This window comes from Condylostylus longicornis, unplaced genomic scaffold (assembly GCF_029603195.1).
Source record: "Condylostylus longicornis isolate FDR11 unplaced genomic scaffold, ASM2960319v2 ptg000031l, whole genome shotgun sequence".
Lineage (NCBI taxonomy): Eukaryota > Metazoa > Arthropoda > Insecta > Diptera > Dolichopodidae > Condylostylus > Condylostylus longicornis.
The window spans coordinates 629,066-1,107,200 of NW_026578000.1; the positions used below are offsets into that span (position 1 = coordinate 629,066).

At 25.9% G+C, this 478,135-nt stretch overlaps 4 protein-coding genes and 1 long non-coding RNA gene across 7 annotated transcripts; 1 reads left to right on the top strand and 4 right to left on the bottom strand.

Moving 5' to 3' along the window:
* Positions 1-105,245: 105,245 nt before the first annotated feature.
* On the bottom strand, positions 105,246-161,190 carry LOC129608369 (basic-leucine zipper transcription factor A-like). The gene is made up of 3 exons (XM_055519853.1): positions 161,079-161,190; positions 107,062-108,659; positions 105,246-106,297 (listed from the first exon to the last, which is right to left on the bottom strand). Exons 2-3 carry the CDS (start codon positions 108,461-108,463, stop codon positions 105,246-105,248), a joined length of 2,454 nt encoding a protein of 817 aa, XP_055375828.1. The 5' UTR covers positions 108,464-108,659; positions 161,079-161,190.
* Positions 161,191-185,997: 24,807 nt separating this feature from the next.
* Positions 185,998-471,562, bottom strand: LOC129608336 (1-phosphatidylinositol 4,5-bisphosphate phosphodiesterase classes I and II). Of its 3 annotated transcripts, XM_055519798.1 has the most exons (22): positions 471,210-471,562; positions 376,522-376,549; positions 372,134-372,346; positions 370,695-371,925; positions 315,705-315,845; positions 263,005-263,142; positions 229,001-229,134; positions 223,412-223,597; positions 223,117-223,314; positions 215,881-216,063; positions 214,700-214,880; positions 204,411-204,687; positions 197,097-197,242; positions 190,653-190,866; positions 189,787-189,944; positions 188,353-188,523; positions 188,037-188,237; positions 187,647-187,971; positions 187,131-187,587; positions 186,689-187,051; positions 186,446-186,590; positions 185,998-186,369 (listed from the first exon to the last, which is right to left on the bottom strand). In XM_055519798.1, exons 4-22 carry the CDS (start codon positions 370,785-370,787, stop codon positions 186,157-186,159), a joined length of 3,924 nt encoding a protein of 1,307 aa, XP_055375773.1. In that variant the 5' UTR covers positions 370,788-371,925; positions 372,134-372,346; positions 376,522-376,549; positions 471,210-471,562; the 3' UTR covers positions 185,998-186,156. The 3 variants fall into 3 exon arrangements, with proteins under 3 accessions (XP_055375773.1, XP_055375772.1, XP_055375771.1); XM_055519797.1 differs by lacking the exon at positions 372,134-372,346; XM_055519796.1 differs by lacking the exon at positions 372,134-372,346 and having other exon boundaries at positions 375,807-376,549.
* LOC129608338 (uncharacterized) lies at positions 199,208-199,556 on the bottom strand. Its single transcript, XR_008696886.1, has 2 exons — positions 199,447-199,556; positions 199,208-199,378 (listed from the first exon to the last, which is right to left on the bottom strand). It is a non-coding gene; the product is annotated as an uncharacterized LOC129608338 (long non-coding RNA).
* LOC129608337 (lectizyme-like) lies at positions 354,030-355,349 on the top strand. Its single transcript, XM_055519799.1, has one exon. The coding sequence runs from the start codon at positions 354,066-354,068 to the stop codon at positions 354,909-354,911; it is 846 nt and encodes a 281-aa protein (XP_055375774.1). The 5' UTR covers positions 354,030-354,065; the 3' UTR covers positions 354,912-355,349.
* Positions 400,343-423,444, bottom strand: LOC129608370 (lectizyme-like). Its single transcript, XM_055519854.1, has 6 exons — positions 423,369-423,444; positions 414,295-414,369; positions 404,966-405,102; positions 404,294-404,569; positions 403,515-404,010; positions 400,343-400,389 (listed from the first exon to the last, which is right to left on the bottom strand). The coding sequence occupies exons 1-6, from the start codon at positions 423,442-423,444 to the stop codon at positions 400,343-400,345; spliced, it is 1,107 nt and encodes a 368-aa protein (XP_055375829.1).
* Positions 471,563-478,135: the final 6,573 nt, after the last annotated feature.

The window sequence follows — 478,135 nt, forward strand, 5'->3', positions numbered from 1 at the left end:
AAATTCGCCTTAATTACCAAATTTTTGTAAGCTACATACAAATTATTTAAGAATACTAAGTTTAATTTTAAATTAGAAAACTCTATATTAATTAAAAAATAATTAAAAAATATTTGAAATCACCATGAAACACCATGAAACAAATCAAACTTGCATGAATATTTTATCAAACACAAAACAAAATCCATAAATAATGTTTGAATGTGTTTGATTCTCTAAATGAACTTGTTTGATTATGATTGATTTTTTAAATAATAAATTTTTTGCCGATAGTCGCATAATGTATAATAATTTCTGAGGTATACAAGAATATAATAATAATAATTTCATGTTCTTTTCAATTATTATTAAAAATACATACATACATATACATACATAAATATTACATACATATATTCAAATTTGCGAAATCAAACATAGTTATTCAACTTCTTCGAATTAAGAATTATTGTCATTTATTTTTACTGTGATAAATTCGGCAAAATTCTACTAAGAGATAAATTTACATTATTCTAGACAGCACACATTGGCGGTCGGTTAAGTGCTGATCACATCAGATTTTTGTTTTTAACATCTAACTAACCAAAAATTATTAAACTGACTTAAAAATGAGCTTAAATCGAATCTGCATATTTCTTATACTTAAAACTCACTCACTTTGTAAAAACATTTTCCTATACAAAATCCATTACATTTTATAATATTAAATAAAAAATAATATAGGAATATAGAGAAGATTATAAACGCAAAGCTAAGCATAACAAACATTAATTCCAATACAATTTTGTACCATTTTATTAATAGCAAAATAAACAAAAAAGCGAAAAAAAATAAAAAATATAAAATAAACATTCAATTTAGAGTTCATCATCATAATACATGAGAAAAAACAGTAAAAAAAAACAAAAAATTAACATAATAGAAGAAACACACTAAAACAAAACAAAAAGGGAAAAATCTAACAATAATCAAGTAATATATTGAAAAAAAAAAAAAACAAAAAAAAAATTCTTATTTAACTATTTCATCTTATTTCACATAAGCAACCAAGTTAAAAGACACGTCAACAAATAATTCAATGTACGTTTAGTGAAAAAACAAACACTTATTCTCAAGCTTTATTTTATTTAAGCACCAAATTTCTTTCATTAAATATTTTATTAGCTTTTTACTTCTACAATATACAAAAAACATATTTATGTACATATATATATACATACATAGAGTATATTTTAATGAATACAATCTGTGTAAGTCATATACAAACACTTGTTACAGTAAAACCGTTTTTTATTCAGCAATTTTAAAATAATCAAAAAAAAAAAATTTCAAGTGAAATCAAAAATTTAAATATTTTTAAATAATTAAAATTAAAAATTTTCTATTGTAGCTTTCTATATATATAAATTTTCTATAATTCTAAAATAATAAATTCGAAATACTTAGTTTCATTCTACATCATACTAATTCGTTTATATTATTTTTAGAAACACACAAATTATAATCAGAAATTTTAAAATATCAATTTAAACTTGTTACATTCCCCATAAAAAATAAAAATGTACTACTCACTCAAAAATTATCATAAATACGAATACAATAAACTTACTGAAGACAGGTTTTATATTAGATTTAATTTTTAATTTCTTAAAATTTTTTCAAATTTCCAACTCTTTATACCATTCTAACATTGAGAATGTTATATATAGTCTTATAAATGTATAAAATTCTCAAATACCCCAATCTATTAGTATGGGGTAGTTGAAGAGAGAGAGAGAGTAGTTAACTTGTATTTCGATAGATGGCTTTACAATAGAAGGTAATAATTATATATCTTCACTCAAATTTATAAGTTAATTTTTTTTTTGTTCTGCCAAAACAGAATAAAAATTTCTCGTAAGTTGTTTGGCATTGAAATGTTTCTCCTCTAAAATGGAATTCATACCCAAATTAGTACAGATTTTATATTAAAAAGATTTATTTTATATTTGTGTAAATAGATAGGTATGTGAATGTATAACAAAATATTTTATTAAAATTTGAAATATTTAAAATTTGAAAAATTTATTTAGACCTTTAACTAAGTGCATATTAAATTATCAAATAATTTCTGTCTTAAATATTTGGAGGGTTCGAATTATGATTCTTTTACTGCATTATTTTTCAATTGATTTATTCATTAATTTTTATAAAAAAAAAAATTCATTTTTATGTATGTGTATATTGTTTCCTGAATTAATACTTATTATTATTATTATACTTTTATATATGTATATATATACATATATATAAATGTATATATATATATATACAATATACTTAATACTTAAAAAAGAAAGTCTTTAAAGTAATTTTGAATTAATATTTTTAGTTTTTTTTTTGTTATTTACATTTTTGTGTTTCTTATACTCGTATTTTATTCAACTGTTATACATGCATATATATATGAAAGTAGTTAAGTTTAATATTATATTGGATTTTTGTTTTTGCATTATAACTTTATATTTTAAATTATAAATATAACTGGTTTGAATTGGTTATCTTTTTTTTTTTTATATAATTAAAATTAATTGATTAATTTCAAATGATTTATATGATTAAATTAATTTAAATGTAATAAAAAACAATATAACAATTAAGTGTATATACTCTTATACTTATGTACTTAGTTAATTATTTAATATTTGTGTATATATACATAATATGTATACATATGTATAAATTAATTATTTTTTTTAAGATTTATTTATGTTTTAACATCTTATATAACTACGCATTTAATTTTTTTTTCCAACTAATTAAATATACTCGTATATAAAAAAAAAAAAGTTGATAAACATTTATAAAGATCAATTTCCGGACAAATGGCAAAATTTTGTTATCAGCGCAAATTTCTTGTATTAGTTATAAATACTTAATAATAAAATATTTAGATTTATTTCAACAAAAGAAAATATGAACTCTGATTTTGCAAAAAATAAACACGCAAAATTTAAATTAAGTGTTATAAAATTCCTAATTAAATTTTATATTGTTTTTCTTAGTTATACTAAATTTATTTGATATGAGAAGATTTTGTAAATAAGAAACCTTTTTTGCATTATTTTATTTTCGGATGATCAAAATTATACTTAATATATAAGCATATTTTACTATAAGTATAACAGTTTAAATAAAAATTAAATAATATTAAATTTCAATATTTAAAATAATTGAAATTTTGTAAAATCTTAAATATAACTATATATATATAACTAACAAACTATATATATAACTAATTTAATTTAACAAAAATTGCAAACGAAATTTTACAAGTGTGAAATTATTAAATAAGAAAAAATTAATAAATAAACTAAATAAAAGCACAAAATAAAATCTTCATGTGTTTAAAAATTAAGAAATAAATTTCCATTTAATGAGTTTTTTATTTTAGTTTTGTAATTTATTATATATAATAAATAGTATTATAAATATAATAATTTTTAATTAAAAAAAAAATTTAAAAATTAATTATCAAAAACAGAAAAAATTCACTTTCTTTGTCTACCAACCCCCCCCTCCCCCAATTAGAATTCACAATATGAAATTCGTAACTTCACTCGGAGAAATTACGAATTTCATTATTGTGAATTTTGAAGCAGAGTAGAATTCTATTCCAAAATTCGTAATAGAGTAATTATTAATCACATTCGTAATGAAAATAAATGTCCAAATGATACTAATGAACGTAGGAAGCTAGTATTCGTGAGTGATCATTTAATTTTTTTTAAGTTTATGTTTATTTGTTAAATTTTATTTTTATGTAAAAGAGGGAAATGAAACTATTTAGTAGAATTTATTTTATTTTTATTGCATCAAAATTTTCTTGAAAGGCTTTTCTTGAAGGAAAACAAGTCCATTTTAATTAAACTTTTTTTTAAACTGATGGTCTATTGTTTTTTTGAAATGTCTATTAATTTTTTGAAATGTCTACTATAGAAATTTGAAGAATTTTAATATTAAAGCTAATTGACACCTGTAAAAAAAAATATCGATTTTGCAACTCGATAATATTGCCATATTCATCATAATCTTTACGAGTGAGATTTATAATTACTCAAAAGTTTACGGACTTAACTAAATTTGAAATTTGTAGAATTCTACAAGTGAGATTCACAATAATGGTGATTATTTCAAATAGAAATAGCCGAAATAAGCAAAATTTTAAAATTAAAATTTCAGAAAAGAAATAAAATAAGAAAATTTCGATTGAATAATTGCGAAAAAAATGCAATTAAGTATAATAATAAAGTAAATTTTTTTCATTTTTTCGATTGCTTCTTTTTATTTATTTCTAATGAAATGGGGGGCGTTCTTTACAATTTTTTTTTTCATTACTTATTTGTTTTTTTTTTAATTTAAAAAACTAATGGAAGGAATCCCTAATTTTATAATAAAAATAGAAATTACACGTAATTTGTTTTTGTATTAAAATTTAATTTTATTATAATACTATTTATTAAAAATAAAAAAATTAAATTAAAAATTATAATATTATTTATATAAATATTTAAAAAGTAAAAAAAAAAAAATTATTTCATACCATTTATTTTAATTTATTTCTTTCATCACCATCTCTTTTAATAGATATTTGATTAAAATAAAAATTTCAAATCCTTCTTCTATATATATGTGGTATATATATATATATGATATATATGATATATATGTATATATATAATGTTAATATTATTTATAAATAATTTTATATATATAGGTATTTTAAAAAGAAAATAATTTTTAGTTGAAAATTTTTTTTTGTAAAAATTATTAATATATTGTAACAAAAATACGATATATATGTATATATAATTGATTATAATTGTTTTATATTATTTTATATTATAATTATTTTTTTTTGTTTATTTTTATTAAAATTTAAAAATTTTTAATAATTTTTTATTATTATATGCATCTGTATATATATATATATATATATATATATATGTGTATATGAATATAAAATTTAATATGTAAATTTGTTTCTTATTAATTTTTATTTAAACTAGCGCGCGCTATTTAATAAAATTTTTTAAAATTAATTTTTTTTTCACAATCACTTATTTTTTTTTTTCCTTATAAATACAATTAAATTTTTAATTTAATTTTTTCTTTTCATATAATAATATTTGAAAAATACCAAAAAAAAATTTTTTTTTATACTTATATATATATTTTTTTTTTTAATTTTTATTACAATATACAATTAATTAATTATTAGGTATATATATGCATTTAATATTATATTTGTTATACTTATTTCTTTTTATTTTCAAAATTTTTATTTACACTATTTTTATTTTGAATTATTATTATTATTATTTTATTGTTATACAAAGATTATTGATGATGTTATAAAAGAAATTTTTCTTTTTCTTTAATTATTTATTTTTTTGAATACAAAATGTGTAAATATTTAAATGATTATTATTTTAATTTTTTCTTTTTTGTATATTTATTAATTAAATTTTTTAACTTTTCTTTTTTTTTTTTTGTTATATATTTAGTATTGTACACGAATATTTTATATTAATATAAACAAAAAAGAAACATATATAATATATTTTGTTATTATAGGTATTTTAAGATTATATTTTTTTATTAATTAAAAATTCACATTGAAGAATATATTTTTTTTTATATTAGGTATATTGTTAAAGAAGACAATAATTAATATTATTTATATATTATTTATTTACAATAATTATGATATGCAAATATTTCGAATAAAAATTCAAATTTTATTTTAAATAAAAAATTATTTTTATTTATATTAAATTTTATTTATTATTAATAATATGTAATTATTAATTACAATATGAAAAATATTTATATTATTTAGTTAGGGAGTATATTTGTTATATTAATTTATGTATGTATATTTTAAATATAATAATGTACAAAACAAAACAAAAAAAAATAAACTGTTTTTATTATAAACACATGTATGTATATACCAATATATTTTGTATATATATATGCACTTTTATATATTTATATAAATATTTGAATTAAAAATATAATTTCCAAAAAAAAAACAAATATTGTATTATATAGGTAATTATAGTAAATAATATAAAAGAAGTAATTAAATTAAATTATAATTTTTTATAATATAAATGTAGAGAGGAATAAAAAAAAATAGGTATCTTCTTAAATATTTGAATTTGAAAACGCAAAAAAATTTGTTTTATACAAGTACAGAAAAAAAAAAACAGCAAGAACACAAAAAAAATAATAATAATAAGTATAGTATAAAAATCAATTATTTAATTAAAAACAATAAAACATAATATTTTTTGTTGTAATATTTCAATATATAATATATTTATACAAAAAAAAAACAATGATATTTAATTTATATGTTATTTCAATGAAACAAAAATAATATTATTTAATTTTTCTCTTTTTTAAATATATTTATTGTGTATTTTTTTTTTTTTTTAGAAACGAATCGACGCGCGGCACAAACCATTCAGTATGAATGTTAGAATTGTACTATTGAGTCAGCCAGCAGCTAGCAGCAAAATTTAATGAATATTTTTTTTCTGTTTCTGTTTTTCTTACTCTTTTTTTTCTTTAATTTTTTCTTATTGTTATATTTTCACTCACATTTTATTATTATTATTTGTTTTTTTTTTTTATTATTATATTCTCATTCCCGTTGCCGTTCCCGTTTTTCAATGATTTTTAAGCTACATACAAAAAAAAAGAAATTTTTTTTTTGTCTGCCATTATAATTATTATGTAGTATTATAAAATTGTGTAGTTTTCGTCTTAAGAAACCGAACCGCTACAAAATACAATACTCTTTCTTTACAAAGCAAAGAAAAAAATAAATAGTGTATGTACATTTGTATGTTCATTTAATATCCACATTTTTATACATTAATATTTTAGTTTTTTTTTTGTTGTTTTATTGTTGTTATTACAAAGTCAAGTATTTTTTTTTTTTTTTAGTAGCATTTATGGAATGCCATTTAAATTGAAATTTTGTAATTTATAAATTTTTTTTTTTAAATACATACAAATGTACATACATAATTTAGAATTGTTGTTTAGTCATACATGCATATGCATATATGTATAAGGTACATAATTACATATGTACATATGTATACCTATGTATGTACGTTATGTATATTTTTATATTGTGTAGTAGGAGAGCCGATAGTATTTTTAGTATTTTTAATTTTCTTGTTATTTTATAATTTCGATTTTATCGTGTTGCATTAGCATTATTCTATAAAAATGTATATGTATGTATATAGACTGGTTAGTAGGTAATGTAATATGTATATGCATGGATGTGTGTAGTTATTTAAATATATGTATGTAGATATGTATGTATGTATCGTAAAATTTTGATCTCGTAAAAAAATTTGTTTTTCTTTTTTTTTTTTTCAACGATCTTGCAATAAGAGTTGTATGTACGTGTGCATGTTTTCTGCAATATTACGGTAAAAATAATAGAGATTTTCATAATTGCAGTACTGCGTCAAAAATAATATGATGAATATACAATTGTACTATTTTACAATAAATTATTCTATTATAAAAGCAAAACAGTTCATATGATTTAACTGCGCTACTCATGACAATCTCTTATGTACATATAATATATTGCTGATAATTTAATAATGTTTGTGAACAAATTTGATTTGCAACATTTTTGTTTATGAACAAAAATTTTATGTTATAGTTTTCATTATATGTACATACGTTTATACATATATTCAATACTATTGTATAGTATGAAAGCATGTAGCGTGTGTACTAAATTTTTTAATTTTATTAATGAATATCGTAATCAAAATAATTTTAAATTCAGCTAATAAAAACTCATTAAATTTTTACTACATAAATGTAACAAGATTTATACATACATACATATATATATTATGTACATACAAACATTCACATCATATTTTATGTTGTGAGATGCTACACAACAACATGAAATTTTAAAATATGAACGTCTTATCTCAAAATCGCCTGCCCTAAAGTATTATTTTGTATGATTGTAGCTTGTACGTTCATTTTTTATACAAAAATATAACTACAATATTATAATTATTTTATTATTCAATATTATTATTCAGCTGAATTGTAGTTTTTTATTGTTTATATTAATGCTACAATATATTTGCAGTTTTAATACTACAATCTACTAAAGATGCATTAATTTAAATTTGTGTTGTGTGGTTATTAATCTTATTTAGTTTTTTTGTTTGTAGCTGAATAACAGGTATAATAAACTACAAAAACAAGAAAAAAACAAGTGTGCTGTTCCATTCCACCCGTAATAAACAGATTTGTATTTATTATGATTTAAAAATGAATGGTGGTAAGAATCGACTATCGACATTCGGCGATCATTTGTATTAAAAATTTTGTATTGTATTAAAAATGAATGTTGTATGTTCTACGACGACGTATTATATGTTATACTGCTACATACCTATATAAAAAAATTTACTTATATATACTGATTTTGTATATCACTATGCGCTTCGTATACATACATTGGTATGTTATAGGGTAAATGAATTGGTTAATTGGCATATATGCCGAAAAAATTTAAAGTACTATAAATTTAATTTTTTGAATTTTAATTTTATTTATTTGTCGCTTATATATGATCATGTGCACATACATACATACATATTATAATTATTTAATTAATATCAAATGATTTAATAATAATTAAAGCTTAATTAAGCTTTATTCTATTTGCAAAATAGTTTTCATAATTCTTCATACACACTATGATTCGTAAGCGCAACAATAACTCGTAAGCTGAATGGCGATTAAATACAATTATTGACAATATTTTACGGTCAATGACATTAAAATTAATTCATTTTCGGACAGTGACATGAATTCATTGTATTACCATATAATTAAATAAATTTTGTTTTGGAATTCTTTAATTCTTTTTTTTTTGTTGGATAATTATTCTTTTTAACTCTTTTAACCTGATAACTTTTATGTTTATTATTTTAACTTTCAATATTTTGATTTTTTTTTTTAATTTTTTAAAAAATATTTCTTAATAATTTTTTCATTGTATGCGATTTAGTTGAACATAATTTTATAGATTAAAATTAAAGTAGGGAGACAAAATATGTACTTGATCGATCCCCGATATTAAAACCTTCTTGGTTGTATAACAATAAAAAGTAGGAAAATAATTACATATTTTATTTTTTTATTTACACAAATACATTCACATTATGATATACACATATATAAAAATTGCACTAACATAATGTGTAAAATGAAAAAATGAATGTTTTGGTTGCATAATTAGGAATTTTTTTAGAGAAGCTTTTCAATTTTGTGAACAGGATAAAGTTGTAAATAAAACATATGATTATAATTTTTACAAATGCATTTAGATATACATAGATTAGATATTTGTGTTCAATCAAGTTACATACTTATGCATATGTATTAGAAAAATATATTATTAAATAATTGTAAAATATGTATGTACATTTGTAAGTACGATTCGATTTTTCAAGCGTTTTACATTTTCGGGGAATTTTACATTGAATGTTTTGCATTCTTTTTGGAAATTGCAATCGATGCCGAATACCCGATTTATTTATTGGTATTCGTTAAGATATTGTCAATTAACAGGTTTAAAATGTCTAATCTAATAAATTTGGAAATTTTAAAAGTAAATTAACATCAATGATTCGAAAAAATTGTTTGGACATTAATTTTTTCTATGCTTCAATGAAAAATTGAGTCGACTTGATATTGCTCCGACGTGAGCATAAAAATTTTCGAAAAACCGCAAGTAGGAAAATTGAAATTAATTATCAAGATTTATTTCAGATGTAAGTTATACCTTACTTAGTGTTATAGCGTATAGAGGAATTTTTATATTATACCGTATTTGTACTATTTAGAAGTCGACGTACATACATGCATGTGTCATTGTTGTAATAGGTTTGAATTTTGGAAAACCTTATAAGAAAATAATTGGGAAACCTACAGAGAAACCTTTAAAAAATATACAGGTACACATTGTTTATAATATATTATGTAGGATTAAGGAATTCAGTATTGTAAGTCTTACTAAATACTTAACATTATAATGTTGGTTAAGAATTTACTAATACATTTATAAAAAAGTCGGCAGCATAATTTTATACAAACAATAAAACTTTTGTATTTGTATATTTTCTTAAATATATGCAAGTGCAATATAACTTGATTTTGCATTAACAACTACATACTTACATACGAAGAAAAATAATATTATATTATATTATAATTATTATAGTTGATATATGTAAGTATACTTTATATAAATAAGCCGTGCTGAACTATTTAAGTTGGATTGAACGAAAAAACATAACATGTTGCATTTGTTTGTGTTGGTAAATTTTTAATAAATATTATGTATGTTCATATGTGTGTATGCAGATATGTACGTTTGTATATTCTTTAAAGTAATGGGAAAATATGTGCTGATGAATCAATAGTATTTTACTAATATGAAAGAGATTAAACGAAAAATAAAAAGATAGCAAAAAAGAAAGAAAAAAAAAAATCCAAAGGAATTAAAGAAACAAGAAATCAAAAGTCAAAATGAAATGAAAAAGAAAACTAAAAAAAAAAAAATTCTATGAATTCAAAGAGTTCAGGTATGGTTACAAGAAAATTATGAAGCGGTGTACTTTAAAAATTTGCAATATTTTTTTTTTTCTTTGTGTATTGTGTCGTTTTTGATTTGCTTTATTTGTTAACGTCACGTACACTAGGGCTCCTAAAAAATATCTCTTTCGCCTGAATTATTAATTTTTTTTTTCAAAGGTGAAGCTGTAATTATTTCGATCTATTTTTGAATGTATTTTAAAATACGTATTTTTTAAAAATATTTTATATTAAATTTATTAATAAAATGGAATCGAGAGCAATATAACGTAATGGATTATTAAAGATCACGTAAGGGAATCTCAATAAAACTATGTTTGCAACTGCGCGAAAAATTCTCAAGTTCACGTTAATGAATGTTTGCCCGCAAACTTTAACATATTTTTCATTAAATATTCTTTTTAACATTTTGCATAATTTGGAATACATGTACATATGTATAAACTGACTTCAGAGAGGGAATTTCTGAATAATTAATTTAAACTAAAATAAATTATTCAGGAATTAAAAATTTTGCGTTTAATTAAAGTTTTGCGTACGCAACCGTATGTGCTTATATACTTATACGTATACGCATGAATATATATACGTATTACAAGTATAATGATGAATATGTGTTTCTTAAATATCAAAAATCAGAAAAACCTTTGTTCGGCGAATAGCAATTTGAATGTATTTTTATGTAACCAAGTGATATATAAGAATAAAATTAACATTTGCTTAGAATTTTAACAATTTCAGTTCATTTAACCATAAATAAATTGAAATCTAATAAAGAGATACTAGTGAAATGGCAATTTTACACATGTTTTATGTATTATAGGTAGTACTTTTTAATCTAAAAAACTGAAATAGAAAAGAAAAACTGAAATTGTAGCTAAAAGCTTTTTAATATAACAAAATTGATTGTTTGATGGAAAATTTGTACAATCCGTCTACTTTGTTTGTGTACATATCTTCATACACATTTTTATATGTACTGTATGTATATAATATACTATATAATCTCATCATGAACACCGCACCCTATTAACATTCTCTTTCACTTTTTCGTTTTGTTTTGTTTTTTTTTTGCTCTTTTTTTTTTGTTGTTATGTGTTGAACACCGAATCGATATATACGAGACGAGAATTAAATCAATTTTTTTAAAATTTTCTTATTTTGTTTTGTTTCTCTTCTTTTTTATTTTCTTGTATTCGTGTAGTATATCTAAATTTATGAATTGAATTATAACGTACACATGTGTATTTTAAAATTCGTAATTTTACATACATTATGTATGTATGTAAATGTATTATAAAATTAGGAAATATAAAAGAAGCTAAATTTGATCAACTCTGGGATATTTGGGCTTAAATGCGAAGTATATGGAGTGAACATAAGTGAAACAAAACAATATGATTTTATGATAAAGTAAATTATAAGATGCAGAAAATCCGTGACTTGAATCGTGCAAATATGCGAGAGTATTACAAACTGCAACGTCTACAGTTTAGACTTTTATAAGCAAACACATTTGCCCAATTGAAAATCAGAATTTGAAATTGTTTCAATATATGTACCGTAATATTACAAAGATCAACGCCTAGAGTTGCATTGCAAAAATAGCACTAGTATTGCAAAAATGCTATTGCTAATATGATAGTAGCAAATAACAACTTCAACTGACGAACGTTAAAATACGAACAAATCTCATTTACTACTTGAACATTTTGAAGGCGGTGTGTTCTTCAAATCATATGTAAAGTCAATTTAAAGACAATTGGTTATACTGTTGCAAAGAATGGTGCATAGTGTCTGTAAAGTAATCTTCTTTATTCTTTGAATCCAAATATAATCTATTGTTTAAATAGACGTATGTATGTGCATTCATGCATACTAAATTCGAACAGAGTCGAATTTGCATTAAAAGAAGACAACGGTAAATTAATACAGTAATTTACTCAATATTTTGTTTTTGTTATAAACGAAATAGCAATTAATTTCGGTTTATGCATATTTCAAATACAATTTATAATATGACATATATACATATATAGCATTTTTAAGAAATAAGTAACGAATACATACAAGTACCTACGTAATTCTTAAAACATAATGAGAAACTATATTGGTTAAATTTTTTTTTTATTATTTTTAAAAGTGGAACGTATTCTGTTCGAAGAAAAAAAAAAGTAATCCACGTCTGCATATTTTCTAATGAATTCTTGTTGCCTCTTTAAAGGACTAATTTTAGGTAATAACACTATTTTCGAAACTGGTTCATTACAAACAATTCAAAAACAACTAAATACATAAGTAAAACAAATTTCAAATTATTTTTTTTTAAGTGTTTACAAAAAACTTTTAATAAAATTTTACGAATTTATAATATTCACAATCGCATATTATTAGAAATTTTTTATAAAATTTTAAAAGCTACAAATCTGCGACTATAAAGCTATAAACTACATCATAATAGTATTTGTGTAGTTGCACTCGTAAATAAATTGTGAGCGACATTAGTGAGCGACAAAAATAAGAAAAAAATCATTATTTAACTTTTAATGTAGTAGATTCAATTCAAGTCTCGATCTTAATGGAACGTTTAAAATAATAAAATATGGATTTGACACGATCAACTTGCTGAATTCAAAACTGCAAATGGGTGTGTGCTTGAATACATTCTGTTTCTATGTGTGTGTATAAAAAAAGAAACTACAAATAAAGATAATACATAATATCTCAATTTGTGGTTCTGTAGTATCAATTATTTAGCTTTTTATTTTTGTAAATTTATGTAGTAAATGATGTTGTTATAATATTACATATATTCATATATATTTGAATGAATTTAATGGAATATGTATGTAAATAAATTATGTATGTATTCTCTTTACTGTGCAGTTTGTAGTGTTTTTAATTAGTAAACTGTTTATTTATAAGCGGTATAGCGTCATCGTCATATTCAAATATTTTGTAGAACGGCAAACTACATTATTATGTATTTTACAATTATTGTTTTTATGTCGTATTAAATATTATGGACGTATAACTATGTATATGTATATATTGTAGTAGAACTGTATAATGAATAAAATTATTAAATAAATTTTTATGTTTTCTTTATATTTTTTCAACTGTATTGCATACTATTATCAGGCAGATTGTAAAACCACTATATTAGAATATAAACGCACAAACACGTTATGTAAGTAGATGTACTACACTATGTATGTACATAATATGAATGAATGTGAATAACGACTAAAGTTGAGAAACGTTGTTGAACTTTTTATAACAAAGAAAATGATTTTATTTTTTCATCTTCTAGAAATTCCTGGTATTGAATATATGGGATACTTAATTAATTAGCAGAGAAAAACAATATGTATTTGTATTTTTTAAATTTGAAGCAGAGATTGATTACTAAATAGAAAGAGTAAGTATAACAAAAACAAAAAAAAAAAATATTATCAATGATGCAAAACATTATAAGCACATGTGCTTGCTAATGAAATACCCATAATATTTACATACTTTATGTACAACCATTAAATTTTTATGTATTGAAGTCACATTGAGTAATTAACAATATATTAATTATAATATTATTTGAAATTATAATTTGGATGAATATACATACATATGTACATATGTATAATGTTTTTGTACATACAAACGTAAATATGTCAGTATGTATATCCTAATCAAATGTCAGTATGTATATCCTAATATATAAGTATGTATATCCTAATCACACGGAATCACTTTCAAATCGATTTCTAGTGGACAATATAAGTGATTGGTATTGGCGAATGAAGTAAAACTATAAAGAACGATCCAAATGCAATCAAGTTCAAAATTTCACATAATATGAAAGAAATCTTAAAGAATAGTGAGATAATGTAACGATATGAATCTGATGTGAGATGTCAAGTATTAAATGTCAAATATCAAATGTCAGCTGTCAACGCCAACTGTCAAATTTCAACTGTCAAATGTCAACTGACAGCTGGGAATTGTCAACTGTCAATTTCTCTTAGCATAACTTCAAATTTGCATATTTGAGAAAATCGAATTTTAAAAGTTTGCGTTTAATGTATTTCTCCCGCTATATAGTAGTATTTTGCATTATTATTGCAATATACTTATGTATGTATATGTAGATATAGATTAGATAACCTTGGAAAAGGTTATATTCATTTCAACATTATGATTCCACACATTGAAACTTTATTCTACAATTTGACTAATGTAACACCTTCATGTTTTATACAAACAAATATATTTTTAGGTATTTAAATAATTATACTGAAGGTTCGTCACCTGCCTAGTAAACTCAATGACGTACGAAACTGGTTCATAGTTATCTACAATATAGCGACTATTGCCCTATGGACCTCCAAGGAGCGAAGTAGGATAACAAAATTTCTTTTCACATTTAAATCGTAAAACATATCAAGGATTAAGTTATCCTTTAAGTAAAAAATCAAAATATCCTATTATTTTTTTCAAAACTCATTCTTATGAAATATACTTTTAAAAATATTCATGTTTGTTCTACAATCTTCTTTTCAATTGATACTTTCAATGTTTCCTGTAAATTGAGTTAGAATACTTGCTTATATTACACATTATATTATAAGAATTCATGTAGCTCATATTGTTGAACATGTAATGTTGTCCAATTTTGTAAATATTCTTCGTTTACCATACATACGTATGTACATGTTCACATAAGTATATATAATATGATTCTAGTTTAGTTTCAACTTCCAAATATAGAGTATGTGTATTGTGCTTAACCTCACATTTTATTTTGTTATTATACCATTGTTCTAAATTGCATTTTAGATTTATGATCACAAATTACTCTTTTGACATCATTTTTGAATTCTTGTAATAGATTTTATTTTACTATTTATAGAATATTGAACTAAATATAAGTATGAATGTATTATTTTTCCTGTTCTTACTTAGATGTGTGTATGCAATTCTTGATTTTTATCTACTTACATTTCTGTTTTTTGTTTTTTTTTTTTGTGTTCTGATATTTGAATTTCGCTTAATATTTTCTTTTTCCTTATAAATATTATTATAAACTCTAAACGAGCAAGAATTGAATTTAGTTTCTTAAGTTTAACTTGTTATATTGATGACCGACACCATCAAGTACAAAAGAAAATGTTATAAATTTTTTTTCAATATGTTTATGCACTCACATGTGTACGTAATTTGTTGTTGCAGAAGGAAAAAAAATTTATGTTTTATTCGGTTAACGATTATAGGATATCCAGTAAAGAAGTTGGATAAGATTTTTTATTTCTCTATTAATTTTATGTGTTGTTCATTTAAGAAATGATTATTGTTTGCTCGTTGATCTTTGTGACACTTATTTAGATCAGTTTTTTCTTTTATTTTAAAAATAATTGCAATTACACAGATTTTACATTGGTATATGTTTACGTGTTAAAAGTTTTACACTCCATCCAGTGTAGACAAGTTGTGGGAAATTACCCATTTTGTGGGAATTTTGAACTCTTGAAGGGAAGAAAAGGCCAAATAAGTTGGGAAGTTTTATTGAAAATATTTTTTTTTTTTGACCAAATGCATTTTGCACTTGATCAAAAATAAAAAGCTCTATTATATATTTTGAAGCTCTTAAACTGATATAGTATCAATTATATTACCTGTTTAAGTTATAGTTATTAATTATTGCAATCCTAGATGTATGAGTATAAGCAAATAAAAAATTTCTTTAAGGGAAATTACGAGTATATTGAAAAAAATATGGTTTTGAAAGGTTTTGAAAATATGGGAATTTTTGTACTAAATTGGTAAATTGAGCAAGAAAGAGTTGTCATTGTCAACACTGACTCCATCCCATGACGTCTCTCTCTCTTTTGTTAATTCAAAAAGAGAGAGGGAATTTATTGTTAGAATGGTGTGAGTGAGAAACATCTATTCTAAAATCGTAATACGATATAGTACGTGAGTTTACACCTAAAATCTAATATTCGGTACGATCCTGGTGATATTTTTCGCTAAAGACACGCAAAATTCTAAAGATAAGCAAAAGATTTCCCTATTGTATTCTCAAATTACTTTCTTGGACGTAATACAATTCAAAATCTAGAAACTAAATGTGTAATATTTATTCACAAATTTCAAAACAGCTCATACAGCCTTCTGTTGTGATATGTTGAGAGATTAGCAGAACATCTTGTCAAACCATCCTGTCCGCCATTTTTCCATATACATATGTTATTTTTTATGTGTTATTCAATGAAAATGTGAAGCTTACTAAAGAAATCAAAATAATGTTTACTAATACCATAAATTTTAAAGTTACGGTATTAGTAATTTATTATTCTCTCAATACTAATTATTTTAATTATTGTCGACTGTAGAGTTGGCTGACAGTATTCTAGAGTTGGAGATTATAAATTGTGACAAATGTACATATGTAGGTATGCACATATGATTTAAGTGATTATGTAATAAAACAACATTATGACAATTTCTTACGTAACATTTTTTGGTGCAGCTTATCGAATATTTTTTTCTTGAATTAAGATATCTCTTAAGTCAACAAATTTTTTTTTTTTTTGGTTTTTAAAATTAACCACTGCACTATAATTAAAAAACAAAATTATTTTTTTTTTGTTTTTCGATTATTTTAATATCTTGTAAAACATTCTTTAAATTTTTATTAAATTTAATTTATATTTTTTTCATTTTAAACAGACTTCAAAAAAAAAAAAAATCCCATAAATCAACAATTTAAGCTCTATGGTTTTTATTATTTTCCTCATTATAATTACCTTATTACCTTAAATTGCCTACAATTATTGCAATAACACATAAATCTAAAAAATTTAATTTTAAATTGAGGAAAAATTCAATATATTTGTACGAGTACAGCATAACTAAACATTATATATGTTAGTAAGTATGTAGGAGAAAAAGAGAGTGTAAGATTTTGAAAATAACAAGTAGGAAAAACGAATAAAAAAATAAAACCTGGTATTATTTAATAATTTAATTGGTAAAAGAAAAGAAAAAATTAAATATGATTACATCACTACTACATACTATACACTAGTAATTCTGATAATCACAGTTCACAATAATAACAGTGATCAAATTGAAGGGGGAAAAAAATTTCTTAGCTTGTAACTATATAAAGATAAAAATTTTGAATATTTTATACAAGGATTTTAAAAAAAAAATATTATGACGAAAAAATAACATATTGTAAGCCATTAATCTCTTAGACATTATGCAGAAAAAAACATAATATATAGGTTATTGGTTCTGGTGTGACCTTAATAATCAAAATCGATTAAAAATTGAATTTCTGATTTCTTTTTTAAAGCAATGATTTATTATTTTGCATTTTGTGAAAATTTTAGTAATTGTACTTTACGATCATGGTTAAATTTCCGAACCAAAATTCTAATTTTTCCTTACGACAAATTTTCATTAGAGAAATTTCGTATTTTACGACAATAACCTGAAATGCAAATTCTAAAAAAAGAACTAAGATTACTACAAAGGATTTAGGCAAAAAATAAGTGTTATGAGCATATCTATATGCAGCCTAGAAGAGTATATTATTCGGAAGGAGCAACTCATGGAATTTTACTAAGAAGAAACTCACGGAAGAAGAAAGGGAAATTAAAATTATAAAATCCTGGTCGAAAAAATATAAAGAATTCCAGAAAAAAAAAAACAGTGGTCATTTACTGATTTACTGTCTGTTGACTTGGCAATCTTTTAATTTAATGAACGTTGGGGCACCGGTTTATGACATTTCCTTTAACAAGTTTTGCGTTTTACGACTTTTTTCTTCTTGTTTACGTCTATAATGTTCTGCCTAACGAATTTTTTTTTTTCCGATTTACGTCTGCTAATTTGTTGCAGACAATTTTAATGTGACATAATCTGACATAATACATGATGATCCCAAATTTTAGAACGCATCTAGAACGTAAATCGAGGACCTAGTATATGTTTAAATCAAACTGAACATAATTGAATAAATTATAAATTTCACAAATTCTTATTTCGACAGTCACTATCAATTATATTCATAAAAACTAATACTTATTTTAACAAGAACCATAAATTTTTATGCAATTAAGTGACTAAATTTTTAAATAATATTCTATACTTAATATTCAAAATTTATTTGTAACACTCACATAAATAACTACATTTTAACAACTAATTAAAATTTATGGAGGATTTGTACACGTTCTTCAAATTTATTGTAACTAAAAAGCAATAATATATTTTATTAATTTTCTAAAAAAAAAGAAAACTATTCGCTCACAATACTTTTCTTTCTACTTATGAAGAGAAAAGTCCTTTCATTACCGAAGTACAAAATACGAGAAAAAAAAAAGGTAAAAATGACCTGCAACATAATTATTAACCCTTTTAATAACTAATTAAAAATTCTAGTCTTGTAATATTTTAAGAAATAAAATTTTTTTGTGCTTTTATTCATGGCATGAGTAAAAAGGAAATTTTTTAAAATTTCCTTTTTCATCCATTGAAAAATTAAAAATTCACGAAGTTTTTAGTAAACACTTTTTTTTACCGTTTTTCAAAATTTATGTACGTTATATGTGTGTATGGGTTTATAGTAGATTTTCGTTTTTGAAAAAAATTTTTCGGGTCAAGCTGCTTTTTATAACAATAAATTTTGAGGAAAAGAAAAAAAAAGTTTCCACCTATTGTTTGTATAGTTATTCTTCATAGTTTTGGAAAAGCCTGTAAGAAAAATCGATTAAAAAAGGAGAAGCAGAAATGACTTGTCACTTTTCAAAATTGGAAGAAAATTTTCTCATCTTCTTTTTTATATGCCATTAAAATATTTTTTAATAAGAATGAATAAAAAATAAAATTCCAATAAAATGATGAGGTTAATTTTATGCTACCGTAATCTGATTCTGTTGTAGAACTGATATTTCAATTTTATAACCTCTCCTGCAGAGATCTGTATTTGTAAATTTAATTATTGCAACTTGAATGTTTTCTGTAATATGATTAAATTATTAGAATTTAGATGCCATGATTACCTGCCCAACGGCGGCAATGTAGGTCGTTTTCTACTTGTCACCTTTGCAATTGGCCATCGAGAGTGCAGCAAATTCGGTCATTCTAATGTTGTACCTGCCTATTATATAATTAGGAGGGAAATCAAACATCAAGTGGCATAGTAGTAGTAGTAGTAAGAGGGGGGGTGCTCCACCCGTGCACCCGCGCAAATTAAAATCATCCGTGTAGATGGATAACCCCTCATGCGTGCATAACCCCCCCCCCCCCACTCCAATCCTCCCTTTGTGGAACCACAACCCCATAATCCTCCCTCACAAAATGGCACCAAAAAATCAGGCCTAATGTCCATACGGCGCATTCCATTCTACTGTGTGTGTATTCCCTGTTTTTAAGTTTGCCCATCGCTTGTAACCTCAAGGCACTCCTCGCAGCCACCGCTTTTACCTGCTCACCCAGCGGATCCAGGTCGAGAATAACCTCCAAACCCAAAGAGGGTGTAGTACGCAATGCACCCGTCATCCCAATACACGCCATACGCTGCAGTCTCTCCAACTACCTCCTTTCCCTATCCCGAAGCACCGCTGGCCACCAGACTAATGCCCCATACGTCAGAATAGGCCTACCACGAACTCATATAACCTGTAGACCAGTCGAGGACTCACTCCCCACCGTCTACCAGCCGCCCCTTGCAGGCAAACAGCGCAGTCGTGGCCCTACTTACCCTATTCTCTATGTTTTCCCTCCATAGCAGCTTACTATCCATAATCACGCCCAGGTATCGCGCACAACCCGCCAAACAAAGTTCGACTCCAGCTATCCTAGGCATGGCCTACCTGGGCACCTTCCTTTTCCTCGTGAACAACATCAGCTCGGTTTTTACGGGGTTCACAGAAAGACCGCATCCCCGCGCCCAACCATCCAGTCTATCAGATCTCCCTGCATTATTGCACTGAGTACTTCCGGGTATTTACCCGAGACCAGGATTGCCACATCATCCGTATAGGCAGTAACTCTACATCCACTATCCCTCATGAGCCTAAGATAACCCCTTCATAACCAGGGCCTCCATAATAATTGTTAGCCAAAATGTTAGTTATATTTAGAAGATACAAGAAATTGAATTTATAAAAATTTAATGTTCTACATATTTTTGCATAATATTCTATAAACTTTTGTGTAGATTCAGAGAAAAAAAACGTGAGAACGGGAAATTTTCTCTTAATTCCGTAACTTCAATATAGAATCCGAATTTCAAAATTACTTTGCACAATTATGCATTTACTGTATGTGCATATGTTCGTACGGGGCGACCAAACTATATACAATTAAACGATTAATAAAAAATAGCAATTAAAAATTGATAAATTTTTATAAAATATTTGTAATGTAATTTTAATCAACATTAAAAAAAAAAAAATGTTAAAAAAATTATTGGTAATAATTTCTCAATCGTTATTCATAGTTTTTAATCTGGTTGGTGTCTGTCTAAATTAAAGTTGTTTTATAAAAAAAAAAAAAAAGCAAGTAGGTATGTACGTTTTTTTACGACTGTAATTTTTCATGTTCAGCGCAAAGATGCAAAAAAATTATTTTTTATACTTGTGTTTTTTTTTTTTGTCTATAGCTAATTTAAGTCACGACTGTTATTATGAACACAGAAAATGATTTTTTAATTTTTTATACAATATACACATTTATATACACATATACATACACACATACATTATATATATATATATATATTTTTTTAGCATTTTTTTTAGCATTTTAGTAAATTGTTGTTCAGTTGAATGTACAACGCTCAACTCTAGAAAATCTAAAACAGGAACTCTATTTTAAAATAAGTAAAAATTAAGCTAAAGTTCAATTTATTTAAATATTACATAAATTTTTTTTTTACAATGTGTACATGTCGAGTATGTATTTGTTTGTATTGAATTAAGGTAAAAGAACTTGTTGTTTGTGGTGATAAACAAAAAAAAAATATGCTTATCAATTATGATTGTGCCGTCTATTTATAAAAAGTGTTATTTTTGCCTATAATATCGAAATTACAAATGAGTCCTAAGAAAATTGTTATATAACTTTTGTTCGAAATTTAAGATCTGGGAGGTTGAGTTGAGAACATGAGGAGTTGATTGTCTGTATACATAGGCAAATTATTCATCGAACTGCATAGATACACTTCATAAATACTTTTTAAATGCGATTACTCTTTAATTTACTATAATATAGTTAACGTGTATGCAAATTTGAAATTTGTGTATGCAAAGAAGCCAAGATAATTGATTCATTGCCAGTCCAATTGATCAAAAAAAAAAATTAAAAATTTGTCCATATAACCTATATCTAAAGGAATTTTTGAGCAAATATTTTGGTTTCCACTCATATCGTTGTTAACGGTTTTGACTCTGAAATAATGGGACTACTCCAGTACACACTATACTCTAAAGTAGTATTTTGTTTTGTTTTGTTTTATTAGAGAATTACATTCGGCGGTGTCTTTTATTCTTACATTTTCACCTTAATTGTTTTGTTGGTTTGTAAATTTAGTACAAACAGACATCAAGACCATAATAGACTTTATACACATTGAAAATTCAATCACGAAAATGCATGGCATTCAGAAAAATGTGTATATGATACGGTCACTCCAATCCTTAAACTTATTGAAATATTGAAGCTGGCTGATAACTTAATTTCAAGAAATGGGTATGTAGTATACCTCTTTATGGTTTGGTGTGTTGGAACACATTGCAAGGCTATGTGAAATCACTGAATGTAACGAAAAATGCTTTCTTTAAAACCTTAATATTTTACATAACTGATATTTTTTATGACAAAAGCTTAAATAATTAAAAATATTGTTTAAAATTTAAAAAAAATTAAAACGCAAGAAAAAAAATTTTTTTTTTTTTTAATTTTTATTTCATTTATTTTTTATTTTAAAAGAATTCACGAATTCATTTTAATTTTAAAAATTAGAGAATCACATTATTAAAATTTCTACATACACACACGTATACATTTTATGATTTGTAAATCACAAAGTATATGTAGAGTATCTGTGTGTGTAGGATGTTGCAAGTTAAAAGTTCACCTTCTTTTTTTCAAAAAAAAATTCGGTAGCCAAAAAAAAAATCAGTTTTTTTTAAATTTTTTATTTTGCTCATGACAGCGCTCTTAAAATATCTAAAATAACCTATATTTTTTTTCTTTTTTTGTAACTTTTGTAGTGCATATTGCCATTGTCGATCATAACGGTACATAAAACGTGATTGATGTAATTTTTTGATTCGCAAATAATTTGCTTTAATTGCGAATTCAGTTGTGAGTTTTTTTTTGTTTTTTGTTTTGCTACCATTTTGGATTCCTTCAATATTAGGTAATCAATTTGCCGGTAAAAATTTTTTTGAATAATAATTAATATGTCAAAAAATTAAAATTTTTTTTTTTGTTTTTTAATAAATCGTGATTATGAAGGCGTTTTGTGGTATAGACTTTTTTTTTTTGTTTTTCTATTTTTCATTTAGTTTTATAATTATTTAGGATTCATTATGAAATCTATAATGAATAAGTAAAATTGTTGAGAAAGAATGCAAGTTATTAAGATCTCGATTTATATCAGATCAGATTGCCTAACAAAATCATCATAATTTGATGCGAAAGGAAAAGGAAATGATGGAAAACTAGTATTGGTTACAGTTTATTAGTATGAGACACAAAAAATTTTTCGATTAAGTTTTACAGGAAAAAAAAAATAACAAAAAAGAGTTGAGCTGCAATACTACTGCCATATAATCTTTACTTAAATAAAATTTAAATTCTTAGAAAATAAAACCTTTCCAAGTCTAAAATAACTAGACTTGGCGACACGCTAAATACTAGTATTCAGCTCATTCCTATACCAGAATTCGTATTGTAATAACAAACATTGAAAAATTCTACCAACTTTCAATTATTCGAATTTTCGTTAAAAAGACAACTGCTCTAACAAAAACTGCTCCAAAGACACCTGTTCAAAAAATAAAATGTTATTGTTGTTAGATATGTTTGCAACTCTACCAATAATAGCGTATTTAAATATTAAATAGTCTATTTAAATCATGCGATCGACGCATTAAAATGATTATGACGAAAAGTTATTTTTGACAAGCGTCAAATTGATGATTATTATTATCAATTTGACGCTTGTCAAAAGTACTTAGTACATACTGGGTCTATATTATTTTAAAAAATTTTCTTAAATATTTGCATCTACTGTATGTCTTTTTTTAATTGGATTATAATTATTTCCTCATATATATAAGAACCGGGAACGAATATAATTTATAAATTTATGTAAAACATTATGTTTAACATTATTATAACTTTTAATTTGGATGCATATTACTCACATAATTATCATATAATCTACGAGTACTATATTGTAATATAATTAAAATTTTCCTATTATTTTTTCTAGTAAATCATTTAAAATTTTCTTCACACTTGACCCTCATTTTTTCCCCCGTACACGTTTAATACAATTGACCTCGTTTCTCTTATAAAATTTTATTATAGAATCAAAATTTTTTAATTATCCTGAAAAATGAGAATTTTAAGAATTTTGACAAAATTATATTTATATATGAAAAATTTAAATAAATGTTAAAATGTTCAACGAAGTTGTTTAGAACTTTAAGGACGTATAACAATTTACCTTTATCCTTCATTTGTTTATAGAATTCTTAATTAAAAGAGTAAAATTTCTTGTTTAATGATAATTAGAATCTTTTCCTATATACTTTTTTTTCTGTACTAAATTTTGTAATTTTAATTGTAAAACATACAAAAAAATTATAACAGATTATTATTGTATATATTAATGTACAAAATAGACGTACATACTATGCATACATATGTGTATAGTATATGTGTATGTCTGTATAAGTTGCCATGATTGTACAATGTGTTAAATAATTTATAACTTATTATATTTTAATTCACAGGAGACAATATTCCTTTTCATTGTCTGTTCCTGTTTATGTTATTATTATTATTACAATTTATGATGTTGTTAAAAGTATGTGCGAACACGGGAGTATATAATATCCTTGAATTTATATTATATATGTATATGTACAATATATGTATAGATAAATGTGTAAGACTCCTTGAAATTTTCATATTTTATTCTTTGATATTTTTCCAATTTTTTCATTTAGTATAAAAGCTAGCTGAAGTTTTGTATATACAGCTATGGTCAAAATAATAGAAACACCTAATATTTTTGTTCGTAACAATCCCAAATCATTATATTTCCGAAACCATGTTTTACGGTTTTGCGCGTGAACCTTGGGTTTAATTCAGTATTTGGTGGTCGCCTAACCAAAGTAGGAACATCTGGCCTAAATAAATTAATTTTTGTTTCGTCCGAACAAAGGATATTGCGCCACTTCTTTACAACCTCTGGCCCACTGCACTCCGAATGAGTTTTAGCAAAAAGTTTTTCTATGTTTAATATTGTTTTTACTGACATAAGGAACTTTTCGAGTTTCGCGATCAAATAAATTATTTTTGTTCAATATTCCGCGTATGGTTCTACCACTTACATTAGCCTGACATTCTTTTAAAATTGCTTTTGAATATTTGAATGGGTCTTTTTTACATATCATTACAATTTTTCTGTTCAGTTTTTCATTTGTTTATTGCTTTCTTCCTCATGGTTCAGGACTTTTATTACTTTTTAAAGCGTTAAAAACTAAATGTACTCAACGTTCAATAATTGTGGCAATTTCTTTTATACTTTTTCCTTGGTTTCTTAAGTTTTTAATTATTTATTTTTCCTTAACACTACAATGATTCGATCGAGCCCTAATTCTGCAATATTTTTCCAATTTTTCAAAAAATTAAATTATTTGATTATTATAATTTAAATATTGTTTAATATTTGCTTAAATAGTTAAAAAAAAAATTAGTTTTATTCATCAATAGAGCTACATTCGTTGGGTGTTTCTATTATTTTGACCAGATGAAATACGGTATTTTTACTTTCAAATGGTGAATTCCCGCAGATTACAGTTTTTTAGTGACAATAAAATAATATATTCACAGTTGAACATAATATAGCAAAATAATTTTGCAAAAGATGGCATTTAATTCGAATATAATTTACAAAAGATATAAAAGAAATTAAAAACGTATATTAAGTGCTTCTATTATTTTGACCATAGGTGTATGTGATTAATACACATATTTCTTATATTAGATTTATACGCATATAAATCTAATAATGAAGTTAATATTATGTTATACAGGGTGTTTGACATAAAGTTATTAATAATTTCAGTAATGATTCTTTGATCCAATTTTCAGAAAAAAAAAAAATCGTTGGTTGGGGGAGGGGTTGTTGGTGGTGGGTTCCGATATACTCGCTTTCGAGCCTGTTGACAAAAGAAGGTACCCGATTTTTTCTGTTTATAAATAAATGCTTATAACGCATGGTACCGGCGTTATATAGAGTATTCACCGCAGGCTTGTTTTACAAGTAATTGATCATTCTTGAAATTATTTGACATCTTATGTGAATCATCCTGTATAACATAAGAATTTCTAGATATTTCTAAAATATTTAAATTCATATAAGTAGAAAATAATGTAAAAGAAAAAAAATTACATGTACCTACATAAAAGTAATTTTTAATGTTATGTAATTTTAAATATTTTCAAGGTGATATAAGAATTTGTTTTTTTTTTTTATTTGTGTTATACACGTAAAATTTATGTGCCTGAATATTTTATCTTAAGCAGTATTTCGACAAGGATTTGTAATATCAGGCAATTTCTAATAAAAATTCATAATTTCAAGTATAAAACGAAAAGTTTAATAAATTTTGAAATTTTATTCTTTTATAAATATTAAAATGTTAGAATTGTTTTTTGAAATATAGCAATAAATATTATGCTGAAATCATCAACGATTTGAAGTGATTTAAGCCTCATCTTAATAAATGATTGGTTATCTGTACTCGTATATGTGTAATCAAGTGTTCTACTCCTCTATTCAACGATTATATCTATAGAAAAAAATGTAATGGACAATCCCGATTTATTCAACAGGTTCAATGTTTTAATGATGATCGAATTTGATTAATTTAAAAAGAAGTGATCGATTGCCATTTGCTCGTACTTTCGTGGGTAAAGCGTTACTGCCGTTTCTATTAAAATTGGGTATATCTAACATTTTGATAATTTTATCATCACATTTTAAAATTAATGTAGTTTCTTTTTGTAACGCAAAAACACTTTAACAAGAAACATTATTTTGAAATTATGAAAAAAAATTATAACCTATGAAATGACAACTAGGTCAACTTGAAAATATTTTCTATAATATTTAAATTGTCATTGTCAAATTTTCCATTGGTATAAATTTGGGTTTTCTCAAGCTTTATTTTTATTTAAGAAAAAATTTCTTGTATAACAATATTTTTTAGAAACTTTCAAAACTTCAAGTAGTGGGTCTAGAATGCATACTGAAACTAGTCAAAATTTATATAAAAAAGAATTAAAAATATTCCAAGAAAATCGTAAGAAAATTTGGTTTTTGATTTTTTTTAAAATCAAAAAACTGGAACTGGAACAAGATGAGAAAAATTTTTATGATAAAATAAAAACTTTTGGTTTTCTTTAAGATTAAGGATCAAAAAAATTTATAAGGATGGTAAAGTTTTAACAAAAACTTAATAATTTACTGCAGTTAATATAAAAAATTTGATGGGGTCAGAATATAACCGACCGTAATGTTTAGTTTAGTGAAAGAACTGCAGAAGATTATCAAAATGCCTTTTAAATACTTGCTTCTAATGTTAAGGACGCCAGTAAAGAAGTTTTTAGTTAACATATCTAGAAAAATGTACATTTGGTTCTTAGTAGAGTTTCGTTTTATGTCATCCGAATTCCATTGAAAAATTTCTTAGTTAGTTTCGGTAACAATAAGAACTCCAACATTAAATTTCAAGAAACAAGTAAAATTACCTCAAATTACGTTTCCCAGTCCAGAACTTTCCAAAAACTTTATAGATTCATTATTTAAACACCCAAACTTTAAATATTGAATTTCAAGGGAATTGGTAATATGCGCAAAAATATAGAGCTGGTCCACGAAAATGTGCCGTTTCCTGCTATATGATCTCTGCAATCCTGACATATCTCAAAAATTGATGAATCCGATGATTGTAACATATACGAAATAAACTTACATAAATACCATCAAAAATAATTAATCCGAGCTTGCAAACACACGACAGACTGATAGACACGACACACTGAAAGACCGACATGTCTTTTCAAATAGTTTATTCGCGTTTCCCTACCATGGAGAAATTGGTTTCCATCAAAAACTCGATATGTAAAATTTGATGCCACCACATTACCTCCTTATTGTATGCAAGGCGGTCGGTAACAAAAAAATGAAAAATGTGAACGGAACTTTATATTAAATTATTATGAGTGGATATATCTGGGACTCGAACTCTTTTTTTACGGTAAGAATACTCTACAGTCCGTACATATATTTTTTTAAATTAATTATTTCACTTCTCTTTTATATACTTTCATATTTAACATGCCCTCTATACTTATAATAGTTCGTGAAACCTGGAAAATCATGTCAAATCAATTTATTTATAAATGTTTCGTTTTAAATGGAAAAAAAAATTGTATTGCAAGTGCCTAGAAAAAAATTTTTTTAAAGCCTTACAAAATTGAAAAGAAAAAATCAACAAAAACAACGTAGTCCAGGAAAACTCTTCAACAAATGCCTCACAAAATATTGCCTAAAGAATTATTCAATGAAGTGATTTTTCAATTAAAGGAAAAAGAAAACATTTTTAAATTTTCAGAAAAAATTAATTTAATAGAGAAAAAGATGCCATATTTCTTCTCCAATTCTATATCCAAAAATTTATTATCACACAATTGCATACTTTAAGGAATTTTTCATATACAGAGTGACTCTGAAAAGTTTGCAATAATATTATGTCCCTCAACTTTCTTGGAATGTACAGTAAAAAAAAAACTTAAACGAAAGTAAAATTTTTCTGAAATTTTCTTAAAATTCATTTGCCTTGGAAACCCCCGACATTTGGCACCAATTCTAGAACTATAATATTCTTATTCCTCCTATACCTTTTTAAATCCCTCTGCCTCTACATGTTATGTTTTTTGTAATCAGTTTAACTAGCCATTGAAGGGATGTTTAAAAAGTGAATTTTTGAAAATTTCAGTCTACTCACCCCGCTTAATTACTGTCTCTCCAGCCCATCAATGGCATGACAATAACTGGTAATATTACAATGATTTCAAATATACTACGAAGTTAAGGTAGATAATTATTTTTTTTCCAAAATTGTAAAACAAAGTTAATGAAAAAACATAAAAAAACAAAAAAAGTAGTTAGCTAAAGTTACGCTCTTCTGTGAATGGACTTCTCCCACAAAACTTTACATAATAGATAATTGAACTGAACAAAAATGAATAAAGTTTTTTAAAGTTGATAAAGGAGGAAAAAAGTTTTAAGAGCATGAAAAATTCAAAAAATCGAAAAAGAAAATCAAATATAAAAATTTTTAAAATGTCCAGAAGGAAACAAAACGATATTTCCTTAAACAAAAAAACCTTGCTCCTCTTTATCGACCGTATTGCATACAATAAGGAAGGTTATGTGATGATACCAAATTTCGCATATCTTGTTTTCGGCCGAAATGCACTTCTCCGTGATAAGAAAACGTGAATAAACTATTTTTGGTGAGATGTCTGTTTGTTTGTCGGTCTGTCGATCGGCTTGTCATTCTGTCTGTGCAGATAAGTCACTCAATTTCAGCTGAATCGGTTTTTGGAATATGTCAAATCTAAGAAACTGGATTTTTGCTACGGTTTTAAATTTATAAGAATTTTTAGGAAAGTATCCAACAGATTACCTTCCATGTATAAGCTTTGTTAGACAGTACGTGAAACCGCCTAACATTTGGAAGAAATCAAATGCCAGCAACTGGACGTTTGCTAGCGGCCAATCAGATGCCAATTTAAATTTTATTTAAAGAGAAATAATCCACCGAATTCAATGATATTTATCATATGAATTCAGCGTATTTCAAAAACCGAAATGGGGGCGGGGGCCAATTTTATATTTTTCATAATATTTAACGAACTAATTGACAGAATTAATTAAAATATAATATTTGAGTTTAGTTTGATACCGGAAGTGACAGACGAACGTTTCTCGAAATTTAGACGGCATAAAGTGAAACTCTACCGAAAGATAAATTCACATTCTTTAAAATTTGAAAGAAGTAAATAAAGGGCACTATTCATAATCTTATGCAATATTTTCGTTACATTACTAGACACTACATTTGCGTTCGGTTATGTGTTGATCACATCAGGTTTTTTGTTTATGCAATTCAAATGTTACGTAATACATGTGGCCACTGCATACATACATACATTCATATAGTTATTTGAAGGAAATTAAAAATTTCTGAAAATTTGGTAAATGTTTTGCAAACAGAATAGAATTTTTTCTGAAGTCAAAACTCTTGTTTTTTTTTTCAATATAAATTTTTTTTTGTTTCGACACAGATTGCATTTAAAATAAATTTGATTGAGAGTTCAATCATTTGATTTACAAGTATAGAAAATTGGTTTATTAGCCTCTTCATCTTCAATTCGTCATCTCTTAATTTAAATCAAATCTTTTAATAGATTTATAAAAAGTTGCAAACTCTTTCTTCGATACCACTCTTTCGATTCCACAATATAAACTATTAAAGAAGGTTAGGTTATTAAAGGTTTCCTTTTAATAAAATATTTAATTCAAGTTTTAATATTCAAAATTTTAGACTATAAACCTTTCATATTATTGATTGTTTCATTGTTTCATTGCTATTCATAGGAGCTGTGATAGCGGTTATAAATAGGAAATGTTTGATTTGCAACCGATTTTCCTCAGCCGATCTCTGCAGCAGCTGCTGGGACAAAGAGGGGAAAGAGACGATGGCTCTTCTTCTGTGCTCATGCTATATGAAAAATTAATGCCAGGAATTTCAACCATTTTATGAAGGGCTCGTACTGGTTTAAGTGAGTTTAGGGATATGGGAATGCAGCGGAACTATAAACTTAATCTAACCTACGAAAGCGGGGAAAAGGGACGCAGCCCTGGTTGGATCATACAGGCCTATCAGCTTGACATCTTTTCTACTAAAGGCTATGGAAAAGGTGTTAGCTTTAGAAATCAGGGGGAAATATCTCGTCACACATCCAATACATCCCGGCCGACATGCCTATCAGGCCGAAAAATCCATGGTCATCGCTCTACATGAGCTTGTCAATAAAGTTGAAAGTAAGCTGCGCTATGTGCCATAACCACTGACCATTGGTGCAGTGGTTATAGCACCGGCCCTTTAACCGAAGGGTCTCGGGTTCAAACCCTGGTCAGGTCACTATAAAAATTATATTCAATATTATATAACTTAATATGCAATACTAATAAATATTATACAAGTAATTTTCAAATATTCATAATATTCGATACTAAAAAGACTAAGAAAAATAAACAGTAAAGATTAATAAACTGAAATATTAAATATAAATAAAAAAAGTACGGTAGGCTAGTCATCTACTATGAATATAGAAACTCTCTATGAATATAGAAAATAGGGCATGATAGATATCATGCACTAGCCCTATACTCTTCCTAGGAGTGAAGAAGGAAAAAAAAAAAAAAAAAAAAAAAGCTGGGCTATAAGGAGATACTGGCGGGTACTTTCTTAGATATTTCGGCTGCTTTCGACCTGGTTGTGGTGGTCCAGGGTAAATTGTAGACTACTGTGTCGGAGCGCACTGAACTGCCTCTGGCTGTAGTTAAGGATTGGTGAAAGGGGCGAATTTAAATGTGAATCTGCAAAAGGTAAAATGTGTACTTGTCACCAACAAGAGGGCGCGACCTTCCATGCACCGAAATTGGGCGGCGTTTCTGTTTTGATGGCTGGAGGCGGCAAGTTTTTGGGGGTGATATTAGACAGGCGTCTATCAAGGCCTTCTTTCCCTGCAAGTCCTTATTCGGGAGAACCTGGGCTGGTTTTACTGGGTAACAGACTGCGGTACGGCCAATGGTAATGTATGCTGCTTTTGTATAGTGGCCCCAGACGGGGCAGGCCATAACTCCCTTTTGGAGGAATTTGGATTGGATGGAAAATTCCTGAAGGCGTCGGATTTTTTGATCAAGACGATTAAATGCGAGAGCAACTTTCAGGTAATAAAGCCTGAAAGGGAATCCGTCAAGGCAATTATAGCTTCCTTGTCTGCACAGGCGTCCGTATGGTCAAATGCCTCCTTCATCTGTTATGACAATAAGGTGTCTTGACCAGGTCGTGGCTGCCTGGTCGAAAAGGCGCGCTTCGAAGCTGTGGCACTCCCGTACGCGGCTGTCGTGATCCAAAGGCTTCTCGTCGGATCGCACGCATTCACTGAGGGTTCTATCGTGGTTTGTGACGCAGATCAAGTACGCAGCGATGTAGATTTTGCGACCGGGGCCCGCTCTCATGAATCGTTGTGCATTAAAATTTATCGGGGGTCTTAATCTTGAGTTCAAAAGATCTGATGCGGGGATGCACAAAAGACCTGTAATCTATTGAATAATTATGATTATATGCTGTTTTAGGAATATCGAATACAATAAAATTCTAATTACACAAGAATTGGACGACGGAACATTAAATACATATATACATTTTTAATTTGAACTAGAACGAGAAGTTGTTTTTCAGGTTTTGGAACACAACTTTTTTAATTGATAATGCTTTTCCATTCTACAATCGTATTCTCCAACATATAGGATCCACATTTTGAACTCAGTATTTCAAAAACAGAACAATATTCTGTTTTTTTTGACTTGTTTTTAAGTTGGTAATTAGTACTTTCCGAAAAACAAGCTTAGGAAAAGTCTCCACTCTTACAATATTCTTAGAATTTTGGAATTTGTTTTTTTAAAAATTATTTACTTATCAATTAAACAATGAAAAATAATTATAAATTTTGCATAAAATAATTAATTAAAAAGTTGAAAATTCAAAAAAAGCACAAAATTTCTTAATTTTTAAGGATCCGCTAAGGGAAAAAATTAATTCCAAGTAAATTACAAGTGACTTGAGTAGGTGATTAGTTCTTTTCAATTTGAATATTTTGTTTTTAATTTAAAGAACATTTACTTTTTTTTTTATAATTAATTGTAAAAGTTTTTAGAAGATTATATAAGTAATGTTTTTCAAATTAAAATAGTTTTTATTTAAAAAATTTTTCATATATTTTTTTTTTATTTTTATGGAAATAAAATTGAAAAGTAACTTGTACTTATAAATGCACTTGAAATATGCAAGTTTTGTTTCATAAGATGTGCTGCAATTACTATATGCAAGACTCTAACACGTGTTCTATATACTCCGTGTTGTTGTTGTATAGACAATATTATAGGAATTTACTGTGTAAGTAAAAGTTTTCTTATTATGCATAGGTGCGGTATGCTCTTAGAACATAGAATGTAGAATTTTGTAAAATATATCTAAAAGTAGAAAAATTTTTTAGTTTGAATAAAGAAAAAAAAGTTAGAATAAATGCATTTGGAAATAAAATATCAAAGTAGTTGTACGTCTTTACAAAGACTTTGTTTGAAATTCTAATGCAAATTAGGAGAGGTAAGCCTTTTTTTAATTTTTATACCGGTATACGAAAATGTATGTGCAAATGGTATTATAAATTTGCCTTACTGTTTGTAACATTAAGAAATAATAGTCCGAGATATAAAGATAAGAGTATGTTTTTGATCAATGTCGATTTCTGAGTCTGTTAGTCTGTTCGTTCGTTCGTCCCAACGATAACTCAAAAATTAAATGCGCTAAGTTTACTAAATTTTCACAAATGATTTAAAATAGTAAACGTAAGAATCCTATTTAAATTGGATGTGATATAGAAGAAGCGGTTCGTGTAACTGGCTATAATATCGAAATTTCGTACAAACAGTTACATTATTGGAGCTGTAACGTGTTTGTTGTAGCTGCTATACAACTCCAAATTGTAATTATAGTACTGAAATTTTACATAAATTAAAATGGTAAGTTCGGAGGATATTATAAATTCGAAATTTTGCGTGATTTATCTTCATTATTGTTCGAGTAAATGGTCAAATACAGCAGGATACAAAAGATTCAATGCACCAATTACTACGTAGTTGAAGTAACAGTCTCTCATTCAGTTATGGCATTCGTACAGGTATCATAGAGTTGACATGATCAAACCTTGCTTTTTCGTGTTTTTTATTAAAAATTGATATTTTGCAAGAGAAGTTCTTTTTGATCATCCCTTCGAAAGGATTTGGAAAGCATGTTGTTTAAAGCAAATTTTCTTATCAAATAAAAATTTAATGAATTTTTTCGGGGATAAATTTTTCTTATAATATGAATAAGTTTTTTTTTTTATATCGAAAATAGAGAGAAACTATGTAGATTACCCTAATTTTAGTTTCCCCTATTATAAAATAAATTTAGAAATTGTTTTTATTCAAATGTTGAAATTATTTTTAAGGGTTTATTCATTTTAAATTTATATAAAGAAAGTTTGTGTCATTCACTTTTTTTAATTAAAAACATGCAATTTTCAAAAGTAATTTCTTTATTTTATGCACAATTTTATTTTTTTACTTAAAGAAATTTTTATTTAAAAAAAAAAAGTTGAAATTTCCGAATTAATGATAACAATTTCAACAACAGTACAAGTTCGGCTCCCCATTTTAGTATTCTATATTCAGAAAAATTTTAATTTTTAGAATTTTTTCACAAAAATATTTCATCCATCTCGATTTAAATATCAAATTGTGTAGGGAGTTTCTGTATTGTGACTTCATAATCATTGAAAGAACACGTAATAATTTTGATTTTGTTAATGACTGTTGGAATTAATAATTTTTTATTTTATTAAAATAACAATTTTTTTTCTGCTATCAAACAGAAGATTGTTAGAATGCAAAACTGATGGCTGTCTCAATGAAAGGCACCATCATATGATATTCTCTGAGCCGTTAATTTTTGAGTTAATTTTTAAGAAACTTAAGTTTAACGAGAAGAGAGACGCCATTTTGAACGCTTGTTGTACATTTTTCTAAGTTATTGAAGAAAAAAATTTGGTTTAAAATAAGATTTGCAGCAGAACTCTATTTTATTTAATAATTCTCAAAACCAGATCAAGTAGCATGATGTCTCATATACTAAATCGAAGAAAAGTGAACCAGATTACCCGCTGTGCTAAAATTGGAGAAAGCTCCAATAACATGTCACCTTGAAAATTAACGTTTTTCAAAAATGAAAACTTGAAATTTCAGACTTTTCGAACTTTTAAATGATGTGATTCCGAAATTTGAACAGATTATAACTAACATATCGATATTCACTAGTTAACAATTAATTCTGAGGTTTCCATATCATATTTAATAATGAGCCTGTCTTCACAATCACAGAATTGTTCTTAAAATTTGCAAAAGTAATAAGAAAACAGTCAAAATTGACTTTGAACTTCCGTACCTCTGAAGCCGTTGAGCTGTGAGCATCGTCACTATACAAAAGTTTTACCTGTTCGTGAGACTCTATATAATGTTATATAGCAGTGTATCTCAATATGCGACATCTTGTACATGTGAAAAAGATTAAAATTTATTTAAGAATGCAAACATTTGCAAACAATTTTTTCGAGGTTTGCCGAATATTGTAAAATTTCACGTAAGAATATTAACAGTCGATTTCGACATAATCAACCAAAAAAAAAAAAAAATATTCTATATACACAATTTATAATGAATGAAAGCATGAATGTGCATGAATTTTGATATAAAAATATTAATAATAAGGATGAGGGTGAGAAATTATGAGTAATTTCGAGGGTAATAATTATTATAAAATATAAACACTACCATTCATATTGTATGTATATAGCAGGTCGTTAAATATGAATAATAATTATTACTTATGTAAATACATTAATGTTAATGAGGATCTATGAATATGAGATTTTGTATAATATATTTATTTCATTATGTTCCAGGATAGATTACCATTATTATTCTAGTATTCACATTAGAAATTAATTATGGGATCATAATTTTTCCAAAATTAATTATGTGAATTAATAAAAAGGAGAATAAGGAGCTAAAAATGTAATTTCGATTTTTCCATAAATAAAAGAATCGAATAAAATTATTTAGATTTTTGACTATAATAAAAAAAAAATTGTGAGAAAAATTCTGAATTTATTACAGCTGGAGAGTAATTGAAAATCTACTTCGGCTAGGAGCTTTCTGGCAAAAACAAAGATTATTTAATTTTTCATACTTGACCACGTTGTTTGTATTCGTAACTTTGTAGTTCTAGGTAGTGAATAGTATATGGGAAGAAGAGGTCACGTTTTTTTTGTTTTTTGTACATTCCACTGAGTCTGACATTTGATATTTTAAAATATCTTGAATTGTCAAATATATTATAAAAATTTTCGAAAATTCTCTTTGTCATTAATGTATTATCAAGGAGATTTCATTCAGTTAAGACTGCACAATGAAAGTTCACAATTTTTCCAGAACGTTGTAGTGCATAAGAGGTGCCATAAATAGTATAATTGTATTTTTTTTTAGAATAAACGTAAAATCTGTTATAAAATTTTTGAATAACATAATTTTTTCCTTTTTTAACCCTCTCATACACAAATATATAGGTATGTAAGTAAAGAGATATATGTACATATATAGATCGACGTTGCAAATATTATTACGTTACAGTGCAAGGTCTTTAAAATGAATTCACCTATATTGTGTGTTTTAGATTTTAAAAATTTTAATATTTGAAATTAGTGATGTTTGAGAAATATAGCTCTGTTTCATGACGAATCCTAATAATTTTCAATATTTGTATAATACATCCATACAAATTAATAAGAATAGCATTGTTTTCGCTTGAAAATTGTCAACAACTTGAACAAAAATCCGGTGCTTTTAATCTCAGTCACATAACAGAGGTAATTTCTTGCTGTACTTTCAATAATATGCTGATTTTTATGAACGCTACTGTATATAACAGCAACAATATTTTATTTTTGATTTATTTTTCATTCATAAATGCACGTAAATAGATTTTGCTTCAAAATACGTACATAGTTTTTATATGATGTCTATCTTTCTCATTTCTCATTTTTTTTTTCTATTTTTATTTTATTAAAAAAATATGAGAAAAAAATGTGGCCAAAATAATATCGAAACGTGTTTTAAATATTTATATATAAATTTTTCTATATATAAATATAATGAAAATGCAATTTTGATTCGGTCCGGAGAAATAGTTGCAATAAAGCAAGAAAGAAAGAAAGAAAGAAAGAAAAAAAAATATTTCTTCATTCAAATTCAGAACATTTTGTGTGCGTATATTAGTATTGTGCGTTGTGCACAGATTCTCTGCACTTGACAAGTGATTTTCTATCTTTTTTTTTCTTTCTTATTATTTTCTATGCCGGCATCTTTTAAAAATGAATTTTAAAAAGCGAAAAAAAAAAACAACGAAAATGGGAAAATAAGGAGGAAAAGAGAGAAAACAAAAAAAAAAATTCACGCGTACAAAATTTTCTTATAAAATTTCTAGATTCTCGTGCATAAAAGAAAAATAATATTTTACGGTAATAATAAAAATGGAGGTGCACGTTTGAAGCTTATTATAGTTTGTGCACCTGATTTGAATATAATATGGAATAATATTATTTAAATTTTCATATTATTGAAGATAGTGAAGACATTTTTATTATATAAAATGGATGCCATATAAACATCTTTTGATGAAAATTATGAACTAAAGAATATCGTAAATAAAATTTTAAAGAATTCTCTGTCGAAAACAATTTTTATTGTAATAGGTGTCGGTAAATTGAAAATTATTCATTATTTTATCATTCAATTATAACGTTTTTAAACAACTTAAATTAATGTTGGCAGCTCAAAAATTGAGCATAAATTGTAAATTGAGCATAATCATGTTGACTATGAGGATCATCTCCAGATTGACGTAATATCACTAAAATTTCGTTGACAATATTTATTCATATTAGTACATAAGTGCATCAAAATTTTTTTTTTCTGAAAATTTTGCGACATATACCGCCATCTATCATAAAGAGAGCAAAAAGGTTGGGGAAAATGAGGTTCATGCCTATAAAACAATTCTAACAAGTGAAGAAAGAACATTCAAATCATTTCTATTTTGTTATATGGATATTTTAAACATGACTTCGAGCAAAAATATACTAGCACTTGTATTTAATTGCAATTTACTTTAAACAATCACAATACATTAAATTTTAGGATTATCATATTAGTAGAACCGTAAATACTCTAATATCGTATTAAAAAATTATAACCAAATTTTTCACAACAAAGGTTGGCCAATATATTGTTTTAAAAAGTAAGAAATAATCCAATCAAAATCTAGATTTCCCAAGAAAATTGTTGTTTTACATAGGATACTTGGAATGAGAAATAAGAAAAAACAACATTCAAACCATTTCCATTTCATAATATCGTATACATAACTTCGAAAAAATCATAAACTTTTGACACATTCATATTATAAATGGAATATTTTTCTGATGAAAAAATATTTATAGATTTGTTTATAATCTAATTAAATGTCATTACTCAAGTAGAAAATTATATTTAGAATAGGAAAATAAAAAAGAAAAAAAATATTCGGCCATACTATTAAATTATAGAATTTCAGTAGAGCGGAAAGAGAGAGAGAGTCCTTGTTCTAATTTTTTATAATAATGCCAGAAATTATTTTATCTTTATTCTTTTGACTCAAAATATTTTTCAATTACTACACATATTTGTAAAATCTTGAATCTTGTTATACAGCCTTATCATTTCAGTATTATGGTAAAATATTTAAAGAATTATTTTTACGATCTGGTTTAGCTTAATTTTCTTAGTTTTGTGTGTTTTGATAACTAGTTTTACAAGACATTACAGCATTACACGCACACACATACAGACACACGTGTGTATTTTATGGTATTAATTAAATCAATTACAAAAATTCCTAAGATCAATCTTGTTATGTTTGTTGACTTCAACTTGGGATCTCATTTTCATTTATCCGATATTTAATCACTACTTTACAAAAACCAAAAAACAAAAAAATAAAAAGATAAAATTAAAAAGAAAGAGAAAAAAAAAATTTTTTTTTTTCTTTTTTTTTCCTCATATATTTTTTTTTTTTTGCTTTTAATAAATTTAGAACGAAAAGTTATTACACTTTATATGTTGATAACCTTCATGTTAGGTGCGGTATATAAAACTTATAGGTTACATTAATTTCATATCTGCATTTTATATATATGTAGTACAAGATATCCGACATTCGATGGTACTACCGAAACAAGGTGATTGAATGTTGTCAGATAGACAAAAATCATTTAATCTACACTATTACGAGCTATGAGATTTTACTCTTATTCGCAGACATTGTTATTCCTGAAATTCTGGTCGTAATTGTTATACGGAAATAAAGATTAGAACATCAGCTTTTAATTTACGTAAAAATTAAATAGATTAGGTTAGCGCAAACTAAAAAAATCATTCCCTCAGATACTCCGTTAGAAAAAGAGCTCCGTGAGTTTTAACATGTGTATGATGATCATAACTGTTATAATTTCAGAAACGGAAAATTTTAGTCCTCTTGCAAAGGAGTTCGAAAAAACGAAATTAAACATATTACTTTGGAAATACCATCGAGTACAGGACACCCTGTATATATACATATGCACATGGGTATATAATTATATTTATTTCTTATTATTTTAATAATTATTACCATAAATATGTTTTAGAAGAAACTACCCTACCCTACAAGAGTCTTTATTAATGTTTGTAATAATTTACAATATTATGGTAACTGTGAGATGTTAAATATATAGGCCCCCGGCTTACAATTTTTTTATATAGATATAAGTGGGTATATAGTCATACTTTTAAGTAGATACACTGCAGCCGTCCATTGCGATTTCGATTTAGTTTGATTTTAATGATTTTTTTTTCTGGTTTTCAATAATATTTTTCTTTGTTTATTATTATTTTTTTTTTGCGTTTCTTTAAGATTTTTTTTTTTTATTAATCCAAGTCGTTTATTATTTTACGATACGTTTTATATATATATATATATATATATATATATATATATATATATGTACATATTATTACAAAGCAAATCTCTTATAGGTTGGGTTGGTTTTACGTCAGAACTTGAATTCAATCAAGGGGTAATTAAGTTTATTTTAATATGAAAGAAAAAAAAAGAACTGTACAGAATTCAATAACAAAAAAAAGAGGCGAAAATCAAAATAAAATATGGAGTCAAAGTGAGTAGACGTGGATGTTGTGTTTGGAGTTACAAAAATATATATAATAGGGAAACAAAATGAGGCAAATGGAGTGGAGGAAATCAGTAAAATTATTGTTTAAAATAAACTTCTTGCATGTTCTTAATTATTTGCCTATAACGTATAAGTATTGATTTTTTTTTTTCAAATTTAAGTATGTATGTTCCTTCTGTCCGTTGGATTTTTGTGAAAACTCAATTTTTGCATTAGATAATATCATCATTATTTTAACGCTTCTTGTAATTTTTGTTCTCTTCCTACACCTATGACTCGGCAGCATCGAAGCTACAAAACCATTCGTGAATGAAAGGGCAGTAGAAGCAAAATCCGAGGAACATGTCGTTCGCTTTGAAGTACGACCGAGTGTCCCACAAGACCTTCGAACCACTTTAATGCAGTCTTAAAACGTACGATCGGTCCTCTGCCTCCCGCTTCCTCAGAATGTCCACCGGAATAAGACGAAAAATCACCTCAAAAGCTTGTGTGCGAGTTTAGCGGAAAACTACTCCCACACATAACATTGCCCTTCTGTGGATTTTGCTCAGTGCAGACACCAGATCGAAACTTCGTACAAAAGCACGGGTCTAACTACCGTAATGTAGAGCCAGTGAACCATACGTAGGTGAAGACCCCACCTCTTCACGATGGCACCCATACACTAATAAAGCATAATTTTTACCTTCCTACTTTTTCTGCAATGTTAGGCTTCCACTTTACCTTAACTATTGAAGGAAACACGTTTGGTAGTTTTCATTTCTAAATGTAGATTAAGAGCTTCATCTTCTGAGGGTTTATTGTTAATCCAAAGTCAGTGTTCCAGTCGCAGACAAGATTCAGAGCTCATTGAATTAACCTATATAAGGCATGGAAATGCCTTCCGAGAACCAAAACCAGTTCATTAGCGTAACCGACTAATTTATAATCCTTCTCTTCCATACATTGTCAAAGTTGATTTACTGCAAGATTCCAAAGAAGAGACGATAGCATACTCCCTTGGGGGTACTGCTTGACAGACAAACTTATGACAGATCGCTTGATACACAAAATCTTAAAATGCGAAGTGACTTTATTGAAGGCCCCCTCGATATTCAGAAAGGCAAGCATTTAGTAATCTCCGCTCAAAGATCTGTCTATATAGTGTACAAGATTAATATGTACTAAACAAAGTCTTCATTGTAAACTAAGAACGATAAATTATATGTTTTGATTTGCAGAGATAAGTATGCTGCTTCTGAAAGATTCACTTTAATATTTTAAATTCACGTTTTATCTTACCAGCCAGAATACAAAAATTAATGGAGATGGTAATAATTAAAATAATATTCTAGAATTTAAACTTAATGCCTTGCATTGCATTTTTACACGAAAATATTAAGGATGTTCACGAATACAAATGGCAAGAATAAATATTAAGTTTTCGGCACTTTTGATGGTGACGTAAATTTGAAGTTTTTATTATTTTTCCTCATCGTATTCTTAATTTAAGAAAATGATAAAAACTAAAGATTATTTTTTATGGTTTTAATGATTTATCTTGAAAGTGAAAACTCTTTAATCAAAATTTCAATGTATTAGTGTATGGAACATAGTTTCTATATGCAATTGTATATGATTGTCTTCTTTATATATTTTATTTTTAAAATTATTTATTATTAGTGACAAGGTTAATGAATTTTTAACTAATATTTAGAATTAATCATCTTGAATTATGATGAATTAAAATTTTATTTAGGTAAGGTTGTTTTAATTTTAAATTTATTTATTCAGGTTTGGAAGAGTGCATATTATTATTTTTATGTGTTTCATAATGAATAAATAATTTATATTTTGAGGAACACTTAATTTATCGGAATCAAATACGGCAATATTAGTTCTATAAAAGCGGGGTTGTAATAGAGTTTATGGCTAAGTATAATTACAAAATAATTACAGTTCCATATGTAACCATAGTTTTTAGCTAGATATTGTACTCAATTCAATTTAAAATTTCTTTTTAATAGTTAAAATTATAAATTTTAATTCTTACCCATGATGGAGCGGTAAAAATTCATGCAGTATAAATTATTGAAAAATTTGTCAATCTCATATGTTCAACTTACCTAAAATGAAAAAGAAAAAGATTATATAAATAAATTTTTATTATAGTGTTGAATAATGTTTTCTTATTATTTTTAAAATACAAAAAAAATATTCTTTTTTAAAAAACAAACTTATTTAATTCGTTTTGTTATTGGTGGTATGTATATGATGAGAGTATATATGTATGTCTATGCGTATATATAGTATATATATACTATATATATCATATATACTACATATATACTATGTATGCTATATACATACTATATATACTATATATAAACTATATATACTATTTATTTTGTATTATATATAATACATATAAAATATAAATAATTTATATAGTATGTATGGTATATATTATATATATATATATATATAATGTATATAATATATATATTATATACCGTATATATATAGTATATATATTATATATATCTTATATATGTATATGATATATATATAATATATATGCTATATGTTATATATATATGCTATATATACAATATACTATAGTATATTATGTAGTATATACGGTATATATATAGTATATATGGTATATATATATATATATATATATATATATATATATATATATATATATATATATGTATATATATAGTATATATATTATATATATCTTATATATGTATATCATATATATATAATATATATATATATGTATGTATATATATATATATACGATATATACTATTTATATGATATATATATCATATATAAATGATATATATGACCAAATTCAAATTAATATCTTAAATAATTTTCAATTTAAACTAACTCTATTCTCTTTCTCTCTTCAAATTCTTTAAATTCTAATGAAAATTTTTAAATTCCATATTATTATAAATTACATAAATTTAATATTATTATATATACATAATTTATAAAACAAACAATAATATTTAAATTAAATGCGATGAAAAATTAAAATTATTTATGCATACTACATATGGTATAAAGAACGTTCTTAACGTTAAGAGACTCATATTAGTTTAAGTTCCTTTTAACAGATATACATATATATATATATATATATACAAATATATTTTTACCATTTTAAAGTACACATATGTATTAAAGATTTTTCCTCTATTTATTTTACATAATATTATACATTTTTTATATATGTAGTTGGTTTCCAAAGAAAATTTTATTTTTCATCCGGGTACTCATACGTTCCTATATATACTAGTATGTATATTTAATTTAAAGTATTAAAATCTAAAATTTTTATATTAAAATTTTATAAATCCTTGTTAACTAAACAGACCATTTATAAGTAAACATATAACAATTTATCCTTTTTATATTTTTCATATAATATGTATGTATGCACGTATACATAATAAAAAGGGCATATAAGTAGATTCTAGAAAATTTACCTCTTGTGTAAATACAGTATGAGCATTTAAAGCAACTGTTGCACTTTTTTTGTTTTGTATTTTCTTTTTGATTTCGTATACATACATACATATATGCTAGTTAAATGATATATTAAAATTTATGCATTTCTATTTTAAATGGTACTTTATTTATTTTTCAAATTAACTTTGAATTTATAAGAGCTTTTTTCGAGAAAATTTTCGAAAATTTTTTTTTTTCGAAAATTTTCTATCTTTCCATCTATTTCTTTATTCACGAAAATTGAAGAATCCGCCTGATAGAAGGTTGAAATATTGTAGAAAAAAAATTTATTTTTCTAAAATAAAATTTTAATTCATCATTTTTGAAAATTCAAGTCATAGGTCCTGTTCAATCGCGTTAAAACGAAAATTTTTCGAAAAGTAAATGTCGAAAATATTAGAAATTCTTGGATCTTGGAAAATTATTATAAATATCTTCTATTTTGGGGAAGTTTTTGCAACAGGCAGAGCCTAAGTTAAATTGCAGTATGACAAAATAAAAAGCGGGTGACAAAATAATCAGCAAGTCTAAGTCAAGCACAATATTTGTCCACAAATTTTTTACAATTTAAAATTTGTTTAATATTACCCCTAAAAGTATGCAATACATTAATAAAAGAACAATTTCAACAAATAAGTTTTCACGTCATAGAATGGTGATTTTCTAAAAATTAAATGTGCTATTTTACAAATCATTGAATTATTTAATTGACTTAATTTTTATTTTCCATTTTTATTTTATTGCAATGCCCGCCATTTTAATATCAAAATGCATTTAGTATTTTTAGTATTTCAGCTATATCAATAATTTTTTGTTTGTTTTTTATTTTTTATTTTATGATGGTCAGAGTATATTATATACATATAACAAATTCAAGGTAAGGGATTGAGAAGTTAATGCTTAATATAGAAGGAGTAAAATGAGGAAAATGAATGATTGCATATATAGTATGGATTCTAAGAAAAGTTTTATAAACTATAAGTGTATATTGTATAAAATGGTTGTGTATATATAAGGTTTGAATTAGGTCATGGTGAAAATATTCATAGATCTAACAATAATTGTACTTTCGCTTCATGAATGTATATGGATAATCGTTTCTACAGGGATATTTAATATTTAAAAGAAGAAAAATCAAATACAATTATGTAGCTATGTATAATTTCAAATATGGTATGATGATACTATGGTTGGTGTGTTGGTATGAAAATATTTCCCAAAAAAAAAATTGTTCGTGGGATAAAAATTTTTATAAATTCTTCCATTCTCGTTTTGGGTCGTTGAATATTTTGTATTTTTATTATTTTTTCGCTTACGCTTATTCGATTTAAGAATATCTAAATTATTTAGAGCAAGATTAAATGGCTCATTTGCAAAAGAGTTTTTGTTTCTTTTGAAAAGATATAGCTAATCTTATCAAGGATTATTTTTTTTTTTTTCAAATTTTTGTTAACAAAATATTTATAGTGAGAATGTAAATTTTTTTAATAAATTTTTTATTAAATTTTTTGTTATTGCCTTGAACTGAAATTTTACTAATTAAGTCGCATTGAATTTCCATTTTTTCATAAAAATTTCAAGTGATCTTTGAAATTTTTAAGCACGATATCAGTACCATTGAAAATATATTTAAGATTTCCTAGGATATTGCGATTTCCTAGGTTTAAGAAACCAAATATATGGCGATTTTAGGGTATTGATACTCAATAAATTTTAATATTTTAAACGATGTTTTGAGTGTATTCTCATATTTCAGCCTGATGAGGTTGGGTTTTTAATTTTTTAATCAAATTTTATACACATATGGTTTCGAATTCCAAGAATATAAAGGATAAAAGAATGTATGAGCTTGAAATGAAATATTGTTAGTGTTATGAAGGATAAATTTTGTGACACGTAGAAATATTGCAGTGTTCTACATAAGTATCTACTGGGAACTTATATTCTTTTGGAGAGCGTTGTTAGCATCGAGTAAAAAAAGCAAAACAAGCACCAGTGATCAACTCGTTCTGAAGGAGCAAGATAATACTATTTTTTTTTCCTGTTAGAAGCCCTTATTTCTCACGTTGACCCATAACATCTTTTGTGCTTCTCACTTCCTGAACACTAACTCTATATCTATGTCCCTGACTAATTGCAGTATAACAGCCATCACAAAGCGGAAGGCAATGTTCAGTGAATACACCCACTAACGGGGTCAAATCTGGACGACTGAGTGTGGCCAGTATCCACTTCCTCGGTCCTTAGGGTGATAGATAAGGACTAATTTTTTGATCTTGACCCGTTACTCCAAACTATTCAGGGCGCGCAGAGCTATATCCACGGCGCTTCAAACCATGCCACATCCCTAATGAAAGGAGTTGCCTCTCCCCTGCGAACGAGATCTTTAGCTTTCTAATTTTTGTTTATGCCGCAATGTCCCACCATTCACATCAAAGTTATCTTGATATACCAGGACACATCAACATGTTCTCTTAGCAGTTTGGATCCCACTGTCCAACATAATAGCGGTCCTGCTTTTCCTTAAGTTCTCGTCGCCCTAGTCATCTACTTCAGAAAGTTTCTGCAACACACATTAAAAAGTGTGTCGCAAGTGTATATAATAAATTCACGTAGCCATAGAAAGTAGTCGCAGGTAAGTCGGGTCTTGGTGTAAATCGTTAGCAAATTAATAAGAAAACCCTATCATGAATTAAATGTGGAACTTCAAATTGAATAAAACTTTTTAAAACTATTATTAAATACTACCTCCTGTGAATTATTTCAGAACTACGTAACTATGGGAACAAAATATTTTGATCATTTTTTTTGTATAAAACGAAATAAATTCTAAAAAAAGAATATTAAAGAACAATTTTTTTTTTATTCATGGCAATCATCCTATAACTTCGAATTTCTTTTCTATATAAATGTTTTGCAATAATTTTCTCATTTTTCTTCAAAATAATAAAAAAAAATAAAAAATGAGTGAGTGACTTTGGGGTCCTTTCAATCTAAATATTAAAAAGATTCTTAAAAAGTTTTATAGATAAAAAAAAATCTGATATTTATTTTCATTTTGTTTTTTGTTATTTTCGACAAAATATAGAAAAAAGAGAAAAAAAGTAGTTCTCATTTAATATGTTTTTGAATAGATTAAGAGTGCACAAAGTTAGATGTTTGTGGAAGATGTTCTCCTATTGTAATTAAATATCCATTAAAAATTTTTAAGGATATAGACAAGGATATTTAAACTCCTTTCTGCAAAAAATGTGAATGCATAAACCACTTAAATACAATAAAATTAATAATTGCGGAACAATTAATTGAATGAAACAAGACGTTGTACATCACATTTGTCGACTTCGAAACTATAGAATGACAACTAAGAAACAATACTTCAAAATTAAGTTAGCCCATAAATATAAGTACTGGCGTAACACAAAGATGCCTCCTTTCTTCGCTACTGTTCGATAAACACTTAAATGAAATAATTAGAAAAAAATTAAAGCTTAAGAAATCACAGAAACCCCCAAGAGAATAAAATTGGGAATAACGGGCCGCCCCGAAAGCCTTCAATATATAAACGATATTACCTTGTTGGCCCAATCACATGGTGATGTGCAGAAAAAACTTAATGTCCTACAGCATCTGTTAATGGACTTAAAACATAGTTACTTAGAATAAAAAGCAGAAATAATAAGTAATAAAATAACTAACAGAACCCCAATCGAGAATATCACAAGATTCAACTACCCCGGACCTATCAGCACAACAGGTAGAAGGGCTGAAGAGAATATAAATAATTAATAAAATTTGATTCGCTAGAAGTGTTTTTAAAAAAATGTTGCCGAAATAAACACTTGGCCGAAAAACTAGTATATTCATAGAAGAAGCACAAAAATTTGTAATCTATTGCATTAAATCAGTACTACGATAACATAGCAACGACACCTGACATCCAAAAATCATTAAGAAAGTATAACTACTCATCAATATAAATATGCCTAAAAATAATATGCAAGATCTTCTGTCCTAAAATAATTAGCAACAATAAACTGTGTAGGCACTAACCAATTAAGAAACCAGCAAATATATAAATGAGAAATATATAAAGCTGCATTGATTGGGCAATACTCTGCGAAGACCATCAGGGGTGTTCACCCGGCAGGCACTTCAATATAACCCACAGGTGAATTTTAGGGTGAAAATAATTTACAACTAATGACAAAATATTAGCATGAAATAAGAGTATTGACGAATAATAGAATTCGGTGGAGAGATTATGTGATTGCGATGTGCTCGCAAAGAGAATAAGAGGAGAGATGACCGATTTTAATATTTTTTATTTTCTTATTTATCTCTATAATTTTTTATCAATAAACAATAATTTATAACTTTTACCTATATACATACATACTTTAGCACTAACATCAATCAAATTTTTAATCTTAATTTTCATTTAAATAATAAGCACATGTCAAATAAAAGGATATATATTTTAGGGATTTTAATTTGATTTAATATATATATATATATACACAAATGCTACCTAACAACTATAATACACCTGTATTTTAACATCCTTCATCACATATACATACGTACATATTTATATATGTCGTAATACGCATAGATTTTATATAAGAGCTTAATTCAATCAAAAAAATATTGAAACTTCTTTAACAAAAAAAAAAAAAATTTATTTAATTTAAATATTGATTGAAATATTTTTATAGTTTTTCTTCTCAATTTTTCAATTTTTTTGTTTTTTTTTTAATTTTATATTGTGTATTAATTTCTCGGAAAAAAATAGGAATGAAAAAATTTAGAATAGAAAAATGTCAGAATTTTAATGTGACACATTTATAAATATAAAAGAGTAATCTGATTAAATTTTTGGGTAAAAAAACAAAAAAAATTATTTAAATTTTTTCAACCCTACTTTTATTAAGAGTGTTACTATGTCCTTGGAGCAATATTTCATTATAATATATATATATTCTGAAATAAATTATTTTGAATTTGTTGTGGAAAACTATAAAAGTATAATTTAAAAATTTGATTTTCTTACCATCTACATCAATTTTAGATTGTTCTGAATCTAATTAAATGGGTGTCATAGCTGATATATTTAAGGTATAGCTATCATTTCTATATGGGTAAGACTGCCTTTAATTAATAATTATAAATAATTCGGGTTTGACTAGATTTAACTTATACTTATATAATATGAGTGTAGATGGTAGTAAACTATGCAATTTAAAACACTCCTAGAATTATTTATGAATTGAGTACAATAAGGAATATGACAAAGGAAATTTTAAATGCACTGAAAAAAAATGCATATCAATAGTAAGTCAGTTCGAAGATCATATTTAATGCTCTTAAAAACCAGTTCGAAGATTATATTTGATGCTCTCAGAACATTAGTGGCCATTCAACATTTCAATCAGTGGAACAATCAGTGGAACATTCAACATTTTTTTGCAAAAATGAGTTATTTTATGTTCAATAGAGCAGTAATGGCCTAAAGAATTGCTTAATATTTTTATAATACTTAGTTTACTCCTCTTTTTACTCTATTTTGACATAAGTACGTTTGTGTTTTTAAAAAATTTTCTTAAAAATTAAATATTTAAATATTTCACTCGAAAACTACTCGAAATGTCATTTCTGCAAGTATAGTCCCCTAATGTGTTGAGTGCTTCATTAGTGCTTTTTAAATAAAAATTTTGATAATTCGTAATATTTTTACTCAAACAAGAAATATATTTAATACCTTTTTATAACATAAGCAAGTTTTAATATTTCTAATTTTAAAACATGCTAAAATTATTTCAATTATACAGGGTGCATCGTATTAAAAAGCGCTGCTATAGATACATAGTATAAAAAAACACTGCTACAGGATGCATTGCATCAAAACGAACAGGCCCACTATGTGATGGCCACTGCTATATTATAGGCCCTCATGTAACAAAAATTTTGTATTGAGATCATGTTCACGACTCAACAGGTTTGGAACTACAGGGGCTTAAAATCGACTGATTTTATGAATATCTACATATTAGTAATAATCTGTTCAGATTTCGAAATTACATGACTTTAAAATTCGAAAAATTTTAAATTTTAATTTTTCATTTTTAAAAACAGTTAATTTTCTAGGTGATGTATAACATTCATAGGATATTTCTCCAATTTCTAGCACAGCTGAAAACCTTGTCTACTGACCTTTAATTTGGTACATAGATAGTCTTCGTACCTGTTCTGGTTTACGACTTATTAAGAAAAATAGAGTACTGCAAATCTTATTTTATTCCAAATTTTTTTCTTCAATGACTTAGAAAAATGTACAACAACCGTTCAAAATAGTGTCTCACTTCTGTTATACAAATGTTCAACTGAGTTTCCCTCCCTTTTACAAAAATTAATGGCGCGACAAATATTATATGGCGTCTCTCAGTGATACAACTGTTTAAGTTTTGCTTTGATTACTATTGTACTGCTTCTCAATTCCTCGAAAAATTATTTATATTTAATTTTTATAACCTAATTAATTCGATATAACACAAACGGTATTCCAGAAGGGTCTCTGCTTTTTTAATCGATATTCCCAAAAAATTTTTTTTAAATTTCACTAAAACTAATGAATAATTCGAATTATTACGTTTACAAAATTTCTAATTTAATATCAAAAAATTTCAATAATAAATTTCAAAAATGTAAAATTTTCAAAAAATTATTCGAAAATATGTGTGGTTAATGCAAAATAGTTCTTCCTTTTTACATTATTATAGTTTAATAGTTTCCTCTTTTTCAATATCTAATTTAATTTTAATTTTTCATTTTTCTTATAATTTATTAACAAATAAATTCTAAATCTATTGATATTATATTTATATTTATAATACTATTTTGTTATATGTACATGCATATACAATATAAATATCGTATTTAAATTTGAATACAATTAAATATGCATACAAATACAATTACAATAACAAAATAAAATGTACGTAATCTCATTTAATATTACTAAAATATTATTTATTCATTAATATTATTTAGACCTTTAAATGGTATATACTATTAATTGATCTCAAAATTGATCCTAATATTTTTAAATCCCTTCTGTACTCAAAATAATTTTATCAGATTTTATTAATTCAACAATGTAAAGTAAAAATATTTGCATATATTTAGGCGAATCAAAAAATTTTTTTTTATTTTATTTTGTTAGTATATTTGAAATAAAAAACAGATAGGTACCGTACTATTATTATAATGTTAATATACAAAACAGATATTTGCTCATATTTTGTACAATTCTAAAGCAAATTTCCATGAACTTCGTATATGAGTCTCTAACTATATATAGCCTGGAAGCTGTAAACTATATTGTCTTATAATTTTAATATTAATTCTGATTTTAACATTTTAAATTTTCCTATCCCGTAAAATACAAAAATCGAATGAAATGATGAATATAGAAAATTTATTGAAATACTTATATATGTATGTAAAAATCAAGAGTTCCTCTATTCCAATGCAACTATAAAGTATGTATAATGGAAACTCAAAACAATGCCAACTATTATAATAGTAAATGAGAGTCTATTGTTGTAATTGTTGAATAAAAATGGCTGTTTGTTTTTTTCGGCTATTGCCGAACAATATAAATTATAGTTTGCTAGGACAGCCAAGCTATAGTATTATATTTAATAGAAGATAAACAAAAACCAAAAATGTTTTGCCAAATTCATACAAACCTACACACATACAACTACACTCGTTGAAAATTATTTCGTATTAATAGCTCAATTTTCCAAAAAAAAACAAAAAAGATCTTCTATACGCCTAATGTAAATACAAATAAATATACGGAGTATATTGTACTTACATGATATATAAGTACGAGTATAATAATTGTGTTTAGAAAAGGGATAAAAATTTATATATATATATATGAACATTATAAGAATTTTTTCGTGCTTAACTATTAATTTATAATATTTTTTCAATGTTCAATATTATTTTGTTATACAAAAGAGGATTTTCTATAACAACAGCATAATATAAGTATATTTTGAGTGTAATCTGAACAAAATAATAATTTTTATATAAATTGCATATATTATATATAACGCTATTTAATATATATATATCTATATGTACAATAGGAAAGCAACAATGAAAATAATATTGATAAAAATTACAACATGTAGTCAATGTACATATACTCAAAAATATACAGAGTGAACCTGCAAAGTGGTATAGTATCTTGGGGGCAGAAAGATGAGACAATTTTATGAAAAAAACCATTTCTAGAGAAGGGAGACATGAAATGAATATTAATCCTCCAAAAACCGAGTTGAAAGTTTTTGGTTTTGGAAGAAAGATTTACCGAAGCAAACGGTTTATTAACTTCTATAATTATTTACTGATTTAAAACAATTGATGTGCAATGACTGAACAGTAGTTCTTTAACAGCGTTCTGCCAATTCTTTCTAAAGTGGTCAATTACTGATACAATTTACCCTATTCAATTTTTTTTTTTTCATAACTCGCAAAATTTTCAGTTGATCTTCAAATTATTTTTTAATAATGCTCCGTTTCCGAGATAATTCGATTATAAACTGGACGGACGGTTTCCGGGAAAAACTAATATTTTATTCTAGGTAGAATAAAGTTTAACCTGTTAGGATTGAAAATTGAAACGATTTTTTTTTTATAAAACTGCCCTACTATTCGGGCCTCGAGATGTTATACCACGTGACAGGTTCACTCTGTATTCTTCCACTAACAAATTTATATAAAATAATATTAAACAAAGAAATTAAAAACAAAAATTAAATAGGGAAGAAATATGTAATTACAGGGATAATATGGTGGTATTACAATAATGAAATTATGGAATTTTTATTAGAGGGAAAAAAGCAAAACAAAAAAAAAAGGAGAAAAGAACCGAAAAAATTGGAATTTAATATGGGAAAAAAAACAGAAAGAAAGAAAAAAATGAAGTTAAGATGAAAAAAGCAAGAAAATTTTTATATGAGAAAAACTTTTCAATAGCACTCGTGCAACAACGAAAAAAAAGAGTCATAGACGTTGAACATGATTTCTCTCTTCTTTTTAATATTCACATACATACATACGGTACACGTATACATATGCATAGATATTAAAAATTTGAATATTTTTTACAAAAGTTGTTGAATATTTCGCAAAAAGGATTCGAAAAGTGGAATAAAAAAAAAGGCTGAAAAAAAGAAAAAGAAACAAAAATGTGATTAATGAATTTTTAACAAGATTCGTTTTTTGAATATTAAAAAAAAAAATCTTCATATTAAGTGCAATTTTACCATACACACATACAATGTGCTTGTTGAATAAATTTTTTGTGTAAATAAAATGTTTAAACTCTAATTTGGTTATTCTAATTAAGGATTTTCAATTTCTAAAATAATTTTCTTCTTAACTAATTTTGAGATTTTGTCATTTCAAGTGAAAAAATTTTAATGATTTTTGTAAAATTAATGGTATATGTAGAAGGGTCTTTTAATAATTTTAAGGTATGTACAGGAAACTACTACTAATTGAAAAAAAAAATTCTTAAATAATTACTGATTTAATTTCATTCTCTACATTATATATTTTAGTTAAAAAATGTTTTTAATACCCATACATCGACTTAAGCATACCATCCTTTGTTGTGAGTGCCCGACTCCGCCATCTTATTAAACAGCCTGTTTCATTACTCTAAGCTTTATAAATATGGATAATAATCGTAGATAATTATCACTCATAGTTATATACTTTCTGTAGCTTTATTCCCAAAGTTAGGAGGAAGGAACTGGTACCCACTTCATTCGGATCAAGGAGTCTCTCATTGTTCTTATTGAAGATTATGGAAAAGCTAATTGATAATCGGTGTCAGAACTACGACGTGTCATGAAGAAACCACTACGAAGTAGTCAGAACACGTATCGACAGGGGAAGTCTACAGAAGCTGTTCTATATGAGTTAACAAGCTAACCTAAACAAGACACTAGAATATAAAAACGTGGCAGTTTATTTTTAAATATTGAGGCGGCTTCGATAAAACCTTGCAAGAGGCAAGAGTTGCGAAAACCCTGAGAACATGCATACCAGGACGCAGCTGGGCAAAGCAGTATAAGTATCTTTACGATCTGGTGGTGTTCTTACGATGGAATCATTTTTTAATTTTTGGGTAGCTTTCCGGTGAATAGACTATTTGACGAGCTATATGTTGTTAGAGCGTTGGTATCTAAACCTGTACTAACGATATTGTCTTCATCCTTGGGAGTCTGAGAATCTTGCAGCCCTGATGTAGTACGGGTTCAGACTAAATCCAAGCAATAGGACCTTTCACTAGAAAAAAGAAACTAGAACATTTTTGTACAGAAAGGTCGTCATTTTAAGGTTGGGAAATAATGGAGCCGAAAAATTCGACGTTCCTCTTCTTGAAATGAGATATAGTTTCCAAAAAAAAATTTGTCTCGGGATTTGGGAGCCGCATTCATGAGTTACCCTCTGACCGAACTGGGTCTAGGCCAACATTTAATAAACGGATGACTCAAAGTGTATTTGGATCAAGTATAAAATTCTTCGAACATGCACGTCTTTGGACATGCACTTGGTGTACGTGCATTCAACCATGAAAGAGGATATCGAAGAAGAGACATTATCATTAAAAAGTGCTGACTCGAAATTTAAATCCCTTGTTTCAATGCATTCAAATTATGCATCATAATATTTTTAAAAATTTATTAAATATTTTTATGAATTATTTTCCACAATATTACTTTACCTCTATTATGAGCTCGTTATGGTTCTATAATTTCTTCATGGTCTTATTTTTAAAATAATTTTGTGTTATTCAATCTGCTACGTAATTCATTCATTTATAATTTTTCATTTCCTTGGAATTTTTCTGTTTCAATTAAAAGATTTTCAATTTCTCTTGGCCATCTCAGAGATTTAAAATTACACCAGAAATTTAAAATCAATCTCTTCAACATTATTTTTTAATTCTTAAATAATTTCATTTCTCACATCTTCTCTGTTATAATTTTCTTGTTGCTTTTACTAGCCAAATTAACAGAACACAATTATTAAATTTTACAAAATCGTAAAAAAAAAAAAAGAAAATTTAAAATTCATTAAAACTAAAAAATTAAATGAAAAATGTAAAAATTGAAATAAATGAAACTGACAGAAAAATCCTTGGATATAAGTGAATAATTGAAAAAAATTTTCGAAGTCGTTTTTGTTAAAAAAAAGAAAAGGTATTGAAAAACTAAAAATGAAAAAAAAACAAAGGTTCTTTATTCAAAATTTTGTTAAAATTAATTTTCACCAAAGTTTTAAAGTTAATTTAGTAAAGTTTTAGAAAAAAATTGCAAATATTTTGCTATGGTAAGGTCAGGGTAACCTTGAGAATTAAATACGAACGAATAGCGACAGCAATTAACTTAAACTCGTAAAGGAATGTAGGTTACACACTACACATAAATAAAGACTTGTGACTTAACGAACTGAAAGATTTTTATCTATTTCGAATTCGGTACTAAAGAGAAGGGTAGTGGAATTATTAATGCAATGTCAATTTCCATTTATCCTTCCGATTTTATACTCTATGAATTATGCTTGGAATTTCTATTAAATGTCGGTTTCATTATAACTGGTAAATACGGAAAAGCTATTTCCTGAATTCATATGAAATGCTAAAAAATACATGAATTACTTGCGTATAACAGTACACCTGTTCATCATTTTGAATTTGTGCATAATTTACCATAATTTTTTCCTCCATTTTCTTTTTCATATAATCTTAATACGAATGAATTTAAAATGCTAATATACGAACCTGTACTCACGTAAAAGAAATTGAAACTAAATATATTAGAGAAGGAGTACTTCAACATACATACACTCAAATACACCGGTACAAATGTACATACAAATAATGACGATTAGTGAAGTAGAAATTTCACTTATAACTGTGTCATTGCGCTATATGTACGTCATCTATATATAGGAAAATTTTGTATTTACAAGTGCATAAAGAATCAAGAGGGACCTCAATATCGAACGTTTTATATAGAGAAAAATTGATTCAATTTTTTTTTTCCTTATGAACAAATGTAGAGTGTGTATGATTGTATATGAATTTATGCTTAAAGAAATTCATAGGTTAAGGTGAATTTATATATGCATTATTAAAAATGATAAAAAATTAAATTAAAATAAGGATAAAACGAGTTGACTTGCTCTACTATAGGATTAGATTCAATTAACAATAAGAAATTATTTTGAGACCGAATTGTGCCGTTAATAATTACGTACCTCATAACCTATAATGGCAAAGCGTTTTATTAGAAAAAATGACTGTTTTTTGATTTTTTCCGTTTTGCTCCTAAAAGTATGCAATAAATACTCCTAAAGTATGCAATAAACTTAACTGAGTTTTTTAATACCCACTCAATTGGTAATCATAAAGATAATTTTCATAAACTTTTTAATCTAAAATGCGATTTTTTTTTAAAATTATATTTAACCCCTTCCAACGTAGTTTTTACTTGAAGACAACGTAGTTTTTACATATACCAAAAACAATTATCACAGTCTTTTTTTATTATTTTAAATACAAGAGGAAATGACGAGTTTAAAAAACAATAGCTCAAGTTTTCAACTAACGTTTCATCAATGGAAACAGCAAGCTCAATAGGGTTAATAATATATTGTAATACCTTGGAAATAGAACAATAAAATAAAGAACATAATTTGAGAAATACTTTTTACCGATCGCATTCTATGCAATAATGTAAGTTATGTGATGGCATCAAATTTTATATATCGAGTTTTTCGTGGGAACGCACTTCTCCATAGTAGAGAAGCGTAAATAAACTGCTTTTAAAGAGACGTCGATATGTTGGTTTTTTGGTCTGTCGGTCTGTAGGTGCACGCGTGTATCTCAAGTTCAACTGAACTGATTTTCATGAAATTTTATATGAGAGTCTATTTTTTGCTTTGGCACAGATTGATCAACTTTTGAAATATATCGAACTTCGAATATATAGAATTTTTCTTGCAATTTAATATTCAAATTCGTGGTTTTAAAACAATGATTATATACATTTTCTGGAAAGATTAGGGTTCTGAAACCGAACTGGGGGCCGATTCGGATCACATCTACGGAACGGATTAATGGAATTTCTTGAAATTTTGATATTTGAGTTCTGAAAGAAAGTGTTCAAAAAGCATTTTCATAATTTTCTGTAATACTTTCACTAGACTGGCCCAATATACATTGCGGTCGGTTATGTGCTAATCACATCAGATTTTATTTTTCTGCTTTACTCTACAAATAAAAATTAAATTGCTTTGGTGACTGTATTTAAAGTCAATAAAAACCCTTTTAATTTGTCAATAATTATTATTGGTTTTATTAATTTGTAAAAGAGTTGAATTTAAAATTCGGTACAATTCAATTTTTTCATTATTTATTTCGCTATATTTGTGTATAGTAAAAAGCAAATTAATTAAATTTCTGAATTTTCAAATAAACAAAATAAAATTTACTTCAATCTACCTCATAGATATCCTTAATGGAAACAAAAAAAACAAAAACAAAATCTTCATTTGAGCATTTTAATAATAATTTGAAAATTAAAAGTGTATAAACTGGCAAAGTACACAAAAAAAATCGAATAAATATTTTGAATGAGGAAAAAATTTTTTGTATAATAAACTGCAATCAATCAATTAATATATTAGAGTTAAATTTAAAATAGTTTTCTATAATTTAGGTTCCTGTAGCTGAGAGCAAATGGCTATATATATATTCACAGTTATTATACATAGAGGAAATTTTAACTCAAATTCTATTGAAAATCTTTATCAATTAATTTTCAAATTGGTGAATGAAATATTTTATTTTTAATTTACTTTTCGAATCCAAGTGAAAATTATTTGGTTTATAATGAACGAGCATAAAATTTTGTTAGATTTTAACTTCATTTCCAAAATAAATTATTATTAAAAGTTTTGTCTTAATGGAATTTATAGAATTTATTAAATTTTCAAATGAAGGTATTAAGGATTTTGATAACCCAAAATACCTTTTTTTGAAATTTTAATTTTCGTTTGCAATTTTCATCATAAGTTCATTTTTTTGAAAATATTAAAATTTTTTTGGCTCTAATATTTTTGCCAAAAATGATTTTTGTCAAATGATTTACCCTCCCCCCCACTCCAATCACCCCCTTGCCAATTCATTATTAAATAGTCTTTCATTTTCACATTCAGTAGCGTATGATTGTTTCATTGGTCAGATCAAAAATTTTTACGAAAAGGATTTATAAAATGAATTTCACTCTCTCTCTCTCTCCCTCTCTCGCTCTCTCTCTCTCTCTCTGTACAATATACAAAACGTATACTGTATATCATGAATATAAATTGGAATATTTATTTTAGTGTGTATAATATTGGTGTACAATTTAAATTAAATCACTTTATACGCATTTGGGTTTTGAAAATTTCCAAAAAAACAAAAATTCAAATTGCATTATTTTGCAAGCTAATATTTTATGGTTTTGCAAATTCGCCAAGATTAATTTAGTCATTTTGAAAAAAAAAAAAAGAATTTATTTTTGTTGAATTTTAATGCTATATGAAAGATAAACTTTTCTCTATAGTGTAAGAGATGAAATATGTAGAATATTTTTCTTTCACCATTCAAAGGGAATTTGTGTGTGCTCCTTTTTTAAGTTTTCCATTGAAATTACCAATTTTAAAAAATTAGTTGAAATTCATTTATATTAGAACATCGCTTATATCCTTTCATCGTATTTTCGTATTATAACCAAAATAATATTTTTTCTATTCGGGAAATTAATAGATGTGTATTTTACGTAATGCCGCTCATGAAGCACAATAAATTTTGATATAGGAATTATGTACGTATGTATAGTCTATTTGTAAGGTACTGCACATAGTTATATAAAAAAATTTGAATGAGATTAATAAAGAAAGAAAAAAGGATTATATTAGACATTAAAATTTAGAGCAAATCGGAAACCCATTTAGTTGATTGAGTTGATAGAAATTAATTTAGTTGATTGAAAACTGTTAATTTTAATTGTAAATGTTAAAAATACTATAGCGTTTATGGTAAGCAAACAATAATAATTTATTCCATTCCCATTTGAGTATTATATAGAAGTTTGACGGTTTTACAACTTCTCTCATAAGTATTAATACAATCGATTGATTATTTGTTGAAACCCTCTTCTTTTTCTTCATTTGTTCGGTCTTCGACCTGTGCTCACCTATAGATTTGATGTTGAAACCCAGACTTTTGTGCCGCCTTTGGAATGGTCATCAATTGGTGTTTTTTTATTTTGTGGACGCTCCATATGGATGCGATTTTTGTTATACTGTTAGTTGGCATCCTTTCGGCTTGATCTAACAAATATCGTCTTCGAGGTCTAGTCCATTTTACTACATCTTGAATGTTGTACTTTTCTCTTATAACTTCATTTCTGAGTCTATCTCTGAGCGAGTGACCAGTTATTTCGCACAATACTCTTATTTCTGTTTTTTGTGCCAAAGGCAAAATGTATGTCACCTTAATATTACCACACCGTCACTGTCACTTCACATGCTGAGAGTTTTTAAAGCTAATTTCAAATTTAATGTAGTAGTTTCAGATTGATTTTTCATCGGCCAACTCATAATAATTATTCGTTAAGAAACGTTTACCGAACGCATTGCATGCCTTACTTATTGTATGTCATGTGATGTCACAAAATTTCGTATGTCGAGCAGGGAAGCGTAAGAAAACTATTTTTAGAGTCGCTCTGTGTGTGTATCTTAAGCTTAGATGACCCGATTTTGATGAAATTTTATTGTATACGTTTATTTTGGCAATGCCACGAATTTATCAACTTTTCGAATAAATCAAGCGTTAGGGGCTGGAAACAATAATGAACATATAAATTTTTTGGAAAGATCAGAAATCGGAAGCAGAAATTTTTTTATTTTGTAAATTCGACCCCTAGTTCGGTTTCCCATTGGCTCCTGAATTAATTGATAAAATTTCTTGAAATTTAATATTTGTGCTGTGGTTGTTACCCAAGCTAACTGGTGAATTTTTAAGGAATTTAGATGGCACAAAGCGAAATTCATCTAAGAACCAAATTTACATTTTTACACTTTTCTCTAACACTTTCGTTAAACAAGACAATACATATTGGAGTCAGTTAGGCGCTGACCACATCAGATTTATGAAAGAAAAAAATACTAAAAATATATTATAAAAATAAAAATATTTTAGAGTTTTGTACAAGTTTTTATTATCGTAATTTAAAAGATTTTATTAAAGACTTTATAACTTTACTATATAATAATATGAGTGTATAAACTCTTATAACTTCAGGGGGAGACTGTAAATTAAATGAAAAGTGTAAAATAAATCTAGTTTATGTTGTTTTAAAAAAAAAAGCTGTAAATGGCATGAAAATTTTATCTTTTAACTATTTATATAGTTTAAAATGTGAAAGAAAAACACAACTATAGATAATTTTAAGGCATAGAACAAAAGATGAAAAGAAATCACAACACTCCTTAAGGACATTTAAAAAAAAAACAAAAAAATAACATTATTTTTTGTGTCTTTTTTCTAAGGCACACATGGCTATATAGAAATTTATATTCGTGTTCGTATAATTACACATAATATTAAAAAAAAAGTATACAAAAGATTAAGAAGAAATAAGAAAATTTTAATGGCTTCCGAGAGAATATATAATAGGGTGGAGAAAATTATACGATTTTCAAAAAAAAAAGGATAGAATTGTCTTTTGTTTTGAAAATAGTTATTTTTTTTTTTTGTTTTATTACGATAAGATATAAACATCATTAAAATTATTATATGAAATTATTTTAAACTTAAAAAAAAAAATCATAAATTTAGAGTTGATCCAGTCAACTTTATAGTATACAAAAATTAATATCCAGGTCCATTTTAAAATTACACTTAAAAAATTACACTCGTTCTTTTACTCGTCAAATGAGATGAAAGTGAGACACATTGCCTTATATATTTCTATAATGTAATTTTCGAGTGAGAAGAATTGCGTATCTCGTTTTTTTTCTAAAATATATACACTTTGTTATTGAAGGTTCAGAGACCATAAAACATGCAAAAATCCAATTGATAAATTGTGTAACGAAGAATTCTAATTTGAAAGTAAATAAAAAGTGAATTGAAAAAGTGAGACACACAATCAGACTGTTATAATGTCAAATTCTATTCATTTCCAAGATATAGTGGAAATTTTTAAAATAAGAGCCTTTAGTAGTATTCAACTCTACTCTGAATATGTAATGCATAGAAAATTAATTGATTTACTTCTCTTTCGAAAGAAATTCGGACAAAATTATTGTTGTTCTAGCTGAAATTTTAACTAATTCACAAAATGATAAACCAACATTTTGCTGAAAATAATTATTTCGTGTACATCTAACATGAAGAAATTCATTTTTAACTCATGATCTCATGAATATTTTCTTATTATATATTGGGTGAAGATTCAAAATGTTTATGATTTAAGACAAAGTGACGCTAATTTTGAGAAGATCATTATGCTTTCCATATTGTATACAATTCAGTTGGTAAAATAGAAGATGCATATGACGTCAGTTTCAAATTATTTTATTTTATATACAAAATTAATATAAAATTTTGCATCTATAAAAAGTGTAGGTGCATAAAGAAATTTCTCTTACGAAATAATTTTATAATTACATAAGCATACATTATGCATGTATGTATGCAAAGTTCTTCACATAATAGAAGAAAAACTATTGTACGTGTGTGTATAAGAAATTTTACACTTTTAATTACATATAATGAAATGGTGTTGTACATTGTCTCATATAATTTTCCTATTCGTTTAACATTTTCGCAATTTTCTTTTCTTTTATATTTTCTTTTTTTATTTTCATTGTTAGTTTTTCCATTTCCATTCATATTACAAATCTTATTTTTTTGTTTTTAAACTTTAAAGTATAATTTGTTATCCTTGAATTTTATTTGATTATTTTTTTTGATATGCACAGTGTATATACTGGTACGGGCATATTGTGTACCCCTTCAATATAATACATGTTATACATTCATACATTATGTAAGTATATATGTGTGTAAGAAGAAAATATAAAAGAAAAACTTACATTAGAAAATAATAAAGAGGTTGTTAAAGAGAAAAAAAACAAATGTATATGAAAAATTCTTTCATGTAAATCTTTTATGTTCTGTTCAGCTATTATGGAATATGTTTAAAGAGTTACCAAGCATTTTCATATGATATGGTGAACAGAATTTACATTCCATCGCTTTATAGGTATGGAAATTAAAAAAGGACTTCAAATGTCTCTAGGTTGCTTTTAATTCAATGGAAATTAAATTTGTACGTAGGAAGGTACTAGAAAAATATAAGACTTTTTCTTTAAATCTAGTATGTATGTCAAAGTTTTGAGACCATAATTTTGTTTTTAATATAAATATGATTTGATCAGAATGTGTTTTCCTAACCAGGAATTTAATTGTTTTCCCCAAAAATATTAAAAAATTCTGACAATCGGCTCTACATTGAAATATTATGGTATAATCGGGTTCTATGATGTTAGGAAAACATGTGGTGATTCAAGCAACTGTCTAATGGTTTAGCCTGGTTACTGTATTTGTAGATTGCAGATTATTATAAGAGAAATATGTGCAAAGAAACTCCTTCCCTCTGAAGTCAGCTACAGCTTATTTTAGCCCTACAATATTTCACTTATTCTACCCAGATTCGAAGTAAATACCCGGAGATATACCTAAGAGTGTTGAACGTGACCTTCGCAACAGTGAGAAAGCTGCAATCAAAACCATTTGCGCCTCTTGACGGTCACAGCAGATCAATCAGCCAGAATATTTATGGCCGTCTCCCCATCACCTCGACAGAATGTATAACAAAAAGAAATCCAATTTTCCCAGCAGTGCGAGCACAAACCAGCTTGAGTTTGACCTGAGCCGATTGGAGCATCGACAACACCGCCCTGCTGCCTGAGAGCACTTAGATGATGCGATTTTTATATCCGTTTTCCAAGTTCACTCTCATATTCAGATTTCTATTGCATGTATTTCAGCTTGAAAAACCGAACAATATAGGTCTAGGCTCGAGTTTATACGCGTCTATAAATTACGTACACGCTCGAGCCTGCTTACTGTAATATACATTAAATATACGAAACTAGGTTACCAAGAATTTTTATTAAATCATAATGACTATTTCCTTCACTTGGTAAATAAATAAGAATGTTGGGTATGTACTCGGAACATTATTTGCAAAGTATAATGCAGGTCTTATTGTATTTTTTACGATAATTCTTTTTTACGATAAAAATAGAATCAAAATCAGAAAAAGAATAATAAAAACCTGTTTGATTCAAATCTTAAACTTTTGTCTCAATTTAATGTTTTTCTTTTTCTTTCGCATTATATTTGTATGTGTTTGTCTTTAGGATTTTTTATACCCTTATTTTCTCAACGAATGTGCATGATATACGAAAAAAAAAACAACAAAAATGAAAGATTCATAACAAAAACAAAAATGTAAGAGAACAAAAAATAAAGAATCAGGAGAAGAAAATTAAAGGAAAAAATATTCTTACCGTTATGTAGAAAAAGTATACGTCATAATTTCGTAATAAATTTTGTAAAATTTTAAATTTCGATTTAATTTGTAGCGATGTTTAAATATTTTAATCTCACAATAATTAATTATTATAAAATTTATTTATAAATCAAAATTAACAAAATAACATAAAAACTTCCTTATCCAAAGATATAATAAAATTTTAATAAATCATTATTAAGCAATAAAAATTGATAAGTGATAGGAGATGAGGAATTAAATTATGTATGAAAGCACCCATCGATTTAATTTTCCATTAATATTTCATTTTATTTCAATTAATTTCAATTAATACAACAAAAAAAAAAATATTTATTATAAAAAGTGATTAAATTGGTGTAGGTGTGTTTTAAGTAAAATATCGCACCTATTCTTTAAAGTTTAAAGTTAAAAAAAAATCTATTGTGTTTGCAGGGTTTCGATTATCAACTTTAAATATGCAATAAATAAATAAAATAATATAGGTCACAATTTCCCTATAAGGGACATGTGACTTTTCTTTCTATATTTCATGACGTCTCTATTCAAGTTTTTACTAATTCTGAAAAGTGTTTGCGTTACAATAAAAATTCAATTTTGTAAGCCAATTTTATTGCAGCTGGAGACATCTTAATTCTTTTACAACAGAACATATAAATTATTATGTGGTTAGTTGTTCGGCTGACGTGGTCGATGCAGCAGTTTCACCGTACTCCAATTAGGCAACAAATGTGCTATTTTTCTACAACCAGCTAATGATCAACAGACCTTTACTGAATGAACTGTTATTTAATTAATATTATATTTTTGTTTTTAAATAGAGAACGAATTTTTCAATTTAAAATTTAACAAAAAGAAAAAACAACTAAATCAGTTCACCACAGTTATGCCAACAACATCGAATGTAAAAAATGAAAATATGTGATTTGGCAAGAAAATTTATAACTTAATAAATGAGGACATTATTATTATTATCCTATATATTTTATGATGAATGTAAAATAATAATGAGAAAGGCATAAGTAAACTATATATGTATGTATAGGATTTAAATTTATTATATTATGGACAAATTCATATGTCACATGTAAATCCTAAACTGAGTACATAAATATTTTTAGTAACCCATATCAGAATTTCTAAGAAGAAGCACAAAAAAAAAATATAATAACTCGTATAGGTGTTAGGCGTACCCTATATATATTATAATATAGGATATATATGTTTCATAAATTTTACATACACACATACATATTATGTAAAATTTATGTTTACAATACAAAATTTACGGTAGATTTTCAACAAAAAAAAAAACACAAATATTTTGTGTAGGTTGTTTAGAATTAGATATAGGGATACACTTTGTATACATTTCTCATGTGTGATGCCAACTCTAAAAATATTTTATTTAGAAATTGAAAAATAATAATGAAATTCAGGGTATACAAAAAAAAAAAAAACGTAGGCTTATATTAGACTTGAATACGGTGGGAATAAAATGAGAAATAAATAAGAAAAAAAAAAGGATAAGATCTAAAAGTTATAAATTATAATTATATTTATCCTTTTCATTTTTTTTCTCTCTCTCATCTGGAATCTTAAAGGTATACTCGTATATCATTGTACAAATATTTATATGTTTAGATTATTTAGATATTTTCTAACACTTGAGATTAATCGTTGTATATTAGTATTGTTATTAGGGATAATTTTTTTTTTTTTTGTATTGAAAAGAGAAAGGATTAAAAACAAAATGAGAGAAAATGAAATTTATTTTGTTATGGATAATGCACTTTTGTAATATAAATTTTCTGATTTTTTTTTTTAATTTAATCATTAGTCACATATCATTATTCATTTATCTTATATAAGTTTGTTAAGTGAAAAAATGTGTCCTCTTCAATATGACATGATAATTTAAAAATCTAAAACTTTATTTAAATTAAGTTTATAAAATAGTTTGTACTCCCAAGTAAATGTTAATGAAAACTTTTAAATTATTTCAGGTAAATCGAGAAGCCTGAAGTGACTTAATTGGCATATCGAACACTTTTGATCTTTTACGTACGCCTACCTTCCTATCTAAAATTTGCTTACAAATCAAAATGAAATTAATAAACCGCTGTAGATTTTAGATTGAAGAATGGGGCGATAATGCGATAATGATCTAAAATATCTAATGTGTTCCACCACCACGAGCGTCCAGTGTCTAGAGCATACTCTCGAGACTCACATTTTTGATGAATCCGAAAAATTTTTCCGGGACAATAACCCACAATGGCATGCTCACCCAAACTGTTTCTTGCTTATGGACTAAAGCTTCAGACTCATTAAGAAGGTTCTTCGGAGTCTCCTCTTTTTCTCCACAGTACCTGCCAGACTTGTCAGTCCCTAAGTCCGATTTGCTTAGGTGTTTTTTAAGCCTTCAGTGATGGGTCAGTAATTGCCCAAAAGTCTCAGCAGGTGCCCTCCATGGTTTCAGCCATTTCCTTTCCACTTCGCTTTTTAGCACCCCATCACTCCGCAAAAGTTCAATTCCGCAAAAGGGCTTCGGCCAAACAAAACAGGAATTAACGTCGCGCTTTACCGGCATATCCGCTCACTCTTTTCCATTTACGTCAAGGTGCCCTGGCACCCAGCACATAACCCGAGTTAATTCGATTCGAGAGGAATAAATGGTTATATAACTTAAAAATTGTTGAACTACAATATTGAAATTTTGAAAAAATAACCATTGTAAAATGGCTAGTATTTTCGGTACAACCAGTTATGATATCATGAGCACTTATAGTAGGTACAACATCAAAAATTATTTGGCTTATTCTCAGAAATTTTATGTTGAACTCAAAGTATTGAAATTTCTCCCAAGCAAATATTTTATTAGAACTTTTATATTTAATAAAACTGGATAAAATTTCTTGGCTTATATTTGTGGCTTCCATACTTATATTGATAAGTCCGAAAGAGTTTTGGTCTTGAAATTTTGCATAAATGAATAAAAGAACAGGAGTATGTATGGAAACGCATAGCAATTAACATACATCATTTAAAATCCATTCCATTCGTTCGGGTATCACAGAGTCGACAGGGTCAACTCTACCTACATAATATTCCCGTTTTTTCTAATAAAATTTTTGAACTTTTGAAATTTATTAATTGAACCCACCACAAAATAAACAAAATTTAGACTTAGAATTTTTTTTTTCCAATGTTTAATATGGCAATTTTGGAGGAAAATTTTTTTTATATACAAGTAAATCAATTTAAAAGAAATAAATATTTTCGAAATTGTGTTAAAATTAAAAAAAAAGTAAAAGTTTCTTTTTGTAAATTCCGAATTAAACTTACAACTTTTTTATATTTGAATTTTATTTTAACAAGTGACTTTCATGGCTTACTTCGAAAAGAAAAAGAAAAAATTAAATGTGCTAAAAACAGAAACTTTCAAATTTTCGACAATAATACTTAGAAAATTTTTAAACTTATAGAATTAAGAATCAACTTTTTAGAAAGTAAGAAAAAAAAAAAATTATAATTGCTTGTGGTTTACCGTAATAATTTTATATAGGGATGGTACTCGTACTGCCATCAGGTGCCATATTTCATTTAACCATAAAAAATAAAAAAATTTTCGATATTTTCGACCCCACTATAAATACACATTTACATATTTTATTATTTATAATTGTATTTGTATGTATAAGAATATTTATGTATGTATGTCAATATACTTAGTATACAAATTGTTGGAAAAATAAAACTTTCTTATTTAGTTGCTATAAGAAGTTTGAAAGATTTTTATACATATTCTTAATTTTTAGGAATTTATTTTTTTTTTTGGTACTATAAGGTTATTTCGAAAATTTCGAATTTAAATTTGAATGGAAATTTATTCAAGTTTAATTGAAATCGGCTTAACTATTTTTAAGGAATTTAAAGTTTTTTTAAAAATTTGTGTCTAAAAATTGTATATAACTTTATTTCACTTCCCGTACGATAAGCTTCTAAAGACTTGGGTATAAATTAAGAATAAACTTGAGTGAATGTGACTAAATCTATAAGAATTTCGAATAATCAATTTTTTGTTTTAGTTTTAGTATGGCAACAGATATACGAATTGTTTTTCCCAAATGACTCCCTTTTTTTAAATGAGTTGTTTTATGAAACTCATATCCCTCGTTATGTGACGTAGTTCTCACAGTTTTACGTATAGCTACAATTTTTTTAGTGGCATCAAACCTGACTATAATACTCATGTTGATGAGAATGCAAATCCCAAAATCCTAATTCGAATATCCTAAAAGTCGAAAAGAGAAGCTCTAATGAGAATGAACCGCGACTGAATCTTAAGACGAATAATGAACTTAATATTCAAAATTAATTAAAAAAAAATATTTTGGTCAAAGTTCACGGCTTGTATTTCAAATTATATGATTTGAACACCAGGAAGAAACTCATTTAGGTTAATACTTAAATCGATGTAGTAATGCCCGAAATACATGAAATATTGAGATCGTTTTCTGATATTAAATAAAAATTAATATCCACGTAATACGGTCAATTTAAATTGCAGATATGACCATCAAGTGCATTATAAAAGGACATACAATTTTATTATATCTCAGTCAAACTATATTATTATATACTAGTGAGTGGAACACCATAATAATAAAATAAAAATATAGTATTCAGGAAAAAATTAAAAGTTTTATATTTTTCTATAGGGAATTTGTGTACTTGTAAGAAAAAAAAAAATGTTACAGGAAAATTTATTTTTAACATCCGAAAATTACATACTTATAAATAATAGAAGAAAGTATATAAATAGTAAGATGTAAGAGTATATTGAATTTTCTACAACGGAAACCTATTGTACAGACAATTGAACGGTTTCTTACTTATACAAACATTCTTATACTCTAAATTTTCTATATTAAATTATATAATTTCTTTCTCCCTTATAAAATCGTATTAAGATTAAATGTAAAAGGGAGGTCGGTGATGGCTACCACATGTCGAGTTTTCGGCGGAAATGTGCTTCTCCCAGGAAAGCATAATTAGACTATTTTTAAAGAGATATCTGTTTGTCTGCTCAGATCGGTATCTCGCGTTCGCCTGGATCGATTTTCACCAAAATTTATATCTGAGTTACTATGGAATCTGACACGGTTTGATAAATTTTTTTCGGAATATGAATTTTATTCGGAATACTTTTTTGAACTCAAACTTTACCTATATTAAAGAAAATAATCAAAATATTTTTGAGAAACTTTAATGGCTTATATCTTCGTTTGATAGTACGGAGAAACCACATAACTCTTGAAAGAAATGTGGGGTCTTATTATGTAATTCGGTTTTTGGTAAAATTACATTTTCGTATTTGCAGAACGTAATTCGTATGGCAGTATCATACAAATTGATTGGTACTACCTTACCATTTTTCCGAATACGAAAATTATTTCACGAAAACCGAACCGCATTGTAAGACACTAGGTCCCACCAACTTTAAGTTTAATACGGACCAAATTTGCATATTTACACATATTAAAAATGAAATTTAATATATAAACTCCAGTGTTAGAACTATGAAATTGGAAAATTTTTGGGAATATCAGGACTCGAAAACTGAACTAGGGAATGACTTTACATTTCCTATTAATTTAAGCAAACTAACTGATTCAGGGAATTCAAATGGCATAAATTTAAAGTCTATACTAAGAACTATACACATTACGGGCGGCTATTTACTGACCACATCAGATTTTTTTCTTTTTTATTATCAGGTTATTGAAGTTATACACTATTATTTATTATGGTGCTATAAAATATGTAATATCTTTGTTATATGTACGATATTAAAGTGTAAAATACAGATTCACCTAAAGGATATTTTATTAGTAATAAGAAAAAATGGAAAACTTTTACTTATTTCTATAATCCAATCTTATTTTATAGATATATATATATATATATATTTTTTTTTGAGGAAAAATTATAAAATATTTTGCTGTTTATATCAATTATATTACGATAATCGTAAAATAAATATTATTTCATAAAGTTATTTTGACTGCTTATTCTCAAAAAAATAAAAAAAAGAATAATAAATTTTAAGGAAAATATTAAAATAATTTCTGCTACAAGTGTTGCTCTCTTAAAAAAAAAAAGTACTTGGAAAAAATATTATTATTCCATTTTTATATTATAAATTTGAAAAGTTGAGGTTGGGGTTATTTACTTAATGTATAATAATTGTTATTTCACTTGAAAATCGTAGTAAACAATTATTCAGTATAAGTATATCATATATATCATAGTTATACACTCTGTTATACATGTATATTTGCATGACAGGCTCATGAAGAAGGCTATTTGATTTTAATAACTTGATCGATGAGTCTTACTTATAAATTCAATTTAGCTTTGATAGTTGCCGATAACTAATTGTATTCACCTATATTGTGCTCATATAATTTCGGTAGAAATGTGAGGCTTGTTCCCAGAATATAATTGGGAATAATGCAACATTAAATATTAAATCACTTCTAAAATAATGCAAAATATTTAAATTTAAAAAAAAATTCTTATAGGTAATTCAGGTCTTGAATGTTCGAAATTTTTAGAGGTGACATATTTACCGATTCAAAATCTCGAAAGAAAAATTGAATATTGCAATTATTTGATTCCTGAAATATCGTAAATTTGTCATAAATTATACGTTATACAAGAAAATTTTCATAGAAGAGCCAATATAAATGTTATTTTTTATTATAAGAGTTCAAGGATTCAAGGACCACTTTTATTATTTCTAATTATTTTCTGTTATTTTTTTTTTCTGTTGATTGTTCATATATTATTCTCCAATAATATTTTTCTTAATAGATTTTTAAGTAGTTTATTTACTATAACACTATAGAAATTTAAAGTAGGTACTCAAGAAAAAATATTTTTATATTTAGTATGCCAATAGTATTGTTAACTTAAATTTTTAAGAATATCAAAATTTTATAGCCAATTAGATGTTATTTAAAAAATATTTAACAAACAGAATTGAAAAGGGAATTGGTAACACTACCACATTTACTTAATTAAAAAATAATAATTTTCTTGAATACCTTTTACAGTAAATAATAATTGCATACTTGTTCAATTAAAATATAATTATTAATAATTTCATCTATTATTAAAATATTTCCTGATCTGCAGCCGTTGGTCGAATTTCAAGCATTATTTTATGGTTATTTTATGAGTAGCACAGCAAAAAATCCTAAAATAATTGGAAAAGAAAAATGCGTTATTCACTTAAAATATTAAAGGAATAATTAAAACGGTATTCCAATGTAATTTGAAATCTAATACTGAAAATTATTTTTATTTTAAAATTTATTTCATCGAAATTTATCGGAAATTAAAGAGCACCCCGTGATTACTACAATAACCTTTCAACGATTTGATGTTACAATTAATAGCCACCAGAACACTATAAAAGAATTGCATACATATAAAAAACAATAAAAATTGAAAACCAAAATATAAATTGCATAAACTTAGGCGAATTAATTTAAATATTAATTGCATAAATTAAGGCGAATTATACCAGCTATAAGAATTGCACAAATTGTATTTTTTTTTTGGAAATTGCAATTTTGAAAAATTCATTCATTATGATGTGTAGGTGTAGATGTTCTGGTTTCACATTAATTAGTTATGAATTTTTAAATTTGCATTATCTTCAAGAACCTGTAATTCATGAAGAACGGCAATAATTTTATACACGATTAACAATTTCCTAATTTTATTTCTGCATAAATATGGTTTTAAATATTGTTATTGTCAACTAGGTCACAATAGTACTCGTAATTGAGTATAATGAATTATTCAATCAGAACTTAAGAATTTTCCTTTAATCATTTGAATTTGTGTTTTAAATTTTAACTTTCCAAAATTAAAGGCCATACTTATTGTTTAAAGCAGTAATAATTAGGTTGATCTTAAAATTATCTCATAAATTTTTTTTATATTGCCATATTAAATTTAAGGTCAAAGTAAAGCATGTCGTATATGAGGAAGAAAATTTTTAATATAAATATGACAACTTTGTACAAAAGAAACTTACAAAATAAGAAAAATAAAACAAAAATAAGAAAAGTGAGAAAAACTTTATTTTAAATAAAAAAAAAAACAAATGGAAAAACTTTTGATATTTTTTTTTTACCCGATCGCATTGTATACAATAAGGGAGGTTATGTGATAGTATAAAATTTCGGATTTTGAGTTTTCGATGGGAACGCACCTCTCTATAGTACGAAAGCGCAAATAAATTATTTTTTTATCAAGAAACATCTGTTGGTCTGTTGAAATCAGTCTCTGCACACATGCAATATCTGAGCTAATTTTGGAAATGAGATGGTTTTATTAACTTTTCAAATATATCGCAGATCTCTGGACCCCGATATTTATATACTAATATAATTCTTACATAATTCTTACATTTTTGCGCATAAACCGAGAAATAATCAACGAATTTTCTTGAAATTTAATATTTAAGTTTAGGATGTTAAAACAACGTATCGGATCTTGGTTGAAGTCCGGTTTCCGGCTCCGATTTTACATTTTGTATTATAACTAAGGAACTAGTTTCAGACTGAATTTTTTGCAATTAAATATTTGAGTGACAAACTCTTTAGTTAATTTTAGTGGTATAAAATGAATTTCTAGTAGGTGCCAAATTTACGATTTTTGAGGTATGATAACCAAAAGCTTACAATTTGGACAAAAGGTTTAAATTTTATTTCAATAATCTTGTGAAATATATTCGCTAAACCAGAGAATATCCCGTTCCGTGTAGGCGGTTATGTGCTGACCACATCAATTTCTTTTTTTTGTTGGTTTTTTCATGTCTTCCCTTACAACAAAATTCAGTAAAAATAAAATAAAGACAAAAGAATCATAAAATGAGAGGAAAATTTTATATTAAAGCGACACTCAATTTCTCAAAAAAAAAAACAAAAACTTTCGCTTGACTAAACTACAAAAAGAAAAAGAGAAAAATAAAAAACAGAAAATGAAAATAAAAGTTTATGTGCGTGTCTTGCTTTTTAAAGGTTTCCCCCATAAGAACTTTTAAATTTTTCGTTTTTATTCTTGTGTTACTTGTGTTTTCAGTTCCAATACTTTAATGGTTACGGGAATTTCGAAAAAAAATTTCTTTTTTCCTCTTTGAGTTTTTCTTTTTTTATTTTTGCACATTTTTTGACGTTTTCATTTTCTGGTTTCCTTTTTTTTCTTTGTTTTCCTTAACGTGCTTCCAAATGGTAAAATGAAAATGTAGACGACAAAAAGTCATCCTAGTTGATTTTGCTTTAAACACACTTGAATATTTTTTTTATGTTCACGTGTGTGTTTTGTGGAAATATGCAATAAAATAACTGGAAAAGAAAACAAAAAAGGGATAGCAAGAAATTTTTTTTATTCTTTTCCTTTTTTTTCTTCTTCCTATGCTTCTTTCAGCCTGTATAGTTTTTTTGTTTTTCAGTTATGAAATTCGATTTCAAAAAATTTCGATTTTACTATTTTCACTTTAAAAAATTGTAAAAATAAAAGTGTTCATGTGTGTATATTAAGGGGTGGGAATTGGGTAGGGGGCAAGGAAAATGAAAAAGTGGACATCTTGTATTTTTGCTTTAAAATGGAAAAGAATAAAATTATTTTGTTTTTATTTTCTTTAATATTTTTGAAAATACGAGAACGAGAGCGAAAATATTATAAAGGGCATACTTTATTTTTGATTGAGAATTCTGAAAACTTTATCATTTCGTTTGAATTTCTGAAAGTGATGTAAAAAGTTTGAATTAAATAAATATTCTCGATATGTAGATATGCATATATATATATTCTTGAGTGTATGTAGGTGTATATATTAATGTTTAAAAGTAAATAAACATATCTACATATCCATATGAGATGAATTTTATTGAGTATTTTGTACAATATAGTAAAAAACAAAATTTTTTTTTATTAAATTGATTTTTTAACTTTAAAAAGTTTGTGAGCTGAAAAATTGTCAAATTTGATAGCTATATTTACAATATTTATTTTATATAAACATACTTACATTTAAATATGACATTCAATTAAAAAGTCAACACTCTCAATATAATATACACATGTATGTATGTGTTTGTAAATAAATAGAAATGAAATATTTTTAAAAATTTTCTTAATGTCATTTTTGTAATTAAATTTTTATTTTACTCAACTGTCTTAAATTTTGGCACTTGGCGATGATAGAAATTGATAAAAAACAGGAAATGGACCTTCAACTTTGAAATTTCCTTTGTTTTTTTGTTCCAATGCTGAACTCGAAATTAAAGAAAATGTACCGTAATAAAAACCTTGAATCATCAATTAAAAATTAATTGATGTGATCAGCACGCAGTTGATACACAAAAACACTCAAATTCTATGAAAAATAGTCAATAGGCTATTCTTAAAATACTTTCGTGGGAGTATAGTACTTTCACTTGATATTTTAATCTGGTTCTATTGTTGGTAGTTAGTTAATGTATGTATTTATAGAAAAATAAGAAAGCGATTTATAAAAGATTAATTTTTGGTGATCTTGCTTAGGACTTTGATTTTTGATGAAAGTTTTCTTTTCTGAAAATAAGACCTGTTGAAAAGCGGAATAGTCCATGGAATCCCGAGAAGTCACGTATTTACGCCATAATTTGTTCTTTATATTGCGAAGAGTTCTTACTTCCCGGTTAAACCAAGGAGGACTGGAATTAATGTCTTTGTCTCGAGTTATGTAAACAAAAAGATCGAAGGCAAAAAAAAAAACCATTTCGTAGAACCTATTCGTCATTAATTATTATATAAATGGAAAATTAGTTCTCCTAAAGTCAAAACTATAAGAATGAGCCTCGTCGATATGCGGTTGACTATTTATGTTATAAGAAAAAAAATGGATAGAATGAAAGACGTTAATATTCACCAACAGGTCAGGGTATTGTGATCAGGCTGAAAAATATATGACATCAGTCAGAAGTAAAAAATAAGTTCAGTTATTTAAATTGATGATTGAGAACAGAAGAGATCTATCGAAGACCACTTAAAAGTGGAGTGAATCTATTAAAGATATTTCAAACTCTACCTATCGGGACCGAATAAGGTTACACGTCATTACCACTCTAATCCAACCTGGCAAATCATGACTAAGATGAAATTTAATTTCATTTAAATTGAATTTATTTAAAAATAAATTCAATTTAAATGAAATATCTGTTAATTTTAATTAATATTACCTTCGAAATCAAATCTTTTTATAGAAGAAATTGGTTTTTACCATAATTTTTAAGTAGGAGGTATTGGACCAATTATTTGTAAATTTGTGAAATTTTTATAAATTTTATTATTAAGCAATTCGAAGCTTATAAAATAAGCTTTCCAGAGAGTAATATGATTTATGATAAATTGTTCTAGTATAGACCCTACCTAATATGAGATAAAAGTATCAATATAGCTAAAATATGTACTTCTCTCAATTAATAATGGTTAGAATTGTATACAGAGAATTTTAATCTCTAAATAAAAAATTTTATTTAATTTAGAAAAATTTAATGAAAAAAAAAATTTTTTTTCTACATCATTTAAAATATTCAATTTAATATAAGGAGGATTGACTAAAATTTCATCATTATTATTGTTATAGAAACATCAAAAATGCTGGAAATCTTTAATTTTAATCATAATAAAGTTTTTATATAAAATCTAATTTATTCTAATGTATTGTAGTTACATTTTTGTTTTTGTATACCTAGAGTTAAAATCTTCATTTACATTTTAATAACACAAATTTTGTATAATCACACTTCATTATTAAATAGATGCTGTGGTATATAATAGGGTAAATAAACCTGTATCCATACAATAGCAAAATATATTGTACAATTTACCGCTTGTATATATAAGTACATTGTATGTAATTCTTATTAGTAATATTATATTTATTAAAGAAAAATGAGATGAGCAACTAACACTTATATTAAAGGTGTACATAAGGTTTACGAGTATTTAGTATTTTTTCATTTAAGAGAAATGGGATTATAGGACACTAGGAAATTTATTTTAAAAAGGAACAAAAAAGAAAAAAAAATCCTAATTTACTGCAGAAAATAAGTTGGAAAAGAAAATCCCCGGAAATAAGATTCCTGTGAAATTTTCTAGAGAAAAAAAAAAAAGCTGGAATGGAAGTGGAAAAAAATTTGATGGAAAGTAAAAAAAAAAAAAAAATGAGAAGAAAAATAAATTTTTCATTAGATCAAATGGGAATATTTTTTTTTTCTACAAAATATTAAAAAAAAAAAGAAAGAGTTTTGTGTCCCTTTAATCTTTACTATTGTACAATGTAGCTTCTGTGACTGCGTTCTTGTTAGTTCTATTGTTGTTTGTTTGTTAAATCCTGGAACTAACCTCAATTTACATTGTATTCAAATTTTATATGTATGTATATATTTTTTAATTTATTAATTAAAGTTAATCCGTGATTTTATTATGATATAGTTAAGAGAATAAATTTTTCATTTATGAAGAACATGCTAAGATTTGTTCTGTGGGAAATTTGAAAATGACAATTTTAAATCTTGATTTTGTAAGTCAATCATCTTTGGATCAAAGAAAATTGAATACAATAATGGATTATAATTAACAAAAATTTATTTTCAAGTGGTAAAATATTTTTATAATGCCGTCGTAGTTTTGTTATTATGAAAATCACATGCGCTCTAAATAAAAGTTCTTTATTCAACTGCAACACCAAATACCTTGAGGAGTTCATTTATGTCACCACAACATTATTTACTTTTAAATCACAAGCCGGCAAGAGATCTGTCAGTCATAACCCATTTCCAGGTTGTGAAATAATAGTGAAATTTTTGCCTATATTGAAGATCGCTATCCCAATTAGTATTGTCAGTCCCGAAGTGTTCAGGTATTACTTATGTCAGAAGTATAAATGTTGAATAAAATTGGATTTAAGAAAGTTGACTTCGTGTTTTGTTGGATAATATTGGACCTTTAAGAAAGTTGACCTCATGTGATAATAACTTTGGACCATTCTAGTAAGATACAATGAAAAATTAAGATGCAACATCCTTATACAAGTTCATTATGTCAAACAGAGTAGAAAGTCTTCTCAAGATCAAGCGTTAATTACGATACTAAATGAGAAATTTTTTTATCCTATAGCAAATGAATAAGTTTATTAAGTTTTGACTTAATTCTCATTACTAATATTTAGTGAGGAATACTTGACGTACATTATTAGTGTTAGACTGTATGATGCCATACATGCCAGATGATTTAAGAAAAATTATGAAAAATTTATTTTCATAATAAAATTTTTGCTTTTCTGAAGATCTTCAGTTTATCGGCATCATGGATCCTATCAAATTTTTTGAAAAAGTATGAAATATTGCTTTTAAAACAAAGTACTAAATATGAATATAAAATATTCAAGAATCTACTGAATAAATTAAAATTCATTAATAATAGTTATACGAGTAAAACTTACTTATTTCTTTTCTCCATTCTATTTTATTAATTTTAACAAAATCTGAAGAAGAAGGAAATATTTTACCAGGAAATATTTTACATTATTACTTAGCGAGTTTTCTTACATAATTATATGTATACTCGTATGTATATGTATGTATAATAGAGAAAATTTTTCACGGAATAAATTCTGTTATACTTTCAACTAAATAAAGTTATTTAATGCCATAGTGAAAGTAGCAAAGATCTAAAATAAAAAACAATGAACTGCAGTCGTTAAACCCATGGTTTGCAAACTAGCATATTTGACTTTAAAAACTCAAATTTAGAGTTCATATTTGTATAGCAGGTCTAAGTATTCATTACGGTTCATTAAAATAATTCTCTTATTGACAAACTATTCTGAACAATTTAAAAAAATTTAATCAGTGATGAAATAATTTTGGCATAAGTTAAACTTGCGATGTATCGCCGATTTGATGATTTTCCTTTTGGGGTGATATTCGACCTGCGCTATAGATTATAACTGGGCTATGTTTAATTGCCGAACACGCCAGAAGGAAATGATACTCCGCTAACGATACCTGGAGGTGTTGTTGTAACGAGGAGGAGAAGGAGGCCCTAACTCTTCTTCTGAATTTAGGTCCAGCTTTAGCATGAGGAAGCCAGAGATTCATTCGATCACATTTTTTTTGCGAGTAACAGAGTTGTCGAATTTAAATGCCTGGGATATTAAACAGTTTTATAAAGGCCTAAGTCCTGGGCATGTAAATAACGGCGTAAGCTTACCTTCAATAAGTCCCCTCCCCAATCCAATGGTATTACACGACCCGTGCCTAGTGGACTAGTTGGTAGCCGGGGGGTATACTGGCTACCGTGAACGGTGTCTCTCTGATACCGAGTCACCTCAGAGAGTATTACTACTAGACACCAATACTAGAGATGAGTCCTTACTAGAATTTGTAGTTAAAGAAAACCTAGAAGTATTTAATGTAGGGAATGCCCCGACTTTTGTAACTAGGGTTAGAAAGGAGGTACTTTATATCACATTTGGCAGTCCGAATGTGGCGTTTCTGGTACGCGATTGGACGGTATCGGGGGAAGTTTCTGTGTCAGATCATAGAATCATCCGGTTTTGTCTGGGTAGGTTGATGGAGGAGAAATCTTCTTTCAGAATTCCGAGGCGAATAAACTGGGAGGGATACAGAAGGGACCTGGAGGCAAAACTGTCGGGCGCCTCGATTAGAACTGTGAGTCGAACTGCCGCATTAGTGTGCCAAGTGATTTCACAGATGCACCTTGGTGGACACCGCGATTGGAAAACCTGAGGGTCGGGGTTCGCAGGCTTTTCAATAAAGCTAAGTGAGAAGGTACTTGGGAAGAGTACAATATGAACTTGACAGCCTACAGCATGGAGATCCGCAGGGCTAATCGCAGAAGCTTTAGATCATTCTGCGGCAGCATAGCCGAGACGCCGGCGGCTGCGAGGCTGCACAAGGCCCTGGCTAGAGACAGAGTGCCAGTGACTGCTTCTTTAAAGAGGCCGGATGGCGGCTACACGATGAACGAGGAGCAAAGGGCTCTTCTCCTCCTGGAGGCGCATTTCCCTGGCAGTACTCCGTATGTCGGATCCGTGGCGTGGGAATGCAGGGCACCACATCCTGAGGATTGGCGGAGAGCTGCGCGCATAATTACGGAGGAAAGGATAAGATGGGATTTCACTAGCACTTCTGCAACGCGGGCTGGAGCCAATTATGCCTTTCTTAATAAGAATATTTAGGAGCAAATTGGCTCTCGGATACATTCCCGAGTCCTGGCGGGTGGCTAGGGTTGTCTTTATTCCCAAAGTGGGAAGAAGGGACATGGTGCCCAAGTCATTCAAACCGATTATCCTCACTTCGTTCTTATTGAAGACGATGGAGAAAATAATTTATAACCATGTCCGGGTGGGGGTGCTGGCGACAAGGCCGCTGAGCGATTGCCAGCATGCGTATCGGGCAGGGAGGTCGACAGAGAACGCTCTGTTTCGACTTGCCAGTACCCTAGAAAGCACAATAGAGCAGGGAGAGGTGGTGCTATGCGCGTTCCTGGATATCGAAGGGGCCTTCGACAACACTTTTCAAGAGGCGATTGCGGGCCCCTTGGGACGTAGGAACCCCTCTATGGGTGTCCAATAGGTTGGCTACGAGAGTAGCAGAGACTGTTGTGGGGCAGAGCACCCTAAGAAAGCGCGTGGCCAGGGGATGATCACAGGGTGGGGTTCTGCCCCGCTAATGTAGAGTTTGGTGGTGGATGAACTCCTTGATGAACTGCTTCGTCAAGGAATTGATGTCCAGCCTTATGCCGATGATATAGTCATCATCGCTAGAGGTAAGTTTGAGGGAACTCTTTGTGATATAGTCCAAAGGGGATTACGGGTAGCCCGGGCCTAGTGCAATACTGTGGGCCTCAGGCTTAACCCTAATAAGACGGCCCTGGTGATTTTCACTAGAAGAAGGAAGCTGGATCATCTGCGCACAATATACGTGTGCGGAGCGGCTGTAGAGAGAAAATCGGAGGTCAAATACTTAGGAGTGGTGTTTGATTCCAAGCTTCTTCGGCGAAGTCACGAGGAAGCTGTGTGTACACGGGCAACCCGCGCACATATGGTTTGCAGGGCCATCTCGGGCAGGTCGTGGGACTGCTCCCCGTCTGTCATGTGGTGGATGTATACCATGATGGTCGTAACTTATGGAGCAGTGGCATGGGCAAGAAGGGTGGCTCTTGGTACGGCTAGAAGGAACCTAGAACGATTGCAGAGACGCACATGCGTCTGCATCACAAGGACTATGAGAACTTGTCCAACGGCAGCAATGGAGGTGATTTTGGGACTAACCCCCTTGCACCTTGCATTTTCTGATTGGGGAGAAACGGAGCCGGAATAATCGGTGTGAGAGATCGGGTTCGTCTTATCGGGGAGGTTCCGTTCCTATCGATGCCTAGGGACGACATGGTAAGAAGGTACAGTTTCGAGAAAAATTTTGCCTCGTTGCTGAGTAACAGAAGGGACTAGGAGCGTGACTTTTCGGGCCTCCCAGTTGGAACACACGTTATTAGATGGTACGCAGATGGGTCAAAGACCAGTATTGGGACGGGTGCGGGGGTATTTGGGCCAAGGTGGTCCTTGGCCCAAATCTCCGAACCTATGGGAACTTTTCCGAGTTTGTTTCGGGCTGAGTTGCACGCCATTGAAATGTGCGTGCGGTTCAGCCTGGAAAGGGGGTATCGGGGACAAGAAATTATGATTATGTCGGATAGCCGGGCTGCGCTGAACTTGTTTTCAGTATCCTCCGCGGCAGTATAGTGCTGTCTTGAGAAGCTCAATGAGTTAGGCAGATGCAACCAGATCAGACTGTGTTGGGTGCCGGGCCATGTAGTCGTGGAAGGAAATGAGGCCACTTGCAAGGATGCGCTTGCAAGGAAGAGGGCAAACACACCTGTTCTTTGGCCGGAGCCCTTCTACGGAATCGGACCACATACTATTCGTTGGGAATTAAGGAAGGAATCAGAAAAAAGGCGGTCGGAGCACTGGAGAAGTCTTCCGGGACTGCAGCAAGCCAAGGAGCTCCTGGGAGATTATGACCAGAAGCGATTTAAGAAAATTATAGGGATTGGCAAGAACTAGGTAGGAGTCCTCACCGGAATTTTGACTGCTATAATTTTCTTTTCTTTTTCTCTATGTACACCAATATAGAGCGGTACTATTATTTTATAATATTAAGTTTTTTTTTCTCAGTGCATTGCATATATGTATATATTATTGTGTTAAATAAAATCTTTAGTATCGTTTTGAATTAGAATAGAAGTTGAATGTAATAATTTAAAAAAAAAAAAACTAGTATAAATGCGAGTAGAAAAGAAAAAAAGTAACAAAAAAAATAATAAAAATTTTTTTTTTGTGTATAGGGAATTTAAGAAAATTTGAGAATGGTATATAGTTGATATTGAGTAGGATTCAAAGGCAATTAGTGAAATTAATTAATTAAGTTTAATATTTTTTTTCTCCTATACATATCCTTACAATTTTTAATACTATAAAAGTAATTTAGAACATTACTATACTAGTTAAGTGTATATAATTTAATTTTCTTACAATTTCATCTTATTTTTATTGCTCCCAAATAATAAACGGTAATTTGAGGATTGTATTATTTTAGTCTTATTTTGTATAAGTCATCCAATACAATTTTTTTAAGAGCACAAAAAAAAAAACCAAAAGAAAAAAAAATATATTTCCTTTATAAACAACAGAAAATGGTTTACAAGAAAATTGTAGGTGGTTTTAAATGTTATAAGAAGCAGAATTAATAAAAAAAACAAAAAAAACAGGAAAAATAACAATAATAAGAAAATAAATAAATTACATTTTAGATATGTGTTGTAAGTAATTTTTGTTTTGTTTTTTTTGTAAAATAACAAAAAACAAAAAATCCTTAATCCTTAAAATTTATTATAGACATTAAAACTTAATGTGAATAATTAAAGACAATAAGATTTTAAATGAGAGAAGAAAAATAAGTGAAAAATATTTGTGCTTCTTTTCTTCTTTGAAATTTTTTAAAATAATAAACTTCTTTCATTATTATTATTTTTGTAATTATTAAAGTTAAATATCTAGAGATTTAAGAATAATAAATCATTTAAATTAATTTTTAGTATAAAATTTTTTTGTTTTTTCGTTTTAGAGAGGTGTTATATACTTTGATATACAAAAATATTATGTTGAAAATTCATGATATTTTAAATGAAATAATAAAGTAGATTATTATTATTGAAGAAGAAAATTTCATGATGGTTTTTATTATACCACGAATAAAAGAAAACTTAATTAATTAAATTTAAATAAAATTTTTGTGTTTTGGCTTCCGTAACCCAAAAAAAAAAAATATATATATATAAAAAAAATCTTACATCATACCCTTAAAATATAAAATATTATAATAATTGGAAAAACTAATAAAAGTTATGAATTTTATAATTATTTATTCTAATTATTTAATTTATATAACAATAATTTATTTATAATAATTTAATAAGAAATACAGAAATTTGCAAATGTATATTTTTTAAAATTTTAAGTATAGCTACACAAGCTTTTTATTTTATATAATTTTCAGAATTATTAAATTATTTTTTCCCGGAAATTTCTGTAAAATTAAAAAATTTAAACTAAATTAAATTTAATTTGTTTTGTAATGAGAATGTCGAATTTTTTTGTTTTGATTTAACTTAATTAATTTAATTGTATTTTAAAAATTTTTTTGTTGTTTATAACAAATTGTGATTTAGTTTTTGATGAGTTGTTACACGAATGTCAAATGAATTAGAATTTCTGCAAAAAAAAAGAAATATTTTCATATTTCTGCAAAAAAAATTCCTATTTCTGCAAAAAAAATTTTTTGAACTATAGCCGTTTTTAAAAATATCATATGATGATTATATGATTTCTGCAAATGGCCATTATCTGCAAAGTTTACAATGACATTACATGACTCTATAATCATTTGACTTATTTGAAATTAATTACACTTGCAAAAAGTCATTTGACATTTTTAAATTCAAACGTGATTCAATAATGTGTACTCGTTGTGCGGTCCAAAAAAATACTTCTAAAAATGTAAATTAATATTTTTATATACATATCTATAAAAGAAAGAATCAATTTACGAGTACTTACTCAGTTTTATTTGCATCTAATTCGATATTTTCACTTTAATTTCGATCTTCTTCCATTTCGCTCATTTTTGCAACTACTTTTTTAAAGATGCACAAATAACACAATTATGACTGCAATTTTGATATATATGACATTTTTAAAAGGGCTGACAATATCAATTGCAAAATTAAAATTATGGCGTTTGTCTAACTTGCATTGTAGAGTTTTTAAAATGATGACATCAACACATGATCATCATGTGAAATTTTTAAAAAGGTCATATGTATTTCAACTAGTATTGAAAGTATATAAATTAAAAAATTTTACGTTGTTTACCAAATTTGTAGTCTCTATAACTGGAATAGTCATAATCATGGGAACACAGCCAATTGATAAAAATATAATTTGACATTAGTTATAAAAAACCTCCTCAAATAATCGAAAAATATTACGCATTTCATTCAAAACAAAAAAAAATTGTTCAACAATTTATATTTTCGTCAAAAACTGTGTTGTAAGTTGCAGTATATTAATTAAATTTTAACAGAATATAGAATTTATAATATAGAATCTGAATTTCATATAAACTCAAAAACTAAATTTTTTTGACTTCCGTGATTTTAGTATACGGCTACAAAAAAATGTGTTTTTTACTATTTTTTTTTACAATTTTTGCTATCTTCAAATTTGTAGTAATTTTTTACCAATGTTCTCCATTTTAAAATTTATAGCAAGTAAAAAACAACAAAAAATAAATAATTTATTCTTAAAAATTTATTGCTCAAAACTGAAAGAAGAAAAATTTTCTTTTAAAATGTAAATGTGAACCATAAAAATACGATAATGCATTCTTGTTTTTATATCGTTGAAATTTATATAGACTTTTTTTATAATGAATTCACGCAGTTGCAAAATATTTTTTTATTTTCATTGTTCGTTTATTTTCAAAGAAATCATAGTTATAAAATTGTAGTTATTGTGAATTAAATAAAACATAAATGAGATTTGAACTCTTGGGGGGGGGGGGGGGTCTTGGTACGCGTAATGTGACAATGACAATTGGCAACTATATTAAACTAAAACGTCTGATTTTTTTATGAAATATCGAATGAGATTTCTTGTTTTGCTGAATCCTTGAAGAAATTTTTTTTTACATTAAAATCTTGAAAATTTCAAAAATTTCCAAAAAATTTTATCGTAAATTGGATCCCTCCTTTTAAATTTTTTTTACAATGCACATTTTATACAAATTAATTTTTATTCCAAAAAAAATAATCTTAAACCTTTTTTTGTAAATTTTGCTCTCTTTTAACGAAAATTTATTTTTCAAGCAAATTTGAAACAAATTTTTATTTACATAGTTTTTGCACTTTTGAAATTGTAAAATTTTAATTTTTATTTTTAATATTTTGTTTTTGTAAATTCAAAATAAACAAAAACCATAAAAGAAATCACAATGAAAAAATGAGATTGTTAAAAAAAAATTAAAATTGTACAAAAATTTTTTTTTTAATTTTTTTTTGCATTTACGAGTATTTATTCATAAACGTACGAGTACCTTATTCTCTTATATCTACATATAGAGTAAGTGCACGATGTATTGACATATCGTGTATTTGCGAAAAAAAAGATATAACTCAAAAAAACATAATTTTCAAGTCAAATTATGCAGAAAAATGAGAAATTTTTTATATATTTACTCAAAAAAATTTCGGAATCCTATCTTCTAAAGTAGCTGAGTACTTTGACAGAAAGTAATGCTTCTAAAAGAAAGTATATGAATTTGTTGCCCTAGATTTTCAAACCTTTTTATATTGCTTTCTTTAGGCTCGTTTTAGAGTACGGATGTCAGGTCCCGTCCCCTCTTCGTAATGTTAATAAAGATGGTATTGTGCAGAGGCGTTTCATTTCGTTTTACTTGTCATGGTATGGATTGGTCGAATCCGTTTTGGTTGCCCCATTGTGAAAGTAAGCTTCGTTGAAGCAACTTCTTAATGAAATCGCTTCGTTGTCTTAGGATTTTTTCTGATATAGTTTTTCATTCATCAACTTATTGTGGATAACGTAGTTGCCCCGGCTTTATTTTGGGTCGAATTTTTTATAGTGATAATCGCAGTATAATCTAAAGTCATATGCTGCGCGAAATTAACTTGTTTGTATTCGTCTGTTGTTTATATGAACATGAGTAAGAGGGTATTTAAGCCCACGCAAGTACGGTAGCATTGATTTTGTTTAATTTATTATTAGTTTATGTGACGCTTTCTATTAACTCGCCGTGTAGTGTTTGCATACGTTTTGTTTTGACTGTTTAATTTTTAATTTATTTATTAATACTAAATTAATACTATCAATAATGTTTATTTTCCTTTCCCCATTCTCTTCCTTTCCATCTATAAATGATACCTATTTTAGTTAGAGTAACTGATAGCAACGCTAGTTGGCTAAGTGACGTTCATTTCGCTTTATACTAAATTCTTGTACTAAGAAATCGTCTGAATTATAAATTTTCAATAAACCATAGGTTAAAATCACTGAATCAAAAGCTCAAAATTTTAACTTGACTCTTACTTATAGCTTTCATTGTTCCGTTATATTTTTGACTTTTACCCTCTAATTGCTAAGATTTGGAGCAAAACCACTTTAATGCACCTAATAGCAATTTCTTCATTAATTTTTGCTATAAAAAATTTTTTAAACAATATATTGAAAAATTAGATTTTTTGAGTTATTTAGTTGTCCTTCTCAATTGAACTGTGTATGTATTTAAAAAGTTCAAGTTATTTTCACATTAAAATTCAAACTATTTGAAAGTTAAATGTTTCCGTTTTATTTTTTTTTATTTGCTTTTTGTTTTAGAACATTTCGTAGAAAAAGAAATTGTAGCATAAGAAAATTATGTATTTAAAAGACAAAAAAAAAATTTTTTTATTGCGGTTGTTCTACTCTCATTTTTTTAAATAAAATTCACAGAAATTATAAAATTTTTTTTTTCAAAGAAGTTTAAATTGTACCACACCATACAAACACCATATTGTTGTATCATTACTGAAATGAAATGAATTGAAATATTCAAATATTTTTCTATACATACATATTTACATACATACGCGTACACCACATAATATGTACATGTATTTATTTAAATTTTCTTTCATTAAGTTATAAATGGCGGTTCAAAATTATACAAATTTTAAAAAGGAAAATCAAAGATTTTTTTTTCTTTTTATACGACCGCCATTAATTTTAATGATAATATTGTAAAGTTTTTCTTTCTCATGTGGTAAATAAAAAAAAAATTTTTTTTTTCCATAATTTTCCAAATGATAATTTTCTATTTTATTTATACATATATACTTATGTATACTGACATATTCAAAGTGAAAATTTCTAAGTAAAATGAAAATATGGTCAAATATTTTTCTTTTGATACGGAATTTTTTTTTTTTTTTTGGGAAAATCTTGTGGATGAATCTTGTGAATTTTTGAATTAAGTTTTGAATATAGAATTAAAATAAAATGGAGTTTTGTATATGTATATAAAATAGAGAGGTTTCATTTATAAAAATTGAAAGTAAAGAATTTTAAACAAAATTCGAATTTTGAAGAATCTGAACAACGGCGGTACTCTGTTATTCTTCTGTCTGGTAAAAAATGGGAACCTATTCGGTTGCGTTCCAATACATTTTTATGTTATCGTAACCTCGAACAAGTTTCTGGCTTGTGCATTTATTCTTGCCCCTCAAAATAATAAATAACAGAAAATTTTCGATATTGGTAATCGCGACTATTGTCAAGTACAAAAAATATATGAAAAAGTTAGATTATTACAAGAGATCCGGCATTCATGTTTTGTTAAAAGAAAATTATTTTAATTTAGTTAAGTATCATGTGTAGCTTCTATGATTTCAAATAATAATTTTTTGTATTTAACGTCAACCATCAGAAATCAACGAATTTCCAATTATTGTAATTTAAAAGATTTTCGTCAACAAAAATTATTTTTAATTGTCACTGGTCAGCGTCTCATTTATCTAGTCTCGTAGTGTATTTTATATTGTCAGTGTATCTTTTTTGGTAAATCTAGACCAAATAATATTTTGTTTACAAAAATATTTGATAAAACTATAAAAAACATTTCAATTATTACTTTCATTTTAAATATTTTTATTGTTTTCAATAAAAGAAAAAAATAATACAAATTCGAAATATTGAGTTTCAAACAAAAACTTCAAAAAAAAAAAAAAAAAGCATCAAAGTGAAAAACTAAAAATTTGAAATTCGATCAAGTGAAAAATATTTTTTTTTGGCCCTTTATTTCCATATCGAATCAAAGGACAATTATTACTCAAAAAACAAAAAATGGAGACTAAAAATAAACACAAATATTTCAAGAAAAAAAAAAATAAATATTAAATAAAAAAATTTGCATAAAAAAAATAAACAAATGTAAAAGTTTTCCGCATTTTAAAAAAAAAACTGAAATGAAAAGAAAAAAATTTTTGATCAAAATAAAGTCAGAATGAAATATTTTTTAAAATAGTGTTGTTCAGCATAAGTATGGGATAATCTTCAGAATTAAATTAAATAAAAATCTCAATTTATATATGTAAATACTTTAAATGTAAGCATAATACTGGACTACTGGTGAAGCGTACCTTAATTAAGCTTCCAAATTTTTTAAACAATTAATATTTATAAGCGCCTATATCTCGACCTGAAGGCAGTTTAGTTGAACAGAGTAAAAATCTTTATTTATACAGGACTTTTTAGCGTAAGCATAATCCCGAAATACTGAGAATTTCCCCCTTAATTATTTATACCTTCTCTTATTTATACTTTATAATTCGACTTTCAAATAAAGTAAATTTATTAATGCATTAGAAATAAGTATATTGCTTAAGCCAAATCAAATAACAGGTACATGTAAGGAGAAACTTAAGAAACCTATAATTATGAAGTTGAACACCCACAAAATTATATTTTAGAAACTATAGAAGAATATTCAAAGTGAAAATTAACAGTTTTTCCATTAAAATGCAAAAACATTTATTTTTTTGTATGAAATTATGCAAATTTTCATTTCAATTTAATGCAGTACTTAAATAAAGAAAAAACAAAAATAATTTTCTTTCTCTTTTTGATCAACAGTAAATTTAAAAATTGTTTCTTCTTCTTTTTATTCACAAATGAATTAAGAAGAAGAAGAAAATATGTATTGAAAAATAAATTTTTTTTATTGGAAAGGGAAATTGTTTTGTAATTCATTTCCCTCCCTCCTCCTCCTCTTCCGCCCGCCCAAGCAATTCTAAAATTTATTGTATAAGTATGTAGAGTACTTGTTATTTAAGGACAAAGTTTCAATTTTAAGTTTCTGATTTTTGTTTTTCTTTTATTATATGCAAGCAAATGAAAAAGAATCACTAATATAACAATAGCAAAAAAATAAAAAGAAGAATAAAATTCAGAAGAAATGCTTTCTTGTAAAAAGGCTTTCTTCGTTTTTGGTGTTTTTTGTCTGCTTCTTTTTCAACTTTTTAAGTTTTTATTACAAAAACAAGTGGACAAAGAGTAAACAAAAAAAAAAAAAAATTATTGGTCAATAAACTCTAAAAAAAAAGTTTTCTCGTTTTATTCTTTTAAACATTTTTTTCTACTTTAATGATTTTCGAATTCACAATTTATTATTTTATTTATTATTTAAATTTATGTTTTTTCCATATAAATTTTGTATATACACAATAAATCTTTACAAATATTATAACTTAAATTTTAATACTTCATTAAATTTAAGGGAAGATTTTGTATCGTAAACTACTGATAAAACTACTGATAATAAATAATGGTAAAATAACAATTTTATAGAATTTTTTAAAATTTTATACACCATTAACCTATTGATTTTGTTTTACTTGAATTATAATTAAATTTATTTACTCAAAATTAAATTTATTTAATAAATTAAATATAATTTTATTAAGTACAGGAATATTTAAAAAAATTACAAAGAATAAATGCCTAACTTTAAGTTTCGTAGTTTTTTATTTTATTGTAAATTCTATTTGACCATACTGTATTTTATATTCTATCGAAAATTTGGATATTGCACTTGGATTTTAATTTTTCTTTTTAAAAATTAAATCTTAAATCCAAACGGAATTTAATAAATCGCGATAAGTCTTTTAGAATTCAACTAGTTCTTTAGAAGTAATAAATTCTGAAATATTAATAATTTAGTTAGAGTGTACTAAATGTACTCGAATTCCAAAATCACGCAATTATATAAATATTATAGCAGCCTCTCATACACATTATTTACATTATGTATGTGTTAATTACTAATAATAATTAATACATGATCCGTGTCTACTAAATTATATATAATATTACAATGGAAATTGTATTTTTACATTTCATATATTTAATTACAATTTAATTTATGTACCTCAATCTGTTCGAAATTACTGAATTTAAAAAAAATATATATTAAAATAAATCTAAAACTTTGGATATAATTTAATTCGAAATGTATTTTTACGATATAATTAAATTTTACTTAAAACCACATAATAAGAATATTGAAGAAATATTGAACGTATGAGTAAATTATATGAAAAACTTTCAATTACTTATTTATCAATAATCCTTGTATATGAAAATCAATAATTAATAATATATAAATAATAGAAATTATAATAGAAAATCTATGAACACTGGAAATTTTAACTATAAAAGAATAAAACGTTTTAATATGCTACAGAGATCTGAATTAATATATAAAATTTAATAAATTTCAAGAGATGGTTTCCTTTTATAACCATTATATTATACTTAAGTATATAGACGTATTTTGCCTACTTTACAAGCGGATTATTTAAGTAAAGAACTTAAGAAAAATTATTATAAGTAAGATGCAGGAAGAAAATTAATTTTAATTACCATATAATATTTCTTATTTGTATACGTTTGTATGTATGCACGCAGGATTTTGAATATAAGAGTTTTTGTAAATTTTATAGTACAAATAAAGTACTCTTTATGTAATGCAAAACCACAAAGTACAATAAGGATGCAACATAATATTATTATAATATATAAATGCATTCATATAAAATATAATAGGGTATATTAAAGCGGAATACGTTAAAGTAAAATAGACATTGAATCAAATGAATGTACATAATTGGAAATAATAAAATTTTCAAAATTAATATCCTTTTTATATTGATTTTAAAATGGAACATCATCATCATTATAATGAATTCCGTTTACATTATTATTTTCTGAGAATTTCTTATATATACTCTTATAAATTTTATATTGCATTACGTGCATATATAGAACATGTGAATAAGAAAGTTTAAATGTGCATTAATGCATGAAATATTTTTGGTTTTTATTATTATACTCCAGAAGCATATACGAGAATAAGTTCATGAGCATATTATAAAAGCATATTGGATAAGTTCATGAGGATGAGTGTTGTGTATACAAATAAAATATTATTGTGAAAAATTCTGGTTAACCAGGAAAACGTTCGAAAATGCGTAATTATATTTTTACATTTCCCGGTTTTTTTTTTACTTTTTACTTTTTCGTCCAGGAAAAATATAAAATTTCAAGAAAATTTATTATCAAAAATTTAATTCTCCTTTCGTGGATATTTAATTTTCTGTTCGGTTGCATATAATTTAATTTTGATAATCTTGCAGGCTGCAGTCAAGCGATGATTTGAATTTATTACTTTGTTTGTAATGCTAAAAATTAAAGATATTAGTTATAAATTAGTTATATAATATAGAATGAATTAGCAAAAATAATAAAACGAGATATTAATTTCCATGCAAAGATTTTCCATATGATATTTGTTTTCTACTCTTTCAATTTAAAACTGAATTGGATCGCAAAAATATAGCGGGTGGTTTAAGTTGGAATGTTAAATTGTACTAATATCATAAGGTTGACAAGCACAACTATGTCTATTCTCATTTTCATTTTGTTAACTTTCTTTTTTAAAACTTTTATAACAACTTGGTGTAGCCTCCATTGTCATATGCTTAATTGGCAAACATAGTTGGATCGAAACACTTTTCTTCTTTTCGCTTCTTGTTTTTAAAGCATTAACAAGAACAAAAAAAAAAGTAAAAGAACTAAAAAATAAGTTTCAGGAACTTTTATCTTGCTTTACAGAATAGTTAACATCTTTTGCCTCTTTTTATTTTATTTTCCGTTGGTTGATTTTGTTTCCGTCTGCCCCATTACGAAGTTTTAACGTTCCATATGGGAGAAATTTTTATTCTCTTCTGTGTCTTCTTTAAAAGAAAAAACCGAAAAAAAAGGTAGTGAAAATATTTAGGAAAACTCTTAAATTTTTCAAAAGTTCACGATCAATAAGAAACAAAAAAAAAAAAACAATATAAATAAAATAAAAAGTCCAAGAATAATGTAATTTAAATTGAATTCTCTATAGTAAAATAAGCGTAGATTTATTTCGTAACGCAGCACTAATAAAGCGGCCGAGAAGAAAACAGAACAAAGTAATAATAACAAAAAGAGTAAATGAATCACAAATACTTGACTTGAGTTTTTAATGAAATTTGGTAAAATGATATAAAATGTTGTGAAAATAAATTTTCAAAGGATATTTTGGGAAAATAAATTAAAAGGACTTATTGCTAATAAACTAGCAATAATAAAAATCATAAAATTTTTCGTAATTTTATATATTGTTACTTAACCACAGATGCAGAGATGCGGACGGCATATCCTATTGCATGCAATCATAGGGAATTCGTGATAGAAAATTCCACTCAACTTAGGGACGATTGACTTTTAATATAGAATCAGAACCGGTATACTGAATTCAAAAACGTTTATAAATTTTCGAAAACGGAGAAAATTGAGGATTTGAAAAACAAATCCTAATCTTAAATGAAAATAATATATCTACTCCTTTAGAACCAAATTTGTTTATATCTTTCCTTTCCTTCAAATTATATTTAGAAATTTAAATTTTCAAGCTATAAGTAAACATATTTTCTAAATTCGATAAAAGAATCATTTTGACTTTTTAGATACATTTCAAAATCATATGCGAACGTCAGTATTCTTGAAAATGCTTCTTGAACTAAGCATTATTTTAAGCCGTTGAACAAAAGTTTTACCTCCTCCTTTTATCTCCTCCTTAGGTTTACCTCCTCCAAGAGTTTCGCCTTTTATAGAGCCTAAGTTTCAACTTCGTATATCATTTTATGTTTTTGCTAAGCTTACCTTCGCGACATTAGTTAAAATCCCGTGTTATTGCTTCTCATATTTTGCAAAAATTCAAATTTCTATTTTAGGATACAATAAGCATTATTCAGTTTTCAAGCAAATTTCTTTAAATGGAATCAAAATACACCTAAAATTATATTTTAAATTGAAATATATTACTATTTAATATGAGTTTTAATCCTTATTACTATAATTTTTTAGATTTCCTAATAAATATATTTTGCTAAATTATATTATTCCACTTATACTTATATACCAAATTATATGTTTATCACTTCTGCAACTGTGGAATAACAATGAAAAATTGTATGTAAGTATGTATTAAAAATATGTTTTTTAACAAATACAAAATTGAAATATTCATTAATTAAAATGGTATAAAAAGGATATTTTAAAATTTGTCATCCAATCAGAATTTTTCCGTTTACGAATTGAATTTTGAATATTTTCGTTTTATTTTGACATATGTAAGTAGGTAGGTAAATGAAATTTTTGGAAGAAATTTCATCCGAACCTTTTTTTTTACTTTTGCACAAGTTATAAGAAATTGGAAAAAATGAATATTTTCCTTTTGTTTTGTTGTTTATTTAACAAATTCACTTACTTTAATAAAATTTTATAGTGATTCTTCATGTTTTGATTTTCTTTGTTTTGGAATGTTATTAGATTTTTGTAATTTCAACTAAAATCTCTTTTGGCATTTATCCCAACAAATGTCCTGTGGTATAAAAAGAAGGCACAAACAGCAAAATATAAGCAAATAAGGACAGCATATCCTTCTACTTTATTATTTGTTCTGACGTTTCATTTTTAAGATGGCTTTTTATTCTTTTTTTGAATTTAGTATTCTGGTTTACAGTTATTTTGTTCTAAGAATTGAAATAAAGATTGTATGTGTGCCATTTTGCAAATCATCTTCATAAATTCTGTTCTTCTCATTTTTTCCGTGTGCCGCTCTTATAGAATTGGAGGCGTATAATTTGTATCTTTCTTATTTAACATATTTAAAATTTTTTTATTGTAATTATTTATTAACTTTTCAATTAAATGAAAAATGAATGTGAAATTTAAAACTTTGTGTATAAAACTAGAAATTCGCGCAATAAATTTAAAATTAATGCCACACTAAAAAAAGTCAGCGTTGGGATGTTTTAACCTAATAAAAATTATGCTAGATTTGGCCAGATTAGGCAGGTTTATGCAAAATATTAAACACTCTTGTAGCCCGAAGGTGATAGTACCAAAAAAATGGACTATTTGTCTTTATTTAACTTATGATGTTCTGTTCACATGTACGATAAAACATTAAACTAAATCTACGATAAAGTTCGATAACTGTTCACATATTACACTAGAATTATGCCAGACTTCACGTAAAAATTTAACAACTTGCTATTAAAATTGCAACCAAAAAAATCAGCTGATCTCAATAACTTGTTGACTTGTTTCTCAATAGCATTTTCTGTCAAAAAAGTGGCATAAAAAGTGGCTTTAACGCAGCAATTTCGTTTTAATACTAAACAAAAAATAAAGATTTTGGTACGTTTTTATTATAGTATTCGTTTTCGTTAAAATTGCATAAAGATAAAAAACATAATAAAAAATAACATCGTAACATTAAAAATCTGTTATTAAATTTGAATAAAACACAATAACACATAATTAACTAATTGGACTAGTATTTTTACTTACCGTTCGTTCTCTTTTTATGAATAATGAAAATGTTGAAATTTAGAAACTTACGCTCGTACGCACAACATTATTGCCTTGGTATTTTGTCAATCAAAACTCAAAAAAAAAATAACTCAATTTGTTTGACAAATCGAATAACATCACAATTTGGTTAATAAACGTTCAAACACGTGACGAAAATTTTTGTACGCGTTAAAATTTTTTAATTTTTGAAAAATGTACGCATAACTTTTAAAAATTATAAAATGACATAACATATACATTTTTTTTTGAGGACGGAAATGTAAAAAACACAAAAAATGTACTAAAGCAAAATTATAGTTTGTATTTTCGACATGTGATTAAGAGAATCCAAATTTTATTTTTCTTTAGAAATTTATAGGATTCATACAATCATTTTTAAAAAATAATATTTCTGGAATGCAATTTTGCCAAAAATACATTCACACTTAAAAATTTTTTTAATAATTTCAACGCGAGCTTTCAATAATATAAAATTTCAATGGTTGACATTTCTTTCGTGGTAACGTTTTCAATAAGAAGGCTGTAAATTTAATTTTTCGTAGTAGATACTAGTGGTTTTTGTATTTACTATTAACAAGACGAAATTGTCAAATTTTCAAAAACAAATACAAATAATGACATTTTTATAAATGCAAAAAGTAGTAAAAATGGTTTTCTAGTAAAACGGTAATACACAATGTCAAAATGTAGTAAAAAAGCAGCAGTGTAGGAAAACTAACAACAGTTAACACTGTCCGACAGTGACAAATTGAACCATTTTAATTTAAAATATCTGATTATTGAATTGGAATTTCATAACAGCATAAAACTTTCATTTTAAAAGTTTTGAATTGATTATATTAACAAATTTTAAACAAAGTAGGTATGTAAATAATTAAATAAATTGTTTTGTTTGTTTTTTTTCTTTAAATATTATTAAATATTTTACATAAGTACATTTTTTAAGTTTAGTGATTAATAAAGATAAGCTTTATCCCTTTTGAGGTATGTATGTACATACACACATGCAATATTTTAATATACAAAATTTTCATTAATCTACATACATAAATTTTTTACGTCAATAATCATAGTATGAGGACGCCTACTCAAGTTCTTTCTTATTTTTTTAGGCTTGCAATTGTGATAATACATATAACGGATATTTTAGATTATGATAAACTTTAAATGATTCTAACATCATCATCTTTAAGAAGCAGAAGAAGTGGCTATACAAATATGATGGCATCAAAAAGAAGAAAAAGGTTAAAAATTTTTTTTATTTCTTCAAAAAATGTTATGAAATACATATATTTCAATTGAGCTTTTCAATGATTTCCAATGTAAATATTACATACACACATATATATATGTAGCTACTTCAGCATGTATATACATATGTACATACATATAACAAAACAAGCGCTTTACACTGCTTAGATTTAGTCAAGTCGAAATAGTAATATAAATATCTTAAAATTTTAAGGATGATATATGTACATAAGAAATTGTGAGTTTTATTTTTTTTTTGGAACATTTACCCTTTTCTTTTGGTTATTTTTAAGTAGTTATAATTTTTTGTTGGTTTGAATAAGCTTTAAGTCATTAAAAGAATAAAATACAAATGGAAAAAATTAAAGTAACCAGAATGATAATCAAGGCTTTGCAATTTTTTTCTGTTGGATTATATTTGAAAATTTCTTATGAACCGTATTCTTTAAATATGAAGATTAATTAAAATCACAATATATGCAAGCATTATTGACGATTTGGGTTTCTAATTTAATTTTTTAAAAATTTGAAATATATAACACCAATTAATTTAAAATCAGAACATTTAATTTTTAAGTAAATTCAAATTATTTATAATTAAACTATGTACCTATATGCAATCAGTATTATATTGTTAAGAATATGTAATCAGTGTAAAAATTTAAAGTTGCTAATGATCATTTTCATTCAAACGAGTCCGTATACTCTTCTATACGTGATGGTAACCTTACACCATTAAGATTGACCTTATTTTATATGTATGTTAATATATTTTGCATTTGAATTACTTTTTATATGAATATCCTAAATGTATACCTAAAATATGAAATTTTTTTATGTGGGTAAATACAAGATTCGTACATATATAAATATACACCGATCAAAATATGAAAAACGAAAATTGCTAAAATATTTCGTTCTTTTAAACATCAAGAAAAAAAGGAATGAAGAAAAAATCTAAATCCTAAAACAGAAAATATTTCTGAAAATGTTTTAAGTCTTCTTTTTTCTTATTTCTATTTTTCTCATTTTCTAAATCCCTTTATCTATTTCATATTGCCAAAACTATACTGAATTAATCTAAAATAACTGTACTTTTTGATCAGAGGATGATTTTAAGGATTTCAAAAAAATGTCTATAATTTTTTTTTTATTCTCTAACAACAAATTATAACTAGGATACTAAAAGAAAAATACAGAAATTTATATTGTAGAATTGGGTGATGGGGCCAGAATAGAGCACTTGCGTAAACAATCTAATTTACTAATTTTCTAAAAAAAAAATGATTGCCTTCGACGAAAACCGTGGGTATTTTTACAGGAATTATGTATAAACTTTCATTTTTAAAATTCGCTTTAATTGTATTTGATGAAGGATTTCTTAAAATTTTTCTAATCATTATTGTAAGAGGAATTCTTTATAATAAAATCTTAGTTTTTGCTTGAAATTCGTATATAAGCAATTCTAATAAATTATTATTATGAATTTATTATGAATTTAATTCATATTATGATGATTGAAAAATGTTAAAGTTTTTCAACATTCTTAATCATTGAAGGAGTATGCTTCGAGCAACAATTTTCTAATTTTGTATTATTCTACAAAAAAAAAAATTTCTTTGAAAATATTACGAATGTAGAGACAAATTTATTATATCTTATCAATTACAATTTCAATATAAATATAAGGTTGTAAAGAAGAACGGATTATTTTTTTTTGGAATTTATCTGTTTAGTTTACTTTTTTTTTTTGATTTTGAATTTATTGTTGTTATCGCCTTTGGGAATTTTGTTTCGTTTCTCATCCGTTATTGTTACACGATCATCATCATCATAAAAAATAAATTTTATGTTTTCAATAAATAAAATATTTAAAAGTTATGATTTTAAGTTATGTTTTTCTAAAATCAAATTGTATTCTTGTATATTTTAGCTTTCAAATTTACGATATATGAAGAATCCAAGAATTGAGATGCAAAGAATAAAGAAAATGTTTAAAGAAATAAAATAGTAATTGTGAAATTGAGAGAAGAATATAGTGATGATTATTTGGTAAGAATTAAAACATTTTATCAAATTTATTCGTTAATATAGATTAGAAATAATTTAGAAAAATTTAGAAAACGCTTCAGAATTTAATTATATTTTAAAAATTGTATTAGAAATTAATTTTTAATGCTATGCTGAATCAGTAATCAGTATTGATAAAATTTGAATAAAAAATTTAAAGCATAATGAATTTATAAATGAATTTCAATTACAATTATAATATTATTAAACAATATTTAAAGTGTTATTCTTATGTTTTTACTTGTATATTTGAAAATTTTTTAATTGCTTAAATAATTTCGATTATTAAATTGTTATGATTAATGTTAATCATAATTAAGGCAAGATATGTATTCATTAAGACGTCAATAATTTCAAGCAATTAATTTAAATTTCTAAAATATATTTTGTATATTTTGTGTTCATATAACCAAAAATGTGTATACTTAAGGTATTTAATTTATATGTTAAGTATGTAAGAAATAGTTACGATAATGTTAATAATTAACGTTAATGAGATTTTTCGTTTCTCTTTTAAATGAATTTTTGCAATTAAATCGTATGTAAATGTAAATATCGGTCATTTACGGTATATTTCTTATAATTACCTGTACATAATACCTATACAAGAGGAATATATAGGGAGCAATGCTATTAAATATTAAAGGGAATAATGTTTTCTTGTCAAAGAATTTATAATATATTTTGCTCTTTAAATGGAATTTATTTATTTATGGTTTTCGATTAAGATTTTTATCCTTTTTTTTTTTTATTGTTTTTGCTGTTTCACAGTTTCTTTATGAATTCTTTTATATTTTTTTTTTTCTATTATACAAAGCTTTAATTCCATTTTCTTTTTTTTCTGGAGCTTAATATTTCAATACGGTATATACGAATATTTATGTAGAAAAGATAATTTAGAGATCCTTACATTAAAAAAAAAAAAAAAAAGAAAAATTCATTTTCACATTTTCACACGTACATTAGGTATATATATTATGTATATATGTAGGGGTATATATATGACGTGATGCTTGATGGTTCGTTCCATCGTATGAAATTGTGTATCGACAAAACTGAAGTGGCAATCTATCAAATTGATATCAGAGGGTTGTAAAATTGGTATGAAATGGTTGAATTTATTTCTAGTGTTTCTATAATATATTTTTTTTTTTTTTGAATATTCTTATTCTTATATTTTTTCTTTAACATTTTTATTTAATTCTACATTTTTTTTTGTTTGTTTGTATATTGTTTTTCTTTTATTATTTTGAATATTTACTTTTAAGTCTTTTGGGATTCTTTTGGGTCTTATGTTAAATGATTTTTGAAGAGGCCCATTTTTTTTTATACATATATTCGAATGTTATACGTATATAATATATAGATTTATATAAAAGCATATAAACATAAAAAATTATTGGTTTAGAGAATATAATATATAAAATTGCCTGTAGGTATATATATGCATATATATATTTAATAATATTATATAAAGTATTGTACATAATATTAGACATTTTACTTGTGTTAATGTTGATTTCTATTTTACATTTTTTGATTTTATTTTCATTTCTTATTCATTTTAATTCATTTTTTTTTTTTTTGGCTTGTTTGGGGTTTTCTTATGCGGTTTTATCACAAAATAATGGTTTTTGGGAATTGGGATATATTGAAGTTATATATAGGTATATTTTAATATAACAACATATTTCGCATATCCTTTGATATTTAAAAAAGAAATACTAGTTTGTGTAGGAATTATGGAGAAAATATAAGAAAATAATAGTTATACAAGTTATAATTCAATAAAAATAATAAAAAAATTGCAAAAGAAAACAAACACAAAATTTTTTTATATCTATCTTATTTCATTATTATATAAAAATAGTTTAAGTATAATAGGGATACAAAGTCCTTGTGACTGTAGATTTAAGGGTTTTCTATCCTCTTTGTTCAAAAAATAAAAAAAGAAATGAAACTTCTTTTTAATCCTGTGCATCTTGGGAAACCTTGTGACCATTTTTTGTTTTTTTGACCATTTTTGTTTTTATCGAAAGGTATAATTTTTGGTATATATTGAAAGCATGTTATAAAGACTTTATAACTTTTCAAATAACTTTTTTGACATTTTTACAAAATTAATCCTTATACACAAAAAATGTCAAGTGTATTAAAGATGATATTTTTTTTAAGTGGAAAATATAATTTTAAAATAAAAGAATAAATTTTTTTTTTTATAATATTTTTAAAATTGAGTGAAGCAATCACAAAAATTAAAAAGTATACAGAGATACTTAAACCGTATTTTAAATGGTTAAAAATTTATAAGAGGAAAAGCAAAGAAACAAATAAAAAAAGAAAAAGGACATTGCTTCTGGCATTGAACAACAAAAAACCAAAAAAAAAGTAAATTATTTTTTTAAGTTTTTTGCTGTTTGTTTGTATTTTTTTTATATACAATTATCGGTTGAAATTGTTTTATCAGTTTGTGATATTTAAAAAATTAAAAAAAAAAAATTTTTTTTTTTTGTTTTTGATTTTCTTATAGGCCATACAAGTGACTTTTGACAGACAGTATGAATGTTGTATGTTATTGAATAAAATCATTTCAACAAAAATATTTTAATTAAAATTTAAATTAATTGAAAAAAAAAAATTCTTTTTTTCCTGATTTTGAATATTTCAAGGATATAGTTCATTATTTTGCGTTCATGCGATTAATTAACTGAAACGAAAACCAATTTTTATTAATAACAACAATTTAATAAAAGTAAAACTTATTCGACTATTTAAAAAATTTTAATAATTCTTTGACTAAACACAAACTATCTTATATATGTTTGTGTATGTGTTGAATCTGGGTAAAATAAATTCTTGTTTGTTTCGTTCATAGACGTTTTTAAGGGTAAATTTGACTCGATAATTTTGGTTCGGTTTATTTACATATATTAAAATTGTTACTCATGAATTACAATAACGGTAGGCTAGTCACCTACCTAGCTAACTCTCTATGACTATAGAAACTAGGGAATGATAGATATCATGCACTAGCACTATACTCCTCCTAGGAGTGAAGAAGGAAAAAAAATTACAATAACAAGTGAAAGAAGACAAAAATTCTTAAAACGCTTTAAAATGTTCTAAATTACAGAATAATATTTAAAAAAAATTTAAAAAAAAAAAATTTAAAATTTTAGAAAAATTCTTAAAAAATTTAAAAGATTGGGAAATTTTGTTTTTTTTTTTAATCATAAATGAAATATAACTTTTATTCGTGTTCGACTGTATGTGTGTATATGGTATATAAGTTTTAGAACTATAACTAATGCTTAATAAATATTGTATACAATTATAGAAATTGTAATTTAAAATTGAAGAATTTATTTATGTACATAAAGACCTATAATATATTTTAAAACCAATAATACTCATATTAATTTTTATAGAAATTGAAATTTTAAAGCTAAATTTATTGTATATTAAGATATGCAATTGCAGTATTCTATATAATATAATATTAAATATAGAAAATAAATATTTGTATTGGTATATAAGAATTTTAAATCAATTTTAAGCTGACAATATTTTTAATAATATTATTTTAGAATTTGGTATTTGAATTTTGATTTATTCGATTTGGAAATATTTTAATAAATACATATATGAAAATCGAAAAAAAATTCAAATTGAAATTTTTCTAAATATTATTGGAAAATTCTTAGAAATATTTATACGTCAACATTATAAATGATGAGAAAAAAAAATTAATAGTAATTAGTAAGTTTTTAGTTAAGATTCCTCGAAAAATTTAGATTTGGTTCTTTGTAGAATTTCTCTTTGTGCCACTCGAATTCTCTGAAAAGTTCACCAGTTAGTTTCGATAACAACCAGAAATTAATTATATTAAATTTTAAAAAACTCCATAAATTAGTAGATATGGTAAAAAATGTAAAATTTTCCCGAACTTTCCAAAAAATTTAGACCCAAGTTCACTCTCCGAAACATAATTTCTCCAAAAAATTTATAGAATAATTTTTTTAACACTCCGAATTTAAATATTAAATACCAAAGAATCTAAAATCGGCCTGCAATTCAGGTTTCAATTTCTGAGACCTAACATGCGACATACTTGTGCACACACAGATCAACAAACAGATGGACAAACTGACATATCGATATTTCCTTAAAAATTGTAGGTTATTTACGTTTACCTATTATGAAGATGTATTGAGTTTTCCACCGAAATCTTGGCATTCGAAATTTGTTGCCATCACACAACCTCTCTTATTGTATTCAATGCTGTCAATAAAAAATTCATTAAATAAAATAAACAAGAAAAAAATAAATTAAGGGACGAATTTCTTTAAAAAAAAAAATCCTCTTCAAATTATTTATCTACTTTTATAATCCTTTTTAAAAAAAAAAAAATAAAATTACATAATAAATAAGATTTTATAAAGTACAAGTTATATCCTTGACACTTTATATATCAACAGCAATTTGCTATTTAAACACTATTCCATTTTTTTTTTGTTTTTATACTCGAAATTGAGGGAAGCAAAGAAAAAACAAAAAAAAAAAACAACAAATAAGCGAAAAGAACCCATATACTTCCTTCATAATTTTGATTTAAATATTTTTGCTGTTACAAGGACGAAACGTGACATTCAAAATGACATGAAAACATGATTTTTTTTTTTTTGGTTCTAATAGAATGAAATTTTAGAATTTATAACGTCCTTCACTAGATATTTCAGAAACAAGAAAAAAAAAATTATCTGTAATTTGGGTTTTAAATATTTTCGACCTCATTTTTTTTTTTTAATTTTTTTTTTTTGTTATTTGAAATAATCTTATATAACCTTTATTATTTAGATTAGAAAGAAATATGCTTAAACCGTATATAAAATCAAAATAAATCCATTTACAAAAAAAATTATCCATTATAGGTGGAATAAATCTACCACGCCATCTATCGGATGATTTGAATTTTTATATTTTTTTTTCAGATTAAATTTATATAAGAAAATTTCTTGTAAATTTTAACTCCTGAATAGTTTATTTATTAATTTATTTTTTGTAACAAATAAAAATTATATGGAAATTTAAGGATCACTTTACTTTTAAGTCCCCACCTCAATTGGGCCACATAAATTTCTTTCGTATATTTAGAAACCAGGATTTTATTTTAAATTTTTTTCACGTTCAAATTTTTTTTAATCTAACATGAAATCTTAAGAAAAACATTTAGCATTTTAACATTAACATATTTTTTTTATATAATGTTAAAAAAACTTTACCGTAAATTTGCATACATTTTGTGTTAAAATGTTTCAACAATATGAGAATACATAAATTTAAAATAATGAGCTATCATTAAGAAGAAAAGAAAATTACTAAATAAAATGAATGAAAACTGACAATGAATTTTATTACGGTAATTCCGAAAGAAGTTGGCAGTACACACCTTTTAATCTTTTTATAGTATAAATGTATAGATTTAGATTTGGAGAAAAAAATAATTTTGAAAATTGCTTGTTAACATAAATTTAGAAGCTTAGTCCCTAAATTATCTGATTATGTAAATGTTTTTTTTTTTTTTTTAAGAAAAGTAATTGGCAACACTCATATTATAGTTATATACGTTTTTTTTCACACATGTGTATTGCAACTCAACGTAATGGAATTTTGATAAATTTTCAATAAAGATAAATAACTTTGTATTTTTATGACCCCTTATAATCTCTATGATGGAATAAAAAACTTTTACTAAAGCCTAATTTTTGGTCTAACTTTAGGTACTTTAAAAGATTCTTTTATTGTGGACTTAAACCATTTCAACTTAAAAATTGATTAGTGGTGTTAATAGTAAATTGTGTGGTGAAAAATTTTCATAGTATTTTCAACGTTGTTCTCGTTTAAAATGTTTTAAATGTAACTAATAATTCCTTGGCCCATTTGCAAATACAAAAAAAAAAATTATTGTAATTGAAAATTTTATTATATTTTTTTTTATTAAATATGCATAATTTACGCATATGCATAGTATGTATTTGCTATAGGTGTTTTAACAGGCTAGACAAAATGTTTTAGACACAAAGGATTACGATTAAAAGCTATAAAAGGTAAGTTGCTTGAGGAAACTAAAATAAAAGACGGTACCAAAAAATGTGATTTGAAAATTTCCATTTTAATATTTAAGGTACTTATTTTCGTTTTTTTGCTTAATCTAAGTTGTCTGTAAAGCTAATGAAAAAAGAACAACTTGTCCATTGAGAAAATAAAAGTTTGTACTTTGTTATTTTTTTTTTGACTCTTTGTAGTTTTTATTTTTCTATGTCTGTGTGTCCGTCTGTATGTATTTAAAATAATAAAAATACAAATGTACTCGTATAATAAAAAATCATCAACAGACATTTCCTTTCGGCTAATATTTTATTCATGAACATAAAATCCACTGAATACATTAACATAATCATGACAGGGTAATATTATTTTTTCACTCTGTTCTCGAGAACATATTTTGAATGGACACATTTTGTATGGTTGTGACGCTTGCTTACATACATACATAATAAATTTTAATTCATTCACGTACAAATCTGTTATGTATGTACAAATGTGTGTAAGTATACGTGAAATTTATACAAAAAAAAATCAAATTTAAAATTGGATTTGTTAAGTGACATAAAAATTTAAGCGTGGCAGTAATATTTTTATTTAACTTAAAAATTAAATTAGAAATTATGAATTTTTTTTTTTTTGTTGTAACGAATTAATTTTTATTAATATCATAAAATAAAGGGCATAAGAAGTGAAAATTATATAGTATCTTAAATATAGATTCAATATCTTTTCAAATTGGAAAGGTATTTGCCAATTTAATTCTTACTTCAATCAAGTGCATAAATTTGATTTAATTAAAATATCTTAGGTGTGTGTTGTACCACTAGGAAATTAATACGTAACATTTACTGTCGGTATTACAGTTTTACGATAAATCTGTACATTGAATTTGCAAATTTGCTAAAGAATAGCTTCTGTATAAAAAATAGCTCCAGTTATAAAATAATTAATAAAATTTTCAATTGGATTGAAAAAAATTTCACAATTTTCATTTCAGTGGACCATTAAATTTCTTTAATTTAGAAGAGCTAATAATTTTTTTCAATATACAAAAAAGATGTAAACTATTAAATAAAAATTGTTTAGAACTGTTTAGAAACTGTTTGGTCATTGACAAATTTTGTCAAGTTTTCTACATAATTTTTTACATACATTAGTTATGCATGAATGTAAATTTTAAGTCTCTCCTGAAATAACTTTAACTTAAAGTACAATAAAATACTAAACAAAAATCTCTTTCAATCAAGTATAAAAATTTAATACAGAACTCAATTTCATTAATATTTTAATTAAATTTTTGTTTATTTATGAATGAAAATTCATTTTCCAAAACTTTTAATACTTAAAAAAAGACAAAAATAACATAAGAATTTAACGACTGCAAAGATCATTCAAATGAAAAGCATCCATTATGCAAATAATCTAGATCCTCCATAAATTTTTATTTAAATTACATATATGTACATATGCATATACATATGTGTATATACAAAAATATATAAAACGAATTCATAACCCTCAAAACACACACAATTGATTTATTTGCATTCCTTTTTCAAAAAAAAAAAAAACAATATAAAATTTCAATTCTCAAATATAAAAATGAAAATTGTTTAAATAAACACTCAATGAGAGGTATAAAAATCTCATTGTCCTTTAATATCCTTAAAAGGATTATGTTGGTATTTCGATTGAGATTCATTTAATTTCCGATATGGAAACAAATAAGCAACGGTCTATATGTTTTTTCTTTTCTGTTATATATACATTAAATTATGCATCTTTATATATTGAATCTTGGCAAGCACACAAACAGACTTAGGTATTCACACGATTTCGTAAGTGTATGCTATTTATTTTATATTTTGTTAGAATAGTTTTTTTTTTTTTGAACATAACCAAACTTAAATAAGCTTTTAACTCACTAGAGAATTGAAGAAGCAAAAAAAAAATCTCATTCCAATACATGGGAATATCCTAAAGTTCAATAAAAAAGAGAAAAAAAAAGGAAAATTAACAAACACGGTTAAAAGAAACGAAAAACCATAGTAAAAAAGAAGTTTAATCATAAAAATTAAAAAAAAAAGGAAAGTTCACTTACCTCGGAATATTTTCCTTTTTCCACCTATTTGTACTGGAAGCGATACCCCCGCGTCCAACTGCAATAAAACTCTATGTTCACGTTGTTGTGATTGCTGTTGTTGCGGTTGCTGTTGCTGTTGTTGGGTTTGTGAATTTCCATTTAAATTTACTGAATTTCCATTTATCATATTACTAGCAACTGATAATATAGATGATTGAATGGCTGATTGAATACCATTACTATTTTGTTGTGGTTGTGAAGATTGTTGTACACTTTGTGAACAGTTTGTAATTGTTGAACCAGTTGGCGGTAGTGACGGTGGTGGTAAAGGTGGCGGTAATGGTCCTTGTGGATGTGCTGGACAAAATGTTCTTGCTTCACCATTTGCATCAATAAATATTGGTGCCTCAACTATTGGCCATGCAGTAGTTGTACCATGCGCCGTTTGATGATGATGTGCTGTTGCTGGTATTGATATTACATGTACTGGAAAAATATGAGTTGGTTGTACTGTGTTTTGTTGTTGTTGTTGCTGTTGTTGTTGTTGCTGTTGTTGATTTGAAATAGGAGTTGCTGTTATAGTAGCTCCAGTTAATTGACAATGAATTGTGTGCGGATGTTGTTGGGTTAATTGTTGTTGTTGTTGTTGCTGCTGTTGTTGTTGATGTAAATGGTTATGATGCTGAGAATGATGTGCAACAGTTTGATGACTTGGAGAATTTTGTGTTGAAATTGTTGTTGGAGCATGAGATGTTTGTAGCGCGGAAACTGATGCCGGTGGTGATATTTGTTGTAAAATCGTTTGACTATGTGATGATGTTGCTTGAACAGTAAGAACTGTTTGTGCAGTCTGTTGTTGAACAATTGATTGAGGGCATGGCGTTAAATTTGTACCATTACCAACAATGGAATTTTGTGTGGTTTGTAATGCTAATGATGTAGGTAAAGTTGTTTGTTGTGATTGCGATGATATAGATGGTTGAGTAGTCGTCTGTGCTGTTGCTGGTTGCAAAGATGTTGCTGCAATTCCCATTACAATTTGCGCTCCATGAGTTACATGACCTATAAAATTACAAAGAAATCGCTAGCAGAATGAAATTGATTTTAAATGTTTCGTTTTTTTTTTCTTTTCTGTTTTTTCAGTAGACCAAAATAAGTGGTTGCATGTCATACACATATTTTTGATAGAAATTTTTAGATAATAAAAGCATTTTACTGTATATTTTTTATGATACTAACAAGTAGCATAAAGAAGGACATAAAAAACAAGAATTTCAAAAAAAAAAAAAAAAGTAAAATGTTGTAAAAAATTTTCTTTGAAGCACTTAATCAATTAAACTTGGGTATTTTAGGTTGTTAGTCTTGCTTTCAAACCATTTTAAAAATTTTTCAGAATGCAGAAAAAAGAAAATATGAAAAAAAATTTTTTTTTTTTTGTAAAACTTATTCGAAAGTAATTTGGGTAATCGAAGATAAAAATTTGCTTTTTATCTTGTTAAAACTTTTATTTATTGTTTGATATTTTACTACAATGCTTTTGAAAGTAAATTTACTTTCAATGAATGAAAAAGAATTTTATGATAAATTCTGACATCATGCAAAATTAAGTTTTAGGGTTTCGTGGCTGTTCGTTGCGTTTGTTTGAACAAAATATAAAAGTTGTGAGTACAAAAACGATTCAACTCAATTATTTAAAATAAAAGTCAATTAGCCGATAAAAAACTTTGTATGCCGACCCGAATCAAATTAAAGAATATTGATAATATTGGTAATAAAAATTTTGCTAATAATTTTTTGAAATTAGTTCTAAATAATAATTTTCTTACCTATTATGGCGCCTGTTTGATGATTAACAAGAGCTGGTAATAATGTTGCTGGTGTCACAATTGTTGGTATTGCTGTTGGTCCAGCTGTTGTTTGTTGTATTGTTGGTATGGCCGTCAATGGTTGTAAATGTTGTATTATACCTATTGATTCATTTATTTTTTCACTGTGTACACTATGTTTTGTAATAGCAGTCGTTTGATATAAAATTGTATTATTACTGTTGTTATTATTATTGTTATTACTATTAGTATTTTTATTTACTATTATATTATTACCATTAATTTTCAAATTGTCATTACTATCATTATTATTTATACTACCATATTTAAATATTTCATCACAATTATTTGTTTCATAATCACCAAGATAATTATCAATCGTTTTACATATATTTGTTGTTGTTTCTGTTTCATCTGTTGTTTCACATATATTTTCAGTCTCATTTAATTCATTTTCATTTATGTAAGAATCTGTGAAATCATTAGAATTTTCAAAGTTTTCGTTTAATTCCTCTTGTATTGGCAATAGAATATTATTGTTATTCTTATTATTATTATTAATATTTTTTTCATATTTTTCATTTTCATCATTTTTATAAAATATTTGTTCATTTTGTAATAAATTTTGATTATTTTCTATTTTAACAGCTTTATCACATATTGTTGCTGAACAACTACTACTGCATTTTAATTTATAATCTTTTTCAATACTTTTGAGAAATGGAATAGAATCATCATTATTATTTTCACTATTATCATTATTATCTATTGATTTAGTATCAATATTTTTATTTAAATCATATGATTTCTTTTTTGTGGTTTCAATTGATAATTTTGCTGAATTAATTTCATTTGAACAATTACCATTAACATCATCACATTTATTATTATCATTATGATTATTCTTATCATTATCATTATTTTCAAAATTATTTGTATTAGAGATATTATTATCAATATCATCATCATTACCATTTTCACAGTTTTCATTATCATCAGTCAAATGATTATTATTATGATTAGTATTTGAACAGTCATAATTACCATCGTATTCATCATTTTCATCAAAACTTAAACTTGTTTGGGTTTGAATATCTCTATGAAAAACAACTCCGTTTGTCATTATTGAATTTATTATTGTTGTTGTAGATGAAGGTGATGTTGGTGTTGCTGGAGTTGATGTATTGGGCGAAATTACAAATCTAGCTGTATTACAGCAATCTATTTCATTATTGTTATTATTATTTTCATTATTGTTATTATTTACTATAATTGATGAATTTTGAGTGTTACAATTATTTAGGTTATCTTCTTCTTCTGTTGGATCCATGATGTCATTAGTTATAGGTGACAATGAAATTGATGACGGCGGTTTTGGTAATAAAATCGGTGCTTTAACCATTTGAAAAGATTATTCTTTTTTTTTTTCAAAATAAGGGATAATCATACACGATTATAGAATTATGATGAAATAAATTTTAATAGTATTTAGACAAAGATAGCATTTGATTACGTTAGTTAAGTATAAATTTTATAGGTATATATGTCAAAATTTGTTTAGTTAAATGCATTTTGTTATTGTAGTTTGGTGGAATTTCCTGAAAAAAAAAACGAAAATAAAATGAAAATATTTAAATATAATACAAAATACTAAAAATGTAAGAAAAATGTTTTAAAATGACAATATTTTCTAATAGCTAAGTCGACCCAGATTCAATTTGGTTCAATTTAATTTCAATTCAATTTATCATTTTCTTTTATGCTTATAAGTGTAATTCTCTCTGACAAAACGCGATTGCTGAGAACAAAAACATAAAATACAATAAATCACATGTTAACTTTTTAAGTAATATTTTTATTTTTCAGAATCGTAAAAATTCTTTCACATCATGCGCATGTGCAAGATATTGGATACAAAATATAGCCATCGTGTCTGAAGATCATGGCTTGGCTTTTGCAATTTTAGGAGATTGCATTAAAGTGTTTCAGAATATGTTATTTAGGAAGTTTTTGAGAACACTGGTTTGCAAACCCAAAAAGGAAACTTGGAAAACTATATGAAACTGGTGATGTTCTGTTTTACCACCCCATCAGGAAAGAATTTAAGAAGATATTGAGCTGAAAAGATCGTACTGAAGCCCTGAAGAAATCATTTAAGTATTTGACAATGTTGAAATCCGGAAGTATCAGGTAAGAAATCTCACTAGTTCTTTGTTGGAACTTTTTTATATTGAGGAAACACTTCAAAAATTTCAGTCTAGAATATTATATGTTCAGAGTTACTCTCTTGCTCCCATAAAATTCGAATTCGATCGTTTGGAACTTAGGTGGGGTTAGACTAGATACTATATTAAATCGCGATGTATTGTCCTTCCTAATTTAAGAAATTTTCAAATCTAATTTAATAATGCAAGTATTTTTATAAAATTTATTCAATACTAGATTCCCTGCAATTTTCTATTTAATTTTTAAATTAGCCTTATTCAAAAGGATTTAAAACAGATTTTGAATTTTTTTATAATATACGTCGTAATAAAAATATTTTTAGTTTAGTATGTGTACTCCACATAGTACATACTTGCATTAATATAAAGAAAATAAGCAAAAAAGAAAATTTCAAAAAATTTAAATTAAAAAAAAAAGTTTATCCTTTGTTTTAATTTAACAGTTTAGTTATAGTATAAGGAAGTACTTTATTAAGCAGTTCAATGAAATACTCCCAAATGAAAGAAAAGAGAGAACGGACATAATGAGAAAAAAGGACTTCTCTTAATTAACATTATAATGAATATGAAACTAAATGAAACGAATATATGTATAAAGTTTTATAAAATTAATTATGAAGTTTTTCGTTTTTTTTTAGGATAAATTATAAAGTTTTATGGTAGAAGGAGAAAAATACTTTATTCTACCTCCACGTTTTTTTACTGAAATCATTTAAACAAATGATCCTCGGAGTTATTTAAGTACATCTCATATTTTATTATGCATGAGTTTTGGAAATAACAATTGATATAAAATATGCAACTTGTAGTGATGGTGTTTTTTTTATTAATTACAGTCATCTGATGCTTGAAACCGGCGAACGGCAGACGTACCAAGTCAAGGTGGAACAGTATATTCCTTGAACTAAGACAACTAAAGCCTTAGCTAAAGTTGTGGGAAGTATCATAATTGGGGTGCTTGACAAAGATTTCTCAGAAGTCCTGATGTAGAAAAGCAGGATATCCCCTATTCAAGAAAGAATAATGATAGGTATTTTTAAACAGAAAAAAGCAGCGGAAGGGTTTCCGATGGCTAGTTTACGGTAGAAGCAATAGTGTCATCTGAGTCATCGGATGTAACTCAGCTCAATGCATGAATTAAGGTTAATCCTGGAGAACCTCCATCATGCAAAAGCAGCATGTCACTGTCTAAAATGGCGGGTTATCAAAGATTTCAACAAAGACCCCTTCAAGAGCCATGGGCATATGGCGGGCAAATCAAGGATCTGCAAAATAATAAATATCAGTTGATTTTCTCATATCAATTTGATTTACCTAGAGCTGCATTGTGGCTTAATAAGTATATTAAATTTCTTCCAATTTAAGAGTTCGTCACATCGGCGGAAGTCAGAGACTAACACGTTAGATACTGCAATTGGAACAAAAAATTATAGCCTGTGATGCTAATACTCATCACACAGTGTGGAGAATACGAACCCCAGAGGTGAGTGTGTTTTTGATTTTCTTTTAGGAAATAATTTGAATACAGCTAATAAGGTTATTGAACCGATTTTTATAAATGTAATACATAGGAAGGTCCTAGATTTTACAATATGTAGTCCCCTTGTGATCCCTTAATTAAGAATTTTCATGTATCTGAAAGGGTCTCGCTTTTCAATCAAATGCATATTGTTTCTAACTTTTCGACATGTGGGGATCTCTGCTTTCTGCTTAACCAATTCTTTGGCAAAAACTGTCTATGGAGACTCGATGATCTAAAAGAAAGGCATAATGCTCGTTTTGTGAGGAAATTCTGGAAGTTGCTGCAACTTCCTGTCTGCTAAATACACTTTTAAAAGATTATATATTCAAAATTTGTGAATCAAAATTCACTTATATTCAATATTCATTTAATTTCCTATATTTTTGTAATAATTACCGTTCAATTTAATTATTACTTCGCAAAATTTTATAATAAATTGCATTATCGGAAGAAATTAATTCAAGAATTGATTGAAATTGTTAAGAATTTTTATTTATATTTCATGTGTTCGTATTGAAAATTCCATATAATTACAATAATTACATAGTAAAATGATTTCCATTGATTCATACATACATACAAATTTAAAAAACTGGAACAAATAATTACATATACAAAATTTTAAATTATTACTTTTGTCAAAATATAATTAAATATAGGTACATGAATTCAGTGTGCATGTACATATCTACAGTAAACTTAAAGGAATAATAAAGTATTTTTGATTGATTGTTAAAAATTTATTTTCAAAAAATCAATAAAAATCAGCTTTTATTTTTAAATAAAAGATAATATTTTTCCAATTTACTCTCATTTGAGATTAATAACCATTGAATTTTAATTACTTATGAAAGTTTTTGTTTTTGTTTTGCTTCTGAATGATTTTGATTATTCTCTGTGTATCTACAAGTACAAGTAGAAATTAAATGGGAATACAATTTTTAAATAATTTACATTTTTCTTTTATTTTCATTCCCAGTACCTAAATAATTCAGAAATGGAATTTCGATTTTCATCTTGATATTTCTGTCAACTTTTCCGTTCAATTCTTCAAAAAAATATTCTTTTGTACAAGTAAAAATTTTTATAAATAATTTTTTTCTAGTGAAAAACAAAAATCCAGAGAGAAATATAAAAAGAAATCATAACCCTTTCAAATTACAGAATGATTCCTTTTTTGAATACAAATCTTTTTTTTAATATAGAAAGTGTTTTTTTTTGCCTTTTGGAGTTGCTTTTCTATTCCGAATCAGCTTGGTGTTATAAATTTAGTTTTTCGTTTCAAATATTTTGCTTTCTTTTAAATTTACTTGAAAATTAGGGTAATTTTCAGATGAAATTAAAGCATTGTGCTGAAATGAAAAAATTTTTAAAAATAACCAACCCATATGATCATCATTAGTTTAAGTTAATGATGGTTAATAAGTTTAATTTCAGATTATAAATTCTTATAACTATTATTTTCCAAGCTTTTTTTTTTCTTCACTTTCAAAGGTTCATCGAATAATTCAAAAATATCGGCAAATCATTATGGAATTCTGCTATATGTATTTTCTAATATTTTCAGATTATAATAGGGTCACGTCAACGATATCTCGTACTATTTCAGTTAGGATTGCGAGTGTAAACCCGAACATCATGTTGAATTCTTTTAATTTTGAACGAAAGTTTTTAAAACAAAAAAATGCTTGTCCAACTTAAGATTATTCGAAAATAATTTTCCAGGAATTATTTCAAAATTCGTGAATTAGCTAGAAATGTCCATGAAATTCGAATACTTACATACAGAACTATAACCGTATTCTAGAAATTTCACTACAAGCCTAAGTACTGTACATAATTATAATGAAAAGTTTTTATGAAAATTCCGAATAAATTCAATATTAACGCCTTATTACAGGTATTAGGTCCCTTAGTATTTTTACGACTATATCCTTATCCTTTTCAATCTATATTTTTTTATAGGCTTTTTTTTTCGTATTTCAAGTAGGAGACTTTTATTTCTTTTTCTATATTTGAAAAAATTTGCAAAATTCTTTCTTCTCTTTTCTTCTTTCCTGTGTCTTTTTTTTTCCTTTACAATTCTCATTAATGATTAATTTCTTTCAGTTTGATTGAAAATTAATTTAATCAAATTAGATTTTTCTTTACTATTAACAAACCTTTCGATTTCTTGTTGATTTATCTTTCATTAAGTCTGGAATTTGAATAGAAAAATGGAAAATAAAAAACAAAAAAAAAAGGATAAATTCCCTTTTTAAATTTTAAAAGGTTTTTACTTAATTGATTTTAATTTTTTTCTTCTGTGTTTTCTTCGGAATCTTTAATGAAAAACAAAGAAATTGTTTTCTTTGTCTACTTTGAATGAAGTTAGAAAGATATTTTTTAAATTTAAATATTAGAATACACAGACTTCTTGATTATTTTAAAATAAAGTTATATACAGTAATTAACTATGATTTCTTTTTTAAATTTCAAGAAATAAATTTAATCTTTTTTTTGATATTTGTAGAAATTCGATTTACTATGATGCCCATAAGGAAAATTAAGGATTACATGAATAAACTTTATAATGTTGCGGTTAAATATAGAACGAGTTCTTTATTAACTCGAATAATTATCGAGAATAGAGAAAATTAAATTAATAAAGTTATTTTTGTATCATTGAAGCATAGTTGAATGGTAGAATACCTTTTTTCTGTCAAATTAGCGGCAACAGTTTTACCTGCTATTAATGTACACAATGATTAGTTTAGGTGCAATCAACTGCTGGTGTAAGAGCCTGAATGAATTACCTTTCTAAATTTAAAGTTCTTTAAAAATTAATGTGAATAATAGTTTAGATCCGAGAGAATCTATTATATCTCAGCGCCAATCTAAAGAAAAAACATTTGTGAATAATTGAAAAAAATAGTAATATGTTAGTAAATGTGTAGGACACATGTTATAAGTAAAGTTATATCGTATTTTATTCTTAAATATTTTAAGCTACATATTTTTTTAATAAATTTTTCAATTGTACTTCAAATTTGTAAAGAATTTGTCAACAATTCATAATATTATTATAAAATATATTTCAGTTATACTATAACATATGTAAATTATTTCAGTAATTTTATTCCACAAAAAATTTACAATATTAAATCTTTAATATTAAAACTATGTGAACCGAAAACCGTGCTTCTGTTTAAATCTAACATGCATTACAAATTTATTTAAATAATGTAAAAAAATTTAAATTATTTTCATAACTCAGCTAAATTTAATAATAAAAGGATTTAATATTCGCATTATATAAAATATTTCCCAAATTAAAATAGCATATTTGCTTGTATAGCATACTTTACTCATATACGAGTAATATGTACATATTCAAATTTATACCTAATTTTATATTGTACATGAATGGTGTCGAAAAATATTTACTATTAAATAAATTAAAAATAATTATCCTTTATCGTTATTATAATAAGTAGAATAGTTTGCTTAATCATATTTTATAGTTTTAATTTCCCATTAAATATGGGGGTGCTATTAATTTTATTAAAGCTGGATACATATTATAAACGGTTAAATTATGTACATACATTATACTCGTATATGTATGTTTTATTGGAACGATATTGTGAGAAAATTTTGGTTGATTATAAGATAAAATTTTAAGGATTTTTTTTATTAAATTTTCCATATTATTTTATTGTAATGAGAATATTTTTGTAATAATATATTATTATTTTTTTCAAAATACTTTCAGGTATTTAAAATGCGAAAATGAAAATTTGTATGAATAAAATTTCTGTATGGGACGGCTATCATTGAAATTACGAGTATTCCGGTAGTGTGTTTAATGAGGTAACGTCATTTGAGCGAGTATTACAAAAAATGTTCGAAAACGTATAAAATATTTTCTTTATGGAAAATACATACGTTTATTTGGTAATTATTATAATACAGCGTTGATATAGAGCAATAAATTTGTTATTCTTACAGAATTGTGGATTTTTCAAAATGAAGTCGACACATATAACATTCAAAACTTTAAAGCTATTTATAACGGCAGAAAGGAAAACAGAGATGATGGCATACAGATTGTTGTGAACAAAAAATTAAACTGCAATGAAATTGAACAAAAGAATATAAAAAAAATATAATTTTCTTGCCATTGAAATCCCTTCAGTTCAGCCTTCAGTTAAGGTTAAATCCTTTCAGTTAAGGAAAAATTTTGCCTTGTTGCTGAGTAACAGGAGGACTGGTTAAGTTGTTTTTCAGGTTACTCAGTGGGAACACACATTATCAGATGGTACGCTGACGGATGGAAAACCAGTATAGGGACGGGTGCAAGGTTTTTTGGGTTCCGATCCTATGGGAACATCTCGGAGCGTATTTCGGGCCGAGTTACACGACATTGAATTTTGGATCAGCCTTGAAAGGGGTCATCGCCGATAGGAGATAATGATTATGCCGCATAGCCGGGCTGCTATCGGACCGCTAAATTACTTTTCGGTATCACTCGCGGCAGTTTGGGGTTGTCTTGAGAAGCTCAATGAATTCGGCAGGCACAACCGTGTCACTTTGCGCTGACTGCCGGGCCATGGGGGCGTGGAAGGGAATATGGCAGCTGATGTGATGGCGACAAGGAGAGCAAATACACCATTTCTTGGGCTGGAGAGAAACATGACTACATACAATTCGTTGGGAATTAAGAAAGGAATCAGAGAGGAACGCTGGTGAAGTTTTCCGGGGTTGCGGTAAGCCTAGGAGCTCCTAGATGATTATGACCAGAAGCGATTATAATTATTTGATTATTATTTAAAATATATGCATGTGGGCATTATATAAATTCAAAATTTAATTGATTCAATATTTCATTATTGAATCAATTAAATTATAAGTAATTTACAAAAATGTTACATTTATTATATTATCAAAAAATATTCATTTTCAAAAATTTCAAAAAATATTCCAATTTTAAGCACATTTTTACTATATGCCGCATTGTAAAAATTCTGATATTTATTACACTTTAAATAAGTGCTCAATTATTCTCTAAACATAATATACATAATTTGAACGGTAATGTTTATTAATCTTATATTACATATTACATTTATGTAGAAAAATTTAATACCCATGAACATATAATACCAATACCAACAAAATAAAAAAAAAAAAATGTGCCAAGAGCTTAATAGATAATTTTATGTAGTGATTATGTACGATACTAATTGAGATTCAAATACTGAATAGAAATATAAAAATATAATCATATAACAAATTTAAAATAATTTTAAAGGATTACCAGTTTATTATAATATTGCGGATAAATTAAAATTTATATTTTAAACCTTATATACTCATAATATGCTTACAATTATAAGCATATTACGAGTATATACTTATGAGTATTATCATAACGTAAACTAAATAATATACTTATAATAATATATTATAAAATATTTTGTATATATAGAGATATAAAATAAGCATATTAAATACGATTGTTAAAATTAACTTAATCCTAACTAACAACGCTATGATAACCTTTTTTTTTTTATTTTTATTTTAGTATAAAAATATAAAATATAATACCATATAAAATTTTAGGGGTTGTTATGTGGGTAAAGGAATTTTAATAAAATGAAATTTAATATGGATGTTTAACCAATTTCTATTTTTGGGTTTTTGTATTTTTTTTTTTTTGTTATATTTTTAACAAGATTATTATAAAAATGACATTGTATAATAATTTTATTTGTAATATAAATATCCATAGTTTTCCACTGATATGTAATATATTTTTCAAGGAAAAAAAAAAACAATTCACCAATTTTGTGTTTTTTTAGAATAAGCAGAAAATTACAAAAAAAAATTCAAATTATTTTAAAAAATTTCGATTATGGCTATTTTCTGAATCTGATATTAAAAAATTAATAAATCGAATAAAAATTCTAAGTTTGTAATCTCTTGTAAGACTTAGGGCGGACACATTTTTTTTTTGTTTTTATGCAGTTTTCGCTAAAATTTTGCACTTTTTAATTCGAAGCTTCAATATGGTATTGTTTGTTGGGGTGGATCTTATATTAATAAGATTTATCCTATTTGGATTGCCCAGAAGCATTGCATAAGAATTTTACTAAAAAAAAATAGATTTACACCTAGTTTTCCATTATTTAAATATTTAAATATTCTTCCTCTTCGTCATTTATATATTTTTAAATCTTTAAAAGTTTTTTTCATGAGGTCTGGCTACTTGGTGCAGAGGTTTTATTCTAATTACAACCTTAGAGTTAATAATATGAATATGACAATTGTTCCAAGAGCTAGACTATCTCATTTTTCACATTTTTATATATTACTTGCGCCCAAATTATTTAATTTGTTGCCAGTAGATCTCAGGAGTGTTCGAATTTTATCCGTTTTTGTGAAGTCTCTTGAAAAATGGTTATTTGGTTTCGACCATAACGATATTGAATTTTTATTGAATAATAGATTAATTTGATGCATATTCCAAAATTCCTATATAGCTTTAAATTTATAAATTTTATATGTGATTTTTAATAAATTATACATGTTTGTTATATAACGTTAGTTTTGAATTGAATTAACATGAATTTTATAAATTGAATTTAGATTATATTAAATTTTAAGAATTTATTCACTATTATGTAATTTTTACTTTTATTTGTTTTTATAAATATTTGAATTTTTTGTTATTTCTTTTTTGTTAAATATAACTTGAATTCTGCTTAGCTTTAATTGTGATCCCCACCACAAACGAATTTTTGTAATAATTTAAAATTTTTTTCTGATATAATGGCCCTTCGTTACTTGCCCTTATAGTGGCAATAGTTGGGACCATCCTTATTTTTTATTTTTAAGTAATTCTATATACATATTAAATTGTAACTATTTTTAGTTTTGAATTTTGTAACTTTAAAATAAGGAAAATAAATAAATAATAATAATAATAGATGAGCAAAGTTTTATGTTGCTTTTGTATGGTTGAAACTTTTGTATGGTTGAAACTTTTATATAGCATGATTACCGGTTTGACTAATATTTCAGGAGTTACATATAATAAGAAATGTCGGAATAAGTTCTAATTTCGATAGAATAAGTTCAATCAAATTGCAAAAAATATATTCTAGACTGCCTGTTATACATTTCTTTTGATAATAAATTATATATTTTGAAACTAAAATTTCATTATTAATAAATTTCACATACACAAAAAAAAATATAAATAAATTGAATATTAAATCAAAATTTAAAATTATATTTTCTTAAAATTCCTTATATTTAAATTCTACGTAATATATAAATTATTCATATTTCAACTTAGAATATTTTTTAATATAAAGGTGGTAATGGTATTTATGAAGAAAACAAGATACTTTAAATATTTTATAAGTAGTAAAAGACAACTTTTTCTTTTCGAACAAAAAAAAAATGATTTTGTTCTATGTGTTCTATGTGTCTTATGTAATCTACTGCTAATATGGTATTTGTTTTTTCTCAAAAATATTATTATGTTTGTATATGCGTACATAAAATGTCAGATATGATGAAAGATTTACGTGATATGAAAATGAGCAGTAAATATTTTTGTTTTTTTTTTTTTTTTTTCTTTTGCTTTCTGATTTATTACTTATTATGCGAATGTATGTGTATATCGCATATTTAATATTTTATAACTAAACATTTGCTGAATATAAATTTTAAAGGTCATTTCTAAAAAAAACAGAAAAAAAATATTAAAAAATCTTTCAAAATATTTTTTTTTGACTCTTATTGTTTTCTTACGTTTCTCTTCGAAATTTACATTTTACAATATTTTTTTTCTTAAAACACATTCTCTTATCTTTTCTAGGCTCAATTTTCTTCTGGTGTTGTCCTTCTTACCTTTCTATCTAAAAGCTTTAAAACAAAAGATTTGATTTTTTTCTTTCCTTATTATTTTGAGTTTAGTAATAGAGAAGTAAAAAAAACAAGATGGAAAGACATGTGAGTGTGTAGCTTATTTTGAAAAAAGAAATAAAAGGAAAAAGAAAATAACAATGTTGTTAGGTACCTAATATTTATATAAACATTTACTGTCAGTATTGCTTAAGGATAACTTACTATAGAACAGGAAGAAAAACAAAAACAAAAATGGAAAAAATGAAACGACAGGGACTTATTAAAAAATCATGAAAGTTAAATAATAATATAAGATAAAAGAATCAACTAAATGGGCCATATGAGAATTTTCTTTGGTTGTTTTTTAATATTTTTTTTTTTTTAGATTAGAAAAATGAATCCTTTTTGTCCTGTTTTATTTATATATTCTTTGATTTTTATGAAATATATATATATATACATACATATATTTAAGAGGAGGGAATCTTATCAACAGTATGAAAATTTTATACTGTTATATGGAAAAGGTATAGACCTTGTTGAAAAATGAAAATCCTTTAAACAAAAAAAAAAAATTTAGAAAATCTGAAAAACAAAAATATCCCATTTTAAACTTAGATTCGTACATAATATACTATAGTATATGAACAGATATATTACAAATAAAATATTTGGGTATATAAATATTTTATATAAGTTATTTACAAGTCCTGCTCAAAATTATTTAGCCAATGCAGAAATTTTTCTTTAAAGAATAAATTTATTTTCATTTTTGTATTTGAATTGCAAGTGATTACTCTGTCTGTAATCTTCTTACCCTGCAGTATTTCAGAAAAAATAACAGAGTTTAGTAGATTGTTTAAGGGAGGAATAAAAATTAGATAATTTCAACTTTTAAGTTGAAAAAATTTAAAATTCTTTTTTAAAAATTAATAAAATTTTTAGGTAACCCAAAGTATTAGACACAGGGATTGTATATATATAGATATATATATGAGAGTGTATAGGTGTCCTATTACAAAACATGTAGAACATTATAATATGTACTCGTATAACATTTTCTATCCACGTGTAAAACATTATAATATTACTTATTTTGAAAAAGAAAATCTTTTAGTCAAGGTAATTGAAGATATTCAAAGAACATTGGTCCAGGTATCATATTCTGCAAGAAAAAATAAACATAACAACAACAAGGAAAAAACATAAGATAATAAAAAATTCAAAATAAATAATCCAAAGTCTTGATTTTCTCCTATATATATATATAAATTTTTATATTTGTTAAGGTTAGACAAGGTTAAATAATAACATTTTATTATTTTGCTTCTGTTCCCTTTAATATTTTTCTTCTTCATAAATTTAATTTTATTAATATGTGTGGTGTTTTTATATATGTTATATCCCAATTTATTCACAATACATAAGGTACATTATATTGATATACAAACACTATTGTATAAAATAATTTCATTGATTTTATGGCAATTTTTATTTATTAACATAGTTAAGATTCTATGTAAAAGGAACGAGGATTAAAAATTTATTATTTAAAAATCAAATAATTCTTAATTTAAAACATGATTTATGTAAAATATAATTACGAATATGAGTTAAATGCAAACTATATATTCAAGGTAAATTAAAGGAAAACTTTTCTCATTGGATTATCCTTAACTATTTTAACATACATAAATTAAATAGGAAATAATTAATGAGTGTAATTTTATAATTTATTTTAACATTATTCAAAGAGGAAGCAGGAGTTACAACTAATTTAATTAAATAAAATTCTGAATATTTTTATAATATTGAAACTTGAAAAGAAGTGTAGGAGGAAGCGAGAAGAACGAGCAAAATAAAACATTCTTCTTCGGAAACCTTAAAAATTTACTTTCGAAAATTTTAAATTTTATCTCAATTACTTATGATATTAAGTAAAATTTTTTACTATTTGAACAACCTTGGATATAATTGAACGATTTAATTAATTTATATTTATATATTCAAAATTAAATTATTTTGATAAAATGTAGATTGTTATATACACATACATAAGCACTTGGATGAAAATATTTATATTTTGCATTATGAATTTCAAGAAATAATGATCCAAAAAATATTTGCATAGACATCAGCAGCTTGAATTACTTGAAAGTCACAAGACTCTTAGTTTCTACTAAATTAATTCTGTCTAAAATTCACCGTATTTGACATTTAATCTCTCTTGTTTCTTAAAGTGTGCTCTGAAAAATTAAGATTGCAAAGGTAAAATTAAAAAAAATTACATTTTCCAATAATATAATAATTAAATTTGGAAGGAATCTACAATATCTGGTTTCTATTCATTTAACATTTTGCTTTACAATCGAAAATTTAAATTGGAAATTAAGAATAATAAATTATTTTTGACCTAATTAAAATCAAATAACAAAATCAGAATTTAGCAAAATGTAACTCTATGAAATTATTCTTCAGGGACATCTCTCTACAAATTGCACATTAATATATTTTAGATTTAAATCTTATGTATTTTGTAAAAAAAAATTGAATAAGGATGTGGTAACAAAAAAGAAAAATGTTTTCCTTAAAAATTTTAACATTTGAATTTGTGCTTCCTATTTTTTTTTGTTGTTACTAAGATTACGAATTACTTTTCTTTTATTTAAATTTTACAAGTATATTCTAAATATTGAATTGTTAAAATGTCATCGTTCTATCAAGTTCTATCAGCAAATATGTACAACAAGCTAGAAATCCCCATACAATAGAAATATCTATATATATCTTCTTATTTAAGTGTATATTCTTGTAATACCAAAAAATTTATATATATATATCAATTTAACAAAAGGAAATTAGAAAATATGTAAAAGAAAGACATACAAAAACTAAAGAAAATAGATCAGAAGGAAAGAAAAAAAAAATCATGTCAACAAAAATAATTTGACAAGACAACCTCATCAAGTACAATTTCTTTTCTTATTATTTCGTGATTGTTAGAAAAAGATAGAAAATAAAATTTTTATATTTAAATTCTTTTGAAATTTATATTATGTATTTTATTTTTTCATTTGTTACTCTCTTCGAAGAATAAATAGATGAAATAAGGAAAAATAATAAATAAATTGTAGGAAAAATGGAAAAACTGAAAAATGGAATATATAAACAGTATAACAAAAGAATTAAAAAAAAAAAATAATCACTGAACAAGTCAGTGAGTTAAATCAGTGATTTGCAGTTAGTAATATTAATCTAAAATACCTTTGCAATTAGAATTAGAAATAGATTAATTTAGATTGTTTTGAAACTATATATGTAGTCGTCATTCAAATTCAAGTAGAGTGAATGGGACGAATGTTTTGAATTAAATTACGTTTTTGGTATTTATAAAGTTGTGTTAACTGATAATCACATGATTTTCATACTATTATATTATGTTTTTTATCTGACGAATGATGCAATGGTTGTGGCACCAGTTCTTGAACAGAGGAGTTTCGGGTTTAAACACTAGTCAGATCACTAATAAAATTATATATTCAGCTTTAGCTTAATTAATGCAATATTGTAAATTTCGTAAAGTTAATAACCATATATATCCATTTACGGCAGCTAGTTTTCTACTTAGTGAACTTAATGCAATGAAACTAGGACATAAGTATCTATGATATCGGGAACTAGCCCTATGTCCCTCATAGGCAAAACTATATATTGAAGACGGTTAAAGTCATTTTTCTACAAAATTAACAATAATTTTCCTATATAGAATTCATAATATTTAAAAAAAACTTTCTAATTTCACAAAATTTTTTATTTCCCTCATCTCTCTTTTATTAATTTCTATTTATACATTCTCATGTACATAACATGTGCATATATGAACGATTATCCAAATTCTTATCATCTTATATAATAACTGTATAATAATATACAATTTCTGGTATCGATTTCTCATTCATTTCCTGTTTTAATTTTTGATTTAACAATGACTTTCATCTTAGAAATTTCAATAAAAAGAAAAATATAAAATCAGAACATGTCTAAAAGTTTGAGTATTCAATATAGAGTGCGAAAGTATTAAGAATATAATAAAATAAAAAAATTAAAGTAAGATAACATTGAATAATCTTTTACAAATAATTTCAGTGTTGTATTAAAGGTTTGATGCTAAATAATTATGAACTCTTAAATTTTATAGCAAATTACATTTATTGAAAATTTGACTGACAAAGCTCACAATCACTTATACTTTTGTATTTAGGTTTTTTGGTTTTGGTTGTATTTAGGTTTTGGTTTAAAGAGTTATGATTAATTTAATTATTGACAAAATTTAATTTAGAGCAGGCATCTTTTTTGAAGATAAATTACTATATTAAATTATACGAAAAATTTGTAATAATCTCATTTAATTGAATGTCATAATACCTCTATCGCTGCAATTATTAAGTGACCCTTCCCAAATTAATTCTAAAAGTGGTAAACAATGAAATTGTACATAAAATTTCTGAATACAAACAATTATAAATTTAAATTAATCCTTTTTAATTCCTAACACTATTTTGAATATTCTTAAACTTCTAATATTCAAGAGAGTGTAAATAAGATTTTAATTTTTCTCTTTTTTTCGTTTAAATTCCCTAAAAGTTATATGTTTGGAATTCTTTGACTATTATTATTATTATATTTTTTACATGAATGAGCAATTATGTTTATGTGATTCACATTTTTACATATATTTGTCTGTATATATAATAACTGTTTAAATAATATGTCAAATATTACAAAAATATTACATACATATTATGTTAAATTTAATAGAAAACGAGTGTTGTATTTATATATGTACATTCATATTAATGCATTATACATTTTATGTTTACCTAAATTATAGGCTATGGAATGGGTTTAAAAATTTTGGGCGTCTCATGTTTTCTATATTAATATAAGTAATATGGAAAGAGAAGAGGATTTTCTTTTCGTCTTTAATTTTGTGCAAAATAAATATTCATAATTTACAAATGGAATGGGAATACATATTATGTTTATACATATATAAATTTTTAATATCTTTTCATATTTATACAAAAGAATATACATAAAAATTGGGTGTCTGTCTTGTACTTTTACCCATAAATATTCAAATTTTCTTCTTCTACAATTTGTTTGGTATTACATGCTTAATAATGTGCTGAGATATGAGATAATTTCAAAGAATAACACTGGTATATATGTACATGTGTATTTAAAATAAATTTCAATTTCTATATTCCATGTGAAAAATTATTATTATTATTTCCTAGCTGCCATAAAATGAAATTAGAATTTATTTTTTCGATAAGATAAAAATTGTTTTTTTTTTTGTGTTGTTTTTGTTTTGTACGCAGTTATTTTTTTTATTTATTATTTTTTATTTATGTCTGTCCGTCCTCCCATCCCAACGGTAACTCAAAAACTAATTGAGCTAAGTTCACCAAATTTTCACAAATGATTTGTTTTAGTAAATGCTAGAACCTCATTTAAATTGGATGTGACCGAGATATTGCTTCGGGTAGCTATCCTACAACTTCAAAAATTATTTGGCTTTATCTTAGAAATTATTGAAGTTATTACATCGAAATTTCAGCTAAGTAAATACATTATTGGTGTTGATATGAGTGATAAAAATCGCTAAAATTTCTTAACTGCTTCTGACACCAGCCTCAATAGTTAGTTGGTTATATTATCGAAATTACAGTACTGAAATTTTGCGTAAATTAATATGGTAATCAGGAAATAATTTTTATTAATGATGCTAATAGGGTAACAAGTACGCACGCGCATCTTAGAGATGACATGATCAATTATTTGTTTTCTCGTTTTTTCAAATTGCTCAATTATTAAATAACAAAGTAAAAGAAGAAAATTTTTAAGGAAGTTTTTTTTTGCTTATTTCGATATTTCATTTTTAATTTTTTATTTCATAAATTTAATTTAAAATAAATTTTAAAATATTAATATAAATTTTAATAATAAATTTAATTTTTTAATAAATAAATTTTAATAAATAATTTGCTTGATTATCAATTTTATAATACTTTAGATGCCTAAATTTTGATTTTCCTAAAACAAATCGGAAGTAATTTATATTCACTTCATTCATCTCATCCTAAATATATGCAATTTAATGGTATGTACTAAAGAATTACAAAATAATTATTAAATTGTTTGTTATTAAGAATGGATTTCTGTTTCAAATAGAAAAATGTGCTTAAATTTATTTGGAAACAGCTAGGTACATCTTGTATGAAAAAACTTAAATGAATTTTTGACTATGCTTTCTATTAAAGATGGAGTAATTCAAATATTGAATGATTATTGCCGTTTATATTTTCAATTAAATTTTCCATGAACAATTGATCAACGAATTACCGAATATTTTTTGTATATGATTGTATAATTTTGTATATGATTCATCTACTCTATAATCTATTATATACTAGATGAATCAAAATTATATTCTTGTAATTATAATATTTTTTTTTGTTATATAGAAACTGCTCACAAGTTTTAAGCTATTTCATTTGAAAACGATAAGCTGTTTATAGCAACAGCGACGGAAAGGTAAGATCATGCATATTAATTAAATGTAACTTGAATGCTTTTCTGTTGCCTCTTTACAGCAATGAAGATTTCACTGCAGTCAGTTTCGAGGTCGGTGGCCGGATCTCCTGGTGAGTCTGAGTATACCTGCCCTATGATTCCCAGGGGATGCTTCCACCTAGCAATCTGAGAGACCTGGTGGAGAAGGCGCGGTCTCTTGGCGCTGGTCTCATCATTGGCAGCGATGCCAACGCACATCACGTGATCTGGGGAAGTTCGGATACCAACACTAGTTGAGTCACTTTTTGATTTTATCTTGAGTACTAACCTCATTCTATGTAATAGAGGCTCAGAGCCCACGTCCGTTACTAAAAATAGGCAGGAGGTTATAGACATAACCATTGCCTTATAAATTATTTTTGTCTAGGTTACGAACTGGAAAGTATCGCAAGAGCATTCCTTTTCGGACCATCGCTATATAGAATTTTAATTCGTTGCTAGGCGCAATTCTCCTTCGACTTTCAGGACTGATTGACCAAGGTTCCGAGACTCGCTAAGCGATCTCCTTGGACCCGGGGTCCCTTCACGTCCTGAGACACTTGCGGACCTCGACAGTATGGTTTCTACGCTCACTGGAGTCATAAATGGCGCCTCTAGGGAGGCGTGCCCGTTAACTCGGATAAGAGGCAACAAGAAACCACAATGGTCCGTTGGGTTAAACGCCCTTCGTAAAAAATGTAGAACTCAGTTTAACAAGGCGAAGTTCACCGGGGCACCATCTGATTGGTGCGCTTATAGGGACGACCTAAGGAAGTATAAGAAGGAGTTAAGGAGAGCTCAGAGGTTGCTCTGGAGGGAGTTTTGCGGCAGGATTGGAAAGACTATGGAGGTCTCCAGACTTCGGCGGGTCTTGGCAAGTGACCCAGCCGTGCCGAGCTACTTGATGCCTGCTGGCGGCTTCTGGACCAATTCCGCTTCGGGGTCTCTGGAGGTGCTCTTGGATACGCACTTTCCTAAAGGTCACGAAGAGCATGCTCCGAATAGTCATTTTGGCGAGTCCTGCGCGGGAGCAGTGATCACTGAAGGGGGAATACTTTGGGCGATTCGCGGCTTTGATCCATTTAAGTCGACTGGCCCTGACGACATAGTGCCAGCAGAACTACAATGCGCTGCGTAGGTCATCCTTCCTTGGCTTAAGATCATCTATGAGTGCTATATAGACTTAACCTACATTCCAAAAACGTGGAATGTTGCTAAGGTGGACTTCATCCCTAAGGCTGGGAGAAGTTCTCAAAGCTGCCCAAAGGATCTTAGACCTATCAGTTTAACGTCTTTTCTATTAAAGATATTGGAAAAGTTGATGGACGTATACATAAGGAGTAATTTTAACCCGAGGTTTATAACTCCAGCACAACATGCGTATCGTAAGGTGAGGTCAACGGAAACGGCCCTCCACTCTTTGATACACTACATTGAAAAATCTCTGGACTGCAGAGAGTATACGATGGCTGCCTTCCTGGATATTGAGGGCGCATTTCACAATGTCGAGTTGCTGGCTATCACTCAGGCGCTGTCGGGGCTCTCGATTCATAGCTCTCTGATTGCTCTGATAGGCAACATGCTGTCAGGTAGAACCATCAGGGCTAGCTTTGGGGGATCATGCATTGAGCGCTCCGTTGGCAGGGACAACCCGCAAGGAGGTGTGCTTTCTCCTCTTCTCTGAAACCTTCTAATTAATCAATTAATGGTATGCCTGGAGGGGGAGGGCTACAAGGTGATAGCTTACGCTGATGACTTAACTGTTGCGGTGTCTGGAAAACACCTTCATGCCCTAAGTGGGCTGATGCAGAGGGCCCTGAGTCCCTTGTCTGGCTGGGCTGTCGACTGTGGGTTGACTATCAACGGACTGTGGGTTGACTAAGACGGAACTGGTTATTTTCAGTAGGGGATATAAGATACCAACAATAACTCCGCTGACACTCAACGGAATCCGCTTATCCTTTAGCAGTTAGGCTAGATTCCTGGGTTTAATTCTTGATTCAAAGTTGAACTGGAGGTCCAACGCTATGGAGAGAGTAAGCAACTATTGCGCTTTACTCATGTAAGAAGGCCGTCGGGAAGAAGTGGGGCCTGAATCCAAGTATGGTTTATTGGCTATACACCACAGTAGTGAGGCCCATCCTGATGTATGGCGTTCTGGTGTGGTGGCCAGCGCTCCACACAGCGGGGGGCCTCAGGCTGATAAGCAAGATTCAAAGAATGGCGATGGTATGTGTTGGTGGGGTATTACGCTCCATCCCTACTAAGGCTCTCGAGATTCTCTTCCATCTGCCGCCATTAGATGTGCTGGGTTGGCAGATGGCTGCAGAATCTGCGGTGCGCTTGTGGGTCGCATCTCAGTGGTCTTGTGCCCCTAGGGGGCATGCTTCCGTTCTCGTGGATTGTGGACATACTGTATGGCCAACTGATTATGTGCCCCCGGTGCTCTCATTCACGAGGAACTTTGTTCGAAATAAACTTGGTCTGGGTCCCCGGACACAGTGGGGTTCCGGATAACTGCAAGGCGGACGAGCTTGCGAGGCATAGAACTACTCTGGAGATTCCACCTGAAAGGGGAACTTGGGCATGCCTCTAAGAACCCTAGGGCTGCTGCTGCGCAAAGCGGCAGTGGAGCGCACCAACCTTAGACGGGCTAATGGAGCAACGTGTAACGCGACAAGGACTTTGTGGCCAAAGCTGGATTTACGTCGCACAAGAGATCTGATCTCTCTCAGAAGGGAGGATATCAGTGTTGTGGTAGGGGTACTGGCGGGCCATTGTCTGATCGGCGAACCTGCAAGGAGAATGGGTCGGCCCGCAAACGATCTTTGTAGGAGTTGCTGTGACGAAGGGGAGGAGGAAACGGTGACCCACCTTCTATGCTCATGTCCGGCACTGGCAAACTCCAGGCAGAGACTTCTTCGGGCACGCTACGGACTTGACGGATATAAGCGTTAGGAATTTGAACCGATTTTTAAAAGGTTCGGGCTGGCTCAGATGAGGAGCGGGAGGAAAGAGATCCAGCGGTACCACAATGAGCCTAATTGGCCTATGTGTATCCTTCGGGGAGCTGCGACAACCTAACCTAACTTAAAAATTTCATTTACTCTTTTATCTTATTAAAGCACTTAAAACAAAATCAATACTACTATAACCACAAATCTTATATATATATATTTATATATGTAGATAAAAGGTTTAGCATTCCAGGATATTATATAACGAAAGTTTATATACATTAAATTAATATTTAATTTTTTCTTTTAATATAATATAAAATTAGAACGAAAAAAAAATTTTTTTTTGTTTATTTATAAAATTATCTTCAAAAATTAATATCTAATTAATAACTTAATGCAATAAACACGAAAAATAAAAGAAATAAAATCCAATTAGTTAAAATTTTTGAACTTAAGTGGTTTAATTATAAATATAACAAAAAGTAATCAGAAAAACACAAGAAAAAAAATAAAATTCTCTCTATACTTAACCTACCTAACCATATTTTGTTTGAATATTTTTATTTTCAATATTCTTAAATACGGAACAAAAAAAACAAATTAATTTAATTCTCCTATACAAAAAAATTTAAGGATTTTGAAATAACATTTGGGGAAAACGATAATATTATACATCAATACATATAAGCAATACGTACATACGAGTATATATAATATATATGTATGTATAGAAAATTTGTTATAAATCATTCATCTGCTTGTATTAACTGGAAAATTATTATTTTCTTTAAACCTTCCACTTTATTTTGTTTTTTATTTTTATGTTTTTTCTCCCCATTATATCTTTACATATAATCTCCCTTCCTTCCCTATATTTATCTATATAATTCACAATTTATCATCATCATCATTATATTAGCATCAAAAATGAAATGATAGTATAAAAATCATGACGATGAAAATATGGGAAATAAGTTGATCATTGAATATAGAGAGATATTCATTCATTCGTATTTCATTGAATGATTATAACAAAAAAAAAAAAAAACAAAAATAAAGAAAAACAGAATTATTTGATGATGTCGCACCCACTCGACTTATTTTTATATAAACTATACATACATACATTTATCTAACGAAATTATTATTGTCATCACCCCCCACCCACCATCTTGATTATTTTTTTCCCCAGATTTTAATATACCTACCTACCTATTATTGAAAAAAAAAATTACTACTTATAATGTGTACATGTCTATTACGAACGTTAAACCATAGGGAGGTTATTTTTTTTGTGTTCCTGTTATTATTTAATATATTATATATATACATAATATATATACATAATATATATAGATACTTACACATTTGTTGTATATGTACATGCATTCTTGTTTTTTTTGTTTTTTATCATTTTATTTCTCGAGAGGATGGCACATTTTATCGAATGTGCTAGATAGAAATATCATTTAATATAAATATTATCCTTAATATGTTGTTGTTGTTGCCGTTGTTGCAAAAAAGTTGTATTATTATTAATAAAATGTTATTTATTATTTTTAGGTATATAATATAAGATAACGTATTGTATTTGATTTGTGTACAAGGTGACTCAATTTTCAAAACAATAACACAACAGATGGATGATGTAATCAAAGATACCAGTCAAGGCAAAAAAATGTCTTTAAGTAGTGGTCCAGCATTTATTGGCAAGCATCCGCCAATTCAATTACAAGGTAATAAAGAAATTATCAGCGATTTGTTCTTGATATATGTATGTAGTTCTGAAGTAACTATAATTATATCCAATGATTTCATATCGAATTCTTTAAATACGTTTTATATGTATATGTAATACATATAAGTTTAAAGAGTGTAAGAGAGTGTTACCTCTACGAGCGATTTAAAAATAATGTAAGTTATTTTTAAATCTTATTAACGTCAATTTGCAATTATATAGAGAACAGTGCAAAATTTCCTACAGAAATGAAAAAGAGTAAAAAAGAGCAAAATTTTATGAGAAAATTCAAAAATTTAGTTGCAATTTATGTTTATCATTTTACTGTAGTAACTTCCAAACCCTAAGAATTTCATAATTCGTATATGTCATTTGTTATGTCAATTTATGAAATATGAATAAATTACTTGTCAAAAATATAGTCACTCGAATATTGCGATTTTTTTTTTCGCAATTAATTTAGATATTTACAAATAATTTCATATTTTTCTGCATCATAATTTTAATTTTACTATATATAGTAACTTTTTTAATTTTTTTTTCTTAATCTATCAAATTTTTGATAAAAATGACATCTGTCACATGCTCCTTAGGTATTGTTTTTTGTTTTTACTTATACATAATACCCAGCATATGTGGTAACATAATAAAGAATGCTCTACATTATTAATAAAACCACCATACGCGTGTTGATAAATTAAAAAAAAAAAAAAAAAGAATTAGACCAGCGCAATTATTGTATGAAATGCGGTCGGTAAAAATAGTAAAGGCAGAGAAAAAAATCTTATAATATAACATATCATAATTTCTCTATTATCAAGGTTTTTAAGAGAAATGAAAAATTAAAGAAATTAAAATTTAAAAGAGATTCTATAATGTATTTTCTTACATACATATAGTACACATACTTATACATGTAATGTCATTTTGTATTATTTGTATAATGTCATTAGTTTTGACATGACAAGACAACTTAATGTCTATATTGTACTACTTAGTTATTGTGTACTTATGCATGAAATGAAATAGAATAGAACAAAGAAAGAAGAAAATTTTGAAATTTTGAAAATGATTTTTCCAAATTAAGCTATATATAATATAATATATTATACATAGAATTATTTATTTACATACTTGACATACATACAGGATACATGACATATATTTATACTTGACGAATTAACAAGTATTTCTATATATACTATAATTATGTAGTTTTATTTCAATTAAAAATTATTTTTACTTTAATATGTGGTCGATAAATATGTGGCACTCTCTATCTTTATATTACTATTATTATTAATAAAACATTTTACATATATATACATATATATCATTTTTGTATATATAGAAGATAAATAGAAAAATATTTGTTATATGGGCTTTTATTAATGGCCATGTGTGGTTAATATAAGCTTTTCTTCTCTTTATTTTCAAAAAAAAAAAACAGAAAATAAAATAATATAAAACAACTCAATTATGTTCAACATTTAGACCTTAATTAGACCGCCTTCACACATTATATATATATTTGTTGTGTTAATAATAACTCTATTGTATATATTTTGTGTGTACATATAAAATTTTGTACATCTGTAATATTTTATAATATTGTTTTCTATAATTTTTTCTTTTGTTTTTTTTTTATTTTTAGCTTTTGTTATTATTTATTGTTCGTATGGATAACACAAAAAGGAGACTGACAATATTATATTATATAAAGTAATGAAATTGTTTTTAAAGGAGATGGAATTATGGGTACGAATATATAGATATAAAATACTTTAACATATGCCTTCTTAACCATGTTAGTGGAATATTAAACAACATTATTTGTCAATAAAGTTTGTAAAACTTAAATAGAAATGTTCGAGATGTGGACGTATTACAACAAATTTTTATCAGTGTCCAGGCTAAGTTCCAGACTGTTTATCTTTTCTTCAAGTCTTATATTTGAAATATGAACGAATACAAATGCAGTTTAGTTAAGTTAATCAAAATGTAATTCCTGTTCAATCTACATTCAATTGAAAGGCAATCTATAACTGTCATACTTTCGAATAACAGCCATACAAATTACAATTTCAAACATAATTTTACCGTATCTTTAAAATTTATTAAGGAATACATGCTTATGTTTAACATAGAAATTATATTTTAGAAAATATTGTGGTTGAAATTTTTTTCATGTATTAGCACGTTAAGGTTAATATGATCAACTTTATACTTATTTTATCGTTTTGTTTTATATTTTTTTTGAAAATTTAATGCAATAAAATAATAATAGTAATAATAAAAATGTTGTTATGTTTAAAATTAAAACCAATATTGAGTATGTTTATTTATAAAACAATAATTTTATATTATGTACATAAATTTATTCATGTATACAAAATTTATAATAAAATTGTTATTAATTTTTATTTAATTTTGAATTTAAAAAAGCTTATTTATGTTATTATTGAATAAGTATTAAGTATATTCCGGACCTCTTAATATGTCAAAGTTTTAATTTTATAATTATTTAAGAAATTAGTCTAAGTATTTAATGTTCAATTACTATTAATTACTAATATATTATTTTTAAGATTTTTTTTTTAGTTATTTTTAAGAGATTACTTGTTGAAAATGTACACATATATAAAGTATTACAATTAATATTTTTAAGTAAGGTAGGTCTTAGAACTTTCACAATGTACAATTATTGCCTTGTAAGAATTTTGAAGTTTTAAATTTTTTTTTTTTCACAAAACAAAATTAATTTAATTCTGAATTTTTCGAACAAATGTTTTATTAATTTTCTTCTATCTATTAAGTTTTCACACAGTAAGAAATGATTAAATTTTGAACTGATTAATGTTTAATTTTTAGTGAGAGTATTAACTAAGCGTACATTTCACATAAATCAGATACCGTCGGGTTTCCAAATAAGATTTCAAATTACAATTATAGCGAGTCTATGAATTGTTTTATTAGGTTTTCATATTGTTCGGTATGACCCACATATATTTTTAATAACTATGCCGCATTCCGGAAATAATTTGCAATTGCTGTTCCAAATAAAATTCCAATTTTTACAAAAAACGGAATGTACAAAAGATTTTTTCCTCTAAAAATTTTTATAATATCACGATTTATTTTGAGAAAGATTTCAATTTATATTATTTTGTTAATTCTTGTTAAAAATTCAATATCAAAAGTATAATATCAATATAATATTCTCGAAAGTTTCTTTCAATTTCCTCATACATCGTCTAAGTCAATATTTTTACTTTTATATTAAAATTGTTTTTCTTTTGAGTATCTTTCAAATTTATTTTAGCTACTATGTCAACTGCGTCTATTCATTTTTACTTTTCAATATTTAAATATTTTATGCAGTTGTATGTAATGTGTTTTAATTTATGGTAACTAGTTTTCATTAGAAATCTTATAGAATATAGAGAAATTATTTAAATTATATGATTTTGATAATGTTATACTCTTACATTTAATTTTATTTTTAATATATAAGTAAGTAGGTTTACATCCAAGTTATATTATAACGACTCTTAATTTTCTCTATATGATGTATGTATGTAATTGCGTACATCTATATAAATTCTATATAAATTTTTGATTACTTTCAAAAGAAACTTTTTGCAATAACTTTATATAGAAAAGTTTTTTTTTTGAAAAAGTTTTCTTAAGAAAGTAAAAGCAATTTCTCTATATTAAACTTTAAAATTAACTTCCTTTTTTAATAAAATAAATTCAGAGAAATATTGTCATAAAACGAAAAACTAAATTGTAGGTTATTTACACGAAAATCTTAATGGCATCCCAATTCTATAAAAGAAAAACTTTTTAACTTAAAACTCTTATATACTAATATTAATGATTAATATTTTAAGATAAGGAAAGAAGAAAGTTTGTTTTTCTTTTTCTTCTTTTCGTTCAGTTTTCAATTATTTGTGATAAAAATCTTTTAAGTTTCTCTTAATATACTCTCAAATATTATTATTATCTGTCATCAAAATTACATTATACAAAAATAAATATTGCAGTCATGCATAAAATTATTAAATAAAATTAAACATTTATATGTGATAACACGTAACGGTATTTATGCACATGATAATGTGTAATTTGAGATTGTTTTCGTGAGTTTTATATGATGAAGAATAGAAGAATAATTAGAGTGAGACACTGAATTGTATGTATAGTTTTTCTAAAGTTCAATGTTTTAAAATAGTAACAAGTTTGTGATAATGATGATGAACACATAATATCTTATATAGTATTTTAAAGAAGCATTCGTTTAGTATACTATATTAGGAATTTTTAAGTAAAAAAGTTTTAAGCTCAATTCTTAAATCAATGTTATGAATGAGTAATAGAATGTTGTTTATATGAAATGTAAATTATTTAAATATTGGTTAAAAAAATGAAGATACGTTTGTCTGGAACGCAAAATATTCACAAATTGGTTAAAAAATATGATTACGTCTGTCTGGAACGCAAAATATTCACAAATTGGTTAAAAAATATGATTACGTCTGTCTGGAACGCAAAATATTCACAAATTGGTTAAAAAATATGATTACGTCTGTCTGGAACGCAAAATATTTACATTATGATGTTAAATAGAATTTTCGTCTGTCTGGAACGCAAAATTTTCCAAAATTTGGTTAAAAAATAGAATTTTCATCTGTCTAGAATACAAAATATTCCAACATTGGTTAAAAGAGAGAATTGAGTCTGTGTGGAACGCAAAATATTCAAAAACTACTTAAAAATGGAATTTTGTCTGTTAAAAAATCTAATATAATTTTTTTATTCTATTTGTAGACCATTAAATTTTCTTATATATGAAATAAATGTATATATATATGTATAATAATATTGTTAAATATATGTCAATTCATATCTATATAAAAATATAAATTTGAAAAGTTTTGATGAATATTTTTATGAAATAATTTTCACCATTATTATAATATGTATACTTTTATGGTTTTGTTTTTTTCACATTTCTCCATTATATTAAAGCCATATAAAACTTTAATACAAACATAATATATATATATATATATATATATATATATATAAATAATTTTACTTTATAGGTCTTAACAAAAATATCGTAATAAATTTTTAATATCTCAATTAAAAATATGCTTTTATCTTGTTAATTATGATAAAAGCGTATTGTTACAAATAATTTTCAAAAAAAAAAAATACAAATAATAAAAATTACGTTAAAAGGATCACGAAAGAATAAAATTTCCAATGAGAATATGGAAACATAATTAAATTCATAAAAATCTCATAAAAAATTTTTTTTTTTTAAAATATTCTTTTACTCTCCTTTCTTCACTGCTGATGATGATTCAGTTTATGACAGAACAAATATTAAGAATTTATTTATATAAAATCTTAACAATCTTAACAATAAAAATATTTTTAAATTTTTTTTTTTTTGTTAAATTCATAATTATCTAATATTATTGTAATTTATTTAATCAAAATGTAAATGTATTTAAAAAATAATTCATTTCAATCATAAAATCATAAAATTCATAATACCCACTCCACATGTACATATTATATAAACGTCTGCATACTTGTATAACACAAATTATACTTTCAATTACAAAAAAATTTATAATTCAAATTAATTTTACACATTCTTCATAATAAAAATCCTTTTAAAATAAATATAATCAACAACAGAAAAAAATTAAAAGGATAATGACGATCAAAATTAACTGCCTACATAAAAAAATAATTCTATTTCCTCCATAGCACTGGATTGTATTTCGATTTCTGTTTTCTCTTCAAAGAAAGGAAATTTTATTTTCCCAATCTCCGCCCTATATATATATTGCGTATTGATATGAAAAATAACATAAAAATAATAAACCAACAAAAACCAAGAAATCCAAAATACCATTTAATACTTATTCTTGGAATATCCCGGCAAAGACACCAAAATTTTAATTAAAAATTCTTCTGAAAGAAAGGACATACTTTCACTTTTCTCTTTATTTTTACTTTCTTTTTTATTATTTTAATACCCAGGTTTCATATCATTTGTATATGATAATCTATATGAAAATTTTGATATGAATATTTTTATGTGTATATATTTATATCCATTTCTATAGTAAAACTGTTATATATATTCAAATACTTTGCATACATATACAAAAATTCTTAAATTTGGTAGCGATTTTCAAAAAAGATATATATAAAATATTCACAGCAATTTTCTAAGTAAAATGAAATCAAAATAATTTATTTAAGGACAAATTTTCAGCAAAACTGTAACAAAAAAAAAATTAAAAAAAAAAAAAACACGGCTGAAAAATTAAAATGAAGAAAAGAAAAGGCAAAGTGACGAAAAGGAAAAATCAAAATTTTTACAAAAGCTCATAATCTCAATGAATAAATTCAAGAATAATAATAAAAAAAAAGAAAAAAATCATAATATTATAAAAAAAATTAAAAAGTCACCATCCACACGAAAAAAAAAATATTCAAAAACAATTGAAACAATGTCGAAAATTATAACAACACCAGAAGAAGAGAATACAATACAAAAACAAACAAACAAGGATAACAGTTAAAAAGTCACAGAAGCATAACGAAAAGATCCTAATCAGGATTCAATAAAAAAAAAAAACAAGCAGAAAATAATAGAAACAAGAAAACAAAAATCATCAAATTTTTTAATAAAAACAAGCATAATTTTAGGAGTCGTAAAAAAAATTTCTCTTACAATTTTATGAAAATTCGCCTGTATATATGCGTAACAAGAAAAATTACAACGTGGCCAATAATACAAGGTTTTTTTAACATTCACACATATTTAAATTAAAACCATACATTCATGCAGATTACGTGTATAATAAAAATTCAGAAAAAAAAAAATATTTTGAAAATAATTGTAAGGTAAATTTAAGGTTTTTTCTTTCTTCTCATCCCAAACATACACAATTACGAGTATAGTTAAAATTAAGTATAAAGAATTTGATTTGAATACAAGCAAAAGAAAAAATAAAAATCTTAGCTTTATTTTAGTCAATTATTATTATTGTTTCTGTTATATATATGGGTGGTACTTAGAAGAACCAAAAAAATAAAATAAATATATATATATATATATATATTTTATATTGTTTTTTTAAATACCACCCATATATAGGGCAGCATAAATGTATATATACCATAGTATATGTATATATATATATATATGCATAATATATGTTATGTATATATAAATGTATATATATATACATAATATTGTAACATAAATGTATATATATCGTAGTATATGTATATGTAATATATATATATATCTATATATATACATTACATATACATATACATATATATATATATACATATATATATATTACATATACATATACTACGATATATATACATTTATGTTACAATATATATATATACAATAGTATTTCCGCAAAATCTTAAATAAGTTGCTTATAATAAAACTTTTAGTTTTAATAAAACGAACACGGATAAGAATATATATAATTAAATATTTATGTTTATATATATATATATATATATATATTTAATAATAAAATAGAAAAGAAAATGGGATAAACATAATCATTAAACCTTTCTCAAAATGGAACTGGAAAAAACATGTAAATATATATATATATATATATATATTTATATATATATAATAATATATATAAACATAAGAAACAAAAAGTTAAATATATGTAGGTACGTAGACATATATGTATGCGCATAAAAATTGTTAGTAGGTATATATATATAGATAAAACGGATATATATAAGATGAAAATTTACGCAGGAAAACGGATTTAATCGTTGCGACTTGTTGCTTTCCAAACCAAACCGAAACAATAATAATAACAACTGAATGGAAAATAAAAATCAAAAGAAAAACAAAAGGGAAGGAAGAGAGAAATGTAAAAAAAAAAAAAAACGATATCAGAGAAATGGAGGAATAAAATTTAAAGTAACTTAATTCTTTTTAAGATCCTTTTAAAAGATCCTTTGTTTTTTTGTTTTTGTCTTCTCATTATTATTCATTTTGCTTTTTATTATTCTTTTGTTTCATATACTTTTTCTAAATAAGTATAGCTGTTATAAAAATATTGATGGTAAAAGAAAAAAAAAAAGTTTTAATAAAAATTCGAAATTAACTTTTAGTATAATAAAACGTACTCAAAAAAAAAAAATTCTTTTTTAATTGTGATGTACGTAAATGCATGGACCCTTGTAAACAAACATTTTTGTAATATATACCTTGAAAAGTAAAATTAAAAAATGCATACTTTTAGGGGAACGCGAATTTATAAATTCTCGAATTTAAAAATTCGCTAAAGCGAGAAATTTTCTAAAGATTCTTACTAATTTCCAAGTGTAAAAGGATATTAGAATTGACTTGATGGAACAAAAATTTATAAATTAATTTCTCTACAATGTTTACAGGCAGAATCCAATTTTGTACAGAAAGTTTTATATACCTATACTCATTTTTTGTGTTAGATTTCAAGTATTAATTTTATTTATTATAGCAATTTTAAACTCCTTCCAATACAACAAGAATAGTTGTACTTACAGTACGCACTAGCATAGTTGTACTCAAAGTATAACTATTCTAAATTCTACTTTAATTTATTTAGAAATCCATAATTTCGAAATCGAGAAAAGTAACGCATTGCAGTATAGCTTATATTTTGTTTTTTTTTTCTATATTTTTTTACAAATATCCTTATTAAAAGTTTATGAGTATATTGTTTTGAAAAATGTTTTTTTAGATAGCTATCAGACAAAAAGTGTACGAAAAAAAAAACAAACAATCAAATTAAAAGAGGAACCAAATACCATAAAAATAAGCAGCAAAGAAGAAATCCAAAAAAAAATTTAATGCAATGCACACATTTAGACCCTCATATATCAGAAAATGTTTAGAAGATTACAAAAAATTAAAGTTAAGTCAAACCAATAGTTTGTAATGTAGCACTTTTCCTTTCAACAATTGAAATTACTGCTTTTTAAAACAATCTAGGTATGTAGTACAATATTAAAATATTTTCGCAGTTAGGTATATGCAAAAATATTTTGAAAATATATTGTAATATTGCATACATTTAGGATTGGAAAAACAAAAATTGAACGAGATGTTGACATAATGTTCGAATTTGAGGGTTAATTGTGTGAGTAAATAATAAATAAGTTAATGATTATTTACCGTTAGATTTCTGTATTTATAAAAATTTGGAAATGCTTGCAGTTTAGGAAATGTAAGGTGGCAAAAATTGGTCTCCAAATCCGATTGGTGGTGATTGCGCTTTAGAGTAAAAACAATATCAAAACTTTGGTAAAATGAATTTTAGATAACGGTAAATTTTAACAATTTGAAAAATTGTTTGGTTTTGAAAAATGCTTATGGTTTTAATACAATAAATAATTAAAAAATTGAATTTTTAGAACTTTAAAATTTTAGAGCGAAGAAGAGAGGTAAAAATTTTGTTCTAGAGAATTCTAAATTTCAGATTTTGATCTTCAAGGATGCACAAGTTTTTAATCGTGTTGACGGAAGCACGGACGGGCCGAGTGAGACTTCCGACTACTTTTTTTTCAAAATTTTTTTAAAAAAGAAAAAAATTACAGAGTGAGAATACAAAAAAGGATCAACCCAATCAAACACTTTAATATTAAGGGTATATTGTGTATACTACCCACAAACATGTATGTATATACATATATGTTTATATATGTATACGAATATAAATGTAAATTTCCAAGTAAATATAACACTTAATAAAATGAAATCATCAATTTTTTTTGCCGTCATAAATTTAACAGACATACTTAAAATTTTTTTTTTTGCCTTTCATTTTTTTTTTGTATTCTTTTATTTGTTGGTTGCGAGAATGTATGCGTGTATAAATTGGTTACATCATAAAAATTGATATTTATATATAATTTTTTTTTTCCTAGATTTTTGGTTGCATGTTACATGGTAAATGATTCTTTTCTGTGTTCTATACTTAGAACATTGAATTGAAAAAGCCAATCACTTGATAATTTGGAAAAAAAAAATACAGGATTGATAAGTTGGGGTTCTATGAGTTTCCAAAAGAAAAATATTAAATCTACACGAGTTGATTACAACAATTCATAGGTTATCAAATTTATGCATATACTTACGAGGACAATTTGTAAGAACATTTAGACATTGAAACATCAAAACATGAACATAGCTAAGTATTCTAAAAATAAAAATTTTATGTGTATTAAATTTAATATAAAAGTTTTAATTTATTGATTGAATGAAGAGTTGGTCAATTGAAGAACTCGACAAGAGGTTATGCTACCAGTCAAGATATTAGACTTTTAACTAGGTTTAGAATATTGTTTCGCTAAACAAAATTTTGATTATGATTGTAGCTCTGTATAAATACTGGAATAAAATACAGCCAAAACAATTGTAAAGAAGGTATAAAGTTAATTTTATGTCGGAAAGCCATAATAGGAAAGACAAATAGGTCACATCTCTAAAAATTAAGAGATCAGATAATTTATTGTTTATAATTTTAATAAGAATAGAACTACTGATAGCCTTTTGACTTGTGTCTAAATCAAAAATAGAATAAAAATGGCAGTAAAACATAATTGGGACGAATAATCGTTTAAAAGAGTTTAACACTATAATGAAAGTTTTGTGTATATCACAAAACTGATGGAAGGAGCAAGACAAAAAATTTGGAAGATGATTGTTAACAGAAATTTAGTTATTACTGAAGCCACGATGGAAAAAATTTATTTTAATAGAATTCCTTTTTTGTATGGTAGTTCAATTACAAAAAGAAGAGCACATTCATCAAACAAAAGAAAAAAAGAAAAATAAACAACCTTTCATATATTCAATAATCTTATTAAAAAATCTCGAAATTTGGTCTATATGGCCTCAGTAATTAAGTATTACACTTAAATATAATATTCTATATTAACAAAAATATAAAAATCTTATTTAATCTACACTAATAATTGCCCAAGATTACTTGCTTTTTTTTTTGCCCCATTCCTTACTATAAATATAAAGTTTTTTAAAGCTATAAATTACAACTATAATATAAGAAGTAAGTTGGAATAAATTTATCATATATTATGTAAAAATAAAAAAAAAAAAATCCTGTTATACAGAAAACACGAGCAATTTACAAAATTGTTTGTGCCTTGAATTTTATCTACACTTCTCGCAAAATGACTTGTTACATACAAAAATCAAGAAGTATTACAGTTAAGTGAAAAAAATATTAAATCAAAAACCAAGTTATACAATATTTTTTTCATACTTTCCTTAATAATGTATAACAAAAAAAAAAATTAAGGACATATAATATATTTTTGGTAAGAAAAAAAGGCAAAAAACAAGTAAAAACGCATAAAGAAAAAAATAAAGGATAAAAATTTTTACAGTTACAATATTTAACAAACAAACAATGGCTCCTGACGTAGCAGAAATTACTGTCAATAAATAATCAAAATAAGGATGTTTCACACACATACATGTACTATGTATATGTACTTATATTATGCCATATACGAGTATATGATGTTGTTATACAAGATATTACAAATTCTTATTAAGTGTAATAAAATTATATGAAAAAGTCCATCTTTTAGATAAAATTATATACACTTAATATATAAGCTTGTATACTTTATATACCCAAATATATAGATATATTATTTTATAAAGAAAATATGATGATATAATCACACTTATCTTATATCATTATAAGCAAAAACAAGCAAATACAACAAATACAAATATATTCATAGGATCTTTTATATTCTTTTAATCTTATATTGTGATCTTATTTTTTCATTGTTAAAATCTATATTGTAATAAGTTGTACACAATATTGTGGAATATGAATTGAATGTACAAGTAATCTAGCCTGACATTCATGTACATATCAAAGAAAAAATTGTATACAATTTTTGGACAGTTTCAATTAAAATGAAGTTGTATAGATGTTTTAGTTTTGTAGAACAAAAGCTTATATTTCACGCTTTGTAATAATTTTGATTACGAAAAATTGAGTTGGTAAATGACAATTTAAATCTATTTATAAAATTTGTAGTTTTCTAATAATAATATTGATCCACGACACAGCAATCATAGAGCTTATATTCATGTCTGGTGCAACCTATTCTTACATAAGGGGCCTTGGTATGATGCGTACAGCGGTATATCGGTTAAAAGAGATAAGCAAGCTCGAGCTCGGCTCAGAGGTTGGTATGCGTTGGAGTGACAGTAACTCATAGAACATCACCATAATTAGCGGTCATGGAGATCTTTTTTGATCACAATTGATGAATAATATGGCAGCACAGTCCTTTGAGGGTATAAATGACGGACTTTCCAACGACCAGAAATTACATTTACAGCTGATTTTGAAGGAATGTATTTTGTGTATCAGGGGTTTACGGACTGATTACTCTGTTCTGATGATTTGTGTTCTAGCGGATTACGATATCTTAACTCTATATAGGAGAGATCGGGTAGAAGACCCTTAACGGGCCGGAAAATTATTTCCTCATACTGACGGTTGTAGGATATCGAACGGAACTGGAAGTGGAGTATTCTGTAAAGGCAATTTATTTGACGATATGTGTTAAGCTGATGATTAACAATAGAGTATTTAAGGTCGAGGTACTTGCTATAGATCAGACCAAGGAGTTGGTGCCAAGGTGGTGCTTGTTATAGATAAGACCAAGGAGTTTTGGTAATAATTTTAATGGAAATTATAAAGCCAGTTATTAATTGGTATTCAAAATGGCATAAGCTTGTATTTCAAGAAAATTACTTTAAACTTTTTAGTAAAAAAAAAAATTACCACTCATGCCGCATCGCACCTTTCAAGTATATCTGATTTATTTTCTCAGTCAGTGTAAATAATGTCCCAGTCAGTTCAATGTGTACAATATTGTATGTATAAGGAAACATTGGGTCAAGTATGATTAATATTCTCACACAAGCATACGATTTTAAATTTTGGTTTTTTTAATGTAAAAAGATTACTAAAAATATCAAAGAAACAAAAACAAAAAAAAAGTTCTGTATGAAACAGGAAGTCAAACCAACACTAGAGAAGAAGAACATGAAATGACACAATTATTTTTTTTTTTTTGTTGTAGATATTGATAAAAATTTAAGTAAAAAAAAAAAAATTAAAAAATGAAAAATATAAAAAATTACATTTTTTGTCTCGCTCTTTATGATTTTAACAACCCAACTTTAAAATTTTTTATTTTTCTTCTCAACATTTTTTTTTTTATCTAGAGCACATAAAATTTTTGAGCAACCATTTTTCTTTTTGTGTTATTTTATTATTTTTACAATATTTTTTTTTTATTCTATTACCTGCAGTAAGTGGTAAACATAAATCATGTAATAAAATGTTTTACCAGTTTAAATTTATCTGCGATTTTATAAAGTTGTCCATATTAAGATTGTGTGATGTGTACACATACTTAAATCTATATAAAGGATGATATCCTTTGTAAGTATGTACACAATGTATTTGACTCGAAGTGAAAAAAGAAGAAACAAAGTGCAATGCACGAAAAATTGTAAAAATTGATTCTCTGCTCTCATGTCGTACAGAACCTTATACAGGGTGGCACAAAAAGAACGATATGGTTTGAATTCTTGATAACTTTTTTCTTTAAATGAAAATATTAATTTTTTTTTTTGGTAAATACAAATATACAAATGGCAAATTTTTTTGGTTTAAATATGAAAAATTATATCCGGCAAGTGGTCGCTATTAGCTGCTTCGAAAATTCATGCTCTTTCCAGCACATTTTCAATCACTTTTTGCAAAATATCAGGCGTAATGGCTCTGATCTCATCACGAATATTGTTTTTTAGCTCGTTTATGGTCTGTGGCTTATTTACATACACCTTTTCTTTTAAATAACCCCAAAGAAAACAGTCTGGTGCTGTTAAATCTAGTGAACGCGGACGCCAACTAAAAATACTTCTGCGGGAAATAATGCGATCATCAAAAATGTCCCGTAAAATAGCTATTGTCTCCTTTGCAGTATGAGCAGTGGCTCCATCTTGCTGAAACCAAAACTGTGGATGTGGATGTATAATGAAACAGAGAGGCGGAATAGGTGTGGTATTTTCATCGTGACAATTTTGCTTACTGTAAATTTTTAAATAAAATTTGATTTAAATTAATGCACACAAAATACTTTATTTTTAAATTGGAAATTTGAACAAAATTTTTGAAACTCACAGATTTTGAGCAGCATTTTTGAAAATCACAGATTTTTTACTGAAATTAAGTGTTTTTGAAAATTTAGGAATTACATTGATTAGGTATAGGATGTTCTAATTAAATAAGGAATATCGTGGGGCGGCAGCAATTACAAAAAAAAATTTTAAATTTATATCACTTTCCAACACTATTGGCGCAAAGAAATATATAGAGAAAGTAAGACTGCCATGTGTCAATTAACTTAGAAATACTTTAATTTGGCAATTTGTAGGCATTCAGTTTACGCTATTCGAATTCTCTGTAAATAGAATTTCAACTCAAATTCAATTTCAAGAAATTTTATAAAAAATTGATTAAAAAACATACAAACTATAAAATCAGCCCCTAGTTCCTTTTCTGGGCCTCAAAAATTTCAGTTTTCCCGAAATATTCCCGAAAAACTTTATAAATTCATTTTATAAGACAACTTTCTAAAACTCATTTATTTAAGCTTCCCTATACCAAGCAAAAATTAGTTTCCACCAAAAACTCAACATGCAAATTTAGTGCTATTACATGACCTCACTTATTGTATTCAATGCGGTCGTAAATATATTATATGATTATCATCTCTTTTTGAAATATTGCATTATGCTTACCGTTAAACGATTTAAACTTAGTTGTAGTTAGTTGAAAGAAAAGTTTAAATTCATAAAAAAGTATATTACCTTTTCTACTTCTAAAAAAACAAAAAAAAAATAGAAAGAATGAGAAAACATGAAAAAAAACATTATTGAAATTTTGATAAAGTGAAAGTATTAAAAAGTAGGTGTAACAAAATTTCAAGTTTCCTGCAGTCGTGTGCGAACACCTTGTGAGTGCAACCGCTTATCTTGTGATCAATTTTCAATAATTTATTATAGACTATTTGTTATTAACTTTATAATAAAGAATTAGTTTTCTATATTCAGTTTTATGTACAATAAATAATAAAAAAAAAAAAAATTAGTAAATATTTTCTTTGAATATTTTATCTAAATTTATTAAAAATTAATATTTCATCAATCAAGAGAAGAAATCACTCACCTAGTGATGATGATTTCTCCTTGATTAAAAAAAAAAACAACAACAATTTAAGCTGGTCAGAAACAAATCATATTGCTATGGGCAAGTGCAGTAATAATACAAACATTAAAATAACAAAAACAATTACACAAAAGAATCAAAATTATTTTGCTCCACTTAGTCAAATAAATAACAATGATGACGTGGTACAAATTAATCAAAAAGAACATGTGCCTCCAATTAATATAGTAAACAAAGATCATGCGTTTATTAAAAATAAAATGAAACAGTTAGGTATTGAAAAATATGCTACTAAGAACACCAGCATTTGTACAAAAATTTTTTGTGATGAAATAAAAGATTATCAACTTTTATATAAAAATTTAGAAGAAGAAAAATGTTTATTTTTCAGCCACTCTCTAAAAAATGAATTACCAACCAAAATGGTTTTAAAGGGCCTACACAAGATCGAAGAAGATGAACTTAAAAACTTTTTGATTGGGTCTGGGTTTGATTGCACTAAAGTTTCCAACATGTTAATACATATTCCTAGATATTTGAATCAGGCAACATATTTAGTTTACTTTAAGAAGGGTAGCGTGAAAATAAATGATTTGCGATCGAAGTGTAACACTATTTTTAACACAATTGTTTCTTGGGATTATTATCACAACACAAAGAAAAGTAAAGGTTTAACTCAATGCTACCGTTGTCAAACATTTGGTCACGGTGCAAGCCATTGCCATCTAGGATATCGTTGCAGAATTTGTGGTGAGGACCATGACTCCAAGGTTTGCCCAGAAAAGCAGAAGGATCGTATAGAAGACCGCCTGACATCTTGCGTTCACTGTGGAGGTAAACATCAAGCCAGTTCAACGAGTTGTGTCAAAAGAACAGAATATTTACAGCTGCAATCAGCCCTTAGAGCTCGCATCAATACTTCAAGAAATTATCGAACATCCTACGTAAATTCTGTTAAAGCACCTTATAAATTTAATGCAACAAACTTTCCAGCTTTAGTAAACAAACGTAATGCTATTTCTTATAATGATAACATTAATACCACCCCCAACGATAGTATGACGTACAGTTCACACTTAAAACCAAACGCTCCACGGATTAATAACTCAATTAATCATAACGTAGGAAGCTACGCACATCCCAATAAAAATGAACTATTTACAGCCTCTGAAATAGTTACAATTACTAAAGAAATTATGCAAAAATTAAAATTATGTCATAGTAAAGAAGATCAGATAACGGCTATAGCTGAAATTTGTGTAAAATATGTCTATAATTATGTGTAGTGCCAGTAATATTAAAATACTCAATTGGAATGCTCAAAGCTTTCAAAATAAATCTTATGAATTTTTTGACGTTTTAAAAGAAAAAGATATCGATATTGCTATAGTAACTGAAACGTGGCTAGATGCAGAAAAAACTATTTGCGACAATTCCTATTTTGTTTACAGGCTCGATAGAGAAAAAGGCGAACACGGCGGTGTGGCCATATTTGTAAAAAAAACTATTAAACACATAATATATTCAGATCTCAAATTAGATTTATTAGAATATATTTCTGTCAAATTATACTCCAATTTCGGCGACATTATAATAATAGCTGCTTATTTTAGGGGTGGTAATTCAAATTCTACATTAAATCATAAATTTAAGAAAGATTTTCATACAATAGCAAGACTCTCCACAAAATACGTACTTGTCGGCGATCTAAACTGCAGACACACACATTGGAACTGTATTAACAACAACCACTGGGGTAAATTACTGTTCGATGAATTGACTATACGTGATTTCGATGTATTGTTTCCGCCTACACCAACACATTTTCCAAAAACAGCAAGAGGAAACCCATCGACGATTGATTTGACGATCAGCAATTGTTCCAATCAAATTTCTGAACATTCCACATTAAATAAATTCAATTCAGATCACCTTCCAGTAACTTTTTCTTTACATTTTCAACCCATTTCAAATGAAACTCCTACTACTTTAAATTTCAATAGAGCGAATTGGAAAAAATTTAGAAGAGTCATAAACTCTAATCTACCAACCCTATCATCAAATTTTCCAAGTATTGCAGAAATTGATGAAAACATTGAAAACTTCACGGCATTATTAGGTAATGCAACACAACAAGCTGTTCCCCGTAAATCTGTTATAAAAAATTATAAAAACAATTTAACACCTGAAATAAAAAATTTGATAGGTTCTCGTAATACATTACGCAGACAGTGGCAGAGGTACAGAGATACCAGAATTAAGAAAGCCTACAAACATATATCCAAACTTGTAAACTTAAAAATCGTAGAGCTAAGAAATAAAAACTGGAGTAATCTTTTATCAGGTTTAGATAAGAATAGCAAAATGTTCTGGAAGACTACAAAACTGCTCAAAAACAAAAACAAATCCATACCACATTTGAAATGTAACAACAATATTCTGATAACGAACTCAGAAAAGGCGAACGCTCTAGCAAATCATTTTGCAGCAGTAAATAGTGCAATCAATACTCGCAGTGATTTTCAAACAGAAAATTCCGTTTCAGAAAGTTTAAATTTACTTAACAATATTAACTTTAATTACGAATCAGTTGTAAAATTTGATTTATATGAAGTAGAGGGAAGTATTTGGTCATTAAAAAAAAACAAAGCTCCTGGTAACGACGGTATAGGCAATTTTCTTTTAAAAGAACTATCAAAAAAAGCACTAAAATTTCTTATATTACTTTTTAACAGTTGTTTGGAACTAAATTATTTTCCCACTGTATGGAAACAAGCCGATGTTATCTGTATTTTAAAGCCCAATAAACCTCGCTCAAATATTACGAGTTATAGGCCAATTAGCTTATTAAGTTCAATTGGAAAATTATTTGAAAGAGGACTTAAAGCACGAATAACTAAATTTATGTATGAGAGAAATATTTTACCAAACGAGCAATTTGGATTCCGAGAAAAACATCAAACCAGTCACCAGCTTGTAAGAATAAAAAATTTAATATCGAAAGAGCTAGATAATAAAAACTCTACGGGTATGATCGCTCTTGACATCGAGAAAGCATTCGATAGTGTCTGGCATGGGGGACTGGTCCACAAATTATTGAACTTTGAATTTCCTCCATATATAGTAAAAATCATAGATAGCTTTCTTAAAAATAGAAAATTCAGAGTTAAAATTAACAATACATTCTCTGATTACAAAAATATCCTGTGTGGACTGCCTCAGGGGTCGTGTATCAGCCCGCTGCTCTATAATATTTACACGAGTGATATAGAAACTCCAACTAACTGTAATATCGGCCTATTCGCTGACGACACCGCATTGTTATCATCAGCAGTTAATCCTAATCAAATTATTATGAATCTGGAGGAAGGTTTTTCATCGCTAAGTCAGTACTTTAAAAAATGGAAAATAAAAATAAACACTAACAAAACACAGAGCATATTTTTTACGCGAAGACGTAAGGCTTCGTTTTTACCCACAAGAAAACTCGTCCTAGATGGCTTAGATATAGAGTGGCAACAATCTCTGAAGTATCTTGGCATTCATTTCGATCCTAAATTAAAATTTCAAACCAACATAGTCGAGAAAATTAAAAAAGTTAACATTCTCATCAAAATGCTATATCCATTAATAAACCGTAAATCGAATCTATCATTTCACAACAAAATCACAATTTTTAAAACCATTTTCCAGCCGTACATACTATATGGTTCTCCAGTATGGTTTAACTGCGCTGATTGTCACAAAAAAAAACTTCAAATATGCCAAAACAAACTTTTGAAAATGTGTTTAAATTTACCGTGGCATTTCTCCACCATTTCACTGCATCAAAAAGCCAGAACAAACACAATCAAAGAAAAACTGGAAATATCTTATGAGCGTTTTCTAACAAGCTGCGAAAATTCAAATAATCCATTAGTAAATGCTATACCAGGAACACTCATAACATAAATCGTCTTTTTCGACAAATTTTTATTACGTGTTTGTCCTTGTTTTATAGATTTAAGTTTTATAAAAAATCAAAATAATTAAAAGGTTTTTCAAATTTTTCCTTAACTATATAATACTTCATTTATACAATCAAATATAAAAACAAAACAATTCGCAATTAACTATTCACTTAATTTAAAGTTGTAAAGTAAAATTAATTTTACTGATCTCTTAAAAAATGTATAAACAATTTAAATTGTAAAAATAATGTAAAAAATTAACAAGTTAATAAATTCTATTCTATTCTATTCTATTCAAGTTTCCTGCAGATAAAATACAAGAAATTTGAAATATTGAGAGAAAAATTTTTTATTTGGTGTGTTTTTCTTTTACCTCAGGGTAAAAATGTGATAATGCGTGAAATTATTACAATTTTTTTTTCTAAATTTTTATACAATATGATTTTATATGTTTATACTTAACAGGATTCTTATATATAGTAGATACGAGTAGTATAGCTAGACAAAGTAAAGTTAAGGGAAAATTTATGTAAAAAAATTTTAGAATTTGCACGATAAAAAATATCATTTTCAAGTATTTAAACATGAAAATCTTACAAAAAATTTTCTGATTTAATGATCAAAATTACGATAAGAAGTTGATAGAGAGCAATATAATGAAAGAGAGGTAAGCAAACAAGTTATGGAATTGTAAAGTGTCGTATTGGTCTTCCTATAATTTCATAAAATTATAAACCAAACAAAGCTTCAGCGTATGTTAACTGTTATTTGATTATTTCCGAAATACTGCGAAATGCATAAATGTTATTGTAAATCTAATAGAATTAATGCTTAAAGTTATTATTACGAATATCAATTTATTTGCCCTTAAACACGCGGTTAAATCTTTTTAAAATCCAAATTATTTTGAATAGCTAATTAAATTTTAAATCTAAATTACACCTAAAATAATTTTAGTATAAAAATAAATTGGATAAAAATTAAATAATTTACAGGATAAAAAAAAAGAATTTACAGAGATACATGCCCTTCCAGAGTATTAAAATTAGAATAATTGAGAAATTATTATGAAAAAAAAAATCATTTTTATAACAAAATTATCACCAAATTTTCATTTAGAAATAAATATAGAATTTCTAAACTCCAACGTATTTATTTTAAGAAAAATATTCATGAAAATAATATCGTGTAGGTCAAAACCAATGTTTATACATAAAAAGAAAAAGGAAATTTAAATTAATTCTGAAAAATTTTTTATCCCACATTTTTTCTGAAAATAATCATATTTTTTATGAAAAATTTAAATTATATCTTTATATATATATATATATATTTATATATATATAGTTAATTTATTTGTACAATTTGTAATTTTTTTAATAAAGTAAAAACCTGGCACTTTTCCACTTTTAGAGTCAAAATTTTTATACCTTGAATCGCCCTTAATAATTGGGGCTAAATAAAACTTATGAAAAACTTCCCAATTTTTCGAAATAATTCGGCTTTTTACATGGAATAAACTTTGATCAAACCAATGGTTTTCAATTTGCCTAACAGGTGAAAAATAGTGTTTTTCAAAATATTATTAAAATTACATACTTTCATTCACATACTAAAATAATTCAAAAATTGCATATATTTAGGAGGAGGAATGAATGCAATTTTTGAAATAAAACAAGAAAACAATTTAAAACGGCCTTAATTCAATGCTCGAATTCAAGGGTTAATGGCGTGATTTAAGAAAGACAATTATATTTTTTGATGACTTGAAATTTACCGTTAGTTTTCTATTTTTATAGAAGTTCGGAAAATGTTGCAGTTTCGGAAATATGTCGAAAATTCGAATTTTAAAAATTTTGTATTTTATATTTACAATTTTGCTTGATGGACTTACGGACAAGGTAGGAAATACTTAAAAGTGCTTTTAATTTAACATTAAAAAAATGCTGCACAAAACCAAAAATTTGGCAAACATAATTTTTTACAAAATAAAAGTTTATATATGTTTCACTGTAGTAAAAAATTTATAATTGATATTTTTTGTAACTTGTTGCCAATTCGGAATTCTATATATCCATGTACACATATGTATGTACATACAACAAACACATATTTATAAACATAATATATTTGCAATTCTAATAATATCGTGATTTTACAATATTTTAATAATTTCTATACATACTTACATACCTACATACATGTAGATTTTCACACAGTCACAATCATATAATTTCTCATTTTTTTTTTTAATAAATCAATCATATCGCAAAAATATAACATTTCATTATTAAAATTTGATTCAAACACCATATGTTACAACAAAGAAAAAAAAAAACAATTACGTAACAATTTACAAAGATGGCATAGAATATATGTATGTGGAAATGTATATATGTATATTAGTATATATGTATACAAAGAATTTATATTTCAGTTTTTCCTTTATAACTTCAATTTATTTGGATTTCCTTTTGATAAAATATGTTTTATACACGCAAAATATGTATGTCTATATATGTATATTTATAGTGTGTGTGTATTTCACACTTTTATATTGTTGCGTTCTTTTGACTTCTATATATACATATATGTGTAAAGTATATATATATATGTCAAGTCACAATTTGTATGCCCGAAAAATAATAATAATATGTTGAAAATGAAAATGTTAAACAAAAAAAAATTTAGTATTTCTCATATCAACCCCTAAAATTATGCTACCATACTTACTTACATCTACACAATAAAATATAATTTTCTCTCTCTTTATTTTTATTTTTGTTTTTTTTTTTTTGTTCTTTTTTTTTTGTTCTTTTTTACATATCATTTTGACAAAGAAATAAAAGACCAGAACAGTCAAGAATCACGACAAAGAAAAAACAAAAATAAAATAGAAAAATTATATTACTGTTATGCTAACAACAGTGATGACAACAAGAACGTTATTTTTTGACAGATTGATTTTTATATTATTATTTTTGATTTTCTTTTACTTTTTTTTTTTTTTTCGTTCTCATATTATTTATATATAGTATATATGTGGCATATGTACATTCCATTCATCATAAATTATTGTAGTAATAAAAAAAAAAAATAAAATTATGTTAACGTATGTATAACACCCACCTGCAAATAATGAATCAATTTTTAATACAATCAAATTGAACGTGCTGAGTAAACCGAAAAACCGAAAAAAACACAAGAAGAACAAAAGAGAAAATTGTAACTTATACTTCACATATGTACGTAACTATAATATGTATAACAGTCACCCCTGTCATAATTTTAATAGTTTATCTATATTATAATAGCAACAAACATGATTACGAGCAACATATTAATAAGCATAAGAATAAAAAAACCAAATTAAATGTAGTCTGGTGGTTGTGGTTGTACTCGAAATTGGCGACTAAAATATTGATTTTTACTTGACGAGTATAACAATTATAAAATTTTTATATATCTATTTAAATATATATAATATTTTTATATTGTAAAAAATCGTTATCTGTTATAATTGTATATTTATCTGTACGAAAACATTATACACACTAACAGTTTTTAAGTGATTACTTTCTGTAAAATTAGGGAGGTTTTACGATAGTATCGAATTTCTTTTATTTCATACCAAATATTTTTACGCTGGTAACAGGAAATCTTGATCCTGTCCGATAGTCAGGCAGCTATCAGAGCGCTAAAATCATTTTCATTACCTTTCGCAACAGTATGGAACTGTCTTGAGAAACTAAACGAATTGATTGAATGCAACCAGGTCATATACAGTGCTGGGTACCTACACATGTGGAGGGGATGTTACGTGCTCCAAATCTAGTACTGGGGGCAGGCACACTACAGATCTTTTTTGTTGATCACGGTGCACTGTTATCTTATTTGTATAGTCTACAAGGGCCTTCACGTAATTGCTTGCATTAATTTAAAATTAAATCAAATGACACACTCCCAGGAGTATTATAGGATTTAGTGCGTAATTTAAATTGTTTAAAATTTAATAAATTACAAATGACTGTGAATGTAGACTGACAAACTTTATATGGTATGACCACATCAAATTTCTTTTCCTAATGTATATGTCCTTCTGTATTTTGTTGATGTTGACAATGATGAAAGATTAAGTAAGTATTATAAATTAATTTATAAAAAGTGTGTTGCAAATATACAAAAAAAAAAAATATAAATTTATATATAAATATATCTTTGTGTAATAATTATAAATGGATTCCAGTAGAGGGCATATATGTATGTGTAATATCAAAAATTGAGAAAACACGAACAAAATAATGAACAAAAATTTTATAAAAAAAGAACACTAAGTATAATCATTAATGTTAATTTTTATAGTTTTGTCTCCAAACAATATATATAAATGTGTATGTATTAAAAATATATAATTGTATGTGTATATGTAATGTGTGTGAAAAATCATTAAAAATGGTGATAATATTAAATTGCGTGTAGGTTGTAAAGTTAAATTAATTAATATTTGTTATTTTTTCTATTTTACGTACATATGTCATGATAAGGGTCTTTAAACTTAAGTGTATACCTATCTACATATACCTACACACACATATATTCAATATGTTCAATTAATTCGATTAATTCTGTATAGCAATATGAAATAAAATTGCAATTTATTTTAATAAAAAATATAGAAAAATGCATAGAAAAAAATTATGAATTTAATTAATCTAGGGTTTTAATAAATTACAAATATTATTGTCGGAAATTATAAGTGATAGTAATCGATTTGTTAATAACACCTAAATGCACATATTTAAAATAGAATTTTTAAAAAAATTATTGATTTTCTATATACTTTAGGAAAAATAATAATAATTTTATAAATAATTGCAATACTTAAATAAGAGTTAGGTTTCGCCCTTTTCGACATATTTAACTAAGTTATTAAAAGCAGTCACCCTTCACAAAATTCACTAAGTTTGTTTTTAAATAATGGCAATATGCTATTCACCTTGTGCGTGCAAAATAAGAGTATTGCTGTTTTAATTGATTTTGTGACTGAATTATTTTTCGTATATTTTGTAGGAGTAAATAAAAATTTGTTTTCACCAATAAGCCCTGCGGTGCTAATAATTTTTTGGTCTAATAGAATAGTTTTTGCCATACAATGAATATGGAAGGACTGCCATAAATGGTTTATGAAAATCTACTCACTAAACTAAACTCACTAAATCTACCCACTACTTCTTCATACTTAAAGGACTATTAATTTATTACTGTGAAAGTCGAATTGGCGAACATATAGGCAGAGATTTTGTTAATCAGAATTCAACAATGAGCTAGAATATACAAATATATGTATAGGTTTTAAGTTAGCCATAGTTTAAGATTTTATCAAAATTAAATGGTTTCAAAAAATCGAATATAGTATGATAAAATTTTATTAATATTTAATGAGATTATAAAATTTAAAGTATTAAAAATTTGATTAGTTTCTTAAACACTAATTTTACATTTAATATGTTATAAAATAAACATGTTAAAATTACAGACAAATTGAAGGTAATAAAATAATCCTTACTCCAGTCATTTTACTATTTTTAATTTTATGATAAAAGATAATAAAATTTGAAACACCTTTCTATACCTATATAGGTATACAAACCTATAATATGCAAACTATGCTATAAACATTATCAACCTCATATTTATAACTTGGATATAAAGGCTATTATAATCTCATTTACTCGTAAAATTTCTCAACCACATAACCTTTTTTTTTCTTCTTTTTAGAAATTTTACACTTTCTGTTAATAAATTATATTATATAATTTACTATGAACAGTTAAATTTTTACTATAAGATCCCAAAGGTGGTTATTATGAATTTTTATTACTTTATTCTTTTAATCAAAACACTGAGTATAAAATTATTTTATGACATGAAAGTATTTTTATATAAAAATTATAAAAAAAAATAACTTTTAAAATTTGCTCTTACTCTGGAAAATTTGTCAATATTGAAAAATGTAATTAAATATTCTAGTTTGAAAAATCAACAAAATTTTAAGCAACATATTGTATTGCATATTTCGAAAATCTTTAATGTAGTCTTAACATAAATGATCGGAAAAATATTTTTATTTTTTAAAGGCTGGACACTGTCTGATTGGCGATCAGGCCAGGAAGATGGACCACCCCACGAACAATAGGAGAAGAAAACGATACTCATCTGTTACGCTCGAGTCCGTCGTTAGTGAACTCTGAGCAGAGATTTCTTGGGTTCTACTTTTTTTTTGGTGGGCTGCGGACCTTGTGAATTCAAATGCTAAAGACCTTGGTCGGTTTCTAAGGAACTCGGGCTGTTTCTAATTAATTAGGGGAGAGAGATTCAGCGGCACACTCGGCGGGCCTAGGTGGTCTAAGTATACTCGTCGGAGGGTCGTACTACCTAACCTTATCTAACCTACTCCGTAGTTAAAGACTTACCTAATCCACTCCGTAGTAAAGAACTGATAATAGTCCTTTTGCCAAGAGACTTTATAGTTTTTTATATTCTAATACACATTTTCGCCACAAAACAAAATCACAATTTTAAAAATCACAATTATTGAAATAATTTTGCTCAATGAGCCTTTTTGCACCAGCCTTATACATATTGAAAATTTTCATATATATACATAAAATCAAAAAAAACTGGGAAAGACTTTATAGAATCGCATCGCATAGTGAAATAAAATCGATGGAATTATAACTTATGATAAGGAAGACATTGGAGAAACTAGTAAATGTGCTGATATTGCATAATGCATTGTATCTTGGGTAGAAATATGAAATGTTGAGCCCAATGATGTATTTGTCGGATTGTGCCATGAATTTTGTGGTTGAATGAATTCACGCTTTCTATGTGTGTTTGTTTTATCCTTTGGTGTGGCTCTAAAATTTCATAAAGAAATGAAGTTGCAATCAAATGTTGAGTTGTTAAAAATATAAATACAGTGTATTGAGCTTTAAATAAAAATGTATTGAGCTTGGCTATTGAGCATAGCTTTAACTGTTGACAAATAATTTTTGGTGGATTATACTTTTTAAACAGTTTAAATTGAATTCGAAAGCTTTCGAATTTGAACAGTACAGATCGATCCAATGCTCACTAAGTTCATACGTCTCTAGTATGAATTCATATTTTAAATAATTTGTAAGTAGTATACGAGCTAAATGAGATCATTATCAATTCCGCAAATAAAATTTTTCAATGGAACTAAGGATATGATTTTTAATTTTGTTTATAAAATAAATTTGTTATTTTTTTTATATAAATAATTAAACACGCATCGGATGCTTCCTTAAATTTTAATAAGCACAATTTTTTTTTCATGGACATTTTTTTTTTTTTTTTCATTGCGTTCATTTTACATTAGAGAATCTAGTCACATAATGGCTACTTAATAAAATTTAAACATTTTACTTTTTTATTTTCAGATATTTTCAAATATTGTCTTGAAGAATAAAATATGAGAACATAAGTTGCGTTTGTAATTTTTAATGTAATTGTGTAATTTCATTGAAGGAAGAAAAATAAAATGATTTAGATTCAAGGATTTCTGTTTTTGTTTTTTTTGCTCAATATCTCTTTCATTTTAATTATATAACAACACGTATAAACAGTATAACAGTATAAAAGAATCTAGTATTCAATAGCGAAATGTTAAAACAAAATGTCAAAAGTATCATGTTTTTGTTGTAATGAGCCAATAAATAATTTAAAACCAAAAGTTCTTCAGTAATTTAATTTTAATATTCTCTTTTTATCTTGAATATATACGGAATCCTTAAAAGGAATTTTTATATTTTATTACTTATCTTTTAATTTGACGGTAAGTTAGAATTTAGAACTCTGAAAATTAGAAAATGAAGAAGCAACTGAATTAGAATATACAAGAGGCAGATTATCTTTTGGCATTGTAAAACAATAAACTACTCTCTTTTCTCTCTCGAAAAGAAAACATGTTTGTAGCAGACATCAAATTCAGAGTTGCCATAACATGGATTTATTTTTTAACCTAAATTTTGACCGATCTTAAGTTATTCTGATGTAAGAAATGAAAATGACCTTGATAGAAAAAAAAAATATATAAATTTATTCAGCAGACAGCAACATAATCAGGATTCAAATAACTTCTGTCGCCTGACAAATTGTTGTCATATACCGTTACTTATTTGTGTTATCCTCTAGCAATAAGAAATCTTATTTTCTATAATATACATATGACATACCATCTGCTAAAGTTTTTCACCAAAAATTCATATGAGTTTTTATAATATTCGAAAAGCAGTAGTGTTAAATTATTCAAAATTAACGAAACATGACGATGATAGCAAATAAAATAAAATTTGTTTTCGAAGAAACCAAAAATTTCGAATGAATAAAGTTTATGCTTTTTTCAAATTTAAGTTTCTTATGAAATTTCTTATGAAAATTAAAAGAGAATTTTTCACGAAAAAAATTCCCCGAGCATAAAAAAATTCTTCATGTTTTCTTAATAATTAATAATAAACAAATAAATAATTCGACGAACTAAGAGAAACAAACTTTTTCTGAGATTGAATGACATTGAATTGAATAAATAAATATTTTGATGTAAAAAACTTATTGTAATTAGCAAATATTTTAAAAATATTCTATGTAATCTCATTTGCGATTTAATAGATTACTATAAGTCTTGTTTTTAATTAGATTGTTTTGACCGCATGAGAATTTCTGAAATAATTAAGTAAATTTAATAAATAAATATGTTTATATTAAAATGAAAATTTAATGTGGTCAGCACATAACTGACCGCAAAACGTGTGTTGTCTAGTTTAACAAAAATGTTGCACAAGAATTTCTGTTTGATGAAAATGTTTCTTTTAAATTTAAAGGAGACTAATAAGCTTTCGGTTAACATACCTAGAAAAATGTAATTTTGGTTCATAGTAGAGTTTTGTGTTAATCGAATTCATTGAAAAGATTGTCAGTTAGTTTCGGTAACAACCAGAACTTAAATCAGGAAATTCCAAGACATTAGCTTCGTAGTTATGATAAAAAACGTAAAATTGACAAAAGTTCGGATTCCAAGCCCTGATCTGACAAATTATTGAAAAAATTACCGGTATATTGTTTTAAATTTAAATATTAAATTTATTGAGGAAATCGGTTGATTATTTTTCTTTATGTGCGTAAAAATATAAAATTGTTCCGGAAAATGGTCCATTTCCCAAGGCCTGATAAATTCCGAATGTTAATCAAATCATGAAATATAGTTAAAATAAACTAATATATAAAATTACAACAAAATCCCGACAAAGCTAAGAAATACGAATTCACACACTGTTTGATATACCGACAGCTGTTTAAAAATAATTTATTTACGCTTTCCCTACCTTCGAAAAGCATGTGATCTTCGAAAACTCAACATCCGAAATGATGCCTTCATATATAACCGTCCTTATTGTATACAATACGGTTGGCAAAAATAATCTACTTATAAGCACAAAAAATTAAAATTGAAAAATATTGTCTTAAAGAGAATGGATAATTGAGATTCACTCGTATTATTAAAGAGCGAACGTACAAATAAAGTGTACTAATACATGTACATTAAAGTTTTCCATAGTTTTATTAAACGATAATCTAATAGTGCTCATTTAATATTTTAAAAATTATCTTGCATTTTTGTTATTGCTATTGAAAAGGTTTGAAAAATCTCAATGTGATTTTAAATAAATTATGAAAATTTCACTTATTAGCATAATTGCCTTTTTTCAGAAATATTAATAAAAAGTATAATATGTAAGAAAAAGAAAGGATAAACCTTTATTCAAATCATTTCCTCCATTGTACTTATTTACTTAAGGAAGTACATTATAAAACAGGATTTCTATTCTCACAATAAAATTTGCATATTCCTTATATTTCATATACAATATTCAATAAAATCATTGAATATAAAATGCAAGTATAAAAAATTTTAATATATTCTCAATTTTAAATTAAATTTGCTTTTTTTTTGTTAATTTTTTAAACAAATTTTTCCATACACACTAAGACAAGTTTTTCAAAAGTTCCAATTCTCTTTAAAAATAAATTACCTAATTTTAAAATTTCCTTTTCCTTATACTTATACATTACAATCTCATTTTCTTTCATCAATTTATCATTAATTATTATAAAAAAAAATTTACATGAAAAATAATGATTTCGTATTAGTCTTTTGATATATACGAAAAAAACAAAAAAAAAGCAAAAAAATCATGATATCCTTTTTTTACTTTTTTAAAAGAATAAAATATTTTATAAAAGAAAAATATAAGAAAATCCTTTTAAAAACATATTATAGTCTCATCTATTTATATAAATATTGTACACATATACTACATATATATCATACATATATATATACATCTTTTTGGATATAAAATATAAAAGAACATTTTGTATATTTTAATTTTAAAGAGATATTGAATACGTCTACACTATTTTTACATAAATTCTCTGTATTAATATATATAGATATATTACATATACATACGTTTGCATTCATATATATATTACATATTACATGTCCAATATAAAATGTATGTATATATACATATGAAACAAAAATGAAGAAAAATAAAAATTCCCTACATGGTCGATACCTTTAAACTCGTATATATTATTATTACATTTATATAGATTCATGACTATCATATATTTCATTTATATATACACCTATTTAACTAAAAATATAAGATATTCACATACTATTAAAACGAAAAAATAAAAACAGTAAAAAGTTAGTATACTCAACTCAATTCTAATATACGTGTCATTGTTTTCAACTTTCTTATTTAAAAATTTACCATCTATGTATCATATATACCAATATATACCAAATATACTAATTTTCATATCAATATCGTTTATTATATATATGTATATTTATAGAATTTACAAAATAATATTATATAAAGTATGGAAGGACATAATAATATATTCATTATAATAAGATATATATATATATATATATATATATATATATATATATAATTATAATATCGGCAATAGTCACATTTGAATGTATGAATTTGTATATGTATATTTAAATACAATGTTATAATATTTCATTACGAATTAATACTTTTACAATGTATATTTTAAATTTTATATATATATATATATATATGCATGTATATATATACATATATATATACATATTAATATATATATATGGAAATTTTAAGATAATATGCATACATATACCATTATACACCTACACAAATTTACTATTTGTTTATTCAAAGAAAAAAAGGGAATTTATATTGCGACATTTCGTATATACATATACAAATATTACTGTTATTGCATATAATAGAGGGATGAAAGACAATTTTGAAAAAAGAAAGAAAGAAAATAGAAAATAAAAATAAGAATAATATTTAAAAAGATATATATTAAAATAGTGTTTAGATTGTTATGATATATTACATGATATATATATGATATATATACTTATATATCAATATAAGTAATATTGCGGCCAATTTAATAATAATATTTAATCAAAATAAAAATGCCGTAAGTATGTTTAAATGAATCCTTAAATTTTAATGTATAATAAAAGAAATTAATAAAGAATCACTAAATATCATACTGTCACTATATATACACATATATATATGTACATGTACATATGTGGATATTTATTTTTTTTTTGACATTTTCATGACATTTCACTTACCTACACAATTTTTATTTTCTTAATTTCATAAATTCCATATAAATAGCAGAGCAATAAAATTTAAATAATTTTTATTATTATTGTATTTTATAATATTTTTGTTTTTTTTTTTTTACAAATTCAGTCAATTTCTTATACATATGTTTTCCATTTTATTATCCTTTTGTTTTTTTTTTCTCAATTTTTTTTTTTCTTTAAAAAAAAACAAGAAATTTTTACAGACAATAGTTATTGCGTTTTATCCAAATATTTATATACTATGCTAATATATATTCTCTATATTTCCACTATATATATATATAATGTATATTCATACATAAATACAATATTTATATTGTATACTAATAAATAAACACACACATGTATACATACGTTTGTATGAACGGTGTTTTCTTTTTTGTTAAAAATGAAAATATTTTTTACTATAGAAATTTTACTATATTTGGTATATAGATAAAAATAAACACACATATATTTATATATATATATTTATAATATATATTAAATTTATTACATATTTATATTAAATATTTTTCTTTTTTAATTTTCACTTATAATATAATAAATATTATTTTAAAAATTTTAATTTACAAATTTTATTCACTTATGAATTTTTAATAAAATATTATAAATTTTTATAGATTTAAATATGGGAAATTTAATTTTAGTTACGGTTTTTCTTTAACATTTAATAACACATACAATATGTAATATTACAAACACACACATACATATATATTTATGTTATATATCATATATATATATATATTATATATATATATATCTATATATACACTTTCTGTAATAATATATTTCTTTTTTATACACTCTAGATATGCATAACAATTATATTTTATATAATATATATAATATATATATATCTATATAGTATTGTTATATATATCATTATATATTATTATTTATATTTTGTTATATAAATTTTTTTTATGAAAATTTTAAATTAAATAATTGTTTTTTTATATTTCCTTTATTTTTTATAAAATTTATTTTCAAATAATATTAAAATTTTTTTTTTATTTCAAATACGCCACATTTAATTTTCTTATATATATCGGAAATATTGAATTTTATTTTTTTTTTTCTTTTTATATAAATTTATTTAATAAATTTTGTTGAAATTTTAATTTGAAAATTTAATTTCTTTTTGAATAATATTTTTGTTTAATTTTACATATTTATTATGATATATATGTATATATACATACGTACATACATTATTTCATACTTATATAAATTATTTTTTTGTCTTCGTCTACACTTTTAAGGTTTACCACACTCTATACACATATGTACATACATTACAAGTATAAAACGTTATACGTATAATGTTTTTCTTTTATTGCAATTTTAAGAAAGGAAAAAAAATTAATTTTTATTTTTTTTTTTTATTAATTTTTAAGAAATTTATTAAATATTTTGTTATACGGGTAACAGTTTTCAATAATTAAATTTTTCATTATTTTCTTTTTACATAAAAAAAAAAATTTATAAATTTTAAATTTTTTTTTGTATTTTTTAGTTTCGCCGTCAAGATCCCTATCCTTTTTTAATATTTTTTTTTTTGTCTTTGGAAATTTTCTGTAAGAAATATGGTATAGAAATGAAATTAATTTTTTTTTTAATTTTCTTGCTGTCCTTAAAAATTCGTTATGATGTCGCGACCGCATAAAATTTTCTACTAAAATTATGAAATGAAAAGGATAGGTAAAAGGAATTGAATTTTAAGTTTTCTTTTTTTTTCGCTCTCTTTTATTTCTATTTTCTCTTTTAGCTTTGTTTTTTTTTTTTGAATACGTGTTGAGAGTATGAGACAAACACACAAAATGTATAATATAAAAAAGAAAATATTATTATTACCCCACTATTGTTGGGGTATTGATTGGGTAAATTTTAAGGATTTTTTAAATTATTCCAGAGAGAGAGAGAGAGAGAAAATTTATAATGCGCATGATGCATTGAAAATATAGCAATAATTTATATAGAAAATAATAATTATTTGAATATTTTAGAACCATAACCTATCTATCTTAAAATATCATATACCATAACCTATCTATAAAAATTAAAAAAATAATGAAAAATATGTACCTATATCATTTTATTTTGATTTAAAGGGGTAAAGAGTTAAATTAGGAAATTTACTCTTTATATAATAAAAAGCTTGTTTATATACGTACATATATTTTAGAAAAGAAGCTTTAATTTGAAATTACCTTTATAACGGAATGTAATATTTAAAAAAACAAAGACGTAGAAGACAAAAAGCATAATTGAAATACAAAATGTATATATATCCATAATCTATATATATATATGCTTGTAATATAGCCAAAAAGTGTCTCTTTCTTATTCACATCTCTATAACTATATATAAATGACATAATAAATTTAATTTAGTGTCTAAAAATGACAAATGTAATTTAGTTTCAAAATTTTATTATCATATAGGTGGCGTTGTCGGCACTCAAATCGGCTTACATCATATACAAGCTGGTTCGGAACTGTGGACAACAATAAGAAGAGTAACGTTCATTTCGTAACGCGGTAAAAGGAAAGCGAAATTGCTGATCTGTTGGCGTGAAAGGGATCTAAAACCTCTTCCGTTAGGCCAGAGCCGTTCTGTTGACTATCAATGTTTGCAATTAAATGAAAACTTGGCGTTCTCCTTGAAGAGAAATTGAATATTTGCTGGAAGGCTATTGAGGGATATCATCTCATCATGCGAAGCTGTTTCTCTCATCTTTATGAAGGAAGTTCTCCTTAGAGCTGCTTGTGTTAGATTTGAATCATGTTCGTGCTATTATTGACTTCTTTACAGGCCATTGACCGGTGAAATATCACGTAAACTAGTCAAATCGGATTCCGTTTTTGTGTAGATTCTGACTTGACGATGAGGAGACGGGCATACATATTCTGTTTGAATTTTCTGTGCCTCTTAACGCACATGATTTGGGCGGGGCTTCCTCAGGGTTGGAAAGGAATATCCCGGGCATTTACTTCGGACCATGATAGTACAAATGAAATATGGGAGCAATACAATACATCTTGACTGGCTGAGTAATTTATTATTAAATAATTAAAATTTTATAATCATCAAACACAACAATGAAGAGATAACTCCTGTCTTTAATTATCTATTAGTAATATATACAAGAAGTGTATATTTCCTAAAATGTCGCCATGTCAAATTTAATGCAACAGCAATATATCCCCTTGTTGTATGCAAAGTGATCAGTAAGAATATATTTGCTAGCTATAGAAAACAAATTTCTTTTTTATACATAATAATGTATTTAAAAGAAGAAACACCCTCTAAAATCTATATGAATCTAGTATCCTCTTAAAGAACCTATTAAAATTGGGTGATAAAGCTTTGTGATGCATTCAAATCTTAAACATCATATATTTTAAGTAGGCAGCATAGATAAAATGTTTGTATAACACTTTGTTTTCACAAAAAATATCAATGTTAGCAAAATAAAATATAAAGAAAATTATTTTGTATTGCGTTGGTGTCAGTCTGACGTCATTCATAATAATATGGTTAATACACCCTTTTATACTCTCCAAATATAACATACATCGGCACTTGTTTGTAATTTTTGGTTTTAACTTTGATTTTTATATTTTATGTAAAATTTTTTTTTAATTTCAAAACTATACACGTTTTGTTTTTTTTTTTTCGAAACCGTCCACGTAGAAATTTTTCAGTTTTTGTTTTCAATAAGATATTGAGAGTCTTTGTCAAAAAAAAATATTCCATGTATCGCCATATTTTTATTGATTTTTATTTTGTTTTCTAAAATTTAAGCTTTAAAATAATTGTTGTTTTTTGTGTTTCTTAAATAAATTTCCCATAAATTTTCTCCATAGTATGTACTTTTGTGTATATAATGAAATGAGTTAATGACTTTTATAGAACCAAATAAATTTACTTACTTCCATTAATATATTATTATAACAATAGATATGTACGTGTATTCTGATGAATGTAAATGTATATTTGAAACCGTAAGAAAAGAGCTAGGAATTTAATAGATTTTACGCTGTTGCAAAATGCATGCGTACAAACAATCACGTGGGAATTTAAAATTGAGAAGTAATATTATGCATATTTATATATGTAAGTATGGAATAGTACACCTAATACAATTATGAAAATTGTTTACGTTTAAATAATAAATGGAACACACATATATGCAAGTATATAAAAATATGTATGTATTTTGGTATATAAATCCTGAGTAATTTAAAGTAATTTCAAACTTATTCTAATAAATAATATTGTTATACAAATTTAATAATTAATTTTTTAACTATAAATAAATGTAATGTATGTACATATGAATTTAAAATATTCTATACATACATGTATAAATTTCGTATTGTCGTGTAACAAGCAGCACAATTTTACCCTATTACTCAAAAATATTGAGAAAAAAATTTTTAATTTACAAAATTTTTTTTTTATTTTTTCGGTAATTCTTTATTATGTAAATAAAAATACATAGAAAGATTCCTGTATTTGTAAATATACACAAACATATATCATGAATGATAAAATTTACCCTAATATTGGAGTACAATACACACACATACATTAAAAAAAAGGAATGTGACTTTCTTATGAACTTTAATAAATTGCAAACGTGTCATTTTTCCCCATACTTTTCAAAATATTTGGAATGAAATGAGAATCAAACAAAAAAAAAAAAGGGAATTTTCTCGAAGGGATATTTAAATTTTCTCCTTTTGGAAAATTTTTTATTAATAGCCTATTCGGACTATAGGAGAATAACATGTTCGTATGGGTATGAATTAAATTTATTTTAAATATTTTGAAAATTTAGAAAAATCAAATATATCGGGATTTTTTATATTTTTTCAAAAGCTTTATATCGGCAAAATTTTAATAATTGTAAAGCTTTTTATGAATTTATGCAAAGCTTTTTATGCATGACAAACAAAGTTGTGTAAATGCTTTAAGAATTTCATGGAGATTAAAATAATATTAAAAAACCTTGTAATTCAATTCTGTTTCTTAAAATATTATCCGTTAGAAGGCGTGCATTACGTTAGGAGTATTTTGTTTGTCATTAATTTATACTCGTACTTTATTTCGACAACTTTTTTGACGACAACTGATGTGTTCATACATCAATAGTATGAACACATCAGTTGTCGTCTCATTAAGTTGTTAAACATTTATTTTAACCTAAAATTTCAAAATTTTGCTAGAAATTAAAATTAGCTTTTGAATTATGACGAATAAAAAATTTCGTATTGGTAACATAATCAACTCAAATTTTTACTTTTTGTATTTTATTTCTTGACTCGTATTTTTAACGTTAAATTTATACTCACTGTTACAATTACTTTGGAATACCTTTCTAAAAAATTTTATCTTTTGCCCCATTATGAGTCTCGTTCTTTCTCTATTATATTAAATTTTTTTTTTTTTGATTTTTTTAACTTTTATTGATGGTACACGTTTAAATTCTCTTTTCCTTCTTCTCATTAAATATGCATTATGCTCCTGTAACCATATATCAGCATAAGTATGCCGTATTAAATCTTTTATATTCGGTGGTATATTCTAAAAATATTACAATTATCTGAAACTTATCAAACGATATGTGGAATCATACAATATGTACTCACTTGTTTCTCATATGAAGCCAAAAATTTTGGTTCCATAATTCGAATATGCGATATTAAATGAGGTTTTCTAGCATCTGATAAATATGCTTTTGACCAAATAGGAATTATTGGACGGATAGGTTGTGGTTTTTTATAGCAACTCATATTTTAGGCTCATGTATGTGCATATGTATCAATGATTTTAAATTGAAATATGTGGTACAAGATGCTTTTATAACAGAATATTATTTAAACTTTTAATTTTATAAGACTTAGAACAATATCCAAATATTTTTAATATCGGATCTTAGCCAAAAATTAAATCTAAATTATTATGTTTTGTTTTTTAATTTGGAATGTTTATCATATAAAAAATTTGGCAGATGGAAAAAAAAATTATTGATTAATTTCTCTAAACTAACAAATATTTTAAATTTTATTATTATTGTTGAAATTGGAGAGAACCTACTAGAAATAATAAAATTTTAAAATTATAATTTGAGTTCAGTTTCAAACATATTTTTGTAATGGGCACACGAAGTGAAGGTATTTCTAATTGGATGATCGTTTGTATGGCAAACTATTACTATTAAAATGATTAATAAAATAAAATAAAGTAGAAAATTTTTTTGTTATTATTTTATGATTTAGTTCACACACCCCAGAAATTTAAATTTAATTTTTATTGAAAATATCACAATCAAACCGCAAGGTTTGAAACAATATGTTGTGCGCGAGTAAACAATATTCTGTGGTTGATTTAAGCGCTATATATTTTCTACGATAAAACTATATTCTATATAATATTTTCTATATTGATTTTAGAAATGTGCATTTAATAAAATTCTTTAAAAATTTTGAATAATGTGTATAATATAGCCCCATATAAGTATGGCATATAGTTCAACTATTTGAATCACATTTTAATTTCTGGAATCTCTTATACGATTTTTAGAATTGAGGCACATATTGGATGAATTCTTAATATCTGATATAATGGTTACATAAATATTATAAATGCGGCGTATAATTAAAATTCTATATTGATTTTTATTTACAAGCCTTTATATATAACAATATCTTAATGCATATTCTGGCTACTTGTTAGATATTTTATATTTATCATGATATACAAATTAATTAATTTACGATAATTATACAATTACATTTATTTTCTGAAAAAATTTAAATCATTTTCAAAATATTTCATTAATTCATCAATATTTTGTAAATTCATTGGAACTTCGTAAAACATATTCAATAAATCTTCAATATTTTCTGTATTCGTATTTGAAATGAAAGTATTCGATGGATAATCAAAGAAATTATCATAATCAAGAAGACAAAATTTTATAAGATTACCATTTTCTAATACCATATTATTTTTTAATTTTTTACATTCTTCACTGTCATCCATTTCTGTAGTATGTATTCGATATTTAATATGAATTGTATAATTTGAAATATTATCCGTATTTGGTATAATTAAAAATATTTGTTGATCATTATCAAAATTTTCTTTATAATTATTTTCAGGCAAAATTGATTGTTTCGAATCTTTTATTTCAGTACTCATTACTATTGGGTCGCCATCAGTTTCAATGCAATTAATATAACAAGATTGTAAGATGTACCATATTAAAAAGAGAATGGTAATTATTAGAGTCATAAAAAATAAAATTTTTGCAAAAATTGTAACGCAGGATGATAAAATATTGCGCCAATTATTATTTTGTTGCCGTGGCATTAAAATTGTTGTTAAAAATAATTTACCACATTTTGACTTCGAAATTAATTCTTTTCCTTTATATTCGTTATGATTTTTATATTTTGATGAAGATTTATGTATTTTAGGAAAATTTCCAGATTCAACATCTTCATATGCTGCTGGATTACTGTAGTAATCCTCTTGTCTATTTTTATATATAAAAAAATTAATGATATTTTTTTGCAAAATTAAAAATTATTAAAAAATTAAAAGTTCCTTTTACCTTTCGGCAGACACAAGATTTACTTCATCTTCACCTATAGCTGGATTCATACTTTCGAAATTATTTTTTTTTTTTTTATGAATTTTTTTTCAATTTTTAAAGTTTAGAACTGAACTATTCCAAGAATAATAACAAAGTATTGATGAATATTATATGAAATTATTGAAAAATGAAAATTTCATGTGTAACACAATATTTCATTAATATTTATAATTCTATAAAGAAAAGACCAAAACAGAACGTGATTTGAAATTTTAAAAGGCAGGTACAATACGCATATTAAAAAACAATAAAAATTTTAATAAAATAGTTCAGACAATAACTTTTTTCAATAGGTCTAATAACAATGATTTTAAAAATTGATTTCAGACATATGACACTGCGGCCATATTGCACGCAAATTCAATAACATTTATAGATCGAAATTAATTTATCGCATTAATATATAGTGACAACAACCAAGTCGTTACTGTTCTAAGGATCAGGTAGCTGCATTGGTGAAGGTGAAGTTTTCCGGGGGTTGGACAGAGTTCATTGTGTGCTCATCCTACCTCCCGGGAGACTGTGCCCACCCAGACCAACAACTGAAAGATCTAGTGGACTTGTGTGGAAGGAGGAAGTTTCAACTAATAATAGGAAGTGATGCCAATGCCCACCACACCGTGTGGGGAAGCAGTAACATAAACAAAAGAGGTGTATGCCTACTTGAATTTATATATAGCAATTAATTAATTGTTATGAATGAGGGCAATAGGCCGACATTCATAAATGCAATTAGGGAAGAGGTCCTTGACATCATCCTTTGCACTGAGTTTATCGGCAGTAGGGTTAGTGGATGGAATGTTTCAAATGAGACATCCATGTCCGATCATAGGCAGATTACGTTTGATATCATGGTCTCCGGGGGCCTGGCAGAAGAAATGTATAGGGTACCCCAATCCACAGATTGGAGTCAATTCGAAACATTCCTCATGGATGGGATTGGATCCATTCCTGCTTCTGTCAGAACGGTGATGGATATCGAATTGACCAGCGAGGTTTTGACGGTGGCTATTACTAGTGCCTACTATGGAAGCTGCCGCACTAAGCCGAGGCGGAGCAATAGGAAGTGCCCGTGGTGGAATGAAGAGCTTTCAAGGCTTAGACTAAAGACCAGAAAGCTATTCAATAAGGCCAAGGCGTCGGGTTCGTGGGAAGAGTATAAAAACTCACTCACGAAATACAATAAAGAAATTAGGAAAGCGAAGAGAATTTCGTGGAGGGCGTTCTGCAAGAGCATTGATGAACTCTCCAGGAGTGCGCGTCTTCACAGGGTGCTTTCCAAAAAGTATGCTAGCGGGTTGGGCCTAATGGAACGGCCTGATTGCTTCATGACTGAGAACGGAAAGCAGACGTTGGAGCTTATGGCGTCAACGCACTTTCATGACTCGGAAATTCTTTAGAATCACTCAAATGCGGTCATTGAACCGACGGCATCCTGGCCCAGGAGGGATGACTGGCAACGATCCCGTCTGGTCTTCACGATGGGCAGGATTAGATGGGCTGTTTTCTCTTTCAGGCTATTCAAATCTCCAGGTGATGACGGGATATGTTCAACATATCGCCAGAGCACTGTTGAAAACTTTTCGTGCCAGCTATGCGTGGGGTTACAACCCTCGGGCATGGAGGGTGGCTAAAGTGACGTATATTCCGAAGGCGGGTAAGCGACCAAGCAACCACGCGAGGTCTTTCCGTCCAATCAGCCTTACTTCTTTTCTATTGAAAGCAGTGGAAAAAGTGATTGATAGATTTATACGGGACGATGCACTGGGAAGCAATCCCTTGCATGAATCTCAATATCACTGCTCTCAGGGGCTCCGGGGCACGTGTCTGGGGATACGCCGGCGATGTGGCTTTCGTCGTACGGGGAAAATTTGAGAGCACTATTTCTGATCTTCTACAGCAAAATTTACGTGTTATGGAGAGGTGGTGCGAAGGTGTTGGGTTAAATATAAATCCAACCAAGAGCACTTTTGGTCGCCTTCACCAGACGCAGAAGCAGAGACAGATTACCGAGCCCAATTCTGTTTGGTGAACGTATTAGTTACTCTAGGGAGGTGAAGTATCTGGGGTAACCCTGGATAGAGCTGTCGAGAGGGCTACGGCGGCCTTTTGGACGTGTAGGAGCTTCATCGGGGGGACCTGGGGAATCAGTCCCAGGATAGCACTGTGGCTATATACAGCCCTTGCTAGGCCCATCGTCACCTATGCGGCGATTGTATGGCGCTGTAAGGCTCAGTAGGCGGGTGTGCGGGCCAAGCTGGAAAAGTTACAGAGGCTGGCCTGCCTGGGAGTGATCGGGGCAATGCGGACAGCTCCTACCGCGGCATTGGAGGTGATGATCGGGTTGCCGCCACTGCACCTCCGTATATTGTAGGAAGCTCGGCTAGTGACTTACCGACTTCTCTCTGGCGAGGACAGGGCAGGGCTAAAGTTGGCCCACAGGACTCACAGAGACTTCATTGAGAGCGATCCGATTCTAATAATAACCATGTCGGATACCTGTCTGCCGCAACTTCCACCACAAGTACAGGGTTCTGTTTCCCGATCGATGGACGTGAGATCGGGGTGGCCCAGTACTTCAGTCGGATTCGAGCGTGTGGTATGCGGACGGGTCCAAAACGGGATCGGGTGTGGGTTCGGGTGTATACGGTGTGTTGGGTATAGAAACCGCACCATCTATGTGTTCTCGGATAGCAGGGCTGCACTGCTGGCGCTTCGTTCAGCTCAGGTTACATCCAAGCTGGTCTGGGGCTGCCTTGCTTGACTTATGGAATTGGCCATGCGGGCAACGAAAATGCCGATGAGCTGGCGCGGAGGGGATCTGGGGCTGACTTTGTGCAGCCGCTGCCTGCCTGCTCGCGACGGAATGCAGCCGTCACTGGCGGGACACGAAAGGGTGCCGTCATGCGAAAGTGTTTCTTTCGGCGTGCTCCATCGGATTCACCGCAGAGTTGCTGGGGATGAGCAGGAGCCGGGTTCGCACTACTGCGAATTTCTTTACGGGGCACTGCCCAGTGAAGTACCACCTGCATAGGCTTGACATGGGTCCCTAAGCGTTCGGGAACTGTTGTCCAACTCCCTTAGGGATATCTAATTTTAAAGATTTTTAAAATCAAAACTGACGTACATGGCTGTATCAATGAAAGGCACCATATGATGTTTCCCGAGCCATTAATTTTTCCCAAATGTAAGCGAAATTCGGCTGTTAAGTTAAAGAATTAGAACTCGAGAAAATTGAAATTTGTGTCCAATAACGGCAGAACTTTATGCAAAGAGTATTGTTACAATTCATGTATAAAAATAAACCACAACTTTATTTTTCGATATTACATATTTTATATTTTTATTTATTTTGAATTTTATTTAATATATGATTTTTTTTATATAATATAGTCAATGGTATTGTTGCTTCTCATTTTTGTTTCTTTTTGTTTTTTTCTTTTTGTTTGTTTACCGTATTTATTTAATAATAATTTTATTTTGTTTTTAATTTTATAATTTATTTAATTTTAATGATTAAAGATTTTTATTATTTTATTCTCCTATACATAATTATACTGATTATTATTTTATTAATATTCGTATATAATATAATTTAATAATTTACGTTTTCATAATTTCACAACAATGATACAACATTTAACAATAAATTTTATTTACATTTCATTAACACTATACATTTTTAGTGCTTTAGTTCATTAGTTCATTTTATAAGTATTTATATAGTATATAATATATTTATGAATAAATTACATATTTTGTATGTATGTATGTTTGTATGCAAGATACAATATTGTAAGTTATAGTTAATTTTTCATAATATGATTTTATTGTTACAATCTGTGTTTGTTTTTTTTGTTATATAAATTACTTTTTAATATAAATATTATATATAATGTGAAATATTATACATACATAAGTAATTTATAATTTTGACATATATGTACATAAAAATGATTTTTAGAATTTCACAAAAATAATTATTAATTATATAATTATGCATTCAATGAATAAAAAATAAAAATAACGGAGTAATCATTTAGAATAGAAAGGCAATGATTATAATTTCAAAAATAAATTTGGATTTCTTACAATTTATCGATAAGGGACCGAAAAATTTACTTCCAAAAATTTAACTAAGAAGTCAATAAAGCTAAATTTTATAGGTTTGTTTTATCGCTTTTACATAAGGTTAATAATAAATTATTTAAGTGTTTTGTTAGAGAGACGAATTATTGAAGAGAATATTTCAATTTTCATTTATAAAATGCATTGAACTACACAGAAAGAGCTATATGCAAGTATAGAAATTTTCAAAATTATATTAACACTTGATAAAAGCAATTCTTTTGCCTCTGTGTTTCGGCATTAAAAAGAAATGTTACTCTGTTTCTTGATTTCAGCTCCATCAATATGAGTACACAGCCCCAAACCAGCTTAGATGTGACCTGAGCTGGTTTGAGGCTGTGTACTCATGAATATAAAACGTTGACAAGTCCGTTCTCCTGTCCGAGAGTATGTAGATAATACGATTTTTATGTCCCCTTCCTTAGTGCAGGCAATCGAGCGTCCGATAGCATTTCGAATACAATCGAGTCAACACGTACATCGGTCAGGCTTAAAAGTGCAGTGGATCAATTTCTGCGACATCATCATCAGTAAGAAGTCGATAAGTTGTTAGTCGAGCTTTCCTCACAATATATAGGTGAAAATGCGGATATTTAACGAATGACTTTAAAGCAGTCATAGGAACCGTTCGCATTGTTCCACTTACTCCGAAGCAAACCAGATTGAGAAACTTTCCCAAGTAAGCCTGTACACTCACCTGTTCCTTCTCGCGGCACCACACCGCGGCCGTGTAACTAAAGCGTTACTTTAGGACTAATGCCACAAACTTTGCCATTAAAACTAGTACACGTTAACAAGGCCGTCGTAGCACTTTCGATGATTCTGTTTATATGAGTAATCGAGGAGGGGAGATCATCTAGGGTTACCAGTTAATACTTAACCGCTCTGAAGTACACAATGCGTTCACCAAACAGAGTAAAACTCATTAATCGTTCCCCATTCCGGTGTTTTGTTAAGGCAACTAATGTGTTCTTGTTAAGTTTTATATTAAGCCCCTTTGCATCACTCCTAATGCCTTTGCATAACCTTCTGATTCGGTTAAAGAAGATCAGAGATAACTCCATATCATACTTATTAGAACAATATTTGACATTTCATGTACTAATTTAAATTAATACTTAAATTAAACAATTAAAATATACTTTTCTATTCCAGATTATTGCCCCTAAGATTCTATAATTAAGTATATAATGTTTAAATTACCGAATACATCTAGAATATAAATAATTATAATAAATTAATTAAATAATATTATTTATTTTATATATTCAACTAGTAACTAACTGTTATATAATTTAGAACTTAAGTAGGATTCTACAATTAAATTAGAACAAATTTTAATAAAATTAAAAAATTAATATTGTAAAGTTTATATTTTACTTATAGATTTTTTTAATTTAAAATGTTGATTAAAAATTAATTTTTAAATTAAATATAAATTATAATAACAAAAACAAATAATTGTTATAATCGAAAGATGGCAGTATTTATTATTATTTTTGTTTTTATTTAAAAACTGTACTAAATTTTTTTTATTCTTTTTTTTTCTCATTTTTTAGTACATTCTATTAAAGCTATATAATAGTTACTAAAAGTTGACATTTATAATATTATTTTCTCCGTTTATAGATGTAAAATTTTCATTGTAATTTATTTCTACTATATGACACATAATATAAATATACATATATATCTTTATATATATGTATATATATATTATTATTAATATGTATAATTAGAAAATTAATTTTCTTTACCTAAAATATTTCTAATGAACATCTAAATTTATTTAAATTTCTATATAATATTATTTATATAATTTTACTTTCAGACATTTAAAAAGCGGAATCAAAAATAATATTAAGCAATAATTTTATACAATATTTTACGATATTATAATAATGCTATTTACGATAAATAACACACAATAATAATTATTATTATCTACAATAATTACGCATAATATTTGAGAATAATTAAAAAAAAAAAAAATCTAAATTAGATAAAATGAGCATGCTGACAATAATTTTATTTATTTTATTATTTTATATGTATTTATAATGAGAAGGCACGATAGTTATTATAAAATTAAAAATTAATGTATAACTAGAGATAATATTGTTAATATTAAAGTGTTATAATGTTATCGTAATTAAAATTAAGAATATGAAGTAAAAATAAATAATAATTAAATATTTATTGGATTCGATTTTAAATAATTTTTTTAATTTTCATTAAATAATAATAAAAGTATATTTTCAGGAGTACTGAATTTTACGGTATATAAATGTATTTGTAATAAATTTTTTTATTTCAGAGTGCGTTTCGAATCCTATCGTAAAAATAAAAACTCTTTTATTTTGGACACAATTTAAAGATGTATAAATTGGTTGGTGTCTTTAATTTATAACGATATAAAAATGGGTGTTTACACTCTTAGAAATAAAAGCTACGCCGTTCCAAGTGAGAACAACGAATTATTGCTTTCCTTTTTTGATAATTGAAAATTACTTACATTTAAATTTAAAAATAAAAGAGTATTTTAATGTTATTTGTAAGGAGAACATAATTTAAAAATTAAAAGTAAACAATTTTAAAAATTAAAGAGTAAAGTGGATCTGTTTTTTTTTATATATAATTTTTTATATTATTGATTATTTAATTTTAATTTACACAACATCGATATTACAATAATTATTATGTTTAATATAACTATTTAATTAAGAATAAATTTTTTTTTGTTTTTGTTATTTTACTGACATTCATGTTTTGTATTTTTATGTTAAAATTTTGTGCAAATTATTATGTATTTTGGTATATATATATATAGCTAATGTATATATTCATGTATTTATAAATAAGTATAATAAAAATGTATAATCGTTTGTAATTTTTCGTTATTTTTATAGAAGAATATATAATCATATATTTTAAGTATTATTTGTTGTTGTTTTTGTTTTCATCAAATTTATATTAGGAGAAAAATTTCTTTATTGTAATTTACTTACATCATATTATTTGGAATCCCATTTTTGACAATACAAATTTGACGAATAAAAATGAAATTTAAAATCAATTAAATGAAACTAGTGTTACAATACTGCTGCTGCGGTAAATCGAAATTTAACCGTATGGTTGACATTTGTATAAAACGTCAAAAGCAATAAAATAAAAATATTGTTGTAGTTTCAATAGTAAGACGTTTAGAATTGAAAATTTCGGTATGGCTGCTACGCAGCAAGTTGTCTAATTTACATTTAATATTTAAATACACAGAAATTTTAGTTTGTGTCTTTTTTTGACAACCGCATACAGCATCCGTATTTAATCGAAATCATAGTTCCAGAACGTTAAGTTTTCTAATGCGTTTGAGTAGTATTTTCGTTACTTTTATTTGACTACATCCGAATTGCACTATTTTCACTATTTCACGACTATTTTTGATAGTGTCCGACTCTGCATGGGGCCACGGCCGAAGCAAGTGCGATGAAGCTGAACGAGATATCGAAAATTGAAATCATATGGTTTTAGATAGATATCTCAACGGAACCAGGTGGTTCAGATAGACAACCTGTAGTCGTATAGGCTCAATGACAGCTTGGTGATCACTGGATAGTACTTATTGGAGCGCGGTGAATCTGCTGTATCAACCAACATCCGAACGAGTTCTGGTTTTTGACAAATTTCAATTAAATATAAATTTGGTTAAGATAAGAATTTTTCGTATTTTTTATATTAAATTAAAAATTTTCAAGATTCCTAATATTAATATATGTGTTGTAAGTAAAGTGGTAGAAATTTTGGAATTTTTGTGTTCGTTTAAAGTATATATCTTCACAAATTTTGTGTTTGTTTTCAATAAATTTGCGTGTGTGCGTGTGTTTTTCGAACAAACTTTGTATAGATTTGAATATGTGTGTTTCTTAATATTTGATATAGTTTTTGATTTTTGTTTTTCAAAATTTTATGCAAAAAAAAAAAAAACTATTAAAAGTAAAAACACAAAGAATTAAAACACTGATTTTACAACACAACACCATATTTATAATATTTGTATATTCATATCATATATTATGTATAATATATGTATGTAGATTTATGTATAAAATTTATATAATTTTATATTTTTTTTATACAAATTCAATAAAACTTTTTATTTTTTTAAATTCATTTTAGTTTTGTTTTTCCACAAAATTTTTGGTTTAGTCTATTAATGTTTTCTATATATTCGCCATTTTGTTTTTCCTTTAATATTTTATTATATAATAATATAGAAATATACACAATAAAATGGCTAAATATTAGTTAAAAATGACAATTATTATTGGTTTTTTTTTCAAAAAAAAAAAAAAAAAATTGTTTTACAAAAAACAAAAACAATTGGTTTAAAAAATTTTTTCAATTTTTAGTTTTAATTTTTTGTGGAAAGATGGGAGGGAGGGGGGGGAAGATTGTTTTGGAGATAATTTTTAACCATTTTTATTGAACTTCGAATAATTAATTTTCCTCATAATATAATTAATTAGAAAAAACAATTAATATTTGCTTTTTGTTATACACAAATTTCTGCTATTTTTATGAAAATTTTATTATTTCTTGTTTTTAATTCTTTTATATAGGGGGTAATTTGTCAATTTTATTTGTTATTTGTTTTTTTTTTTAATTAAATTAATTTTAACATATTTTTGTTATTTTTTTTTCTATTTTATTTTCTTATAAATTTTAAAATATTTTTTTTTTGTATTTTTCATTATTAATTTATTTTTATAATATTTTTTTGTATTATTTTCATTGTTAGCACAATTTTACAACATCTAAGGTGGTTTTGCCGTCCGAGAAAATTAAGATTTTACATGATGTGTTTTCCCTTTGAATTGAATCGTGGAAATTCATGTAGCTTCTTTTTTTTTAATAATTTATAATAATAAAAATTTTTTTAATATTTTTTTTTTTTTATTAAATTTTATGTTATTTATATTTTGTTTTTCAATTGAATTTAAAGAAAACATAAAAAAAAAAAATTTTAACAATTTTGTTATTTTTTTTTTAGTTCTAAACATTTATTGGTTTTTTTTTTTTGGTTTTTTTTTTTGTTAAATTTCAATACAGAATTTTCATTATTTATTTTTGTAAAAATGTTTTTATTTCAATTTCTTCTTAATAGTAATTGTAAAGCCTTAAATTAAATATTTTTAAGAGTCGTAATTCAAAAGTTCGTTTATAAGGCAATAGATTTCGAATAAAATAATGTAATCGAATTATATACGATCAGGCACCTAAGATGTATACAAGATTGGATTTTAAGTAATTATTTGATTGCTTGGCAAATTAAATGAAAAAATATTGTTTTATTGGAAAGTATATTATTGATCTGGTGTGGTATATAACAGTTTGGTTTATTTATATTGACATAAGACAAGAGGGCTTAATAACTAAGTACTAGTGATATATCGTAAAAATTAAAAGATTATTATTGACTCAAATCATTTGTAAGAATTGGTTTGTGTCAAGTGTAACAATATAAAATTTTTTACGATAAATAATATTATCACGTCTTATTTAGTGATTTGATACTGAGAATAAACTGTAATATTTAAAGTGTTTTTTTTTTGTTTAACTTAATGTTCAAGGAAATTATATATTTGTATTTAATTTGAAGGCTTAACAATTTCAAAAAAAGAAGAAACAAATTAAAAATTCTAACAAACTAATGATCAATTATTTATAATTTTAATTATTGATAACCGATAATAATAATTTGTTACTTTCTTTGTTTTTTTTTTAATTATATTTAACAACAATATTAGTAAAATATAATAAATTTAATTTCCACATAATAATTTTTTGATTTACATATCTTTTACATATTTTAATAAAAATTATTTTTATCAATATTTTTATATCATAAGGCAATTGAAACTTGTTTTCTTCATTTATTTACTTACTTTGTTTTTTTTTTTTTTATTTTTATTAATTTTAAATACAGTGGCATTTTTTCAAATAGTTTCTCTTTTTTTCTATATGTTTTCTTTTTTACATATTTTTTTTTAGTTTCTTAATTAATTATTGCATTTGGAATACCGTTCATTTGTAAATTATGTCTTTTTTAAAAATTTAAAAATAAAATTTTTTAGTACCTGTTAACATATACGATATTAACAAATTAAATTTTTGTTTTTTTCTTTTTCAAACTTATTTTTTATTTTAAATAGTTAAACAAAAATAAAATTAAAATTTTTTTTTTATATATATATCGGTTTGCAGTAATAATCGAAATTGGTCATTTTTATATTGGATTCAGTATTAAATTTTTTTATGAAAATTCTAATTCTATATAATTTGAAAATAATTGAATATAATTTTAAGGGAAAACTGCGCCTTTAAAAATTAATTTTTTATTTTATATATAAATATACCTTTTGATATACATAAATATATCTACAAATACCAATTTTCACTTCTTTCATAATAATAATTTGTTTTAAATGTGTGTGTGGTATGGAAACAAAAATAATTTAAATTATAAAATTTTTTAGTATATAATCAGCGGTAGAAGCAATAAAACTGAGTTGAACGTCATTTTGAATAAAAATTCTATGACATTTATTTGAGTAAAAGAGTATAATAATTCACAATATTATTTTTAATTATTTTTTTTTTATGAATTATTTGATATTAATTATTAATTATAATTAATGTCAAATATAATTATGTATTATAATTATGATATTACATGCCTGTCATTAATGACAGACATGTAATATCATAATTATAATACTCTCAATATAGTAATTATGTATATTAAAAATCATTGACAGACACAAATGTAACATTCAAATTTTGAGGTATCAAAAATGGAGCAAAGAAAATCATTAATACTGTTTGTATGTTTGTTTTAAAAAAATAAATTTTTTAAAAATAAAATTTTGAAATAAAATTATTTTTAACAATAAATACATGAAATAATTCAATTTTGAAAAGTTCAAATTGAAAAAAAATTGTTATTATATTTGTCACCAGAGAACTATATCGGGCAAAATTATTATTCTGTATTAAAATATTAGAATATAAAAAATAGTATTTAAATTGAATTTATATTACGTTTTAAAATTGTAATATAGGTGAAACACCATGTCGTCGAAAAAACTATCATACAACGTAAGTGCAAATATTTCCAAAAGTACTTTAGTAATTTTCTGTTTATGAAATCTCAAATAGTCCATCTTTAAAATTTACGAAACAGTAAAAACTAATAAATAATTACACATTCTTTAAATAATTTTCATATTTTCATAAATTTTAAAGATGGATTATTTGACATTTCCTAAACAGAAAATTGGTAAAGTACTTTTGAAAATATTCCCATTGACATGGTATCACAGTTTTACCGGCGATATAATAAATAACTATTGAGAATTATAATAATATCGATATTATAGTATTAGTATCGATATCAAAAACATGTATTTGTAATAGCAACATTTTTACAAATGAATCGATTTTTTTTTTAAATATCTCTTGTATTACATATTTTGTTAATAAATCGATATAAAATATTGATTATAATAAATCGATACTAATATAAAATAAATTTCATTTAGTTGACAATTATTAATCGAAATATCTTTGATGACTTATTATTTGTTGAGAATTGACGGAAAGAACACATTATAAAAATTTTTTTTTGTACAATGTAATTAGATAAGAAGAAAGAAACTAATTCAAATTTCAAACTTAATTAATTAATTAATTGTTTGATTAGCACACATATTTTCGTAATTAAATTTATTATTTTTCAAATTCAGTATAGAAAACTTGAGTATTCGAGCATGGTAAGCGAATATTACATTCTACATTCATTTCATAAGATATATTTGTATAATATAAAATAAAAAATTAAATGAATAATTTTTATTTAATTACAATATGGTCCATTTTACAAGAAAAGAAAAATTAAAATATTTAAAATTTTGTTTTTATTGAAAAATCATAAAAATATTTTGGCATTATTGTTTTGAATTCTCATTTCACTTACAATAAATATTTTATTGTATTCGTTTTTAATATTATTAAAAAGGTCCTCATTTTTCTGTTTTTTGGTTTATTTTTGTGTCTTTTTATTTTTTTTTATTTTTGAATTACATAGTTATTTTTTATATATTTTCATTTTTTATTTAAATTTGTTTTGTTTTTTTTCATTTAAGTTTGTGATATTTTTTTTTTTGGTTTTTAAGATTGGTACACGAAGAATTTAAACATTTTAAAAATACAAATTTGATTGTCAGATTTATTTTTTTTTTCTTTCGATTTATTTTCATTATTTTTCTTTTATAATTTAAAATAAATTATTTATTTAGAGAAAGAAGAAAATTAAAAAAAAGTATAGAATACACGATTTTTGCATTTAATAATTTTAATAATTATTAATGAGAATTAAAGAGAAAAATTTAAAAAAAAAATTTGTTAAATTTAATTTTATATAAATCGATGCCTTTTATATATTTTCTTTTTGCTGATGCAGATGAATGATCGGATGATTTTATTATAGAAAAAAATTAACTTAAATTGAATGCTTATAAATTGCTTAAATATACATAAGAATTTGAATTAAAAATAAAAAATAATATTATTTACAATTTCACATATAATAATAATAATAATGAATATAAAATATTTTTAAATTTTTATTATTAAAAATAAAGAATTTATTTTTTACATTTGCACTTTAAATGTTTTTTTTTTCATGTTATACTTTTGCTTAAGCCTAAATAAGCTTCTTAAAATTTTTTTTTTTATATTTAAAATTTTTTAAAAATGACATCTTATTTTCCTTTATGTATATGCATATATTTATTAATTATAAATATAAAGATTATGACGATACTATAACATTTTAAAAATCATTTACATTATAATGAACAAAAATAAATATTACAAATTGTTATTTGAATTTAATTCAGAGAAGTGAATCACTATTTTAGTGATAGTGATATTTAAATATCATATTTTTTATTAAAAATCACTATCAATTGGCGACTCACTTTTAAAAATAAACATTATTTTTGTAATTAATAATTAAATTTATGGTTATTATTTTAATTCCAAATTAAAATTCAAATTATCTAATGTTTTTTTTAAATTATGTATTTTATGTAAAAGAATATTATTTCTATAATTACGATAAAAAACAAAATACAATAAATAATTATGTAAATGATTTTAGCATTTTAAAAATTTTGTATCCTACTATTCATTTAAAATTTCTTCATTTCAGTCCAATTTTCATTTTCAAAAACAATATTTCGAATTTTTATTACTTAATTACAATTAATTTAATAATTATTATTTATATAATATTTATATTGTTTCTATATATATATATATATATATAATTTTATTTTACTTATTGTAATTAAATTTAGTTATCGATTACAATATTTAAATTTAATTTTTAAAATTAATTTTTTTGTCTTTTTCTTTTTTTTTTAATATATTTTTCTTTTTTGTTGTCTATTTTCTTTACGTTTCAATTCGAAAAGTGCGTTGCGTTTCTTATATTCATACTTTTCTTATATATAAATATATATATATATACAAGTTCTATACAGATTTTTAATATAAAAATAAAATTTATATTTTATTAAACAAATATTTTTATTATATATTATGTTATTTATATTATATAGAAAGTGTAAAATGTGTAATTTTCTAAATTATAAAATAAACGAAATGGAAAAAAAAAAAATAAATAAAAATTATGAATTAAAATAAATTAATGAAATTATTAAGTAGATCTTGAATTAAAAATAAATTAAACTATTATGGTATGATAAAATGATATAGTATGACTATTTTATGAAAATGAATTTGAAAAATTTATAAAAAAATTCTAATATTATCGCTACTATGAAAAAATTGATGTTTTTAATTCTATTGCTCATATAATTTCAATATGTATTATAAATTATTTACCATTTTTGTTGAATTTGTATTAGAAATTTTAGAATTTCTTAAGCCAACATTTCAATATTATTAGAAAATTAAAAATTTTATGATTTTGCTCAAACTTCTAGGTATTTTCAAAACATAATACTAGATTTTATATTTTAAGGTTCTATTTATATTAAAAACAAATTGAATTTAAATTGAAAATTGAGTTTTAAAAGTAGAAATTTAAAATTAGCATTTAAAATATTAGATTTTGTTATTAAGTAAGTACTATAGTGTATAAGGTTTCACAATATTACATAGTCAGATTTTATTGGAACTCAATAAAATAAATTAGATATTGGTTTTTGTATTTATGATTTTGAAAATTATTTCATTCTTTGAATTTAATAAATTTTTTAAGTAATAAATTATTTAAGAATAAAATCTTACATATTTTCATTCCATATATATATATGGAAATGGTGTGTCTATTGTCTCTTTAAATTGCTTTAATTAGGGAAATAATTCTATAAATATTAATAATAATATAATTAACAAAAAAAAAAAAAAAAGAAAATAAAACAACATAAATTTTTTAGTTTTTTTCAAATCATTAATATTATTGTATATATATTGTAGTTTTCTTGTACTGATCACAAAACGAAAAAAAAAATAATAGTAATAATAATAAAATTTATTAAATAATTTATTAAATAATTTATTAATAATAAAATTACTAAAGATTTATTTAAAAAAAAAAATTCATTTTAATAGTATAATAATAGTGAAATAATAATTATCATATAAAAATTCATTTTGTATTCATTTTGTATTTAGATTTTTCATTGAGATTCTTAATATAGATTATTTAAAATATGTTTTTAATTAAAAGAATTCGATTTTATTTAATTTTTTTTTGTGTGTTTTTTAATACAAAAATATACAATTAAAGTAATTTAGGTTTCCAAAAAACAAAAATTATAATAACAAATCACAATAACAATGTAAGAAATTAGAAAATCAATTGAATTTTTTTGTTTTTATTGTTTTTAGAAATAGTATAACATAGCTATTAATGTAGTATGTATTATTTAAATTCATTTATATTAATTTTATTTTTTTAAATTGTATCTAAATAATTATTATATATACATTTAAGTTTTTTTGTAGTACTATTTTATGTGTTAATATTTTTGAAACAAAATTAATTGAAAATTTTGACTAGGTTTTAAATAATAATATACAAATATAAAATATTATTTAAATTCTATTTGTGTATACGGTCGAACACTTTATTTATTTATACAATTTAACAATTAATATTGGTTATCACAAAAAAAAACAAAAATATTGTGCGTACCTATGTATTGTAAATTGTAAATTGTATCTCAAGTGTTCGTAAAATAGATAAAATTTTATTTAATAATTTGTTGCATTTCCTAATTTTATTCGGTTATTATAAATGCAAATTAAAACTTTTATAAAATGAAATAATTAATAGTGTTTTTAATTAAAGACATTTTAAAATTAAATAAAATATGAAATTTTAAGAGAATTATAATTCATATATTAAGTAAAATGTAAGATTTTTTGGGGGGGTTTTTATTTCAATTATAGGAGTATTTTAAAATTTAATTTAATCAATATTATTATTTTTTTTTTTAATATTAAACAGATATTAAATATTATTATAAATAATTTGATTTTAAGAGAACATAATTACTGTTATAGAAAAATTTTTATATTACTAAAATATTTTAGGAGAAAATTTGTTTTTTTAATATAATATAAACATTATATTGAAAATTTTTTCAAAATACATAATAAATAAATAATATATAATTAATTTTAATTTATGTTACAATATAAATTATTTAAATTTTGAAAATATTTCTACGTAAGTCTTTAAAATATATTTTTAATTTATTTTTAATATAATTTATATTAAATTTTATTTTAATTATAATATTATTTGATTGAATGAATATTTTATTATTGGAAATTGTTAAATTTTTTATGGAAAAGGAATTAGTAAAAATTATTTAAAAATTACTTATTTAAAAAATAATTTTAATTACTTTTATTAATATCAAGAGGAAATAAAATATTCATTTAAAATATGAATTTAAAATAATATTAAAGTAAAAGAGATTATTATGGAATAATAATGACTTTCATTACATTTAAGATTAAATGTGAATGTCATATTGTATACGCATATATTTTATAATATGCATTCGAGATTAATTATAAAAATTTAATTAATATAATATTACATTTAATTAAATATTTAAATATCAAATATTTTAAGAGATATACAAATATTAGAAAAATATTTAAGGACAAAATTATTATGTTATGTAAGTAATTTAAAAAAAATTTTTAGTTTTAATTTTTTCAAATTTGTTTATAATATTTTTTGTAAGAAATAAATTTAAAATAAAAGATATAAGTGTGGAAAAAAATTAAGAATTTAATAAAATTTTTAATATAATTTTAAATTTAATTTAATTTTTTTTTGTATAATGTTGTTTATAAATAGATTTTCAAATTGAATTTTAAATTTAATTATTAAATATTATTTCAACAATTTTAATACATTTTTTATATTTATTAATTTTTTTTTTTGTTGCTTTTTTTTCTATAATTTATTTGTCATATACATTTAGATTTTCTAACAAAACAGAAAAAGAAAGTTACTTATAATTTATTTTTAAGTTTTTTTTGTTTTTTTAATTTCATTGCTAATTCTATAATAAGATTTTTTAAATTTTATTTAGTTTTAGACTTAGTTCTTTATTTGATTCAAGTTTTAAACTAATTAGGCCAAATTGTTGATTTTTTATATTATATTATTCTCTTTTTTTTTGAATTTCTAAATAAAATACGTTTTTTGAATTAAATTTTTAAGTGTTAAAAGTAAGTTTTTTTAAGTTTATTCCATTTTTTTTTTCATTTTGTAAATATTAACAATTAAATTTAAATTCAAATATTCTTATTTAATTAAATTTTTTTTCTTTTGAGGTACGAAAATTTATTTTATTTTATGTTTGAAGTTTTGGTTTTTCTATTAACTTTAAAATGATTTCTTTAAATTTTTAAATTTTCATTTTTTTTTTTTTGTCTTCAAATCAATTAATTTTCTATTAATTAAATATTTATATGCATAGCTAATAAAATTACATTTTTATTTGAGAATCGTTCAAATACTGTTAAAATAATTTAATATTAAATTTCTACTAATTTTTTTATTTTTTTTTTTTTTTTAGTTGAATTTCTTAAATTGAAAATAATTTTAAATTAATTCATTTGCTATAATTTAAAAATTATGATTCCATTGTAAAAGAAGTTGAATTTGAAATTCTATTTCCAGTGGATTGTGAACCACCGATTGCTCCATTTCCTTCAGCTAATGCATCACTTGATAAAGCTGATGTTGCTGTTACAGGTCTATGAGTTGTTGTATGAAATAGTACCAAGAAACCGCTTGAAGAGCCACATGATCTTGATTCTAAGTCTTTTTCGAGAATATTCCGTGCCTAAAATTAAAATTTTATAATTATTATTAATATATTCGTTATTTTATATAAACTAAGAAGATAATCTTGTTATTACTTTTGCTTTATGTTCAGCTAAAGAATTTTTAACAAAATCATGTTGTTTTTGTAAATCTTCACATCTTTTATTATAGGCTTTTGTTAATCGTACTCTTTCTGCTACTCCCCTGTCTACCATTGTACTAGCAACTTCTCGTTTCATTCTATACAAAAAAAATTTTTAAATTTCAATTATTAATTGATAATAGAAAAAAAAAACTATATAATGAAAGTACATATAGAAATTTAAACAATAAACTACCTTTCTAATTCATCACGTGGCCTACGTTCAGCAGCTAAACTTTTAATATCATTACGTCTTGCTTCTTGTAATTGTTCCATAACTTCATGTGTTGCTTTATCTAATGATTGTTTTAATGTTTTCATTTGATTTGCTTGTGAATTTCGTAAAACTTTTTCAGCTGCCGAATAAATTACTTCATGATATTTCTCTTGTATTTCACGATATGCTGTCGAATATTCTTTACAAACTGCTAATAATCTTTCTGATTGACTACGGGTTATTCCGCCAGCGGAACTAGAACCACTTACATTTCTATCACCACTATCTTCACTACTTTCATTAATATCAGCTGGACATGGGGGTACCTCAGCTGTTACATCTCTGTAATATATGAATATTAAAATAGCGTATTAACGAAACGATATTCTAAAATTTTAATAAATTATACAATTAAACTTACAATGTTTTACTACTTAAGCGTTTAATAAATAAAAATTTCGATTTTTTACTTGAACTATCTGTTGGACTAGATTTTTGTGATGCTACTTTTAATTTTTCTTTATCATGTTTTTTTCTTAATGATTCCAATTTTTTTTCCATTTCTAAGCGTTTTTCTCGAATACTTTTGTGTTCGAAAATTTTCTCTAACGGTTCTGCTGTAATTTCTTGTAAATCTATTGATACCGTTGTCTCTAATTGTTTTATTGCTATTGATGATGTTTGTTCCAATGATGGTTGACTAATTAATGGAACTGATGTTGATACAGGTTGTATTAAATGTTCTTGTTCTGAATCACCTGTATGACCATCTGATTGTATTTCAACAGATGTTATACTTGTTTCTGGTATACTAGGACGTTTTGGACTACCAGAAATTGTTTCTTGTGTCTTTAATTTTTTTTCTACTTGATTTGTACCTATAATATAAAATAAAATTTTAGAATAAATTTTAAATTTTTTTTTTTCTATTAAATACTTTGATATGGTCCTTCATCAGCGATTGGTTCAGTATCCTCTGTAAGAACAGCTAATTGTTTATCACGTTTTTCTAATTCACTTTGATATTTTATTGGATTTGCGAGTGCATCAGCAAAATCAGAAAGACCATCAGGAACATAATCCTTAACAATAATACATAAAAATAATGATGCAAGTGTTAAAGGTTGCCCAACTTCATTACGTAGTGTAACATGACGATACCCTGGACATAAACCAATAACAGGTAATACACGATGACCAATAAATTTACCATTTTCTTCATATGCAGCTATTCGAATACTAGCAAGTTCTGGTAGCACAACCTTATATAAAAATAAAAAATTAATTTAATCTCATTTATTTTTTAGCTTCATAATTTTTTTATTACCTTCTTGAATACGAATGGTTCCTCATCAAAAAGTGGATTTATACCATTTTCTTTAACAATTTTTGTACGAAATTTTTTTCTAACTGTATCAGCTGGTAAACCAAACATATCAACTTCAACATAAGTACCAACTTTTTTATCACTTAAAAATTGCCCAGATAAAACAGTGATTGATACTGTGCCAGCAATAATACCATCGACCTAAAGGTAAATAAAAAAAAAACCAAGAATATTAAAAAAAATTTGAAAACTTTTTGTTTTAAAAATTCAATTAATTTTTTTTTTTTTCGTATTCTATACACATTTATAAACATACCGTACTTTCAGCAAATGGATCTAATCTTCTATCTGTACGTCTCATAAATTCAGGTTTTAATAAATATCCACATCTTTCGTTGTATTCAAAAATTCCAAGATTTAATTGCATTGCCAAATCTAATGTTTGAAAATTCAATGCCACCAACTGACAACCGGCATTCCAAAATAGCTATTGCACAAAAAAAAAAATACACGGTACATTATACAAGGAGAAAAATAAAGAAAATGAATTTTTTTTTGGAAAATTATTTTACTAAAAGCAATTTCACTAGTTTTCAGAAATGCTATTTAATTTTCTCTGTTCTTTTGTTCTCTATTTATACAATTTTTATAACAAAGGATATGAAATATCCTTTTATTACAATTGCAGTTGGTTATCATTTTTAAATATTTTGCTTTTGTTAAAAATTTTATGCTCGTAAAAAATAAAAATAAAATGAAAAAATTTTTTAAAGTTAAAATTTCATTATTAAATGAAAAACGATTTTAGATCGTGTAAAAACGATAATTTTAGGGAATAACAACAAAAATTTTCTACATAGACTACAATTTTCATAAAGAGTAAGTTAAAATATATGTATGTATATGTATGGAATGAAAAGTTCAAATTTTAATTGTAGACTAGCAAGATAGCAATTTGAAAATAATAATATTGTTGATCACATTGACCCTAAAGCAATATTATTGCATAGACAGGTGTCTTTTGTGGACCATGTCTTAACAACAGTTTAGGTTTTCCAGGTTATTATAGAGTCAGTAATATAGTTGTCATTTATTTCAAATTGAAGAAAAAATGCTATACATACATATATGTAGATTCTCATAATTAAATTCATATTTGAAAATTAAAGACTAAAAATTCATCACTTTTGAACAAATTATTAAATTAAATTGAAAGTTTAAATAAATTTTCATTCAATAATTAATTTCAAATATTGAGAAATTTAAAAATTTCTGTAGAATAATAAAAATTTTAGCATTGTATAATATAGAGAAATAAAAACGTGAGAAAACAAAAATAAACAATCCGAAAAATTCTTCGACAGCGTTTATGCATCAAAAATTATTCATTAATTTTGTTTGACGTTGTTTAACAAACAAAACTCAAGCTCTGTTTACACATTCAAACATTGGCTATCAATAACAAAAATTATGAAAACAGAAAACATTCTTATCAGGTACTACAGAAAATATTTTAGTTTCTAAAATTTATGATGAAAATATCATAAGAATTGGATGACATTGTATTCAATAAAATTTTATGTCAAAATAAAATTGAAAGATGTTCATAAATTTTTATAAATATAATCAAAATTTTCATCATATTAAAGTTAGTAAGTACATTAAGAATATTTTATGTGTTTACGAAGACTTCACAGAAAGCTCTTACAAAAATTTTAAATCAAATTTTTATTTAATTAAAAACTCTTACCTGTGGCATAAAATTTGAACTATCAAAACGTGTTCCAGCTGGATAAACACGTGACAATTGATGTTTATTATAATTAACAAATTCGATTGGCCGTTCTTTTAATAATGTAGTAGCTTGTTTTTCATCAAATGATGACATTTCATAATAACGACTTTTCTCTAAAAAGAAAAAAAAAAAAAACAAATATATGTATGTATGTATATATAAATTAATTAAATAATAAATTGAATATTATGAAGTGTGACTTTAAGAGAGTGAAAATAGTAAAAGTTGATGTTTTAATTTTTCGTTTTCAAGTTTTTGTTTTTTTTTTTCAATATAAGACTTTGTAATCTTTTAATTTATCTTCATTTATTATTCAATTATCTCAGTCTTATCAAATTTTCAAAATATACAAAAATTTTTTTTTTTTTTTATTCTTTGTGTATTAATTAATTTTTAATTACTATGCAAACTTTCCCTTCAATATCTTAATGAACATCATAATCAAATTTCAAATATTAAATTCATTTTCATTTTCATGAATATTCAAAACATAATTTTCTTTACTACCAAAATCATATGCATATACATATACATATGTACATATATATATATCTTATGTTATATGCAAGTGGTAGTTAGTTATATATGTATACATATATTAATAAAATTCTTTTATATGAAAAATTCATTTCCTTGCAAAATCTCTTATAATTTTCTTCTACTCTTTATTTCAAAAATATACAAAACAAAATAAGAAAAAAAAACTTTTTTATAAACTTTCATTTTATGAAATAATCAATTTTTTCAAAGTTATAAAAAAAAAAATAATTTAAAATTGAAAACTGAAATATTTTTTTTTTTTTTTTGTGTGATTTACTTACTTTCAGCATTTTCAAATGAACTAAAATGCACTGGTTGTACATAATTAACTAAAGCAGAAATTTCTGCACCAGCTTCTGTTTCTTTTTGTGATTTTTCTGATGGTGGTTCATTACCACTTGGCGGATTCATTGTACTATTTGGCATTGATTCTTCATCACTTGTACTATCTGTATCTGATGAACCAGTACTATCTTTTGAACTTTGACGAATTTGCTAAAAGAGAAAAAAGTGAAAACAAAAATATGAAAATGAATAAATGTTTAATATTTTTTTCTCATTTTTTTTTTATAATTACAGTTTTAATTAACGATTCAATGATTTTATATTGAAATTTTAATTAAGTGGTGTTTGGAATATAAAATTGATTAGAATATTAATATACTAAAACGTTATTCATATTTTCTATGGGTTAGAAGAATTTGAAAAAAAAATTATTACTATGACTTTTAATAATAATTATAATCGCGATCGTTTTGAATGCCGAATTTCGTACTTTCGATATTCAAAAAATTCGCAAATAAAGATTTTAAAAACTTAAAATCGCAGAGCAACAGTGCACCACGACCACATATAAGGATCTATTGTGCGTCCCCCCCCCGAGTGCTGGCCAGCACCTCCCCCCTCCTGTGAGCAAGAGCATCACACTGCCCCAGCAAGACTTCTACAGCACTCCGACCGTCTTATTTCTGATTTCTTCCTTAATTCCCAACGAATAGTATATGGTCCGATTCCGCAGAAGGGCTCCGGCCCAAGAAGATTTCCTTCCTCGCCCATATGCGGTCTCATTTTCTTCCTCGCCCACATGGCTCGGTGTCCAACACAGTGTTCTCAAGACAGCCCCATACTGCCGCAGAGGATATTGCCCGGCTATCGGACGTAATCTTTATCATTTGTCCCCGATACCTCCTTTCCAGGCTAAACCGCATGCACAATTCAATGGCGTGCAACTCGGCCTGAAACACACTCGCAAAAGTTCCCATAGGTTCGGAAAATTTGGTTCTTGGCCCAAACACCCTCCCATCCGTCCCCATACTAGTTTTTGACCCATCTGCGTACCATCTGATAACGTGTGTTCTCACTGGGCGACCTAAAAAGTAATGCTCCCAGTCCCTCCAGTTACTCAGCAACAAGGCAAAATTTTTCTCGAAGCTGTGTCTCCTTACCATGTTGTCCCTAGGCATCTATAGGAGCGGAACCTCCCTGACAAGACGACCTCGATCCCTCACTCCGATCATTCCAACTCCATTTCTCCCCAACCTGAAAATGGCAGCCTTCGTTACCATCTCTACAACGAGGTGCAAAGGGGTTTGTCCCAAAATCAACTCCATTGCCGCCGTCTGACAATTTTTCATATACCCTGTGATGCAGACGCATGCGAGTCTCTGCAATCGTTCCAGGCTCTTTCTAGCCGTACTAAGTGCCACCTTTCTTTCCCATGCCATTGCTTCATAAGTCAGAAGCGGCGCGACCATCGTGGTATACATCCACAACATGAAAGACCGCAAACCATAAGTGCCCGGGTTGTCCGTGTACATACACCTTCTTCGTGACTTCGCCAAAGAAGCTTGGAATCAAATACCACTCCCAGATATTTGACCTCCGATTTTCTCTTTACAGCCGCTCCGCTCCGCGCACGTGAATTATGCATAGATGCTTCAGCTTTCTTCTCCTAGTAAAAGGCACCAGGGTTGTCTTGTTAAGGTTAAGCCTGGTAGATGATCCTAACATGTCATAAATATATTCTTCGTATGACGTATACGCGTTTTTGAAAATGATTTTAGTTTAGAAGTACGTACGTAAAGAGATGATATTAGATATAAGTAGGTTTTGGCTGTTGTTGTTGTAGTGATTTCGGGACTGTTAATTTCAACAAACAAGTATAATATTTTTCCGCGAATGGACCTTTTTATATCATAAAATAAATATAATTTAATTTTCATAAAATATATTAGTTTAATAAAAAGTTATTGAGGAACTAAAAATAAAAGAAAAAAATTTAATTCTATTAAAATTTATTGCATAACTACTCGTACATTATGTATAAAACTTATTAAAATTTTCAAATCTTTTAGTCTTCTTAAAATTATGTACTTCGTATGTAGATGAGTAAGTCTATATACCGACATAAATGTATTGTACCCACTTATATATATAATTTGCGGAGCACACGTCTTTAATCTACGTTTAAGGTATAAAAAAGTTTTTTAATTAATTTTAAAGAAAAGTAAAAAAAAAATAAAGTTGCAAACACAAATTAAAAACAAAATGAAGAAAAAAATTCTCGCTAAAAATTAGTAAATAAAAAAAAATTACTTTTTGGCTCTTTTATAATTTAGAAAATATGATTTATCAAAAGTTTTCATAATCTGGAGGGAATAAATACGTTCCTTGTTTGGTTTTTGCTTTTTTTTTGTTGTGTTAAAACTTTTAAGTCAATTTTCTTAAATATTTTTATTTATTATGTTGAAGTTTAAGTTTAGGAAAATTAATTTTAGTTAATATGTTAGAAAATTTTAATAATTTTTTAAGAGAAATAAATTTATGCGGTGAAATAATTAATTAAATTAATCTAAAATTTTGTATATTCTAATTAATATCAACAGTTATTAAAAGAAAAAATAATTTTCAAAACTAAATTATTATTGCACTCATACGTTCATGCCGCTTTGTTTTAATATGAAAGAAATAATAGTTTCGACTTCATTAATGTAATTAAAATTCACAGATTCGAGAGTGTGAATTACATTAAAATTCACACATTCTCGAATTAATTACACCTCTTAAACGAAATTTTAAATTTATCAAAAAGGGTCGCCTCTGTATATAAATTCCTAAAATATGACGTTTAAAATACACTACCTGTGCGCGTCACTGTTTGCTTGTAAGGAGAATCCGCCTACAATTTGACTCTAAGTAGGTATAATATATAAGCACTTCAAAAACTTAGACTAGTTAACTCATTTATACATTTAATTACAGTTTCTACTTAATAACTGCATGATAAGCCTGAACTGGCAATTGGTTTGTGATAAGGTACATATACTTCATTAATATAGTTATCTTCATTTGCGAATCAACATTAATCCTTTATTGGGAAAAAGTGTTTAAAACGTATTATATACAGTAGTTTACCAAAAATAAAAATACCTGAAATTAATAGACTATTACAGCAACTGATAAGTAATGACCCGACTTTAAGAGATTCACATAGCTCAATATGTAGAAAAATTAAGAAAATGGCTAAGATAAGAGAAAATTCTACAACGACATAGCAAGTGATGCCCAAATAGCCGCAGAACAGAATAATGCTCGACTGCTACATAGAAAAATAGATATTCTCTCAAACAAGAATCACCAAAAACTAAGACCTATAAAGGATAAGAACGGCAGTCTACTCACATCAACCCAAGAACAGCTGAGAAGATGGAAGAATTACTTTGCAGAAACCAACACACATGCCCAAAATACAGAACTCGAAGACCAAGAGCCAAATATTAGAGAAGATCCTACCATTGAAAGAGAGGCACCAACCATAAGAGAAATAGTGGAGGTAATCAGAAAGCTGAAACTCAATAGAAGAGAGGAAACTGACAGTATTCCGGCAGAGCTGTTTAAAGCAGGAGAAATTACAGCAGCCAACGCACTGAAGCCAATTATAGAAAAGATATGGCAAGAAGAAGAAATCTCTGGTGATTGGAAAAGAGGAGTAATAATTAAACTATCTAAAAAGGGCGACTTATCTGAATGCCGAAATTGGAGAGGCATAACAGTGCTAAATAATGTAACAAAAATAATAGCCCTAATAGTACATGCCAGGATTGTGGATAAATTAGAAAAGAATTTAAGAAAGGAACAAGCGGGCTTTCGCCAGAACTGGAGCTGTACCGAACACACAAACACTATAAGACTAATTATCGAGCAATCAGCAGAATGGAACAGTCCTCTGTACGCAGCTTTCGTCGACTTCGAACGTGCCTTCGACACGATCAGGCGAGACGCAATCTGGGTTGCGCTTAAGAAAAATAGAATCCCTACCAAACTAATAAAACTAATTAAGGCGCTTTACAACGATGCCGAATCAGTTGTGCTACACAATGGCAAGATCAGTTCCCCAATCAGAACAACAGTTGGTGTCAGACAAGGATGCCCGCTATCTCCATTGCTGTTCGTCACAGTACTAGATAAATGTATAACGGAAACAACATCACTACGAAAGGGAATCAGCTGGCAGCTCACACATAAATTACAAAGCCTGGAATATGCCGACGACATCGTTCTACTGGCTCACTCGGCCGAAGATATGCAGCACATCATAAACAAATTGGTTGAAAGAACAGAAATAATTGGTTTCAAAATAAACAACAATAAACAGGTGCGCATTTAGAAGGCTATGGGCAACCTAGAAGTCAACTCAAATAGCACGCGGAATCAAAATAAGAATATTCAACGCATGTGTTAAATCAGTGCTGCTTTATGGAAGTGAGACATGGTTGGTGTCCAAAGCTAACATGCAAAAAATACAGGTCTTCGTTAACAAATGCCTCAAAATCATATGTAGAATATTCTGGCCAAGAAGAATTATGAATCAAGAACTATGGCTGATGACAAAATAAGAGCCAATAGAGACACAAATTAGAAAGAAAAAATGGAGATGGATTGGCCACATTCTAAGACGCCCAATAACATCGGTTACATGTCAAGCTCTGGAATGGGGGCCCCAAGGTCGAAGAAATGTGGGAAGACCAAAAGAGACTTGGGAAAGAAGTGTGCACAAAGAAATAGAACAAACAGGCAAAACATGGGCACAAATAAAGAGACTGGTACAAAACAGAGATAACTGGAGAGACTATGTTGAAGCCCTATGTTCCCTAGGGGAATAACAAGGATATTAAAAAAAAAAAAAAATAGACTATTGCACCGCGAAAAGACACAAACAAAATTGACCCAGTTGAAACTTTTTAGCAAATTTTGAAAAGGATCACAACCTGATTTAATGAAAATTTCTGCAAAACATTTAAACAGTTTACAAGAGACCCGACAAATAGCAGAGAAATATAACATAGAACAGTTTGTAAATTCATCAACAAAAAGTCTATGAAAGGCTGCTCCCAGTAAAAGTTGGAGAAAATAAAATTAATGAGCAAAATGGGGTGTGTATAAATGGGGTGTGTATAAATTATTTATTGGTGAACGTTCAATTAATATAAATAGTAAAAAGTGAAATTTAAAAGCATCGTTTTGCAAAACGTAAAGCATACCTAAAATTTAGGTATCACCAAGCAACAAACGACGAGAATAAAATATGACATGCAGTAAATAAATTTTGCAGTGAATAATAACGGCATCAGATAAGTGGTGAAGTTTAAATGTCGCGGCGCTTTAATAATATCATCGAAAGACCTGAGCAAAGAAGTTAAAATACAATTTGCTAAAGCCGCCTTCATATCAGGATATCTGGAAGATATTATCTGGAAGAATAATTCTATAAGAATCGACAGTGAAATCCTAGTATACAAGACTTGTGTGAGACCAATTCTAATCTACGACATAGAAATGAGGGCAAATACTATAGCAAGACACAGAATAAAGTGCATGTCGTAGAAATATTAAGTTACGCAGTCTTTATCTATACCGAAAATATTTTTAAACATAAAATTACTCCATTATCATCAGTTATTTTAAATGATTACTTTATAGACCTGTCTTGTATAACTTTCAACATGACAAATTTATTTAAGAAAACATCAACAATTTCTACCTTCAAATTTTTTTTTTTTTAAATTGCCGATTTGTTTTTGATAGTTTTTCAATTTTATTTATTTTTTACTTAAAATTGCAGACGAAAAAATTATTTTTTTTATTAAAATAATCTTCTTGTGTTATGTCAACCACAATCAAGTTTATATTACCTATCCTACCGAAATACATAAAATGTTTTTTAAAAGTACATTTTATATTATGCACAATCAACCACACTCATTGAACTCTATACAATTGACTATAAGAACTATTTATAATATTTTCTTTTAAAATACCATTATTATACAGAATAATTTTTATTCTTGTATACACACATTATTATTTGAATTCCCTGAATCCCATTTAAACTCTATTCTGACACCAAATCGGAATTCATTTTTTTTTTCTTTTTCTATATCTATATATGTATATATGTATATGTAAATCCTTAACTTATTTATATAGGATTTTACAATACCAAATATAAATTTATTTTTAAGTTTAATATACTTATATTTTCTGTCCTAAACGCTTATTATATGACTATGTCTATTTGTATAAAACTCATATACTTATGTATATATATAAGTTAACATGACATTTCTATAACAATTTTCATTTTTCTTTTGTTATATAATAAAGTTTTTTTTGTATATATACATATATATTTATAAAAATAAATTACATATGTGTTTAAAACTCACCTGTAGAGATGGCGGATGATTCACAATATCACCATTTCCAGTTATTGTTCCAGCAAGTTGTACACCAGGTTGAAAATTTCCTAATTCATCTTGTTGTATTGGAATACCACCAGCGCCTCCTACTTGTTGCTGCCTTCCAGCATCAACTATATCAAAAAATCGAAAAAAAAAAGCAGTGTTATATTTATATAGAATTTATATGAGAGAGAGAGAGAGAGAGAGAGAGGGAGAGAGGAAAAAGGAAAAAGAGAATTTTTTTTTTTATTTATTGAGTTTGTTGGTATCATCAAAGCATAATTTTTATATTTTTATTTTCTTCTTTTGTTTTCTCAATTTTCTTGCTATTTTTATAATATAAAGAGAAACCCTATATTATAGTCCTCTTATTCGTTGCATTGTCAATTTTATACTTTGCTTTTATACAGCTAAGATAACACAGAACAAAACAAAAAATTATTGGATTCAATTATTCATTTGATACAGCCATGTATGAAAGTAGAAAGAAAGTACAAAAAAAATTTGAGAAAACTTCTGTCATTTTTCGTTTCATTCTTATATACAAAAAATTTTCCATTTCTATTTCAATATTATTCTTATATAAATACACCTATATATGTATATTATATAAATGATATATATAACTAATTTAATGATTTTCATATTCAAAAGAGTAACCAACCGCACATTGGAAAAATGAAAGAAAAACAAACCCAAACCAAAAGAAATATGTGAAGATTTAAAAAAAAAAAAAAACAAAAAATTATCCTTGCTGTTCATATGATATGGCAAGGATTTAAAAATGTGCGGTTGAATAGATGATCCATATACACACATTTATACAAATTGTCCTTGGATATATGCCGGGATTTAAATGTACTTATCAGGTTATGGTTTTTTTTTTTTGTTTTTTGCAATTTATATTTGGAATCAAATATGAAAAAATTATTTGAAAAAGAAATTTTATATTTTTGCTCTTTAACATTTCGGTAAAATTAAGGATTATTGTTTTTTTTGTGAAATAACATATTTATTCTTTTGTCTGGTATTATTTAGATAAAAGTTTGTATATAAAAAGAAAAATAAGGTTAAATGTGGATATTGAATGCATGTCCAAAAGTATGTTTGAATGTAGAGTTGGTTAAATAAACTTTTAAGAGAGTAGTTTGAAAATTTAACATTTTTTTTTTTGCTTACATATGAAAATGGTTAAAATTGAATAGGTTAAATTTTGATTGTACTCAAGTAGAAAAATTTATCGGGGGCTCCTCTTTTTTTTTATTGATTTGAAATTTTTGCAATTAGATTTGAAATGTTTTTTAAATATATAGAATTTAATTGCAATGAGATTAAATTGAATGGTATTTTATGGTTAAAAACTTTTAATTTTCGAAATATAAATTTGAATTTTTGCAAAATTGACGGGTAATTTGATTAATTTCGAGAATAAATGTGATGTATAGATAATTGGAATTAATTCAAAATTTTAGCAAAATTAATTTTAATGAAAAAAAATACATGAATTTCCTAGTTTATGAGCAATCATTGGTATATATATGTATAATTATACACAGAAAAAAAAGAGTAGAACATTTAGCTAAAACAATAGTATAAATCACCTAATGAAATGCTTGATTTTCAGCCTCCTAAACTATTTAGCTACATTGCCTAATTTAAATTAGCTGAATTTACTTTTTAATAATTAGGAAAATTACCAAAATAAATTTGCTGATTTATCTACAATACTAGCTAAAACACCTAAAAAATTAGGTGGATTAGAACTAAGCAAATAGTCGGTTCACCTAATCATTTAGTTGATTTATTTTAAAACCTTTTTAAAATTTAACTAAAGAAATAGGAATTTCACCTAAATAAGTAGTTAACAAATATTCTCAACAATAGATAATATACCTAATTATTTAGTTAGAAAATAGAAAATATAACTATTTTTTAGTTAATTATAATAGGGTTTTTATCTATTATATTAGAAAAAGTATCTAAACAAATTAGGCTCTTTTCTAAATTTATTTAGGTTTAATCCTGAAAATAAAAGAATGCTATAAATTAAAAATTAAGTTTTGCTTCATAAAAGAGTAATTTTATTTTGTTTAATATTTTTTTAGTTGTTTCACATTATTTTTAATGTAAAAAGAAAAGATTTCTGTCCATCTACAATAAATTGAAGTTTCCCATTGCTTTTTTGTTTCGGCCACGTATGTAAAATTTTACCATTTGTGGTTTCAAAATAGCATTTAATAGAATAGTGGTAGTATAATTTTTACAATCTATAAATCAAAAATAATAATTGTTATAGAACTTTTAAAAATTAGTCAAAATTTATTTTTCAAATTACCTTTGAATATCTTGTTATAAAATTGATAAAAGTTTAATGTTTTTCTGATCCTTCCTTTTTATAATTTTAAGTTTAAAAGATTCCCATTTCGAAAGAGTAACAAATTTTTCACTGAAAATGTTTTCTCGAAGTCAAATTCAATCTAAAATACATTTGAATATTTTTGGTTAGTTAAACAAAATAACTTGATTATATAAAAACTTACCAAAGAAGCTCCAAAATTTTGTTTTATAGAATAAGCCATTAATTAAAAATTTCATTCGAATATCCTACTATGTTTTCTGCATAAAAAGTTGTTGGTATTACTTTTAATACGATTTTCACTGTTATTATTTCTTGACTGTTTGAAATCTTGAAAATGTAAACTATGCTTGTTTACTATACGAATATTCACCATATACTAGCTTCTTTTCAAATACTTTAAAAATTAGAATACAAAAAAAGTAGCGGTATTTTGAATTTTTTTCTTGATAAAACAAGTGCTTTTTTCTAAATTCAGCTAATGTTTCCGATATTTCAACTAATGTTTTAGTTAATTCCTCTTTAAGTAAAATAATGTGGCCGAATTAACTGAAGTTATAGCTAAAATATCTAGAAAAGTAGTTATTGAAGAAGAAAAGTAGCGGTACTTTGGTTTTTTTTTTCTAAATAAAACATTTTGATCTTTTCATAACTCAACTAATGTTTTCGGTAGTTCAGCTAATGTTTTAGTCAATCTTTTGATATAAAATGAAATAGCTGAATCAACTAAAGTTGTAGTCAAAATATTTAAAAATGTAGTCATTGATTAGGAATTTACATAAAAACTGTAAACTTATTTTTTTGTTTTCTTTTCTAAAATAACTAAATGTTTAGATGAAATATCTAATTAAATTAGTTGAACTTTTTCAACTATTTATTTTAGATAATACATCTAAATGAATAGACAAATCACCTAATCTTTTTAATATTGCATTCAACTAATTCCAAATAGTTGAGCCAGCTAATAGTGAATTTTAAAACAACTAAAGGAGTTGTCAATACTTCTAATTGTTTATATAAAACACCTAATTTGAAACCAGCTAATTACGATTAGTTGAAAAATCTAATTCATTTTTTTCTGTGTAGAAAAATTTCAGGTTAATAAGCCTAAATTTATAAGAAAAAATATTTTGTTGAAAATTGTCTGGTAATCCTAAAATTTCAATAAATTTATTGTGAATTCTAGTAAAACTATTGTGAATTATTTTGAAATGATCGAATTCCATACAATGTTAGTTAAGATTCGAATACTACTTATCTCTATTGTTCATTTAACCAAATATATGTATTTGAACTATCATAGAGATGAATTGACCGAAAGAGAGACAAATGGATACGCAAGACTATATACCATTAGCTCAGTTTATTCTTAAGTGAACAGCTTAACAAACTAACAATAACTCACATTTTAATATCTGAGCAGCGGCAACTAAAATATAAAAACATTGGTCCTATGTCAGGCGGCAGTGAAATTATAATTTTATTAATTTCATTATTAAGAGCTTTTCTTTTTCCCCCAAAATACACACTACTTTGTATTTTCAAAAAAATAATAATAATTTTTAAGAAATTTTAAAAGCAAATAATTTTATTTTCAATTTAAACTACTTTAAAATTTAAAATACCTTTTAATTTTTCTTCTTCAAATAAATTTAACAATGACAATTTTCTTTTTTTTTTTTCTGTTTGCTTTCTTTAAATGCATCAATGAAGGCTTAAGGATGCAACTTTTGAGACAAATTTTCTTTTTTCGTCTTATATGAATTTTCACATTGCATTTTTTTTTTTTTTTTTTGGTTTTAAAAATTTTCTTTATTTCTTTGACTGTTTCTCTTCTCTTGAAAATGAGGCGAAAAAAAAAAAAATTGTATAGTTATTATAAATAGCTTGACAAGAGCTATCAAACCTAGTAACTGAACAAGTATAATGGTGAATGTATCATACTCTTACACACACAATACACTCTAAGTTAATAAAGAAAAAAAAAATGTATATATATATAAAAGAAAAACTGGGAATAAGGATAAAAATGATGGAAAATTATGCATGCATATGGCATGACAATGACGGGAATAATAATGGAAATAAATTTTCGAAAAGAGGATAAGAGCATCATATTATAAGGAAGAAAAAAATGAGAAGGAAAATATAAAAGGATTCAACTTTTTTTTTTTAGCATTTATGACAAAAATTTGTAGCTGTTATTAATAAAATTAAATTTAAATAATAATAAAAGTTAAAAAAATTTATGGTGGTTAGTCTTAAAGTTTTATAAGAGTTTAATATTAAGATTATAAGCTGTTATATTCTTATTTTCTTTTTAAAACATCTTCTGTATAGAAGTATATTGGTATAATATTTCGATAATGAGGAAATTTTGAACAGAATAAAAAAATATGTGTACAAGTTAAAGAAAATTATTGCTGACTAATAATAGAAGTTAATAGATAAGAATCTTTAAAATTTGTTACCTAAACGGAAATTTAGTACGAGGATTCGAGTTCATCAGAATATTAAAAGAATGCAAAAATTTTTTTAAATTACATTAGATAAGGAAATTGATCTATTCACTGGCTTTACTCTTAATTTATTTAATATTTAAAATTTTTCATAGATTCTGTTAATTTTATTTTATTAAATGCTTTCTTCGATTAAATTAATTTTAATTATGTATATATATCAGACGAATTGCTTAGGCTAAGCATGAATTATCATGCAAGTTAATAGCTCACTAAAGAGCAAAAACAATCATAATTTAAACGCGTAAAAGGCGACTATCGGATTGCCTAGAAAATTTGTTATAATTTAATGGAAGGAGAGAAGGATAGTGTAAAGACAGAGAGTTAGTAAGGGTTAGAGTTTATGTTAGTATGAGAGATACAAAAAAATTTCGACTTAGTTTTATGGAAGAACAAAGAGAGTATGAATGTTGGAGCGCCCTTACGAATACCAAGATCAAAAGAATTACAGTTAAAATTGGCGGTGATTTAGAGAAGATTGGCGGAAGAATTAGAGTGATGACGAACATTGAAAAGCTATACCGAACTCAATTTGCTCGAATTCTCGCTTCAAACGGCGAAGCAATATTCTCCGAAACAAGTTGATGAATAAATGCAAAACTATTAGAAGGGAAAAGAAAATATCCAAAAGTAAATGTTAATACTATCCGGCCTACAAAGACAACGACTACTCAAAATAGCAATAGTCGGATCAGAAAACTAAATCAAGCTGACCCCTAAAGATTATCGAAGTATCTTATCTATATGTATATCTATAAAGCAACGGATTAGAGACTTGATGCTTTTTTTATGCCTTACATTAAAAATGTCACAATTTTTTATTACATCATGCGCGTGTAATTATTTTTTGAACCAAATGTAAATTATTTTAATCGGCAATTGCAGTTGTTTTAGTTATTTTATGATATTGATTTTGTCAGTTGTAATTTAACAGTTAGGTGTTTATTTTTATAAGGTAAAGATGTTATAAAATTATTAAAATTATTTATTAACTGTCGGGTGTCGGACGTAAGATGGGCCGTACATTAAACATTTAATTCCGAACCTAACAAAGTAGGAGTGAGTAGCAATTCGGGTCTTAAATGAGATCACAAGAATTTCCAAAACTCTAAACTACTGTAAATTACCCAAAATAAAAAAAATATAAAGTTTCTAAGAAAATGTACGAATTATTATAATTTTATTCAAAGAAAACCATTTTTATTCACATTTTCTACTGTCTTTTCTTACACATATTATCTATTACAGCCGCACGTAAATCATGCAGCTATATATATGTATATGAAGTGATTCTTTTTCACCTGTTTTTATTTCATAAGTACACATTTATTCATAAAAACAAAGAAAACACATCATGATCATGACAATGCATAAATAAATAATGTATGAGAATAAAAGGACATAACATATGCAAATGTACTCAATATTACTATAGAAGCTTTAAAATCTTTGACAATTTTAAAGATAAAGATTCTTAGGAGTTATTATAGTTTAAATTCTATTGGAATATGTCAAAGATTCTTTACTTTTGTATAAAGACAATAAAAATGAAATATAAAAAAAAATTAATAGTTAAATTATACGATTGTACATATGCAAATATTTAAATTCAAAGATATTGTTTTTGAAGAAAATTCACGGTGTCACAATAAGTACGTGTCATAAAATGGAAATTTTTATGTATAATCTCATCTCTAAAAAGAAACTCACTAACTATTTTCTCAAAAAAACTAAAAACTATAATAAAGTCGATAAATATGTGAAACGATTTAAAAATGAAAATTGAGTTTGTGCGAATGAGCTTTGATGTATAGAACAAAATAACAGAATTATAGTTGAATTTAAAAGCTTGCTTATAATTCTTAAACTATTTATACGATATTGCGTACAGAGTGGATTATGTGAAATATTATTGTATATGCTTTTGATTGGGATGATTGGAAATATTAAACTGGCAGAATTTTTCTAGACTTACAGGTATTAAACTTTCTACTTGAGGTTAAACAATGAAAATTTTTTCATAAAATTGCAACAAATCACAAATTTTTTCTCCTCAATTCAAATTCGGACCAGGAATCACTATCACTTTCTGGTCGGAGACTGACTGAAGTTTCACCGCAATATGATATTAAAGTGGAAAATTTCAAGTCTATTCGGGCTCTTCAAAGCTTTTAATGAAAACCGTGTTAGTTATTAATCTGTTCAGTCGCTCGGAAGAAAATTTTTTTTCCTACTATTTTTCCCAAAAACATTATTAACATTGAAACTAGAACTTTGTTATGTATGGTTGATATTATTTTTTTTAAGGAAAATTCACTTCTTTCTGTACAAAATTTCATATAATCTATACGCTCATGCATCTATATGCATGTATATATACAATTCATATAATAATTATACATAATAATGAAAAAATTCACATACCTGAATTTGATGATTGTAATTTATTTTGTACTGCTTGTGGTGTAGATGTTGCAATTGCGGCACCAACATTTGTACTTCCTCCTCCTGCACCCGCTTTTTTATGATGATGATGATGATGGTGATGATGATGATGTTTTTTCTTATTTTTAATTATAATTTTTCTTCGTAATAATGCTGGCGGAGGTAAATCTGTATTTGATTCTAAAGGATGTGAATCTATTGGTTTATCTAATAGCATATCACCAAAAAGTTCACGACAATAGTTTGCTATTTTAGCCTAGCAATACATTATTATTTCACAAAAATGAAAATGAAAAAAAAAATAAAAATACAAAAATAAAATTACTACTTAAATTTTCTAGCATTTCAATATTTATAAAGGATTAAAATTGCGTGTGTATGTATGTGATAAGCATATGTTATTAAAAATATGTCAAAATATTAATGATAAATGTGAAAAATTAAAAATAAATGAAAATTTTCGTGGAAGTTATTAAAAATTTTGTGTTCTGCTTTTTGCCATCTCACAAATTTTTTTCACTAGCTACATTTCTAATTATAAGTAATAAGTTTCCATTAGTGAAAGTAACTACGTATATATGTTAACAAAAATTATTAGAAGAGTAGTACAAAATTTGTGATTGTTATCATTCTATAATAAAATTTCATTCCCGAAACTATGGCTTTTTAGATGTATTGAATTTGGGTAGATACGATAAATTCACACAAATTAAAATTCAGAAAAATAATTTACTAAATTACGGTCAAGCTCAAGGTTAAATTATGAGCTGACGAATACATTTCCGCCTGCTTTTCAGGCGAACATCCGTGCATTACATCTGTTAACTCGGGAGACATCTTCGCAGGAAATATACAAAAAAAAATCGACACTACCTTCTCAAATAGTCAGGCCATTCAAACAGAACACTCGCTACATGCCAAATCATGTTGAGGCTGGTTTATGATTGCCCGCTGGTGATAGTGGCGTTGGATAAGAATAATAAGGTTTTTAAATCCCAGGTTTCTGAAAACATTCGGCAATGAGGAATCAGATATTCTTACTAGAAATCGGGCAAGCATGAAATTTTTTTGGATCGAAATTTATCTAAGATCAACATGCTTTAGAAAGGGTTTTCAGGGAAATGGATGGCTGGCTCACTCGCTGTATTAGTTTTGAAACGGGTGCTTGAAGAGGAGGCAAGTAAGGCTTACATTTCACCACCACATGATCAAATTTAAGGAATTTTGATCATTTGTCTAGATTTTGCGAGAAGGGAGTGATGGCGAAATATATCGTGTGCAGGTATAAATTTACTGATCTTATGAAGTTATTTAAAGTGTGTGGAGCATCACAATAAGTCTTGATAGCTGCAGAAATCTGATCGACGGGCTGATTACCATTTCAATGCATGTATTTCCGGTTAAACGACCGATTCCCGATAAAACTGCTAACTTAAACTTTACGATTTCATCAACAATATTAAAAAGGTAAGAGAAATGGAGTCTAATAAATTCTTTTCTTCCTCGGTTTTCCTTTATTATTAAATATATCATCTAAGTATTATGTATATGAATCGAGGAAAAAACAGAAATTCAAGCAATTTTTATGATAAATTGTTTTTGTTATTATAAGGCCGCCAATTTTACACATAATCATTATATGCATACACGTATATAGTGCCTGTAGAACATAAAATGCAATTAATCATTTGAAAATGAAGGAAAAAACTATATTAAGGAAGTTTTGCAATAAAAAAAATCGAAACAAAAAATAGAAATAACGGGATGTTGCGGCGGTAAAAGTTTAATTTTTAGAAAATTGCCTAATAACTTTTCACTATAACCTTATTATTTATGAACATACGAGTATGTGTGTGTTAGGGTATATTTTCACACAACAAATTTGAAATAGGAACCACAAAATGTTTAATTTCCGATGTGCAAAATAGATTTTTTAAAAACTAATGCAAATTTTTTTTCCTATAACATATTGGCGTGTTAATAAGCGGCAATACGCATAATTTGGATTTTTATGTATGTATGTATAAGTGTGTATATAAGTGGACTTCTATATCAAGATATGAATGTATATATTTTCTAAAGTGCACCATGTACATGCTACTTAAATACTGAGTAATCATTATAAAAAATATTTGTCCCGATAAAATAGAATTTTTGAATAAAATTTTCCTGTGAAATTTTCGTTCTATACATGTTTTTTTTTTTTTAACGAGAAATTTGAATTTTTTTTATAAAACTTATTCGTAATATACCAACATTCCGCAAATCAAAATTCGTTTATAATCCATTAAAATAAAAAGATATCTAAGGGATTTCAAAAAGAACATGTATGTGATAAATTATTTGACGTTGATTCTGTGGAAGGCGACAACGCTCGAAAGTACAAAGAGAGACTTGGAGAAAGAGCAAAGTTAAGCGTGCGTGTGCATCACGGGTGCTATGAGAACCTGTCCAACGGAAGCAATGGAGGTCATTCTCGACTTGTCGCCGCTACATCTGGTCGTCGAAAGTGCGGCAAGGGCAACTATCCTGCGGTTGGGTGGAAGAACACGAGTTCTATTATTGGGTCAAAGGATCGAGATACCCTCTCCAGGACGGTTCCACAATTGTGCTTGCCGACGGATGATGTGACAACGAAATACAGCTTTGAGAAAAGCTTCACTTCTAAGCTGGGCCACAAAAAGAGTTGGAGGGGGGAGCTGATTTACTGCCCGATGGCAAGCCATATCATTAGGTGGTATATCGGTGGGTGGAAGATATCATCCTGCACGGGTGCGATATAGCGATAATGTCCGACAGTTAGGCTGCCATCTTCAATTCATCAAAGGGCTCTGAATTCTTGCGAGGTTTCCTACCGGATGGTGTGGAACTGTCTTGGCTAGCTCGACCCAATCGGTCGAGTTAGCCAAGACAGTTTGGCATCATCTCAGTGTTGGTCCATATGAAGGGGGCCAGCTTGTACGGGCCCTGGCTGGTGGGCGTCGTTGTGGGACATTTTTACGGAAAAGTTGCTCGGATTCATCAAAAGCGTGGGTCTCCAGGGGGTGGTCTAGGTGACACACTGGGCGTTTGTGGTGGGGTGCACAATAGATCTTTTAGGTCACGGTGCATCATGGCCCCATTCTACAATCTACAATCATTCTATCCATTTCCATGTAAATTAAGGATAATAAAATCCTGGAAAACTGCGAACTACAATATACATACTAAACTCATCTTGGCTTTTATTGAATGTCTCCAAATACAAGTATGCAATAGATCAAGTTGAAAGTTATCTATATCTTTTTTCTTAATATTACCAATTTCACTGATAACTTTGAACTCTCCCCGATTTTATTTCTCGGGTATATAACCATTGATAACAAAATTCTCTAATATAAGCTAATACCTTAATATTTCTACACATGTTTCGTTCCTTAGTGAAAAAATTAAACAATAAAACATTATAACCATACATATTATACAAAATTATGTTATTTATGGTAATTGTTACCAAACGAGCTCACCAAAATAATTTTATCACAATCACAAAACAAAAAAATAATACAAAAAAATTTCAAATTTTCCATTAGCATTTGCGGTTTTTTTTCGCGTATTTTATATTACTTTCTTTATTCTGTATATCTAGAGGATTAAAAGGAAATTACATTACGTATAATACGAAATATATATAGGAAAAAAAGGAGTAGGCAGATTTTAAAATACGCATATTAATGTACTAAATGAATGCATAAAATACAAAAAAAAAAATAGGAAACAAGAAAAAAAATTTTTTCTAGTCTCTCTTAATGGAAACATTTTGTCGGCGTTCATGGGCTGCGTTTAAATCGTTTTAATGGTTTTTTAGGTTGATTTTATTTTTTCTTTTTTTTGGTTTAAAATGAACAACCATAATTTAGAAAACTCAATGTTATTAAGGACAATTTGAATAAAAACAAAAAAAAAATTCACGAAAATAAAATGAAAATCGTTTAACATATAAATCATAATTTCGAATATTTTAATAACAGGGAAAAAAATTGCATATTTAAACCGTAAATTCCGAGAATATAAAACTTTTTAGCTGAAAAAGAAGCAAACAAACAAATCGCTGAATTAATATTCTCCAAATAGGAAAAATAGTTGCCTTTCTGCATTTAATTTCTTAGTATAATAAGAATCTAGATTTATAATAACCCAAAGCCAACCAGTTAGGCAGTTTTAATCCGGTAGATGGTTTCGGTTGCGTTCGGTCCGGTAGATGGCTAAATTTCAATATTTAAAATTATAATTTTGTGTTTTATTTGCAAGCTACTTAGGAATTTATTTTCTTCTTTTAAAAGGAAAATTTAATAGACATAACTGTGGTTCATGAAATCTTCGTAATATTTCGTAATATTTCGTATTATTCCTATAGAGCAAATGAGTATTATTTATGTTCAATATTATTTAAAATTTCATCTGAAAAAAATTCAACTAATTTCTCTTTTATTTAGTTTTACTGTAAATAAAATTTCATCATTTATATTATTATAAAATAAATTATATATACGAATACATAATGTTTCTATATACGAGTATGTATATTGATTCGATACTCAACATTATTCAAGTGAATATTCTTTATAATAGCTACAATATTTTATATAAGATTGTACGTGAAAAATGTAGATGAATATAGTGAAGAATCAAAATTTCATTACTTTTACAATTTAAATATTGAATTTCTCTTATCTTTTTTTTTCCATATACAAGTTACGGTATAATAAATTTGCCTCTCTTATTATAACTTAATAATAGAAATTCTTAAAATATGAGTAAATTTTTATTAAAGAAATTGGAGGCAATTTAGAATCTCATTATTTTAGTAACTTTCTAATAATAAATAGTAATATATAATTTAAATGTAAAATGGGCAATTATAAATGTTAATGGGCAATTATAAACTTGAAAACGTAAGAATTATATTACACACCCCACCCCACAGATAAATGACATAACACCCACTGAAATTTTTTCTCATTCTGTGAGTAAAAGAGAGTTTAGAATTTTTCCTCTCACTTTTTACCCATTCACTCAATCACCGTATTTCATTGAAATCATAATATTATTGAACAATTTTTCTGTAATACACAATTTATATATAAGTACTCTTATACAGTCCATGCTTTATACTAGGTCTTGATAAAGTTATGTTTTCTAATACCGATATCCTAAAGTTGATCTACATAACCCAAAATAGAATATTCTTGTTTTTTATGAAAAAAAAAAAAAAATTTATATAAAATTTATGTTCAACTAATGGACTTAATGAGATATGATCGTAATAAGTGCAATTACCAATTTGATAAATGGTTTTAGAATTGCAAACGTTTTTTTTTTTATATATTAATTTTTTCACTACGATTTTCCGTATATTAGGATCGTTTTTTATTAAAATGTAGAAGAGAAACAGTGACTCACCCTTAATAAGTTTTTAAAATAACCATAAATGTTATTGTAAATAGGATTATTTATCATTAGTTTATTAATGTATACATAGAAACATACCATAAATAAGGCAATATTATTAGAAATGATAAAATATTAAATTACGGGGGAGATAGTTTTTCCACAATTTTGTAAGTTCCTTTATATATGTTCTAATATTAAAGTATTTAGGGTAATAAAATTACAATTAATTCTACCGGAATTTGAAAAAAAAAAAAAGGTAAAATGCATTGTACTCGTTATAAATGAATAATTAGAACTTTAATTATTGTGAATTTTTTATAAAAAATTTATAGTATTTCGGAACCTAAATTATTTTGTAATTATTAATAATATAAAAATTCTATTCTAATGGGGCAATTTAAGTTTTATACAAAATTAATTATGATTATTTGAATGACCGTGTTTTCTAATTTTTAAAATTTTAAATTTAATTGAATAATTTTTTGTTATATAAATAAACACAAATTAGTTCAAAATTATAACAATTAATTTGTATGAATGCGATTTTTGTTATAATAAAAGAAATATTTACAATTAAGGGGTGTGGGGTACGGCAAGATGTCAAAATGACACACAAAAATACAACGGGCCTACCTGGCCTAAGGGTATCTTCTGATAGCGGCGTTAATTTAACCTAACCTAAAATATAGTGCTGTATTAAACTGAATAACATGATTTGAAACTGTTCTAAGACAATAATCTATAATTCATAATTTTTTACATTTTGACGTACGATCTAGTACAATATTATGAATTGCAGGAGAGCGTCTTCAGAAGATGAAGAATAATTTAAAAGTTGAACTGGAAAAAAATACAACCTTTAACATTACTGAATTTAATAAGAATAGAACAAAATCGATCGCAATATCAATTTCCTAATTATTATTAAAATGTTCTAAATAAATCCCGATACCTAGTATGAAAGAACCACACGAACTATCCTAATTTATTTTTAAATTTGAGAATGGTAAACTACTATAATATCATCCAAGATATTATGTAAAACTTAGATACACAGATTGGGAGATTCGTCTATTAGAGATAAAAAAAAATCATATAACATATTGTATGAATTCTTACGTGAAGACTGCCCTCAGAAATTAACTGATTGACTTATGAAAGAGATAAACTGACAGACTCCTACTTCTTTCTTTATACAAGGCAGTCGTTTAAAATAATTATACTTTATATTGAAGAATTTCTCCGAAAGAACAAAAATAAATATTTTCTATTTAATAAAACAAAACTTTACAAAAAATATTTTGAAAAAGTTTTGATTACAAAATTTTTTTCACATGATTGTGTGTACATACCTATATATATGCATAAAACAAAATATATATATTTAAATTTATATTGATATATATATATATAAGCTTAATTGTATAAGTTTTTTGAAAACTGTAATATTTTAAAAATTGAGAAAAAGAAACTTTAAACATTTTTATGTTAAATTGAGTGGAATAAAGAAAATGTTTCATTTGAATTTTTTTTATTCACGACCACATTGCATACAATAAGAGAGGTTATGTGATGGCACTACATTTCGAATGCAAACTTTCGATGGAATCGTACTTCTCCGTATCTCAAGTTCGGCTGAACCGTTTTTTTTGAAATTTTGTATATGAGTTACTTCGGCTATATCATGGTATCATTAACTTTTGGAATATGTCAGGCCTTGCGAACTAGTCCTTTTTGCGGGCAGATTAATAATCAATCAATTTCCTCGAATTGGGAAACTTACTAGTGCTCCTAAAATTGTAAAGTGTTTAATACGCATTTTCATAGTTATCTGTAACGCTTTTAATAAATAAAATAATATCCATCCCGGTCGATTATATGTTGACCACATCAAATTATTTTTTAATAAAAATAAAATGTAGAGGAAATGAAATTGAGAAGCTTTTTATCTAATATACATATATAACAATATTTTTATATATATTGTAAGTAAAGAAATTTAATATTAACATTTTTTTATTTGTATATACAAGATTCTATGCCATTTAGATATTTAAATTTTTGCTGAACCAATTTTATAGGTGAATTTCTCTGTTAAATTTAAATTCGCACAACTATATTATGTCGAATTTAATATTAAGCGAAATTTTTTGAAATGTGAGCAAATATTTATTAAAAATACATATTATGTACTGTTATTTCTGTTTACTGTAGACACTTGCAGATTCTGTGGAGGAGAAGGGGAGATCTGAGTGTACCTTCCAGGGGAATTTGATGCTTTCACTCATAGGAGAAGAGAGGTACTGGGGGAGGCTTTAATCTCATGGCAGCGGAGTTGCGTTCTTCCGAGTCTCACAAAATGCTTGCGTTCTTCAGAATGGTGGGTATTGAGCCTGTGTTGTAGGACACACTCCGCATATTTTTTTCTAAATTATATGTGGTATTCTGAAGAAATATCAGTTTCACTGCTACTATTTTATATATAATATAATGCAATATTGCTGTCATACAACATCAAAGTTTTCTATTAAAAAATAAATCTCATTATGTTATACATTTAACATATAAGTATATTATTCCATTTATTCCATTTAAATGGTTTGTGTCTAAATTATACATATTTGTTGCAACAGTAACAAATCCGAATACGAGTATGTTCCGAAAATGAGAAATGTCGAATTTTACATGTACAGTTCAAGTGCTTAATATTAACTAACATATTTCCTAAACTCATAATATTTTGTTAACCTTTTATACCCATGCTATACTATTATAAATTCTTTAAATCTTTTTAATTATAATTTTATGTAAAAGAAGTGCACACAAATGGTGAATAGTGAAAAAAAAAACATTTTCCTTTTCTCTTTTAATGGTGAAAAGTAATTATATGAAAAGTTAAATTTATTATGCTTACGGTAGCCTAAAGTTATTTTTTTTTGCTTTTCTCAACTTGTTCAACTATATATCAAAACTAAAAACTATTTTTTTTCTTCCTTTATAATTTAAAATAAAAAAAAAAATCTTAAAAATTGTTGAAACTTTTCTAAAGCATTCAACACAATTTTTGTTTTTCTTTCTTTTAAGTCTTAATTCATTACCACACAAACTGCAATAGTCCTTGTATTATGGCCATACTCCTATAATTTTTCCTTATATTATTAAAAACCTAAAAAGTGCATATTAATATTTATTTAAGTACATAATATGTATATGACCTATATTTAATCCTTTTAAGCCCTTATTTTTTATATACGTGTATGTTCAACTATTTCATTAGACGACTAAAGCTTGTATTTTTCTTGTTTTCACAAGGAAGAAACAAAAAAAAAGTAAAAATTTCATAAACCTAAAAGAAATATCATTTTTTTTTTAAATATTTCCACATTTTATAATTATTAATTGCCCGCAAGAACTCGGAAAACAAATATACATATACATATGAAAATAAAATATGATAAAGAGTAGGAACACTCTCTTATTATATGTGAATATTAGATAAATTGACATACTACATAATACCAACAGTTGTTATATTATATAAGTAGTCTGGGAAAAGTAGCATAATTAAAAAAATAAATTAAATAAAAAAGGCTAACGGGAGACTTCTTAACTCATTTATATAAAAGTATCTACTATATACACATATATCATCATATAAAATATGAAAGAAAAAAAAAAATGAGTAAATGAGTATACATATGTAATAAAACAAGGTATACATATAAGAGAGCGAAAATATTTAAAGTACATACTCGTATATAAAATTATAAAAAATTTAAAAGAGAAAAATCCTTAAGGGAGAAACAAAGTGTATATACAATTTAAAAATTTTTTTCTTTTATTTTACAAAGAAAATGTAATGAAAAGGTTCCAGTCTATCGGCATTTTTGCTGATGCACTTAACTTTTTTCACACTTGCAAACATTTTTTAATAAATTTATTTTTCCGATGCAATCTGTTTAATGTTGTTGATTAAATAAGAATTATCATTTCATTAAAGTTGTAGAGATTCATTAGAATTATTAGTTCGAAGTTGTTTATACAAAGGTGCAATCTGCTATATCACTGAATTGTCAAATTTGAAACGAGTTTTAAGAAATGTTTTTATTCATGATTTCCGCTTTAGTACCAAAATAAATTGTTGAAAATTCAAAAAAAATTTTGAAAAATAAATCTGAAAATTTATTTAAAAAATTGTAATTGAAAAATTTGTATCGAAAGCATATCAAATAACTTATTTTTTCATTTTTGAACTCTTAAAACATGAACTTTTGCATACAATCATTTTTATATTCTTAAAAATTTTATTTGACATTTTCATTTTATTTAACTTCAACTCTTGTATCAAAACTATTGTAAACACATCAATTTAAATAATCTATTAAACTTTGGTAAACATGTCTTAATTAAGTCGATATAATCGACATAGTTGAATCGATTAACTTTGTAAACAAATTAGATATATAAAAATTTTTTATTATGTAGTTGATTTCAGTTCGATTAGATAAATCAGGCGCAGTGGATGTTATCTGATTATTGTGGATTAAATAAAAGAAATATTTTGTTGGAAAAAAGACGCCATATCTATTTATTTTTGCGTATCTCTTGATAAAGGAATTCGACAAAAAATTTATGCGAACAGCTGAATGGATTTGGTTAAAAATTCCAAAATAAATTAAACAATGTGGCTAAACTAGCAAAAACTTATGTTTTACGAATGAAAAAGGCAAAAAAAAAAAACGATGAATTTAAAATGATTTTAAATGAAAAGCACAAACAAAAATTATTTTTCTAATTTGTCTAAATAAAAAAACACAGTAAAATTTTCATTTTACCTGTTGCCGTGGATTACAGTGATTCTCAAAACTTAATATCACAGGAAATTCAGAAGTTTTAAATGCACTTTCAGCAATTGCTTCTAGTACATCTTTAGCATTTATTTCAGGAACAAATGTATAACCATGCACAATAACGGGTTCTTCAGTTCGGCCATTCCAAAAATCTAATTCAACGCACCTAAAATAGTACAATAAAATAAGAAATACAAAATAATGCTATTAAAAATTATAAATGTAAAATAAAATTTAAAAAAAAATTTCAATTTGAAAAACATTATTATTCAAAAATACTGTGCTGTTGTTACAACAAGCCGGTTTTTTTTTGTACTTTGTTACGTTGCCCTTCTGATTAGAAGTATATTTTAGATATCAATGTATATTATGAATTTAATTGAACCCTCATGAATATTAAAAAAACATTAATAAAATATTTAAAAAAAAAAAATTAAATTTTCTGTGTATTACTTCGAAAAATAAGAAAATATAAAAAATTTCATCTTATTTAATAATTTATTTTCAAAATAAATTTTATTATTAAAGTAAATTACTGGACATGTTATAAAAAAATTATTTTTTTTTGTAATCAGCATCTCTATGATTAACTACATACAATGATAAAGTGCCCCATTTTAAGCATTTTTTCCAATTAATAACTGTAATTAATAAATGAATGTATGTACGTGATAATTAATTATTTTTACTTAAATGACAGCAAGTAATTTGTTTCCAATAAATTTTAATATAATAATGATGTCTTTTCATTATACATTAATTTTGAATGGCACTATAATTATATATATTTAAAAATAATAGTAATAAACTTTAATTTAAAAATATATAAATCACTATATTAATATTGTGTTAAAAAATAACAACCACTTAATTTTTTAAAATTACCACAAAGAAAAATAAATAATGGAAACGTTTAACTCTTTTATTAATCAATAAAAAAAATTATGCACCAAATCTAAATAAATGCTTAATTAATATATATAGTGCATCAATTACGTAATATATGTATATATAATGTACACAGAAATCTAACGTAACAAAATAAAATATTTTGACTAAAAAAAAAAATTTTATATCCTTCCTTTTGATTTAGTATAAAAATTTTATAATAATTTATATATAAATATAATATAAATATAATAAAAATTAATATATATAAAACATACCTGCATCCGGCTAATAAACATTGACGATAAATTTCTACAGAACTTTTACCAGTTAATTGATGACCGGTCAAATATGTGTTATGTGATGAATTTATAAAATAATGAGATAATGGCTGATCCATGTCATCACAAATGTCTAATTTATTCGGTGCCATAACTGGATTATCATCTGACATTAAGTACCTGTGTAATAAAAATAATAATTACATTATAAAAAATGACATAACAACAACAATAATAATAATAATAATAATTATGTATGTTTACTATAATGATTATGTATAAAAACGGTTTGCTTATAAAATTATTGTGTACGAACATATATATATATATATATATATATTAAATTTTATTAGATATATTACATATATATTATATCAGTATGCAAATATAGAACTTACAAAGATAATAATTTAAAATATTTTGAAATACTGGGTGGTTTGCATAATTTTATTTCCTCAGTGTTCTAAACTAAAAATGCTATGAAGTTTGTCACTATGAAACTTAATGTATCACTATGCAATAACCATTTTAGTGCATATTTAAAAATACCGTAATAGCTAAGACAACCAAAGTTATACTCCTACTTTTTATAAAAAAGTAAAAAGAAAAACATTTGGCTTCAATCGTCCATGCCTCCTAAATTTGTTGCGACAGAGACCTAAAGGCCTGGTTGCGGCAGAAGCGGGATACAATTTTTTTTCTTACTAGCAAAAATCTACACACTGTTAGTGCACTACTATACTGCACAGTAAGAGAACACTCTGTATATATTTATACATAGATACAAAATAAATATCCTGTTTCCTAGTTATCTTCTATATAGGAATATAAAATTTTACATAAAATGCAAACAAAATAAAAATTATATAATAAAAAAAAAAAACCAAAATAACAAAAAAGAAAGTTCAAAGTATAAGTATAACAAAAATCTAATGATAAAATTTATTATGATGACGTTTAAGTTAATAATATTGATGATGATAAAGCTGAATATAATAACAATAATTACATATACATATGTAAGTATTATTAAATACATAATGCATTTTCATGTAGATATATCTAGATTCGAGTATAATGTAATATTTTATGTAATATCAGAATATTATACACGCAAATATTATGCGCATATCTTTAAAATAGCAACATTATTCTACAAATATACGTATGTATATTATATATATATATATGTACGTGTATATTTATTTATTTCATTATTATTATTGTGTAGATCAGAAAAAGGATTTTTGAATTTATTATGAAAATTTAATCAAATTATACATTTATACATACTGTATGTGTATATGTATATTAGGGGTTATATTTAATATCAAATATTAAAATATAGAAAGTAAATATGTATAAATACAATATGTATTTGTAAATTGTAAAAATCTATAGTAATCAAAATTTAATATAGTTATCAGCTATACCATTTTGATTAAACTTCCGCTTACATAATATACATTTAGTTCGCCTTTTTACATTGGTCTATTTATATTGGATGGTTTGTTTCTTATAATATTACATTACATCCTCCTCGCTACAAATTCATATAGAGAAAGAAAGACAGAGAAGGAGAGGCATACTCAATATTTTCGATAATACTCAATATTTTCGGTAAATTTAGTTATAAGACTTGACATTAATATTAAAACATTATTTTATTCAATGTTGATACGATTTTCTTTTGCTAAAGTAACTATATATCACAAAGTGGATCGGGCGGTATTACAACGGGCAATACTGGCCTATGCGTCACTGACGGTAGTTGTGTCGACCTAACCTATCCTACTCAAAGTTCGAATAAATAAGTTTTAGTGTAAAATAATGTTGTTTAGAATTGAAGATATCGTAAAATTACGATTTTAGAATTTTCTGAATTATTTACATTTCAATATATTAAATTATTTTAAATTTTAAGTCAAGCTTGTGCAAGAAAATTTTTTCCAAAAATTAATATACTTTAAAAATTCTCTTATTAATAATAACAGGATGAGAAATTTTTAGAAATTTTTGTATAAATATTATAAAAATCAAATAAAATTTATGACTGTACTATTGTAATCTATACGTATATATATGGTTTTGTACATAATATGTATTTATGTACTTTTGTTTTATATGCATAAATATTCTAAAGTGTTAATGTAAAGGATGTTGCAACTGACAGAAAGACTTCGATTTGTATGTGGAAATAATAATTATTATTATATACATATTTATATGTACAAATAATCAAATATGAAAATTTTTTACATATATTATACATTGCATATTTCAAATAATATAAATAATATTTTACTTTTTGTAAATATTTATTATTTATATACAAATATACACGTATATTTTATTTTATTTATCCTTTATAATTTAAAATGAAAATAATTTATATTATAATAACAATTTAAGGTAAAATTCCTTTCTTTAATTTAATATATAAACAATATTATTAAATTATATAGATTCCTTTAATTATTATTGAAGAGATTTAAAATAAAAAATTTTTTACTCGAATTATTTCATTTCTTTGATTTACATTGTTTAATTTTATAATTATTTCATTTTATATAATTGCCTTACAATTTAGTATGTTAAATAATATATATATATGATATATAACATATATATATGCATATATAGCATATATAGCATATATAGCAAGCATATATAGCAAAAATATATATATATATATGGTTTGCTATATATATATATATATATATATATATATAGCAAATATATATATAAATATATTATATCATATATATATATATGTATATATATCAAATCTCATTTTCAATTAATAATTAAGCTAAATGCATATAAATTAAATTAAATTTAACGAGATATTTTAATTAAAGAGAATTCTCAAATTATATAAATAATTACTCATATTTTATTTGATTATTAAATAATATAATATATAGAGTGTAATTATTAATATTGTTAAAAATTTGAATAATATTAGAAGGATTAATGGAAAATTAATTTAATAATATTGTTTTTAAAGTTTAATTTTCGTATAAAACAATAATCCTTTAGTTGTAAATAAAACAAACTGTCTTTTAATTGAATTGTTTAAAATTATAGCGCATACTACGAGTATATACTCGCTCTCGTAAGACTAAAATTAGAGTAACTTGTGAGATTATTAAATTAAATTATGAGTTTTCCAAATTACAAAAAAAGTTACAAAAAAAAATTGTATTTATAAAAATTAAATTTTTAATATGATTTTTTGTTACTGTAATTTCTCATGTTAAAGTTAACTTATATACAAAAACTTATATACATTATATATGCGTACATAATGCATATTTACTTTAAAAATAAATGCAAATAAATTTAACAAAAGAAAATTCAGTCGTTTTAGCTTTTTAATTTTCCTTCATAAGCAAATATATATATATATATATATATATATATATATATACATATATATATATATATATATATATACAGACATAAAATCTGTTTATGATAAGAAGAGATGAAAATGATGAAAGAAAGTTATTTTTATAATAAGGATAATAAAAAATCCTATTTAGAATCAAAGAAATTGAATAATATTAAAAAATATCATTATTTTCCATGTGCTCATTACATAATATGCATGTATATATATTATATTATGTATATGCATTGTGTATATATAATATAATAAAAAATATATACAGAAATACTTAATATTGTTATTTAAATAAAATTAAATAACATTTTTTTTTCTGGGTAAAACAAGAATATTTTTTTTCTCTTTATTAATTTAAAGAGAATTTACATACATAAATAAAATCATACTCTTAATGTGAGAGCATATAATAATATGAAAACAGGAATGCATTATTAAAGCTTAATAATATATACCGTTATGTTTTTCCATTTTTCCTTTGCAACATATTATTATTATCACGATGTGGTAATATGTATGACATATGTATATGTGTACGTAGTAGGAATTCTGACTTAAAATATTTGCGTGCTTAAATAAAACATTCTCATATTATGTGAATACAAGTATATGACATTAAAAATGTAATTTTATTTTAATGTTAAGTTATATAATGGTATTTATAAAGACAAGTTATCCAATTTGTTTTTTTTTACGATTATTATTATTAATATTAAAATGATTTAGTTTTAATTTTGATCCACATAAAAAGTAATATATGATTTAATGTATGATTAAATAGTTTTCAATTATAAAGTATTTACCTATATATATATATATATATATATATATATATATATGTATATATAAATACACATATATATAAACACATATATATATATATATATATACATACATATATATATATATATATATATATATATATATATATATATATATATGGATATAGCTAAATATATGATTAAATAGTTTTCAATTATAAAGTATTTACCTATATATATATATATATATATATATACATATATATATACATATATATATATATATATGGATATAGCTAATAGCCATATATATATCTATATATATTTACATATATATTTATTTTTATGCATATAAATAAATATATATATATATATATATAGATATATATATATCTATTTATATCTATATATATATATATATACGTGTATATAGCTAAAATAACTTGAATGCTTAAATGATTCACTTGAATTGTTTGAAATATTTTAACACTTAACGTTTATAATAATAGCTTTTCAGAGTGTTATTCTTTATAGTAATATTTTTGATATTAGTGCTGATTGCTTAGCACCTTTTTTTGAGAACAATTTCAAAATTGGAAAAAAAAATATAAAATTCTACACGTATGTACGTTTGTCTGGTCATTCGTTTGTCTGCACGCATCGATTTAAGAAGAGAATTTTAAAAATTTTATTTTCCGTTTCAAAGTTAAAACATTCCAAGACAACTGACACACATCTACGAATTTCAGGAATCACACAAAATCAACGAAATTCAACATTTTCACTTCGTTTTGATTTATATATTTGAAGAAAAATACGATAAATTTTTAAAATGCAACTTTATCATAGTAAACACTATGTTTTATATTCCTTGTTATACAAATTTTATATTCCAAATTCCCATCCTATACCGGAAACAAATGAAAAAACTAGCTTTTTTCAATAAATTTAAATTTTCTATTCTACAAAAAAAAAACAATGTGAAACAATATTTTACCGATTGTATTGCATGCAACAAGGGATGTTTTGTGATGGCACTAAATTTCAGATGTCGAGATTTCGGTGGGAAAACACTTCTCCATAGTAGAGTAAATAAACTATTTTTAGAGAGAAGTCGGTTTGCTTAAAATTTTATATGTGAGTTTATTTCGGCTATTTCACGGGTTGATCAACTTTTGATATATATCAGACCTCGGGAACTGGACTGGTCAATTATATATTTTTACGTATATAAAGCAAAGTTATCAAAAATTTTCCTTAAAATTTAATGTTTAAATCGGGGTTTTAAAAAAATGAACATATAATTTTTTGGAAAGATCAGGACATGGCAACCGGACTGGAGGCCGATTTTACATTTTTACTATGTCAACGGAACAGATTGACGAAATTTTTTGAAATTTTGATATTTGAGTTCTAGCTGTTATCGAAACTCACTAATGAACTTTTGAACACTAATGAAGGGAATTCGGTTGTGACAAAGTAAAATCCTACTAAAGAAGAGCCAATTTTACAATTTTGTAGGCATTTTAACTGAAAGCTTGCTAACTTCCTTAAGGTTGAAAAGAATTAAGTGTTCAAAAAGCATTTTTAAAATCTTCTGCAATTGTTTCACTAAATAAGGCAATACAGAATGCCGTCGGTTATGTGCTGATCCCATCAAATTTTTTTTATAGTTAATTCCAGCTATAGATTTAAAAAACAAGAATAAAAACAAGCAGACACACATATTAAAGATTTAAATTTTTAACAGGATATTTATTTTGAAGTGATTTCAGGAAAATAATAACGGATATATACTTTTACATTATATACACTATGTACATAAGTACATTTTAAAATACCAAAACATATGAGATTATAATACAAGAGTTTTTATTTAATATTTTCATTTTGCCGAAAATAAAAGAGAAAAATTATGAATTTTTTAATGTTTATGTCGCGGATACATCACAGTTATCCTTTTTAATAAACAAAGGATTTAAACAAAAACAAAAAAATTGAGAACTAATTGAAATTAAATTGTGGGTTTAATGAGTACGATTAAAGATATAAAAAAATTTTTGAAAAATTTACTATAAACGGAAAGAGGAAGAGAAAAAAAGAGGGAGGCAGAGAGAGAGAGAAAGAAAAAATTGCTGAATAATAAAACAAATTTTAAGGATTTATCATCGGAAGAAGATGAAATTAAAAAAATTAAAAAATAATTATATTTTATATATTTACGAGTATTGTTTATTATTGTTGTTCTTGGCTATGTTGAAGGTGAATTAAGGGAAAAAAATTATTTTTTTTTTTTGATAAATTTATTCAAGTGAAAAGAGAATATTTAAAAAAATTATGAAATTTTTAACAAAAAAAAATCTGTGGAAATTTTTAGCGAACCTGTGAAAATATTATGGTTTACTTATTTCGGGAACGTAATGAACATTTCGTACACATAATGTATGGTACCCAATGAAGAGTAAATAATTTTAAAAATTCATTTGAAACTTTCTAATATTTAATTCAATTCTAATATTTAAACATCTTATATTCTGCATTAATATATAACAGAATATTGAAAAATTGAGGTGATCTTGAAGTACTATAACATTTTCTTAATAAGAATTTCGGATTTTTTCAACAGGGCCGGAATGGGTACGTAAGTTCTATAGTAAGTTGCTGTCTAAATGTGGCATTAGCAACTAACCAATGAAACTTTAATGACATTAAATCTAACAATCAAATTCTATTCTCATGTAGATAATTCTTGAACTGGGCCTTTATACGACCTGTGCCAAGATTATAAAAATCTTAACCTAAAATTTATATTCAAAACATATTAAATTTTTAAATATAATTTAATAAAAAATGTTTTACTATGCTAAAAAGAAGAAATCTCTATTAAACATGGAAAATTTTTTAACATGAATATGAGTTCAAATCTATGAAACGCTGAATGGTACAAAATGTTTCTTTAATTCAAACACATATACTTGCATATACATCATATGTATATAATATTACATATATAGAAATAAATATATATTAATTTAAAAATTACTTTGAAAAAATTATTATTACCTTAAAAAACCATCAAGGCTTAGTAATCCCTTTGCAGCATTAAATTTATTTGGTTCATAATCACAAATAATTTCTTTTGCTCTTGTTGTATTTGCATAAGGATATAAAATTTCATTTAAACGTGGATCCCTTTGAGTTTTATTTAAGAAATCAACTAATTGAGATGTTGTCATGCATCGACGTTTCGAGTTACCAACTCTATAAAATATAGGAGAAAAGAAAAGAATATATTAAAAAAATATTTATTGAAAATTTTATTTAAATAAAAATAATAAATTTGAAAATTTATACTTACATACTATCAAAAATTTTTTCTACTTCACTTCTTTGCGTTAAATTTTTATATAAATTAAAAAAATCTTCAAATTGAAATTTTGATATTGATAAACCTTCAACTTTACCAGATGGTAGGCCAGATACATCTAAAGCTTTTTCAACACGCTTTCGATCATCTTTATTTTGGGCAAATAATTTGATTATACTATAAAATAAAAATGTATATAAAGTAAATTTTGTTTATTTAATGGAAAATTATATTATATTAAAATATATATATATAAATGGTGTACAAGTTGAATAGAATAGCTCTAAAATATTATTAGAAAAGAATTCCCTATAGGGATCAATGTCTTTTTAAGTAAGAATATAAAAAAAAAGTTAGAAAGTTTAAAATGAGATGCCTTGTACAGTAGAATTACCCTATACATAAAGTTTGAATGAAAATTTATTGATTGAACTACTGTGTTACCTACTATGATTAGACCACTTTAAATTGTGCGTGTAGACTGTTTAAATCAAGCACATTTATAAAACAGTTTTCTCATAAGAAACGTTCCTTTCCCAATTCCGAGCCAGTCTTCTTGCCAATTACGAGTCAAATCTCGAATGGTATATTTTTTATTTTACGGAGACATTCAATAATTTATAAGAAACATTTTAAAAATTTAATACTCGTATCAAAGGACCGGTGATTCTAGAGAATTTAACACTATGATTTTGATTAGTAAGCAATTGAATTTGAATTAAAGTAATTCATAAAGCACCTTTTATACGGTAATATACGGTTTATATTCAATGATTCTATATTGTTAATATTACAAAATCCTAAATCACGAACACTTTTAATAATAATTACTTTAATTTTCACCATTATTAAATTCCTTTAAAAATAAAACTATTCCAAAGAAAATCCTTAAATCTTCAGTTTTCATAAATCTTTTTTTTTGAAAAACAATTGCTTTTCTTCCCTCTTGCATTTTTCTTTTAAAAAATCTTAAAAAGTATAACAGAGGAAATTATTTCTTTACTTAAGCATAAATTAGAAAAATTTTCATAAATTTTTATTTTAGCCATTTTTTATTTCATTATTGTTCGCTTATTTTTTTTTGTTTTTTTAATTATATATTCTTCAACTTAAGAAAATATAGGACAAACCACTTATTATTATTATAGAAACTGCATAATATAAAAGAAAAGAAATCATTTTTTCGAATAGTGTTCCACTTTTTCTAAGAAAATCTAAAAATTTTCTTATAAAGGAAGATTGAATAAAAAATAATTTATAAAAACGCGAAATTGATGGTCTATATAATATAATAATGAGTGCTACAATGCTCTGAACAGGGTAAAAGGAAGTAGAGAGAAAGAGAGAGGGAGACAAAATAATGTCGCTTATTGTACAAAATATTGTGTAAGTTTTAATTTAAATCTCATAACTATGGGAGATGTTAAAGCACTAAAAGAATAACTGAGTGTGTATATACTAATATACTAATATATACGTATATGTGCTAGAATATGCTTTCTAAAATTTGATAAAACAATAATTTTATTCTATAAAAATTTTGAAATTAAATTTTCAAAACAATTAGTTATCATTTTTAATGTGATTACATAAAAAATGTGAAATTTTTATAAAAGAAATTTTGAACTCTTTTGAAATTAATTTTATTATTTTAATTTTGAAAAATAAATTGTTTAGTCATGTCTTTTTTATTATTTCTAGTCTTAAGGGAAATAGTAAAAAAATATTATCAGTTTAAAGAATTCAGTAAACTGTTATACTTTCTGAGTGTAGAAACGTTTCTAAATACACTTGATATGCTGTTTTGGAAAAAAAATTGCTTATTTTATTTACCAATTGCTTTACGCCGTATGGTAACTGCATCGAATTGAAATGTTCAATTATGAAAGCGAGTGTTAATCAAACTGTTATACTAACAAAAATCTGCGGTGGTTAAACTTTGAGATACCGCAGCAAAAAGTTGGAATTTTTAACAACTGAATGCCTCTTTCGTTTAGAGAAATATTAGAAACATAATATAACGATCAATGCCAGAGGGTATTTTGTTATAGTGACTTTCGTTTGTATACTATTTTCTGGACACAAAAAGTATGCCATTACCTTTCTTTGTTTAAGGAATTCTAATGAAACTACAAAATAATGACGACAAAAATTATTGAATAAAAAATCCCATTACATTTATTGGTGAAACTTTAATTATCTTCAAACTCAACTTTGGGAATCTTGTTTTTGAATAATATTATTGGAGAAAAATAAACGAATTTAAAAGTGTACTGAAACATTATAGTTCCAGACGGTAAATGTGTAAGTTTTTGCGTTCCAAAGATCCAATTTTTTTCAAGATAATATTTAAATAAATCCGTATAGATTCCATATTTCAATTAAAAACTTTAAACATTTTCCAGAAAACAGAAAAGAATGAAAACGATATAAAAAAATTTTTTTTCCACTTCATTAAACTAACAAATCCTCGAACTTTTGCATATACATACTTAGTTACTATTAACTAGTTCAATTCTTTACCACAAACAAAACTTCAATTTTTTATTTTCCCTCAATATATTCTTTTGCTTGTCGTTTCTTTTTATGTCTGCCATGGATGATGATTTGAATAAATAATGATTTTAAGGAATGCTGCTCCAAATTAGAAGGAAAAAAATTGTAATTGCGTAAAGCTGATTTTAAATTATTTTTTTTTGAGTTGAGGTTTTGCCTCAATTCTTTATTTCTTTAATTTATTTTTATCACAATGATACTGTTATTAACAAGAGATTTTGTATGTATCTGTTTCTTTAGTCCAAATTCTTCTTCTGCTCTCAAAACACGTCGGCTTACATTTGCGTAAATATTCGAATTTTTAAAACATTCTGGTTTTTGAATTGAAAAAATGTTTTGTTTTTTGTCAGAAATTAAAGCAACCTTTTTTCTTTTAAATTTTGATTTGTTTTTTGAATTCAAGAATGTACAGATAGAAAATATTTATTTCAGAATATTTTCAGAACTCTAATTAAAAAGAACATTTACATATGTATATCGGTTGGGCAGGTTTAAGGAAAACGTACTTCATCAGGATACGCGGTGAGAGTGAGGCATTTAATTCAATAAAAATAGTGTATTAAATAGTTACTATGGCTGAACTTATAATAATATTAAATCGCTGCCTATTCGGCAATCTGTTAGCTGTTGATATGCCGGCGGCACGTTCCACTCTATCAAAAAAATGATTGGGAAACTGTGAGAATTCAAACCTACAACGCCACCAGGCAAAGATTTAAAAACTACAGTTACGGTCACAAAATTACCCAAAGGATCGTCGAATCTGATGAAGTAAGAGTGTGAGTTCGATCACCAAACTGTAATGAGAAATAAACGGGTAGATGAGTTTATTAGTTACGCTTTAAGACATTTTAAGATTGGGACGGTTTTTAATTCCCATCAATACGTCTGTTAAATGAAATATACTGTACGCGGTTCGTCAAGAAAATTGTAGTCAAATTACCACCTAAGAAAATCGGCAAAGCTCTTGACAATGTCTCGTAGAGTTGGAATGATGGAAGACCCTGTATAATTATACGAGAAATTTTGTCATTTCAGACTATGCCAGCAAGACTTTAATGAACGAGATGTTAAAGACTGATATGGAGACTTGGATAAATTCATCAAAAAAAAACGGGAGGTTTAGGTGAACAACCTACAACTGAGCATTTAATGACAGCTTGGTTAGCATGGGAAGGATGTTATCAATACCTTTTATTTGTGTTGATTGCATTGCTGCCGACCTGCTGGACCAATCCAATTAAAGAGGAGTGCGATTACTGTAAGACTATCAACTTTTGCAAAATTATTTTTAATTTCGAATTTATTTTTTTTTTTAATTTATATTCAAAAGCAACAAAAATTCAACTCTTGTACAACAACTGACCTCATGATCATTTCCATAATATTTCATTCAAACATTAAATGTTTTGTGCTCATAAAAACTTTATTAAAATGCTTTTGAAAACAAATCCGTTTTTGAAAAATTTTACTGTTTTGCATCATGTTTTTTAATTGCAACATCTTGTTCTTTTTTAATTTTTATCATATTATTTTTGATGCAACTTTTAATATAAAAGAAAATAATAAAGTTTTTTATATGGTAGAAAAACAATGGACATAAACTTTTTTTTATAAACAGTACTTCACGATATTGTTTCAAAATAATTGTACACATAAAAAATACAAAAAATTCTAAAAAAGTTTATGAATATTTTAAAAAAAACGAAAGAAACAAAATCCTTATTGCTCCTGAATTGAACTTGTTATTTTAGTTTGAATGTTGTTAGGTTAGGTTATCTACCATATAAAATGTGTGCACGTACATGTGTGACTGCAATCATATAATTGATGACATGCATAAAATGAAATAATATTAAATTTTTATTTTTCATTTAAGAGAGAATTTAAAATTTTTATATTTGAAAACAACATAATCTACGACAGCAGCACTTTAATAGTGGCAGTTATAGTTTTAGTCATTAAAATATTATTTAATGTACCTAATGTGGATATTTTGTTAATGGGTAGTTTTCCTTAAACTGCCTTCCAGAGATAGTCAACCCTAATATATATTGTTTCTTGAAAAGACACGTAATGTGAAAGTGCTAAATTGATTTATCTATAATTTGATCATTCATCAATTTTTATGAAGCTATGAAGGGAGTACTGTGAATAAAGAAATACAAGGATCCTGGTGCCTTTACTATTGTTAGGGAGATCGACAGCATTCTGGACATGGATTTGAATTTGGACTTCGGATCGATGTTGAAAAACATAGTGAGAACCTGGGTTTTGGATCTGCCTGAAAAGAGTGACCCTCGGTCTTCAATTTAGTTTTGGAGTTGTGATTTTTCATACAGATGAGTTGTGAACCGCGAAGCCGTAAACATCATAAGGGACACCATCTATCAATATTTCAGGTTGAAACATATGGTATTGAATTGTGTGCTCTGGAGTGTATCAGACGGAATCTTAGAAGGAGAAGAACCCACCGTCCGGCATAATAAAGATCATCGTCTGAAGCGATTTGGTCCAAACTTTTATAGGAATGTTTGATTTCTTTCGCGTTCGGAAAGCTAATGGTCAGCCGCTAGAAAGGGAGTGGTAACTCCGTTAACTGAACTGAAATTATGGTTTTTTAAGCGGAGGACAATGGTACTGCCCGCAACCACCGGTACCTCGGTGGTTGGGAGGAACGGAAGATGAGATATTTCGTCTTTGCCTGGAAAAAAACGAAACGATGGAACACTAATTGTGTGAATGCGATGCGTAACTCACCTACGACTTAGATGCTTTGGAAGGGTTTAGATGGAAGTGCCGCTGCTTAAACTATTACGACAGGACTCAAAAACAAAAAAAAAAACATCTTTCCTGAATTTTTTGATTTTGTATATTCATTTCCAATGAATTTATTTTAATGATGCAAGGTGCTTCAGAGATTTAAGTTAAAATTTATTTTTAAGAGAAAGCTTACTCTCATTTATCTTATATTTTTCTATTTTACTAATAACACTTTTAATATCAACTATTTTCATTACTCACTTTTTAACAGGAATTTTTCCACTTCTATCCACTTGCAAACAAAGTTTTGTATAAGCTTTCTGTAAAAAATTGTTTGTGGAACCATTTAATTGAGCTAAACTGTATGCCAACTTCATAAGTTCATCTGTCCAGTGCTGTAATAGTAAAGAAAACATGAAAAATTATTTAAATAAAAGAGTAAAAATTGTTTGTAAAAATAAAAGATTAGTGAACTTTTGAATTCTATATTAACTTCAGTTACATATATTTTAAGAATTTATTTTTACTTATATAAATTCATTTATATAAATATTATGTGTATGTATTCTACAAGTATTTTTCATGTATAATTTAAATACATATATAATTCATATATAAAAGTTTTAAAAACTATTCGTAATTCAGGATGTTAAAGGGAAATCATTTTATAAATGTGATCTAAAAAATTTTTCTAAAAAAAAAATTTGTGTAGGAAACATATGTGTTTTAAAGTTTTTAATAAACAAAATTCAACAAACATGTTATGCTTCCTCTCAGTTTATACTTTTTGAAGTAGTACATATTGTATAATCGAAAAGTACACTTACAATCATGTATGGAAAATAACATGACTATTAAAAGTTTTTGAATATTATAAGATTGGTTTTGTAAAATTGTACATATAAAGTGCAATGCCAGTGTATGTACAAATAATAATTATGTGTGTTTTATGAAAATTAATGTGAAAAGTTTTTTTTTGTTTTTTAGAATTTTTGAACTATTACAATAATATCCTTTATTAAGCAGAATATGATTTAAACTTAAAATAATCTTCCTTCCGTTAACTTCTATAAGTTTATGTATCTATGCTGTTATACTGTTATACATATTACACATATATGTATGTAAAAACAAAAATTAAATTACTTTAAAACTAACTTTGCATAGAAATGCAATAATTTTAATGGAATAAATTTTGAAGTTATAATGTTTGACGCTTCAGCACTTAAGTTGTACTGCACAAAATTTATATATAAAAGTTATACGCGATGATTTTGAATTATCATTTACAAGTTGAATTGCGGCATAGCTTGTGTGATTAGCAGTGAATTCATACAATAACTTAAGTGATAGTTTTTAACATTGAAAACGGTAGATTATGTAATGATGAAAAATGGTACAAAAACGGTTTGAGACGCCAAAGCTTTCTCTTTCTCTCTTGATAGAAATAGAATACTCTCTTAAGAGTGATCCATTCGAGTGCTTTACGATTCGAATGTTCGTATTAAAATGAGTGCTTTACGATTCGAATGTTCGTATTAAAATGAGTGCTTTACGAAAGTAAGAAGAAAAATCATAATTTCTATACCTAATATTGATAGCTGTTTCCAAGACACAAAAGCTCGGGCTTTTATTAGGCAAAAAGTTTAATAAATTTCTGAGAAGAATTTCTTATAATTCAGAATTAAGTAGAACTCTTATAGCCTCTCCCCAGAAAAGCATTAGAATTCTAGATGTAAGTGCGACATAGAAAAGAGTCGAGTATCAGAATCACGAAATTCCTTCTTTGGTTAGTTTATGGTGAAAGTCGGATTCAAGAACGAATGTAAGGGGTCAGTTTTCAGACCATCCTTCTGGAAGGAGTGCGAAGGAAGTAAGATAAAGAGGGAAATTGATGCATAAAAATGTTTCATCATAAGACAATCGAGATTCTGGAACATAAAAATGACTTAGCTTAACAAGACAAAGTGTTGTTAAATTTCAGGACCTTGCATAACATAAAATCTAGAAGAAAATACCACCAAATATTCTGTGATTTTTATTACTAGTTATTCAAATAGCGTCTTCAAATTTTTTTAAAACATCGTCATCAATTGAATCTCTAATTAAAATACCATTTACACTTTTATAAATTATTGCAAAATGCTATAACACTTACTTTCTACATATAATAAACATTAGCAATTTAGTTTTACCAACCCAATAATAAAAAAAAATTAAATCAAATCACTAAACTAAAAATAACTGAAAAAAAATTACTCGTTTTTCTATTTATTTTTTATTATTATACTCGTAAAAAAAAACCTTATAAGTTTTCTCATTTATAAAATCATTTTAGCTTAAAATAAAATATAATCGACGTGTTGTATATATAATAAAGCAATATAATAATAGAAAGTAAGAAATTAAAATAAAAAGCTTATCAACAAAGTACTAAGTTCCGCTCAAGTCAATTAAACACAATTGAAGTAATCCCCTTAAATAATATGCATATACATGTAGGTCTAGGTACCTCCTATATGTATATATAGTTCATGTCCAGTAAAATAATTATTAAAGCGTGCAAATCACTAATTATATTCATATAATGTATATTGTATACACGTACCTACCTAACTATTTAGAAGAACACACTTCAATGGAAAAGACCGGTCAAGAGAAAAATGAATTTTATTTATAGAAATGTGTGTAAACAAACACACACCAACTTATATTACAAATTTTATAAATAGAAAGTAATATAAATAGAACAGACTATCCTTAAAAACCAAACCCTAAATAAAAAACAAATGTATAAATTTCTAAATTTTTCCTATTTACCCTCTTGTTCTATCATTCTATCTTTCTTTTTGTCTATTGTGAAAAGTAACTCATAAAAATAAAAACAGACTGCCATTATTAAAAGTGCCAACAGGAGGTTATCTAAAATGGAAAATTGAAGTCATTAAAATTTATACTTGTATATACATACAAACATATAAGAAAGCATTGTAGAAAGTAGAGTAGAAAAAAATATTAAATTATAATCTATAAAAATAAATCTTAAATATTTATAACAGTTTTATATAACAAATTTAAACTCTGAAAAATTATATTTTTTGTATTATAACTAATTTATGAAAATATTCAATTTTTATTAGAACCTTTTTGTATATTAAAAAAAATTGTGAATTTTGTTGCATACATTTAGGAGGAACATTAAATAATTATCTTATTGCATATAATTGATAGTACCATAATCATAATTTTGAATGAGACAAAAATTATGTTCCACTTTATTCACATTATTAGAAGGTCAATGAATCCCTTATAATTTTGAGGAAATAATTGACAGAAACTTATTTCAATTTGAAGGGGCAGGGGCAATATGCGTTAGTTTGTCTCTGTTGTTTTCTTTAATTTTGCCGAATCGAAGAGATACATGAAAAACTTTCAACATTTTAAGAATTTTAAAATCCTTTTGATCGAAAACTTTAAGGTATTTTTCGAACTAATTTAAAGTTATAACAAATGTACGAGTTTGACAATAATAGCTTGAGTACAAAGTGAAGGGAGTCGAAAATTTTATTCTATATAGAGAAATATTTTTTTCAATAATTGACAATAAAAACTTATGAAATTTCGGTGTTTTATCAAGAATGATCGTAAAGAATACGTACAGTACAGGCTAGCCAAATGGACAAGTAAACTAAGACTAAAATGCCATGTCAATACCAAATTGTTCTTATATTTTTCATATAGTGAATTATCCTGTTACATACGCTTAATAATAAATACAATATTTTTCGCTTAATAACAGTATATCTTTCGGTTTGCATACCTTAATTTTTTGCAAAAAAGCAGATTATGAAATCATGAAAGTAATAATATTAAAGAAAATATTTTAAAAAACTTGACTACCAATATGAATTATTAAAGTCTTTAACACGGATTCTCTTTTCACGAAAAGTATAAATGGGTATACAGGCGGCTACACAAGTATGTTATACGTTTACGTTACATCAGGTAAATTTAACATTATATAAATCATTTTATATCGTGGTCTTTTCACAATGTACGTTCAATCGTTTATAAATTATACATGATGATTTTTGTACTTAAATACGAGCGACAATATATTAGTTATTATTGGGTACCTAGAGATGCATGTTTATTTGAAAATTAATCGAAAATAATGGAAAAAATCATTAATGAAAACGATTTAAAATTCATATTCAAAGTTATGAAAATATTGCAAGGGTTCTTTTTTGCAATTTTTGACGAGTAATCATAATTTTTTAATAAGCATTTTTATTAGCTTTCAAAGAGCTGCTTCAAAAGAATTATTATTTTTTTATTACCACCAATTAACAATAAATTTTCATTATGAAAAACATAATTATCTCATACAAATTTTTATTAAAATTACCTTCCAATAAGGTCACAATAGACCAAATTCTTCTATTCTCATTATTTTCATACAAATTTCATTATCAAAATTAGATTTCAAAAATAATTGTACTTATGAATTTTCTGCTTACATATTAATTCGGTATCCAATTATTACGTATATAATTTTCTTAATTAACAGGGTAAATTAAAATTTTTATAAGAAACCCTAACCATTACAATTGTATTTCATTTATTTCAATTGTACTTAATGATATTTTTATCTAAAAATTTTACTCTTTTTGGCCTTAAGTATTCAATATAAAAATTTAATTCAGTTATTCAATTCTTACAGTCTATTTTGTTAATATTCTATAAAATTGATTATTCGTTGTAAAGCACCTTCACCTCGTCACCTTCATTTCGTGAAACTGAGATAAGCTGTAACTATGGTCGGCTTCATTATACGGATTATTATCTCCTAAATATCAAATTAGTGTGCCGAATTTCAGTTGTTTATGTTAGAAGATAGAAATAGTACAACACAATATGTACAATTGTTAAGACGCCATACACTTTTAGACCACATTTCATCCAAAAAGCAAAATTATTCATTTTAAAGAAAATTTTTAACATAACAAAAAAAATTTGCTATTTATATTTAAAATTTCTAAATTAATTCATAAATTTTCTAAGTTGAAATTCTTGAACATATACAATAAGTGTTACCACCTTAACCTTAACTACTAAGTAAGAAATTTATAGTTAATTCTTATCTTCGAACATATAGTTTGTCTACATGAATGCAGAACAAAAATAAAATACCTAAAATTAAATCATGTATAGGGTAAAAATTGTGTGACCTGGAGTGTGACCTGTACATGTGTGATTTTAAATCATTTTTATGTGTTCTGGAAGAAAAAATATAAATTTTATAAAAATAGGTGGTGAAAAAATGTGAATGCTTTCAACATTTTTATACATGAATGCATATACCACAAAAAAAAAATAATAAAATATACCTTATACATGCATGATAGTTTACCATAAATATGGGGTGTATACATAAATGTGTTCGTATATATACTTTTAATAATATCGTACATTATATCTAATGGAATCTGTTTTGTATTCATTGAAGGACATTCAAGGATACTTTTGGGTTTCTATTTACTATATTTTTTCCTCTAGTTTTATTTTTTTTGTTTGTGTATTTTAAAAACGTTTTTCATTAGGTGCCTAAATATATTTATAAAAATTTTTCTTTTTGGTACTTCAACAACCTTACATTCAAATAGTTTTTCTATTTTTTTTTTTTAAATTCATAGCCATTAAATTGTCTTTTTGTGTTAAGATTTTCCGGTTCATGTTTTTAAAATTGAAATGCAATGAATTCCATAACAATGCTATTTCATTCAAAAGCAAGCAGAAGAAAGCAGAAGAAAAATTGCAATAAGAGTTAAATTGAAAAATAAAAATTAAAAGAGCTTAGATTATTTTCCACAGGATATTTGTCATTATAGTGATTTTGATATGGTTATGAATTTTGAATTTAATATGTGTTTATAATATGTTGCTATATTATGTATATCGAAGTTGCACTTAATATTTACCAATTGAAAATTTGAGGCTAGCATACAAATTAACCACGTATTTTTATAGAAATAGAAATATTAATGGTAAATTATTTGTAAAATTGGTGAAATCAGAACGTGTTTTATGTAATTGTATATGATATGTGTGTGTGTATATATATAAACTGCAAAATATTGAACTATATAAGAGGACAGAAATTGAGAAATTTTGCTATTACAGTTTGTTTGAATTACAAATCGATCAAGATTATTTCTTCGAATAATACTGAGACTCAACGTAATTATTATATATAAAATGAGGTTACCGATTGAAAGAAATTTCGTTTTTTGAAAATTTTTCACAATAAACAGCTTGTATGAGTTTAATTTTTGGAGAATTTTTTAAATAAATGGCGTTCCAGTCAAACATAAATATAATTTTTAAGTATTTCATTTCACATATCCAACATTGCAGACGAATGTAAATCTCATTTTATTAAAATTTTTACATACAGATAGCGTTCCAGACAGACATAAATTTAATTTTTGGGAGTTTCCACACAAATAGTGTTACAGCTAGAATAGAGTTTCGTTTTTCACAAAACAAATGTTCTAGATCGACATGAATTTAATTTTTTCAAAACATTTTTCACATAACAACTAAATTTTGAGTTTTTGTACAGAAGTTTAAGTTCAAAAGTACAAAAGCTTAAAGATATTTACTAGCGCACATGCATAAGTTCAACTTTAATACTATAATTTTCATGAAATAATTTACAAATACTCATTTTAATTATCAAAAATTTTTATATACATACTTATGTACGTATATACATAAACTATAATTTATAAGTATTCAATTTTCTTTGAATTGTTTGAAAGACCTAATAAAAGTCAATGATTCTTTAAAGTACACACAATATAACAATATAAAGTCAATGAAAATGGAAAAAAATCATAATACTAACTTATTAACTTTTTCTCTTTCTCTTTGTTTTTTTTTTTAATTTAGTTCTTTTACTCTTTCCAACTACTTATATTATGTGAATGGTAAAGTTATAATTAAAGAGAAAATGTGAAGTATTTTTCCCTTTTACTCTGTTTTTTTTTATTTTACTTTATAAAAACAGTAATTGATAATAAGAAAGAAAAAAAAATATTAATTAACTATTTTTATTTTGTGTTTCTCTTTATAATATAGATTGTATAAGAGAGAAAGATAATATTTTGTTTCATTTGTCAGTTTATGTTTTTATACACATGCATAAATACACACACTCAAACCAGATGATATGCCATCTATATCATAATAAATTAAATAATTTTGTTGTTTATTTGTTTTTTTTTCTTGTTCTTTTCATAAAAATTTGTAAGTATAATAGAAAGTAATAAAAAACAATAATTATAGGCATTACACTCTTAATAGAGAGAAGGTAAACAATATATAATGTATAAAAAGTTGTTCAACTTGAAAAGAGAAAAGTTTGAAGAATTGAATCGTATGTATGACAGCTATTGTCAAACATACTATTTTCATATAATGAATCGTATTGCATGGCAGCTAACTGAAGCAGTCTATGTATGAAGTGTTTTTTAATATGCAATAATATGTAAATGACAGGAAATAGTGGTCAACCAACGGAATTTAGAGGTGGTCTCTTTAAATGGCAAGGTCGGTGAAAATCTGGTCAAGTTAATATGTTGATCTCGCTATAGATGGGAAAACATACAGAAGTTTTGTTGTACTTAATCTGAGACCATTATTTCTTAGCGTTCCAAACGATAAGGTAAATTCATTATAATCATCGAACATACGTTCGTACGGGTAAAAGTAATTTGAAATGAGCAGTCTACATTAAACTTATGATCCGGAAAGGACGTTTATTCAAATTAAGAGTGAATTTTCAATAAATTTTGCTGTACGTTAAAGAGATATACAAAATATTATTATTTCATCAGGATTTTTCTAAAAATATTGGTGAAAATCTTGGTTTTAAGTTTGAAATCTTAAATTTACAATTCCAATGCAAACAAAAAATTATACATATATAGAGAAATCATATATATAATTTGCTGGTATATATATGTACAATTTAGAATGTTATATTGAAAATTTAAAATTTAACTGATATTATTCAGTCCCATACATATATATGTTTAATAAATTCTTAATGCTTACAACCTTATGCTTAAATAATTTTAACACAAAATCTTATTGAAATTACACTAAAAAAAATTTATAATGTTATACTTTATACAATATTAAAATTCATATTACAAACAAAATGACAACACTTTACAATACACATATTTACATTCAAAATAAATGTGTTATATGTATATATATAAAAAGTTTTAAAAATTTAAATCAAATATATTCAAAAATTTATACAATAAATTCATTTAATATTTTATTATAATAAGATTATTCTGCAACACATGTAACTTCTTATTTGTTATACAAGTATTTTGTATTATACATTATGAGTTAAGCTATATGCATTGTGTGTAATATATTAATAAAATGTATATATAAAATGCAAAAATATGCAGATTTATTTAGGAACATATGATGGACGTACACAATATGTAACATGAGTAAAATTTAGGAGTAATGGAAAGTACAAAGGAGCAACATAAAATATCATTTTGCTTTATTTTGTGTGTGTCTTATATAGTCGCGCATTTAAAACACAAAAAATTCTAAAATATCCTCTATACTCATCTCCTGCGAGAAGAAGGAAATATAAAATTTTTTATTGTAGATAAAAGAAACTTTTTTTTTTTAAATTCCCAAAAGTACTTGTATTGATTTACCCTTTATTCTTTTGAATTTGTTTTGTATTTCAAATAAAAAAATAACAATCAAAGCACTTCAAAACAATATTTTTATTATTTTTATTTGTCATTAAAAAATTATGTACGTATGTATGCCTTTAGTGAGTGTGTATGTATGTACTTTATATTGTATACAATATCAATAAATTTCGACAATAAACAAAAAACACTTTTTTTGAAGTTGAACCTCATTAAAATCACTGAAATTCATTTAAAATTTTCAGTACATATTTTATTTCAAAATATATGTTGTTTTTTTACAGTATCAAATTTCGGATATCGAGTTTTCGGTGGGAACACACTTCTCTATGGCAGGGAAGTGTAAATAAACTATTTTTAAAGAGATGTTGGCCTGTTATCTGGCCTTGGGAACCGGTTTTGATGAAATTTTATATGGATTGATCAACTTTTGGGATATTTCATATCTTAGAAACTAGGCTTTTTTGATTTTTCATTTTGACGCATATCAAGAGAATTAATCAACAAATATCCTTGAAATTTAATATTTAAATTCGGGCTGTCAAAATAATGAACATGTAAATTTTTTTAGAAGGATCAGATTAATAAAAAATTAAAATAAATAATTGATTAACTCACTTAGATGCACTTAAAATGTAAAACTTGAAATTTCAATTAAATTGCATACAATTAGGATTAAAAAATTTAAATTGAGAATTAGCTCAATGGAAATCGGCTATATAATGAAAATAAGCTATATAATGAAAATGAATGCAGCTATTAGACAATACTGAAATTCTGGTATACAGTTTTAATGATTATTGAATTTCTTGAAGAGCAAATTATGGCTTACAAACTTCCGCTGATACTGTGAAATTTTTGGCATCACATTGTGGTACGGATAACAAGTTTTTTTTTCACATTTCCGTATTTGTCTTCTCCTAACAATATGCAATATAAGTTACGCTCCCCTAAATATATGCAATTTAAACATTAATTGAATACAGGCATTGGAACTTGCCTTTTTCGAAAAATTTTAAAATAAATCGAAATTTCGGTTTTAAAATATAATGTAGTAAACATTAGCCGTCTTAAACGTTTATCTTTTGATAAATGGTTAAAAAGATCTCGTAAAATTTAATGTTGGATGAAATCATCTCGCATGTTATATTTTATTTATGGTTATTTTCATTAATTACAAGAAGTAAATTTTATAATTTGGTGAGCAAAATCAATTCTTCTCTGTTATTCTCTTATTCAATTTAGCTAAAAGTAAATTAAGGGAATACATGACTATTTAATAACATAAGCTTGTACTTTGTACTTAAAATCTTTTCATCAATGAAATAATCAATTTCGATCAATGATTAAGAATCAACGAATTTAATTGATTACATCTAATACCGCAAAATTTAACTTTCGTACAAATGTTTTAATTTTACTTTTTTTTTCTCATTAAAAAATATTACGAAATTTCTGATAAAATCAAAACCACCTTGACAAAAATTTTTTATTTCTCTTTGAATTTCAAAAGAAAATCCATTGAATTTTTCAATCTAAATTTAAACACGCTAATAAAAAAAAATCCAATTTCTAAGTTAAATTTTTTTTTTACCATTGCTTTGTGACACAAACCTTGAGACAAAAAGGAAGGGGGAAAAAAATAAAAAAATATACAAAGTACCTGTACACAGTTATAAAAATATAACTACCATTTCGTGATCTAAACCGTTTCAACTGTAACTACACGGTGTAGTGATAAAAAGTAAAATCAATTCAAATGTACACGCCAGTGATAATTGCCTTACGTTTTTATTTTACACTCATTTTTATTTTTTTTACTTCTTTTATTGCAAATTTTATTCATTTTGCTAATCTAATTTTCATGAATAATTTCAATCTTTATTGCCTTGGTTTACTTAATATTGGAGATTCGTTAAGATTTTATAAAAATGATCATAAAGACTATTGCACTTGAAAATTGAAAAATACGTTTGAAAATTAAAATTGATTACTTGATCCTTTACAGAGAATTAAAATTTTTATACAATATTAAATAAAGAAAAATTAAAAAAAAAACAAAAAAAAAATGAAAATCTTTAAAGGGAAATCTCCTCTATTTCATGTACTTCGAATTATAAAGGATTCGTTATATTAATGGTGTATGTATATATGTATATATAGATTGGATTTATTGTTCATGAAATCGTGACAATTGAAAATGGAGTAATTAAAATAAGAGTAAATTAGGAAATGCAGTTAAAAATAATGTAAATTTAGGTTTGAATTAACAAAAGGAAAATAATTTTTGTGATAAATTGAAAAAACATAATAAAGGATTAATAATGGATTTATTGTTATATAGCGTAATAAGTTGTTTTCGGAAAAATTCAATAAATATAATTAAAAAATAATTAAACAAATTGATATCCTTGATCTCCTATACAATCAAATCATTTAATATATATAATCCCTTAAGTCCTAGACGATATAATGAAAGAAGCCACGCGCACGCCCAGAGGTTTAAGATGGTCATTTACAAGTTGCCTGGAAGACTTAGATTACACGGATTACATTGACTTGCTTTCCCATATACATGAAGAGATGCAAGCAAAACTCGACCTCCTAAGCTATAGAGCAAAAGGAAGTGGACTCCGAATTAATACAAACAGAACTAAGCTTCTAAGAATAAATAGCCGAAACACGAACTAATTCAAGATAAATAATGCAAAAATAGAAGACTCCGGCTTAATACAAACAAAACTAAGCCTCTAAGAATAAATAGCGGGAACACGAACCAATTCAAGATAAAAATAATGCAAAATTAGAAGAAATAGAAGTAAATAAATTCAATTATCACGGTATTATAATCACTATGTAAGGGGGTACAAAGAAGGACGTCTTGAATAGAATCAGTTTGGATAGAGCAGCATTTTAGCGTAGAAGACTTCCACAAAGCTTCTCCAACGAACTCTATTCTGCGACAATATTTTTTTTTCTGCCCAAGTTTTTCTAGCTGTTACCAGTTCTTTTACAATTGTTCGCCTCCACGTTAGTCGTGGTCTTCCCACACTTCTTTTGCCGTGTGGGTTCCACTCCAACGCCTGCCGCGCTATTGTACTCGGTTTGGAGTATATGTTCAATCCATTTCCATTTTCTTTTTTTGGTGGTGGATTTCACAGGTTCCTGACTCGTTATTTACAGAGTTCTGCATTTGTTATTCGCCTGGGCCAGTGTACGTTGCAGATAATTCGCAGGCATTTATTTAGCATTTTTTGTAGTTTCTCTATGACGCTTTTTCGTACGAGCCAGGTTTTACTCCCATATAGCAGGACGGATTTGGCGCAGTTATTGAATACTCTCAGCTTTATTGATCTGGCAAGACGTGTTGTGATAGTTTTGTGTATTTTAATGAAGTAATCAACAATTTCTAACTGTTATTATGGCGTACATAAATATGTCCGTCTATTGTGAAACAGTAAACCTTATTTTGAATAAAACGGACCATGAGAAATTAATACGTGAGGTGAGAAATAATAGTTAAGATATTATGATTCAATTAACCATGTTCCAATTCCATAAGTTATTCAATATTTCTTTCTTTTTCTATATTGGTCTACTATTCTTATTTTGTACCATTAATGTTTCATAAAATTTTGTTCTAATTCTTTCTTATTTATAATGGAAAAACAATTTTCCCTATTCTATTCTTCATAATCAGTAAATTATATACTTTATATTTTAATAATTGCATGCACATACAAATATTATACAAATGTATATGTGTACGTGTGTGCAGCAATAAAATTCCTAAAAAAAAAAAACAAAAAAAAAATTAAGAAATGAAAATCGTTATCTGTTTAATTTTACTGGCCTGGAAAATCACTCTCTGTATATCACATACAGAGGGCGAGAGAGAAAAAACAAAAAAACCGATATAAAATAAAAACAAACACAAACAACAAAAGAGATTTTTAATCGCTCTTTTGTGCTTTGCTTACCGTGTTGCTTTTTTTTCCTTTTTGTTTTTGTTTTTATAATCATCATGTTTCTTTATTATTTTCATTTTGTTATAAACCTAAGTGATGGTGAATAAGTATGGTATACTTTGTAGGTTGAAGGTAGATATTATAGGTATTCAACATTTTTATTAATTTTCTCTCAATTTTGGTTTTTTTTTGTTTGTTTTTTATTTTGTGTATTGTTTTTCATAGTTTGTTGTCCCTGTCTTTACCATATTTCAAAAAATTTTACCATACAATCAAAATATTTTGTTTGTTTTTATACTGTTTAATGTTGGTATTGTTTTTCTTTTTTATCAATTTTAAATAAATTGATGTTAAAATATTCAGTTGTAGTTGACGTTTGACTGACCATAAAGAAAAATATAAATAAAAATTATATATATACTCGTATATGTATATATATATGTATATATGCACATATAACCACACCTTGATGTTTGAATAAAAAATTTGTTTATAAAATGATAAAAAAAAAATAAATTAAACCACAAAAATATCAGGCAATAAAAAAAAACAAAGGAAATAACGGTAACCAAAAAACAAAATGCAAACTATTAAATATATTTATTCAAGTATAAATAAATGTTTGCATGTGGCAAGTTATATATATCCAGATATATATATATATAATATCTTATATATATCCAGATATATATATATATATGATAACGAAACTTTAATTTGTTAACCACATCACACTCTATATATACATGCAGGTATGTGCTGTTAAACCATATATGACATTATGATATATACGAAAGCAATTTTTACCAAGTATAACAGAAATTATTGGTTTTATTCAATATATCCATACCATAATATATGTATATGTGGTGATTAAATGTTGATATATAATAATATATTATTTATAAAAATATTTTACCTATACGAATTTAATAAATAATTTGAGAAATAAATTTTAACCATTTCATAATAAGAAAAAAATTTTTGTATAAAAGTTTTCATGTTCTATTTTAATGTCGGTATATAAGCAATTTTCTTATTGTATTTCTTATATAATATGTTTTTTTGAGTTCTATATAGTTGTTAATAATAATATTTTTAGTGCCATTAACTAATTGAAAATGTGATAACTATATTAAAAAAAAATTTAACAATAATTTATTGAAATCGCGTGATATTTAATTTCGAAATAAATTTTTTGTTTTGAAAAAACGCAAACAAGAATATTAGGGACTTGAAATAACCAAAGTAAATTACAAATTCTGTATATTGTAGTAAAATTTTTTTATATTTCAATAAAACAATGTCATTGTAAAGAGATAATTGGTTACGTGTTACTTAAGAAAATTTTGAATTATTTTAATTATTTTTTAATTTTATATTTTCATCACCAATTTATCAAGCCAGTGTTTTCATATAAAATATTGACAACACACACAAATTCGAAAATAATAAAATTTTACTTAAAGAACTCAAGTAATTTCGTTTCAATTTCGGGGAAACACCATTCATATTACACTTGTTTTTAATATATAAAGAAATAAGACTGATATTTTATTAAAACCTATGCGAATTATATTGTTTCAGAGCGTTTCTATTGATCTATTGTATTCTTTTGTTTACTAATAAATTCTGAACTGGTTATACAGTAATATCTGTTCATTCATCAATTCATAATTGACCTGTTGAGTGTAATTCAAATTGATTAAAATCGAGGAAATTGTACGGCTGATAACCATATACAATTAACTATATTTGGAAGCATTGCGTTTACCGTAACATTTCTTAAGAACAAGACTATTCTATTAGGTAGTTTCAAAGCTCTTTAATTTAATTATAATTAATAAAATAACACATTAAATTTTGCTTTAAAAATAAATGAAAATATTACATAAATGTTTTGAGTGAGTTGTTGAACGCGTCATCAAATAAAAGGTTTTTAAATTCACTTTATTGTGCCAATTCTATTATAAAAGAGATGTGTAGTTTCCGTTTAAATGAATAAAAATCAAGAATCAAAGGGAAATCTTTATTTTATTTTATTTCTTTTTTTTTTTTTATTAACCAGATAATAAAAATCTCTTTTTCCCCACTCGCACATAGTTTATTATGAGGAGCCCTTTTAGGATTATCAATTATGTTTTTTTTTCTCTCTTATATTCTTTTATTCATTCACTCTGAATTTTTGTTATATTCGCTACATTTTCTTTTTCTTATTTATAATTTTAAATTGATATAAAAAGGTTACCCTCTTAAAAAAAAAAAAATCTCAGATAATATTCTTGATAACTGCATATACATAATATACAAACCTTCATATATATGTATACAAGGTGAGCTGGAAGAATGAAAAGCTATTATATTCCCATAAAAAGTAAAAAAAAAGCAACCAGAGAAAAATGTACAACAATCTTAAAAGGATTTCTGTCCATTTTTTTTTTTTGTGTTCCTTCTTTTTCAAAAAGGGAAAAAGGAAGAGATGAAAAAAAAAATGGTATTTTGAAAATAATTTTTTTTCTCAATTTTATTTCGATTTCGAAAAGAGAAGAAAAAAAAAAGCTAATTTAGTAATCTTTCATTTCTCTTCATATTCTTGTATAGGTGATTAGGTTAACCTACCTTAAATACTATATGCAATACAATAATGGTTTTAGTTTTCTAAGTACATCAAACAGACCTCTTAGTGCATTTATTTTCTGTTGGTCTAACAGTGCATTATGGTTGTCACATTAGTTTGCTTTCTTCCAATATAAACTTATAATTTTTATTGTATTTTAACTATTCGAAAACTTCAGTTTCGAATATGACAATATTTAACAATTATAATTATTGTAATTTCAATTTTTGAATAAAAATATTAGATCATTGGACAGTGGATTTTAATTCAAAAATAAAAGAAAAATATATTGCATAAATTTAGGGGAACTTGACATTAATGTGTACCGCACTTAACATTTTTGTATTGTTTAAATTTTATTTTATGTGAAAATAATAAATTAATTAAAAAAATTTTGTATAATATCATGTAGTTATACAGGGTGAACCTGTAACGTTGTATAATCTCTCGGGAGCAGAAAGGTGATTTTTTACTATTTTTGACTTATTTTCTCAATAATTTTTTAAGTAATGCCTCAAATGACAAACTGATTTTAATTTTAAAACAAAGAGCTCTTTTCAGCTTTTATATTGCATATTAATTTTTTCTCAATCAGTTAATAATTATGGAAGCCATAGCCATTTAAGTCGATACTCCTTTTTTTCAAAACCAAAAATATTTCAATTGGGATTTTGTAGGTTAAATATTAATATTCGGCACACGTTCCCCCTCATTATTGATTTTTTTCTATAAAATTATTCCACCTTCCTGTCACCGAGAGATTATACCACGATATAGGTGCACCTTGTATATTTTGAAATCACAAAAGAAAAATTAATTGTCTCAAAAAAGAAATCATAAAATTAATATTAAATATCAACCCGGTGGTCTTGAAGTCTATTCCATTAAAAAATAATTAGAAACCGTTTTAGAATAATAAAATTTTAACTTTAAACAACAGTTTTATTCTTTAGGCATTGAATATTAGAAAGTTTAGGCATATAAACGTGATAAACAAAAAATTTTGTTTAAAGAAAAAAAAAATTAAAATAGCGGATTCGATTTGCAATCAAAATTTCAAATTTAAATTCAAAATAAATTAAAATGCACAATACAAACACCCAGTTGATGTTTTTGTTTTTTTTAAGTTCAAGGCTCTTTTACAAACCTTTTTTATATACTGTTTATATCGTACTTGTTTCAAATATGAGAGATGTCCTCGGGAAAATTTTTTAAAAGAAAAATATTATTACATTTTTATAACTCTTTTTTTTTTTAACAAAAGAACAAAGCCCTGCTTCTTTGCCTTAATATTATTAAAAACACACACTCAAGTTTCTCTACAGTGTTGATTCATTATAGATTTGAGGATATTAGAAGGAGAAACCTGTTAAAATGAAAATAAAAATTAAGAGAAAAAAGCAAAAGAATTTTCTTTTGTTAGATGTTTCCATTTTTTTTTTCTTTTCTTTCTGTTCTCTCGGCTAGGCCTTAGAGTTATTTAATTTTTTATTCCTTTACTTTTATTATTTTCTTAGATATTTTATTTTTAGTCCTTTTGTTTTATTATTTGGTCTTAATTCTTCTTAAGGATTATGGTTCTTTGGGCATTTTTTTTTTTCATTATTTTAATATTCATTTTATTTCTTTTTTACTTTCTTTTAAAACCCTTAAAAAAAAAGAGAAAGTATAAAAGTTAAGAAGGAAAAAGAGAAAATTGCGTGATATTTTCTAATCGGTTTATACTTAGAGAAAAAAAATAACAAGAGAGAGGAAAAGGGAAAACCGATTTCCCTATTAGGATAATAAATTCTTTTTCTTTCGTTCATTTTCAATAGAGTTTCATTTTCTTTTTATATTCCGCTTGAAACAGGTCGATTGAGACAGAAAAAAAAACTTATAATCTTTAATAAAATACAAAATGTTTTTTAAATACGTCTTTTTATATAAGTATGTAATAAAATATTTTACTCTTATTACTTTTTATATTTTTCTTTAATTCTTTCCCTTTTCCCCACAAGAACCCTTTTTTAAGGTTTTCCAATTTTTTTTCGTGGTTTTTTTTAAATATTGAAAAATTTCTCTAAAATTTAAATACTATTTTAACTACTATAAAATAGTATTCAAATACAACCATAAGTGTTCTTCAAAAATCATTTAAATCGCCCGTAATTATGCAATGTTGTAATTAACATTAGAGAGTTACAGTTATTAATACCAATCGCTGTAATTAATTTTAAGAGTTAAAATAATATTACGATAAGGATTTTAATTGAATTTAATAATTATAGTGGGTAATAATATTACAAGGCACTTCTATTGATGGATAGTGGGGCACAGTCAGAGGAAATAAGAAGGTTGACGAACTGGCGATATTAGTTTGCGAGGACAATAGACTGTTCGGTTCTTGCGTACTTGAGTGAGTTTATGAACATTATAGTTGAGGAAATTAAAAAATATTTGCTTCAGGATGGTATGTGGATTTGGGCAACAACAAGGGTTCTGTGGCTGCAGAGGGGTTAAGATATGAATGAAGCGTTTGTTGGCATTTTTAAAGGAAAATTTTTGAAAGTTAGCTGGGAAAGGTGACAAAGACACCAGGAATTGGTTCTGGCACGTCGGAGTGATGGAAGGGCATGTGCAAAACATACTTTGAGAGTGCCACGCTATGATTTAACGGAGAGAAATATGTTATATTGCTGAGTCGTAGTATTTTCCTTCGCGTATTTGATCTGTTAAGAAAAAAACAAAAAATTTGCAGTTTCCTTCTAGTGATCTAACTAAATGTTTCTTATTATTGATTTGTATATATCGTAAATAATTAGAATTACTGTTGATGACGTGTTCATTCATCAGATTTTATAATTTCATTTGATGTTGAAGATGCCTTTTGATAAAATTGAATTTTGTTTAGGTGACAAAAGCAGACTTGAAGAAAACACTCAAATACCTTAATTAAAGCAATAATTCTAATATAAACTAATTACACCTATTCCTGTAATATTCATGAATTTTTCACAAAAAATTACAAGTAATTATTTGCAAATTTTCATATACTTTAAAATTTTGTGTCCAAATACAAAATATTACGATCGAAATAAAATATAAATTTAAATTAAATTGTAAATTTCGACACTCTTATATTCTATATAACAATATTTATACTGAGAATAATAATGAATATTAGACTATTTTGATATGTCAAAGATTATATCATTTAAATTGACTTTTTTATACCACAACCTATACGTACCATTTAATAAAATTTCATTTTCAATTCTAAAAAATTATACCTAGAAAAATATTTACCAATATCCTTATGAGATATACAGAAATGAAATGTTAAGTAATAATTTTTTTTTTAAATCTATACAATATACGTATGTGTATATGTAATTTTTTGTCTTCCTATATATGTGTATATGTATATATAATGTATGTGTATATATAATTTATTATATAAATTGTATATTATATATTTATAATATGTACGTATATTAGTATAACATGTATACTTTATTATCATAATAATATTTTCTCTTCTAATATAATCATTACAATACAATTTATAAGTAATACAAATTCAACAATAAATAATGAAAAAGGAAATTGAATTGATCTTAGACATATTATACGGATATATACATATGTATATAAATATACATAGATAGTGTATACATATGTATATAAATATACATTTATAGAATTAAAAATTACTACTCTATACAACTACATAAATATAAATTGGTTTATGACACGGAAGTAGTAAAGGAATAGAAATGAATAAAAACTATTTGTATTTTGTATATACCAATATGGAAGTCGGTGGTTGCAAGTAATAACAGCATAACTTTTCATTTTATTCTAAATTCAAAATTTCAATACTATTTAGTTAATACTTTGTGGCTGATTTGATACATGTACTTCAATTATTTCTGAATTAATGGACAAAGTGGTGAAATGTTGCGAGTTTCTATATTCCTCAAAATATTTAATTCAAAGGCACTTGGTAATCATGTAGTCGAATATCAAAAATCTCATTTATTTCCGAACCTACAATAATGCGAAATTTAAAAATTTTAATATAGTTGGTTTTTCTTATAAACAATAAAGTTCTCTTAGCATGTGTTCTCTCTCTCTCTCCTATTCACATTTATATATATACCCGTAGACTGGAAGAATATTGCTCATTTAAGTCTCAATTAAAAATTATATTGCTACTAATATTATTATATTTCCATGATTTTGTAACTTATTTGCTTATTACTTTTTTGAAACTTTCGATTTCGTTGTTGTATTCGGAAAGAAATGCATTGAATATTTTAGCAAAGAAACAAACCATGTCACAAATATACTATAAATTTCTCTTCATATACTGCATAGTTGAGCGTGTAAGGTGTCTAAATTATATTGAATTCAAAGAACCTTATGAAAATAATTTTTATATTCAATAGTGTTCTTAATAAATTATATAAATATTGAATATTTAAATAGTTAAGGAAATACCTAAATAAAAATTTACAAGTTAATTTAGTTGGAACTTCATTTTTAATTCAATTTAATATCAAATTATTTTTATTCTATCATTTCGTATTCAATCTTTTATAAATATTAAGTTAAACAAGTAAGGTTTTAAAATTAAAATTTGTGATACTTTTGAGATAAACCCTTTCATTTTGTATAATTTTTTTTACCTTGTTTACTTTTTATTTGGTATGTAGGTCTTAATCAAATTATCCTGAGAAAGGGTATTAATAATGGTAATAATTTTTGCATTATAATCAGTAAAGAATATAAACTATTTTTGTATACTTTTTTTTAATCAAATTCTTTTTAGTTATCTTGACCCTTTTATGGAAGAGTTTAGGCACAAAAAGATATTATAATGACTTTGAATTTATACTGGACCTGTTTGGAATATTATTTTATAAATTTTATTTGTTTTCTATATCTATGTATTATTAATAATCATAGTTAATTTTGAAAACAATTTTTGATATACATTTTTTTAAAATTTAAATTAAAAGGTAGAATATGAAAGAGTTTATAATTTTGCATAAAATTTCGAATAATATTTTACATTTTAATATTATGGGTTTGTGTCTTTGCTAATAAAAAAAGCATTAATGAATTTAATATACCAAAATTTTTTTAATTTTTTTTTAAATTATGGAATATTAAAATTGAAATTAAAAGAGACCTGCTCTAATATGCCAAATGGTGAATTAATAAATAGAAGATCGCATAGAATGGCTATGAATAAGTTTATTCTCCCTAATTTCTCGCTTTATTACTCACGCTCTTACAAAAATACATTGTTTTACTTACAAAATTAAAAAAAAAATTAGAAAAAAAATATTTTGTCATGACGTCTCTATTTCAAAATAAGTAGATTACGCAATTAAATTTGAAATTTTTGTTTTGTATCCCTTAATCAAAATAGTTATGTAACTAACAATCTAAACAGTTTCAATTCCTTTAAACAAAAATCCTTATTAAAAAAAAGGAAAAATTAATCCAAACTATGCTATAATCACAGTAATAAAAAATATTTCTTTGACATACAAGAAAAAAAGACGGGGAACAAAAAAAGGAAAAAAAAACATTATTTTGTAAATTATAAAGGGGTAGGAAAAGTCCAAAAGGAAACCAATGAAATTAATATTTATGTAACGTTTCCTCTCTGCTCTTTTGAAGTTGATAAAAATGATTGTATGTAACAATAATTCTCACTATTCTTGTTTTTGTTTTCTCTCTCTCTCTCTATACATTTTAAAAGTAAGTCGTTGACATATAAAAATCAAAGAAAAATAACAAAGCAAAACAAATCAAATATTTAATTTGAGTAAACTGAAACGTGTAATAAAAAATTTTAGTTTGTGAAGAGTGGAACTCGAGTCTATTACAAAATTTGCAGTGGTAACAAGAAATTTGAAAATTTTCTCAAAAACTTTATGTTTTAAATAATTTTACACGTTAATTGCGAATCTGAGTTTATACGGTAATTATGAATGTGACATTAGAGTATAAACATAAAGTATTGTTATGTCTAATTACCTGATGGATATCTCCGGTAATTTGCTTGAAATTTCGGTAGTTTAAGTAGGATATGGGAGGTCTACAATAAGCCATGATTGACTGCAGGAGGGGAGCAATTCCTTTGCCCACATTTTTGCCCTTCGGCAAAAAAAATAAAGGATTGATTACTGATTTTATACTTCAGAATACTATGGCGATTCTGTGATTGACATTAATTACAAAATTTTAGTAAAATCAAAATAAAATTAAATTAAAAATTAAATGAATTGAAAAAATTTCAGGGTCTTGCATATCCTAAATACATTTATGGGAATTTTATTCGGATTGAATATTAAAAACACTATAAATAAACAAACAAAAAAAAAAATAATTTAATAAAATTGATTTTTTTATTGTTATGAAAACTAGAAATATAAAGCAAACATTACTAATGGATTTAAGTGTAAACAGAGTGGTAGCGAAAAAACAGTCAATAGTCAAAATTAATTGACACAGTCAATAGTTGCTTGATAACTAATCAACATTAACATTTCACTGAAATATGAAATTCTAAGCTTGTATATGTACTTTGTTCGGAATTATACACATGGTTTTAAAAACAGAAGGTCTTGGGGCACATCATTCATCAAAAATGGAATTTTACTCTCATTTTATTTCATTTTATATAAAAATTATTGAACCAAATACAAAATTTTTTTATCAAAATTTTAATATTTTCAAATTCGAATTTAATACCAATTTAAATTTTCCAAAATTATTTGAAAATTATTTGAAATAATGCAAAAATTTTTTTTATAATTGAAAGAAGTACATATACTTCAATTAATCAAAATTTATACCGTTCTAATAATCTACCTAAGAAAAGTTCTTTCAACAATCACTATATATGACAGGTCAGCTGTCACATGTTTCCTATTCAGAATAGAATTAACAATCTGGGTATAAAAAAATTATAATATTTTTTTGTTTTTTTTTTTTGAAATTTGATATGAAATGAAGCAAATGACAGGAATAACAACGATAATTATGTGTTTGATCCCATCATGAAATTTCTCCATCTATCCATATAGCGAAAAGACAAATGAAACAGGGAAAAAAACAATGTAAAAAAAACAATAACAGTAAGGATAAGAGCAAAAAAAAAAAATAACTGTAATTTATAGAAGAAGCATGACTGTAACTATAAAAATTTGAAGATAAAAAATAACCACAGTTAATGAAGTTCTTTTGTGATATGACATGGTAATGGAAAATAAACTACGACGGGAATAGTTTTACAGTCACACATACAAAATTGGGTGTACAACGCAGGAAAGAGAAAAATAAACGTAAATCATAGACCATGATGTAATGTTCCTATTTTTACCGACCGTATTGTGTAAACAATAGGTAGGTTATGTGATGGCAACAAATTTTGCATATCGAGTTTTCGGTGGGAACGTACTTCTCCATAGTAGGGAAGTGTAAATAAACTATTTTTAGCAACCTGTCGGTCTGTCGGTCTGTGTGTGCACGTGTGTATCTCAAGTTCGGCTGAACCGATTTTGATGAAATTTTATATGTAAGTTTGTTTCCACCATGGCACAGATCGATCAACTTTTGGTATATATCAGGCCTCGGGAACTGCACTTTTTAGCGGGCCTGTTTTACATTTTTGAACATTTTGAAGAAAATATTCAACCGATTTACTTGAAATTTTATATATAAGCTCAGCTCGACCGTCCGCAAAAATTCGTATGTTTTGGAAGAAATCAGGCATCGGCAACTAGACGTTTACTACGGGCCAAATATACATTTTTGTGTATATAAAGAGAAATAATCAACCGATTTCATTGAAATTTAATATATGAACTCCTCGTATTAAAACAATGAACATATAACTTTTTTGGAAAGATCAGGGCTCGAGAACTGATTTGCGGGCCGATTTTACATTTTCCACCATATCCACAGAACAAATTGATGGAATTTCTTGAAATTTGATATTTGAGTTCTGGTTGTTACCGAAACTAACTGGCGAGCATTTCAGGGAATTCGGATAGCACAAAGCGAAACTCTACTAAGAGCCAAATTTACATTTTTCTAAGTATGTTAACTATAAGCTTACTAATGTCCTAAAAATTGGAAAGAAGTAGTTAACAGACATTTTTATAATATTCTGTAACACTTTCATTTAACTAGACAATACACAATGCGGTCGGTTATGTGCTGGCCACATCAGATTTTTTTTTTTTACAGTTATTTTTATTTTAGAGTCTTTGTTTCTTATTTTAGCTTTTGATCAAATTTAATTGGTTTTCCCGAGACGTCCACGTAATAATTTCTGAAATAGATTTTGACCTACTATTTTCTGCTTTTTTTCTTGTTAATTTTACAGTGTGTGTTTTTTGTTTTTACTAAAAAAAGAAAAAAAAACAATAAAATGGTAAATGAATGACCATTAGATGATTGGATTTTAGTGGTTTTTCTGTTATATCGATTCGTTTTTTTAGTTTTGTAAGAGAATGTGTGATTGTTGCTCATATTATATTTTTTTTTGTTGTTAGTTTTCCTATGGTGAGTCTTTGAACTCTATATCTATGACAGTGATGACATGTAATTTAGTTTTCTTTTCAAGGATTTTACTAGTTTTTAGGTTGTTTTTAAAAAAAAAAATTATTCAACTTATAACAGAAGTGAAAGGAAAAACCTCTAATATCATAGAATAAAGCAAAAAAATTTTTCATTGCACTCTTGTAATGAAAGCGTTTGAAGTCAAATAATACAATTTCTCAAGTTGAAACAAAAAATTTCAAAAGTGCCTCTACTCATTTGGATATACTAAGTGTGTTAAAACAATTTTAGTAACAAATTTATTAAAATTTTAATTGATCTGAAGTACTCATACTCATCGGTTTCTTAGAAGAACCGACTTTGATGCGGTTAATGTGACATTCGTCAAGGATTGAATTTGTGAATTACTTTCGCAAAATAAAAATATTTCTTTTAGATTTTGGAATAAATGTTTTTATCTTTATAAAAATGTAAGGATTTAAAAAAAAATAAAAGAGATTGTTTAGATAAGGCGATTAAAAGCGAGAAAACTTTTTATTTTAATACTCTGTGGTAAACCTTTCAGATTTAGACGACAATATTCTCGATTTACATTGAACTGAAGTGAACAAAAGATTGTAGAAAGTTTTGTAATTTACTCGAAATTTTTGTTGAGCAATAAAAGTAAGTTTTGATTTTAATGTTTAGCAAAATTAAAAAAACTAAATCGAAATAATAAAAATTGTTTTTAGGAAAATTTGAGAAATTACTAATAGATCTTCATTATTTTTTAATGTAATGCCAAACGCTATTGATGACCTGTCGCTTAAGGAAAGCAGTTTAAATCTTCTTATTTATACTATTAATCTGAATTATGTATGAATCAACATTAGAATTAGATTTTATAAACCGATAATATAATTTAAAATAAAATTTCATTTGTGTATTCAAACAAGGGTACAATGAAGCTGTATTCATTTGAAACAGCTAACTGGGCCTGTCTCACTCTAAGAAATTCATGTCTTACTTTGGACTGGGGGACGGGAACTGGACATACTTGACCATTCAGATTTGAGATTATTGGTGGTTGTCCTCACTGGATACTGCTTCACAATGGCCTATTTGAAAAGGATGGGCAGGGCGGAGGACAGGGTCTGCTGCCTATACCTGTAAGAGAAAAAAACAAAGAGGACAATACTTCAAAGGGATCTTTGTAACCCCGAAAGGAATTTAGCGACTTAATGTGGCTGCTATACTGCAGTTTTTCAGGGGCCTAGGTACAGGGCTAATGTAGATAGACATGGGAATCCCAAAAAATGCTATGGGTCGATTTGAGAAGAGCTAATGGGCCTCGAACCCCAACGGAGGGAAAACAAAAAGAAAAACCTATATTTATGAATTGGTAACCGTGCAATTTTTTTCTTCCAAAATATTTTCAGTTCATTATTCATTAGTTTAATGAAACTTGGATTAATATTGAATTAGAATGTGAGACTTGTTAAATTACAATAAAAATTATTAACTATAATAATAACAAAACAAATTAAAAAATATTTATTTCTCGGTAGTATAGTGGTCAGTATACCTCCACCTGATGTGTTCAAATAAATTTTGAAACAACAAGATTATTGCATTTAATCCCAAGTCTTCGGAAAGAGCACAGCTCTGATCTGAAATTATCAAAAACTCTGAAATAAAAAAGAATTTATAAAAAATATTTAAGTTAAATGTTAAAAGTTTTATACAATTTCGTATTGAGGATTCCTCGGAGCAAGTAAAACTTATAAAATTTCATAATCCTTAACAAAGCAATCATAATTTTTAATTTATTTTAACAAAAATTTGAAAATTTAGTAAAATTTTAAATTTAGAATGAAAAATTATAATTTTACAATTTGAAAAATTTCCTCTCAAACAAAGGATAATAATTATATTTTAAAGGATACATGACTGTGTGTGTGTTATATACCATATAATATTGTAATTTTAAACATGTTTCTTATTTCTTCTTTATAATTGAAATTAAATGATCATTGTAAAAAGTAATGTGTTCACATTATATTTGAACTTTTCTCTTTTATTATTTCTTCTACTTGTTTTTTTCTTCTACAATATTTTACTTATTTTACTAGAACATTTGTCATAGAGGATATAAAAAAAATTGATACTATGATATCAACATTAAAGGAGATGTTGAATTGTTTGTTACATGTCAACTCAATAAGATCATATACAAGATTTACTAAAATCCTTTTGATATTTTTGGGTTACTATAAATATGTATATATACATTTATACATCGATTATGAATATACACATATAACTTCTAATTTTAGATATGAAATGTAATCCAAAAGAGATATATGTATGAAGATTTTTAAGAATAAGTACAATATTTAATTTCTATACTATTTAAACAGGGTGATTTAGTAATGAGTACAATATTATAATCATTATTCAGTATAAGCATATAGAAAAATTCAGAATATTTGATCATATATTTACTTGTCTAGATCAATCAAAATGGGAGGTGTTTTAACACAAATAAATTTAAAATTTTAAAAAGTTCTATTCAATGGCTTGAAAATGAGGTGTGTAAGGTGTGGTTCAAATTTTGTATTTCAAGCATTTTCATGAATAGTAAGCGTATTTCGAAAGAATTATTTTACTCTTGTTTTCATTCTCTTGTTTAATCTATTTTTGGATTTCTTGAAGCTAATTGATGTACGTGTATGTTATATAATATTGTGCTCATATTATTCTGAGTCAACCTGTCTATCATAAATATAAAATATCTCCAATGTTATTCAATGTAAGATAATGACATTTCAGCATAAAAGAAAATATTATTTAATCCATATTTGAGTTTTAAAAAGCACAATATTTATGTAGCATAATATTTAGCAAAATGTGGAATATTCAAATATTTTGGTAATACACATACATACACGATAACATGTATGCTACATAAGAAACTAATTTCTACAATTCCAATCACAAACATTCGAAATATTTTATTTTTTAAAGAAGAAAAAAATAATAATATTTTTATTACAAGATAAATTTATATTTTAAGAAAAAAATACTTGATATTCTTGTTTTAGTTTGCAATAACACAAAAAATTCACAGGAATATGTTCGAAGCTGGCAAAACAGCACAATTCCATTGAGTTTTTCAGATTAAGAACTTAAATTTTTACTTAATAACATTTAGTATAAATATTGAAAATGTTGTTCAGATAAAAAATGAGATGCTTCTTCACAACTTCTGTGAATGCCGAGCTTTGTAATTCACTGCTCAGCAAAAAATCATTAATACATCTATACAATCTTCTTAAAATAACAGACTCGGTCTTATTTTAATATCTTGCCACCAGTTGAAGAAACAGTGACTATCGGTCTTCGTGAAGAAGTGGTAGCATCATACACTTGCATTGATTAAAGTGCCAATTCAATGTGGTATGAATTAACTACTTTAAGCAAGTGAACAACTAGAATTTGGTAGTATTATAGCATAAAAACTGTACAGCTCTAATTTATTTTAAAGCATTATACCCACAAAATCTATATTTCAGTCATTACAGTAAGTTATTTCTCTACTCACCAACATATATACAACCGTATAAGGATAGCAATATTTCATTTCAAAATTTCAACAATATGCAAAATTTTCATAACAAAATTTTTTTTGTGCAATTATTTTGACAAAATAAAGGTACAATTTATTTTTTCTTTTTTTCATTTTCATTTAAATCCTTTTTTAATTAATTTTTGATTCTTTTGAATTAAAAATAACATATGATACGTTTCTAATTTGAAACATAAGCATAAATGTGCGTGTGCATAAGTGTTTTTAAAATATAGATGAAAATTTTTTGATTGGTTTTTGTTTTTTTTTTAAAGTATTTAATTAAATATTTGGATATTTTAGAAATTACTTTGTGTCTTGTTTTTTGTTCACCTTCACTCATTTTCGGTGAGAACGTGGAACTTAGGCAAATGCTTTGAGTCACACTCTGTTTTCGGCTATAACTCTATTTTTGATCAGCATTTTCCATTTAATTCGGCCTCCTTCCAAGTGATTCATGCTCGCCACACACAGTTTAAGAGGTCTATCCACCTTAATTTTTCCCTGTTTGTTTTAATTTAATGTCTGCCTGGCTATCGTATTATTCGGCTTTCGTAACGTGTGTCTCAGTCATCTACACTTGCCGACCAGGTTTATAGATTTCTGGCTCGCATTCGTTTACTATTGCTCCGGACCAGTACGTACGACTTCCGTGAAGGTCATAACCGGTCAAAGGTCTTCTTCCTTTTGACTACCTCTTCTATGTTTCATTCCATCACCGCCTACCAGACGAATTGTGACATCCGCTTAATTTGGCTGTCTTCTTATTGAACAGGTATATAGACATTTACTTTTGTTGGTGTTGATCTTAAGACCGACTTCCGCAGCCTCTCTTTCCAGGATGTGTATTTTGGTCTGTATTTTCGCATATGTGTTTTCTGGAACCCGTATTCTCGTACATGCCTTTGATGATGTTTACAATTTTTCGCGAACGTCCGCTTATAGTCTAATGCGTTCCAGATGGTTTTATGTGTAATTTTGTCGGATGGTCGATTGAAACCGACCAAATGACAGTAAAGCGGACTATTCCATTGATTAAATTGTTGTATGGTAATTCTGAGTATGTTCGAGTGTCTATACAGCCTCTGTTCTTACGGAATCCGGTTTCTTCTTTTCTGAAAACTTCTCTTTACGATCCTGTTCATTGCAGTCAACGCCAGTACTTATCGTTTTGAAAAGAGTGATACTCTTTTATTTCTTGGATTCTTGAAGATTTCCTTTCTTCGGAAGTATTATAAGAATTCCCACTTTCTATTTGTTATTTATATTTCTCTTTCTATTATTTATTTATATTTTGTTAAAGATTTTTGATTTTCAATAAGGTTTCACAGAAAATCTGGTTTTACTCACCAAAAAGTATATTGTAAATACAAAAATAAAATTTTACAAAAAACGTAATTAGGAAAATTGTCATGATTCAAAAGTAAATTATAGTTTTTACATAAAACACAAACGATACATGTGTCACGTAATAATCTAAATAAATTCAGAAATTTTTCGACTTTCAAAAAAAAAAAAAAAGATCCGAATGAGTGAAATACAAGTTCCCACTACAAAAAAAATATTCTAATTACATTTTGGTTCCAATGACGGTAAGCAAATTAAGAAGCGCACAAAACTTCTATTCGTCGAAAAGGTTTTTGATTCATTTGACACTAAAATTTTATGTACGCATCCAAAGAATTCAAATATGCCTGTGCATTTATAAAATAAAATTAAAGCACATATTCTAATTTAAAACCCAAAAAACATTGTGTTAATCGACCGCAAAATAGTTGTTTACGCACATAATGTGAGGTTCGAACACATCGTTAGTCATTCGTATTACGTCTCACGTCAATTATCAACCGGATTGTAACAAAGTTTTTGCACTTTCGAGAAGAACTCTAATGATTTAAAAAGTTTTTTTGTTTAAGTGATTAAATTATCGATATCACAGAAGTCTTGAGCCGTATCGTTGGGTTTAGATCCTTGGAGATATAAATATATCGAGGCTCGAGTGCTAATATATCTGGTCAAAACTCTACCTAATAATTTCTTTAATATTATTTCCATACAGTCTATATTCTCGTGTCCGCTGCCATAAAAATATTTATTGTCCTCCATTCTAGGGGTAGCAAATCACTGGTAATTACCCCCACTATGTAATTAACTGCTACAAATGTTGGTATTATTTCATTTATTAAAGAAATACCCGGACTGTTGTTCTTTTTTGATGCTGTTGGCTGCAATTTAATATTGATTTTTACTTGTATCCCATGATAGTTAATACAGGATAATGTACTAAAGTCACATTTCCTCAACTTTTCTTGTTTCCATTAGTATATGTGGTATTCACGTAGTTTAGAAAAATAAAATTAGGAATGCTAGCATTTATATATGTGTAAATGTGGTAGGTATTTTCATAATTGAAATGGTGACATTTAATGTTTTTTTTTTTTTTAGAAAAAACTAAGAGCATCAAGGCATTCTACTATATAGAAGCTCATAAGAGAAAAAGTATTTGGTTACATGAAATGACTTTTAAAAAGGAAAGGAAAACTTTTCTCTTCTCTTTTTTTTTTTTTTGGTATTTTCTATTTCGCTAATTAGTTTTAAATACGTGATTGCACGCTGTTTTTGTTTTTGTTTTTTTTTTTTCACTGTAAATGTTAGAAAAATTAAGTTAATTTTTTTCTTCTTTACAACGGTATAAGATCTCTTCTTTTTTTATTTCTATTTCTGTTTTTTTTTACCACTAACAAACACCATCATCATTATAATAATAATAATCATCATCATCATCATCAGAATCATCATCGCGAATAATAATAATAGTGGTGTAATTATTTGCAATTTAAATTCAAAGACTTCATGTGGGTTTCCTTCTCTTAGGTTCTATATTTTTTTTCTTGCAATTTTTACAGTTCGTTGCTCTCCCTTCATCAACTATAAAATTATTCCCACATCCTTAAGTTCATGGATATTGTATATATAAGTATATAATGAATATGTACTTAAACATTTTAACTATATTTCAACTTTTAGTTCTAATAGATTGCAAAAAAGGATCTTTGTTACATTATGGAAGTTAAATATTTTAATGAGTTCTTAATTGAGATGTAGGTAATCTGTTGAGATGTACAAATATATGCATTAATATATATATAAATATATATATTTATATATGTATATATATATTTATATATATATATCTAGGAATAACTTATTATTTTTTTTACATTTTAATGTGTTTGTTTGCAAAGCTTTATATAATACAAAAAAAAAAAATTGAAGAAAATTTTGAAACAGAAAGAAGGAACAACTGATAATGTCCTTTTAATTAGAAATGTCTGTGAAGGTAATTATTATTTAAAATATATGTTGTATGTGTGGCATTATAAATGAATATATTCCGTGCATTTGATAAAGAAACTAAAGAGTAACTATCATCGAGCGTAAACTGATTGTATAAATAATAATGTGATAGAAAAGTCATATTTGAAGTAAGTAGGTTATCTAGAAAATTGTAAGTAAAAATAAAGTCAAGCAATAGTCGGCATTTTTTGTGGGTTATGATGGGAAAATATGTAATATGCGAGTAAGAGTATGAGCCAGTCGAATTTCTTCCATTACTTACTTACAAAAAAGAAATGACATTTTCAACTGACTTTGTTGATTGTTTTCTTTTGACAGATAATAAATTTTTTATGGAATTTGATGTACCTATGTCTATTATTTATAATTGAATTCTTGAAAATTTTTTGAAAAATTTTAATAGATGGGCGGCATTTTGAAATTGAATAGACCGCACTCTGCCGACAACTACTGTAGAATATAATAAAATAACAGGCTTTAGTTTTAAGTAATTCAGTCTGTTTATTCTCTAGGGAACGACGGCTTTCAATTTCTATGCTTCCAGAACATTTTTTAAAAATCTTATAAAACTTGAAGTTTTCACCTATATAGTTAACGCTTTTCCACATAAATTTATTCTGTCAAGTTGATTAGATTTTTGCAACCACAAAAGTAAAACATAATTATTTGCAAAAATTAGAAAAAATATTCAAGTGAATTTTAAGTTAGGAATGTATTTCAGTGTGTGCTACAATTAAAGTAAAATAATGAGCTAAATAGTATAGAATAAAACATGAAATCGATGATCTGCTATACTAATTTAGAAATTAATTGAAAAATTTATTTGATTAATAAAACGTCTCTCCTCTGGGAGTTTTGCATACCATTTTACTGTCTTAAACAAAGGTCAACAGGGATAGTGACCATTGCATTCTAGAAAATGGAAATTTCATTTAATCAACTTGAATAAATTTTTTTTTTCTATAATTACAGACTTAATTTATTAATTCATTCATTTGATATAATCATAATTAAGTTTAAATGAGTTTGTCGTCACTTTTTACGGAAAAGTCCAAAATTAATTTGTATTTGCATGATTATGAAAATTAAATGAAAAATAAACCATAATTCATCAGATATGTAAAAATAATTTTTAATATATTATATATATAGGAAAAGAAAAGGACAAAACAAAATGTAATTGAATAAGAAAAAAAAAAAAAGAAAATAAATAGAAGTTACCCGGGTCCTTTTTATTTGATTGCATATCTCTTTTGCTCATTATAAGCTAGAAATTTTTCCTTACCTTGTATATAAATGAACCGTACATATTAGGAACAAACCACGTTAGTTTATGAAAATTAATAGAGTTACCCTATTATTATAAAAGAAAAGAACAGACAAAAATGAAGAATGTTAGAGTTCATATATGATTTTGGATATCACAAGCAGTTGAAATTATTTTTTCTCTCTATAAAAACTAAGGTGTTCCCTTTAAAAAATAACATGCTGATGTCTAAAATCGAAATTAAATATTGAAACCTAACAGAGTTGGGATGCGTTCTATTATTTGTTTTTTGCCATCAAACAAAATTCAATGATGTTAACAACGTTAGAACTTCTTTCAAAATCAAATCAAATTAAACAAATTCTGTGAACTATATCGGCAACTGTAAGTCTAGATCAAAAATTGTATGCCAAAATTACGGAACTGATCACAAATCTAATTACAAAACGATTTTCCAAGTTGTATTTCAGTACAGAGTAATAAATTCAAGTCCTGTACTTGTCATATACAATTTGGTATAAATTATACTCCGTTTCGCTCCGTTTCACTCCAAAAATATTTATTAATTTTCAAGAATTGCTCCTATGAAACTTAAAATTCAACCATTTTAAAAATAATTTGGATAATCTGGTAGTCTTATATAAATATTTTCCGGTACATTTAATGGACTATGGTATTAAAATGCCAAGAAAAACGACAAACAAATATGAAAATGAAAATGGAAAAAAAAAAAGAAATTAAATCAGATAAGGCAAGGCGAAACGGTGCTAATGGTGATAACGTTGTTCTTCGCTAATTTTTTTCTTGTTTTTTTTTTTTGGTTTCTCCAAACAAGTACATATACTCTGCCTGTTTACCACATTATTTTAATTTAGGATTTTACACTTACTGTTTTTTTTTCTTTCAATTGTGTCTGTTTACACTATTGTTGTCAAGATTTTAAAATCACATAGTTACTTAGTTCTTTATATACATAGATAAACACACATAAATGATTGCATAATACAATTTTAGAGCAGGAAAATCTTAATTTGCAAATTAAAATTTCTAATGAATTTTTAAATTGAATTTTGTGTCTCGAGCAATTACATGAGAAAAACAAAATGAAGAGCAAAAAAAAATTGAATAAATTATGAAATATAGAGAAAAAAAAATGGAAAATTTATTAAATTGATATTTTCTAACCATTATCGAATTTTTTTCTCTCAAGGACAAAACAAAATTTAATTTGTTTCATTTCCTTTTTGGACATTTTGAAAATGATTAAAAAATGATCAACTGGAGACAAATCTATATAGAATACAGAAATGATTTTTTTTTTTTTTTTGGTTTTTTCGAAAATGCAAATGATTTGAATAAAATTTTTTTTTAATTGAAATTATTGATCGTATATCTAGCTATATCCTATGTTATAGCAAATAAATAATAGAGAAAATTATAAATTCAATTGATTCTGATGAAAATTGAAATCCTTATGGTATACAAATCATTATATAATTATTAAAAAGGTAGCTGAAATGTGAAAAATTCTAATTACAAAAATTTGTTTTCAAAAAAAAAAATCTATGGAATTAATGTGGAAATTAAATTCGAAATTTTGTGGCAGGCAACTGCAACCGCTTTGAAAAAGTAAGATAATTGAAATTATGAATATGAGGTATTTGAACCATGAAAACCAAATAAAGACAGTACTACTATTGTCATAGCATTAATAAATTTTACAAGTGAGTAACATCTGCAACAGTAATTTTGTTATACTATTTTGTTATACTCCCAATTTATACTATTTTGAAGTGAAATTTCTATATTATAATCATTACACTCATTTATCGAAAATTTCCCTCGGTGTAATATAACAGTAATGCATTTAAATTATTATTAAATATGATAACAATTCACTATTGTCATACATAACCGTAAATTTTAACATACAATTATTATTTAACTGTTATATTTTCTTGAAATTTATAATAAACTAATTTCCTTATAACTATATATATGAAATATTTCTATACCTATACAAAAAATATATACACAAATTTCAATATTAATATTAAAATATCATTATGTTTTATAACTGTTATATATATCAATTGATATATTACAAAAATTTAATATTTACCTGTGCAATATCCTTGCTCATACAACAAAAATTTATAAAATTCATGTTAACAAAATCACTACCAAAACACACTGAAACCGTTTTGTCTTCAAGTGTATCCTGTGATCCAATTGTTGCAATTTGACGTAATTTACTGTCCTAGAAAATATAAATAAAAAAATTAAAAATTTAAAATTAATTCATGTATACACCATAATTGAATAATTTGTTCATGTATATCATATAAATTATATATTTGTATAACAGAAAAATATTTTATTTTAGTCACTCCACCAATTATTTTAGAATTCAGAATAAGGTAATTTTTTTCGAAAAAAAAAAATTAAAGTGGGTAAAATTTATTCTATTTTTTTTCTGTATAAATTTTTATAACATTTAAAATTCAATTGAATTGATCAGAAAATAAAATATTCATGTCATTAAAATAAATTTGAAGAAGAAAAAAGGGAGCTTTTATTTTTTTTTAAAAATTCGAAAATATTTTCATTCATCTTTTCGTCATTAAATATTAAATTTGAATTTTTATTATTGTAATTAGTGGTGATTTTACGGAAATCAAAATTTTTATAATAAGTTTTCTTCGAAATGGAAACTAGCAATAACAGTGCTCAATCCGTACAAGGTTAGTTTAATTTTAATATAGAAGTCTTTTTAATTGTTGGTCAAATTGAGTGTGTGAATTATGCTCGACTAAACCTCCGCTATCACGCACATAAGAAGATATATGTTACAACTAGAAGGCGAAAATCTTCTAGTATCATGCGGAGCTAGATAAGTTTTTGTTGATTTTAATTTGAAAATGTCTTTAATCGTTGATCGAATTTATTATGAAAATTACATTCACTTTACTCTGAATCCACACGCACATAAAGAAATATATGTTACAATTAGAAATATATGCATCCAAGCGGCGTATCGCGGCTTATATTAGAGATGGCATGTTCCCAGAGGAAGCTCGCATATATGAAAAGGAAAGGCTAGAAGAGCTGAGGGCCTGCGGATCGGGTGTTGTGGCCGACCATACCCAGAAGAAGAGAAGGTCAGAAAGCTACACCCCTGATGCAGGACCCTTAAAAAAAGAGGTCGATGAAGGGCATTGTTGAGGGAAAGGTCCCTGGGAACATTCCTCAACAAAACCCGAAAATGACTTCTTATCGAGATGCAGTAGCACAGGTCAAGGTGGCCATCACTCATAAACTGCATCCAGAGGAAAGGCTATCCGAAGTCCAGATGGAGAAAATCAAAATATTAAATTAATAAAGTTGTGGATTATCATCCACAATTCACTGCAGCGTTGCAAAGAGACGGATGGATATCCATAACATGCAATAATCACTCCAGCGGATTCACCGCAGAGTTGCTGGGGATGAGCAGGAGCCGGGTTCGCACTATTGCGAATTTCTTCACGGGACACTGCCCAGTGAAATACCACCTGCGTAGGCTGCGGAAGTCGGGCTTCCCTCTGTGCAGATTTTGTGGGGGTGGCGATGAGACCGACGTGCACATTTTCTGCGACTGAGATATCTCCGGCTTTGTGGTTGGGACGGGGATATTATAGGCGGGAGCGTGGGGAGGCTACAATAAGTCAAGAATGGCTGCGGTGGCTTGGAGGGTTACTCCTGTCCCACTCGGATCCCTTAAAATTTGCAAATCTGCAAATCTGCAATCATAATTTTACCGGTACGAGTGCTGCGATATTGGAATCAAGAACCAAATATTTCGCAATCAAAGGTATTCCCAGTTTGACCTAGATGGGGGTTAGTACGGGTGCGATATATAGCAATAATGTCTGATTAGTCGACAATAGTCGGACAGCCACAAGGGCTCTGGATTCTTCTCAAATTTTCTGCCGTATAGCGGGAGACTGTCTCAGATAGCTCCACCAGCAAGGTCAGGATAATCGGATCGCATTGTACTGGGTGGCAGGAAACCTTAAACTGGAAAAAAAATTTGCTAGCGAAGCGGTGGCTATTCCTGTTATGTTTCACTGTTGTTCTTTAGCGGGATTGGACCAAGCAAATTCCGCGAGTTGTTAAGTAGAAGAGGAAAAAACAAGAGTTCGGAGCATTCGGGTTTCCTGACGGGACACAGCAGACTTAAGAAACAAATGTTCCTCGAATTCATTAAAAATGTGGGTCTCGAGAGGGTGTCCTAGGCAACTCACAGGACACATAGGAGGAAAGGCGTTTGAGTTCAATAGATCTTTTAGGTAGCGGTGACTTCAATTTGCAATCTATAATCATCAATATTGGTTTGTTCCATAAGCACACAATAAATAAAATTTCCATTACCCGTGATAAGACCCGTGATTATAAACATGTTTGGCAGTGATTAATGCTGTCTCTGACTGAAATTCATAGTTATCGAGTAGGAGTATGAGTTTTTTTTTCATTTTAAAATTATTTATTTTGTAAAATTAAAGTTTTCATATCAAATTATTTTGACTTTTTCTTTGTCTCCTTTGCCATAATTAATAATTTTCATTTCTTAAATGTGTACGATTGCTTTGGGTTTTTTTTTCTCCTTTTGTTTATCTTTGCCTTTAAGAACCAAAAAAAAAAAAAAAAATACAAAAGTATCCTTTTTTTTATCTACACTTTCATTTCATTTCTATGATCCTTCGGTTCTCTGTTTTCCTATTTACTTTTTTATTTTAGCCTCAAAATGAATTATTACTGTACAATTTTTGTTTTTTCGTTTTTTTTTTTATAATTTCCTTTCCTAAAGTTTTACTTACTCCTTTTTTTTTGTCTTTGGTTTTGTTGCTTTAAGCTTTTAATTACACTTTCTTTTTCCATTTACTATTATAAGTATTTTTTTTTTATTAAAAGGATAGAAATAAGGATTTGTATTGCTAAAAGTATCAAAAATAAGTAGAGAAAAACACCGAATAGAATGGAATTACGAAGGAAACGAAAAGACAGCACTTCGTTCTTCTCATTCTCTCTCTCTCTCTTTCTTGCTCTTTTCCTTTATGTTAATCATTTCTCGTATAATTTTCAATATCTTTCAAAATGTATTTTTATCTTTGGATACAATCCAGCATAAAATTTTTCTTTTAAAATTACTGAAGCCTGGAATGAGTTTTCATAAAAAGAAAAAATCTAAGAGTATAAAACAGAACCTAACCATCATTAGCAGTCAACCGTAGATTGTAGAAATAAAAAAAAATTTTTTTTTAACCGAAAGTTAAATTGCAATGCGTTCATTTCTTTAAGAGTGTGGTTTTTCATTTTTTTTTTATTTTTATTTCTTATGCTTTGCTTCTTAAATTCGTGTATGTACGTATAATTATACCCATCTCTTTATAAAGGTAAATAGTATATTTACATTAGTATTTGTATAAGGATATAAGACTTAGTACATTATATGCTTTTCAGTACCTGGATTCTATTTCCTCATCGACATCTGGAACTTAAATATTTTCTATTTTAATTTTTTTTAACCACAATAATTACATAAATGCTTAATATAAAATTTAACTGGAATATTACTAAAAATTAGGGATGTAAGATCATTATAAACTATAAAAATAAATGATATGAAATTGTGGAAAAGAAATGCCGTACCCAAATTAACAACAAAAAATAAAAACCACCTTTTACCGACAAAAATATTAAATGAAGCAATTAAATTCCTAGAGATTAAAATTTAAAAGTATAGAATTTTTTTTTTTTTTTGCAAAAATTTGATGATTATTTCGAATTTTTGAATTTTAAAATAATTAGTGAAATATTATTTATGAATGAATAATAAAAGTTAATGCCTCATTTGTTAATTACAGCAACAATTTGCTGTATGAATAATTTGTGTACTAAAATCATAGTTCATTATTAAATGAAACGATCATCAAGCAAATAACGCTCTTTTAAATACTAAGGTTAATTTATGGACATTAATTTAATACGAACTACAACAATGGATTGTATTCGCTTCAATCACAATGGAAACATGTACAAGATTTGCACTACAATAAAAATTTTATTGTGAATAACTGTGCCTATTCTATAGTGAAGAATCAATGAAACTGAGACAACCTTTAATAACCCTTAGAACTAAATACAAAAACAAAAACAGTAGCGTAATGATAAATGGGAATAAATATATCACAGTTCAATCTCGGTTTACTGAACAAGAACATTATTTTATCAAGGTAATCAAGTGGTTTCTACTGTAGTGCAATAATTCTTTTCTTAAATTATAAATTTTTTTTCTTTTCTCTAATTCTTTTTATTCTCATATTTATTTTTAAATATTCTTTAGTTTCATCTAGTATATATTATAAAATTGTGTTCCCTAGTATATATTATATTATAATGTTATATTATATATTATATACTATTATATTATAAAATTCTATAGCGACCCTTTTTTTCTTAAGCAAATTTTCTTGTTTCAAATCTAATTTTTCAACTCATTTTTGCATACAAATATATATATGTATGTAAAAATTATGATATATATGTGTAATATGTGTGTATGATGATATATATGATGATATATATGCATATAGCAAAATTGATATATATGGGTATATGGATTTTATCTTAAATAAAAAATGTACGATATTTTCAAATGACTAACTGACATTGATGATTCAGTTGTTAAATGGACACATTTCTTCTATAATATTTTTATATACGAACTAATAATTCAAAATGCCATTTACTAAAATATTCGATAAAGAAATGTTTTATATACGATATATATATCATGAATACATATGTACGTACGCTTCAACACTTTCAATAAAAAAAAAAAATATTGTATACAATCCTTTACCATTAAGATTACGGTACTTAAGTATACTTAAAAATCCTTACATAAGTAAAAAGAAATTTTTTTTTTATATTATATTAGTAACACATATATACCCTTATTTCAGAGATATGAAACTTGTTGCAGGTGGAGTGGGACGGACATTAAATACTCATACTTGTTATATATGGGCCGTCAAAACTTTTGAAAATGTTCTGGAATCTAGCTATTTTAACATATAATACCTCCTAATGAAGATAGCATTAACGATGAACTATAGAGGTATTCAAATTCATTCAATTCAAATAATAATCCAAAAGTCATGAACTTGTCAACTTTCAAAGTTCACACTAAAAATTTTTTATATTTTCTGAAGCTTTTTTTTAATTTTTTCAATTGTACTACTTTTGAATAGAAATGGTACATTAAATTTGATTATACTTGAAATTTGCTATAAACTAATCCACGGTGCACAAGACAATTTCCGAACAAATCACAATATACTAAACAAATTTCCATTTGGAATTTGATTGAAATTTTTAATAAATATTTTCTATGCAGTTCAAGTTTTCAATGACGCAATATTGTAACCAGTGTATCCAATTGTAATCTTAATTACTCTGGCTCACACAAAATACTCTGGCTCACAATTTTATAAATTTTACATATACCTGCCGCATATTCAATATAATATATGAATAAAATAATTTGCAAAAAAAAAACAAAAAAGAAAAAAAATTGTTGCATTTCTTAAGTGTAGAAAACTTTCTAGATTGTGCATTAGTATAGTATGCACGATGTATAACTGAAGAGGAAATGAGTTAGATGCACATGTACTTAATTTTTTTTTTTTGTATTATTACATATATGAAATTTCTACATATACATACATACAATAATGCACTTCTTATGTACTGCATTTATTTACTAGCTTTCAACTTTTAAATAATTAAAAAAGAAAAGTGAAATACTAGTTACATATATATATATATATATATATATATAAAAGGGTAGAAAATTTAAGAGAAAAATAAAAATATGAAAAACAATTTTTTGCTTTTAAATTTAAAAGAAAATTAATGAGAATCAAAAGACTTATAAATAATAATCAAACTGTACACATACATAAATAAATAATATTAAAAATTTAAACACTATATTTGAAATATTTGACACTTTTGAACTTTTTATTTTAGTATTTTTGTTTGTGCTCTCTAAAATAGAGTCTAATGAACTTTAACAAAACCAAAAATAATTAAATTCGAAATCTCCCAAATTCTATTCGACATTCAAGTGGTAAAGTTTAAAAATAAAGTGAAAAAATTTTATTGCCCCTGAAGGTATGCAATTTTTTATTTTTTCATAATTAATTAAAAATAAATTTTGTACTCTGATGTTATTGAACTAACAAACACTATTTCTAGTTTTTTCCAATTTCTAGATGTATTCACCTGATTTATAAAATATTTTCTCATAAAATAATGCAGTATTGAAAAAAAAATAAAAATATTTTTTCGAAATTAAATGAATGCAGTGTTGTGGCACGCATTAAAAATTTGCAATAAATTAGTTTTTCATATTGTTCCATCCAAAATGAAGGTCAATAACCTAAATAAAACAAGTCTTTTTCATGTATTAAAAAAAAAGGCAAAAATTATTTGCCGGCAAACCGGTAACGTAGACGCTAAAAAAAATTTTTTTTTTAATTCCTATTTTTTGTTTTCACAATAATTTGATTAGATCAATTTAAATGGAATGGAAAACTGAAAAACGGAAAACAAGTTTATCATAGAAAAATTCATACTAAAAACAATTCTAAATTTGGCTCCTTTTTGCTTTTGTTTTATTAAAAATAGATTATAGATCAAAGTCGTATTGATGAATTATAAAAAAATTAATAATGTCAACTTGTATTTGGTGTTAAAATAGCTTTCAGCGTAACAACACATTGAATAAATATTTTGTATAATATATGGGCTACTTGTGTCTCTATTAAAAATCAATCACACCAGGGCCGGGCTGTAAGGCAAAGAAGAAGACCTATATATTCATTTTTATTGCAAGAACGTTAAAAGCTTCTGTAAGAACTTGTTTTTTAAGCATAAAATCATTACTTACAAACTAAAGAGCTTATGCAGTTCGAAAACTAATTTGACAGTATTTAAACAAATCTTTGGAATAACATAGTAGCTATTGGATTAGCAAATTGCAAATGAACTGCTCCTTTTCATAAATAATTGAAATTTAACAAAGCTTCGATTTAACGAATCTGGCTAAAATGTGAAAGAATCATTTTAAATGTGGTTATTTTGTGAAATGAATTCGCATTCATTTTATTTATTCAATTTATATTTAAGATATTTAGTATAATCATATCATATTTCTATTTAAAATCATAAATTTGGAAATTTCTCAAATTTATAAACGATTTGAATTAATTTTTTCCTGTAGTCTGAATATTAAAAGATAAGAATAAGATGTGTAAAATACTTAAAAAAGTTCTCATTTTTGTTCATTTTACATTATAAATGAATATTATAATTATAAAATTTTTATATAAAATTTGAAATATGCAACAATCTAATCTAAAATGTACAAAAATAAGAAGAAAGAGAGCACAAGCACAAAAACAAGCGCAAATTATAATAAGAGTTGAAAAATAGTGTTAAGTGACTGCATTTTTAATGCTCAAATCTTTTATCCTTTCTGATTTAACTTGTTAATGTTGCTGTTGTTGCTGTTGCTGTTATTGTTGTAAAATATTTATATTTTAAAGGATTTCATGTTGTAATTTTCTTTTTATTTTCTATATTTTTTTATTATTATTCTTATTTTCCTATTTTAAAGTACATATAATCATTGCAAATTCTTCTCATTGCTTTGTTTTTTTTGTTTTTCAAGTGCTTTTCACATCAGAGCATCACACTTAAGCGTCATCAAAAATTCTTTTGTTTCGTACATTAGAAATATTAAAAAAAAAAATGAAAATTACAAGTAAATATAAAAAGAAAGTGCTATCTTCAGATTTTATGGACGTACGGCTTAAAATGATGAAATTAATGAAAAATTAAAGCAAAGATTTGTACAGCGGGAGCAATAGTGTATCGTGATCACGTATAAGGATTTATTGTGCGCCACCCTGAGTAAGGCTGCAATTTATTTTATATGGTAAATTAAAAACAACGGCAATTGAATGGTGTTCATTGTAATTTGTTTTAAATTGCAGACGAAATTTAATTTAATTGAATATTAATTTTAAAATTACAGAGATGCACAAGGAATAATAGAAATTTTCAAAACTTTAAAAATATATTTTTTTTTTTAATTTAGTTTTGAAAATAAAAATTTAATTGAAGTTTTCTCTAACAGTTTTTCCTACAAACACATGTATTTACAACTGAATTTTTCAAATAACAAGTAATTTTTCAATACATGTTTGTAATGAAGCCGAAATTAATAGCGGCATATGCTAGTTAAATTTTCATAGTACAAAGTTCTAATAAAATTTATAATGAATAAATTGAATAAATTGTAATTTAATCAGAAGCAGAAGAAAATTTGAAATGCTTATTTAATTGTTAATGAATTAATTTAGCCTAAAGGTATGCAATATAAATTTATTTTTAATATCACTAATTTTTTTTTTTTTTTTATTTTAAACTTTATTTTGTCCTTAAAACAATTATACTTGACTTAGCCTAGAAAAGTTTACAAAAACGGCTCTATAGCTTGTATTTTTTTTTAAAAACACTTAAATTCAAAACTAAATTTTTATGTTGATGTAATTATGGTAATCCTTTATTGGAAAATCCGGGAATAAAAAACCAATAATTATTTCGTAAAGAAAAATAAAACTTAACCTACCCCAACCTAACTTACATTCTAATTAAAACTATTTGTACTACTACACAGTACTTTCCTATCACTAACTATTGTCTAACCACCAATATTTTTTATGTGTACATTTGTCCTTATCTGAAGTTGACATTTTGTATTTTAAATTTTCCCTGTTTATGTCATTTGGGTTATATTCAATGGCCTTGCACGTAGCCCGTTTATTATAGTGATATAATAGGGGGATGTGACCTTGGCCCTGAATATAATCATTTTAGTCTAAAAAGACAAAATGCTTTGGGGCTATGAATCCTGTAAGCAACGTCTTTCTAATGTACTCCCCATTGTGGTAAAATATATGTGATATCAGATCATTTTCAGGGGTGTTTTGTGCTTTATCATAATGATTTCGAATCAATTTTACTAGAAAATTGTCGATTCTGATTATGTTTGCTTCTTTGTACAAGTGTTTTTTAGAATAGTAATGTTTATAACCGGTATCTGATTTTCTATATATTCCGGTGCAGACTCTTATGCATTTTCTTTCAAACTTTCGTAGTTTTTCCATTAAACTTGCACTTATGTTGTACGATATTGGTGCACCATATGCAAGTGTAGGCCTTATTAATGATTGGTAGCAAATTATTTTCATTCTGTTACTTAATTTACGCTGTAATTTTTGTGGTAAAATTAAATTTATGTTGCCTACTTTTAGGCTAAATATATTTTATAATAATTATTAAATTTCATTTTTGTCATTATTAAATTTCGAATTAATAGCTATTCAAATACTTCGAAATTTAAATTTCAAATGCTTCAAGCAAAATTTCAAAAAACCACCAAAACTATTTGTTATTAATTTTTTTGTCCTGTTTAGAATCACTGTTTTTCTTCACTTACTTTACTTTTATTTCTCTTCTCTTGCATTCATAGTAATTTTTTCTTTTTTTTTTTTGTTAGCTTTAGTAAAGTTTTCTATTTTCTTGTTCTTTTTTATTTTGTTTGTTGATTTTTGTACTTTAGTTGTAATTTTATCGCAATTTTCCACACTCTATTTCTAGAATTTGTTTATAAAATTCCACTTTAATATTTTCCAGAATATTTTTTTTATTTTATTTTACTCTGTTAATGCTATCATTATAATCTACTATATATCCTTATTTTTTTTTTTGTATTCTTTATTTGTAACTCTTTATTATTGGTTTTTCTCCTCATAAAAGAGAAAATAAAATAAATAAATAAAAATGTCGTTAAAATATTGTATTGTGTTGCAATAATAATCCGGCTCTGTTTTTCTTCATCAGTGTAGTGTATATAGTGCGGTGGGTATAATGTGAAACAGTGCAAAACGAATTTAAAAACTATAAAAGTTAGGGAGTAGTGATAAGTAAGAAAATTTTGAATTTTTTTTCTTTTTCTCGTCTTCTATAAATAAAGAGGACATTTTCCAGAAAAAAAAAATAGCATTTCTTCATTTTTTTTTCTAAGCAGAAGAGATAAAAGAATTTTGCTATTTTAGGACGCTGATGCAATATTAAAAGCATATACATGAGGAAAGACGATTGTATAAAAATGGTGTAAAAGTGAAGAATCTGTTAAGACTTAAAAAAATATTTTAAGAAAATTTTGTACTCGTTTGAACCACCAAAAAAAAAAAAAGAAAGAAGTAAATAAATAGAAATAGTAAGAATAAATATTTTCTTTTTGGTAATCTTCTGGAATCAACTGGAATTAACACTTTCTCACTACTAAGTATTCTATATATATTTATAGAAGTGAAAAATTTTCATTCAGTTCAGCTTTGAATTTTACTCCTTTTCTGAAAGTCAACCACATATTTTAATTTTTTTTTTTCTTTGTTATTTTGTTTTGTTTTTTTCCCACCCCTAAATTTTATTTTGTTATGTACACATGAAATATAGAAACTTAAAATTAAAGTTATAATTTATAATATTGTATAACTTAAAATTTTGTATAAGAAATTTTCAATTTTAAATTGCGTAATACAAATTTGTATTTTATCTGAACAAAGGCCACATTCGTATTGAAACAATTCTGACTAGTGATAACTGTAGGTCATTATTCTGAAAGTATGAACATTTCCTTCAAAATATTAAAAAATAATTCGAAATTTCTTGCTTGTGCCGCCCCCCTCCAAGTAATATAATCAATTTGCAACTCTGTACAACTTATACAATAAATTTTGATGATTTTGTTACAATTCATTTTAGGTGCATATCCTATGGTGAGGTTAGTGGGAAAATACATAAGGAATGAGGAAAGGGAGTCGGATCTTTCAAATGACCAGCATGCCTACAGAAGAGGGAGATTTGTGGAGACGACGTAGCACGCGGTGGTCACGCAGGTTGAGGTGTCTCTGCAGTACAAGGAGCATACATTGGCTGCTTTCTTGGATGTTGAGGGTGCTTTCAATAATGTAAAGGTTGAGGCTATCGTGGGGACTCTCGAAAATGTAGGAGTAGAGGAGGGCATAATCAGATGGATAGGGCAAATGCTTACTACTAGGGTGGTGGTGGCCGAGTGGGGCTCAAGTAAGGTGAAGATGCTTTCGGTGAGAGGCACTCTTCAGGGGGGGGGGGGGGGGTTGGCTCATGAGTGATAGTGGATGTAGAGTGACTGCCAATGCGGATGATGTGACAATCTTAGTCTCGGGTAAATACCCGGAAGTACTGAGTGCAATAATGCAGGAGGGTGTGGATAGAATGGCTGTCTGGACGCGGAGATGCGGTCTTTCTGTGAACCCCGTAAAAACGGAGCTGGTGTTGTTCACGAGGAAAAGGAAAGTGCTCAGGTTTGCCCTGCCTAGGATGGCGGGAGTCGAACTGGGTTTGACTGGGTTGTGCGTGATACCAGGGCGGGATTATGGATAGTAAGCTGCTGTGAAGGGAAAACATAGAGAATAGGGTAAGGAGGGACACCACTGCGTTGTATGAGTGTGTGGTTAGGCCTATTCTGACGTATGGGGCATTGGTCTGATGGCCAGCGGTGCTTCGAGATAGAGAGAGGAGGAAGTTGGAGAAGACGCAGCGTATGGTTATGGGGTTGTGGTTCCACAAAGGGAGCATTGGACTGTGGATGGGGGGGGGGGGGGTTATGCACGCATGAAGGGTTATCCATCTAAACGGATGGTTCTGGGACCATGGATGGTACGGGAGCGGAGGTCTTCTCCGAGGAGATAGGGATGAAGCTATCGATTAGGCTGCCTGATGGATGTGAGGTCTTCCAGGCAGAGATTTTGGTGATGCGAGCTGGCAATTTTTGTGGATAGTATAGGGCGGCAATTGGGGTCCTCGTGTCCTATTGGGTTGCGTCGCCTTTTGTGGGTCGATGCAGGGGGGCACTTAGGGCGCTTTGTACTATGTGTAGGGTGACTATGTGCTGGGTTCCCGATCATAGCGGGATACGAAGTAATGGGGCTGGCGGAGATGATGACGTGGTAGACGCGTCGGTTCGTCTGCCGCTGAGGGCTTACCTTGCCGTCATAGAAGGTGAGTGTAGGAGGAGAAGCGGGGTCTTGTGGGCGGAGGCTCACAAGTGTAGGGTGACCAGAGCAATATGGCCTATCAGGGACGAAAGGAGGACGAGGATACTGCTGAGGTATAATAGAGCTGATCTCTGCACACTGATTGGGGATGTATGTCGTGGATGTTGGGATGTGGCGGAGGTGGAGGATGTACAGCATGTCTTCTGTGCCTGTCCGTTTTTAATGTGGAAGAGAAGGCGTGTCTTTGGACTTTTTTTACGATGACCTGGGGGACCTTTCCGAGATGTCTCTTGCGCGGCTTTTGGACTTCGCCAGGTAGGTTGACTGGTTTGGATAGGGGGTCTTGTGTGTCGAACTACATGAGGGTTGTTGGGTGTTTCTGGGGGCTGCCGATGGGCCTTTTTCTGTTGGCCTAGTGCATGGGCTTTGCGCGGGTATACGGATGGAGCCCCCTCTCTTACTTACTTACTTACTTACTTAGGTGCATTTATTATTGTGGTGGAAATGCACCTATAATTTAATATTGTTTCAATAACCCTTAAAAATTAAATTTAAAGTGAAAATCGCCGTGGCCCTCTAAGAAGTTTCCGTGCCCCGCCGATTTTGCTTATTCGGATATTTTGAAAACCGCTCTGGATACCGAACAAACCTGAACCGGACCTGCATTATTTGAGTATTACTGATTTGAATAAAGAAAATAATTTTTAGAGGGGATGAGTTACAATATTGAAAAAAATTAAAAATAATTTATTACGGAATATTTGCGTCATCCGGTAATTTATAATTGTTTTTGTTGTTTTTTATGCATTTTCAATCATTTGTCAAAATAATTTTATTACAATAGGCTTATGTTAATTACTTTTGCAATTTTATTTTTTTTTTTGTAATAAAAAATTCATCATAACTTTTTAATTATTCTTCCTTCCTTTTTAATTAACATTTCGGAAATTATAATAATGAATAAAAAAAAGTGAAGAAAATTAATTTATCGATTTATCGTATAAAAATAAGGTTTTGCATCCTTTTGACAAAATTTTCTTATTTCACGAAATCGGCTCTCATACCAGCCCTAACATTGAGGAATTTATATAATTGTTGCAGTTAGAAGATATTTTATGAATTAAACCAGGAAAATGTTATGCAAGTCTGTATCCTTGTAATAATTTTCTTTATTTTGTGAAAATAGCAAATTGAAATGAAACCAATTCTAAAATTGAAGAATTCATTAAGGATTATTGTAGCAAGGGAAGGGTTGACCAAATGGGTCAAAGTTCGAGGACATATTGGTTGTGTTTTCCAAAAGTCAAAGACATCAAAATCAGATATTCTTTGTTATTTTTCAATTAAAATTTTTTAATACACAATTAAATTCAATCTTTTAGCAAAATTTTTTCTTAATAATTTCTTTCAATCTCTTAAAATAATTGGTTTTTAGACATTAAAAATGTCATAATTTCAAAATATCAAAGTGAATTTGCATCAGAATTTTAATTTTTATCCAATTTTTTTTCTATTCTCTTCTAGTCTAAATTTTCACATTTTTATTGAAAATAATTCGAGGTCAACTTCCATTTTTAATCCTTTTATACGATTTTATCTTGTTTTTTTTTTATTTTTATCATTATGCTATTGTTTAATGGTACTTTTTTTTTTACAAAAACAAAAAAAAAATTTGCTTTTAACTTGATACACTTGAAGAGCATTCAATTTAATAGATGATGACAATGAAATGAATACTATATACACAGAGAAAAATTTTTATTGAATTTGAAATTTTTTTTCTTTTTCAAATTTAGGTTAATTTCATACAAAAATTACCATTGTTACATTCAAAGGAATTATTTAATATATATATATATGTATACAAGCTAATACAGAAATCAACAATATTCCTATAATAAATGAACAATGTTATTATTATTAACCCCTAAATCCTATAAAATTTGCTTAAGCATTTTATGGTCTCATACGTGGACAAATTTTTAACAATAATATTCAAATGTTTTTAGTAAATTAACTAGCAAATATAAGTAATAGCCAACTGTTTAAAATTAAAGTATTAGTGTCCGAGAAACGAAATATTCCGAATTCCTACGATATGCAAATTGAGCAAAATAATGCAAGAAAGTTTCATTCGTAACTTAAATATTCCGTAAAAAATCGGAGAAAAATTAAAAAATTTCGTTTATCCGATATTATCAGTTAAAAAATTACTAGAAAATTTTCGTTCATCAATTTGTCACAAAAGCTTTGTTCCACCAAAAAAAAAAAATGTATACTTCTTCCGATAAGATGTGAATTCGTTACAGGCCTTCCCAAAACTGAACCCATTTTTTTCGCACTTTTGTTTTCAAAAACCCCAAAACGTGGCATACTATCCCTGAACTTTAAAAAAACAAAATGCCCGTTAAAATTTACCGTTATCTAAAAATCATATCGTAAAATATCTTCTTCTAGACCGTAAAGTTTAGAAGTCTGAAATTTTAGCAGCTTTAAGACCAAATGAATAAATAATTCATTTCATTAAATTAAATTTTTGATTTCTACCTCCACCTCCTTTCAAGTTATCGCTACACGAAATATGCAAAATTTGAATTTTTAAGCGTCTTATATTTACAAAATTTACAAAAGCTTTCAGATTTACAAATTCTATAAATGCTGAAAGCTAGCAGTAAATGCCATGCCATCAAAAAATATAATTATTTTTCTTAACTCACACAATTAGCCCTTAAATTCGAACATTATTTTAACACCTCTTTAACTTTTTGTGACTTATTTCAAATATTGAATATATTGCTTATCCTAAAGGTATGCAATTTACGATATATATTTCATTATCATATATGAATGGTAGTAATTTTAATAAAGCAGTACATCGCCGAATTGTTTTTAAAAACAGTTTTTTTTCACTAGTTGAAGGGAAAAGTGCTACATTACAAAACATTTGTTTGATCCAACTTTATTAAATAATTAATCGCATATGAATAAAATATCTAGGCTCACAATAATATTCAGTTGAAAAAATAATATGAAAAAAAAAATCATTGTATAAAAACAGTAAAATACAATTATCCTAAAAATTTTTTTTTTCACAAAAAAAAAGAGAGAAAAAATTTTAAAAATTTTTAATAAGTATGTATGTATGTACATGTAGAATTGCACAAATACAAATAATATAAAAGAATATTGAATAAAAGGGGCAAAATAACAAAAGAAAAAAAAAGTAAAACAAAAACACTGAAACAAACAAAAAGCGAAGAGATTATTTTCAATTCAATAAATGCATAACTGCATAATATCAGTTTGGAACATGATGGTACACAACAATAATTCTTCTCTTATTATTTTTATTGTTATACAAGGATATTGAATAGAAATAGAGAATTTTTTTTTTTTTAAATTGAAAACAAACAGAATAACCAGAAATAAGAGAATAGAGTAGAGATATCCTTAGAATATCCTTTTTAAAATGTCCATTTTTACATGATAGGACTAAAAATGAGAATTACTATTATTATTTTTGATTTTTTTGCATTCTTATTATTCTCTTCTCTAGATTTTCTATTTAAATACTCCACTATTTTCTATTATTTTTTATATAACAATGATTACATTCATATATACATACAAATAAAATATTGAAAATTAAAAAAAAAAAAAAAATTTAAGTGATGCAATTTCAATGAAATGTCCTGTTTCCTGTTTTTTCCGGTCAACATTATTTTTTTTGTTTTTTGTTTTTTTGTTCCAGAAAACTTTTGTATTTCTAATATTGTTATATTTTAAATATATTGTTTTTGTTTTTTACCATTATTTTTTATCGAACAGTCAATTGAAAATACGGGTAAGTACATTTGTATTTTAATTTTATATAAAATACTTTTTTTCTCTTCTATATATATTTACGTATATGTAGGGTGTCTGAGATTCGATAGTAATGCCGTAGCAGGCAATATGTGTGGGTGATAGAATGGGTTCGAGCAGAGTAATGAAACAAAAAATATTAAAAGAGATTATTCCTGTTTAACGCTCACCTTCTCAAATTTAACCTTTACCCTTTAAAATTGGTCTTTCTGATAGTGGTCTAATTTTGATAAACATACTTAATTCATCTAATTTCGGAAGAATGATAGATAGTGCTAACTTGATGAAAACATCTTATTATATAAAGCTTATTTTTGAAATATTTGCATAATATCAATTAAATATCAAGATTAAGGTAAGAATACAATTTTTCACCTTAACAAAAAACTGTTCGAAAAAGTTTTCAAACCCGATAACATTTAGCTAAAATGGAAATTTCAAAAGCTTTCAAAAAATAAGAATATTATGTGCTATGTTTATTCTACATATTATACATGCTTCCGCAATTATTAAGAATTAAACTAAAAAGTGGAAGATTTTGGAAAAGAAAACAAAACCAACTTTTATAACCTGTAACTCAAGAACGAGGCTGAAAATTGAAATAATTCAATACTATTTTATGTTCGTTACGATTCGTTCTATCACCCCGCACCGGGTCAAGACTCCAATACTCCCTGCTTATTATTATCAAAGAATAAATGAATGGGAATGCATCTGCTTAGTGTGATAGCAAATAAAATTAAAACGAAAAAAAAAATATTGGTACAGGATGATTTTTCTTTAAATGTATGTATGTATATAATATGTTTATGAAAAAAATATCTATATAGTAGATCGTATATATTTTAAAAATCGATTATAGTTTTGTTTAACAACCAGTTTATGTATAACAACTCTAGTAAAACACAAAAATGAAAATGACAAAAACAAATTAATTCAATTTTGATGCTTTTTAGGTTTTTTTTTTTTTTCAATTCAAGAATCGTGATAGGCTACACAACATAACCATAAAATTTAATTGGAAACAAAGTAAAAAAAAAAGACCAGTTTTTTTTTTTCAGAAATTGTTATCGGTGTCAGTAACACTTAACAAGGAGTGTACTTTTATGCAAAATCAAAATGAGTAAAAATTGGAAAAAATATACTTTTGTGTAAATTGAAATTGATGAAGGTTTAGAATGAATCTCAAACTAAAAAAATTAATTGTACTTGAAAGTATTGAAAATAAATTACAATTTAATATAAATTTTTAAAATTGTTATAGAGAGTCACCCAAGGATACAGAGACTCAAATGGATTATTGTAAAAAACCTTTTAATATATTATTAATGTCATTGTATACCAATGCAAATTACATCAATATAATAGACTGAAAGAACTAATCACAAGTAACATTTACTATCTCTGAATTCTCATGAGCAATCCTCATGAAAATGGTTCTCCTTTCACACAAATTATTGGGCAACGAAGACTTACAATATTTTTTTTTAAATTATTCTAAAAATTACTATTATATTGGAAAGATTTAAATAAATTTTAGTGATTTCAAAAATAAACCTTCGATTGCGAACAACGAATTTAAAATCAACAAAAATAATTTTTGTCAATTCTTTGAAAATGTCATTTTCGACTCGCAACCTAGAAGAGTGCATGGGTGCGAAATATTTTAGAACAAAATTTTTCCAAAGAGATGTACGGAATGGAAGGATTTTAAGAAATATTTTCGAAGAAAAAGAGATGATAAATATCAGAGTTCGACAGAAAAAAAAATGTATATGTACTCCAGATACCCATACGAAAAATGAAAGTTATCTTGTGTTTATGTAGATACATGAAAACAAATAAATTTATTTGTTATTTTTAGGCACATGAACAATATAGCTCGAACAATTGATTAAAGTTAGTTGGGTATTTTATTACCCAACACCAGTGGAATTCTTGGAAATCGAACACCAGTGGATTATCAGAAATACAATCGAAATATGTTATTCAACGAGCTGTACGAATGTCAAAATTAAGACACAATTTCATTCAAATACAAATAAATAAGTTTTTACAGGAATTAGACCATAAACAAAAAAAAATAATTTGCAAAATTTTTAATTGCGATAAGCGTGGTCTCGTTTACATGTTATAAAACTACACTGAATAACTTCAATTGTTCTATTTTTTCAGCTTAAATTCGTCCTTTTTTTTCACAGAAGTCGTAATACAAGAAAGAATTATGGCAGAAAACTGGGCTTTCTACGCAAATATAAAACTTCAGAAACCAAGCCTCTGTTTTGAGAAATGTGAAGTTGAGTTTACGAGGTTTGGGAATTAAAAACGAATGAAGTCAATTAACTCGCAATCTTCGAGAGAAAAATTTTTATTAAAATACACCGTCCAGTACAGAAAAATGATAGAAAAGACCTCATAAGATTTAACCACGAACTTCAGCTACTAATCCAGGGCCGTAACGTAAGAAAATATGTTAAAGTTCAAAAAATGAGATGACACGTCATAAGGATACCAAAAGAGGCAGTTGTGAAAAAGATCTTCAAAGATAACTCAACTCTGTGAAAGAAGATTTATTAAAAATATTGGAGTGGATGAATACACCCGGGCCGTTCACAACAGATCCGATTGGCATTGTATTGCAAATCATGCATTGGGCCACCTTGAGCTGTAGTAATAAAAAGTCACATATTATGTGATTTAGCTCAAATCGAGATAAATGTAACTAGGTCTCACAATTTTGGTAGCTCGTTTCCTAAATTTCATCGATATTCTATTAGCTTATATGTCGACCAAAAACTGCTCCCTTAAAAATTCCTTCAAGTACGGTATTCAAGTCGTTTGGAAAAAATTTTTAAACAAAATTATATAATAATTTTCATTTAAAAATTTAATTAAAATTCATTAACTCACTAATTCAGTTATACAATAAGTTACCACTTCTATTAAAAAGCAAAACGAAAAATACAAAAGAACAAAAATTTTTATGGTTTCAGTTACAATTTATTATCAGTAAAAGTAATACCTTACAAAGCACATAAAACGTAATTTTCAATATTTATCTATGGAACGTGTCATGAAAAACGAAAAACAGTGAGCAATGCCAAAAAATTTTCTTCTGTATCTTTACTGAATTGTAATTATTAAAGAAAGCTATCGATTACTCATCCTTTCACCTATTTCTCATAATGAAATTCAACTTGCTAAGTTACTCTTTTCTATATAAATTGTTTCTTTTTTTTTTGTTTAGTAAAATGAAAATTTTTGGTTTGTTTTCGTACTTAATAGAAAATATGACTTGAAGTTTTTATTTTCTCTGACGTGTTATAATCAGGGCCGGTTCTTCGGCCTACGCGGTTTTCAAAATGTAGGCTTCTCTTCTCTCCCCCATCTGTTTTCAAACCATTGAACAATATTTCGCATAAAAAATCATTTTCTGATAATTTTATTATGCTGAGTGCAAAAAAAGTCATCGAATTAAAGCATGGAGTTAAGCATTCAGTTTTTCGTTTTGGATTAATAATTGCGTATATGTATATGGGTACATGTTATCAAGTTAATTTCCCTGTAAGTACAGAGAACAAAATGTTTGAAAACCACGTACAGGAAAATTTAGTTTTTTTTTATGTATTTAATGGCGCCCGTTCCCTGGCGCCCTTTGCAAATGCTTACTAAAAATGGTAAAATGATGGAACGCCTCTGCCTAAACTACAATTTTGTTCTCCTCCCTCCTCTTACATCCTTTTCATGTTTATTTTATAGTTATTAAATGATTTATATTTAATATTTTTATTTTCATTACAGTATTCTAAGAACTCTGGTCAACAAATCTTTACAATAATTTAATTTTTATTTTCGATGTTGGGCAACTTACATAACACATAGATTTTGTTCCGGCGTCTCTATAAAACAAAAGTTATTATAATGGTAGGCGGGTGTTATATTTTTCGTTTCGGTATAATAATTTAATGCGTACACATTTGTACTTTCATATTTCACTTTTATTTTATTTTTGAGCCTTCTGTATATATACTTATATAGGCAATGATATACTTGCTACATTTACGTATATTAACATTTTTTCCAATTAAATTAAAAATGATTTTATATTTCCAAGTTTATATAAAAATGTGTGTTAGAAAATAGGTAGTATATAAGTAAAAATTATGTATATAAAAGGAAATAAAAATAATTTTCACATGACATTCAAAAAATGAGAAAATTTTTTTGCCTTTTTACAAAATAATAACATAAAAATGATATTCTTAACTCAATTTAAAACAAACCATAGTTATTGATTCCATTATTTTTTCATTATACTGTTATAATAACGAAAACAAGTGTTGACTTCTTTTAATATTCTATTAGTACGCACTCTATATTTAACGATTTCATTTGACATAATAATATTATAAATAACCCAGTCTTAATTATAGTCTAATTACAATAATTAAAAAAAGAATGTAAATGTAGTAGATTTCGAACTTTGAAGCGGTGTTAGTAATAGAAGGTACGTCTGCTTACGCAAAATACCGGGCAGCAGTCAGTCACCGAAACACCCACCAGCGTCCCTAAAAAATACATAATACCTAGAATGATTTAATTGCGCCATTCAGATATAGTTCTTCCTTTCATTCTGTTCCTCGTTAGGCGGGACCAATAATATGACATTCGCTCTCCACCACCCCAACATGCTCGCAGTCTAAGCAAGCGTTAACAAAAAAATGTAGTCACCGTGCCCCAGTAGTGCACTATTAAAGGACATTAGTTGTATAGCAGTACTAATGTTTCTTCCATTCACTTCAAAAATGAGTGCTGTGCTTATTTCATCTCTCCTCGGCCACACAATATGGTTATAACGAATCGCATTATGCCCGACTGTTATTTCAATTCGATTCAAAATATTGTTTTTCAAATAATATTTTAATTTTTTTCGAAATTCTGAAAATAAATACCATCTTATTGGAATAGCTCTTATACATAAAGAAAAATTCTAAATGGATTTAGAAAAATTCTAAATTGAGAGCGTAAATTAAAATAGAGCCACTAGAATTCATTCAATATCTCTCAAATAAATTCAAGTTTCATAGAATATTTTTTTGTCACCTTCACTTCTTGTAATACGGCAACACTTTTTATGACTACACCCTACCTACCCCTCAATTCATATTCAATAATTTTTTTGTTTATCTCTTTTTTTCTTCTTTTTCAACAATTATGATCAAATAGAAAACCGCACGTGACTTTCATATTATAAAGTGGAAATAGAAAAAAGGAAAAAAAATTTTTTGTACTTATTTTACCGTTAAATTATACTAGTATAAGAGAGGCTGCAAAATCAGAAAAGGAAAAAGAAAAAATAACTTCGATTTTATCGCTTTCATTTTAGAAAAAGCAAAAAAAAAAATAGAATTCAATAGAAATCGAATGAAAAGAAAGTAAAGACATAGAAAAAAGGGAAATACAGGAAAATTATTGAATTTGTTAAAGGAAAATCAAAAAAATAGAAAACCAGAACCCGAAATTATACTATATCCATCTATACTTTATGAATAATGTATAACACAAGTAATTGTCAATGTATGTGGTGTGTAAGTGTGTAGATTCATGCATTATACATTCCAAATGTATTTATAACACAAAACTTTTCCATTTTTGTTTTTTCTGTTTATTTTTTCCTTATATTTTCTGCTCTCTATTCAATTTACCAGTGAAAATGAAATGTTTAAATAGTCTTATAGAGATCGCATCCAATTACAATATGGATCCAAGAATATACATACATATATTATAACACTTTCTATATACATATACAATTCATAGATTCAATATGAATTCGAAATGAGCCAAACAAAAAAATTATAGTTGCTTCAATCCTCTAGAATAACATGAAATGAAAAGAAAAAAGAAATTTCTCTGAAGAAAAAATAAAATTCAAGCTAAATTGAATATCGTATCCTCTTGAAAATGAAATTATTATAATATTGAATATCGTATATAGGCATATAGGAATATGTATAACAGTATATATACAATAACATTATGTAGATGCTCTAAAATTATATTCAAATGTACAGTGAATAATAAAAGAAATCCATATATATATAGAGCTATTAATATTGATTAAGGTGACCATAATATATAGAACTATTTGATTCACAATATAATCAATACAGAATGAATTTTTAATATTATTTATTAGTATATGTCGGTCTATTTGATAAATAGTTCCAAATAACTGACTTTTGTTGAATATAGTAGTTAATAACTTGAATATAATTTGTATATGCATTATGTTAATAAAGAAACTTTTTATAAATTACTGTTAAAAAGGAAATTGTAAATTATTTGAAATGGAATTTTGTATGTAAATTATAACACTTAATAAATTTTGTGTTATACGCTTGCTGTAAAAAAAAATGTCATTTCAAAAGTGAAACATCGAAAAATGCATTCCTCTAATTAACATTCCATCCATGATAGTCGGTAATTACTAAAAACAAATTAGAAATTAAGCCTAATTACTTCTTCTTCTTTTTGGTTAGCATTACAACCCCCTGTCAGCAAAAGTTTCCTCTCTTATTTTCTTCCATTTTTTTGTTCCATGCCCGTTGGTTTGTGTTGGTAGGCATTGAGGAAAAGTTCTTCTTGAAGTAGTACCATTTAATTAAACTATAGTTTGTCACTCCCATAGTATGAAGGTCTGCTTCTAACATATCTAGGTATCTGATTTTCGGTTTTCCTCTTGCCGTTGTTTCTTGTTCCCAATGTGTGGATATTTTCTTGATCAAATCTTCTTGAAAATTTCGAAAATGAAAACTGAATAAAATTTCAAGAAATTCAATAAAATTCTTAAATCATGTATCAACTCAAGCTATACTATTACCTAATAAGTTTATAATAAAAAGAAACTATAAATTTAGTAATAAAAAGCCAAGAAACATACCTAATGCTTACTCCGTAAACGTGTTACAATAATAAAACAATAAAATTAAATTAACGAAATTTACGATATCTTATAAATAGTGCGATTGTATAACACTAAATGAATTCCTTTTTTATTACCTTTTATTATAATATTAGTCCTTATCCATCAAGGAATTTTCATTTAAATTTTATTTTTACCTTATCAGTCACAAGTTTTTATGGATTGTCCATTAGATGCGGTATAGACCATGCGTGCACAATTAGTAAAACACTAATAGTATAAAAATAATTTAAATTAATCTGATTCGAAATTTATTGCCTTACTATCTTGTATACGTTCTCACCAGGTTTATGCACATGATTTAAAAAAAAAGTGTTTGATAATTGTTCGTTTCCTACATTTTATTTTCGTTCTCTATTTCTTAAAAGTTTTATTATATATTGTAACACTATACCGGTATGTTTTTCATGTATAACAGGTTTGTAAATAGATGATGGTCTCAGGCACTCTCACGCATTATAATATTAATAAGGAGGTGTGTCCTCCCTCCTCAAACAACAAATTTCTCAATTATTATTTTTACTTTAACTCGAATTTTGAGTGCTTTAAGCGAAGAAGAACGACATATCGGAGAATCTGAATGTAAAAAGTAACTTGCTTGTAGTTAGAAAAATCTTTGATGTATGTACGTTGCATTGGAATTCAAAGACAGTTCATTTGTAGATTTTGTGTTGGCCTAACAATGCATTGCAAAGTTTTTCTTACTTGGTTCTTACCCATTTAAGTAATCCTGTTAAACAGTTTCTGGTTGTAAAAATTTTCCAAAAGACATTTAGTCTGTCGATCGAGTGCAAAATTTCTCTTAACCTCGCCGCCCCATTTCTTTAATATTTCAGCGTATGCTTTTTATATTGTCAATTCTCCGATTCCTCAGAAGATTTTGGTTCCTTTTAAACCAGCTTCCTTTTTCACCAACACATCCGTCATTTCACTTTCTTCTACGACCACATGTGCTCACGTTAAATACAATATTACAACCGGTTATACCTATCTAACTAAAGAAGTTTTTGATACAGCCCTATACCATAGCAAAGTATACTAAAATTGAGTTCAGTGCTGTAACGGTTGCCTGACAGTCATGACAACATCATTACCATTTGAATGAAAGTTCTTGCCCGTTGGTTTGTGCATTGAGGAAAAGTTCTTCTTGAAGGGATTCCATTTAGTTTAATTTTTGGCAGCCACAGGAGTGCAAATCTGGTCATCATTCCTGCCCCGTGAAAATTACTGTCCTAGTAGCAGCACTCACGACGTAATTCAATGATGTAAGCCTCAGAACAACTTTCATCGCTGCAGTCGCTATTAAGCAAATACGACTAAAGTGAGCATCATATCGCACATCCACTTTATCTCGAACGGGGAATAACCTCACGTTCAGCTAAAGCCAACACTGCACATCATATAAGCGGTTTCGTGGCTTAAATATTTCTCATTCCGCTTTGTTTTGTGGTCGATGTTGGTTGAATTCGTTTCTTTTTGCTTATTCAGTTAAGATAAAATAGAGTTCATAGTGCACCCGTTTCGAAACTCGATAAAATAGTCAAACTCAAACAGTTTTTATTTATCCGATTTTATTACCAATAAGAATTAAAGGAAGTGGAAGTATAATTCATTAGATCTTGGAAAATAATTTGCACTCCATATTTGTCAGCATAATGATTTCATACTTTAATGGTCGAAACATTCATATGCAATATGTAAGTAAATTGTAATTTTAATTTTAAAAGTTAAGAGAGTTCTAAAATTTTTTTTTAATTTACTGCTCACAATCTGAACATTCACACAGTATGTGTCTTCATTTTGTAGTAAACTGAAATGAAATATACACAAAGTATAACAGCAAACTATTTCATAAAATTTAAAACTGTAATCCTTTAAAAATAAAAATAAACAAAAATATATTAAAACTTTTATGAATTTGCGCTCGCATTTGAACAAATTTTCTTTCTCCAGAACATTCTAATATCATTAACTAATATTCCGTCTGTGTAAATCAGATTTTGCTATACCAATATACATGCAGGGTGATTCAGTAATAAATACAATATTATATACCATCGTTTAGAGCAGCCGTCGGCCCATCGAACTTCGAAATGTGGGACATTATACTGAACGCAAGAGAAAAATATATTCGATTGTGACTATTAAAATGTTTCAAGAAAATGTTGAGAATTCAATCATATATAGATATAGGCACATAAAATTCCATACAAATTTATTATTTGTCAAAATAAAACCATCAATAAAGTCAGTTGAAAATGTGATTTTTCTTGTAAGTAGGTAATGTAAGAAGCTCGAGTGGTGCATACTCATACTTACATAGTACGCAATTACCTATAACCTACAAAAGCTTGCCGACGACTGGTTTAAATAAATGAATTTTTTGCTCAGAAGTTTGTGTCAAAACATGAGGATTTTCGGAATGCAGGGATTTTAAGAGAATTTGCCTCTACTTATTCTCCCGACTACGAGAGATTTAACACGTAGATTGCCATTTTGCCATTTTTTGCCATTTTTTGCCATTGAGATTTGACACCTAGATGACGATAGTATATATATAATATTGCGTTTATTAGTGAATCACCCTGCCTATATACCTTGTGTAAGAAGAAAATTACATTGTCATATAAAAGAATTACAGTCATGTAAATGCATAAAGTGAAAATATTTATTATATTATAGTGTGAAATATCCTTTTTAACTAGATTTAATATCCCAGTAAACTTCCGTTTCTCATGTACATACTAGCATACAAACTTATGAGTATTTTTCCGTTTTTTATTTTATTTTGCATCTATACAAATACGTCGGTACATAAGCAAGCTATATGTGTACGGCAGAGCTACAATTCAATATACTTATTTTACTGTTATAGTTGTTAATTAAAGTATATAATATTATAGGGTAATATGTATGTATGAAATATGTATATATGTATATAAAAATCTTCACAATAAAATTTAATAGATGTTTCTATATAAAAATGAAAGTATTATTAAAAGGACGAATTTAATGTTTTCACCATAATAAATACAGAGTAATTTTTTTATTTTTTTTTTGTTATTTAACAAAATCGTAAATAATGAAATAAAAATCTAATACAATTTTATGTAGTAAAATCAGAAAAATGAAATTTATTTAGTTAAATTATTGAGTAAAATAATGTAAGAGTTCGGAAATTTGATAATTGAATTTCTGTGAAAAGAAGAAGAAAAAGTGGGTTTTCTTGACTACTCTTTTAAGATACTCGGCTCACTAATAAACTTTCTACTGTTTCGTTCGCAGACGATGGTTTCTATAATGGTAAAACAGACAGACAGATCAGATATCCAGATTGATATATGAAATATAGGAGGGTATAAGAAGATGGCACGTTGTACTTCATCTTTTTTCTGTCTACTACTAAACGACTGGAAGATTTATTATTTAGATATGCGAAAGTGTTGCACAAGATTGCAACATGTTTACACACATACCGACACAATGACATCTTGCTAAAAACAATTCCATACCATGGAGAAGTGCTATGTCATATAACAATCTCGCTATGCGAAATCTGGTGCCATTACACAACATATTTGAGAAGGAAATGAGCCTCTTTTAGTTACTAAGCCTCTTTAAAATAATTATTTTGGAAGATGAGGTTGGATAGTCGGTCTTAACACGCACTTTTAGATTAAAGTGATCAATTTAATTATGAATTTAGGAATAGTATACCTTTATATAATAGGTACTCCCTATAACTTTGGAAATTATTCTAAAATTTGGCTAAAGATTTCAATAGCTCATAATTATATTTACACCAATTTCACTTTAATTAATTTTTGACAAAAACAGAAAAGCTCAACAAAAGCTAAAGTCACCATGTAATAATATACAACTGCATATTACAATAATTATGCTTTTACATACAAATATTAAAATATATATAGCTGAAGTATTTTTAGAACAAGTTAATATAGCAAACTGTCACAATAAATTCATCTATTTTAGTAATATACAACTAAAGAGCATTAGAGAATAATAAGAACAGGAAAACTTCAACAAAAGCACATAAAATTTTACGTACTTTTAAGCTATTTTTCAAAAATAAATTTTTGGAAAAATTTCTTATTAGTTTTACTCTGTCCGTTTATTTGTGGATTCGGCCGTCCGTGAACTGAACTTTACAAGACTTCTACACCCTATAGGGTAGGCAGTTGAAATTTTACATATAAATAAAGCCTGTACTAGAAATTTATTTCCGTAGAAGAAAATTTTAACCTATCCTTCCTCCTTAATCCCCTCCTTTACTCTCACAAAACAATTTGTAAAATTTGAATTTTGGACATTTTATATTTCCGAAACTGCAAGCTTTTTTAAATTTCTATAATTGCACAAAGCTAACGGTAAACTCAATACCATCAAAAAATACAATCATTTTTCTGAAGACACGCATGTAACCCTTAAATTCGAGCATTATGTTAACACCTTTTTCAATTTTTTTTTTACATCATCCTAAATGTATGCAATTTTTGAAATATTTTGGTATTTGGATTAAAGTAATTTTTATAAAGTAGTAAATTATTTTAAAAGTATTTTCATTTGTTGAAGGAAAAAGTGCTACATTTCATACCATTGATTTGACTCAACTTTATTAATAAACAACTGAACGTATAATGAAATTCAAGGATTGCTCTACCAAATACATACGCAAAAATATAAAATTTATGTAGTTTTTATGATACGTGCATTATTGTGATAGTGTTATGCATTATTGCAATTTTGCATGACGTAATTATTTGTGAAAAGTATATTACTGCAATTTAAATAAGTATCCATGTATGTTGCATAATATTAAGGAAATAAAATACAAACAAAATAGTTATACAAACAAAAATAAAAAAAAAAGACAAAAATTGTGTAGAATTTTACAAAGCTTTTTAACTTAATTTGAAAATTTTTGACATTATGTAAGTATAACAAAATTTAGTATTATAAAATTTTATTTCAAATAGAAAATTTATATTTTTGGTATATCATTGTGTATGTAAAGAGCTATAAATAAAATATTTACTGTTGCTCATCGCATGTATGTATGTATGTATAACAGAAGATAATGTTATAAAATTAAAACTGTATATGAAAATTCTTATGATTTTATTTTTATTTTTTCTTTTCTATAATGATAAAAGTTATTAAAAGTTTGTTATAAGGGAAATTAGACAAAATATAAATCTCATTGTTTTTAATATTTTTACATTATCACTTTGATGAACTTTCATATCATAAACATGATATTGAAATCAGAGAGTATATAAAAAATTGTCATTACAACAATGAGAAAGTTCCCCATGGTTCTATAAATTGTTTTCTCCTTACAGAATCGATTATTTAGTTTTGTTAACCAAAATCGAGAATAGGTAGAACTGACTGTATCAAATATGTGATGTCCGTACGAATAAATGAATGACTTTAAGAGTAGTAATGATAATTACTACTGCCGATTAATATGGGTATGGCATTATCTTATTTCTCATAATAATTAAGAAATTACCAAGTTCGTTTGTGCAAAATTTCAGTACATTCATAATATTTGAATAAATATTTTTTAAAATTGTATAACAGTTACCAGAAAGAGTCGAAAAATTTAAACAACTTTTCAATATTACGTAGATCGCTACCGTAGAGAATTTGTGTGGTAGCTACCCGAGAATTTCAATATTACGTAGAGAATTTGTGTGGTAGCTACCCGAAGTACTTGTACGATCATAATTAATTCAAATAGTGTTCTTGCATACCGCTGGGACGGTCAAATAGGCATAGATATATCGACTCAAAATTCGACGCTGTTAAGAACCTTATATTTTAATCTATATCTCAGACCATTATTTTTAAAAATAACTGTTATATTATAAAAATAAAATAATTATGCAGATTGGTCACTAATTGGTCACTTTACGAAAGCATCGTTCCATAAATAAGAAAACACATTTAAATGAAAATAAGGTTCAGTAGATTTTATGATGCCAAATGATCATCATTTTTTGTACTTGTATAATTTATTTTCACTTGCAAAATGTTACCCTTATTTTGGGACAGGCTTCTATGTATAGCGTCTCTTGGTTGCTTGAGCACATGGAATGCCATTATATGGGAAATTAAAATATGTTAAACTGTTCAGTATTGTTACATTGAGCTAATAATAACATTACCAGCTAATAATAACATTATTCCTACCTAAATCAAAAAATATTTAATTGGTATAAAAGCTTTCTAAACCATAAAAATTAAATTCAATTTCCAGAAAAAATCGCGTTTAAAATTTAAAAATATAAGAGCTATAACTGTAAATGAATATAGGTCTATATATAAATATTTGTGTATGTCTATTATAAATTTATGTAAAATTTTAAAATAGCTTAAGGCGAAATTTTTCATTTAAATTATATTTTTTTTTTGTCATAAACCCTGTACAACTGAAACAATAGTAAAAATTCTTCAATTCAATTTCAATTACAAAAAATTTGCGAAAATTTAATATGCCTTCAAACTAAATAAAACAAAAACTATATTTGTTTATAATATTCATATATATATATACAAATATAATATATATATATATATATAATTTTTTTCGTAAATTTATGTAATTAAATAATGAAAACCAATTATGCATATTATTGAAACAATATTATATATTATTATAATTAAATTATGTTATGTGAATTCTATCCGACTGCATTGTATGGAAAAAGAGAGGTTATGTGATGTCACTAAATTTCTGTGATGACGAATTTGTTGCGCTTGTCCGTGATTGCGAAGCATAAATAAATTATTTTTATAGAGATATCGGCCTCTTCTGAGTCAGAGTCTGTGTGTACACATTTTTATCTCAAGTTCAGTTGAACCGAATTCATAAAATTACATATGTGATCATATTTTGGATGTAACACGGATTGAAAAAGTTTTGTGATTTATCATACCCTGAAAACTGGAGTTTTTTCCGAGTGAATTTTTTAGTGGTCGATTTAGCGTCTATTTTTACATTTTATCTCATATCTACGGAACTATTTGATAGAATTTCTTGCAATTTAATATTTGAGTTCTGATTGTTACGCAAACTAATAATGAACGGACTTTTCATAGAATTCGGATGGTACAAAGCAAAACTCTATTAAGAGCCAAATTTACATATTTTTCTGTATGTTAACTAAAAATTTAATAACTTCCTTAAAATTGTAAAGAAACATTTAAAAGTGGTTTTCGTAATAACTAGACAATACATATTGCGCGATTAGTTATGTCCTGACCACATAATTTTTTTTTATAATATACGAAATTAAATTATATAATATCATCTATGGTGCATAAACAATCGCTCGATTTAATTTTTAATTAGTTGACATGAAAAACCCAAATAAACAAATGTAGAAGAAAAACAAAATTTATGTAAACTTACATATACATATATTTGCATAATAAAACCAAAGTAAACTATTAAAATACACAAATTTTAATAATTACCAAAAAAAATTGATATGTGCTAAATCCAATTTATGTAGGGAATTAATTTTTGGTACGAGTTCGGAACTACATACACTTTGGAAAAACTCACAAATATAACAAATAAGAATCAATAGGCTTGCAATTGGACTTCTCTCCTGATCAAATAAATCAATATATATATAATTATTGCATACATTTAGGATGAGACAAAAAGTAACATTGAAATAAACGTTTCAATAAATAGTCGAACTTGATGGTCGAATAAGTGAGTTAAAATAAAAAGAATTATATTTTTTGATGGCATGACATTTTGTAGCTAGCTTTTTGCTTCTTTAAAAATTTAGAATAATTTGCAGTTTTGGAAATACAAGGCATCAAAAATTTCAATTTCGATAATTACGGTGGGAGATATCAACGTTCGTTTTGTTTATTGTAATTATTGACCAGTAACTCCATTTCGGCATTATTTTTTCCGATCGTTAAAAATGAGTCCATTTTCGTTGAAAATCTTACATGAAAAATTTGGAGCCATTGCAATGCTTGACATATTAAAAGGGAGAAATATTTTTAAACCATGTATTTTAGTCATAAATAGTTTTGAAAAATTACAACATTAATTAACGCTATAGGATCCATAGATTACAGCTAAAACCTTTATCTTTTACCAAACTCAACTTAAAATATTAAAATTCCTATTAAATTTTCTAGAGCCGAATGTGGAATTCAATGAGAATTTTCCTAAATCTTCAATGAATCTAAATTGAGTAAATTTAATTTTTTTGGTTTTTATCACTAGCTTTTACATCTGATTCTTATGGAATTCATATTTGGCTATTTTTCGAAGAAAATTTCCTCAAAAATTTATTTATACAAGTGGAAATGCACGTTATTTTTTGTTGACATTCTCATTGGTTAAGCAATTATTCTAAGAAACTAAATTTTTGCGTTTAAAACTTTTTCACCTTACAGGTATAATAGACATTAGTATAATAGACCCCCTCCCCCCTCCCATTAATATAATAAATATAGAATTTTTAATTAACATAAAACTTTTATATCACTCAACAACAATATTATAGGGCCAATAAAACCAATGATATATTGACACAATAAAAAATTATTTACAATATAAGGAAAAAAAAATTACACTAGTTTATTTATATGTACACATTGTATAAATTTTTTTATTGAAGGATAACAATCTAAGCTATTTATAAATGTCAAAATTTAATTGGTATGTAATTATATAATAATAATAATTACAGTTATAATAACAATAATGAGAATAGCAAAAAAAATAATTATTTTTTTTTTTTCGTACTTTTAATTTTAATTAAATAAACCAACTATATACAAACTAAAGAGAGAATTTTTAGGACGATTAACTGATTCCTAAAGTATTAAATGAATTTAATACCAATATCTGTTGTAGCTCTCTTGTTCTTTGTTATTTTTAGAGGAAATCAAATAAAATATTAATTGAAAAATGATAATTAAAAAAAAATTCTATATGGAAATAAAATTTTTAATATTAAAAATGGATTAAAATTATTCAATAGAAATTTTATGGAAATTCAATAGAAATTCAAATTTAATGCATTTATTTGGAAAATGTTTTAAATTTAAAGGGTATTAATAAAATGTTATAGCCAAATCAATTTTTTAGTACTTATTAATTTCAAATTGCCTGTCCGTCCGTATATCTGTTTACAAAACTTCTACACAAAGACACAAAGTTGAAATTTCATGTGTACATGGACCTTTACTAGAAACTTATTTCCATAGAAGAAAATTTTTACCGATGTCGTCCCATCTAAAAGTAAGCCCCCCAAAAGCCTAAAAATTCCAATTTTCAACTATTTATTGCAGTGAAGCAATAAGCATATTTCAAATCTTGCAAACGCGTAAAGCCAGCGACATGCTTCTTCTACTACGGCGTACTATATTTAAACTTAAAAAAAAAAAACCAAATTGGCCGCTAAAATTTACCGTTATCTAAAATCCGTTTTTTTCCAAATTGTTGATGCCGTTTTTCTTCTAGACCCCAGGTTGTGAATTTTAAAAATTTTAACACCTTTTAGACACTAACAAATAATTAATTTCATTAGAAAAAAATTTTTTCCTTTTAAGTTATCGTCTCTAGAAATTTGTAAAATTAGAATTTTATATTTCAGAAGCCGCTAGGTTTTCCAAATTTCCATAAAAGCAGAAGGCTAACGGTGAATTCCATGTCAACAAATTAATATAATTATTTTTCTTAACTTACGCAATTCACCCTTACATTCGAGCATTATGTTAACACATCTTTTAATTTTTTTTTTGCCTCATCCTAAATGTATGCAATTTGTGAAATAATTTGGTATATGAATGAAAGTATATATGAAAGTAAACTGTGAATTGTATATAATTCTAGTTAATAAATTAATTTAATATTTTAATGGTATTTTTATTCCAAGAAAATATTTCATAAAAAAAAAAAAAGATTTAAGATTATACAATTAATTCATGATTGCAAAATTCATAGAATTTCTTAGTATCGCACAAAACTCAGCAGGATTATTACCTAAAAATCCTCTGAAGTTTAGTTATTTTAACTTTTAAACTAGATTAATATTCCAAATAGATTAATAGAGGAAAATCGTAAAATTGGTTTAAATTTAATCGTAAAATCATAAGATTCTTAAAATGATGCAGAAATTGACAAAATGTATAAAACTACCGTTGGTTATAAATACGTTTCAATCCAAAACTATAGGGATGTAAAATGATATCACAACTACTTTTACACCATAAAGAAACCCGAAAACAAAAACTAACTCTTTTTTCATTATAATTTTTATATATTTTTGTTACGAATGTTATGGTAACAAAAAAAAATTTAATGAAAAAATGTTTATTTAAAAATGGATCGCCAGTTGAACAGAAGCAGTCAACCGTTTATTTAAATACAACTAATATACCGTTCCAGGACATTAAATGTAGCAATAATGCTTACAGAACACAATATAGAAATAAGAAAAAATTGAATAAATTATAAATTTGGTTAATTTAAAAAGAAAATGTCAATTTATTGTTTTTATTATCCTTTCAACCTCAAATTTATTGGGTATATAGGTAGAGAAGGGAAAAAACAAAAAAAAACTAAAACAAGAACCTGATGAATTCATCCATTGTGATCCATGAGAAAAAAAATCATCATTTATTTCAATAACATAAGGTAAAAACAATATAAAAATTTGGTTTTATTTAAAAATTTTTTGAAAAAATATTCTTTTATTTCAGTTTTTCCTATGAATACCAAAAATAGATGCAACGTGCTTTTGAACTGTAATTAAAATACCTTGCATTCAAACAAAATTTGCTATTTAGTATTTGAGAACTTCCTACACTTGTCATGTAGTACTATTCTATTAAATTGCATTGTAAGAACTACCGGAATCTTTAACCCAAAAAAAAGTCGATGACGAATCCGTGGACATGCTACTATCCGTCTGTATTGATATTAGAGCTACAGTCAAAAGCGAGTATATTGTATGAAAATTAATTGACAAATTTTTGAAAGACCTTATTCCCTTATGATGTTTTACCTAATAATAAATAATTCCCTTATGATTAATACCCTAATAAAATGACGTCGCGTAGGTAACAAATGAGCTATTGGTCTACATATCCTTAGAGCAAACTTTTACTCACAAGAAATTGTACCATCTCTTTAAATTCTCATTTTCCTATCAGTTAATCATCTTACGTTCTCTAAAAATGTCCAGTCTAGTGAAGGTTCTATGGATTTCCAGGATATAAAGCAGTCGCCGTAATAACTATCCATATAGGGCAGAATAACAGTAAAAGTCAACAATGTTGTTATCACATTTCTCAAATCGATCCATTAAATCTTGGCCGTTGGATGTTACCTTTAATGAGCTACATAGTATTATAATACATTCAAAGCATTATACTTTTAGATTACAGTTTAAAATGGTGGGGAATCCGAAATAATTCATCATTAATTTACAGTGGGGCCCAAAACCGCACTGTCACCTCCTAGAGGTGGGCCCCGGCAATGGCGGAGAATAAAGGGGTGATTGAAATGATCAAAGTTACGTTCGTGTCGTGGTCATGTCTCCCGGCGAGCCTCTTGCTTTGTGAGTTTCAACCCTATATCTATACGTCAGCTGACGACAGGTGTCCCAAGTCAAGGTGGAACAGCATATGTCGATGACTGCGTGGCTGAGGGGGAGCTTAGTCGTTAGTATGCGGACTCTGGATACCAGGCGCCCTCCAGTTTAAACGAGCCTTCCCATGGTATGCCGGGCTCTGCCATAGGTGACTATACTTTCCCGCGCTATTAGCGGAAACCAGATGGAAAACGTAAACAATAACAACAACAACAACAACAACAATAACAACAGTGACAATTACAACAACAACAACAATACTAAGGACAACATTAATACAAACAGAGTTAGTGCTCAAGGGTCTGCAGAGCCAGAGCTTCTCTCGACTGGCGCAGACTCATCCGCAATTCACTGCAGCGTTGCAAAGTGATTGATGGATATCCGTAACATGCAACAATCAAAACACCAGGGAGTGAATAACCAATTTTTGCAGGAAGATAAAGCCTTGGGACGGTTGCAACGTCGTGGTACTGGATGGCGACAGCATGTCGTCGCCAAGGACGCGGGCTGCTCCACCACCTTTTCCGTGGGTGATTCCGGATTGGAAGATCTACCGAAAGCGGAGTTTCGACCTTTCCTTAACATCTTCCGTGTTACTGTTCGGGTTAAAGGAAGAAAATCCTCTCAAGGTGCTGGCGGCAGGGCACGGCAAAATAAAAACCCAACGTCCACCACGACAGCGGCGAGCACTTAAGGCCAACCAAAAGAGCCAAAACTCATTGGAAAGTCTGAAGTCGCTCCGAAAACGGCGCAGGCAGAAGGACCGTCGCCAAACGCGCGTGTTTCCGCCTCCGGCGTTTAATACAAGCGTCCCGGGTGAACCAAAAGGACCCAAACCCATTAGGAAGCCCGGTACTGCTTCAGTATTTGCTGTTGGAGGAGCTAGTGTGGCACCTAGGACGGCGAAAGAGGCTGTGGCAGGGCAGGCGCCCACCAAGATGCGTAAAAGGCGCCAATGGGAAGCAGGGCTCATGTAAAGCCTTCGTCTAAAGGGCCAAAGCCCATAGACAAGAGCCGGAGGAAATGATATGGCTGTGAGATGCATCCAACTTAATCTATAGCATGCTAGGGCATCTACTAATGTTCTAGCTCATAGATTTATGAAGGATTACCTCGACATCTTCCTTATCCAAGAGTATTACATAGTGAAAGATCAGATTAAGGGCCTAACAGGTGAGCTATTGTATGATAATACAATTCGGGGCAGGTCTAGGGCTTGCATTTTGTTTAGTAAAAGGCTAACGTATTTTCCCATTCCAGATTACTGTTCTAAGGATCATGTAGTTGCGTTGGTGAAGGTGAAGTCTTCCGGGGGTTGGACAGAATTCATTGTGTGCTCATCCTACCTCCTGGGAGACTGTGCCCACCCAGACGAACAACTGAAGGATCTGGTGGACTTTTGTGGAAGGAGGAACTTCCAACTAATAATAGGAAGCGATGCCAATGCCCACCACACCGTCTGAGGAAGCAGTAATATAAACAAAAGAGATGAGTGCCTACTTAAATTTATATATAGCAATAAATTAATGGTTATGAATGAGGGCAATAGGCCGACATTCATAAATGCAATTAGGGAATAGGTCCTTGATATCACCCTTTGCACTGAGTTTATCGAAAGTAGGATTAGTGAATGGCATGTCTCAAATGAGACATCCATGTCCGATCATAGGCAGATTAGGTTTGATATCATGGTCTCCAGGGGCCTGACAGAAGAAATGTATCGGGTACCCCAATCCACAGATTGGAGTCAATTCGAAACACTCCTTATGGATGGGATTGGATCTATTCCTGCTTCTGTCAGAACGGTGATGGATATCGAACAGGCCAGCGTGGCTCAGACGGCGGCAATTATTAGTGCCTACCATGGGAGCTGCCGCGCTAAGTCGAGGCGGAGCAATAGGAAGTGCCCGTGGTGGAATGAAGAGCTTTCAAGGCTTAGACTAAAGACCAGAAAGCTATTCAATAAGGCCAAGGCATCGGGTTCGCGGGAAGAGTATAAAAACTCACACACGAAATACTATAAAGAAATTAGGAAAACGAAGATAATTTCGTGGAGGGCGTTCTGCAAAGGCATTGATGAACTCTCCAGCAGTGCGCTCTTCACAGGTTGCTTTCCAAAAAGTAACGGAGAGCTAGCAGATGGGTTAATCGGATGCTACAGGATAGGATTATTAAGATCACAAAGGGTGTCCACAGGGCGGGGTTCTTTCGCCCCTCCTGTGGTCCATTGTAGTGGATGATCTAATCGCTGATCTCAGGGGCTTCGGGGCACGTGTCAGGGGATACGCAAACGATGTGACCTTCGTTGTACGGGGAAAATTTGAGAGCACTATTTCTGATCTTCTACAGCAAAATTTACGTGTTGTGGAGAGGTGGTGCGAAGCATTGGGTTAAATATAAATCTAAGCAAGAGCACTTTGGTCGCCTTCACCAGACGCGAAGCAGGGACAGAATAACGAGCCCAATTCTGTTTGGTGAACGTATTAGTTACTCTAAGAAGGTGAATTATCTGAGGGCAACCCTGGATGATTGTCTCTCCTGGAATACCCATATAGATAGAATTATCGAGAAGGCTGCGGCGGCCTTGTGGACGTGTTCCGGTACTTGAGTCGGGTTCGAGTGTGTGGTACGCAGACGGGTCCAAAACGGAGTCGGGTGTGGGTTCGGGTGTATACGGTGTCCGCCCGGACACGCGTGTATATGAAACCCTTGACCCTAGTTGCAAGGTGTTCCTGCCCGAAATACATTCAATAGAGATCTGTCTGAGAATCAATTTAGAAAGGGGGTATAGAAACTGCACCATCTGTTCTCGGACAGCAGGCCTGCAATGTTGGCGCTTCGTTCAGCTCAGGTTACATCCAAGCTGGTCTGGGGCTGCCTTGCTGCACTTATGGAATTGGCATCGGAGAACAGAGTCACACTCATTTGGGTGCCGGGCCATAGTGGCCATGCGGGCAACGAAATTGCCGATGACCTGGCGCGGAGGGGATCTGGGGCTGTCTTTGTGCAGCCGCTGCCTTTCTGCGGTTTGCCTTCTTCCGTCGTTGGGGGCCAGACTTGCCTGCCTACTCGCGGCGGAATGCGGCCGTCACTGGCGGGACACGAAAGGGTGCCGTCAAGCGATGATGTTTCTTTCGGCGTGCTCCAACGGATTCACATAAGAGTTGCTTGGGATGAGCAGGAGCCGAGTTCGCACAATTGCGAATTTCTTCACGGGGCACTGCTCGGTGAAGTACCACCTGCATAGGCTGGGTAAGTCTGGCTCCCCTCTGTGCAGATTTTGTGGGGGTGGCGATGAGACCGCCATGCACATTCTCTACGACTGTCTGGCACTGGCTGTTCGGTGCCGAAATTGTTTTGAGCATGGGTCCCTAAGTGTTCGGGAAGTCTTGTCCAACTCCCTTAGGGATATCTCCGGCTTTGTGGTTGGGACGGGGATATTGTAGGCGGGAGGGTGGGGTGGCTACAATAAGTCAAGAATGGCTGCGGTGGCTTGGGGGGTTACTCCTGTTCCACTCGGTTCCCTTAAAATCTACAATCTAAAATCTAGATTATTTCTAGATAATTCAAATAATTTTATAATTTAAAATTCAATTTTATTTTAAGGTTCAAATGAAATACCACAATATTGTTCAATATTGAATATCTGAATAGCAAGCATATTTAAAAGTAAATTTTTTAAAATCTTTTCCAATATAATCAAAATTTCCGGGAATTCTCATATAATAAAAATCTTAATTCCATGAAAAATAAAAATATTGCCGCATACTGCCGTAAAATAAAACAAATTCTTTTGTCTTTTGGACAAATTTTTGTTTTTTTTTTTTCAATAAGTACAACTAATCTCGCAGTTTTTCTCATAACAACAGAAAAATGTTCCTTATTGATTATTTAAAATATTAAAATTATGCAAAAAAGCAAAACAAAAAAAACTATTCAATTTGCAACTTAATTCCAATATTAAAAAATTCTGTTAAAATTTTTCAATTACAAAATTAACAACAAAAACAAATTCTGTTGGCTTTGTAACCCACGCGTATTGCCAAGCTCACCAAACAAAGAACACACAAAAAAAAGGATAATTACATGACATTAATTAAAAAGGAAAACCCATTAAATGTACGATAAAAAAAATTTGTTCTTGTTTTTCTCCTTTTTTTTGCTTTTTATTCTATAAAACTGACTTTAATTTTTATTAAAGGATCACAAGTTGACAGGCATTAAGGATATATAAAGATAAGGGATATGAAAAAAAAGTAAAATAAAATTATAACCAATTAAGAAACAAAAAAAAACAACAATAACAAAAAATTTAATTTCATGCTCTCCGAACATAAAACAATAAAATTAAAAACAAAAATCTTAATCATATTTCACTTTTTATATACGGAAAAGAACAGTAAATAACTTTTTAATATTACAAAAAAAAAAAAATGTGACGTGGTCAGCATATAACCGACTGCATTGTACATTGGCTAAACTAGAAAGTGTTACTGAAGATTACGGAAATGTGTTTTAAACACTTCTTTCAAATTTAACATTTCTCGAAAAATCTAGATGTAGCTCTTAGTGGGCTTTCGCTTTGTACCATCTGAATACCCTGAAAAGTTCGCCAATTAGTTTCGGTAACAACTAAAACTCAAATATTTAATATCACGCAATTCTATCAATTAGTTCCTTAGATGTAGTAAAAAGATTTAAAATCGGCCCCTGGTTCGGTTCCCGAGCCTTGATCGTTCCAAAAAAATTTATATGTTCATTATTTTAGTACACCGAATTTAAATATTAAATTTCAATTAAATTGGGTGGTTATTTTTGCAGACACAGACAGAACGACAGACAGACAGGCATAAAACCAGACCCACAGACCGATATTGTCTAAGTAGTTTATTGACGCTTTCCTACTATGAAAGAGAGTGCGTTCCTACCGAAATCTTAACATTCGAAACATTACATAACCTCTCTTATCGTATACAATGCGGTCGGAAAAACAAAGTGAAAAAATTGATAAAATTAAATAATTAAGATAACAGATTTAAAAAATAAGTTTGATGGAAAATCAATCAAAAAGGGTAGACAATACAAACGCAAACGCAAAAAAAAAAATTCTATACGAAACAAAATACTTAAAAATTAATTTTATACACGCGATTTATTTGCTCTCTTATCATTTATTTGGGTAATTTTTAAGATTCGAACGACAAACGGGGAAATAATCACGTATTAATTTCGAAAAATTTAATTATTCTCCATTATTTTCAAAATATTTTCAGCTTTATTTTTTGATAAAAATTCTTAAAGTTTATTTTCTCAATTATTGTGAATTCCAATATTTTGACGCGAATATTAGCCCATTTACACCTCATGCTCAGCTTTTTTTCTTAAAATCACTTATTAAAAGCCATAGGCATTTTCAAAAGCACTGAAAACGTGCTCAAATGTGAACAATGGCATCAAATAGGTTAATATGATTAGTGTTAGAAATTTTCATATCTTTATCATATTATAGGGGAAGAAATCTCATTTTGTATGTTCGAAACGCTTTTAGCTATGTTCATATAAAAGCTAAATTGAATATTACCCTATAACAGAAACTTATGTTAAAATTTAATTGATGTTACGGAAATGTAAAGAAATAATGGAAAATACTAAGAAATTCAAGGTAAATTTTACCGATACCATGAAGTGCAAGCAAGCTCTTCACTATATTATGACCAAGAAATTTTTCTGGTAATCCAGCAATTTCTGTTTTACAAATTCCCCATATACAGACTGTCCCAATAATGTGGCAAATAATTTCAGTGATGATTCTTTGATCAACTCCCATCAAAAATTTGTATGGGTGGGGGAGAAGTACAGATATACCCGTTCTACAGTTACAGTCTGTTGAAAAAAAAAAATACCAAATTTTGCTGCATATAAATAAATGCTTATAACTCCGGAACCATGTAATATAGAATAACAACTGGGAGCTTGTATTATAGACGTTAAATGCTCTATACTTTCAGTATTACAATCAATTTGATTAGAGCCTCAGTTTTCAAGATAAAGCTTATCAAAGTCAGAATTTTCGTTGGTTTTTTTTTAATCTCTTTTAAAAAGGTCGAAATTTTTCAAAAATTTTTGTTATTTTTTTTTTTCAATACACTACAATGAGGGCTTAAAGTTAACCAATATAACATTTTCATCTATTCCTCAGAGTTTTACCAGTAAAACGTGTTAAATGTGTCTTGAACTTTCTTTTAACTTCATAAAGAATAAATAGTTTAATTTTGGCATACAATCATATATATGTATATGTATGTATGCTATATTAAAAGATGCATTGAGTATATTTTTCCTTAAAAAAAAAAAAATATTTTCAATTTTCATCATAACTATTATAAAAATTTGAAAGATTTTAATTGAAAATTTCTTATTGAATAATGTGGTTAGACTCTTTTAATATTCAACATGAAATTTATTTCAAGTACATGTACACATACATAAATATATGCAATTTTCATAAAATCTAATATATAGTTCAATTTTATATACTAAATATGTATATTTTATGTGACAAATTGTTTCATTATTTTAGATTTTTGAAATAATAATCATAAATTTTTATTAAGAGAATAATATTCAATTTCCTATAATATTCTTCTTACATACTTGTATAGAATTAATTGAAAATAAATTAAAAGTTTTTATGAGTTCCACAAATTTTTCCTTACTATATAAGTAAATTGATATTTTTTTTTAATTGAAAAACTAATTATTCCTTAAGATGAAATATTAAACTAGATATTTGTATAAGTAATAATGCAATTTTTTTTTATTATCATTATTATTATTCTATTTATTATTCTATTTTACAATTATTAAAATAATATTATATTTTGTATAACAAAAACTAAAATAAAAGAAAATTTTCAAAATATTTAATGTTCAATTTTACAAAATTAATTCAATTAACTTTAGGGTTGTTTCTCAATGTCATTTAAGTTAGAAAGTCAGAATAAATAATAGAAATTCCTTTACAGAACTGTAGAACAGATGAATGACGTAACCCAAGGAACGAGTCGAGACAAAAAATTAAAACATTTTTTTCTTCCAATATTGGACTCGAATCAGTGTCTTACCGCTTTCTAGGCGGACACTCTACCAACTGAGTTACAGAGGCATGCAAAACTTACCCTGTCAACTGAGCTACAGAGGTATACAGATTTTACTGGAAAATTGTTCCCCATATATGATAACTAAGTGCTGTTTGCATGCGTTTTCTACATACAATCGTCTATTAGAAATATACGAGTATAAAATCACAAGAACACATGAATAAGATTTATATCTATTGTACACTAATATACAAATTAAGAATAACATCGTGAAATTATTTTATCTTCATTCTTAACCTCATAAGAAATTAATAATAAAGATTAAACAGTTGTGTTGTTATGTTATGTTATAACAGTTGTGTAACAAGTGTTGTTATTGTTAATTTGTGTTTAGAAAGTCAAGAAGCTCACTTTCTTGAAATAAGTTTGCCAGGGCACTTAAGCGTATATAACATAAATTGTCTAATAAATTTGACAGGATTGAAAATAAATTTCCAATTTTATATTTCTATATTCAGGTTCTTTTGAAAATATAAATTATAATTTGAGTCTTGGCCCGAATCTATCATATATGCAAAATAAGCATTATTAAAATAAGCGTCAAAAAACATTCGTTTTTTTTGCGGAACGAATCAGAACCGGGCCTGGATACGTCCTTGTAATATTGAAATAAGTATGAAAAAATTGCACACCATATTAATTTTCTTTTACTGCCCGATATTAAATACTATTGCAATATCGTCCTTGCCAATATTTCGCAAAGTCATTATATTGTATTAACATAAGAAGCATAAAAATATTCAACAATTATTTCAAATTAATTAGTAGATCAATATTAAAAACATCTTTTCTATAGCTAATGCCCTATACTCTATAGAAAAGTAATAAAATTTTTAACAATAAAATAATTTATTTTCAGCACAACTACCTGCATTTATAATTTCCTCGATTTATTTATTCTAAATCCTCCTTTCCGTCTCTCTATTATCCACTCACTTTCAAATCGTATATATAGGCATGCAATGCACTAACACTTGCACTATAGTTTTAACTTATTTATAAACTCAAATATAATGTGTACGTGAAAATAGGTAACTATGTACACATTCTCTACTTTATTTTTAGCGAAATAGAAGCACAAAAAAAAAAACAAAAAAACAACTACATTATGTACATTCGACGAAAATTGAATGAACATTCTATATGAGCATAGTTTAATAATGCAAGCGCACGAATGAACAAATCGGTCAGGTAAAACTTCTTAAGTGTTTAAGTATGTCAAAAAAAAAAACAACACAAACAAGAGAAAACCAAAAAGACAAATAAACAAACAAATAATAGCATATAATTACATGTATATCTATATGTATATAAATATACATACATATGTATACAATATTATGGTAGCGATAAGATAAGCGATACACACGAATGAATTCCACATTTTTGTACCTTGCAATTTTATTTCTTGCCTATATAATTTTTTTTTTCTTGCAGAAATTTTGATGTTCTAATCTGTTTTATATAATTACATTTACGTTTATAATGGTCGAATATCGTAAATTCAATATCGCTAACTAATAATGAAATAGGTATAAAGGAATTTTGAAAGCATACTTATAGGATGTCACAATTTTTTTTTTTTTTTAATTTTTACGTTATTTTAAGAAGTTCGAATATTATCATTTACCGAATCAAATTTTATTAAAAGAAAATTTTTAAAAGAAGAAGGTTCTTAAAACCGAAGGTAGTTTGTTATAAAAAATTGCATATATTAGGGGGCATTTACAATAGAAAATATTTACAAAAACAAAATTTACAATTATAAAATATTGCGAATGATTAACTTGCAAGGCTTGACAGATCGCAATTTCGTCATAGTGAATGAATTTCTGGTCATGATTTCGTTGGTCTGTCGGAGCATAGGAAGACTCTCCGGCACTAAAATTGGTTCCTCTTTAATTCTCCCCTAAATTATTCACGATTAATGCATGGTCCCATAATGAAGAATTGTTCGAGAAGGAATGTGCTAAACCAGTTTCTTGCCAAGGAAGAAAAAATTTAAGATTTTCTTGCTCCTAAAACTTTGATACCCTATAAAATCATTGGAAATAATTTTCAAATGCATTTGAAAAAATTTTATTTTTCTATTTCATTTTGTTTTCTATTCTTTTTGTTATTTTGTTTTCAAATATTTGCACGGTGTTAGTTTTAAACTTCCTGTAGAATAAATGGTTATATTATTAGGAATCTATAGTCGTTGTTATTATTTCTATTTATTTCTATTTGCCCTATTCATGCCCTATCGTTGTATAACTCTTAGGTTTTGTTTTTTTTTATTTTTATTTATCCTTGATTTATTATTTGTGTCCCTTCATCAAAATAAAAATAATAATATTTCTTATATTTTTTTTTTGTTGTTGCTATTGTTTATTTTACTGATCTTATCCGTGAGAAATTATTTGTTTAAAATATGTCAGGTTGGATATAAAATAAACACACGTACGTTTACCACAAAAAATTTTTTTCTCATAATATTATTTTTGTTATATTGTAGTTGTCATTTTGGTCTTCTTATATGAATTTGAAAAATTAAATCTTTAATGCGCCCTAGGTGTAAATATGCTGTTACGATTTAAGCATGGTTCTCATATAATATTTTTGATTTTCACTCAAGAATTTTTTAATATTTTTTAAAAATTTACTATGTAAATTTGAAAAAATGTAGACTAAGATGAAAAACACTTAAAAAAATTGTCTGATTTACAAGGATTATTATTAATGCCCCTAAATATATGCAATTTTTAATTAAGTTTTAATAAATTAAATATTCATAATACGAATCTGGATCAAAATCTCATTTCACTTTTTTTACTTAAATTGGCTATATTGCCTGATTTTTGAGTCAGGCATCGAAATTAAATGAAAGAAATTGTAGTTAAAGCCTAAAAATTATGATTTTTATTTATTTATTGCAAAATTCTCTGGATTATTCTCTTAATATAGCTATTAAAATTGAAAAATTAAACTGAAGAATTGTACCCAAATTTTTTCTAGACCAAACTAGCAATATAATTCAATTTCTTGTAATAATTAAACATTTTACAAAATAAATTTAACACAATTATTAAATAAATATTTCTTAAACAAAAAAAAAAAATAAAATTAAAATTTAATTTGCATAAAAAATTATTCAAATATTTTTTCCTTTGATTACAAAATACTATAAATTTTATATAGACATTTAAATTTTAGTCTTTTGACAATAATTATGTTAATTTTTATAGTTTTCGAGATTTATAATTACATCTGGGCTTTAAAATTTAATTAAATTTCATTGTTAATTCCCAATTCTCTCAATATCAAATTATTGCTTATAAACTAAATAGTTTTTTAATTACAAGAGAATTGCTTTTACTTTAAAAATTTTTAATTTAAACAAAATTATTTTATTAATAATAAAAATTACTAGAGTATAGAGAAAGATTGCCATAACGCAAATTTTAATTCTTAAATTTAAAATATTTTTGTAAGGAATATTTTTTTATCCCCTTACCTTTCTATTTTCACATAATTTTGAAAAAAAAAAAAAAGAACTTAAAAGTACTGTTATATCTATGGATAAAAGTAGTTTTTACAAGTTACTTAAAACAAGGAAATTATTAAGGTCTGGAGATTTTTTCTTTACTTTTAAAAAGTTTTATCACAAAACACAAAAAAAAAGTTTAGAATTTTTAAAAAAAAAAAAATTTTGGAAATTTTTTTTTAATGTTAAACTTCTTACTAATAAAAGTCATTCAGCGTATTTTCTAGCTCATAATACTCTCAGCTATATATAATATTATAGTATATATATATATATATATATATTTATATAACAACAGAATACGACAATTTCTTGAACATTAAAATTTTCCAAGTACAAGTTGTAAGTACTTGAATTTTAAAATTTAGTACTATAATAATCTATATAATATATTTATTTACAGGGTCTTTTTGTTCTAACCACATATAGATGACCATATTCCGTTTTCTATACCGTTATAGGCAATTGATTACGAATTCAAAGCTTACTATGTTATTACAAAATATACAAATTCCGTGGAAATTTGACAAAATTTTTGATATTAATCCAAGGCTCTAAAAACTCTAATGAGTGAAAGATAGAAAGCAGACTATAATTTTAACTTCATGTCTTTAATAATCATTTTAAAATTTGTTTATTTTCAGGATCTATCTTTCATATAGCGAAAATATTTTCACCATATTTCATCAAGTCCTCATATCTCACGTACCGTTGAAATTTGAAACCTAGTTTTATTTTTATTTATCTTGAATGCTTTAAAAGATGATACAATTTTAGTTCTAAACGAAAAATCACCCTGTTTATAACTATATATTTAAAAATATGAGTATATACAAATGTATATTGGGTGTATATTTAAAAGAAAACAAATTTACTATTAAAACAGAAATTTAATAGTTTTTAGAAATAAGGAGGAAATTTTTGTGTTTCTTCTTCTTGCTTTTTGTTTTAATTTTAAATAATATTTCTGGGAAATTTTCTTTAATCCAATAGGGAGAAAACAAAATCTAAAGCACTATAAAAATTTAAAATCAAAAAAACAAAAAATTTAATCTTTGTATGGACTCAAACATATTCTTTCCTCCAATTTATTGTATATACAAAACTGTTATACACATACATAAACTTTTATACAATAATAATATTGTATTAAATTTTCTTTTCTAATAATCTAAATTTATCAAAACATAGTAAACGAGTATATTTAATATCCTTACATGAATATTCTTGTTGTTATTAAAATTTAGAATAATTTTTTTTTTATTGTTATACGAAATAATAGTATTCATAAATAGATGTACTAATTATCTATATTGTAAGAATAATAGGGATTCAAATACGTTATATATACACTCATATATACTCTTTTACATCAATATATATATTTTGTAATAGCATACGTCATATGCACATATTTCTGACCAATTTATTAATATATGTATATTGTTATACACATATAATGCATTATATAAATTGCTTAAAGCTATTTTACAACAAAAATTGCATACTCAAATTCTGTACAAAGAATATACGAGTACGAATTACATGGGTAATGAATTCAATATGCGGCAGAGTACGAGTATATATAATGTGAGTATTTTATTGTATATGTATGTATATTGCGGAGATTTAAAAATATAAAAATTCTAAAAATATTAAAACTATTGTTATACATACACACATATTGTAGATTATTACAGATTGTGATTTTGGTGATAAATTTATTTTTTTTCGCACAGAGAAAAAAAGAAGCAGCAACTGTAACAACTGTAACTTGTACTTTTAATAATAATTGGTAAAAACTGCAATTTAAAAAAAAAAATTTTTAAGTATATTTTCATTAGAACAATTATGATAAAAATTTGGAATGGTCAGCGTATGGTGTGTATGTGTGGTGAGGTATTCGTTTAGAAAATATTTTTTATCTTGCACATTCGATTCATACAATATGGCTGATGTCACTGAATATATTTAGAAGTTTCAATTCTAAATATCAATTTTCACTAGAATTTATAAGAAATATTTTTAAAAGCCCATATTTATTAATATGAGGTTCAACTACGTACGATAAATTACTGTTATACCTTAATATTATACGGGCTCATGAACCAGTTTTATTGTGAGTTGAAGTAGTTTGTTCTAGAAGATTCTTATTATCTCATGGAAGGGGTGAAAGTTGTGTGAATTGCCGAATATTTGATTAGAGAGTTGCCATTGATCTTTCTTGTTGAGTAATTCGTGAGCGTCGTCGGGTGACCAGCCGGAGTTGTACTCTCTGTTTAAGATCATAATTTATTGCAAATGAGAAAAATTCTTGAGAATTGTAAATCAATTTTTAAGTTAACCACTTCTTAAAAAGTGCAGGAAAAGAATAGAAAATGTGCTCTTTTGCCAACCACATTTACAATTTTAACTTGTTTATTTTTATTTTTAAACTTGTTGTTAAATAAAATTTTTTAAATTCCAATAAGTTCATAAAAATTTTTTTTTTTTGTTTTTATGGTTAGTTTTCAAACAAATTCCTTTCAAAAAACAATACACCAATTATCTAGTTTAAAAATAATCGTATATTTATTAATATACATATAAGTTTAATGCTATTCCATGAATGAATTCATTTACCAAAGCATTTAGGGATTATTTATAATACAATCAAATAATTTAGTCTCTCAAAATATAAAGTATAAAAATCTAAAACTATATTATAAAAAATTGCAATAGAATACCTATAATAATATTAAAAAAGTGTTACCGTTTACGTTTATTATAGAAATTTAATGGATTCGATTTAGTTCTTTGACAGAAACTAAACAATGATCTCAGATGATAAAAAATAATATAATAAAAATAAAATGTCAGTCCATACCTGTCGAATGATTCATTTTGAGCTTCTATATTCGAATATTGAGCCTACTTATTGTACCATGTCGAAAAATAAGTGCATCAACTCAAAAATAATTAATTTGAAAGAAGCTATGAGAGAAACTGCTTCCAAATAACAAATGATTAAAATCAATTAATATGAGCTGTGGGAAAAAATGGGTAATTTTCAACCCATAAGGAAATGGCCTTTTTAGTTGATACTGTTTTGTTGCAAAGATTCAATATGTACGATGATTAAATCCGTATATGGTATAACAAGTACTTGTGTGTAGGCCTTATGTACAATTGGATTTTAATTTTTTCCATTTTTGTTTCTTTGTATTTATTTTTGAAAACAAAAACTTTTTTATATTTTTTTTCAAATGGACTTTATGTAGCAAATGAATAAATCTTAATTTAATTTTTTTTTTTCTCTCTCCCTCTCACTCTTTCTAGATTTTTTAAATAAAACAAAATACAATAACTATCAAAGAAAATTTGTTTTAGTTCTCATGGAAAATTTTAATATCAAAAATATTTTGTATAGTTTCGGAAAATTTTTTAAAATTTAATCTACAAAAAAATTTTATTAAATAAAATTTTTAAAAATATGCAAAATTTTCTTTTTCTATTACCTAAATTGCTACAATCGAGAAATCTGCTTAACTCAATAACAAATGAAAAGTAGCTTAAGATTTAAAATTTTCAAAATTTCTTTCAAAAAATTTTTCATTATCTTTAATATCAATTGTTTTAAGCTAAGGATTATAAAATGTATTTGAAAACTCAAGTCTTTTGAAGACTGGAAAAGAGCACTTTCTATAGAAGATTAAAAGAAGACGAGTGTCGAACTGGCCACTATTTGGTTGCTAAGAAAAAATTACAAAATTAGAAATATTTCTGCCTCCAGATTTTAAGTAAATATTTATTCTATAGTTATATACTCGTATACACAGCTGATATGTTGACATGTAAAATGTAGCTAAATTTTATGACTACATTTTTAATTGACCTTGTGAGATTCCTCATATGGGCATGACACACAAAATATTTCTGACAATACTGTGGTAACGTTGAAAATTTAGTTAAATGCTATGACAGTTTCTGCAACAGAATATATTGGTTTACTATTGTCACTGTAATGTTCGTGTAGCAATAACGTAAACCATTGCCGCGATAGCTAAGATATATGCTGACTTTTCTATATATAAAATCTGGAAAGAGAATGTTTCAGTTTTCTCGTGACTGAAGTAAATGATTGCATAAACAATAAATTTTTATGCTACATCGGCAGTAATGGCTCTTAGTTACGAACACAACTTGTATTTTTTAACAGCTAATATAAAAGAAAATAGCAACCAATGTTAGAACTTCAGTGCAATAAAATCAGGCGGAAAATGTTATTTTTTCGCAACTATCCCGATTTTTAACAGTTTATATCACTAGGAATATGCAAAGCTATGGCAGATATAGTAATGTAATTTTTTTTAGTGTTATTGAATGAAAAAATTGCCCATTTTATCGTTAGTGTTATACACTTAAGTATAACATTATTATTTGTATGTATAAATAAATTCACATACAAATAAATATTCCAAACTAACTTTACCTAGCTAGTCTTATTCTCAATTAAAAATCAAATTATTTTTTATTAAATTTTTAAATAATAAAATGCAACAAACTACATTACCCCTTAATTTATGCAATATTGACATATTTATTATTGTGGTTAACCATAATGATTAAATTTTTTTTTTATTTAATAGCTATAATTTCAAGTGTTTAATTACATTATAGCTGTCCTTTTTTTAAAATATTAAAATGTTTGTGTTAAAATATATAAAAAAAAACAAGCAATTTAAAATAATCCTGAATGCAGATTATCTTAATAATAAAATTATTAATATCGAAATACGAATTTTATCCTAAATTTATGCAAAAATAATATAATTTATTAATATTTAAGTAAAATATGATTGTAAGGTTTTAAAATGCAAATATTATGTACTTTGATTTCATTTTATAAAATTTTATATAATCTAGCCTTGGCTATTTGAATTAAATTTATTAAATAAAATAAAAATATGAAATTATAATCTGCTCAACAATTAAAAAAAAAAATATGAGCATTATAAAAATTTATTAAAGGCAAATAAAAGAAAAAAAGATTTGAAATTAAATCACTTTAATAAAAATGGTAGCCTAGCCTCGTTTGTAATTAATCAAAAAAATTTTTATGAAAAATCAAAAATTAAATGCAATATTTATTTAAAATTTAAATCAAATATTTAATTAATTTTAATTAATTTTTCAATGATATGTTCAAACATAATAATATTTTAAATTTCAGCGTATTAAAATTATTTAAATAAAATAAGCTCCTTCCTTCGATTCTTCTCGCTAAAACTCAAACTCTCATAAAATTCCTCTTTTTCCCTGTATTAAACTCGGATATCCGCATAGATTGCTCGACAAAGTCTTTGCTTTCCCATAATGCATTTACGAAGTATACTAACACCTGGTTAGACGATAAACAGTGTATGGGCCATCTTATTTAAGAAATAATACCAAATATGAGTACCAAATACTGATAAGATTCATTTCACTCAATTCTAATGGGGGCAGCGTCATCACATTATTCTTCTACAATCTTAAATTTTTAATTTTTTAAAATCTCAAGGTAATAAAAATTATTTTGAACTTATTATCAATGTTTTAATAAAAATCAAAACTTAAAAGAATTGTAAAAAATTACCGAACAAATGAATTTTTTAATTAAAAATATAAATTATATTCTTAGAATTTTATGATATTGCTCAAAATGCACATAACAAAAACATTATACAAGAAAAAAATCATTTTGAAAATTGAAATATAAATATAATATTTTCATTAATAATTTAATTATTAAAAAAAGCCTCCAACCTTATGCTATGCCTTAAGTAATATTAATAAAATATAGATGGCGATATAAATTGTTGAATATAACATACAAATTTTTACCGTAATATGTTCATATAAATTATGTATCTTTAATTTTGCCTTGAAAGCATTTGTATGTAAGTTTGTAGAAGTTTAAGAATTTTAATTTGAGAGATTGAATTTCAGTTGTCTTAAAATTTTATTATTGACCACATTTTACACATCGGATGCATTATGGTATTTCCAAAAATAAATAAGAAAATGGAAACTGTTACCGTATTACGATTAGTAAGCTTTTGTTTGAAGATATATGGAAGCGTTGAATTCGTATATAATGCTGTTACACTACAATGGCGCTGCGGGACCTAAGAATAGTAAAAATCGACTCATTGGAATTGCAGTTGGAGTAAAGTTATTTCAAAAAATTGGCCTGTTAAATGGTCTTTCACCGGTTTATACTGGAATTCCAGCAGTATCCGAGAACCGGGGTGGCGGGGGCGAATATTTTCCGTTTTATTCATGACATTGAAAGTGAAAACAGCCAGCCGAACAGCCAGTACCGGACAGTCGCAGTGAATGTGCACGGCGGTCTCATCGCCACCCCCACAAAATTTGCACAAGGGGGAGCCCGACTTCCCCAGCGTATGCTGGGGGTACTTCACTGGGCAGTGCCACGTGAAGAAATTCGCAATAGTGCGAACTCGGCTCCTGCTCATCTCCAGCAACTCTGCGGTAAATCCGCTGGAGTACGCCGAAAGAAACACTTTCGCATGACGGCACCCTTTCGTGTCCCGCCAGTGACGGTTGCATTCAGCCGCGAGCAGGCAGGCTCGCATTTTGTTTAGTCTTATAGTGTGTACAAGTAACGATATTTAAAAATTACAAAAATAATTACAATTTATTGATGTACACATAATCACCAACAGATGTCGTAAATTACTTTATATTAAGGCTTTTTCTCTTCTGTTTCTTGGGGAACATATTCATAAATATTTCTATGATAAAATGCTAAAAGCATTCAAAGAATTATCTTAAAAATATTGTACCTACCCCTATAAAAAGATTTTACAAAAAAAATTTATCAAACAAAAACAAATATAAATAAAAAAAAAAAATTAAATGTCAAAATCATTCATTTGTATGATTGATATGACGCTCTGAGGCGTTTGTTGCTCTCTGATTTTTTATTGTTGTTTTAATTTTTATTTCAGTCTTATTATTAAAACCAGAAGAGCAAGCGAGAGAGAGAGAGAGAGAAATTACATAAAAATAACTTGCAATATATCCATTTATTTATATGCGTGTGTGTATATATGAATATCAACATCAGTATACATTAAACTTAACATCCGGCCTGTAAACTATAACGAAAAGTATATTTGTATGTAACACTGTACAATACCCATTGTTTTATCAAAGTAAATAATTCTCAGGATATTTTTCTTTACGCAAATATAAACAATTCATATGACATTAAAAATATTAATTTTATATGTGTATAGGCAATAAATTCCAAAAATAATAAAATTTTATAAATTTTGTCAAAAAATATAAAAAAAAAAAACAGCAACAATTTTTATTCTGTGTTGCATATACAATAATTTATAATTTTGTTACTTACTCTTGGTTTCCTAGCATGGGATCCTGTACGAACATCACGAATTGTTGCAATATCTAATAAATCCATTTCATTATTTTGATCTGTCCATACTAAAAAGAAACCTTTTGGATCAACTTTCATTGTAACTGGTGTATCAGAAACCTGTAATAAATTAGAAGGGCAAAAAAAAAAAGATTTATATGAATGTGGAAATTTTTTTGAAAAAAAAAAAAACAATAAAAAAATTAATAAATAAAATAAAGAATTTTTGTAATAAAAAATAAATGAAAATTCCATCAGATGGAATAAGCCATTTTATTTAAATTTTAATACTAAAGAAATTATTCTGAAATGAAAATTTCCTAAATTGACCAAATTCATGGAAGGATTTCTGAGTGAAATTTGGGAACAACAAGATATATTTTCATAGATAGGTAGCATAACGGAAAAACCTCGCATATATGACAGTTGGATCCAAAACGTTATCGCACTTTCAACAAAGAATTTGCCTATTCCACGACCCGAAACGTTTATCAGTGTGTTAAAACGGTATTCGTTAAAGTATGAGAATTTTCTCCTACGGAGTAACAAGAACATGATACAGCCTGTTAATACAGAAACTGATACAGCCGATGCTCCAAGGTTTCCCTTGGAAATTGCAATTTTTTGGGAGACACTGTTAACTATAACCAAATCATAGCTGCTTGCACACCGTTTAAGCAGTTTCCTTCGAGCATTATGTCGGCGATCATAACAGACTGTGAGTGAGCGATTAAAATAATAGAATAGTTCTTTGGTTTTTATGGTGGATTCCCACTCAATTAGGACAAATTTATTCAACAGTCAATTAGATTTAACAAAAAAAATTATTTTTGTTAAAAACTTAATTTATGTATAAAAATTAAATGTATTTTTTTTATTGCATAAAAAACATTATACAGACGTCCGGGCGTTGTATAAAAAACACGCTTTAGAGTATTATAAAAGCTCACCTCGCAAACTCGACAGGTCGACAGGTTCGTCCATCTCTTTTAGGTAGGTTTAAACTCCCGTCGATTAGCGCGATTAATTATTAATAAAAATTTAACAATTAAAATAGAAATTTTGAAAATGGAAGGAAGTAATATAAAAATGGTGAATTGTGAAATTTATGTAGAGAGAACCTATACATTAAATAACAAGGGAGGAATGACTAAGCTTTCAAGTATCTATATTATAAAAATTAATTTTCATCAAATCAATATCCTTACAAATTCATTATATAGAGTATTAGATATGTCGAATAATATACAATTAAAATTAAACAAGGATGACATACTATGATAGCAAATTGATTGATTTCGTAAACATAAACATAATCTTTTCATTTTTCTTCCTGTTTGTCTTTTTTGATTATGATTAATTTTCATGTGAAAATGCTCAGCGATTTTCAATATCTATAAAAATAAAATATCATCATTAAGTGAATTGAAAATATTAAAGTTAAGTAATTTTTAATAACTATCATAAATTTAAGAAAATTTTAATCATTTCTCTTATGCTTTAAAATTTTTTGGAAGCAAAGCAGTACAAAATCGCTGTTAAAATAAATTGATTTGGGAAAAATCTGTTAATCAGGCAAATTCAGACAGCTGACCTTTTGTTGGGTCGAAGCCCTTTTACGAAATCGGATAACATACTGTTCGTTGGAAACAAAAAAAGGAATTAGAGCGAAGGCGGTCGGAGCATTGGAGAAGTCTTCCGAGATTATGACCAGAAGCGATTTAAAAAGATTATCGGGATGAGCAAGAACCAAGTGAATTTTCAACGAGATCTTGTTGAGTTACTGTAAATTAAGGAGGCAACTCAGTAGGCTATATCAAACTCTGAGGGTAAATTCTTATTCCACCTTCTGGAGCTTATGTTGCTATCAATCGCAAAAGCGAAATACGAGAGGATTTTGCTCTAAGGAGGGCGAAGATGCAATTTTCCAGATTTTACAAAACGATGGATCTTGAACGTTGACCGTAGGGACATATTACGCACTCAAAAAGGAGGATGACCCTAAATCCTTATAAGAAACCGCGGTGCATTATTACCCCGGTTGAACAAATTTAGTAACCGTAATCCGCGAATTGTAAAATCAATCCGCCGATCGTCAATATGTTCAAAGTACTGAATGCTTTACACTTCATTTCAAAAAACCCTTTGTACTGCATATTTTATCTTTATAGCTTACAGCCTGTAAGTTGAGTAAGAGTAAAATGAAGTGTAAATTTTCGTAAATTATTTGAACATTCACAATAATTTTTCGATTTCCAGTATTATCATATAATTTTCTACTCTCTCTCCACTCACTCTCTCTATCCCCCTATTCCACTATTCATCTCTTTCCCTCTTTTCTTCAATATTGTCTCGATTTTTCGAATTCTAATAAAAACTTTTTTCATATTTATTATTTTTTTTTTTTCGCGGAATATTCTCGGATCAATATAATTTCCAAAATTTAAATTTTAAAAAAATACTAGGAAGGAGGAAACCATAATAGAAAACTTCATATTTTTAATTAGTAAAAAGGACAATTTCGATAATTAAAATTGATGAAATTTTAGAAAATTAAAAATCTTATTTTATTCATATTTTGCATTCGCACGTGCATTCCAATTTTCTAATAATTAATCAATTGAATTTCAAATTAAAAAGGATTCAATAAATTTTTAATATCCCTTCATGTCCTTTTTCAAAAAATTTTCTCTCATTTTAAATATTTTTTATATTCTCACATCCTTCAATTCTCTGTAAAATATTTTTATTTTATGACAAAAATCCCAGATAGTTAGAAAATTCAGCCATATGAAAGGGTGAAAAATAAAAACCTTAAAAAATAAGAAAAGCAAAAAAAAAAAAACAAGGAAAACTTTTCTTTCAGATTTTTTTTTGTGTAATTTTTTTTTATTATTCATCCTTTCTCATTTTTTTGAAAATTATCGTTTTGTGGCCAAACAAGTTTTCTTTCTGAACAAAAACCAAACCAAGAACACAATAAAAAAAAAAAGAAACGAAGAAATGAAAATTACAAAGAAAACAAAATAGAAAAAAACAAATGTTCTCTTTGAGAATCACTTTAAAAATCTTCACAGTAAAAATGAGAACAACAAATACGACTATGAAAGGCAAAAAAGCCTGTACCATAAAAACAATAAAAAAAAAAAAAACAAAATTCTTCCTTCTTATTTTAAAAAGCACTACAGGCAATGTAATGAAATTCGATAGCACTAAAGGCTAAAAAGGATATAAACAAAAACGACAGCATAGTTGAAAGAGAAACAAACCCTTAACAGCTTTATATACACACTCTTCATACACTACTATACACAGTTACACACCTACAGATAAATTCAATTCAATTCTTTTTTTTTTTCGTATGATTGTATACGGTTTATAAATTATGACAGGATTTTATAAGGTATACAAACAAAAATAAAATCAAATGCTTAATATATAGAAAATCTAAAATCTAAAAATGTAATTATAGGTACCTATAAATGAAAATACATACATGCATATATATATAAAATCCTCTATGGTCCAATAAATTGAAAAGTACATTGTTGACAGCCGAACATAAGCGTGAATATAATAAATTACTGGTTGCATTTCTATGATACCATAGTTAACGTATAAATGTGCATAATTTCATATGTAAGCTTATTCATATAGTTTAGGATACTCTTGTAGTACTTGTACTCGTATAATGAATTCATTATTCATTGACGTTCAAAATTATTTCAAAAGTTACGATGAAAGAAAATAGAAAAGTGACAATAAAATAAATTGATTTAAAAAATGGTCGCCCTTATTTAAAAAGTTGGTACAGTAATTTAATACTCAATTGAATGGGATGGTGAAAATATGAAAGTGAGTGATTTACAGGTTATATTCTCATTTACATTTGTTTGTTTCAATGGTTTACGTATTTGAGATTTTACTTTTTTAATGTTGTTAATAATGAGAAGATCCGATGCATTTATTTAGCACCTTACAATTGTATTATAAAATATGATTTAATACATACAAATTTTGAAATCTGGTTCGGGGAGAGCAGCATAATTATATGTAAAATAAAATTGAAAATTTCACTTTCTATAGGCGTTACTCTATAATTTAAATGAATTCTAATCTTAAAATATCGCAATAAAATAATGCTGACTGGGAATTAAATTCAAAAATTTTAATATTTTAATTTTAAAAATCAAAAGCCGAAAAACTACTGAACATTTAATCTCACAACAAAACAGAAATAATTAAAATAAAAATTTATTCCCTTTACTTTTAAAATTAATTAATGATAATTAGAAAAGGGACTGAACAAAAACTAAAATATTAAACTTTGTAACCTACGCATTTAGTCATTAAATCTAATATTTTAGAGGAAAAAATTTTCTTAAAAAAAATTTTATTCATAAATAGGGGACAGACTAAATTTTATATTATAGACAATTAATTTTATGATACCTTAATTTTCAATAAAAGTTTTTGCAATTAAAACAACACCCAGAATAATTTTAAATAACAACAAAATTAGGGTAGGTGTTATAAAAATTAAAATTTAAATCATCATACTCTCATCAATATTGTAAAAGAGAGAATAATGAAACAAAAGAAAGAAAATATAAGAGAAATAACAAAATTAAGAGATTATTTTAAAAAGCATAATTAAACTATGTATATATGTATGTAAATAGAAATTATCCTTTATATTGTAAGACAATGTTAATCAAAAAGGATAATATTTTTAGGAAATACCAAATTCTTTTAATATCCAAGTAATTTGTTTATTTAATCTTTAAATTTTTGAAGGCTTTTTAAGTATAAAATTAAAAGAATTTGAAATTTTTTTTTTAATAAACGTGTTCCGGTATAAGAAGTAGACTAACTAAAATACCTCAAAGAGAATAAGAATTCTAATTATTAGTATTAAGTATTTTTTGAGTTGTAAGTACAAGACCTAAAAATGTACAACTAAAATTATTAAAATCATTTTCATATTATAATTCGAGAATTCACTATCTCTTTTCCAAATTTTTCTAATTATGATATTGAATAAACTGTTGTTTACAGAAATCTTGCTTGCCGAATTAAAATACATGCCTTTGCGTTTTGGCCTATATATAAAACCATATCTTCTTACATACAGCCTCAACTTGTCATCAATATTGCAAATTTCAAGGTATTTTGGTTATAGCAAGGCTTTACTTTCAAGATTTTTGGCATTTGAATGCACAACTTCTCATAAAATTATTAAATATAACAACTGAAGTGAGAGCTATATTAAAATGTTTATAGTTTTAAATCATATTAGGCAATTAAGATGATCGATAATTCCAATTTGTTCTCGTGTATTAAATTTGCGATAAATATAACTATGATAATTGTACGCATAAGTTATGAAGCTAAAAACTAGCCATAAAGTATAATATCAAAAAAAAATTTACCTCACCACTAAATACATGTACAAGTACCATAACAAAACGTACCCCTATAAGCACAAAATTAGTTTAATTTTATTGAATTCAATTACGATATTAAAAAAAAAAAATAAAACGATAATATTTATTTTTTTAAATTCAATATTTTCTTCATTACAATTTAAAACAAAATAAAAAAAAGATATTATAAATTCCGACCACAAATTCAATTGTATAACAGTATTAAAGGATAAGACAAAGCAAATCAAAAAAATAAATATTAAAAAAAATTTTTATATGAAATTCGAGTAAATAGACACACACACACACACACACAAAGATGCTCATACAAAATAGTAAAAAAATTTTATTTAACAATTTAGATTTTAAAATTCTAAAAGCATTTTTAATATAGAAAATTTACGATATTATCCTTAAAATAGCAAAATTTTTTTATTTTTTCATCATACTTAAGTCAATATTAATTTTAAATAAATTTTGGTAAATTTAATTAAAATCATTTTAATTGGTTTTAAATTTTGTAGGGCACGCTACGAAAAAATTCTGCAAATAACTAAAATTTTTTTAATAACAACTAATAAAAATAATTGTTAAACGTATCGTAATTTATTTAAAAATCTGTGGCAATGTTGCCATATTCGAAAAAAAAATTCTAATATAAGGAAAGAAAAAAATTTTAAAATTATCAACTTGTTAATAGATGAGAATAATATAAGTACAGAAAATACCGTTAATTTTCCTGATTCCTTTAAATTATTGTTGTTTATTAACCGATTATAAATAATCGGTATTAAAATCTTTAAGTAATTCTATACTAATAGCCCTATATATGTTCTTATATGCAGCTACGAAGACGTTTAAACACTCCTGTTCTCGAAATATTGGAAAAAAATTCGTAACACAAAGTTTCAGCTGTAATAACATTAATACAAGCCTTTAAATAAGCTTGTAAAGTACATCTTAAATTTTTTTCAATAGAATACATTTTTTTACTTGTAATCTACATACTATATAGGAATATCTTTAAAATAGAAATTGAAAAATACAATTTAAATTGCAGCTAAAATCCTAAAAAGAAGAACAAAACATACTATATGTGCTCTAACCAAACTAGAAATTCAGAGGCATCAAAAAATAAAATCCTGAATAAGAAAAACTATTAAAATGATCTCAGGTGAAGTTTTTCATCCTTATAAAATTCAATATTCATTCAATGAGAATAAAATCTGCTCTTAAAATTAAATAAATGTTATAAGGAAAATAAAATACAAAAAATCAAATAAAATTACAATTCTTATACAAAATCTTCGTTGCTCTATATTGCCAAAGAACAATGTAAGAGCCCTCTCTGATAAGCAGTTCAATAACACAATTTTTCCTTTTTTTTTTTTCCATCCATAAGAATTTTCTATTTTTATTTGTTTCTTAGAAATATTTTAACCTCTTAGTGCTGTAAATCCTATAAATAAACATTTTATTCTATACATATAAATAAAATACCCTGTATATATGTATGTAAGTATGTATAGATGGTAAACACATATGATATATTTACACTGTTCGTCTATTTTCTAAATAATTTATTTTACTATTTCCTTTTTTTTTTTCTCTTTTTATATACCATTGCAATTTAATATCATTTGGTTTTATAAAAAATGAAGGTTACTGAATTCTGAGATTTTAAAAGAAATATTTTTTTTCAACAATTTTCTTCAAATATATTCAAATCTTTTTTTCTGATATTCAAATTCCGTAAAATTGATCAAATTGAAAATTTATACATATATTATGAACATACACACATATTTTTGGAATTAAATTAAATAAGTTAAGTGTGTATTTTCCAATATTAAATCTTGTTATACAAATATTTTTAAATATATGGTGATGAAAATTTGATTTTCAAGGAATTTTTTGCGAGACACTCTCTTACTCAAATAATTTGGGAAAGAATGAAAAATTTCTTCTTCAACCATAAAATGCATACATATGAAATCACAATTGTATGACACTATTATTTATACCATGACAACTTTACTTTCTTAACAGTAAAGCTATTACAGTTACTACAACAGTCAGCGTTCCCACTTGAATACAATTTAATCAATTATTTGGATAGATTTTTGATTTAAATTTAGTGTGGATACAAAGATACTTGAATCTGCTAAAATGCCGAAATTAGCTAAATTTGAAAATTTTGCTTAAACGTGGATACATTTCTCTCTCAAACACTAAATAAATATTACAAAGCTGTTTAAGTGCTGCTTATATAAAATCGTGTAATTGCTTTATCTTCAAAAAAAAACAAGTCATTTGTTGGCTTTACTAAACAAATTCCAAATATTTCCCAAAATAATTTCCAAATTTGTTATAAGAAAGTTTTCATAGTGAATAGTCTTTACCGCATATAGTTCAACAACTGCAAAACATATTATGTATTTTCTGACCCTAACTTTTACATTTAAAATGCAGTGATTTCTTAAAGAATTTATTATAAATAACAAAACTCAAATTGTTGAATAAAGCAAATTTTTGAAAGAGTTGAGTAACACCGACCATAGTATTAATAATTAGAGAGATTTTCAATTTCCAACAATGAAATATGAGTATAATAAAAATTGAGTGTAAAAATTGAAATTTGTTGTTGTAGTTCTATTACAAACTTTTCTCTCCTTTTTTCTCTCAATTCACTGCTAGTTTAAAAATTTTTATTATTTTTAGTGTTATGCTAGTAATAATTTGAATTTATTAGAAAGCTCTCTTTTAGAAATTAAGTTCTAAATTAATAAATAATAAGAGGCGTTACTTTTCCCCTGAGAATAATTAAATAAAAAATTATTTTTATTCCCAAATCATTGAACAATTTCATATAAAGCACTTTATTCCTCAGATTTCTCGAATGATTTGACTTCAATATTCCAATATTAACGTTCCTCAGCTCACTACCTTTATTCTACATTCAATAATCTCTCTTTCTCTTTTGAATAAAACCTGAGAGTTATACAAAATTTATATAAGAAGTAGTGTATGTACTAACAAATTATTTTAACTATAAACTATTTCTAATTTTGAGATTTGGTAACCTTTTAAACGTAATATTATACATGTTTCGTTTATCATCCTCATATGTGCTTACATAAATAAATACCAAATACGATACCATATTAAAGAAAATGATAGATTCTTCTATAATAAATGTGCCATGGCAAATATCGAAAAGAATTCTATGTAAGATGATTTTGATTTAGAGAAATAACAAACACAAATAAATAAAAAAAATAACAGTAATGAGAAATTCATTAAGAAGATATAAAAATAGAATATTTCTCTGTTTAACAAAATATATAGGAAAATATATAGGAAAAAATATTGGTACATGGTATATATGCACGTCAAGAATGATTCCTTTCTTAAAGAATGTTTGTGCATGTATGCATAAATTGGTTATAAAAAAAGCATTCTTTAGTTTTTCTTTTTTTGATAAAAATCGGCTTAAATTGAAATTGCCATATATCAAATAGTCGTGATGTGTAAACGGTGATTTTATTGTTAAAAAAAAAATGTACAAAAAAAAAAATTTATTGTCTTTTCTTCTAATTTTAAGGATTTTTTATTTGCTTGCTTTCAATTTCCCTTATATACAATTTTTTTTTTATTTTAAATGGAAATAGAAAAGGATATGACATTGAAATGTATAATTTGACAATATTGAAGGTATCCTTTTCTTTTTTATCATTGCTTTTTGTTTTCTTTCTGAGTAAACATATATAAAGAAAAATATTGGAGTTTAAGTAAGGTAAAAAAGAAAATAAAGGATAATTTATTGAGGAATTGAAAAATTTTTGTAATTTTTTTTTTTATTTTCCGTCGTGTTTGTTGATTGAAAAGATTTACTATTTTTATTGCCAAACAAATTGCGAAGATCTTTAGTTTTAAACTTTAAATTTTATAATATTTGTTAGGGTTTAAATTTAATATTTATACCCGTACGAACGTATGTTCGATCGGTATATCTTACCGTTTGTAACGCTAAGAAATAATGGTCAGAGATATCGACTCAAAAATATGTTTTTGATCAGCGTCGAATTCTGAGTCGATTTAAGCATGTCTGAACTCAAAAACTAAAAGTTCACCAAAGTTTCACAAATGATTAATAACAGTAAATGCCAGAACCGTCTTTAAATTTGATGTGATCGAGATATTGGTTTGGGTAGCTGCCATACAACTTCAAAATTTATTTGGATATATCTCAAAAACTGTAAAAGATGTGGTATTGAAATTTCGTACAAGTAAATATACAAGTAGGGCCGATGCGTTTTATAAAATTCATTGAAATTGTTTGGCTCTTTCTGGTAGCTGCCATACAAAAAAGAACTTCAATAGTACTTTGGCAATATCTTAGAAAATATTGAAAACACAGTACTGAAATTTTTCGTGAATTAATATGGTAATATGGCAACTTAAAGTCATAGTCTTTCCCATAGTCAGCTATGGCATATTAACTCGCACATAGGATATCAAATTTGTACGTGTATCACGGAGTTGTGTCAATTCTATTTTTTTTTTGTTTTCATTTTAATTTAAAGGACATCAAAAAAATTTATTTTTTAATTTAGTGAGAAATTTAATAAAATATCAAATTTCAAAGAGAAATTCCATTTAGAATTCGAAGTTTTTGTTAATATTTTGAATTAGATTGAAAATTTAACACACAAAGATTAAAAATTTATTACAGATAAAATTTACACAGATTTTATAGAATAAAAAATATCTACTTTCCGATGAACAATTCTTGTATTCCGAAGTATTTTTTTTATAAAATAAATAATTTTTAATATTTTCCAAATATAATAATTTCTAATTGCAATTTTAATTAATTTACTAACTTTTGTAATTAATTCAAATAAAAATCACCATTACATTATCAGATCAAAATTTATTCCGAAGGAATTTAATCAAGAAAAAAAGAGAAATTATATCAAATAAATTTAGTAATAATTTAATTAATAACTTTATTTAGAAAAATAAAATATTAATAAAAAAAATTTCATGGAATAAAATTCTTTAATGTACAACAAATTTTTCATGTTAATAATATATATAATTTTTTTAGAAGAAACTTTCTCGTGAAATATTCAATTTTAATTCATTTTGTCATTGGTTTACAAAATAAATTAATTTACTACCAAAAAAGAATTAAGTTGACTCAAATGAATGGTTTGTAATGTAGCACTTTTCTCCTTTAAAAAGTTAAAATATTGCTTCAACTTTTACTGCATTGGGTAAATCTGGATTCATTTCCATGCGATGGCTCTTCGGGGTGACTTCATTCCTTAAGTAAAATTTTAAAAATCTTATATCCTCGGTTAGCCTAGTAATTTCTTATCTTAACCTTAAAAAAACGTTTACTAATCTTTTGTGGCTGGTAACCTTCATATTCAAAAAAAAAATTCTTCTGAAGAATTTTTTTTTTAAATATGGCTTTTAAAAACAATTTAGACTCCTTCCATTTATATAACAGAATATTTCACAAATTGCATACATTTAGGATGAGGCAACAAAAAAAATTGAAAGAGTTGTTAACATAATGCACACATTCAAGAGTTAAGAAAAATAATTATATTTTTCGATGGCATGGCATTTACTACTAGCTTTCTGCATTTATAGAAATTTCCGAATTTGAGTTTCGGAAATATATGGTGCGCCGAAAATTCGAATTTAATAAATTTCGAGAGGCAGCTAAAAAGAAAAAGTTCTTCCAACGAAAAAAAAAAATATTTATTGGTACATAATATCTGCTGCGGCGCTCCTTCTCCGCCTACAAAGGGGCGGAGAAGACATAGTTTTGGTCCAGGAACCCTGGCTGGTAGGTGGAAGGTCGAGACGGCAAACTATAAGCTATTTTATAGCAACAGCGACGGAAAGGTAAGATCATGCATATTAATTAAAAGTAACTTAAATGCTTTTCTGTTGCCTCTTTACAGCAATGAAGATTTGACTGCAGTCAGTCTCGAGGTCGGTGGCAGGATCTCCTGGTGGACCTCAGTATAGGGGATGCTTCCACCTAGCAATCTGAGAGACCTGGTGGCGAAGGCGCGGTCTCTTGGCACTGGTCTCATCATTGCGAGCGATGCCAACGCACATCACGTGATCTGAGGAAGGTCGGATACCAACACTAAAGGTCCACTTTTCATTTTATCTTGAGTACTAACCTCACACTATGTAATAGAGGCTCAGAGCACACATTCGTTACTAAAAATAGGCAGGAGGTTATAGACATAACCATTGCCTCACAAATTATTTTTGACTCGGTTACGAACTGGAAAGTATCGCAAGAGCATTCCTTTTCGGACCATCGCTATATAGAATTTGAATTCATTGCTAGGCATAATTCTCCTTTGACTTTCAGGAGCCGCAGGCGAACTGATTGGCCAAGGTTCTGAGACTCGCTAAACGATTTGCTTGCACCTGGGATCCCTTCACGTCCTGAGACTCCTGCAGACCACGACAGTATGGTTTCTACGCCCACTGGAGCCATAAATGGCGCCTCTAGGGAGGCGTGCCCGTTAACACGGATAAGAGGCAACAAGAAACCACAATGCGCTGTGGAAGTCATCCTTCCTTGGCTTAAGATCATCTATGAGTGCTGTATAGACTTAACCTACATTCCAAAAACGTGGAATGTTGCTAGGGTGGTCTTCATCCCTAAGGCTGGGAGAAGTTCTCACAGCTGCCCAAAGGATCTTAGACCTATCAGTTTAACGTCTTTTCTATTAAAGATATTGGAAAAGTTGATGGACGTATACATAAAAAGTAACCTTAACCCAAGGCTTATATCTCCTCCACTACATTGAAAAATCTCTGGACTGAAGAGAGTATACGATGGCTGCCTTCCTGGATATTGAGGGCGCATTTAACAATGTCGAGTCGCGGGCTATCACCCAGGCGCTGTCGAGGCTCTCGATTCATGGCTCTTTGATTGCTTTGATAGGCAACATGCTGTCAGGTAGAACCATCAGGGCTAGCTTTGGGGGATCATGCATTGAGCGCTCCGTTGGCAGGGGCACCTCGCAAGGAGGTGTGCCTTTTCCTCTTCTCTGGAACCTCGTAATTAATCATTTACTGGTATGCCTGGAGGGGGAGGGCTACAAGGTGATAGCTTACGCTGATGACTTAACTGTTGCGGTGTCTGGAAAACACCGTCATGCCTAAGTGGGCTGATGCAGAGGGCCCTGGGCCTCGTGTCTGGCTGGGCTGTCGGCTGCGGGTTGACTATTAACCCACAAAAGACGGAACTGGTTGTTTTCAGTAGGAGATGTAAGATACCAACAATAACTCCGCCGACACTCAACGGAATCCGCTTATCCTTTAGCAGGAAGGCTAGATTCCTGGGTCTAATTCTTGATTCAAAGTTGAACTGGAGGTTCAACGTTATGGAAAGAGTAAGGAAGGCAACTATTGCGCTTTACTCATGTAAGAAGACCGTCGGGAAGTGGTGGAGCCTGAAACCAAGCATGGTTTATTGGCTATACACCGCAGTGGTGAGGCCGATTCTGATGTACGGCGTTCTGGTGTAGTGACCAGCGCTCCACACAGCGGGGGGTCTCAGGCTGATAAACAAGATTCAAAGAATGGCGATGGTATGTATTGGTGGGGTATTACGTTCCACCCCCACTCAGGCTCTCGAGATTCTTTTCCATCTGCCGCCATTACATGTGCTGGGTTTTCAGATGGTTGCGGAATCTGCGGGCCTAGTTGGCCTATGTGTACCCTTCGCGACAACCTAACCTAATATCTGCTACAATTTCAGATTTTGAAATGTTGCCGTCTGGTAGAAAAACGATATCAAAAATTTGAAAAAACGGGTTTTGGATAACGGTATATTTTAACAGCCATTTCGTTTTCTTTTAAAGTTCAAATACAATATGCCGCGGTAGAAGAAGCCAAGCGCAACCATTTTAAGTTCGCAAAATTGGAAAAATTTTTATGATTTTGCTGCAAGAAATAGTTGCAAAATGGTGTTTCTAGGATTTTGGAAGGCTATAATTTTTAGAGGGTAGGGAAGATTGGCAAAAAAACTTCTTTTTCTAGCAAAAGTACGTATTTAAAGTACATATGAAATTTCACCTTTCCATGTTCAAGGGTGTAAAAGTTTTGTAAACGTGTCCACAGATGGACAAACGAAAAAAATTTTTTTGAAAAAATGCTGAACACAAGAAAAACCAAAAATTATTTCCTAATAATAGGAAAAATTAAAAAAAGAAAAACTTCCAAAATTAAGAAAAGTTAATTTGAATTTCTCGAATTTCAATAACGAAATATGCGTGTAATACCACCACACAAATCAAAAGTTATGGTACTCGTATCGTGTAATTATAAACTTTATTCCTTGATTAAATTAGTAAGAAATGAGAAACAAATTTCTGTTTTCTTTTTTGTTGTTTCAGTGATAATCCAATAAACACAGTTAAAGAAATAAAAAATGACACATCCAATATTTTAAAATTAATTAAAGAATAATATCCTTTGAAGTTGGCATATACACACGATTAATTTTTTTAAAAATATAAAGGATGTGAGAATGAAAAAAAAATTCATTCAAGTTTTTGTTGTATTTTGTGTGTTTATGTGACAGCACCAAATAAATTATTATTTTTTTTTTTTGTATAATTTTTCAACAAAATCGAGTTAATTAATTTAAAAGAAGGAAAAATAAAAAAAAAATAAACATTTTTTATTTTATATACAATTCTGAATTTCGCCCCTTAAAACATGTAAAAGACATGAACAAAATAATTTTAAGGAAAAGTTTAAATTCTTATATAAAAAAAATTTAATTCTTTTACAGACTGCCTTAAACTCATACGATAATGTTCGGTATGTTTCTATTTAATTTAACTTTAAAAAATTAAATACAAAATTTTTTCTTAAAATTACCTCCCATATATTGTACGTAAAGGAATTCTTTTCAGAAACAACAACAACAGCGGCAACATTCAAGAATAATTACATAATATATTAACGAAAAAAAAGAAAGCATAAAAAATTACGCAAAATAAAATTTATTTTGGAATTTTTCAAAAGAATACTTTAGTATAAGAATTTCAAATACAGGGTATTTCACATAAGGTAGTAAATAATTTTAGGGGTGATTCTTTGATCAATTTCCAGCAAAAAATTGTATAGGTGGGGGGCAGGAGTGCAGATATACCCGTCTTCCAGCTACAGTCTCTTGAAAAAAATAAGTACAGGATTTGTCCTGCATATAAATAAATGCTTATAACTTCGGAACCATACAAAATAGGGTTATCATTAGGAGCTGGTTTTACAGTCGATTGATTGTTCTTTATTTTTGGTTTTATAATTAATTTGATTTCAAGTAGTTTTCAAGATGCAGCTCGTCAAAATCAGAATTATTGTTGATCAGAATAAGATGTAAAAATGCCATATAACAATTTCCTCTATCTCTCATATTTTTGCAAAGTAAAACGTCTTAAATGTGTTAAAACACCCTGTACAAAGTTGAATATTAACAAGTATGTTATTATATACATAATAAATTTGTTATATAAGAATATTGAAATTTTTAATTTATGTAAGTTATACAAAATGTGTTGCTATATAATACAAACAACCATAATAAATCTACAATCGTATTACATAGCTAGTCAGTTAGTTACTCATATTACAAAGTAATGAATTAAGTTTAAATTGCATATGACATAGGCGTAAGAAATTTTCAATAACATAAAGTAAAAAATTTCTAATTTTTAAGGAAAATTAAAAATGAGATTGGAAATGAAATTGGAAAAAAAAAATTGGATATAATAATTTTTGTTATACTCTTCCGATTTATAATTACTTCAGTTTGTTTACAAAATGCTGATACCCTTTAAGACAGAAGGTTGAATTTTATATAAACAAGACGTTTATTTACACAAATATTTTCTAAATTCAGGAATTATGGAATTTCAAATGGGTAAAGTTAACACTTTTGTTTTAACAACTTATTATATTGAAATCAAAATTATATTCTTTTGAAATGAAACTGGCGAAAAAGATATTCCAGGATCTGGTTTTCGATATTTTGTCACAAAAAATCATAAATAACTGGCAACCTAAAAATTATGGCAACATATTAAAATGACAACCGACAACATTCTGTCCAATTTGGAATTTTTCGGTAAATTCAAGAAAATTTGTAATTAATTTCACAAATAAATAAAACTTTAAGTTATCACTTTGGACTATCTGTTAATTAATGCACTCCTCCTATAGGTATGCAATAATATTTTCTTTCAATTTATGTTCTCATCCTAAAAGTATGCAATAGAAGGAAATATAATATTAAAAATAATATTGTATTATCAAATGTTAAAGATTGTTGAGGGGGATTTTTGCTTCTTTTCAGACGGTTTATTTGAGACCAATTCCTGATTAACATAGTAAATTTTTTGTTTCCTATAAAATGAAAGAAAGTCTTTCGATTTTCTTCAGGAAGTGAGGAACGAATCTAAACGAATCTGTATTTCTAAACGAATTATTTATGAAAATTCGTATATTAATTAAAAATTTTAAAGAGTAGATAATATTAATAATAAATTAATTAAAATAAAATCGTGTGTATAAATGGAGCCTTTTCTAAAATTTCCCTAAAAATTTATTCTCCTTTGTATGAGCTTATGATATAATAATTAAACAGTTCTGCAGCTTAACCAAGAACAATATTTTAATTATGTAAAGACACCTTTGTACCTATATAATAGGTATTTATTTCAGTAACATAAATTATTTAAAGTTAAAAAAGAGAATTTCCCTCTAATATATTGTAAAAATTTCAAAGTTACAAAATAAGAAAACATTTGAAGTAAAAAAAATATTTCGTTTCCATAAAATACTAGCTACCACAAATATCCTTGCAGCTATGAAGAAGAAATTTATATAAAAACGAACACAATATTTTTGTGTATGTGTATATGTTTAAAAAATAAAAGGAAATTCCTCCCTTAAGATAAATAATTTTCAGAACGCACAAAGTTATAATTTTTTTTTGGTTTTTGCTTTTCTTTTTTAAATATAAGTAAAGAAGTTAAAAAAAAACTAGCACAAACACAAACAAAAAAGAAAAAAATTTTGTTAAATTTTTTTTTCTGAAAAAGTAAAGTGCTCCCAAATTCTTTTGAATTACAAAAGAAAAAAAAAAATTAATTAACGTCTTAGGTACGCGTCCGAAACCTTTAACATTTCTTCAAATATAGTAAGAAAATAAACAATTTGATCTTATTGCTCTCCTCTCTCACTGGAAACTACAAAATGTCATGACAACAAATGAAAAACGTTTCAATCGGTATAAATCAACTAAATTACACCCTGCACCTTGACAAATTTGTTTTCAATATATTTAGAATTAGCTTTTATTTTTGAATGGCTTTAATTACTCGAACTTGTCAAAATATTCTCTAGAATATTCTCGAATATGTTTAACCTATAATTTAATACACGACTTCCAAGTTTCATGAATCTAACTTTATTATTTTTTCGAATATTTAAAATAAGTTTTAATTAATTATTGGGAGTTAAATGGCAGATACCCGAACCCGTTGTCCAAATTGGTTCAATTACAATAGCAATCGTCTCTGGCAAAAAAGAGATATCTTAAGAAAGTTTAGTGTCTATTGTATTCATTCATGAGTTATCGCGCAAACGGACCGACGCGCTGACGGGAGAACGAAAAAATATACCGAAATCAATGCAGAATATTACGCTAAACAAGAATATTCATACCGCAGATGATTCCTTAAAATAGTTACAAACCCCATACCATATAGCCAATACGCCCTTCACAAAGGTGCACGGTATATAAGATGAAAATTTTAAATGTGGCCCTCTTGAATTCACCTTGAACGCAAAAAACAGGTTTGTAAATTTTATTCATTATTTTTTTTAATTTTTTTGTTGAATAAAAATTGACAAACATTTTTAGTTTAAATTGGTATTTCGAACAGTTTTTGCAATGTTTTCTTGTGATCTTGATGGTTTTTACCTTTAAATTAATTTCAACTTTTCAATAAAGTAATGCACACACCTTACAAGCAGTCACACATTGATTTGAGAGCATTTTTCTACTCAAATGCTTATGGTTTTAAAATAATCATTGAAAATATTAAGATGAAATACTTGGCAATTCAAAATTTTTAATAATAAATTATAAAATACTGCCGCCGTAAATTAATTCAAAGTTTTGGTATTAAGGAAGTGAATTGGGAGAACTCTCAAATATAAAATTTTGAGCAATACTCGAAAAATTATTTCTTTTAAGCTATAATAGCCTTCAATTTGAAAGATCAAATGAAACTTTGACTAGTTTTCGCCCCCACCCCCTTGCAACATTATAAATAAGACTGTTTTCTCATTTGTTAATTCCATTAATGCTATTCACTTTGTTCAATTTATATACAGGTATGCCTATTTATAGTGTTACCCTATCAATTCTTGGCCAAATTATATGCACAAATCCAAATTTATTATTACTTGCTACCTCAAGGATAATTCTAATGTATTTGGTTCGCAATTTAAAATCATAAAAATTAATAAAATGTTTAGAAATTGGTGAAGTACAAGAAGAAAAAAAAACGAGAAAAAAAAACACGAAATTTGTTGTTTTTATAAAATGAAAGAAAAGTAAAATTTTTTTCTCACAATACACAAACTTTGTGATTATTTTGGTATGTTTGTCTTATACTTTCCTATACAATATACAGAGAGAGGCGTTTAATTCATTGAAAAGGTCAAAACAAGCGAAAAAATATTCTATTCAAAGCTGATATTCTTAAAATTTTTTATTATTATATTAAAATTCTGAACAAACAAACAAGAAAGGAAAATATTTTTTAAAAATTATAAAACAATAAAAAATATCTTTAGGGAATTCAAATTTATATTTGAAACTTCATAGTAATTTCTTAAATATTTAATTTCTCAGCGCAGTTAATTTTGGCTTTAAATTGCCACAGAGTGTTATGGTATCAGAATTCATTAAAGACACGTTTCAGATACTACTCCATTGCGCTGCTTCATTGCGACACTGCTCAATTAATAATTTATATTTTGTTTTATAATTTAAAATTATTGTCATTTAATAATTTATTTTAAATATAATTTAAAATTATTGTCATTTTCTGTAGTGATTACAGCATGAGTTCTGACTATTATTGAAAAAACCAATTAGAAATTTTACTTCCTTTTTTTAAATTATATGAAATTATATTATTTCTCATAACTATTTATTGTCGATTTACCAATTATTATCGATTATAAAACATTAACGAAATTTTTTATTGCTTGTCAGTATATTTGAAAGCGACTACAACATTGTATAACAGAAGCAAAAACAAAAAAAAATTCATTTATTTTATCCCACTCAAAAATATTTTCAGTATATGAGCCTGATGATTAAAATATAATAAAGATTAACAATCATAAATTTGATGGGTTTTAACAAAGGCTTAAAAGCTTTAAGAAAAAATATGACATGCATTTCTTGCTAAAAAAATCTAATGTGGTCAGCACATAACCGACCGCAATGTGTATTGTCTAGTTTAGGGAAAATGTTTCAAATTTTAAAGACACTAATAAATTTCAAGTTAATATAGCTAGAAAATGCGATTGTGGCTATTAATAGAGATTCACTTTATACCTGAATAGTTAGAATTCTCTGAAAAGTTTACCAGTAATTTCTGTTATCAAACTGAATTCATTTCTTAGATATCGTAAGAAACGTAAAATCAACACGTAATATAGATCGAGTTCCAGGAGAGGTAACATATTCCAAAAGTTGATCAAACCGTCTCATCGCCGACAATAGAACAGATACAAATTTTTGTGAAAATAGATTGAGCCGAATCTGAGTTATTGATCTGTACAGACAGACTGACCAGAAGACCGATAGATATCTCTCTAAAAATAGTCTGATTACGCTTTCCTAGCATGGAGAAACACATTTCTGCCGAAAAGTCGAAATGTTAAATTTGCTGTCATCACATAACCTCATTTTATGTATGCAATGCGGTCGGTAAAAAAAAACAAATTCATTAACAAACTCGTTATTGACTGATTAAATTCATTTTAAAAAAATGTTTAAACCAATAAATAGTAAATAATAATTATTAAATTTTATAAAAAAATTTTAAATTAAAATTAATGTAATATAAAAAATTAAATTTTAATTGAAACAAAAAAAAATTGCATACTTTCAGGAAAACAATATATTAATTTCGATACTGTGTCTTGCAATAATTCGAATATTTTTTTAGCAAATAGTTCATTCGACAGCTTTTAATGTGTAAAATTAGATTTTTTCAGAGTTTTGAAAAATTTTCGCCTATTTCGGTATTTTATTTGAATAGAGGTGCAAAAGTGTAAATGAAGTACAAATGTTTTACATGATTTCTTAAAAATTTCCACATGGTGTCGATAACTGTACTTTTTTACCTTACAACTATTGTCAACTCATGTCATTGACAAAAATTTATTGAAAATTTGATCAATAATTGACACCCTTACTTCATCCTCATTTATAATTAGAATCCATAATTAATATTTGTGATTAATAATTATAAAATCTTGAAAAGTGTTAAAGCAATCCAGGTGTCAATAACTGTACCGAATTTTTAGGGTGTCAATAATATTGTACCCGCTATACCATACATATTCAAGAATATGCAAGAGCAAAATTCTAATATTTTCGACGAAATATTTTAATTAAATTTTTGTAGTCTTAATTTCTGTAATTTTTATGTTAAATACGACATAACCCGAAGTATCAGCTTGCACGAGCATATTAACGTTGCTTAAAGAGAGCCTCTTCGGGAAATTTTCGAATTGTACATACTGAATAAATTATTTTTCCTCCAAAATGTAAAAATATCAAAAATTTACGATATACTATATACCGTAATTTGTTATAATTTTTCTAAAGTTTAAAACAATAGAAACCTTTAGAAAATTTAACAAAGGCGGATTGAATTTTATTCTATATTTCTTTAATTTTTAAGAAGAAATTTTGGAACCAAAGAAATATTTATTAAACACCAAAAACAAAGAAACCCAACATACAAGGTCAAAAAGGTCAAAAATTAATTTATACGTTTTTGGATTCGAAAAATTATCAAAAAATAATTAAAGGACGAAAAATAAGCAAGTGTCCTGCAAAAACAAAAAAAAAGAAACCAAAATCACATAAAAGAGAGAAATATGATCAACACTATATTGACCAAAAAAGGATTAAACTGAAAAGAAAAGAGAAAGAAGAAAAAGAGAAAAAAGAAAATTTCCTTTTATTTTCTCTTTTTCTTTCTTATCTATTAAAATTTTCTTCCGTTTTAACTCCTTTAAATTACTTTTTTCTTATTTTTTTTTTTAGATTCTTGATCCTTTTTCCTATAGTGACTCTTTAGCCACTTGCTTATATTTTCTTTTTTTCTGTGTTTTTCTCTTGTCATTTTGGTCTTTTGTTTATAGAGAATTTTTGTTTGCAGTTTTTTGTTTTGTTTTTATGTTTTCTTTTTTTTTCATTTTCGTCTTTTCTTTCATTTAACTTCATTAACTTAATGTTCCTTATGATGTTCTTTTCTATTATATCTCAGGTATATAAATAGGTTAATAAAAAAAAAAATGAAATTTTCTATTTTAAGAATATAAAATTATTTTGTTTTTATTATTATTACAAATCCCCCTACACATACACACAAATATTGTATTTATATTTATATTTGGTATAGAATTTGGGATAAAGTTTAGTATAGTTGTGGTAAAAAAAAATATAAAACAATAAACAAGAATGGAAAATGTCGTTTTCTTTATATTTTCTTCTCTTTCTTCTTCTCGCCTTGTTCTTCTTCTTCCTCTCCTTCTTCTTTTAGAGGATTATTCGACATAAACTCATATTATATGATCTAATACAAGTATAAATTTTATTTATGCATGTGTATATGAGTTTGTATTACTAAAAAGGGATAAAAATATCTTAAAATTTTATCAAAATCCGAATTTTTGTTTCTCCATCCTTTTTTAAATTTTCTTCTCAATTTTTAGTGATTTTCTATGAGCTCACAAAAGGAAAAACAAATCACTTAAAAAAAAAATTTAGTATTAAATAATAAAAACCGAAAGAAAACAGAGAGAGAGATGAAGAGAGAAAGAAATTGTAAAAATAATTTTATTAAAATATTTTGAAGTTACAAGCTTTTAACTTAGACCGATCATATAAAACATATTTGTTTACACAATCATTTAAAGAGGTAGCTGTAGTGTTAACGCGAACCTGTTAGAAATCGTAAGCGATCTCTGAATAAATTCAATCTGTAAAAGTTCCAATAAATTCAATCTGTAAACAGAATCTGCAAGTATCCTCATCTTCCAGGCCCAGCCGAATGAGTCCCCTAAGCCTGCCGTGACCCGTCAAAATGCCGGTGAGCATTCTCACCCGATTCTTGCCCACCCCTATAATTTTCTTAAATCGCTTCTGGTCGTAATTTCCTAGGAGCTCCTTAGCTTACCGCAGCCCCAGAAGACTTCTCCAGCATTCCGACCGCCTTCTTTCTGATTCCTTCCTTGATTCCCAACAAATAGTATGTGGTCCGATACCACAAAAGGGCTCCGGCCCAAGAAGGGGTGTGTTTGCCCCCTTCCTTGCAAGGCACTCAACACAGCGTGACCCAGTTGCGCCTGCCTAACTCATTGAGCTTCTCAAGACAGCCCCATACTGCCACGGAGGATACTGAAAACGAGTTTAGCGCTCTGATCGCAGCCCGGCTATCCGGCATAATCATTATCTCCTGTCCCCGATACCACCTTTCCGGGCTGAACCGCACGCACAATGACGTGAAACTCGGCCCGAAACACACTCGGAAAAGTTCCAATAGGTCCGGAGAATTTGGTTCTTGGAGCAAACACCCGCACCCGTCCCTATACTGGTCTTTGATCCATCTGCGTACCATCTGATAACGTGTGTTCGCACTGAGCAACCCGAAAAATCACGCTCCCAGTCCCTCCTGTTACTCAGCAACGAGGCACAATTTTTTTTCGAAGCTGTACCTCCTTACCATGTCGTCTCTAGGCACCGATTGGAGCGGAACCTTCTCGACAAGACGACCTCGATCTCTCAATTTTTTCTAGTTTAGAACCTTAAATAATATGCGAAAAAAATTAATATTCTCTCAAAAAAAAATTTGTTTTTTGTATCCTATTATCCCCATTTGTAAGATTGAATTTAAGTATATGAAATTATTTGAGTACATCCTTCTTTACATTAGAAAGAATTTTAATCCTTTTCATTATTAATTTCAATTATTGCTCGCATGGACCGTGAACACACAAAATTGAAATTTTCTAATTTATTGTCATTTAAATTTTATATATATATACATTGTTTTTTTTGAATTTGTCATATGCATACATACGAAAGATACAAAAATATGTGTCCTTTTTTGTCAGTAATACCAATTATATAAATATGTATATGTATGTGCATATGACTGAGTATTAAACATTCATTAAATATTTATTTGAAATATTTATACACAAACACATATTCTTACATAAAAAGTATTAATATGTAGCAGGGTGTTAACAAAATAAGCGTACAACGTTTTTTGGTATATCATGTAAAAATACTTTAGGAAATGAAAAGTTATAAAAATATTCTTACATACAACTCGAAAGCCCGAGAGCTGCCATGTTTGTATTAAACTGCGCTAGAGAGAGTTAACTTTCTAACAAGCGGCTAATAAAGGTGTTAGTGTTTAAAACTGTGAAACTATGAGCAAAGTTCACTAACGGCATGTTTAACGGTGACATACCATAGCTGTTATTTACAATTTTTACAACAAGACTCAAAGACCTTAACTTACACATTTTAATTTTGGTAATAATACTACATTCAGTGTTGTAGCTGCGTTACAGTAGATCGAAAAAATTAGAATAGTTTGTTAAAAAATAGTTGACCAAAAATAATTTTTATTTTAAACAATGACTCACATGATACCCTAACATATGACACCTGACGGTACTCACATTTTATTAATACTCGGTATATGCTCGAATGCTTAATATTGTACAGTCAAAAATAAGAAAAGAAAAGAAAAACAAATTTATACGTAAATCCCTACAGTTTTAATTTTTTTTTTTTTAGTTAAAGAATAAATAGAATACCCTTAAATATTCGAATGGACCGCAATGGGAAAATATTGAATAATATTCTATATACCAAGAATAAACACATACACATTTACACATTTTTTTTTTTCAATATTTTTACATTCATCCCTGGGAATAAGATGTATATATATATATATATACAATTGAGAATATTTATGAAAAGGATTTTATTACTATTTTTTAAGGTATACACATGTAGGGATACGGTACACAATTTTATATTTCAAGGGAAAATTGAATAAAAAAAAAACAAAAACAAGTTGAATATACATTTGATACTTTAGAAGTCATGATGGCGATTATTTTACTCTTTATTATTATTGTTATTGTAATAAGTATTATACGAATGTTATTATTTCTGAAAAAAAAAATAGAAAATATATTTTTATAATTTCATTTAAAAAGAAACAGAAAATATGATTATTTCCACACAATACTTTGTTATATAAGATATCCTGGCAGGTGAAGTGGTGAGGTGGTGAGCTTTCACACAGAAAGAAAAAAAAAAACTAAATGTTATATAGTTTGATTGCTATTATACAAGTGAAATACAATATAAAACGAAAGAAAAAATCGATACATATATGAATGAAATAACTATTATTCTATTTCATTTCAATGGATTTTCAGAAAAAAATAAGAACAAAAACAAAAAACAAAATAATATCCTTGTAGTTTTATTATAATCCTATAACATTGTATTCGAATTGTTCAATTGACTTGAAAGTCATACACACAAAAAAAATATTAATAATATTTTCTGAAAAAAAAAATTCAAACAATATTGGGTCGCTAATAAAACCCAACTGTCTAAGTCAAAATTTAGTAATTTCAAGTAAATCAAGTTTAAAAAATTTAAAATATTTATAAGGAAAAATTGAAACTCCGACTCCGAACTACAATCGAATTTTGTAGAATTTTGATTTACTTTTATGAAAATTTCCCCAAAACTTAACCAAATTTTTAAAATCATAATGTGTTTTTGTTTTCAAATAATTCCGTCACATTTACTCTTTTCATTTAAATTAATAAACCATATAAAATTGTCCGAATTCAAAAAAAATTGCATTAGATAATAGATTTGAATACAGAGAATTCAAATATTATAAAAACTCAATTTTCGTAAAAAATTGACATAACCGGTTTTGTTATATTTTCACAGAATATTGCGATTTTTCTATGAGGATGAATATTATAAACGTATATAATAGAAAATATTTTAAATAATATTTTGAAAAAAAGAGAGACAATCATATCAAAAGAATTTATTCAATTAACTTTTTTCAAATATTTTATTCACATCATAATTTATTTTTTCACCTCATCGTCTGTCCTTGCTATTACTTATTCAGTATATTCAATATTATTTAGGAGCATTCTTGCAAATAAATACGATGGTAATGCAAAATTACAATTTGATTTGCTAATCCCTCTGACATACGATCATAGAACTTCGGTCAATCAACATGTAAAATTTGATGTCGTCACATAACCTCACTTATGTGCAATACGTTCGGTAGAAACAAAATGAATAAATTTTTAGAAAATTAATTTGGACTACAATTGCTCACAATATTTTCGGGCTGATCATTCAATAACCAATATAACACATACTTTTATGATTTTTCTTCATTCTTCTTCAAACATTCTTCAACTGCTAAACTTACAATAAAACTTAAATGTACAAAAAAGAAAGAAAATAAATAGTTTTAAAGATTTTTTTAAAATAAAATTTTCAGAAAAAAAAAAAATAAAAATTTTTTCTATCTCATTCAAAAACTTAACCTCAGAAATTTAGAAAAGAATTTTTTCAATGTTTTTTTTATTCTAGATAACCACAAAACTGTCAATAATTGGAATAACCAAGAAGCATCAAATTGAAACACCAACAAGAGAAACAACTTTATTATTTTCTAAAATAGAAATTTTTTTTAGTATCACTTAATCTCAAAATTTTATAAAAAAGCCCGACTTTTTATCCGACTATTGAAAATTTTTTAAATATTCTTAAATTTTTGTTAAAAAATATAAAGCAACAATGCAATAGTTTGTATTATATTATAATTTAATTTGTATTTGCATACATTTAGGAGGATGTTAGAAAATTAAGAAAATAGTTGAATTCAGTTCAAAGTTCGTATTATACAATGTACGTCGTATTATTCGTGCAATATCGGCCAGCCGTTTAAGTTTACGATAATATCAAATATATTGCTAATTGGTTTTCATGAGCTCATGAGATAGCAATCACTCACTAAATTTGGCGGAAGAAATAAGATCGTAATGAGAAGTTCAAAGCATTTTTGCATCTACATTATGTCAATAATTAAAATTACTTTTTTAATTATTTTCTAATTAATATTTCAAATTATTATTTTTCATGTTTAGCCTTAAATATAACATTAAACAACAACCGAATACATTCTAACACACTGTAATCGTATATATTATGAACTCAAAAATTAAAAAAAAAGAATAAAATATTAAATGCTTGCATAATTCATGTTATAACAAACCTATGTTATATTTTATACCTGTTATTAACTAAAAATGTACATGAACACGTGATGTTTTTTTAAAAATTATTGTATATAGTATAATGAGAGGATGAAGAAAGAGGTAGAGAGAAAGAAAGCTATTAGAATAATGAAAATAATAGAATATTTTTTAAAACAAAAAGGATACAATTTTTATATTTTCCTTGATGTTATTTAAAAATATATGAGTTGTTTAAAACATGTGATTTAATGTATATAAGTTTACTAATAAATAAGAATTTTCGTTGTATAACAAATATTAAAATTAAAAAAAAAACACACACATGACTTAAATAAAACTCACATTTTTACAACAAATGTTTATGACTAAAAATCGAAACGTGATAATGATTGCAAAATAAAATTTGTCAAATACTTAAATTTAATCGGACAATGTGAATTATATTTGTTGTGTAAGATAATGTGAATTTTATTATTTAAGCATAATTTTCGGAGTATTTGAAATTATTCGGAGTATTCGGAGTAACTCCGAAAAATGAAAAAAAAATTCGGAGTATTCGGAGTAAAAATTTAATTGAAAAATTGAAAGAATTTATGGAAAAGAAAATCTTAATTCTATCGTATTCTAAAATTTTTTCTTAATCTTCATCTTTTATTCATCAAAAAACTTTTTCAATTAAAAATAAAAAAAAAAAATATTTTACCCTTAAAGAGTAAGAAACTCTTCTAATTTTTTTACAAAAAAAAATAATTTTTTTGTCATAACCTCGCATAGATGAATTTGTGTTCCTTAAAGTTTTGCAATTTTTTTTTCATGTTCTTTTCTAATTTTCTCTTAAACATTAACAAAACCAGAATTTTGTTGTAAATTTTCTTTATGAACATATAAAAATGCTTGTTACTTCTTACACTTTCATTTTTTTTTTTTTCATTTTTGTTTTGTTTATTGTTGTTTTTTTTTTACAAAATGGCGTTGTGGTTATATTTTTATTCTTTTTCCTTTTTCAGCCTTTTTTTTTTGAATTGTTTCCTTTTTCACCACTTCCTTTCAATAAAATCATGTTAACTGAACATTATTATATATATACGTGCTCATAAATCTTTATACCCTATATACGCCTACACTCATAAAATAAATTAAAATGTTCCTAATATTTTGTATTTTTTATGTATGTTTTTTTTTTTGTTTCTTTTGTCTTTCCTTTTATTTTATGTCATAAATCAGTATAAAACTGTCATAAAACTATGTAGAAGTTCATATAAAATAACAAAATGAAGAGAATTTAAACTTTAATATTTTGTTTTATTTTTCTATTCAAGAGTTTGTTATAAACTAAACTTATGAATTTTAAATTAACAACTCAATTTGTAAAACTATTAAAAATTCTGTTTTTAATTCCGAATTCTGATTCTGTTTTCTAATTTAAGAAAAAAAAAACTGTTCTTGTATTTGAGTATTTTAGATTAAAAGAGCCATAAAATACTAGTCTTATTCCAAAAAGCACTCCTAAATATTAAGAAATTCTACTAGTCTCTTCAATTGCTACTAGTAATTTAAAAATTTTTGCTATAGGGTATAATCAAAACTTCCTTAACCCAGCATAATCTTACTCTCTTTTTACTTTCTAACTGATTTTAAACAAAAACAAATAATTTTGTTTCATTTTCGCTCTCTAGTTTAGAGGCTGAATTTCTTAAAAGAAATTAAAAGCAAAAATAAATTAAAAAATGTTTATATGTACATTTTTTTTTTCAAGTTTGTACATAAATAATGTTAAAAATTAAAATACTAAAAAAAAACTCATTTTAATATTTTTTTTTTCGTATTCATGCACAACAAATTACTGTAATCCTTAATATAAAAGGTGTGAAATTATTACACTATATTTATGAAAATGTGTAAATATATTATGTACCTACAATTATAATAAAACAAACATGAAAAAAAAAAATTTTCACTTCAGCTTTATTCTTGCTACTTAGTGCATATTTTAAAATTTTACATGAAATTTTCTTCCATTGTTTTTTATTTTTGTTTTTTTTTTTTTTTTGAAATAACTTTCTTATACAGGCAACATTATACTCGTATAAAGAGAATTAAAAATATTTTAATAATTTTATGGAATAACAACAGTTTTCGTGTTAAAATAAAACTTTTATTTCATATCCTGAAAATGAAGTAATTTAAGAGAAACAACAGCCATTAATTTCTTATATACCAGAACTGATCCTTAAATTATTGGCACGCGGATATTAAGTAAAGAAAAAAAAATTGTTCAAATTTCAACTGTTATTGTTGTTTTAAGAAATTTATTGCGTTTGACCTATTAATTATATAAAGAGTTTTCGCCATTACCAACTACTACAATTCATATTTTTTTTTTTTCATTTTAAAAGGAAAAATATTAATTGTTAATGTTCGGTTAGCTTTCATATTGACGACATGCGGTTACACTACTAGTTTTATTGAAATGTTAAACGATTATTGCATATAGTACTCAGAAAATTTTGAAATTCACTTCTAAATAAAACCAAGGCATTAAAAATTTAAATTTAAAAGAAAACTAAAATAGTAAAATCTTATTAAAAATATATTTATTCCCAGTTCTTCCAGTACTGTGGCCATGTATGCTCTTATATGGAAAAAGTTGCTTTTGAATCAAACTGTAATATTGGTATGCCAAGAGATTTTACAGATGCATCTTGGTGAATCCCACAAGCTTTCTAATAAAACTAAACAATAGGGTACTTGAGAAAAGTACAATTTGAATTTAACAGTCTACAGCAAAGAGATTCGCAGGGCTAAGCGCAAAAGCTTTAGATCATTCTGTGAAGGTGCAGCGGCTAAATAGCAACCTAATTAAGAACAATGTGTCAGTATCTTTTAGGAGACCGGATAATGGCTATACGGAGAATGAGGAGTAAGGAGCTTTCTCCTCCTGCAAACGCATTTCTTGGCACCGCCCCGTATATCGGACCGCCGCGTGAGAATGTAGAACATATAGAATTAAAAGAGAGTTGCACGTATATATATGGACGACAGGATAAGATGGCCAGTTGATACTTTTCAAAAATTTATGGCGCCGGAAATCAATGAGATTTCACCAGAGCCAATTATGGCTTTCTTAAAAGAATATTCAATAATTGAAAAGTGGATGTACTATCTCTCTACAGTTGTCCATCATGTTGTCTACAATAGTTCCTGTAAGACAAAGCACTACTAGGATGTGCGTGGTATTACTCTCCGTCTGTCATGTTGTGGATGTATATCATAATAATCGTGCCGCTTCTAATTTATGAAGCAGTGGCATGGGTGAAAATGACCAGCGGGTGGTTCTTGATGCAACTAGTAAAAAACTGGATCTTATCGAAGATCGAGAACCTATAAAATTCGGTAATGGAGATGATATTCTTATTAATCCGTGAGATCGAGGTTACCTTCTCGGGATGATTCCACTTTTGTCAATGTTTGGGGACCATATGGTAAGAAGATACAGCTTCGAGAAAAACTGTACCTAGCTTTTTAGCAACAGAAGGGACTGAGTGCGTGGCTTTTCAAGTTACCCAGTGGAACAACACTACGTCAGGTAGTGAGTCAAAAGCCGCACTGGCCGGTGTAGGAATGTTTCAACCAAGAACCAAAATCTCCAAACCTATGGGGACTTAAAAATATAATGAATTAATTTTCGTTTTGCTTATGTATGTAGTATTGAAACCATAGGATCTCCAAGCAGAACTTCCAATTAATTTCGAAGAGCTGGTCCCTTGTGATGAAAAATAAATAATTTGTTATTTACTGACTTCTAGTTAAAATATTTGAATTCTTTTCAAAACCATTTTTAAGTTTATAGAAAACTTATCATTTCTCACAACAGCACAATTCCATTTTAATATTTAAACATTTCAAATTTTACTTTAAGTCCTGCCAAAAAAAAAATACATTTCATATATACTTTTAGGATTGGATATTGAAATAAATAACTTTGTCAAAAGTCTGACATTAGACCCCAGAGGTTTCCATTTTTTTTTTCGTGTAACCGTCATATAATGTTTTTTTGGGCACAGAAATACGTTTTATATGTATAATAATTGTTTGTGTTTATATACATAATTTATAAATTTTATTCCACGGCATCCTAAACACAAAAATAAAGGGAAAAATGGAAAAAAAAATGAAAGAGTGGAAGTTTTTATTTCGTTCTTTTTCTTTTCTCTCAGTTTTTTTTTTAAGAATAATTTTGCATACATTTTCAAGAAATTATTCCAAGTTCGTTATTTCGATTACAATGGGTTTCTTTCCTTTAACAAAAATACTTGTGAAATACTGCAACTGTGTAGTGAATAATGTAGTAAACTGCCGAAACTCAGGAAATTGACTGTTCCTAAATACATTCAAGAATTAAAAGTGTTAAATCATTAAATTAATAAAATTAAAAAAAAATGTTGTCCAGTCTGTTCAAAGTATTTGTAATTATGTAAATTGTTAAAAATTGCATATCCACAGGCTCAATTTATATATGAATTTATCATAGTTAGCAAGAATATTTGAAGAGCCCTACTAGTACTAAAATATTCCTGTTTTACCATAACACTTAATATCCCCCAGTTGATTTGAATAAAGTATGCAGCATATAGTTTATAGCGTTTTTTTTATTTTTATTTTTTCGTTTTATTCCTGCATTCTTGTTCTTTGTTTTTGTTATAAAAACAGGTAAATAACACGAAAAAGTCAACAACATGACAATGACAGTGATGTTATAAAGTTTATGTTAATTCGGATGAAATAAAGAATATATAAATTTTTGAAATATGTTGTAATTTATGTACAGTTATACAAGTATTTTATAAATATGTACATGCAAAATCACATAAGAATATTATGCATGAATCAAATGAAGTGAGTAAATGACGATTATAAACGACTTTTATATGCAATTTGTCAGACAGTTATAGTAACAGTAAAAGAAACAAAAATATTAACATTAAATAGCAGGAACAAAAATTGAAGAGAAAAGAATGAGGTGAATTTTTTTCAATGTGAGGTGAATTTTTTTTTTTTTTTGTATATTTTATTTTAGCTTTAAGAAACTAACACAAAACAAATGTTTATATAAGTAATATACGGTTATTTTTTATTATTTTGAATATGTATACCAGAATGTAGGCATGATTGGTGTGAAACCATACTGCTCAGAAATGAATTCATTTGTACTAAGAAAAAAATAAACTGAGAAAATACACAAAAAATTAATGTTATCAAAATTGCAGATATCGAATAAAAGATAATTGGAAAATTTAAATTTATTTTTATGGATAATGCAAAAAAAAAATAAAATATAATTTTTCTTTCCCCCTTGAAGAATTCAATTGAAGTATGTGACAATAACAAAAAAAAATTTCAAGAGGAAAGATTAGTCTTAAGATAAACTCACTGTTACTGTACTGCCATCTATGAACAAGTATTTCAATGAAAAAATTATGAATGCAATGAAAAATTTGTTAACCGAAAAAATACTTTTGCTCTTTCTAGTAACAAAAAATTACTCCCCCAAAATATTTTGTTAGATCCGTTCTTACTTATCGTTGCATATTTGGTAATTAGGCTTTATTAATAATTTATTGAGTAATTACGCATTTTCTTAAAAATTAACTCCCAACCCTATAGAAGACGTTGTTTTCTTCTAGAAATTTTCATTTTTTGATTTTTCCGAGCACTGAATATTGTAAGAGCTAAACTGATAAAATTCATGTCTCCTTGAAAACTCACATCCAATTTTTATAACGTTACTGAGGATGCTATACAATCGACGTATACAGACATGTAGGTGGCGTATGACCCATAGAAAATATTTTTATTTTTAATATTTAAATCTCTGAATTTTGATCACAAAAAAACAAAATCATAAAACATTTAAAAAACAAAAGAAATTTGAACAAAATTACAGCCAAAATGGCAAAAAAAAAAACTTTTTTATTTTCATAAGCAACTAATTAATTTTAAAAGTATTTCCTGTCAACAGAGTCATTCATCTTTGTCGGTTATTTACTTTTCTTCTTTTTTTGTTTTCTTGTATTTATTCTGCTTTTATTATTATTACGTTTTGTATCCTTTATATGAATAATTTAAAATTAATGAATTAATAAAAAACAATTCAGAAATATTATGGCTGTGTGTAGATCGACCCAGGCATTAAATACAAAAGCATCTATATTTATAGTGTAAATATGCAAATAGATTAAGATATTTAAGCTTTATTTTTATATTTTACACAGCTGTGTATGAGAATTTTATTCTATGTAACTTTTACTTCAATTATTTTTATACTTGTGTGGCTAGCTAAACAGTTTGTTATCCCAACAACAAATGACATGATAATTAAAATTTACAACAGAGTCCGAAAAATAAAGGAATTTTTTGTTTTTTTTTCGTATTTTTGCAATTACCGTTTCCCTTTTGCTTCTCTATATATACATATAAAATGTTTTTTGAAAGTTTGTCGTATCAGTTTTCCTATAAACAAAAAATTTTAAAAAGGATTTAGTCCTTATTTTTGTTTTTTCTTATTTTGCCTCTTTTCAGTTTTTGTTTACTATATTTTTTTTTTTTATTAACTATTCTCTCTCTAATAAAGATTCTTTGATCATATTTCCTGCGCTTTTAACAGGATTTACAGGCAATTAATATGATATGTGTTATGTTTACCACTAATGCATTTAAAAGGATAAAGAAAACAAGAAAATATAAAAACAAAAAAAAAAAGAAAATATATTTTATCACTTTATAAAGGATCAGAAGGACTTCGTTTTGTTTTTATTTTATAACATAAAGTAAAAATAAGGAAATATCAACAAAAATGTTGGATAAATTTTTAAAGGGTTAAAAAAAAATTCCATTATCTCTTTTGATAATAAAAATTATTGTTTAATCCTTTTTTGCCTTTACCAGAAAATTACTTTTATTTTATAATTGGAAATCAAGGCTCAATAGCATCGGTTCGGAAAGAACTGCAAAAAAAAAAATTGCCTGTTTTACATAAATTTCAAAATGAGATCCTCAAATTTTATATTTTAATTTTAATATGGCAGCAAAAAAAAGCGTTTAATATAGATTTTATCACTGTTATAATTTAATTTTTAAAAATTGAAACTTGCAAATTATTGATAATTTTATAAAAAATGAATTCTAAATATACGATTATTTGAAGTCTGAAGGTCAAATATTAAACATTATTGAAATTAGAATGTAAAATAGAAAACAGGAAAAAATTGTAATCCCAGAATTGTTGATTATATAACCATCATTGTTATGGTGGTTATTGGTGGTTTATGACCTACATGCGTCCTCTTTCTTTGTAAATGAAATATTGCAATGTAAACGTAATTATATAACATATTTATTTTTCTGTTCAATCATACAATTTTCAATTTCAACTAATTTTACCTTGTCATTGGTCGGAAATGAAAAGAATAGCATCCAGTAAGTTTACGAATTTTAAATACTCTCTTCATTTTCTAATTTTCTATAATTTAAAATTTATAATTTGTAATGCATTTGCATACAAACTCAAAATATATTCAAAAATTTGAAAAATTTTCTTTTAAAGAAAAAAAAAAAAAAAATTCCCCTATAGATATGCAATAAATATCACTTATTTACAATAAGACATATGAAGTTTTTTTTTCGTAAAGTTTTTAAGTAAAATTTATTTTCAATTTCAATATTTACTATGCACTATACATAACATTATTTTAAGTACGAAATACCCTGATGCTATAAATTTTAATAAAAACACCCATACTCTTATATAATATAAATGTGTTATACTTATGCACCTATCCATTAAAAGAAAATATTAATATTACTTTAAAAGTATTTCTTATATTAAAAGAACAAAACGAAAGAAACAGAGAATAAAAAAAACTCTTAAAATAATCAAAATTTATACTATTAAAAACTTTTCATTTAAGTTCGTATAACACTTATAAAAGAGGGTATATAACAAAAAAACAATATGCAATAAATTTTTATCTAAAATCGATTTTTTTTTTTTTATAATATTTAAAGTAAATAAAAATGCGACGTCCTTAAATGTTTCAAAACAGTGCAGAGAAAAAAAAACAAAGAGGAGAAAAAGAGAGAAGCGTATAACAAAAAGTACAACAAAGTAGAACAAAAAAAAATGTTATTTTTGCTTCTTTTTTTTTTTTAATAAATCTTGAACAAATAACAGGATTTTTTTTTTGTATCATTCAAAAGTTTACAACAAACCCAACCTGTGTGCATACATTTAATATAACCACAAAATATACAAACATACATAAATGTTATACACAGAAATGAATACGTCATATATGTTATACACTAACATAGGAGGGTAAATAAAAATTGATTCAACTGCGAAGCTTTCCAAATTGACAAAGATTAATGGTTACCGCATTACAAAGGAAGGAAAATTGTCTATATTATATATATATATATATATATATACAGCCCCGGATTTATCATACATGCAAAGTATGCATTTGCAATGGGCGATAAAAAATAGGGGCGCCATTGAAAACTTAAAAAACCCCTAAATTTAAAAAAAAAAAATTTTCACCCAAAAAAAAGGATTCCAAGTTTTTTTTTATACATCAATTTATAGCGAAATTAACTTAATAAAATCTACCTACATGCAAACATAATATTTTGTTCCTACACATATTTTCTATTTGCACCATATAACAAAAAATGTTCATAGAATTAAAATTACTCATACATTTCTTTACTCTACACTACTCTTTCATTCTTATTTTTTATGTACTGTATATGCCTATAAACACAGAATATTATTTCACACAGCTGTATACATTCAAACGTTCATATATATAAGTGAAATCGTCTCATATAATATACATACATATATAGAAGCAATGTACGCAACAAATAAAAATATTCAAAAATACACATGTACACATAATTTATATTGTCTAATATGAATAAGATCAACACTCATGCGTACACATATAATTATCTCATAAAGCAAAATTTTTATTTTGCTGAGATTGCTCCCTATCAACACTCGCTCGTACACATATAATTATATCACAAAGCAATGTTTTTATTATGCTTAGTGGCTACACTCGTTCGTACACATTATATTTAAATTGTTTCATACATGCAAAATTTTATTTTTGCTTAGTTGGCGCCCACTCACCAAACAAACAAACACATTATTATAATGTATTACTTTTCTGTATACTATTGCATTAGTAAACAACAAGAACAAAACAAAAAAACACAAATTAAGAATGAGAATAGAAAGAAATTAGAAAAAGAGAATGAGAGCAATATTCTTAAATGATGGAAAGCATAGCTTGATATTGAGATTGTGTATACCAATATTTTGTTTTTGTTTAACAACAAAAAATTTTGAATGAATTTTAAAATTACATGATCGTTATGAATTTCTACTACTATGTTCTGCTTTCGTTTTTGAAAAAACTGTTATCAATCACAGAATTAAATTTTAATTGATAAAATCTACTACTTATATTGAATTGAAAAAATGTTGTTTAATAATCAAGTGAATGTTAAGAGTTTTTATGCTGAATTGATGTAGTGTAAGTCATCCAAAAAATAAGAGTAAAATGAAATGGCGCATAATTTGCTTCACACATTTATCTCCAAAATTAAAACAGTTAAGCAAAACGACATTCTGAAATTTCAAAACCACGAGCCTATAAATACCAGTAAATGCATTTATTTTAATAAAATCTAAAAAATATAATGAACAGTATAAAAGCTTATAGCTATGTACATGAAAAGCTTAGTTTTTAAGTCACAAATTTTAGAACGAAACTTTGATTTTCCTTAAATTTTTGAATGCAAGTCGAAACTTTTTTTATACGCTGCTTCATTTCTCAGGCGATTTGTGAAATAAAAAGCCAAATTTTACGAATAAAAATAAAAATAATTATAAAAATAAAAATAAAATTACGAATAAAAATAAAAATAATTTTTTACTTTTTTTCATATTCAAATAAGCTTTGAAAAAGTTCATTTGATATAATTTTCATAGAACCTTTTACAATAAGTTTTACTTACGTCAAAAAGTAAATTTTTTGGTTGTTAAAATCAAAAAATCAAGTTTAAGTGATTGATATAAATCTGATCATAACTTCATAAAAAAACGTACAGTTAAATAAATTACCTTGTTTTTGAATTTATAAAACAAAAAATTGAAAGTTTAGTTCCAGACTTTAATTCTATAATTCAGCACAATAAGGTTACAAGAAACTGCTTTATGATGCACAATGTGCAATGCCTATTAAATTTTGTTCACAGTAATAAAATAGATGAAAAGGTTGAAGGGGGGGGGGGGGGGGGGGCGCACTTTTTAGGAACCGCTTAGGGCGACGAATACATCAGAACCGCGCCTGTATATATATATATATATATATATATGTATAAATGCATATATAGGGTACTATTGTTTTAGTTATACGTATAAAATAAAAATATAAAAGAATAGTATTCGGTAGGTACCTAGTTGGTGCTTATAAACTTCTGTGTATAATAGTGAATTGAGCATATTAAAAAAAAATAAACAAATTCATTTTTTTGTTTCTTTCTGTGTATTCAGGGTATTTTTTGCTTTTTTTTTTTGTTATTGGTACTTCTCTGTGTAAATTTTTTACATTTTATCATTTTCACCTTTAATTTGATTGATATGAAAACATTTTTTTTTCTTGCATTTCTTTTCTTTTTTCTGATTTATTACCATCAGGTTTCTTTTCATTCTTATGTTTTCTTTAACGCGCGTATATTTTTTTCCCTGTGTATTCTCTATTCTTCGTTTTCCCAGTTTTTTTTTTTTTGACACAAATTCACGTTTATACTAAAAATAAAAACTAATTTCCCGTACAAATTCCTTAAACAAAAATAACAAAATAAAAAAATTAAAATAAGAAAAAAATTGCATACTTTAAGGAGATTAAGTGATTTTATTTCGTTTTCAGTGCAGGAAAGAAGAAAAAAATGAAATTAAAATACTTTTTATTCACTAGATACAGGGGAATCAGATTTATTTTTAATATTAGCTTTAATATTTAATTTTTTCTGTTTTTTTTTTTAATTTTAAATCACTTTGATTACACTTGAATTCAGCTGTAGATTAAATAAGAAAAAATTGGAATTTAAAAAATTCTTCCTCCTTAAGAATTCTGTTTTATATAGAAAGCTATCATTAAATTTATTTTTATTTAATTTGAATGAAATTGGAATGAAATTATTAATTATTAAGCAGATGTACTGTGCACAATAGTGTATAATAAAAATTATGGGCCCAAGTTTTATATAAATTGTGACACTGGGTAACCTCGCACTGTAATATAAAAACAAGAGCTATTGTGTCCCTTGTGGGATCTTAATACCTCTAATAAAATCAATTTGTGGGGTTGAATCAAGTTTATAAGATAAATTGTTGGAGTATGTACTGGATTCAACGAGAAATTTTTAATTTATTCGGAAGAACGTCCGACCATTCTATATGATATCGGAAGATAAATTAAAAATTCCGACCATTCTATATGAAAGAAAAAAATTCTATATAAAAAACACTATACCCCAGCCTACACAATATTTATTATTAATTTCATATCTTCATTGTATTCGAAATTCCAAAATTAATTTATGATAACACAAACAATAAAAAAGAACTCATTGAACATCGAAAAAAAAGAAAATTCAGAAGCTTGATTAATTAAATTGTGTACTCCACTTTCACCCCTTCTTCATTATAATAAAATAATATAAGATAAAATTTTGATTTGGCACTTGAAATTACACAATAAGCACTCATTTGGGGTGCAACTTCAATGATAACACCGCATTATCTAGCTCTTATCTTTTCAAGCACACAAACAATAGACATAAACCGGTAATTTTTATTATCATTTTATTATATACACTTTATCAAATAAGTGTTCTTCACTTTTTGATGGTTTTATTGTGTCACCCTAACAGAATCATATTAAATAATCGGACATTATCTATTTTGTTGTATTCAATTAAAATTATTATATAATAAAAAAAAAAATTTATCAATTATCAAAATTATTGGCCAATTCTATTCTATATAAAACCAATTCGCTATTATTATAAAATTTTAATATTCTCTATACTCGTGTAAATTTCGGTTGGAAATTCGGTTGGAACCATGAAGACAATATTTATAATTATAACATTTGGATTATTATCAACATTAGCATATCCACAAAATAATAATCATAATGATGATGATGATGAATTTTATATTGGTTTCCCAGAAGATGATATATCAATTAATCGTGGACGTATTATAAGTGGTAAAGATGCTGAACCACATTCAGCACCATATATTGTATCAATAAGAGAAGGTGAAAATGGTGCACATATTTGTGGTGGTTCAATATTAACTAAAAATACAATATTAACAGCAGCACATTGTCTTAAAAGTAATTTATATGTTGCTGTTGGTTTACATGATAGACGTGATACAACAAATTCACAAATAATTAAAGTTAAAAATTATATTGGACATGATAATTATAAAGGTGGTTCATCACCATATGATATTGGTGTTTTACATTTATCAGAACCAATAAAATTAAATGATAATACAATAAAACCAATTGATTTACCAATAACAAATGAAAAACAAACTGGTGAAGTAACATTATATGGTTGGGGACGTACAATTGCTAATTCATGGAATTTACCAAATATCTTACAAGTTGTTACAACTGATTTATTAACAAATGAAGAATGTTTAAATGAATTACCAGATAAAGATAAAAAAAATTTACATAATACAATGATATGTACTGGTAGTCGTAATGAGCATATATCATCATGTAATGCTGATTCTGGTGGTCCATTAGTACAAAAAAATAATGATAATAAAACAATATTAGTCGGTTTAGTTTCATGGGGTGTATTACCATGTGGTAAAGCAAATAAACCATCAGTATATACACATATTGGTTCACATTTAGATTGGATTAAAATTAATACAAGAAAATAGACACGCTTATATATATATATATAAAGTTTTATGTACACACACACCACTTAATATTCAAACATATATATATATACATTTAAATGAACATAATAATTGCATCATCTATATTTGTACACACACACACACACACACACAAATATTTGATATGAAACGAATGAAACAATTCAATTTAATTTTTTGTGGTAAATTGAAAAAAAAAAAGCAGCAGCAGCAGCAAAATAGAAACAAAAAAAAAAATTGAGTAATTTTATGGTCAATTTTCAATAAAAAAAAAAGAACAAGAACAACATACAACCAAAAAAAAAAATATATTAATATTTGTTTTATGCAGAACTTTTCATATATACAAATACAAATTTCATTGTATAACAATATAAGTTAATTAAAGGATATGCTTAATTTAAATTACTAAAATAATAATGAAATTAAAATAAATTCGGAGAAAATAAAAAAAGGAATTTTAATTATTATTATTGGTTTTCGGTTTACACATTCGAGTTCATTATTGATAGTATATTTTAATTTTTTTTTTCCCCCATTTTCGTCCATTATATGGGGTTAAATGGGCTTATTTATCAATCATATTACAATTTGAATTGAAAATTGCAATTAAAAACCACATGCGATTATTGTAAAATCAAATGTGAATTTTAAGTAACAATTCAAAATTTAATTTTTAGAGGTTTTTCTATTTTATTTATATTCTTTTTGAAGAAAATTACAAAATAATTAAAATAATATTACTGTAAAATGCAGAATAATATTTCCGGAATAGTTTCTTAAAATTAATAAAATTTAAGTATTCGAAATTTTAAATTAAAATATTATTTAATTATTTTTACCGACCGTATTGTGTAAACAATAGGTAGGTTATGTGATGGCAACAAATTTTGCATATCGAGTTTTCGGTGGGAACGTACTTCTCCATAGTGGGGAAGTGTAAATAAACTATTTTTAGCAACCTGTCGGTCTGTCGGTCTGTCGGTCTGTCGGTCTGTCCGTCTGTCGGTCTGTGTGTGCACGCGTGTATCTCAAGTTCGGCTGAACCGATTTTGATGAAATTTTATATGTAAGTTTGTTTCCACCATGGCACGGATCGATCAACTTTTGGTATATATCAGGCCTCGGGAACTGCACTTTTTAGCGGGCCTGTTTTACATTTTTGAACATTTTGAAGAAAATATTCAACCGATTTACTTGAAATTTTATATATAAGCTCAGCTCGACCGTCCGCAAAAATTCGTATGTTTTGGAAGAAATCAGGCATCGGCAACTAGACGTTTACTACGGGCCAAATATACACTTTTGTGTATATAAAGAGAAATAATCAACCGATTTCATTGAAATTTAATATATGAATTCCTCATATTAAAGCAATGAACATATAACTTTTTTGGAAAGATCAGGACTCGAGAACTGATTTGCGGGCCGATTTTACATTTTTCACCATATCCACAGAATAAATTGATGGAATTTCTTGAAATTTGATATTTGAGTTCTGGTTGTTACCGAAACTAACTGGCGAGCATTTCAGGGAATTCGGGTAGCACAAAGCGAAACTCTACTAAGAGCCCAATTTACATTTTTCTAAGTATGTTAACTATAAGCTTACTAATGTCCTAAAAATTGGAAAGAAGTATTTAGCAGACATTTTTATAATATTCTGCAACACTTTCATTTAACTAGACAATACACAATGCGGTCGGTTATGTGCTGACCACATCAGATTTTTATTAATATGATTGAAGAAAGGAATTTCGCATAAAATTGTACGATTATTAAGAAGCATGTCAGAAATACGGTAGTCATTATTCTCTTATCCACCGTTTCTACCCATTCATGGATATTCATGGGTATTTTTAGATTTTTTTCATTTGATTATAGTAATGAAAATTATGAAAATTTTCTTTCAGTTCATTCTTGATTGAAAATTATTGTTTAAACATGCTACCCATGTATTTCAATTTCTCGTATTTTATATACTAAGTTATAAGGACTATGATAATATTGAGTATATTGTTTTAGCGTATATTTCTTGAGTATCTACTCTAGAGCTAAGTATTATACAAATAATATTTTTAATACTTTATTCATTAATTATTTTTTGTGATTTTAAATATTTTTAAAAAATAATTCTAGCTATATTTGTTTGATATCTGATTTTTTGATAAACAATATTACTTTGAAAATTTTCAATAAACACTTCAAGTTTAATAATTGAAATCATACTATACATTGATATTTTAAGCGATACTTAAGGAAATAAGAAATGCTATTCAAATTATTAAGATTGAAATTTTTCAAAAATACGAGTACCATGAGTACATGAAAATTTTTCTAAAATATTCAAGTTCAAACCTGAGCTCAGTTGAATCTTCAATTAAATTTATTTGTACACATATGGGAAAAATTATCTACCCCATATTTCCCAAAATTAGCTACTCATCTTTAAATATATATGGACTGTAATAATGTACTGAACAATTCCTTGATTTTTTAAATATTTCTTAAAGAATCTTTTTTTATAAACCTTGAAAATTGTCTGATACTGCAAAAATACAAATTTCAAATTAACTCCAACCAAATCTACTCTAATTATTTTTTCAAGCTAATTTAATTAAATCTTATTACGCAAATTCTTAAATTAATTTTACTCAAACATTTTAAAATGCATGTTCCTTTATTAACATATAATAGCTAGCTGTATATTTTAATAAAAAAATAAGGAAATATAATTTCGCCTAAATATATGCAATTTATTTCAACTCAATTAAAACACAAAAGTATATAATAATAAAATGATACCCTCTATGTGTAATTTAAAAGTTTTTCATTTTTTTTTTTTTTCATATTCATCTACTGTAAAGAATTTTCCCAACTTCAATGAAGTTTTTACTTTTGAAAAAGAAAAAAAACAAATTTTCATTTAAAAAAAAGTTTTCTTTTCAATAACACTATACAAACATCATTCATCAAAACGTGTTTAACAAGTGAACGAGTGAAGTGATACGAGTGTATACAAGCACATATACAAACTGTTATATAAATTTTGAAATAATACAATGCATATACGATTGAAATCAAAGCCAAAGCATATTATTATTTAAACTTGTTGATAAAATTTTTTTTGATGATGATTATATTTTCTAACTTTGTGCAAATATTATATGAGATTGGTATATGAAATGAAGTGAAAAATCAAACATTTCTCTATAATGTTTCTATACTATAAAATATACACAATGTAATTTTGATTAAAATAAAACAGTAAAAATATATAATATTTAAATTGAACTTGTTAGATTTCTTGTTTAATCCTAAAACAGAGATTCATAGAGAATCTATGACATTCATAATATTAATTGTTATGACAATAATTATCTAGATAAGAATTTCCATAATTTTCATAAAATTTTTATAGCTAAACTTATTTAATATTAATTGTGTTATTTGCATTGGCATACAATTTCAATAAATCAATGAAAATTCTTTTAAGCTTTTTTCTGATTTTAACCATTTTATTGCCTCCTATTTACACACATTTTTTACTGCAAACATATATATATATATTTATAAAGTACTTTATCAATATATTCATAAAAATATGACCTGGATTCAAAAAAGAAACAAAAATGCTAGATATGATAAAATAATTTTATTTTATGTCTAATGGCCCATTACATAAATGTTGTAGTAAATAAAAAATATATTTTAAAAATTATAGATTATTTGGGTTGTTCTTGAGTGTATATTGGAAAATTTAATGGCTGAAATATTGCATTTCTGAAATTTGAAACAGATTTTCTATTTAATAGATCTGAATTTGTGCAGACTTTTTAATTAATTTTGAATTAATTAGATTTTTAAGGTTTTTCATTACAATTATTAACACAGAATTTTCCAGATGCTAATGATTTATAAAAACATTATGCATTCGTTTATTTTGCAATTTAGGCAACATAGTAGCCATCAATTCTTATATAATCTACATAATTTTTGCGAAGACAATTATTTTCCGCAAGATGTCGCTGCTATTAACCAAATTTTTGCAAATACGAATCAGTTTTCTTATATGACACAATTGAGATTATTTTTTGCTGACTGCCGGTCTTCATAACCCTCAACTTCCCACCACAAACATTCTAGAGGGTCAATTCTATTGTTTTCTTTTAAAACCTCACATAGTCTTCAATGCAATTATTACTGTAAATTTACTTACAACTTAATTATATTTTTTGGAAAAGGCAAACTTCAATTCATTTCATTTTCATTTAAATTCGGTTCCACTGTAATCAATTTTAATATTTAAAACTAAAATACACTCTAGAACTAAAATATACTCTAGAACTATTATATTCGTATATAGTTATAATAAAATAAACATTTAGAATTTAAAATAAAAAAAATAAAAGTTGATAAAAGAATTTAAATAAAACACACACACACACACAATTCATTTATAAATTCACTCCTTGAAAATATCCTTAATCTAGTTATAATAACATAAAATTTTTCCATTTCATAGTTTTAAAATAAAAGTTACACACACACATACGTTAAACAATAAAAAAAATGTTTATTTAACCTGTTTTTTTTTGTTTTCTTTGCAATTTCATTTATAAAAAAATAATGAAAAGAATGAAAAGAAAAAAATGTTGGAAAACTGTTGCGTAACATTAACAATGCATAACGGTAAATGTTAAAACAAAAAAAAAAAATGTTATTTGAATGAAAAATGAAAAAAAATAAAAGAGAAAATAAAAAAGTTTGAATAGACACAAGGCTATCGGAAGTTACACATATCAATACCTTTATACCTCTTTAATATAAATGCCGTTCTCATATGAATAGACACTCTTTATGACGTTAGAAAATAACATGGTTGGTTCTACATATTTTTTTTTTTTTGTATGCATTGCCACATTCTTTTATATACACACAATCGCTTTATAAACAAATGAATGAAATGTTAAGAGAAATGAAAAGGAAATTACGTTATTAGATTGTGACATAAGTTTTATGTAATAAAAAGACAATTATTGTATCGCGTACGTATTTGAGCAGAAATACAGGCAAAATCAATATATAAAATGTATAAAATTTAAATAAGAAGTTTGTTAGTTGTTTTTTACCCTTTGTGACTTTCTCTTTCTCTATCATAGTGTTTATTTGATAAATTTTTAAAATTATTAAAATTTTATACAAACCAGGATTCTATCCTTATTCCTGTCCTCATCGAAATAAGATAAAGAATCACTTACTTTGAAAAATATATTTAACAATCTTTGCTCAAGGCACTATTAAAAATAAAAATAGAGTAAGCATAAAGAATTTGAATGATTTAAATTATTGTCATATTATATTCAGTTGTTGCATAAATATAGGAGGAAAATGAAAAACTAAAATCATTTTGGTTCAACAGGATAATCGCAAGGGAATGTATAAGATAGATCTTTTCGAAAAAAAGCTTCTCATCCAAAAATTTTAATCTGAAATAAAATTAAATAAGCGCTTGAACATATTCAATAAAATTGCATACTTTTAGTCAACATAAAATTTATAAATTTTTAAAAAATATTTTAAATATTTTTTCATACGTTTACAAATGAAATGAGATTCGAGGAATTCAAAAAGTCACCATAATAATTACAGAAAATATGAATAATTTTTTTCTATGAAATATTGAATACAGAAAAAAAATTATGCAATTAATTATCCTCAAAACTTATACTTTCCCCCTTTTCCTTATCATATTGCTAATAACGTTATATATTTTCAGAATTCATTTACGATAAATTTTCCATTTCAAAATTAAATTACTTTTAATTTTATCTCTCTTTCATGCACATTCATTATATTATAATTTTTTTTTTTTATTCATTTCCTTTTCAAATATCCTCCTATACTTATGCAATTTTACAAAATATGATTTTAATAAAAATTTAATTTGAATTTCATTTTTTTAATGACTTCTTCTTCTGGTAATGAAAGTTTCTTTCCGCTTTACTTATAATAAATTGAATAAAAGCAAAACAAAAAAAAAATGCAATAATTTTTTTATGAAATTTTTTATTTCACTCAAAATGAGAGAGAAACCGAAAAAAAAAACCAACCCAAACTATATTAATAACGATTCTTTTTTTAATTTTATGCTAAGAGAAACCCAATTTGAAGCAATATTTAATACAAACATAAGATTTTACATAATCCTCATGTACATAATATACAAAACTGGAAAATATGAGAGAGGGAAAAAAACCCTTTATTTTTATTTCAACTTTTAAAAAGACTGCCATTTTTTTCTCAAATAATTTTTTGAGTAATTTTTAAAATTACTATAATTGCATCAATTTTAATTTATTGTTAACCAGATTTTATCATAACACTTTCGACCAATTACATAAAATAATTTTGTAGGCAACCCCTACATTTCTTTCTATTTTCACAACTTTACATAATATATGTATAACGCGAAATATATGGTCGACCAAACTATTGGATTGGAAAGAGAACATTTTAATATTGAATATTTAAGGACAAATCTACATTAAAGAAAAATTTTTGAAGATTTAAAGGAAAAACCGTTAAAAAAGAAATCAAATTATGTTGCATACATTTAGGATGAATACATTTAGGAAACCTTAAAAAGAAATTGAGTTAGCAGAATAATTTTTAATATTCGGATAAAAGAGGTAAGGTTTTTGCATGAAACAACTTTAATGGTTTTTGAATAGTTAATTGTCAAATTGTCAAATTGTTAGAAAACTATTCTAAATTAAGACAGATCTAATATACAAGATGTAATATACAAAGCTAACATACAAAAACACCGACAATTGAATAAAAGTGATGAAAAGCACATTTTTTTTCAAAATGTTAATGAAAAATCTATCAAAACGAAGATTATACGAACACCATAAATTTTGACCGAATATTAACGCAATATTGCAATATTACTTCCTATCAGTTCAAAACACATTAACACAACACATACGTATATGGCATATACACATAGACGTATATAATTATACGTATTACCACATAATGTACATACTTTTGACCAAATAAAATTATACAATTTTCTTCTCTCCCATCTCTTTATTCTGTTGTCCCTTTTTTTCACTTAATTTTAAAAGAGAATCCAGAACATTGAGAATCAGCATCAAACGAACAAAAACCGAAACAAGAATATGAGAAAATCAGAAAGAAAAAAATGCAAAAGAAAAGTAATAAATTTTCATTTTAATTTTACAAAATAGAAAAATTGAATAAAATTATCGTTCATTGTCCTTAAATTTATTTACGTTGTACATTTTGTATATACCAATAAAACTATGTAAGTATAGTTTTGGATCACATGAAAATGGAATGTCATTTTTACACTGTTCGAATAGGAGATTTTATGGTACCTATTTTTGTGTAGGTTATAGAGAAAAATTCACAGGAATTCACAGGAATTTTTTTCTATTTCTGCTCCTTTTTGTGTTGATTAAACAAGTTTTTCCACTTAAAATATTGTGTAAGTTGTAATGGTCTCAATTTACTCGCATTCGCATTTCGTAATTCACCCCCTCCATATAAATTAATAATTATGTTTATGTCCGACACTTTTAATATTTAATCCTTGGTATAAAATAAAAATATAATTTATATGAATTATTTTTGTGCTTTTTATTTTTTATTTATGAAGAAAAGAAATTACAATTTTATTTAAGACGGAGAATTTTTTTCTTAAAATTAAAATTTTCTTGAATTTCAATGTATTAAGAAAATTACTTTTCATTTTTCTTTAATTTTTTGTTTGTTTTTAAAATAAGGACAATATTTTGTAGCAAGGACAGGCTGAATAACGAAATGAATATAATTTTTTCCCATATGTCTTGAATAATCATTTATTTGAACTACGAAATAAGGCATACTACGAATAAGGGGTGTAAGGTTAAATTTTCTGAATGATTTTTATAATTTTTTTAAAGCTACTGTTATTGTGTCTATAGTTTCACTAAGACATCGAGTGGTCTAAAATTTATATCTTCTACACAAAATCAGGTCATTGTACCTCTCATGATTAATTTTCAAAAACCTCCTTTAACAAAACTTGTAGATTTCGCCGCGACCAAATTACAAAATTTTTTTGTATAACAATATTACTCGTATAATCAATTTTCCATTTAAGCGCAATTTTCCAAAGCTTCATGGTGATCGGATTAATAAATTGTAGATTATGGAAGTTTGTCATACATGTTTGTCACGAAGTTGGTCATACAATTTGGTCATACGAGTTTTTTATTGGAAGTTGATCGTAGAAGTTGGTAATGCGTATTGGTCATGCAAGTTGGATATACAATTTGCTTAAGCATGTTCGTCATGCATTTCGGTTATGCAAATTGGTCATGCATGTTGGTCATGCTGATTGATTATGCAATTTTGTCATTCGCGTTGGTCATACTAATTGCTATTATAAATAGTCATGTATTACCTTCGCGGCGCTTTGTAGAAACCATCGCGAGATTTTTATGTGAAATTATTTCTCGAAGTTTTACTTATTAAGAAATGCTACTTATTTATAGTTCGCAAAATTTTATCTTAAACACGATATTATATAACGTAAATTTACGAAAGAATCGCAATCTCGCATATTACTTAAAAATAACAATTCTATTATACACACATAACTTTTATAGAGTAAAGAAAAAATTTCTCTACATCCTCTGGATTTTTTTTTTTATTTTCCAGAAAAGAAAAAATAAAATAAAAAAACCTATATTTATATTAAAGAAATTATAATTTATACGACAATAATATTATAATAAAAAGATACTCACGTTTTCAAAAAATGAAGGAAATGAAAAAAAAAAGGATCTTAAAAAGGAAAACAAATTTATTTCAAAAATTTTTTGAAAAGAAATTTATTAGAGTGGGAAATTAATTTTGAACTGTTTTCATTGAAAATGAATACGGTCCGCATTACGAAAACAGAAAAAAAATTTAAAGCCAGACAGCAATTTTTATACTAATTTAACTTGTTAATACCATCCCGGCTATTTCACAATATCGACTTTTGAAAAAATTTATATTTAAAAAAATATTCGCTGCGGCGAATTTATTTATTCGCCGTAAATAATATTCGTTGCGGCGAATATTGTCAATTCGCCGTAAATAATTATGTAAATATTTTAATTACATGTATTCCGTAAAATCTATTCATAGCCACCTTAATATATCCTATCCACTCTAAACAAAATATTATAATTTTTTTTTTCAATTTATTGCTAATAAAAAATCGTCGCTAAATTAAGTGCTACCTATAACATTATAATATACAACCTTGTAAAAATAAAACAAAACCTAATAATTAAAAATATCACAAAGAATCTTTAATAACCATAACGAATGACTAAAATCTCTATATATATAAAAATTTATATATAGTACGTACCATTTATTTTTATAATTAATTAATTATTTATAGAAATAACTTTTCAGTATAAAAGAGTACAATATAAGAATGTGTATAACAATAAATATATTATGTATAATAAGTTTATTGTGCACATATACATAATAGAAATGCTAAAGATAAAAGATAATTTTATATTAAGTGTTCCACCCTAGAACAAAAATAATTTTTAACATTCACGTAGCCATCATCTTATCAGTATTGTGTTACAAACAATTTATAAATTTATTACTCACCTGTTCATAATGTTATATATACTTGTACACTATAATGCATATAAACACGTACAAGAAACGTATAAACACGTACAAACACACACACTTATATACAATTGTACATAAATTATACATATGTATTTATATATATTATCTCATTATTATGATTATTGTAGGTACATATACATATATATAACGAGATAAAATTACAGATATCATAGGAAGGAAATTATTTGAATAGGCAGGCAATCTGAATATCTTTTTATTATCTCAAATTTTTCTTGTTTCTCTTTGAATTTTTCTCTTTATTCTATTTTTTTTTTTGTTCTTTTTGATATTTAAAAAAAATAGCAGAAAAAAACTTCTCATGGAAAAACAGGCCGATTCAAAAAACAAAAAAAAAAGAGAAGACAACAAACTTTCTCGTAAAACGCTTAATATTTTGCAGTCAAGAGCAAAAAAAAAAAACAAAGTGAACGAGAGGAAGAATTAAAATGAGGCAATAAAGAAAGTTAAAAAAAAAAACTTTTATTTTTTTACTCGATGTGCTCTTAATTTTTTTTTTATTTTTTTTTTTTTTGCCTTTTCCAACTGACTTTTACAAAAGTATGTGATTTTTTCAATGTTGATTTTTAAAAATCCTCTTTTATTTTTAAAAAATTCTCTTCAGATTTTTTCTTTTGTACATTAATATTACCATTAACAAAAAAAAACAAAGAAGAGAACAGCTTACAAAATCACTAATTTTAAAATGTTAAAATAAAATATTATTTTATATTGTACAGCAAGTGAAATATGTTTACGGTATGTATGACTTCATTGCTACAATAAATTACCTCAAGTCCAATATTGAATTAAAAGAACAATAAAAAAAAAGAGAATATTAAAGAGAGTGAACATTAAAAGATGGTCTTTGATTAGCGTCGGCTCAAATAAATTTTTCGCCAAATTTATTCTTAAAATTTTAAACGAGTTACTATATAGAAAAGGTCATGATATTGTGGTTCGCGCTACTCTCTCAAATTTCACTACTCGATATAAATAAATTCAGAGCCTAGTAAGAGTCAACCGGCAATAAATACTTACAATTAGGCGCCCAAGGTAAAATAGCAGTACCAGTGTCCCTGAATGTAACCGAAAATCATCATTTAAAATTATAAACTGTTTCGGAAGAGTATTTTTAATTTTTTAAAATTTTCTCATCATGAACATAAAACACACCCTGTTTTACTCACTTATGTATAATCATAAAAGATCAGTTTGACATAATAAAAATTACATATATATAAACAAAATTATAAAAACACAAAAATTCAGCGAAAATTAAAATGAAAGTCTAAATTCAGCGAAAATTAAATGGAAAAATAAAAATTACTTTTAAAGGAAGAATTGTAGACTTGTAGAATTATATGAGAATAATTTTTTTAACAACTAAAATTTAAATTAATTTCCATGTCATTTCCATCAAAAAAAAAAAAGAAAAGAGAGAAGAGAAAAGTTAAAGAATCAGATATAAAGTTGAAATTAAGATTTTTGATGTAAATTTAAAATTATAATTTAAAGTTTTTATTGTATAATTTTTTAATTAGTAATATTAGGATTATAATTTTTCCCCTATAATTTATAATTTTTCTTTTAATATCGTACGCTTAATGAAATTTTAATTTAAATAATTTCGATTACGAATAAAATATTTTAAAGGAGTAAGAAATGAAAATTGGAGAAGAAGCTATTACTAAAAAAATTGCATACTTTTGGGCGAAATGATTTTTCCTTTTGATAATATAGTTTTTATAAGTTAATCATTTCTTGTGCAAATTAAAAGCTTGCTGAAATTTTTCTTCTTGAGAAAATCATACCAAACAAATTGAAATTTTTTTAACTAGTATAACACTTAAGAAAACCATGTCCTATCAAGGATTGAATAAATTTAGTTAAAGTATCAAAAGAAATTTTAATATAAAAATTTTCTTATTATATTCTCACTCTTACATTTATCTTAAATTCTCATATAAAACATATTAAAGGTATATAATATTTAATTTTCATTGAATAATTTTTTTCTCGTTTTCATTAAAATTGAAGGTTGAATATAAGTTAATTACACATATTAGTCATATATATATAAATATATATATATATATATATATATATATATATATGCATATATATAATGTGGTTAAATAGAATAATTTTTCTCATAATTTTAATAAATGAAATTCTAAGAAAATTCTAATAATTATTTAATTAAAGATGATTTTCATTATGATATAATTTGATATAGAGCAATCATCATAATTACAAGCAGTTCAAAAGAAAATAATATTAATACTTCTAAATTTCTATATAGGGATTTTAATTCTCTACAGATACAAAATTTATTCATTCAATTGAAAATCAAAAAAAAAAAATCTATTATAGAAAATATCTTCAAAATCATTAATTTTTACACATTAATAAAATTATAACATTTATTTTGAGAAATAGAAAAATTGGGCGCAATCGACAAATATTTATATAATTATATTCTTATATTTTATAAATATATATACATAGTATAGTTATTCAATTTTATTAAAACATTAATGAAATTGAATTAATATCCTTGTATATTCAAATATAAGATTATTATTTAATTAGATATTAGTAAAGTAAAATTATACTTTTATATTTCTATGAATAATTATTATCAAATTACATCAAAAAGTTTTTCATAATTAAAATGAATTTTCACGTTTTTTTTTCCTTTTTTTTTGTTTTTTGTTTTCGAAAAATTGTAATTATTTACTTGTATATGAACAGTTCGTTAACATAAAACAAAAATTTTTATACTAATAAATTTCGTGTGACTTAAAATGATGGTAAGAATCAAATAAGTAATTGCTTAACATTTACTCCACCTATCTTTAATTATTATACATTACAATATTAAATTTCAATATAGAAGAGTTACAAGGACATTAGTCCTTGTAATTAAATTTTGAATTTAAGAATTTATTTTTTTTGTTCCATATTTATTTTTCAACTCATTCAAATTAGTTTTCTCATTAAATTCAGCCTTAAATATTTCTTGTTTGTCACAATTTGGAATATAGGCAGGAAGTGACTCAAATAATGCAATTTAACTTAACTTTATATAAAAATTGAACTCAAAATTCAAAACTGAGATAGATTATTTCTGGAAGATGCCTAATAATACCGCAAAGCTTAGGAAATTTAAAAAGAAATCAAAAAAATTCAGTAATTTCAAATCGAAAAATTTGGAAATTTTTCAAAGTTTACACTAAAAATTTCTTATTAAATCCAAATATTGATTAAATCTATAGTAAAAGTTCCTTTTAAATTCCACATAAAAATTTTTTAAGATATGCGATTACCTAATTCACAATTTGATACTAATTTAAAGCTATATGCACAATTCAGTTAAATATACAGTCTCACAGTCAGAAACACTATATTTAAATAGTAGCGATTCTTTAAGATTACGCCATTCCTAAGCTAGCAAATCCCGTTCTTCATATATCTACTTATTTGTAAAGTCTAATCTAATAACCATACTATCAATTCCACTCCAATTGAAATATACTATAAATAGAAGCTATTGAACTTTGCATTTTTAAATCACAATGAAAAATTAAAAATATGAAAATTATAACTTATTCTTTAACTATACACACAATATTGTTATATATACAATAAATTAAGTAGGACACTTTCAACTCATATTTTATTATAATTATCAACAATTATATTAATAGAATTCAATAAAAGTAGTATAGAACGCAGTTAATAAAAATAATAATCGCCAAACGAAAAGGACATAAAATAAATTTTCTTTTTCTATTATAGCGTATGCGTTCATTCACATAGTACGTATATATACGTTTCATACATATCAACTCATATTAAAATCAAGTACGTATACACTTCTACTCATATTATTAACATAAGCATTCATTAAACTTTCCACCTGTTTCATTTCATTATTATTTAAATAAATTCCAGTACATGAAAAATTAATGCCACTTAGCTACCATTTTTTTTTTAAACACATTCGTATTTTCTGTCTTATTATTAAACCAACTTAATGTCCTTTCATAAAATGAATGTTCATGTAATGTGAATAATGTCGAAAAAAAAAAAACAAAATTCATTAATTAAACTTATATGAGAAGAAAAATAAAATGAGAAAATCTTGTTTTTGTTACTTTAGTTGTTGTTATTGTTCATTTAAATTAATAATGAAATTAATCAATGGTATATATGTATATAAAATGGCAGCAAAAAGAGAAGATTATAAAAAAAAACATAAAAGAGACACCGAAAAAATGAACATTAAAATAATTTTACTCGCAATTTGTTCTCTTAATTTCTATTGTCTTGTTAACAAATTTCAATAAATTTTTAATTATAATTAAAATTTATTGTTGGTCTTTTTTTCCCCTTTTTGTGCAATTTAAGCATAAATAATTTTGAATAAAAATCACTTTGAAAATTTATTTAAGAATTTTTAAACTAAACAATTTAATTTTACATGTCATTCAAAATGAGGCGATAATTTCAAATCTTATATCTCCCAACTCATGCTCTCAACTATTAATTGTAGTCTAGAAACTGTTAAGCACGTCAGATATCATTGAACTTGAAAATACTTTGTATGGCAATAAAGGAAATCGGCTCAAATTGAATATTATAAATATATTCCAAGAAAATTTAGGCTTATTCGGATAAGTTAAAGATGAGTCAATTTTCATTAAGAAAAATATTTTGTTCTTAAAATATTAAATATTAAATTACCAAAATTTATTTCAAAAAACTAATATTTTAATTCTTTAGGAAAATTTGAATAGTAAATTACAAAATCTCCTCACATCTTCCTTTAAAATCCTTCTACCAAACCACCCGTTATTGTGTCGCTTGCCCCCTTCCAGATTTAATCATTTCAAAATTAATGACACCCTATATTTATTTCCTTTTAAATAATTTAATAATATCTGAACACTTTAAAATAATAGACCCCGAAATCCTGATTTTTTTTATAACACCTTATATTTTTCTTTAGAATTAAATACTACAAATTTTCAAATAGCACTTTCAGAAATTAAAAAAACAAATATGATAAAAAATAAAATGGATAATAACCATAAGAAAGAGTAAAATTTAAATGTAATTGAAATTAAAATGACTATTGTTATTAGGGAATAAATTTGATTTCCTTTGAAAGACCAAATACAATAAAGGATTAATACGCTACTTATGCCTGGAAATTTTAATGAATACAGAAACGGTAAATGAAAATTTTAGTTATTCAAAATATTGTAAATGAATTGAATTTCGAATAAAAACCAATAGTCTGTGTCCCTCAAATTTAAAATTTTTGTGTACATATGAATTTTTATATGGTATCACACGTCATTTGATATTATAGTATAACAGTTACACTGATAATAACACTAAGTTTCTTTAAATATCCCCATTTTTTTTTCAGCAAAAATTTAATAATATAAATTTTTAATAGGATATGAAAATTTATAAAAAACATTCAAAAATTTTTTTTGTTATACGATTTGCATTTTTGATATCTCATACTGTTATACTAACAACAAAAATTCAGTTAACCATTAATAATTTGTACTTGAAGTGCAGAGATTTTACGTCAGAGATTTTAGTTGACGAATGTTGGAGAATTCAAGGAATCAAGTTCAGAAATCGGAACTCTTAGAACCAGAATAAAAATTACTGTTATACTGGTATACTATAAGGTTCGACTATATATTTATGAACAAAATTTTACTTTGCATTATAGTTTTGACCTTAATTGAACAAAAATATTAAATGAACATAAAGAACATTAATTATAAAAATTATGAGGAATATTCAAATATTTCAATAATTTTTAAAATCCCAAAAAGAAACTATTAAAAATTCCTTAAAAACACCAATATTTTGTTGAACACAAAAATTTTATAATTTAATTTAAATTTAAATTCAATTTTAATAATAAAAATTTTTGCAAAAAAAAATTTCATCAATATGTTAAAATAAATAATAAGGATAATAAAAAAACAAAGAAAAAACGAAATAAAATTTTTTTTAAATTGAACTTACCTCATCCCATTTCATGAATTTATCTCCTTCTACTAAAGCTTTAGACACTTCAATAGGCCCAACAGTGACATAAGTTTTATTATTACTTGCCATTTTTATTTATTTCTTTTTGTTGTTTTTGTTTATTTTATTATTTTATTTACAAATTTTCTTTAATTTTTTTTTTATTTTTATTTTTATTGTTGCCCCTTGTGTTAACTTTTTCTATGTTACAAAATTTTTTTCCTCAGTGGAAAATAACAATAATAACAAGCAAATAAAAACTGAAGAAAATGAATAAAAAAAAAAAAACAAGAAGAACAGCAACAACAAGAACAAGAATAAGAGAAAACTGCAAAATAGAGCGCGTATCCTCGTTACAAATGTAAATATTTTTAATTTTTATTTATTTGTCTTTTTTTTTTTTTGTTTCTTTCAGTTTTTATATACAACGCCGCTCTTTGCTCTCTCTTTTTCTTTTGCTAACAACTATATGCGGTGAGTAGAGTAAAACTAGGTATGCTTGTTTACTTTTTTTTGTTTTTTTATTATTGTTACTATTAATAATTGTCGTTGTTGGTGTTTTTTATATTTTGGTTATATTTGCTGTTATTGTTAATGTTATTGCTGTTGTTGCTGTTACTACTGCTGCTGTTGCTGCTGCTGCTTCTGTTTTTAATTTTTTGTTTTGTGCTGCTGATACAATTGGATTTTCTTTGTTTTGTTTTTTAATTTTTTATATATATTTTTTTATATTCTCTTGTTTTTTTTTTTGTTTATTATTTTTTTAATATTTATTACGTTTTTTGTTTTCGTTATACTCCTATATTTTATTTTTCTATTTAAAAATTTAAAATGTTGTACGCCCCTAGATATTTTATGACAGTCTTAACATTTTTTTGTCTTGTTTTATGGCTTTGTTTTGTTTTTGTTGTTTATAATTGTTGTTATTGTGTTTTTACTTTATTTCTGTATTTTTAACTTTATACTTTTACATATTTATTTAGTTTTTTTTTGTTTTTTTTTTTGTGTTTTCTTTACTGACTTTAAATTTTTTCTGTATACATGTATATAATAATAGTATAGTGGAATAATCAGGACTATAATATATTCATTTATTTTTTTTTATATATTTTACTATAAATTTTTTGCATGGTATTTAAAATATTCGCGAGTTTTACTTGTTATTTTTCACTTGCCTTTATTTTCTGCGTTTTTTTTTTTTTTATTTTTTATTGATGATGGTAAACCACTATAAGAATAAGAAGAATAAATAAATAAATTGCCCACAGCAAAATATTTAACAAGAATGTTATTTTTAAAAATACTCTTATATTTAATATTTTTTTTTTTTATAAAAGTTGAACTTCAATATTCTGATTTTTAATTATTATACACTCAAATATACATATTTATACATAAATATTAAATGTATATATAGAATAAAATGAAGCACGTACTTGTAGAGTATAGACAAGAAAAATGTTTTATCCTTGTCTTTTGTTTTTGCTCTTTTTTTGTTGTTTTCTCCCCTTTCAGGTTTTTGTTTAAAAATTTGGTTGTTATTTTAGTTTTTACTATATTAACGTATTTTTAATATGTTTGTATGTGTTTAATGGAATGTTACCGAAAGGGATATAAAAATAATGTAAAAATATATAAGAGAAAACAACCTAAAAAAAAAGAAAAAACAATGAAAAGGTTAACATCCAAAAAATAAACTAAAAAAAACAAAAGGAATAACTAAAATGCAAAAGTAACAACAATAAAAACAAGTGAATAAGAAATAAAAATATTTTTAATGCTCAAAATGTTTAAATTTTTATTACTAGTAAATTTGGTTTTTCGTTTTTTTTTTTTTGACAAAACTTTAAGCGATTACACAATTAAATTGATGGAAAAATTTTGAAAATGGAGAAAATTACAAGTTCTTAAAAACATACACAGACACACATTATTTAATTAAAACCAATTTCTTGAGTATTTTGTCGAGAAGAGGAGATAGAAAGAGAGAGAAAGAGAAAATTTTATATGATTTTTACATAATAAAAAAATTTTTACTTTATTTTTAAAACTATTATTTTTAATGTTAAATAATAAAATTTTATTTAATATAAGTTCTTGTTATTTTTATTATTCTTTTTCTCTTTAATTTTACTATATAATTTTATTACATAACTCTCTGGTTGATATTTTATATTGGCCCTTAAAAACAATGTTTTAATGCCCTTTTTTTAATATATTTTATTAATTTTTATATTTTTGTATATACTTATGCATAGATGTAGAAATTTTGTAAACAAAACTATTTTTTTATTGTTCACATTTTATAATAGTTTTTTTTTTGTTGTTTTTGATATTTTTTTTTTGTTTAATATTTATTCTTACAATATTTAATTACCTACATATATGTTGCGATTACAATAATTGTTATATATATTTTTTTCTTTCATTATTTCAAATATTCTTAGACACATACACATTTAAGTTTGAAATTATTCGGTTTTTATTATTTAAAATTTAAAAATTTCAGAGGATCGATTGAAACACATACCATTTTAAGATATTAACAAAAAATTATAAATGATTATATTTAAAATACAATTATTTTCCTTGAATATTTTCAATTTATGCTTGTATATCACTTTTTCGCATAATTATACGTGAACATATAACAGAATAATACTTTTCAATTCAAAATTGTAAATTGAAAAATGTTTTGAGTTTTCTGACATTTTTTAATATAATAGTAACATTATGAATTAATACATGTGTGTTTAAAATGTGTCATTTTATATTATGATGGTTGAGGCACCCGTGAGTATAATAAATAACGTTCAAAATAAAGGATGTGATTTTTTTTTTTTTAAAAACTTAATCGGATCATAACAAGAATAATTATTTTATTAAAAATATGAAGAGAGGGAAAAAAAATTTTATTTTAATGCTATGCACTATAACTGTTATACAATACATTGTTATACAATATAACTATTATACATTATAATTGTTATACATTATAACTGTTTTACATTAAAACTGTTATACATTATAACTGTTATACAATATAACTGTTATACAATATAACTGTTATACAATATAACTGTTATATATTATAACTGTTATACAATATTAGCTTTATAGTGACTACCAATATCTGCTTATAATCTCTCTAAGCAAAAATAATTTTTTTTCTATATCATAAAATTTTTAATCTCACATAAGATATTTTGTTTGTTTTGTTTTTCGTTTAATTTTTGCTCTTATATTTTTTAACTCTATTGTTTCTGATTTTTCTTCATATTTTTTGTCTTATTTATCTTTTTTCTCCTTTTACTTTTTAATTATTTAACGTTTTTTTCCAAAATATTATTAATTTTTTAGTTAAATAGCTATTAATGTTAAAAAGTGAAGAAAAATATTAATACAATGAAAAAAAATGCTAATTACAGAGTAGGTATATGCTTATGAGTATATATCAGTATATATAATAAATAGATATAAAAGAGAAAAATAAAAAGCCTTGTTATTTTCTAAATTTATTATGTTACTTTTTTCTTAAAGCTCAAAAATATTGTATATATGAATATAAATATGTAATATATATCAAAAAACGAGAAAAAAATTTAAATGCCCCTTATACATACTCGTATATACAATTATACTTTTTTTTTCTGTTCTAACATTATATTTATTGCTATTATTGTTCATTTTGATTATGCTTATACAAGCAAACATACGAGTATATATACTAATGTATTTATTTAGAAATTAAATTCTTATTTTTTGTTCTTTTCTTTCAAGAATATTTCTTACATAATGTTATGTACTTTGTGCCTATATATATGCACATAATTCTATATATGAGTAGGTATAAGATATACTCGTACAGGCAAAAATTTAAGAAAATTATTTAAGGACATTTCAAATATTACAAAATATTCACAGTTATTTGGTTATTAGTTCATGTTGTTAAAAGTATCCTTGACTTTCAAAGAATAATCAAAAAAAAAAAAAGAGAAGAAAAAAATTAAAAGAAAATTTTTCTTTTTTAGTTCTTACATGCACACATATGAGCTACAAACATACTTATAGGCAATTATGTATAAGAAGAGTATTTAAACATTAAAATGTCCTCCTTGAGCTTTTTATGTGTTTTATTCTTCTCTTTTATTTTCTCTTTTGTTTATTGTTTTGTTTTTTTTTCCTTTTGATATTAGTTACTTTTCTTCTAATTCTTTTTGTTTTTGTTTTTCTTATTTTTTTTTAACTTTTGTTTTATTGTTTATTTTGTTTTCTTTGACAATATTGTTTAATATTTTTTTTCTCTTTCAATATTTTTTTTTTTTGTTTCTCCCTTTTTCATTTGCTGTACTACTACTCGAAAAGCTTTAAAACTTATTTTTTATAATAGTGGGTACTACAAAAATATTATGTTGAATTAACTATCATTATTACAATATAAGCTAATATTAGTATATATATATATATATATATATATAGTTATATATATATATATAAATTTTGTATATAAGTATATACAAGATTTTTATTTGTCAATCACTTCCGCTGTGCTAATGGTATTTAATTTTTTCTTATTTTTATATTCTTATAATATTTTTTTTTTCTTTTTATATTTCAACAATATTCCACAGGGGGTAGACCACGGCTATAAACAGTAAAATATTATATACTCATATATAAATATATATATCTATCTGTATATATATATATATATATACGTATATCATTATTATCTTGAATAAAACATTTTTTTTTACAATTAATTCAAGGTGTTTCATATGAAACATTTGAAAAAATTTCAGAAACAACTTTTTGGCCAACTTCCAGCGAACCATTTAAAGTTACAGCCTGTTAAAAATAATTAATCACAGACTTATATAAAACAACTTTTAACCATTCAGTAAAGGAAGCTTTTGAAAACCTTTAACATAAGAGTGACTGATTACTTTTAATTTGAGCTTTGTTTTCTGAGTAAAAGCTTGTCAAATTTAAGAAATTTCTCGAAAATTTAATTTCGCTATTTTGCGTTTTTTTTTAGTGCCTAATTTTCGTCAGTCCCTCTTGAAGTTTTTCTTTTTAAAAACCATAGCAAATATTTTGAAAACTTACACAACCTCAATGATTTTTAGTTGGAAATTTATCATTTATAAAACTCTTTGTATACGACCTTGAATACGAAACATCCTGTTTATATCATTATTGCTATTATTGTTGTTATTGTCCTTTATATACAATTTTTGTTTTTAACTTTTTATATAATAAATAGTTATAAAGATGATGACTGTTATTCCTATAACTACTCATAAGTACCCTGCTGGGTATATTCTTGTTAAGTTAAAAAATAAATATTGTATACTTTTATACTCGTACGAATATATATATGACATACTCGTATGTATAGCATATTTATATATTTAAAAATATAATGTATAAATGATTTATAAAATATAAGGATATATGAAAATGCTAACGAATATAAAAAATAAATTAAGGATACTATTGTTTAGTCTCTTTTCTTTTTCAAAATTTAATTCATGGGCAATAAACGTTTAGAAATGAAAATTTTATATATTTTGTTAAAAGGTCTCGCATGATTTTCGACTTTTATATATAATTCTTGTTGGTCGGTCGGCCGGTCGATCTTGAATTGAAATAAAATTTTCATTCATCTTTTTTTTTATTGTATTTTATTTGTTGTGGTACTGTTTTGAATTTTCTAAAGAAATTCTGTCCGGCTGTTTTTTATATTTTTTTTTTTATTTGCATTAAATTATTTTTCTACTCTTGATGTCCTTAAGAATCTATATTTGTTGTTTTTGTATACCATATCATCAAAGGTTCAAATCAAAGATCTGAAAATATAGAAAAAACAAAGAATTTTTTTTAAATTTTAGATTTTAATGAATAAAAATTAGAAAATTTTAAAATATTTTTTTAAATTGTTTTTAATAAAATATTTATAAATACAATAAATTAAAAAATTTTATTTCGTATTCCTTCCATTCTTTTCCTTTCAAAAATTTTTTCAAATCAAAAAATATAAAATAAATGAATGAATAAATTCTAATGGATTCTCTCGAAAACACAAAATAATAAACAAACATATAAGGATAAATTGAACAAAAGCCGTAAACTGCGAGGGTATTGTATCGGGATATTAATAACATCGTCTGTGAACTTAGCAAAAAACAAAGTCAAAACACTAATTGGAATAAGTTTAACTTAAAATTTGAAAAATGAAAAATATGAAGCTTAATACGAAAAATATGAAAATATGAAGCTCAAGGTTACAAATTTTGGAAGAAAGTAGATTATATATTAAAACGCTCATATACAAACAAAGATCGCCTCATACTCCATGACAAACTAAATTTGAAATTCATTTTTGATTATTGTGAACTTTGGAACTAAATCTCTTTACAGTTTAGTTTTCATATTAAATTTTAGAATCTAATACCAAATAAACTTCAAATGATTTCTAAATTTGATTATAGCTTTATTGTATTGCTCGAAAAATAATTGTATTTGGTACTTCTCAAATTCAAAATGAAAGCCATTAGTTTTTGATTTATTTTTGTTTTTTAACATTCAATTTTATATTTCTTTTTAATTTTTAGACAATTACCTAAAACCAATATCGATAAAAGCAGAGCATAATTTTAAGTATCAACCAAATGTTGCAAAATTTTTAAGATCTTTTCTTTTATATCGTCTTTCTCATTGTTGTCGTCTTATTTCAAATGAAACGTTTAAGGCTAAATAACAAAAAATTAATGACAAAAACATAAGAATTTTAAATTTATATTCCGTAATAATTTTTTGCCCTGATTATTTTGTATTGTTTAAAATACAAATCATGCCTCCTCCATACCAAAATAATATGTGAAGGAATGATAAAAATCCCCAAAAAGAAAACAAAAGCTCTAAAATTTAGAACATGTCATATAAAATTTATTTATAAAATTAGGTCTAAGAATTTTGGGAGAGTGAAACAGCATTTGGAAAATATTAATTATTTCTAAAGAGTAAACAAAATGAAAATGAAGATCAGGTTAAGTTGATGCGGCCGCCCGAACAATCCAAGCTATTTACCCCCCGCTGTGGTACCACCGAATCGCTTCTTTTCCGCTTCTCATTCGAACCAGTCCGAACTCCTCAAAAATCGTGCGCACTCGAAGAAAAAAGACTCAAGAAATCTCTGTTTGAAATTCGCCACAGTTAGATATAAGCAGTGGCGGTGGGTCACTTTTTCCTCCTTCTCTTCGTCACAGTAACCTCTACAGAAATCGTTTACAAGGAGGCCTATTCTCCTTGCATGTTAGTCAATTAGACAATAGCCCATCACAGCTTTTATTACGACATCGACTTTCTCTTGTCAAAGAAAAATCAGAGCCCTTGAGTGAGACAGTCCAATTTTGGCCACCAAGCCAATTACCGGTAGATGTATATATTACTTGAAGAGCACTGCAGTAATCCGGTAGGCTGAAGGAGAGCTCGTTATCCAATTGCTCAGAATAGTCTCCTCACCTTTTATAAAATTCGGATCTTTCCGTGCAAAATTGCCTTAAAACTCCCCATACATACCTGGGAATTGAAGTTTCAAAGTTCTTCGTGAATGAAAACCGAGGGAAAAGAATCAATTGTTCCCACCACTTATTAACATGCCGCCTGTATCAATATCGTATAATTTTGAAGGTGGATTGGAGAATTCCCAAATATGAATTGCTATATACATAGAAACTTTTTATTATATGCACATATAACCATTAATACTCCAATCACTTTTCTATAAAATCAATTCAAGTCCTCATTTATTCAACACAGTTATTTTATACAAAAAAAAAAAACAAAAACACTTGTGTATAAAAATTTTTCAAAGGTTCGTTGTTCTAAAAAAAAAACTAAATGAATTTAAAAAAAAAATTTGATATTTTTTTAAAAACTTGCAATATTCGTGATCTTCTTTCTACTTTACCAACTTTAAGTGTACATTTTTCTACTTCTTTTTTTGCTTCTTCTTTTCCCAAATTATTGAAATTTCTACTTTCAAAACGAAAAATACAAGCATTTCGACGACAAATATAAAAAAAAAAATTATAAGTTTCAAAAAAGATTTAAAGAAAGTTTCTTATAAAGGATAGCGATGAACTTGCTGGGGGAATAAAGGCGATGGTTACATGAACGGAAGCAAACCTTCGAAAGTATATGTACATTTACGAAAATAAAGTATCATTTAAAGTGAAAACTTAATATAAAATTTCTTTACTTGGTTCTTATACTCTTATACAGTATAAAATTTAGAGAAAAAATGAGGAAACACAAAAAAAAAAATTTTTTAATTTTTTTTCAAAAACTTTCATATTTTTGTTTATTCTTCAAAGGTGGCTAGTTGTATGATGAGAGTGCCGAAGATTTCCTCTTATTTATAAAATTTGTAAAATACTTAATTATAGCACAACATTTCGACATATGTATATGGTGTGCAGTTTGGTATATAATATTAATATAGAACCGATATTGTTGTTGTTTATAAAAAAAATCAATAGAGTTTAAAAATACAAAGCATAAATGGCAACAAAATGAACACCAATTTCAGAACCGAAAATTATACAGTGGCCAGAGACATGAAATTCTTGATTTAAATTATAAGCCCTCTGCCTGCCAGATAAGCAATATTAAACATAATTATTGGAAATAAGATGAAGGATAACAATTATTAAATTCAATATTATTTATTTTCAATAATTGCCTCAAAAACTAACTCTCAATAATTGACTCTGCTCAGTGAACCCAGCGTTGGGACACTAAGAGAATTCGAATAATATGAATACATTAAAAATACAAGTATTAAAATTTTTTTTTTAACTACAACACTAATCTCTTAAAAAATCTAAATCGATAACACATTAAAAGTTTTACAAAAAAAAATATGTTTGATTGCAAATCACATAACAGACAAATCATCCTATAACAGACAAAACAGATGACTCTTTTAATAATAATTTTGAAATTAAAATATAATCTGTAGGCATAATGCGACCATAACATCAGAATATAAAATACTTATGAAAGTAAATGGTATGATTTTTAATATTACTATATGCACAAAAAAAAAAAAAAAATGGAGAACACACACTTATTCTTTGGCAGCCAGCTTATTAAAAACCAATTTCTACTTTTTTTCCTTTTTGTTTTGTTTTCTCTTTTAAATACGTTAAGAACTTTTTCTATTTTCTTTTCTCTTTATTGTTCAAAGTTTTAAAATTACATGCTAGATGTCTCTTATTTGTCTTTCTCTCTCTCTCCATTTACTATATAGATTATGAGAGAAAAATGTATACAATATTTTCGTTTCCAATGAATAAATTGTTTCGAAACCTAGGAAACGTGAGCATTATTTTAAGCATATACCGCGCCGGCACTCACACTTCAAGTTTTAATTGTATCAGCTCATAGAGGTCAAGAAATCATTTATCTTCCAATTTTTTGAAAATTATTCCAATTATTTTATTTTCATTCCCAATCTCATTTTCTTGAAAGCTCCATCTTTCCTTCTATTAACTATTGAATTGTGACAATAGTACTCGTAATATACGGAATTCAATATTATTTAAATAGAAAATGTGCTGTTTTACAAAACATTGCTACCAAATTCTTACTTGTTTTTCTTTCTTTTCACTTCTACACAGAAAAAAAACCAAAGTGAAAGAACCAATTGAGAATAAATTTTACAAATTTATCACTACTTTTTTCTATTCTCTCCAAAAAAAAAAAAACTTTTATAGAAATTGGAAAATATTAAAAAAAAAAAATGTAAAAAAAAAATGAAAATTGAAAAAAGTGAAATTCAAAATTGTGCATTTAATTTGTAACATTTACCAAAAATGGGCAAAAAAAAATGTACACGGAAAAAAAATTTTGATTTCTTTTTTCTTTTCTGCAATTCATACAAGAAAAAAAAGAATGAAAAGTTCTCAATATAAAAGAAAAATGTAAAAATTATAAAAAAAAATATTAAAAAAAAACACAAAAAAGAAACAAGAAAAATTACTAAATCCTGTCTACATCGCAAAAGCATTAAAAAGAAATTCAGAAGAAGACAAAACTTTTCCCTATTTTTTTTTTGGAAGTTTTATTAAAAGTAAAACATGCAATTTTTCCGGATGAATTCGCATTCTGAATAAACTTTTTTTCATTTCATGTTTTCTTTCTTATACACTGAAAAAAAATTAAAAAAAAAATTTTTTTTCCTAACCGCAATTTATTTTTTTTTTCTTTTTGTTTTGCATTCTTTATTTTTAATAATAATATTTTAAATTTTTTTAATTCCAAGAGAACAAAAAAGAACTTGTACTTTTTTTTTTGGAAATTAAATTCTAATATTTAGAAAACAAAAAAAAAAATCTCTTCTTTGGTTTTTTCAATTAAAAAACTTTTTACTTTATTCTTATTTACCTATTGTGTAATTTAATGTGGTAATACTCTTGGTATACATATGAGTATGTAGCACTACTATTGTAAAAAGTATTTCATAATATTGTTATTGTTTAAAACTATACGAAACCATGGCCAGTCATGTCAAAGAAACTCAAAGAGTAACAAAGCAAGATACTATATAAATGCAATTATTTAAAAAGTTCGAATTTATATTTAATATTTTGGATAGTGGAACGATATCAGCTCCATCATATTCTTAGCCCACCTCCAATCAGTACAGAAAAATACTCGTAAAGAGGAGTCCACTCGTAAAGAGCAGATAAAGTGTCTTCTCTCATCCAATTACCACATAACTTTTATAACATGTGTCGTAAACAGATAGCCGTTAAAAAAGTTCCGACCGTCCAATTATTTCAACTCTAAAGAAAAAAAACACAATGTCTTAAGACTAATATTTTTACAAATTTAAAACGACCTAATTATAGATAAAGGTGAATCGCAACATCATCGTTGCTTTACAGTTCAGTAAACTCAGATGATATCTGGCACGGGGACAGGAAATAAAGATTATGTCGAATAGCCAGACCGTCAAACTGAATTCATTTTCAGTATCCTGTGTTTGGTAGTATGGAACTGTCTTGATAAATATAATGAATTTGTTAGCCGCAATCGGATTGTCCACTCTATACTGTTTTTGATATTATGCTGGCGAACTGGCTAAGAGAGAGTCTAACACACCTTTCCTCGTTCCGGAACTCTACAGCGAAATCGAACCACATATACTGTTCGTTTTGAACTAAGAAAGGAATCAGTGAGAAGGCAGGACGCTTGGAATTTCTCCTGATATTCAATGATTTTGATGATAGCACAGCTATCTTTACAAATCACAGGCATCTACATAAACATTTTATTCATAAAAACCTATTCACTTCTATTAAAACCAGCAATATTAGATTGGAATATACCACTCGGGATACTCTTTTATGTTTAAGCCTAATATCATGCATTTTCAACTTTAACATTCACTCATATTCAATTTATTTAAAATAACCCTAAGTTTCTAAATAAATTTATATTTAAATTATCAAATAAATAAATTTAATGGTACATAAAACACACATATTACCTACATAATATAATTTCTTTTACCTTTATAACACAATATTATGACCCTGAAATACTTTAATACTTATTATATTATTTACATGATGCGAAACATGAACATTGAAATTTATTAAATTTTCATATATAAAAACAATCAACCACACTTTATATTACATAAGTACAACATTTACATATGTATACATAATATATTACATATTAATTCTTATATTTTATATATAAAAAGTGCAAATTATGTAATGCATTAAATTTTTACCACCATACCTAATTCAAATAATAAACAGATACACATACACGTATAAGTATATATTGTCATCAATCATGACATATTATTATTATAACAGTAATAATGTGTGCTTAAAAAATATATATATTTTATGTATGTATGTATAGAATCTATTGTAGTTTAAAAATTATTACTAGTGTAAATTTTTATGTTAAACATACATTTTTATGTTCACAATATATACATACATACATAATGTACGTATACATTATAGTTGACACATTTTTTTGTCACATTTTATATAAAAATTTTTTAACAAGCTGTGAACTTTTCTTTTTTATTACATATTGAAAATACCAGCATTTTTTACCATATAAAATTGGTTTAATGGTAAGGAAAAAGAAAAATAAAACTTAAATTATATTATTTAAAATTTATAAATATTTTTCAAAATTTATTTTATTATTTAACATAAGGCGAACTGTAATAGTGTATACGGTATAGAAATATTTTTTATACCCGTATGAACGTATGTTCGAAGGATATACTAAATTTGCCTTACCATTTGTAACGCTAAGAAATAATGGTCTGAGATATAAACTCAAGTGTATGTTTTTGATCAGCGTCGAATTCGGAGTCGATTTAGCTTTGTCTGGCCGTCTGTCCATCCGAACGATAACTCAAAAACTAATTGAGCTAAGTTCACCAAAAATGATTTGTTATAGTAAATGACAGAACCCTATTTAAATTGGATATGATTGGGGTACTATGTTCGGGTAGCTGCCATACAACTTCAAAATTTATATAAAAACTTTGCTATTGAAATTTTTGCATAAATTAATATGGTAATACGGCAACTTAAAGTCATAGTCCGTCGCACAGTCAGCTATGGAATATTTATTCGCACTTAGGATAACAAATTTGTACGGGTATTACATAGTTGACACGGTCAACTCTATTTTTTCTCGTTGCTCCTTAATTATTACGATAATGTTTAGGTAACTGGTGAAAGGAATAATATGAGGTACACCGTAACACGCCATAATAATGCTTTATTGTTTTACCAATAATTTTGTATGCTTCTCTATTTTGTAGCAATTTACACTATCATAACATGGTAACATTGTCGAATACCTGCATTAATAATAGGTAATACATAAATTTTCCAATTAAAATTATTAAAAAACACGAAAATTATTCGATCGTAAAATTTTAACTATTGTATTTTAATTAATAAAAAAAACAACAAGCGTTTAATAATATATAAATTTTAATTTATTAACATTTATACCAAATATTTATTATTACTATGCAATTAAATTTCGTTAAATTATTTGAAAATATAAATTCACACAGTAACTCTTTCTTTATATAAAAATCTAAGTGTAACAATAACACACTTGTAGCCATAACTTGTTACGATATACCGTAACATTACGATTGTAAATTTGCATTTATTTTGAAAATTTTTTTAATATTTAGGATATTTCGAAAAATTTTTGAAATCATCAAGAAAAGTGGGTCCCTTCACCTTTAAATAGATTAGAGTAGATACTGGTATGTAGAGAGTAATATTGGTATTTAACAAATACGTGACGATTAACTTTTTTATCTCGAAAAATCATTTATTTAACATAAATGCATTAATGCCCTTACAAATAAAAACATCAAAAGATACCATCCAATAAAAGACAAGAAAGGTAACCTGAGCACAAACAAATAAAGCGAGTACTTCAATGGAAGGAATAAATTGGGCCAAGAATTCTCCGGAAGCGAAGATTCGACAAGATTAAACATGAAGTCATTAGGAATGCATTACACTATGAAGACGTCCCCAGAACAATTGTAAGAGAATACGAATTCCAGAACATTATATGACGGTCGGCTAAGTTCGTCTATTCAAATAACATTGGGTATCAGTAGCAGTAACCTGTATTATCGTTCCTCTTCATAATAGTGTTGGGTGAGATAAAAAAAATTTAATATGACGCAGAGAAGTTTCAAATTGGTATTAATCGGGCTGGCAGAATCTTGAGTATAAGCGGGCTGTCAGATCTTGAATATCCAGACCAAAATAAACATTCTCGAAAGAGAAGCAATGGAAGTTGTTCTCAAGATCAACACAAACAAAACTAATGTCTGAGATGGAACACAATAAATAATACACCCCTTCAACTAGACGACAAACAAATTAAGAATGTGCCCTAATAAAACTACCTGACCAGCATCGTGGTAAGCGAACAAGTCTATTTCGAATGCACTTTTTATTCATAAGTACAAAATTCTAACTTCTCGCATTCAGTCTTGATTTTATATAATTTTTTCGTATAGATGCTTTGTACTTTAATTTTCAAAGACAATACTAATTGAAATTTAAATTTAATACAATTCCCACAGGAAAAGCTTAAGCAATAATTTTTTGAAGCATTAGCAATTAATAGGTTAGGTACAATAAATTAAGTACTGTAAATACATATACATAGACCCTGAAGAGTAATTTAATAACAATTATTTAATTTTACAATTGATAATTATATAAAATCAAAATTTTTACAAGTGCATCATAAATGATTTCAATCTTATTAAAATGTCTGATTCTAGTCTAATTAGTAATTATAATTAAATGAATATTTTCTAATTTCTATTAATTAATAAAACAATAACGTACACATTATTCTTGCAACACAATAAATAAAAAACTTTTCTGTGTTGAATTAATTTTCAAATTAATAAATTATATACTTACATATGTATGTATATTAAAATGAATTTACATAAGTGTAAAATTAAATTTTGCAGAAAATAAATTTCAACATTCTTAATATTGTAATCATAAATTTGCATATAAAGAACATAATTAACGTAAATTATATTTAATTTTTTTTTTGTACTTTTTCTTATACAAAATTGATGCATATTCATATTGTTATACTTTAAATGAAATTTCCCCATACATACATATATGAGTACTATAAACAATTTTGTACTTGAAATATTAAAAAGAAAATTATTAAGCACGAAAATATTATTGAGACAACAAAATTGTATTGCATAATTTCCTACTTAATTAGCGAAACAGAATAGCAAAATTAAATCCAATTTTGTTACGTATACAATATAACATTATATACTTACAAACGTACATAGTATATATATATATTATAAGAATGTATTTAGATAACAGCAATATGAAATTCTTGTTAATTTACATACAAATAATGTATGTACATACATGTATGTATATATATTTGATCATCTTATTATATTTATAATATTATTATGAGAATACAAAATGTATGTGCATAACTATATCTGTTTAATAATAAACAATATTTACATACCTATATGTACTAAAGACACACATGTTTTAAATAACATACTCGTACAACACAGAATAATGACAAATAAGATGGCAAACACAATTCATCTTATCTAATTAATATTACAAAAAAAAAAACAAAAAAAAAAATAAGAAAGAGAAAAGAGAAAAATAAATAAGAGAAAATTATGAAAAAGCTAAAAAAAGAACATAGAAACGCACAAAATTCATTCAAAGCGACTAATTAGTAATTAGTAGTTTATTTCTCTCTCTCTCTCTTTCTCTTTCTTCTTAATATTATTATTATTTTATATTTTTTATTATTCTTTGTTGCTTTTATCTTCTATCTCACTTTGAATTATTATAGATCCTTCTTCTTTATACTAACAAAACGTTTTTATACATTTTATTTGTTAATTTTTGTTTTTTATTTGATTATTAAGCATCTGTACATTTTGTAATTTTTTTTTTACAGTTTTCCTTTTCATATTATATTTATTACTAATGTTCCTTTATTATTATTAACATTATAATGTGTTCGAAAACATTATTTATTTTTTCTTTTCTTTTAATATTTACTTAGAAAATAAAGAAATTAGTGACAGAATTGCGTGATTTTCGGAATTTTTCCAATTTTCATATTTTTAATATTGTTTAAAATAAAGTTAGTAAAGAATGTGACATTATAATTATTACAAAATTAGCTCGAAATATTCCAAAATTTAAAATAAATATAAGTCTTTATGTATACTCTCCCTCAAGCATATTTAAAATATTCTAGAGAGCATACTCTCATGTAATATTCAAATGTTCTAAAGAGTATACTCTCAAGCAATATTAATGTATTCTAGGGAGTAGAGAACATACCCTTGAGATTCTAGAGAGCATACTCTATCTGGTAGGTGTCTGTATTAAATAACCGAACGGTAATTCGATATCTATTGAGCGTTACCCCAATTTTTCCACTTATACAATGTAACGGGAAAATGAAATTTCTGTTTATAGCAACATTATGCATGTATACAAATAAACATGTAAATATATTTATCTAAATATCGTTTTACATTATTTTTATACTTTATTTAATGTTTCTTTTTAACTAATTAATTCCCTAGTCACTGTTTAAGAATATCTATATACAGTAAGATATGTAAAAAAATTATATGTTTTTTAATATACATACCTTAAGGCATATAAAAAATATTTAATATGTTTTTTTAAGGCAATGCTATATAGGGTGTTTTAAAGTGCATATGAGCAGATCTAAAAACATGGCAACACAAGTTTTACCAAATTTAACAATTTCACAAATTTTGACAACTATGTATGATTAACAAATTCCTAAAATTAACCCTGGAATATTTAAATTCTTAATATGTATTTTATTTGATAACAGACCAATTGTTATACTATACATTACATATTATTCCTATAGTAATCGTACGTACACATCTTTCATCATGGAAGAACATCCTTCATTTAATCTCATATTACAGATGAGATTAAATTTCACTTCTACGCAGTTTAATTTAACAATAATTATTTAAAAATTTTCCATAAAGCTTAAAAGAATTTTCACAAAAATATTCATAAAAGAAAAAAAACAAAAATTTATGAATATTTTAATTAATGAAACAAAGGAATAAAGGAAAGGGATAATTAAAAGAATTTTATTATGCAGTTTGGAATGACAATTACAAAGTCGATTAAGTATAAACCATAAACCTTTTTTCAACAGGGAGGCTGTGATTTTTTAGTAGTTTGAATGGGGTTTCCTTTGGCAAAGTTCTTTCAAATACTACCGAATATGCGCTACTTTCATGATCTTCATGTCTCTTATTTTTCGTCATTCATATTCGAAGTGAAATAGTTTTATGCAATTATGTTCTTTTAACACCTTTTCCAATGTTATAATTCTTAATTAATATTTTCATAATATTATCAACGTTCTTCTGTCTTTTTCAAAATTTTTCAATTTTTCAAATATAATTTTACTACGAGTATCCAAGAAAAAAATTATTATTTACCTAAAATTTACCTTAAATTTTACTATAGACGCCTACATTTTTTGTGCTCACTTGGGTATGGGTACTCAAAAAAATAAAAATTATAAGCATAAAAAAATATAAAATTAAATTATTTAATTCTTTTTTTTTAAATATACAAAATACGATAAATTTGCCGCAGAATTTCCTACAACCAACTGATTATTTTTTTCTGATTTCCTAAAAAAAATTTTAATGCGGAAATTATTTTTAACCAAAAAATAAATAACTTTAATCTTTAAAATTTATTCACAAGAGGAAAATTTATTCTAGATTCCGAAATCTAATATTAAGAAAAGAAGAAATTATTTTAATTTTAATTTTTTGTTGTCTTACATTTTTAATAAAATAATTTGTATTTTATTTGTTTCTTTCCTTATTTTTACATTCAACATTAGCAATAATGTCTATAACCTTTAATATGAACTAGTAACCTTTAAGAATCTTTGATATTGTAAAATATAAACAACAGAGTCGTCATCTAGACCTCTTCAAAACTAAAAATGTCATATTTTTCGTTATAAAATGCCCACGAAATCTTTTATATGATAATTTTATCATAAATATTACTTGTGACATTTAAACTCCCTTAAGAAATGGCACGTCTTCATTGTCTTTATTTTTTAATTTTAAAATATTCATACGTTAAATTTTAAATTGCATTTGTTTTTTTAACATGTCGTTGTATAGACGACTTCGACTGCAGTAACATGTAAAAGACCATTAAATTTGCGTTTTGCAGTTCTGACTGCAAGAGATTTTATTAAATTAGATTAGTTAAAACTGCACTTCAAATACTAAAACAGCGCTGTCAATAAATACTCTGGTAGCAATAATTTTAATTTATATTCTTTCTCTACTAAAAATTGAATTCCCTACTAATTGGGGTTATGAATTGAAAAGCGGAAAAAATTTTTATGCTGTCGATTTGACGAAAGATCTTTTGCAATTTTATCAACAAAAATGCAATGCTGTTTACTGCAAACAACGTGCTGCCATTGCAGATCTTTTTTAGAACTGCAAACGCGAAATTAAACTGAAATTAAATTTCTGTTGGAAATACATTAAAAGCTGAGAGACACTACATCCATAAATGGTGCACATACAACATAATTTTATTACCATTTTTGCCGCTGTGCTGTTCAATATTTTATTTTAAACAATTAAGTTGCATTAATTATTTCATATGCATACTGCTTCATAAGTGCACTAATACCAAAAATTCGCGTATTTGGGTCATAAAAATAGTCTGTTAATTCAATAACTTTTAAAGTTATTCAATGAATTTTAATTCCATTTTGCATATTATTTGCACAAAATCTTTCTTTTTTTTCCAAGTTTTTTAATAAATTAATTTCATTTAATTCAAATATTAATCAAATAATAAAATCACAAATAATTTCTTATTAAAATTTTGAAAAAAGAAAAATTCTTCCATGCAATTTATTACCTTCCCATATTTAATGTAAATAAAGATAATCACCTGTACAAACGCCATTAATAATGCAAAAATAAAACAAAATCCAATGAAAAATGCAAATTCATAATAATTTCCTAATTAAACTTTAATTATAAAGTTTAATATAATTACATAATTTATTGTAAGCTATTAAAAATGTTTACTTTACTTATACATGCACCATATAGATCATATTCACAAATACATAGACGTGTATGCATTATATACGTGTAAAATATTATGTTCAATGTTATAAAAGGTGTTCCCTTTTATATTTACATTGTTGCACGTTCAAAAAATTATAATATAAAAATTCCGTACTCATTAAGAATTAATTTAAAAAACAAAACAGAAAAAAAAAGTTTTTAAACTCAAAGAAAAATTTCATTCTACAATTTTATACTCATGTATCAGCAGAAAATGTACACCGAAAAAAAAAAAAATTAAAAAAACCAGAAATGAAAAGAAAGTGAAACGGAAAGCAGTTTTTTTTCCACTCTTTTTAATTTTGTGCCTTTCTATTTATTTCTCTTTTTTGTTTCCTTCTTTTTGTACTCTTTACTCATTTACATCATAGTTCTATACTTTAGTTTTGCTTTGCGTGCATTTAATTGTTTCAATTAAAATCAAAAAGAGAAAATTAAAATAACAGTTAACAAAATGGTATAATTTACGCGGTACAATATTGTATGTGTGTACATATAAATATTAATAGAAAACATGTGTTTTGAAATTTGAAATCTTAAATTCAAATTATTAAAATATTTTGTTTAATATATAAAATTCTAAATTAGATAGATTAGAGATTTGTTAACATAATCATCAAAATAGCAGCGAATTATAATAAAACAAATGTGTTGAAATTAGTAACATAATATAATTTCAATAATTTATTTAATATAATATACAGTAGTATTCATAGAAATCGGGACATAAAAAAGTACGAGAATTAAATAACCTATTTTAGGTAATTGAGGAGAGGTACAACATATTTTTCTTCTAGCAGTAGAATAAAATTGGGTATGGTTTAGGGCAAGTATTAAAGTAACACAGCGAATGAATAAAACAACCGCTAAATTGGCAGTACTTGTAGTAGTTATCGGCAATTCAGGTTACTAATTACATCCTTTGAAATTTTTTTGTTGGAATATTTCTACAATCACATATATTAAGAACAAATCGAGACCACTCTTAAAGAACAACAAATTATCACCTCCATCAAAATTGCTGCCACAGACATCATTCAAATATCGGAAAATTAAATATCGTAAATTTTTATCGTAAATTTTTTTTTTATTTTTATAATTACAGATTATATTAAACAGCTTTTACTCAACCTTTTAATTACATGCTATTAAATGTTTAATAAATAATTAACATAAAAATTTTAATTGAAGCAAAAATTCAAATTTATATCGTACAAGTTAAAATTGCAAATATCGTAAAATTAAAATTAAATATCGTAAATTTTATCGTAAAAAAATTTTTTTTATTTTTATAATTACAGATTATATTAAACATTTTTTACTTAATATTTTAATTACGTACTATTAAATTTTTCACTTAATTCAATCAATTTAAATTTAAAACTCTTTCATATTGTTTTTGTCATTGTTTACTTAGTAATTTAATTAAAAATTTACAAAAATTTTTTTTTATTTAATAAAAATATAAGAGTCAAAATATTCTCTACATACAAGTAAACCACTTAATTAACTTAAATAAGTGGATAAAAACAAAAGGACAAAAATCAATAAAAATTCAATTATGTAAAATAAAATTTTCTTTGAAAATTTTTTCAATTATTTTATGACCTTTTTACCTAATTATATACAATTTATGTGTATAGTTTATGTTGTATAAAAGCATAAATTATATACCGCGAATTAAAAACAAAAAATTTAAATGCATTCAAAAATTTTATATTGATAAAAAAAAAATGTTTAATCAAAAAGTTGATCAAGTTCTTTTTACAATCAATTTACTATATTTAATGTAATTAAAATTTTATTGAATAAATACATACATACATACAATATTATAAGTATATTTAACAGTTATACATAAATTTTTCACATTGACAAAGTTCAATAAGCTTTTTAATAAAATTATGAATATTGCCAAAGGATATTAAAATGTCCATTATATTATTTATTATAATAATTTTGAATTTTCCATCCCTCCTCTTCCCTCCTCAATATTATATCTAATGTTTTTTAATTTTTCCATTAGTTTAAATTAATGATTAATTCCCCGGGGTATATAAATATTATATACGCATACAAAACTGTTATATATATAAAATTTTGATTTTGAATTGGACTATTCTATACAATAAATCTTTTTTTTTTTTTAAATTAATTAATGCTTCTAGAAAATAAAATAAAAAAAATAAAAATAATAATTTAATTTTATTTAATTTTAATGGAGTAGACGTCCTTCATGCACAATCTTAAGTAAAACTTCTAAAGAAAAAAAAATATACTTTGTTAAATTTCAATGAACTTATATATAGCGTGGAATTATATATAAAGAAATAAATGAAAAATCGAATGAAAATAAAAAAAAAATTATTTAATAGTTTGTATTGAAAATTTTTTAGAAAAAATATATAATTATTTCATTAAAAATTTAATGTTTTTAAATTATTAAAGTGGTCTGTCATAAATTTGTTAAAAGAAAATTAACATGCGTATGGTTTAGAAATATAGATTTTCTTATTAAAAACGAGTTTAATTGTGCTCTTGAATTTTTCTTCAAAGTAAACTAATTACAAAAATCTTTGCAATTTTAAAGTGATTAAAATAATGCCGACCGCAATCATAAAATATAAGCGCTATTTTTATTATTAATTGTTGATCAGTCATTCTTGGTGGGAATAAACACTGAAACAACCTCCTAAATAAATGTGTAATATTAATTCCATACCAATGATTCTGGTACTTAATCCGGGATATATAGGGTTTATAACTTTATAATAATAAATTAAGTTTTTTCTTTTTTAACATCAACTGAATAAGATGTGAGCCAATTTTTTAAATTAGAAAAAAAATCTTTAAATAATTTATTATTATACAAAAACCTCCCAAAAAAATACAAAATTCTTCTAGTTTTTCAAAAATTTGTTAAGTCAATTCTAAGGCAAGTCAAAATCTGAATATATTAAAAATCCACAAAAATATGCTATAAAAAATTTAATAAGGGCTTGAAAGATGAATAAAAACACTTTGATAATGTAGCATTTTTACGTTCAACAGATAAAAGTAATACTGTTATAAACAATAGAATACGTTATTTAAATTACTTTTAATCATACACCAAAATATTTCAAAGATTACATTCATTTAGGATGAGGCAAAAAAAAATTGAAAGAGTCGATAAGTTAATGCACAAATTTAAGTGTTAATTGCGCGCTTTAAAAAAAATTATTGTATTTTTTTGATGGTATGATGTTGACCATTAGATTTCTGTATTAATAGAATTTACAAAAATTTACAGTTTTTGAATTCTGCTAAAAATTCAAATTTTACAAATTTCGGCAGGCAATTTGAAAGGAGTGAAGGTGGAAAAAAAATGGTTCTTTTAATGAAATGAAATATTAGTGTCTATAAGCTGCTAAAATTTCGGACTCCTATAGCCTTTGGTCTAAAAGAAAAACAATATTAAAAATTAAAAAAAAAACGAATAACGCTTAATTTTACTATTTATTAAATTTATTAAATACGACAATTTCGTTTTTTCCACGGGTCCAAGGACAAACGGATCAACGAATGAACAAGCACTTTTTTACAAAAAAGTTTTTTTGGAGAAGTGCAACAAAAAACCAAACCGTTTTTGGTCATTAAATAAAAATATCAGAATCACTTTAAAAGGACGATAGACAACAAAACAGAAAATATAACAAGTAAAACTAAAGAACAGACAAAAAAGAAAAGGATTTGAAATGAGAATAATTAAAAAAAAATTTACTTAACAACACCACAGAGACAAAATTTTTATTACTTCAAGTTATATTTAAACTTTAATATAGACGTACACGTTTTTTTGTAGACTTTTATTCTTGATATTGATAATTTTTTGTTTCTTGTTTTTTAAATATTTAAATTTAATTTGAGTATTTTTCATAAGTTTTCTGTCGAGCAAATTTTTTTTAATTAGTTTTATTCTATCTACTTCAGTATCTTGCATGCCAGGACATTCAGCGCAGAGAAGAATCCTATATGCAAAACCATACACCACAAGTGTATTGTAAACTCGTTAGTATGCGGACTCTGGATACCAGGCGCCCTCCAGTTTAAACGAGCCTTCCCATGTTATGCCTGCCATGGTGACTATACTTTCCCGCGCTACTCGTGGGAATAAAATGGAGAACGTAAATAATAAACGGCGGAAACGGAAGGACCATCGACCAGCGCGGCGGATACAAGCGTCCCGGGTGAACCAAAAGAGCCCAAGCCCATTGGGAAGTCCAGTACCGCTTCGGTATTTGCTGTTGGCGGGCTAGTGTGGCACCTAGGACGACAAAAGAGGCTGTGGCAGGGCAGGCGCCCACCAAAATGTGTAAAAAGGCGGCAATGGGAAGCAAGGCTCATGTAGAGCCTTCGTCTAAAGGGCCAAAGCCCATAGACAAGAGCCGGAGGAAATAATATGGCTGTGAGGTGCATCCAGATAAATCCACAGCATGCTCGGGCATCTACTGATGTTCTAGCTCATAGATTTATGAAGGATCAGCTCGATATCGCCCTTATCCAAGAGCCTAATATAGTGAAGGATCAAGTTAAAGGCCTAACAGGTGAGGTATTCTATGATAATACAATTGGGGGCAGGCCTAGGGCTTGCATTTTGTTTAGTAAAAGGCTAACGTATTTTCGCATTCCAGATTACTGTTCTGAGGATCAGGTAGCTGCGTTGGGGAAGGTGAAGTGCTCCGGGGGTTGGACAGAGTTCATTGTGTGCTCATCCTACCTCCCGGGAGACTGTGCCCACCCGGACAAGCATCTGAAACATCTAGTGGACTTTTGTGGAAGGAGGAACTTCCACCTTATAATAGGAAGTGATGCAAATGCTCACCACACCGTCTGGGGAAGCAGTAATATAAACAAAAGAGTACCTACTTGAATTTATATATAGCAATAAATTAATGGTTATGAATGAGGGCAATAGGCCAACATTCATAAATGCAGTTAGGGAATAGGTCCTTGACATCACCCTTTGCACTGAGATTATCGGCAGTAGGGTTAGTGGATGGCATGTCTCAAATGAGACATCCATGTCCGATCATAAGCAGATTAGGTTTGATATCATGGTCTCCGGGGGCCTGGCAGAAGAAATGTATCTGGTACTTCAATCCACAGATTGGATTGAAGTACCAGATAGCTTCTGTCAGAACGGTGATGGATATCGAATTGGCTAGCGAGGCTCTGATGGCGGCTATTACTAGTGCCTACCATGGGAGCTGCCGCGTTAAGCCGAGGTGTCGGGTTCGTGGGAAGAGTATAAAAACTCACTCACGAAATACAATAAAGAAATTAGGAAAGCGAAGAGAATTTCGTGGAGGGCGTTCTGCAAGGGCATTGATCAACTCTCCAGCAGTGCGCGTCTTCACAGGGTGTTTTCCAAAAAGTATGTTAGCGGGTTGGGCGTAATGGAACGGCCTGATGGCTCCATGACTGAGAACGGAAAGCAGACGTTGGAGTTTATGGCGTCAACTCAAATCACTCAAATGCGGTCATTGAACCAAGGGCATCCTAGCCCAGGAGGGATGACTGGCAGCGATCCCGTCCGGTCTTCACGATGGGTAGGATTAGATGGACTGTTTTCTCTTTCAGGCCCTTCAAATCTCCAGGTGATGACGGGGTATATTCTGCATTTTTGCAGAGGGGTTTCCAACATTTCGCCAGAGCACTGTTGGAAATTTTTCGTGCCAGGAATGCGTAGTGTTACATCTCTTAGACATGGAGGGTGGCTAAAGTGGCGACCAAGCAAGCACCCAAGGTCTTTCCGTCCAATCAGCCTTACTTATTGAAAGCAATGGAAAAAGTGATTGATAGATTTATACGGGACGATGCACTGGGAAGCAATCCCTCGTTCTGTAGAGTCTGGTGGGGGTCCTTGAAAACTCACTGGAAGTGCGGGAGGTGGCAGTTGGCTGCTTCCTTGATATAGAGGGAGCTTTTAACAACACCCCATATCATGTCATCTGTGAGTCGTTGCACAAACGAGGGATTGATGCGACGACTAGCAAATGGGTTAATCGGATGCTACAGGATGGGATTATTAAGTCCACCATAGCTGACCATATACTCTTCATCTCCGCTGCAAAAGAGGTTTTCTCGCCCCTCCTGTGGTCCATTGTAGTGGATGATCTAATCGCTGGTCTCAGGGGCTCCGGGGCACGTGTCTGGGGATACGCCGACGATGTCGCCTTCGTCGTACGGTGAAAAAAAAAATTAAAATGTTTTCAATTCGGAAATTTGATAAAAAAATTATTAAAAATTTTTAATTTTATGTAAAATTACAAAACATTGACAAAAATGTTTTTTCTTTTTTTGAATTTGAATTTTGAATGTAATCATTAATTTCACTCTGTGTGTCCGTCTTTCTGTTCTATCACAAAACATCAAATCCTCTCGACAATAATTTTTGAAAATTAACTTTTATCTCAAATCAAGTTCTTCCACATCACTCCCAAATTACAAATATTCTATTTTCAATTTTTATTATATTGTATATATATACATATTATATATGTATATATTCAATGATACTTAAAATCAATTTATGTTATTATTATTATAAAAAATTGGTCAAAGCAAAATTATTACACTTAAAAACTATAAAATATTAAGTAGCATTTTATAAAACACTTGAATATTTTTTATTATACTCTATACACACTCCTCATAACATGTCTATATAAATTAATTTATTAAAAGTGCAATTAAGGAAAAAAAAACAACCTAAAAACACTTTATTAAAATTTCCTCCAGTTTTCCTTTTTTTTTTAAATTGCATTCATTATCTATATTTAAAATGTCATTGTCATTAAATAAATGATCAATTTATTTTGGGTAATTATTAGAATTTTTCATATACCATAAATCATTTTGAGCACAGACAAATAAACATCATTCCCTGGCATTAATAAAATCTCTCATTACCAATATAATAAATTTAATGAAGATTTCTAATTTTCCCTTTTTTTTTTGGTTATAATCTTAACCTTTTTTAGATTTATTAATTCTATATTATAGCTTAATATTAATTAAATTACCATTTAAAATATTATTAGTAGCTACCTTCAATTTTTTTTTCTACACGATTTTACCTATACGATTTTATACCTATACGAACATTAATAATTTTTTTTTTTTCAACACTATTTAGCATACATGCCTAAAAATGCATGTCAAATACTTGAAAATGAGGTTTTATTGATAGTACAGTGTGGCCTCTTTAAAATTAAATCGTGCAAGAAGAGAGAAAAAAAAAGGAATTGAAAAACAAAAACGACAGCGACTTTTTTACATCAAATATAATATTTTTATCTATAGAAAATAGAGAGAAAAAAAAAAAACATAGAATTTGTTCTTTTCTTCTCTTCTCAAAACCCCCTTCTCTCTTTTAAATTTCGTTTTTTTTTTTTGCATGTTTCTGCTCCGCTCCCTTCTCTTTTATACGCTCATTCATTTATATATGCTTATACTCTATATTCAACGAACCATCGCATGCTTTTATTCACATGAAAGAATGATTGATGAAAATTGTCTATCTCTTTCACATCCGCTGTCAGATTAGATAAATAATTTCATGAATTTATTTGGTTTTTTCTCCTTTATTCGTTCTAAAGCAAAAAAAAAAAATGAGAAAAAACAAAATTTCTATACAAAAAATTCTCTATATAAAAGTTTGCCTTTAATTTTAAATTAAAAAAAAAAATTAGGAAAAAAAAGTTACGGTTATTAATAACGGTATAAAGAATATAAGGATAATACAAAAAAAAAAATAACAAAACTAGGAAAATAGCAAAAAAAGTAGTAAAACTGACTGTGAAGAATTGAAAGAGTTTTATTCATCTATCGATGTAGAAAACACTGAATTTCACAAAAAAAAAAAAATAGAAAGTTTTGGTAAAAAAAACTGCTTTTGAAATTCGTTGTCAAATTTTTGTGACATTATTTATTTTAAATTCTATCTGGTCCTATGTGTCAAAGGATAAAAATAACAAGAATATGAAAAAAAATAAATATTTAAACTTCAACTTTTTTGACAATATTGCAACACTAGACATCATTTAAAATATTTATTTTTTATCGTAAAAAATACTCTTGACAACAAACTATATTCATCAAGGAATAAAATTTAAACATAGAAATGTGATGAGGCTTGTCTTTCCTAAATAAAGTACCTAAAGTCTATGTCATTTCTATTTGTCATTTGTAGGTTTGTGTATACATTCTGTAATAATAACGTAATAATAACGTAATAATGAAATGATAATTACAAATAAACAATTAATTAACACAATAGATTAACAAAAAAACCCTTACAATATTTAATGACTTTCAGAATATTGACAGAGGTATAGAGTTTTTAGAATTTTGAACCTCTTACAATTAGAAGCTTGACTCGATATTAGAAATATTTTACATGAAAGTCTATTTTCAATTGGATGAGTATAAGTACTCTTTTGTAAAAAGAAAACAGCACCCTTCCGCTTCGATTGTCTCATTTTGCTGGAGAAATCGTCATGATAGGGTAACGACTATTACCCTTCTATACTTGTAAATGCAAATTGCCTTATACGATTGCCAAACAAATGAATGATGTAGACCAAAGAGAAAAGTCAAAGCGTAAAAATTAAAAAATGTTCTCTTCAAAGTCGACTGAAATAAGTGATCTAATGCCTTCTGGTCGAATTCTTTGCCGACATCAACTAAATTGCTGAAGCAAAGGTATAGAAGGAATTGTTTTTCGAATTATTCTTCAATACACCATTTCTTTGATAAATTTCTTGATGCAACACAAATAAAACTTAAGGTTCAGTTCAAATTTTGTAAATTCAATTTGAAACATTCAAAAAACCAAACATTTTTATATATTTATAAAATTTAATAAGTAAATTGAAAAAACCGTTCTGTTGTTAATTATATTTGAACAAATTTTGAATTAATTTTTTCATTGTTTATTATATTAAAACAATGTCAGAAATTGGAAAACAAAAATAATTTACATAATTCCGGCCCTCCCTCTCCTACCTCATTCTATCTCTTATTCATTTTTACTTCTAGAAACTTAATAAATTTACATAAATTTTATCTTATTATTTACAGTAAATTTTATTCAATAAGTAATATATATAGATTATATATATTTAACTCTTACATAAGTTATACTAACTTAAAATTAACCCTTTATTTTATTGATAACTTATAAAATAACAAAGAAGGGAATATAAACAGAAACCCAAGTTATAAAATAAGAAAAACAAAAGCAAATTCTTAAACTTAATAATAAAACCAAAAAATATCCAAGGTAAATATAAAAATGACTAAAGGTATATGTAGGTAGATCCTTTATTTAATATATTATTGTAGTGATTTTGATTAGATAAACATTGATTAATTTTGATAAGTCTTTTTTTCATTGATTTTCACCTTGATTTTATATAAGGTAAAATAAACAATAAATAAAATAAAAAGTATGTATTGACCGTCCTTAGTTTATTTTATACAATTTAATTAATATATATGCAAGGTGTCCGAGACTCGGTTAGATATTCCCAGAGCAGGATGAGAAAATTTGTTCAGAGAAAAAGATTATTCAAGATATTTTTCTTTTTCACCCACACCCTCTCTCTATGCCTATAAAGTATAAAATCTTTTTGAAAAGCATTATTATTTTTAAATTTAATATCCGTACAACTCGGGATGCTAAATGCTACGTTTGGTCCGTCTTAACTGTATGGCGTGAAATTTTGGATACTGAAGACTTCACATATGAATTAAATTGAAGCTTTTGAAATGTATGCTGCTTTTAAGATATACAGAAGAATGCAAAGGATATCCTGGATAGACCAGATTTCTAACACCGAAGTTCTAAGACATATGGGTACAGAAAGAACAATGCTTCAGCTTGTTAGAAAAAGAAAAACTGCGTATTTTGAACATCTGATACGCAATAACAAACATGAACTTATACAATCGATAGTTCACAGAAGAATCGAAGGAAAAAGAGAAGTAGGTAGGAAACAATTATCATGAGCAAGAAATATTAGGAATTGGATAAAAATCAGTTGAATTGTGGAGTTAAACCATTTAGCAAGTAATCGAGATCAATTCAGCAATATCGTTGCAGGACTCTGAATACAAAAAAAAAAATTAAGCATGTGATCGCTTTATATCCAACAATTGGATAATGGCAGCAGAGAGAGAGAGAGAGACAACCCGGGAATAGTGATTGAAATATAAGTTTTTCTTTTATACTGGGTGTTGAAAATCATCGACAGATAAAAATCTGATCCGGTCATAACTTTCTAAAACTAGAATCAAACTAGCCATTAGTTTTGCTCTATTGTGTTTTTGTGTCTATGTTCCGTAAGAGAAGTGCCGTTTCATAGCACAGTTCCTTATTTCTTCATTTAATTCGGGGAAACTCAAATCCCTATGCATATCACTATTGAGTACATACCAGGTTACACTCTTTGTTTGTTTTCAATCCATTGTATTACCTCACTTAGTGTGGATCAGATACTCGGCAGTATATTATACCCCTTAAATGTATTATGGACATGGAGCATAAAAATATCAAAAAAAACCTAAATTATGTTATAAAACAATTTATTTAAAATAACAAAACAAAAACAAAATTTTTAATTGAATTGTATCCTTGGAATTTGTTTTTCTAAGAAAACAATAAAAAAATAATAAAACAAAGCATAGTTGTCCTTCAATTATAATTTTTCAAACTAAATTTAAAATTATATATTATTGTCCCTTGTTTTTTAATAAATAGAACCTTTTTATATACAAAATAATTTTAAATATTTGAGTACTCTGCAGCATTCACTCCTTTATCAATTGTGCCTGTACTTGTTGATATTGTGAATAAAAAATAGATAATTTTTCAAGAAATTTTATTTTCAACAATTTAAAATATTTGAATTCCTCGTAAAATAAAAAAAAAAAGAAATTTTAAAACTTAAATGTATTGTTGGATTCAGGGAATTGCCATTAAACAAATTCATAATGATTTTTCTCAAAATTTTTATTCATAAAATATTCAAATTCCTCCAAAAAATTAAAAAAAAAAACACTGCAGAAATTCACTTTAAACCGCATTAAAATTTTTCATAATAATTTCAGCTTATCTTAATAATTCCATTAAAAATTTTATTAAGATTTAACAGTCTACAATATTAAACGTTTCCATAACATTAAAAGTACAGCAGCAAGCAGTACAGCAGAAGTCTTTCAGCATCCCGACTACAATTTACAAATTTGTTAATAGCCATTCATTCAACCTATATTTTTTTTTTAGATTTGATTAAAAACACGCACTCAAATATTATTAAAATAAATAAGATTTTTGAAGTATTTAAATATTGCATATCTTAAGGCGTTGAAAAAAAATTTCATGAATAAATAAATTTTGAGAGCAAAAAACAAAAAATAAATAAACTATTGTTATTGTTATTGAATAAATGGCATAAGCAAAACAAAGTTATTAACTCAAACATTATTTTGTACATACATACATATGTACATAGACACACATTACGCACAAACCAAAATAAAAATCTTAATGTACAAATGTTTATGTGTTTGAATAAAATTTTGTTTACAGTAAACAAGAAAATTACAAAATAAAAATCAACAAAATATCAAAAAAAAAAGCAAAGAAACAAATCCTTTTTTCTATAAGGATATTACATTTTATGTCTGGTGGAAAGTTAAAAAAAATATAATAATAACATCATATATAATACGTTTAGTATAAGTTTAGATGAGAATGAAGAAATCACGACGTTAACAATTTAAAAGTGTTTGTTATTCAACTAGAATGAAAAGAGGCACGTGTCTAATAATTTTTTGGAAGATTACATGTGTACGTACATGTACGTAGGTACGTATAACACTTATATATTATATTTGCGTATGCGTATACTAATGCGTATACAAATTATGATAAAAATATTTTGCAATAAGAAGAGAATGAAAAAATAAAGAATTAATTATTTTGTTTCTTTTATATTTGAATAATTTTAGGCATGTTCCTACAGCAAACATCATAGAAGATTCTCGAATATCTATATAGTAAAATCATAATAATTTTACTAATTCTATTTAAAAATTCGTTAAAGTAACATTGCTCTTTATGTAACAATTTCACAATCTGTAAAACAGTTTAAAAAGATCTATAGAAACTCCAATTTCTCAAACATATAAAATAATCTCTAAATTGTATTGGACCTGTTAAATTTATTCAATCGCTTTACCGAAAATTTCCTAAGTGTTATTATTTGGATTTTTTTTTACTAAAACCCGCATTAAATTACTTTTGAATTGTAAACAATTAATTGGAATTTAAACTCATTACATAAAATTTAAAAACAATTTAACAGTTTATGAAAAATTTCGACCCGGGTTGATGAATTGACCTTGATGCCTATGGCGTAGTATAACTCTTACCACAAAATTCAAATGAAATTACGCATATTTCCATTAAAAAATATTTATTTAAAAATTATTTCAATTGAAATTGTTCTCATTCTATAAGTACCATGTCTTATTTCTATTATTCAATCATATTGAAATAAAATTTCACACTTAAAATTCATCTTGTTTATACAGAACAATGGTGTAGTGTCGTTGATTATTAAAGCAATACTAAAAACTCTGTGATGCCCGTACGAATTCGTTATCCTATGTGCGAATAACTAATGTGTCATAACTAACTATGGGGCAGACTATGACTTTAAGTTGCCGTATTACTATATTAATTTATGCAAAATTTCAGTACTATGTGTTTTTCAAAATACTGGTTGTGCCAAACTACTATTGAAGTTGTATGTTTTAGCGAATTTTATCAAGCACATCGGCCCTACTAATATATTCGTTTGTGTGAAATGTCAATACCACAACTTTTATAGTTTCTGAGATATAGCCAAATAAATTTTGAAGTTGTATGGCAGCTACCCGAAACGGTACCCCGATCACGTCCAATTTAAATATGGTTCTGGCACTTACTACAATAAATCATTTGTGAAAATTTGGTGAACTTAGCATTAGTTTTTGAGTTATCGTTCGGACGGACGGACAGACAAAGCTAAATCAACTCAGAATTTGACGCTGATCAAAAACATACACTTGAGTCTATATCTAAGACCGTTATTTCTTAGCGTTACAAACGGTAAGGCAAATTTAGTATACCCTTCGAACATACGTTCGTACGGGTATAATAAAGACCGAAAACATTATATTAATGAATGATTAAAAAACTATTAACAAAATACCAGCATATTGGCGCCGAAGATTAAAAAATAGTAATGACATCAACCGCAAGAAGATGGCTTTATCTTACCAAGTATAAACGATGATAACAAACAGATTAAGAATTTACAGTTCGGCAACGGCCATTTGAATGGAATGAAAAGAATAAACACAAGTTTTTTAAAAGCAACTCTCTACTTATATTCGCACACTCTCTTACTATTTATAATGTTCAAACTGAGCTTGTGAATTCATATTCCACAAAATTGAATACTTTACGCAAATTATATAATAAATGTCATGACAACCAACTTGTAACATTCAATAACATTAACAATAACAAAATATTTATTTCTCAGTTTTTGAATAATTTTATTTATTTTCCTATAATAAATTATTAAAGCAAAACTCATAGCACATACAATTACAGTTCATAGAATTAAAATAACAATTGATTTGATACTCTTGTTACTAGAAACCACCCCTCTTCTTTCCAAATACATATTATGCTACAAAAATTTTATTACTGAAAAATTTTTTTATTTGAAATTTTATTTAACATTATTTTATAATATAGCAGTAGCAACAGAACAAAAAAAAATACAAATATAAATGTACATAAAATACACCTACACACACACACATAACAAATTTCATTTATATTTCTTTATCATTCTGATATTTTTCAATATTATACCAGATCCAATTATAAAATGCACCAGTATATGTATATATTGATGGTTTTGATATTAATCCACATATTCTATAACCCCATGATACAATACCAATTTGTATAATAAATTTATTACCATTCAAATCATTACTCTCTTGTACTAATGGTCCACCTGAATCACCAAAACATGCAATACTTGGTTGATTAAAATTTCCAGTACAAATATTTGTTGAATGTAAACGTTTATTATTTGGTAATAATTTATGACATTTTTCATATGTCAAAAGATTTGTTGTTATCATTTGTAATATATTTGTACGATCTTTTCTTATACCATTCGTATTTATTTTTTTACTACCCCAACCATAAAGTGTTGCCATACTACCTAATGAATTTTGTTCATTCGTATTCGATAATTTTATTATTGATATTTTTTCATTTAATTCAAATGATTTTTCTAAAAATAATAATGCAATATCATTTGGACCACTATAATTCCATGTTGTAAAATTCTCATGACGTATATAAAATTTAACACGTCTCTTTTGTATCATACTATTATCATTAATTATATTTTTTATTATTTATATTGCAACTAATATTGTTATTATTACATTTGATATTATAATAATTATGAATATTGATTGAATTAACTAATATTTTATTTGTTTTTGAATTATAAATATTTTCTTTTACTATGCTATTATTACTGTTATTATAATTTTTTGTATCATTATAATAATAATAATTACTATTAGCAGGAGAATAAATATTATTATTATTATCATTATTATTATTATATTCTTGTAATTTATATAATCCAGCAATTGCATAAATATCAGTTAAATTATTCGATTTGAGACAATGAGCTGCTGTCAATATTACATTTTTTGTAATTATAGATCCACTACAACCATGTTTACTTTTATTTAAACCAACAGTATCATATGTACCACGTTGTAAGGATACTATAAATGGTGCAGCATTTAATTTGGCATCCGATCCGCCAATTATACGTATTGATGCGGTTGATACTGATAATGATGATTTTGATATTGATGGTAATATATTTGATGACGACGATAATTGTAAGGTTGATACCTTTGATAATAATGATGATGATGATAATGATTTTATTGATTGTTTTAAATTATTTTCAATTTGAATATTATTTTTTACTTGTTCTTTTAATAAATTCGATTCAATTGTTTTAAATTTTATTATTGGTAATTTTGTTTTTTTATTTTCTGTGAATAACGGTAAATTTTTAACAATATGGCTACCATTATTATTACTACTATTATTATTACTATTATTTTTATTATTATTATTATTTTGTTGATTTTTCTTATTATTATTATTATTATTATTATTGTTGTTATATTCGTTGTGATTTGTATTTAATTGTTGTGGAAATTTTAAAATTGTTGATATTTTTCTTGTTTTATTTAAATTCGATTGCAAAATCAATGATTCCAATAAAAATGGTAATGATACAACTGTAGATGATAATAATGATGTTGATGATGATATTGTTGATGGTACTGATGGTGCTAATGTTGATGTTGCTACTGATACTGATGATGATAATGATAATAAAGATGATGACAATAATTGTTGTATTTTCAATTGTCCTTCAATACAATTATTTGTATTTTTTTGTGTTGATATTAAAATTGAATTGTTTTTAAAAATTAATAAAAATAAAATTATAAAATGAAATAAAATTTGTGGAAAATTTTTTACGATAAAAAATCGTTGTGTACAGAATCGTTTCATAGTGAAAATTTTATTTTCAACTAAAATTCAAAAATTAAGTAATAATGTTTTTATATTGTATATGTGCGATAATATTTATTCAAATATATTTGTGTACAATCGGATGTATATATATATATGTACATATACGAATATATATAAATAGTTTATAAAATGTTTTTAAATTAAAAGCTTATCATTATTGTACTGTCGAAAATTAATTGCATATGCGGGCTGATTGTAAATACACTAGAGAAAAAACAATTTAAAAAACACCAAAAACAAAAAAATAAACAATTTATGAGTATAGTGTGTATTTTATAGGTACTGAAATTAAAATGAAGTGTTGTTGATCAGAACAAAATATAAAGAATGCAAACAAATGTCGTTTTTTTCTTTTGTTGTTTTCTTTTAAGTTAAATACAAAAATTTTATCGTTTACACAATAGTTCAACAAATATATTGCAAAATTATTTATTGTAAAAAATATATTTTATTTGAAAATATCATTAACACTGATATTGATTTTGTTATCGATATTTATAAAATTGCACCTATAAGTATGCAATATTTTTGAAAAACTTATTAGAATGATTTTAGAGTGCTAGCCTTTTGTATTTATTATAATTAAAAAAAAAATTAACATTTTTAATATCATCATATTGATATTGTTGTACATATTCATAAAACTGCACCTATAAGTATGCAATATTTTTGAAAAAAATTTTTAGAATGATTTTATAGTGGTAGCCTTTTGTATTTGCTATAATTATAACAATTAATTAATATAATAATAATATTATAACAAATAAAAAAATTAAAATTTAAAAATTTTTAATTTTTAATAAATTTTAAATTTTTCTTAATCAGACAGACAATAAAAATTTTTATAGTATATACGTCAAAATTTTTAATTTTTGAAATGAAAATTTTTATATAGAAATTTTTTTAATAAATGTGCAGGTGACAAACACTAATTTTCTAATTTTTCAAATTTCAATTTTCTATTAATGAATTAATATGGCGGTCTTTAAAATCAACATCATTAAATAACCTTCATTAAAATAACCTCAAAAGAAATTATTTGGAACAAGTTTAAATAAACACAAATAATGATAAACCAGACTGGTTTCATTTCATCATTTTATTTACTATTATAGTAAAATACTAAATTGTATAATGCATAAAATCAATTTTTATCAAGTTTTCTTCAAAGTTATAAAGTCTTAAATTAAAATATTTTTTTTTTAAATATTCATCTATAATTTAAAATTAAACTTAAAAAAATTATATTGAATTGATTTTACATAAAGTTAAATATTTTTCACTTATATATATGTACATATTAACGTGTATATAGTATAAGTATAAGTATTTGTAGATTTATATACAATTGTGAATCATAAATTTTAATTCTTTTAACACGTCACAATATATATTAAGTTCAACTATTTTATTATTCTTAAAAACATTAAAATAATTCTATAAAATTTTCCAAAGAATCTTCATTATTTCTCTCACTATATATGTACATTTTAAAATTGTTATTCTTGTGTACAGCGGAAATTCTTGGAAGTAATAAAAACGTTTTCAAACGAAAAAGTGTTTTTAACCATTTGAAATTTTTAAAATAAAATATTTTAATTTTTTTTTTTGGTGCAATTGCATTTTATTATTATTGCAAAAATTTGTTTGTTAAAGGAGTCCCAAAAAATTATAGTTAAAATGAAAATATTTAATAGTTCTTAAAAATAATTTTTATTTAACAACACTATATATAGATACCAAAATGATTGAACCATTAAAAAAAAACCTTCAAAATCTACAAAACTTACAACAACATTGTCTGTCATTAGAAATATTTGGTATATGGTACCAATGTCATACAAATAATTTTATTTAACAAGAAAATCATTACTATTTCCAAAAATAGAATCGAAATTATTTTTAAAAATAATTTCTTTTATGCAATAGTATTTTAATTCTTTTTAAGAATTTTAATTAAAATGCTTAAAATTTTTGAAAATGCACCAAATTCCTTCTGCTGACACCCGCTAATCCGGGTATGTTTTTCAATTTTTTAACTGAGTTTTAATATACATGTTATGTGTTATGTTACGTATGAGACGAATTTAACCAGCACCTCGACAATACAGGTCTTTTCTGTATCCCAGCGCCAGATCATTAGAACTCAAGATTAAAACTCTCGATAAATTTTAATAGGTTCGCCATGCACACTGAATTATGAGAATCCAAGTCCAAGGCCCCGAGAAATCTGTATCAAGAGCGGGCCAAGCCATTACACTCAAATAGGACATAACTGGAGTTCTCAGAGCCCCGGTCGCAGAATCTACATCGCTGCGTACTTTATCTGCCAATTTTTTTTAAAAATGAGTTAAAGGGCCCATGTCCAGTGACAAACCACGACAGAACCCTCACTGAAAAGCGTCTCCGTCTTACAATGTCAGGCAGCCACGACTTGTTCAAGACACCCCATATGATGGCCCACGCTTGGACCAGGTACGATGAAGGAGGCATTTGCCCCCAACTGCGCCAGGTGATCGGTCTCTTCATTTCCAGGTATTCCTGTATGGTCATAAGCCCACATAAGAGTGACTTTGTTATTCACACTCAGTTTTTCCAGATTGTGGAAGCAACTCGAAACTAACTTCAAAATAAAAGTTGATGATTTCAGTGCCGCCAAAGCAGCCTGGCTTTCGGAAACTATTAAGTTGGAAAATTTCCGCGAGCCGTCGTGCAACCATCGCATAGCACATGGCTCGATGGCGAAGACCTCCGCCTAAAAAACGGAGGGAGTTTCGCCCAAAGGCGCAAAGAACCTATAATTGCGGCCGTATACATCAGCACCCGGCACCCGGACGCCTGAGCCGGCAAGGAGACTATAACTCCCTTTCAGGTATTATTATCTGTAAGCTCCTCTCGCATTTAATCGTCTTGATTAAGAACTCCAATGCCTCCAGGAGCTCCCCATCCAACCCACTTCCTATATATTCTGAGAGCCTCAGTCTTGTAGCCTTGGCCGCAGAAACGCCACCAACAAGCAAATGTAAAGGAACATGTACCAGCATTCCCACAAGCGCTACCGTCGGCTAGGTCCTCAGGGCCGAGCGGCGCCCAGACAGGCCAACCTTTTTTATACCAGTGCTGGTATAAAAATTAAAATCGGAAATAAAAATACCAAATAAATTTAATTTACCATGTGTGAATGGATCTGGTAGAATTTGATACAAATTACCATTTATGCTCAGAAAACAGTGCCAAAACCTTTTTCACAGTCAGAATTCGATTCGATTAAAAAAACCTTTTTCTATATTGCTATAGGATGCTATGCTTTATTTGAAATATCTTTCCTACTTCCATATGTTTTCTTTAAGAATGCTCATGCATAGCCGGCTATGTTGGGTGTACGAATGTAGTATACTGATGTTTTGGATATCACACAAACGTTAATAATGCTGTACGAGTATCAAAATTTAATGGATTTCACCATGTTCAAATTATAAATGAAAACTATAAATTTTATTTAATTTTTTCTTATCTTTATAACTCAGTTAAAAGACAACTTTCCTTGAAAATCAGGAGACCTTTTAAAAAATTTTTATATTTAAATGCAATTCCTATTTTGTACGCCATTCGTTTGTCCTTCACAGTTTCTCCATAAAATTATCATTTTTCAACAGAAAGATCAAATAATTGATTAATAAATTATTCAATTTAAAAATAATTTCAATTTGTTCACATACCCATAATCAATAAAAAATCTTTCCTATTAAAAATAAATTCCTTTCCCATTAAAATTTCAATTGAATTTTGTTATCTTAAACTAACTTCAAATAAAAAACAACATTCAATAAAATATATGGTATTAAAGAATTAATTTTTTTTTATAAATAACAAAAAAAAAATTAAAATTCAATTTATTTTATTAATAATTTTTTTGCATTTCATTTGAATAAAATTGTGTAGAAAATTTAAATATCAGGTGAAGATTATTAAAAAAAAAGTATTGCAAAAATTGTAAAAAAATTTCTTAAAACTGTAATAGTATTTACATTCTATACATACAATACATATACATATAAACAATATTGCTGAAAAAAAGCAAAAAAAGCAGACAAACAAGAGGAAAAAATACATCAATTTCCGGTCCGGAAATATTGCAAATGCATCAATTTTTATTGTTTTCTTAATAATTTTACCTTTATACGCCCACCTTTTTTTCTTTATTATGTACCTACTCTATAAAATTTCAAATCAATAGACTGAATCAAATCTGAATTGATTAAATTAAATTATTCCATACTACTGAAATAGTAGAATGAAGGAAGAAATCGAATTTATCCTTATACGAGCATGCTTTTGAGATCGATTTGGAAAACGTTTACCATCTATAAAAGTTCAATTTTTTTTTTTTGATAAATTTTATAGTTTTATAGAAGATTGTGTAGAAAAGATTTTCATCTTTTTATTGGTAAATTTTTTTCTTAAACTTCCTTTTTTTATGCAAAGTACAGAGAATTTTAGGAAAGCATCTGGAAATGTGCAAACAAATAAATTATATTTTATATAGACAAAATATCAATTTTCATAAGAACATGAGTTACGATAAGCGCATACAAAGCGTCTTTTCATAAAATGAATTATAAATATGCAAATTTTTTGAAAATGCGACTAAAATAAGTTTAAATGAATAATTTTAAGAAAATTTTGAAAAACTCGCCTTTGGATCCAGGAAAGTTTCGACAATAAAATTTGAAAAATAAACACAAAAATTCGGGAATTATTAACAAAAGCTTTAATATGAAAATTGGAAAATATCCCCTGAATCCTAATTTGCACCTTTATTGTAATAATTTTTTTTTCAAATGTGAAGACTTAAGGGAGATATGTACGTTATTGAACGATTTCACAAAATCTAGACTTTCTATGAGACCGATTTTCAAACTTACTCTTTTGCAATACTGTTATGGGAGCTGTTAACACTTGTTTTCAATCGAGTTTCAAATCTATAATTCTTTTTGCTTCTAAAATTATTGTTTCAATATTATTATTGCTTCCAATCTTAGTATAAGAATAAATAAAATAAACCTATTCTCAGCCTCCCTTACTTGTAATCACAAATCAAATCAAAATTAATTTAAGCACATTCCTCCTAAAAATATGCAAATAATTTCATTCTTTTTCATTCAACAATCTTTGTAATTTTCACTAATTCTAGTTGAAAATTTTTTGTGCTAATATGTTTATTCATTTTCGAACGCGCATTGCAACTCCAAAAATATAGTTTTGTTAAAAAAATGTCTTTGAATCTATCATTCTCAATAAAAACAATTGAAAAATTCTGAAAGACCCGGTAAATATGCAAATTAGAAACAAATAAAAAAACATTTTTTTCACATTACCGATTGAATCGTCAAAAAAATGCATTTAAAAATATTAAATAGTCTAATAATATTACAAACACAATATATAAATATACACACACACATACATTCACACATACACTAAAAGAAAAATAAAAAATTTGAAGAATTATAATTTTCCTTCTTTTTCTTTTTCTTTTTACTATGCACGTTTATTTTCTCTCTTGCATTTTAGATAAGATAAAAAAAAGGATCTAAAAAGAAAAGTTACATACACATATACGTACACGGTATAATGATTAATGAATACATAAACAAAAAAGAAATTTTGACTAAAAAATCAAAATTAAAATGAATTGCTTTTGAATTTATGCAAATTGAAGCATCTTCAGTCATAAAATAACGAAATGAAAAAAAAAATTCTCTTTTTGTTTCCTGCCTCTATGTTCTTTAAAAGATGGTACACACATAAAGAGCATAAAATATACACAAATATCCTTATTGGAGTGACTCTATTGAATTTTTAATATTCTAATTTACCTAAGGATATACGTGCCAACCAAGTTTACCTCCAACCAACCCCCTCAAACAAGTCATACAAAATTTTTATTCGAATATTTTTTTTTTTTTTATTAAATTTTTTATGCTTATTTTAATTTTTGGGCATTTTCCTATAAAATTAAAATGTTCTCTCATTTTTTACTCCCCCATAGTCTCCATATTCTTCTAGCTGTATAGAATTTTATAAAATTTTTAAGTTTAGACAAGGCACGAAAATATTGAAAAGAAAACGAGGAGGTGAAGAGAATTTTTATTATGCACAGAGGTTGATTTTTATTTGAAATTCAACAAAAAAAAAAAAAAAATACGCAAATTATATGAAGAAGAGAACATAATTAGAATGTTCGTTTTTTCAAGGAATGGTTAAAAACAAAATGATGTAGAAAAATTATGGAATTTAGATTTGGACTGTTTAATTTTGTTCACACTAAAAAATTATATTTATGTATTTTTATATTTTTTTCTAAAAGAAATCAAAAAAAAAGAAAGATTTTTTTTATTCCTCTCTCTCTCTCTCTGCTTTAAGTGATTCCATTTTTTTAATTTTAAATTATGATTATTTTTTTTAAAGAGAACTATAGTGGTATGAATGAGGTGATAAATTGAAAACACTTTAAACAAAAGTGAGACTGAACAAAAAATTAAAAAAGTAAGAAAAAACGAAAAGCGCCTGCAGATATGCAAAATATTAAAATTCTTTGTTTTTCAATTTTATTAATCGTTTTTTTTCTTTTTCAACTCTTTTTGAGATTTATTTAAAAAAAAATTTTTATAATTATCTTTTTTTCATTCTTAATGAAGATTTTTGGTTTAAAAAATAGTTATAAGGAAGCAATATGTTCTTAAACACAATCCCACTATATTAAGTTTCGTTAGTAAAGAACCAAAAATAATATGACAATTAACATAATGCAGTTAAATGCTTAAATTTAAGACAATCATCAAAAATCTTAGGAACAGCTCCTAGACAGCGTATTTTGAAAAAAATTTTTCTTAGAACCATTCCTATTCTATTTGAAATTTTTTTTCTTGTTTTATAGTATATTTAATACCAGTCATGAGAGAGAAAGCAATAAATTATGAAAAATTATATTAAGTATATATTATGCTTTTTATAGCATTTAACAGAACCATAGTCAATTCAATTAATATGTATATAGTTATCTAAAAAATTTTAAATATTTCAGTCGATTAATTTTCACAAATAATGCCTTCAACTGAAAGAATCCCATACATAACTAGTATCGATTAGGATATTAGCAAAACAACTACAATTGAACATTGTAGAAAAATAATATGGCAAGAAAAATAGCATTGGTATTATTTAATAAAATTTTTCCGTACGTAATTAAACACTAAATCCTATATTTCAAATGAGTGTTGCTATGGTCGATTAGGCTGGAACGAAACACAAACTACATAATCTAATATCTGGTATACTATTTAATCTAATTAAAATTAAAATTTCGTCAAAATAATTATAGCTAAATTCATCAACAAGAATAACAAATTTATGTCACATTTCTTCTTGATTTGGGTTCAAGACCCCTATAAAAATCTGCCTTATCCACAAATCAATATTTATTTTAAGCACCAGAATATTTCAATACCGTTTTTATTTTTAATATTTTCACTACATCATTACATTTCTCTTATATTCACCTCAAAATCGAAGAAATTATTCTCCTCTCTTTTCTCCCTTAATAAAATATTCTATTTCTAAAAACCAGAAAGCGAATAAATGCCTTATATATACTAAAATAATTTAATTCATATAATTTTAATTTTAAATAATTTTGCAATAGATTTAAAAATAATATTCTTAATTATAAAAAAAAAAAAAAACAAAAAAAATTTTTATTACCTTGACTTTGAAATTTTTCCATTCTTACATTGCCATTCAAAATTTTTCACATTCAATTACAAATTTTCATAATGAAATATTTTGTGACTTCATAAAATAAAAGGATAACTTAACAGATATAAAAAAAAAAACAAAAAAAAAACAAAAAAAAAAATTAAAGGACAATTTTTTATCCTTTCTCTTTTGTATTTCTTTAACAAAACAAAAACTAAACGAAAATTGAAAGAAAAATATTTCCATTGTGTACAAATGGTTAGAGGCTAGAACGACCTATCCGGCTTCTTTGTTTGTATTTATAGAAAATAATGGTATGCAAACAATAAGAAAAAATATTTTATGTGCTAAATATGTTTGTATATGTTTGCATTTGACAGTAAAGACAAAATAACTGATTTTTATTTTTTTATTTTCGCTCCTGCTTCTTTTGTTTGATATTTTTGTTGGGTAATCTTTGGATGAATGAGAATCCATCATCAAGTCATTCGAGTGTAATGGATTTTTCTTATTATTTTTATCGTCATCATCATCAAATTTTTTTTTGATATTTTTTTTTTCTCATTTTTTTTTTTCCATTTTTGTGATTCTATTCTTCTATTAGAACATGAAAAATATGTGTGATCCTTTATTATACAATATATATATATACATATATGTATACGAGTATGTTTAAATAATTTTGTAATGCCATTCGTAAAAAAATTTACAATATTTGTGTTTGTATGTGAAATAAAGATTACCATAATATATGAAATTAATCTAGAGTAAATTTTAATTATAAGCAAAATTTCACTTGAGACACAGTTCTCGTGTAACAGCTAGTGGAGAGATATCAAACAAAATCCAATACTGTATACGTGAAACTGTGAACATGAATTGTGCAAATTGAAGCTCCTGTTTCAAAAAAAATTTCATTTTTTGCAATAACAGAAGAACATTTTCGAATGACACTTGAAAAATTGTACAGCCCACTGTTTCTTTTTTTTTTCAAATAATAGAGCTCGCATTCTAATAATTCCCGTGTATGTTACTGTGTCCAGGAAATAAAACAGACAATTTTCAATTCAAATCTTGCTTACGAGCTTTAAATGGACCCCAACGAATTTAACCACTGTCAATACTTACAAATAAACTGTAATACTAGCATTTTGTAGTAAATTCAAAATTTAATACATAAATATGTGTATGTGTATATATACAACTTAAAATTCAACTGGTAACTTTAAAACATAAATTGTTTTTTTTTTCCGGTATACTCATACTCGTAATACCATATGCAGCTAATATAATTTTTGACATGACATTTTTCATAAAGCTAAGAATCTGTGATATAATATCTAAAATTATACAAAAACAAAATTGTATACGTATAAAATAAAAGAGTATATATGAATATATGTAAATTAAGCATATAAAAATAAAAATCTATCAGATGGAAGAAAATTTTCTTAGAATTGAGTCCTTTTCTCGTATAGCCTCTCTTCCTCATCTCAATAAACGTCACGATATATTCTCTATATTCGAAATATATGTATTATAGTGACATATAGATTTTGTACATACACACATACTTATTTCCATATAAAAAAATTTTTTTCTTATTGTTCAAAATAAAAAAATAAAATAAAACAGAGAAAACCTTAAGGAAGAAAATTTCATTTTTATATATTAACATACATACATACATACTTGTATTATTATGTATGATATTTTGGAGCGAGTGTTTACTGAGATTCAATCATTTTCATCCCTTTTTCTCTCTTCTATTTCATTTTGTTTATTATATTTTTCCATTTCGTATTCTATACTTTAATATTTTATGTTATATCGTAATTTTTTTTTTAGTTTCTCTGTTCTCCTAATAACATTCTCTTCATCTCTCACACCTAACAGTTTCTTCTTAACTTTTTCACCGACTCTTTTTTTTGTTTTCTCATATGAGAGTAGAAGGTGCTAGTGCTATACAGCTACTATACTAAAAATATTGATTCAATTTTCAATCTCACTTGTTTAAAAATGTATGCATAATATTAAAAGCTAAATGGTGTATAGAGAAATGTGGTAAAGACTTTTAAAGGAAATCTTTTTTTAAAGCTTTTCATCATTGCGACCATTAGGTTCTCGCAAATATATATTACAAAAACATAATTTGTATATGAATATATATATGTATAATACTATAACGTTTTCCATTATGTAAAAGAAAATTTGCGGAATCTACATTCATGATATGCATGATAAATATATAAATATGTATTACATGTTATGTATGGTTGATTAAATATATGTATATAGTGGAATAAGTAGCAGAATTTTAAGCATAAAAGAAATAAGCAAAGCTATATTAAAATAAGAAAAAAAAAGACCTAAATAACTGGCAATGATTTCAATATTATAAAAAATGGATATGAAATTTTATCTTAGGTTTTATAGGTATGTAAAGATGATTTTTTTTTTGTATTATGTGTGTATTTTTACATATCATCCATATAGACCTTATAAGTATGTGAAGTATATAAAAAAATATATTAAAAGAAGATATTTTTACTTTTTCTTTCCAGGTTTTTTTTTGCCAGGGTTAGCAAAAATATATCATCCCCCTTAAAAATGTAACAACTCCAAAAAAAATCAGTTGGATTATACAACGTCGCATTCATACCAACATATTCTATACGCTGCCCCAATATTTTATGATTGTGTCAAATATTTAATAAGTAAACTTAAAGTTTTTCAAAACAAAAGATAAAAAATTATGATTTAAAAGAGCTTATAAATATTCATGGTCGAAGAAATGTGGGAAGAACAAAAGAGATTTCGAAAAGAAGTGTGCAGAAAGAAATAGAACGAACAGGCAAGATAAGCTGAAGAGACTTGCACAGAACAGAGAAAACTGGAGAGGCTTTGTTGAAGTCGTATGTTCCCTACGGGAATAACTAGGATATAAAATAAATAAATATTTTAATAGGACTTGCTCTCTTTATAAATAATTTTCTACATTATATGGTTTAGTTTACTTTTTAGCTAAATTTGTTGTTAAGTAATAGGAATGAGAAGGAAAACAAGATGTTTTAGAAGTTAATTAAAATTGCATATTTCTAGGGGCCCAAATTGACAAAATGCTTATTAACTTAATATTCTCAATAATATTAACAAAAGCTTTAAATTTAAATTTTCCTACACACACACATATGTAAATTTAAAAAAAAAAACCAAATGAGGGGTGAAATCATAAAATAATTCCAATAATATGCGATAAGAAAATTCTCTTCTCTCTTCGATAAAATTAAAAATAAAAAGGATAAAGATATTTCAGTAACCTAAAAAAAAAAACGAATAAGAGACCAAAATAAATTTAAAAAGAAAAATTTTATAAATTAACGGTTTAACTGAAATGAACTTATCTTTTATAGTCTGCACCTTCCTGAAGGGTATATTTACTTTGGTATAGAGTTTGTAACCACTTGAAAGAGTCGTCTCCGGTATAGAAATGTAAGTATATTCTTGCTCGGCGTAAAATTAGGCGTTGATTCAGACATGTAGGTCTATTCTATCTCATGATAACTATTGTAATTGAATCAATTCGGACAACGGGTTCGGGTAACTGTCAAAGAGGTTTTTCTAAAAATTTCAAAAGCTAATAGAAATATTAACAACAAATTTTCTAAAGATGTGTCCAATTACGTTTTACTTATATTCTAAACATTTTAATTTTAATGGCTACACCGTTTCGGGTAGCTACTATTATATTTGCAACAACTTATTGTAGGTAAAATTACACTTATCCCTATTTCGACAGGATAATAGAATCAACAATGTCAGCAAATTGTGTAAGCAAAAAAATCCGGCATGCTAAAAAAGTACTACCGCAGAATTTTGAAAATTAAATGATGCAAGAATCACGAAAGTAAACTTAAATTAATTCTTGTTCGTTGACACATGGCATTCTTAAAAAAATTACGAAAATATACTATTTTCTCATATACTCGTAGGTGGAGTTAAAAAATTAAGTAAAAGTGCTAATTACTAACAAAAAAAAAATATTTTTTCCCCCGATTTTTTTTATGAACCATTTTTAAAATTTGAAAATTTTTCTCTTTATTTCAATTTGATATAGATTTTTCCTTTAAATTCTTAATAATATTTTTTAATTGAATTTTCAAATTTATAATACTGTATTGTAAAATGTGTATATATATGTACCATTAAGTGGTCATTTATTCAAAAGACTAGAATATCTAATATTTTAAAAAAATTAAAAGTGACCTTTTCAAAAACAAACAAAAACAAAAAAGAGAACGAACAAATCCATTATCTTGAAATGTATAATATTCATTTATAATTGATGATAGAATATACATATACAAAATAGCTGTATATATATATACCATTAATTTTAAAATTCTATCTATATATTATAAGCATGTAACCGCACATTTTATATATATGTACATATGTGTGTATAGTAATTTGTATTAGCAGTAGATATACGAATTTTTCTTTCTTAAGTGCTTATTTTTAATGGAATTTATGTAAACTATTAATTATTATCATTCGAAATAAAAGCTTATATATATATATATATATACGCACTCATTTATAATAATGTATACAATGAAATCTAAAATTATTAATCTTGATTTTGGTTTTGTATATGTAATCAATAATAAATCAAATAATTAAATTAATTTTGATTTCAAAAATATTATATATTATATAAGAAGTTAAATCAAATTAAATTCCGTATTCGAAAATCAAGTATGTAATATTGTTATATAAAGTATAATAATACTTGAATAAAATTGAAAATGTAATATTAAATGACAACCTATATATATTTCAAATATTAATAATTGTTTACTGGTACATATACTAATATTATATACTAATAATATATATAATAATATATATTATATGTTATTGGTATAAAATATGTATAACATTTCTATTATTGTTATACAGAAATTTGTTTTAAATAACATTAATATTTTTACAAAATTGAAAACGAAAAACATTTGTTACAAAATCAAAATCCATTAATAATAAAATAAAATATAAAAGGAATCGCATACTGTATAAATATGTATATATATGGATATATATGTATGTATGCATAAACAATATAAATTATTGTAATTTTATAAGGTCAGATATTTGATTGTATAGTACAAATGCATTGTAACTATTTGGCAAAAACAATTTTTTGTAATTAATAATAAAACAATGAAAATTTTGAATAATTTTTTTTTCTTAATTGTGTTATAAAAATAAAATCTGAAAACAATTATACAATTTTCTGGGAAAAAATTTATATAATGACAATCATAAGTACTCAGTTTACCACTAATCCGGTACGCATATTACTTTTTCTAAATGTTGCATTTAAATTTTATTTTATTTTATTTCGAGGCAGTTTTTTATCTGCCAAACATAGGGGCACTTTGCATATTTTTTGATATAAACCTGTTCTGCGTTGTTATGCCTTCGAACTACCGAGCGCACATGTCCTTGTTGCCCCATAAACAGGGAGATGGGCTGATTGGTCAAAACTTTTTTCAGATAAAACATATATTTTGAAATTGTTAGGTTTCCTTTCTATCAAAGAAAACGGACTTGTTTACGAGTTTCTGGCACCGCACCTAATAGACCTTTGACAATAGCGAGTCGAAAAGTTTTCTAGTCCATTGTGCATCCGCCACATTTAAATTTATATATAAAATGGGAATTCACTACACAGATTTCAACAACATCCTAAAATGTATTGTGCCACTTCAATTAAATATCTACCTGCGACAAACACGTCAAGCAAGTTAAGCAAGTACATTTATACTAAAATTTTACTTAATATCAATATACTTGTAATTTATAGATTTAAATTAATGTTGATAACCTATAATTCCAATTTTCATTTTCATTTTAATTAAACTTAAAATTTAATTATATAAGCAAATACATAGAAATTCATAAAAATGAATTATATAATGACTGTAAGCATAATCATAAATTATTACTATTACTAGATATTATGTATTAATATATGTTGCCGAAATAATTAATGTTTCATTAATTAAAATGATTTATTACAATAAAATGAATTTTATTTAATAAAATTTTGTATAATTCTCTATAAATCAAAAATTATTATGTATATATGTAGGTACATTATTTAATCAAAGATTTAAAGTAATCTTTGATACATAAACCAAACAAAAACCCTGCTATATTAGTGAAATTCTGGAAATTTATTAAAGTTAATTACAAATTAAAAATTTCCTGTAGACAATTATTAATTCGATTTTAATATTTTTTTCATATGTATTTATAAAATCATTTATAATATGGCTGATATTACATTTAATTAAATCAATTGTATGTACATATATACATATATTTTTAAGAACAGTATAATGCGCGCCTCTTGAAATATCATTCAAAATAAAATTCGATTTCTTTTCACAACAAACAATCAATTCAATTTCTGAATATTTAATATTAAAAAAAAAAAACCAGAAAAATAGAGTTGATCATGTTAACTCCATGATATTCATAGGAACTTGTTATCCTATTGGTAAATTTATAACACTCTTCCAAAAATACGTTCGCATAGAATTAATAGTTACTGTTTTACCATATTAATTTTAGTAAAGTATGACCAAATAGATATTGAAGTTGTACAACAGCTTTCGCAAGAAGTCAAGAAATTTCTGTGATTTTTATAACATATAATAGCTCTAATATTATATTTGCTTTTGTAAAATTTCGATATTATAGCTTCAATAATTTCTGAGATATGATTTTGATTTGTATCCAATTCCGACATTTACTATTACAGCTCATTTATGAAATTTAAGCTCAAATAATTTGTGGATTATCGTTCGGGGCGAACGGGCAGACGAACACGCTTGTGTAAATCCATTCAGAACTCAATGCTAATCAAAAACGTACACTTGTGTATATCTATAACTTAGTCATTTATTTCTTAGCGTAAGAAACAGTAAGGCAAATTTATAATACCCTTCGAACATACGCTGATACGGTTATAAAAACAAGCAAATAAGAAAAATTTCATTTTCTCACATTTTTTATTTTTGCAATTTATTTTTAATAAAAAATTCTCAATACAGAAATTTTTTCCGCAGAATTTTTACAAGAGTATTTTTTTTTTTTTGCTTTTTTTAATTCATATTATTACCAAGAAACAACATTTAAGTCAAGAAACTCAGAAAAAAAAGAGATAACAGTGAAAAGAATAAAATTTAAAAAATAATACACCTACGTACATATATTATCGAAAAAATAAACGCGTCAAAGAAACTACAAAGCTGCAATAAACAACAGTTCCTATAAAAACAAAAATAATAAAAAAATTTTTAATTTTTTTACTTTTTCCATTGCTGTTAGATTTTTGTTCGCAAAATTTTCGTATAACAATAACAAATATATTAACCATGTACTAAAAGAATCTATTGTGCTTCCTTCTTCTCTAAATTTCTTTGAGACCCAACTTTCTAATAAATAAGATAAACTTTCGGGCGGAGTGAATTTCTCGAAAAAAATCCTATTTTTTCACAAAAAAATTTTACTTACAATACCTGCATCGCCTGCCCACCCGCCCGCTCGTATCTTTTTAAGATATTAGCTAGATAGGTATTAACCGAGAAATCCTGAAACTACGAGTTTTTGTTAAATACTTATTGTATTAATTTGCTTTTCTTCTTAAGTAAACAGAAGTCGCTATAATCACCGAAAATGATAGCTCGATTTTCTTTCACAATAACTCATTTTTTTTAGGGGTAACCTCATTTTTACATTTTTAAATGAATACGCTTTTATTTTAAACTATAAATGACAGGAGAGGCTTCTTGTCATCCTATATTCATTTAGTTTCACGGGAATGTTCTAGTTGGCAATCATTACTTTGATATTTTCAACTTGCGTTCTCACTCCTTATCTGTGATCCCTATTCAAAAATTTTACATTGACTACCGTATCTCCGTATGGATCTACCGTGAAAAAATCTGTGTATACTTTTACTTAACAAGTAAATTTGTATTCAATATCAATTCAAAAATGGAAAACAAATTATCAAAAACTAAAAGAATAAAAAAAATATAAGTATTTTCACATTTAATAATAAAAAAAATTAAGTAAAAGTTAAAAGAAAAATATTTATTAAAAAAAATCAATCTCTTATCCTCCTCCATCTTTTCGAACAAAAAAACAAACTTAGTTAAATAAAAATTAAATATAAAAAGTGTTATATTTTAGAATAAGAGCAGGGTACAAGAAAATATGAATTGATATGCAAAGGAGTTCCCTATATACTCGATTTATAAATTTTTATATTTAACTTTTGGGAGAAAAAGTAATTTTAGATAACAGAAAACTTTCAATCCCTCCCTTATTAAAAAGTTAGTTTGGATATAGTAAAAATTTTCTTTGTCATTAATTTTTTAACAATTTTATTGGAAAATTTCATTTTTTATTCAAAAAATACACTTTTTTACATGTAATTGTATGTGTTTCTGAAATAAATATTTAGTACCACAGTGCACTTAGAAAAATTAAGGTGAATTCCTTAAAATATAAGAAAAACACTTTTAAAATACCTCAATGATTGAATTCAACAATTCAAAAAAGTTATTCTCTAAGTAGTACTATTAAAAAAAAATTCGTTCAACGCGGGCGCACTAAAAAAAGAAATTGATTTAAGTACAATGGCAGATAAGAAGAGACACGCTGAGAAGAATTAGAGAGGAGGGTAGAATTAGCGAAAATTACATATTATTGCTATAAAATATTCAATCTATTTTCAAAGTTTATTTAAGATAATATGATTAATTTGCAAAAATATCTTATAGTACAGAGGAAATACATCTGCTCAATTCGTTTTATACCACTTGAAAATCAATTGATTTTCATACATCGGATGAGTTGGAGAGAGCTTCTTTACAACAAATATCGTGCTATCCTACCCCCTGATAATCAAATTTATTATTAAAATTTATTCATTTAAAATTTAATTGGCGTACCCCTTGATATTATATTTGAAATTTAATTGACTTAAGATTATCCTGTCAAATAAAACTAATTTGTAGTATAGTTTAAATAATTACTTTATATTTTTTTTTTTTGGGGAATTTTTAATATTATAATGTAGGCCCCAAAGGATATTCCAAATAATTTAATGACAGCACCAAGTATGCATAAATACCATCTCTCAATACAACCCTATACTATATACATATATGTATTGAAAATTCTCATACTTTATTACTGTACATTTTATATTTTCTCACACCTTATATAAATTTTTGATTTATACTCTCCGATTTATATATAAATTTAAGTAAATTTTAAAGTATGTACGATAAATGCAAATGAAAAAATGAAAAAATAAAAAAAAAAAAAATTAAAATAAATTTTACAGAATAAATTTGCTTTTGAAAAAATGTTTTATATTTTAAGTAACAAAACGCATTTAGTTTATGAATCTTAAATTTATTTTTTCGTAAACTTGTGAAAACTCGTAATAAAATATACAGAAAATAATTCTGTATATATAATTTTATTACCTTATATAAACATACATACAACATTTCGATGGTGTAGTGCAAAGATATGCTAAGTAACCAATTTAAAATTTTACAAAGGAGCGTTCTGATAGTTCCTTGAAAATTTACGTAAAGAACCCAGTTAATTAAAATACCGCTACATAATTTATAAAGTCATTGAACTTAATAATGGCTAATAGTGTTAAGATTCCTAATACCAATAGATTTACTTAGAAAATTTGTGTTTCATCATCATAATACGTTTTTGTAATAAAAACATTCTAAATAAGCATTTATTCTTTTTTTGTTATATTTTGACCTTGCACTTAACCTATGTATTTCAATCACACCGATCTCGCAAACTTATACACGCACAGCACTGAAATTTATACCTCAAAAAGACGACCGTTTGAAATTTGTATTGGTGCAAAAAAAATATATTTTCAAAAATTTGTTTTTTAGCATATCTTTGCACTTCACTTTCCGAAATACAGAGCGTTTCGCATAAGGTGACAAAATATTTTAAGGGATGATTAATCAAAGAATTCTTTGAGCAATTTCCAGCAAAAAATTTGCAACGTTCAAAATTCCTCAGAGAAGGAATGCAAGTATACTCGTTTTCGAGTTACAGCCTGTTGACTATTGAAGGCTTGTTTTACACGTTCAGATCGATTGTTCTTTATTTTCGATCTTACAATTAATTAGATTTGAGCCATAGTTATCGAAATAATTCGGTCAAAATTAAAATTTTTTTTATTTGCGCTATAAAAAGAGTAAAAAGTTACATTTTCCTCTATCTTTCATAGTTTTGCCAGTAAGACCTATTATATACCCTGGACCCATTTGAGGGGGTCCATCCATTTTTTTTCTGGAAACTAATCAAAAAATCATTCCTGAAATTATTTCCCACCTTATTGAAGCACCTTGTACATTCAGTATTGTACATTAATAAATAAGTAATAGTCGTAAGGTATGACGTCGTTCTTTTTATGAATTTAAAATGAAAAAACAAAATATTAAAAAAAAAAATGAAATAAAATTAAATTTGTGCAACATTTGTAAAATATATTTAAAGTTTTTATTACGTACAAATATATACACATACTCATACATGATACATAAATAAAGAAATATAAAAAAATTCTTTTAAATATTCAAAAAGTATTTGCAAGTTAATATAACGCTGTTTTTTTTACCTTTAATGTTTTTTTTTTAAACTTTTTATAAATTTATAACTAAAATCTTTTGAGTTTGAAAACTTCCCAAAAAATGAGTAATTGGAACAAAAAAAAAATTGTATATACGTTACCTTTGGCATGAATAATTCATAGAAAATTCCAAAAATAATTCCAAATATAGTTTTAAAACAACAAAAATTTGAAAGCTTCATAAATAATGTTCAGAAATAAAAATATTTTTTTTTTATGCAAAAACTATAAAGCGTGTAGAAGTTTAAAATTTGATTAAAATAAAAATTAATTAAAAGAAAAATTGGATAATAATAAAGCAAATTAGTGAGTTCTGTCGTCGACATTTTTAAAACATATGTGTACTTAGCATGAGAATGCACCAAAACCTTAAAAATCTAATACCCGCTCAGTCGGTCGAGCGTCCGCCTAGGAAACCAGTTCGAAGAGAAAAAATATTTTTAATTTTTCTAACTTTACCGTATACAGCAATATGAAAAACAATTTGCAAGTAAATTCTTCATATATCTTTACCTCATTGGGTGGAGCGTCTGCCTAAAAAGTCGTAGGGTTACAATCTACTTCGAGGAGAAAAATAATTTCAATTAAGATCACCCCACCTTCCGAAGTACCCTTTACAAATCCTACATAATTCACGCTAGTTTTTATTATAATTCACTCTTAGTCGTAACTTCCAATATAACTGTTTTTATGAAATTAAATATTGTATAACAATGCTATCCTGGCAATAAAATGTTCTCATTTAGGTAACAATCAAGTGTAATCAGAGAAAAGTAAAAAATTCAATGTGAAATCAACTTCAAACTAAAAAAATTAATAAAAAGTTTCATTTTTGTTTAAAACTTTTAAATTAAAAATTCAATAATTTTTTTTCACATTATTATCGAGTATCCTTATAAATCTAGTCATAAAAAATAATAATTTCAGGAAACTTAATGTCAAATAATTTCAATTTCCAATATGTTTTTTACAATAAATTGAAAATTAAATTGAATTGATAAAAAACACAATTTTTACAACCAAAATGCTGAAACAAGTGAAAAAATGAGAAAAAAAATTAGAAAAAAACGTAAAAATCTGAAACTTTGTTTTTCATCTTTGACTAAACCATTACGGAAAAATATATCAGAAGATGCAAATACTAAAAATAATGGAAACTCTTTTATAGAAGATGAAAATCATTTGACTAAAACAGTTAATGAATATGTTGAAAACCATGGTTTAGTTGGTATAAAGACAATATTAAATAAACCAGAAAATTTTAAAAAATTTACACAAAATCAACGTGAAATCATAAATGAAAATTGTAAAATAATATCAGATTCAGCAGAAAGAACAGTACAAAAATTCTTTAGAGGAAACCAGGAAGAGCATAACGTTTATTCCCTGACTAATATTTTAAAAGATGCACCAAAATCTTCAAGAAATACAAAGAGAAAAATTCATGATTCAAAAAATCCACTGTCATTTAAAACAGCTAATATTTCATTAAAATTGAAAAAATTTTATAAAGCAGTTGACAAACAAAAAAGGAATGCTGCGAAAAAAATTCAAAGTTCCTACAGTAAGATTGAGGAGAAATCAAAATGTATTATTGATGAACTTAGAATTGATGAAAATCTGAATGAAGATCATGGTAAAAATATTATCTGTGAAAAATTTTTTAAATCAATCTCTGATAATTCTATTCAAGAACATAAAAATCGATCTTTAAATTTAAGTCTGTTAGATATCGTAAGAGGCGACCAAAATTTGAATCACAATGATTCGACATTAATGCATTCTATTAATAATATAGAAAATTTATCAACTAATATTTTACAAGAACAATCATTTCTAATTGAAAAACAAAATGACTCAATTGAATATTCAAAATTAATAAATGAAATAAGTGGGAATTGTTATGAGGCAAAAGAAAATGACTTAATGAATTCTGAAAATTTGGGTATAGACAAAATTATAACAGAGCCTCTAAAGTTAATTTGTTCTCCATTACCCGAAATGCCGAAAAATCCAAAACAAGTAGTAAAATTACAGGAGCATGACACATGCAAAAATAATACGAGCCACGTAACAAATGAAGATCATTCAATTATTTTTAAGAATTTAGATGTTCTTCCCCATAAACACTTAGTTATGAACTTTAATAATAAAATTGAAGATTATTATGAACAACTTTATGTTAAACATTTTAAGGAGAACACATCATTAGAGCTACTACGTGATATGAAAAATGAAACTAAAGAATTATTTAAAAATGCTTATGAAAATTTTGAGGAGTCAAATGAAATTTGTGAAGAAATTATCGAAATTTATAAAACGATTAAATTGAAAATAAATCAATTAAAAACTATTAGTGAACAAAGTATAAATTTAATTAATCAGGCAATTTGTATAATAAAAGCAATAATTGAATTATTTGAACAGAAACCAAATAGTAAAAATGATGAATTCATAAAATTTAATAATAATTTAAAAATTTATTCTGAAAATATAAAAGAGGAAATCTGGAAAGAATTTTTAAAAGATTTATTAGAAAAATTTTCATCTGTCATTGAACAAAATTGTACTTGAATAAATTTTGTGTTGCTTAAGTATTTTAAAATTATTTTTACAGAAATTAGTAAGAATTTTAGTATTAGGAATCTATTCCAACATGCTGAACTTAGCAATAAATACTAAGATATTCATATTTTACAATTTCTTTCCAAAATACTCCGAATCGTATTCAGTGTGTGTGTGTGTCAAACCAATAAATTATTTAACATTTATATCAGTAATTTGTATTTATTGGAATTTTAATGCCAAACAAATTTGAAAATTTGCGATTTTTACATGTGCCTTTGATAACAATTTTGACGGATTTACTAGATTCCACATAAGAACGTCTAAATGACATAAGAACATTCCTTATCAATGAAAACTTTTTTGATGTTCCGTATGTTGCGAAGCATTTGTATGTGTCCTTTGTTAAGTCAATTCTTGAGTATGCTTTTCATGTTTGGGCGCCCTTTCGTGTTGTAGATATTTCTCGTATTGAATTTTTTCAAAAGAAATTTTTGCGTTTTGCTGTGAGGGATTTGTGCTGGCCTGATCCTTTTAGATTGCCTTCGTATAAAGCTAGATTGATGTTGATCGATTTGCAGTCTTTGAGAGCGCATAGGGTTAGTATACTAGGTATGTATAACAAATTTTTGCACTTTACCAAATTCTTATAATATTAAAAATCTTATTTACAATTCTAATAGCACTTGCACACTATTTTTATTAAAATATTATTTTAATTATTATGTTGTATAACTCATATTTAATTGTTCAAATTTTTCAATTTAAAAATGACAAGGAAAACAACAACAACAACAACAACAGGGAGAGAAAAATCAATTGTCAAAATATCATTTAAAAAAATTTCATATTTTCCCACCAAAACAAAATATAAAATTCAATTATATTGTTTAACATGCGACATGATTGACAGATGACTTATTTGAAATATTACAAAAAATTAAGCAATGAAATTTTTTCATAAAAAAAGTAAGTATACAAAAAACAAAAACATTTAGAAAAAATCTGATGTGGTCAGCATGTAACCGATCGCAATATCAATTGTCTAGTTTACGGAAAGGATTACAAAAGATTATGAAACTGTATTTTAAACATTTCTTTCCAATTTTAAAGTTTAGAGTTTCGCTTTGTCCGTCTGAATTCTCTGAAAAGTTCCGCAGTTAATTTCGGTAGCAAACAGAATTGAAATACTAAATTTCAAGAAATTTCCCCAATTAGTTACGTAGATAGAGTAAAAAATGTAAAATCGGCCTCTGTAGTTTCCGACCCATGATTTTTCCAAAAAAAATATGGGCTCATTATTTTAACACTTTCTATGTTATTTCTCTTTATCTGGACAAAAATCTAAAATCGCCCGGGAAAAGGTTTCAGATCTCAAATCCTAATAAATTTCAAAAATTTATCAATCTGTGACATAGGCAAAATAAATCCAAATATAAAATTGAGATACACGCGTGCCCACATAGATCAGTAGGTAAACACATCCACACACTGACATCTCACTAAAAATAGTTTATTTACGGTTACGTACCATGGAGAATTCCATTTCCACCCTAAACTCGATACACCAAATTTGTTACTTTCACATACCCTCCCTTATTGTATGCAATGCGGTCGGTAAAAAAAGCAATAAAATTATCTGTTTTTCTCTTGACAGTTTTTTTGAACTTGAACTACCAGCTATGAAAGAATAAATCAATAACTAAATATCTAAAACAAATATTATTTAACTTTATTTGAATTATTCCAGGTCCAATTTAGTAATTTGACTAACAGGATATATTTTTAGGTTATTGGATAAAAACGATATATTTTTTAGGTTATTTACGATTCCTCTTAAATCTAACCAGTTTCAATTAAAAATCAAAAATCTTCATGACGCTTCCTGGACTTGTAAAATACGGGATGATTTTCTTGTTGTTTAGGTTTTATTTCTTATAGTTAAGACCTTATTCGCTACAGTTGCCGGTTTTGAATCATTTTAGTATGATTAATCATTTCAATGTTAAAAAGGACTGACGCCCGAGCAGCAGTACAATCATTTTGATTTGTCTGCCAAGATGGTGTGATTTACAAAATTTCGGCTACTCTGTTTGAGTTTACTTGAAATCACGGTTCACGAAATTGGGTTCTGTGTTTGTAACTACCCGAATCCGAAGCTCAAATTCAACAACGCATCACTTTAAACAAACAACAATCTTTAAATGAAATTATATTTAAACACTAAATGACAAAGGTTGATTTATCAGTTCTTAACAAAATTTACAATCAAGTTTTGAAATTTTCTGTACATTTCTTTAAGTTAGAAAACCAAACTTTTAAAAAATCGTCCATTATAACAATAACAAACATTTAATAAAAATTTTATAGCTTATATTTTCAAATAAAATAACTTTTGTCTTAATTTTTCTAAAATATAAGCAACTTTTTTTATAAAAATTCGGCAAAATAGAAAGAACAAAGAAAAAACAAACAAGTGTTAACTTTATCTTTCAAATAAAGACTGAAAAATAAGTTAACATAGAAGTTGATTTTTTTTTACCAAAAAATGAAAAAAAGAACCCAAATCAATTTTTTTTTAACTTTTACAAGAAAAATAAATATATGATAAAGGCAACTATAAGAATATAGTTACTTTTATCCTTGTCCAAGGAAACTTTCTAACTAGATTTTAGATTGTACACATTGAGTAACAGTGCCCTCCCACTAGATATGGCAGTCGTCTATATACATAACATCGAAGTGAGTACGTACTCCTCCTGCTAGTGAGATCCCCATAATCTCCAAGAAGGTGCATTAAGGTCATCTTATCATCTTCACAAAATTTTCAAGTCTCCCCACTATCTAGGTTCAGGCTTCTAAGGCGACCCAAAGACATGAAATGCTCCGTCGAGACATTGTTGGGAATTCTAACATGGTTCCTGCCTAACCCTATGATCTTCTTAAAGCGCCCTGGTCGTAGTCATCTAGAAGCTACCCGGTCTGCCGAAATCCCGAAAGATTACATAATTCGCCACAAATCGTATGCGGTATGATTCTGCAAAAGGGCTCCAAGACAAGAAAATTTATAATTAAGATGAATAAGTTGTTATATAAAATATTATTAACCTTGTTATATAAAGAATATTTAGTTTGTCATATACGTAAAATCTACAAAAAATGGAACTAATTTTAAAAACTTTCTTACAGTTCGAGAATGAGTACAATTCTAGTAGATATTCCAGTAGAAATTTCTAGTTGAAACAGGACACTTCTGCTCTACATGTAAAATGGTCCTGTTGCAGGTGAAATTGTCATATCGCAGCCTTGTCATATGCTTGCACAAATACAATAACCAGTTATTATCTCTACAAAAATCTACTCTGGATTATAATATTAACAAATAAGGCACGAATCTACTATACAAAATATTATAGCACAATTTCCACAAAATTTAATTGAAAATCTTAAAATAAGTAATCAATTAGATAAAAATATACCCGAAAGTAACTATAGTTACTATCATAAGTAATTAATTACCAATATCACACTTTTAAACCTACATAATTCAATCTCAATTATTATATGTACAATCATTTTCATATGAAAAATTCAAAAATATGACAATCAAAATCGAAAAATTTAGAAAAGGTTATTATTTGAGTACTTATTTTATAAGTATACAGCGATTAAGAACGTATTTACTGTATACATATCTCTTATATTTATTTCAATTTTTTCTCTCTCTCTCACTCTCATTCACATTTTTCTTGTTTCCTGTTGCAAATTCCCACTAAACCCTTTCAATATTAAGGTTTCTTAAAGTAAAAGAAGAATACCAGAAACAAACAGAATAATTTTTTTATAATTTTTCAAACTAATAACTGTACACACTTATATTTATATATATGTATGTATATAATTATTTATTTTATATACCTACAATTATTATTTTTATATAATTTATGTAAGTATATATGAGTAAGCAAAAATCCATATTTTTGTGGAAACAAAAACCAGGAATAATTTATAAGGTAACTTCCTTCCGGTTTTTCAAAAAGTTATTTCCAAAGAAAAAACAAAAACAACAAAAAAATAATGTCGAAAAAAGGAAAATCGCTTAAAAATTCTCTCATTGTTTCGTGTTTTTTTTTTTTACATTTTCAACTTTTTTGTTTTTCTCGGTTTGTTGTTTTCTTTTTATTTTTTGAAATAAAAGTTAAACTTTATTTCTTTTTTATTTATTTTTTTTTTTCTAGAATAATTTTAAATACCTTCCATCCGACATAAATGTCAGAGTGAGCACTAAAAAGTTTTTTGTTTTTTTTTTTTTTTTTTTTTGAAATAAAAAATAAAACTAATTTTTTTTTTTGTTTTTTCTTTTCTTTTCAGTATTTTAAACTTTACATTATCCTTTAAGTTTATTTTTGAAGTATATTTTATTCTGGCAGGACAATAAAGATTTCAAATAAAATGTGTAACTTTTAACGCTTCATATTATTGTAACACGTTTATGTATGTAGTGTACCTATAACTTTAGAGTGTTACGATAAAGCAACGAAAATCTCTATATGGAAGAATTGAAAATTTAAGGTGAATTTGATTAAAATATGTAAGTGATTAAAATAAATAAAAATTTAAGATATGTTTGTGTTAATATGTGCTTTTCAATATTTATTGAATATTTTACTAGATATGTGTAAATTAAGGTTATAGCAAGAATAAGTATGATCTACAGTTCGAGAAATGCAAAGTAGCTTAATGAAAATATTAACAAAGTGGAAATCAGCCTGACGAGAACTAATAAATGGAAAATAAATTTAAAATTTTTCGTATTTTTTATTAGCCGATCTTGATTTTCAATGTATGCCATTAAGAATTTGGTTTCGATAATTATCTCCGATAAACTATCAGAAATTACAAAAATTATGAAATTAAAAATCTATAAAAACACAATATTTACGTTCCGGGAAACTGTAATATAGATGAACTTGCGATTCATAGAAAAACACTCGTGATTCTTCCTGAAAAGGAGAACTTCGGAATGCCTTTAAACATGCACAAACAGTTGTTGCGCAATACAGCAATAGAACAAAACAAGGCAAAGAAATTGTGACCAAAGCTAGATTTGCATCTTCTCAAAAACCCGGTATCTCGCCGACGCATGAACATCGTCTCTGGAATAAAAATTCGAATAGGATTTATCTGATTGGTGAACTTGTCAAAAACATGCCGCAAAAAAATTACATCGTACGCTAAGCGAACTTCAGAGAGAGTTTTTTTGAAATTTGCCTGTTTCATCAGTATGCTATAGATTTTTGTGAATGCTAGGGACCTTACCCGGTTTTACTGAGAAATATTATAAGTTACACGTTGTGATGTCTGTGACTTAGTAAGTCCTTACATTAAATATCTTAAAAAATAATTAAATAATATATTACAACGATTTAAGAGAAGAGTTTGTATGGTTAACATTTTAATTTTCTCTCATTTTTATAATTAAAATTGTATCATATTCTAAATTAATGATAATTTAGAATGAATTAAAGGAAACTACACTATAAAATTCTATAAAAATAATTTAAAATTACCACTAATCCATAAACTAATAATATTTTTCTGTATATATTTTTATTCATAAATGAAATTATTATGTATTTCATGATAAAGTAAAAATCTCATATTAAAATTCGTTATACTAAATTCATAATGAAATACTGAAATATTGATATATGCAAATATGTAATTTTAGTTAATTTTAGAAACCAAAATTTCACATATTCTATAAATATATTTTCCATCTATACTAGATTTACATTATACGAAAAACAAAATTTTCTAAGACATTTTATGGTTTTTGTGGAAAAATATTAAATTTACATTTATGTGCGAAAGTATATGTATACGTATATGCCCTAATATACATAAATAACTTATAAAATCAGTAAATTATTTTATATTCATAATTTTATCCTTAAAAATAAACATCCTTCAAAAGTTTTCCTCTTTTTTTTTATTATTATTATTTAAATTAAATAAAAATATAGTTAAATAACTTTTGACGGTTTTCAAAACTTATAAGGTAACCAAACAAACCAATTTATATGTGAAAGTTTAACCAAATATAACTTTGAAATTTTATTTTATATATGTAACGTTTATGCATATATATGTACATATATCTATATAGAATATGTAAATTTATTAACTGTATATGTATGTATTTAACTGCAAAAACTTTATTCTTAATTAGAACATTTACTATATATAGTAAAAATATTTAATATTTCCATATTACACACATCCATGCTTGTATACACATATAAAACCAACACCCACCTATTCATTACTAAAATGGAATATTTGTAAATCCTCTGTAAAGTGGTTATTTTTTTTTTTATTTAGTTTAAAATAAAGTTTTTTTTTTTCAAGTCACGGAAAACTTCTACATGAACTCCTTCACGTTATTAATGTTGTTGTTTTTCAAATATACCTTTACGATTTTTCATGTTTATTTTTGTGTTTATTGGGTAAAATATGTGTTTATTTGTTTATGTATAAAATATATATGTATAATACACATATGTGATATTGAATTTATGTTATATTGAAATAGTTATGAAATATAAAATTTAAACATATACACATATCTGTAATAGATTCGATCCCTTACATAAAATATCAAAAAAAAAAACAATATTGGAAAATTTTGTAAACTTTCTACAAAAAAAAAAAAAAAAAAATTTTTTTTTTTTTTCAAATTACTGTTATACTGAACCCAAAAAACAAAATATATCAATTTATTTTTGATTGGTTGCTTTTTATTTTGTAAAAGAAAAATTTTTCAACAGAAATCGTGTCAAGTGAAAAATTTTTTGTGATTTTAAAATGTAGACTTTTAATGTCATATTTGTTGACTTGTTGCAGATACTTATGAGCCTTTACCCAAACATATACATTAGAAATGTATATTTAGTTTTTTTTTTTGGTTTATCTGGAAAGCACTACCCTCAATACATCCACCATGCACTATTCCTCAAGATTCCTCTACGACACAATTCTCACCGCTAAATCTAACCAAATCCTTTGACAAAGTTCAGCAGATACGGGTGCGCGCAAAATCTTCTTGAAACCATCAAACGGATATTCTTTAAAAAAATGTCTTGTCCTTCACATTAGAGCGGAATAAAAGCAGAACACATGTTGCAAGCTCCTCACCACTCCGATATTTCGGCAAACATCCGGAAATATTCAGCCTTTTTGCAACCCTTCGTAATAAATAATGTAATGAGCTATATTTTTACTTAAAATACTGCAATTAAAAAAATCTAAATTTTTACATATATTACTCATAAAACAACATCAAAGGGTATCTTTTGAATGACCCCATATATTTAATTTGCATTAGTCCCAATTTCATGACACTTACTTTTATATATATAAACCGAATTATTATTCTCATACACAATAGATTAAACAAAGTCAAACCGATAAATACTTGAATTTGTTGAAGTAATCATCTCATAACAATTTAAAATTATGTTACAACAATTAATATTATCTGAGTCTTTATATAGTATCTTCTCATATAAGTTCAAAAATAGTTCAACCATATCTCAAATGTTTTAGCTGCGTTGATCAAATTTAAAGTAAACCTAAAATGTTTCATAAACATCAAATTTTGGCCGGAATGGTATATAATTTATACAGACATAGTGTTGACACAATCAACTACTTACATTCTTATACGAGTATTGAAGTTAATTGGATAATTATTTATCATCGCCATAATAATCTTCTTCAAAACAGTAAATTTGTTCAAATCCAATTTTAATTAACTGTACAAATTAATACCTTCTACAAATATATTTATATATTTACATATACTACAATAATCCTATTACATTATCAGTTTAATTTTTTAAATGAAATGCAAAATTTTTTTATCATTTTTATTATAATATCGCACTGATTTGAATAAAAACACTATATTTCAAATGATAATATGCTCTCACTTCTGTTATTTAAATATCTAACTACTTGTTATAAATATATAAGAGGAGTAATTCATGAATGAAATTAGTTATAAAATTTTTATAAATATTTTAATTTAATTTTTACAAAATAACAAAAACATATTTATCTCTACTATTCAAACTGAAAATTCAACTTCATCCAATTTCATTATTATGTATAAGTGTATATAGATATATTTACAATTATTCATAACAGTAGTGTTAAAAATAATTAAATAATAGAATCTTTTTTTCGAAATTTCATAATCTGAAAATTTTAAATAAAACTAAAGAAAATACCAGAATAATATTCATATTTCACTTAATATAATATAACATACATGTATACACAAAAGTATAGAAGATTAAATGAATACGTACAACAGTATGTGTATACACATATACATGTAAGTATAACAATTTCACAGTTATAGCAATGACAGAATTTTGGCAAAGTGCTTAATACACAATACAATAAAATAAACATAAAAAAAAAAACAAAATGAAACAAGAAAAGCAATAAAATCTCAACGGATTTACAATGAGGTATTCCACGCTTTTATATTATGGTAATAAAACAAACAGAAAAAAAATAAAAAGAAAGGAAATATGGTGCCATTTTGACCATCTTTTTAATAAAAACAAAAACAAAAAAAATTAAAAATGGTTGTTAAGAAAACAACAGAAATTTTTACAATTGTTAGAATAATAGTGACGAAGTCTTTTGACGCCTTATTATATGCAATTTGTAAAAATTTGTTGTTAAGAAATGAAAGCACTTATACGTACCCCAATATACATAAATAAATTCAGTGCTATAACAATAACTGTTCTATAAAATTTCAAGTAATTTTATTTTTTCCTCAATTATAACCCAATTTTTTATAAATTCTACTCTTAAATAATTAAAGGATTACTTTTGTGTACATTCATAAAATTTCACTTGAAAATTAGGAAAAGAAAAATTCAATTCTCTGTTTTTTTTTTTTGAAAAACAAAATTTATTATTTCTTTCAGTACAAACAAGTGTGTGTATACTCGTAACAGTATAAAAGTTAGCAAACAAATAAACTTTTAATCCATTTCTGTTTTTATTCAAAAAAAAACAAAAAAAAATTATTTTCTTCAAAATATTTCAAAAATTAATTTTTTGTTTTCTTTGCTATTTTTCATTGAAATTTGATTCTCATAAAGTAAATTTTTTTGGTATTTTTTTTAGAAAACTTATTAAAATTCTTACAATGTACATACATACACATTCACAAATTTATTTATGCCGGCATATGTATGTGTCATGGGGAAAATTGTCAAAAAATAAAATTAACTGCAATTATGTACAATGGGTAAAATTTATTATTCGTGCGTAATATGACGGAAATCATTTTGAAATTCTATTATTTTTAGTAATAGAATAAAAACGACAAGAAAAAGGAAATATTTTGTTTTTTGAGAGAACACACAAGGAATAGAAATGCAATCATTAAATATTTTAAAACTAATATATAAACGTCCGGCTGCTATACAACGTCCCATGTAATTAAAAAATAATAAAATCATAGGCAATCCGATTAACCTATAGAAATTACGAGTAACTTACATTGGATTTTTATATCGTACTTTTAGGAATATTTCTTGTGTTTCTTTTAATGAAATAGTTGGAAGAAATTTGTTGTACCTTATTCCGTCAGATGGCTATATATTCTTACATAAAAAACAATCCAGAAAAAACTGCGAAAAATTTTCACTGCTGTATATGCAGGTAAGATATTATCAAGTAAGTACTGCAATTACCACCTTCAAGTCTGGAATCATTTCCTGAAACGTGCCAGATATCTCTATCAATAAATTTCCCATTAGCCACTCTTGACTCCGTTAACTTAACCAGTTTTGATTCCATCCGAGTACTGAAGGATCGTTCCCCCTCACCACCCCAAAATAAAGCCCAAGCTCAATAAATGGAGCTACCACTCGGATACGAGCCAGCTCATCAGCTCTTCCGGTTCATTCAAATCCTCAATTTCCGACCACCTACATCAGAATCAGCAAGTAGCCCGGAGTATTACATATTTATTAACGGAACGTTAACGTAGTTATTAGCAAAAATTGATTAAAACAATTTTAAATTAATAAAATTTTAAAATATTTTCATTATAAAATAAGAGCCTTTACGTCACAACAATGCTCTGATTTCGGTGTTCCTAAATAATTTTCCTTGATTAAGATAAAAATAAAAATAAAAATTTTTGTTAAATCAAAGAACTTTAATAACAACTCAAAAAATAAAAAAAAAAAAAACAAAGAATATTTACTAAATGACCGAACATTATTCCGAACATAAGAATGAAAGAAACAAAGATGAATGAGTTTTTGATTTAGTTTTCTTGATACTTTTTTTTTTGTTTTTAAAGGACTAAATTTGAAATAAAGCACAAATAAAATAACAAGAAAATTGACATAAGGCAAGAAAAAAAAGGAAAGAACATTAAAGAAGAATGAGATAAAAATGAAAGAGAAAAAAAAATGACTAAGAATTCAGGATTTTCAGAAGGAAGAAATATTTTTGTTGTTTTTTTCTTATCACTTGTATAGAGTCCCAGAATGAAAAAAAGACGGACGAGGAGTAAGGAATCAAATCAAAAAGATAGAAAAAAAAAAGTTTTTTCCTTTGTTTTTGACATTCTACTCTTATCCAAAACTGTGAATCTCAATGGAAAAGCGCTTTTTCTCGTTTCCTTTCTCTTTAATTTTTTTTTCTCATTTTTCTGTTTCAAATACACTTATATATTTAATCTATTATGTTTAAAAGGAACATTATAATTTTAGAATTGTTCTTGTTTTTTTTTCTAATTTTTTTTTATTTTTGAATTACAAATATACATATATACATACGTACATACCAGCACACATACAAAACAAAAAGTTAGAAAGAAGATTTTTTTTTCTTTTAATTTTTCTGAATTGAATTTCTCACTTTTTCTTTTTCTCTCCCATCCACTACTGCCTACTTATATACACTTATATTGTACATGTGCGACAAAGAAAATAGAAAAAGAAGGAAAAGAAAACAAATCTTTATAATTTTGTTTTAAGTTAGAACAATTCATTTTATTCCTAAAAATAAAGTCAAATTTATGCGAATGAACACTTGTTTTGGATTAAATTCAAAGCCAACTGATTCTTCAAGGTTGATGATGGTTTTATGACGAATTTTTTTTTTCACATAACAAAAAAGTGAAGAAACGAGTATTAAAGTGTATAAAAAATAAAGATATTCTTATGAATCATCTTATGAATAAACACGCACATATGTACATATAAAAAGGTACGTACTCTACAATCTGCAGATTTTAAAAAAAATCAAAAACAATGGCCAACAAAAATTTAAATACAATTTTATACATGTAATAACGAAGCTGCTATGGTTACCGCAAATCTGACATACCGAATTTTCAACGAAAATGCAGCTCATCATTTGTCAAGGAAAAGCATTTTTCGTTAGATGAATTGTTTTAAATGAAAGTTTTTGTATAGCGAATGTGAGGAATAAATCCAATGTAGAAACAGGTTGAATATTAGGAGCTAAGTAATTAGGAGAAAACTTCATTTGTTACTTTCAATCGAAATTTACAGCATATGTAAACTACTGGAAAATTTCAATGGTAACTATAATGCAATTTCGAACATCTGAACTTCGAAAACAAAGAATGAAAATTTTCTAAAAATTGTTGTTTTTTTTTTTTAATTTTTTCCTTTGTTTGGCTAGAATATAAATTGTAAGTTTTAGAAAAATACACAAATCATCTAAAATTCCAAGTACTTCTAATCGATTTCCTCAAAAATAAAAAAAAAGATTAAAAATCTTTTTTTTTCAAATTTAATTTTTATCCATGATTTATTTCTTAAATTTATTTCTTCAAATTGTTTTTCAGAAAAAATAATACAAAATTGCATTTGTAATTCTTAAAAATTTTTATATTGAAAATAAAACGTGTCCAATATTTAAATACATACACACAAATTTTAATATTAATGTCCTTATTCTTTTACCATCTAGTTACTCCTTAAAAAATTTTTATTGTAATTAGATTTGTTAAATATTTCTCATTTGCTTGCAATCTTCTCATTTTTAAAAAATATTTCTTTTATTAACTTCATTAGTTTTGTACATACATATATGAGTAATTTTATATAGTTATACATTAAGCTATTCCAACATTTTATCAAACTTACAACTATTTAAAAATGTTTTTTTTTATACGGTAAATGCTAGATTATGTATGATACATTAAATATCTTCTAATATGTTTTTCATTGAGATTTTAAATACAAATTAAATTTTATTTTTTTTTCTAGGCCGCTAATGAATTTCACTATAACGTCCCTTGGGGTAACAAAGGTTAACTGGAAGCATCTTAGTTTTAAGCGGCCAACAGCGGATGCTCTGCCGTCTTATCCTCTTCGAAGCAATGACTAGACATTTCATTTTTCGCCTTGCTGATTCTTTTCAGGTGAACAATTGAGAGACAATGTCAAGTGAGTACTTCAACCACCAGCTTTAAGTCTGGATGACTCAACGAGATCAGTTCGCTGGAAGACTCCATAAACGTGTTGGAGTGTGCCATTCCTGAGTCGACCTACTCCACCAACCACTTTTTCTCTCGCCAGCCCAGTCACTAGCTGCCTGGGGTAGCGTCATCCACGGCAGCCCAATGTAGGGCCCAGGATCAACAAATACAGTCAATATGAGCCAACTCATTACCTAAGCAAAGCTCCGAGAACGACGAGGCACTCTCTAATTAGAGTTGATGTTACTCCGTCGGACGAAAAAAACTATTTTTAAATGAATCGTAAAAATTTGGTAATTTATAATTTTTCTTTCTCGATTTTTTAAATCTAATTTCCAGGTTTTATTTACAATTCCGTTTACGAACAATAATAGGCAACGACGTTAAAAGTATCCGAGTTTCGCTGAATTTTTAATTAAACTTTTTAAATATAATAATTTTTTATTAAAAATTATTTTATATTTATAATATCATTTTAATTATTCATACCGAAAATCTATTATTAAAAAAAATTTAAATCTACATACATACATATATAACAAAAAAAAAATAAAAATAATTGAATATTTCAATTTTAATTAAATTTGTCTTTATACAAGTATGTAAGCACCTTCGAAAATATGTTTATATTATTGTACAGCTGCTATATAACTTTTTGAATATATATAATATAAATTTTGTATATATATATATATATATACATATAGAGGTAAACAACATTGTATCTATCATTTTTAAAAATACAAATAAAACAAAATAAACCACTGAATTTTAAGATCAATAATTTTTATGTGTACAGATGTGAAAATATTTTCTATTTAAACACGAAATGAATGATATATATATGTATGTAATATATGATAAATAAGAACTTATAAGTATATTATTTGCACGTATTATTTTAATAAATTATATACTTTACTTTTATAACTTAATATTCAATAAATTGAAAAAGATTTCGTTTAATGTGTCAATTTAATTGAACTTTATATATTATAAAATATATAAAAATCTTGTTAAATTTTTGCACATTTATTTATAAACCTACACTTATAAACATATATATATATATATACTTAATATATACTATATACATATATGCATACTTACATTTATTTATTTGAAAACTTAATAAAACCGAACGAAGTCAATTAAAATGGATCAATAAATTCAATACAATATCTATTAGTTTTAGTTAAGGAACATTATTTGCTTATTTGCTTCTTTCTATAGATATATATATATATATATATATATATATATATATACTATATAAATAATATAAAATATATTGATCAGAAAATGGAAACCTTTTCATGAGGCTGTGAGTCAATAGTCTACAAAGGTTTGAGTATATTATGTTAAAATGTTACACTTTATGGAAAAAGTTGTTCAATCAAATTATGTTCAATTTTATTTTAGATTGTTAATCTGTAGCGGTTCTTGTTACAAAAACAAATTAAACTATATGCAATTCTTATATACTATAAGTAATACTTGTATATTCCTAAAACTATATGTTCATAATCGCATTGACATTCGTCTTATCAGTTCAATTAAATACGGCATATAAAATTCCATTTTATATTGGAGCATCCTAACGTTGCTATATGCTTATTGTTTTGCTTAAAGCAAGAAAAAACCGACAAGCAAATAATATATGTATTAATGATTAGTGCTTACTTATTGTCTCTCCTTAAATGAAATTACGCAGTTATTTAAACATATACGCCATCTAATATTTAAAGATGTACTCCTTTGTCATTCTGTGTACGCCTCTAATATTTATATTTTAAAAGTTTTCAAATATTAAAAATTTTTCTTTAATATTTATGATTTAGAATTAGTTATTAAGTGAATGACTTAAAATAATTAAATATGACTCACGGGCCATAGGTTACCGATTCATGATATACATACATATAAATAAAGAACAATCATTATATTATTATATATGTACGTCTATAGAAGGATCTATATAAGTAAAATTATTTTTAATTGAAATAAGACTTCTTTATATACAGAATATGAAATTGTCTCAATTAAATTAGTCAATTTGTTGTATATTTACTTGTATTTATTTATTTATTTTGATTTTCTTTATTAAACAAAAAATAATTTATTGGTGGTCTAACCATCTAATTAGTTAAATATAATTTGAATAGTAAAAATATATAACACGTTATCTGTATAGAATGTATCGTATATAAGCTGATTAAGTATATTATTTGGAAATTTAAAAAGGAACAAATAATAATTTCTAGATTTCAAATGAATAAAATACGAAATTTTACAAAAATTGTAATAATAAATTACAAAATAAAATACAAAATTATTAAGAAATTTAAACGAGAATTACAAGAAAAGTAAACGAAACTTTCAAAAATTAGTTGAAAAAGATTTGAAGTAGCTTTTATTAATACGGTCATTTATAATTAACAAAAGAAACTTCTTCAAATGATCTATGTTTAAGTATTTTCTCAAAGCAATATTAATAGGGAACTAACACTCCATATATCTCAAAAAAAAATTTTTGAAAAAAAAAAAAAAAATATTAATTATTTGAATTTTTTTCCGAAACAATTCATTTTTAAGTTTAAACTCATGACATAAATTATAATAATATTGTTTATTTATAAACATAATAATTTTTGACAGTAGAATTAATATTTCTTCTCTGAATCTTTTTGTATATATATATAAAAATAAATACATAATATGTTATAAGCATGTATGTAACGCTTATATATAGAAAAACATTTGAATAAAAAATTTTGATCTCTTTAAAAATTTTTCAAAAATATTGTACATAATACATACATACACATATACAAAATATACACATATAACAATAGGTTAATAATGAAGTATATTATGTCAAAATATTGTATTTGATATTTTTAATCATATGTCAATGTCAATTTGCTCACACTTAGATATATCCAAATAAGATAACTTATAAGGTATATTATTTTTTATATACGAAATATACGTACATATATATATTTATGTTAATTATATATATACTTTTTATTATATACTAATACATATATGTAATTATTTATAAAAATGTCAAATATAGTTTAATATTATCAAAATATTGCAATCAATATCAAAATCGTTGATCATCATAATTTAACAGATATTTCAAAGAAAATTTACAAAAAAAAAAAGAAATAAAAAATAATAAATATTTCAAAATCCATCAATTTCACTTCACATACATTTTATTGTATTTTTCTTTTTAGCATATTTTTACCATAAAATTTTAACTTGAAATATATTAAAATAAAAATAGTCCTGTTTATTTAAGTCTCTTCATTATCCTTGTATTAGTAATCGTATAATTGGATATAAAATTAAAATTTGAAAATTTGATATTTCAACTTTTTTACGATTACACGTATCGTAAAATTAAAAGACTAATTAAAGACCTGAATTCAGTGACGAATACAGTAGACTTTCAATATATAACCAACATTCTGTTCAAATAATATTTATGTTGTAAATTTTTTCTTAATATAAAAATTATTATTCGTAATATAGGGATTTCAAAATATTATTAAAAAACAAAAAGAGATTCTCAATAAATATCGTTTTATAAAGAGTTTTATATACAGGGGTTTAGAATATATAAAAAGAGAATTAAAAATAATTGAACTTTTTTTAAATAAAATTTAATATTACATAGAATAGTGTAACTATTTGTATAATTTTAAATAAATTCTAAATAGCCAATAGCAACCATTATTATGCCTCATATGTTGTAAATTTTTTTCCTCATTATTACGCTAGAGAAGCGTATAGAGCTTCAACATAACCTCTTGGTTCATGATGATTCTTGGCTCAGAATATTCTACATATGTTTTTCATGAATTTATTAACGAAGATCTGTATCTTTTTGCATATTAACTCTGGAAGCTAACCATATCTCACTCCCGTTAAGCAGCACCGATTTAACACATACATCGATTACTCTCACTTTGGTGCTATGTGAGTTGCCTTCTAGGTCGCCTATAGCCTGCCGAATGCATAACTAACTTAAGTAATCCTATGTTTTATATCTTTAGCAGTTGGCAAAACCGTTGTTATTTTGATGTCCAGGTATTCGAATTCTGATACCTTTTCAATTTGGGTATTATGTATGTAGAAGAGGGCTTGAAAATTTTCATTTATGATTTCCAAATCTTAATATTTTTATAATTCACGAATAAAACTTAATTAAAACAAAAAATCAAAAATACTTATATGTTTTTTATTACCTGCTGTTAAAAAATCAAAACAATTTTTTTTTTTTATATTTTTCAAGTTCATTAGTTTATCGCATTCATTCATTCACCTCATAATAATATTCTATGAATGAGTGTTATTTAATAACATTATGAAAAAGAAGCAAAAAAAAAAAAATCTATTTAATTTTACGAATTTTATAAAAAAATGAGCATATATTATTTTTTATATACATACATATGTATATGTACACAAGAGATTTTCAATTATATTAAGCATTAATAATAAATTTATATTAAAAAATGTTATATTAAAAAAAAAAATAAGAAAATGTGCTCTTTTACAAACCATTGATTTAATCTAAATGTGTTTTTATTTTTGTGCTTTTTTATATTTTATGATTAGTATATTTTGTTGTTTTTTTTTTTTTTTTATAAATTCATGTTTTCTTTCAATATTTTGAAATGCATTAACATTCCTTTCAGTTGTTATATGAACACACACATACCCATGTTGTTATACAAGTGTTTATAGTAAAAAAAAAAAAACATATTATAAATAATCCACTGTCGTCAATGTAAATACATAACATACACACATACATACAATATTCAAATATAATATATCCTTTTTTTATTATTTTACATATTTAAAATATGAAAAAAAAAAAATTATCCAAAGACTATATTATTTTATTTTTCTATTTTTTTCTGTTCTTGTTACAAAACCATAATGAAATTTGCATACAGTATATGTAATATGTAAATATGTATACTATTTGTATAGAGGAAAAACGACATTTTATATTATTAAAGAGGACCATGTAATGTTAAACAGCGTGACGCGCTCAACAAAATTTCAAAGCAAAACAAAAAAAAAAACAACTAAAAAAAAAGTGTTATGATTACAACACGTACCTCTACGGTACTCTATGCATAACAGTATTGTTCATATTATATAGCTATGAATATATTTTTATAAATTTTATTTGCATATGCATACATACATACATACAAAAATATAAGAAATTTTCTTGCTCTTTTTTTTTTAATATTCCTAGCATCAACATAAATTTTAGTGTTATTTTTTTTCTCTCTCCCTACACATTATTACTGATATTTTTTTTTTTTTCAAGAAGTACATACATACGTTACAAATATAATACATAGGTATATGTATATATTTATATAGTAAATGATTGTTTTCTTTTTTATTACAAAGTCAGTTTTGTTGTCAATAACATTTTGTATAACAGTTTATGCTTCATCAATTGAAAGTCTCATTGCTTTTATCTCACATATATAGAATATTAATAACATTTTGTTTGTCTTTTTACTATTGTAATAACAGATTTGTAGAATATTATGTATAGGTAATATACGATAATAATACGGCTCCTATAAACTGTAAATTTTATACTGTCCGTCTTTTCTCATATTATCAAGAATTCTTTAATTATATGCTTATAGTGATTGAAATTTTTCAGCACATTTACTAGAGAATTCCTTTTTAAATAAAATTATGTGACAAACCTTTAAATTTCCTGTCCACATTTATAATCCTTATCAAAAATCAAATATTTTCAATTGATAGCTTCGAAAAAAGCAATGAAATTTCGGTTTTTTTCAACTAATTGCTTTGAAAAAAAACCATATTATCAATAGACAGCCCCGAAAAATATGCAAAAATTAAAAATCTTCCTTAATATTCAAATTGTTTTGTAAAAATTCATAAATATAAAACTTAATTATATATTTCTAAAGTGTTATACAAACGTGTTATACATATATATATATAAAAAGTCTTCGTTATACTTTTAGTAATTATTAGAAATATGAAAATATTTTTATCTTAAAATATTAAGATAAAATTCTATAAATACCTTAATATTAATCAAAGGAAAAAGCGCTATTCTGCAAACCATTACTCTTTTTTACATTACTTTTTTTTTATTATTTTGTTTTTTTTGTACATTTCTAGTTAATAGGCTCCCTTCGGATGTTTTTTTTTTCTTTTATTCAAAATCAATAATTTATTTGAGCGTAAATATGTTATACAGTTTTTAAATATTCAAATAGGGTGTATACCATATTTAATGATTATAATAATATCAAGTACGAAATTAGGAAGTGATTTGTAATTTATGTTAAATGAAAAGCTGCTTTCATAATGATTGAAAATAACTACACAACTTTTGAAAATTAATTATAACTAAATACCTGACATGTAAATGCTAAAATCAAAATGTAACAACAGTAAATTTATTTATAAAGACAAATTAACGGATTTTTAAATAGTTACAAATGTCGTGAACTAATTAATAAGAAAAAATCAAATATAAACAAAAATTGCAATATTGCCCAAAAAATGTTCCATCGCATGAATTTTTTAAATTATTTTTGTCGTATACCAAAACTATACTTACTTCACTACTTCCGAGCAATGTCAAATGTAATCAAAACCTCGTAATTATATTAGAATAACTCAATATGTCATCAATAATACTCGTATTAACTTTAAAAAACTGAATTCCGTAATTTATACAGAACTTGTCATTTTTATATAAATTAAAATGAATCAGCATTTTCCTATAAATTATAGCTCAGCTCTTGAGCGCAGCCACTAATATTATTGATAATTTACTATTTTTTACGAGCTTTTTAAAAATTATTAATATGATTAGGATGTACATTACTGAAGAGAGATACGAATAATGGAACTGCTCCACTCTAACCACCGCAGTTAGTCATGCCTTATTGTAGCTCGCCAAAGCCATTTCCGCCTCCTAACGACCAAAGCCGGACAGTCACACAGAACATATATGGCCGCCTCCTAATCGACCAACAGTGTGTCCGATTTGTTACGCCCAGTAAAGATGGCAGACATTGACAGTTCACAGTAGGGAATCTCGGATCCCTTTCCCGCCAACTCGTAAGCAATCTCGTTGCTTCTATACCTCGCACACAAATAATAACTAATCTGTTTGTACGATTACGTTACACCCTATATTTAATATATATAAAAAATATAATGTAAACATAAAACATAGGGATATGTACACAATTTACTTTCTTCTATATTTTCTATATTTATTATATTCTCAGAGGGATGAAAAATTTTTCACACATGTATCCGAGAACAATTTTTTATATACAAATTCTGTATTTCTATATTTTATAGAAATACAGAATTTTCATCTTTTATTTTTTTTCTAAATTTGTACGAATTATTTTTAGATAATCATAATAAATATACATATATTTGTTTATGTGTATATATAAAAATATTTTTTGAAGAATAGCTGATTTTAGGAAAATAATAAAAAAACAAGGTGAAAAATAAATGTATACATGTTCATTTTCTTCCATTATTTTCTGTAGCCATACCTAAATAATGTGAAAAAAAAAATATACAGGTATTGTTTTTTAAATAAATATTTCATTCTTAATAAATTTACCTCACATACGAATTGAAATTTGTTTTTTTTTTCTTCAAAGATATTACGGATTTGTCGTTTCGCACATGATATTCTCATAAAGAATATATGGTATGTATAAGGTATGAATGAAAATTTACAAATTATTTTAAACAAATGGGAACTCTGAACAGAATGATACGAGTACATAGCTATTTTTTTTTAAAAATTCATTAAATTTATAAAAGTTACTGTCCTAAAACATATGATTATTAAAAAATTTATGAATGCATTTAAGTAGTTGTTAAAATTATCATTAAGTATCATTATGGAATAATTATTAATTTGGAGTTGATGCACTACAATCACATACATTTTATACACTTGATATAATTTCTTTTATTCGTAATTGATATGTTAAAGTGAACCCTATAACAACTTTGAATTATTTCTAATCTATATTAAATGATAATAGAATATTAGGTACTTATAAATTTTATAAGCATACATGTAACATTATTTTATCTCAATATTTCTAAAATGTTACTTTCAATTTAAAATACATACAATATGTGTATGTTTATCGATTTTTTTTTCTAACATTAATCAGGCATTATTTTTGTTTTTGTTCATATATTTACTGTTATAATAAATAAGGTACGTATATTGAAAATGTCATATTAAAAGATATATAGACCTACTCGTATATGCATGAGTCCATGTATAAAGTTCTATAATGAAATTTCCTGTATTTGCTGTTTTTTTTTTTTTTTTGTTTTAGCCCACATAAAAAAAAAAGTATAAAGATTGAATATTGATGAACTTGCGAATAGGAAGTATAACTATATGTGAACAATTGTGTATAATGCATATATGTATGTGAATAAATTCAATAAAGATATTTTTATACATTATTATATTACTGTTATGTACATAAAATATATTATATTTATACATACATATAATTTAAATGCAGGTAAGTACATAAATTTCTAAAAGTTTTAAAAATATCCTCTTCATCTTTTGTTTTATATTTTTATTTTCATTTAAAGTATTAGTGTAAGTGACATGACAATAAAATATTTGAAAAATGACATATTTTGTCATTAAAAGAGAAATAAATTAAAATATTTGAGTGAAAGGAAAAAAAAAAAAAACAAAAACATTATAAGCGAGAATCGAATCGTATAAAATGAGAAATGATTTTTGTGGCTATTTTTAATCAATTTTTAATATTGTCTTAATATAATTGACTTACATATATTTAAAATAAATGACAGTAAGAAGATATATTAGAAATTAGTTGTGGTAATATTTCTAATGTGCATGTATATAAACAAAAATTAAGTTTTATCGAGTATATATGAGCAAATATTAAGTTTGATCGAAAAATTGAATTTGAATGTGCTACGTGCCTATTTTCAGGCAAAATAAGACGTGCATATGGAATAAAACCCCTTCATTTCATACTTCTTCGATAAGTTTTCATACGTTCATTTAAGTTACAACCATAACTGGCTGCTAACATACAAATCACAGTTCGATGATTACGTCAATTTACATTGTTCAACATGTTAAAAGTATCACATTTTATTTCATACTTTTTTCTACACAAACTAAATTTAAGGTCGAAATTCTTGGTATATACAAATTAATTTTTTTTTTATTGTTATAATGTTTATTTTATTTATTTATTATTATAATGTCGATAAACATTTTAAAGCGTAAATCATTCGTGTTAAAGCTTTTGTTCAAAAAAAAAATCAATAATATTGACCAAATATGTTTTATACTATTATATAATATTAAATTAAAATTGATATATAATTTAATTGACAAATGCTAATATTATGTTAATTATTATTATTATTTTTTCTAGTATAATCTATCGTTACGTAACATTGAATATTAAGATTTTAATAATTAAAATTATACAAAAAACAAAAATACTCTATAAGGTATATTTTCTTTTTAAATTAGCATCTTACCAATTTTAATTTAATTATATAACTCTTGACAATTAAAAACAATTAAAAATTAATTTTAATCAAAAAAAAAAAACATTCCAAAATCGAAATCAAAATGAATTTAATTTTAAAAATGCGTGTAAAAAAATCATTTTTTTATAGTTTTTTGTAAAATTTTCGAATAATTCATATAGATTACATATTTACAATAAATGCAATCCCAAATAAAAACGAGAAAAAATAGAGTTGGCCTTGTCAACTCTGTGATACCCGTACGAATTGGTTATCCTATGTGCGAATAAATAAGCCATAAATTTTCAAAATACTGTGTGTGCCAAACTACTATTGAAGTTGTGCGGCAGCTACCAGAAAGAGCCAAGATATTTTAACGAATTTTTTCAAGCACATCGGCCCTACTAATATATTCGCTTGTGTAAAATATCAATATTACAGCTTTTATAGTTTCTGAAATATAGTCAAATAACTTTTGAAGTTGTATGGCAGGTACCAGAAGAAGCCAAGTAATTTCAACAACTTTCATCAGACATATTGGCCCTACTAATATATTTATTTGTGCGAAATTTCAATACCACAGCTTTTATAGTTTCTGAAATATAGCCAAATAAATTTTGAAGTTATATGGCAGCTACCCGAACCGGTACCCCGATTATGTCCAATTTCAATAGGGTTCTGGCACTTACTACAGTAAATCATTTGTGAAAATTTGGTGAATTTAGCTCAATTAGTTTTTGAGTTATCGTTGCGACGGACGGACGGACGGACGGACGGACAGACAGACAAAGCTAAATCAACTCAGAATTCGACGCTTATCAAAAACATACACTTGAGTCTATATCTAAGACCGTTATTTCTCAACGTTACAAACGGTAAGGCAAATTTAGTATACCCTTCGAACGTACGTTCGTACGGGTATAAAGAGCTTACATGCCATATACAAATGTATTTTAATTATTATCGGTATTCTGGGTCATTTCAAAATTCTATTTTACTTTGAGACATAGACTACATTTCACGACTTTAAGACAAATATTATTTTCATGGTAAATTCTAATTAGTTTCATATTCATTCGATTATGAATTACACTTTGAAGTATTTTATTGAGCTTATTGTTAACTGAAAAATTCTTACGTTTTATATCATAAAATGCAAAGAATTGTCATTGAATATTATGAATATAATGTTATACATTCCGTGTATTATATCTGTACATTATTTGAAAATTGAAGAAGAAAATTATAATTAAAGAATTTTGCAGCCTAGTTATCATTGAAATAAAATTAATTATTTCGTAGTGAATGTTTATGAGAAATACCGACAATTGCGAGAATATACTACACTTTTAAATCCTCATAGTAATTATACAAAATGGAAATGAACTCAATATTCTTGATAATGAATTATTATTATGTTATATATATATATATCATACATATAGTTAATATTTTATGGTTTTACAATTTGTAAAACAAAATTAGTTTAAAAAATTTATTATTATGTATAATATATAAATAAATATGTTTACAAAATAAATATTTGTATTATAAATTTTAGCATTCTATTAAGAATAAAATTGAATGAGAAGTAAAATATAATATTATTATTATTTTTTTTTTATAAACAACTCAATAATTCAGTGTCAATTTTTTGTTAAATTTTCAAATAAACTTAAACACATAATAAGCATGTATAATTATTTTAAAAGTATTTATTTTTACAAGTGTTTGATGTACATATGTATTATGTATATACATAAGAATGAAATTTTTGAAAATTTAGTACAGTATTGTATAAGTACTAAATAATTTAAAACATAATGAATTATAGGAACTTAAAGATTGTGTTTATCAAAAATTTCTAAAAACTATAAAAAATTTCCTTCTACTATATATTATGTATGTATAACAAAAACTGTTTGAATCAATTTACGCAAAATTTACGTTTCAGACTTTTTTTTTTTCTTTCTTTAATGTATATAGGAAATTGGCGTAAATTGAAATTAATCTTGGAAATAATTGTTGAACTATGCCAACTCTTTAATTTTGAAGCAATGAAATTATATACAATCGTCAATTACTTGGAATTAAATTTGAAAATTATTATATGCGTGCTATATACAGTACAATTACGGAAAAAATTGGAACCATTGATTAAATGAAAAAATTACCATTCTATTCAACATTCTGTTGATGTGTTGAACATAATAATATAAATATTAAAAATTAAATTCTAATACATCTTGTATAGAATCTAACACAGAATCTGATAAAATATTAAGACGAAAAACACTCAATTTATATATAATTAAATTTAAATTTAATCAAAATACTTAGAAATTATTCTTTACAAGCACTTTCTAGAAATTAACCAAAAAAAAATATTTTAAAATATTCAATTCTTCTTGATACTTGAATATTTATTTATACATGCTTTAATTTTTAATATTGAATTACTTACATAATCATATTTACATAATATACAATAATAATAAAAGACAAATTTCATTTAATTTTATTTTAAAAATAATGTCTAGGTACATTATTTTATTAAATCAAATAATTTTAACAAAAAATATCTTTTTAAATTACAAGTACAAAAATAATTGAAAAAAAAAATTAATAGTTTCTTTCACAAAAAAATTTAATTATATATATATAATTATTATTATGTATAATTATTATTATTAAAAAAAAAAATTAGATAACTAAAATATAAGTATGCTAATTGGTGATTTAACTAAAATATAAAAATTTTCTATAATATAATTTTCTTAAGGATTTCTTTAAGGATCGTTTTCATTCGAAAACTCAAGATTGGTGAAGATCGAATGGTATTAGAACGGATCCAAAACTGGAGACGGAATTTTATTTAACATATGTGGATTAAGATCGCAGGTTGTCCAGGAGCTTAGGGACGTTTCTAACCAGAGGTCTTTGTTTTGGATCTTTGTATATGCATATGAAAACATTGTTGGGGATATGTGCACAAAACAATTAACATATTCTGGGATACCCAGACGGTAATGCGGGCTCTTGACTTCTACCTCTTTCCACCTCTTCAAAAAAATCTTTTGCAAAACTTTAAACGCATTTTCTGGCTAAACTAGAAGAGATAGGGCGATTCTAAGTGTTTTTTGTGATCACTGGGAATCCACAGAGTCCGCCAATATGATAATAGGCTGCTGTAGCAAAAATATTTTTGGAGATATTTAAAAAAATCTTTTGCAAAACTTTAAACGCATTTTCTGGCTAAACTAGAAGAAATAGAGCGATTTTAAGTGTTTTTTATGATCACTGGGAGTTCACAGATTCCGCCATTATATGATAATAGGCTGCAAAAATATTTTTGGAGATATTTAAAAAAATCTTTTGCAAAACTTTAAACGCATTTTCTGGCTAAACTAGAAGAGATAGAGCGATTTTAAGCGTTTTTTGTGATCACTGGGAGTTCACAGATTCCACCATTATATGATAATAGGCTGTAGCAAAAATATTTTTGAAGATATTTAGAAAAATCTGTGCCACCTCTTTCCAGTCTTGCTTGGTAGGAGGAGAAAAGCTATGCTACCATCGGTCTCGGTGCATGCGGGTATTTTTTGGCAACAAAGAAGTGGATGCTATTTAATAACGATTAAAGTAAATTGAATTTTAGTATTTAATAAACAAAGTATTTTCTTTTCTCTCTGTGACTTTAATTTCAATTTTCAAATACATAAAAAAATAAATACATAAATAACATTAAACTATGGCTATCATTAAAATTCCAGCTACACGTATACTCGTAATAAAAACGAAAAAAAATCTATAAAAAAAGTTCTGCTAATATTCAATTTGCTAATAAAAAAAAGGAAAAGAGCGTGGTATATATATATTTATTTATAACATTAAAATTATAATTTTATAATATTAAATTTAAAATAAATAAATTTTTTTTTTACCTTTATAAACCACTCAGATATTAATAAAACATAAAATAATTAGCACATCGCTCACCTGAAAAAAAAAAAAATAAACATTTTGAGAAAAAGATGAGAAAAAATTTAATGAATAATTTATAAAAAAAAATTTATTAATAATATATTTATGAATATACACTGTAGGCTTGTAAATACAGCGAAGAAAATAAAACAACAGCAACTTTAATAATTTTATAAATACATTTTTTTTCAACATTCCACTCGTGATACACAATATTATAAACAGATATTTGGGGCATATATACATATATATATATATATATATACATAAAATACTCAATACATCGAGTACAAGTAAATTGTTTTTACGGTATGACCTCAAGTGAGGAACAGTTGAAAATTCGTTAAAAAAAAAATTCCACAAAATATTTTTCTTTTCTATATATTTTATTTATAATTTATTCGAAATATGTATGTATATATATATGTACAATATGATATATTACTATGTAAATAATATATTACACATTTTTTTATTATAATGTACCAATTTTCTTTTTTTAGAAATTCATATATATGTATATATATAAAAAATGTTTTTGTTACCTATATAAATATAAGTTTTTATTTTGTACTAAATGCTTTTCCATTGATTAATCTTTGCAAACTATCAGAAACATTTGGCATAAACAGTGCAGCCAACGTACATACATACATACGAATATACATATGCAAGTATTTTCAAAAACTGGCCAAATAAATATGATATTGACCTACTTAGTAATGAAGAAATGTAGTTTAATGAATAATTATCTGAAGAGATTATAGAAGGAAAATGCACTTAACACCAGCATAATAAAATATATCGATGGTATTCGGTATAAAAGGCGTATTCCAAATTTAAGAGTTGTGCAAACAGAATTTTTATTATTATACTAAAATTTGAGAAAAAACTGCCTCAATTAAAAAATAGATCTTAGTGTACCTTAACACCAAAAATGTGCCAGCGTAAGCAAGATTTTGCAGATTTTGCGGAAAAAGGTAGCCGCAAAATTTTGTAAATAATTTTTTTAATTTATTTTTCATTTTTGTATAAAATATAAAATTTCTCTTTAGAGAATTAACATGGTGAAACAAATTCGATCGAAGAGCAAAATTAAATTTTTAATTGATATAACATTGGTGATGGATGAAGAAAAGAAAATATTAGGGGAGAAAAAAAATATTTTATGGAAATTTTGGAAAGTTTTTATTTAATCGGCTAGTTACTGGGTTTGTCGAATTATGAAATTTGGGTTTGAAGGGAAACTAGCTTTATAGCTTTATAACACTTGTAGTTTTAACGAAGATCTTATAGTTTTAAAAATTAGGCCTTGCTTGTTATATATAAGAATATCTTGTATTAATATAACAATATCTTATATTGATATATATTAAATATATTTTTTATATATATATTTAAATTCTTCTAATTTAATTAAATTATTTCTATATTAAAATTTTTACATATTTATTCAAATTTACGATACGATATGTACATGCACGTACTTTTAGTTATTTTTGAACATAAATGTGTATTACTATATATAATTACTAAATATGTTTAATATAAATATTATACGAAACATTGTTTACAAAAACTGTCTTAATAGGTAATAAAAAAATTTAGGTATCCATATATACATAATTATTATATCTGAACATACACATATATATACGGATGTGTATAAATTAAAAATGTGTACATTTAAATAAAGAACAAAAAAAAACTGGAATATAACAATAATAACTATATTATTATATAATTAAATTTAGTTCATTAATTAATATGAAAAGAAAAAAAAATTTAGAATTTTTTTTTGCAGCCCACATGAGATTATCGTTGCTCTCTTTAAAAAAAAATCTTTAATCATTATTTTATTTGTCAGTGACATCTGGTGATTCAATCATTAATCAAATTTAAAATATTTATTCTGTTTTCTTAAAATATTTCGGGTCTGAAATAATTTAATTAAATTTTTCTTCCTTTTTTACATTAATATCGGCTATATTGCTCTTTCTCACTTGTATACATGTACCGTAGCAAAAAAAAACTTTGTCTATTTTCTCTACAATTTTAAAGAGGCTCTCTCTTCAACTGTATATTTTTTTTCCTCTTTCTCTGTTTATACTAATTATCTAAATAAACGATCATTTTTGAGGCTGTAATAATAGTAATAAAAATTATTCATTATTTTTTCATTAACTAATAAACATTTTTTTATTTTGGTTGTTTTTCTTTTCAAATATTGAGTTTTTCCCGCCATGCTCTTCCTCCAAAACTCTTATTCTGCTTTATTATTTAAAAAAAAAAATTATAAAATTCTTTTATTTTTTTTTTTTATTATTTTCTTTAAGATATTTTTATTACGTGCGTATGTAATAAAATCACGGATTTTCAAACTTGAGATGAAAATTTTATTATGAGATGACATTCGTTTTTCATGAAAAAAAAATGTACATATTTGTAATATGTAAATATGTACAATATATACGAATAATACTTTGTACATGTAAATAAGGGTAAAAGATAATTTTGAATAATGGTGTCTATACAGATTTACGAAATACAAAATCCACGATTTTTTTTTCCCAAAAGTTTAGATAGTATCGAAAGCAAAGGTTGATGTTTATTTAAGACAAGCTTTTTACTATATGAAAAATTTTCCCCATAGCTTAAGCTATTTTAATTTTTGAATACGTTTAATATATCATAGTGACAGAAGCAATATTTGAGTAACAATGATAAATTTCATGAAAAAATTAATTAAGAGAAGTATTTTACAAAATTTCGAGGCCCGGTCTAAAAATATAAGATATCTTCTTACTTGCCGAATAAGAAAGAAATGAGTGAATATTTTGAGTGAATGCTCGTATAATAAAATTTTGAGAAAAACTGAGAGAAGAGTAAATTTCTCTTACTATTTAAGTGATTGTATACGTATAACAGACAGTCCTTTTCGTATGTCATATCTCGTCTTTTTTGAAATTTATACCGAATTTACTCACCATTTATTCATTTTATTTTAGAAGGTGAGAAGCGAATACAAAAGTGACTGAACAAGCAGGATACGAAATCAAACTATAAGAGTTGCACAATAGAAATATTCAGTTTTGACACGATTTGATTTGTTGAACGGCATACAAAAATTTGAGAGTACTTATAAAGAAAGCTTTATCATAAAAATGATTGCTATAAACGGGTATAAAAATATCATACTCGGATTCTATAATAATCTAGTAAAACGTAATTACACGAAAATGTAAAAATTTAAATTTAGAATTGTATGTATTTGCAATTAAATGTTCAAGTGTTCGAAAACTAAAATTTGAATTTCAATGTGTTTTTTTGAAATTGAAATAAAAATTTTTAATAAAATTAATAATAATTATATGATTATTTTCTTTTCCATTATTTACAAATTTTTTTTGAAAAAGCAACATATTAATAAACGACGACGGGCGTCCGGTTAATTCATAATAAAATTGAAGCAAATTACTAATATTAAAATTTTGAAAAATAAATCAACATATTGTATACCACAATTATGTACACAAATTTAATATACATACATATTATGTACATATGTTTATATAAGTATGTACATGTCTTATAACAGCAGTACAGTGAAATATTTTTTTTATTTTTAATATCTTTTATATAAAATTAATCGTGTATTATGAATTTATGAAGAAAGAAATGTAAGGAAAAATACTTAGTTAATTTTTTACTTAGTCCAATTTTTCAAATATAATAATATTCACTTATATAAAATGTTATTAAATTGGATCAAACCAAATTTTCAATAATATCTAATAAAAAGTCTATTTAAAAAAAAAAACTGTCTTCTCCAATGAGGAGAAATTATTTTTAAAAATTTTGAAAGAGAAAACAGTTTTTTGACAGTGACATTTGTCTTTGCTAAGTTTGCGGCATTTAAAAATAAATCTGACACAATAAGCTAATGAAGAAAACAATTTGAGAGACTATAACTGTTAGAGGAGAAAAAAATTCGTATTAAAAAAAATTGATGTCGGTTTGTTGACAGCAAACGCACGGACGGGGCCATTCAAATACATTCTAATTTTTCTAAAATAAATTTAATTATAAAATCCAATCTATAAAGTAATTTATTCAGTTAGAGTGTGTTTCAAGGAACATAATATGTATACGTATTTCCCGAAATCGTTGTTAATTATTACACACATAACATATACTTTTTATATAATCTTATATTCAGAATTTATTAAAAAAACTTGTTCAATGGCCTTGTCTTACCTACAATAAAATACTATGTAATACAATTAAGCACGCATAAATATACTTAAAAACTATATAAATTACATACTAAGATTGTTAATAAAAATATAAATTAAATCATCATTTAACCCTGTCATTTTAAAAAATTTTAATTAATTTAACATTTTTTTTTTTATTAAATAAAAATGTATATTAAATTAATTTTCAAAACCTACACAACATGCTATCAGTTTGTTATTGTTCTTATTTGAATGCCAAATTTAGTAAATTAATTCACAATAATATAAAATCAATTACATCGATTGAATTTTTAATTATAACAAATTTTAAAATTCAACATGTATACGTACGAATTGCAATATAAACATTGTTATTTAACAACATTGTTTAGAGAATATGAAAATTAAATATTAGATATATATGTATGCATAAGTGTAATGTAAGTTTATAAGTAATCTAATATTTTCTCTTATTACACTTATAAGAACAAATTCTAAGTATAAAAATAAGTAATTTGACTATACAAAATACCTAGAATTCGTAATTATCATACAAAAATCTTATTACTAGAAGAAATTTAATTTCAAAAGCTTAATATGTGGCATCATTCATTATTTTTTTAAATATACACATATAACATTTGTATGTACATACTATGTGCCTTTAATTATATACATATTATTTTAAATACTCTTATGTTATAATATGTACGTTTATGGATGCAAATGTGTTTATCAAATAATAAATAAATAAAGCATACTGCACATTTATAAATTCTTATATAGATGATTAAAGCCCCAAGAGAATGCTCGCATCATCGCATAATTATACATTTGCGAGTATTTAAACGATGAGCATTCAAATATAAATACAAATATGATTAAATATTATATATGTATATACCCGAAAAAAAAATAAAATACAAAAAATATTAACAGAATAAAAAAAGAACAAATATTACAATCATTTTATGTTTGTAAATGACAATGACAATATAAAAGCAACAAATATTTAGTACAAATCACCACAATAACCTGTTAATATTTACAAAACAGAAATGTTATTACCTTACAGCTCAAAGATAAATCGATATCAATTCAAATGTTCAATAAAACGATGTCAGCGAAAGCAATATATTGAATGGCCTTTAAAACGGACATTCCATTCGGATGCTCCGATTTTTATAGCTTTCTTTACATTTATTTGCCGATATATACTGGCGAATAAATAATTTAGCCGAGCGGTAGTAAATTAATTCCGAGTTATTCGAGCGGCAGTCAAATAATTTAGAATTGTTCGAGTGACAATCAAATAATTTAGAGTTGCGCGGGTGGCAGTCTCTCAATGGTAAAATGACAAACGAATCTGAATCGATTTCATGCACACAAAATCAAATACAAAATCTTATTTGTTTCATTTCAATATATTTATCGTAAAAATTCATGTAATATGAATATTCTAAATAGTAAATCGAGTATTATAATCAAAAAAACTAAATTTAAACACCGGTAATTTCTGTATAAATATTTCTTATAAGTTGAAAAATAAATTTTGTTGAATGATTATTAAAAAGCGTTCATAGTAAATAGACAGAAAAGAACCAAAAAAAAAACATAATGTTGATTAAAATACACGAATATATGTATATATGTATGTATAAACGTCTATAGATATTTTATATACCTGCCTTCATAAACGTAGAATAATATTATTATTTACTTATGTTCGTAAAATGAATAAGTTGTCTCTTTAACTAAAATAAATTTCATCAACATACTAAAATACACAATCAGACATATATGCACCTTTAGTTGGTGTATGACATTCTCACAGCTAAAAATATATCTATAGTATATTTTTCAAATAAAAATACGAAAATGTCATTTAAAAGCTTAAAAATAACAGAGCGAGAGTGTAATACGTTATTTTATTATATATGTACGTAAGTTGTAAACACTTTTTTTTAATACAATAGCACACATAATATTAGTAAATAAATACATACAATAGTGATACTCGTAATACACATAATACATAAGTTGTATGTGTGGCCCAGTAAAACGATGATGATGATATTAGCGACAAAAGCAGGTGAATCATTGAGCTTTTTTTTTTGCTTTTTCTTCTTTAAATTTCTCTTATTATTTTTGTTTTTAATATTCTCAGATGAGCTCTTTTTCTAATCAGAAGAAAAAAGTGAAAAGAATATTAATCTAAGTACGGGGACATGTGCGGTTATTGTAATGATATACTCGTAATATAGCTTGCTCAACTTTAATTTTGATGTGATTGTGTTTTTAATTTTATTGGGAGCTATTTAGAAAGTGTTTTCAAAAGTCCCCTGTTAAACAGTACTTTACTTATAGATTCGTTTTCTCATTTCATACCATGACTCTTACTCATATTCCCAGCTTTTCAAAAAAAATCTGCCTCTATTACCCCTAAAATTGTCTGTTTTGAAATATAACATACTGGACATTGTCGTTCATTGTGGACATCTCTCGATAAAATAATACACTCACTACCAACACAAGCCCATCTGTATGAAAATACTTAATGTCAGGGAGGCTGATGATATGACTAAAATCATATAAGTTGAAGTCAGAAGAATATCTTGACGAATAGATGGAAAGACTCTAAATGAAATTATATATTAAATATTTGGAATGAACCATTACGTAGGATCTACTGCGATCCTTCTTTTATTGATGCATCTGTGGTATAAGTCAGATACCCTTTTCACCAAATTTTTATTATTATGCCCACTAGGTTTTCAATAGATATACTGTGTATAAGAGCGGATATAACAGAATTTTACAGCAATTTACGTTTTTCAAAAAATTTTTTTTTGCCCTCTTACCCTCGAACCGAAGCACTTAGACTGCCTTCAGGTCGATTCTTTTGTGATTCTTATCGCACACTACATTAACACTAAATTCAGGCCTCTAGCAAATAGCAGTATGGCAGCCATCACAAGCCGCCAGACTTCCGTCAGGGTCACAAAGTTGTTTCCGATGCATCTCAGTCGCAGGCGGGGTACTGCTCTGCATTCACATAATGAGTGCTCTACCGTTTCGTACCCATTCTCAGCAGATCTCGTTTTTCGCGTTGCCCATCCTTTTCAGATAGAACATCGAGAGGTAATGCTCAGTGAGTAGACTCACCAATAGCCTTAAATGGGGTTAGTTACCCAGTCCCAAGGCAGATATAAAATTTTTGGAGTGAGATAGGGCCGGACCCTTTCCTCCCAACCATTTATTGCGCACGAACGACCGTTGTGCACTCCAGAGCACACAATTTACTAGCTTTCATTTCAGCCCATCGACAATTTGTCTGTGTTATATTCAGCACCCTATCAATAGTTTTTATATACGGTTCTCTGAAGCATCTACAGAGCGCTTGATTCAGCTCAGGTTACATCCAAGCTGATCTGAGGCTGCATTGCTGCACTTGTGGAATTGGCATCGGAGAACAGAGTCACGCTCATTTGGGTGCCGGGCCACAATGGCCGTGCGGGCAACGAAATTGCCGATGGGCTTGCGCGGAGGGTATCTGGGGCTGACTTCGTGCAGCCGCTGCCTTTTTTCGATCTGCCTTCTTCCGACGTGATGGCCAGGCTTGCCTGCCTGCTCGCGGCGGAATGCGGCCGAATACTGGCGGGATACGAAAGGGTGCCGTTATGCGAAGTTGTTTTTTTCGGCGTGCTCTAGCAGATTCACCGCAGAGTTGCTGGGAATGAGCAAGAGCCGAGTTCGCACTATTGCGCATTTCTTCACGGGCACTGCCCAGTGAAGTACCACCTAGGCTTGGGAAGTTGGGCTCCCCCCTGTGCAAATTTTGTGGGGGCAGTGATGACACCGCCGTGCACATTCTCTGCGACTGTCCGGCACTGGCTGTTCGGCGCCGCAATTGTCTTGGACATGGGTCCCTAAGTGTTCGGGAACTGTTGTCCAAACCCCTTAGGGATATCTCCGGCTCTGTGGTTGGGACGGTGATATTATAGGCGGGAGCGTGGGGAGGCTACAATAAGTCAAGAATGGCTGCGGTTGCTTGGAGGGTTACTCCTGTTCCACTCGGTTTCCTTAAAATCTACAATCTACAAGCATCTACAGTAAAATAATCAAAACATTACCAACAAATATTAAATTCACAGAAAATAATTAATTATTTAAAATATTATAAGAAATGAATTGAATTAATACAATTAATTAGTCTTCTTGATAAAATAATATTAATGCTTAATTATGCATTTGCATGTTTATAAAAGAAATTTCTATACTTGATACAATATTCTAAATAAGAAAAAAACCCTCAATGAAATTATTGTGAAAACAAAAAAACGAGATTTAAATCAATAAGAAAAAAAAAACAAAACATTTAGTAAAAACTTCTCTAAGAATTGAAAGGAAAAAACTCTCTGAGAAAATTTGACTTCATTAGTAATGATTATCACCTGCGATTGAGATTCAATTGAGATAATTTAAAACTTGAAAATGGTTTTTTCTTCCCAAAATTAAATTAGAAATATTTTATTATTTTTTTTCAACTCTAATTCAATCAGTTGAATCGTTTATTTCTTTTATTTCTTTCTTCTATATAGACTTCTTTCATTTCATTGTTTGTTTATTTTTTAATTTAGAGTTTTTTTTTATTCAAATTTGTAATACAAAAGTGAAAAAGAAATAATTTTTTTTTCTTATCGGTGAATCTCTAAAAAACATTCAATGTTTAATTTAAAATAATTTGAATAATGAATTTTTATTTAAAGCAAGAACAGAAGTGTTGTTTTTATATTTAAGCAGACAAAAAAATGTGAAAAAAAAATTATTTTGATAATGAAACTTCATTTATTTATTCGATTTTTAATTAAAAATCGTAATTTTGCAATTAATTTTGTATTTTAAACAGACTGAAAGGAATTATTTAGAATTTCGTTTATTCTTAATTTTTTTTTAAAAGTTTAACATTTTCTAAACTACTCCTGGGAGAGTATTTGACATTAGTTTGTTAGTATGGAACACTACTTTAATATAAAAATTATTTTGCAGAAAAATTATTATTAAATAACTTGGTTTGAAACCTCTTAAAAATACCATTATTTGAAATAAGTATGTATAAATTAAAAAAATAGCCATCTACCGAAATTGTGCGTAACTACTCTCCATATTTTATTTTTGTTTTACATTATCAATTTTCGTGAATCGCTTTCAAGTATTTAATTAGAAGTACTTATTTGAAAATTATTAAAACTGAACTTTTGATATCTTTTAATTGCAGTATCGTGAGAGAGTTGCGAAGTAGAAAAAAAATTTTAATTTGACAAAATAAAATATTAAATGACCATTAAATTACGATTTTTTTATCATATTTTTGGGTTAAGAAAAAATAAGGCGCACAGTAATCTGAAAATTGTGTACAAAATCGATCTCAGTGTTAATTATATTTCAATTTTGTTGGAAATGGGCAAAAAATCAAGTTATTATATGCAAATTTTTCAATGATATTCAATATTTAATTATTCACTGTTTACTGAAAGGGAACTTTAGTGTCGGTTTTTGTGTCTATTTCACAATTTGACATTTTTTTAACATTTTTTATTGTTATCATAAACTCTAAGTATAACTTCTTTGTCCATTTAATCAAACCTCATTATATACAATGTCTCTTTGTCATTATATAGACAGTTGCCCATATTATACTATCAATGTCTGATAGTATGATATGGGCACCTGCCAAAGGCAATTTTCAACATATTTTGTAATTTTGTATTCATTTTTTCTTTTGTTTTTGAAACTCTCATTTCGCTACGCTTTTGTAAAGAATAAAAAAATCTTCATACTTTTTTTTTCTTGCGTGTATCATTGTTTGAAAAAGTGAGTTAAAGAAGATGACTTATATAAAAAAAAAAAAAAACAAAAATAAAGAGGAAAATGAGAAAGAAAAGGACAAAGTTTTATTTTGAATTTCTGCTATTTCTGGATTTTTCTTGAAAAGATTCTTTCATTTTTGTTTTCTCCAACAACAACAACAACAACTAAAACATAAAATATATTGAGAATATTACAAATTTCATTTTAAGTTAAAAATAAATTATTTTATATTGCAGTACAGGATGAAATTTAAAATTGAATCTTTTCATTATACATACAAAAAAAAAACAAAAAAACAAAAAGAACAACAAGAAAATTATATAAGAGAAAATTTTCTTTCATTTTCTCTCTATATATTTTTATTCTCTATAACAATTCAGAATGAAATTATCAAGAAAATAAAACAATAAAAGTATTTTCGCCCTTTTAGGACCTATAAAAGACAAAACAAAGAAAAAAAGCATTTTACTTTAGAATTATTAGATTATCGCTGGCTTTATACATTCAGCACTTTTCTCATCCATACTTACTTATGTAAGTTCATATATATATATATAATTTATTATAAGCACGTATGTAAGTATTATGAATTTTGTTTTATGTGATACATAAAATTGAACATTAAATCTGGTATAATTAAATTTTAGAAAATTTTTTTTTTGAAATAAAATTGAAAAAAAAAAATGTAAAAAACAATGAATATTACTCTTAATTTCTAGTGTTAAACGCAATATAAAAGGAAATATAAAAATGGCGTAAATTTATTTATAATGTAAAATAAAATTTAATTTACTTAAAAAAAAATTCTAATATTAAATTTATTATTACTTACGTAAATTTACATTTTTCTTATTAATTTTCTTATGTACATACATATATGTATGTACATATATAACTCGAATATAAAATAATTTTTAAATTATATAACAATAATCAAATCAATAAAATTCTTATTTCATTTAAATTGGCAATAAACTGTTATACAAGAGAACAGAACTTGTATATTATGTATTATTACATAAGGGAGTAAAAATTAATATTAAACCCAAATTGAATTGAGATAAAGTGAGATAAATTGGGAACTTCAAAGGAAAAAAACAAAATTAATAAAATTTTAAAATTAAATTAATTTTCACAAAATATTAAATTAAATAAATTAATATTATATAAAATTGGAAATATCAGCAATTTCGCAGTAATTTCAAACCCATAACACCATAATCAATTTTGCAAACAATAATTGAAGCATGCACTCAATAAATAGAATAAAATTTAAACAATATGAAAAAAAAATGCACAGTAAAGTGTCAGCAATTGCTTTTGAAGTTGTTCAACGAAGATCCTACTTCGCTGTTCAACAGCTATATAAATATGAGCTAGCTGAACTTTCTCTGAACGGAAAAATATTTATGTATGCTGATAATATATAGCTGCAGTATATACTCAAGCGATAACTATACAAAAATGCAACGAAAAAATAAGAAAGATAATGTCAAAAATTTTAAAAACTCTATGAACTTTAAGTTAACAATAAAAGGGAAGTTTCATTCTAGGCAATCCCATTTATATTATATATGTGTATTTTATATATAAATAGCACATTTGACATTGAACATTATATATACATACTTAACACTTAACAGACGGATCGAACCTGCTCTGTCTTTCCTAGTTTCCGGGCATTTTTCAGGGGAATTTAATAAACTTGCATGTATTTTTGTAACTACAATAAAACTTTATTAAATTAAATATATTTCTTATAATATTTCATAACAGTATTGGGTGTTTGTTGTACCCCAGTAAAACCAAGAAAAGGTTCTAGAGACATTAAATTGTCTTGGGACGTCCATTTTATTTAATTCGCTATCTTCAAATTCAAACTCTCTGAAGACGATAATATACGTGGAATTTTTTTTTCCTAGGAGATAAAAATTCGCTTTCATCACTTGAAACATCACTTTCTTCATCAAGGTTCTCAAACTCAACATCACTTCCCGATAAGTTTTCTAAAAACTCTTTACTGCTTGCCATTTTTAACATTATTAAATTATTTAGAAATATTTCCTAAAATCAAAACTACGCCGTAGGAACAACAGGCGGATAGTACTTTAAATAATAGTAATATAGAAAAGATAACAATGTGCGTAAGAGAAAACCCCTAATGCAACATACTAAAAATTCATACGAAAACGTAAATCTATGTGACCCGTCCTAGGAAGTCAGAATGGAAAAACGTAAATCTACGGCGCCCAACCGTTAAGTGTTAACATAATTTACAAAATGCATTTTTTGATATACATATTTACAACTTAAAAAATCAGAGTGCTTTGTTAATATTTTTTCAATTTTATATGTAATTTTACTGTTTTGAACAATAAGATTCATTGAAATATACTCAGCAATGATAATTTTATAATTTATTATAAAAAACTGATTGTAAAAAACATATATGATTAATAATATTCAAGAGGTTGAAATAAATTTAAAAAATATTGAACATAAGTAGAATTTCATGTACGAATATTTTCGTATATATACGAATATATTCATACATACATATAACAAAGTACTTAAAATATATAAATGACTAATAAGAGTACTTATTCTTTGTATAAAAATGCACTTGAAAATTTTTTTTAATTTTAAAAAAAATTTTCGAAAAATATAAGTGTAATAATAATTAATGGAATGGAATAATTTTATTTTATAACATTGTTTTTACTCAGAAAAAAAAGGAGTTTTTTTTTTTTTGAAAATTTTATTAAATATGCTTTTATATGAAATTTTATTATAATTAATTTTAAACACATGTTTTAAAGTATGCGTCATTGTGCATATACCTACTTTATGACGAGCACCGAATTTTCGACCTTTTTCTATTTTAATTAATAACATTTTACTTTAAAAGACTATGCATTCAATTAATTATTAAATTTTAAATCAGTTTGTTTTATAACATTAAAAATAATTTTATATATGTGTATAACAGTTTAAAATGTTTAAGTTTATGTAATTGAAATTCGTGTAATGTCAAAAATAAATAAAGAAATAAATATTCTGATCATCTGATAATTATGTAAATTTTTTTTTTTTCAATATAAAAATTTATATTTCACTGCCTTTATGAGCGAGTATAAGGTGTAATTTTTGTAGAAAATGCGAATACACTCGTTTTTCAACATTAACTATTCAAAATCGATCTAATGAATAAAAATTTTTAAATTTAATTATTTTTTTAAAAAATTGTGACTATTCATTAATTTTTTTTTAAGTATATAGTAAATGAATAAATTTTATTTCACATAGTACAAGTGTACACTTAAGTTGAATTAAATATAAAATTACAATTAAGTAATTTTAAAATATTGTTAAATTTATCATGAATTTAATTCTATAACATAAAATTTTAATCTCATTTCATATTTTTTTTTTGTAGAATTGTCTTTTTTTTTTAAACCACGTAACCACAATTATTGATTTATCGCATTTTTAAAGGCATGTAATTTGCCATTAAGTAGTTAATTAAGCTGTTTTTTTATTCTTCTTTATTTTGTTTTTCTATTTTATTGTTGTAACTAAACTAGTTTCTGTAAATAATCTGTTTAATATTTAGGCTTAATAGTAAAAAATATTAAAGTTTATGGTATATATATAAGAACATTGTATGACGCATATATATATATAAATAAAATGGTTGTTTTAGTATAAGGTAAGTGACTGCAATTTCGTGGTATATAGATGTTGATAAATTAATAAAGAAATTGACATAATTAAAGACACAAACCGAAAAAAAAAATTTATTTTCAAATTTATTATTTGTAATTTGGCTAATTTTCTTCCCACCACTAAGGAAATAGAATGCCCATCGGCATCCACCCACAACACACGTCTCAACGCTAAATCCATACAAGTCCTTGACCAAGTTCAGCAGATAAACTACGGACATCCTCGAGGCCTCTTCCAATCTATCAAACTGATGTCCTACCAAAAAGAGTTTTCACCTTCGCATTAGAATGGAGCAGTCGCAGAGCATATGTTGCATGTTTTCGGTCATTCAATGCCTAAGCATCTCTGACGAACATTGGATAAGGAGATGCTCAACCGGCTGCCATCTTCCCAAATAAACAGCGTCCCGTTAATGTGCCAACCGCACGGTCCACAGGTAAATACTCTACATAGGGTTAGTAGACGTTGACCTTATATACATGGTAAAAACACTAAATTTTTTAGGAGCAAGAAAAATATATAAACTATTATTTTAATCTGATTTTTAGAGATAAAAAAGAATATAAAAATTTTTATACTATTTCCTATAGCAATTTTAATTGCTTTAATTTTATTAATACAATTATATACGCGTATATATACATGGGGGAATCTTCATCAGTTTGAATTTTATATTGAATTTCACAAAAATCATATCATGATCATATGTATATGTACTTATATAATTGTGTATAACGTATATTCTTATCTTCTACAGAAATCTATTAATAAAATGAATATTCTCTTTGAATATTTACAACAGTAATAAAGTATTGATTTTACAATAAAATAACTGGTCAAGTTAATATTCAATAAAAATTACCAATTATATAAGCATATTAAAAAATAATTTTACATAAAAAATATTTTCCTATAAATATATACTTAGATATAAGAATGTATAGTTCAACAAACTATAAAGAATTTTTTCAAATTTTATAACTTTAAAAATTTCAATAGTTCCCAATTAACTTCAAATTTTTGATATTATTATAAGCAGTCTAAAAATTTTTGTTAATCTGTAAAGGAAGTTTTATATCACACATAAATTGTATGTAACTTCAGTTAAGTATAATTTAACTATGTAACTTTTGGGGTATAATGTATGGTAAAAGAACATGAATTTCATCAAATTATTAACATAAAATTTTTTAATTTTATTGTAGTAATCTACAAATACTGAAGAAAAATATGGGCAAAGGAATCTCTTTTCGATCAGTGCAGCCAGCCATAGCTTATTGAAGTCCTCCATATCCCACTTAAAATACTCCAAGTAAATGCCCAGAGATATCCCTCATACAGTTGGACGTGAACTGCCCAACGCAGAATATGAGCAAGTGATTTGAATAGAGTTAATTTTTTAGTATACATTAACTTATATAATAAGAAATGACAAGTTTTACTTACAACTTAAAATTATGAAATTTAATCATATTTTACGGCATTATTATACTAAGAATGTAAAATTTTCGACCCATTTTCGATTCTTAACTTTTAATTCATAAAAATATTATACTTATACTCATACCTCTGCATAATGTACATATATATGTATATAAGTATTATAAGTAAACAAAATGCTTAATGAAATTAATCATATACGAGTAGTAAACAATATTTTTTATAGTCACCTACCTACCCGTCCCTTAACATTTACATTTTCATATAAAATTCAATAAAAATTTATTTTTATGAATCAATACTTATTTATGGCGCTACATTGTTTGGCAATTACATATATACATATATATCAAATAAATGAAAAGGGAAAAATATGTATAAATAACAAAATATATCAAAATATCAAAAAATCAAATTTTTTTTGCGGTAAACCACCACTGGTTGTTAAGTTTGTTAAATTTTTATAAAAATTGCTGTCATCATAATATACGAGTACATTTTATAGTTTAAAGTAAACATTGTATAGGCGTTTAATGAAAAATATTATTTTAAACTTAAAAGAAAACAATTATTAGACTTGTATACTCGAAAATAGTAACCATAAAAAATGTAATGTTATACAAGTACATACTGTTCTAGAAATTAAAATTTTTTTTAAAAAGAATTTTGTTATTAATATAAAAGAGATAATACATAGGAGCTTTTGAAAATATACATACATATATTACGTATGTATATATGTATATGTTCAAAATGATTGTCAATAAGTGTGTCAAACTGAATGAGTCGAAGTTAAAAATTTAAAAGCGGCGGCTAATATTGCAATAACAACCATCATATTCCATTACAATTTATAATATTGAAACTTTGAAAATAATATGTAAAAACACATAAGTACAGAAAATTAAATATTATTATTTAATGCGACAATAAAAGTAGTCAGTTTAATATTTAAGGTAATTAGAGAAATATATAGAAATACTTTGTTAGTTTAACAATGTTTGTTGCCGCCATCTAGTTTATATTAGTATAAATATCTTCTCTTTCATCTCATTAACAATTTTTCACCCTTTATTCTAAGTACTAATAAATGAAAAAATAGAAAATAAAATCATAATAAATTCAACCAAAAATACAGACATGTGTATGTATGTAGATACAAGATTTTGGAATCTTTACTAAAACAAAAATTTTTTGAAATTATATAGGAAATCATATTAAACAGTCAAATTAATTTTTAAATTTTTCATTTTATGTAAGAAATAATAAATCTAATAATTATTATACTCTTTTGAAATTTTGAATATTTTTATACAAAATTCGTACTTATATACTTACTCGAAATATGAAATCTTTAATAAAAATAAACAATTAAATTATGAAAATTTAAATATATAAGTAATGTACAAGTTTTAAAATTTTGAAAATAAAAAAATTTTATGATTTCAATTCAAAAATTCATGTTTTCTATTTTAACGTAATAAAAATCTTTGTTAGTTTAAAACTGAAAAAAAATAATTAAACATTGCATAAATAAACATTAATAATAATTTAAATACAAAATTTTAAGTACACATATATGTATATATATAAACATGTATGTATAAAATAATAGGTTTTGAAGACAATATATATTTCTCAATAAAAAAATTTTCAAATATATATTTATAATTATTAAGTACACACAATAATAAAAAATTTAAATTTCAGTTCACTATCTGTGTAATTCTTATTAAAAAGTTAAAATATTTCCTAAGAGGTCATTACAATTCTCAAAATATAAATTGGGCTATACACAATATACGGTTTTGCACCAGTGTGCACATAATATTTAATTTGATATAGGCCATGCCTGTCCAGTGCCCTACTAGAATCTAAAAACAGAAAAAATTTAAAAAAAATTTTCAAAATTTTATTCTATATGTTTGAAATCACACCTTATTATGACTACCTACTAATTGATGACCCCGCAAAGATGATTGCGGGGTCATCAATTAGTTGATCTTTATATTGCCTCAATTAAAACTATGATGAACAATATTACGTATAATCATTCAAAATATCTTGTCAAATTTCAGAAATAAGTTATTAGCACAATTTGTATTTTTATTTGTTTTGCCATGAAATGTGTATGTATGTATGTATACTTATTCTTTGAAATTAAAATTTTTTGATTTTATTGCCTGTTTCCACAAATTTATTTAATTTCTATAATTCATCAATTCTTTACTAATTTTAGACTTCCAATTTAATTAGCATTCACAATAATTTTGAATCATTCGATTAAATTTTTTTGAATGATTAGATCACAAGGTAATTGGATCTAAAAATATCGATTTTTATAGTACAAAAAGTTTAAGCAGTCATGGTCCTATGATACATTCTTTAAATTAATCGAATGTACTTTATTAATCGATCAGAAAATCAAAATATCAACTATCGCTATTAAAATTTTGACAATTATTTTTCAAATTGTTCCTATAGGTATCTACATATACGTAATTTTAAAATTTTGATTTAAATTACATACTTGCACATATATGTACATCTATATATGATATATATAACAATAATTATGTGTGTTCAATTATAATTTTCTTAGCCATATTTATATACTATTTTTATATAAAAAATTGTTAATCAAATCAATAATAAACAATTTTATTATTCATACTTTCCTTTTTTAACCAACAAAACAAAATTTTTAATAAATATTTATTTTTTCAATTATATTTCAAATATAATAAATTCATTGTAGTAAAGGCCAAGGTAATTTGGCTTCTTATATGTTGTACATATTTAATTTTTTTTTATTATTATTTATTTCAATATATAGAATGAAAATTTGAAAAAAAAAAAAACAAAAATAATTAATTAATGAAATATTTCAGAATTAATAAGATTTTATTTTATAAAAATATTATATACACTTACACACAAATGTACATATACATATATGTATATATGTAACAACATAAATAGGTGTATAATATTTCAAAAATAAAAATAATATTCTTTATACATGAATGAATAATAAACTAAATCAACCAAATTATTTTTGATTAGATAACAAGACATTTTTAAATTTAAAAAAAAACTCAAATTGAAAACTTTAATTAATATTATTTAGGTATAGTACAAAATTATTATGTTGAATGGAAACTTGTTTCTTCCGTAAAGATGAAATCGATTTTGATTGAATTTTAAAAATTTTTTTGGTTTAACAAAATTTCAGATAGAATGTGGAAATTTACCCATTAATAAAACAATATCATATTTGTATTTTATGTAAAATAGTCATTTTTTAAAAAAATATGTGTGCCACAATTAATAAATTAAGTACTAATATAGAAATGGCTATTAATGTGCATACAAAAAGTCAATTAAGTACAACAATAGAAATATACATACCTTAAAATTTCTTGCAACTTCCTAATTTCAACAGCATTCACAATAATATTGGTTGTCATCAGTCACATATATTAATTTCTTCATTCTATATTGTACTTGACACACAACACTAATTTCAGTTTACAAAACAATTATAAATTATTTTTATTTTTTGATGTAGGTATTATATTGTATTAAAAAATGATTACTTATTTTCAATTAAAAATTAATATTTTAATATAAAAAAATTACAATTTTAAAACGAAATTTTAAAATTATTGTTCAATTTGTTTCTTAAACACCTAAGCATTATGGAGCGAATTATTAAATTCATTATAAAATTTTTATTTCCCGCCTCTCTATATACTCTTATACTTATATTTATTTATCACCATTATCATAATAAAATAAATGAAATAATAATAATAATTACAAATATAATAAAAATATTTTTTCTTTATTTTTATTTAATGATGCATATTCCCGTATGTGTATATGTATATGTATAGACAAATGAAAATACTGTGTATTATTTGTTGAACAATTCTTATTAAAACCAAAAATCAAAAAAACATAATAATAATAATTATAATCAACCTAGAAAACAAAATAAAATTCTGACATTTAATATTAAATAATACAATAATAATATTAAACGTAACTAATACAATGAAAAACAAAAAAAAAATAGTAAATGACATTTAAATTAAAAAAAAAAAATTAACATTTCCTATGTTTACATGCCGAATTAAAATAAAATTTTTAATTCAAATTCGATTTTTTTTTTGTTTTTGTATTTTGCCCTCTTTATGACAATATTTAAGTTAAATTAAAAAAAAATCCGGTTTTTCTTTTTTATTATGCCGCCTCTTTTTTTTCATTCTAATTATTTTAATAAAATAAGTCATTTGTAAAAAACAAAAAAACCAATAAAATATTCTAAAAAAAATCAAAAAAATACTTGAAAAGAAGAAAATATTTTGCATTTTAAGTAAAAATAAATTTAATAATTATATAAGTTTTCTTTTTTCAATATCATTAATTAAAAATTTTTATTACGGGCTTATTTATACCTAAACTTGCAAACGCTCATAACACAATCGTTGAATTCGCATTCGCATTTCTGACTGCAAAAGATTTTGTTAATTAAAACTGCACTCTAATAAAAATAAAAAGCAATGATAAAAATAAAGAGCAATGATAGCAAAAACTATATGACGTTATAAAATTTATTAATATTGGCAGACGATGGCAGACTTATAAAAAATAGAGTTTAAAATACGAAAGCAGAGAAAAATGATTTGTTCTAAAAATTTGACAGTAGATCAGACAGTAGATTAGGAAGAAAAACGAAATATTTTCATTGCATTGAATAAAAAAAAATATGGAAATAAAAAAGGTATTATTTTTATTTAATTTTTAATTACTTATGAAAAAATAAAAATTTAATTCCAGCTATAGCACAAATTTCTATTACAAATTTTAAATTCTAATATTAAACATAAAAATTAAAATGTTGAGAAAATTAAATTTTAAACTAGAATATTTAGTTATGAAAATTTTATTAATAGTACATTATGACCATTATTAGAATCAGAATTAAATTAGATTGAATAAAAAAAAATTATATTCAATTAATTAATTTTCAACACCATATATGTAAAGAATTGAGATCTTTTTTGCCCCTTTTATTTAACCGGGCTCTTTCCTAGATTAATCTTTGTCAAATACAAAGCTATTCCAAAATAATAAATTATAATCTGAAAATTTTCAATTATAATATTATTTATTTTAGCTCTGATATTTGGGTATGGTGTATTTAAGCTTGAAATATATTTTATAATTGAGTTATAGGAATACCTAAGAAATTATATTCTTAATATGTTATATTAATAAAATAAAAAATTCAACATAGAAAATTCTGTAATTGTTAAATATATACATATGTATATATATATGTTCTTGTTATTTTGTTTTATAATTAAAATACAAAAATTATAATAATTCCTGTTTTGAAAATCGATTAACGTCTTGTATACGTATACATCTAGTTGAGTTTCAATTTAAGACTGCTGCGTGTAAACATAATAAATATTTTATTTTATATTTGTATTATTGAATTATTTATATGTATGTAAACTCTATACATATTCATAATATAAATATAATATTTATATTCATACATACATATATGCATTTATATATACTTATATATAATATATTATAGAAATAAAAAAAAATAAGAGCTATATTCTCCTGAATATTATGAGTAGATAATATACATACAGTTTTTTCTTAAAATTTTTACATTTACAAAATGTATACACATACATTGTATGTATTGTATTGTATGTACATTCTTTCTTATTTTATTATTTTGGATAAATTAAAATATTTACCTGTAGTATTTTTTTTTTGTTCTAAATTTCTACATTATTATAGATTATGATAATGTAGTAAAATATTCTACATTATATAGAACTATGTATATACTTAATATAATTTTTAAGCATAATAAGAATTTATTAATTTTAAAGAAATTTGTTCAAATATCTATACATTTTATATTTACATATACTTACAATATTATAATAACGCTTTATATTTGCAAAAAACAAAAATATTTATGACTAAGGTTATGTATATGTATATATATAATATATGTATGTTTTAAGTATATGTACATAATTAAAATCTGAGATTAAATAATTTTTGTTATTGTTATATTTGATCTTGTTTTTGTTGTTGTTTTGTTAACTGTTAATGCTTTTGCATCATAAATCTCATAAGAATCTTGATAACACATGAAACATCTCAATATTCTTACATATATAGAATAATATTATTATGTATACATTTAATAATTATATTTGTATGTATGAATATGTATGTATGTATGTATGTGTATGCAGAGGCAAAAAAAATTTTTTCTTATTATTGCTATTATTCTTATTTTTTTTTTTTTTTTGCTCACTTTTTTTCACTATCTTAAAGGTTTTTTCTTTTCCTTTTTTTTTTTTGTTTTTATCTTAAATTTGATTAAATTACAATTAATTTTTTTTAAATTTTAAAATTTATATTTTGTTTTTTCATCTCTTACTTTTTTTTTTAATAAATTAATTAAAATACAATAAATTTCATATTAAAACAATTTTTTTTTTATTTAGTTTTTCTTTTTTTTTTTTTGGTTATTTTCAATAATAAGTTTTAGATTACTCTGTTTTTGCAAAAAAAAAAAAAAAATTTTTTTTTTTACGACGCGATACCATTACCATTCGGTTTAACACATCACGACTCAATGTGAGATACGAGATTCCAATTTTTTTGAGAATATCAAATAAAATAATATTCGGCCGAATTCGAAACTCCAGTCCAGCAGAAATGTAAAATAACAACAAAAACAAAAATTGAATAAAATGAATACAAGAAAAATGTGTGAATTAAAAAAAAAAAAAAAAATTATCTTTAAAATATAAATGTGTTTGTGTTAGTATGTATACGTGCTACATAAATTTTCCTCTTCTGTACATACACAAACAAAATATGCGACCACTCAAAAAGAAAACACATATACATAATACATAACGTGGAGCAAAATTGTGGAGCAATGTTAAAAAAAAAAAAAAATATTAAAAAGAGACTGACTGAATGATTCTGTTCTGAAAATCAACCGGAGATAAAAAAATAAAAATATTCGTACAGCAAAAATTTTGTTTTTTTTTTTAATTTTCTTATTTTGCAAAAAATGTATTTTTAAAGAAATTTGCTAATCATATATATTTTTTTTTTAATAGTTCAACAATCACCAGTAATCATATAGCATTTTAGTTATACATATGTGTATTTGTTTGTACAAGATTTTGCACATTTTACTCTATATTATTATAAGTGAGTACAAGTTTGAATAAAAAGTATTTGTATCAGTAGATTTAGTGGTTCCACATTTTAAAAATATTTAAGTATCAAAGTGATACTAGGCTGTTTCCCAGTATAGATCCATATCTAATGCATGCAAACTTATATTATGCATAAAATTCAATGCGACATGACTTGCGTATAATAAATTTCATTATACGTTGACAATTCAACTGATTATTATTTTAGTTTTTTTTTTTAATTTCTTTAAAGTTTGTTGCATAAATGATTTTTAAATTGTGAATGAAAACTGCTTAATTGCAGATCTGCAAAATCAAGCAAATAAAGTGATTAATTTGATCTTCAAATCTTTGACATACTGGGAAACGCTCTTGCGTTTCATTTTATAATTCATAATTATACGATTATTTGCTAAATTTTACCTTTACGCAGTACGGGGAAACTGAAACATTCGTCATAGTTGAAAACAAATACATAAAACCTTTATTTTATTTTAAAAGCAATTTAATCTATTTCTTTGAAACTATGTTTGTATATGAGTTTTATTTCATTATTATGTACTTTAGATTTAAAGAATGATAACGGTAATTTACCGAAAAATGTTATCTTTTTGATATTATAACAATTTATTTTTTTCCTCCTAGATGTATGCAATAATTTGTGTGCAATAATATGCTACTTTTACATACCATTGTTCGCAATATTATTAATCTATAAATTATTTCTTTTTGATACAATTTTTAATAAAATTTTCTGATACAAAATTTTTCCTTTTGCAATAACAACACTAACAATGATACCTAAAAACGTGGAAAACATACTAAATAAATGAGTGAATTTGTGTGTATATTTACTAACACAAGCTAGATTACAAAACCAACACAAAAACGTAGAGAGAGCAACTTTTTTAATATGTATGCAATCGTAGCTTTGAGACTATTATTTTTGGTCATGAATAAATAAAATATAATACCAAAACACATCTATGTATGTATGGAGTGTACGTATTTGTGTAAAACTGTAAATAGGAAAGCTTTGAGGAAAAACCATATGACTTAAAAATAAAAGCTTAACAAGAGTAAAAAAATTTGCCAGTAAAATTTAAAAAACAAAAATATTTAAAAAATAAAATAAAAATTGGAAAATTTTGCAAAAAAAATGCTGTGCTGTTAATTTTCATCTCGGTAATAGAACTATTTGCCCAATATTTGAATATTATACTTAAGTTATTCTACAAATAACCTTTTGTTTTTCAAACATTTTTACATGTATTAAAAGAGCGCGCATGTGATTTAAGATTTTTTTTCATTGTATTTATTGTTTTCTTTGTTATTTTGCTACCTTTTCTTTTATTATGTTTGTATTCTCCAAATTATCTACATTAAAATAAACAAATTCATACATAACCAAACTTTAATTTATAAGTGTTTGTGTAAAATTGAAAGAAAATTAAGTTTATTATCAATATATATATATATGTATGTATATTTTGTTACAATTGCATACATATGGAAATTATGCTTAAAATTATATTTACTTGATAAGAATTAAAAATAATAAATTTACAAAATATACAATTAGGCTAGGGCGCTGACATTCAATATTTTTATAATATTGCCCAATTATTATGAATTATATGACGATGACATTTTAATTCATTTTTGATCGAAAACGTACGCAAACGTAACTGTTTTAATAACATTGTATAAGTTTAGTCTATCCGTTGGTTATATAACTTTTTTTTTAAATAGGTTAGTGGATATGTATTCCAGTATATGTACATACATACTTATGTCACAAGTAAAATAATTGTATACAATTTTTGAATACAACGTGTTCAAACCAAAATTCATTTCGATTCTTCTATAAAATTGACAAAATGTAATTGATTTAAGTTTAATAAACTTTCAAAATGAATGTTTCGAAAAACTAGTTTATATACATAATTAGGTATAACTTTTGATGTAAATTTGTCGAAAGGCGAATTTTTTATGTAAAAATGCAATATATGTCGGTATTCGAATAAGAAGCTTCCAACCAACTTAATTTTTAACAATAATTCTATATATTATTTTAAAATTTATAAAAAAAAACTTTTCTACATAAAATAAAAAGAGAAATACAAAGAAAAAGAAAAATAGTAATATCCTGTTGAACCTCCGGCTGTTGACTAATGCACACTACCTTACATTTTTTTTGTCTACTTTTGCCCTTTCGCATTTTTATATATTTTTTTTTTTCATAAAATGTGAGAAACCCTTTCTTTCTATGAAGAACACAATCATAGAATAATTTTTTGTTTCTAATATAGATCGTGCGCATTTATGATATTCGAATATTGTTTTGTTGCATATTACAACATTTATGTACATATTTTTTTTAATATATATATTTGGTAAATAAAAAATCCTTAAATACAAAACGGAATTGGTAAATTCATATAGGTACTTATATTTATATAATTTTTGTAAATAAAAAGAAAATTCTGTTCACAAATCTGGAAAAATATTTTTGTATGTATGTATTTATGCATAAATCCAAAAATTTATAGTTGTAACGAAGGGGAACTGTTAAATATAGCTATATATATAAATATTTAACTTATAGTGCTTGTTGCTTTCCCGGTCAACTTTTTAAAATATTGGTGAGTATTATGTATATTTTTCGAAATTAGTTTTCCTTTTCCTTTTATTTTTTGTTACTCTATTTAAATTGTTTTTTTTTACTTTTGATATTAACAGGTACTAATTTACCAAATCAATTTTATTTGAAAATATACTTGTTGTATGTGTTGGTTGAACAAAACATAACGGTATATGTTATATTCAAAAGCATTATATTTGGTTAATCATCGATGCTACAATTATTCGTCTTTGACCATGGCATATCTATGTATTGAATTTACAAACAAAAACAAAAAAAAAAGGAAATTGAGTTGCGTATTTGAACTTTTAAAAATTTTTTAGAGATGCAGGATAATACAAAAAAATTTGTTTTTATTTTGGAAAACAAATATAGAAAAGATATATAAGGTACACGTTGCTTTTATAAAAGAAAACTTAAAAACAAAA

Bases quoted from the DNA above. Each gene is read 5' to 3' on its own strand.
- LOC129608336 (XM_055519797.1), bottom strand. From the start codon at position 370,787: ATGGCAAGTAATAATAAAACTTATGTCACTGTTGGGCCTATTGAAGTG. The intron at 263,143-315,704 runs GTAAGTAACAAA...TATATTTTCTAG, and splicing joins CCCATGCTAGGAAACCAAGA to GACAGTAAATTACGTCAAAT. The intron at 216,064-223,116 runs GTAATAATAATT...TTTATTACACAG, and splicing joins AGCCTTGATGGTTTTTTAAG to GTACTTAATGTCAGATGATA.
- LOC129608370 (XM_055519854.1), bottom strand. From the start codon at position 423,444: ATGGATGGACCCCCTCAAATGGGTCCAGGGTATATAATAGGTCTTACT. The intron at 405,103-414,294 runs GTATGAGTATAC...ATTGTATTGAAG, and splicing joins AGCTGCATATGGTATTACGA to GACAATTGAAAATACAACAA. The intron at 404,011-404,293 runs GCTGGATTATAT...ATGATACAAAAG, and splicing joins TAACTGATATTTATGCAATT to AGACGTGTTAAATTTTATAT.
- LOC129608337 (XM_055519799.1), top strand. From the start codon at position 354,066: ATGAAGACAATATTTATAATTATAACATTTGGATTATTATCAACATTA.
- LOC129608369 (XM_055519853.1), bottom strand. From the start codon at position 108,463: ATGGTTAAAGCACCGATTTTATTACCAAAACCGCCGTCATCAATTTCA. The intron at 106,298-107,061 runs GTAAGAAAATTA...GTAATTTTATAG, and splicing joins TCAAACAGGCGCCATAATAG to GTCATGTAACTCATGGAGCG.